Source organism: Miniopterus schreibersii (genome assembly GCF_964146895.1).
Source record: "Miniopterus schreibersii genome assembly, chromosome: 15".
NCBI lineage: Eukaryota > Metazoa > Chordata > Mammalia > Chiroptera > Miniopteridae > Miniopterus > Miniopterus schreibersii.
The window spans coordinates 29,318,332-29,874,613 of NC_138115.1; the positions used below are offsets into that span (position 1 = coordinate 29,318,332).

Here is a 556,282-nt window from a genome sequence, read left to right on the forward strand (position 1 = left end):
TCTCCTCTCCAGTGCTCTTCAAAAGCCCTAGTGCTAAAGCTTTCCTGCCAGTGACTGTGACACCCTGAGAGCCACAGTGAGAACTAAAGCCCCAGGTCCTTCCATATGGCAGCCTGGTGCCTCAGCTCCTCTCTCCCACGGTGAATACCTGGGAATCTTCAAAGACCTCAGACACGGGGAGTGGGGGGAGATGAGAGAAAATGAATCCATTAAAAGCGTAAAAGCTGACAGTTTCAAAAATAATGATCTGGGTTTCCTCTTATTTAAAACTACCGAGCTGCCCCGCTGCTTTCATTGCTGCTGCAACTGACACTCAGCTATGTTTGGAATTAAAAATACATAAGTGCTTTCTGAAAAAGCTGCTAATTTGAAGGTCATTAGCAGCCAAAAACATATTTCTCTTATTTATTAAAAAAAAAAGGCATGAAGTAAAGCTATTAATATTTACTCTCCCCACTGAGCTTGGGCGTGCTTACTCACTCCAACGTAAGCTAAGTGCCTCGCCTTGGCCCCCAGCAAAGGGCCCTCCTGGTGGCCTTCACTTCCTTACACCTGCACTGTCCCTGGCACCTGCCTGGTGTCCTCCAGCACCCAAGGAGCCTGTGACTTGCAGTGACTGACCAGGATGGATGTGAATTGCCATTAGAGTAGGTGAAATGGCCCTGTCTTCCAGGGAGAGGGCACTTTCTGGTGCTGATGGGTTCAGGGGCACTTGCCTCGGTAATGAGGATATTTGGGATAATTTCCCCGGCGGCTACAGCTTGTGTCCTCCCTCCCTCTGGTCTGTGTCACAGCAGCCAGGCAGGCACACCTCCCCTAGGGCCACTGTGATGGCCAACAGTCCTGTTAGCCCTTGGCCCCCGTCCCTGCACATCTGGAGGGAGCCTTCCACACCTCACTGACCCCTGCGCAGGCAGAGGCTCGCTTGTCTTCACATTGCTGTCACCCACGGTGCCCAGGACTCTTTCTTTGCACATCACGTATCACTCTCTCTCTGTCTCTGTCCCCTGGCAGCTTCCCTGAGCTGGCCCCACCGCACAGCCCCGCCTCCCAACTCCCTCTTCTCAGCTGTTTGTTTACGAGGGAAATTACTAGAAGACCAGCCTGTCAGCAGCTTCCCTGCAAATCCTACTTGCAAAAGGGAGGGGTGGGGAGGAAAGCAAGGGGGAAAGGCAATGAGGCTGGGGTTGTGGTTGCCATAGAAATGGAGAAATGGAACTGACAACTGAAAAGCATTCCGCAGAGCAGAGAGGAGGAGCGTGAGGGGCGAGATCGCAGGGAGAGGAGCAGCCGATCGATAGGCAGTCACATAAAATATGTTCAGAGGAAGGGCCATGTGGAGACAGGGTCCCGGCCTAGGAGCGCAGGTCTGACCAGAGGGCAGGGCTGCGGTGAGGATGGGGCTGCTAGGCCCGCAACGAGAGGAGCAAGCAGCACAGTCCACAGAAATGAGTCTGTGCACACAGAGAGGCCAGGTCCCCCCACCCCGGGCAGTGCGATGGCCACCATCTGGCCCGGGCCGGGAGGAAGCCTACGTTATTCCTTCCGAAAGCCTGACGTGTGGCAAAAGGAAACATAGTGGAGTACTCTGGCTTAATTTAGCTTCTTTCCTTGAGATTTGTTCCTTCATTATGAAAAAGTCATTTTGGGCTTGCTTAACCAATTTTCTCCCACTGCTCTTATTTCTTCTAATTACATGTGTGAGGCAGCCGATTGCGCTCGCTGCTCGCTGCTCACTGTGGGCTGGAGGAGGGACACCCTACCCGTGGTGTTCGAGTGCCATGAATCTTACCAAGCCCTCAGGATAGCTCGGGGCTCAGAGGCCGCAGAGGTGGGCTGCTGGCTCTGAGAGCCACAGCGATGGCCAGGCTGCAACTGGGTTATCAGGGTCGCTTCCATCAAGGCCAGCGACAGAGGATGCTGTGAGAGGGGATGCAGGCAGGGCCGGGCCATGCTTCTCAAGGCAGCGTCTCTCTGGAGCAAACCTGCTCCCAGCATGTTGTGGGCAGCAAGGGGCTGCCAGGGATGCTCACCTTGTCTCCCTCCAGATCCCTCGCCCAGGAGGCCGAACCTTTGTAAATGGGCCTTCCCAGCCCTCCCTCAGGACTCCTGCCTCAATGGTAGCACGCAAATCATTTTTTCTACTCTCTTATGAGACTGAGTGCCATTAGAGAGAAGGCTATGCTTGGCATTTATAGGGATTTAGCAAAGATTTGCGAAGGAATGAATGCATGCATGAATAAATAAACAATTTTTAATCTCTTAGAGACTCACTTGGAGTCTTCGATGCCACCACTCTCTCCCGAGTCACCTGCTTGTATATCTCTACTTTCCCCTGACTCCCCGTTTGTCCTCTGAAGGTCTCATCATTGGCCCTAATCTGACAAAGAGACAGATTCCATGGTGGCCAACAGTTCCCTTTTCCGGTCTTTGGTTCAGGACCACAGTCATTTTACCACTACTATGAGCCATCCACGCTTCACCACCCACAGTAATATTCTGAGCAACTTGCTTTGTTCCTACCTTTCCCTAATGTGAGTGGAAACAAGCAGGGTTCTAGTATAATAAGATTCTCCTGCAACGGCTTTCAAGAAACCATTGGTAAGGACCTCATGATGAGACTGTTCAGGCAGGCCCAGGATCGGGATTTAGTCAGTGAGGCTTGTACAAATATTCTGGATTCCCGGACTTCGCCACGGCCTCCCTGACTGCAGCCACCGCTCCTCCAGTCCACCTTAGGCAGGTACGTCCAGGTTGGCCGGACTCCAGAGCAGGAGTTCTTAAGCACTACTTAGACCGGGCTCGGCAAATTATGCAGCTCTTCACTTGTTTTTCTAACATAGCCACACCCAATCATCTGTATATCATCTATGATTGCTTTCACCCTACAATGGCAGAGTTCAGTACTTGCAACAGAAACCATATGTCCCCCAAGTCTAAAATATTTACTATCTGGTCCTTTACAGAGACATTTTGCCATCCCCTGGATTAGATCTGTTGGACTAGAGTTTGGAAGAAATGCTAGTTTTTCTTGCTCTGTAGCTAGCTGTAGGAATCAGACACAAAGAGTTAACTAAATTTCAGCACCAGATGACAGTTTGCAAATAAGACCAAAGGAATGATGTTCATTCAAATGAAATCAGCTGTACAGTTATGCCCCCTGGGCCAGACAAGTTAATGCTTGGCACACTGCCTTCTCTATGAAACATCCCAGCAGGAGCTGAGCCCCATGGTGGGAAGAAAACAATAAAAAAATTGTTAATTGTTAAATTGGATGTCAGAGAGAGTATCTTTCAAAGTTGCAGTAGGCACTTTGCATTTGGAAAACATCCGATTGTGAGTAAGCTTGAGGTCACCAATAGGCAAAGGAGTCCTTCCACTGGGCACAGTGGATGCAAGGCTTGGTGCCATCTGCTCTGTTCTGCAGGGAGACCCATCACCAGGTGCCCTGCTCAGCTGCTGCATTTTCCTTTAGCAAAAGCACAAATAAAACCATGCGGGCAGCCCGATGTAAACATGATTTTAAAGCGTTGTAGTAAACGTTGCCCAGCCCGGAGCCTGGGGTGCAGTAGCTTCAAGAAGCATCAGTGTAATCAATGAGTGTGGTTGGTCTTTTGGTTTCTTCGGTTGAAGGCGAGGGATGGCAAAGGTGCATGGATTCAATGATTAGTTCAGCTATTCAACAAATTTATCGTGTGACGATTGTGCCCCAGGCCTGCAGATTCAGCCATGAATAAGACATGCTCTTGAACTTGGCGAAGGGTGGGATACAGACCCATAAACAGACCATTGCGACACAGAGAGTGAACATCATGACAGTAAGAAGCACAAGGAGCTGGGGCGGGGGGTGGGGGGCAAGGAAAAGCAGCTGACCTGCTGGGAGGACTTGGGGATGCCTTCAGGTGCAGCTAAGGCTCACAGAGTGGCCCGGGAGCAGTCAGGTGAAAGGAGGTGGTGTTCCAGGGCATTGGCCCAGCTGAAACTCCAGGGCAGGGAGGGTGGTGGTGGCTGCAGAACCATGGGGACAGTGAGTGCCCCAGAATGTGCCCTAGCAGGAGTTGGGAAATGCAAAGAAAAGTGAGATGGATTCATAGGTTTCCAAACTTCTGTTTCTCAGTTTTCTCCTTCATGATTTTTTTGCCATATCCACATATGAATTTTACTCTCATTTAGTTACTATTTTTTCTTAAAACCAAGACATGGTTTTACTTGAATAAATTTGTTTTAAAAGGAGACTTTATAATATCTGTGACATAATGTACGTATTTTATGTGCTGGATATATATTTTTCTCTAGTATACATTAAAATAAATGTATAACTATTACAATTTAAATAATTTGGACGCATACATCCTAAAACTCTCTTGCCCTCTGATGGTACCCTCGGCACTCTTGGACACCCAACAGGTTGACCCTTGAGGATGGCGTTTTAATCACAAGAACATCTATGAACAGTTATTAGCTGAACGAAGCTCTTTATAGCAACTAATAGGCCCAGAAATTGGTCTTTAATCCAAAGAAGAGACTTAGTTCAGCACCAGGAAGAACAGGCTCCTCCTGGCCTGTGAAAATAAGAAGCAATGTGCCTATGCAACATACTGAAGAAGTTTCCAGAGTCCATCCATCGCTCCAATATGACAGGCAGCCTGGGAATCCACCTAGGAGCAAAGCAAAGCTCGATTTCAATCTCTCAACCATGCAAGGTGAAGGGCAGAAATGATTAAGATGACAGGTACACGCAACTGTGAAGTTCACAAAACCCCAAATCCACAGAGGTTAAGAATTGACCTTTATCAGAAGGCAAGAAGACTTCTTACAACAAACCTCAGGCACTGATTTGCTTTCTATTTTTAGGCCATGTTCCCAAATCCCTAGAAATAAAATAAACTAGCTGATGCTGGCCAGCATTTACTGAGCGCTCCTTGAGAACCAGGAACTAGGCTACATGATTTATATGTGGCCCCTCATTTTACCCTTGCAAAAACCTTGCTGAGTAAATAGTACTACCCTCATTTAACAGACACAAAGCCTCAGAGTATAAATAAGTCACCTTATTAGCTCAGGTGACAGGACTGGGATGGCCAGTAGAAATCCCTAGAAGATGCCTAGCTCAGGTGGCAGTATGCTTGGTAATTCAGAGAACACACTCAAGCAAATAACCTGGATTCAGATTCTGACTCTTTAGCTTGATCTAGAACAAGCTGCTTGGACCTCTCTGAGCCTTACAAGTTAATTCATTTTCAAAATGGGTATAATAATAGCAGTTGTATAAGTACTTAGTGTGCCAGGCTCATAGCAAGCGCTCAAAAAGAAAAGAGTAGCAATTGCTATTGCCAATTATATCATTGAATTTGTGATGATTATTTTTGAGAACTTCTCAAGTGATCATATTTCCAGCCCCCACCCCAGGAACGCTTCCTCTAATTAACTGTTAGAAAGACTCACTTTAAATTCTACATGTAGAACACTTCCAGCTCTCACTTTTAGATAAAACCTGGTATGGGAGCCCTAATCAGCTTATCTGCCTCTGAAAATCTCTTGGCTGTGGTTAGAGATCCCCAAGATGTCTGTGATCAAACAGGGAAAGTTCAGTTGGCATGCGGATCCCCACTGGCCTTTAGAGCTGAGCACTTGTATTCTCTGCCTCCTGGACTCTGGCCTTTCCCAGTGTGTGCTAAGCGTGAAGGGCTGGGCTGTCATCAAACCCCTGGGGTAGGGGCGCTCAGAGAGTGAACACAGAACCACCACAATTCAGCAAAAGGTGGACTAACTGCTCAGATTTGTAAGCCTTGTGTTCTGTTTATATAGTTTAGACATGGGACACTTTCTGAGGTCTTCATTTCCTGCCCATGTCCCTGATTGCTGTGCACCATCAGGATTGTGTCCTGTAGTAGTAGGGATCCTCCCAGAACAACCCTACCTCTCCACCCAGTCACATTGTTTCTGTCCTGTGTGAGTGCTGGGGAAGCAGCAGTTGAGGAGGCTGCTGAACTGCCCAGACATACATCAAGCTTGAGAGGGAAAACCAAGGGTCTTCTCTGACCCGCCTTCCTGGCCCAGCAGCAGACTCATGCATGTTGTTTGAATGAATGAGTGGGGTCTTGCTTTGCTATTACCAGTCTCTGCTCCCCACATTCCTACGCTAGTTCCTGGAAGTCTGAGATCCTGTTGCTGGGCTTTGCCCTATGGCTAAGACCCTAACACTGAAGCGTAGATATTCCAATCCCACTGCTTGCCCGGTTGGTCCTGTTGTTGGTCCCTTCCACTCATTAGGATGTCCATGAACTTCCCCTGGACTCTGCAGTGGTGACTCCAACATGCATGGTGACTGCCTGTGCCAGTGGTCTCTCACTACCATCCTAGCTCAACCTCAGCCCCTGGCACACCTTCCATTCTCTGTGGCCAAGGCTCTCTTATCTTAGTCCCAGAAGTTATCTATTTCTTGACCCCGGCTCTCCCAGAATGTTCCTCCATTCTGGGCTTAGTCTCCCTAAGCCTGGCAATGTCTTCCTCTCCTAACCAGTTATGTGTGGGCCCTGTTGGAGATACACAGGTAGATATGATAAAAGGAGATTACAAAGTAGAAGGTGGAATATAATGGAAATAAGGACAGTTGCTTAGGATATAGAGGAGGTGACTGACTGTAGACTGGGCCACCCACAAGACCTGTGACATTTGAGCTGGGGCCTGATGGGCTCATGGGCTGGGGAGTAGAGTGGGAGTGTCCCATGGCACAGGGACAGCCATGACTACAGAAACAGAGGTGCAAATGGTCTGAGCAGGCAGCATGTGTGGTCTGGTGGGAAGTTTGGCTAGAGAGGTGGGCATAAGCCCCCCTTCTATGATTAGGAATTTGGATTTTATCCCATTGGGGGTAGGTAGCTACAGAAGGATCCTGAGTGCGAAATGGGCCTGTGATGCTTCATATTTGTTTCTCACGAGATCTTCTCACTGTCCACTCATCCGTTTCATCAGAAATGGGCATGCTGGCCTTGTCACTCTATCGTTGTGACAGCAAGGCGCATGGGTTCAATCATAGCTCTTGGACTATCTGCATAAGAGGCTGCAGAATCTAAGTGATTAGATTGTGGGGAAATGGGAAGGTGAGCTGAAGTTCTGCTAGAAACTCATGTCATTCCTCAGTTCATTCAGCCCCCAAACTCGATTAGAATGGCTTCACTTTAAACCACACCATCGCTCCAGCTGTACTCCTGGCCTTCTGTGTGGGCCTGACCCTCTCAATGCTCCTCCTCCTCTTTTTCTCCATGGATTAGGGAGAGAGGAAAGGAGAGGGAGAGAGAGAGAGAAATATCAGTCACTAGCTTCCCACATGTACCCCAACTGGGGATCAAGCCCACAACCCAGGTATGTCTCCTGACTGGGAATCGAACCAGTGACCTTTCAGTTCATGGGGCAATGCTCAACCAACTGAGCCACACAGGCCAGAGCTCCATGGATTGTTTTTAATTAGCTTTTAAACATGTTCAAGTCTTTCCCACTAATGTATAAGAAAATAACCAAAAGGAGCCTCCTCCAGCTCCACCCTATTTCTCTTCTTCCCTTCAAAGTCCAGGTTCTTGAAGGTGGTGATGTCCTCTCTTTCTTCATTCCATCCAGTGTCTTCTGCCACCACCTCTCTGCTGAAACTGCCCTTACCAAGGTCACCTGAGACCTCCTGTCGCTAAACCAATGGGTAGTTTCCAACCCTCACCTCACATTAGCCCTCTCTGGCAGCACTGGGCCATGGGACTGCTGTTCCCTCTCAGAAAGGTTTTCCTTTGGCTCCATGGCCACTGCCCACTCCTGGTTTTTCTTCATTCCCTGCAGTGGCTCTAGCTGACCCCTCTGTGAAACCTTTTAAATATAGCTGTTTTTCAGGGTTCCATGCGGGCCCACTTCTCTCCCCATTCCCACATTCTCCTGCAGTAAATTGTCCCACTCCTGTGGCTTTAGTTACCATCAAGAAAAAGCACGGCTCCCAAATCTATATCATCAGCCCAAGTCTCTTTGCTGAATGCTGGACCCCTGCATCCAACGGTCTGTGGGCCACTCAAGTTCCTGTTATTCCCCCATTTCTTCTTCCTCTTGTATCCCTTATTTCAACGAGTGGTATGAAAATCCACTCAGTTGCCCAAACCAGAAACTTGGGGTGTCATCCTTGACTCCTCCACCCCTCTCCTCCAACAGCAAATCCACCTCCACCTGCTGGTGATCTGAGCTTGCTCATATTTACTCAGTCAGTCCACTTATCTCCATCCCCACTGCTACATCACACGCTCTCCCGGGCCACCACCATCTTTTGCCACTTTCTCAGTCCAGCCTCCTAACTAGCCTCCCAGAATTGAGTCTGGTAACGCCCACTCCATTTTCCACTTTGTGGCCAGAGTGATTTATATCAAATACCATTTCCTTGCTTCAACCCATTTTCCACCAACTGCGTTCAGAATAATACCCAGCTTCCTTATGCTCTGAAGACCCTTCATGAGCTAGCCCCTGCCAACTACCCCCTCCTCGGCACCCACATCCAGCTCTCTGTTCTCCAGGCCTGCTGAGCAGTATATGATCCCACAAGCATACCATCTGCTCTATGGCTTTTGAATCTTGGTCCATGCTGTTCCCTCCACCTACAACACTAGTCCCACCACTGACATCTCACCTTCTTAATTTGATAAGTCCTTTCACTCCTCAGGTTCCAGTTTAGTAGATGCCCCTTAAAGAAAGGGTATCTTCTTTGGGCCCCTAAGACAGTAGCAGTGCCCTCCTCTGTGACCCCATAGCCCTGTTTATTTCCCAGTTGAAGTTAGGTACAAAGTTGAATTCTGCTATAAAGATGATAGTTGGGACTTGTCATCACAGTCTGTGTCAGAAAGCCATTTCCAGAACTGTAGTAGATCCTAATGTACATGCAAATGTGAATTTAAAGACCAGAAACAGAAATTAAAGTTTTCTTGGGGAGAACGGACCCCTTTCTTTTAGGAAAACAGAACAGCGTGGACTCAGTATCTCAGGACCTTGGAAGCAGCTTATTCCCCCATAATTTTGTTTTGTTTTCTTCAACTTTTTCTTCTAGTGAATGGGTGGCTACAGGAAATCTTGGAGTAAGGGGACTTTCTAAAGGTAAAACGACTACTGTAAGGAAGTCTCAGGGTACAGGGAAGTCCCTTCTGCCCAGCCAATGTCATCCTGCTGGACAGTAGCCCTGGTTCTGCTTTCAAAAGGATGGGCCACTCACTGCCTGTCACTGCCCTTCTCATTTGCCTCTGTTGTACCAGAGATGGTGCCACATTCATTGCTGCTTGGGGACTTTTCACAGTGACTGACACTTGGTGGGATGCTGCTTTCCTAGCCCATGCTCTGGGAAAGATGGTGACATCATATTAAAGATGCAGATGGGATTAAAATGGGATGTGTTAAACTTGACAAAACTAAAATTAGAATAATTTACAATTGATAGCAGTAAGGAGTAAGTGAGAAAGATTCCAACTAAATACCTAGGGATTAATTTCTTTAAAAGCATGCCATTTTAGGTCATGGGCTTCTATAGGTGAAATATGACATGTTAAACTTTTTCAACTCAAACTTACTTAAATCACCAAAATATATATTGAGCGGATTCCGTGTGTAAGGATGTTGGGTGCTGGGTACAGAGGTGAACAGGACATGACCTGTGTTCACTCCCACTCTGGGGATCTGGAAGGTTCTGGCTGGGAATGCTGTGTGTGCCAAGTCATGACTCTCAGCAACACAGGAACCCATCAAGGGCCTGTGATAAAAAGGTCATCCCAGGAGGCACACAGGGGTGGGGGAAAGGAGAGGAAGGCTCTCCTTTTCTCCCGGGTGTGTGATGGAGGTCCATCCACCACTGCCCAAAGGTGTCTATCCCACCCACCCTTAAGCAGAGTCTGCAGAACACATTGCCTCCCTGCCCCTCCACCACCAACAGGGCTGGTCCTCTCTGAGAGGGACTAAGAATTTGTTCTCAGGCTTCTGTGCACCCATTCTCATCAGGAAACTGCTGGTCTCAAGGGACTCCTTGGTGGTGAATACAGTTGCCATTTGACCTCAAACAACTTGTATGACTTCCAGTGTGATCCAGCCACCCTCTTCCCCTTTGACAACCTTTCTGTGACCTCAGAGATTTCCCTCTACTATCACCACCCCCAGCCCCATTGATATCTTAGACAATGCAAAACCTCTGGCTACTTTTGAAAATGACCTTGTCACTTCTATATGAACTTCAGGACATCTCAGTGAAAGCTGAGCTCACTCGGACATGAATGTTGAGTGTCCTTCAGGCCTTCTTCCTGGTGATGGAGAACACCACGTGGCACCTGTTGGCTGCCGGTTCTCCGTCATGGCTGTTATCCCTTGTTTCACTTGCCAGGACCTAACCATGCCCTTAGCTAGCTGGAGCCAGAGCCATTATTATTTCTGAAATGATAATGAGGTTCCCGGGCTAGCCCACAAAGACCTTCTTAGAACAAAGCAAAGCTGTTAGAATCTTTCGTTTTTAACGAATCTTGTGTAGACTGTCGCTCTCCTGCGGGATGTCTCACTCTTCCTGCCCCTCTATTCCTGGACTTCTATTCCTCAGGCCTCACTGGTTTCTGTTCTCTTCACAGATGCTGGTCAAGGGTAATTTCTAGTCCTCATTTGATTTCAATTATCCCAGGGGATCTCTGTGAAAGTCCAGTGACCTAGCTCTACACATAACATTAGGGAGAAGGGAGAGGGGGGAGGGGAGAGGGGAGAGGGAGGCGGTAGGTGGAGGAGGCATATAATTTCAGTTTCATATATGCCTATTTGACATCTGTGAGCTTCAGTGATCTTCAGATGATGCAATAAACACATGCTCTGGAGATGTGTCTACTCTACCTTGCATTCCTATCTTTGAGTATTAGAGTGGGGAAGGGCACAGAGAGGTGGCCATAATCTCCAAGGCTTTCCCACAGATCGCCTCCATTCCCATAACCCCTGACCCAGGAACATTGATTAAGCATCTCCCAGTGTCTCCTGTGTAGTACCCACCCACCTGGATCTGGGTGGCCGCAGGTGTGCCTGGCAGAGGGCTCCTTTCTGTGAGCTATACCCTGGGCTGCATAGCATAGTAGTGGTTCTGTCTATTTAGTCTGCCTCACAGGGGCACAGGCCACTGACCATTGGACAAAGTGTGTTTTAAAGGATCTGAATTAGAATGAATCCTTTGCCAGATGATAAGGTAGCAGGTCTAACTGAAATTCAGAGGACTGGGGTCTTGATGCCATGGAGCATTCTCCCCAAGGAGCTCTTTTGAAGATGTAAGGTCCCTTGGGCCAAAGGCCAATGAGGACAGATACTTCTGTGCAGGAGATCAGCCTCTCTCATCACTTCATGCCCTAGAAAACCTGAAGGTGGGGCCCCATGACCTGTGTTTTAACACACCCTCCAGGTAATGCTAATGCAGGCTCAAGTGTGAGACCCACTGGGATAGTAGTTAAGAGCAAGGAGTCCGATTCCTGAGTCAAAACCTGACTCTGCCACTGTGTGATCCAGGCAAGGTCTGTCTTTCAGTTTTCTCATCTGAAAACTGGGGACACTACAGTATCTGCTAGGACTTCACAAAATAATTGTGAGGAAGAGAGTTAATTATGTAAAGTACTCAGAACATGCCTGGCAAAGAGAACCTGCTTAGGAATGTTAGATAGTCTCCATCAAAGGTATTTATCACTCTGATCATATATGTGAGGAAACTGAGGCTCAGAAAGGTTAATGACTGGCTTCATGCTACAGAGGGAAGGCATAATGTCTCACTCACGAGAGAGACACCACATTTTGGGGGCTGGGGATGGGGAAGCCTGGCATGTGAAGCTGTGCTGAGCGCCTACGGGGGTTGCGGGCCCGTCAAGAGCTTTGTCATGCTCCTCCCACTGAGAATTATGTTTGGAGGCCCTGGCCTTGGCTCTGCTGACCCCTGATGCTTTCTCTTTGATCACTTTGAGTTCTCTCTCTCCCTCTTTTGTGGGGTCTTATGGTAAAACCAAACCAAACCAAAGGGTGTGGCACGACCTTCACCTTGACCTTGCTTTGTCTGCAGCCAGAAGGTGGGCTGCCATTGGTGGAAGCACAGTGAGGACTTTGGGTTAAAAATGCTGCCTGAGAAATTTGGTGATAAATTAAAATTCATTGCTGTGGAAAATTGAGAGTAGATTAGCCGAATTGCCTAGGCTTGTAAGACACTTCACGGATTGAGGTCTTTGGGGGTAATTAGCAAACTGTGCATGGAATTGGCAAGCTATTAGTTAGGGAAAATTGTCTCTTCTACCCAATATGTGGCTGGACTGGGGTCCCTGGCAACCATATGTGAACCTGCTGAGGCAGTTTGGACCTTTTCCTCCTGTCCCCTGGGGTTAAGCACAAGGGTGGTGCTTTAAGAAGGGGCTCCCCTGCTTCGGAGCTGTGAGCCCCTTTGAAGGGGCTTCTGAAGGTAAGGACCTCCCCAAGTACAAGGTTACCTAGGACTGGAGGAAAAGGCTCGTCTCACCTTAAGTACGTATGAAATAAGCTACGTGAGAAGCGTAGCTCCTCTTACTGCCTCACAACCCTCTCTCCAAATTCATGTACACAGACAAACCACAAGTAAGCTGCATGTACCCAGACACACCACGATAGTCTTTAGTGGCTCTTACTAAATTGGCCTAGATGTGAACTTTCTCAAATGCAGTTGTGTGAACTGAAATCAGGGCTGATCACATATTATCGGTGATTGCTTATGATTATTTGCCAGTGACTCCTTAAAGCTGCACATTTGAGACTCCAGAGCCCCATATTTATTTGGTTCTTCCTTTGGGGTCGCATCAGTGAGAGTGATTCTGATATATTCTGCTTCTCAGGCGTCACAGGGCCCGATGCGTACCCTCCCTCACGTTAGGGGGAAGAAGGACATTTGCTAAGGGTTCTCCCGTGACTTGGACACAGACCCAGCGGGGTCCAGGAACACACACTCCGACACCATTCTATGTAAACCCAGACATGCTTCTGCTCATTTTAATTAGACAGATAAAATTAGCAAGGAGATTAAGGTAAAAGGAGAAATTAAAAATATTTAAATGTTAGGCGGAATTTACAAAAGTGAGTCGAACAATGAGGTACACGAAGGAATGCAGAGAGACACAGACACACTGGAAACGTTCCTCGGATGCCACACGGCTTAAGCCAGTCCACGGGTATGGTAAGAACAATCCTCCCTCGCCACCTCTTGAATTGCAGCTTCCAGGACGTGGAAGAACATTCTCCAGAAACGCTTTCCTTCTCCTTCTCTTCACATGTTACCAGGAACAATTCATCAGTCAGGATCATCCTAGAATGGCCCACACTGCCTCCAATTCAAACCACTCACCTGTTTCCTGTCTGAATTTGCGAGCTCTTGAGAGTTTTCCCCCATCTCATTTTATTTTTCTTCCTACCCTCTCTCCCCATTGAGCCAACAGGCCGACTGGGCCAACCAGAAAACCAAACCAGCACGTCCCGGCCCCTTCCCACTTCCAGGGCCAACACTTCCCAGGTCTCCCTTGTTTGCATCTGTCACGAACAAGCACAGTCATCTCTAACGCAGACGTACAGATGTGTGCTCACGCACACACGGAAACAGGATTTTCTTTTTTTTTTTTTCTTTTTTCCAATTTGTGGTTTCTTTTTCCTTTTTGCAGAAAATGCAAACAAAAGAAAAACAAGGTTTTCAATTGAAGGTACATCTCTTCTTCAATATGAAGACATTAAATTGAATTGGTCGGATCCCCCATGCAGTGGTCAGCGAAGTCCTTTGGCAACTGACAGAACGACATCTGGAGACTCAGGAGCTGGGGTTTGTCTGAAGAAACTTCCCTACACGAGTCGTGAGCCAAGGGAGATGGATGTGGGAGAAGGGAGAGGGCTCTCGGGGAGGAGCACAAAGGAGAAAAGGAAAGAATGTCACTGGCGAGGAAGAAAATGGAACGCTGCTCGGTTCCTTCCCTCCACCTCCTTCCCTTCCTTCCTGTGGGCAGATGGCCCCAGCCCACCGAGGGGGAGCTGCGCGTACTCTCGAAACCCCGGGGCCTACTGCTGTGTCTTCACTGCCGTTGAACATCACGTGTGCGTGTTTTTATTATTATCTATTTGGTTTCCCACGGCATCTTAAACATGCTTCTGTCACTGAGAAGTGAAGGTTGACTATGAGGAACAGGCCCAGTTTATTCTTCACGGATGTGACCCGTTCCTCAGCGGAGAAGCCAGTCCATCCAGAACATTCCACAGTGTTCAACCTCTGCTTCCCCCTTGAGTCTGGTCCTATCCTTCCTCTCCTTCCCCCAGAAAATGAGAGCTCTCATGCCATTGCCGTTGGGGACTGACTCATCTGGACCCTCATAGAATGAATGCTGTTCAGGATCTTCTTCTGATGACCTGCCAAGGTGACCCCTATTCTCAGGAGATCTCTAGGAGGGAAAAAGCACACAAAAGAAGGCACTTTAGTGTGAAGGCAACTTTTCAGATCAAAAGTCATCACGGAAGGCAAATAAAAGCGTTTAAAATCCAAGGATCCCAAGTTTAAGAGTCTTTGGCAAATGCCTACCTAGATATTTCCTTGCCCAACCTCACTTTCTCCATGCAGTAGCCCTTGTCTCCAATGTCCCCTCCAACTTAGACAATCTTGGAAGGTTCCACACCAGCCCCTTCATTGTGTGCATGACCCTAGGTGAACTAGAACTTTCCTCTGCCTTTTTTTTCTAATACTCCAAGCACATACTGGATGGGGCTTCAGTGGCTTTCTGCCTATATTAGTGATCACCTGCTAAGTTTGAAAAGATGTGGGGCTTGCTTGGTTTTCTGATGTTTTTCTCCTGAGTTTCCATTTTTGGCCTCTGTTTGAATTTTAATATCATGAATTTTCAAGGAGGGTGATCTCAAAATAACTTTCAAATATCTGCCCAAGCAGGAATCCAAGGACTATGTTTAGGATAGGGGGGTTAGTTTAGATTCATCTGTGAGCTGTGAGTCTTAATATGAATGAGTTCATGGCTTATATTTGACTTTGGGGATACCCAGGCTTCTTTCCTTAGCCAATAAAAATAATAATATATGACACTGCTTGAGTACTTTTTATGTGCCATATACTATCTCATTTATACTTATAGAAGCATTTTGTAAAAATTGACAAGCCATTCAAATTCAATGGTAATAATTTAACAGCAATCATTTCTCATGTGCATCCTGTAGGCAAGGAGACAGGCAACAGGCCAAGTGCTTTGCATGTGCTATTCCATCTACTTCTCACCATAAACCAATGAGATGGGCACTATTATTCTCTGCATATTTACAGATAAGGCAAATAGGGCTCAGAGAAATGAAGTAACATGCTCTAGATCACACAGTGGGAAAGCAATGGGGGAGCTAGGGTTCAAATACAGGGTGGCTCTCAGCCACCCTGCAGGGCTGCTCTCAAACTCTTCTAAGGTCCTAACTGTACACTCCCCAAAACTCTGGGTCTCCAACACAGCAGATCACTTTGTACACTGTGCACCAGGACCCCAAGAAGGACCCTGTGCTGGTCCTCCATCCACAATGCTATCGCTTTCCTGATCCCCCTCCTTCCAGCGGCAGTCAACTCCCCACAGGCTGATTAAACTGACCATGTCTTTTTAGCAAACATTTTTGAGAGGCATCCTTGAATTTTAAATTCATAAATTGCCCTGCAATCTATTTTATTTAGTTGCTGGTGTTCTTTTTCCACCTTTTATTTCTCAAGAAATAAACTAAATTGCTGCAATAATGTGTAGACATTTTTTACTTTGAGCTAAATTCCTTAATTTTTGGTTTCACTTTCCTTTATTCTTTTTCATGTGGTTATTCTTGGACTCAGGGAATTATTCCCCTTGATTCCTGTCTGTGGGAGATCAGGTGATGATGGCCCCCATGCTCAGCCAGGCCACAGTGGGGAAGCAGGAGTAGCCTCGTCTTCATGGGCACCCACTTCTGTCCCTGCACCCAGGCCCGCAGTCATCTAAGCCATCCACATGAACTCTGTGAGATGGGAAGCAGGTTTTCCACTCGTCAGTGCTTCCTTTTTATTTTTGATGTCTGACAATAATTCATAATGTCAGGGACCATCTTTTTTAGGTCTCTCCAGGAAATAAACCCAGGTTTAAAAAAATGAAGTCTGGAGTTTAGTGAAGTTTACTAGATGCACATTCAAGTTGTCTCCCTGGAGGAAGTGCAGGTGTCATCACTTCTGGCGACAATGATCCTCAGAGAGGTGGAGCTGGACTCTAGGAAGATGGACTGCAAAGCAGAAGTCAGGGACTGAGGCCGACTGCCCAGAAGCCATCCCTTTGGGGCTCAGTTGCTGGGGGTGAATGACTACTCCCTCCCCCGGGACTCAGCAAGTGGCCCACCCCAGGAGGGACGCCCCACACCTACCCCTGTGTCTGACATAAACAGGTGATCAATAAGTGTGTGTCAGCTGCTTGTGGACTGACTGATCCTCTACCATGGAAAGTGTGTGTTACAGGCCCCCAAACGGTGCTATCGGTACGCGTTTTAGCTTGGGCAGCCAGTGAGGTCCCCTCTGGGGTGTGCGTGTGTGTATTGAGAATTTGACCAGCTTTAGACGTTAGACCAATTTTAGTTCAGTGGTTCCCAAACTTGGCTGCATTATAGAATCACCTGGGCAGTTTTAAAAATCCTGATGCCCAGGCCTCACCACACACCAATTAAATCAGAATATCAGGTGTGGGAATCAGGCATCAATACTTCTAAAGATTCCCCGGTGATCCCGAAGTGCAGCAAAGTATGGGCGCCGCGGCGGCCCTGGGGTGGGCTGGGAGAACACGGCGCTGGCTGCCGGGAAGGCAGGCTTGAGCCTGCTCTGCCGCTCATGAGCCCCAGTCTTCAGGAACCAACTTCACCCACTTCTGAATCGGCTGAATGAAAGGGTGGAACTAGATAAATATTCCTCAAACTACAGTTCCACAAACCCTGCATCTCAAAAATATGGCTCCACTGTATTTAATAATTTTAAACGGGTTTCTTTATTTCAGGGTTTCTCATGGCCTTTACAATGCTAATGTGCGTCGTGAATCGCCAAGAGAGTGATAAAGTGCACAGTATTTCCCAAATTTATTTGACCGGGGGACCTTTTTTCCAAGGAGAACCTATTAACATTTCCCAGAATAGGTGCTACTCAGAACATTCTTGGGGAAATGATGGACTACAGGGATCTTTAGGACCCTTTCTGGTTCTCATTTTATTTGAATAATTTTAGTTTTTGTATTCCTCCAGAGTCCTGTAGGGGCTGCAGAGTGGTAAATGATTTGTAGGGGGTGGAAATGTATATTTATTTACGAGTGCTATGTAGGCACGAACACAAGCTCCCCCTCATCTGAAATTGTTGCTGAGTCAGTGCCCTACCTCTGGCTGCTACTTTGTTTAAAGTGCTGGCTGGCTGTGTTCTTTCCATCTGGATGCTCCCTTTGATGGGCTGAGTTTAAAAACTTAAATGGAGGAGCGACTCTCGGTGATTAGGCAAATGACATATGGCTATGACTGAGCGACTCTCATTTGGGGCCCAGAACGATCTCAGCCTCCCCACCCCATCCTCAGCCTCCCCCCCTTCGTTCCAAGGCGCTCCCCCACCAGGCCTGGTTCCATACAGAGACAGAGATCTGGGGCCGAGACCGGAAATCAGGGCTGGCACCATGGGCAGTGGCAGGGAGGGAGTCTTGACCCCCACCCTCAGGCTGGACAGAGACGATCCTCATCACTTACTCTGATGTCATCTGGGTGACCAGCTGGAGGGAGGTGAAGCCGGCGGTGAGGAAGCTGTCCCTGTACTGAACCATTTTGATGGCACTGAGCCAGTCATCCACGGTGGTAAAGGCCGTGAAGTCTGGGATGGAGCGGTCTAGCAGGGGCTGGGAAGGCCTGCAAGACAGAGGAGCAGGTGACCCCACAGCTGTAGCGGGGTGTGGAGAGAGCCATGCTCTGGGCAACGGCAGACTCCATGGAGGGCCACATCTTTGACGGGATGACTGTGGCAGTGGAGCCTTGTGCTGACCCTTCCTTCCTTACAGAATCCCGAGGTGGCAGTTGGCATGGCTTCCCGGGGCCAGGTGGCCAGTCCCTTTGCCTCTGGGCACTGTCACAAGTCAGTCAGCCCAGCATGCGGCTGACCAGCATGTGGTCTAAAGGGAAGGGAAGGCTCACTACTCCCTTGTAAACTGAAATCTAAGAGCTTTTAAAACTACATAGATTAGCCAAAGAAGTTATATGCATATATGCATAACCCATGGACACAGACAATGATGGGGTGAAGGCCTGGGAAAGGGGTGGGAGCGAGGTGGAGGGGGTCAACTGGGGGGGAAAATGGGACACCTGTAATACTTTCAACAATAAAGATAAATTTAAAAAATATATATATGTGTATATATATATATATATATATACACAGTTCACTGCAACCTTCCCACATCTTTTGGTAACATTTTATTTTTCTGGTTCCATCCTCAGCTAATTGAAATAAGCAGAACAGAGTGGCCCACCACTGATCTTCTCAGGCACATTTTCAAAGCAGATACCCAGGTACCCAATCCCAAAACCAGGGTGCCATCTTGACATCTCCCTTACCCTCAGCACCCATGCCCAATCCTTCACCAAGCCATAAAGATTTAACCTTCAAAATCGCTCAGACTCTCCCACTTCTTCCCACACCACGGGCCTGCTTTAGGGCCCTACCTTCCCTATCACAATTACTGCAATGTTCTCCTACCTGTTTCCTCATGTGCACTTGTTCCCCTCAACCTAAGTTCCACACTGTTGCCTAATGCTCTTTTACAATGCAGATAGGATCATAGCAACAAACCTCATCCAACCCTGACTCATGTCAAACCCTTTGATGGGTGCTCATTGTTCTGAAAATCGAGCCCAGGATTCTTAGCAGGGCCTAAAGGATCTGAGTGTCTGGCCCTTGTCCACCTCACCAGCCTCAGCCAGCACCCAGTCCCCTCACAAACTGCACTCCCAACACACTGGCCCTGTCCTTTCCACCCCCAGGCCTCTGCACGTGCTGTGCCCTTCACCTGGAGCCCTTGCCCCTCTACTCTTGTCTTCCTTTCATTCCATCAACGCACTCTCTCTCTTCGGCTCTCATCAGGGATGCCTCCATTAAACAGAGAATGGTGTGTGCTCTGCAAACATCACACACCTCCCTGCCACAGTGACTATTTTGGGGTGATCATCTGATTAATGTTTGCTATTCCTAAATGATTCAAGGCTCCATGAGGGCAGGAACCATGTCTACCTTGTTCATTCTATAGTGTCATCAATGGGCACAGTGCTTAGCACATATGCACCCAATAAACTTTGGTTAAAAGGATGAATAATAAACGAGTTAACACTGCAAATGTACTACTGACAGTTGCTGAAAGTAGTTGGCAATTGTTCTGTTCATTTGCTCATAACAGATCTAATTTCTTTGTATTTCTTTGTCCCCCAGCAATCAGGGCCGTTACCTGCTAATAGGTTGGTCAAGGTTCCAAGTCTGCAGCTCCACCTGCCTAGCAGACTGGTGTGATTAACAGAAAGGGTGCCTTCTGGAAACAGGATCTCCCAAAACCGGGGTCTCATACCAATCAGATCAGATACGCACAACTATTAGAGAGCCCAAAGCCCAGCTCATGTGAGGTCAATAAGAGGGGTAGACCCAGACAGGTTTCTTAACATCTGTCTACAATCCATGCTGGAGGCAGGGAATATTTTAGAGAGAGCCAAGAGAAAAAGGAAGAGAAGAGTCTTGGAACTTGTTCCATTAGTGGATAAGCTCAGTCACCTTACCCTCTCTCTCAATAAACCAAAAGGCTAGCAGTCTTGCTATTGGCCTTGCCCCTGACTATGAGACCACCCATACCCAGGAGCCACCAGACTCACACGGCGGTGATGGTTGCCACAGTCTTGAGACTTGCTGGGTTCCGGATCATCTTGTCCAGGGTATTGACTATCTCAGCAAAGCGGGGCCGGCTGTTACGGTCCTTCTGCCAACAGTCCAGCATGAGCTGGTGTAGAGCAGCTGGGCAGTCCATGGGTGGGGGCAGCCGGTAGTCCTGCTCAATGGCATTGATGACCTGCAGTGACATACACGGGAACGGGTGCGATTCAGTGACAAGCCACCAGCCATACATTCACAAATTAACCCCCAAGGACGGAGCCTCCCTGACCCAGGTCCCCTCATTCTGTGCTCATGTATGTCCCACCATAAAGGATGTTACATGTGCTTCGCTTTTCTCCTTAGACTGCGGACTCCTGGAGAGCTGGGACCACATCTTATTGTTGCTTTGTATCCGCAGCACCAGTGCTGGGCCAGATGCGCACCAGGCCTCTGTAACTGTCTATGGGAGAAAGAGCTGGGGAATGGCTTGAGCTTCTCCTCTCTTATTTAAGAGGACGTTGATCCAATTCTGCCTTACCGGCAGCTGGGGGCACCAGGGCAGATGAAACAATGGCACAGGGGAAACCTAGGAAAGCAACTCTTTACAATGGACACCCACCAAAGCCTGTGGTAGCCTCTTCCTTTCACTGCTAAGGAAAGAGAAATGGAGGGAAGGAATCAGCACTTGGAGCCAGCACCTACTCCATGCCAGGGACTTTCCGATGCTTCCTAGGCGTCGTTTGCTTTAATTTTCAAGAGGTAGCAGTAAGAATTGGGTTGAAGATCCTTTGGTTAAACAAATTGGTTCAGTACAATGAAAATGGTCAAAATAACAAGGTGATAATCAGGTTCTGGTAATTTTGCAGACTCCAGGGCATAATTTTGTAAAGATTTTAGGATCATCAAGTGCTTTTGTCTGTTTTTTACCCTTTACTTCTTAATTTCCAATTCATTTAAATCAATTATGCCTGCTCTGTGCTTTTTGTAATAGAAAAAAAACAACTGTAAATGATCCAGTGCTACACAAATTTATTATGGTACACTCATAATGCAATGGAAAGCCTAGAATTCAACGCAAGGCCTTAAAGTAATGTTGCAAAAATTGTACCTATTGAAATGGAAATATACTCACAGTGTAATATTAGGCAAAAGAGCAGGCTGCAAAACTGCAGGTATGGTATAGTCTTGCTTTTGTGTAAAAACAAAAATCAAAGCAAAACAAAAAACAGTAATTATACACACGCATAGAAAAGGCCTTGGAAAGATATATACCATGGAGTTAATGGTGGTTGCCTCTGGGCAGGTAGCAAAGTGAATGCATTTTATGTGGTTTTTTTTTTTTTTGCTTGTTTGTAAGTTTATTTTCTGTAATAATTATGTATTGATTTTATATGAAAATAAAGAGTTAAAGCACCTTAAACAACAAAGGAAATAATTTGGGGTGCAGGTATTTTTACCTATACTTTAAAAAATGTGAGATTCATTTCGACTGATTACGCTTGTGGGTTTTTTTCTTTTATTTGTGAATTGGTCAGCAAGTGAATATTGTCAATCAGTTTATACTTTTACAAATTCTATACATAGTGTATCAAAACGAGATGGGGCATGAGATAATATGATAACCTGAGTCATTAGACATAATCAAGCTGTATTATTCCTTCTATTCAGTGTGGCAGGAAAACAAACAAGCATACAAGCCATACCGATATTGTCACTCTATAAAAATCAGTGACTCAAAACATTTACTTTTTTTTTAATGGAAACATTCACTTTTGAATAATATGTTGCACCACCAACAAATTTTCCTCTTTGCGGAACTGTTGTCAACGGGATTACCTGCTATCCTCTTAGGAGGGTATTTTAGCCCCATTTTCCCCTCGAGGCAGAAGCGGTGAAGTAACTTGCTTGAGGGTACACAGCTCGTAAAGGATAGGGCTGCGAACGAATCCCAGGGGTGTCTGATTTTTAGTTCGAAGTACCACTTTTCCCAGGCCTCTGTGGGGCTGCCATTATAATCTCAGCCTGGGAGCTGCCTGAGGTCCTCATAGCAGGAAACGGGGGGATTGGGCTAAACCATGTGGTCCATAAGGATGAGCTGCTGGGCAGCATTCCCATTAACTTGGCTCACGAACCAGCACCCTTTTCCAGCTCCTTCCAGGCAGCCAGATTAAGGGACACTGCCACAGAGTGCCTACACCCTGTGGAGACAGTGGGATTACCCATTGAATGGCCCCACAAGCTTTTTCTGGGTTGTCTAAGGACAAGCTAGATAGGGCCAGTGGGGGAGGGGGAGAAGCTAGTGTCCAAATTTAACTTCTTACAGGGCTTAGGGGCCCCCAAAATCTTCCAATTCAGGGCAGCTCATATTCCCTTAAACTGCTGGCATCTCTGCCCAAATTATTTGATGCCAGAGCCCCAAATCCTAATTTTCCCCACTGACAAGATTACTCTCCTAAAGAGGAAGGAGCACTGGAGTCAGGACCCTTGAGCAGGGACACAGCTCCATGGTGTGAGCAGCTGGCCAAGCACTCCCGGCGGAGCATCGAGAGACCGGGGACCCCATGCAGGCACTGACTCTCCTGCCTGTGAGCGTCAGACTGAATGCAACTTAGCTGTTTATTCCTTGTCTCCTCTGCAGGCTACCTCACTGGAGTTTTTGGAAGACTGTCCTCGTGTTTGTTTTTATATTTCCTGTTGTGCTGACTTTCTTTTTAAGAGGACATCCAAGAGCCATTGCAGGTCCTCAGGGAGAGCAGATGCACGTGTTGTGTTGGTGGCCGGAGGGCACTGTGATTAGGGGCACAGACCTTGGAGGCCTGGGTTCAAATCCTTATTCTATTTCTTATTAGCACCAGACATCTGGGAGAGTCACATGGCCTCCTGAAACTGCACAGGTGGGGTTATCACAAAGAGTAGATGACCCAGTGAGGTGATGTATACTGAGCGCCGCACACGTGAGCAGTAGAAAGACTCCCTGTGTCACGTGGAGGCCATTCTCTCTGCCATGTCTAGTCCAGTAGATGTCATCTCTGCAAAGAGGGTCACTGTTCTGCTGCTGGTCATTGGGAGGCCCAGAAAGACGGCATGTGAACCCCCTTTCATGCTCATTTTTACAAAGTGTGACTTTGTTCCATTTCTTCTAGATAGTTTCATTGTTATGTTTCTGGGAACATTGATGTTTCTTGTACTTATGGTGAGAAAAAAAGCCTTTACCCTTCCCCCCAGAGAAAAACTGCCTAGGTCATTAATTCATGTGTGGATGACATTTGTCTACTCAAATCTTTCAATGAAGTGCTACACCTTTGGAGAATTTGGACCCTCTTTCTAAGGATCTGGGTGTTTTCCAAATTTTCTGAGTGCATATAGCTTATAATCAAATTAAAACATCAGTACTTAGAAAAATAATCCCAGTCCTCTAATGAGGCTTTGGGATCATTCTCTGTCACGGCTCCCTCACTAGCAGGTGTGGAAAACAGGGAGGGGACATGGAGAAACACCTTCAATCTGGTCACTGGATGGCTCTACATACCAGTGACCACGTTTGAATTGTGTGGAAAGTGTGGCCCAAGATTGGAGACATAGAGTGCTCTACTGAGCAACACTGAAAGTCAGGGTGAGTCTGGGCTCCTTTCCTCAGTCCATAACAGGTGAGATGAATGGATGCTGAAAAACTGGATTAGAATGAGATCAAGAGCATTTCTAAAGAGTAGGTAAGAGTGAAGGTGTGGCCCGTGAGAGAACCAGTCTGGGCAACTGTCACCTGAGCAGGCTGCTGGCTCATTTTTAATGGTCTGCAGCAACTGTTTGCATCATCTTGAAGGTCAGTGTAAGCCAGTGCCCTGGGGCCTAAAGGGGTAGGGATGGGGTGGGGAGAGGGGCTGCTTTTTTGTTCCCCCGTACCCAGAGATGGCAGGTGTGGGGGTAGGGTGGGAACGGGAGCATGTGGTGTGACCCCAGGTGCCTTGGGCACCTGATGAAGTGACTGGCGCTCCTCTGCAAGAGCAGAGCCCTTCCCTTTGCCCTGGCATCCTCAGTGGAGGCTCCAGACTGCCCCCAAACATGCGTTTCCCATTAGCGAGCTGGGCAGTGGGCGGTACCTGGAGAGTGAAGTGGAGGAGCTCAGAGCAGTGGAAGAACCAGGGCACAGGGGGTTAAGTTAAGCTCTGATGTTTCAATAAAACAGCAGCTCCTCTCCGCAGACACTGCCGCTCTCATTATCTCTGTCAATCAGATCCAAGCAGCAGAACTTCCAAGTTCCCTCTCCGGCTGACAAACTCTGTACACGTTCAAAGACCTTCCTGGGCTCCGGAAGCCCAATTACCAGCACTCCGACTTGCCTCTGCAATTCTCTTTCTTAAAGCCCTTCAATTGTCATCTGTAAAATCTGTTACCGCCACCACCTCAGTGGTTTCTGATGAGTGCGGCTTCAGCCCAGCTGCTGGGAGCCCCTCCTGGCTCTCGCAAGCCAGGTCCTAAGATGTTTTCTGAATGGGCCAAAGTCACCTCCCACCTTCTGCAGAGAGCAGAATGGTACTTGGGACAATGCTTAGGGGCTTTATTCAGAGAAATGCAATAAAATTAGAATAAATTGTTACTTTGCAGATGTTCTTGTTCCCTTTGAGGCCCAGTGCAAGCGTGAAATATTTGGGAAGCCGTCCCCCACCCAAATGTCCCCATGACCCTATGTATGTGCCACCCCCCCATGTATAGAGCCACAAGCAGAATACTTTGTCACAATTAGCATACAAGGAGTCTTTGTTGAATAAATGATTTGGAAATTCTGGAAGTATAATATCAGAAATTCCATTTGCTTTCAGCATAGGTGGAGGCATTTGCTGAGAATATCTTGAATGTCGAATCTCGCCTGTCAGACGGTTTCATAATCCATTCTGTGTGTGCGGAATTGTTCTTAATCGGATTAAAGTCTCTGGGCAGGACAAAATGGGTTTGCTTTCTCTGACTAACATTTATTATTCATCTAACTGATGTTACGGGCAAAATTGGGGTGCAGCTGATTTCACGAAGCAGCCTCGGCGTTAATTCCAATGCTTGCAGATTCGCCATGCTCGCGGAGCAGAGGTGAAGCATGGAGAATCAGAGATAATGGAGAACCACTCCCGCAATGGCTGGCACTGGGACCGGGTTAGGATGCAGCCAGCTCACCCGCTCTGGGCTGAGCCCCTCGACCCCTGGGAGTGGGGAGCACGGTCATAGCAGCACCCAGCTCTCCTTTTGTCTCATTGGAAAATGTTTTCTGGGCTCCCGGATCGCCACTTTTCTCAGTCTTCTGAGCAACTGCCATGGTCTGAACCTCTGGCTGGGTAGAGGGCTGGCTGAGGGCAGACACCTCCTTTACCAGTGCCTCAGAGCCCCCCCAGGCACGGAGGTGCTCACGGTGGGGCTGGCTGCCCCATCTGGCGATCAGAATTGAGAACAGCCCTGCCTTTTTTTGCCCGTAAGTTGAGGAAGATAATAACTCCCCCGCCCCCTTACCCCACCTGCCAGGTGATCAGGAGGGCAAGCAGGAAAGAGGGGTGCAGGCTTTGCAAACAGTAACCCCCTCACTTCTAAGGGAAGCATATGTATTCAAAATACAAAGGAGCAGGTCCTGGGCAAGAGTCCAGGGTCTAAGACAGTGTGGAAATCCAGGTAGGACTTGTGATTGGAGATTTATCAAAGTGAGTCATCCTCAAAAGGTTTCCAACCTTTCAGTAAATGATGGAGCACAGAGTCCCATCGGGACCACCCCCAGTGCCTCTACTTGAGGCATCTCAGATGGCCCTTCTCTTTCCTTCCTTCCTTGTCGCTTTAGGGCAGCCTGGAGGGGCGTTGATGACCTTCACTCAGACAGGGTCCCGCTCCCGGGGCCTGTCTGAATCTGACCAGCTTTGGGAAACTTGCTCAGCTCTTCCTTCACTGATAGATGACGGGGGTTCCTAGAAGAATGGATTCTCAGGGGAAGGGGGCCCTTTACAATTCCTCTCTTTAAAGAGGAGAGGTGGGGGTCCCAGAGGCAAAGCAGGCCCCGGCGCCCTCAGACCAGCGCTGCTTCCCCTCCGTCCCGCACGGTGAGAGGAGAACACACAGGCTGGGTGCTCTGAGGCACGGGAGAATCTCCTGCTTCACTTTGGGCCTGGTCTATTCATGGTCCACAGCCGTTGAGAACCAACCCACTGTCTCCTAGGTTGACCTGCGCACCTTTACAGGGTTTGGGGTAATTGGGACTGTCACCTCTACCTGCTGAGCTCTTTGATTGTTTCAAACATTGGTGCAAAAGGGGTCCCTGGATCTTTTCCTCTGAAAGCTTCAAGTCCCTGTTTTATGAGGCCCAGAGCTGAGAACAGTTAGGAGAGCTTGAGATCCCTTGGATGGGGGTTTGTGGCAATCAGGGGCTGCTGACACTCACATCTTGGTTGGACATATCCCAGTAGGGTCTCTCTCCAAATGACATGACTTCCCACATGACAATCCCGTAGCTCCAGACGTCGCTGGCAGATGTGAACTTGCGGTAGGCGATGGCCTCCGGAGCCGTCCATCTCACGGGGATCTTGCCTCCCTGGAAGAAGGAGAAGCCGGGTCAGTCGAACCATTCGGTTTCTAGTTGAAGACAGATGAAAATAACTCGGCACACACGTCTTTCCACCCCCTGCTCCCCTGTGTCCTGAATGACGACAGCCAGGAGAGTCGGTGGCGTGCAGGCAGGCCTCCATTACTGCACCGAAGTTGCTCAAGAAAGACCTGCGTGGCCTGTGTGGGTCTTATGCCACATGTTGGGGCACCAATCCTGATGCCTGCCCCCTGATTTCCTACACACTGATTCTAATGTCACTGTCAGGTGGGAGGAGAAAGTGTAACCATCACAAACGCCCTACTGTGTGAAATTCCATACAACCTGGGACTGGCTACACGAGCCACAAAATTTGGGTCAGGGCATAGCAAAACAAACAAAAAAGCGGGGAGGTGTTCCTCACTGTGCAGCTTGTGACGGCCCTGGGCTGAGGTCTCCGTAGATGCCTGGGTCCTCCCTGCCCCACCGTGGATGTCTGCACCCAGAGGCTGCAGATACACTTTGCTAAAGGGCAGCTCTTAGGTTTACGTCTCCTCCTTCTTGCCCTGCAATCCCACCCTGAATGCCCCAATTTGGCTCCCTGCTTGGCCCCCAGTGTCTGCCATGCCTTGGCCTATTGTGTTTACCGAAGGGATGATACCCATCCATGCATTCATTTGCCGAGTCCACAGAGAGGCAATGAGCGCTGCTTTGTGCTGGGCCCTTTCCGAGAAGCTGGTGTCCCAGAGATGAGCAGGCCAGAGGCCCTGCCCTTAGGCTGCACAGGGGATGGGGGGCAGATAAAAAAACCAGAAACTTTAAATGTATGGTTAACAAGATGAAAAATGATGAGAGTGAGGCTGAGGGGGATACAGGGTGTGCTGAGAACCAGAGGAGACTCCCTAGCACAGGAGGGGGGCAGGAATGGTGGCTGGGAGCAGGCAGAAGGGCAGTTTCCTGGAGCCTCTGGTCGAGTGTGGATACCAGTAATGCTCCATTCTGCCTGTGTGACCTGGGGAAAGTTACCTAACCTCTCTGTGCCTCGGTTTCTTATTGGCAATATGGGGGTGGTGATCACACCTACATAGTCAGGTGGTTGTGAGGATTAAGTGGGTTACAGTGCTTGGGTCAGGGCCTGGGGTAGAGGGTCAGTGCTGTGCACCTTAACTGTTATTTCACTGTGCTCAGTGCTAGAAGACGAGTAGAGGCTAATTGGGCACAATGAGGAGAGGAGGGCAGTCCAAGCGGGGGAGCCTGTGCAGATGCTGGGGTGAGTGAGAGAACGAGGGCAGGAAGCAGGGTGGCTGAAGCATGGATTCCCAAGGGGAAGTAAGAGAGGCGAGTGGGGGCAGGCCTTGCCCTGCAGGACACTGATGCCACTTAGAGGGGTACAGCGGGGGCCCTCGCCGAGGCTGCCTCCCAAACTCACCATTCTCTGGAACAAATATGCTCCTCATAGTCAATGCTTCATGCAAATACCAGGCTCTTACTCCCACGGCCCTTTTGTGATGCCTGGACTCCGCCCCCATAATACATGAAACCTGCCGCTCCCTCGCTCCCTTCTCCTCGGCCTCGAGCTTCAGCGGAAGGAGGCTATTTTTATTCTGACCGTTCTCACGATCTGTTCAAACCACCAGAGATACATGTTGGACTTTAGCTAAAATCCCTTAAAAATGTATAAGTGGTTAAGCTGAGATGACGCAGAGAGAAAGGAGCAAACTGCAAAGTATTTTTATCTGGACTCCTAGCCAGGGTCTGGGAAGAAGAAAGGTGATCTGCTGGACCTCCCCAGGCACACATCCAGTTCTCTGCAGAGAAGACAGTCCTGACTGTCCCCAAGGACCACAGCAGGCTTTGTGGTGGAAGATGTCCTCAGCTCAAATGCCAGCCACCAGCTACATGACAAATGCCTGGAGAGCAGGCTCGAGCTGCTGAGCAACAGGACGTGCTGTTCTCACCACCCCCCAGAATGGGAATTAATTTTCTGCTTTTATCTACATGGTACCCATGGCTGGGAAAAAAAGATGGAAAACGCATCCATTGAACCAGGAGTTGTCAAACACCTGGGGGCCAGGGTCTAATAGCTCAGGGGCCCCATGTTGTATGTTGCCATTAGGGGAGGGGTGTTGCCACACCTGGAGAGGGTCTGGCCCAGGGGAGAGAAGGAGAGGGGTTTCTGCTCTCTCATAATACCTGGGTTAAGTGAGGTAAGAGAGAGCAGGAGTTTAATTAGTGTCCCTGTGTATGTGAGAGAGAGGAGAGGGGAAGGAATGAGAGGGGTGAGGGGGAGGAATGAGAGTGGACTCTGGGTGAGAACTTACCAATATATGTCTTGGTGAGAGACAGGGAAAAACTTGGCCGTGTAGGTCTGTGAGTCAAGACAGTCATGGCTTATCTTGTGTGTGTATGTGTTAGAGAGAGGGGGCTGGGATGGGGAATGATAGCGAAGCTCTTCTGAATTTCAAAGAGGCGATCTGGGAGTCTGAAGGTGTCCTCTCTGTCAAGCTTGGAGGGGACCCCAGGGGCTGCCAGTGACAGCTGTGGAGCTGCTCCTCTCGCATGCAAAGTGGCCGTGCCAGGCCCACTGGTGGGGCGCCTCGGCCCTCCTGCCACCTCGTGCTGCTGGGCCTCACTGAGCACAGAGTTGGGCCTGTCACTGCCAGCCCCCCATCCCAGCAGGCGGCAGAGCCTTTGAGAAGAGCTGCCCTGGACAGGCAGGTGACAGCTTGTCATGACCGGCTCTCCCACTCAGCCAAGAGAGCAGAGGATGCTGACCTCCGAGGCAGAACGAAAGGAAGGCCCAAGTCAGGAGACAGGTGCTATCCTTCCTGGGAATTTTAAACTTTCCTCCCAGCTTTCAAACATTATATCATCAGCCTTGTGTTCTGATGCTCAGAGGTAATTACTTACGGTGATGATTATTTAACTTGCCTCTGATTATGTGAAAGGATTTCTATAAATTTAGAGGATGGTGACCACCCCATAGAGGGGACTAGACAAGAAGGAAGTGGGATGGGATGGCAGCAGGAGGGTTTCTGCAGGGGAGGGGGGGTCCTCTTACTGGAAGAGAAACCTGGACCAGGCCTAAGGCCAGTGCATTCATCTGACTGCAAAATGCTCCAAGAGTCCCAGGTCTCTCCTGTGCAGTCATGAGGAAGGGCACAGAGGAGTGGTCTGCTTTGTTGAATGGGAAGGAACATGAGAGAAGAATTCTCAAGGGGTGGGGGCGAGGAGTAGATGAGGCTCCCTGGGAAAGAATCTGTATCCATGTGGGCAAAGAGGGGCTGTCCTTGCATGGGACTTCTCCAAGCACCAGAGGACTCGCTTCCCCCAGGATGCTGAGGGCACAGTCCACATTCTGCAGGGACCAGGTATCCCTAGAGCTGATGCAGGGGGTCACTGTTGGGGCATGGGGGAGGGAGAAGGGGAGAGGAGGGAGAGGTACCTCACCACCATCAGGGCTCTGAGCTCCAAATGACCTCATACACTGACCTTCCACACACAGCTTGGCATTGAATGGTTGTGCAGCTGGGAAATTCTCCAAAAGTTTGAAATCCACTGCTTCAGAAATAATCATGCCTTAACTCAGGTATAAGACAAACTACAAAGATTTTGTGGGCATTTGTGTGTGTGTATGTGTGTGTGTAAGTTGATAAACAAAGAGAAGATATCTGGTAGCAGATTAATTCTAGTACAACCATCTTCAGGGTTACCTCCTGGTAATTCACACCCACACCTGCTAGCAGATGTGATGCCAGCAGGTGGAGATCTATGTAGAGGTATTTTAGTCCCTCAGCATCAGCTAGCCTGCAATAAGCATCTTTGCAGCACCCACTCTGCCCAGCACCCTGCTGGGGATGTGGCAGTGATGCCACCCATCCTGCTCACTGTCTTGGCACAGTGAGATTACATAGGCACAGCTTATAGCTTTGGTCATAGAACACACATAATTATGGAGTTTTCCAGGCCAAAGTCTAAGCAAAGGCTGATTCCCCTTGCTAGTTACTTATCCCAGATATGCCCAAAGGGTAACACTTCTGTGTATCTGGGCATCGCTACAGTACTCTTCTCTGCCATCTGTGTGAAACAAAGTCTTAGTGGGGATATAACGTGAGTCCAGACCTCCATGATTATCGAGTGTGATGATCACGGAGTCGTTTACCAAATATTGGATCATGCTACATGAGGTATGCCCTTGAAGTGACAGGTTTATGACTGAGAGCATCATGCAAGGTTCTGGATTTCATAATGCCCACTCTCTATTAGCTTATAATATATAAAACATGTTGGGATGACTGTAAAGATCCAACATGATATATATATATAAACCACCCAGTATATTAATGTTATTATATGTTATTATTAAACAACAATTTATGTATTGGATTACATTCCCCAAAAAGATACATTCAAGTTCTAAACTCCCGTACTAGTGACTATGACCTTATTTGGAAATTTGGCTTTTGAAGACATAACCAAATAAGATGATACCATATTGGGTTAGAGTGTCCCTGAAGTCCAATGACTGGCCATGTGAAGACAAAGAGACACCTTATAGAGAATAATATGAGATTAGCATGATGTATCTAGAAGCCAAGGAATGCCAAGAACTGACAACCACCACCAGAAACTAGGAGAAAGCCATGGAACTGATTCTTCCCAAGAGCTTTAGGAGAGAGCATCACCCAGCAAACACCATGATGTTGGACTCCTAGCCTCCAGAACTGTGAGAGAATAAATTCCTGTTGTTAAAAGCCACCTAATTTGTGGTACTTTGTTAGAGCAGCCTTGGGAAACTAATACATTGAGTATATATAATGTTATCAGGCACTAGTTTAAAAATACTGTTGCTAAATTCCCAGGTGGCAGATCCACCATGAATTACTATTAGAGGGCAGTGGGATGGGGGAGTGAGGGACACCTCAATCATTTAGGTTGAAGCCCAGCAGATAAACCACAGAGGCCTCAGTAATATTTCTTAGGTGCAGTTGATTAGACGCAGGCCAGTCTACACAGTGAAGAGCCGCCCTTTGCCTAGCGATGTGAGTGCTGTGGGGTGAGGACTCCAGGGTCAGCACCAAGGTACTGCCACTGATGTGGCATGAGGACACAAGATAGAAAGCAGCTCTGCTGCTGCTGCTGGAGCCACCATAGCTCCTCCTCCTTGCTGGTCCCAGACCAGGCGGCCACTCCAAGCTTAGGAGGCTGAAGGCAGTGTCAATACCCTTCTTCTGGTGGTTCTCAAGCTTGGCTGCCCACTGGTATCACACTGGGGAAGTTAATTTATTCAGAATCTCTGAGAGTGGTGCTCAAGCATTGGTAGGTTTTAGCATGCTTCAGGGAATCCTAATGTGCAGTCATTAGTCACGACCACTGGCCAGGAGCAGTGGTGTTCAAGTTCGAGTGTGCACCAGAATCTCCCGGAAGGCTTGTTAAAACACACACCACAGGGCCATAACCCAGACCTTGGAATTTACTAGTTCTGGGGTAGGGCTTGAGAATTTACATGTCTAACAAATTCCCAGTATGGTTCCCACACATGGAGAACCACTGGCACAGATCAACCCTAGGATAAGTAAGTTATAAGTTACTTATCTAGGATAAGTAACCCATAGGTCAACAAGCATAAGTTGAGTGATGTCTCATGTTGCATACCAACTCTGGTCATTGTTAGTGGCTGGGTTGAGAAGGATTCTGAGGCTTCCTCTGGGCTCAGCAAGCAAGAGTGCCATGACTGATGAGTGACGTCTACCCAGAGTAAGGGAATGGGAAGTGATATATATAGCAAATATTTGCCAATACTGAACTAAAGTTCAAAAGATCTCAAAATAATAGGGAGCCTGGCCAGTTTGGCTCAGCGGTTGAACATCGACCTAGGATCCAAGAGATCAAGGTTCAATTCCCTATCAGGGCACATGCCCGGGTTGTGGGCTCAATCCCCAGTAGGGGGCGTGCAGGAGGCAGCTGATCAATGACTCTCTCATCATTGATGTTTCTGTCTCTTTCCCCCTCTCCCTTCCTCTCTCTGAAATCAGTAAAGACATACAAAAAAGAAAAAAAATGATGGGGAAAAAGGCAGCGACTGGCTTCATCAAAGTTCCCATCAAGTTATGTCTGTGGCCCAAGGGAGACCTGAATTCACAGTGCATAGCAAGCACCCCTCTGCAGTGTCCATAGGATTCTCCCCTTGGAGCAGTGACCACCTGGCAATGAGGCTGACCAGCCTTGCTGAGGCATCTGCCCCTGAGAGGGGCTCCGCTCTGCCCTTCGTAAACAGTTCAGACACAGGTGGCCCTGCCCTCAGAGGGTATCCATGGGACAAGCCCTCTTCCTGTTCCCCAGTCACTGTCCACTGCCTTAAATTAAGAAGGTATTTTAGAATGAATGTCTCTATTTAAAACCATGCTGAAAATACACTGACCCTTTCCTCCCAATCTAATCAGCAGAGTGATTTTTCCAGATAAGGCCTGTATCAGCCAAGAAGGAAAAGAAGTTTCCGCCTAAAAGGTTATCTTTCTCCGAATGCTACCAGCTTCTAACAGCCAGTGGAAATGGCTTCTGGCTGCTGAATCGCAACTGAGTCTATATAATAAAGAGGCTGTTCCTAGTTCCCCAGGATGCCAGGAATTTGCATGAAAACAGTCTCTCTGTCTTCTGAAAGAGTTCATCTGGCCCCACTGCTTCTTTCTTTCCAGAAACCACAATCTTGATGGTGACACTGTAATTTATTACCATGCTAAGGATTATGATGCAACATACAGAGAATTAGAACTTGAGGTGGAAAACAGGCTGCGGGAACAGGTGAGCTTTTGGAGAGGATGGTCTTATTTGTCATGCAAATGGCACACATAACAGAAAAGGGCTGGGAGAAAAGACAACCCCACAAGACACACTGCATTGGCTGCAGACAAAATTGTTTCTAAATAGAATGTTTTTCAAAGCTTTTTTTTCTTGAAGCATTAGCTGCTCCTCCAAAATGAATGGCACAATGTATTTTGTACTAGTAATAAAATATGTGATTTGAATAACTACAAATGTAGAGATTTACAGTCTGCGGGGTCCTTGCTGCCTTTCCCCTGAGCTTTGTGGGCACTGAAACCCTTCTGTGAGATGCTGGGAAAGGTAATTGCAGCCCAAACATCATTTTCCAGCAGCTAGAGAAAGGCCTATTTGGACATAAATTAACTAAAAATATGCGGATGATAGTATGTGTTTCATGTGTGAAGAACAGAAAGGCCACTTGGTGACGTTTCCCAGCTGGGGGAAATAACACAAAACAAAAACCCTGTTCAATATGAACAGACGTTGTTTCTCTGTACTACACTGTCAAGGCAAACAGCTGTCTTTTACTACTCACCCCCAAAATAGCCCCTGATGGCTGAGATGTAGGCTTTATTATTATTATTTTATCACACAGCACGTCCAGAGCTTATAATTAAAAAGAAAGGATGGAGAGACAAGGGCTAAATAATTCACTGGCTGCCTTCATTCATTAGAGAAGCAGGCAGTGGGTGTGCTCTGCCAGGGTGAGTGGAGGGAAATGAAACAATACTGCTTCTGACCTGAGGAGGGCACTCTCCAGGGAATCTCACAGGGAATCAGCTCGGTGATGCTTCAGGCTTGGCCTCCCTTTGCGCGATCCCCAAAGCCTGGGCCTTGCTATCAGTCTACCTGAAATGTTTGCCCCTGTCCTGGCCGCCGTAGTTCAGCGGTAGAGCATTGACCTTTATGATCCAGGAGATCGTAGTTCAATTCCTGGTCAGGGCATATGCCCAGGTTGTGGGCTCGATCCCCGGCAGGGGGCATGTGGGAGACAGTGGATCAATGACTCATCATTGATGTTTCTATCTCTCTTTCCCTCTCCCTTCCTCTCTCTGAAATCAATAACAACATATTTTAAAAAAGAAAAGTCTGCCCCTGAAGAGAATGGTTAGATGAGCTGGCCCAGTGGGCTTTAGTCTTTGCCTACAGAGGGAGCCAGTGCCCATCAAAGACCTGGTGGGCAAGAATGTGTCTGCTCTGCTGCTGAAACAAAACCTCCTCACTCTCCAGGGAGAAGTGGTGGGAAGGTGAGCCTTTAGGCCCTTTAGATGACAAGGCTGGCAAGGAGGACCAGGGAACAGTAGACAGGCAAGGTTGAGGAGGAGGCTAGATGGTCACCATGCTGTCTGCCCTTCCTGTCCTGGCCTTTGTCCAGTGTGTATCCATTGCTTCTCTGAACATGTCAGGAAATGTGGTTTTTCCTGGAGTCCCTCATCCCTGCTGCTTCACTGCTATCCTCTCCTAGTCCCAGGCCCAGCCCAGAGACCAGTGTTCTCCTTTTTCAGGCTCTCCCACATGCCCCTATGTCTCTGTGGCGCCTATCTCTGTCAAGAGGCCATGATAGCCCTCCTACCTTTGCCCCATGTGTCTCCCATGACCCTCAGGTCCCCGCATGCAGGAGGACACTTGGGCTTCGTGGGGCTCTGAGGTAGGGCCACACCTCCCATGGCAATGTGGCTGGCAGGGGCTCCCCTTGAGAGCGAGCAGCGAGAGATGGGGGCTGCTCGGTCAGGCGGATTCTGGCTGCGGATCGAGGCTGGCCTCTCGGACCCCTCGGTCCAGCTGTGGGGGAGGCCTGTGGAGTTTATTCCATTGTCCTCCCTGAGGTGACAACAGCCTGCCATTTTCTCTCCTCCCTCTCCACGCGATGCAAGCGTCTGACAGCCTGTCCGCGGCGGCCCACTCTGAGGGCACAGCGGCATATTCCGCACTCACAGTGTAATTACCGGTGCCTGACCAACGTCCGCCAGCCACGCCTCTAGTCTCTCTTCCTGCCCTCACCTCCCAACAGCTATTTAAAAATAATCATTCACATGAAATAGCTTAAGCTCTCCTGCCTCCTGAACTGTACCCCCTTCTTGGCACGGTTTCTCCCTCGAACAACCCCGACAGTTATAACTAAGTCACTTAACCACTCTGTCTTACTGTCTCCACCTGCCAATAGGGATAATAATGCTTAATTATCTCAGAGGGCGGATGAGGAGCTGTTAGCTGATGCCCGTGGAGCTGGAGATGCGCGAGCGAGCGAGCAAGGCTGCTCCACCCGCCTCCGGCACGGGCCCTGGCCTCTGGGTGCCTGCCTGCCGCCGGTGGCAGTGAGGGACGGCCGGGGAAGGGCAGAGCCAGCCCCACGGACCATGGAGGGAGGCCGGCTGCCTCCTGTGTACCTTCCCCATCAGGGACATCAACCAGGGACCCTGAGATTTCTTTTACAGACCCTGGGAGCTGGGGAGGAGAGGAGAGTGGCCATGAGTCCACATCTTATAAAAAGTGGAGGGGCACTTGGCACCAGGTCCTTGCATTCCAAGTCCCATGCTGCTTGTTCCCCACAGCGGGTAACAGGAAAGAAGAAGGAAACCAGAACTGGAGATGTGTGTCCCTGTGTATAGAGGGCGGGTGGCATCTTTTCCCTCCCAAAGAAGGAAAAATACTTGGCTTCTGTTGCACTTTCCAGAGCACGGAGCCCCAAACTCTCAGAAAGGGTCTCATTCCACCTGTGCCGTCATCACCCCCAGACTTCTCCATGTCCCAGGGAGTTTTGGGGTACAGAAAACCAGGTGAGTCTGCCGTATTTTTGGTGTTTGGGGGACATTTGTTGTGAGAAAAAAATATTGATCTGTGCCTCCAAGTGAAACGAGAAAAAACATTCATTGGTTTCTTGTTAAAGCACCAACAACACAGTGTAAGTGAAAGAGTAGGCGAAGAAAACTGAGGGCCCCTTGTGTGTGTGTGTGGGGGGGGTGATGAGGACACGGGGAAGCCTCACAAACTGTGGCAGGAGTCTAAATTGGCAAAAGGTTTGGGGAAATCAACTTTTTCTCCCGAAATTTAAAATATGCAATTCTTAACATCACCACCGGGGGCAGATGAACATCAAGTGCCTCGGGATGTGATACCCGAGAAGGACACACCATCCTCTGCAACTCACAGCGCATACCCTGGGCCTGCTCATGAGGGGAGAGCACACAGAGCCCAGGAGAGAAAGGGATAGTATTCTTAAAAATGTTAATACGATAAAAAACAAACAAAAACATGGCTGTGCAAATGTTCCAAACTAAGTGGGACTAAATTAACATGACAACAAATTGCAATATCTGATCCTAGACTAGATCCTACTAGACCCTTTTTTACTAGAAGGAAAAAGTGCTAAAAAGGACATTTTGGGATCAATTAAAATTAGAATAGAAACAGAAGATTAGAGAAACTATTTTATCCTTGCTAAATCACTGAGAATATCCCTATACTTAGGAAATATGGAAATATATAGATATACAGGAAATATACAGATATATACAACACATCTGCCAAGAGTTTAGAAAAAATACTTGGGGGTGGGGGGTGGGGAGCAGGCAAATAATAAAGAAATAGGGTAATAGAATAATAATAGATAAAAAAAAATCTGGGCAAAGGTTATATGGATGTTATTTGTAAATTATCCTGATTCTTGAAACTTTTCTTTGTTTGAAATTATTTTTAAAAATTTAAATGTGCAAATTCTTTGACTCAGCAAATTCTCTTCTTAAATTTCCTTTACAGAAATATCTATACAAGTGTGCCGAAACATCTATGCAAGAAGATTCATTGAAGCACTGTTTGAAATAATACATCAGAAGCCACCTAGATGGCCATCCCCAAAGAGCATGTTAAACAGTTTCTACAGGATGCCTGAGAAAGAGCCTGAGGAACCTACAGGCAGCAGCAAAAGTTCTCCAAAGGCATGAGGTAAGGTACTAAGAGGGGAAGAGGTTACGTTCATGGTACATCATTAAATAACAGAGGAAGTCAATGAACAGATCAGTATCTATAGTATGAGACCATTTTCGAGACCATAAAAATCACAAAAAAATAAACACACGCACAATACACAATAAGGTTGGGAAGGAAACACATCCTACTATTAATGACAGTGAATTCTGGGAATTGGAAAGGTGAAGTGTGTTTCACTTTTTACATTAAACACACTTTTATATTTTGATGTTTTTAGCATTGCTTTCATAAATAAAAGCAAAATAACCTTTTTCATATATGGCATTCTAGAAACTTCTTTAGGTCCCTTTCTTCAGATGCGTTGACCCTCCTGGTTGAACCAATAAACTCCTCTCTCCCTGCCTCCTCTGGGAGAAAGTGAGGAGGAGGGAATGGGAGGTTTTGATGGCCACAGTCTGATGAGTGGGGCTGGTGACAACGGTCACTAAGAGCCACAAGGAAAGGGTCAGATCTGGGTTGGAAGAGCAGAAACTGAGGATCTCTTTCTCCTACTGTGGAGAACCCAGCTGCCTTGGGAACAGCGATATTGCTTCCTGGGAACACGGGCTCCTGCTCCATTCTACACTGACTGTTGTCTTAATTGGTATCTTAGATCTCTAGGGACATGTTTGTCACTCATTAATTAATTTCTTATTCACTCCACAAACAGTTACTGAGCAGCATGTGGAAGCTCAGGGGTACTGTGATAAAAGAAGAAGCCAAGCCAGCTGCTGGGAGAGGAGAGTACAGGGCTGGGTAAGAACACAAGGAGGGTGGCAGAGGCTCTGAAGAGCATCTGAGCAGCCTGGAGGAGGCGCCTGACGTGAAACCAGGTACAGGTGTTGAGAGCATGGTGGAGGCTGGATCATGGGCCCAGGGCCTGTGGTTGCTTCTAGTCTCTCATGCTTTGGGCCTTGGACTCTGTTGGCCTGCCTAGCCCTGTACTACAGAGCCCTGTCTTGGGGTGCGATACTCCCAACGTGATTTAGACTTTAGCCGATGCTGCTTGCATCTTCTTTGTCCTTCCCCATTGATTTATTTTCTGACCTACTTTAGGATTTTTACATTTTGTCATTTCTTAGAAAACCAACTCCTGGAGTTAATCCACATTCCCAGACTGAACTTTCCCCCAACCTGGCGGGTCTAGATCTCTGGTCTTTGCCTCCCTGCTTGTTTCTCTTAGGCCCATGGAAACCCAGGGATGGATTACCATATGGATGTCTCAAAGGCAGCCGGGTTCTTCACAGTGGGAGAAAGAGATCCCCCAGTTTCTGCTCCTCCAACCCTGGACTTGAGGTTTCCTGGTGGCTCTTAGTGGCTGCTATCACCAGTCCCACTCACTAGACTTGGGGCCTTCCTAAACTTGCCACCACCTTGAAATTCTGCCTAGCCCTGTGGGGCTTGTTTTTCAGAATTTTCTGGAATTATAAAAATCATTGAAACATCTCTTGCTGAAGTCCAAAGACTCCCTTTTTCCAGAGGATTCAGAACCCATTTTATCTGGGGCTGGTGAACTACAAGCCCCATACCCCCTAACCCCCCAAAACTCACAATTCCCATTTCTACCAGTCATGGCTTCACAAGGCCTGGGAACCCATATCCACTGTTTCCTAGGCAGCAAAAGGCTCAGGTGATAATCCTCCATCCTAAATCAAGAGATGCCTTGAGAAGTTCCCAAGACCTGTGGTCTCTGCACATGGTCAGCAGAAGCCTTGACCTCTGTGCTTGTTGATCCTGGAGTTTCTATCTCCTATAGGAACATTTCAGTATATCCTAAGGCCTATAAGACTTTTACCTTTCTGCAGGCTGTATTTTACTCCCTATGTCCAAAGACAGGTGAGATGAGGACAGGTGGAGGGGAGGGCATCCTAGCTCTGGAGCAGAGCAGGCACGAGGGCAGAAAAGCAGGAATTTAAAAACCAGCATATTTGTGGGGCTGAAAGGAGCTTGTCTGCCTCTCCCTCATCAAGCTCTCCTCTCCCATTCAAATAAATCGCAGACTGTTTAAATCACAGGTGTGGGCAGAGTGGATAGTGATAGAATGAGATAAGATCCTCAGAGCCATAGCCTACAATAGGGAATGGCAACCTAGGAACAGATGAAAATCTTAACGTTTTTGTCCAAAGGTCATGCTCAAACATCCCAGGCAAAAATCAAAGAGAATGTGATCTTCAGAATGTTATTAGGTTGAGTTTCCAAGCAGGACAAAGAAACATTTTATTGGGTTACAGAACCATCTGAAATATCCCCTTGTCAATGACAAGTGTTGACACGGTGGCTGGAGTTGGAAAACATCATCTTGCAGCCGGGATAATACAGACTGGTTCAGACAAGAGTCATCGATGGATGCTAAAACTAGGGAGAAATTTTTGATGAAGAGCAGGGCATTACATGGACTGTTTTCCCACAGATTGCTTATCAGTTACAAGAGAAAAAGATATGTAGTATGTACTGTATGTAACTATACATTGGAGAAGTGGACAAAACCTTGACCAGGTGATCAAAATTAATAACACTAATAAGGGGCAGATGGACATCATGTGTCTTGAGATATGATACCCTCCACAAGGCACAACATCACTGATGGTGGATTATGGCCAAAAATGTAGAACCTGAATCTAATTATGAGGAATACCAGAAAAGCCCAAAAGGAGGAATGTTCTATTAATAAAAAAGGTGACTATATTCTTTAAAAATGTAAATGTCATAAAGACAAAGAAAGACAGTGGAAATGTTCCAGATTGAAGGATGCTGAAGAGACATGACAACTAAATATTATACCTGATCTTATCCAGCAGGTCCTGGAAGACATTTACTTCTAATACAAAATGGTCTCAACAAAATTAAAAATCATATCCTTTTTTTTTGAAATTTTATCCAAATAAAAAACCAAATCTTAAAAATCTCCTTTTCAATTGATCAGGTAACTAAAGAAGTTCTCCAACCAAACAATGGCATTGTTCTTACAGAGAAGCCAATGAGGAAAGCCCCATGGCTTCAAATGTAGACAATAAATAAAATGTAATATGGATAATACCATAGCTTTGGAGCTCCTAAAAGGTATTAAAATTTCCCTGGAATATTCTTTAAAGACCCATATTGGGCCAAGTTTGTAGAGTCTCTTATAAGTCTGAAAAAAGTATGATTGGGAACAGAATTATTGACACATAAAATGACCTACTGTGATTGCATTTGATCACCTATACTTTTGAAATACTGTACCTGTCTTGGTAAAACTCTTGTTTGAAAGAAACTTTGGAGAAAGCTCAATATCTAAAACAGAAGAGAGGCTGTTGTTGAAGCAGGGTGGTTGCCTGGAGCCCAGGTAGGTGTCCCCATGACCCCAGCAGTGCCCCTGACACAATTGCTATTAACCCCAGGACATGGAGAGGAAAGCACCTATGAGGGGTGCTCACATACTGGAGACTCACATACGGGGGGTGAACCCACATTTTATCTTTTCCTTTGATTCACATGTATGTTCTAACATGATTGTTGTCATTTTGATCTGCATCTCAAATGGTTAGTCCTACTGCTGATGGTTCAACTATTCATTATGCCTAAATGGAACGTATGCTTCCTGAAGGTGACTCAATGAACTCTAATTTCCTAATAGAGGCATTTCTGCTATAATGTTGTACACACATTTTAAAAAGCCTCATATTCTGCAAAATTGCACAATTAAATATCAGAGCCTATGGGGGAAATTTACATTTGGACAAGACCATTCCAAATGTAACAAAACACAAGAATCCTAATAAAATTAGCAGCACAGGGAAATTACAACCTGCATTTGCACCCGTGTATCAGATCCTTTTCAGACTAAATCCTGCAAGTCCTGGGGGCATTCACATCTCATAGAAATTAGTTCCATCAAAATTAAAAATCTGATCCAGAGTACAGACTTCTTCGTGAAAAACATTAAAATTTAACATAAAAGAAAATGTTTTCATAATTTCCTCACCTTTACTCTTAGCTTCACCAGATAACAGAATGGAAAACATAGTGGTTTTTGGAAACCAACCACTATTTGTGCTAAAGAAAGGCCCTTTCTGTCAATGTTCAACTTTTTCTTAAGGTCTTCTCATTATGCTAAAGCCTTCTCCTTAATTGTAAGAAAGCTTGCCTTGATTGCTTCAAAACATAAATATCCTGGGGAAAGATCATGTGAGAACCACAGGATTTCTACAATATACTGACATCATTCCCCCACTGACTAATCATGTATTGAGTGAGTTTGCATTGAAGAAACAGGCACTCACACAGAACAGGCTGTATCTCCATTCCCATTCTTACGAAGCACCTCAGGGCCTAGAGGTGACAGCAATTGGACATTTATCAAGTGTCCACTCGGCACTAACTTCTCTGATGGGCACTTCCATATTTAATATCATCCCATTTTCACAATCATACCAAGAGGTAGGTTCGTATCCCCATTTTATAGATAAGAAATCTGAGGCTTATGAAGTAAATACCTCTTCTGGTTGCAAAACGTGTTAGTAGTGGAACCAGGGTTTAACTTTTGGTCTCATTCCCATCCAAGTTTGTGCTCTTTACATTCCATTGCTTAGATTTTATATTAGGATTCCACCACTTGCATTAGTAACTAAAAGGAACTAGTCCCACTGATTGCTAATTATATTTAGCATGTCATGTATTGTTGGCACAGATTTCCGCCCCCCCCAGAATCAGGTAAAATGTTTTGCTAAGAAACAGAATAATTTATTCTATGCCATCAGATTTTATAGTAACTTTAACTTTGTTACATTTTTATGGGACTTTAGAAATGTATTAAAGCACTTTCAAGACAATTTTTTCCTTTGATCACAATAATCATGTGACATAGATCAAGTATAATGTACTATTCCCATTCAACAGATAATGGAACAGAGCCTCAGAGAGGTAAAGTAACTCACCCCAATTTAATAATTGGCAGAGTAAGGATTCAAACCATGTTTTCTGGCTCAAAATTCAGCCTTGTCCTTATAATTGCTGAGGGAACCACCTTCGAAATTATCTACTATGAAGGCCTGTGTATTGAATCTGTCATTAGAGCTATTGAACCGAGTTATGCTACATGATTTGAAATGCGATTAAAACATTGAAAAATAAAGCAAGGAAAGAATGAGCTTAGTGTGTTTGTTACTGAAGATAATGATTACTTGTAGGATAATGGGTATTAAAAGCCTAGACAAATAAACAACCCCCAAAATTGAATAATGGGTTTTAAATGATGGTGTCTTATTTACTTACTAAAATAATTTTCTAATACTGAGAACTATTGTAGAATGCTAATCATTGTTTTGGGCAATAGAGCCATGGCATGTGCAATAGGAAAAGTAATTTAGGAGGAACATAAGCTGTCTTAAAGTGATAGCAAGGAACCAACCTCCCTCCTACTTACCCTCGCCCCTTTCCCGGGCAAACCTTTGCCCTTTTAACTTCTCAGGGTGGAAAATGCAACTACAGTCCTGGCTGGTATGGCTTAGTTGGTTGAGCGTTGTCCCATGCACCAGTTAGATTCCTGGTCAGGGCACATGCCTGGATTGCTGGTTCGAACCCCAGTAGGGGGCTTGTAGGAAGCAGCCGATTCACATTGATGTTTCTCTCTCTCCCCCTCTTCCTTTCTCTCTCTCTAAAACAAAATCCATAAAAACATATTTTAAAAAAATAAAATGCAACTATAAAACTATTTCATACCATTTTATTGGTGATACTGGTTTAAAAGTACATGAACTCACACTGCTTGGCAATTTGGGGTGAAGTCTCCCTGGATTTTCTGCTGTTCTCTCTCTCTTTTTTTTTTAAAGGAAATGTTTCATATTTTAGTACTTTCAGTTGTGTGTTTTCCTTGTTGTTGTTTTAATATGTTTTTATTGATTTTTTTAGAGAGTGTAGAAAGGAGAGGGTTAGAGAGAGAGAAATATTAATGAGAGAGAAACATCATCCATCAGCTGCCTTGGGCATGCCTCCTACTGGGGACGGAGCCCATAACCCAGGCATATGCCTTGACCAGGAATCAAACCATGACCTCCTGGTTCCTGGGTAGGTGCTCAACCACTGAGCAACACCATCTGGGCTATTTTTCTTTTGTTTTTTGAACATGAGGTTTTTCATTCTGCACTGGACTCTGCAAACTATGTAGGTAGAGATGGGTGAAGTGAGCCACAAAAATATGGGAATTTTCCCATGGAGGTGGAGGGGTGAGTTTGAGAGCAGTGCTGGAGGGCAAGGAGGATTCTGACTCCAACTATGACCCTGGACAGGCTCACCCCAAACATATGTAAGGTCTGGGGCAAGAGTGCAAGTGGAACTCAGGCTCCTGGCCCGTTCCCTTCTCCTCTTACTCCAGCTCTACCCTGCACAGTGAAGCGTGTTGTGCACATGTATGTGGATACCCCAGCCCCCATCTGACCCCCATATACACCACCATTTGCCATGCTCTATGTGCCCAGGAGTGGGCCAAATTCCTTTCCAAAGGAAAAGTTTTCAAAAGTGATGGGGCTTAAAGTCAGGGTGCCATGACTATTCCTGGTTAGGTGTTAGGCCTCAGCCCTGGCATATGTGCCCCAAACACACACATCTAATAAAGAGTTAAGTAGGACCGTGCTCCTAGATAAAAGTAAGTCTCCTTGTCCCACCTGGCATGGAGTAGCAAAATGTGAAGCTGCTGGGCACAACTGGCTTGCGGCTCTGCATTTTAATAGGGAATTTTCAGATGGTTAATGAATAAAAGTCAATCTTGCTCTTGTCACCTGAGTCCCCTCCCCTCCCCTCTCCCTACTGCTCAGCTCCCCTTGGCCACAAGAGAATAAAAGAATGAAGACCTGACAGGTCACTTTGAAAAGATAGTCATTGCTGACTAAGAAAAAGAAACTTCTTTCTCCAACAAAAGAAAGAGCTGGCCATGAGGAGAGGCGAGCAGCTTGCAACTCCTAAGCCGAATCCATGGCTTTGAACTTTACTTGAGGCCTTTTTTTCTTTTTGTCAAACACCCAGATGGCATGGATTCTTTAACTGAGAACACCAGCGGAAGTCTACATGGGTCTTTTCACCGAGATTCTTCTTTTCCCCCTTCTTGCTCTCTCACCTTCTCACAAGGAAAGGATTTACTTGAGTGCTTTTGAGGGAAGATTAAAATAAAATCTTCCCATCTAAAATCCTCCCCATATACTCCCCCTGCAGCTACAGCATCTGCAGACTGAGCTCTTAGCAGAGTGGCCTTTCATCAGTTATCCCCTGGTCCTTCCCTTCCTTCCTCCTGGGCTCCCCCTCTCTTACACTGTCTGACTTCTTCTTTCTCTTACCTTTGGGTCTGTAAACTGTACGGGAAGAGAGTTTCTTCACTGCCTTCAGATTTTTGAATTCAGCTCTCCCAGAGGAAGGGTAAATGCTCAGCCTTGATAGAGCTGGTTTTGAGCTTCAGGAGTCTTTAGAAAATCGCTCTTGCTTCTGTGTGCTCTGGGAGGGCTGGATTGAAGGGCCTGGTTTCCCTTTCTGAGATGAACGCATTGCCTTCTAGAGATTCTCTAAGCCCACAGGCCTCTTTCTGTGAAGAAGCTCTCTGTTTCATGAAGGGCTCCTAGGCCAAGCTCTCCTGGAGGCCCTATTAGGCTGGGTACAAGGGATGAACACCTCCACCCCCTGTATCAACTTATCTAACAATGCACAAGAGTCCTGTAGAACTAGAGGGAGATTTGCAAAGACTCCCAGAACCTCAAGGCTGGTCAGGGCTTTCAAAACCTGAGCAGTCCCTTTATTTAACCTCTTATGGTCATAGCTCTTTGAAAGCAATGCTCCTGCAAAGAGGCCACCCCAGTGAACTCAACCAACAGGGATTATAAAGTGGTTTTTTTGTTTTGTTTTATTTTAACTTTTCTTAAATTTTATGCAGTCAGGCTCTCCTGAATTCTGGGTAAATTTCAGATGTGCATCCAGGGCCCTCCATGCTATGTCCCAGCCTTCACCCTTTATAGTCTGCCCACTCACTGCACACTTGTCCAGTGATAGGGATGCAGTTGGTCACTTGGGCTCATGGACTTGTATGGGTTTGCGAGGGCTGCTGTAGCACAGTACGATGAACTGGGTGGCTTAATGCAACAGAAGTTTATTGTCTCATAGTTCTGGAGGCGGGAAATCTAAAATCAAGGTGTCGGCAGGGCCATACTCCCTCTGAAACTGGTAGGGGAGAATCCTTCCTTGCCTCTTCTAGGTTCTGGTGTTTGCAAGCAATCCTTTATGATCCTTGGCTTGTAAATGCATCAAGCTAATCTCTGCCTTTTCAATCACATGGTCATCTTTTCCCTGTGTTTGTCTGTCTTAATTTCCCTTTTCTTATTAGGACACTAGTGATTGGTTTTAGGGTCTGCACTCAGCTAGTATGATCTCATCTTAACTTGATTACATTTGCGAAGATCCTATTTCCAAATATGTAAGGTAATATTCATCACAGGTATGAGGGTTAGGTCTTCAACATATCTTTTGGGTTAAACACAATTGAATTGATAATAAGGCTCTTCTAGGACCTACACACGATGATTTTATTGGTCTGCACACCCCTTTCCCAACATCACCCAAATCAGACAGTTTCTACTCAGTTGAGCATACTTGGTACTTTATGGCTTCTTTCATTCTGATCAGACTATTATTTCCTTCTGGAAAACCCTCAGCCTCTGAGTCCTCATAACCTTACACATTTACCCATCCACCCATCCATTCGTCCTATAAAGTATTCCTGAGTACCTTTTATGTGCCCAGTTTTACATTTAGTTCATATCTAATCATCTGGGAATCTATTCTTTCCCTTTCTCTAACCTCAATTGAAAATGATCTCTCTTTACTTTAAGCTTATGGTTTCAAACTTTTATTTATTAAGCACCCGATCAGAAAAATAAGCCTATATCTTAATGAATAATTTATAGATACTACTGCTAATTAACATATTAAATATAAATAAAGTCTAATTCCTTACTCTAGCAGAGGTCTTTGCCTCTTGCACAAAATCACTGATCCTTGATTGATTGGTTCATTGACTTCTTGACTAACTCTCATTGGGACCTCAGTTCAGAAGGTAAAATTGGCTTGCCATCCTCTGCTAGGAGTGCTTCCACCAGGGGCCCTCACCTTGGGCTTCTCCCCTAGTCCCTGAGAACTTGCATCTGGACTCTTATTTCCAGTTCTTCCTCTCCTCCTATGCCCTGGATTTCTCCAGATGGAGCAAAGCTACTGTGGGCCCACTTGGGCTGCTCGCACAATCCCTACACCTCGATGATGACTCACCCCTACTTGCCATGTCTCCCAATATCCCCATTTTTGCTCAAGCACAAGCTCCCCCAGCACCCTCCTCTCCTCCACACTGAGGAAGCAGGGTGTGTGTCCAGCTCTGGAACAGTTCCCATGAGGCACTGATCATATTTCCCCCTAATTAACCCCTTGCCACCCCCAGGTTTCAGCTTACATATTCCTTCTTCAAGACCCTTGATACATGCTTGAAAAATGCATCTCCACAGCACCTAACAATTGTAATTACATAGTTAATTGCATAATTAGTCATTTAATGTCTACTTTTTTGGCTAAGAAGGGAATGCAAGGAGCTTGAGAACCACCTGTTTTGTTAACTGCTGTGCTTTGCACATACTAGGTGCTCAATAAATATGTCTTGGCTGGGAGAACAGACAGAAGAGGCACTGCATGGGCCCTCCCCTCTTTGCCCACCTGATCCCACACACCAGGCTCAGAGCAGAGAGATGTGCCCTCTGAGAAACCTGACCTACCCTTTGCTCCATTCCTCAGGGCACGAGCTGGCTCAGACTCTGAAATCCCATCCTGATCTCACTCATGCTAATAATACACTGGCCTTACTAATAATAATTATGCTGAGTCCCTTTCAAAAGGGCATTTCAGTCAGGGCCTGATATCCCTAACTGAGCATCTGGTGACAAAGTGACCCGGGAGAGAGAGCAAAGGAAGGAGGAGGCAGAACTGTCTGAAGAATTACTTGAATGGCAGAGCATGGGGTCGGTTTGAATGATTCCTCCCTCAACTTAATTAATGCTGCAGAAGAATTTCCAGGGGACCAGGACTCGGTTATTCTGGCTGCAATTAAAGGGTCTTCCCGCTTTCCCCTGCTTGTCTTCATTCATCTCCACTTTCCCATCCGCCCAAGAGTTGGCCTATTACCCAAGCTCAGTGACTGAAAGGAGAGCGAGAAATCATAATTTGAAAATGGCCTCAAGAGGGAAGCATGGATGAGAAAGGGAGGGGAAGCATAATTTATGTGTAAAAAGCTCCAGGAACTATGGGGAGACATAAAGCTGGACCTGGGGTTGCTGGACAGAAAGCAAGCAAACCTTGCTCTTTCTGAAGGTGGAAGGTCCTAGCCTGAGCTGAAACCTCTCAGGCAGAGGGATCAACCTGCTTAGCAGCAACTTCTTTTAAAAAATAGATAGATGATAGATAGATAGATAGATAGATAGATAGATAGATAGATAGATAGATAGATAGATACATAGATACATAGATAGATACATAGATAGATACATAGATAGATAGATAGATGATAGATGATAGATAGATAGGTGATAGATAGATAGATAGATAGATGATAGATAGATAGATAGATAGATAGATAGATAGATAGATAGATAGATAGATAGATAGATAGATAGATGATAGACAGATGATAGATAGATGATAGATAGATAGATGATAGATAGATAGATAGATAGATAGATAGATAGATAGATAGATAGATAGATAGATATAGATAGATGATAGATAGACAGACAGGCAGGCAGATAGATAGATAGATAGATATTTTTAGAGAAGGAGGAAGGGAGAGGGAGAGAGACAAACATGGATGTGAGAGGGGAACATTGATCGGCTGCTTCCTGCATGTCCTCTCCCGGGGATCAAGCCCACTATCTGGGTACATGCCCTGACCGGGAACTGAACCAGCAAGCTTTCAGTGCCCGGGACGATGCCCAACCAACTGAGCCACACTGGCCAGGGCAGCAGCCACTTCTTTGGACATGCAAAGTGTGGACCAAAGGGACACTGTCCTGAAGCTCACAGGAAGGATTACCTTTGAGATAATTTCCTGCTTTCTTTGCACCTTTTAAGTACTAAGTACATTATAAGAAAAACAAATCTAAAACAGTTCTATAGCAGTTGAACTCACTTCTCAGTGGTAATGGAAGGAAGAAGCCCAGCCATTACCCAGCACTCACTCAAGGTTTACGTCTGCATGTGTCTGTGTCTGGATAGCCTGTGTGTGTGTGTGTGTGTGTGTGTGTGTGTGTGTGTGTGTGTTTCTCTGTGTGTCCCTGACTGTGCTTTGTGTATCCATGTGTGTATACTGCACTGTATACGTGTGTGTGCATCATTGATAGCAGCCACTTACCACAGACTTTGGAGAAAGTTCACAGAGCCTTCCTGTCCACAAAAGTCCCCGAAAGGACCAAGATCAAAGAAGGACAAGGGCACAGCTGGCAAATAGCTTGAGAAGATGGCTCTGACTCTCACAAGGAAGTGCAGGTGCCCAAGAAACAGCTCTGTTTGAGGTTTACAGAGGGGGACAGAGCAGGGCAGGAAACGTCAACAGACATTAGAAGAGAGAAGGCAAGGAGCAGGAGAAACTGGGGGCCTGGAAGGCAGTGAGTTTCAGAAGCAGCAGAAACATAAGCGGGGAGGAGCCGGGGGCAGGAGAGGAAAGGAAGGAGCTGAGAGGAGCAAAGGGGAAGGGGCTGAGGGAGATCAGAGGCACCTTGAAGATGGAGTGCAGTTCATGATAAAAACAGGGAGGCCTGCAGGGAGCAGGGCTGAGGGAAGGCATGGAGCAAGGCTGGAGACCTCAGAGACAGCCTGGGGCTCCGGAGGATGGCCAAGTTGACACTACTTTAGCAGAAGGAACCTGGCTGAATACTAAAAAGGGAGGATTTTGCTCACAGAAGAGCTAGATGGGACCTCTTCCTACTGATCAGAAGAGAAGGTGAGCCACGCTGGAGCAGAGCTTGACTTAACAAGCAGAAAGCTGCCAACTGAAGATCTATGGGATCCAGTTGGGGCTCTGTCCACCAATGGGACCAGGTCAAGGGTGAACTTCAGGTTTGTGAATGTGCGTGTGAGCCCCAAATGTAGAGTTAATCAAAGCTGTAGTGCCTTTCCTGGTATGTGTGAGCCTGTTTTTTTCCTCTTGATACCAGGAGATAGGACCAGTACTAAGCAGCTGTAACTCCTGAAGCCAACATTGAGAACTGATCTGTGATACAAGCATGGTGTTCTGGATTGAATGCTCTTGTTTTCCCCAAATTCATCTGCAGAATCCCTAACCCCTAGTGTGGTAGTATTTGGGTATGGGACCTTTAGTACATAATTAGGTTTAGATGTGGTCATGAGAGTGAAACTCCCATGATGGGTTCGTGTCCTGATAGGAAGAAGAAGAGAGGCCAGAGCTCTTTCTCTCTCTGCCATTTGAGGACACAGTGAGAAGGAAGCCATCTCACTAAGAAGATTCCTACCAGAAACTAAATCTGCCAAGAGCTTGATCTTGAACTTTCCAGTCTCCATAATTGTGAGAAATATATGTCTGTTGTTAAAGTCACCCAGTTTGTGGTGTTTTGTTATTGCTGCCTAAATAAACTGAGACACATGGGAAGGCTAATTTGAACACCCATAACAATATTCAGAAATATACCTGCCAAAAAGAAAGCTGTGTAAGTTGTACAGGTGTTAGAGCCCAGCCCAGCTCATTTATCTGTCCCTCTTAAAAGATGGAAATGTTAGGAGCTGTTCAGACCTCCTCTCTAGCTTAGTGGGTTTATTCCAATCACAAGAAAGCACAAAGGAAGGAATTTTATCTGTTCATTGTTCCAGGAGCCAAGTGGGAAGAAAATACTCCCAGAGTTAGAAATCGCAATTTAAAACAGAGAAAAGAGACCTGGGCAAAAAAGTATGGTAGACAACTAAGATTGAATGAGAGATGAAGTCTGAGGGCCTACTAGGAAAGACTAGGAAACTTTAATAGCTATTAATGATGTCTTCACTTATTAAGTAAATCAAGATGTAATAGAAGATGACGATATTAAAAAATACTGCGTGGAGTAGAGCAGTGTTAAGGACTGTTTTATGGAACTGTTGATTGAGGATAATAAACTGAAGGTTCCACTTTTGGTTGGAGGAGTGTACTTCTAACCAGCAAACTCTCCAGCAAATAATAAAATACAAGAGAAGAGAAAAGAAAACAAAAAGTGAGAGGAAAGAAAATAAAGGAAAAACTACCTAAGGATTCCAGAAACTGAACAGCAAGAAGTGTATTTTACCTTTTGCAGTTTTTCCCAGAGGGGTCTTTTCACTAAGTCTGACCCTTGGCTAAAACTCTAATTTAAAAAACCACCCTTTTTTTGGCTGGAGGAACCAAGGGAAGGAATCTAGGATAACCAGGGCTGCTGAAGAGTTGGGGAAGAATCCCTGAAAACAAGAGAGGCCAGGGAAAAGGAATCCATATTCTAGGTATAAACTTTTCTCAATTCTCTGGCTGATCCTTGAACCGTGCATGTATGAGACAGACTGAAAACCACAGAAACTAAGCTGTTGCCCACTGCAAAGAGGACAGAGTCCTCAGGTTGAGTCAAACTAACCAAGTTACCTTCCTGCTAAATAAGAAACCTCAACACTATTGATAAATGTAACAGAATCTACAGTCTCTACATCATAACCTTCATAATGTACATAATCCAAAACTACTAGGCATATACATATATATATATATATATATAACCTGATCGAAAAATGGGTAGAGACATGTATAGATAATTAACAGAAGAGGAAACAGAAGTCCCAGCAGTTGTGTGAAAAGACATTAATATCTCTAGCAGTCAAATGAAAATGAAAATTAAAACAAAATGAGGTATCATTTCTCCTCTTTGGATTGGCAATTTTTTAAAGATTGATCAGCTCCAGTGCTGGTGAAGATGCTGGAAGACCGGCACCACACACTCCTGGCAGAGCGTAAATATTGACAACTTTCAGAACAGCCACCGGCAGCAAGAACACCCAGAAGATGCACAAGACACAGACTCATAAGCATAGTATGATTCCACCTTTATAAAATCAAAATTTTCAAATTTTTGAACAAAGAGAAAAATGTGAAAGGAAGCATCTAATTGTTGAAATGGATGTTTCAGGACAGGTGTTGGTCAACAAACTATGGCCTGGTTGCCAGATCTAGCTAGTCACCTGGCTCTTTACAGCCCATGAGCTAAGAATGGTCTTGATACTTTTCTAAAGGGTTACATTTTAAATGGTTATGTAATTTTCTACATAATATCTTCATTTTGCCTCTTGACCAGCAAAGCTTAAAATACTTACTATCTGGCCTTTTAGTTTACTGACCCCAGCTTCAGGGGAATGTAGATTCTCAGTTACCTTTTTCCTCTTATTTCTCTGCATTGTTTTCATTTTTATAACAATGATAACTTTGCAAGTGTAAAGAACATGCTGTTGCAATGGACAATGGACATGAGGAGATAAGAGGAAACCAGGGAGACTAGTTGGAAGAGACTATACCAGGCCAGGCAAAAGAGAATGGTACTTTGGAATGGAGGGCGAGGGAGGGTCAGGCAGAGAGATGAAAAGAAAGGAAGAGATTTTATAAGAACCTATAGGAGTTGCTGAGGGATTAGACATGGATGGTGAGGCATACAGGACAATCAAGGCTGACGCCTAGGTTTTGGTCATTATTTGAGTGATACAACTGCTGAGATGGAGAGAGTGGGGAAGGGAAATTGGAGAGTAAATCAAGGGCTCTATTTTGGACCTTGGGAACGTTCTAGGAGGAATTGTGTGAATGAGGCAGTTGGACAGAGATGATTAGAGCTGCCTGGGATGTGGGCGGGGAGGCAGAGCAGGAAAAGCAAACTTAAGAGTAGATCATGTAGATGGTACTTGAAGATATCTGGAAGCAATGGAAAGGGAGGAGGGAAGGGAACCAAGAGTCTAGTCGGTGAGACAGTGCCAACCCAACTGGAGCCTGTTCCCTGCCCACAGATGTCTCTGATGCCACTGTCCAGCTGTTTGGATTCTCCCAAATCATCTGTTCCAAAATGTCTTCTTCCCATTGGCCAAGAAACACCATGGGTTCAGAGTAGATACAGACCCTTCCTCACAGCCTGTGCCCAAATGCTTGTCTGGACAGCCAGCTGCCACTGCTTCTCCCAGCTGGATGGTTCCTAGCACCTGCCTTCCCCAGTGGAGAGGTGAGTTCAGGTCCCAGTTCTTCAGAGTATAACCCTACCGTGGGTCCTTGGACATGTGTAGCCACCATTTGCTCAAGTCATGCTTTTATCTGAGAATACCAAGAGGGACTCACCAAGGAGCTGGTGTAGGTGGGGTCTGAGGTGTCATCCTGGAGGTAGCGGGAAAGGCCAAAGTCGGACACCTTGCAGACCAGGTTACTGTTGACCAGAATGTTCCTAGCCGCCAGGTCCCGGTGCACATAGTTCATCTCAGCCAGGTACTTCATGCCAGCAGCGATGCCCCTGAGCATCCCCACCAGCTGGATCACCGTGAACTGTCCATCATTTTGCTGTAATAAGACACAAGGGGCATCAGGATCAAGATGAGCTTCGGTGGTTAAACAAAAGCCGAGGTGCCATGGCCTGCTGCTTGTCAGCCTCTCAGCGCTGGGCCAGCCGCTCCCTGCCCCCCCCCCACTGCCAACCTCACCCCTCTCCTTGAACGCTCTGTTCTCTCTCCTTGCCGAGCCCTGTCAATTTCATCTCCAAATTATATCTCAAATCTATCCACTCCTCTCCATCTCCACTGCCACCACCCTAGCCAAGTCATTGTCATCCATCACTTCTAACAGCCACCGTGAATCTGCCCCCCCCCCACCCCATCCATTCTCTACACTGTAGCTAGAGCCATCTTTGTAAGACATAAATCAGGGCATGTCACTCTCTGGCTTAAAGCTCTCTAATAGCCTCCCATTGAATTAAGGTAAAGCTCCAAACTCCTTAGCGTGGCCCAAGAGACCCCATGGGATCAGCTAGTGCCTCTCCTTTTGCCAGTGTATCCCTCATGCCTGCGCTAAGCCACAGTGACTGCTGGCCTGTCAATCTTTCTCCACACCAGGCTCTTCTTGCCTTCGGGCCCTTACACATGCCGTTCCCCCTGCTTTTCTCCACTATCAACACCTACCTGCCTTTCAGGTTTCCCCAGAAAGGATGTCTCTGTAACTAGTCCCTTTCCTTAAATATATTTAGCACTTTCTTAGTACCTTTCAGTGCATGCTCTTATTTTTGTTCTTGGCACATATCATAACTTTTAATTTGTGGTGTATGTGTATCTATTTCTGCTGCCTGACTCTAAGCAATTTGAACATAAGAACCCTCCCTCTTGTGGTCACCACTGTACTCTTAGTGCTGAGAGCTTTAATGTAGGTAGAAAAAGCTCAGTAAACATGCTGAATAAATGACTGGTACATCTCTCCCTGTTTCCAGAATTAAATATTAAGGCATCTTGCTTGGATACTACCAGCCTTTCAGCCCTGATGCTGGGATAACCAGATCAACCTTACAGGGATGGGTGGTGCAAAAGTGCACACAGTGTCTGGCACAGGGACCCTCCTAGTGAATGGGAGCGATTGCTGCTCCTCCTCACACCAGCCTGCAGTGCTGCCCTCTTGCCAATCTCCAGTGGGCTCAGTTTCTTGGGTGGATGCCCACCTCTGTGGTTAGATAACAGACTCTTTAGTGAATAATTCTGTGCCATCCTCCTGCCTCCCCAAATCCCCTGGGTCTTGGCTCTGCACATGCTGGTTAAATAAGTGAACCTTGGGCCATGTTGCTAAGAACACGTTTTTCCATCTGGTCCAGCCATAGCTGCTCCCCAAAGGGCTATGAGTTGTATTCTATAAGTAGAGCATGGCCCAGGCATTGAAATGCTTGGACTAGGGGAGAGGTGGAAGGAGGCAGACACCCAGGGTTCAGTCTAGTTACTTGAACACTGGGCGAGGCAGTCACTTCCTCTGCCCCATTGTCCTCATGTGAAACGCAGGACACATAAACAGTGTGAGGAGCTCCCATTTATCGAGTACCTACTGTAGGTGAGGCGGTACATAAGGCACTCATGTGCATTACCTCATATAAATATGTGTAGGACACATCATGCATGCATGTGGTCCTGCAAAAGCATTTTCTATGCAAAAATAAGTATGAAAAAATAAAAGTGCTCTTATAAAACTACCCTGTTTATGAGAGAAAGCCCCAATAATCAAAAAGTCTAACAATGCCAGCATGGATTGAAGACTATTCCTCATGAAAGATGGTGTTTACCAGGGTTAAGCCCCCTGATCAACTGAAGGGCTGGAACAAACTGACACTCCCTCCACTCCTTCCTGAGACTCCTGCCAGGGGAGGACCCCCAAACACACTAGAACTGACATCCCCCAAATTCCAGGCTGTTTCCAACTCAAACCTTAACCACCTCCCCAGAATGCTTCCTCCACAATATTTTCTTCTAACCAGCTCCAAAAGAAAGTGCAGAGCTGCTTTTTGGAAATGGACTGCTTTTCAGCACTTGGTGCCCATCTACCAGAGCTGTATGTGTAGTGAGGGATGCAAATTCTCCTTCTTGTTAATGAACTTCAGTCAACACCTCTTCAAGAAGTTACCAAGCTAGCACCATTCCCTTTCTCTAAGTAGGTCTCTGGGGATCTGCCTCTCCAGAAAGCTTTCATGCAACTTCTGTATATTAGAAACTGTATTCTCACTCATCCTGGAGTCACAGGGTCATGCATTTTCAATTCAGATTGTTACTTCTTCTCCATGAGTGTAGACAACAATGCTGTTGAAAACGAATGTCTCCCTAAAGAAGCCAATTTGTATACAAATGTTGAGGGAGGCCCTCGTGGTGGTTGTAAACAACTTTGAGAAGAGGAATATTGAGAGAATGTGCAGCAACAGGTCTATGTTTCTAAGTTAAGTCATTCAAGTCTTCATAGGCCTGTTTTATTGTCTGATTTGTTTTAAAATTTATATCAGTCATCCTTGCAGTTTCTGGGGCCAGCAAAGGCCCATAAGTAGCTAAAAGTCCAGTTTTGTAGCCAGACAGACCCAGGTTGGATCCAGGGTCTGCTGCTCACTGGCTACGTGCTCTTGGTCAAGTTATTCAACCTCCAGAGCAGTGATTTCCACATCTGTAAAATAGGAACACAGTGTCCATTCTTCATAGGGTTTTGGTGAGGTTTGATGAGATGATACATGTAAAAGAGCTTAGTTTAGTGCTTAGTGAATACTAAGAGAGCAGCAATTATTGCTGGTATTATCAGCAAGGTCATACTGTCTCACAAATCAGTTCTTCCACGTACCTGGGATGGCTGGTGAGAGAGACTGAGGACACCTGGGGCCAGAACTGTGGGTTTTGGGGGGGTGTGGGAGACATCCTAGGATCATTGCCCTTGGAGAACCTAGTTCACAGGCCATTCTAAGCTCAACAGGTTGGCATCTGTAAAATAGTCCCTCCCCCCAAAGGTAGTAGCATATGATCAGAAACTAATGATGCAGGCCAAAAGTTTGGATCAATTAATCAACACACATTGATTTCTTCTGTTACTTGACTCTTGAATGGCAAGTCATGCTTCATAGATATGTTCTAATCCTTAAAACTGGTTCTGTGAAAAGCAGGCAATAGTATACATTTTTTTAATAGAGAAGATAAATTAAGTCCAGAAAGTTTAAGAGACCAGCCTTCAATCACTCCGTGTTGCTTGGTTTTATAACGAGATTCTAAGTCCAGAACAGCAATTATGTCTCTACTGACATTCCATCTCTGATCAATTGGCAATGGCTGTCTCAAGTGCTGGGTGGAGAATAAGGCTGTGTGTACGCTTCACAGGAAAAGAAGCCATGATTGATTAATGTCTGCCATGGCCATAGAAATAGAAAGCAGAGACATTTCTACCACGAGTATGCTACACTCATCTGACTTTTAACTCCTGTCCAGTGTCTTTTCCACTGGAATATGTTGACTTTGCAAAGGCCAATGCACTTTCTTTAGGATCTGCAGGGTAAACACATATCCTGATAAGACTGGGTCATGCCTGTCGAGTTCATAATCTTGGCGAAATATAAAGATATAAGCATATTAAGCTTTTCTGACATGTTCAACAGTTTTATGTTCATTTCATTGGTGTAACTCCCCAGGAAGAACTTGCGGAAATATGAATATCAGCATATAAGGACAAAGAAGATTTTTAAAGAAGAGATTTCTTAGCGACTTCGGGAAAAGATCTGCCATGCTGAGCACATGGTGAAAGCACAGCACAGAGAAGAAATACAGCCTCAGTGAAGTGATTTAAACTTTCTTCCCTTCATAAAGTGCTTTCTGCTGAAATTGCTTTTCTGCAAATTCACTGAAGCCACTTGCTGGCCCTTTTATTAGACAGGAAGGATTTAGGTATTTCAACTTTCATTGACAAATCCACTTCAGGAAATGAAACCCTTATTTGATTTGTTTGAAGAGAATGAATCAGATTTTTTTTTTTTTTAACTGAAAGAGCCCTTTCAAGATCATCCAGCTCAATGCCTTCAGTTTATAGATTGGAAAATCGAGTTAACAGATTTGTTCAAGGCCACAGGGTGACTCACGGCAGAGCCCAAAGCAGAACCTTGCTCTCAGGACTTCCAATCTGGTGTTCTCTCCCTGACATCTGGGTGCTGTTGTCTGGTTTCAGCCCTTGAATGAGCTTCCCTGGTGAGAAATGTCTCCATTTGTCACTGCTCAGTGACTTCCAAGAGTCTTTCAGTTATGACCATCTGTGAATGAACCAGCAGCAACCAGAAGGTCAAGCTTTAGGCACTAAAGCCTCACAGAGCATGTCGACCTTGTTGGCTCAAGCATGGGACATTGATGAGGTTCAGGGGTTGCCACTAAGATTATGGAAGAGCCCCTGGATTAAATCCCCTGAATTTGAATGTCAAGAAGGAAATATTTAATCATAGATTTGCATGCTACATAATATTCATGGCATAGACGTTTGGGAAAAAAATGGAAAATAATGAATGTACTGAATGTGTGGTTAGAGAATAACCATGTTTCCAAATCCCTTAAAATGTGAGGGTCTCTAAATGCTGCAAAGGGAAGGGAGCAGTGAGTGGACTGTGAGACACCATGTCCAATGTGCTCACTGGATCCCCAGTGAAGAGCATTTCAGATGCTGACCCAGGGCAGGAGCTTAGCTCAGTCTCCAAACATGCCATGTCCAGTGTGAAAGGACCAACTGGAGAAAGGAAACAGTGGCACAAATTGAGGACTAACCCTTTTCCTTTCCTCTCTGAATGGCAATCCTAAAATTATTCTACTTCCCAGAAGATGGACCCTACAGAACTTAACTGATGACCTACTTTTAGATTGTACCAAGCAGCAGGTACATCAATTAATGTTGCTATGCTCCAGGGTTTGGTGGTAAGGCTGAAATTAGATTTATAGATTACCTGCCTCCACACCGTGCGAGGAGTCAGAAACGCTTCATTTCCCCTCTCCTCCTGGCTCTGCCTGCTCCGGCCATTCCTTTCTTGCCATCCTTTCTCTTTGGTTTTTCTGTGCTCCTCTCTTGCCCCTAGCTTCTCTCCCACTGCCTGGGCCTCATCATCATGAAAAATGCTGGTGTCCAATATGTCCCCATGTCCTGGGCCCCAAATGGAAGCAGCCTTGTGCAGAGCAATGCTGTGGGCTTTGATTTCCCACAGCCTCCTGAGAATGAATCTCCCTCTTCCCCGTGCAGTCCGGGAAGAGAGTCTGATCACAGTCCCAGATCATGTTGAGACTCTGTGAAATACTGTCGGGTGACACGTAGGAAATAAATGACTCCTGAAAGGGTCTGGAGGCTGGTTCCAGAAAACACTTTGTCTTCTAACATTGCCTTCTACTCACTTTTATTGGACTGTTTTCATGAGAGCTCTGATCATGAATGAATGCCCCCAGGAAACCACGGTCCATGCCCCGCTCTTACATGAGACGTCTGGCTACAAAGACAAGAGACCAGGCTCACTCAGAACAACTACACTGCTCCTGTCACTCTGGGACATTTTTGTCCCAGAAATGGCTATGTGTATTTTTCATGCAACTAGCATTTACCAGGCCCTCACTATGCTAGGTACTAGGGTGGCACAATACAAGGCATAACCCATACCCTCAAGGAGGCTGTGCCAGGCAAAGTCCATGGGGCTCACAATCTACATCTGTTGTCCCCCCCACTCCACCAAAAAAAAAAAAAAAAAAAGGCACTACTGCTTAATGACTCAGATGAGGCAGAGAGTGCACGCTCGCCCTGCAAAGTTAGTTTCAATACCGTGCAAATGCAGCTTCTAGATGAGCCCCCCAGCTACCTTCTGCACTGCAGCTCCTAAGCTCTACTCCTGAGCTTTGGAGCCACCACGCAGCTGCTGACAGATTACCAAATAGGCAGTGCTGACTTTGGCCTCTGAACACACTGTTCCATTGTTTCGTCCTACCTGCCTGCCCCCTCACCTGTCTGCAAATTCCTCATCCTCCAGTATCAAATTAATTTCCCCCCTTTTCTGAAGCCTTCCCTGGCTTCCCCAGCAAGATTTCAGTTCTTTGCTTATGATACCTCCCTACTCCATGCATGGGAACAAAAAGTATAATAGGGGCAGATGTTTGCTGGATATTTGGGACACTACGGTCCTTGGGGGCAGGGACTTCTGTGGTGTGTTGCATTCTCTAAGACAGACATAACAGGACCCCCCAACCCTTATGAGTAAGAAGATACTAGGTTACTGTTCTTCATCAAAATGTGGCGCCTGACCAGGCTAGTGTGGCTCAGTGGTTGAGCATCCACCCATGAACCAAGAGGTCACCAGTTCGATTCCTGGTCAGGGCACATGCCCGGGTTGCAGGCTCAGTCCCTAGTAGGGGGTGTGCAAGAGGTAGCCAATTGATGTTTCTCTCTTATCTATGTTTCTATCTCTCTATCCCTCTCCCTTCCTCTCTCTCTAAAATCAATAAAAACATATTAAAAAAAAAAGAATTAGTAGCACTTTTTTAAAAAATGTGGGGCCTGTTTCCTCCCTTTGCATCTGGTGGGCACATGGCTATGGCTGAAGTGATGCTGGGTGACTTTTGAAACCAGGTTATAAAATGGATACAGCTTCTGCCTTCTCCTCTGGGATGCTTATTTTTGGGACCTGGCTTGCTGTGAGGAAGCTCAAGCAGGTCACATGGAGAGATGCCAGCTGACACCAAGCATCAACCACAAGACACATGAGTGACAAACTTTTGGATGATTCCAGGCCTCAGCCCTTGAGCTGCCTCACATGGAATAGAGATGACCCTGTCCCAACTGTATTTTCATGAGAAAAATAAATCGTTGTACTAAGCCACTAAAGTCTTGGTGTGATTTGTTACCCAGTATGAAAGCAATGTCTCTTTCATCTCTTTAGGCCCAGCACCTAGCACAGGGAGTGAACAGAGTAGTCACCCCATGAATGTTTCAATGACTACAAATGATTCTTTGATCCGCAGTTACAGCTATTGTGTGATAGCTTTGGTGATGGTCATAGTCTGCTACTTGTTATTACCCTGAAGCCCTTGCTTGGAAGACCCTGTCGCGTTCTTTGGTGCGGCCCCCTGTGCCCTTTGTTCTCAGGCTTCCCTGCAATCCTCCGCTGAGCCTTTTGTCTAAGGACGCCTTGCTCCCTGGCCTCTGCTTAGCTAGCTTCCTCTCCCCAGACATCAGCTCATGGCCATTCTCACTCCCCCTTGTCTGAGTAGCTCTGTGATGCCCCATAGAGATGAAAGTCGTTCCAGTGTGGCTCCTTTTGGGCGCGCCGACAGAGATCTTTTACAGCTCCCTCCGTCATAAGCCTGCCGGTGCGCCCACCTGTGCGGCAGGTTGGGCCGCAATCACATTCCTCACCAACCCCAGAAAAGACTCGTGGATGCTGGGGAACCAATCTTCCCCTTTCTTGCCCAGAAGCGCCTCCTCAGAGGGCGGGTGGCCCAGGCATCCGAAAAGGGCAACCTGTTTCAGCTCTGAACTGTAAGCGACGAGAGCAGCTGGGAGGGAAGAGAGCTCTGCTGGGGAAAAGGCAGAGACGGCTGCTGGCATCTCCGTGAATCACACAGGGCTACGCAGCAGCTGAAAGACTCTTCAATCTCCTTGGTTCGTACAGGTGCCGATGGCCACTCTCCATCCCCATCTATTAATTCTCATTCATCCATCAAACATTTATCGAGGCCCTACAACATGCCATCCTCCTACTGAGGGGCCCACAAGTTCTCTGTTCTTTTCTTTTAGCAACAAATCTGTTAGCCTGGTGAACACCTCCAACACCCACCACACCTCATCGGGCGATTCCTGAAGGGCAGGCTGTCCTCACACAGACACCTCTCCCAGCCACGTCTCTGCAGGGTCCACCAGTGCTCAGTGACCCATGCCCCCGAGCTTCTCTCACCCTGAGGAAGGAGTCCAAGGCACCGTTCTCCATGAACTCCGTGATGATCATCACCGGCCGGCTCTTGGTGACCACACCCTCCAAGCGAATGATGTTGGGATGGTCGAACTGGCCCATGATGCTCGCCTCGCTCAGAAAGTCCCGCCGCTGCTTCTCCGAGTAGCCAGCCTTCAGCGTCTTGATGGCCACATAGATTTCCCTCTTGCCCGGGAGTTTCAAGCGCCCCTTGTACACCTCTCCGAACTCGCCTGCAACAAGAATGAAGTTAGGCCTGCATCCTTCTGTTTGTGAAACCCCAAGGGGAGGCAGCTATCAAGAACAGTGGTGCTAAAAGCGGAACTGTGGTTAAAGGGGCAGAAATGGAAATAGTGTTTTTCTCATTGGCTCTAATCAGTTCTTGACACACAAAGAAGGAATACTGAAACACGTTCCTTAGCTTGGATCTTAGAAATAGCTCACGTAACTAAGGCAGAATTTCAGAGCATATATGAGTTTGTTTTTCCCCATGTTTGGTTTTTCATTTGTCCCCACTGAATAATTGAACTGAAAGGGTCAGCTGCACTTCGGCAGAGGCGTAATTCATTTTTAGCAGAGCCTGGCACAAGAATGTCCCGGGGCTAGGGGACATGCTCAGGTTTTCAGTCCTCTGAATGAGATGATTAGTGTTTATGTTTCCATGTTGCCCTGAAAGCATTCATGTCTATTGGGTCCCCCAGAAAGTTGACCCTGAGAAGTTAGGAAGTTAGCAGACACTGTGCAGGATAAAAGGGAAGGGAGCAGGACTGGCCAGAGTTCTGGATCAACATGCAGACCTAACATTATGAAAAGAAAGGAGGAAGCGGTTATGGACAAGGGGAGCCCCAGATTGCAATGCAGACCTGACAGTCTTATCCCACCCAGTGGGGAGCTCCAGAGCAAACAGTGCCCATTCCAGAAAGTTCCAGGCTCTAGTACCCCCCCTCCCCCCATGCTCAGCCACTGGCTGCAGGAAGAGCTGGGTCTCTGCAGGAAAGCTGAGGCAGATCCTGAAGGCTCTGCAGCTGGAGGCTGGCAGCTACCTGCACTCCTGGCAGCTGAACAGCACGTGGTTTTCCCAAGCAAACAGGAGCTGCAGACCTCTACGGGTGCACAGCATTTAAACATTTCTGCAGTAAAATCACCGGGAGTAAAAGCAATCTGGTGACACTATTTCTTAGGTGCTTAAAAAATTCCGTTGAATCCTGTTAAGTGTACTTTCAAAAGTGATTTTATGTTTTAACTTGGTTTTCTAACTTGCAGCTCTTCCACATGAAGCAGTTTAGTATCTACCTGTAAGTGCATCACTGAAATGTGTGTCAGAGGTCTGACAGCAGAAACGTGGCTCTCTGCTGGGAAAACTGTCCTCTTTTACTTTCAGCTTCTGGAAGAAAATGATGAACCACACTGTGAGCAATCAGATAAATTACCGGCTGCATTAGAAAAGCCAGTTAACATCTCTGCTGCGAGTCAGTTGGGATCCTTTTGTTTTCTGCTACAAAAAAGATTGGAAGGAAGCTGCATGAAAGGGTCTTTCATGCAAAATTGCTCCAGAGTCAATGGAACTTGTTAGAATCTAGAGCTAGATTAGAGGTTGGGTTAAGCACCATTAGAAAGATTTCAACATGGACCTTGCAATAACTAAGATAGTATCACATGTAACCTTGGCCTTGGCATTTAATCACATGCTGCTTTGGTGAACTGCTTGAGGTCACGTTCATAGCTTATGACGCTGCACTGTGGTGCCTGGTGCGTGGGAGGCATGTCTATAAAAGTTGAAATATCATATTTATTATTGTTGTTTTGGTTTTTGCTTTGCCCAGTCTTGGGTTCTAAACTGCTGGAGGCTGTATCCCTACTCTATCCAAAAGTAGAAGTGCCAGTATTTACATTTTTATAAAAGACTGTTTGCTGCCCAGCCTGTGTGGCTCAGAGGTTGAGCATCGACCTAGGATCCAGGAGATCGAAGTTCAATTCCTGATCAGGGTACGTGCCCAGGTTGCAGGCTTGATCCTCAGTAGGGAGCGTGCAGGAGGCAGCCAATCAATGACTCTCATCATTGATGTTTCTATCTCTTTCTCTCCCCTCCCTTCCTCTCTCTGAAATCAATAAAGATATATTTAAAAAAAAAGACTGTTTGCCCCAGCATCTTCTATGTCTGACCATCACCCAGGGGATGGTTGAAAACGGCACAGCCATCCTGCGCAATACAATGAGCTACTGAAAGCTAATAGATGAGTGTTATGTAGTATGCATTCATATGGGGAGGCAGTGTTTATATGCAAAACTTAAAAAAAAATTTGCTTCAGATTTATTTTTAGCTTCAAATTATTTTTTAAAATGGTTACCCTGGAATGGTGGGAATAGGAATGGGGAAGCACAGATTAGTAAGCTTAGTTTACTTACTTTTATGTTGTTTAAATTGTTACAATAAGCATTACTTTTGTAGTTCAGATAGGTACAATTTAAAAGCAAGTACTAAACAACAGTGTGTATGTATATATGTATGTGTACAGTATACGTATGCATGCAAAAGCATGTATGTGTCCATATACGTGTATATGCATATATATGTATGTACATATGTGTCTATATGTATGTGTATATATATATGCAATTCATCCCTCTGACACCTTGACCTAGCAGATAGTCAATAACCATGAGCTGAATAAATACAAATTGCATATTTGATAAGTATACTAATTGAAGAATATTGGTATTTCTTGCTTGTCATAATAATGAGTTCTATTTTCTTTTAGTGAAAAGACATAGTTGAGCGTTGAGGGGAAAGGTAAGCTCATATTTTTCCTTGGAGGAGATAGTACACCAATATTTATTGACTACCTACTATGTTCCAGGCACTGCGCTAGGCTCTTTGCATGTCTTATTTCATTAATCCCCACTACACCTTCACGAGTTGACTATTATTATGTCCATTTTACTAATAAGGAAACTGAGGCACAAAGAAAACATTCTCCAAACCCCAGCTGTGAGTCAGAGCAAGAGTTGTCCGTGCCCACCCCTTCGCCTCTCAGTGGGGATGCTCAGTTAGTAGTGCCACAGGGAACAGAGCTGTGTGCACATGAAGTCAGAATCCAGGAACCATGGTGTCCTAACTGTGCACATTTAACAGTTCATATGCAGCCACTGTCACAGCAACTCAGTATCCCAGGAACAGCAAACACAGTGGAACTATCTCATAGACAGAGGTCACTGCCTGGTTAGTTGGGTGAGATCAGAATGCTTAGGAATCAATTTATCAATTTTTACACATCAGTGTGTGAAGTTTGGAAAAGTGTTCTGGATGAATCTGATGTTCCCCACGACATACACATAAACACCCAGGTGAGGAATTCTGTTCTACACTGGTGGTTCCCAAAGTTGACTTCCCACTGCAACCACCTGGGGAGCTTTACAAAGTAGGGAGGCCTGGGTTCCACTTCCAGTGATCCCAATTAGTTGGTCTGGGTGCAACCTGGGCATGGACATATTTAAAAGCTTCCTACAGAATCAGCTACATAAGTTGTGAGGCCTGATGCAAAATGAAAATGTAGGACTCCTTGTTCAAAAATTATCAACAACTTTAACACTGTGACAGCAGAGCATTAAGCTAAGTGTTGGCCTTTCTGGGTCTAAGGCCCAGCATGACTGCACTGGTCACAGGGCCCTGAAGCCAGGCTTGGCAGCCCAGGTGGTTCTTAAGTACAGCCAAGGTTGAGAAGCACAGATCTAAACCACCCAAGGATCTTTCAAATAGATTAGTTCATAAACTGCCAAAGGCCCTGGAATATCTGGAATTTATTTCTACACCTGTGAATTCCTCTGAAAGCAGTGTTGCCTCTCACTGCACAGGGCCCGATGCAGAGGGCGGACTTTATAGATGTGAGTGAGAAGAAAGAAGGAAGAAAGAAGAAACCCACGAGTGTGGAGTGTGTGGCTTTGGAAAGTCCTATCGGCATGGAGCGGTGCGGATGGCATGACTTTCCTAATTGACAAATGTTGTTTCATTGTTTAATCTTTGTGGCTGATGTGTCTCCAAGTGTTTCTAACACTTCAGCTTTAAATTACATCCTGTGTGAGGGGTCTCATCATAGAGTTTTTAAAAATGATAAAATAAAAACATGCTCTCCTGAGAAGCTTTTTAAGGCAGTGAAACTACTCTGTATGATTCTCTCATGGTGGATATAAGACATTATACATTTGTCCAAACCCATGGAATGAACACCACCAAGAGTGACCCCTAATATAAACTATGGACTTTGGGTGATAATGTGCCCATGTAGGTTTATCACTTTTTACAGATGTACCACTCTGGTGGGGGACATTGATAGTGGGGGAGGCCATGCATGCTTAGGGGCAGGGGGCTTATGGGAAATCTCTGTTCCTTCCCATCAATTTTGCTGTGAAGCTAAAACTGCTCTAAAAAAAAAATAAAGTCTTAAAAATGCTCTCCTTGGATGGGGAGAGATGGACTCTGCAGTCAGTCATGATGGTGGTGGTCATTACTGCTCTCAGAAATGTGCTCTGTAATCACTGGAAAGCAGTGGCTTAAAGAACAGTGATTCTGTAAAAATAGCTCCTTTCCTGTCTGGCAAAGAAGTGACTTCATGTTCTCCAAACCCAGAGGTTTTCAAAGCACCACCTGCAAAGAAGCCCTCACTCAGAGGCTACCTCCACCCTGTAATTAAATGGCCCCTTAGCACAGTTGGGGGAAACTCTGGCTGGAGTAGAGAAAGAAGGTCAAGTCTACGCCAAACCCAATACCTAACTTTGGGCACATCACTTCTCCAGCCTTACTTTTCTCAGCTCTATACAATAAAGAGAAATGATGGACTGGCGGTCCTTCCTAACAGGGTGTGGAGTCTGTGAGAAAGTGCTTTGTAAACTACAAACTGTTGGAGACATGTGTGGGTAGGGACTGGGGTGGGGACTGGAAGAGAAAAGGAAGGAAAAGTAGGTTCCTGCAGCCTAGTGGGACTTAGGGGAGGCTCACCCAAGACACAGCAGGGCTTTTTGCCAGGGGCAGTGGGAAAGTCCCACTGTGATATCTGGGCATGGAGGATGTCCCCAGGTAAGCCTAGGGTGCTAAAGTCTGGGGGCTCTGGCCCTCTAGCATCTCGATTACCTCATCAGGAGTGGGAGTCAATGGGCATATTGTCCTTGTTTGTAACGAACAGAAAATCAAGGCCTTGTGTGGCTTACAATCTAAGAAACTGCTGTCGCCTATGACCTTTGACTTCAGGTGCACGTACTATTCTTAAGAAACTATTTTTGCTTTTTTGACACCTTTCCTATAATGAAGGTCAGTACTTGAGGTCTGTGGTGCTTTTTGATTTGGCACGATTTGAACTCTAAAGAGCTTCCTAATCATGGCCATACAGCTTTCATTGTTTTAATAATTCATCATACTTAAAAAATATTTTCAACAAATCGAGCATCACCACTATATTTAAGTTAGACGCTTATAAGAAATGATTGAGTAGTGATTGTGGTTGATTCTTTCTCTGCAGATTCTTTACTGACAGTAAAGAATTATGCAACCAACCTAATTTGGGGCTGGCTGGACTTTGATTGGCATGTGTCTTTGCAGCTGACCTTGGATCCTCTCCTAAGGCAAAACCTCTCCATGGCCAGGACTCAGCTCTAGCTTCAGGCCAGTTTGGTGGCCAGTGGCTCTCAGCAGGGGTTCTTAAAGTGTGGCTCCTACCCACCAGCATCAGCGTCGCCTGGGACCTTATTAGATAATGCAGATTCTTGAACCCCGCCTAGACCTACTGGATCAGAAGCTAAGCAGGTGAGGCCCTGTGACTTGGGTTTAACATGCCCCTGGGTAATTCTGATGCCTGGCTCAAATTTGAGAACAGTTACCCTCCAGGCTGTCAGCTGAGAGTCACTTATAAGTTTCAGCTCCTTGCCAGTTCCCCTTTCCTACTTTCCTTGACAAAATGACGAAGAGAGAGAAAGTGGTTCAACGGCATTAAATACCTCAGCTATTAAATATAAAATCAGAAGGAAAGAATTTTCAATTTTTGAAAATGAAACATCCAACCTGCCAGCAGGTATTTCAAGCAGTAGCTGTTGGCTGAGTGCAGTGCGAATCTACACACAATTGCACTCTTTTTTTTTTTTAGCAGCATTTTTGAAGTCACAAACTGCCTTAGGGGGGAAAAAGGGGAAAGCAGAGCTTCTAGTTACTAATTCAAGCTTCCACCAGAAAAGTGACTTTTAAAGAATAAATTTAAACTAGATTTGAATTTCCAGCAAGTTTTATTACACAAGCCTGTGCAAGATAAGTAGGTTATTGCTGAACCAGGGATAGTAAAACCACGGCAGGCATTCCACTACCTCCTGACCCTGCACTCAGGGCAGGTATTACTAATTGATCATGACCCTATTCCTCCTTCTCCGCAGAGTCCCCCAGGTACCCATTACCAGGCTGCTGGAATTGGCGAATGAGATGGAACAGCCGCAGTGTCCACAATACCTAATACCTGGATGGTGAGAGCAAACCAGTTTTCCCTTTTCTTGTAGCTCTTTGTGGTTGTTAGACGACTGCATCCATATATACCATTTATTAGTTTCCTAACCTAAGCAAGCACGGATAATTAAAAATGCTAAATATCTTGAGTCTCATTGTTGTCCCTCTTAAGGCAGAACACAGACCACATTAGAAGAGGAGGACAGGATGATGGGACCAGGGTATCCCAGGAAGAACATGCTGTCCCCAGGAAATGTGGGACAGTCTTTGCAGCCCACCACATGGGCATACTGAATTCCAGGACAGGATCCAAAGAGGCCTGGCCATTCCAAACTGCTGGATAGAGTTTACCAGCAGCAGCAATGTGCCGGTATACTTAGCTGCTGTTTTCCAGAACAGTAACCAAAGTGGCAGGTAGTGTGCGAGTTACCTTCAGCAGACCCAGATCAGCCCTGTCTGGGTTGCAATTCTTGCTCTATCACCAACTCAACTGGCAGCCCAACCTTCAGCAAGCTAGCCTCTGAATGTTGATTTCCTCTCCAGTTTAAATACACACACACACTCATAAGGCTATTGTGAAGGTTAAATGAAATAATGCTTATAAAGTATACAGGCCAGTGTCAGGCACATGATGAATGTTTGGAACATGCCAACTCTATTAATTATAATTACTGAAGACACCTATTTGCTTTCCTCTTCTAGAAATTTCCTTCTGTGACTCCCACCCAAAAGGAGGCCACCTTTACTCTGAATGAGCCCAAGAAAGTCAGGCTGGCAGGTGGCCTTTCTACCAAATCACCCCCAAGAAACCCATCCTCTTCTTCAAAGAGAGAGGTGGCGGGCCTTGCTGGGCCGGCCCTGGCACACATTGCAAATCCCCTCTCCCCAGCTCCCTGCCCAGACCCTCCCACCACAAGCCTTCTCCCTCACAATAAGCCATGTGGGAAATGCTGAATCAGCAGCTGCTGCAGTCAGAGGAGGATGTGTTTATTAATTAAAATACAATTGGCATGTCTTCCCCTGGATGACACCTTCTGGTGACACCTCTACCAACATTTCCATGTACTTGACAGTCACGCTCAGGGCTGCTGCATAGCTATATAGGTTACACACTGCACAATCCAGGAGTGCCATTGATGCTGTAGGGCCCAGCCATATGTGGCAGCCCTGGTGTATGCTCTGGGCCAGTCTACTGATCACAATGACCAGAAGCAACCATTGGGAGTGCACTGGGAGTGACCTGTGGATGACCTCTGTCAGTCAGATTCACCGTTACAAAGAGCTGTTATTCTCCAAGGACACGGGATGGCCTGCTGCCCTCTCTCTACAGAGACTTCAACTTTCCCATTATCATCAGGGAGAAGAGGAAGGGTTGGCCTTCCTTCATTCCACGGGGCCACTTTCGGAGCACCCATGATCTTACTCCACCTCTCTCTAGTCCAGGAGTGGGGAAGATCCAGGCCAAGGGCCGTATCATTTGGTCTGGTCCTACCAAGGCAACCACAGGTGGGACTCTTAATTCAATAAATCTAGGAGCTTTTTTCATAGTTAATTAATAAGTTGATAATTTTGTATGGCCCCCGAATGATGTTATAAATATCCAAATGGCCCTTGGCAGAAAAAATCTTCCCTACCCCTGCTAGTCTCTCCTCATTCTCTCATACTCTACCCAGCTCTTATCCCTGTAATGATTTTCCCCAAAGGATCTACTTTCATTCAACCGTATACAACCAATACTTAATTGAGCACACCAGGCTAGGCATGAGACTAACAAAACCACTCATGTCCCCTTGTCCCCACAGAATGTTGAGCTTGGTGATGAAAGATGGACATTAAACAAATAATTACATAATGACAATGAATAATTATAATTCAGTCTTCTTGAATGGCATCACACCTGACTCATAATTACTTTTTTATTCCTTTGTTCAATACCTTCCACAACTTTAGAAGAAACTTTGGCAGTTGATACAATTCTTCAACCTCATAATTTCTAGATTTTACTCTATTGGCCTTTACTTTCCTGCACAACCACCACTTCCCACACCCAAGGGGCTGACAGCCTCCCTCTCCCTTCAAGATGTTTAACCCGATACCCCTTTATTTTGGCCATGGCATTTCTCCATGCCACATTTCCATCAACTCCAGTCACCAAGCCCAACTGTCACTCCATTCACCATGATGGGATACATTCCAGTTTAAATCAGTTTAGTTACTTCAGTGCAGCCTTACCACCCTGGATCTTAGCATCGCTGTATCAAACCCTCTCCAGGCAAAACCGCATAACTGGTCTCTATGCCTCCAAGGTCGTACCCACCCTTTCCCATCACCCCTTCCAGTCCAATCCAAACACAGTATCTATCTGTTTCATCTCCCCACCTCATTCCTATCACTCACCCTGCTCAGAAACCTGCAGGAGTTCACCATTTTCTATAGGATAAAAATCATACCACAGTCTCTGGGTGTCTAGGCCTCAACCTGATTCTCTAGCCTCAATGCTCGATGCTTATTCGTAACAAATCCTTCCCCAGAAGACTTCTCCCCTCCTTGTCTTCAGGATGTGCTACACAGAGTGTCAGCCCACCCAAAGACCCCCAAGTCCCTCTTCCCTGGCTCCTTCCCTGCCATCAAGCCTCTCCTTCTCCCATCTCCACCTACATGTTCTCTGGGACCCTTGTTTTAGCTCTGAATCACCCATCCTACTCTTATGGAGTGGCACTGTGTTTCTATGTTAGACAATTACCCCTGCAGAACAGGATTGCTAGGCATTCAGTGTATTTTCTAGAATCCACTGTGCCAGTCACAGGCACAGAATCAATGTTTAATTAATAAATATCTTGCACTCTCAACTTAATCCCTCCTGCAACAAGCATGATCCTCTCCTCTGGCTCTAACTCAGCAGGCATAGGCTGGTTCCTTTGCGACTTCTTTGAAATAACCTTGCATAGCCTGAAACTGTGCTAGTCAGTGTTCAACTACCAGCTCTCCAGAAAACAAAGAAATGAATACCCCTGATTTGTAGCATTTGCCAATGCCCATGGTGTAAATACTCCTACCATGACTGATGTCAAGCAACCAACACGAAGTGGCTGAACATGGGGCTGGAAAGAGATGCACACTATTGGCTCTTGCAAGGTAGTGAACCTGGTTCCAGTACACCACTTCTGGAAAGTCATGTTAATTTTCTCCCTTTACTCATTAAATTTTCCTCTTCTGTCTCATTATCTCATGAGTTTCACAAAAACTTACTTTTTCTACTAGTTTTTACCTTTGAAAGCTCAAGCCAAATGTTATCTCCTTTGTGAAATCTTCTTGATCCCCCCACCCACTCCCAAAATAATGCTGAACACTGCTGTGTTGGCCCAATACTTTGTACACACCTGTCGGGGATGGCATAAAGTACCGAACACGTTATTACTGGTCTGTTTGACACTAAGACTATCAAACCTATGAGGGAAAGACCGGTTTGTGCACCTCTAGAATTCCACACCCAGCATGCAAGAGATATTCAGGAAGAGCCTGATGAAGAAATAAGTGAAGGAAGGACAAATGACTTCTGATTTTTCTTTTCATGTTTCATTACCATTTTGCAACCCAGTTTTTACCCCTTGCTCCAAATACACTGTATAGATCTTACCTTACAAAATTTTTGTTTTGAACTCAACCTTCACACCAGCTCTTTTAGCACAAAGTGAAGCCAGTCTCAGTGAGGCAGGGTGTGGAAGAAGTGAGAGTAGGGACAAAGGAGAAAAAGAACTGGAGAATGGAGAAAGATTGGCCCCAACCAAGAGTGTCTTCGTTAAAATGGCACTAAGTTACACACAGTGAATTGCCATCCACACGGATTAGCTCTGGGATTTCTTAATCTCGAGGAGATGGGTGTCTGGTTGAGGGTGGTCAGCAGCAACCAGGCAGAGATCTTTATCCCAAGCTGCTGGGCATCTTATAAACTGCTAAATGTATTAATCCTTCCCCAGCACCATGTGAGCCACAAAGAGGGCTGAGCTTCTCTGAGCAGAATACACAGACATGAGCTAAGGCTACACAAAAATGGAAGGTGAAGAATGAAGCAGGGCCATCAACTGCCCCTTTATAGGCATCCAGCAGTCGGAGAGCTCACCCCACATTGTATCTCCTTGGCAGGATCATAAGAGAGAAGGCTTTTTACCCCTCCCCTGACAAAGGCAGAAAGGGGCTGATGTGTGCTCTCTGGGATGAAATGCAGTCCAGGACACACTGCTCTAAGCACATGACATAAATAACAACATTAAAATCACCAGCACCATTACCACATGACATAACAACAATTAATAATGTAGGGAAACGGTGCAGGGCTGAACGTCTGCCTCCCCAACACTCTTTCAGGTTCGCTGGAGAAATCCGAGCCCCTAAGAGTACTCCAGTGTATCTGGTCTCCAGCCTTCCAAGGCAAGATGCTTAAATATGTCAGCGTCTAAGGAGTTAGAGAAAATTATCTGCACAGAAGTGAAAGTCGTGGTTCAGTAACATATTTAATGAAAGTCAATGGGAAATATGTATGGACTCATGTGGATCAGATTATGGCCAGCCGGCCGGAGCTCCTGAGGGGCCGGGGGAGGAGAGTGGTGCCCTCACAGGGAGCGTGCCAGCACCCACCGCGGTGATGCCGTGAGGCTGGAGCTCTCTGGGCGGAACACCAGGGCGTGGGAAGGATGGCCTAATGGGCAAGCTTTCAGACGCGACTTCCAATTTCACAGATGGCTTTTTGACCCCTCAGTGCATTAAGGGAGGCAGGGAATGGAAGAATGGTGACCTTCCCCTAAAGATAATATATGAAGTGGCCGTGTGTAAGACTTCGACTAAACATATTTTATGGAGATAAAATATTATTGGAAGAGGCAACTCCTTGGCTAAAGAAGACTGAGGCATATGCGTGTGACCAGAGCTTGAACAATGGCTAATAAGAATTGAAGAAAAAAGACAAAGGACATTGTAGAAGAGAATAAAGGTAGGAATGAGACACAAAGCAGACATATCTTTAAAGAAGACTCAAAAGAAGCAGCAGCAGCAGAGGCAATAAAGAGGTTGCTTACAAAGTAATGATATTTTGCTCACTTATGTTACTAAGACTGGGTTCACTGTCACATTGACTCAACCACCGATCCACTGAAGGACGATGAACATTCTAGATCAGTCTTTAGGTGAGATTTCCTGAGAGCATCTCAGGCAGTTAGTTCTCTGCTGGGCTGGGTTTCTATTCCAATGCAGTAAGATGCATGAGAGAACACACGTTTCTTGAGAGTGAAACTCGTCTTGTGTTACCATTCATATCATAGATCTTCTGTAGCAAATGTGGTTATGGGTGGGTTTTCTTCTGGAAACAGTGGTTCCTCTTCAATTCCTCATGGTCTGTCTCCAAATGCACGCATGTAGGAAAGGAGAACTGAACGCATGGGGAGAAATCTTGGTCCAAAGGCATGGAGGTGTCATTGTCAGTGAGTGGGATACTAGCTCCAGCTTTCAAAATATTTCTATTTCTTTCAAAGTCTTCTCAACTGAGTACCCTACATCCTTTTCCTTATTTGAATTTGATGGTCTATTTCCAGAGCTATTTCTGAATCTTTTAAAACTACAGCTGACTTCTCTGCAACACCAGACATGGCCACCATGATCAAGGTCCCCCAAAGATGCCTAGAAACACATTGTAGATGGTCAAACTCATCTTCTAGGGAGAAAAATGGTAGAGAACACCTAGAGTGGTGGGCAGAAGATGTTTGGACACCAAGAGAACAGAAACGAGGGGGGCGGGGAGAGTCATACCTGCTCCGATGACCTCTTCAATTTTCACAAAAGATACATCAATCTCCTTGGCGAACTCCCGGACAGCTTCGTTGGGGTCTTCATAAGTGAAAGGGTCAATGTAGATCTTCATCCCTGGGGAGCCTTATTGGAGGAGATAAGCAGGGTTAACATCCCAAAGAGGAACGGTGGTCACTAAGCACTGGCTGCTGTCCTCAGCAGTGAGGGTCTGGCTGGGGGGCGGCCCTCTCCTGCACCCAGGCTGCCTCTCCTTGCCCTGCTGGGCTCCCCATCTCCCTTCCCTCGGGGCCACGCTAGCCTGGTTCTCTGTCCTCTCCTTCTCCTCCACATTCTCTCCTGTATTTGAGCTCTTGAAGAAAAGTGGAACAGATTACTTATAAGTGACAGATCAGGACCAGTTCCCTTACCGGGCGCTCACGGAAGGCAAGGAAGCTGATTGATGCCAACCCAATGCATTAGCTGAAAAGTGGTGGTAAAATGGTAGGGCAGATATCAATATTTATCAACTTGACAGCCTTCCTGAGTGGAGGCTGCCGTTAAGGTTATTACTGACGGCCGTGTCCAGGGCTGGAAGAGGGATGAGGGTGGATTAAAAAAAAAGAATTTGCTATTAGAAAACCTCAAGATATAAATACCAAGACTATACCAGAAGGGAAAATCTGGAGAGAAAAGCACAGAAAACACTGATAGAAGAAAGAACAACGTCTACACAGAAAAAATGAGGTGGAATGAAAGAAAAATGGTAATTGAACCCCCCTGCCTCCAGACACACTGGAGTATGAAAAACGAATAAAATAGTGAATGAGAAACACATAAGGGAATATAGACTTTGTCACTGATGTTTACACTGGCAAGATAAATAGGTGTGCATGGGGACAAAATAGAGAATTGTCATTGCAGAAAAAATGGATTCACAAAGTGGAGGAGAGGGGACAAAAAAAGGGAAATGGAACCCAAGAAACAAATGGATTCATTCAGAGTGTAATTCTTCAACATGTTGGATGTGTCATTAGGCAAAGTATAGAAATTGTTTCCATGGTGGTGGTGTGTGGTGGGAGGGTAGGCTTCGAAAGCTGAACAGCACGGTCTAGCATCCCATCCTTGTGAAGAGAAGGCATCTTCCCTGCCCGCTGCTGCCGGCTGGTCCGTGGAAGAGTCAGGTCAGCAGGGCAGGCAGGTCTGGAGGAGCGCAGGGCTCTGTGCCTTCGGCTGGGGCCCAAGGCTGAGACCGGGCCTCTGGTTCCCTGAGCTCTGCCCTCTCAGCGCCGCATCCCCCACTCCAGCTTATCCTCGGGTGACTCCCAGCCCTTCACGCATGGTCTAGATTTGACATTTTTCACCCAAAAATCTTCTGAAGATGGCTCTACAGCTCCCCCAAATTAGTGTTGGCTTAGTCCCCAATTCATTCAAAGATTGGAAGTGCCAGAGTATAATCCAGAGGAAGAAGGAAAATAGACGAAACAATAGAAAGGGATATTTTTTTAAAGCCAAAGAGAGCCAGGTGCCCTGCCCAGAGGAGCTGCTTTTTCTGAAAGATGGGTTATTCCCAGTCTCTGAATAACATCGCTCCTAGCACGGTAGATGGCCTGCTTTAGGACGATCACCACCACCCTAGCGTGCTCCTTGGAAACCCGGGGATGACAACATGGACTTTGGGATCTGTGGACTGAAATATGGACACTCCAATAGAGAGATCCTCACCTTTATGCTAGAATGTTCTAATCCCTGGGGACGCAGGAGAGAGAGGGAGAGGGAGAAGGCAAATAGAGGGAGGGGGAGAGAGAGATTGATTCTACTTTAATAATAGTGGAAAAGGGGAACTAGGGAGGGGGTTCATCTCATTTGGTAAGGAGACCAAGTGGAGAGGAAGAAGGATTGAGAACAGGTTGAAAGTGTCTAACGAAGCTGGAACCAGCAGCAGTTCCAGGCACAACCCTTTTGAAGGCAAGTGACTTCTCTGGGTGTTGATCCCAAGAAGTCCCTGTGAGTGAGTGGGGAAGTAAGAGGGAAAGGAAGGGAGCCTACGAAGAGTGTGCTCTCAAGCCACTTACCACTGGGGGGGACTGAAGCAGGCTAAAGTCCTGGGGAAGCCCTGGGGACCAGTGGAAATCCACATGCTTCCGAGCTGGCCCACCCCACAGAGGAGGGACCGTGATGTTACACATGATTCCCTCAGTCACTGGCTGGGGGCTGCTTGGCCTGCTGGGCAGGAGGGTGGGGAGGCCATGGCCAGAGAGCATTTAAGTCATTTGGGTAAAGGGGTCAAATATATGGTAACAGAGTATACGGAGAGTGAATTACAATGCTGTACACCTGAACTTTCTAAGTGTTATTAATACATGTTACCTCAATAAATAACTTTAAAAAAAAGGAAAGAAACGCAGATGCTGCAGGTGGAAGCCTGCCAGTGTGCACTGGAGGGCTGAGAGCACGAGATGAGGCAACGACAGACCCACTCAAAATGCAAAAGGGACAGGGGTCAATGTCACCAACCTGTGACTTTTCCCAGATTCTGTGCTGAGATGAGACGAGGTTGAGGACCCAGATGCTGGAGTCCAGAGGTGAAGTCCGAACCCCAAAGCCTCTTATTAACCCAGCGTAAGACAACAAGTCCACATCCATGTCTTTTCACAGTTCCTCCTCTGCCAGTGGAGGCCATCACACCTCCCTCCCGGGGTGGTGATGATATTAAAGATGATAGTGCACAGTGCCTAGCACAGGGCCTGAGGTGCAGAGAGGGCTCACAAGTGGATCTATTCAAGATGATTACCAGTGAATTGTTCTAGGAAGTGTTTGGGGAGGTAGGAAGGGGAAGTGAAGTGGGGTGGGCAGTGAGGGATGTAAGCCACTTAGGGTTATATTAGTTACTTTAAAAATAACATTGTTATTTTAGATCAAGGGCTTTTAAACGATGTATGTTAAGCTGTCCTACAGGATCTCTTCCATGGAAATTAATTAAACAATTTAGAATGTGCTCTAATGAGTGGTTTGCAAGTAAAGACATATATAAGGTTGAATGAGAAAGGATTCTCAGTTAATGAGCTTTACAGATATTGGCCCCAATGAGTTCTGGGAAGGAGCTGTTCCCAGAAGGGAATGGCTCATGTCTTGATGGTGCCAGGATTTTTTAGGCCGGTAATGGGCAACTAAGTGCACCTAAATGGGAGAAAGTTCGCACTGTAATGACAGGTGCAGTTTACTCACAAAGAGAGGTTTGCTACCTTGCTGGCTTGCAGAATTATGGAGTGTGAGTGTGTGCATGTGTGCAGGTGCACATACATGCAATGTGTTTGTGTGCAGGTGCACACACACATACAGTGTCACGGCTGCTATTCTGGAGCCAGGGGGTTTGATTGTTTTGCAAGAAGCCGGAGGAGGTCACAAGGAACCTAGGAGTCGAGATGCAATGTTAATTAGAACGCCTGCCCTCTAGGCAATCAGTACTTGTTTTCCTGAAATTGAGGATACTATTGTTACATTGAGGAAAGGAAACTCAAATCCAAAGTCTAACAAATGGCTCAGACCCGCTGCTTTTCTTCTGATAGGGTCTGATGAGGCTGACCTAGGAAATGGGCCTGACCCAACCCCTCTGGCTGGGGGCAGCCATCCTCTGTCCTAAATCAGACCAGTGATTTATTTGCCTGAGCACGTGCACTTAATGGCTCCCACGCATTGCCTCATCTCTGAGTGACACTTCTCTCCAGACCTCTCTCCAGCGTTACAGCTAGCCTTTCTCAAGTCCCAGAAGATGACGAGAGAAAAGAATGTTTGAGTTCGGCAGAGCAGGTCATTTGTCTTTCAGCTCATTTTGTGTTTCTGCATAAATCCTGCATCAGCCTGTTCCTGCTCCCACTTGCCAGTGAGCAGTTTTTAATTATCAGGAAAGTGGTATTTAGTGCAATGAATCACCAGACAGTGAACAAGGAATTCAAGTCAGCTGCCGAGTCAGGCAGAGCCAAACATTTGAAGACAGGGCTCAGAAAATGTTCTCAGATTGTGAGTGTTGGGGAAATATTATTAGTGGCACTGATAATAATATCAAATGGAAGAGAGAGCGATAATGTGAGGCACTTTATAAAGCTCTGTACAATGCTTCACATTATTATTATTACTGTTAATATTATATATTTATAATATTTTACAGTTTCTGGTTCTTTTTAAACAGACCTTACATATCTTTGGCACAAAAACAGTATGTATGGATCGAAACTTCTGACTGCTACTGCCTTGAGAGAGAAAAAAAAGTCTTCAATTTTATGATCTTCTAGTTTAGTAATTTCTATTAAAGATCTAATTTGTAGATGTTTGTTCTTTGACCTCAAAACCCATTTATACCGTGGCTGGGGTCACAGCCTGGAGTGCCCGAAGCTTTAAAGGATCCTAGTTTCTAGGAGATTTGCCAAGTCTTAAACATGAACCAAGGCTTTCAATATATTCAGTTTAGGGAGAAATGACTTAGCCGTGATCCAGAGCCTCCTTGCATGGTATGGAGAAGTCCCCGAAGCAGAGGAAACTCCTGGTCATTGAAAGAGACCCCACATCAGTAGGTCAGAGTGCTGTCAAAAGTGACAACACTGAGACAAATTCTGGGGATGCTGGCAGATGTGTGGGGTGATTCTAAAAGGTCAGTTGTCAAGTTTACAAGTGCCAGGTTTTCAGGGCAGAACAGAAGCAGGCTGGGAAAGGGCCAGGTCCAAACAGTAGGTGACATTTAGGGATGACAAGCTGAAGGAGAAGCCTGCTCCTCTTCGGCCCTCTTGTGCATTCAGAAAGTAGCAAATCAGAATCATGGACATCTCTAGGTCCATGGAGAGCATGACTGTCTAGGAGGCTTCAAGGGTGCCGGGAAGAGCCCGATGCCTTCCAGTTGGTGGGGGATTCCTAGACCTCGGACCCTGCAGTATGGTTCTGGAGAGGTAGTGAGTTACGTTGTTTTCAGTCAGTGATATCTTGTGTCCCAACAGTTTTGACGGAGTCATGGAAAATGGGCAAGTGTGTTTCCTTGTTTCCCACTCTGAATCCAGGGCAGACTTTGTGACTCACCTAAATTTGATCCAGATAGCCCTTATAAGGACAAGAGGGAAGCAGTTTAGGGAACTGCATGTAAAATTCAGGCCCTGGAAGGGACCTCATCCAACCCTCTGTCTCGGTTTGTTGAGCACCCGTCATTTTTCTCAGCCCTGACTAGACACCCAAACAGCATGGTTCTAGGCACTGTGGGAGCTCCAGGAAAAATACAGCTCATGAAGTTCTTCAGGTGATTGGGACATGAAAAGAATTGGGGCACAGTGCTCTGTTTTTTCACATGCAAAATCTACCTCATGGGGCAGTTATGAAGATTAAATTAGCTAAGAAGTAAAGTGTTTAATACAGTAAGTGCTCAGAACTGGAGAACAGAATTATTCTGCATCAGGTACAGCGTTTGGCTTTTTAAAAATCAACTATATATCACTCATATTAATCATGTAGTCAACTAAATATGTACATTTTTTCCCCTCACAAATAGCAAGTGAGGTCTCCTCCTTTTTCACACTGCTTCCTTTTTGTTTTAACCTAAACACTAGACTCTGGATTTATCCCTCTAACATTTTGTCTTGCAGATTTCGAATCAGCATTCAACGCTGATGGATAGTTCTGAATTTTTATTCTGTCTTCTACGGTGTTCGTTACGCCCTCCAACTGTTACCTACAAACTTGATAAGAATCCCTAGGCCTGCACCTGACTCATGAATTTAAAAAACACTCAAACAAACAAGAGATTGAATTGGACAAGGACTGGAATAAAAACTGGTGACTTCCTGCCTGGCTGACAGCATCACTAACCCACTTTCTCTTGGCACGAAGACAAGCTCTGTACCCACTTTACAATGCTTTCCCTTAGGAGATAATCAAATAGTTTTGCCAAAATAAACTGCAATTTCTCTTGAATTTATCAAATGTGTAACCCCAGTGAATGAGATGAGGTCCCCATTATTTTTTCTTAATAATGCGGTGATGGTTACTAATGATCACTGCATTCAGTTTTAAATGCCCAGAGCCCATCTGCTCCAGTCTCTTCAAGAGCCTGGCAGGGATCAAGCCCACCCTTCTGTTCTGCAGTCTTACTGCTCTGCCTTCCTGCCCTATGTGAAAATTAGAGTGTTGGCCAGTCTGCAATCTTTGGGCGCATACCTTATTTGTTTCTGCTTTTCTCAAAGCTTAATAATATTAGCTCTACGGTTATATCTGCAGTTGCCTGAAACATGGGGATGGTTCCGTTAGAGCTGCTTTACCAAGCCTGAACAAACCTTTTTTTTCCTGTCTCCCAACCTCACACACTCCATCCAACTCAGAAATCAGTGAGGTGTCAACCACTATCAAGTGTGTAGTTACCTAAACCCCCTAAGTACTTAGTAGTGTTTTCTAAATGTGGAATCGCCTGGAACATTTTAAAGAGAGATTCCCAAGCCCACCCCGGCCCTCCCGATCATCTTGTCCAGGTCATTTTTAGTCAGTCAACACCTCCTGAGAACTGGCCCCCATAAACCATGAGGGCACACTATGTGCCTGCCTCTTCCTGGCCATGGGAACCCACAGCCCCACCCACCCACCCCTGAACATGAACCACAGGCTCCCAGGCTCTACCTCCAAGCGTCCAGCACCATATCCAGAACACTTTCTCTTCCCCATCTGCCTTCCCTACAGTCTCTTTCACCCAAATCCAAATCCCCCTTTTATATGCCTATTCACTGTGCTGCAGGCACAGAGGATAGACATATACCAACATCCTAGAGAGCGCTGTGTTCTCAGATTGACCAGATCTACCACATCTCAATGGGCTAGGGAAGGTATTCCATTTGCAAACATTTATATGATGTCTCCTTCAGCTTTTGGATTATCTTGGGAGGCAGGTCTGGGAGGGCAGGAGCTGTCAGCCTCTCTGGGGCACCATATGTCCTGCCTGCGGGGAAGAGAGGCAAGGCCCTCTGGGCACTGATGAATGAGGCTGGGGTGCTCCTGCAGGTTTTCTGTCACTCCCAGGGCAGGGAGCCCTCAGAGCTCCAAGTTGCTGTCACATCACAGGCAGGTGCATGCACGTGGATGGCCCCGGTATAGACACGTGCGCACATTCAGATCAGGCCTTAGGGACCTTTCCTCCTCCTGCACTGGGACCCAGAATAGAGAGTTATAAACCACCAACCAGGGCACCTAGAATGAGTCCCCACCCCACTGTCACCTGCTGTTGACTACCAGGCACACTGAGCTGCTGCCATATGGGAAGAGCGTGGGCTCTGCAGCCGGACTTAGAGGGTGTACAGTCCACCGCTGCCACCTATGAGCCATGTGACCTGGGTAAGTCGTTTACCTCCCTAGATTAATGCCTACTTCCCAGAGTGGTTGTCAGGGTTAGATGAGCTGAAGTGAGCTACCAGAATAAAGGTGCAGAGTAGGCTTTCCATAACTAATCAGCCCTATCCTTTCCCCGTCTTGGGCCAGGCCCATCCTCCATTGGAACCTTGTTTTCTCTCCTCTTATATGTGTGCTGAGTCTTCCCTCAGCTCTACAGTCCTTATACTGTGATTCTCCAACAGCAATAGCTTTACTCAGAGGGACTGACATCCACAGGAGGAAATGCACTAATGCAATTCAGTGTATGAGACTATGAGTTTAGGGAGCTGGGCACAAAGAGGAGCCAGGTTGCAGAGACTGGATAAAAAGAGAACAGTTATGAATAGAGGGAAAGGACATTTATAAAAGGTGAACTGAATTAAAAAGAAGACAGATTCTATGGTAGCGGAGGGAGTGAACCCTGGTCCATGAAGATGTCAAGTCCACCTCTACCCCGAGTCCCAGGGATGGCGACTGGGCAGCTTGTCAACACCATGTCTTCAGCTGTCCCCACTGGTTGTAGCAAGGCCATGATTACTGCAGACTGGGTTTTTGATTTTTCTGTGGACCCTGGGAACCAGAGGAACCTCATTCTGTGGGCTTTTGACGTGACAAAAATCCCCTGAAGAGCTCTGTGAGCACTTTGGAAGCATCTCAGTAAATGTAGGTGCCACTTGGTGCCCCAGCAGAGCTGGTCCCCCCAGAGCAGGAGAATGTCCAGATCTCAAGTTGAAGTGGCCAAAAAGGCACCAAGTTGCACCCTGACTTGATGATTGGGGACCCTTTGTACCCCACCCAAGGAGCAATAATGAGGCTTAGCTTGCAAGCCTTTAAAATGGAAGCTCCCTCCTCGGGCAACCCATTCTCACCTTTGGCCATCTTTAGTCTTCAAAATGGTATTACCAATTTTATGTCCCCATGGCCATCTCTAAATGTCTCATCCAGAGAGTTAGCAGGATGCTAAATCTGAAAAGGACTTTACAATGGTTCTCAATTAGGAAAAGAGCAGAAAACATTGGGTGGGGGGCATGTCAGAGCCCTGAGGCAAAGGCCAAGAGGCAGGCAGGTAATACTGATGCACCCCAGAGGGGGTACCTTCATTTGAGAATCATAGATACAATCAATATCTTTGCTTTCCAGCTGGGGAAGCTAAGGCATTGCCTGCAAGAGTTAACACACAGGTTAATGTGAGTAAAAGCATCTGTAGAGTTTGCAGTGGGGCAGAGGGTCAGGATGTAGGAAAGGAGAGAGAACACAGTAGGCTTTTCCTCCCTGACACTGGTGACATCTGGTTAGCATGGAGACCCAAGGTGGCCTGGAAGGGGAAAGAAAGGGGGATAAATGGACTATGAGTATTTTAGGAGTAGTGTGGGTGAATTTGGAGATAGGCCACTCTTTCAAATCCCCACCCCCGGTTTGTGCCACTGATTGTGGGGCTGCCCTGAACCTCTGTGGGAGAGCCTCTGTCTGAGCCAGCTGAACCAACACCTCCCTCCCAACCATGACTGTCTACAGAGGCCCAGCTGCCTCAGGCTTGGTCCTCTACAAACCCTTGGCAGTTTCTTGGTCTTAGGTTGAAAGCCCCTGGAAAACAAGATCTTATCTACTGAGCATTCAGTGTACTACCCGAGCCAGCACTGGCCATGTTAGAACATGAGCTCCTTTGTGGTGAAGCTGCTGTGTGGATGGGTGTCTTGGAGACATAACCTTGGAGAAGAGATGAGTTTGATCCATGAGAACTTTGCCTTTGAGCCCATTTTTGCTCCCAGAAATGCCCATTGAAGGCATGCTTACTCTGTGTGTGTGTGTGTGTGTGTGTGTGTGTGTGTGTGTGTGTGTGTGTGTGTGTGTAAGGTCTGTTTTCCCTGTTCGCTGCTGCATGAACAGGGAGAAAAGGGCTTACATTGCAACAGAGGGATTTGGGTGAGATGAGGCTCACAGAAGAAGCCTGTGAGAGAGCACAGCACAAAGTGCTAGGACAGATTTCTGAGGCCATCTGTGGAATTTAAAAGGAGTTATTTAGAAACAGAACACGTCTGCTGCAAGGGTTAAGGGTACCGTTTTCTGGAGGCAGGAAAGTGACCCGAATGACCCAGTGGGACATTTTCAGACCCTGTGATGTTGTCATTATACAGATAAAAGAATAATTCTGACATAAGACTTCATATTACACATTGCTGAGGAGCAATTTTAGTTATAAAAACATTACATGTCTTCTTTTTTTTTTTTTTTTAAAGAGGAGTAAGATAATGAGTGAAGAAAACTTTTAAGGTACTTTTTAAAAGAAAATACTTGGGAGATATCCTAGCACTTTGGCCTCTGGGGCTCTGCTATCTTTTTAATTCCCTACATTCATGTTCTCTGGCTTATCTGTGAATTTGGTTAACACATTCCCCAGCCGCTCGGTTGGATTAGATAAGGTGGAAGATGTTAATAGGGAACCCTCCATCTTTCTCCACTGTGTCTGATTTCAGGATTCATTGACTTGCTAAACCCAATCTTTCCCTGCACTCCTTGTCCTATATGGGCTTATCAATGCAAAAGATAATCTACTTGCCAGGCATCCAATGAGTGCCCACAATGGGCAGAGAGCCGATGGAGCAGCAGCCTGTGGTCCCTGAGGACCTGCAAAGAAAGGTGGTGCTGGGCCGCTGGCGGTGGGAAGAGGGCTGGGTGGGGACCAGCCAGTCTGCTATAGGGAGCTCTCCAAGCACTTGCCTGTTCCACTCAGTGGTTCTCCAAGGATCAGTGGGTGTCTGCTTTTGACTCACCTCGGCCGGTGCTGTAATGCTGGAGCTTGTCACTGTACACAGCCTCTTTGCTGTAAGCCCGTTTCCTGTGAACACAAGGAAGAGGAGCTCTTGAGACTCTGTGCTTCAGGGACCTCCTCCCAGGCTTCCTGTCCTGGTGGGGGCTCACCCAGGCATGTCCTGGGATGGGGAACTGCGACTCTCACTGTAGGCATAGCTCTAGTTGTGGACCAGTGCTCTAGCTTGACCACCACTACGGACAGATGGGTCTGTTTTCAAGTCTAGGTCTTTCAGAGGCCAGGCAGGGCTGTGGGTCCCCTTCAGAGCTCGGGGCAGAGGCTCCTGAGGATGCCTGTTAGTGCTCTGGCTGCACTGCGGCACTGCTTGGCGGGGGGGCAACCACAGGCTTCTGCACAGCAGAATCTGGGCTAACCACCGAAGGCAGTAGCAATAGTATTAAAAATTCACACGGTGTTCAGGGCCAGCCCTTCTGCGGAACTTGGAGTTCCTTTATTCCTCTGCAGCTCCCCTCCTGCCTGCTGCCTTATGCCCTCTGCAGAGGCCTTTGGCTCTCTAACCAGACGATGGGCTGCGGCACAGGCTGGGATGCTCCAGTGGGTCAAATGCAATTTTATAACTGTCACTCCGAAAAACTGTCGTGTGCAAGGGGCGCTAAGAGTCTTGTCTAAAATGAAGCTTGAGGATGGATGCTGTTTATTCCTAGCCTTGCACAGTTCTTCCAGAGGATTTTATCCTGGGCACAGAGAAAATAATCTGGAGAATCTAGGCTGACCGTGGATGTGATGGAGTGATGATCGGGAGAGTGGAGGTGTGTCTGTGAATGGTCAGGCCCTGTCCAGTCTGAATGACCTGGGAGAGATCTGAATGTGGGGTTTCCTGGGTCTAAGGAGAGCAGTAAGGGGCAGGAGTGGAGATCCTACCTGCTACAGACGATGGAGATGGCCACCAAGGACACGACAAACACAACCCCGGCTGCCGCAGAGCCAGCAATCAGGGGCAGTTGCTCCCTCAGCTCAGACTTGTAATCATCTAGGCAAGAAAGAGGCATTAGAACCCTCCCGTATGCTCTTTGCATACAGTTGGTACTCCATGTATGATCCAAAGACACCATATATGTATAAGGTAAGTATATAAGTATGCCCCAAACAGCATGCATTGTTTATCTGCAACTCAAATTTAACTGGCTGTCCTGTGTTTTATCTGACAACCCTAATAACAGTACTGCTTGAACTGAGGTTCCCCGTGCCCTGCATCAGGATCTCCTAAGCCCAAGTTTTAAATATGCCTATTTCTGGGCCCCTACTCAGATCGCAGAACCTCTGGGTGAGGAGCAGGGTATCTGCATGTTTATCAAACATTCAGGTGATTCTTATGCTCCCCAGTGTTTGAGAACCTGCCTTCAGCTCTGTGGGTAGAGACAGAGGCTGCTAAAGTCAAGGACGTTGTTCTCAAAACCTCCTACTCTCTAGAAATCAATTTAAAACACTGAAGGTGGAGTTTCGGTTTCCCTCTGTTGAGAGCTTTTTGTATCATGCATGCTTTTAAAAAATTAATGTGGCCAAAAAAATGCAAGTAACTGTAGTGAGGAGCTCATAACAATGTTTTTATACATTAAAAACTTCATAAAACAATGTGACCTTCCCACAGGTCTTCCTGCCCCAATGACCCATCTGTGATCAACCTTCAGACTCACCTCTGTGCTGCCTGTGGGGCCTGGAAGCCTCCGTGAGCGTAATTACTACCGATGTGCGAACCTCAGTCATTAAGATTAATACTCCTGAATTTGGCCACTTACCAGAACTCTCTTATATCCAGCCCCTCTTGGGTTTACAAAACTTAACTGCCAATGTAAAAGGAATAGCCTTCTTGGGAGAAATCTGTTACTTCTTGATTTGTCTAGCAGAATTGCCAAGAGACCGGTGCTCAGATCATTTTGAGTTTTGGGCTTTTAATCCTGTGTATATCCTGATGCCCAAGTGCCCATAAATCTAGATGGTAAGTGAGGTGCAAAGAGGGGGACAGAGTCCTTAAGGAAAAGAAGACAGCCCATGTTCTTTTCACACCAGCAGCATTATTAATCTGAATGAACTGGCTCGTCTTCCTACCCCATCTCACCATCCTTAAAATATGACTGAAAATTCAGCTAAAATAAACTCAAATGGGTTGCAAAGTCCAATCCTACAGGCGCCAGACAGCCATCACCAGAGCACCCAGGAACACATGACTGGGAAGTGGTGGGCACCCAAGGGGCAGCAATGCTTCACCCAGGAATGCCCACTGGCACTGGCTCCTCTTACCACTGTTCCCAGGAAAATTAATATTATGATTTTTATATGAGATCATCTGATTTTTAAATCTTTCTGGTGAATTTTTAAATTGTCAAAAATATAATATGTCATTAGAAAGCCTCAAGCCCTGTCAAGTGCCTAGTTGAAGAGTACGAGTGCTGGCCTAGAATAAAATGTTATGTAAGGGCAGCCTGATTTCTATAGAATTTAAGTAACAGGAAAAATTAAAGGCTTTCGATCTGGGAACTTGGGAATAGACTGACGTTTGGAAAACTATCAGGAAATAAATAGCTCATAAATGAATAAATAAATGTAGATAGATAAGGAGATAATATATAGATAAATGAATATATACACTATGGTAAATGGCTGGCTAAGGAAAACAGTGAGTGAACACAGCCAAGCAGACACACCCAGGCTCACTGCTCAGGCTACAGGGAGATCTCACTTTTATAAGTGTCAAAGGGAGTGGTCTCAGAGGAGTGGGGGAAATTGTTATGACAGGGAACTAACAAAGCCCAAAGATGGAAATATTTTTGGTCACAGACTTTCTGGCCTTGGGACCATTTGGAAAACAGTGGCCAGACACCTGAGCAGGACCTCCTGGGGTCAGATAGGAAGCTGCTCCACATATTCTGAGATGTTAGGTTCATAGGACCGCCACACCTGAAATTCTGTCTCCCTGCTTCCTTCCTGGAGACCTCGGCTCATGAGGCTGTGAGCTCAGTTCCCAGCCCCTAAGAACAGAGTGAAGTTGGAGTAATGGTGAAGCAGTAGGCATCCGGGCCCCGACCCAAAGGCTGGAGGGCACATCAACCAGGTGAGGGATGGGTGGGTCTGCTGTGCACAGGGGGGACAACCCACAGTGACCTCTCTGAATGATGTTCAGAGACCCTTCAAAGGCAAATTCATCAGATGTTGGACAGAAGCAGGCTGGACTTCAGACAGATGTCTCCCTATACAGCCATATGGGAAGGCAAACCCTTCCAAGGGAATTCCACTGGAATCCAGTTAGAGGTTGGCCTCTTGGCTGCAAGTGCAACTTCTTTGGGGCTGGGTTTTTTCTCCTACCAAGACTGCCCTCCCTGTGCCCAGGTCGCTAGCCCACCCCTTACCGTCCGTGAGAGTCTGGAAGCACATCTTGCCGCTGAATTTGCCATAGCCAGCCACGGTGCGGGCTCGAACCTGTACCACATACACCATGCCCGGCCGCAGGCCGTCGATTCGCGCTGTGTTGGTCTGGCTCCTGGCCATGGAAGAGTTGAACTCATTGTGCTCCTGAAAAAGAGCAAGGGGAGTGTTCAGTGACCCCCCTCCTGAGTGCTGCACCCCCAGCCTGCTCCACCCTGGAGCACCCATGTTCCATCACTTCTTGGTTTTGCTGATCCGCTAGAAGTTGTGGCCAGCCCCAGGCCATCCCTCTGAATGGGGGCAGACTGTCCTGGACTGAGGGAACAAAGAATTGGCACTGGACCATGGAGTGGCTACACTCTGAAGAGAGTAAGCAAAAACTGAGCTCTCAGGGCCTGGCCAGAGGGCTCATGGTCATCTTCTACTCCTCCCCCATCCAGGGTTCAGAGGTAGAATAACAAAGCACATCCATCTTTGTGAAACCCTGTTCAGTCTCTGACCTCAGCAGAAGCGCCCTGGGCAGACTGGCCGCCCTATGCCTGCCTTGCTTCTGCTGAGATGTGTTCTTTCGTCTCCTCACTGAGGATCTCCCTAATCACTCCTCACAATGGCTGTACTAGATCACCCTGTCAGCTCCCTCAAGTACTTCCATTCTGCTGAAGAGGCTGAGACCAGGCTGGAGTACCTCCCACACCTGCTTCCGCCTTGACCTTGACTTGTGTCTGTCTGGGTAGGTCCCCATTCCAGTTCCCCCTCCACCATCTTCCAGGGAAGGATGTCCCTTCTCCTTGGAAAGCAGGCCCTGTGTCTTCACACCTCCTACCTATTTAGGGGTCAGTCCCGCCCTCCTGTCATTCTCTCCAAATCCTTCTGTCCTGTCCTTCACAGCTCCTGGTATCTGTACGTGTGCCCTCTGGTTTGCACAGATGTTGCTTGTGTTTCTTGTCCTTCTGGCTCCTCTACCCATCGCAACTTGCTTCCTCTCTTAGCTGCTGATCTTATGCAACATTTGATTTGTGCCTGGATTTTGTAGCCTCCCATCTTTTCTGCTCTTCCTTTCCCACCAAATCTAAATTTCTTTCCTAAAAAAGATCTCTTACCTTCCCTAAAACTATTATCAGCAAAAAAACAAAAACAAAAAGCACCTTCTAAATCTGGGCGTACAAACCCCTCATAATGAACTAAGTTCCAATCCCTCACATGCCCCTAAATTGCCACCTTGCTGCCCCTCCAAGGACCACACCCTGGCCACAGGGCCTTTGATTAGGCTGTTTTCCCAGCTTGAAACGCTTCTGTCCAGGGCACCCCTATGCCCTCCAGATCCCTTAAGCCTACACCTCCCAAGGCCGCCTCTTCTAGGAGGGCTTCCCTTACTACTCCAGCCACAAACTTTCCTCATTGCTGTCCTTCATCATTACAGATCACTCTCAACAACTTGGATACACCAGCCTGCTGTCATCATTTCCAGACAAGCATCATGGAGATCCAAGTGTGCAGGAGCAAGAGTTTAGAGTCTGGGCTTGTTCCTGTCCGCACCATGAATCTTAGAGCAAAATGGGGACATCAGTGAAAATGAAGAGCTCGAGCCCCTGAAGTCCCCTGTGCAGGCCTGAGGTACTGTGACAAGTTCTAGGCATAACAGTTCTCAAGGGAGAGTGACAAATGAGGAGAAAGCTGATGACGAGAGGTCTCTAAGCCACGTCCTCAGTCCAGTGACAGATAAAACTTGGGGAACTGAGCCAGGACAGAAAAATACAGCATAATGATAAGAAATTATCTTTGTCCTGAAATTTGTAAAAGTCTATTTTGCAAAGGCAAGGACGGCCTGATGTGTGTTCATTCATTCATTCATTTGACCAGGCAGTCACAGTTATGACACACTGAGTGCCACACACAGGCTGCAGGTACCAAGTCACGGTCCTCTCCTCTGCGGACACAACATTTTGTGGCGTGGACCAGAACACAGACAGATGATGGCAACAGTGTTGACTGAGTGCCCTGGCAGAGGGCAGCTTAAGGAGTTGTGGGAGAACAGCAGAAGGGTCACTCAGCCCAGATGACAAGGAAGTTGGGAGAGGCTCAGAGAAGAGTGACGTGAGTTGAGTTCTGAAAGGTAAAGGAAATTAGCCACATGGATGAGTGTGGGAAGTGGGTACTGAATAGAATATCCCATGAGAACAGAATAAAGCATACAAAAGCAAAGCTTAAGGGAGTTCAGGAGCCTGCAAGTGAGTGGGCATATCTGCAGTGTGGGTGGCACAGGAGGCGGTGATGGGTGCTTTGGAAGCAGCTGTAAGGGACCACAGGTCAGAGGCTAGCTTCGATAGGCAGGTGAAAGTTACAAAGAGGCCCATGTGCACCCTAATGGAGGGTCCATCCACTGGCATCTGGGAGAGACTGCTTGGGGAAGGGCTACCCATTTATCATGTGATCTATTTAAAAAGCAGGCGGATTCTCCACCACCACCAATCAGGGATCCAGCAGAAAGAAGGCTATCCACTGCAAAGGGATTTCGTCAAGATTTTTGGTCATTACTGTCTGTTGACACGCTAGAGATCTGAGGTCTGAAACTATGAAAATGCTCTCACCTTGCAAGTTAGGACAAAATCCCATTGTTACAAAGTCCAGGTGGCTTCCTAAATTCTCTGGTTTTACTGGAAACTATGGAAGTATGCACTTCTTGAAATAAGCATTGACTGGGCAGCTCTTTTACTGAAAAACATGTGTTTTAGTCTACTGGCATTTGAATTTTGAGGGCAAAACATTAACCCATTATCATTTACAGTCCATACGTTCAAGAAGTTCAGTGATTAAACTCAGTATCAGTCCTTGTTCTCTTCAAAACCATTAATCAACTTCAGGCAAATGACTTAAGGCGAAGGGCAAAGTTGCTTTTTTTTTTTTTTTTGGTTGCTTATGACTGATTTTATAAGTATGTGAAGACAGAGGCTGTGGCTGTTAGAAGGAGACCACATCTCCCTTATTTCTCCATCCCCAGCATTTGGCACAGGCTGGCACCCCCGGGTGCTCAACCACTCAGTGCTGAATGAATGAACAAACAGCGACTTCAGACCAGTTATCTGAAACAATCTACTGAGCACAAGACATCGCTATGGCCTGAAAGAGTTTCTATGAGAAAATGATCCTAAAATCTGAAGGGTAGAAATTCCCAAAGGCCTAAACCAACTCATTCTAGCCTAGACAGTTAATAGGGAAAGCGAGTAAACGTCTGAACGCTTCATCACTGAGACAGCCGAGAGCAGACGGGGCTGCTTCTCCCATGGTTTCCTACAAGAGCTGCCACCGGGAGTGAAAAGCACTACAAGACAGTAAATGAGAGAGAATGATGAATGGAAATATATTAAAATGGGGACAGAGATGAACATGGGAGAGCCTCTGGGAGTGTCATCAGCTCGGTGGCTTCTGAGCTCTCTATTAATGAGCTGTTGGAAGACGCGAAAGCCTCACTGATTCCATTCACAGAGCTGAAATTGGACGATGTCGTGAGCACAAACCAAGAGGGTGATGTGGGGCAGGAGAGCCAGGGAGGGCTTTCAGGGGCTGGAAAACTGCAGCCCATGGCCAGCTACTTGTTCTTGTAAATGAAGTTTTAGTAGAATCCAGCCACGCGCATCTACTGACATTTTATTCCCTGGGACTGCTTTCCTGCTACAAAGGCAAAGTTGAGTAGTTGGGATGGAGGCTCTATGGCTTGTGAGCCTAAAGTATTTACTACCTTTGCAGTAGAATTTTACTGACTCCTGATTTAGAAGAAGTGGCCCAGTGGGTTTGTTTCCGTTTTTTTTGTGTGGTTTTTTTTTTTTTTGGTGATTAAATCCAGGACATCTAATGGATCGAGTTCTATTTGTGTTTGTATCTTCTAAAGACCAGGATTCCATGGCCGTGTGGAGCAAATAGGCAAATAATTCTGGTTACAAGCATTTGGGTTTAAAATTAAGATACAATCTCTTATTTCAGAGGCCACACTAATTTTGAGATCCCCAGCATCAACATGATTGCATCCAGTTCTATGCTGAGCTTAGAAATACATTAAAATGTAATAGAAATGCTTATATCTCGGGTTCTGAGACTCTCTGGCTGTGATCTGTGTGGTCATGGTTAGTCATTTAACCTTTCTGTGACTTAGTTCTGTTTATCTATAAAGTGGCTATACCTGGCTTTCAAGAATCTTTTTTTTAAAGGTCAAAACTAATATATCTGTGAAAATCTGACACATAATGGGCACTCAATAAAGATGAATTATTTTCATTGTGGTTAATTCAAAATACCCTCACAAGGTAATGTATTTTCTTAAGTCATATTGGAAATTGTTAAGGCACTGTAACAACTTTATAATCAAGCACTTTATAAGTTCTATAGTAATCAATGCTTTGGCAAAGAATCTTCTGTGTTCCCAAGGAAAGCATTTTATTCTCTGGAGTAGGGACAATAATATGCTTCAATGAGGTGTGGAAGCTGCCTCAGGCATTGAGCTGCTGTGCATGTATGTCTGTTAATAATTAGTATAAATTACTGAGAAGTAGGGACGTGGCCTGAAATGGGAGAATAAGCTTCCTTCAAGACATCAGAAGTGAAGGTTAAGTACTGTTTTGCAAGGGAGAGGTTTGCATGTAGAGGGAAAGGCAGTGGAGGAGCAGTGGTGAGGAAGTAAGGAGCCAAGGGGCACAGGCGCGATGGCTTCAGTTCTGAGCTTGTCATTCATCCCTTCACCCCTTTTACAAGGGTGACTGCCCCTGGCACAGAAGAAGAGGAGGAGGGCTGGTGTTCTCCCATGCATTCAGCCCCTTCCCAGCAAGGCCACTTGCTCCAGGACAAAGAACTTAGGCTACAGGCTCATTTCCTAGCTGTATGACCATGGATGAGTTTTGTTTGGTTTTGTTTTTAAAAACTCTGTACAATGGGTTTCTTTACTCATATCAATGATACTAATAGTTACTACACTGAGTTGTGAGGGAGAAAGGAGATATTTATGAAGGCCCTGGCACTCAAAAGGGCGCACTAAGGTGAAATTTTTTTTTTTTTTCTGAGATAAGCTACAAGGCTCAAGTTCATGTGCGTGTGGGAAGGGGGGTTGGGTGGAACCTTACTGGCGACTCTGACATCATACCATATACTGGCCACACGTGATACTCTGTTGAACTGTTAGGTCAACTTTGGTGACAAAATGAGGTCACGTGGTCAATTGGTCCAAACAGATTGGTCCAAAACATTTTGGAAAGTCAACATTTACTTTATTAACTGTTAAAAATATCTAGCAAATAAGGACCCCAAATTCAAAGCTGAATGAATATAACAGTTGCTTATGAATCCAGATGGTTTAAATTACCCCCGATTCACTGAATTTTCCGAATGAACTGTCCACATAGCCCAATATTCTCTAAATGAGTAGAATGCTGCCTGATCCTCACCTTGCTTTGTAAGCGCAGCTCTAATGGCTGAAGGGCATCCCTCCAGACAGACTAGATTGGTGATCCATCTGGCCCTCCACTTTCAGGGAGGTAAATTGCTAGCACTTTATAAATGTGAAAACGGTCACCTAGGGTGGTTGAATAATTTGACAACAGCTGCATGGCTGGTTGGTTAGGAAAGGCACTGGAAGCTAGGGCTCCTGCTTCGCAGTGCTGCTGCGTCCCCCTGTCCAATGCTAGAGGGCTGGAGGTCTCCATCCTTGATCTATTTCTTGTTTCCATTCACCCACTGGATAATCTCACCCAGGCTCAGGGCTGTCACATATCTACATACTGACAACTTCCAAATGGACATCTCTAACCTGGCCCTCTCTCCTGAACTCCAGGCCTGTACATCTAACTGCCTACTCCACATCTTCCCGTGACTACCTCAAAGGCATTTTAGACATAGAGCTGAACTTCTGTCCCTTCCTTCATACCAAACATGTACTACCCACAGCGATCCCCTCCTCAGTCAATGGTGGTTACATCCTTCTAGTGGGTCAGTTAAAACCTCCCATATCCAAAATCCAACCTGTTGGAAATCCTACTGGTTCTGCCTTTAGTTTGTGTATCTGGAAATTGACTATGTTTCATCAGCTTTCTGCTTCCACTCTAATTCAAGCCACCATCATTCTTGTCTTAGATGATTGCAATATAGTAGGTCTATTTTCAACAGAACAGCCTAAAGGATCCTTTCAGATTTTGTCTCTCCTCTGCTTCTAACCCTGCTATGGATCCCCGCCTTATTTTGTGGGAAAGCTCAAGTTCTTAAGGTAATAACTTCCTTATTACCTCTCTCTCCTGTCTACTAGTTCACCATTGCCTGCATCACTCCACTCATACTGGTCTCCTTTCCTGCTCTTTGAATCTCCAGTTGTGATCTTGCCTCAGGGCCTTTGCACAAGCTCTCTATCTCTGAGATATCTGCTTCACAACACCCTTACCTCCTTCAGGCCTTTATTTAGAACTTACCTTCTCCAAGAGGCCTACATTTAGCATTCCATTTATGTTTGCAACTGACTCCTCCCCCAAATCTGACCCTTCTGATCCCATTTACCTTACTGTTCTTTTCCCTTTTACAATACTCATTTTCTAACATATTATATGATTTCCTTAGTTATTATGCTCATTTTTCATTGTCTGTCTCTTTTACTGGAAAGTAAGCCCCTTGAGGAAAGGAATCTTTTTTTTTTTTCATCACTAATATATCCTAAAATAGTACCTATTAAATTGCAGGCACTCAATAAATACTTTCTGAGCAAATAAATGAATGAATCTGGCATTTTTACATGTAATGTGCTGGGTCAGTATAGAAAACTGTATTTTTCTGGGAGTTTGCAAATGCTACATTTCACCATGGTGGGAAGAAGTCCCTACTTCTCCCAAAGACAGACCAGGGACAACTTTGCAGGGCACCGTTTCCCTTTCTTGGCAGCAAAGGAAGAAAGGGAAAGCTTCTTGCTGTAGCCCCCAGAAGCTGCTGCTAAAAGTTAATCAAGGAAGATAATATATAAGTTTTTATTTCTATTAATTTCTACCTCATTCTTTTAAGTTTCCATTGGAATATTTTTAAGTTCCGTAAATATATTAGTGCAGTAGTATATGCATATGATTTATAAGTAAACAATCTTATATTGGAGGTACCTTATCAAAACCTTTGAAAAACACTGGTCTACAAAACCACAAAATCTTCAGAAATTTCAGGGGACCCCTGGCAGTTTTGTAGCATCTGCAAGTGACAGCAGGGTGGTGGGTTGGAAGGTTGTCTCTTGACTTGGTACAGAAAGTGCCTAGATTTTGGAGGCTTTTGCCAGAGCAGACCTGAGAACTTCCCCAGGGAGCCTTTGGTCTCCATCACCAGATTAGATTACAACCTCCCTCAGGATTTCTCCCAATCTGTCTCCTTGTGCCCTCAGCTGGCCATCACCCATGCAGCAGTGGCTGGCCCTGGGTCTTGCAAACCTGAAGACAGAGCTGACTCACCTTCTCATAGTACCGGATCTCATAGTCCAGGATGATGCCATTGGGTTGCTCCGGTTGTGGCCATGACAAGGTGATGCTCCTCATGGTGGCACTGACCTGGTGCATGATGGGAACGGTGGAAGGGGCTGTGGAGAGATGAAGAGACAGAACATATAAACAGACCCTCAGTTACATGAGAAGTGCCATCTTTCAGAGATTAGCAGGGAGAGAAATGTCACTGAGTTTGCACCCTGCCCTTCCTTTCTCATCAACTGAGCTGGCTCTATAAGGCTCCCTGTGTGTTGCAGAATGAATGGAGTTAGGATAACCAAGGAGTGAAAGGTGATCATTTAGGACAGGGTAACACGTGTGAGGGCAGGGGCTGGAATAGACAATGTTTTCTAGGTGAGGAAGAGAAAGGCTTCACCAAAACAAGAGGTGGTTGGAGGAACCATGGAAAAACAGTGTGGGCCGGGGAAGCTAGAGCCCATTAGGAAAGGAATGACAACAAGGACAAGTCCAGGCTTCAGACAGCAGGACAAGAGGAGCAATGGAATGTTTTTAAGCAGAAGTTGTTGAAGGAATCTCAGTCTTCCCATAATGAGCAAAGAGGTTGCAGGGAAGAGAACCTGGAGGCAAGGAAAGATGGTGAGAGAGGGGAACTGGCCAGTGCAGAATTACTGTGCAATAAAAAGGAATGTTCTAGCAAACATGTTTTTCTGAGACTGCGTGTAAGATTTTGCTGCACTACCAAAGAAAGAGGAGGCATCTCTCAAAAAGTCATGAGCACAGACCAACAACAGAGTTCTTGCAGACTTCTGTCAGTTTTCTCAACGAGGGCATTTGCAATAAAGAGCTCGCCCATATAAATGAGGAAACGATACACGAACCAAACATTTGGAAACAGGATAATAATTCCAAAATCTGTGAAGTGGTTTGAAATCTCTGTTTGGAAATAATGTTATTTATTTCCCAATTCAACATTTTTCACACGGCGCAAGTGAAATAAAAGCAGTCTGGAAATAAAAAATGAGGGTTGTCTTTTGAGGGGAAGAGGCGGGTAATGGATGGGGCTTCGGCCTGCGCCCTGCTCAGGGGCTGTTCCGCTGAGTCCTGGGCCTTCTGCAACGATGAAGGTCGTTTCCTCACACACACTCCACTTTACAGGTTTCCTCTGGGGACCACGGCTGGCCGACATTTACTATCCTCTATTTAAGTTAACAGGTTCCCCTCTGGAACTGCAGAGCACGGCCACCAGGTCCCGGGAGGCGGGGGAGAGGAGGGAGCGCTGCATCCGTGCTCCATCCACCGCTTGCTGGCCCTGCGGGGAGCATCCACACGTGATGGGCCTAGGCAGGGGGCGGCCATGGGGAGCACCTGTTCTGAGGTGCACACAGTCCGGGAGCCATAAAGAGAGCAGTGGGAGAGTGCTGTGAGGCGACATTAAAATCAGTGTCTGCCTGGGACTTCGCACAGTTCCCACTGGAGACCTTGTGGAGGCCGTGAAAATGCGTCCCTCAGAGCTCCTACACTATGGGAGCATAATCGGCTCACGGCCCCAGCTGCTGGCTCTGCAGTCCATCATCACATTCACAGAGAGCCCTGCTTCCCCCGGCTGCTCCCAGCCGGTGACTGAGAGTGGCTAGGATGTTAAGACAGGCCTATTCCTGACTCTTTGGATGGGCAACTTTCACTCAAAGACTCCCCTTCCTTGTAACAGCACCGCAGTCTCAGGCTCTACCTACCCAATCCTCCTGCCTTCCCTCTCTCCTTCAGAAGGATCAGACCTTCATTCCAGCCTCCTCTGGCTTCCACCCCCTTTCTCAATCTCTGGCACATCTAATCCCACCTTGGTGTCTTCTCTGAAGAAGGACTGAATTCATGCAGTCCTAAATCCCCCTATAATTTCCCTATCTGGTAGTCTCTCCTCGGCCCTGTTGTGTCCCCAGCAATGGGAGGCTCACTGCCTCTAGAAGCTGCTGCTCCATACTTGGGTAACTCTCACCAATTTCCAGTCTTCCTTATCTGAAATCTGTCTTCTTCCTGCCAGTCTCCGTTCTGCCAACTGAAGTAATATAGAATGTTCCCTCTCCACAGAATAGCTTGTCAGATAGCTCAAGAAACTAGTTAGGTCTCCCCTGAGTCTTTCCTGCTGAAAAGAGCGGCCAGATGCTATAAACATTTCTCCCATGATATGCTGCCAACCTGAGGTGGCTGTTTTCCAAATGGGGCTCATGTTATCTAAATCTCTGTGTAGGCGTGAGGCCCAGAGGTGAACCCAATTCTCCCACTGCTGTTTAAGCAGCAAAGATGAGAGTTAAACTAATATCTACCATGATCTGTGTGCTGTACATCTATGAATGTGACCATTAGCCTTTGGATCAAAGACACGTCCCTGCTACCCAGTTCTGAATTCACAGGCAAATATCACCTGTAGGTTTCCCCATGGTGTGGTCCTCATCTTTTGACTGTAGAGTTGGCTTTTGACTACAGAGATTTACATGGGTCTTTTTACCTTTATGATGTTAAACTTGGCCTATTGATCTAGTTAAGCTGTAATAATTTGCGATCCTGATTCAACCATCAAATGCCTCTTCTCTTCCTCCCAACTTAGTACCATGGCCTGGTTCATTAATTAATTAATGAAACAACCATGTATTGAGCTTCAGCCATGTGCCAGTCTCCATTTTAAGTTCTGGAGATTCCATAGTGAATGAAATAAAGTTTCCTGTCCTCGCAGAACTTATTTTCTAGTGGAAGGATTCAGAGACTAGGTATAATAAATCAATCAGTCACAAGGTAAGTAAAAAATATTAAGTAGAACAGGGAAAAAATGGAGCAGAAAAGAAAGGATACAGAACACCAAAGTGTATGAAGTTGGCCTGAAGAAGGTTGCAATTCTAAGCCACGTGGTCAGCAAGGCCTTGCCTGAGAAGTAGGTGCAGGAAAATAGGGTTGAAGGAGGGGACAGGGGGACCGGGGAGAATGGCTGGGAGAAGAGCATTTGAGAGGTTGCGGCCAGGGTGAAGCTTGTGATCTGGGAGCAGCCTGGTGTTTCAGTGAAGAGCCATTGAGACTGGAACAAAAACAAGGTCCAAAGGGTAGGACCCTGAGAGACACTAAAAGGACTTTCGCTTCTATTCTGAGTGAGACGGGGAGCCCTGGGAGGGTCATAAACGTGGGAGTGATGTAGTCTAACTTGCATGTTAACAGTATCACCCTACGCTGTGTTGAGAATGGAATGCAGGGACCGGGTAAAAAGCCAAAAGACCTATCATAACACTATTACAGTAATCCAGCTGCAAGATCACGGTCACTTGGACCAGGCTCGGAGCAGTGGAAGTGGGGAGAGTAGAGTGGTCAGATTCTCAATACATTTAGAATGTCTCAATGGGAGTGGGATGTGGAAGAAATAAGAGAGTCAAAATGACTCCAAGGGTTTGGCCTGAGCAACTGGAAGAGTGGGGCTGCCATGAACCGAGATTGGGAAAGACATCAGGAGAAGCATTTGGGGAGGAAAGAGCTAGTGCTCCTATTAGGTGTAAGATGCCAAGACGCCCCAGGGTAGACGCTGAGTAGGCAAATGCATGCATGAGAGGTCCAGACTGGAGAGAGAAATTTAGAGCCATCAGTATTTCGAACATACTGAAAACAGCTGGACTGACAGCGATCCCCAAGAGAAGGAGGGAAACAGAATATATATTCGAAGATTCAGGAAATGAGGAGAAAAACAGCCAAGGGGCCTGAGAAAAAAGGGCCTACAAGGTAAAAGGGAACAAGAGGTGTGATCGCCTAGAAACCAAGTAGCAATCGGCGTTCCCAGGAGGAGAGAGCGTGCGAAACGCGGCTGCTAAGTCACGAAGACTGAGACCGGGAACTGAGCGTGGATTTAGCAACAGGCTGACGGCTAACCGTGTGCGTGGCCCGTGATCAGCTTGCCCAAGACCTCGTGTGCAGTGTGCAGAGCCACGGAAAGGGTGAAGGTGCTTCAAGGAAGGTGAGGCAGTTTCCAGAGTCAGTAAGATCACTGGGGGGTCCTGATGGGCCCACCAAGATGGACGGAGAATTGCTCCTGATGAGCCTGCTCCCCTCGCCCTATTTGCTGTGCAGGGCAGCTGCCCTTTCAGACCCATGTGAAACACAATTTCCATGTTGTTAATCATGTCAGTGCCATACAGCTTTTCAGGATCCTTCTGCCTCAAGAGCTGAGGCATCACATATTAAAAATGGGAAAGAATGCCTGGGTTCGATTCCAGCCAAGGGCACGCACCTTGGTTGCAGGCTTGATTCCTGGCCCCGGTTGGGGTGAATGTGGGAGGCAACCAATCAGTGTGTCTCTCTCACATCGGTGTGTTTTTTTTCTCTCTCTCCCTTCCACTCTCTCTGAAAAGCAATGGAAAAAATATCCTTGCGTGAGGATTAAAAAAAAAAAAGCAACTGGAAAGATTAATCCTAACAGCCTGAGGATTTTGATGGGCTTGGTTCTTTTCTTTGCCTCTAATCCCTGGAAAACCATCATTTAAGACTCAGTATATTTGCAAAACATTGTGCCAGGCCCCTGACCTAATTGTTGGGGACAGAAGGACAAAGAAGAAAGTCAAAGCTCTGTCCTGAAGGGCCTTGGCGTCTAGATGGGGTCAGATGGTAAAGAGGCAACCACAGGGCAGGGTGATCCAGAGGCAATCAATAGCCAAAACCCACAGAGAGAAACAACCCTGTTACACAGATGGCAAGGACCTCCCAGCAGCCAGCCAGCAGCGCGCATCTGGGAGAAGCTGCCAGAGGGTGAAGTTCACCACCACTTGCATTTCTCAGATTTATGGAGATGACACAAAACTCACAGACCCCATGGCAGGCTGTTTATCCTCACACTGGTCACTCTAAGTGTCTTACATTTTAATTGAGATGGGATTTAGCACATAGGAGAAAGTGAGCAAGTATTATCCTTGCTCCCTGAAAATCGGGGGCAGCTTCCACTTGGTGCTCTGCCATCAATGACTAACTACAGCGATACACTTGTTATTTCCAAACGCAATGCCACCTCTAGACCTGGTGTTTTACATGCTATGAAACCTTCAAAGGAGAAAATAAAAATGAGCTCAGGCACCCACTCAAACACCAACTGCTTCTAGCAAAACTAAGGCAGGTTAGGGAGGGAGGGGAAGATTAGTTCAAGCAGCCCTGCGACCCTTGGATTTGCTGCTTCCAACAGGAAGCTCTGGCCAGCTGTCTTTTCTCCATAAACCTGGATCCTCAGATACAGGAACAGTTTTATCTAACACAGGACACTTTTGATTAAATTAAACATTCTACTGAGAAAAATAAATGAAAATAAAGAGTTCACAAAATTATTAAAATTTAGCAAATAATAAAATATAGACCTTTCTTTAGGAAAAGTAAAAAGAAAGAATTCATTTGGGGACTATTTGGAAAGAAGGTACCGAAGGCTCAAGAAAGATGTATTTGTCCTAAAAAAGAGATACTCAGAAAACCCCAAACAGAACCAAAATTTCCCTGCACTCCACCAAATAAAGAGGCTCACCCAACAGGGAGCTGGGATCCAAAGCAGAGAGTGGGGAAGCAATGAAGAGTGTCCTGCCTGTCGCTGAGGAAAAAACCAACTAGGATTTGAACAGAATCAGAACCAGGGGTGTCTGATAAGAGAACCAATATAAGAGGCCCTTTCATGTGTCAGAAGCAGAAAGAGACTCCAACTTCAAACTTCATTGGTCAAGGGGCTGGGGATGGAGACGATGCAAAGGCAGGCTGAGCGAGTGAGACTTTATCTCTGTTTTTGCCCAGGAAGACTTTGGGGACCTCTCATTCCCGAACTGCTTTTGAAGCAGACAGATCCAAGATAGCATATCACTTTCAGCAGAGAAAGGGCACCGAATGTTCTCGCCTAGACTGACAAACGATGTGTGGATAAATCGTGGGGACAGGATGGCCCCAGCTGCAAGTTATGAAAGAACTCACTGATGACACAGGGCAAGTGTGGGCCACAACTGGTCATAGTTCACTGCCAGGGGCATCAGGGATGGGGTCTGCTGACCACCAACCAGCCCTCCAATTGTAAGAAGGGCTCCAAAGGAGACTGTAGGGCCTGCAATCCTGTGGGACTAAGGCTGGGTCTGGAATAGTGGCATGAATCTATCTTGGAAATTAATAACCCAAAACTTGGACCCTAGAGTCTCAGTGTGCAGAAGCTTTGCTGTCATATCTCAGGTTCACCTGACCCATAATTTTATATTCGTAACATTCCTTGACCCTTTAATTTAGTTAGTGATATGGTCACGTTCAAAGTTTTCTTCTTCCCCATTTTGTTTTCTGTATTTGATAGGGGAATTTCCCCTTAACAATTAAGCATCTCAGATTTCAAAATATGAGAATAAGTTAACAGTATGTTTTTTTCCCCTAGAACAATTGCTAAATTCTAATGTATTATCTTTGCTTATTAAAATCATTTCTTAATGTCTTAATTGATTTTTGTGTCAAAGTAATTCTTTAAACAGTTTTAACCATAACCCATTTGGGATATAACAAATCATATAACAGTTTGTTATGTTGAAATATTTTATTTAAAACATCAGAAGTATTTATATTTTAAACAAAAATAATAGCAAAACACCATACATTCAAAATCAAGTTGATCTATTGGAACAAAATGTTAGAAGAGGTTATAAAAGTATGAAACAGATTTCAGAGCTTAGCAAATCTCATCTAAAGAAAAGAATGGGGCTTCTGTGAGTGAAAATCATTCCAGGACAGCCTTGTTCTGAAGCCACCTCTCACCTGCCCTAGGAGCTGAAGTCACAGCTGAGCTTCCTCTACTTTGGCTCATATGACAGCCCTAGCAAGTCTCCTGGAAGAGAAATGGCCTTTCCAGTTAGGGGGACATTCATAGCTGTATTTTCCAAGAATGCCCATAGAAAGGGGAGCCTATCTCCCTCCCCACAGTAAGTAACTGGACAGGGCCCGGGAGCTTTCCCAGGCCCTTTATATGGTTTGTGGGGGTAGGTCCTCACAGTGACCCCTCAGAGCAAAGCAGCTGCCCCAGCCTGAACAGTGTGCATCTGAGGTTTGGTATCTCTTCTACCATCCTGGGCCTTGCATTTTTTTAGGACAAATATCCCTTAGTTAATGGATGGTGTTTCTGCATTTTGGCTGTTATGACTAATGCTGTGAAGAACATTCATGTCCAAGTTTCTGTGTGGATCTGTGTTTGCCCTCTTGGAGTGTTCGGAGTGGAATTGCAGGATCATCTGTAATGCTAACCTCTTCTATTCTCCCCAGACTAGCATTTCTCAGTCCAATCATCCTTAGACTAACCACCTGCAATCTATACCATAGATCCAAGCTATGAGGAAATAAGGTAGAGTAAGAAATAGTAAAGAGCCTAGGACCCCAGCTCAGGGCAGTAGAAATGAGCAGAACTAAAAAGAGGCCAAAGTCAGGGCCCTAAAGATGCTGCAGAGGAAGGAGGCTTCCTACTCTGGCTCTGCCATCTGCTTACTGTGTGATCTTGGGCTAAGGTGACAACATTTGGGCCTCAAATTCATCAACTGTAAAACAGGAATATTAATCCTTACATATTATAAATTTTTTATATGTTCTGAGGATGTGCCCTGTGTAGTCTCTTGTGCCTTCTAGCTAGATCCAGTCTACCGGGCCAGGGGACTTGCTGACCACCCCAACATTTCCTTCTGCAAACACCACTGTTCACATATGCACACCAGTTTCCCAGGGTACATATGAAAAGCACAGTCCAGTGACAGCCTTGGGTATTCATTAAAATATATATTTGAGGAGATAAATAAGCATATCAATCCAGCCAGGGTGGAGGTGCTGGGTGAGAATGGGCTTGGAGAAAAAGGAAGGCATGCTGAGGGGTCCCCAGAGGGTGGCGTGATAAATGTTCCAGAAGACAGATGGCTTCCTGTGATATCTCGAGATGACTGGAAGTTTTTGGAAAGTGATCTAGGAAATTAACAATGGGGTGCCTTGTCCTGAGAAGGAGACTTTGTGGCTCTGGAGAGGGCATGTGCCACTGCCCACACTTCCTATGCTATGACTCAGGCCTGGGAGTCACGGGTGCTGCACTGGCACGGTCGCCTTTCTCCTGGACTTGCCATCACATCAGTATCTCCTTATACCTAATGTCCTGTCCCAACTCCCTTGTCTATCTCTTCACTTCAAAAGACTGCAGCAAGGTTAATCTTTCCAAAGCTCAATTTACCCATGTTCTTCTGAAGCTTAAAAACCTTCAATGGCTCCTCACTGAAAAAAGTCCCCACTCCCTCTGTTAATTTAACAATGTGACAGCAACTGGGCAGTCCAGGCTCCTCCCTCTGTTCCCTCTCAGGAACCCGCTGCTCTCATCTAACTGCTCTACTCACCACATCCCAGCAGAACTCAGCTTTTGGGTCTCTGCCTGTTGACCACCCTTCTGGCCACCTCTCTGCATAACCCCACCCAGCCTTCAGAGGCTCAGGTCAGGCCTCACTGTGCCCTGGCTTAGCTCTGCCAGGCCAGGCCCACCAGAGCTCCCCTTTCCTCCATCCAACTCAAAGCCCTTCTGTAATAACTCATTGGGGTGTAACAGCTGCCTTGAGACACAGTGCATGTCAATCTAACTTTCCAGGGGCTCATCTGTGCTCTCCATCCCTGGAGTCAATTCTTTAGGGCAGACATCATGGTCTTAGCCTCTTCCCACTGTGTTAGCACCTAATAGATGTTCGGGAAAACTTTACCTTTATTGGAATTGTTGCAGGATCTTCTCTAAAAACATTAGATGTAAAAGGGGTCAGAGAATCACATAGTTGCCCCTAACATGGATATTGGCCTTCAAAGGAGAAAGGTGTGGGGGGAGGGGTGGCAAGGCTGTGATTCTGCAACAGGCAACTGGGGAGGAAGATAAATGGGTTTAAATATGGCAGTTCCAGGGGACTGGGGACAGGCAGGAGCTGAGAGGCTGGGGCAGGTCATCCCATCTCACAGGGATGCATCAGCTGAAATGTTACCCTAAAAACTTCTTCTTTTTGAGCTGTGGAATCCTTTCTTTCAATAAAATTTTCCTTGAAGCATAGTGCAAAAACAGAGTAATTCAGAGTTTCTCTGGGTGTATCAGAAGCAGGAGTCCCAGAGCCCCAAGACCAGCCCATTTTCTATCACCCAACCTGGACTCTGAAGGGTCCACAAAAAGATAAAAAATGCTGGGCAGCCTCCAGAAGTCCCAAGAGGCCTCAGATTAAATGATGTGAATTCCTAAAGGGTAGGGGTGGTGAGGTTTGGAGTGAGAAGTTGGGGGTGATGGGTTATCTTTTTCCTTATATAAAACACATTCTTAGAAAAAAAAAACAACTATATTTAAATTGTTAGCTAAAGACTAGGCCCACTAGTACTGATGACGAAGAAACAGTTCACACAGATAAACTGAGCAAATGATGACTTGTGCACAGATGAGCTGTGCTTCCTCTGACATTTCTATTTTAGGAGATAACTCTGTTGAGAAGGTACTTTGATAACAGGTTCTCCCTCTGTTGATGAAAACTCATTTCATTGCACAAATATGCTTGAATTTTACATTAGGAAGCCTGACTCATTAAATACGTTTGGCGCAGTAACACTTCTGGTCAAAGTAGATTAAACAAATAAGCAATTAGTTTGGAGACTGGGTATGAATAAGAAGTAGAATTAATTATTTTTCTAATTGTTTTTTCCTATTGTGGACATTGGCTTCTTGGCTTATGCTCCTGTTTGTGCCTTGAGATGACCCTGACACCCTTTCCAATCTCCCTGCTTACCTTAGAGTCACCTGGGAACAAAGGACTGCTTTGGGTGGGTGGCATCAGTTTGACTACATTGTAGAATATAGGCCGAGTCTCGTCATGGGCTCAATGATGTGGGGATGGGAAAGAAAACGAAGGTTCAGGCCTAAGTGACTGAGTCAGCCCCTCATCCTCAGACAGGTGCCTTCTTCATGTGTTTGGTTTTAAGCCAAGGAGGTGTGACAACTGGAGGTTGGGGTTGAGGGCTGCTCTAGGGATGTAGAGTTATAGCAGAGGCCTTCATTTCTGATACTACTTCTGATTTGGGGTGGGGGGTGTATTTATTGAGGTCATCCACCTGACCCTGCTAGTCATCAAAATGTGGTCCCAGATCAGCGTCACCTGGGAACTGGTAGGACATGCAGAATCTGGGGCTCTATCCCGGGTTCACTGAATCAGAAACTGAGAGTAGGGCTCAGAAATCTGTGTTTTAACAAGCCCCCCAGAGGATGCTGATGCATGCTCCAGTTTGAGAACTGTTTGTCTAGAAATCTGGAAATCAGAATGTTCAACTCTGAAAGGACAGCCAAGGTCATTTAGTTTTGTGTCAGCTCTAACAACGTATGGATTAGAGCACTGAGAATGAGAGAGGGAAATGACTCTCCTAAGTCCTCAGTGTAAGGCAGAGCCAGAAATAGCCTGGTCTCCTGTCCCAGTGCAGGCCTTCTCTTCCCTCCCCCTATGCTCTCACACCCAGCACTTTCTGAGCCCCCTGAAGATGTTCAGCATGGGGGAGGGAGTCAGGATCACATCACTCAAGGATGGAGGCTGCCTGATCCCTCAGGGAGATTGGGGTCCCCACAGAGGTGCAAGTGTGTAGAGCCCTGTGCCAGAAGAAGAGGCATCCTGGCTAGTGGGGCCCTGGGGTACCTCCTGCCTCCTAGATCCCCTCCCCTGGCTCCTTCTCCTTGTTGGGGTAACCAGAAGGTACACCAGGAAGAGAGCAAACAAGAATCCTGTGGCCCTGTGGAGGAAGGTGGCTGTGCAGAGACGTGTGAGTGGATGTGGGTTATTGTCAGGCACCCCAGGTGGCTATGAGGGCAGCTGAGGACAGATCCATCAGGACTCATGTGGCAGTTGGGGCTAAGTGCTTGGCTCCGCCTCCTGCAAGCCTTTCAACCTCTCCTGGTGTGGAACCAGAGCGGCAGTAGCTCTGGTTTGTTGAATGTTTAATCACAGAAGGCAGTTCAGTGGAAACACCGGCACTGGAGCAGCCGCAGGAGAGAGTGAACAAAACCCTACAGCAGGCTGTGCTCCCCTTACTCCCTGGCTGTCTTGCACACGTGTTCGGCAGAGCACCCATCGCACCTGGGGGACCCACTGCCACCATCCTAAGCCTGATATCACTGCCACCAACAGAGGGCAGGGGAGCTGGACCTGTGACTGTCCTCCTGGGCCTGGAGGTCTAAGTGTCTTGGCTTTAAGGAGCCCCTCACCCTACAGGCAAGTTTCCACTCTGCAATGTCCAGTTTTGAGGCCCACCCTTCACATCGCCATTCCCACAAGGGTCCCCTTGATTTGACTCCCCAGATACCTCTGCTCTCTAGCCCTCTCAAGTGTGGCAGTTTATGATTTTACACTGGGCACACGTCAGGGTCAGGAAGTGGGCCGCGCACTCTTCCACACCATTGCTCACCATCTCCTATGCCTTCTGTAAAAATGCATTTGGCTGGGCTGCCACTCTCGAAGCTTGAAACCACTGTGTGTCTCCCACCGTCACTCCCCAACTTGTTGAATACTTGGGCTTCCAGCTCTGTCTTCTCCATCCTGAGCCTGGCCTGCCTGGGGATGACTTTAACATCCACTTGAATAGCGCACTCTGTTCCCCGACTGCCTCAACCCTTCCATGTCTGCCCATTCCTGTGGCACACCTGGATTTTGCCTCACATGAAGTTGATCCATTTTCAAAGCTACAAATTCTTCAACTATTCTGTCTCCTGACCACAACCTCTATGAGCCCACTGCAACTCTTGTTGACCTCATCTGGCCCTCTCAGCCTCGACTTCCACCCAGTGCATCAGCCTCTCCCTTATTTATATCCCTCCTTCACCAGCTTAGATTCCATTTTTGCAATAACATAATTGACAATACTCCACCCTCAGGCATGAGTTGTCTTTATCTTTCCGTATAATACAACCAGCAAAACTGAATCCACCATCAATCAACTTCCTGTAGGGTCTGCTCTCCAGCAGCCACGCACAGCTGAGAAAGTCAGATAACAGGGCATACGGGCAGCTTTGTAAATATATAATCGCCAACTTCAAACGACCCTCAACACTTTCTGGAAATGCTAGATTTCTCTGGTCAAACCCATCTCCATTCTCTGCAATGACACTGCCAAACTTTCTCCATTCTTCTCAAACATTCAACCCCAATCTTTCCCTTCTCTCTCAGCAATCAAGCTTATCTCCCCCCTCACAGAGAAAACAGAAGCCTGAACATCCAACTGCATAAATAATACCTCTACTTGGGTGCCCAAAATCTACACAAATCACACACGCACAGAACTGAATCCTCCTTCCCTTGACATCTTCCCTGAACATTCCAGGGAACCCCTGACATGTCTCCCATGTATTTGCAAAGCATCCTTTCATTCTCCAGCTTTGGTTTCTTTGTGTTTCATGTCAGCTGCCTGAGAGGCCTCCATAGGAAAGCTGCTCACTGAGGCAGATTTCCAACCCCCTCCCGAGGGCCTGTGGCCCTGTGAGAACAGTTCTTCTATACTCCCCCAGGGAGTGCCCCATTCAGCCCAACCCAAGAGCCCTGCCTCCCTGCTTAGCTGTGGCACCTCATCACTGAGCCTCAAGGCTTCCTGCTGTGCTCAAACCTCAGCGTGTCCTCCTGCAAAGCTGCCTTCCTTGCTCTCCCAGTCCTTGTCCTGCACCCACTCCATTCCAGGGCATCAGATGGGCCAACAGACACCAGAGATCCTGTCTCCACCAGCCCCCTCACAACCACCTCCTCACAAGCTTCCCTACCCACATGCAAACCTGGTCCTGCAAACAAGTGTCAGCCCGCTGGTTTAGGAGGCACCACCAGACTGTGAACATGATGTAAGGCCGGTCAGGACACCCTGGAACAGAGGACACCATGCTGAGGTGCAAGGGTTACTGGAGGAGTGAGACCTGGTCTTTTCCCTCAGGAGCCGTCAGTCTATCAGAAGAAATTATGGCCTATACACGTAAACTAATGCACATTCAGCAACTCATTGTGTCATCCTGATAACCGTACAGTTCACAGAAGGACAATATGTAAGGTGCAGACAGGGTCACGGGGGCACAAATGAACACCCCGGGAGGGAGGGAAGGGAGGAAGGAGGGAGGGAGGGAGGGAGGGAAGGAAGGAAGGAAGGAAGGAAGGAAGGAAGGAAGGAAGGAAGGAAGGAAGGAAGGAAGGAAGGAAGGAAGGAAGGAAGGAAAAGAATGAAGAAAAAGACACACATTTAAAGGGCTCAATTCTGTAGCTCAGCTCTCATAAGGAAGCTAAACCCAAGGGGTTGGCAAAGAGTCTCCCTTGCACTGGAAAATATTTGTGGTCCAGTGTTGCCTTTATTTACCCAGAGCATTTAATGTGCCTTTTTTCCCCATCTCTCACATCCGCTCAGAGAAGATGTTAATTTTCTGAAATTAAACACTTAGCTTGATTACTGTTTTGTTAATTGCTGTATTCAAAAACCCCTGGTGCTCCTGCCTGTTTAACATGGATGGTGCTGTGAAAATGAGAGGCACGGAGCTGGCATGCAGGTGGACAGACAACAGTTTCCGAATGCCGTCCCAGCTAGCCCCAGTGGTGCTTGCTCAAGCAGCTGGGTCCCTGCTTGTGGGGGAGTGGGGCAGGCCTGGACATAGCAGGTGCCTCTCACAAGGTCATGTTTGGGGAGGACAGTGAACCCAGGAAGTCCCAAGTCTCACCAACATCTGAGAGAATGTAGGGGCTTAACTCCAATCAGAACACCCGCCCAAAGACACTTGAGGAAGGAAAGGCCACAGAGAGAACTCAAGCTGCACCATTTGTTGTGGTTATATCTTAAGTTTTGGAAAGTGAGAGCAGTCACCACTGAAAGTTAGGAAACCAAGAGCTCAGCGGAGGGCCCCTTGCAGTCTCCAGCTAGTCACTTGCTCTCTTGTGACTTTTCTGGGTCTCTTATCCCAGTCTCCATGAGTGCTGTGGGCTAGAATGTGAGCTCCACAATGCACGGGGTTTTTGGGTGTTGTTTGCTACTGTGTTCCCAATGCCTGGAGCAGTGCATGATGCACAGAAGGCCTCCAAAAATATGTGTTGAGTAAGTGAATCAACAGGAGCAGAAACCAATGAATTAGCATGTGGAAAGTAGTCACAAAGACTACATTGAATGAATAAATACATTCCAAAGTTAAAGTGCTTAAACAAACAAACCAACCCCTTTGAGTGTGGTTGAATCTCACCATGTTCTTTTGGGTGGATCAGGGTTCTTGGCATCATTCTAAAATCATTCCCTCAAGTTTTCCTTCTAGGAGCCACAGAGGAGGAAGATATCTGGCCACCTGGCTGGCCTAGAGGAATCATCTGGCGACTATGGGCCACCAGGACATATTCTGATCTCCACACATCAGCCAAACATTTATATACTAACTCTTATGTGGGGACTAAAGGAAACTAGCAAATATTGATCAAGGGTCTCTGTGCCTAGTGCCATGTGGTTTTTCCCTAGTAAGGCTGGGTTAGGTGGGGCAATCTGCTTCTCTGCAGAGCACGCCATGGAGTGGAGAGCCCCAGGGCTCCTGGGGTAGAAGCCACAACTTTAGTCATGGGCAGTGCTGTGTGCTGACCTGCTCAGTTCAGGAGAAAACACACCATCATTTGCAAATGGCCAGGATCTTTCTGAGGCCACTCAGAAGTTCTTCTCAATGCCAGGGCTTAAGAAACAATAAAAACAACCTTTTTAAAAGAGTTAACAATGAGAAAAAAAGCAATGAAATTGCTTAAATTTTAAGAAGAGTGAAAATTTCATTTACTTAGGGTGTGTACATTTTTCTTTATTAACTTCAATAAAAGTTTCCTTTAAAGTCATTCCAGTCTTTTTAAAGTTCTGACTCAATCTCTTCTCTGCTCTGGAGCAAAGTTTGCCTGCTAATTTCCAATGAGACCAGCCCTTAAAAATGAACTAGTTTTAGCATATGGATTTTAGCACTCTAAATTTTTACAGGCAGCGGTGTAATATTGTTTTAATATTTAATTTTGAGATTTACATAATATCTTTCCTCCAAAGAGCTCAATATATTGCAATATCATAAAATTTCTTTCATATTCAAAGATTATTCTTTATGCATGCAAATACTATATTTAACTAAGGAATCATGCAAATGAGGTGGTGCATTCAGAGAAATCGGTGGGCTAGTTAATTCTTTTGTAGGAAAAGTAGTATCTCTGAGTAACTTTAATTGTCTTGGAACTTCAAAAATTCCTTGGCTTCTGGTCAAGACAGAGGTGTAGGTATATGTGGTACCTGCATCCTTTCGCAACCACAACAAAATTACAACTAAACTACAGGACAACTATCATTCAGAACCACCTGAAATCTAGCTGAACAGAAGCCCTACAACTAAGGATATACAGAAGAAGCCACATCAAGACTGGTAGGAGGGGCAGAGACAGGGAATGGACTTGTCCCACACCCATGTGTAGTGGATAAAAACTAGGAAGGACATCTTGGCTGTGGAGGTCCCCCTTGAGGATCCAGGGATTGCAGCCCCACACCAGACCCCCAAGCCCAAGGTTCCAGTGCCTGGAAGAGACGTCCTCATAACTTCTGGTTGTAAAAACCAGCAGGGATTGTGGCTGAGTAAGCCAAAGGCTGCTGGAGTCCCAGGCAGCTCCTCTTAAGGGCCCACATGCACTTACTTGGACTCACTTCCTCTAAGCTCCAGCACTGGGGCAGCAGCTCAAATGGCACCAGAGACATAAGGGGAGGAACTGAATTGTCTGGTTTGGGGGCGAGAGTTGGAGGGGCAGGTTTCTCCCAGATAGAAGTGCTGGCAGAGGTCATTCCTCCTTTTCTGAGTCCTCCTTCCACAGAACTGGAAGGTGGATGCTATGTCTTAGTCTCCATCAACCTGGCTATCACTATTCACCCTGCCCTGGTGATTCTCTGAGACCCCAGCCCACCCAACTCATTTGCCCATCCAAGCTGTTTCCAGTGGTTTTTCCATACAAATGGCCTATCTTAGCTCATACTTTACACTACCCTAAAGTTTCTCAAACAAGCAGCATCTGACCTTGGTGTGCCCTGTACTTCTCACTAAGTGGCCCCAGGCCCACCACTAGCAGTAGCCAGCCTTGGTTCACAGTTTGGCCTCTCCTGGGCATCTCCAAGTCCAGCACAAGTAACAGCTATCTTCATATCACTTTTTAGGTCAAGCTGGGTGGCCACAGACAGAACACAGGCCATGGCTGACCTTGGCCTTAACCTTTTGGAAGGCCCCAGAGCCAATGCACCCAGTGGACAGCTTCAGACAACATCGAAGCACAACCCAACCACCTTCATAAGGACACACTCAAGGGCTGACTCACCTGGCACCAGAGCCCTGCTGAAGTAAGACCTGCTCCATGGGGTGGGACCCTGCACAGCAAATCCTCCACAGTAGTCAGATGACCAGCCTGGGAGTAAATCCATCCTATTGATGTGCCAACAACAATCAAGGCTCAACTACAACAGGAGGGTGTACTAAGCTCACATTAGGGGGGCACACCTGGAGTGCCCAGCTTGGGTGAACAGGGATGTTGTGTCACTAAATCCTTCAGAACACCTACTATATAAGGCCACTCTACCAAGACTGGGAGACATAGCAGCTCTATCTAATATATGGAAACCAACAAAGGAAAGTTGCCAAAATGAGGAGACTAAGAAATGTGTTCTAAATGAAAAAACAGAACAAAACTCCAGAGAAAGAACTAAATAAAATGGACACAAGCCACCTACTAGATGCAGAGTTCAAAACACTGATTATAAGGGTGCTCAGTGATTTAGAGGAAGAGTTTATGAACTTAGTGAGAACTTCAACAAAGAGAAAGGAAACATAAAAACAGGGACATAAAAAAATTAAAAAGACCCAGTCAGAAATGAAGACTATGTTAATTGAAATGAAAAATATATTACAGGGAATCAACAGTGGAGTAGATGAAGCAGAGGGTCAAATCAGAGATTTGGGAGATAAAGAGGCAGAAAACACCTAATCAGAACAGTGAAAAGAAAAAGAATCCAAAAAAATGAGAATAGTACAAGGAGCCTCTGGAACAACTTCAAGCATATCAACATTTGAATCATGGTGGTGCCAGAAGGAGAAGAGAGAGAGCAAGCAATTGAAAGCTTATGTAAAAAAATAATCATAGAAAACTTCCCTAACCTGGGAAAGGAAATGGACATACAAGTCTAGGAAGGGCAGAGAGTCCCAAACAAGATGAACCCAAAGAGGCCCACACCAAGACACATCATAATTAAAATGCCAAAAGTTAAAGACAAAGAGAGAATCTTAAAGCCGCAAAAGAAAAGAAGGTAGTTACCTACAAGGGAGCTCCCATAAGACTTCCAGCTGATTTCTCAACACAAACTTTGCAGGCCAAAAGGGAGTGGCAAAAAATACTCAAAGTGATGAAAAACAAAGACCTACAACCAAGATTACTCTACCCAACAAAGCTACCATTTAGAATCGAAGGACACAGAGTTTCCCAGGCAAGAAAAAGCTAAAGGAGTTCATCACCACCAAAACAGTATTACGTGAAATGTTAAAGGGTCTTTTTTAAGGGAAAAAAAAAGATAAAAAATATGAATAATAAAATGGCAATAAAAACATATCTATCAACAATTGAGTCTAAAAAGCAAAATAAATGAACAAGCAGAACAGAAACAGACTCATAGATACAGAGAACATTTTGATGGATGCCAAATGGGAGGGGGGCTGGAGGCACGGGTGAAAAAGGTGAAGGGATTAAGAAGTACAAATTAGCAGTTACAGAACAGTCATGGGGATGTAAAGTACAACATAAGGAATGTAGGCAATAATATTGTAATAACTATGTGTGGTGTCAGATGTGTATGAGATTTATCGGGATGATCACTTAGTAAGTTATATAAATGTCTAATCACTGGGTTGTACACTTGAAATGAATATAATATTGTATGTCAACTGTAATTAAAAAATAAAAATATATATTCAAAGTAAAAAACCAGATTGCATTAAAAATCTTAGAACCGTATACTTAAAAGGGATGGATTTCATGGTGTATAAATTATACCTCAATAAAGCTGTCTAAAAAGAAAAAAAAAGCCTTAAAAATGGACAAACTATAGGGGCTTGTGAAAGTAATGTATGTATTTTTTAAACCCCGTTAAGTAATGGATTGTGTCTGTGTTGTGAGCATGGTGGATATGTTAGTATTCCTCATGCAATCGGCACAGCAGGCCATACGTGAGCTGTGTGGAATATAAATGTTAGATATAAAACTGCTGATGGCATAGGAAAGTAAGGGGAAAAGTGTTGCTTCTCCAAACATATGATGAGGGAGACAGACGGGCTACTCGGAGCAGCAGGATCAGGCTGTGCCAGGTACACAGGTTCCAGCTCCACTCCTGACCTCATCATTAACTCACTGGGATGCAGACTTTGCTGCTCTCCTTTCTGGTGCCCACTCCTTCCTTGAAGAATGGACAAACCAGTACCTGTCATTCATCTGATGTGGATGAGATTAGTCCCAAACAAAAAGACTGGGAGGCCTTGGAAAGAAACAGCCTAGGAAGAAAAAAAATCCATAGCGCTGTCTGGCTCAGGACACATTCTCAGAAACGATGCTCATCTCCCAGTCCATAGCAAGGTTTACAATGTGATTTTCTATTCCATTTCTCATTTGATTGTCACAACAGCACTAGAAAGCAGGTGTCATTACTCCTGTTTTATAGTTGAGAAACGAGGGATGAAGGTAGTTCAATGAACTTACATGGGTCACATGAGGAGTAAAGAGAGGAAACAACTCCAGGACATCCCGGCTGTGCCTCTGCCACCATGAGCCCAAGAGGTGAGGAAGGTGACTGCTCCACAGTGAAATGAGACTAGAACAACACAGCACACTCACCTTTGGAGCTTGGGCAAAAAAGGTTAGCCCTCTGAATCAGCCTAAAGGCCAGATCTAGAATTGAATTTATTTAGTCCTCAAGTGCTTTAAAATTTTCTAATTAGCTGTCAACAATTTAAATTTGGATTTTCCGCTTATAAGACCTGGCACAGCATGCTGGAGCTTAGTAGGGGCTGCCCCTATTCTCTCCAGTTCCCTGCAGTCTCCACCACTCCCTGTTGCTTGTCACTTGGCCCTGCTTTGCTCCTCCTTGCCTGCCTGGCCTCAAGTGTCTTTGGGTTTGTTCTTTCTGGCTTAGATGGTCCTAAATTCACTGACTTTATCTTGTTACAAGTTGACTTCATAGATGTGCTGGTCTGATTTGTCTTACTTATTTTTTTTTTTCCTAAGATTTCCTCTGAGGTCCCTTTCCCCAACTCTGACACTCTGAGTCTAGCTGGCAGAAAAGAGAAGTAAAGTTTGTCATTCACTTTAATTCTCTCTGACAGCCAGATGATCCGCCATCAGTCTGAATCTGGGGCCAGGTGCCAGAGAGTGACTGTGAGAGTTAGTGGAGATAACAACCTCTCTGCAGATCCCTTGGCCACTGAAACAGAGAGAGTTCCACCTGATCTGGTCTATTTTAAACTCAAGGCAGCTGTATTGAGAGCAAGGCTGCATCCCTGAAGACCTCACATAAATCTGAGCTTGCATAATTCATGACCAGCCCTGACCAAAGATGATGGACATTTTTTTGACAGCTAAAGTAGCCCAGCTATGTGGCAATAGCTTAGAGAGAGCTTACAAAGTACACAGCTCACCATAATACAATTTTTTTATCAGTCAGAGGCTAAAATAACCACAAACCTGAGTTTGAAACGCAGAAACATCATTGGTGGGTTGTGAGATGTTGAGTAAATTCTAACAGCACCTGGGCTCCAGTTCCTTCATCTGATCCACCTCATCTTTGTAAAGAAAGAACATGGTAGGGGCTTGGCACACTGGAGGTGCTAAAAAAGGGTCGTTCTCTGCCTCTGCCCATGGGCTGGGAAAGGATCCTATCCTGAAAGTCTCCAAGTGATACAAGAGCCTGAGTAGTCTATGTACCTGGCTGGGGTTATCACAGAGGGAGTTAGAGGCTCTGGATCTCAGGATTCAACAGACCCTTTGGCACTTCCCAGTCATGCTTGCCTCTGCGGGAGGAGCTGTATCCACTATGCCCAATGGACCAAAAATTGATTACAAAATCTCCTATGGTCTCTTAGAGCATAGCCCTTGAGGTCAAGAAAAACCTATTGATGACTTTCTCTGATTGACTGAGACCAAACATAACCTTTTTTGTTGGGTACCTAAATCAGCTAAGATGAATGGCCTGCCTCCATTGGAAGGAATCATGAGAGCAGCATGGTGTAGCATCAGCATGTCATGTCTGGGCAGCCCTGAGAAAAAAGAGATGACAGTTCTGTGTTAAAACTGCACATGTAGCCACAGATGTGGTCAGGTTCCTAAACAAAGGAGGACCAGCACAGAGCAGCAAGCAGACACCCAGGATAGAGTCGATGTTCACGAGCATCAGGCTTCAGATCAAGTTCAAAACCACTTGGCAGCCAACTAGTCCCAACTCTTCTTTCATGTGGCCTTTACATCCATTGTCAGGATACAGTTCAGTTTGGGAGCAACTTGTGTCCCTCAACAAACACACAGCCATTTCCCATCTCGATCCACGGGCAAAGGACTGCCTTTTATGGTTCAGTGTCACAGAGAAAACTGTGGATGTGTAACAGGGGCTACACAGTGAGGTCCCCTCCTTGGCACTGGCTGGATCTGAAAAACCCCTCCAAGCGTGGAGACCATGAAATGGGAGCCCAGAGGGACTGTCCACCTTTAGGGCAAGAAACAGGAATGCAGCAACAGAGCCATGTCCTGCCAGTCCTCCTCCAATACAATTCTCCAAATTCCTTTAAACCTCTGCTCCCTTATAGAAAAAATGGGAACAGTGATGCCCAAGTCATAGGGTAATTATGAGATCCAATGAGTCCAAGTATTTCTTAATTCTTTGTCAGTGCAAAAGAAATACCAACATGATGTGTTAATTATAATAAGTTTTCCCTGCTCCTTAATCAGGACCACTCAATGGTCCCCAGCTATTTCCATTTGGGCAGTTTCCAGACACAGAATGGGCAACAATAAACACATCGGTTAGCTTAAGGATTGATTCCAAGACTGCTCTTGGTCAAATTCTTTACCTGCCAACTACCTACTCACGACCCAAACAGTAGGACATAGTGGCCACAAGCAATGACAGGGGGGTCACACTATACTACAAAGTCAAGGTGGAGAGGCTGACATGGGTCTAACGCAGCATGGAGGAGCTCAGGGTACACTGGAAAGGAGCGAGACATGTTATGATTTACTGGTGATACCTGGGTCCATCCAGCTCATCCCTTCATGGAGCTGAGGCATTAAGGTTTTTTATGATGCCTGTTACTTTGTCTCTCATCTCTTATAACATGTAGTTTCTGTTCATGTTTCTAAACTGTTTTTGAGGAGGTACAGGCTCCAGTGCTTATTTTGAAGGTTCTCACTTAAAAAAACAAACAAAACCTATTGGTTGAAAATAACTTGCATTCACATGTGGATTCACCAAAGCAGTGTGATAGCACCGCATTTCTCAGAGGCCCGCCCCACAGGTTAGGAACCACTGGTCAACTTGACGTTTATTTTATAATAACCATGTGCTACCAAGAAGCAGTTGCACACTTCTCTCACTCAATGTCAACTTCTGACACCCAAATTCCAGAATTCCCAAAGAGAAATCATAGATTGGAAGGTGACACTCAGGCTGAGATGACAACACCAGGGAAGGTTGAGAATACAGGGGGAGTTACAAAGGGCATGAGAACGGGTGAGAATAAGAATAAATACTTTGAATGTTGGTAATACAGGACCCCTTGCAGAAGCCCTGGTCCCTCAGCTCCACTGCAGCCTGAGAAGGTGCAGATGGCAAGACAAGCAGATGGGCAGGTTTGGGAATAGCAGGGTAAGGGAAGGGAGGGGCAGAAATCAAAGCAAACCGATATAAGTGGCAGGTTTGTTCGCACATGCTTAGAGAGAGAGAGAAGACAGCCAAGCCCAGTGTAACATGACAGCCTGGCAGGATTATTATCCCCAGAAGCTGGGATACTAAAATATTTCAGCCAGTTTCCTGCCTTAAACTCTGCAAGGGAAGTACAGCTAACAAAGGCTGCCCGTGTTACATGCTCAACATGATGCTGAAATCACCATTCCCTTTTTTCTCTGGGTAAGACAGACTGTCACAACCTTTGTCTCCATGGCACCAGGGCTGTGGTCACCAGCTGGAGGCTCCCACACTTCCCTTCTTATTTTCTCACTACACACATACGCATGTAAACATGTGACCATACACATACACACAAACATGCACACACGAACACACACACGCTCCGAGCAACAACGCAGCCATCTGGACAGCCATGGTCTCCTGAGACACCTTTTTTCTTCTCAGTTCTGACAGCTTAAACCCAAGAATGTTCTGCCATCAAAGATGCCTGGTATTAAAAGAGAGAGAATGAGCTGAGGGTGAGGAGGTGGGGAGCAGAAGAAGCTACAGTAGGGAAGAGGGGGTTGAGAAGGGGGAGCTACACAGGGGAGAGAGAGCAGAGACAGTCTTGGCTCCTGCTATTCGACTAACAAACAGTCCTTTCAGGATTTGGTTGAGAAAAATCCATAATTCCAAAAAAGACCGTGGTCCATTGCCCATGACCCCCATCACTGCCTATAGACCAGATGTTCACCTCCCCTCTTCAGTCTCGTGCCATTGCCCCTGGGGAAAGTGCGCACTTCTCCTAACTCCCTGGGTATTTCCTGTGTGTATAGCACGCGGTGCGCTTGGAAGACACCACCTTGCAGCTTGGTGTCTATATCCTGCAAATTCTTCGGTTAATGAGTTTCGTGGAAGAAACAATGGTGTCCCAGTATCACTGTGTCTAATCCACAGCTTGGTGTACAGTAGATGCTAATCGCTGTCTTTTAATAATGAGTGAATAAATAAATAAATCAGCGAGTAAGCGCATGAATGAACTCGTTAAATGGATATAAAAAGAAATGGATTGTTTCAAGGGGTGTGAAAAGTAATAAAGAGAAAAAGGTCAGAAGAATAAGAGCTATAGAAAAGAGAAGAGAATGTTCGGAGCTGTGCATGCCACAGGGAGGTACTGGCTATCAGGAATGATCTATTGCCAGCTATCTGAGGTCCCTACAACAGTGTAGCATTCATCTGAGCAAGATATAAAGGGGAATGACTCTTGAATTACACGGGTTTAATTGAAAAGTAATCTATGGAGGCAATACTGACTTTAGCACATGGTGACTGGGAAGTTTCTTTCATTGGATTTTCTAACACAGTAGCACTGGTCTTCTCAAGACCATGCAGGGCTTCTACTCATCCACTTTCCCATCCATCCATCTGTCCATCTGCTTGTCCATTCGCCACCCATCCATCTGTCTGTCCATCTATCTTTCCAAGGGCATTTGTTGAGCCCCAGCTGTACGCAGAGGACTGGGTCCTACTCCGGCTTGAATATACATCTTTGCCTTTGTGCGGGACACAAGAAAATCCCTCAAAATTTAGCTCCCTCTCAGAGGTGAAACACTACCCCTGTTTCCTCCATGGCCACAAACGCTCATCACTCGACGCCTTCACTCCTGGGAGGAAGCTAGAGGGTAGATAACGGGATGGGTGCGCCTGCAGCTTTGCTCCTGCACCGAGATGGACAAAGAGCCAACCACACAGACAAAACGAAGAGCAGAGATGCCTCCAGACTCACCAGCCTGGTTTGTGGTAATGTTGACGGAGACGTGCTGTGGGGGGAAGGGGCTCTTGCTGGAGACCCCGTTGACGGCCTGGATGTCGAAGGTGTAGGGGGTGTGGGCCCACAGGCTGCTGATGGAGACTCGGCATTCAGTCAGGCCCAGCTGCTTGGGCACAAACTCCACGTTGTCGTCACAGCGGGAGCAGCTCCGGCGGTCTGCCCGGCACTTCTTACAGATGATGTTGTAGGTCACGTCATCCCGCCCACCTGTCTCCCTTGGAGGGTTCCACTCCAGAATGATGGACGTCTCATTGACGATTGAGATGACATTTCGGGGACCTGATGGGACGCCTGTAAGGAGACAGAGAAAGGCCCAGTGAGGCCGGGCAGAAGCTTCCTTGTCCAGCATTTCTCTATCTACTTCAGTGTGCATGCATTCCCTCCCCTCCTTTAACTCCAGTCTCTATGCTTCAACCTATTCTGAGAAAAAATGGTGAACCAAAATGTCAGCCTGTCCCAAACTCCCTTTTCAGTCATCCCACTGGGGCTCTCCTTTCGATCATGTGTGCCAAGGGAGAGGGAGATGCAAAAACCTGGGTTCAAGTCTTCTTGTTCTTAGGACCAAGACACATCCTCCAACAAGCTTTAATGTCAATAACATGTATGTATATTGGATTCCTTGTGTTTTCTTAATTGGTGTAGAACTCATGGGTGGAGGGATATGAGTGATCCATCAGAAGCACCAACATATCCTCACATCCTGCACAAAATCTCACATAACTTGAGACCTATGTGGTGTGCATGACAGTGGGTGCGTTTCTCTGGGGGGAAGGCTGCCAGAGCACCTGGATAGATGAATATTCAAGTCGCACAAGCTCTGGTGCAAGACAAGAAGCAAGGTTGGTGGGAGATTCACCCAGCGACCGTGTTTGACCCCATCACACAAGAACAACATGCAGGTTTGTTCTAGGCACTCCGCTAGCTGTTTTGCATGCATTTAATTCCCCTAGAAAACTTACTGGGAAGATATAATAATTAACTCAATTTATGGCTAGGGAAACTAAAGCTGAGAATGGGGACTGGCTATAGATCTTGTGGTCTATAAGAATGGAAGCCAGTATGAACACACATACCAGCCTGATTCCAAAGCTTACGTTCTTAACTATAGCCCTGTGCTGCCTGCTAGTGAAACTGGCTACCTTTTCCTACTGAGGGAAAAGTATCTCCAACCCCAAACTTACACTGATAAGGTCCTCCAAATGTTGTGGTCAGAAGACATGAAATTTGAACAGACTCTGTCTCCTACAAACCAGCCAGGTTTACTGGGACTCAAGAAGGGCAGCCTGTTGCCTCTCTCTGGACAGCTCTGTCCATGGCTGTTGTTCTCACTCTGGCAAAGGTTGAAATGCCTTGTTGAAAACTCTAGGAAGCCTGGTACTTCGCAGAAGGGCAAAATGTTGCTGGATTCATGACTGCAGTGTTGGGCATTTTGAGATTAAGTTGGAAAATCTCCTGCCTGAGAACAGATCAGAGCCTCAGGTTCTCAGGCCGAGCTTTGCATCTCCCCAATGTCTAACTGATGGAAATGAATCCCACCCAGAAGCCCCCCTTCCGAATGCTAGGTCTGCCGGAGCAGCCGCTCCTGGTAGTAATGCATTCAGAATCCATGCACGTGACTGTCGCCAGCTGAACGAAGACATGTGTAAAGTGGTTCATGCTGGAGACAGGAATCAAATGCCAACACAAAATGAAGGAATAACAACGAGGTCGGGGGGCACCAGGGAAGGATTCTGTGTTGAATCAGTCAACAGCCAGCAGCTAGAGCAGAAAGTAAATATTAAATCGAATTCTATTAAAACATGAAAGAAAATCAGTACTGTACTATATAAAGCCCATTAGACCTGAGCTAAAGCACAACTTTCATGCACGCTTGTGACAGGGCAGGATTCATGAAGCATTTCTACAGAAGTCTTGCAAATAGCATTTAAGAATTCCCCACCCATCTGCCCAGGGATAAACATCCATCTCTTCAGGAATCAGCACACAGCCAGCACTGGGAGAGCAGTCCGAACAGCCCTGGGTGGGCCCTTCCTGGGCATGGCCAGCCTCTGCACTCTTCATTAACATCTGTATTGGCCAGTGCCTGTCTAGGACCTGTTTGCTTAGACTGATGGGACTCAGACCACAAGCTCCCAGTGGTCAATGTCATTGCTGCCTTTCTCCCTTTCACGGCACACAGCCCAGCCTCAGCCATAGGTCACTAACTCTCCTACTTGCAATAAATGAACTCACTGAGTGCTTGCTCTTTGCTAGGCATGGGGAAAACCCTTTCTCAATGTTATCTTATTGCATCCTCAGGGCATCCTGAGGCTGTCACACAGAAAGCAGCCTTGGGCAGAAGGGCAGAGACAAGTACTGTCCCAGAGAGTGACCACCCGTCCTTCCCACCCTTTAAGCCCCCACACTTCAGTTATCTCCTCGCTCCCTTGACCTTCAACTTCACCCTCTTCCTGACTCCAGCTTCTTCACTGAAACTTACATAAGTCTTTGCCATTTTAAAACCAAGACACTCACCTGGCATCTCTACATTGCATATCCTCTCTTCTCCACTCTCCAGCCAAGCTTTTCCAAAGTAGAGTCACACTTGGTGGCTCTCCTGTCTCCCTGCTCCGCCAGCTGCAGTCTGGTTACTTCCCCACTCAGCCGTCAAGCCCGCTTTGCCTTTTGGCCTCCTTCTTGACAAGTCTAGGGAACACAACTCAGTCCTGAACTCCCCTGACACCCTATGTTGTCACTAGCCAGGCCCTGGGAGTCACATCTTCGGTGTCCCATGACACACGGTCTGTCAGCTCCATCTCGTTTTCCTCAGATCTTTCCCTTCCTCTATATCCCCACCATTTCACAACAAAGGGCTCTGTTAATTTCCCTGCTTATTGCAAAAGCCTCCTAATGAACACCACACATCGCTTTGTAGCTCACATCCATTCTCGTCTGCCAGAGCGTGAGCTCCAAAACATACATGCGGTGGTAGAGTTCCTCTGCTCGAACTCCAGTTACCCAAGAGTTCCCCCTCCTGCCCCTGGGGAGTCTTGCTGCTCCCGATCTCATCTATGGCCACTTGACTCTTTCCCCCTAGCGTGGTCAACAGGAAGGTCCCTGTGATTGCCTGTGCACACTAAACTCTCTCCATTCTCCTGAGCCACTGCACAGTGTTTTCTCCTCTGTCTGGAATTCTTTCCCTTCTCTCCACTTGACAAACTCCTGCTCACCCTTTAATGTCCAGCACCCATTCCATCAGGAGGCCTCCCTGATGGCCACAGTCATGCACTTCCCCTCTGGGCTTCCAAAGCCCATTCTAGCTGCCTAACCCAGATCCCATTGTTGCATCGCGATGGTCTCTTCCTCTGTGTTCTCCTCACCATGATGTGGCCTCCTGGTGGGCTGGGGGCTGGCTCGTCTCTGTGATTCCAATGCCTAACTTTTTACCTGGGGGAGGCCCCTTCCACCTGGTTTTCGACCTCCTCTCAGTGTGCGAGCCTTCAAGTCACACATATGCATCTTTCTCCAGCACGAGACAGGCTGCCCTGCTAGGGGCCGCTGGAGGGTGCAGCAGCGGCAGGGGTGAGCACCCACTGCTGTGACCCTGAGTGGTCGAGGCTTTGGTAGAGATAAAGGTGTCAAATGAGGAGCTGCCCCTGATCCGATGGTGTCTATGGAGACCCAGCACTGCTTACTTGTTCCCCACTCAGGAAGAAAAACAGTGGGTTTCGAGGAAGGATTTTCATGTTTATTTAGAAACAGCCTTCATACAGAACAACCACTTCTCATCCATGGCCACATTCCAGAGCAAATGTGCTTGTAAGCATGAATGGGGGTCTAGGGAGCTGTGGTTGTTGAGTCCAGGACTGCATAAATCTGAATCCTTTCCTTCCCAGGAGCAGGAATAGACAATGGACTTCCCTTGGCGAGTGGGCTCAGAGAGCCAGGAGAACCTGAGCACACCCTGCTGGGTGTCCTTCACCACTCCCCTCCTCCCAGGGGTGTGTCTTGTTACCTCAAAGTCCAGCATAAGCCTGGGCTCACAGTGCATATCTGTGGAGGTGACCGGAGTCAGGGACCCTCATTCATTATTCATTCATTCATTCATTTATTCATTCACTCATTCCCTTCATTTACAAATACTCCCTGCACTGTTCTAGGCACCTGGGATGTAAGCAAAGCAAGACAGGCAGGCTTCTGCTCCCATGGGCTTATATCTGGGGACAAAAACTGACAAGAAAAAAGGAAACATGAAGATAAATGAGATGATTTCAGATAAGAATAAATGCTAGGAAATAAAACAGCTCCCAGGCTCAGACTGCCTCCTAACAATGGTTACAGGTCCTGTCCCTCTCCCATGAGGTTTGTTCTAGGCTGGGCAAGCCAGGGCCCAGTGTCTGGGTGTCTATAGTGGTGATGGTCCCAGGTCTGTGTGCCATCCCGCCACCCAGATTGTAAGAGCACATTTCCTCAACTAGGCTGGTCGGCCTCATCGGTGCCTGAATGAAAAGTCTGAGCAGAGCAGGTTTGGCCTCTGAATAAATCTCCTAGAGAAAGGTAGTAGGGCCAATTCCTGCTTATCCAGGCTGCACTCCCTGGGTTTAGGGCCCTGCCCTTGCAGGAAGTATTTTTCCAGAACCAGGGCCCCCAGCAACATCCTGAGGAAGGAGGCTTGTTGAGACCAGACAAAAATGTTTAAAGGGGAGTAAAGAGGGAGGCCAGCAGAAGAAAATCTCCACCTTCTGCAAAAGTCCTCAGGAAATGCAGTGGCAGGACTCAGAGCCAGGTTCTCTTTGCTGAAACCCCCAGCTCTAGGGTCCACATCCTTGTTTTCTTTAATTACATACAAACAGGCTTTTTGAAGCCTCGCTGATCTGTTGCCACGGTTACTACTGAGGGAAGTTTCCTGTTTAAAAGGCTAGGAAAACTCAGTCCTTTTGAAGGATGAGAAAACCGCTGAGCTATGATTCTCTGTTTGGGTGGAAGGAACATGGTGGGTCTTGGGTTATGGAGATGGGGCTCTGTGTCTTCCACGATGCTCCTGAGAGGTTGGAGCTATATTTGGGGAGAAGTATATTGGAATCTGACTGCCCCAGTCTATAGCCCACCTACTAGAGGCCACCTACTCCCCACAAGCACACTCAGGAAGAGGTAGAACCTTAGTCTTGGGCATGGGGTTGTGTATCCAGAAAGGGTCCAGCTCTTTTGGGTTCACGGCCTCTGTGTGCACCTGTACAGGCATACCTCGGAGATATCGTATGTTCAGTTCCAAACAACTGCAATAGAGTGAATACTGCACTAAAGCAAGTCACACAAATTTTTTGGTTTCCCAGTGCATATACAAGTTATGTTTTCAGTATACTGTAGTATATTTATATGCAATAGAATTATGTCACAAAAACAATGTACATATGTAATTAATACTTTATCAATAAATACTTAATAAATACTTTATGTTAACCATCATCTGAGTCTTCAAAGAAGTCATAATTTTTTTGCTGGTGGAGGGTTTTTACTCAATGGTGATGGCTGCTGACTGATCAGGGTGGTGGTTGCTGAGGTTGGGTGGCTGTGGCAATTTCTTAAAAGGGGACAACAATAAAGTCTGCCACATCTATTGACTCTTTCTTTTATGGTTGATTTCTCTGCAGCATACAATGCTGTTTGACAGCATTTTACCCTCAGTAGAACCTCTTTAAAAATTAGTCAATCTTCTCACTCTGCCGCTGCTTTATGAACTAAGTTTATATAATATTATAAATCCTTTGTTGTCATTTCAACAATCTTCACAGCATCTTCAACAGGTGTAAATTCCATCTCAAGAAACCACTTTCTTTGCTCATCCATAAAAAGTAACTCCTTACCCGTTCAAGTTTTATCGTAAGATTGCAGCAATTCACTACATCTTCAGGCTCCACTTCTAATTCTAGTTCTCTTGCTATTTCCACCACATCTGCATTACTTCCTCCACTGAAGTCTTAACCCTCCTCAATTTCATTCATGTGGCTTGGAATCAACTGCCTCCAAAGTCCTGTTAAAGTTGATATTTTGACTTCTTCCCATGAATTACAAATGTCCCTAATGGAATCTGGAATGGCGAATCCTTTCCAGAGGGTTTTTAATTTACTTTGCTCAGATCCATCAGAGGAATCACTCTCTCTGTAACAGCTATAGCCTTAGAAATGTATTTCTTAAATAATAAAACTTGAAAGTCAAAATTACTTCTTGATCCATGGGCTGCAGAATGGATGTTGTGTTAGTAGGCATGAAAACAACACTGATCTCGTTGAATATCTCCATTGGAGCTCTTGGGTGACCAGGTGCATTGTTAATAAGCAGTAATATTTTGAAAGGAATCTTTCTTTTTTGAGCTGTAGGTCTCAACAGTGGGCTTAAAATATATAGATAAAGTAAAATATATAGATACAGTAAATACATGTGCTGTCATCCAAGCTTTGTTGTTCCATGTTTAAGGCATGGTCAGAATAGATTTGGCATAATTCTTAAGACCTTAGGATTTTCAAAATGGTAAGTGAGCATTGGTTGCCCCTTAAAGTTACCAGATGTATTAGCCCTAAAAAGAGAGTGAGCTTATCCTTCGAAGCTCTGAAGTCAGGCATTGACTTCTCTAGCTATGAAAGTTCTAGGTGGCATCTTTTTCCGATATAAGGCTGCATTGTCTACATTGAAAACCTGTTGTTCAGTGCAGCCACCTTCATTCATTATCTCAGCTAGACCTTCTGGATAACTTGTTGCAACTTCTACATCAGCACTCGCTGCTTCATCTTGCACTTTTATGTTATAGAGACAGCTTCTTTCCTTAAACCTCATGAACCAATCTCTGCTAGCTTCAAACATTTCTCCTGCAGCTTCCCCACTTATCTCAGCCTTCATGGAATAGAAGAGAGTTAAGATCCTGGTCTTTGTTAGGCTTTGGCTTAAGGGAATGTTGTGGCAGGTTTGATCTATCCAGACCACTAAAACTTTCTTCAAATCAGCAATAAGGCTCTTTTGCTTTCTTATCATTCATGTGTTCACTTTTTTAAAGTAGCACTTTAAATTTCGTCCAAGAACTTTTCTTTGAATTCACAACTTAGTTAACTGGTGCAAGAGGCTTAGCTTTCAGCCTATCTCACTTTTGACATTTCTTTCTCACTAAACATAAACACTTCTAGCTTTTGATTTAAAGTGAGAGATATGCAACTCTTCCTTTCACTTAAACACTTAGAAGCCTTTGTAAGGTTATTAACTGGCCTAATTTCAATATTGTTGTGTTTCATGGAACAGGGAGTCCTGAGGAGAGGGAAAGAGATGAGGGAATGGCCAGTTGGTGGAACAGTTGAAACACAATCATTTATTAAGTTCACATATTCATATGGATACTGCTTATGGTGCCCCAAAACAACTACAATAGTAACATCAAATATCTTTGGCCACAGATCACCGTAACAAATATTATATAATGAAAAAGTTTGAAATAGTGTGAGGATTACCAAAATATGACACAGAGATAAGAAGTTAGCAAATGTTGTTAGAAAAATGGTGTCAATAGACCTGTTCAATGAAGGATTGCTCAAAACCTTCCATTTGTAAAAAAAAAAAAAAAAAAAAAAAAAAATGCAATATCTTCAAAGTACAATAAAATGAAGTACAATAAAACTAGGTATGCTTGTACATATGCTTCCTGGCCTCTTGAGAGGTGGTCTGGCTTTGACATGGTATTTGACCTTGTTAGTTCTTCCTCCACCTGTGGGCAAGAAAACTTTTTCTTTACTCCTACAATAAACTGTGTCCTCTACTCAATCTCCCTTTGGACAAAATATGTGAGCTATGGCCTGGGAATGAGCTAGGAAGGACATTTGATATTCAAGACTGCTGAATATTGTGAGTCAAAAATGCAAAGAGATAGTGTTCTCATAGCTGGTAAAAGTCCACATTGTAGTTTGGAAAAATGACTGCATACTTTAATGTGGACTGAGTTAAGAGGGCATAGAGAAGGAGACCAGAAGAAGACATCAGGGGTAGGAATGGTGAAAAAAGTATGGTACAGGGACCAAGAAGACATGGGAGGAGGTGGTCTAGGACTGGTCATCAAAACGTATAGTTCCAACTCTCTACCCATTGTTCACTGTGAAATAGCTACTTAAAGAAACCATGTCTGAGTGATTGGATGAAGAAAGGGAAAGTTCTTTAGGATTTTTCGGAGAGATAAGAGTCAAATAGGGGCTGTAGAGGTCTGAAGAGGTCTTCTATGGGGGCAAAATATGCAGAAAACCAAGTCTGGGTGTTGGTTACGTCTTCGCGCTCAATACAGCACGCAGAGCTGAAAGCAGGATGGGCTGGAGGATAACACAAGACAAAAGAGGCAAAGTTTGCAACTTTCGGAAGCGTAGTCAAGTCATAAAACAAACAAGAAGTCAGCTTCATGTTCAGTTGGGTTTGTTCTTTGGTAACTGGTTATTTGGAAATGATGTCAAAAAACAAACAAATAAACTTCTATTCTTTCAAACTGCCTGTGTAGCTACGACACTCCCCAGCTTATGTTCAGCAGTCTCTCTTTCCCTCCTGAGACACTATTTCCTCTTCCATTACCTGTCACTAAGTGCAGAACTCCTGGGAGAGACTGGAGAAGAATGAGCATTGTCCTAGAGAGGAAAGGGTTGTGATGTGGTGCCCAGTGCTGGTTCAGCACCTTGGAGAGGGCCATTGGGCCCGCATGCTCCCTGCCCCTTTCAATGAGATTTCCTGGATGACAGTGGAGGCTCCTAAAGAGTCTGTGTCAGGCATCAGTAACAACAGAACTACAGGGATCCATGGCAGCAGGGGTTGTAACGTCTTATCGACGTGGGATGGGGTGGGACTGTGGCTGTTTCAGGCCATATCAGGAAACCAGGAGTAAGTTATCAAGAACGTGTAGAAAGTAGTGACATCAAAATGAATAGATTGTTGAGGCATTCCCCTCCCCCCCCAATAGCAGAACCTGAGAGAGGTTTGGGATCTTGGGAAGAAACAGATCAAGGACTGCCTACAACATATGCATGATGAGTGCCAGACATTTGGAGCACTGTCTTGCTTAATGTGAAGGTGACGGCATCTGAAACTCTGAAGTGTCCTCTCCAAAAAGGGAGCAGCTCTGGGGGCCCTAGGCAGCAGGGGCTGGAAGGCTGAGTGGTGCCTGCTCCATTGCAGGTTCAAGCAACCTGGTTCCTCTTCTCAAAATGTAGGAGGTCCTCCTCGGGCAACGAAGAAAGGATGTTGAAACCTGTTAAAATCATGTTGCTTTACTTTTCCTAACAGCCCTGGAATCCCAACATTCCAATTTTATGCCACCTTTGGAATCAAATTTAAGTGAGTCCCAGGGACATACGTTTCATAGACAGACACCTGTGCCATCTGCATGGATGTCAGAAGGACAAGGCGTGGACTTAGTGAAACTCGTTCGTTTCATGCCACTGAGTGACTAATGTCAGTAGTTTGTCTGGAGTAGATTTCTACGAGGAACATTTGAGGGGAGGAAAAAAAGCAACAGAGAGATGGCTTTGGTTTTCATTTCAATGGCGTTCTTTATGAAATTCAGAATTTTGTTTTAATAATACACCCTATATCCAAAGTACTGTCTTAGCCATCTTGGTACATTACTTAATAAAATCTAATCTTCCCAACACACTATGAGGTAGGAACTATTATCTCCATATTACATTTGAAGAAACTATAGCTCAGAGATATTAAGTAACTTGTCCGTGTCACATGGCTCATGAGTGGTGAAATCAAGACTGGTGTGCAGACTTGGCCTATTCCAACAACTCTCTTGCCCAGGGCAGAGGCACTAGGTGTGTAAGGTCCAGGTGTGATGCAAATGCAGCCGGGTGCTGAGGGATGGCAGGTAGGTCTCTCATGGAAGCAGGAAACTCTTATTCCTGGACCATTTCAGTAGCTTCCCTGTAGAAATGGAGCAGCTGTGGTTCCAGGATCGTGCTGAGTGCATCTGCACGCGCTGCTCATTAGGGGCTTGGAACCACTGGGCCTGTACTCAGGCAATTCTCCTAATCATAACAGTTCGTAAGAAGAAGTGATTAATCAAAACAAGGAGGGACCCTGCGGAGAGGGATTTTGGGAACATCAAAGAACCTAGTGTTACACGTTTCACCAAACACAAATGTTTGTAGAAAGTACTTCTTGTTTCTCCTGATTCGATGGAGTTAATTGTCTGGGAGAAAGGGGGTGGATGTTACTTTCTGGAGAAAGAGACAGCCCCTGCATCTGGCCTAAGCTGAAGCCTGAGTGTCTAGGTTTCTACAGGGCTGCAGAAACCCTTGGAGGACCACTGAGGCCCTGGCACCCAGAGCATCTCTCAGTAGGAATGTGTCTACAGCCAGTCTCACATCACTGCCTGTGTAGGGGAGAGATCGAAGGTTGAATCTTCTATTTGTGACCCAAGGTGAGGCCGGAGAGAGGAAAACTTTGACATGGTTCCTCCCTGCAGATTCCCTGGGAACAGTCCGAGTCCAGGAGAGCTATAGGTAATGCCATCTTAAAGACATGGCCTTCAAGACCTCTTTCCTCGTCCTGAAATGAGGAGAGCCTTTTGGAACAGTGAAAGATGCGTGGGACCCACAAGGAGAAAACCAAGGCTGAGTGTCAGCTTTGCTGCAGTGTGACTTTAGGCAGGTCACTTACAGTCTCGGAGTGTAATCATTCACTGATTCTTGACCCATCAATCCATACTTGTTTCCTGAGACCCTACTGTGTGCAATGCCCTGTATGTGAGGTTATGGTGTGAAAAGTTCTCGGAGCTCTACCCTGAAGAGGTCAGTCTGCAGCGGAGGTGGGTGGGTTCCTGTGCAACAATTACACAAACCACTGACTGAGGAGGCTGGTGAAGATGCAGCCCCTGGGCCTGGACAGGGACAAGGAAGGGACACTGCCCTCCTCAAAGTCATGGAAGAATCAAATGGCAGAATATATGGTGAAGAATTCAGTGTGTCTTAGTGTACTCTGCATGCATAAAGGACGGTCTAGTATAAAAACCCAGAAATCCCGTCCATCTCCAGCTTCCAGAAAGAAAGAGTGACCAGGGACACACCTGCACAGTGAATAAAAGGCACTGCCCTGGAATATGACACGAAGGCCCTCGGAAGCAGGGAGAACATCTTTGTGCCTAGGGCCCCCAAGGCGTGATGCAGACCTGCTCTGTGAATCTTCTGCAGCTGTACACAGGACTCCTCCCCTACACTGGAGCAGGTTGTACATTCCCAGATCCTGCTCATGACATCTCTGACCCAGGCAATGTCTCCGAGAAAGCATCGCCATAGGTCTTCCAACTGAAAGATGCACACGCTAGATAGACCATGCCCTCCCAGAGCAGGCTTGAAGGTATTTGCTTTCACCAGAGGCAATGACTGTCTAAACCAGTCGGTCTTCTTGAAGTGAAATGACCTTAGAACAGTCTTCAGTCGTTGGCACAACAGGATTGCTCTTAATTGGTCAGGGCCTCCTACAGAGCAGCTTGTTCCAGTATGTCATTTCCAATTGCTGCCAACTCAGACTCTGGACCATCCCAAACCCATGCAGGCACGGGTATGGCTGACCTCATAAGAGCTTCACGCAGGCCCTTTCACTGGGCACAGGCACAAAGCCTGCCCTTCACGCACAGGGACAGCGAATTTTCCCCTCACACACAGGTTCCCCTTTGCTGGCCAGCAGGACGGTATCCTCTCTTGGGGAACTAAATAGATTTCTGTCTTTGCTCACTGAGCTCTGGCAGGGCTTGGTGGTGACCATGGCATCTCACTGCCACCTGCTGCTCCCACGAGTACCCACCTTCTGTTCGCGTCTGGCCCAGCAAAGCTAGTCTGCACCAAGCTTTATCTCATTCAGCTGCATGGAGGCCTCACACCACTCCACACTGTTGAGCATCTTTTATTGCCATTTCCAAGGTGAGCAGAGCTCAGAAGTTGCCAAGAGGAGTTGCTCAAAAGGCCACCTTGGGTGTCTCTTGCAAGTCTAAACCCACAGCCACAGGGTGGGATGGGGGAAAGCCCATTACTACCACTGCACTGACTTCTCTATTCTCTCTATAGAATGAAGACAGAGGGACCTGTGTGTCCAAGTGTCCTGTGGCCCACTATCCCTCGCCTCTGTGCAATAAACAACTCTTCTTGGGGCATCAGAGTCAGAGCACCCTGATGGAGTGGGCAGAGGTGGTCTCTGGCACAGGCTGAGGGAATTCTGGCAGTTCCAGAGGCTGACTTCAAAACTGCAGCCTGCTTTTCCTTTGCAAAGTCATCCATGATCACCTATCCACTGGGGAGTGGGTTAAGCCCACAGCCAATACCATATCAGGTGTCTGGCTCTGACTGGGCATTTCACAGCCAACTGTGGGGAGAGTTTCTTGGAAGACCAGGCACACAGTTTCAAAATAAATCACTACAAAATGCTGGCATCCTGGTCCTACACCACACATAATTCAGGGGGCAAGGACATGCCCGAACTATAACACCCATTTCTGTCCACCCGAATTCCCACACAATTCAGAAGCCCTCTTGGCAGGCATCTCCACCCCCTCTTGCACACTTTCAGTTGAGATTTCACTAATGACTCAAGCATCTTTTGCTCTCTCGAACAGTGTTCAGAATCTATGCTTACACCAAATTGAAAGTAGCTGCCTTCTCAATCTCTAATGAGAGTCAAAGACAGCTGGGACCCTAGGTCTTTCTCACACCCAAGTGACATTGTTTCTTTTTCTAAAAGTTTATGAGCCTGCAGAGAATAGGGGTATATATATATATATATAGCATATCCAGGTTTCAACAATGGTAACTGGGGGGAAAAAAAACTACATAGGTACATGTGTACCAAAGGAAGAGATGTTAGCTAAATGGTAATGCCAGTGCTTGGATTTTAGCAACTTTAAAAATTACATTAAGGTAGGCAACTCCAATAACAGTAATAAAATAACATAGCTTACATTCATTGAATGCTTCCTGCATGCCAAACACTGTTCTAAACACTATTACTACATTTAATACCCTTGATAATATAGTGAGGCAGACACACATACTCTACCCATTTTATGGGTGAGAAAATGGAGACACAGAGAAGCCATGTCAGTTGCCCCACATCACACAGCTAGCAAGTGGCAGAGCAGGACCTGAACCCAGCCACAGATGTCAGAGCCCACACTTCTAACAATTACACTAATACTTCTCATTTGAAAGATGATAGAAACGGATATTCAAAATAATCAACACTTGAATGAACACTGTGCCTAAATCTACGATGCAAAATTATAAGTGCAGAAAAGGAGAGACCCAAATAGGCAGCATTTCCTAAAGGGACAAACAAAAACACTGGATATTTAGTGTCTGAAAAGTCTGGTAGGAGCCCATGGTGTGAGGGCTGAAACCAAAGTGAACAATGAACAGTATTCCAGCCACAGGAAAAAATCCATCATATTTTCATTGAACCCTGCTCTGGAATGAGGGTCATGTTTCATTCTGGCTACTGTATTTTGAGAGTTATATTGATCAATGTGGGAGATTCAGAAACTGCCTGTCAGGACAGTGGGGGTCAGGAAATCATGAGCTTTGGGGAATAGATAACACAAGAGTTGTTTAGCCTAAAGTAGGTGACTAAGGAAGGACAAGAAAGTGGTCCTCACACACTGGAACTGCTGACCTCCGAACACTGGTCCTCAATGGTGGACCAAAGGTGAGGAGGGGAGGAGAGCAGAGCCCAATCCAAGGTCCAGAAAATTCCTCCTACACTGATTGATGGGCGATGGCTGCGTAGCAATGGAACAGAGCCTTCAAAATATGTCAGCTGTCTGTCATCACAAATACTCTGAAAAATAAAGGTGGAATGACCACCCCTCAGGGCTGTTGGAGAGAGAAGGCTGACACTGTGGAGGAGTTTGGGTGGTAGGACCTGGAAGGTGCTCTGACTGTTAACAGTCTGTACTCCCAGGGCTCTTACGGTGAAACGCTGAAACGGAAATGTCAGCGCACGTGCCCGGCTATTTGCTTAAAACTTAGAGGTAGAGGATGCCTCCTAAGGGTTGTCTCCACTTGGGTCAAACAATTGTGAAAAGACACTGTAGATTACAGAAGTGTGAAGGTGGGTGTACACTGCACAGTGACAGTTACAAATCGCTTTCAGCTTAGAGTCACACTCCCTCAGTTCTGCATCCAGGTGCATAAACCATCCAAATCCAGGCATTCAAGAAACAGCTTGCCTACGACTCTTTCTTCTACGACCCTGGTCTGAATTCCATCTCAGGGAAAACATGGGTTGCCTCCCCTCAGAAGCACAAATGACACAGTTTTATGTGTAACATGGATCACGTATCAAGGTAAAATCAAGCAGCTTTTATCTATAGAATGGGGCACATGGTGTATCTTTTACTAAAGTGCTGGCTAGCAATGGGTAAAGCTAAGTGTGAGCAGAGTAACCCTCTTTCTAGATGTTGCAACTCCTACATTAATAGAGGCAAATGCTTTTGATAAGGTCTACTTTTGAAAGGTTTTCAAAACAATCCCTGAAGTGTAGTGTAGTCCTCAATCTGGGGTGTTTGTCACCCTGGGAGACCTTTCTGTCCTATTGGCCTGAAAAGCCCTTCCCTGTACTGGCAGCCCCAGAGTTTCCTCTTGGCCTATTTACTGTCAGGTAGAGTAGAGGACCATCTGCGGGGTGAGGCCCATCACCCATTTATAGTCCCTTCCCACCTGATCCTTCATCTAAGCCAGTCAGTTTGCTTCTGCCTCAGTTTTTCCCTCAGCCTTCCCTGAGTCCATTCTAGCCAGGTCATGCTACCTGATCTCCACTCTCTCTCCCCCATCACTGCTCCCAGCCCTAGATGATGCTGTACACTGGAGGTCTCCACACAGCCCCAACCACCCAAAAGTGAGAATGAACTAGAAACCAAGCCAGAGCAAATGGGAGCTTTTCTGAGAACTAGTGAGACTCCCATCACATGCACCTCTCCCCCAATCTCTCCCTCCCTCCCTCCACCCAACCCCCACACTGTCCAAGCTTGGCACACAAGACATTGATGGCTCCAGTCTGCAGGAATTCACTCAGTGGTCTTTCTCCCTAGGACTCATAAAGCAGAGGACAGAGAAATATGACCTAATTCTAAAGCAATGTTCTCAAACTTTAGCGTGCTTCAGCATCACCTGGAGGGCTTATTAAAACTCGGATTGCTGCCCCACCCGCCATCTCCAGAGCTTCTCATTCAGTAGGTCTAGGGAGGGGCTGACAATTGGTATGTATTTCCAAGTTCCCAGAGATGTTGAGGCTTCTTGTAAAAACAAAGGACTGCATTGAAAAACGACTGCTGTAAAGAAAAAAAATCCCTGGTGATCTCAATGAGCATGACCCAGCAAGAACCAAGACTGGTGAGAGAAAGTTTATGAGCTGATATCATGACAGGCTTTTCACAACACCCCGAAGGCCATCGGGCCTGGCTGCAGAGAACTTCATTCTTTTCCTGTCATCCCCAGTCCCTGTCCATCCTCTGGGCCTTGGCGCCTTCTTCTCCGTTCTGGGCTATGCCACCACGCTCCTGGGCAGTCCTTCCAAGGAGCATGATCCCTGTGCCACAGGGGCCACCTGGTGCCCTGGGAGGGTTGTGATGAAAGAGGGGTCAGCTGTCAGCCCCTAAAAGGATGAAACATGAGCTTGAAGGAGATGAACTGAAGCATGCAGTGATGGGAAAGGGAAGAACAGGCTCACCTCCTTCTCTGGGAAGCAGGTTCCAGAGTGAGGGTGACAACAAATCAGCATCATTGTCATGATCGTCTGCACCATCCTCCTAAGAGGTACCCAGTTTAGCTCCCCCTGTGCATGAGGTTGAAGCATGGGAGGCAGACAGGCCTGAGTTTTCACCCTGGGGCTTTACTGATGTTCTGCCATTTAACTCCCACACCCTCCCAATCTGAGTCTCTCCATGCCCAGTTCTGCCCATGAGAAGCTCCTGTTCACAGAGGCTGTAACCAGCCCAGATCACACCACCGGCATCTGCACCCAAAGTCCCCGCCTGGCCGCTCAGCTTCCTGGCCTTTCTGGTGAGTCAGGAAGGAGGCCAGGGGTGGTCTCTGGGGCCAGAGCTGGCCAGCATTGTGCCCCCTCATGTGAGGGGATGGCAGGAAGGCCCAGGGGACAATGACCTCTGGACCCCCTCTTTCATCCCATTTCTATAGTTAAAACTGCAGAGGGAAATCCACTGCATTGAAACAGAAATAAAGAAATAAGACAAGCATGAGCTTGTCTCTATGATCCATCAAAGTTTCTCCCATGCAGGTGACAGAAAAGGGGATTTCTGTGGTCAGAAATGTAACAAGGTAATTATTTTTACACCAGTCCTTCTGCATACTTTTTCACAGACTGCAATTTTATAAGGCACAATTATCTATTTTCACCTGCTTCATAAATTCCTCCTTTCCATTCCGTCTCCCAGTAAACTAGAAATTATTTAAAACCGAAGATGTGCATCTCGGTGCTTGGTTTCACATAGCTGCTTTCTTGGACATGCCTTCCTGGCTGCACCCGCCCTCTGCTGACCCTGTCACACTTCCCGTTATAGGACCCTCCTGGGGGAAGAAGCATGTCTGACCCTGAGCAGTCACAGAGCCCCAGCTCCTGGAGAACCGAAAGTCAGTCTTGTCTGTCGCCGGAGCTGCCAAGCTTCAGTCCTCTCAGTCCCAGGGGAGAGGCCTCAGCAGCAGCTGGAGTTCTCAGGTGCTGGGTCCGTGCCTCCCCCTTTCTCCCACAGCAGGTCTGGTCTGGTCGTGTGGCCATCACCTTCCCATTGTTTCCCAGGATCTTCATTCGAGCCAAGGTGACTGTGCAGTCCGGGCCTACACAACGGATTCTGCTGTGATGCTCAGGGACGGCCACAACCTGAGGAAGTCCCTTTTATTTTTAGATCTCCGACATCCTGGCATGCTGGAAGTTTCCACATCTGCTGCAGTCTTCACACTTTCCAGGGGTGGAACCAAAGCAAGTTCCAACACTTGACTGAGAGTTTGCTATGAAGCAGACACTGTGCCAAAGACGCTATAATACTATTTTTGCTTATTGCTCATCACAACCCAAAAAGGCACACGTTCTAACAAGGTCATGAAGATAAAGTGACAGAATGGAAGAAATTAGGAAATTAGCCGAAGGTCACAGAGAGGGTAAGAGACAGAGTTGAGATTCAAACTTTTGTCTGTGAAGTGCCACAGCCCTCCTTCCAACTGCTACATACAACTGGTGATTCAATAGCTTTCCCAGAACCCACTCAGGGTTGGAGAAGTAGATGCCAGGACTCTCTGGAGATCCTCAGGGGCACTGGGTGGTGGCCCAGGGAAGCAGCAGAGGAGGAAGCTGGCAAATTCCTCAGCTGCAGCTCAGTAAGCCCGAGCTCAGGGCTGGCTCCTTAGCCCACAACCTTCACAGCCCTTCCCCATTGCTGGGCTGCACCTTCCCCTTGGTCTCTTCCCCTGACCCCTGCAGTGTCCACAGAGCCTGGCAGCACTGAGAGGGTTTCCTTAGCAGGGAGGGGTGAGGGTCACCTGTGACCTGCCTCTAGCTATCCTAAGCTCTCACCTCAACCCACCATGGCTTAGGCCGTCCCTTTTTCTTTGAGCGCTGCCCTGACATACTGCCGTGTGTAGTCTAAACCCTTACATCAACCTCCTCAGTCCCCTCTTCCCTCTTTTCAGAGCCTATGGGGACAAGGCCCCCTCGAGAATATGAGCAGGTATTGGGCTGGGCAATGGGGCGGTGAGCCAGGTATTCATGAAGCAGATCCCGAACGCCAGGAGGGTGGAGAAGAAAGAAGAAAGGGGGTGGGTACCTACAGGCCACCAACAATGACATCGGCATACCCAGGCACAGAGTTCACTATGCCTCCCTCCTCTGACAGCACTTAAGCCCACACCAGGCCTTTTGACACTGTCTTGGGGAGCACCCAAATCCCTGCTGAATCTGCAGACTTTGTCAAGGATAAGGCTCGACACACTGGACTGCTAGGGCCTCTCAGAGGTCAAGGGGATCCCAGGCTCTCCCAGAAGATTAAAAAGAAAATGAAGAAATGCTTACGCAGGGCTATAAAAGTTATCATGCATTCTAAATGTTTCAATTAATTTAGAAAAGCAAACACTTTTAATACTACAAAAATATAACTAATATATATGTGCTGGTCTCAAGAGATTAATGGAATTCATTAAAAGTATTAATTTTCAGTGTACAATAGCTATTTTAGCCTTATAAAAGAGCACATTTTAAATCATAAAATTCTTTATAAAATTTTCATTGTTGTCAGTTAGGAAGTGTAACTGTTGATATAATCTCATTTAAAGATGATGCCAACAGGCCAAACCTGGGGTCCTTCCAGACTTGGAAGCCAGGGCTCTTGGATACCCCTGATGCTGTCCCCTCTCCCCCATGTCCATAGGACCTGGACACTATAGATGGCCACTGTCCTGCTCCTTTTAGAAAGACAGAGCTCCTTTTTACCTGGGCCCTCCCACTGTCCTGCTGGGCCAGGGCTGTAATGCCCTCTGGATGGTCGGATGGAGGATAGCACTTGCGAAGTGAACAAGCACCTGTCTCCTCCATGCCCAACCAGCTTCTCTCAGGCTGGGCTGGGTTGTGTCCAGCTGTTGTTCCACTTGCATAACCAGCCGGGGCCCCCAAGGCCATGGTGCAGGGCTATGCCTGGCCTCAGCCGCTCCAGCTCTGCTCCTGGTATCTGAAAAATTATTTACTGTGGTGATGTGTGATGCCTTTTAAAGAGAACAGATGGCACCTCCAATTAGAAAGCTTTAAAAGGAAACCCTAATGAGATTATAAAAGCCAACAAATTGACTTTTTCATACAGTACTTTCCTGGCACATGATAAATCAAATACATAATGAGGCTCAAGAAAATAATAGGTTTATTTACACTTGTTTTGCCTAGCATTGTGCAGCAGCCCAGCCTGGCCTCTGGGGCCCTCACCAAGCACTTGCTCCCATAGGCCGAGGCTGGACAATGCACCTGTGAGCTGCTCTCGGGCCTGACTACCACAGACAAGTACGGCTTTGAGTCAGTGATTTCTAGTCTGACCCTAACCCTCTATATCTGGGGCACAAGAGCACAGGTCTATGCAAAGGGTGTGGTGACACACACAGACAAGTCTAGCATTCACCCCTACTCTGAGCAAGGTGGGAAGGTTGTGGTGGGACCACAGGGGGTAAGAAAGGTGTGTCTAATCCAGAGATAGTTGGGCCAGAGACAGGAGAGAGGTCTGATTTCAATGAGGTAGAATCAGGATATGGGCAGGCAGGGTGAAATAAGAGTCTAAATGTGTAGACTGGAGGCTTTGGGATATTCCTATTTATTCCAGGAATTAGTCCTATTGGTTCAAGCACATCAGGTTAGACAGTTGGAAGATAAGCCTTGAAAGGTAAACAGGAAGGGTGCTATATGACAAGGACGGCTCCACATCAGCATTCTGAGCATTTGACTGTTTGCCGACCTTCTCTCCAGGTGACCTTATCCTAGGGCTGGATGGACTTACAGGGTGTGCCTCCTGAGGTGGGAAGCTGGGAGGTCCAACTTTCTACATGCATGAGTTAATCTGCAGAGGAGCTTCGCCAGTGAGAGAGGGCTCAGAAGCATAAATGGAAGGGATGTGTTATTCAGGAGGGAAGCTGTGAGACCCGCGATATGTACTTTGGCAATCATGGGGACCGGTCCTTAGCATGAACATCCTGGCAGTAGTGATTCCTCATCCGTAAGTGCTTCTAAAGAAGTACATTAAACAATGGGCCAGGGTCACAGAGACCCACCGGGGAACCTCAGAAACCAGTAGAGAAGATACTGCGACAGAAAAACAGGGACTCTAGTCAGCAGAAATGGAAAAATTTCTGTTCATATCAACCCACCAGAGAGGAGGTCTGGGGCAAATCAGTTTACAAGAAGATGAGCTTTTTTTTTTTTTTTTTAGTTCAAATCTATAAACATTGATCGACCTTAGGACCTTGATCTAGAAGACACTTTCATTCCTCTTCTTCATCCAGCAAAGGTTACATACACTGCAAAGCCAGAAATTCTTCTACTAGGAGCTCAGTCATTTTTTTTTGCCCATCAAACTGCAAGTATGTATGAAACATTCCCTCTGTGCCCTTCTATGCTGGGGGCAAGTGGGAGGGATTTGGTCGGAGGTGGTGAAGGGAAAGTCCCTGCTCACAGGGAGCCAGGCAACAGCATCCAATGCAGAAGAAAACTCCAGCATCATTAGAGGCTAAACTGGAGAGGCTAATAGGAATAACAAAAAGAAAAATCATCTGTGTTTTGGGGCTGCAATACTTAGGGGAGTTGGAGCATATTCCCTAAAGTACTGTGTAGGGAGAGTAGTGCTTCCCGCCTCTCCATGTTTATGCGGATAAGAGTACAAGGAAATTCTCTCCTTCCCCATTTTTACCCAGGAAATGGGGTTACAAGTACACCCCCACACATATACACTTTTGTCAGGATGACTGCCCTCCTCTCTAGAGCAGAGAATGGAAGAGTGGTGGAGCTGATGCATTTGCCCAGCCCCTAGAAAACCAGTCACATAGATGACTACCGTGACCAGGCCTCTGGTCTTGTCATTTGACAAGGGTACAGATGCTGCACCACACTAAACACTGCAAGGGACACAGGACCTTCATTTGGTAGCTGAGAAGGCAATTAATTATGAGAGTCTGAAGAGAGCTGGTCACAGAAATACAAGAAGTCCATGAAGACTGAGGATATTTTCATCTGTCAGGACTAAGGGGGCTTCTTGGAGGAAGTGACTGTAAGTTACTAGAAATTGTTGCAATGTCCTAGCGGATCTTGATTTTGCAATCAAAGAACTCTCCAGGTTGGCATTTTTAAGATCTGGTGAGCAGCTGTCTTGCTTTGATGGGAAGAAGACTCTCCCATCTGGGTGGAGGAGGTAGGAAACATACTCTCGGCCCTGGGTTACTAAGCAGAGAAAGGGGCCCTGCAGGCCCAGGAGGAGCTGTCCGTTTCAGCACCGCAGCCAGTGCTGCAATTGGAGAATGTTGTCTTAGTCTCCCCTTGCCCTAGGCCCACCACTCGCACCAAACTCCCCAGCCCAGAACCCTTACTAGACACTTACTCGTGCATGCCACTTCTGGAGGGTCAAAATCTGCTCGGTAATAGCCGGTCCGGCAGGTGCAGATGGGAGACGCCTCTGAGGGGGATCTGCTGTTGGAGGGGCAGTGTGAGCAGCCCTCAGCTTCCTGGCTGGCCTTGAACATCCCTGCAGGGCAGGCTGCAACACAGAGGCCATGTGAGAATTAGTGGAACAGCGGCAGCGAGAGGCCTTTCCCTGGAATTGAGAAACGAACGATTTTGCCCACCCCCACCCCCCCCCAAAAGGTCATGGAGATACCCCCTGCACAAAATGAGCATTTCAGGTTTAAAAAAAACACAAAATCCTATTTAACACTTCCAATTCTTCAAACATCCTTAGTGAAAAGTATCTTCCTGGTACCAATGGCCTCTCTCACTTGAGCAATATGAATAATGACTCTTCCTTTTCAAGTGTGTCGAGAGATTTAATTGAGAAAATGAATCTAATGTGTAACACAGTATCTGGGACCTAAGGCGCTAGAAATGGTCATTCTCTCCCTGTTATACCTGGTTAACAGCCTTACCCTGAGCCACTCACTGAAGGAATCTTGCCTAATGTCAGATGGAAAAGGGTCCTGGTTGACCAGTGGACCAGACCCATGGTTCTTAAATGCCACATGGCAACACAAGTGAGGGGCACTGTGTGCTGTCCTAATAAGCACTTGTTATGAATGATAGTAAAGGACTAGGTTTCATGAGTGATTCTTTAAAAAGAAATTAAAGTGATTTCAAGGTCACTGGCTTAACAACATCATTTTCCCTTAATTGCATTTTGAAATGCTTTGGAGGGTGAGGCAAGAAAAGGATGGCCTTGCAAGCAGTGAACCAGGGAATGTGTCATGCACTTTGTGTCATCTATCATGTACATGGCTGCAGGGAACATTGGGAAAGCCTGGCACAACCTGACATGCCATCACAAGGTGCCAACTAGAGGTGCCCTCAGATATGAGGCACTTCTTAATTCTCTGCATGATCACCTTTGAAGAGACATGCCCCCAAAAGTCTGACTCAGTCCAGCCCATCCCCTGGGCTTTCACCATGCCTCACCTACAGAGACCTTCTACCCCAGATAGCTGGTCTCCTCCTGGCTGATTCCTCAAAATATTCCTCCTGCCTGTTCCACTTCTCTGAGACCCTTTCTCACAATCTCAGCTCCTGCCTCTTCCTGTCCCCAGGACTGTACTCTGACTCATCCTCTTCTGAAGCCAGGTAAACTTACTGCGTGGTCAAGTCATTTGGTTTTCTTACACACCTCACTAACTCATTCCACAAATATTTATTGTAACCCTTCTGAGGACCTGATCCAGGGAATTTAAAGAGCATAGCCTGCCTTCAAGAAGCTCTTGATCCAGTCCTCATACAATAATAATACAGTGTGATCTTCACTGGAACAGAAGTACCATTACAATGACTTGTCCTGATTAAAAGCTCATCTTCCCAAATATACAGCTCCCTCGTGGCAAGTGCTGAGTATTCTTTAATAACAGTAGTGGTCACCATCTGTCAACATTCTTGTTAAGTGTACTACATGGGGTTGCTATTATTATCTTCATTTTGTTAATGATGAAATTGAGACATGAAGAAGTCCAAAAAGTTGCCCAAGATCACACCGTGGGAGAAATTATAATAATAATATACACATAAACTACTTGGAAAAATATCTACAGCATTTCTAAGAAAAAAAGGAAGGACTGATTCCTATGCTGAGAAAGTTTTGTCACTCCTTTGCTCACGTGAAGCGAGCTATAGTGTTTCAGCTACTCTGGAAGTGCCCAGGGGCAGGAGCTCATCTTGGATGGGAGAACATTTCTGAATTGGAATGTTCTGGAATGTTCCATGGAGTCCACTTCTTTGGGTTGTTAGCATCTGTTACTTACAAAAGGGTTCTGAGGCCAGATATTCTGAAAACGTGGATTCAAAAAGTTAATCTCATTTTTTATTACAGAATTTCTCAAAACTTCTAAAAATGGGATAGAGAATACTATGTTTTCTCACCAGGAAGCTCTATTTTGTCGAGCATCACCTGGGAGTCAAGTTCCATGGAATGCACTGGGGTAAATGTCTAGATGATCCAATAAGGTTATTAAAGATGTCTGTTATGATCCATGTAAAAATGGGTCACTTGCTGACCCATCTAGTACATTCGAAAGAAACTTCTCTGTAGAAAGAAAAACAATAAATCTTTACTAAAAACTCAACAAATAATACACCCAAGGGAAAACCTTGAATGACATACCCAAGTATCCTAAAATTTGAATTACTGATCTATCTGTCCAAGCCCCCCCAGAATGGTCTCTCCCTCTGTTTCCTCTTCTTTCCCTTTCTTCTTCCCAGATCTCTTCCTTGTCTCCTGTGAGAAGCACCTGATCCTTTCCATTGGGAATCACCCAGCATTGCTTGGCCCCATTCAGTTCTGGGGCTGAAGAACACAGAGAAATCCCAGGCCCGAGCTATCCAAACACAGCAGAAGCCCTTTCCCTGCAAAGTGGGGGAGGGGAAAGCAGTGCCTCTCATGCATTCATCTGGTCCCTTCCACACTGCAATTTTCTTAATGTATCAGTCCAAGAGGAACAAGGTGTTCTCACTTTCTTTCCAGCACTTAAAAGCCTCCTTGCTTTACATTTAATAAGTTAACAGCATAAAAAACATCTTGATATTCACAAGTGGAGAAGGGATTTGGAAAGTGCCCTCCTGAGATTTCTTATGAAGGAAAGCAGAACAGGGTGGCCAGAAGTCTCGGGACTCCAAGGTGACCACAAGGCAAAGGAATGGAGAAGAGCTGGTCCAGGCTGGACTTCAAAGAAAGATGCTTTAAGAAAGGTTGGGGAGAGAAGTCCTGGGAAGGGGTGTGGTTCCATCCTTCCTGGGGCAGGGAGCACCAGGCAGCGGTCAGACAACCCTGCGTCTGATTCCTAGCTCTGCTGGTTCCTAAGTGGGTGATAGGGGGCAAGCCATGTGATTCCCTCAACACCACAACTTGTTCATCTGTATAAATTATCAATAAAAATAAACTCACACTTCTCACAACTGTCACAGATCATTAGAATTCAATAAACTCAAACACTAAAATGTGCGACCATTAATAAGTGCTAAATAAGACTAATTCCTCTCCATCCCAACTTAACCATTCCCTTTTGAAAAACAAGTTTTCTTTTGCAGGAACTTTTAGAATGCTGCTCATGGTAGATCTTTGAGTCCCAAAGCAGGCAAATGAATTCTGGCACACAGTGTAAGAATATGTTTCTCCACAGACTATTTGTCTTGTATAATAAGCGAATCATTAGACCTATAAATTATATCTTACCTATAATTACACAATGGATGAATCTCCTTAATATTCAAATTTCATAAGTTAATATTTTAGTAAATCTGTGTCTACACATTCCCTAATTTGTAAAGAAGCAGCATTCTTAGGTGTTTATTAAACTTTTAGACTGTAAGTTACAAGCATGCTTGTGCTCTGTTTTCTCATAGAATTAATGCTTTGAGTAATGGTGAAATTGTCAGGCTAGTCCACAAAGCCTTTTTTAACTCGTCTTGTATCAGACACCGCCAATAAAGAAATATAAGTTAACAAGAGAGTTATTTAACTAGAAATTTAACACAGAAAAATAAATAAGAAAACTCTGCTGTCCCTGGAGAAAAGGCAACTTCAGTTATTAGAGGTGATATGTGGAGCTTCTGGGTAGATTCCGACAAGGAATATTTAGTCCTAGGAAAGAAAAAGCCGACGGCCCAGATGAGTCACCTGAGTATGCAAAGCAGCTGGGAGTAACACAGTAGAGCGTGGTAGGGACTCTGGCAGCCTGGAGACCACACACCTGCCTAAGGGTTCTACAGTTTCAGAAAATAGTAATTATAAACTGTCATAGCCTAACCAATTACACATCCACACTTAAAGCATTTTAAGGTTGATAACACAATTCTTTGCTATAATATGATTTTAAAACTCAGGGGTTGCCTTTCTCTTAATACAGAATCAGGGTCAGCACTATCGCTACAGTTATTGAGCCTCTCGTTCACCAAATGTTTACTGACGATCTACCATGAGCCAGGCACGGTGCTAGAGTGTGGAGGGGGGCAGACTTTGGGGAGTGCCTTCCCTGGTGGGAAAGGTAGGTAATGGAAGGCTGATTCCGATATAGCGTGATCCGGGCTGTGCTTGTATGTGCACGGGGTGGGGGGACTGGTCGGGTAGGATGTGCATCATTTTGGGGATCCGTTCTTATGAGATAAAGACCATAAGAAACAGTTTCCTGCGGTGAGTAGGAGGCGAGATTCAGAAAAGAGGCAAAGACAAAGCAAAATAGAAGAGCTGGAAGAAAAGGGGAGGCAGGAAGGGAAATTAGGTCAGAGAGTGCCCAGCCCAGGCTCTTGGCAGACGGGCTCATTGTCATTCCAGCAGGTGAGTGGGCAGAGAGGAGGCTCACGCACCTTGCTCTGCGTTCACACAAGGCTTGCCAGTGGGACACCTGTAACGAGGAGGGCTGTGCGTGTCTGACAGCAGAGCAGCCCACAACTGCTTTGTTTCCTTAAGGAAAGGAGGTTTCCTTCCCTCCATTGCTAGTGATCACAATTCAGATAGGTGATAAATGGAGCTTTGGGGTGGCACCTCCTCCACACACATCTCTTCCCTGCCCCCGCCTTTGATAGAAAGGAAGAGACAAGACCTGAGCTCCCCATCCCTGAGCACGTGTTCATTTGCCATTCCCCAGGCATAACACGCAGCGTTTCCCTCCCCCTTTTAAGTGACAAGGGGCTGTACTCGTGACCTCTAGCTGATATCCAGAAGGTCACCTTGGAAGGCCCACCCAACTTCCCAGCGCCTCCACGAGGTAACAAATTACCCGGTGCTTACAAAGCTCCGGAGAACCGCCCCCTCTCGTCCCTGCACGCAGACTTCCAGTGACACTAAATCCATCACCTACAGAACTATTACTTTATAAAGAAACAGATTAAGTGTCTCATAAACAGTGCAGTGATTGAGATAATGGAGAGAGCCTCTCGTCCCCATCTGCGGCATCAGGTTATGAAGCATTTCCAAGCAGCCAGGAAGAGGAAATTAATAGAAGTGAGAAGGAATAACCACTTTTATGCAATTTCCTCAGGAGATAGTGGACCATCTAATCTATATTGGAGCCCTTTAACCTGTCACTCAGCACTCACCAGAGCCTCTTTAGCTCTCACAAATTTTCTTGATATCGAGGGAAGATAAAATGGAAACCTCAAAACATGATTGTATAATTTTCATATGTGGGGGGGGTGCACATCGCCTCTGCCCCTCCCCCCTCGGCTGAGGCCTCAGAAAGCAACATTTTTATGCAGCAGGAATGTGGGAGAGCTTAACTAGTCCCAGCGCATGGTCCAGGGGGTCACAGCTACTCTGCAGGAAAGAAATCTCTCCTTGCATTTTAAATGTGATTCTTCCCTCCACTGCCGCCTTCTGTCCTTGCTCTCTCTTTTTAATAATCTGATTAGTTCTTCTGATGTAATTTTTCTCCCCCAAATGAGTTTGCAAAGGTTCATGCCAATGAATATTCATCCCCTGTTTAAGAACGAGGTGCCTTTTTCTCAAGGCAGGTGCAGCTCAGCAGCTGGCTCGGAGGTCTGCCCGCAGCTCTCGGTGACAGTGAGAGGGGCAAGGCACCTGCTCCCGGCCAGGAAGAAAGCGGTTCGCAGCCCTGAGCTCCTTGCTCCTAGAACCTCCCCTTCCTCTCCACACTTGCTCCAGCTCTGTAAAAGGCAGAAGAGATTGGGTAGCTCAGCAGCTGCTGAGAACTGCGATGGGTGTGGTGGTGGCCGAGTGAGGAGGCAAGAGGTTCCTGCAAGACACGCATGCAGCTCTGCACAGCTCTTCCCTTTGGTCTTGTGGCCTCACGTTGGGCCCGGTATTTAGACTCACTCCTGTAGCCCAATGTCCCCATCGCCTTCCCATTATTGATGGCTGACACCATGGTTACTTGACTCTGGAATTCCAGGCTCCCTGGAAGGCAGTGGCAGTGGGGCTCCTGTGCTGGAATTCCCTCATCTATTCTCACCAGCAGTCTTTGCTCCTCCCACAGATGGGTGCCCCTGAACAATCCCAGGGACCCGCGTCTTGTGCTGCTCCCACTTCCCCTTACATTCACAGCAATATGTTGAGAAAACTGACAGCAGAGAAGTAATTCCCAGGCAGGCATGTGTCCATTCACCTTACTACTGTACTAGTTTGGAAGTTCTCTGAAGGCAGATGCTAGGCCTTGGCATGTTTGCACTTCCCTCTCCCCAGAGCGTAGCACCAGCTTACACTCAGGCACATGCAGTCTGTGACTGATTGAACTGAATGCTCGCCTGAGGCTGTGATAGGACCCAAAGATAAAAGCTGTGATAAAAATAACAACAACAACAATATGATCTTCATATTAGAGAGTATGAGACGATGGGCACTCCCACGCAAAGTGTGGATTCTTAAAGCTTTTCTGTAGTAAGGCCTTCGAAATGTTTAGAGTATTGATTCAACAGTTCTACTCTAAAGCCTCATTTTGAAGAAAAAGCAGGCAGATGTGGAAAAAGATTTATGTTAATGGATGTTTACTCCAGTGTTATTCAAAGCATGGAGGGAGGAAAAAGGAAGGAAGGAGGGAAAAAAGAAAAAACTTAAAATTCAAATAGTTGGATATTGACTAAATACATCATGGAGCATCCATATAATGGAATACTACATGGTCATTAAAAGTATGCTATGGAAAAATATTTTAAAAGTTGTTTTAGAACTATATAGAGAGTATAAACTTCATTATACACATATACATATGCACATGCACACGCAAAGACATATACATATACATCTATGTGCATAGTATATATAAACTCTACTCACTAAAATGAAAGCTGGGAGTGGCAGCATTACTGACGATGATTATTTTCTGCTTTTCTATAATTTCCCAGTGTTTTGTATTGTATGTATAAGACTTGAGTAATCAAAGAAAATCTCAGTCACTACATTTTTAAATTTTGGGAGGACACAAAAGTATGGATGGCATCCTCTGACCCTAAGGAGCTGAGCTGAGCAGGACGGGGCTGTTTACTGAGAAAAGCTCTACCCCAGAGGTGGGGATGCCTGTGCCAGAGGTCACTGGAGGAAGGGGAGAGTAAAGGGAAGCTGGGAAGGCTGACTGGAGAAGGCAGGACATGCACAAGCCTTGAAGGATGGGTAAAAGTTGATGCAGAAATGGGAAGGTGGGGCAATGGGAAAAGAGTCCCCAAGACTCAGAGAAAACAGCCTCCTGGGTAGTTTCAGAAGTTGCCAGGAACATGAAGCATTTATGGAGGACATGGCAGGAGGTGGGCTGGGGCACTGTCACTTCTATATGGACCTGCACACCTGAAGCCAAATGGATCTCCAGGTCCTGCCTCCCTGGGCCCCATGCCAGCTGTAATGGCCTGTGCAGAGGGGATACTCAGCTGTGTCATACATTCGTATCACTCTTGGTGACACTTGCTGAAATTGATGAATGCTGTTTACACTATGACACAGACAGGACTGTAACTTCCAGTGCCATTAAGCTGCATCAATCAGCATAGAAGTTGTTAAAGAGGTGGGGTCAGCAAGCCCTCCAGGTGATCCTGATGCAGCTGCCGACTAAAAGCCACTACCCTAGACCACCTGGGAGAGCAGAAACGTCACAGCTTGGGAGCTGAGAAAACTGCTACTTACTGGTTGTGTGACCTTAAGCAAGTTACTTAATCTTCTGAACCTCATCTGTGAAAAAAGGTCCTAGCTTTTGAAGATCAATGTATGCAGATAAACTTTCTGGAATGTAGCATCTCCTCAATAAATAGCAGATGTTTTTTGCAAGAAGCCATGCTGAATGTTTTCATCAATTACTCATTGTAAAGGGTTTAAAGTGACAACTTACTATATACTTGGAGCTGTGCTAGGCACTGGGATACACGAATGGGTGAAACACACAAAGACAAAGACCCCCATCCCACTCCCATGGAGTTGACATCCTAGTGGAGGAAGATACACCCCAACCGGTAATTCCAACAGATGGGATGAATGTGAAGAGCAGGGGCCTAATCCAGTCTGGGAGGGTCTGGGGCAAATGACATCTAAGTCTAGACATAAAGAATAAATAACAGCCATACAAGCTGGCAGATAAGGTGGGTTAGTGAGGAGAGGTAGAAAACCTTCCACACAGAGAGAGTAACATGTGCAAAGGCTCAGGAGAAAGACTCCATGAAGACACTGAGCAGTGTGTCCGTGGTCGAGGTGTAGTGTAAGTGCCACAGGCTCAGGGAGAGCGCATGTGTGGGGTGGGCTGGGCTAAATCAGCCAGTGAGGAGGCTGGGTCTGGACAGGTAGCTTGAGCTCCTGGTATCAGACCTTGGGCTTTGGGCTGAGGTCCAAGGGAGTCACTGATGGGATTAAAGTTGGGGAGAAACACAACGGGATTTTTGTTTCTGAAAGATCACACTGGCTGCTGGGAAGAGAATGAATTGGAGGAGTGGAGATGGACCAGGGTAATAGGAACAGGGAGACATAGGCAGATTCAAGAGTCATTTAGAAGAGGAGGACCTGGCGATTGATTAGGAGTCACTGTTAATCGGCAGATTTGCATTGAGTGCCTACTGGGTGCCGGGCACTGTGCTGGGTGCTGGGAGTCAGACAGAAGGACCCCGTTGTCTGGCTGTGTCCCTGCTCATCCACTTAGGTTAGGCCTTTTCCTCTCCCTGGGGTTCTCTTTTTAAAATCCATCACCCTGGCAGCGGGTTCACTGGCCCTATGACTTTGAGGGTTTTGGGAGTGACATTAGGAAAGGGCGCAGAGTGGGGAAGGTGGGATAGGGGCTCACTCAGAAACCAGAAATGATCTGGCAACTCTGGCTGTGTCTGCTCCCCAAGCCTGTCCCCTACCGACCAGTCTGCAAACAGTGCTAGAGGAGCCCCTGCACCAAGGGAGGGGTACAGTTTAGATTCAGGAATCCTCAGAGCAGCCAAAGCCTTCAGGACTTTGGAATGGGACCCCCGGGAGGCGTCCTCCAGCTAGAGACCCAGCCACCACTTTATTTCATTGGCCCCTGAAGGAGTGGCATTACCTGAGCCCCTCCCAACAGGCTGACTTGCCAGCCAGCAGCTTCTGAGAGCCCCCATGGGGCAACTTCCCTTTTTCATGCACGTCTCATTCATTCAACATGCATTTGGGGATCACTTCTATGTGCCCTGAGTTAGGTATGAGAGAGTCACTTTCTTACCATCGGGAAAGAAGAGGGTTATTGTTGAGGAGGGAAGGTAGACGTGCAGGGAATCAGAAGTGAAAGTGGGCCCAGTGGGAGCCCCCAATCCAGAGGCAGCAAATGCCAGGTAGCGATGGAATCCTCAAGGCATTGGGCTCCCGGAGCAGGGCAAGGCCTCCTGGACAAGAGCGGTTGCCACAGCCAGGTGGTACAGGAGGTGGGCGAGCCTGTGCTGGGCAGGGTGGAGGGTCTGTCATTTAGAAGAGGACAGCGGCACCCTGCCAGCAACCAGGGCAGGCTCGTCTAAGGGAACCCTCCCATTTCCCTCTCACCACCAGGGAGATGTTTCTTGGAGCTGAGGAAGGTAAGGGTCAGATCACTTTGGCCACTCCTAGGGGCCCCAAGGTCCTCTATCCTGATTGGACCCATTGGGCCACCAGCTGCCAGGCTTGGGCTCCTACTGCTATGCCAAGGTGCTGAAAGGTAGGGAATCCCCAGACGCCTCCTCCCTGGGTCCGGTCTCCACCCGAGTCAGAGCCTGGCTGCCAACATTCTAAAAACATCATCAGTCTGGTAGTTCTGGGCGACAGGGGAGGGGGACATATGCTGGCAGTCATGCTGCTGCCCACATTTTCAAACTGAAGTGTTTACCTTCTGAGAAAAATCTTATTTTTAAGTTTTTCCCCTGACACAGACCTTGATGCATTCCTTTTAAAAATAATTTATAAGCAAGTTCTTAAGATAAACGAAGGTGACTACTCACTGTTGCTCATGCTAGACGATGGTGAGAAGCCACCAGGGCTCCTGCCCTTTCCCGTGGGCCAGAAGGCCTGGGCCAGCCACCTGCGCACACAGCCAGCCAGGCCTCGTGGGTCATCACGCCCAGAACCCGCACCGCTTCCCCTGCTCTCTCTGCTGTTCACAGGGCCAATATGAAAAACAAAAACAGAAACCCAGAAACAAAACCCCAACCACAAATCTCATTTCCCCTCCACAACCTGCCAAGTCAAATACTAATCTTCTCTTAGGGAAGGTTATTTATTTCTCCCTTTCCAAGCTGCCTCACCACACAGCTTTGGCGAGTCCACAGATCATAGGAAGCCAGGGCAGGAAAGGACCTTAGAAAGATCCTCGAACAGGGTTAGCAAGTATCCAGCATAGCTACTATTAACACATCCACATGCCAGCCACGGCAGACATCACTAATCAATCATGGCACCCATTCCCAGACTGAGCTCAGTATCTTTAACTCAATGGCCCAGGTAGCTGCTATCCATGGATCAAAGTGACTCACCCCAGAGTTATGACAGGGAAAGCGACACCCAGAGAAGGCAATGAGTAACCTGGCAGAGGTGCACAGTCAGCAGGGGACCCAGAACAAGCCACAGTGTCCACTTCACCTTCCCATGGGGCCCCATCATCAGGATGAGCCTAACACGGTTCTCTGCGGACTCACTCCTACCCTGCCCCCGGCTGCCCCAACTCTCTTTCCTTCTCATCTCTGAGGTCAGCCCCACAGCACAGCCTCCTCTCGGGCTGGGAGGCCAGGGCACCTAATTATTCTCTCTGTGTGCATCTGGGAAAGAGCTGCATTATGTTTAAGTAAGTGTGGCTAAGAGGTGCCGTATCTCCAGAGAAGGTCAAGTGCTGCATATGTATAATATAAGATTAAGATTTTTCCCCTTCTGTGGTGTACTTGATAAAATAATTTTGCTGTGACCTTTCCAGAAACCCAAGAGTAGAAATGGGCACAGTGGAATTTCCAGTTTCGCCCCAGGTCACAGAGTCATAAACATATCAATCTATAACGATATTGCACACCATTCGAGTGGGACAAGTGTGAGAAAGAAATGGTTTTTATTTTTCAGTAATGATGGAGCAAAAGCTTTGAGGCTTAAATTGTCAAGCTGCATTACCAGAGATGTCTTGACAGATGAGGGACAGGAATCCCTCCCCTACCCTGGCCTGGCCTGTGGGCTCAAAGAGTGTGAGGCATGCCCCTCCCCCACCCTGGAATGTCAGAGAAAAGGGACCTGTCCAAGGTCACATAGGAGCTAAAGTCGGGTCCAACGGGCTCTGCCACGCCCTTGCCAGGAGGGTCTGCTGGGCCTGTGTCAGCTCCTGGGTTGCAGTGATAGTGGATGTAGCACTTTGCAAGTCTCAAGAGTCAACTCTGAAAAAGTGAAATCACCATGAACAATAATCAATATTGAAATAATAAGGTTATACTCATCCTCGAAATTCTCCAAGTGGGAGTGAACTTGACAAGGCAGAACATTTTCATGGCCTTTATCCAAAAGGCTGAAGGCAGACAAAGCTAGCGGAATCCATGACTTTTGCTCAGGAACCTCACCAACTCTGAAGGAGCCTCTGAACAGAGAAATGGGGCTCACAGGTTCTGGAATGGGGAGGATGCCCTTCTGAGCAGCTGGGCGGGGCCAACCCTAGGCACTGAGCCCCCAGAGGCTATGCAAGTGGACCAGTGGGTGTTGCTAATCAGAGCAGCTGGAAGAGGGCTCCCCTGCAAGGAGGTGGAAAAGGGATGAATGGTGTGTTCTCTCCAGCGGCCATTTATTTCCAAGTGTCGAGCAGTAATTTCCAGAGTGCGCTGTGTCTTCCCTATTTGCAGTTCCTGGATAAACATTAGCATCACCAACTGCCTTCAGGTTTGACAGTTAAACATGATTAAGGGAGACGCAGCAAAGATCAGAGGTGTTAAGGGTGCACTTAGCACTAGGATTTCAATGTGAACTTGGAGGAAACCATTCAACTGAAGTCACCACCAGGGAGGGCCTAGGGAATGAGCAGGGGGTGCAGACCCAAGGGAGGGCCAGGAGGGAAGGTTGGGGGAAAGTGGGGCAGGCCCTACGGAGAAGCTTGGCAAAGGACTTCCCCAAAGGAAATAAGTCCAGGGTTGAAGGATGACAGGAGACTAGGGTAGGAAGCCACGGTGCTGGTCCCTCTGCTTCAGGGGAAGGGTGGGCCAAGTCTCCCCCCAGGCCTTTGGGTCAGGCCAGTAAAGGCCTTTTACTAAATGAGAGACTAGCATTTCCTACAGAGCACAGGAGAGGGTGGGATGTTGAGCCAGCCCCCTCCCACCCTCAGCACCCTTCTAAGGTAAGGTCTATGGGTTGCCAAGCTGACCACCATCTGCTAGAATGTGTTATAAAGTTGTGTCAACATTAATAACAATGCCATTAAATATAGCAACGGCCAGTATTTCAATAAGCATTTATCCTTGGCCAGGTACTTGGGTACTCAGCATGACCTCATTTCATCCTCATAATACCCCTAAGAGACATGAGTTATAATTATTTTCATTTTGCACATTAGAAAACTGAGGCTCAAATAAAGTCAGCAGCTTGTCCAAGATCTTAAAGCCAGTAGTGAAGCTAGGAATCGAACATGGGCTGCCTGAATCCAGAGACTTGACAGTTCACTGGTTGGGGTGTTTTAAAATCAAGTAACTTTCCTTGGAACCAACAAAACTAGTGTGTAACATGTTAACTATAAATGATGCCAACATGACTTCTTGAGGAAAAGAGTATCAGTTTCTGAGTTACAACCTCCACTACTTACAGCCATAGGAAGAGAGTTCTATTATCTTTTTGAGTCTCAGTTTTCTCATCTGTAAAAATGGAATAGCAATAGTTTCTATCTCATACAATTGTTTTGATGATTGAATGAGGTAATGAATATACAATGTTTGGTGCACTACCTGGCCTGCAATAACTACTCAATTAAAAGTAGCTGTTATATTATTCTATGATAAAATTATGCTGTGTTCACTATAGGTAATGTGTCAGCACCTTGCTATTGTGTTATATTTTTAAAAGTCAACATTTGTCCCACCACATGGAACAGTCCCTTCAAGGTTTGGTAATACTTGGGCATAGGCTTCAATCACTAAAATCCAGGGATATAAGCAAAAGTATATGTGGCTTCTGCACAGTGGCCATCCAGAGAGAAAGCTAGCTCTTTCCTCCCTTTCTTTATTCTGGCTGGCTGGACAGTAGACATGGTGGCTAGAGCTCAAGCAGCCATCTTAGACTATGAGGTAGAAATTGTGTGCTAAGGATGTCAGAGCAACAAGTTAGAATATACTTGGGTCTCCAACACCCTACCATGGAGTGCCCTACCAGCCTGGATTTATTTTACATGGTATAAAAGAAATCTCTATATTTTTAAAACCACATTATCTTACCTTTTTCTATTTATCATAGACAAACGGAATCCTAACATACCATTTATTTTCAATGAAACTAGGTAAGGAAGATAGTATCATTCCCATTTCACTGGCAATGACACTGAGGCTCGGAGAGGTAAAACAATATTTTGCAGCTAGTCTGTGGCAGAAGCAGAATTCAAAACCAGGTCGGCCTCCCTTCAAAGCTGATTCTTTTTCCAGTTATTTACTAAGATAAATTATTCATGGGGGTCTGGGCATTCTGTTTGTACAGGTATGTGCACTGAGGCTGGAGACCACACATGTTCAAGTGCACACGAGGTCAGGTGAGAGGCTTGGGAAAGGGACAAGATGAGTTTCTTTCCTGCTCACTGAAGACATCTTGCCCTACTTTCCCTGCCTCCAAAGGGAGGGGAAAAAACCAACAACTAGAGTCTATGTCATATGCTGGCTCTGAGCCCCTGAGTCCCTGCCTGAGTGAATTCCTGACCAGATGTAAAAAGGTGATGTATGGATGTGGTCGCTGTGTATTCTGCAGAGGCCTTCTCTGAAAGGCAAATTCGTCTTCCCAGTGGCTTCTGGTGGGTAGAGGGAAATAAAGAGAGTGTAAATAGTGGGACTGGCTGCATTTCCAGAGGACCAGGGGATGCTTGGGCAGCTCAATAGTGGGGGGAGGAGAGAGGAGAGTTCACTGACACTAACTGTCCCTAACTCTAGTGGGTGCCAGCTTCCTAGAATATGAGATGTTTGCTATTTACAGGGCATATGGGCACCTATAATTATTATTTACTGACACCCCATACCAAGCATGCTGAAGGAGCTTATCACCTTTATGCCCACTTCCCAGATAACTTCAGGACGGGGCATAGGGACAGAAGTAGCCAGCCTGCTTTCCATCAGCATTAGGGAGCACAGAACAGTGAGTGCCAAGGAAACCGCGAGCACTGAAGTCTAGATCTCATCGTCGTCAGACTAATAATCGTTACAATCCTATGAAACTTCATTACTGAATTCCCCCTGTACCATTTCTGCCCGTAACGCTCATTTGTTAATAACCAAGATAAAGGTCCATAAAACAATATTGCTCCCCTGTAACGCGTCTTTCTCCTTGCTCTCAATAAGAATCCAGAATTTCATCAGAAGAATGTAAGCGCTTCACCAAGATGTGTCAATTATTTCGAGATGACAGGTATTCGATTCCCAAATTCATCAGTGGGGACTGAAAATGTATTGGCTCATCAGGCAAAGTACATTCCTGGAAGTGCCCTCACCATTTGGGAATCAAATAATAATTGCAATACCAACACTTCGACTTTCTAATGGAATTTTTCAAGGAGCTAAAGAATTTGACACGTTCCCCTACCAACCCACTACCAGATTCATCTTCTTTGTGGGTTTCCGGATAATGAAGGCACTCGTTTTATTTTTCCCATTTCCCAGAGGAAGAAACTCAGATTCTCAACTCAGAAGCTGAGTGACTTACATGAACAAAGCATGTTGGAGGCAAAGGAAAGATATGTAGCAGCTCTTTCACTCTGGGGTTCCAATCACTTGACTACATAGCTTCAGAAACATCACTCCTTGGATCCAAGCCCTGACCTGGCTTTTGGGGAGACAGAGCAGAGAATTCTCAAGGAACACAAACCAGATGGAAGAACCAAATGTTAACAGTAATTATCAGATAGCACGATTAATGTGAAGAAAGCAGCATGTATAGGAAAAGAAGCAGTCCTCTCTATATATTAGTTGGGAGAGAGAGAAAGTCCCTTGGAGGACATGACAACTGATACGGGTTTTGAAGCATGAATAAGAGTTTACTAAGAAGATAAAATGAAGGAAGGCATCACAAAAGTACGGTGGTAGGAAAGAATCAAGGATGCTTAGAAGCTAGCTGATGTCCTTGCTGAATGCCCATCACCAATTTAAAGAAGCAGAAAATTTTACCTTCATGGAGGCAAAATATCGGGTATTCCAAATTGGCTGGAATTAGTCTTAGAGTGGGGTAGAATGTTAAACTGAGTCATGAAATACGTAGGAATCATAGATATATGTTGGGATTACCCTCAACTCCCAAAACTGAGTCTCTTGATGAGTGCTGCCAGTTCCTCCCTCTCGCAAGTAATCCTTCCTGCCCTCCTCCTTCTGACCTCTCAGAGGTAATCGAAGAACTTCTTGGGTCTGACTGATTCTGGACAGTGGGATACAGATGGTTCAGCCCTGCATAGGGCAGCCCAGACTTCCTAGCCCTGAGATAAGCACCTTCCTAATGCCCCGAGTCCACCTGTTTGCATTTTATGGGACCTCTTTTGTCCAGAGCAGAACAACAGAAGTGCAAAGGGGCCCTTCTGAGAAAAGGAGTTAGTAGATGTGATGGAATGAATGTCTGTGCCCCCCCAATTCATATGCTGAAGCCATAACCCCCAATGTGATGGTATTTGGAGGTGGTGCCTTGGGAGGTAATTAGCGTTAGACTAGGTGATGACAGTAGGGTCCCCATGATGAGATTAATGCACTTATGAGAAAGAGGTGTGAGATCTCTCTGAATGCAGGCACCGAAGAAAGGGCATGTGAGGACATCATGAGAAGTCGCCCTGTAAACGGGGTGCAGCTCCTTATCCGGCACTAATCTGCTGGCATCTTGATCTCAGACTTCCCAGCCTCCAGAACTGCGAGGAATACATGTCTGTTGTTTAAACCCCTCAATCCGTGGTATGTTGTTAAAGCAGCCTGAGTTCAGACAGTAGGGATGTGCTTCCTTCCCTCCAAGGCCCTGGCCTTTCCTCCAGGCGTAGGCTGACTCCCTTCTCCCGGGGAGGCCTCCTCCCTGCCCAGAATCAGGGCTGTACTTCAGGCCTTCCCAGGCAGGGCCCTGTGTGGATTTATGATTTAATTTGTGTGTATGGCACTAAGAAATGATTTCTGGGCTGGTCACTTAAGAAATGATTAAAGACCATCATTTCAAACCCACAGCACTCTCTGGGGGAAGGGAAGCAGTCTGAGACAGAAGGAGGTGTCGGCAATGCACTGAGATGGACGCGTGGCAGGAGACACCAGCTATGGGCGTGGGGGGCAGGGGGCCAGAGGCAGGGTGGGCAAGGCCCTTCTCGCTGCTGCGGCTGTGAGGGCGAGCGTGTGCTGGGAGCAATGAGCGACGCCCTCAGGAGGAGATGAGCTGCCAGCATCAGACATTTGTGACGCTGTCTTTGTCCACACAAGCAGACGCCGTCTGAGGCCGGCACTGGAAAAGCCAGCCGCGTCTCCCTTCCTCGGCATCTTTATGATCTCAGAGCAGTAAACCTGGGCCCAAAGGTGGCTGCATGTGAAGGAAGAAAACAACTCACAGAGGCCTCTGTCATCCACAAGCTTCCATGCCCGATGCAGACCGGAAGCCCGCGTGCGTAGCTCTAAATCACCCTGACGTCTCTTCCAAGCCAACAGCCAAACGTCACACTATACCAATTTATGAGGCGTGGCTATAAAGCTCTGAGACCAGGTAATGAACTTGGGAAGACACACTCAGCTCCCCTCGAGGAAGTCCTCAAAGTCAAGGCTGTTCCCAGGACCTCGTGTGTTAATCATCCAACTTGGTCACCAGAAAACAAGGAGCCCTGGACCGGCCTGCTTATAATGTCACAGGAGGCGGCAATGGGGCAGCAAAATTTACTCTGAGTGTTGACTTCAACACCTAGGTTCCAAATCAGTCCCTAAACCCTTGCTACCTGTGAGGTCATGGGCAAGACCCACTGTAGACTCTCTGAGACATGGTGGACTCATCTGTGAAATGGGGACAGGGGGGTAGGAACAGCTCCTCCCTCTCCTTTGCTGCTAACTGGTGAACACTTAGGAGGCTTGATTGGAATGTGAATTACAGCTCCCCAGGCTGCTCACCTGAGCCTCTCCTAACATCCATCATGATAAATGATGGTTTGATTTTTGTAAGCTCCTTCTATGCTGAATAACAAAAATAAATGCTAGAGCACATCTTCATCTGTTTTACAACATCTCTCAGCAGAAGGAACAGGGAGACAGAGGCCCTAGGAAGGAAGGGGCTGAACCCCCAGCTCCATCCTGGGTGTGAATCCCCCTCTCTGGACCTCACTGACCCCTTTGGTGAAATGAATGCTTAAACGGGATTCATTGATCCGCCCATCCCTTTAACGCACGCTCGCTCTCACAGTCATTCATCCATCATTCGGCCACAGCACACACCTTCATTAAGCAAGGGCCGAATATGATTCAAAGGCAAGCAAGAAGCAATCTGCACCACAGGGAGCTCACGCCCTGGTCTGGAAGACCTCTCCCAGCTCTGTGAGCCAAATCCAACCATGAGCACTGTCCTTTCCAGGCTGTGCCGATGAGTCACCTGGGACACCCTGAAATTAAGGGCCATGCTCACCCAGCATGTGGAAGGCAAGGTGGAGACTCAGCTCATCTGGATTCAGGCCTCCTATAGAGATTTTCCCATTAGTCTGCAGGGTTCCTCCATCAATAATGATACCACCCGTAATGAAGATAAATATTTTGCAAAGAACTGTCACTTTTTCACATGGGAAAAACCTATTCAAATTAAGTTTCTCCTCTCTCTCTCTCCCTCTCTCTCTCTCTCTCTCTCTCTCCCCCCCTCCCTCCTTCCCTCCCTCCCTCTCCCTCTCTCCTTCTCTCCCTCTCTCGTCTCTCTTTCTCTACTTTTGTTTGATTTTCTTGGCATATCTCTGAGCTAAAAAAAAACAAACACAGAAATCTATTCCTGAAAGGGAGAGAAAGGACCACATCTAGCAAAGATTCTACCCACTGCCTAGATAACTATTTCGCTGTTCTGCCACCACAAACACACCCCTGTGTTGGGGCTTGCTCAGCTGCCATCATCACTTGCTCCTGGGAAGTGAGGGTGCCCCATGTGGGACAGAAGACTCATGCAGACCAGGGCCTCGAGGACTGCACCAGGCTCCCTGGGAAGCCAGGGGATGGAGCAAGAGGGTCAGACATGCAGTGGGCTCACTGGGCCTTTATTCTCATCGTTATTTTTAATGTGTAGGTTTTAATGAAGTTGAGCCGAGTAGCACTAACTCCTGCCTACTACACAACAGTTAGAAGATCCAGTTAGAGAAACAGGAGAAGAGCAGGTGGGAGTCTCCCCACCTCTTACCTGCCCTCCTGCCTCCAAGCTCCAGAGAAGTTTTTCCTTGTGGTAGAAATGAACTCCACCTCACCCCACTCACTCTCTCTCAGACCCATTTCATGCCATTTCTGCTGGGATCAGGGCTTGACCCAGGGCTTCCATCTTCTCTTCTGTATTTTCAATCTCTGTCTGTAGGCTGTCTCCTGTGAGCCGTCCACAGGCAAATGACCCACGACTTGTTGCTTCTCTAACTCTCCCTCCTTCCCTCCCTTCACATCCAATTGTCACCACATCCTACCATCTCTGCATTCTGAGCTGTTGTGAAACCTCCTGATTTCTGTCCCCGCTTTGCTTCAAGCCCTTGTCTTGTCACCAACTCCCTGGTTTCCCTGACCTCAGCCTTCCTCCTCTGCACACCTGCCAGAAAGGTTGTTCCCTAACACAGATCTGATGGTGCCACCTTCCTGCTTCACACCTCCCAGGTGCTCTCCTACTATGGCAAGGAAGCCTGGTGTCTCGACTTGGCTTTCCCACAATCCCTCAGGATCAATGGCCCTGTCACCTTTCTAGCCTCTCCATCAGCCTCTCCCTGCCTGGCCCACCCATGTGTCAGAACTGCTCAGGGCCCCTCCTGGGAACACTGCATCCTTTGAACAGTTCTAGATGCCTATGCCCTATCCACCAAGCTTCCCGCACTGGGTATGCTTGGCTGCTTTCCCCGCCAAGCTGCTCCCGGTACCCCAGGGTATCTCTGTCTGTCAGTACCCAAAGAGCGCTCACGAACTCACACTTAATGAACAAAAATGTGGGTTCAGATAAGGCAAACCTTTAAGAGCTCAGATTTTTTTTTTACATTTCCCCCACTATATGACTGCTATGACCTTCCAAGATGTGGCTGACGTGGATTCCACAATCTGGGTGCTATTCTCACCTATCTCTGAACCTGGAATGTGCCCATTCCCTTTGGCTTAGCTCACAGTCCACCCTATCCATGACAGTGGCCCATGTTTCCCAGTTGGTATGAATGTCTTCTCCCAGATCAACCCCTTAACACTGTCCATGCATTTGCATCCTGTCATCACCAACACTGTCCATCTTCTATTACAGTGTAGGATATGGAGCAGGGGTGGGGGGAAAGAAAGAGATCTTGGTTACTCACCAAACTGTATGTTTTTGAGAGCACAGGTTATCTCAGTATCCTTATGTGTCCAAGGTCCTGTCCAACTCAGGTGGCTGCTTCAGGTCTTTGTTAATTGAATTCATTATAAGACTCCTTATATTCACATTGGCTCTGGCTCTCATGTCTGTCCATGGTGATCCCACAATCCTCCAACTGAACTCCTGGCTCCCCTGGGCTCTATTCCTGGCCTCGACTCACTTTTAGGGATTTTTGGGAAATACAGGATTTCCTGCAACTCTGAGTCCTGCCTACCTTGCCAATCATTCATGCCAGGGAGAGCTTGCATTTAATGCCTCTCAGCCTGGGCCTTCTGCTTGGATCTCTCCATTCCTGCTGCTGTCCCATCTGCCTCACAGAGAGGCACCCAGGCCTCCTCTTCTCCTTCCCCTTCCTCCCCCAGGAGCTGTGCAGCTCTGAGTTCTCTGCCACAGAAAAATGGCAGTGCCTTGTGTGCCCTCCTGCTGTCCTTCTGTTGGCCCTGCCTTTATAGTCATCACTACTGCCTTTTGAATCTTCAAGGGGTCAGATCTCCACCTCACTGGAGCTTCTGGCTCACAGGGGCTGGAAGCATGGGAACTACATTTCCCAGAATGCTGTCCTGGAGGGATTAGAGCCCACCCACCAGATTTGTAATCGGAAAAGAGGCAGAAGCTTTGATGTGGCTCTTGGACAGGGGTAGTGACCAGCACATGAGAGTTGGCAGATGTGAAGTTTTGCAGTGACTTCCAGCTGTTTCTATGCCTCAGCCTCAGTGCTAGAGGCAGCTGTGACCATGGCCAGCAGGGTCTTCTGGCTACTGACTCCCTGAGAGTTGGTGGCCAACCTGAGAGTAATTGATGGCCCAGCCTGATGGCTGTATCCTCACTCTTTTCAAGAGTTTTGTAAGCACCTGAATTCCTATGTCAAATCTGATTCTACTTGAAATAACCTGGGATATATCTATATCAACCTCATTCCTCTCCCACATAGCATTTTTTAAAAATAGGTTAAAATATTTCCTCCCAAAGACTTCCTTTTATGCCACATTTCAATATTCTAAGAAATTGTGAGGAACATATTCAAAGGTACCAACAATATTAAATTCCTCAAAGACTTCATGCACTTTGCTGATGAGAGAGCAGAGGATAAGGTAGAATCCTGGTCCCTCTTCCTCCCTCCCTTCCTCTTCTCCTCCCCTCCTCCACCTGATTCTTCTCCTCACTTCTCTAGAGGGAGATGGGATGGAGATTTGGAATAGAAGATGCCTGTCTGAACTGGAAGATGTTGGATGTAAAAGCAACAGTAGATACTGAATACACAGTGGTTACATGCCAAGCACTGTGCTAGATGCTGTAAGAAATTATATGATTATATTACTTAATTCTCAAAACAACACAATACCCATGCACAATAATAACAGCAAATGGCCACTGGGCTCAGTCTGAGTGGTACTATGGTAAGGGCTTAGCTACACTGTCATGTTCAGTTCTTCCACCAGCCTTCTAAGTAGGTGCAGGGTTTACACCTTTTAATAGATGGAGAAATCAAGACACAGAGAGGTTGAGTGATCTGTCGCAGGTCCTACAGGAGTACACAAAAGAATCAAAATTCAACCCAGGTCTGTGTTGCTCCTGCCTGAACAAAGATTAATGAAGGTGAGATTTGAAGCTTCAGACCATGACCTCGGCCATTTTCACTGGCACTCAAGTCTTAAAGATGCTACATAGCCCCACTGCCAGCACCCACCTCTCTGAGTCTTCTCGCACCTGTTCCCCTCTACTTCCCTAGAACCACACTCCTCAGACTTTGCAAACATGGACTTCTGAATGTTCTGCTTTTGGCCCACCCCAAGCATCTCCAGACGTAATTTGACTAAAGCAGTTTACACCTTCTTACAAAGAAAGCTTAGCTTTCCTCTAAACAGTTTCCTTTAGAAAGAAGCTGATTACCCTTGCACTTAGCAACAGGATTTGGGGGATGGTTCTGATGTCTCTTCCTGGCCTCTCTACTTTCTCCTTTGGCCCCAGCTTCCCCTTCTGAAACCTGGTTCAGGGTCACTCCACATCCTCTGTGAAGCCTTCCTGTGGCCCAAGGTTTCATCTTACTCAGGGCATCACATCTGGACCAGTAACACTGCATTCCCATAAGCCTCTTTTCTCTCCATCCCTCCCTTTCCAAATTTTGCAAATAACTCCCAATTCAGGGGGACAGGGCCAGCCAGGGAGTCAGGGTTGCCACAGTGACAGCACCACGAGGCAGTTGGCCCCATTAATCCTGACAAATCCCCAAAACCACTCTAAATAAACAGCAAGTGCTTCATAGATATAGATCCACACCTCTTCCAGCCAGGGGACACCTCCAAGTCCCTTTTATGCCCTGGGCCCCTCTGGACATATGTAGAAGGGCTTGGAGTGACTATTTTTACTCAGATATTCCAATTCATCCCCATATCTTGAAGAAGAGAGATACCTAGGGCCATGGGTGACAGGAAGAGAAGGAAGCAATGCTGCAGTGGACAGTAAATCAGCCTCAGATTCTACCACGCTGCCTCTGAGAGAGGGTACATGGGTACACGGGGACAGTAATTAGCGTACACACAGCCTCACATGCACAAATCGTAGAACTATTATTTTGTAATTTACATAATGAGGCCTATGGAATAACAACCAAGCTGAAGGGAAAGGGAAGGAGAGCAGCCCTAAAGGAGCTTAGGACTGCTCTGCAAGGGCCTCCCTGCCCAGTTCCCCACCATCGCTATCTACTAAATGGCTGGTTTCCAGGACGAAGGAAGCAGATTGAGGCCTCCTCTCACATGGGGCTTGGGGGCAGAGCCTTTCAGAGTACTTGCTCTGTCAGGTAATGTGTGGCATCAGCAGGCAGAGGTCTTACACAGCACCCATTGGATGGAGGCATGGGACCCATTTGGATGGAGATGTGGGCCCATTGGCAGGTTACTGTTGTTCTGAAGGCTCAGAGCTAGATGGTCAACTCATTCTAGCCTTCTGGGCCATCACTTCCCAAGCCCAAGAGAAGCATCAGTTCTCTAAGAAAGATATTATGGTGGGTAACTCTTTAGTGATTGGTTGGTTTATTTTCAAACGTATGTCCACAACTCCCCACACACTCCTAACCCATGCACTGTTTTGGGCTCAGTATTATGGTGTTGGATGCTGGAGATCTGTAGTGCCTGCTCATAATTACTCTTTCCTGGAGGATGCTGTGTTCTCAGAAATCAAAGAGAAAATAAGGGGACCCAGAGAAGGGAGTGAGCCTGTCCAGATCTATAAGGCATCTGTCCTGGAAGCCAAAAGTACTCAAAAAGTGCCAGCTGAATCTGAAGCCACGGTAGGACAAGGTAAAATTCTCCTGAATTCAAGACTTTTGTTACTGGATTCTTTTAGGCTTAGCCCCGTTGCTGTTGTGGGCACCTATTCTCCCCAAGAAAGATGCATGATCAGATTTCTCTGGGCACAACCTCCCTCTGCCTCTCTCTTATACAGGTGGTACCTTCTCTGTTCATTTGTCCATCAGCACACTGGCCTTACAGACTTCTCTTCTCCTTCGGAAGACCCCACCCAGATGGCTGTGGCCAAAGAAGTGCTGGCTTTGCAGTGCCCAAACCACAGGGTGCAAGAAGGTGGGCAGAGCTGCTGGCCCAAGTTTCTACCTGTGCACAAATTACATATGCAGGAGCTCAGTGTGAGGCTGGAGAGCTGGGTTTAAGGTGCCTTGTGAGGTCAGCTCTTATCTCTCCAGGAGACAGTCAGCTTCAGGCCCTTTGGTTTCGCAGGGCACCTCCCTGGGAGGACCCATGCCTCTCTGTCCCAGAGCATGTCAGTTCTCCCACTTCTTTCCTTCCTTCTCCCCACCCTTTTCACCTTAAATGAGCTCGTATTAAAGCCCTCCTTCCTTCTCATACTGGGCCTCTAAGAGTCTGGCTTCTTACCCCATCAAACCCACTGTTGGCAGGACCTGGGGGATTCAGGACCTAGCGATGACTGCTTGGGCTCCAATCCAGGATCTGCTTCTGATTGCTCTGCAAACTTTGTCTAACTTGTGCTACCCTCTGGACCTTGGTTCCATTGTCTGCAAAATGCAGTGATAATAATAGACCTACGTCTAAGAGTTTATGAGGATAAATGAATTGATGTCTATTACATGCTTTCTATAGTCTACTGCATAGCAAGGGCTCCAAAACTGTGTTCAAAGTTCTAGGGGCTGGTTAATATTCAGAAGTAAATGACTAAACCAATGGCAAAGGCTGACCTTCCAGGGAGTGTGAATTCTTGAAATTTAGCAAAGTCAACCCCAGAAGGCTTTAGCTGCTCCTGGGCATCCTACCGCCTGTTGCTGGGTTGTGGCCCCAAGAGAGGTCTCCATGGGCCACCTCAGCCCCTCCTGTGCCAGGAAAGTGGCATATGTCTGAGGATCTTTATGTTTCCCTATGTCTCACATCCCACATGCTGTTCCTTTAGCTCTCCCTGCCCACTCTCTCTTAATCCAGTCCATCCTTCTACGATATGTCCCCCTTCCCCAGGATGAGACCGTTTCCCAACAAGTCAGCTTCCATCTATCTCACGGCCCAGTAATGTACACCAGAAGGCATGGCGTGCCTGTCAGAAGACCCGGGTTCTGGGACAATGGAGAGGGCAGGAGGGATGGCTGACACTGGAGCTGGGATGGGGCAGGGCCATGACTGCAAGTCAGAGGCATAAGGGCTGAGGAGGTGCAGAGAACAGGGGACACCCACGGTATCTGAGGGAAGAAGAGGACAAGTTTGGGAGAGGGTCATGGTGAGCTGAGGCTTCAGGGTGGAGCTGCAGAGCTGTCAGGGCTGCTGCTCCCACAGAGAGAAGTGGACGGTCCTTGGGACTCAGCTCAGCAGCAGGGGATGGGGGGTGCGGGGGTGGGGGGGCACTGCATCCTCCCTGGAGCTGAGACTTGTTCCAAGAGATTCTGTACCTACTCTTTCTTTCTGTACCTCTCTGAGATGTTCCTGTTGTACAGCACATTCCAGAATCTCTCTCTCTCCCTTTTTTCTTTTTTTCTTAAACAACTTTATGGACATATAATTAATATACCATAAAATTCACTGTAAGTGCACAGTTCGATTATTTTTAGTCAATTCATGGAGTGGTGTGACCATCACCACAATCCAATTTTAGATCGCTTCCCTCACCCCCAAACATTCCCTCACGCCCATGTGCAGTCAATAACTGCTCCCAACCCCAATCCCGGGCAACCAGTAATCTACTTTCTGTTTCTATAGATTTGCCTTTCCTGGATATTTCGTGGGCTTATTCTATATTTTCCTTGCATCTGGCTTCTTTCACTTAGCATAATGTTTTTGAGGTTTATCCGTATTGTAGCATACATTAGTACTTCACTCCTTTTTATTGATGAATAATGTCCTTTTGTAGGAATACACCACATTTTGTTTGTTCATCAACCAGTTAATAGACATTTGCATAATTTTCACTTTTTGGCTATTATGAATAATGCTGCTGTGAGCATTTGCATGTAAGTCACTGTATGGACATATGTTTTCATTCTCTTGGGTAGAAAGCTAGGAGTCGAATTGCTGCATCATATGGTAAATTTATGCTTACCTTAAGAAACTGCCAATGTGTTTTCCAAAGTGGCTGTGTAATTTTACATTCCCACCTGTAATATCCAAGGGTTCCAGTTTTTAAATTTAAAATTTAGAATTATAGCCATGTTAGTGGGTGTGAAGTGGCATCTCCTTGTGGTTGTGATTTTCATTTCCCTGCTGACTAATGTTGAGCATCTTTTCATGTACATGTTAGCCATTTGTATATCTTCTCTGCTGAAAAGCCTATTCAAATCCTTCACTCACTTTTTAATTGAGTTGTTTGACTTCTTACTATTGAGTTTTAAGAGTTCTATATATTCTAAATATAAGTCTCTTATCAGATATGTGATATGCAAATTTTTTCTCCCAGTCTGTGCCACGTCTTCTAATTTTCTTAAAGGTATTTCTGAGAAACAAAAGTTTTAACTTCAATGAAATAAAATTTTTCAGTTTTCTCTCTTATGGATTGGACTTTTGGAGTCAAAACAAAAAAAAATTTGCCCTAAGGTCACAGGATTTTCTCCTAGAAGTTTTATAGTTTTGGTTTTTCCATTTAGCTCTATGATCCATTTTTGAGTTAATGTTTGTGTATTGTGTGAGGTAAGGGTCTAATTTTATTTCTCTTGGCTATATATATCCAATTGTCCCTCCACTGTCTCTTCTTTCTAAATGAACACCAGGAACCCACCTCTTGGGATGCTTTACAACCATCAATGTGACTCTGACCATCCATTCATCCCCAGATGCCTCAGATGGAAGAAAGGTCTAACACAGCCTACAAGGTAGGAGAAAAGTCCCAAGGTCTGGGCTCCTACCCATGCAAGTCCCTTGCAGGGTACATAGCATAATCCCTCCCTCTTAGAGTGACCTGTCCATTGCCTACACTGGGGAAGATGGCAATGAGAGAGGAAAACTGTGAGCATGAAGGAGACAGAGGCAGGAGAGTGGCCTCCTGATAGCTGCCTGGCCCTTCCTACCACACGGGGGTGAGAGGAGCCGTGGATGATGCAATATAAGCCAGCATACCCCATTATTGGCCAAGCTCCTATCCTTGGCTAATAAAAAATGCCACCAGCCCCTAGCTATTGGCAGCTAGTGCCAGGAAGCCAAAGAAAGACATCTCATCATCTCTAGATATCTCATCAGGTCTATGTGAGCCTCAGATAAACTGATTTGCTCTCTGGGGGCTTGAGTCGCATGCTGACAGGGATGGGGAAACGTGGGCCTTGTGACTGGAGAGCGGGAACTCGGACAACAGCTCAGCAGCAGGCCTGCTCATCAGAAAGCTCCCAGACTGCTCGCTATCGATTCCCATGCAATCTAACCCTGACACAGACAAAGAAACACGCCGGCAGACTCGCTGGCACTCTGAACGTCTGAATTCCCAGACGGGCAGTGCTGCCAGGGTGGCTGGCAAGGCTGCCTCTGCCTCCTGGGAGGGCCGCAGGGACAGGTGGGAGGTGCAGCCCTGACCGGAAGTGCAGGGTCGCCTGGGGATGGCTCAGGAGTCAGCTCTCCACGCTCCAGGAACTCTGAAAACAGCCTCCTGCATCCAACACCTAACACTTCAGAGACCACCAAACACTCCCAGAAACCTTTCTTAACCTGTTAGGCACCTGCTCCCATCAGACTCCAGAAAGCTTTCAAAAAACACAGCACACAGAATGGCAAATGTATTCCAGCCCTGGCTTCTTTTGAGCAGCTGGCTGAACTATATGTGGAGGGCTCTCCCTCCTGGCCTGTGGGTCCTACTCCTCCCTCCCAACCCCATTCCACTGCTGCTTTGCTCACATGCTCTGACATTGTTCACATGGCCTTTACCAAGAGGTCACATGCTTAAGGAGGAGGGAGAGCTCCCCAAAATGTGAGGATTGAAAAGAGCCTTGATCATAACTTGGTGCCATCCCTACATGTTCAGATGGGGAAGCTGAGGCCCAGAGGAGAGGTGATTGGTCAAAGTCCAGAGCATAGGAGCCTGGACAAGGTCTGTGTTAGTGCCATTGCCTCTGGGCCAATGACCAGCACCTTCCCAGGTGGGAAACACAGCAGTGGGTTTTGATAATGAAATGATTCAAGGTCTAACTGAAAGTGTTTTGTTTAGTAGCAGATGGATAAGAGTATCTCTGAAAGCAAGGCTTCCGTTGCAGTTATTCAATTAAACCATAGAGTACTAAGTAAATATTGAAGAAGAATTAACCCTAAAAAAAAATCATCCAATGGTTTTACATATAAAATCTGGGGTTATAAAGTCTGGAAAGAAACCCTGAACATCTATAGAAAGTTCTAAACTTGCATTTGCTCATTCATTCATTCATTTAACAAGTATCCATTGATTGAAATGCATCATGCATGTTTAAATCTGTGAGCTCATAATGATACCTAAAATAAAAATCCCCATTGGTCCACTTTGGAAGATGTAAGGACCAACTCATTATCTTGAAAACTGATAAAGAGAGAGAGTCAAGCACTTCCCTGCCTTTCCTATACCAACTATACCTCAGAGTAACCAAATAATTAATGAGAGTAAGTTTCTCCTTATAAAAGTATTACAGCTAATATACGCAGGAGGAATGACAGAATTAGAACATTCACATTTTGTAAGCTCTAATGAAATACTGAATCTTGGCAATGATAATCATCACCTGTAACATCACAGAGACAACCAAAAACAAGGTGTTTCCTGATGGAAGAATATGAGACAGACGTATTCTTTCCACAGAAACAAACCTGAATCATAATCAAGCCTCATCAGTCCAACATCCATGAAATGTCGGGGACAGAGAAACAAGTTCAGTGAAACCACTGGCATGCAATAATGGGACACTCCACAGTACAAAGTACCTGATTTCTTCAACAAATGGATTTCAAGAACAAAGCAAGAGAGTTGGAGTGAGAACTATAAATTGAAAGAGACTAAAAAGACACAAACAATTGCAATTTAAAGACCTTCTTTGGAGTCTGATTCAAACTAAAATAAATACTGTAAAAAAAGTGAGACATGCTATATGGTGACGGGAGAAGATATGACCTTGGGTGGTGGGCACACAGAGCAATATACAGATCTTGTAATATAGAAACTCACATCTGAAACCTATATGTTCATATTAACCATTGCCACCCCAATAAATTTAATAAAGTGTTTAATAATAATAAAAAAATGAAACATTCAGGAAACATTGAAAACTCACTGGATATTTGATGATATTCAGAAATTATTGTAAATTTGTTTAGCTATAATAATGGTATTGTGGTTATTTTTTCTAAAAAACCTTCATCTTCTGGAGATACACACAGAAATATTTCTAGATGAAATGATATGATGTCTTAGATTTTCTTCAATATAGGGGAATAGATGAAAACAGATTAGCCTTTTATTGATAACTGTTGAAGCTTTCTACTTTTGTCCATCTTTGAAATTTCCCATCATAAATATGTTAAAAATATTTTTTGAGCTCCTACTAGGTGATAGGTGCAGAGGATGCAACAGTGAACCAGAGAGAGAATAAAATTACTCTCACGGGGCTTCCATTTTCGTGAGGAGATGGGGAGGAAGAGAAGGTCAATTAACTAATGCACAAGAAAATGTCATGTATTGATAAATGTTTTTAAGACAATAGAACAAGAAAAATGAGGGTGATAAGGATGGGAAGCATAGGGTGCCTCAGACTTTAAGATTGGGGAGAGGGGGGGAGTCAGAGCCAGCCACACAAAAGAGGCAAAGAGGCCACATCAATCCTCCCAACTCAGCACACTCAAGTCTCACCCTCTTTAAGTACTCTATTAAAAGTCATGCTATTGTCATGAAGACTTCCTATCCCTCTGGCTAGCTGGACATGATCTCTCCCTCCTCTGAGGTTTCATTGACCTGTACCTGCCTTTCCCTGAGATCTTACTGCTCTTAGCCTAGTATTGTGGTTATGTGGGCACAGTCACCCTCCGGCAGACTGTGATGTCCCCAGTAGCAGAGACCATTGGCTCTACATTGTTTCTCAGCAAAAAGGAAATGAATGTTGGGAACTGGGGTCTCCTTAGCAGTTTTCCCAGGGAAGCATGCTGTGATGTTGAAGAAGGTTTATAAGCAAGGCAGAGCAAGATCTGATCAGCAAAGAAAGATGGGCTGGGAGCAGGTCTCCTTAGCCTTTGAAGAGGATCCTCTGCAAGAAGGTGACCTTGATCACTGCCAAAAAGCTTCCAGGTGAGTGGCTCAAGCAATCATCAAAATCTTTAATACAAGATCACAAATGTCAGGTTTCAGAGCAAGAACTGGAGGATCAGAGTGGTTGAGTGAGTGGCCTAGGGTCACGCAGCAGGTTAGAGTAGAACTAGCAAGGAGACCCAGATCTCTGGAAACCACGCCTGCACTCAGGCTCTGGGAAGACAACGCATCATGAGTGAGCACACCAGGCCTGAGCCCACAGAACATGGGGTCTGTCTCAATCTAACCTGGCAGGGGGCACTCACCCAGCTCTGAGAAACACTCATAAGCAAATCCACGCCCATCTGGCCTTCTTCATCAGAAGACCCACCGTACTTTCTGGTCCAGGATAGCCTCCATTGATTGGCCTCTACTGCAGCTAGATGGAAGTCCCACTTCAAACTGTCTTCCTTTGGGGTCTAGGTTATTTTGCATTGACTCACAAAATGCAGACTACCTTTTAATGACAGAGAAGTAGCAGAGAGTCCTTGGCAAACCCCTGCATAGAACATGCACAACTGGTGACACACAAAAGGGTTTGGTTTGGCCCAACTCAGAGGTTTCTCTTTGTTTTTAATTGAAATGATTTTCTTAAAAGAGTTAAACATGACTTGCAAAAACTAACAGAAATTGATGAAAGATCTAAATGCAAAAGCTAAAACTATAAAATTCTTAGAAGAAAACATAGATATAAATCTTTATGATCTTGGATTTAGGTCATGGGTCTTAGCTATGGCACCAAAAGCACAAACAACAGAAAAAATAAGTAAATGGGATTTCATAAAAATTAAGAACTTTTGTACTTTAAAGTATGCCATCAAGAAAGTTAAAAGACAACCCACAGAATGGGAGAAAAAAATTGCAATCATATATATGAAAAAAGACTGGTATTCAGAATACATAAAGAACTCTTACAACTCAACAATGAAAAGACAACCCAATTTTAAAATGGGCAAAAGGAGTTGAACAGACATTTCTCTGCAAATGTACCAGTAGCCGCAACAGGCACATGAAAAGATGATCATCAACATTAGTCATTAGGAAAATGCAAATTGAAACTACAATGAGATGTCATTTCACACCCACTAGGATGGCTATAAGAAAAAGATGGACAATAACAAGTGTTAGTGAAGATATAGGAAAACTGGAACCTTCATACAATGCTGGTGGGAATATAAAATGGTGCAGCCACTTTGGAAAACAGTTTTGTAGTTTTTAAGAAAGTTAAACATAAAGTTAGCATGTGACCCAGAAATTCTGATTCCAAACCTGAGAGAATTAAAAACGTATGCCCATGCCAAACTTTTACACAAATGTTTATTATTGTTCAGTTCAAAAGTAAAAACAACCCAATGTCCACTGACTAATGAATAAATGAAACGTGGCATAGCCAACCAATGGAACATTATTCAGTCATAAAAAGGAGTGGAGTACTGGTACCTGCTATAACATGGATGAGCCTTGAAAACTTCATGCTCAGTGAAAGAAGCCAGTCACAAAAGACCACATCTTGTAGGATTCCATTCTTATGAAATGTCCAGAATAGGCAGATAGAGACAGAAAGGAGACTAGCAGCTGCCAGTGACCAAGGAGAGCAGGAAACGGTGACCACTAACAGATAGGGGTGTCTGTTGGGGGATGGAAATGCTCTGGAATAAGATAATGATGATGGCTGGAAAACTTTGTAAACGGGCTAAAATCCCTTTTAAGGGGTGACCATTACGGCGTGTGAGCTACACTCAATACTGAGAGAGGCGTGACTATGAATATGCAGGCTGGCGCTCCTGGCCTTCCTCCTCGCTTTCCCCGGCTCGGTCCTCAGAGACAATTCATCTGAGAATCGCGGCCCAGGCTGCTTCTCATCTATGCATGAGCGTGCTGAGCTCCAAACAGGCCACAGGGACTTGCCCAAGGGTGCACATTAGCAGTGGCAGAGCTGGAAACCAGAGCCCAGGTCCCCACACCTCAGAGCCCCTAAAAGCCTACTCAGCTTCCCTAGGAATGTAAGGCCTTGGGATGCTATTGGGAGTAACACATGCACTTTGTTTTCTTACGTCCACATGACCACCCTCATTCACTCTTGTTAGGAAGCAAATACCCATATTACCTAAAACAGTCACAGGCAACGGACCCTGACAGTGAACCTGGAGGTTGGGCAACTTCTCCCCCGCCAAGTCCCCACAGGGCACAGGCACTGTCTGGTGCTCACTTTCCTCTCCCCCATTACCCTCCTCCTGTCCTCCCTGGTGTGTCCCCCTCCTCTCGTCTCCTCCCCACTTTTTGAATTGTTTCAAACAGATGGGAGTTTGCTCCTCAGGTAACTGCAAATTGGGAGACCTCCCCGTAATGGGGTGAGCTGCCAGGAATCACCCTACAGGAGAAAAGTGACCCATGTCATAATATCCCGGATAGCACAGTATTTCCAGCACTCTCAGGTGACACCTGAATTCTAAATGTCAGCTTAGTAGCTGTGAAGCAGTAAACGATTGTGTTCGCTCAGAGAGGGCTCCTCTCTGTAATGAAATTTTCCCTACCTCAGAAGTAAACCTTGTAGAGAAAGGGAATCTAAGTTTCCAGTTTTATCACAGAGCCAAACTTAGATGGAACAATCTGCTGCCATGGGGACCAACCTGATACACTGCACACAGAGGGCGTACAAAAGTATTTGCTTTGATTTGTTTGATGATATTTGTAAGGATCACTTCCATGAATCTGAGTGAGGAGTCTAGGTTAAAAATAAATTGCTTCTCCCAAACCACTTCCCCAAACTGTGTTCTATGAGATGTCTTCAGGTGTTCGAAAGGAGAAAAGCTTCCTGTGGTCAAATAAAGAGATCCAGAATGGTGATAGAGACAAGCTAGAAAGGACACCCTCATTGTGGCCAAGCTCTCCTCTTCTCCAGGGCTACCATTTGCAGTGGGGAGGGAGTGGGGAAGAGAGGAGAGCAGAGCCCACTGCCCCACCATTCACAGCATGCCCATTCACAGCATGCCCAGCAGCAGCCGAGCTGAACATCAGTGCTGTGACCAGGGCACTGGGTTCACCTTTTGCCACGTTCATCAAGTGAGATTAAGAGTAGAGAAATGAGGGAGCAGCGAGGCAGACAGAAAGCACCATCGCAAACCAGAGCTCGGGCTCCAGCACTCAGCTCAGTGTGGCTTCTTTCCAGCCTCTGATGCAGCTGGTCCATTCCTCTCCCCATCTGTGCCTGTGCACCGTCTGCCTGACTCACTGCTCCCAGGGCTTGGATGTGCTCCCCCCCAGGAGTCCCATCTTGCCCCAGAGAACCCGTACCAGCTTTGGAGGGGCCGCCTCCTGAGCAAAATCCCAATGTTTCGGTATCTGATTGCTCTCTACAGCTGATCAAATGTGATTTTCCAGTTGAGAGAGAAAAATAAACTCACTAAAAGAAGGGAGTTAAAATGAAGCTACCCTAAAAGACAAAGCTCGAGCACTAAGCCCAAGCAGGTGGGGGCTCAGCCCAGCAGCCTAGGTTATCTGGGGCTTTCAGTAAAGGCAGCCAGAACATGACTTTGTTTACCCCTGCAGACATATGTACACATATATACAGTACATGTGTGTGGATAGACATGTATACATATGGCATATGTGCATTTATGTCAAGGAATCTGATTTTGAGATTGGAAAATGCTGTCATCACACTCAGAACCTGCAACGAAGGAGGAGTGACCAAAGCCCTGGGTGGTTGGGGGGACAGAACCCTCTGAAAACCAGTGTTCAGATGCCCAGTCCTGTGGAGAGAAAGAGGCAGGAGGGTGCCAGCAAGCACTACAGATGGAATGACACAGCAGAGACCTGGTCCCTCCGCAGGTCCAGGAGGGTGGTATAAGGCATGCATGGGCTGGGGGCTGGGGGATTCAGGGCCTGGGAGCTTGATAAGCCCACTGATCGTGCACACTGGAACTTCTGCAAAGCAGAATAATAAAAAAGAGAGAGAGAGGGAACAAAGAAGAGAGGGGAGACAAGTGGTGTTGTCCCCGGAGTAGGATGCAGAATGTCGCAGCTGGCCTCAGCACTGGATGCTGAGAACTCATGTGCTCTTCCCATGCAGCCTGCCATCCATCCCTTTCATCTGCCCCCAAGTCCTTCTGGCTTGTGACCTCTTGCTCTTTGGACCCTCTCCCATAAACTTCCTCATCCACAGACTCCAGCTGGGAATGACACTCTCCGAAGATATCCTGGGCTGCACAGCCCCTGCCTCACCTGCTCCTGGGATCAGAGGCAACAGGAAGGACACGGTCTATGGTCTGATGGCTTCTCTAAGGTACACAGTGACGGCTGTATGGGGGTGGTGGTCACTGAGCAGGCTCAGAGGGGGCTCCCAATCTCACAGCTCTGCGTAAGTGGATGTCCTCTCAGCCTGCAAGGGTGGACACCGAGCTGAGCTGGGAGGGACAGGGCACCCTGAGCAGCAGGCGCTCTGGCAAGAGTCTTCTCCCGGCATGGCAGCTTATATCCTCTTTGCCTCCCCTACTCCTCAGGCTCCTGCCTCGCGAGTCTCCCTGCTCCCAGAGCCCAGCCTCCTCCGCACAGCCACTCTGCTCTCCCGCCTGTCTGCTAGGAGGGCTCCAAGAAGCCCCAAGCAGCTCTGTGTGGCAAATGCATTTGGAAGCATGAAATCTGCTGGAAATCTAATGAGACCAGAGTAGAATAGACAGAATTTAACTTCTTTCTCTCGGTTCTGGATTTGATGTTGCCATCGCGTGTCTGCCTGGTGTGGCCCTGCCTTTGCTCAGAAACGCCCTTGGGCACAGGCAGCACGCCCAAGCTGGTCTCTGCACCAGCTCTGGCCCCTCTGGGGAAATCTGTGCCTCAGGGACAAAAGAGAGCATCACATCAGCTCCCTTACGACAGGCCCTGCCAGAGGCTCTGGAGAGTTCAAACACCTGCCGAGGAGGGTGCATTCTGGGAAGAGCCCAGCAGGGCTGCTCCATCTAAAGGGGAAGAGGGATGTGGTGTCCGCAGAGCAACAGCAGCCTGGGAAGCAGAGGTGACCCAAGAGGATGAGCATGTCCTCCCAAGGCACCAGCCCGCAGGAGGGAGCCTCACTCCTGTTGTGTGCAGTGGAGGGTGCCAGCCTTGTGGGGGGTTTGGAGGCGGTGGGCTCTAGCTCTGCTGTGAGCAGCCCCATGTTCTACGGTGATGCACAGGTTTCCATGTCACCTGGAATTGGTGGCCTGGGCTCAGAAGTGGACACCACTCCTTCCCTGGGCAGTAAATGTCTGATGGGTGGGCTGCTGGTGCTAAGACAGAGGAGGCAGGGAAGCGCTGTGGGACAGGCAAGGGGCTGGTGTGAGGGAACCTCTTGGTGGAAGAGCCCTCAGGGAGTGCTGTGCTTCCTTCCTCCCTGTCCTCTGGGCCATAGGATATGAAATTGCACAAATGGAGAGAGTAGGATCTTCCCTACTGGCTGCAAAGAATAAGACCCATCCTGAGACCTGGGCTGTGGAGACCTCGCAACAGAAGCAAATGTCCATGTAAAAACTTTTACACAAATGTTTAAAAGTAGAAACAACCCAATGTCCATTGACTGGTGAATAAAAATGTGGCATACCCATCCAACAGAACATTATTCAGTCATAAAAAGGAATGAAGTACTGGTACATGCTCTAACATGGATGAACCTTGAAAACATTATGTTAAGTGAAGGAGCCAGTCACAAAAGACCACATATTGTATGATTTCCCTTCTGGACACCTGCCGAACGCCAGACTGGTGCCAAGCCTTGCCTGCATGATCCTGTTTGTCCTCAAAAGTGGGCTCTGTCACTTGCTAGCTGAGTGGACATCTTGAACAAATCCCAGTCCCCTAAGCTCCTTATACCTTAGTGTTCTCATCTTTAGAAAATGGGAGTCAGGGTACCGATTCTATAAGGCTGCTTCAGAAACAGCCTAGCAGCGCTCAGCACAGAGCTGCCCACGGGAGTGCTCAATGGTCGTGAGCCAGCATGATGATTGAGTCTTTTCTAAAAATGTACCCCAAAGGCAGACAGAGAGTTGGGTACAATATGTTCTTTGAAGTGTTATGCATCATCATTTCATGAAAAGCAGATACAAACCAAATGTCCAACATTGCAGAAATTGTTTTGTATGTGCTATTATACCCAAAAGTAGACAGCCAAATGGACAGCCATTAAAAAGAAGGTTCATGATTTTTTATTTCAAAGTGCTTAGACTAGATTTTTAGGGCACACAATGATAATAAAAATAGATAATGAGGCGACAAGTTAAAGAAAACATACCAAAATATTAACAGAATTATAGATACTATTTGCCTACTTCTTTATTATGGGTAACTTTTCAAATTTGTGACAGTAGGCATCTGTTAATTAAATAATAAAATATTTGATTTACTTGGACAAAAACAAAAAATGAGAGCCAGAGAGATATTACATGGGACATAAGGCATAAGGAGGTATAAAGGGAACAGGCTGCATACGGGCAAATGATGCCTTTGGAAGAAGCACCTCTAACTAAAATCAGGGAAAGACCCAGAAAGGAAAGGATGAAACCCATGTAGAGAAAATGAAGACTGACTTTATAATACATTTGCGTTTATAAGGAATAAATATGCATTGTGGAAACTGTATTACATCTGGAAAAAAGAGCAATAAATGTAAATCTTTGAAGACCCGATGAGCTAACATCAGTGCTAGCTAGACTTGTGAGAAGCCTGAGGACCCCCCACAGATGATCAGGGTTCTCAATACAACATTGGTGGGTTTAGCTGGTCATGCTCTGTGGCAGTCGCCCTCCGATGCCATGTGATGCCCTCCAAGGCAGAGGGATTCAAGATGCTCAGCATACACCACACCCATCCTGACCCTCTCTAGCCCTCTGAACTTTCCTTTCTGCACCTGGCTCTCCAGGTCTCCATAGACACTGCATTCCATCTTTGGTTCCACTCTCATTCTGCTGCAGTTCGAAGCCAAGCTGCACTTCTCTGGAACAGACCCAGAATTTAAGGGCTTAAAAAGGAAAGAAAAGATCATGTAATAGGAACAAAGTGTGCTAGGTGCTGAGCAGGGAATTGGGAGCCTAGCAGTGAATGAGAGAGGTGTGGTCTCCTAGAGGTTGAATTAATGTCAAGGTACCTTGTGCCAGGTCAGACCCAGATTTGGAGCCTCAGGTCTCGAATGAGTGAGTGGGAAAACTTAAAAATTATTTTATCCACTGAATTAGTCAGAGTTATCCAGAGAACAACAGGCTGTGTGTGTGTGTGTGTGTGTGTGCGCGCGCGCGCGTGCGTAGGGAGAGAGAATGAAAGAGAAATTTTAAGGAATTAGCTCATGCAGTTGTGTAGACTGGCAAGGCCAAAATCTGCAGGATAAGTCAGCAGCCTGATCAACCAGGGAACAGTTACAATTCAAGTCCAAAGTCAGTCTACTGCCAGAATTCCCTTTTCCTCGGGGATGTCAGTCTTTTTTTCTATCTGATTGGATGAGGCCTACCCACATTATGTAGGGTAATCTGTTTACTCAGAGTCTACTGGTTTAAATGTTAATCTCATCTTTAAAATACCTTCTTAGAAGCATCCAGAATAATGTTTGACCAAATATCTGGAGTCCACAGCCTAGCCAAGTTGACATAATAAATTAACCATCACATTAATCTCATACATTTATGTATGAGAAAGAAAGCCAATCCTTGGAGACACCATGACTTGGTTAGAGAGCTGGCAGAGCCTAAACTCAAATTCAACCCTATTTCTAAGCAATTTCCCTCTTTCACTCTTCACCTCTTAAATAAAAAGTAAACTTGGTTTTTTCTCTTTCTTTACCCAGCCTTTTTCTTGAACCCAGAAGCCTCATTGCCAGAGCTCATTCACATTCTGAGACAATCCTGAAGGAACCACCGATCATTCTGATAAATTTTCCAGAATATCCAAAATTATCCAATCAACACGCACTGGAAAGGCACACGCTATCCCATCAAGCCCAGTCTGTGGGTCCGGTTCAGCCACTGACCTGCCATCTTTTTACATAAGCTCAGTTTGATGTCTGCTGTGACCAGGGCTGAACACTGACCAGTTATTTCTGCAAGAATATGGAATTTTTTCCTAAATACTCAAATAAGACCAATTCCTGCCTGCCCAAGGCAGATTAACTCTATCCTGGCAAAGGCATGTGTTAAACTATCAGGTTGATCCACATGAAATTGCTGATATTTTACCTATTGAAACAGCATTTTCACATGGTTCAAGGAAAAAATGAGCTCATCTTTTCCTGGCCAGACCTCACCTTCCTCGGTGTCCTGTTCTCCATGGAGAGAGGATTTCCACTCCCTCGGTGGACAGGAATGAAAGATGCTGTTATTAAAAACAATCTAAAGCGATTTGAGAAGTGACAGCATCTCTTAGAGCGATGAGGTAATGTATCCCGCCTGCCTTCTCTGCCATTTAACTTCCTGACAGGAGGCACAGAACGTGAACAAATTGATTGTCCTGTACAAAGTCAAGTAAATAAATAGCAGTGCTTAATGCAATCATTTTCCATATTGCCTCATCAAAACCCATGCAGTCAAAGCCATTTATGAATTACGTAGGTCCCTACCGTTATCATCTTTTTAGCATGTTGCTCTCAAAGATGCCTGCAGGTGGGGAGAAAGAGGAGAGCAGGTGCTAATCAATCTTGAAACTATGATAAGAAACCATTTAGAAAGATGACAGCTTGCCTGAACAATTTCTGAACTCCAAGAGGAAACCTCCAAGGGACTAAGCCATTAACAGTGATAGGAGGGAGGTTGGGGGTGGTGGTGGTGGTGTTTATTATTAAGAAATAACTACTTTGGTGCCTTTGTGTTGTTTCAGATTTTCAAAGAAAAAGTAAACTTAGAAGATAAGTAAAGGTGAGTAGGAGCCAGGCCCCGAGCCTGAGTAAGCTAGAATAAAACGACCCTCCAATCTATCTTGCTGGAGTTCTTATTTCCCTTCCTTTTGACCATTCTCAAAGTTAAGATAGCAGAGTCCCAGAAAATCAAGGGTAAGAAGACCCTAGACATGACTGCTGGCTGGACACTTGAGGCATTCCGTCAGCAAGCAGGAGTGGATCAGAGGCTCTGAGGCAAATATTCACGAATGATTGAGGCCCCAGACTGCAAGAGGCAGCCACTACGCCCTACGAATCAAAGGCCACTCACCCTCTCATGTGAAAAGAATGGGCCCAGGAGACAGCAAGCACAACATTGATTATTAGTCTGCGGTATAATGATGAAAGTATGAAAAACGCAATGTTTTAATAAAGGTAAGTTCATTTTAATTGAAAGACCTGTCCTTTATTATTATGTCCTTGGCACCTTGGGGGATGGAAGCTAAGGTGTCTTCTCTTTTACAGGATTAACAGTGGCTGTAGGTGGCCACTATATTTTCAGAAATCTGAGCTTGGCAACGAAGCCCACAGAGGAAGGACACAGGAGTGAAGTCACTATTGGTTGGGCACTTAACCTATTCCATCATCTTCTGAGACAGACACTCATGTGAGGAGGAACAAGGTTGGATGAAGCAGAAGTCACAGTGGCCCCATGATCAAGGCCCCTCAGCCCTGCTGTGGGAGCTATGGACCCAGAAACACAGGGCCCACCACGTGCCAAATGTGACTAGATCCTAGCATGACTGTGCACAGAGTGGCAGGTGTGGTGACAAAGTGGCCCCCTTATGTTCCATGACACCTGCTTTAAACAGAAGGTCATGGGCCCTTGGCAAGAGGGGAGATTTTCTAAGATTTGAGAAGACTCAGAGGATAGACTAAAGGAAGCTTCTCTTCTCTCCTCTCTGAGATTCCCATCTGTAGTTCTGTCCACCCTCTCTAGCCCCCTTGCTCTTGCCCTCCACTGGCCCTTAAAGAGAACAATCTTCATTTTCCAAATGCTTGCTCTTGGAGGAATCACTCTACTATTTAGTTTTCACCTAGGTTGATATCTGCTGTCTCCCTTACCCATTCACTCCCTCAGTAACCCTGGAATAGCTCTCTTCCACCTAGATAGAGCAGGGGTCTGGACCTTGGCACTACTGACATTTGGGGACACATAATTCTTTGCTGTGGGAGATAGCCCTGTGCGTTACAGGATGATTAACAGTATCACCTTGACCCAGCTGTCAAACTGGACGGTATATTTGCCCATATACCCTCCAGTTTTATCAACCAGGGATGACAGAAGGAAAACATTTCTTGAGAATCACTGTTTAGAGTAAAAAGTGGTTGCCACAAGGGTGTGAATAAATGTTTGTTAAGGGAAGAAATAAATGAACGGTAAACGAATGAGTGAATCATGAAAGGCGTGGCTGAATGAATCAAAGCACTGTCCCCAGGAGCACACAGCCCCCGGGAGCTCTGGGTGCATAAAGCTGAGCGCTGCAGGCAGAGAAACAGTTAATGGGTCAGCCGGTCCTACTGAGGCCATGAATCCCCCATGGGCTTTTGCTGGCTGCGCAGTTTGATGCATTTCCAATTAACAAGAAGACTTGAAGATGCCAATGAACCTTTAATAGGGTCACAGGAGTGGGGCCTCTGATGAGCCAGGCTGAAGAGTGTGGCACAGGAAGCTCAGGCACCTCCTTGCCAAGGCGCTGATTCATTCTCTTTGTCAAGTTGCAGTTTGGAATGACAGTTTCTCACCTTCTGTTTCCCCAGATGCCATCTGCATGGGTTACTTGTTCTAATTTGCCCAGCATTTCTCCTCTCTCGACCTCTCTCTAAGTTGTCACTTATCTTCCCCTCTCCTTCCATTGGGGCCTTTTTTGAAGTTCATGGACTGTTTTGAACTGTCCCTCACTAAGGCAGGACCAGTAAACCTTCGGGCTAAAGGTCAGCAGACTTTTTCAATTGGTGGGTTAATGCCTTAGACCAGAAATCAAGTAATTTACTCAAAATATGCAGATGCCAAGAGGGGGCAGGTACAGATGGGAACCACGTCTCTTGGATGGCAGAATCTGAGGTCATAAATTGATATCATTTCAGGTAATTCTGGGCCAACAAATCTGATTTTTATAGATAATGAGACAATCTAACATTCATTGTCCCATTCATTAAATATTAACCAAACATTTGCCACCTACCCTGCCATATGCTAGTTGCTGGGGATACAAACAAAAATAAGACACTGTCCTCAGTGAGCTTACATGTCCAGCAAGGGAAAGAGGCACACATACTAATAATTACAGTAAAATGTAGGTAGAGTTATAGTTCAGGAAGAACACAGTATTTGCTAGAACTGCAGCACTCAAAATTTTCTGGTCTTGGGGGCCCTTTACATTCTTAAAAAATTATTGAGAACCCCCATAATAAACTCATTACATGTTAACAAAAATAAAATCCCTTTTTAAAAAATAACTGGCATTGCTTTATGATTTGGCAAATCTCTATGTTCGGCTCAATAGAAGACAGCTGGATCCACCCTTCTGCTTCTGCATTCAATCTAATGTAATATGTTATTTTAGTTGAAGTACATGAAGAAAACCCATGTCACACAGATATGTAGTTGGAAAAAGGAAAGGCACTGCAGTAGCTTTTTTAGATAATTGGGGGATATTCTGCTTTAATACTATACCAAAACTCAATAAGTTTAGTGGCAATGTGGAATCTTAAACTGAATCAATAAAAATTTTGCAATAAAGTTGCATTAAAATACATTCATCTATTTTGAATTTTCCATGGAACTTTTACCAATGCTTGATTTGATCACATCTTGTATTGGTCATTTGGCAAATATTAGTACATTGAGTTATGCAAATCTTCCAAATGTTGACACATTACATCATACAGCATCAAAAACTATTTTCATAGTCAAGTTTTGGGAAGCTGTCAAGTTTCCCAAAACTCTAATTTTCACTTGCAAGCTCAAATCTGTCATTAACAACCAATGGTTTCAGTTGTTTCCCTTGGAATGGTAGTCTCACTATTTTTACTTCCCAGAAAATATCTGCCAAATATCTAAGTCCGAATAGCCATAATTTGAATATCTGCTGTTATTTCAGGTAAAAAATGATGTTCCATAAAAATGTAGCTGGTTCAGCTTCCAACTCAAATAATCACACGAATGCTTTTCCCTGAGACAGCTATGATACTTCAGTATGCAGCAGAAGTGTTTTATTCCAACTTACCATCTCATCACACCGGATGCTAAAAGAACGTGTACTCAAGGATCAAGAGGTTAAAAAATTACTAACTTTTCAAGGACATTCTTAAGTGAAACTGGCATTGTTTTTTGTTGTTATTGTTCTGTTTTTAGAGATTTGGTAAAGTACAGAATGACCACTGGTGCACACTTCATATCAAGGTAGATCCAAGTCTTACCCATTTTCCACACAAACATAAACACAGTGAAAAAAGCAAATGGCATGTAAGTTTTATCATGAAAATAGTTCTGACATTGAAGACCCCCAAAGGATCCCCTAGGGGTCTGAGACACACCCTGGGGCCCTCTGTGCTATGGCAGCAGTAGATTTCTCAAGCATCTCCTGAGCAACTACCTACCCTGTTCATACTCAGTCTGCCTCTGAGGTGTCTCAAGAGATTAAACACCTGAAGAAACGAAAACACAAAAGGTGTAAATCTAGGAGGAAACATTTCAGGAAAGATAGAGTCTACGCTGCAATGCATGAGTTAAGAATATAGCTGAATTAAACACGCAGCTTAATTTAGCTTAAAAGGCACTTTAAAAAAACAACCAAATGTGTTAAGACTTTACAGACCTAATTAATATGTTTTCTAATAATAATCAGTAGCATTTATTAAACATTTACTAAGGGACTAGCGTTGTGCTGAGACCTTTGCCTACATTAATTTGTTTGATCTTCCAACAACTCTATGAAACAAATATAATTATCTCCATTTATAGGCCAGGAAACTAAGACTCACAGAGGTAAAGTAATGTGCCCCGTATTAAACAGAGGTAAATAAGAAAGCAGAACTGAGATTACAAACCTGTCCTGTCTGACCAGGAGGCCGGCGGTCTCAGCCTCTCTGCTCTGCAGCTCCTTGGGCACGGCCGAACTCACAGGCCGAGCTGATGTTACTCTGCTGCTTACTGAGGGCTAGATGCTGGCCTATATCCATGGGGACTGGTCCCTCAGGGCATATGCAGGCATAGCTGCTCTCCTCCAGGAAACTATGGCTCTGCCACACTTGAAACCCCTACAGAGATGGTCTTGCCTCCCAGTAACTCCCATTCTCTGTATTTGTTACAGCACCAAACTCTTCACGAATCATCAGCTCCCCATAACCACCACCATACTTGTAACATATATAGAAATGTCTGCCCTTTGACATCCTGGGGAGCTGCAATAAATATAGGAAGACCTCCTTTTTTTCTTTTCTTCTTTTTTTTGATTAGTGTTTTGAAAGTGAAACAAGTTCGGTTTTAGTTAAAATCCATTCCCTGATAAACTCACTGCTTGAAACATTCATTATATAAAATCTACCTGACAATCTATGACTGTCCTGCTCAGTCTCAGGGCAAATCTTTACCCTGAGAATCAGCCTGAGAAGAGTGGAGCCCCAGAGAGACTCTCTGGGCAGGGCTCAAAGCCAACAAGCCCTGTCCTCAGTGCACCACCTCCCAGTCCTCCTATCCCAGGATTTGGGCAATGTGGAGGCCAACCTGTCTCCCCCTTCTTCCTCCCCAGGCCCTAACCCAAGAAAGGACCTGGGGAGCACAGTCTGAGGTACAGGAGAACCACCAGCCTCAAGGCATCATCATGCTGGAGGCTGCTGGATTTCTCTGGATGTAGAAGACTTCCTCCAAAGGAATCATCTTGGGAATTTCTGGTATGGAGATGGAGCAGGACCTTCCATGAGAGAGGGCAGGGAGTCCTCAGGACATCTCAAACCAGACATGGGGACAGATGCCTCCAAGGGGATGGCGTGGAGGGGCAGAGGAAGAAGGAAAGCTAACACTGGAGTCTCCCCACTCCAGGCTTTGGCCCCAGGAGGCCCAGACCCATAGCTCACTTCATGGAGGTTTCACACGCTGAGATTGATATTTGAGCAAGAAAGACAGCCCCATTCTAGCCTTGATTAAGCCTGAGCCTGACTTACTAACAGTTAAAAGATGAGAGAGAAAAGTACCCAACTGTATTTACAGGTTCAGATACTTCATATTCTTTGTATTATGAGAGCAGGATAAAACAAGAAAATAAAATCCTAGCAGTTAACTTCTTTCACTCAATTCAATAGTCTAGCATTTGCTCCTTGGTGTGGAGAGCTGTTTATGTGCTTAAAGAAGGGGCATTAGGGGATGAGTCCTGAGGCTTCTCTAGATCTGAGGAAGAACATGCTTGCTGTTTGTTCTGACCAAATAAGGCAGCACCTTGCCTGCCTGGGGCTGCCAACCTTGATGCAAGAGAATTCCTTGGGAGGAAACAGTCCAGTGAAGCTGCCTTCCAGACAACAAAGTCCGGCAAAACTCAGCTCAGTGGGCAATACCCTCCCTCCACTGCCAGAGGACAGTCCTCAGTGAGGGCTGCTCCATTCAGCAAACACAACACACGATGCTCAGTTGAATTTGAACTTCCAACAACAGATAATTTTTTATATGTAAGTATGTCCCAAATACTGTGTGGGACATACTAACACTGAAAAATTGTTCTTTGTGAGTCCACTTGGGATATACTTATACTAAAGAGTAATTCTTTGTTTATAAAACTTAAATTTAACTGGGCATTCTACTTTTTTCTGGCCACCCTATCATCATGATCTCAAATCTTGGGTTTCAAATTTTCACCTTCTTTCCCATGATAACTGACAGTCTGGAGTTCCCTTTTCCTTTTTAGAGAGGTGGGCAAGACTTACAGAATATGTGAGTTTGAGAAACCCACTTTGAGGCAGTAGCTCTACAAGAAGGCAAACATTTCTTGCTTCTCAGCACCCAGAGGGTCTGGGCCACACAAGTAAACTCCAGGGGTACCATACTTTGGTCTGGGAGAGGGTGGTGAATGAGAGCTCCAGGGACTATACTCTCCAGGACATAGACAAGGAGGGGGGAAAATCAGAATTACATCTACACACCCGCTACTACCCACTGAAGAGGGGATGCACCCCTGCTCTCCTGGCTTACAAAAGCTCAGGAAGGGGTACCAGGCAGTGGGGTCCATCTCTTACCGGCAGGGAATATTTCACCACAAAAGAAACCCCCTCTGAGGGATCCATTAAGCGCAGTCTCAGCTGAGACCTTCCTAAGGCGCCCCGGGCCTTCTGCAGCTGGACGCTCACTAATCCCCGTGAAACTCCAGTGCCCTCAGGAGCGGGAGGAATTATAGATGTAAAATTGTTATCAGGGGGATTCAGGCGGATTTCTCCTTGCCCGCTTCCTCTATCTCCTCCTCCTCCTGTCATGCGGTTAAGAATAAGACCTCGCACATACAGAACGCTTTCCAGTTTAGAGCAAGGGCTTTCCTGGGCATTATCGGGAGGCCGGGCGGCGATTCTCTGCGCCCTCGCAGCTCCTGCTTCCGAGCTCCCTGCAGCCACAGCCAATGGACTGAACATCCTCCCCCTTCCTTCTCCTTCTCTGTGACACGCGTGCACAGGTGTGCTGGGCACGTGGGCATGCCTGTTGATGTTAATGTGTCTCCTCCCTGAACCCACTGTTGTCCCTGCACCCCTGGCAGGTCAGAACATGGGCCTCCAGCTTACCAAATGCCCCTCAGGCCCAGGACTCAGCAGCTGTAGGTGGCACTTCCCTACCAACTCTGCAGGTCCCCGAGAAAGTGAGCTAGGCAGCTCTCGGGACATCACACTGCAGGTGGAGGGGTTAGTCCCAAGAAACCCCTACCTGAGGGAATTCTGGCTTCCTGAGAAAAATATTCAAAATATAGCTTAGATTTATTGCACACCTACTATATGCCAGGCTACTTACACCACGCTATGGTGTGTGCTTCATAATCCTCTGAAAGGAAAGTAGTGTTACCCCAGTTGTACAGATGTTGGAACTAAGGTTCAGAGAGGATCAGAACTTGCCTGAGGTCACACAACCAGAAGGTGGCAGAGCTGGGATTCCAAGCCACAAAATCTGATTTCAAACTCATGTTTTTATTATCTGTAAAGATTTTTGTGGGTCAGGAATTCAGACAGAGGTTGGTGGGACAATTCTTCTGCTCCATGGACATTGACTAATGTCCCTCGATGCTATTCATTTGTTGGCTGGACTAGGCTGGAGGGTCCAAGATGGCCTCACTCACCTACCTGGCATCTTGGCAGAACTGGCTGGCAGGGCAAGCTGGGCTCAGCTGGGTCCTGTAGTGTCAGGGTTTCTCCATGTACTCTCTCTAGCAGGGTAACTGAACTTCCCACATGGCAGCTCAGGAAGCAAGAGACCAAGGAGGAAGAGGCAAATGTTCTTAAAGGCAAGGACTGGAAATGGCCAAGAGTTACTTTGACACACTCAATTGGTCAAAGTAGTCACATGCCAGTCCAGATTCAAGGGGAGGAAAATGGGCACCATCTCTCCATGGGATGAATGGCAAAGAATTTGCTGTCATCTCTATTCCACCACAGGTGATAAGGAAACTTACAGAACTGACAAAGGCCAGGACTGGGCCAGCTACCCCTCTGGAACTACAAATGGCCAACTTGCCCATCCTGCTCTATTCTGGTGGAAGGAGCATGCTGGCAGGAAGAGGGCACACCAGAGCTCTGAGACAGGACCCCATGCTCCTGGGGCTCTTAGACTGCGGGATCTGGCGGGTGTAAGCAATGATCATCGCAGAAGAAGGGGTAGGGCCTGAGAAGGAGCACACCAATGAAGTATTCTAACCCTGACACATAACTCCTGTAACTTTTCTTCAAAAATCATCTAGACAGTTAAAGGCTAAAGAGGCAGAGCCAATGTAGCCTAATAAAACCTACCATTCAAGCGACACAGATTAATTAGTACCCACTCCATGCAGACATCATAGAGCCTCCAGGAAATATGAAATCCACATTTCAACTTTGTACCTCTTGGCTTGCTCAGCAAGGAGACCATTTTCCAAAGTGGACCTGAGATACGATGCAACATTTTAGCTGGTTCATTGGTTCCTTTTCAACCAAGGAGTACAAACCACAGACTATACAAAATCATCGTTGATGAGGGTTGGAGAATGAATGATGGCCGTAGGCAAGTCCCCTAAACTCTCTGGATCTCAGTTTCCCCTTGTGTAACATGGACTCGGTCTATACGATTCCAAACCCCTTCCAACATTTTTATGCTGGGAAACTAGTGCTAATGGCCTTTAAAAGTCAAATTCACACAAAACCATTTATTTTCTCCCTTACATACCTAACAAGTGCTTTTCTGCACAAAACATTTATCCTCAAGGGACATCGCCCTGAGAGTTTGAACCTTCCCCAGTTTTCAAGGCCAAGACTACGGAGAATTATATCAAATCCTCCCTAGAGGCCAGAGCCTCATCCCACTGCTCCCCCTGTCTCATGGGGATTAGAAACTCAGAGCGGACTTCTCATCTTCCATGTCCATCTGGGGTTAGGAGACCGAGTTCCAGCGATTTGTTGTATCCTCTGCTTTGCTTCCGGGCCTCCGCACATGCTAATTCTCTCATTACTGGGCAGCGTAGGGTGTCAGCATCCAGGTCAGGATGCTATCCATGCCTTGAGAATGTCTGATTCCAGAACAAGAGTCCATCCATCTTCTTCACAGTCCAGTTACCATCCCAGAGCTCCTGTCCTGCCACACAGCCCAGCATTCCATTGCCTGAATCAATCAGTCAATCAATCAATCAATCAATCAATCAATCAGGGGAGCAAAAGGCTGGCTGAATGGCCACATCATGACTGCCTGTCAGACCCTGCCGCCCACTTATACAAACTGCTGCAGCCCTGGATCCCAGCCACTCGGTCCATTGCTATACCTTTCTGCAGGTCCCAACTGTGGCTTCCACATTTGGGTTTCCCAGCCTGGCTCCGTATTATGAGCACAGACTGCTGTTCTTGAAGTTTCCTAAATAAGCAGAAGTAGCTACTAACCAGAGAGGTTAAGGCACCTATTTCAAGTTCGGGCAGCTCTTCAGTGGAAGGCAAAGGCCAGGACACCCTCCAGTTACACTGTCCTAGTGGCTGCATTAGGAGCCCCCTCCACAGGTTCTGAAGAGTGGAACTAATGGTGGAGGTAGCAGCGCCTGAGAGGTGCAAGCCTACAGGGCACACATCTCTCTCAGGCTCAGGGCACAGAGGACTGACGTGGTAGAGCTGGCACATGAGCCAAATCAGTGTGTCAGTGGTGTCCTAATTCCACCATGTCCTTGATTAATCATCTCCCTGACCAATTCAAGCATACCCTAGCAGCTTGGTTGGACTGGCCTCAGCCTTCCCTGGCACTAGCCACCTACTCTTAAGATATAATATGGGTGTGATGCTCTGGTCCTGCAGGTGTAGGGCCCCGTCAGCCTTGCCAAGCTATTTATGTTGGTGCTTTTCAGCCTTCCCCACCCAACTGTGGGGGTCAGTTGTAGCTTCTCACTTGTGTCTTCAGCATTTATCCCAGAGCCTGGCAACCACCAGAGGGTATTCCATGGATGTATGTGGCATCAGTGCATGGACAGAGAGATGAGTGGATGGAAAGAGAGATAAATGAATGTTAGCTCCTGAGGGGATTTTCATGCACTTGTGCCCCTCCTTTCTTCAAACCTGTGGACCTGGCCAGACCAGATACTTTGACAAGTCTTATGAGCCAATCTCCCTCTACTTGGTGGTACAAACAGCAGAGTACTGGCATGTTACAGACAGGTCTTCACGTGGGCCAGTCATCTGACCTCTGCCACCAGCCCAAATGCTTTAGAATGGTCTACGACACATGCAATGATGTCTGTGGTGGTGGCAGGAGATGCTGAGCCTCCAGCCACCCCAGCCTTCCCCAGCAACAGGAGCCAGCCTCATTCAGATGGGTATGAGAGTGGCTGTGCTGGTGAGCAGAAGGGTCCTGAGTGGGAAACCATGCCCAAACACAGAGGCTGCTGGGTTTCAACCTCCTTCTCTAATTACCCAAGGATGTGCTCCCTAGCGGGTACTTTCAGAATAAAGGGCCCCCTAATTAAAGGTAATTCACTTTCCCCAATTCCATTTACCATTGCTTGTAATTATTGTAAATACTGGTTTGGAATAAGATAATTTTCTTTTTTCCCCGGGCAATTCTAGCTTTACCTTCTGTGGAATTAGGCAGCAAAATCCCAACTCCATGGGTAAGAAGCCAGTCCCTCTCAGTGGAAAAAGGCAGCAGACAAGGCCTTGTGGATCAGAGAAACCACAGCCCTAAGCAGGGGGTTTTCAGTGCAACAAATCACTCTGAAACAAGAGTGACAGCAGGTTGCTCTGCAGCCTCCCCAAGGACAGATAGATGCAGGAGGGCAGGGGAAGGGAAAAGGGTTGCTTGGTGCAACTCATACCCACTCTATGTAAGCAGCAGAACTCTGGGGCTCAGGCCACATGGCTCCAAACCCTCATGGGGTTAGAAGAATGAGCTCAGAATGTGACCATGGGAATGGCTGTGAGCTGGCAGCTGGCAGGGCCTGTGCCCATGGGAGGATTGCTCTAGCCTGAACAGTGTGTATGTGCTTGGGCCTCCTTCCTGATCTTCAATATTCAGGGATTCTCTGACCTTCTTCAGTCCCACTCAGCAGTCTCCCTGTCAGCTGTCCTCCTTCCTTTTGGCCCTAATTCCTACTCAGGTCCCACAGGCAGGGTCCATACCTTAGGTTCCCCTCCAGGAGAGGTTTTCAAGGTACCCAGATGATGAGATGTTGCATGTACAAACCAGTTACCGGGCTCCCCGCCGCCCTCTGCCAACTGCTTGCCTACTCACAGCCCCCTTCTAGTGACCTTAAAAAGTACCTGCTGCCAGAAGCCACAGCAGTTGCCTCTTGACAAGATCATCCGAGCTTGCATCCCTACCCCGTGCTAAGCCACGTGGCAAGACCTGTTCAGGGTTCCTGTGGCTATGACTGGTCTAGGTACTCAAGCTATCACTTCAGCGCAGTCCACTTCCAGAGTTTCCTGCATGGGGTTTCTGCCTCCAGTCCTCCCCCAGGCAGACAGCACCTCCTCTCGAAGCCTTCAGAACCTGGCTACAGACGGATGCACGGCAGGGAGCTTGCAGTCCTCCCCACTGCAGTCCAAGATCGAGCTGTCTGTGCCGCACAGGAGCTTCCCCGTGCGATCCTTCCAGGCATACTTCCCAGCCCTCCTGCCCCTTGCCCTCCCCAGACAGGAGGTGCATATTTTATCTCCAATGGACCATGAAGGTCTGAAGGAGGCAGGCTGATTTATCAGAGACATAACTATACAGTTGAAATTGTGTCAATATATCTTTGCATAGTGGATTCTGAAGGATGCCCCCCCTATTCCTCTGGTAAATCATATACACTTAGAGTCCCCAAATGCCTAAATATATATTTATCCTGTAAATCAGTGCAGGTTTGAAGTGGCTCATTTCTTTCCTGCAGAAATACAGGATACAGTTGCTAACCTTGTTTTTCTTCCCTTCTCCCAGTTTTTTTTTTTTTTTTAAGAAGAAGACGAGCAGAGAAATGAAATTCTGAATAATGAATGTTTAAATATTGACGAAGGTTTGACACTAATGGTGTGAGGGAGAGCGTGCAGCACAATAGCTCGTCTGCAGCAGGATCTACAAAGGGAGGCATTTTGCTAGAACCTTTCAGGCCCCTGCCAAGCAACTGAATTCTCTGAATCTGTGACATATTACTAAGCACTTGGGGGAAAAGGCAGAGCACATGGGGCTTGGATGGAGCATCCTGGATGCAACAGGAAGGCTGGTGATTTATTAGTCTTCATTTCCTGATATCCTCTCTCAACCTATTTGCAAACAATTTATTCAGAAACAGTAGTTTCTTGTTTTTTAAGGATTCTACCCTGACTCTAGCTATCTCCCATCTTCCAAGGAGGATATTAAAACCCACTGTGAATCAGGATTTACATGTGTGCAATCCCTAGAACCCAGTCTGGCACAAAGTAAGTACTCAATCAACGGGGATTCCTTTCCTAGAGCCTCCAAACCCTTGTGTACCTTGTGTTTTTCACAGCCACAATCTCCCTATTTTATAGATAGGAAGGTTGAGGCCTAGTGAATCAACATATCAGAGAGAGCAGCTGTCTTGTGAGTTTCCTGCAGGGTTAGGTTGAGGGTTAACTGTGGGGACTTTAGTGGCTGTGACCATGGGAGGTCCCAAGGGGAGCTAACCTGTCCCTCAAGACACATGATGCCCTGTCTTCAAAATGAGTTTTGGTCTTGAGGTCTCGAAGTCTAGCCCTCTGCCTTTGAGCCAAACCCGCAGTAAAGGATTCCAGAATCTACTCTGATTGTCATTTTGCAGAAAAGGAATTCCCCTGCACTACCCTATCCCAACACAACTTGAATCCTGCATCGAAGCCCAGCGATTCTCTTATTGCTTCTTGGTGATTGCTTTAGGTTCCTCTTCCCTGTCCCACTGTGCTAGTCACACTCTTCAGGAACCTGGACTCTTGCCACTAATGTCATCTCCATTCAAATCTCTGACTCCAACATGTGCTTCTCTTTGCTACATCCTGGAGCCCCATTAAATGACAATAAGCAACAGAAAAGGTGCGAACTCCCGGTGGACAAGGAGCATGGGGAAGGAAACAAAACACACAAAGGTCTGTACATTTTGGGAGGGAGGAGTGGACACTGACTCTGAGGAATGGCTACAATGTCCTTGCCCCCAGAGGGGCCATGTGAGATGCTTGGTCACTGAAAGTCCTCAGAAGCAGTTTTTTCAAGTGTAACAGTGGGGCATGAAGGATGCCTCTGCTCCAAATAAACAGATAAGCAAAACACCAGGTGATTGGAGATACTGAAGGACATCTGAGGAAGGATCTCTGGATACCGACCCCAGTGAATTGGTCCTCTTGCATCTGACTACCCAACAGCGGCATGTATCCATCAGCAAGCCCCAGCCACTCCCATGGAACGTCTTATCACTGTTCAGTGCCACATGCTACAATATGAACAGATGGCCTGAATGCACAGACACGTTTTTTAATCATGCAACATGAGATAGCAAAACCTACAAACAGAAAAGGAGTCCAGAAGAAAAAGTAGCAAAACGGAATATTAAAATAAATATCCTCAGAGAGACAGGAAGATGTTACATTCATGAAAAAAAGAACAGGATCCTATGAAAATAAATAAGTCTTAGACTATAAAAATAAAAGCCCCCCTCCCAAAATCAGTAAAGCAGTTGTATGATGAAGTTGAGGGAACCACCTACAAAGCAGAAAAAAATTGAGATGGGAAGTGGGAAGACGATTGTTCAACAAAAGAGGGTGGATCCATCTAGGAGGTCTCATATCTGACTAATGAGAGTTCCAGAAAGACACAACCGATGAAAGAGATAGAAAGAAATAATAATAAAAAAAAGCACTGGAATAAACTTTACCAGAACAAAAGGCATCCAAATGGAAATACCCATGTAGTGAGCAGGCAGTGAGTATTGCCTGTTAAGTGTTAAAAATAAAAAACATGAATCCCAGGGATAAGATAGGAGATCTTAAAAGCTCCCAATGAGGGAAACCAAACCAAACCAAACACAAAACAAGGAAAATCAGAATGTCATTGAACATCACAACAGCGTCATTGACAGGTTGAAGGCAAATCAGTGTCTTCCAATGATTTTTAACCTAGAATTCATACCAGCCAATCAATCAAGTACAAGAGTAAAATAATGTTTTCAGACATGGCAAGGTTAAAAAATATTGACCTCCCAAGCACACATTTTTTTTAAAAGAAAATTTCTGAAGCTCAAGCTAAACAAGAGAGTAAGCCAATAAAGGTGAAGACATAGTTAGGTGGGTACTAGATTTGTAGGGGTGATCACTTTGTAAGCTATATAAATGTCTAATTACTACGTTGCACACCTGAAACTAATATACTATTGTATATCAACTGTAGAAAAATTAAAAGAAAAATTCTTAAAAGATAAAGACAAATTCAGGAAGCAAAGGAAGTCATGTTTGAAAGTAACAAAGGAAAGTCCTATGACACTAACTATGCAGCAGGACTGGAGAGCAAGATCTGAGGAGGAGACTACAGGATTTCAGGAAGAAGTTAGGAGATCTAAGCATCTGGAAATCATATTGGCTGTTATTGGATAGATCTGATTGAGTCTGTGGGAAAAACATAGATAATACATAGACAATTAAATAAATTTTAAAAATGAGGAAATCATTAATCCCAAATTTTAAAAAAGCATACAAGAAAGAAAATAACCGTATAACTATTCGCCACAGCATAGAAAAATAGTGGCATAACTATAATAATGTAAATGATGTAGATTTAACAAAAAAGTTATATAGATTAACAAAATAAATTGATATATATTCTATATTACACACATGTAGAGATCCCCAGGTCATATATTTAAAAAACTAAAACATTACAGATATTTAGGAGATCAAGCAATAGATATTAAAAAACCAGAGAAGCGGAAGAATGTGCAGAGGAACAAAATAAGAGAAAGAAAATGCTCAGCCATCAGAGGGGAATTCAGAAGACAATGTCTAAATTGATATCAATAAATAACATTATAAGCCTATAGTTCAAGAAACAGAGTATATATAAGAAACAGATCAAAGCGTTAAGGCCCAGAATAGGGTGGGGGAGGTGGGCAGGAGACTAATATTTTTTCATTTTGGTACTAATTAAATTCTTTAATCCAATACTTTAATAAAAATTGAAATTAATCTATAAAATAAAAAACTGCCATTCCCACAGGTGGTCCCACCCCCTGGTGTTGGATGGCAGGAGGTCAAACAAAAAGGGAGCCCTGCCCCCCAGTGTTCCACCCGGGCTGGGACTGACACACCCCTTACATTCAGGCGACATCCGCCCACATTTCTAAACCATGCAGCTGAAAGGTTTTAAAGAAGGTGGCTTTAGCAGATTAGTTGGAACTTTCCCTCTCTGGGATTAAAATAGAAGTAAAAGCCGTATTTTCACAACTCGAGCCACACCAGGGCCCTGTTTTCATTCCACCTCACAGTTTGTGACACCAAAATAAACAATACCGGAAAGGAGGTGTTTCTGTGTTTTTCCCCAGCCTCTCTCGAGATGTAGTTGGGCACAGGGTACGCAGCCAAACTGTTTTCACACCGTGGCTCGACTGAGACTCGCGCCTCTTCGCGTGCAGGGGCATTTCCAGCTCTGCAGGCGCCGGCGATGCCCAGGGGCAGGCTGCCGGCCCGCTCGGTTAGGGCAGCGGCCTGGACAGAGCTGACCGCGGTTAAACCGCAGGTGGGCCGTTTTTCAGCGTGGCCCAGAACAAACTACTTCATTGGGACCCCAAATTGCAGCTTGAGCCACTGATATATTCACCTGAAACACCAACTTAGATATTTTTTAAAGATTCCCCTAAGAAACAAGAACTGTTTTTGAAAGAGTTTGAGTAGAGAAATGCACAGAGTGAGAATATTCACAACAAGGGAGAACGGTGTGAAACAGCGCTGGCCAGCAACGCCTAACAGTTTCTCCCAGATTCCTATTAAAAGACCCCTGAAACTTGGACAGGAAAAAACGCAAAAGCCACACCAACTACAATCTGATACCGTGCTAACACCCGGAGGGGCTTCCGCGGAACATAAAGCCGTGGGAGAGACCTGAAAACACGAACAGAGGCACGCGAGTGCTTTTTCTGCCTGAACTCGAGCCTGGCTGCAATAAATAGGGAAGATGCTCTGTTCCTGCGCCTGAGCTCAAAACACAAGTGCATGTCACCCTCCGCTGCAGACCTTCTCCACTGCCGGGCAGGGGCTGCCCCCTGGAGACATTTGGGGCTGTCACAGCTTGAGGGGAGAGCACGTTCCTGGCATCGAGTGGGTAGAGAGGCCGGGGATGCAATGCACAGGACAGCCCCCACAACAAAGAATTATCTGGACTAAAATGCCAATGGTTTCTAAGATGAGAAAAGCCACCCTATTGTATGGAGATAAAATTTAAGGCAATGAGAATGCCTGTTTCCCCATGATGCTGAATCTCTTCCACTCACACACACACACACATACTTAATATATCTTAATACATTAGGCCTGAAGGCCCAAATATTGTTACCTTAAAGGACTTTTAAAAATCTACAAATATTCATTCTGTCCCCATTTATACCCCCTTTGCCCTCTTCGACTTTCCACCCCCTTTCCCTCTGGCTGTCACCATACTGTTATCTATGTCTAGGTATTATATTTTGCTGGCTTTGTTAACCAGTGTCGTCCCAATAAATTCAAGAAAAATAAATAAATTAAAAGTAAAGAGGGAGAGGGAAGATGGCGGCCCCGTGAGAAGCAGCAGAGCGACCCCCGCTCCCAGCCACGAACTCGATTTCCTCCTAAAATCCTACGAAAAAACAGAGAAACATACCTGAGTGGAGGGAGCGCGAGGAGGGAGCACTGAAGACACATCACGGAGTCCGGTAAGGGGGGCGCAGGAAGGGGGAGTCCCCCTGAAGCCTGTGCTGGGCCCCGAGCCCCGCGGCTTGGAGGCTGCAAAGAGCCCTCCCCTGGGGAGTGCAGACCCGCCTCCAAAAGCGGGGATCCCACACCCGGAGCGCAGGGGAGGGGAAGGAGCGCCCTGCACGGCGGGCGGAGGGCCCCACGGAGCGGTGAGTGTGCGAGTTGGGGACGGCGCCATCCTTGCGAAACAAAGCTTCTAACGGCGGACGGCGCCTTCCTAGCGAAACAGAGCTCCTAGTGGCGGACACTGTGTCTAATGCTTGGTGTGCTGACCGTAGGAAGGGCTGTCCCAAGGTGTGTGGCACCCAAGTGGTGAGGGTCCAGAGGTTGGGACTGAGCAGCCGCACACAGGGACCCTCTACCTCCCTGTGTTGAGCCCCAGAAAGCATTGAATCTGCGTGGCGCGGGGAGGAGAGCCCTCCCAACCTGAGCTCCGGTGCGGAGAGGCTGGGACCTGTGACCAGCCCAGAGGGGCCCCGTGGTGGCCCGTGGAGCCGCCCCAGCTTTGCTGAGACCAGTGGTGGGGGAGCTGCATGGAGCTGACTTTGGGTCCCCTCCCGCTGGGGGCCTTGGCGCGAGGGCGGCGGGACCTTGCAGCGTGGACTCTCTGCCTGTGTGTTGCTTTGTATGTTTCTGAGTCCTGGTCGTGGAACTGGCTCCCACCTTCCCAGCGTGCACTGGGGGACAGACCAGCGGAGGCTGGGATTGGGGTCTGTGCAGTAGACAGTCTGAGGGGCGGGCCTGGTGCCACCAGCCAACCAGAGCTGAGCAGGGAGGGGCAGAGCTGGCTTCTGCAGCCAGGAGCACCGCCCCCAACAGGAAAGGGGCGGGTCCTGCTCGCTGAGGCCCCAGACACCCCGCAGGGCACAGTCCTGAGGGGGAAGGGAGAGTAGCTCACAGGAGGACATTACAAGAATAAGACTCTCAGGGATTGTTTGGGAACTGGAGGAAAGGCGGAAAACCCCTGCTGGGGGCTGGGCAGGCAAAGGGCTCACTGGAATGTTCTTTAATCGAACCCACTGAGCCCAGGCTGCTGAAATGGCCCATACAGAAAAGGCAACAGGCTGAAATCAATCTGAAGCTGCAGCAGGCCAGTGCATGAGGGACTAGAGTCAGAGGACAAGGTAGGGACTGAGGAGCTGGCTGTGAAGCAGAGACTAACTCCCGCACAGTGAGTGCCTGACAGCGAAACTTCTAAGGGGAGTGATACCCTGAGCTACACTAGCCACCCTGCACCCTAAAGACTCTACAGAAGACTCTGGAGTAAGACCAGGCAACTACAAGGTTGCAAAATAGCTGACAAGAGGAGGTGGTCCACGGAGAGCCTCAGATCAACCAACTACCTAAGGACACCAGAGCCAAACCTAGACGGCTCCTCACATTGGCTGATACACAAGCACCTCCCAGGAGAACGGAAATCAGCACACAAAACAGTGAGCCACAGACAACGTAAGCTGCCCAGAAGAAACCCACCTGATTGTCTTTTTTTTTTTCTTTTCTCTTTTTCCCTTAGGAAGAAGAGAAAGAGAAAAACTCATTTGTTTTTTCTTCTTTTTAAACTTCGTACTAATTTAAAAGAATTTTTTTTAATTTTTAATTAATTTTTTTTCTTATTTTATCTTTTCAAAGAATTTCATTTTGCTTAGCTTGTTTTTAGTTTTCTTTCTCTCTTTTGTTTTGTTTTGTTTTGTTTTATCCTTGCTTTTAATATCAAGACTTTCTTGATATTACTGCTTAATGGCTGGGGCTTTATCATTATAACCAACAAGTTTACTGCTTTTCTCTATAGTCTTCCCCAAATCTCTTATTGGACTCCCTCCCTGCCCGGGCTTTATCTCTCTCTCTCCTCTCAATTGGAATAGCTTTTTTTTTTTTTTTTGCTTTTTGCTTCTTCTTTTCCTTCTTGCTTTTGTTTTCCTCCCTTCTGTCTTCTTATCTTTTTGTTAGATCGTTATTTTCTCTTATTCTATTTAATGTATTTTTAGTTTTTCATTTTCATCTATTATCCTATTCTTATTCTCTTCCGTAATTGTTTGCTGGCCCTTCTTTCAGAATCTTTTCTCTCTGCCTCTATTATCTCCCAATAGCTTCTCTATTTTTTACATTTTAGTTTATTATTATTTTCTAAATTTTAGTCACTATTAACAACAAAATTCTTCTCTCTCTAAGCTTTACTTTTCTTTCTCTTTCTTTTTTTAAGCTATTTTTTTTCTCTCTAGAGCTTGTGTTCTCATTTCACGCTCCCAGTTCTATTTTCACTTGGGTTGTCTTCATTGTGACTGTCAAGATATTTTGTAAGATACCCCTTGTTTCCTGGAAGTTTAGTTAGGTATTGTCCTGCCTTGCCAGCACCTGTACAACAGCTTACACGATGAGGTTGGGGCTGAGACACACAGTTAGCCAACCTGAGAGGAGAGTCCTCCCAAGGAACTGGTCAACAACATTCTAGACCCAACCACAACAGGAAAACCCAAAGAACCCACAAAAGGGGCACCCACAAAAGGGACACACCTAGAGCAAAGAGCTCAGAAGTATAAGGAAAACACACCTCTGGGCTCCACTGGTCTCACAATACAAAATCCCTCCCCACAAGACTGGGAGACAGCAAATATACCTAATATATATATACAAACACTAAGACCTACCAAAATGGGGAGACAAAGAAACAACCCCCAAATTAAAGAAAAGGAAAAATCCCCAGAAAAGACTTTGATGAGATGGAGTTAAGCAAGTTATCAGAAAAACAGAGTTCAAACTATTGATTATGAAGATGTTCAAGGAACTTAAGAAGACACTAGATGATAAGATCGAGGACCTTAGTGAAAACATGAAAAAAGAGATACATACCATAAACAAAACTCAGACAGAGATAAAGAATGCTGTATCTGATATCAATTCAAAGGAATTGAAAGCAGGCTCAATGAAACAGAGGATAGAATAAGTGACTTAGAAGACAAGGTAGAAAAAATCAATCAGAGCAGCAAAAAGAAAAAAACACTTAAAAAGCATGAGGACAGTCTAAGGGAGCTTTGGGACAACATGAAGCAAAACAACATGCACATTATAGGAGTGCCAAAGAGGGAGGAAAGAGAGCAAGGGATAGAGAACTTGGTGGAGGAAATAATGACAGAAAACTTCTCTATGCTGACAAAGGAGAAAGCCACACAAGTTCAGGAAGCACAGAGGGTTCCAAACAAGAGACACCCAAAGAGACCGTCTCCAAGACACATCATAATTAAAATGGCAAATGGCAAGGACAAAGAGAAAATATTAAGGGCTGCAAGAGAGAGACAAGCAGTGACCTACAAGAGAACCCCCATAAGGTTGACAGCTGATTTCTCAACAGAAACTCTTCAGGCCAGAAGGGAGTGGCATGAAGTTCTCAAAGTAATGAAAAGCAAGAACATGCAACCAAGATTGCTTTATCCAGCAAGGCTATCATTTAAAATTGAAGGTGAAATAAAGAGCTTCCCAGACAAAAAAAAAAAAAAAGGCTAAAGAAGTTCAGTACCACCAAACTGCCATTGCAAGAAATGCTAAAAGGACTGCTCTAAGAAAAAGAAGGAATAGTGAGAGGATGATACATTAGCATAAAGGGGAAAAGTGGCATTACATAAGTATATGTCAATAGTAACCTTAAATGTAAATGGAATAAATGGTCCAATCAAAAGACATAGAGAAGCTGACTGGATAAGAAAACAGGACCCAAATGTATGCTGTCTACAAGAGACCCACCTGAGAGCAAAAGACTCACACAGGCTAAAAGTGAAGGGATGGAATAAAATATTCCATGCAAATGGAAAGAAAAAGAAAGCTGGAGTAGCAATTCTTATTTCTGACAAAATAGACTTCAAAATAAAGACCATAACAAGAGACAAAGATGGTTACTACATAATACTAAAGGGATCAATCCAACAGGAGGAAATAACCCTTATAAACATTTATGCACCCAATATAGGAGCACCTAAATATATAAACAATTTCTTGGTGAACTTTAAGGGGGAGATTGATATCAACACAATCATTGTGGGGGACTTTAACACACCACTGTCAGCATTGGACAGATCATCAAGACAAAAATCAACAGGGAAACACAGACCTTAAATAACTCACTATACCTAATGGGTTTAACTGACATTTACAGAACATTTCATCCCAAAGCAGCAGAATACACATTCTTCTCAAGTGCACATGGAACATTCTCAAAAATAGATCACATGTTAGGGCACAAGACAAGTCTCTACAAATATAAGAAGATTGAAATCATATCAAGCATCTTCTCGGATCAAAATGCCATGAAACTAGAAATCAACCACTATAAAAAAACTCAAAAATATTCAAACACATGGAAGCTAAATAGCATGCTATTAAACAATGAATGGGTTACCAATGAGATCAAGGAAGAAATCAAACACTTCATGGAAAAAAACGAAAATGACCAGACAACAACCCAAAATCTATGGGACACAGTGAAAGCAGTCCTGAGAGGAAAATTCATAGCATTACAGACCTATCTCAAGAAACAAGAAAAAGATCTAATGAACCGTCTAACACAACATCTAAAAGAACTAGAATGAGAACAGCAAGAAAAGCCCCATGGAAGTAGATGGAAGGAAATAATAAAGATCAGAGCAGAAATTAATGAAATAGAAACTAAAAAAAAAAATACAAAAAATAAATGAAACCAAGAGCTGCTTCTTTGAAAAGATAAATAAGATTGATGCACCTTTAGCCAGACTCATCAAGAAACAAAGAGAGAGGACCCAAATAAATAAAATCAGAAATGAAAGAGGCGCTATAACTTACCCAACAGAAATACAAAGGATTGTAAGAAAATACTGTGAGCAACTATATGCCAATAAACTGGACAACATGGGTGAAATTGACAAATTCCTAGAAGCATCCAACCTTTCAAAGCTGAATCAAGAAGAGGCAGAAAACCTGAATAGGTCAATAACAACTAATGAAACTGAAGCCGTAATAAAAAAAAACTCCCAGCAAACAAAAGTCCTGGACCAGATGGATTTACAGACTAGTTTTACCAAACATTCAAAGAAGAATTAACACCTATTCTATTCAAATTATTCCAGAAAATTCAAGAGGAGGCAAAACTCCTAAACTCTTTTTATGAGGCCAGCATCATCCTAATCCCAAAACCAGATAAAGACACTACAAAGAAAGAAAATTACAGGCCAATATCCCTGATGAACATAGATGTTAAAATCCTCACTAAAATACTAGCAAACCAGATCCAGCAATACATTAAAAAGATCATACACCACAACTAAGTGGGATTTATTCTGGGGATGCAAGGCTGGTACAACATCTGCAAATCAATAAACATGATACATCACGTAAACAAAATGAAGAACAAAAATCACATGATCATATCAATAGATGCAGAAAAAGCATTCAACAAAATCCAGCACCCATTTCTGATAAAAACTCTCAGCAAAGTGGGAATAGAGGGATCATACCTCAACATAATAAAGGTCATATATGACAGAACTACAGCCAACATCATACTCAACGGGCAAAAACTAAAATCATTTCCCTTAAAAACAGGAACAAGAGAGGGATGTCCACTTTCACCACTCTTATTCAACATAGTACTGGAAGTCCTAGCCACAACCATAAGACAGGAAGAAAACATCAAAGGTATCCAAATTGGAAAGGAGGAAGTAAAACTGTCATTATTTGCAGATGACATGATATTGTACATAGAAAACCCTAAAGACTCCATCAAAGTACTACTAGATTTGGTAAATGAATTTGGCAAGGTAGCTGGATACAAAATCAACATCCGGAAATCAATGGCATTCTTATACACCAACAATGAACTTTCAGAGAGAGAAGCTAAAAAAATAATACCATTTACCACTGCAACTAAAAAAATAAGATACCTAGGAATAAACTTAACCGAGGATGTAAAAGACCTGTACTTGGAAAACTACGGGACACTGAAAAAGAAATATAGGAAGACATAAACAAGAGGAAGACTATACCATGCTCCTGGATTGGAAGAATTAATATCATTAAAATGTCCATACTACCCAAAGCAACTTATAAATTCAGTGCAATTCCTATTAAAATACCAACAGCATATTTCACAGATCTAGAACAAACATTTCGAAAATTTATGTGGAACCAAAAAAGACCCCAAATAGCTGTAGACATCTTGAGAAAAAAGAACAGAGTGGGAGGGATCACATTGCCGGACATCAAACTACTACAAAGCCATTGTAATCAAAACGGCCTGGTATTGGTACAACAACAGACATATAGATCAATGGAACAGAACAGAGATCCCAGAAATAGACCCACACCATTATGGTCAGTTAATATTTGACAAAGGAGGCAAGAGCATACAATGGAGTAAAGACAGTCTCTTCAATAAGTGGTGCTGGAAAAGTTGGACAGGTATATGCAAAAAAATGAAACTAGACCACCAACTTTCACCATACACAAAAATAAACTCAAAATGGATAAAAGGATAAAAGATTAAATGTAAGTCACGAAACCATAAAAATCCTGGAAGAAAACATAGGCAGTAAACTCATAGACATCCCACGTAGTGGAATTTTCACTGATACATCTCCTAGGGCAAGAGAAACAATAGAAAAAATGAACATATGGGACTATGTCAAACTAAAAAGCTTCTGCACAGCAAAAAAAACACACCCTCAAAATACAAAGGAACCCCACGGTAGGGAAAACATATTTGCCAAGGATGTATCAGATAAGGGGCTAATTTCCAAAGTGTACAAAGAACTCATACTACTCAGCAAGAGGAAGACAAACAACCCAATTAAGAAATGCGCAGAGGACCTGAACAGACACTTCTCCAAAAAGGACATACGGATGGCCAAGAGACATGTGAGAAAATGCTCTACGTCGCTAATCATCAAAGAGATGCAAATTAAAACCACAATGAGGTATCGCTTCACACCTGTCAGAATGGCTCCATCAACAAATCAACAAACAACTTGTGCTGGCGAGGGTGTGGAGAAAGGGGAACCCTAGTACACTGCTGGTGGGAGTGCAGACTGGTGCAACCACTATGGAAAACAGTATGGAGGCTCCTCAAAAAATTAGAAATGGAGCTGCCTTTTGACCCAGTGATCCCACTTCTAGGAATATATCCTAAAAATCCTGAAACACTAATCAGAAAGAACATATGCACCCCTATGTTCACAGCAGTGCAGTTTACAATAGCTAAGATGTGGAAACAGCCCAAGGCCCATCAGTAGATGAGTGGATAAAAAACCTGTGGCACATTTACACAATGGAATACTACACAGCTGTAAAGAAAAAGGTTCTCGTACCCTTTGGGACAGTATGGATGGACCTGGAGAAAATTATTCTAAGTGAAATAAGCCCACGGCAGCGAAAGACAAACATCACATGATCTCACTTATATGTGGAATCTAAAGAACTTAATAAACTTATGAACAGAATAGATTCAATGACATGGAAGCATGGATCAGACTGACGAATGTCAGAGGGAGGGAGGAGGGCAGGGGAGTGGTGGGGGAGAGAGTAACCAAAGAATTTATATGCATATAGGCACAACCCAAGGACACGGACAATGGTGGGGAGAGGGATTCGGGAGGGGGAGGGATGGGGTGGAATGGGTCATTGGGGAGATAAAGGGACATGTGTAATATTGTAAATAAAAAAAAATAAAATAAAAGATAAGAAAAGAAAAATCTACAAATATTCAGACAGGAGAAAAAGCAAAACTTGGCAAAACAAAAGGCAAGCACCAGTGATGGCTTAACCTCATATCACCTCTACAACAGCCTGAGGACAAGAACAGAAGCCATCAGACGACAACGCCCACTGAGTTTCACAGAAGATGGTGTGGACAGAAATTTTATACACAACCTACCCACTGTCCCAATGTGGAGCAACAAGGCTATTTGGAGTTATGAGTGAGCTCAGAATCTTAGAACATGTATCCTTTGGAGAAGAAAATATTGAAAACACATTCCCAGGGACTGAGTGATGAATCAAAATGAAGAATTCAGGACCGACCGGGACAGCTGGAGGTGAGCGATAAAGCCCGTTTAAATGTAAAGTTCTCTGTATTATTACTGTACGTAATGAGAAAGAAGGAAAACAAATAGCATAAGTAATAAGAAAAGGGATGCGAGCACAGAAATGGCATTTTCTTCCAGTTCAGGAAAACCTCTCTGTGCAGCACGGTGCTAATGAATTGAAAAATACCAACAAATTGAACAGCTCTGGAAAACGTAAATTACTGAAGTGTGACACAGGAAAAAATGAAACCTTAAATGATCGATTATGAGGGTAGAAGAAAGAAAACTATCAAACTGGGAGGAGGGGGCGGTTCTTTCAAACTTTTAAGAAACAGATAACTGCATACTGTATTAACTGTCTCATGAAAATATAGAAAATATACTCTATCAGGCACTTTATGAAGTTAGTAAAACCTTACACCAAATGTGCCAATATAACTAAAAAACAAAAAGGGAAATTTGCATAAGAATACACATGTGAGCATCAGAATTAAAGCACTATCCAGAGCACCATGACTAATAAAGGTTTATTCTAAAAATTGAAAATATAGCTTTATATATTTTTATTAATATTAATCAAAACCTTATCAATTGAACAAGGGAAAAATGTGCTTATCTCAAGGCATACTAAATATATCCTTCTTTACTATTCTTTCAAGTATATATGCATTCTTTTTTCCCTAGTTTTCTACTTTAAATCTATACTATTCTTAATAATGAAATAACTAAAGTAATTTCCATTAAAATTAGGAAGAAAATGAGCTTGTTCCCTCTCCCTAATGCTTTACACTTTGGAAGAACAGGCCAAGGCAATAAGAAATGAAACAGAAATTAGAGATATAACTATTAGAAAGGAAGAAAGAAATAATCATTGCTTCAGACAGTATGATTAGAGGCACAGAAATTGCAAAGGAAACAACTGGAAAATATCTTATAATTAGAAAAGAAGTTTCAAGAAAGTAGACCATTATAAAGGAGGGGAGGGGAGCATCTTTAATACCAGAAATGACCAGTTTTAAAAATCTGCTCACAACAGCAATAAAAAAAAAATACCAAAAGTAATCAAAGACATCAGAATAGCCCTAAATTGTGGCACCAAAATGAAGAAAATTAAAAACATTACTAAAATATATCGAATAAGATTTGACAAAATGGAAAGACATGCTCCTGGATGGAAGATTGAATACAATCAATTCCCGAAATAATATATAAGTTTAAAACATGACCAGTGAAATTACCAGCAGTTGTTTGGTGGTAGGGAAAAGGCACTGTTGAAGAGAAAGAAATCTGACCAAAAAAAAAAATCTAAGATTTTCTGGTTCAACGAATGGGCAAAAGAATTAAGAAAGCCTTGACAGTCCTGGCCAGTGTGGCTCAAATGGTTGGAGCATCATCTTGTGCATGAAGGGTCATGGGTTTGAGTCCCAGTCAGGGCCCATGCCCAGGTTGCAGGTTTAATCCCCAACTGGGGTTCATAAGGGAAGCAACTGATCAATGCCTCTCTCTCTCTCACCCACTTCCTTCCTCTTTCTCTAAAACTAATTTTTCAAAAACTCCTGTACAAAGAAAGGTAACTTGTAAACCAGACTGTATCCTATTTTATAACTGTTAGAAAGCACAGCACTGGTGTAATCATTGATAAATAGGACACTGTAACAAAAGTCTTGATATAGACCCAAGTACATTTCAGAAATAAATAAATGGCAAAGAAAACAATACAATAGGGTAGAAATGCACTGGGACAATTGGTTATTGGGAGAAAAATTAGACTCTCATCCTGTTACTATTCACTAAAATACATGACAGGTAGACTTTAGAGTTGATATAAAAACTAAAGCCATTTACAACAGGACTATATCCATATATTACTCTGAGATTTATTTTAATGTTTTAATGAAGCCATTAAAAAAAACAGCAGAAAATATGGTTGTAAATACAACTGAAGAACACTTTATGCATAAAAGCCCTGGGGGGGGGGGGGGGGGCGGGGGAGAGGCAGATCACAAAAGGAAAGCTCAAAACATTCAGTATTTAACAATTCAGAAATTCTACTTTTAAAAATCATAAGCAAAATTTAATGGCAAATTGAGGTACTGAGACAAGCTACAACCTTGAAAACATTCTGCTAAGTGAAAGATGACAGTTATGAAAGAGTATATATTGTATGATTCCATTTATAGGAAATATCCAGAATAGGCAAATCCATAGAGACAGAAAGTAGATGAGTGGTTGCCAGGAGCTGGGGAGTAAGGACTTGAGGTGAAATGGGGAGTGACTGCTGCTGACCATGAGGTTTCTTTATAGGACAATAAAAATGTTCTAAAATTGATCGTGGTGATAGTTGCACAACTCCATGAATATTCTAAAAACCACTGAATCTGTACAGTTTAATGGGGTGAACTGTATGTTATGTGAATTATATCTCAATAAAGCTGTTATTAAAAACTTAATGGCAAGTAACCAACTGGGAGAATTATTTGTAACAGATTTGGGTAAATATGAATAATCTGGATACATAAGGAACACTTAGAATAGGTAGAACACTGACACCCTATTGTAAAATTGGGCAAAAATCAATGAAAAGATAGTAGGTGACTAAGAAATGACTAACGAACAGTGTTTATTCTATTCAGTTAGCAGAGATTTAAGAAACAGTAACGCTCAGTGCAGAAGAAGGTGGCAGACAAGACATTTTCAGGGACTGTGGCAAAACCTTCATCTGAAGACCTTGCTGGAAAGCAACTTGGGAATAAACACTGAGACCCATTACTAAATGCTCCATTTTTCCACATCTAGGAATCTGTCCCCAAGAAACAAGCACAGAGTGCCCAAGGATCTTTGTATGAGGATGTCCACAGCATCATTATTTGTGGATATTCATAATATGCACAAATCAGAATGAACATAAATGCTCAAAATGGGAAAAATGGCTAAATAAATTATGAATCAGCCACAAGACCTAATATTATGCAGCCATTAAAAATGATGTTCTTAAATAAATTTAATGACAGGGAAAATGATCACAATGTAATGCTCAGTGGGTGAAGGATATAAAAGTGCTTACAATACGATCCTATACACACACAATGCTAAAATGAAACACTACCAAGGGTTGGTAGAAATGATCTCTAGATGGTGGTATTCTGGGTGATTTTCATTTTTTTCTTATAGTTCCCCTATCTTCCATGTTTTCTACAATAGGCATATTTTATTTCTGTAATTTAAAAATAAATGATTTTTTTCTGAATACTCTTCTACAGACAAGTCTGGCCAGAAGAGATGAATAACTGCAATGCAGTTCCTTTAAGAGCTGGTATCTGCTTTGCACACATACCCCCCCTTTCCTTGCCCCACAGTCCTGGGTTGGAGGCAGTTTCAAAGGCTCACCCACCCTCCTGGGGGCAGCCCTACCCCGCTTGACCAGTCTAGTTATTTAAGTCTGTGCAGGCTGCTGTAACAAAACGCAGCACACCAGGTGGCTTATAAACAACAGAAATTTATTTCTCACAGTTCTGGAGGCTAAAAGTCTGCCATAAGGGTATCAACACTCTTTTCTGGATTGCAGACTTCTCACTGTGTGTGTCCTCACATGACCCATGGGGCATAGGAGCTCTCTGCAGCCTCTTTCCTAAGGGCACAAATCTCATTTGTGAGGGTTCAGCCCTCATGACCAAATCACCTCCCAAAGGCCCCACTTCCTAATGCCCTCACCTTAGGGGATAGGATTTCAACATACAAATTTTGGGGGTCACAAGTATTTAGACCATAGCACTGACGAAGGGCCCCCACTCTTACACTCCAGCTCTTCTAGGCTTCTTATCTCTGCTGAGCTGAACCTCTCAAAGATCAGGCTGACAGCATTGATAAGTTTGCAGGTCTTCTTGTCCAAAGTGGTATTTATTCTAACAAGGAACACATTCAAGGCTAAAGAACTTTTAGAATCCAATGAAAAGAATGTCCCATGATTAACGAAAATGTTACATACACACATATATATTAAACTCATAGTAACAGAGTAGAATGGTAGTTTCCAGAGGCTGAGGCATGGGGAAAATGGGGAGATAAAAGTAGATTGGTGGTTGCCAAGGGCTGGGAGGAAGGAGCCATGGGAGTTATTATTTACAGGGTATAGAGTTTCAGTTTTGCAAGATGAAAAGTTCTGTATTCTGGAGATGGAGGGTGGTTGCAGGGCAATGTGAATGTACTTAGTACCACTGAACTTTGCACTTAAAAATGATTAAGATAGTTATGTGTATTTTACCAAAATAAAAAGAATGTCTTATGGTAGAATCTCAGGCCTCTGGAAGAGGTGGGATGAATCCCACTCGGCCCTCAAGCCTGCTGCTGTGGGGCAGCCCCCTCCCATGCTGGAGCCAAAAACCAGGGCACAGGAAACACAGTATTTGGCCTCTAGGTATTTTGCAGCACTGCATGCAGAGCTCAGCTAGGCCGCCTGTGATGGTTAAGCATTGGTGGAAAGGCAAGATCACTCTGAACACACAGGTTCTTGGCCCCCTCTGCCTCAGCCTCTCCAAGGCAGAGCCTCAGCTTGGAATTTCCATCCCTCAGTCCCCATTAGTTGGCGAGATCACTCCTGTCCAGCGCTGACAAGGAAATGAGATCATCCCTTAAAGCCCATGCGCAATCCCTGTCACACAGTGTCACTCAGAAAGTGCTAGAAAATTGGTTTGTAAAGAAAGTAAGCTCTGTATTTATTTAGCAGCTACTAGGCTAGCTAAATGAGATGTTATTTATGTCCTGTGCAGCGCAGGGACTGGCGGGTCATAGGAAAAGGTGGATCAGGAGTAACCACAACACAGGACGGATCATAGTCACCATGTAAACAGAGGTTGCAAGAATCTGTTCAGGGAGGAAGATGACATCTGAGCTGATCATTGAAGAAAAGAGAAAGGCCATTACAGAAGGAACTCAGCATCAGCAAGGTCCCCTCGGATGGGGAGGGAGGAGTGTCAGATGGGCTGTGTAGACTATGCCCCTCAGAAGGCTTCCTGAGGATGTGGGCCCTTGTTTGGCACACCTGTCGCAGTAGCTGAAAGACCTTGCTGGCCCCTCATCAACACTCAGAGGACCTATGTCTCCAAGGGTCTAAGTTGGGCAGGGTGTGGGAAGGATGGGGGTAACCACTGCCAGCTTCCAAGTGCAAGCACCCTCCACAATGAGAGCATCACAAAACCTGTCCATCCATCCAGCCCCACTATTCACTCTACCTCCTACCTCAATGCTCTCCTCCCGCCCTGTCCTCCCCAGGGTTCGCCTCACAGCCCAGGCACAGTGGATGCACCTGTCAAAGATGGCAGAGGGATGACTTTAATGTGTCTGAATGCACGAGGGTCTCTCCTGTTTCTACTCATTTATTCACTTAACCAAAACACATTGAATGTTCACGTAGGTTAGGCCCTGTGGTGGGCCCTTGGGAATGCACAAAAACAGACATAGCTCTTGTCCCCAAAGTATTCAGCCTTTAGCAGATGAGAGAGATGAAAGAAAAGCCCAGCCCTGCTCAGGTAGCTCAATGAGTTGGAGCATCATCCGTACACCAAAAGGTTGCAGGTTCGATTCCCAGTCAGGGCACATACCTAGGTTTCGGGTTCAATCCCCAGTCGGGATGCATATGGAAGGTAACCAATCAATGTTTTTCACATCGATGTCTCTCTCTCTCTCTCTCCTTCCTCTCTTTATAAAATCAATAAACATATCCTCAGGTGAGGGTAAAAAAGAAAAAGCCCAGCACCGAGGCCCCTGAGCACGGACAGGGACCATCAGTTCTGCAGGGAGGTGAGAGTGGATGGTGGTGCTTGCAGCCCTGGCAGGGAGGCTCCCTAGCTGCCCCCACCCCCAGCTGCTGTGGGGAGCCACCAGAAGCTGACAATGGTTTGCACAGGTGCCTGGGACACCTGAGCATTGAGCTGCAGCCACACGAAGCCCACGTTTGGCTTCCCCTGCCAATCCCTCCTCATAGGCACTGGAATTTAAGATTCATCAGAGGGCTCTGGCTGCTGGGAAATAATGATTTATTCTCTCACTCGCACATACGCTATTTGCACTGCTTTGTTCTCAGTTTCCCACACATTTAATTACCTCGGGATAAATCCGATTTCCCCTCTTGGAAAATCTGTCTTTTGTTTTCTTTTAATTTCCCTTTCTCTCACATTACATTTGACAGAGTTGGGAGAGACAACCAAGACTGATGAGCAGGAGGGTGGCAGAAGCGGAGACCCAGCGTGGCCCGCACAGGCGGTGCTGATGACACGGGCTGCCCAGCTCCCCGATCGGAGCTATAAATCAGAAGTGCCCTGTACTTATATTTAATTCAATAATAAATACTCACATAAAAATAACTTATTTTTATTCTGGGAGGGTAAGGCCTAAATTTAAACAATCTTTTCCTGCCTGCCTGAAGAAAAAGTCTGCCAATTCTGCCGCCTCCTCCAGCACAAGGCCTTCGTGGCTGCTTGGAGACAAGGGATAGGAGTCACCGGTAGCTAACGCCCAGGCCAGCGGGAGAACCATCTGGAAATCTCTGGAGTAAAAGAATACTCCTGGCTGAAGTCCTGAGAAACAAGCATCACAGACATTCTTAAGGGAAAGACGTCCAGTGGATGGGATGGTAGCCCTGCTTATGGAGTGAAATCCCAATTCGGATCTTGAAAGAAGAGGGGGAAAAGCTACTGAGTTTCCTGGTGAGTGGGAGGAACCTAAGCCCTGGGAGGGAGGATGCTGCCAGGATTTGGGGTCTCTGGGCCTAGGCCTGGGCCTGAGTGGAGAGGGCATTACCCTGCCTGGATTGTTCGGCCCTGGGCAGGACAGGACTCTGGCCTTGATTCTACCTGTCACTCATTTGCTGAATAGCCACGGGAACGACAAGAGGCCCTTCTCAGCCTCAGTCCCCTCAGAGACACCCCTGTTCTGTTCTGACTCCACTGAAACCAGCTGTCCAGATACACTGGCCAGGGTGGCGGTTGTCATGGTTATTATTTCACTTAACTCAGAGCATTTGTTTCCTCCCTGGAACTCTCCAGTGGCTGCCTTCACACTTAGAGGGGGAAGGAGCTTCAGCTCAAGTTTGTGTCTCTGCAAAGGCTGTTTTACTGGCAAATGGTGAGCCGGAAGAGTGTCTGAAACCACTAAACCCGCTGACCCAGTTCCTTGAGTGAAAGACACAGGCTCCCATCATGCCATGTGCTATATTTGCATAGCTGTGCTTTATTAGAAAGCAGGGACTGTTGGCTGGAAGTGCCTCAGGATGATCCAAACCTCCCTTCTTCAGTACAGTTTCAAGCTATGACATTGTAATAGATGTGGTCTTGACCATCTCAGAGGGGAGGAGCACCTGGCCCTCACCTACTTCTCAGACTTCACCTCAATGGCTCTCCTCTTCGCTCTGCTAGAGCCACCCTGTGCTGGTCCTTGACCTTGACAAGATCTTTCATTCTGACCTCAAGGCTTTTGTACTTGCTGAGCCCTCTACTTGGAATGCTCTTCCCACAGAACTTATTAATGGTTAGATTCTCATTGTTCTGCCTCAGCTCAGGTGTCACCTCCTCAGAGAGGCCTTCCCTGACTACTCCTCTAATGCAGCCTCAGTCTCAGTCACTTTCTCCCATGTTCCTTTCCAGCTCTTGTCTTGAGCTGAAATTCTTTCAATTTGTTGCTGAGCCCCCTACCCCCACCAGAGAAGGGGTGTATTGTAGGGGGATGGAGTTGAGACTAAAAGGGCCTGCTCTCCCTCCTCTTTTCTCCAGGATAATGGCCAAAAGGCAGATCCATTAAAAGCACACAAACAAGAAACACTGATGTGATTCTTGCTGTAAACATATATTAAGACTGTGGCCATATTGAGGGCCGAGCCTGACAGTCCAGCTCCCACTCCTAGGCTCTCAGCTTGCCCCCTGCCCAGCCACAAAAACACTAGCCAAGCCCAACACTTCTTCCTCATGCTTTCTTTCTTGACTTAACCCTTCCTCCTCTTAACCTTTTCTTGGTTCCCCCTTGAAGTGTTATCCCAAGAGAAAAGCACCTCAGAACAGTGCTTCTTAACCTTGGCAGCTCATGGGAATCACCTGAGAAGGTTCTTAAACTATAATTATCCACACCCATGTGGGCCAATTCAAACAGTATGGCAGGGGAACGGTGGGGGCTGGCATCAGTGTTTGAAAGCTCCCTAGGTTAAGAACCTCAGATTCACTAGGTTAAGAAGCCCTGGTTCAGTGCTTTAGGAATTGTGCCACCTTTTCATTGGGAAAGATCCCTGCCTGCTCTCAGGGGAATACCAAAGGCCACTGGGTCAGTGTGAGCAACCAGGGAGTCTAGGGTTCCAGCTGATGAGCACTGAGATGCCCAGTGGCTTTAGGGATGGAGAAGCAGGCACTGGACAGCAACAAGAACATCACGGAAACTGGAAGAAGGGAGCCACAGCCCTGCCTGCAAAGGGATACAGTCAGGCTCTGGGTCAAAACGGGATGGCCATGCAAAGCAGGAGTCAGGACCAGAATCTGGGCGTCACATGGTGGCTCCTAACACCCCAAACACATTTGCAGTCATTTGTTTGCAAAGGATTTATTTGCAGGACCTGGAAGCTCAATGTTCTTTTGCCCCTAAAGACAAGGGATAAATCTGTGATTGGCTGTGACCGGCAATTCTCTCCCTCTTGAGGTCTATTAAATAAGAAGAAAGGAAAATAAAACCAGAAAGCAAAAACTAAAAGAAATAGCTATAATAACCTATAAAAGAGTGGGTGATTTGTGCCTCCATGAAAGCTGGGCTCTGGATAAGTTGCCATTGTTGAATGCCAAGGCCTTGCTTGACACTCCGCAGAGGCCTATGGGTACCTGCTCCCACCAGGCAGGCAGCCTACACAATGGGAGTCATGTGGAATGGTAATCTGGAAGCTGGAGAGGTGCGTCTCTTCCACCAGTGCATAAGCTCCATGAGGGCACATGTTTCCCAGTGTTTAGCACAGTGCCTGCCACCAGCACACACTCCATCACCATTTACTTGGTTATGGACAGGCACTTCTCAATCCACTCAATAGGTATGGTCTTCCTGCTAGAAGGCCTTCCCCTAAGAAACGCCTGGCTAATTCAAAACTCAGAACAGTTCCTATATCAGTGAGGATTTCTGGCTGCAAGCAACAGAAATGGACTGTGATAAAATGAAAACTATTAAAGAAAACAGAAGAGGAAAGCTGCCTTTTGGAAAGCTATGGAGCAGTGCTCAGAATCACTGGAAAGTCTGGTGCAGGAGACAAAGCAGGGGGGCAGGCCAGAGCCCAGGCTGCACTTCAGGGAAGCTCTGGACCTGGCTAGACATTCTCCATGCTCCCTGTGCCCTCTCCACCCTCTAAGCACACAAAGTAGATACGGCAAATGTTCCAACTTTCTCTTTAAGTTGCTCTGTCAAAAGTCAAAGTCTCAGTCAGGAGCATCTATGTAGCTGGGCTGAGGTCAGGTGCCCATGCCCTAGCTCCTGGGAGGTGGGCAGAAGGACCACCAGTCCCTTCAGTTTACCTGATACTCTCCAGGCAGACCTCCCCCCCATACTTCAAGTAGAAAAAAGTGTTCAGATTCTGGGTAGTACTCCATCCTACCATGAGACATGTTCACTACAACGCAGAATGCCATCTTCAACTTCCAGAATGGCTTTATTCCATCAGACTTTTTTTTTAAAGTAGCTGAATTTAAAAAGGAATAAGCTCTCTTGTTTGATGTATAATTGAGTCAGTTTTACAATCCAGTGTTTATGATGTGCTAAATGCACAGCCAAGAGGAAATACTCCTGCAGCTATAACTTTAGCCTCCGGTGACCAAGGGAGGCTGGGGACTCTGTCTTGGGAGAGATATTTGGAAAGAAGATAAGCACCTTAGAGAGCTAGGTTGTTTCCAAATATGGGCTGGGTGTGAGGGAGGGTTGATTACAATCTTGGCTGGAGGCAGGGGTCCAGACAATGACTGTTCTTTCCTTGTAGAGCTTAGCTCCCTCCAGGACTCTCAGCCCCAAGGCTGACACCTCCTCGTTTCCCTTCCTGCCCTCCCCCTAAGAGTGTCTGTCTGATCTGCCGCCAGCTCTCCCAGATGTGTCTTCTGACGGAGGAACTCTGAGGCATGCAGCGGTGATACAGAGTGTCAGCTGCTGCCCTCCGGTGCCTGCAATCTGCTCATCTCCCACCACGACAGGCAAGCACTGATTCCACAGCTGTCCCAGTGAGAAGGGAAACAGCGCTGGGTGGGCACCGCAGGCGCAGGCCACACAAGCGTTCACAAGCACGAGTCTGTATCGGGCCGAACCTCTGGGCCTTCTTCAATCCCCTGGTATCCATTACTAAGGTCTGAGACAGCGGGGTCACCATCACCTGTTTCATGACTTTAGGTAGCAACAAGGTGGGTGACTCCCACTTCGGTGCTCTCAACTTTCCTTTCTCACCAGCAGAGATGCCCCTCCTCCTGTCTGCCATGATCCTAAGTGGGTAAAGGTGGGGGTGGTTTTGCAGATTGCAAGGCCTTCCCTCTGAGATGGTCGAGTGCCACATCGATGATGACATTATGGCTTGAAACTGTACTGAAGAAGGGAGGTTTGGGTCACCCTGAAGTACTTCCAGCCAACAGTCTCTGTTTTCTATAAAGCACGGCTATGCAAATATAGAGCACGGCACGATGGGTGCTTTCACCCAAGGAGCTGGGTCAGTGGGTTTAGTGGTTTCGGATTTTCTTCGGGTTCACCGTTTGCCAGTAAAACAGCCTTTGCAGAGAAACAGGCTGAGAAGGTGGGGCTGCAGTTTATTCTGCCACTGAGGGAGGTGGCTTTGGGGAACTTCCCCCTGGGGACAGAGTGCCAGGCACCTGTTGGTCCTGTGTGCCCCCATTAACCATGTTAATTGCAGAAAAGGAAGAATAAGCCAATTAATGTGTAACAAGCTGAGCCACATCCTGGCCTCAATCAAGACAGAAAGGTAGCAGAAAGTAAAGGTCTTTCTGAAGCCCTCGATCTCCTCCCATGAATCTCCAACTAAATGTGCCAAGAATAAAGACTATTTCTTGTAGGAAGAAAAAAAGATCAAGCTTCATTAAAATAAAGGAACAGCCACCACTACAAGCCACATACTAGAAAATGCGGTGGAACTGAGAATATTGAAGGCTGACGCAAACCTGCTCAGACTTTGGGCAAGACTTGGATTTCTCTAAAGGCAACTGTTACACCCTGAACGGCCCTCCAGCCATGTGAGAGTCACAAGGTGCAGGGCAAGGTGTGGGAACCTATGGACCAGCCCAGAGGGTATTCTCTCCATCTCTGTCTCTGCCTCCTCCCAGCCCCATCTCCAGCACCCCCAGGGTGAGGGTTCCTGGCTGAGAGAAACTTCCAGAAGAGAGCTCGGAAGAGGCAGGGAAATGGCCTTGGGGGAGTGACAGCATGCAGCTGTTTGTGACAAAAGGCACACCCTGTGCACACAGCATCACAAGCTTCAGTAGTGCTCTGCAGTGGAGACCGCAGGGGTAGAACGCAGACCATTCGGAGGCACACAGGAGAAAGGTTTCCTGAACGGGAGGCTTGCCGCTGCCACTTGGGAAAGTCCAAATACATCCCAAGAGCAAAGCAAGACACACCCTGGTGAATCACAAAAGCGTCAAAGACAAGGAAGGCGTACTCTGGATATCCGGGTAGAGAAAAGCAAATCACCTAAAAAAGGTAACAGTCAGGCTCACCCTAAACTGACCACAGCGATGTTCAATGCCAGGACATCCACGATCCTGAGCAAAGGCATGTATGTGACTATGTACTTGAAACCCTGTGCACACAGATAGGCAAGAAGATGTGAGCATTCTCAAGAACGCCACAGTGGAGTGGAGCATAGCACCCCGGAGCTACGGGGCAGGTGGGGTAGGATGGAATCAAGTCAACCACGAAGTAAACAAAAAGCTCAGAACCTCTCTATCAAGCGTGGTTCTTGCAGCCACAGCAATGACATCATAAGGAAGCTAGTTAGAAAAACAGACCCCTGGGCGCCACATCAGACAACTGCACCAGAATCTGCATTTTAACCAAATTCCCAAGTGATTCATATGCACTTCAAGGTTTGAGAATCACTGTCCTGGAAAAAAGAAGCCCCAGTGGAAGGAGGCAGGCCACCCGATAGAAGCAAGGTAAAGCAGCTGAGTGCAGCAGCATGGAATGGAATGAAACTGCTATAAACCTCGTCAGTCTGAAAATAGTAGCATAAGAAATCTAGAGTTGGAGGGAGGCGGGGGGGTGGCTGGACATCAATAGAAACCATGAAATTTTAAAACTGGGAATAAATCTTACCTTCCTCCAACTAAATAAAAAAATAACTACAGAAAATTATTGCAGAAATTGGAATAACTCGTAATGGAGAAAAGTATTGCTGAACTTCAGCAATTTTCACAGCTTCATTTTAATTTTTTCTATTAAATTCAAATCAAACTAAACATATTGCTTTTAATTTTAAAATGTGTACAGTAAGATTCTATTTTTGTAAAATTGTTCAATTTACCTAATTAGCTATCTTTCTATCAGAGAGAGATAAAGAGCTATGATAGTCACCAAATGTTAATAATTTCTCCATGGTGGAATTTGGAGTAATTTTTTTTTCTTTTTCTTGCTGCTTTTGTATATTGCTTGATTTAGAAAAAGTAACGAGATTGTATCATTTTCACAAAAGAGGTTCTTTAAAAGCTTAATCAGAAAAGTCCGTTTTAAATAACAGATTCGAATGATGTTCTAATTAGTACTTAAATTTTATAAATCTTAAGGAAAAATAATTACAGTGAGGTTAAAAGAAGTCAAACTGGGAGATAAGCTGGCTGAAAACTTAACTGTTCCAGATCCACTAAACACTTTTTCCATTACAGGGGTGTTAGGAAACCCTTGCAATGTTTACTGCTAAAAAGCTTCTCTGGTAATTTGCTAACTGGATCTCTCCAGGGCTCCTCCCCCTCCTCCAGGCTGGTGTCTGCAGCTTGGGCGGTGGCCCATCCTCCAAGTTGCCACCCTCATAAGCTCATGGAGGCCTCCCTTTGCTTCTCGGTCCTCTGCCGCTCTCTGCACCGCGAACACCTAGACACAGGAGAGCCCATTACCTTAGCTGTGCAATAAAACATCCAGAGCTTTAAGAAATGACTCTCGGAGCCACGCCCCAGACCACTGGTTCTCAAATTTTGATGGTTATCAGAATCACCCTGGGAAAACTTAGTAACATCACAGCCCTGATCCTGTCCTCCTTCAAGGCTCCTGGGGACCACGTGCTTTGGTAGCTCGTGAGGTGATCCTGATCCCCACCAAAGTAGGGGGATCGAATCAGACTGCAGGTGGATGGGGCACTGGCAAACTTCCCACCATCCAGGAGGTGCTAACTGCGGCCGAGGCTGACAACCACTGCCCTCACATCTGCTCCTGGATCTCACGAAGGATGTGGGTGTATGCAGGGCCCTTTCTCCCCAGGCGACCCAGGGCCCTGTGACTTTGCAAGAGTATGACAGATAGGCAATTTGCCCCTGATGACCACGCCTGTCCAGTGAAGGGCCTGCCCGCACTGAATGCACTTATCTTGCCAACACCCAGATAGGTAATAGTTCTGCTAAATGACTTATGTTCCCCTATCTCAAGACATACTGAACTTTTGTTTAAGAAAATCACTACACCGATGGTGCTTTTTAGATCAGTCTCATCTATCCACAGATGAAACAACTGAAGACCAAGGTGTCATGAGGTGACAAAACCCTCCTTGACCCAGACCTTCTCCTGCTGGCCCTGTGGCATCCCCACTTGGCTAGGAAATGCCACCATGTATTCGGAACACGATGAGACACCTTTTGAGATAGATTATTTAACACCTCCTCATAGAAGTCACTTTCACCTCTCCCACTTTGCTAAGAGAAGTTCCACAAGAGACCAGTAGCCTAGAGATATTGCCCTGAAGTCTGGAATCCCTGGGGTTTTTCAAGTGCTCTTTCTAGAAGCTGAAAATGCCAGTGCAGTCTCTGACATTCATTCAATGATATGATGGAGGCTGAGCTCCCAAGGGCATAGAGGGCAGTGGTTGAAAGCACACACTCTGTAGCCAAACTGCTTGGACTTAAATAGTAGAGGTGTGACTCGAGGTAAATTATTAAACCTTCCTCTGTGCCTCAGTGTCCTCATATGTAAAATGGGGTTAATAATTACACCTGCCATAGGATGTGTGAGAATAAGTGAGTTCATACACTTAAGTGTGCACAGGATAGTGTCTGGTGCGTAGACAGCACTATGTATGTGTATATGTTTGCTATTATTTTCTCTGATTGTACCTCTGAGTCTGAATACACCTGGCCTTCTCTCCCCTTCAGTTCCACATACCAAGCCACTGCTTTCCCTGAGTGTGCCCGCTTCTGCGGCGCCATCTGCTTCTTTCTTGGTAGTTAGAGCTCAGGCACTAATAGCAGCTTTTCTGTTTTATCTCCCACCTCTACCCCCAGTCCCCGTCATCCTGATGTCAGCAGAGTACCTGAGCCCCTCATGATTTTGCACTGGACCTGGTGGTTGGCTGAGACCTTAGCCATCTCATTAGTAATAATTCTGCTAAATGACTGTTTCCCGTCAGCCTTGAGGGATGGGATAGCATCACCTGACGCCACCTTTGGTCTTGACCTAATCAACATTTTAATTCATAAAGTGTAGGAAAAAATGTGTATCTGAATGTATATCAAATCAAGAAGTGACAGAAAGCTGGAAGAAACGGCTAAAATGCTGGGGAGTGAATTAAGATCCACTCAGATTGATCATGGGGGTTTGGAAGTCTGGACTGAAGCCAAAAGAAGGTGATCTTTAGGCAGGACAAGTGCACATTATAAATCAAGAAACCTGTGCTGTGCAGCGCACCATGCAGAGAAGATCTAGGCGAGCCAGGTGACAACACGCTTCCTGCACGGATCCAGGGCAGGGCTGCATCCCAGGAAGGGCATCCCACTGTCCTCTGAATTCAGGAGGTCCCTGCCATCGAATTCTGTACTTCTGCAGAATCCACAGAGTAATAAAAACATTGGTGAGTAGAGTTTGCAGATAATTCGTTCACTGATGGATCCATTCACCATCATTTTTTCAGACTTTATCTCTGCAAGTAACTGGCTACTAAAAGAACCACATACACTTGTTCTGGTTCTTCAGAAGGTCTAAGATTAGGGGTTGGAAGACCAGTGGTGCATCTGACGGAGCATAACCTTTCTAACAATCAGTAAGGAGTGAGCTTCTTGTCACTAGCTGTGTACGGAGGCTCTCGAGGCTGGGAAGGGAGCATATCAAGGATTCCTGCTGTGTTAGGCAGCTGGACCCCGTAGGTCCTCTTTCAAGGTGCCATTCCATGGTTCTATGAATCACATGATGAAGTTGAGGCAAGAAGGAGAGGGAGGCTGCGGGAGGGGTAAACTGAGTCAGGAATCCTTCTTTCATACGCCAGCCAGCCAGCCAGCCCTCCCTTGTGCCTCTAGGCTGCTCCTGACCTGTTTCTGTCTTGATCTAGGACCAAAGTGAGTCCTGATGTGTGGAGTCTCTGACATTCACTGAACACATGGCATAAACCCCTAAGAGAAACGCAAATTCAATTGGCAAGAGGTACTATATTTCAGCTGTCAGGGGGGCAAAGATTAAAATGTTGGATATCAGACTGTGGTTGGTATCAAACCAACCTCATAGCTTATGGGTCATACATGCATTACCTAGCACAATCTTTTCAAAGAAAATTGGCATCATATGTCAAAATTTAAAATGCACATACTCTTTCCCTCTGTAACCCCTTTCTGGGACTGTATCATGCAGACGTCCTTGCATTCCCCCAGAGCACTCTACTGTACAAGGCTGTCACTGCAGCACTCTTTTTTATTTGAGGCTTCAGAAGCATATCCCTATCTTTCTATCATTGGTTCTTTTTATTGTATTAAAATGTATGTAACATGAAAATGACATTTTAAGTATTTGCAAGCACATAACTTAGTGGTATTAAATAATTCACAATATTGCCTAACAATCACCACTATCTGCACCCAAAATATTTTCATCACCCCTGACATAAACCTCTGTACCCATTAAACAATAACTCCCCATTCCTCTCCCCCCCTTGCCCCTAGAATCCTCCATTCTATTTTTGTCCCTATGAATCTGCCTAATATAAGTACCTCATATAGATGGAATCATAAATATCTGTCCTTCTGTGTCTGGCTTCTTTCACTTAGCAATGTTTTCAAGGTCCATCTGTGTTGTAGTATGTATCAGTACTTCATTCCTTTTTATGGCTGAATAATATCCCATTGTATGTACATACCATATTTTGTGTATGCAGTCATCTCCTGATGGACAGTTGGGGGGTTTCTGTCGTTTGGCTATTGTAAATAATGCTGTTATGAATGTTTTTGTACAAATACCTGTTTGAGTTCCTGCTTTCAATTCTTTTGTGCAGTGTTCTTTTCAATGGCAAAAAGACTGTAAACAACCAAAAGAACGACAGGAGCCAGTGAGAGCAGTGGGCGGGGGAGGCCTGGGCCCAGGGGGTCAGTGAAGGAAGACTTAGTCTTCACTATACGCCCTTTGTACTGTCGGAAGTATTTTAATGAACTGAATGCTTTGCCTTCTAAAAATGAATCCATGCGTTTTTTTAATTGGCACGTGATCACTTAAAGATTCTGAGTTTGGTCATGAGTCCAGCAGAAGGTGGGGATGCAGAGCAGCCCCGGGAAACAGAAGCAAAGCAAAAATTAAACAAACAAAAAGGTTGACACGTATCCCTTCAAGCCTACAAATATCGCCACTGCTGCCCCTCTCTCCAAACAGTGAGCACACACTCCGGCGCTTCCCCGACGTCTCGTCGCCTCTCAATTCCAATGCCCCCCAGATCTTCTTTTCTTCCCCTCTCCCCAGAAAAGTAATTTTGAGAGCTGCAAGATGAAGGGGGTGGGCTCACCCTGTCCGACTGCTCATGCTGTAGTCTCCCCGAAAGGGAGGCCGTGGAGGGAGGCTTCAAAGTCGCAGAAAAGCCCATGCCCGGAGCAGGGTCACGCTCCATCCGGAGAGGCCTCTGTGGTCCGCCTCCGGGTCAGATACGCAGAAAAGGTGTCTGCTCAGAGCCAGCTGAACAGGCTTCATGGGATGATAAATCACATTTGAAAATGAGATGAGAAGGGGTTCAGAACAAAAGCCTGGGAAAAGAAAATAAGGTGGAAGGTGCAGAAATTGGTGCTCTGTATTCTAAGGGCCTCCTGGCTCCTCGCAGGGTTTGAGATTAGTGTTGATAATAGCTTCGCCATAGGACCACGAAAAAATCAATGGGACCGGGACCGAGGCAGGATCCATTTATCTTCTTGGGGTGAAATAGAAGGTGTGATTTTAAAAAGACAAATTATACCAAATGCGTGTAATTGATGTGCATACACAGAGCCATGCGAGGAAGGCCAACTGCACACAACTGCACAATATCAGGCATTATTTTCATCAAGAGTTCCTTGTAACAATGCCAACCCCGGGGCACGGCTCAAGTACTCTGGAGAGTAGTGCTAGGCATTGAGTTCTCAAATATGGTGCATTATTTTTGCATGGTTAATTATTTGTTTGAAAGGGTGATGAAGAATACTGAAAGGAAAAGCCAACTGGCAGGTCTTGCTTTATAATGAAACTACTTGGTTGGGACAGGACTCCAGACGTCACTTGATCCATCCCTCTGCCTTTCAGTTAATGGACTGTCTACCCCTCAAACAAATGTTTGCCCTTAGCTTAAAACTCTTATTTATGTGAGTTTCTCTCACTACACTATATATCATTCTCATTGGCAGGAATGCTGGCCCCATCACCTCTATGATGTCAGTACCTGACACACACAAGGGTCTCAGAGATGTTTTATTGAGTAATTGATTAATAATTAAGCGAGATCTTGTTTTTCAATCCAAGATGGCAGAAGTTTGGAGCTGGGTATTTCACAACCAGCTTTCTTGTTCGGCTGATAGTACTAAACCAGTCTAGTTGAGGGGTTCGAGTTAGTCCTTGGAGAGGTAAATTACCAGAGAGGGGGTGGGCAAGGGCACAAGGGGGTGAGGAGAAGCATTACCCGGTGCCCGGGGACCAGGGAATCCACGGCTAAAAACACCTCCAGAGAAGTTTACTGTGTGTCCACAGCTGATGTACTTCAATCTCTGGAGACAAGTGTGGGGCAATGCCTCACAACACCTGAATGGAGAGGAAAAGAGGGTTTTGGTCCAAGCTTAATAAAAGCCACTTCCTGAAAGCTTTTTTCAAGCCTTCTAGAAAGGGCCAAATGTCACCTGAAGCAAGATGTTTTCTCTTGTGGTGCCCCCCAAACATCACATCTAGAGGCTTCTCCTGCCCCTAGGCTGGGCCTGAGGGCTGCCGGGTTACCCATTAACCTTTTTCCACACAAAGCCTGGCCCCCTCCCCTCCCCTGCAGATGACCCTTCCTCCTTTACTTGGAGGCTGGGGAAGAGTGAGTGCCCCCCACATCTCTCCTGGCCATCTCAAGGTGTCTCTACCACAGCCCATGGTTCCTTTCCCCCCATCCGCCAAGTCCCCTGCTCTTCCCAAGAACCTTGCTGGTCACAGTGAGAGGCAGCCCCTACCCTCAGGAAACTCTCAGACCAACCCCTTGCCTGCATTTCTCCGATTTCATCCTTTCTGGATAAGACTCAGACTGGCTTTTTCAAATATTCCTTCTCTATCCTGCAAATTGCTGTTTCTGGTCACAGACTCCTTCCCTTAGGATATAAAGCCGATCAAATCTTCCCCCTTCCAACAACAGCAACAGCAGTAACCAAAACAAAAAACCTTCTGGCATGCTGATTTCCCCTCAAGCCCTCCTGTCTCTCTTTTCTAGTCTTGCTTTAAAATCTGTACAGAGCCACTTCCACTTCCTCAGTCCATTCAGCTTTTCAACTCAGGAAAGGATGGTCTCTGTTGTGCTTCTACAACTAAAGGTCACCAGTGACTGGCCAGGCATCAAATCCGCTTCGTTCCTCACCCTTCTCAGCCTCTTGGCCGACACAGCCCCGACTGACCAGTCTCCCCTGGCCACCTTCTCCCACCCAGCTTCCCAGCACCTGCTCTGCTCTCTCCCTGCCTCTTAGCTGTGGCTTCTTTGTCTCCCTTGCTGGCTTATCTCCCTCCGCCTGTTGCTGCCATGTCCCCCAAAGCCCAGTGTTCTGTCCTGTCTCCTGTCCCCACCCCCCCCCATCTCTCTCCATTCTGCTTCTTAGCAATTATATCCCAGTTTACAATATCTATTAAACACTATGCAGAGACAGCATACTAGGCACTGCTGATGGAGGGGAGAATTATAATTCTTTTAAAAAGTTGGCAGACAAGTGGGGGAGGTGCGCAGAAAAATAAATGATTTAATACACTATACTAAGAAAACTTCCAGCTCAGTATGGGAACAGCAGCCCCAAGGTGCTCACAATTTTTCAGTAAAAGTATTATTGTGTTGAAAACTCACAGGACTTTTCTTCAAATACTGACAGTTTCAGAATGGGAGAGGAGAGTATCTGCATCAGAGATGGATTAAGAAAATCCACCCAAGTTTAGGACATGCTCCTCCTGACTCTACTGCTTGAAATGGGGAATGCCTGGGGGTGGGGGAATAAAAAAGGTAATAAGAGCCACCCTCTGTCCCTACCTTAGAGACCCATGGCTACTACCAGTGAGGAACTGAGTTATGCTATGAGTCAAGGATGTTTCCATTTCACCCCTTACACTCGCTTTCCTTCCCAGAAACTGCTAGATACAACATAGCTATGCAAGGCCTAGAGGTGGTATCCTGTATTCTGAGAGCTGTTGGGAAGCAGTAAAGACAGTAACGTCCAGAAGCAATGCATTCAGAGAACTTTAGTTTTTTGTTTGTTTTTAAATATATCTTTATTGATTTCAAAGAGAGGGAGGGAGAGGGAGAGAGAGATAGAAACATCAATGATGAGAGAGTCACTGATCGGCTGCCTCCTGCACGCCCCCCACTAGGGATCGAGCCCACAACCCGGGCATGTGCCCTGACCGGGAATCGAACCCCGATTGCCTGGATCCCAGGTCCATGCTCAACCACTGAGCTACGCCCGGCCACCAGGGAACTTTGGTTTTCATATATTGCATCAGACTAAAAGAACCTAAGAACCAGCTACTGTAGGTTAAAGGAACATGTCGAACTGAGCAGAGCAGAGTTACATCGAGGGAAAACCTTATTGATATGAGAAACCGGACTGGAACTTGTGTGCACCATTCTCCACGACTGGTGCAGAAACAATCAGAAAATGACATCAACCAGTGGGCAGAACAGAGTCCCAGGATCAGCCACTCACCCTGCCTGGGGAACCTCACCCAGTCTCACCAAAGACCCTCGTGCTTTAAAGGAAAAGGGAAAACACCACATGGCACAAGAATGGGAACATCATTCTGTAGAGCCAGAGAGGAAGAGCACACCTCTAAAAATGAGATACTGCAGAACTCAGAAGAAGAAATCAGGAAAGTGTTTACTTTTCCAGGCGTGGCTTCTCAGGCAGAGGAGCAGAAAGAAGGAAAAATCAGCAGGATGAGATGAAAAGGAAGGGCAGTGAAGACACTAAAAATGTAATAGCAGGAACAAAGACACTTGCAGAATATCAAGTCAGTAACACAGAAGACAAATTAGAAAGAAATGAAAACAGTATGGAAGAAGGTGAAAGAGCTGGAAAAGAGACAATGAAGAACCACATGTAGATAATGAGGATTCGTAAAATAGAATCCACAATAAATGAAGCAGAGGAGAAATGAGAGATATAATGTAGCAAAATGTTACTGAGCTGAAGATAAAGGCCTGTGTGTACAGACAGATGGGCTCACCAGGCAAAGTCAGCAAAAAGAGACCCTAGACACAAAATGAAAAATAATAAAGATAATGTCAGAGAGAGAAAGCAGGCGGCTCGCAGGTTGAATAAGGTGGCTTTAGACGTCTCCATGACACAGAGCAGACTGGAGAACATGGGCGATGATCACAAAGACCTTTCCAGTCAGGGGGAAGGAGTGAATTACTCAGGGAACAAAGCAGAGACACAAAATAGCTACAGGAAAACAAGTTAAATTCCTACTTTACACTAATTTCCCCAAATGAATCCCTGCTGGATTAAACATTTAAATGAAAAATTGAGCCATATAAGTAATATGGTAAAACACAGATGAATATTTATCTAACTTTAGAGTAAGGAAGAACTTTCAAAGAACGAAGCAAAGGAAAAGCACACAGGAAAATGACTAATAGCCCAAACTACATAAAAATTTTAAGGTCTGCTGCAAAAATACAGTTCTAAATCAAATTACAAAACTAGAAGAAAAAAAATGAAATGTGTGACAAAGGTTCATATATTTTAAATCAATAGAAAAATGGGTAAAGGATATAAACAGGCAATTCACCGTAAGAGAGGTACAAATAAGTACTTAGTCCAACTGGAAATAGAACTTAAAATTCTAAATTAAAATAACTAAGATTTAGCAAAGAGTCAGAAGAATTATAATGATCATTGTTGGAAACAGTAGGGGGAAGTGGTCACTTTCTTGTGCACCCAGGATATGAATGGTATAGCATTTCTGAATGGCAATCAGGAACTTTTATCAAAAGCTTTAAAAATGGGGAAAACTTTAATTTAAAAATTTTACTTATTGGAATTTATCTTGAGAATATTGTCCATTAAGTTATCAATAATATGTGAACAAGAAACCTGATTAGGTATTGCTTATAATAGCAAGAGAAAAAATTGAAATGACCTAGATGTCTACGTTTAGTGAAATAAGTCATTGGATTTAATATAAAGCAAGTTTAACATGATAACCTATTGACATGAAGAGGAGAAACAATGTATTGAAAAAAGTCATAAAAGTATAGGACACCATTGTTGATAAAATACACACACACACTTTACCAAAATATTAGCAGTAGTTATGTCTACCAAGATTAATGAGATTGTTTCTCTTATGTTTATTGTATTTCTACTTTTTCTTTTACTATGAATGTGAATTGTGTCTGGTTTTTTAAAAACTTGTTTTAAAATACAATTTAAAGTCCCAAGTTGGGTTATATGATAAACACATGTTTAGTTTTTAAGAAACTGTAACGCTTTTTTCCGGAATGACTATATCATATTACATTCCCTCTGTTAATGTATGAGTGATCCGGTTTCCTACATCCTTGCCAGCATTTGGTATTATCACTATTTTTTTATTTTAACCATTCTGATAGGTGTGTAGTGATATCTTATTGTGGTTTTAATAGGTATGTCCCTAATGGCTAATGATGTTGAACATCTTTTTACATGCTTGCTGGCCATTTGTAGAAAAACGAAAACTATGTTCACACAAAAACCTGTACTGCGTGTTCACAGCACCTTTATTTGTAATTGTCAAAAACTGGAAACAACCCAAATGTCTCTCAACAGGTAAGTGGTTAAACAAACTACAGTAAATCCATAGCATGGAATACTACTTAGCAAGTAAGAAGGAATATACTATCAATACACACAATAACTTGAATGAATCTCAATGGAATTATGCTAAGGGAAAAAAGACAGTCCCTAAAGGTTACATCCTGTATGATTCCATTTATACAGTATTCTTGAAAAGATAAAATTATAAAGATGGAGAACAGATTAGTTGTCAAAGGAGGGGAGGGGGAAGAGGAAAGAAGTCGGCGAAGGCTATAAAATGGTATCTCTAGGGACGCCTATGGTGGTGGTCATGTGATTCTACACATATGATAAAAGTGAGTGGATCTAAATATACACACAAACAAGCAAGTGCATGTAAAGCTGGTGAAATCTGAGTGAGGTCAATAGACGGTATCGATGCTAATTTCCTCATTGTGTTATTGTACTATAGTTATGCAAGATGGCACCATTGCGGGGACATGGATAAAGGGCACATGGGTCTTTCTGTAATATTTCTTACAACTGTATTTATTTTGAGATAATTACAGATAATTATAATTATAGATTATCTCAAAATAAAATGTTAAAAAATGGGACATAAAAATACATAATGAAAATGCAGCCCGGCAGGGTGTGGCTCAGTGGTTGAGCATCGACCTAGGATCCAGGAGATCACAGTTCAATTCCTGGTCAGGGCACATGCCCGGGTTGTGGGCTCGATCCCCGGTTGAGGACACACAGGAGGCAGCCAATCGGTGACTCTCTCATCACTGATGTTTCTGTCTCTCTCCCTCTCTCTCTCCCTTCTTCTTTCTGAAATCAATAAAGATATATTTAAAAAAAAAAATGCAACAGGGTACATGCTAAGACATACTTATGCAAAGAGCACTGTGAACACTGGAAGTTGGGGAAGGCACAATGTGCATTTTGCCCTACAGCTGGTTTGGGAGGCCCTCCTGGAGGAGGCTATGACTCAGGGGTCTGGAGGAGCTATGAACAGTCTGAGCATTCCCAGCATGGTACCACAGGTGATGGGGATCCGGCCTGAGATCCTGTGATCCTGTATCTCTGAGGCTTCAGAAGCCTACTGAGGAGGAACAAGGAGGATGATATACAGAAAGAAGGGCCACCCTGGGAGGGCTAACTTTTTCTCTACTATGTTATTTCATTTATTTATCATATCATTTACTTATTTATTTATTCATTCACTTATGTGTTCAACAAATATCCTCTATGTTCCAGATACTGCACCATACCCTAGGGATAAAATAATAAATAAAAGACCATCATTTCCACACCACACCCGAGCCAATGTCTTGATGGGGAAACAGTCAAGTAAACAGAAAAATATAAGTACATAATTGTGTGGGAAGTGCTATGATAGGGTGTGCACGGACTGTATATGAAAGGGGCACCTGACCCTGCAGGGCTTCCTGGAAGAGGTAGCGTCTGGGCTAAAACCTGAAGCACCAATGAAAGAAATCTAAATGAGCAGAAAGTGGGAAGGATGGCCTTCAAGACGAAAGGAATCAATGGCTTGTACAAAGGCTCAGAGGTAAAGATGTGTGTCACAGCTGGGGAAACCCAAGACATTAAATGTGGCTAGAGTGTAGAACTGGAAACCTAGTAAGACTTGAGTGAGGCTGGAAAGCTCATCAAACTCAGGATTCCACAGCACCCTGAATGCTAAGGAGTATGGACTGATTATTAGGGGGCTGGAGGAGCCACTAAAGTCTTGCCCATGGGAGAGGCTCATAATCAGAACTGGATCATAAGATGATTCTGAGAGCAGTAAGAGAAATAAACTGGGGTGGTGCAGGGAACCCCAACCCCAATCTGTGCTCCAGGTCAACACTACATCCCTTCAGAGCTCTCACACAGCTTCCTGGGCTCCCAGTACTGTGCTCAGTGTATATTCCCTCAGGAAGCACCGAGCTCTGATGGTTTATGGAGTTCTGAGCTCCTGGGCCAAGCTCTCTCCCATCCCCGATCAATTGCTCCCTGTCACAAGCTGATCTTGTTTCAGTTCTTTACTTTCTGGATCATAAAGTTGTCCTCTGAGTGACTTAGGAGACTCTCTGGAGCTGGACATTTATAATCCAGAGATACCTGTGCAGTCAGCAGCCCCCATTAGTGTGCTGCTTGACAATTTAGCTGTCCCCTCCAAGGCCAGGATTAGATCTATCTGTTTCCCCAGGTCTGGCTCGCCTGCCGTCGGGATGAGCGTGGATGACTCCCCAGGAGCAAACAAGGCATGCTCCAGAGCAGCCAGCAGTCTGTGCTGCTGTGGCTTTGAAAGAGACAGAGCAAGAACTATAGATGGGCAACCTGGCAGTGGGGGACCAAGGCAGCACCCCTTCTGGCCAGGCAGCATCATTCTGGACCTCAGGATGCTGGTCACAAACAAGTGCAATCTAGGGAGAGGCTTTCAGAAAAGGACACAAGGGTTGTGACCTCTAAGTACAGGGCCAGGGACTGGTGGAGCAGGGGACCGGGGAGTCCACTGGTCAGCCCTGAACCCTGGTGAGAAACAAGAGGAGGAAATCCACAGACAGGGCTGGAAGGATGGCCCTTATCAGTCTATTCTAAGGCTATAAGAGCAGGGCCAGTGTGGGACAGGTCGGGGGGATGGGTTTGAGCAATCAGGGGAGAAAGGGGCAGATGGAAGTAGAGTGTCTGTGAGATTCTGATCCATTTGCTGTCTCACTGGGGGTGGAGAGACGGAGACAGGTGTTGCCCTCGGGAGCTCACAGCTTGGAGGGTTGTAACATGGTAACAAGGCTGCCCCCTGCCCCCATCTAAGTCTGTACTCTGTTTGCTGTAGGGAGCAACTGCTGGGGCCGCAGGCCCAAGGGATTTAGGAGTATTTACCTTGGCAGTCCAAGCCCTAGAAAGATCCCTCTACCACGGCAGGATCATTCTGTGCTTGTGCTCTAATGATTCCAACAGTGCCTGGCACCTAGTAGGTGCTCAGCCAATACTTGTGGAATGTTTGTCTTGGTTTAACCTCTTTGTCTCAGGAAATAAGAACACAAACAAGCTTGCTTTCACCACACTGACCAGAACCTTGGGCAGCATCATCCTGGGACCTGAGGGAGGTTTGGAATGTGCACCATTTGCTCAGAGAGAGCTATGCAGGGCCGCCTCTCTTGGAGGCATCACCAAGCTCCCATAGCCTTCCAGCTGAAAATGAGAGATTCCTATTGCCGGGCCCTGACAGCAGACTCCAGGCCTCCATCTGCATCCCAGGGCAGCCTGCTTGCTCCCCAGACCACCATCTCCGGTGCTGGGCCTCTCAGGTGCATCGTATATCATGGGTGTCTACGGCCGCAGTGTCTAATTTTAGGTCCCAACATTGAGCTCGCTGACAGTGTTACCTTCACAAAAATTAAAAAGGAAAGTCAGGTTTCCCTCACAGGTGACCTAGGATTAAAGTTTCCAAGAACAGAGCTAGAAAAAGTGGAGTCATGGGGTGAAGGGGATCATGCAAATAAACCGCCATGAGAACAGGCCTGCTTCTAAACTTATCCATCAGGAGAGCCCTAAAAAAGTTTAAGGGCACACCTCGACTTGGAGAAGAGGAAACGGTCACCACGAAGAGCAGAGAGCTATGCATGCATGTGAGTGACGGGCTGGACTCAGTTGCGGATGCTGTGAGGTCTCCTTGAGGATGAGACATTTGAGCTGAGATCTGATCTAGGGAATGAGGGGGGAAGAAAGGAGGTGGGATCTAGGCAGAAGGACCAATATGGGAAAAATCTCAAGTTGGAAGAGAATGTGGGAAGCAACCAGAAGCAGGCCCCTCGTAGGGGTGGCCAGCAAGGGGGAAAGTGTTTTCCGTGGGGCTAGGGGTTGGCAGACAGACCATGCAGGTCTGGGGGCCAGTTCAGTCCAACTAGTGAGTTAGGATCCTAAGGAGTCCCCCCTAGACCCTCTCATTTGGAGGATTGGAAAGGAGCAAGCTGAAAGGGTACTTTAAAAAAAAGGTTTTTTTCAGGGCTGACACCTTTACAGATGGAGAAGCTACAGGGCTCCACTCAGAAGCAGGGAAACAATTCAAGGCCAAGGTTTTACCACTACCACCCACCACCCACCCCAAACTCGAGGAGATCAGCCCTGGTTGGAAACAGTAACAAAATCCAAGAGAGAGGGAACATAGTGCCTCCACAAAAGATGTGCACTGACCAGCTGAGCTTTCCACCTCCCCCAGGTACAGAAAGGTGGTGAGAATAAATAACCCAGCGCTCAAACCATACCTCAGCTGTGAAAATAAGTGGGCCTTGGGCAAAGTGGGCAGAGAGTCAAGGAGAAGTCCCCCATTCCTTATCAGAGAAATGGGTGGAACAGAGCTGCCCTTGTCCAGTGTGAACAATATGGAAAAAAGCGAACAGCTGGGCAAACACGCAGACTCATTACCAATTGCATGGAAAAAAAGTAAGAAATATAGAAACGTAGCATTAAAACAAAACAGAGAACAGAAAAAAGAAGTCAGTATGGAAAGAGTTGTAGTCCAAGAAATAGAAGAAAAGTATGCACAAGGATTCATTTTCAGAAGCATTCAGTAATACAAAACTGAAAACCAGGTGATAAAACAATAGAAAAAATTAGAAAGGGGGATTGCAGAGTTAAAGAAACAAGTTATGCATCAAAATAATATTATAAAACTAATAAATAAATAAAAATAAATGACTGCAGAACTGAAAGAGTGTAAGATCCCACTGACATAGAGTAAATACATAAAAAAATAAATGATTGATAAAGAAAAGGTTCAAAATAATCTATGGAGGAGAACTGGTATCCCTAAATTAGAGGCTACAGCCAAAATAACCAAAAGGTTTCCAGAGAGCTAACAGGAAAAACAAATCTTTAAAGAAAGGCATAATCAGCAAAGGCAAAAGCATGGCCTGGTGAAGTTGCTGAGCGTCATGTCAAAAGATACAGAAGTATTCAGCCAGCAAACAGAACGGGCATGTCACCCCTAAAGGGAAGCAGAGGCTACCACCGACTTGTCTATAGTGACATTCACAGGCAGGTGTTTTCGTGGGTGCAGAGCCTCAGGGAAAGGGGACTCTTTCTAGAGGGAAAAATTAGTTCATCATGAAATTAGATCAACCAAAAGATAAATCAAAAGAATGATTTCAGTATAGAGAAATAGTGATGAAGCAACTAGGAGTCCTTACAGTCTTTAAAACAGAAATAAAACTAAAACATTCTGAAATTACTATAAAGCTTAAAATGAAAAAATAATTTTAAACAATTAACAAAAGTCAGGAGGCAGGGAAATGGAAAGAAATAGAAGTACATACCAACTTCCCCATCTTTCACAGCAAGGGACTAATTGATACCATTTAAAATTGAGATAGAAAGTTGAGAATGATGATGGAAGTCTCATTGTTTTTATAATATTTTTTCTTAATCTCAACAGCGTCTTTTAGGAAATAATATATTTTGTGGTGAAGAAACATTTATCAAATGTAGCGATTTCCTCCATTTTAGAGCAGTCTCTTTTTCTTCAGTTATATTTAAACAACATTAAATTAATGTTTTAAAGATTTCCATGATCACATTTTTTCTAAAATTAGTTCTGACTCTCCATCTATCTTCTTAGCTATAGTGAAAGTAGATTATAGAGACATATCAAAAGCGGTGTTGACCTAAATTTAACCACAGTGGTTTCTGCATTTTTTTTGTCATTTTTCACTTTCCTCATTAACCTTTTTTTGTTTGCGTCTCTGAAATGTTAATAGAAATGTGTGATTTTAATAAAAACAAAGTCACTTCTGAAAAAATAAAGATGTCGCACACACACAAAATATTGATAACATGCTGTGTAAGTTAAAGTAATAATTATGATTTATTTCCATGTTAGTAATTCCCATACTAGCCTCTATTTGCTGAAACATTTTCAGAATTTCCCTCTCCAGTTCTGAAAAGACATTTGTAATTTATCCACTCTGGTGCAGTCAACACACACACACAATTTCGCATTGTTTCCCCTTCTCGAGTCCTCCAATCAAATATTCAGAGCCTTTTTAATTTATGTCATCTGGTACTTGGACCCTGTCTCATTGCTTCCACCGGGGTGCCAGAAACACAAAATAATCAGGAAGTTTGCAATACTTTCAGGAATCCTTATTTAATTTACACAGAAGAGCTTTGTAGATGTTTAATTTCTCAGCCCCCTCTGAACATGGCTGGATAGATAGCCAGAGCTTCTCAGGCCCTGCTCTGGAACTCTGATCCCAGGGCAGGCACATCTCAGTCACCCTCCCAGAACAGACTTAGACCTAGAAAGACATCCTAGGTCTTCCTCCCCTTCTTCCTCCCCTCCTCCCCTCCTCCCCTCCTTCCCTTCTCCCTTCCTCCCCTCCTTCCCTCCTTCCCTCCTCCCTTCCTCCCCTCCTTCCCTCCCCCCTCCCTTCCTTCTGCACCCTTCACACTTCCATTGCCCCACGGACGCTGTGAACCATCTCCTGGTGCTCTGCCTTCCACCCACTCTCTCTTTTCTCCTCCCACCCCCCCATTCCTCTAAATCATCCCCAACAGCGGTGACTCAAAATCTGAGTATCCTGAAACAGAAATTCTCAAAGTAGACAGAAATAAATCCAAAGATACCAGAATTTCATAAAAAGAGAATCAGTGTTTGGTGAGGGATTATTGCACACACAAATCCCTGTAAGTAATATAAGTAAAAACCTCATGGATATGGGCATCTAAATAATTGTACCGCATATCTGTCATGGCCACCCCAGCTCGTATCCATTCCCATAAGCAGGGAGATGAGGGGGGCGGTGCATCTTCTTGTACTGATAGTTCTGTTTTCAGTCTAATGGTGCATTCATTTGCTGTGGTTGCTCTTATTAGGGCAGTTAGCACTTCAAGATACAATTTGTAGAACCTGACAGTGATTTGCTCTGCTTATGTTTACTCATTTAAGTAGGCTAACTGCTCCTCTTTGGAAAAAAATAGTTTGGCTGTTCTAGAACTATGGTTACCAAACATTCAGCTGAGGACAAGGGAATGTTAACGTACTATTCATGTATTTGTTCATCAAATCCCATTGGTATCTCTTGAGCTCTTGCCTACTATGTGCCCAGGACTTTATATTCATTCTCTTTCTACCATAACAGCCCCCTGGGCTGGCAGGCCTTTCATGACAGAGCCTTGTACCATGGCTCAGATTGAAGAGCAAGGACTTGGGCCTCCCTCCAATCCCAGTGTAGGGCAGGCTGCTTAATGGATACCAGCTCAGACCCTGGAACAAAGCCCAGCTCCACAATTTCTGTTTGACCTTGGATAAGCTAGTCACAACTCGGGAGTCCAAGCCCTCCTCGGCAAAATGGAGCTCACAAAAGTACAAACTCCAAAGTGCTCTTGCATTAGTCTGTTCAGCCTGCCATAACAAAATACCAGCCCGGTTGCCCACACAACAGAAATTTATTTCTCACAGTTCTGGGGGCTTGAGGTCTAAGACCAAGGTGCCAGCAGGGTTGGTTTCTGGTGAGATCTCACTCCTCGGCTTCCAGATGGTCTCACTGTGTCCTCACATGGCCTTTTCTGTGTGTGTCTGTGTCGAGAGAGCTCTGGTGTCTCTTCCTCTTTGTATAAGGACATTGATCCTATTGGATTACAGCCCCACCTTTATGACTTCATTGAACCTTAATCACCTTCTTAAAGGTGCTATCTCCAAATATAGTCACATTGGAGATTAGAGCTGTTGCATGTGACTTTGGTGGGGTTACAATTCCTTCTCTAACAGTTGTGATGATTAAAATCACTAAGACATGTAATGTACTTAGGCAGGACAGTGCTGATATATACTACATGCTTAGTAAATATTAGCAATAATTATTAGTATTGATATAATTGTTATCAAAATATTGAGTCATGATAGGCTAATGTTTGAAGAACGAGTGCCCAATATTTCATAATTAAATGGAGGCTGTATAAGGTAAGATAGGGAAAGTCCTTCATCACATGATCAGGTTAGACCTTTTCTTCCCATAACTGAATCTGCCAGAATTGAGAAACACTAGAGGCATGGATGGGATTAGTGACATTTTCACAAAGATTTTTAGAAAGATAAATTCTTAAATGATTAAATTCTGAGATTATATCATTTTTTTCTTTTATTTTTGGAAACACACAGGCAGTTCTAGGACTATAGTGACACACTTTACATTAAAGACAAAGGAATCCCTCCCTTAGTCTAATTGTGGGTGTTAAACTGACCTTCCATTTAAAAAATGATGCACTGATGATGGAAAGCAGCTCCCCTATTTCTGTTGGGCTGTGTGTGTGCGCACATGTGTGTGTATTCTTAATGGAAAGCTTATATTAGTGACCTGATATTTGGGGGAACATTTTTTTATCCAAAGCCCATGGGCTAGACTGTGGTCCAATACAAATTGAAAAATCAGAGTTCCCTGCCCCAGGCCTCCACTTTCCAGACAGGTAAGTTGCATCATGGAGTCACTTGGCTGTTTTCAGGGGGTCTCACTAAAGTCTGGAATCAGCTGCAGGCAGGTTGAGATGCTCAATGCTGTACACAGAGCCACATATCAGTGCATTTGTGGGGACTGGCAATTAAAAAAGGATCTTTTATGCTACATTGCATTTGACAGGAATGACTTGAAACGAAGCATCTAAGAGATGAAGCAGCCGAGTTGGCTGAACTCTGGCTAAATTTACTGAACACTCTGTCACCAGTTTTCCCAAATGAAAATGATAGTTTCATGGAATAATCATAAGGGATTCTCCTGGTGTTCACATTCTTTAATTATCTGGAAGACAGTCACAACCCATGATTGTGGGATGAAGCTGAAGGGCTGGCATTTGAATCATCACATCCTGACCTGATGTGTTAAGCTTGAATTTATATTCTAAAGTAACAGGCAAAATACAGACTTCCTCATTTGCATTTCATTCTTGAGTTGTTGCTAGTGAAACCTGTGCAATGGCCATATTCTGGGGCAGACACATTTCCTGCTCGGCCGGCTGTGAGTGTGACTCCTGACCAGAGGCTTCCCAGCAGTCCCTGAGGCCATTTGCTGCCAATGATTCAGGCTCAAACCACACAAACCTCAGACTTACTGGGTCCTGACGTCCAAAGCGAACAAGTAACACTGACCCTAAGCCATCCTTAAGGGTAAGGGTAGGTGTTCTCGGAAGAAGGGAACCTCAGTAAAGTAAAAGTAAGAATGGCAACAATACCACCAATAACTCGGATGCTAGTACCTAGTGAGGGTTTGCTCCTTTCCAGTTAGCAGGATGAGCATTTTACTCATCTCCCTTCATCCTCCCTACAACCTTCTTAAATAGGTTCTTTATTATCCCATTTTATGGAGGAGAAATATGAGGCACAAGTAGCCAGTGGTAGATATAGGAAAGTCCTTGTTCCTATTTTCAAGAAGCTTTCAAATCTCTGGAGAAATAAGGCATAAAAGTCCAGCTTAGCTCAACGCCAACAGGAAGCTATCTTTAACTGCTTTGGTGAATTCCAATGAACCCTACCCAGGGGCAGGCCAAGGGTCCCAGGGGTCAAGTTGAGTCTTGTACGGTAGTCTATGGAAAGTGGCCCAGAGTAGGAACACAAGGGTCAGGATGGCAAAGTCCAGTTCAGATGTGCAACAAAAAGGCCTCAACTGAAAATGTGACACCAGGGTGGTGGTCCCCACTGATCTACCTTCCCCTTGGAGTAAACTTTAGGGATTACAAACTCCATGAGGTCCTTACCAGGCTCCATGACCTCCATTAAGGTCACCCAAGCTCCCTCACCCTGGCCACAAGGTGGAGTGTGACATAACTGTCCTCCCTCTGCCACCTCATTTCTCCTTTGGCCTCAGGCCCCCAGCCTCACACCCTGCTTTAGTAGTACACCCCACCGCAGTACAGCCTCAGCCCAGGAAACACATCCCTGGATCTCCTGTGAGACCACTAACATGGCAAGAGTGGTTCAGCACAGGTCCTGGGGCCAGGAGCTCTGAGCTCTCTGGAGCTCTGAGCCCTGGAAGTGGCTGATGCCCCTATACCTTCCCAAGAGGATTCTTGGAGAGCTAATATTCCATTCTGTTGCCTACTGACCATCTGATGTTGCCCCAGCCACTCTTGGCCTTAACTCTTCCTTTGGACTCTGCCTTCTCCCATTTCTCCCCTCCTCGAACCCCCAGCTCCTCTAGGCCTTGAGGTGTGGAGAGAGGCTCTATGAAGGCTGCTGTCAGGGTCACTGTCCACAAGGTTGGTGTGCCTCAGTGGGGAGGGGAAGAAAGCCCAGCTGCTGGAGAGCTCACAGCTAGGGCCACTGGGAGGATGGGTCCTTGCCCTGAAGAGAGTCGTCTCGGGCTATTCCCAATCCTTCACATTCTTTTTTAAAAAAATATGTTTTTATTGATTTTAGAGACAGGGGAAGGGAGAGGGGGGAGAGAGAGAGAGAGAAAGAGAAACATCGATCAGGATCAGCTGCCTCCTACACGCTCCCTACTGGGGATCGAGCCTGCAGCCCAGGCATGTGCCCTGACCGGGAATTGACCAGCGACCTTTCGTTGCACAGGACCACACAGGCCAGGGCCCTAGGCCTTCACTTTCGACTGGTGGTGAGGGAGAAGCTCAGCCACAGCCAGTAAAGCTCAGGGCCAGCAGTTTCACCCTCACTCCTGCTTCTTCATCCCCGTGACCCCTTTGGAGATTTTTAATATGAACACATTGCATGTAAGAGACTTCCTATGCCCAACTGTCATGGCTCAGTTAGTTGAGTGTCAGCCCAGGTCCAGGAGGTCACCACTTAGATTACTGGTCAGGGCACATGCCTGCAGGAGGCAGCCAATCAATGTTTCTCTATCATCGATTTCTCTATCATCGATGTTTCTCTCTCTCTCTCTCTCTCTCCCTTCCTCTCTCTGAAATCAATAAAAACATATTAAATAAATAAATAAATAAATAAATAAATAAATAAATAAATAAATAAATAAAGGTCTTGCTGGCTTTATTCCACAATTCATGAATCAGGCAGTATCGAAAAAAGAAAAAAGAAACTCCCTATGGCCACCCAGAGTCACCCACTCCCTTGCAGGGCACAGCATTTATTCTTCACCAGGCAAGTCCACACTGAAGTCATACCTACCTGACCGTCAGGACACACTAATGGCCACCAGAAAGGTGGGGGAGAATGTCACTCTCCCTTTGTGGATGAATTGCTGAGGCCAAGGATGTAACCGTCACATAGTGTGGAGGCAATACTGTAGAGGGATGAAAGCCTCCTAAATATCCAGACTTCCATCAACTACCTCTCCCTTGGGTTTGGGTCACTACCGGGGCAAAGAGACCTAGGAGAGGAAGCAACCCACTGTAGGCCCTTCAGGAAAACAATGCCCTTCCCAGAGGGCTCTCCCCAGGGAGATGCCAGGCCCCTGTTGTGGAGGTTCTGCAGCCCAAGGACCCAACTGGTCTCCTGCATTGCATGGCTAGCACGGTGGGGATGAAACTCACTGTCTAAGCTTCTGACTCCACGCAGAATCTCTCAGGAACTCTGTCCCCCTCCCCTTCACCTCCATTTCCATCTTGCTCTGAAACATTTTCCCACCACCCCCATGGCCCCTCTTCCGAGGAGACCCTTTGGCCATAAGATGAGTCTGAACCTAGAGAGTGAGAGAGAATTAGCATTGAGCCCCACTGAGCCATGAAGGGAACTGAAGAGGTGACTATTTTACACCTGCAATTAGTCACACATGCAGAACTGTGCTCACAACCAGTTGCACCTGCGAGTGGTTAATTGCTAAATAGCAAATGCAATTAGGCACTTCTACATTATCTCTCGGATGAAAGTTGCCCACACAGTAGTCACTAGTATATACGTGGTCACGCACATGCACACATGCACACACACACACACGAGCACATGTACATATTATATACAAGGGTTCACACATATACACAGTGGCACGCACACACACACACACACACACACACTCTCCCTGATTAAGGAGTAAACACCGAACAAAGCAATTTGACCCTCCAGGTTGGAGACTAAAAGACACAAAGGGGAGCCTTTTTATTAAAAACGTTGAGAAGCTGCATTAAAGGAATCTAGGTTAACCCAAGCCTTATATCGACACACAGGACACAGTCGAAGGCTCCGGCACCAGATAGGAACAGCACGGGACTGCAGATTGCTCTTTTGATAAAGACCAAGCAATCGTGGAAAACAAATTGCACCTGGCACGCGGGCCGCGCTGCAGAAAAGGCCGATGCGTTCAGGCCTCACCGACCGTTGTTGATCCCTGATGTAAACCATTATTTAACTGCATAGCCGTAATTGTTCTATTCACAGGGTGTTTTTTCTCCTTAATCTCAAAATACCACTTTAGAAAGTAACACACAAAAATCAAAGAGTGACCTTTAAAAATTCTGTGTAATGCCTCCTTTGTAGCCCTTTCTTCCTTCCTCCAGCTTCTCTGAGCTGTGATACTGAGTTGTCATATTTTCAAAAATATTTCCTTTGCAGCAGCTGAGTGAGGAGGAATACATCTGTGTATTTGATTGCCGTCGGTTCAGACGTGGCAGACTGAAGAACCTCTTCAGCGGTAATGAGATGCGCCGAGGCACAGAACTGGTAGACTGAGGGACAGAGCTGATGGCTGGGTTGCAAGAGCAGCCCCGCTGATCTGCGGGCACCTTTATGTAGGATCGGAGCACCTGCCTGCCTTACCCCCGGCCACGCTGCCACCTTGGTGTCAATCTCTCATTCCACGTGAAAAAAATCAACTCCCCTCCGTTCTCTCCTCCTCTGTGCCTTTCTTCTCTTTCCTTCTTCCATTCTCTCTTCCCTTCCTTTCTTTCTCTACTTCATTCATTATCAAGAAGAAATCAAATGATCACAAATCACTGGAAATGACCCCTGCCTTCCAAGAGCTCACGGTACAACTGCGGAAAATAATCTTTGGTGGTTGTTTCCAGGTCTCTGATTCAGAGAGGGGAAAAAAGGCATGAGCATTAAAGATAAGTACTCTACTCGCCGAAGCCCAAATGTAAACCTCAACTCCGCCCACTTAGCAGCTGTGTGACCTTGGACAAGTGACTTAGCCCCTGTGAGATTAAATTGACTCACTTGTAAATGGGCATAATAGAGCCAATCACTCAAAACTATAGCTGAGTAAACTGAACTCTGAGTAAAGAGTCTGGCTTACTGTAAGGGTTCAAAAATAATAAAATAAAAGTCATTGTTATGCTTAACCGTCAATGACATATTGTCGAGGAAGAATCCAGTAATTCTGGCTGTCTTCATGGAGAGTCTAGCTATGGCCTGAAAAGGTTGGATAGATTTTGAACAACTCCAATAAGACTATGGACTTCTCCAAATAACCTTTTCATCTGCATGTGCTTAGCATCTATACTCATACCTGGCGCAGCACAGGTGCTCACTAAACATCAGAAAAGTGGATTGGTAGATGGATGGTTGCATCCAGGCATGCATTCATGAGTGAAAATGTGGAGAAGAAAAAGGTACCTTAAAGGGCAGGAGGGCAGAGATACTGAATTAAGGAGAGCATTGTGATAGGCAGATAGCAAGCAATGCAATTTGTCATTTTTCCCCCCAGCTGTCTGTGTTCCAGGAACATAGTAGGATTGTACTTCCTGGCCCTTTCAAGGTGGGGTGAGGCCATGAATCTAGTTCTGGACAATGAGTTGTAAATAGAAGTGATGTGTGTCACATCCACACCAGGGCATTTAATTGTCAATGCAAGGCCCACCAGTTCCCTCTCCCTCTGATCCATGACTTTCAGTGGCATGAAATACAACCCTTGCCAAGCCATGATGGTGATGTACATGCATTTTTGGGCGAAATAAACCTGTATTGTTTTAAGCCACTAAGGTTTGGGGAGTGTTTATTACTGTAATATAACCTAGTTTATACTGATGAGTACAAGCACAATCTCATGACAAAATCTGGTGTGGCTGGAGTGCTGAGGACAACCATGTGGGAAATCAGGTAAGAAAGGTCATTTGGTGCCACCTTTGATATCAAGAATAAAGAAGTTGGTCAACATGTGTCCCAGGAGACCCTAATGTGTCAGTGATGGCTTAGCACAGCACGGATGATCCTCCAAGGTCTGATACCAATACCCTGCCTGTCCTGTGCTCATCAACCTGATCCAGCCTTGATGGAGGGGAACCCTTGGAGCTCATGGATAAAGTGTTTTCAATTCCCAGGAAGTTGTTTCTTCAGCCTCTTTTCTCAAAGAGGTTCTCAATCCCTATAGGCCCAAGGATGATGCCAGATTTAAGATTTCTCCGATGTGATGCAGTTATGTGGCTTATGAGCAGCAGGCAGAAAATCCTCAAACCATAAAATAGTTGAGCCCCTGGCCTAGCATGGTGCCTGATAATCCACCTTACATGCACTGAGTGTTTATCCCCAGCAGAGGACGGCAAGGTCCTTGCCTCTTCTCTGACCTGGTACTGCCAGGAAAAACTAATGGGATGATCTGGAAGGCCTGTCTTCTCCTGTAAATGGCATTTCCAGGTTTTACCAGAGTCCATAGCTAGCAAGTTTCTCCAGAGGTTATCTTGTTCATCCCTTTTCTTCCAAATAGCACAGAGCCTATATCAATTTAGTCAGAAGAGAAATAGCCTGTCGTGATTTTAAAAACAAGGGTGTAAATTCTTGACACCCCTTTCACTGAAGCGGGGGCAGGCCTAAGTTCCTTCCTCTCAAATCTGGATGGGCTTGTGACTTCTTTGACCAGTGAGGTATGGTAGAAGTGATGATGTGTGACTCCTGAGACTAAGTCATAAAAGTTGTATGGCTTCTGCCTTCTCCACTCAGACATTCTCCCTTAGATCCTGGAACCACCATGTAAAAAGTCTAATTGCCCTATGGCCACCACGCTACGAGGAAGCTCAAGCCACATGGAGGGGGCTCCTCTAAGGCTCCCCAGTTCCAGAACACTTGGCTGAGTTCTGCCTCCTAGTCATCCCAGCCCACGGATATGCCAGACATGTGAGTGAAGAGGGCTCAAAATGATCCCATCTCCCAGACATTCAAATCTCCCAGCTGAGGTCCCACCATAACTCAGCAGAGGCAACCCACCCCTGTTGCGCCCTGTCCAAATTCCTGATCCAGAGAACCTGTGAGCATAATAAAAATGGTTGCTATTAAATGAATGACTTCATTCAAAGGAGTAAAACAGAGTAAAAAGGTGATTTGTTACGCAGCAATAGGTAAACAAAACACAAATCTACCAGTTAAGGTCCCAGCAGCGCAATGTGAGGATAAACTAAATAACTTCTATACACAGGCATCAAAGTAACAGGGGAAAAACATACAATTGAGAGAGAGAGGATCTGGCTCAAACACCATCTATAACCATGTGCTGACTAGATGGTCTCAGGCTGATCATTCAACCACTCCTGCTTCCATTTTCTTCTTCTACAAAATGGGAATAACAATAATCACAATAATAATGTCCTCAAAAGGTAGTTAAAAAAATGACAAAGTGCAGCTTGCTACACCCTTTACAAATGCTCCTTGTTGCTGTCAATAGAGTGACAGAGGCCCTTCCCAAAATGTTTTTGAGGAAAATACATAATCTTAAGCTATTTATGGAGAATAGAGTGAGTTGCTATTTATGGAGAATAGAGTGAGTTACGTGCATGCTCAGGCACACACACACACACACGCGCACACACACGCACATGTACATGCACATACACGCACATGCTCCTGGTTGTCCCTTTCTGAAGACAGTGAATTCCTTTGAAACAAAAGTCTAAAGTTACAGGGAAAACTGAAACACATCAATCTGGCTTTTCTTTTTCTTTCTTTCTTTAAACATGCTCCTTTACCAAAGTTTTAAAATTACACAATAGCTTCCAAAGATCTAATCATTAGATTTCTCCCTAAGATTCCAGGTTAAAAATAGCTTAAATACACTTCTGCTGTCAGTCAAATCATAACGTAGAAGATACTGTAACACCACTCTAAATATAAGTTGAGAATATTTCTTTCCCTAAAGAAAAATCCTCCAACATCTTTGTTTTGTTTCCTTGAGGGCTTGGGCAAGCTGATATCCTGGGGATGCCAAGACCAATGCTCCTGGCCTCACCCTCCTTGAGAACAATATGCTGGGAGAGGAAACCCAGGAAAGCTGGCTCGATGTTACTCCTCTGAAGCCAGATGGCAGCAGCGTCCACCACCTTTCACATATTGTGTAGCTCCCACGGCACACACTCATTAATTCATTTATTCATTCATTCAACAGACGTGTAATGAGTTTTTGTAATACCTGTACTGGGCCAGGTGAGGAGCCACAGAAGTGCCCGGAGGCCATCCTACCTTCAGACAGCTCACAGTTTCACGGAAAGACCAGTAGAGAGAACTCTGCCTGTACAGCGTGATAAATGCCACCAAAGTCAATGCTCACAAAGCATCGGAGACAGAAACCAGAGCTGCTGACATGCTTTTGTGGGGGACGACAGGGATGGCTTAGTAAGGAGGAGCCATTTCATCAGTGCTGGGGCTGTACTGATTGAACAGAAAGAGAAGGGAAATCAGGAAGAGGAAGGACTGGGTCAGCCACACTGAAGACCAGACTCAATTCTGGGACCTCCTGAGCACTGTTTGGCCAGAAGCTTAAAGTAGGACTGCAGGAGATGGGTCTGGAGATGTAGTCAGGGGGCAGATTACTAAATTCCCTGGTGCTAAGGCGGGGAGGGGGTCAGACTTTATCCTGAAAATAATGGAGAGAACTAAAGAATACTGCATAGGTGGCCAGGGCCAGCTTTACTTTTTAGGAAAACCCCTCACATGGGCAGCCATGTGAGAGGTAAAGGCAGGGCAGGAGCCAGTGGGACCAGAGAGGGCCCAACTGTAGTATAGAATAGGGGCAATGGAGACAAAGAGAGAGTTCCAGAGATCTTCAGAATTAGAATGGACAAAACTTGGTAACTCAATGGCTTGGGTAGAGGGAAGGATTCTATGGGGGAAGGAGGGAAAATCTTGGACTTCTAATTTTTGAGGCTCAACAAGCAGTTCCCTGCCTCCCTGGAGGGGCTGATTCAGCCACAGGCTGATGTGTGGCTATGGCAGAGCTGCCAGCCTCCTCCAGTATGATAGACACTGTCTAGGGATTTTCCAAACAGGCCTAGCAAAAACGAAGGGCAGGGAAGACACCTTTTATTCCGTCCTCCATGGGGACAGCCATCCCGCTGGCCCGACCTAAGGAGGCCTGGAGCTCTATTCCTAGCCCTGATGGTTTCCCATGTTCACTGGGGTCCAGCCTCTCCCTTATACCTCCTATGAACAACCCAAGGGGGCCAGAGGCATCTCGAGAGAATGGAAAACTCACTCCTCCCATGATGGGGTGGGAGGGAGAAGCATCCAGAAAGCAGGGGGCAATAAGCAGGGAGAGTCATAGAAAATGAACCTGGTGGGGAGTTACCCACCACACAAAATGACACTGGGCATCTCACCCTAGGAGCAAATTGGGGGCTCAGGGAGGACTGTAACCCTGGGAAAACTGAATACCCTAGGGATGATGGTGAGAAACGGGTGAGGGGCATGGGAGGGGGAGGGACAAGAGAGTGTCCGGTCACTGAAGAAGAGTCTGCCAGAAACATTTAAGCTTTGCTATCTTCCCTGAAAGGAAAGCTTGAAAACGAGGGAACAGGCATTTGGGGGAATCACCAGAATGGGGCCCCAGAGGTACTATTAAAGGAATGCAGGATGCAGGAGTCCATTCTGCCCAGGATGAATTTCCTGTCGGCCTCTCCCACCCCTCCCCAGAGCACATCTTTGCTAAAAGAAAGCAGGCCAGGACCTGGGGGATTTCTGAGGCTTTCTCCTCCACATCCCAGGCAGCTCACTGCAACAAAGACAGCGCCTTGTGACAGGGGAAGCAGAGCCGAAAGTCTACACAAGTGCTTCCTTTAGTGGAAGCTGCGGCTGTTCAGCAGCTTCAAGCACCTCTCCTCTTCCACTCTGTTAAGCCATGAAGGTGGAATTGCAGATGGAGAAGCTATGAAGACATTTCTGACAGCCTTAAAACATCCACAAGGAAGTTTCAGGTTTTTAATTTTGATACACTGGGTCTCAACTAGAGGTCAGTGCCCTCCAGGACCTACATTTCCAAGAAGGCAGTGCCCCAGGGTTCAGCGTCACACAGTATCCACCTACTGGGTGGCTGGGTGCAAAGGCTGGAAGAGATTTATTTTTATTAGGAGTGTTGCTTTCTCGGGGTTTTGGTGACAAAGTTCCACAAAGGTTGAGTAGAAAACCCTAACCTTTCTGTCCTCACAAGTACTGTTGTAGAATGCAATTTTGCAGAAGAGGTAACAGTTTAGCGAAGAATATGTGACATGACAGGAGAAATGGCTGGGTCATTACGACTGTTATAGGCACACAGAGGAGGAGGCAGGGTGACTTCTAAGAAAGTGACCCTTAAGCTAAAATCCAAAAAAATGAGAAGTTAGCCAGGTGAAAGGGGGGTAAAATTGTTCAGCAACAAAATCTAGACAATATCAGAAAGTAAGCAAACAGGCCAAAGGTTCCATGTCATCTCACCTTTCAACTCTCTTGTGAACTGGCTCTGCCCAGTGTTGCCTTTACTGAGCCAGGGGAGGAAGCTGCTCTGCATTTGCCAGGGTGTTGCCAGGCTGCAGTGCTCAGAAAAACTGTTGCATGGACCCAGTGAACCAATGAACTCATAGGTCATTGCTGCAGAAACCAAAGGGGGTTTGGGGCAGGTCAGACCTGGCAACAACCCACCAGTCCATCTGGAGGACCAACCTCTGACCATGGGCATCAGATTATCAGCTACAGATCATCTTACTTCTCAGGCTTTATTTTCCCTTCATCAAATATCCTCACCCATTCACTTGATTCTGTTGGTTTATTTATATATACATCCAGCCTCGTTCACAAAAAGACTGAATGCAGCCTACATGACATGTGTGAACACATATCCTCCAGTGGCAACACATATCCCCCCCTTCACTCTGCCCTCTTAGATCGTTCTATTATTCCATCTTTACAGATGGTTGTTTTTATAACCCACTGCCCTTTGCTAACTTTACTCATATAAATCTTGTTTTACTTATATAGTGAAATGTAAATAATATGACTTGTATCCTGAGGTTACTGGGAAGATGAAATGAGATGATACTAACAAAGCCCTCAGCACAGGGCCAAGCACGCGGTGAAGATGTTAGACCCACATGTGCTGCGGGTGGGAAGAGATGAGACAGTCCCAGTAACCTGTCTCTGATCCCAGAGCAGCAGGAGCTGTGGCCCCACCAGCAAATTCCCACCACTGTTCTTTTCCCCCAGCCTGCCCCTCACCCATACGGCCTATAATAAATACGTCTGCTTTGTCACTGCTCACTCTCTATAAGCTCTTTAGTCTTGTCCTCAAGTCCAGGCCAGTGAGCATGGCCTCCCCCTGCCCAACACTCTCTGCCCCCAGCCTTGGGCCTGTGAAAGGGTAGGGTAGACCTGACCCCCAGTTCATCAGATGTAGCATCGGAGGTCCCTAAGGTCTCCCAGTCTCTGTGGAAAAGAGTTTCTAGCATCGATGCCTAATGCAATAGAACAAAGTCAACAGCTTTTGAAACATCTATCCTCCTACATTTTAAAATAAGATCATGAAAAGTCCCCCAGAAAAATCAATGCTGGCTTTTTAAAACTCCAAATCAATATGATGTGTGAAAGTTCTCATTAAGAGAGAGGTGGGGGAGGTCAGAGAAATAATGAGAATCAAAAAGAAAGAGAGGGAAACAGGGCGAGACAAAAAGAGAAACAGAGGGAGGCTGGGGGGTGGCCGGGGAGAAAGCGCAGAGAGGTGCAGAAGGCAGAGAAACAGCCAGGTCAAGGTGCAGGAGCAGCCCAACCAGCGAGGAAGCGCTGGCAACCCCTCCCCCGCAAGAAACCATAATGAAGCAGACTGGGGCTGCTTGCCCTTCAGCGTCCTGAAGTCATCCTCAGGCACTTAGGGGACAGAGGAGCAGAGAGGAGAGAGGACAAATAGGCAATGGGCAATGAGACAAGTATGGATAGAAAAGTCAATGATTATGTCCAGTTGTCAGCCGGAGCAAGAAATCAAAACCTTTACAGAAGAGGCAGAAGTTCAAGTAGGCCTTGAAGGGTTAATGAGATTTAAATTTTGAATGTTTGGAGTTGAAGGGGGAGGGGACCCTGCATGCCACGTGTGAGGGGGAAAACAATGACTAAATGGCTAATTTATACGCAATGCTCTCCGAGAGCCAGCAAGGTCCTGAGTCCTTTGCAAGCATGAAGTCATCCACTTCTCACAGCTACCCTAGGAGGTAGGCTGTGATTATGCCCACTTTACAGCTGAGGCAACTGAGGCACAGAGAGGTAAAGTAATTTACCCAAGGTGACAGAGCCAGTAGGTGCTAAGGCAGAGTTCAGATCCAGGTAGTCTGGCCCTAGAGTCCACACTGTTAACCAGGCTGGGTTTGGGGACTGTGATGTTTGTGTGCATGTGTGCACTCTAGAATGCTTGCCTGAGAAAGTGCTCTTACAGCAACGAGGAGCTAGAAGAGTTGGTGAGCGTAGCAATGACTGACGCAGTCTGGAATTTAGGAAAATGAATCTGGGGATGGGTGAACCTAGAGTACAGAGGGGGGCTGGGGTAGGACTTTGCCAAATCACCAGCTTGCCACTGGCCTTCGGATCATCCCCCCACAGACGTGCTTCTTGGCATTTTCCTACATCAGACAATACTTCCAACATCGACTCCTAACTCAATAGAAGAAAGTCAACACCTTTTGAAACAGTTTCCCTAAAAGAGATAAGGCAGCCTCTCCCACTCAGGCCTCACAGCCTGGAGCGGCCGCATTTTCCTCTAGGATTAAGTATTCCAGAAATGTTTTCTCCCCACCCCAAGCCACCTTTGTCATTCCTAGGCATTTTATTTCTGCTCAGAGGGTTCCTTCTGAAGGACCAGAATACAGGCAAGAACTGCTCAGCTCCCCTCCCACTGCCAGACCCACAGTTGGCTCCGCCATAATAAAGAAGCAGGGGACATTTCCTTCAGGCTGAGCTGGGGCCTCATCCGGTGCTTTGAACCTTGGTCTACCCTGCCCTTGACCATCAGGCCCCCCTGCCCTGCTCCCTAGGGAAGGCAAGGGAGCCAATCAACATAGCCAGAGAAAGCAGTCCCTTTGCTGTATGCCTGCCCTTGGAATGGGCTACAGACTTGCCCTCGGAAAGGGCTGCAGACCTGGGGCAAACAGATGCCCATGAACATCTGAGACCACAGGGGGTGCCATGGCACAGGGCTCCAGCAGGATGACCCATTCCCCATGCCCAAGGAGGGAGAGTGTCTGTGCCAGCAGCTCCCAGCTCAACCAAGCATCAGACTTATGTCTTCTGAGTCAGACTCAAAATCAATCTGTCCATAAGACAGCCACCAGGCAGTAGAGGGAACAAGAAGAGGATTCAGCCCAGGCCCCCAGAGACAGGGGATGCGGCTGAGGAGGACCTGGGATGTACAGATGCACGAGGGACCCACCTCAATCAGAGCTGCCACCCTCCCAGACTCAGGGGCTGAGCAGGACTGTCACAGGCGGACTAGGATGGCAACTGTACTCACTCCATTCAGGAAAGGCCTCAAAGTCACACTCAGTGAGATACTCACAGGACTGAAAAAAGAAGTCCATCATGACTTAAAACTGTGTCCCATTATCCAACCAGCCTGCCTCTGGGCTCTGCACATGATACATTTCATAAATCCTTCAAGTATCTTCTTATAGCATGACACAGATTATTGAGATTTTCATGTTAAAAGTATTTATTTGTTGAATGCAAACATTTAAATCATACCACAGTTTTTGGAACCCTATTTTGACATTACCTCTTTAAATATATATATATGTGGGTCTTTCTCTGGGAGTGTGTGTGTGTGTGTGTGTGTGTGTGTGTGTGTTCTCAGAGAAAGCCCCAAAGATCCAGGCACTCTTTGTCCTGCTAAGAAGCCCTGCACACAGCATTGGTTCATAGCAAAGAAGCTCTGTAGGGCTGGCAGGGAAGGGGGGTCCAGGGAGGAGAGGAAGCCTCTCCTGGGGCAGGCCTTCCCCCAGAGGAGCCATGGGAGGCAGGTGTGGCCAAGGACACAGGTGAGAAGTGATTCTCAGACACTGCTAATCCCTGTTTCTGAGCTGTAATTAAGACCTCCATTTAAGGTGCTAACATTTTTTTTAAAAAAGGAAGATATTTCAACCAGCTCTGCTTGGACTTCTTTTCTGTGAATTATTACAAGTGTTAATAGGCATCTTCATTAAAGTATAATTTAAGAAACATTACAAGTTGGGTTCCCCCGCCTCACAGTTCTGATGACTCAAAATCAGCAGCTCCTCCTACTGAACTGAAGCAAATTTATCAAAAGGGAAAATTAGCTGACTTGGTCCATCCAGCGGTGGAAACGGAACAGAAATAGGAGACAACGTGGGTTTGCTTTTCTGGGAACAAACATAGTATGTGACCAGTTTCCAAACAGGACAGGAGCCTTAGCTATTGAAAGATCATCCAAGAGCGTGGCTAGCTGAGCCAAGGGCAGAGTGCCAGGACCCTCTGGACCCACAGAGTGTATCTCGGGAGGCCGTGCCTGGGGAGCAAGCAAGGGGAAAGGTCAGCTCTTTCCGAAGGTGCTCACCACCAGCCCTCGCCAGCCAGGCCTGGCAGACACAGCGGCAGCCCTCCCATCCTGTTCCCATCAGTGCCCCAAACTCCAAATTAACATTCGCTCTAAGAACAGTGTGCTTGCTGTGCAAATGCAACCATCAAGTGCCCGCCCACACCCCTCCCGTGCAGAAATTCCAGAGGAGACCCCAGGGAGACCCAATGTCCTACACTCATTCCACAGGCTACCGGAGAGGCTTGGAGCTGAGCGATGCTGGAAGTAGGGGCAGGAACAGTGTGAAGAGGGGCTCCATTGCAAGGGACAGAATCCTCTAAACCCCCCACCCCAGTACTTAACCTGCCCTCTCTTCTTCTGGTCTCTCCATATCTTTGCACTGCTTGCTGCTCGGGTTCCCAAGGCCTCCCACTTGATGAGTTAAGCTGCACTGCTGGAACTGGGGCGCTGTTAGCCAGTTGAAAGCCTCCATTCCAGCCGACTTTGCCTCCTAACAGCTTTCCCCAGTGCCCTCCTGCCCTGCCAACCACCTCATCTCTGAGTCGCTTCTAACACCCAGGATTGAAGGCTGATTAGAATTTAAGATAATTTTCCCAAGGCTTTAGAGCACTTTCTGTTTTTTAAGGGGTATAAGGGTGGAAAAGGGATAAAGCTTAAGTTTCAAGAAACAAATACTTTAAGGCTGAGAAGGAAAACGGTTTAATTGCTTAAGTTCTTAGAGTCTCAAACAATATGATGGGCGGGTGGGTGAAAGAACAGCCTGGAGTGCAGTGCGGTGTTAACTCTGACGAACCAGTTTTGCCTGATGAACCTGTGAGGCAGGGAGGCCACCAGCTCAGGACAGGGAGGCCACCAGCTCAGGACAGCTCACTTCTGATCTGATCCAGGTTGCCTACCTGGGAGCTTCCCCTCTGCAGCCAGGTGCCCCAGGGGACCCTTGGGGAAGGTTCCCACATCCAATGCTTATCATTCGCCCAGCACACATCAGTTAACAAGCAGACCCCTCACCACACACACTCAAATATTCCTCTCCTCACGTAGACTACATTCTAGTGAGGAGACAGACAGTGCACATAATCAATAGGTAAATTGTGCACTATGCTAGAGATGATAACTGCCATGGAGAAAAACAAATCTAGGTAGGAGAAGCGGGAGGGCTACTGAGGGTGGTATACTCTGTGAGGAGGGTGGTGATATTCAAGTAAAGGCCTGAAGGAGGTGAAGTCCTCTACACGGCTCTCTGGTGTTGGAACAACTGGATATCATAGGCAAAATCATAATAAAAATGAACTTCAGCCTGAACCTCATCCCTGCAACAAAAGCTAACTCAAAATGGATCATAGACCTAAATGCAGTAAAACATAAATCTACAAAACTTTAAGAAGATAACTTTAGGAAAAAAACCTTTGTGACCTGGGATTGGGCAAAATGTTGCTGGACATGACACCAAAAGTCTCCATAACCTGGATAAACTGAAAAAATCAAAAAGAATAAATTCTCAAAACAACGGGGTACAATTCTAAAAGGGAATGAGCTCCATGAAAACACATGGAGAAACCTTAAATGCATATTGCTGAGCGAAAGAAGCCAGTCTGAAAAGGCTATGTACTACACAATTGCAACTGTCAGACTTTCTAGAAAAGGCAAAATTATAGAGACAGTAAAAAGACCAGTGGTTTCCAGGGCTTGAGGGATGGGAAGAGATTAAGGAATAGGCAGAACACAGAGGATTTTTAGGAAAGTGCAAGTACTCCACATGATGCTGTAATGGTGGATACATGTCATTAAACGTTTGTCCAAATCCACAGAATGTACAACACCAAGAGGAACCTTAATGGAAACTATGGGCTTGGGGTGATAATGATGTATCAATACAGGTACATCAATTGTAACAAATGTACCCCTGGATATCATGGTTGAGGATTTTGATGATGGGGAGGCTGCTCATGGGTGGGAGCAGAAGGTATATAGAAAGTCTCTGTACCTTTCTCTTAAGTTTGCTGTGAACCTAAAACTGCTTTAAAAAATTCAGTTTTTAATTTAAAAAAATTAAATGGGCAAATTGGATTCCATCAAAATTAAAAATGTTTGCTTTGTAAAAGACATTGTTAAGACAAAGAAGGGACAAGTTACAGACTGGAAGAAAATATTTGCAAATCATATATTCAACAAAAGGACTTAATGCAAAATATATAAAGAAATTTCAATACGCAATAGTAAGAGGACAACCTAATTAAAACTTGGGCAAAAATGTTGAATAAACACTTCACCAAAGAGTATAAACAGATGGCAAATAAGCACATGAAAGATATTCAACATCACTATTCACAAGAGAAATGCAAATTAAAACCACCATGAGATACTAGGACACGCCAATTAAAATGGCTAAAATAAAAAGTACTGACAATACCAAGAACTGAAGCCTGTGTGCTAGAGACAGGCCCATTGTGTATGGACTCCCAGAAAGCTCATTTTGAAATCTCATTCCAGAATCCGGGGATCTTCCCAATAGATTCCACTGGGGTCATTCTCTCTTCTCATGTGCAGCCATCACCTTCGGCAGCTACCAGTGGAAGAGAATCGACTAATTAGAAGCATTTCTTTCCAGGTTCTATTTCATTTTCCTTTCTTCATCCCTGACTAGTTAGTACCAACTTGTACCATGATGAGGTTTCCTCTGTTCTCATCTTCATTTGTTTACATGCACAAAAAATCAGGGAATTACCTCATTTTTTCAATGCACAGGGCACTTACGCCAAAATCTTCACTTAGCTGAGACATCAGTCTGTTCACCTTATATCTGGAATAACTGAGTCTCTCAAGGGACCAAGTCACCAGGTAACCTTCCCTCACCATGAATAACAGCTCTTCAAAGTTGGTCCACCTGGGCACCTCCAGGCCTTCAGAGAGAGCTTCACTGAATGAATGATGCAGGGGTGGCTCCACTCTAAGCCACGGCAGAACTGCCAGGTGGGTGGCCCCAGCTCTGGCTGCAGTGGTATTTATATTTGGAACCTTCTGTGAATGTGAAGTGGGTTCATAAAACACAGGGTCTGAGCAGGTCCCTGTCCTAACCCTGGCTGCTGTTCCCCCAGCCATGTGCTGAGCAGCCAGCACTTCAGCACATGCATCACGATGGCTCCTGGAACACTTAATGATGGGGGGTTAGTAAAAGAAATCATTGGGTGAACCAAGAGTAAGATTCAGTGGGGGGGTGGGGGTGGGAAGCCCTGAAAGAAAGTCTTGATTTGTCCAAGAATATTCTCCAAGCTGGGGCTTCCTGATGCCTCAGCGGCTCCTGCGTGGGGATGCTCCCCTCTCCCTGCCAACCCTGCCTGGGGAGAGAAGTCAATGATTTCCCATTCTCTATCAGGCAGAACAACAATCACCAATAAAAGGATACATTTAAATGTCCTCAAAATAGAGACTATTGTTTACTGGGCTATTGAGAGAGGGGTAAAGATAAGAAGAGGTAGGGTAGGTGCTCCACAGCGGTGGGAGTTTACGAGAAACTTGTAATTTCTTGTTTCCTCCCCTTCGATGATGGGAGGTGAAGACAAAGCCCCTTTTTCCCATTTTGAAGAAGAAGCTTTGTTGCTTATTTTGTCAAAATAAATCCCAAGCCCCCTGAGGGCCCCCTTGGCCCTTCCTCCCTGGCTTTTAAAAGCTGGCTGATTTGCACGGGAGCAGGCCCTCTCTGCTGTATCCCTCATCCAGGCTCACTCTCATTCTCTTGCTCTAATTAGCAACTGCTTTTTATTATTTTTGTATGCACATTCAAAGACAGAGAGCGAGGGAGAGAGTGAAAGGGAGAAAGCAAAGGTCTGTGTGAAAGGAGAGCGCAGATGGCTTCTCCCTCGCCCCCTCTGTGTACCCGGGCCCCCGTGTTGGCAAACAGCACACAATGTCTTTCTACAGAGCCCTTTGTGGTCCAGAAAGAAGGGCCAACACACAGCTACAGGCAGGAAAGGAGACTGTGGGGGAAAGACCTGGAGAGGCCTGGACTCTGGGGGAAGCCAGGGTAGGGAGAGGATTGAGGCCATCGTCCCCTGGGATGTCCAAGGGCAGCCACCTCTGCCTCCTCCTCCTGAGTCAAGAAGAAGTGGGTGGCCTGGCCAGGTGTCATTCAGCGGTTGAGCATCAACCTAGGATCCAGGAGATCACGGTTCGATTCCTGGTCAGGGCACATGCCCAGGTTGCGGGCTTGATTCCCGGTTGAGGGCATGCAGGAGGCAGCCGATCAGTGACTCTCTCATCATTGCTGTTTCTATCTCTCTCTCTTCCTCTCCCTTCCTCCCTCTGAAATCAATAAAGACATATTAAAAAAAAAAAAGAAGTGGGTGTATGGATCTTCAGTTGGCTTATATGCTGATGCTATCAGCATTCTGGGTAGCAAGTCCACTGCCCCCAGGGCTGCAGAAAGTCCTTAGAGCAGAGGGGATCTGCTCCTCCTCTGGCAATATTCCTTCACATTAGGCTCTCCAGGTGGCCCAGGAGGAGGCAGTAAGCGCACCTTGATGGGGTTCAGAGAAAAGGGGAGTAGAAAGGCCAGTTCCCAAAGATGAAACACTCTCCCAAATAACTGAGTTTTTATTAGAGGGAATTCTAAGGAAAGTGGGCAGGGTAGGTGGGCAGAGATCCCCTCAAAGGGAGAAGGGTGTTGTCACACTGATGGGGATGCTAAATTCAACAATGAACAACTTTGGTTTCTGGTCCTTAACTAGTCGCTGGATTGAAAGACTTAAAAGATGTTAGGGCGGGGAAAGAAAGCTTGAAAGAATTCTCATAAATCAGAAATAATCAAGAATGGGATTGAAGAAGCTGAAAGAAGCAGAGAACGCTCCAGAAAAAAATAAACAAGCGCAGAGCAGCAGGGCATTCTACAAAGATATTAAAAAAAAAAAAAAAAAAAAAAAGCTGTTATTTTTAATGAACGACCTTATTATCAACATGTGTGATTATATATTAATTTTGATGACAAAAATTACATTTGTAATATTTGCAATTGATTTCAATGACAAACATTGATTTCCTGTATTTGGCTACACGAAAGAATTCATTTTTTATTGCAATTTGCATCAAAACAGTTTCCGAGGGAAAAAAATAAAAACAATGAATGGAAATAGCCATCCATTCATTAAAATCCTACCAAGGGGATGTGCTTTCTCTTTTTCCTCTTTTCGAAGCAAGTCCAGGGAGAAGACAGACAAGAGAACAGAACAATTGGAGGAAAAGAAAAGGCAGATAGATTCAACCAAAGATACAGAGGGGAAAACAAACAGAACCAGTGAGAATAGAAAAGCCCCAAGTGACGAGGGTCTCCACGTTCACATGAATGTGGCCATGTGTGTGACAGACTCAGAAACCAAACAGAAACCCTCAAATCCCCTAATTCCCAGAACAGGCAAAATTTTGCCAAGTTCATGATTTGGCAGAGTTTTTGCATATTCCATACAATTTCAATGAGAAGCTCTATCCATCTTGCGCAACGAACAGATTGTCATTTTCCACTTGAAATACACGCGTGGCACTGACCTTATGTCCTCTGTCAAACTGAGAATTACCACTAATTTTTAGTGGAAGGGTTTCATGACGTGTGGGCTTGCGACCATTCTGTTGACTTTGTTCTCTGTGTGTGTGCGCAATGTGTCACTCTATGGGACAACAGACAGACAAGGCCTCTGCCATCACTGGTTACTTCCTCCATCTGGTCCTGCCATCGTCACCTCTGCAAGCACAGGCCTTGTCAGCAGACGCAAACCCAGCCCCCGACTGGTTTCTTTAGAGTTTACACTACTCAGCGCTACTGGGATGTTTTCTTACACATCCTAATGCAAAGCCTTTCTTCCTGCTCAGCTCACATCCTGCTTCCACAAATTTTGTTTTCGATGCGTTTTGTTTTGTTCTCATTTAATAGATGGCACAGAGCAGGCATCTGGGATGCAGAGAAGCATCACCGGTGTGGCCCTGCCAAGGAGGAGCTGGCAGAAGAATAAGACTGAGAGCTGGGCTGACGATGGAGGCGGAGGTGGAGGAGGGGGGGGTTCAAGTGCACCTTCAATTCATTCTTGCCAGTGGGCATGGTCACTCCATGAACTCCTCACTAACTCGTCCCTAGCCAATGCGAAATGCAGATCAAACTCTGACAGCTTATATCTCAACCCATACGGGACACTGAAGCCTCAGCTCCCATCACAAAATCACTAATGTGCCTCTAAGTGAATCTTGCTCGTCTCCAGCTCAGGGAGGAGCTGTATCAGCCAGGCCTCAGAGTCCTACATTGTGTGACCTTGGCAATGTTGCTTAGCTTTTCTGTGCCTCAGTATCTTCAACTAAAAAATAAGGATGTTAGTCGTGTGTACCTCCTAGGGTTGTCATGAGGTTTAAGAGAGGGTGCAGGGAAAGGATTTGGCAGAGCATCTGGTATGTAATGAGAGCTCTATAAGTGAGAGCCACGCTGTATCAGCGCTTCACGCAAGCTGGAAGCTAGTCCAGGAGAGTTTGCTCTGTACCCACATTGTCACCATCAATATGATCTGACAAGGAAACATGGGACTGCCGTGAAGAGTGTACAAGCTGCTTCCTTAGCCCAGGCAAACAGGGCAAGTCAGCATTCCTTTCAAACATCAGTCATTCCCATGTTATCTTGATTGCTTTTTTTGCCATATCTACATGCCAGATTTTAAATTTATTATTTAATTTATTATTTGTCTTTAGGTTGACTCAGTTTTAAACCTGACTGTGTTTATTTTAATCAAAGGAAGGAAGGAAGGAAGGAAGGAAGGGAGGGAGGGAGGGAGGGAGGGAGGGAGGGAGGGAGGGAGGGAGGGAGGGAGGGAGGGAGGGAGGGAGGGGAAGGGAAGGAGGGAGGAGGGGGAAAGGGAGGGGGAGGGGAAGGGAAGGGAGGGGAGGAAGGGAGGGGGAGGGGAAGGGAGGGGAGAGGCGAGGGGGAGAGTAAGGCAAATAAGAGAGGTAGCAGTCCATGGCCCCAAAGAGAAAGAGTTGTCACTGAGTTGGAAGACAAAAACCAAAAAGAAATAGAGGCAGTGGGCAGCGGCCCAGGGCTAAGACAACTGGCAGAAGCAGGGCTGTGGGAAGGTGTGTGCTCCAGCCCGGGGTATGGACACCTGGTCAGGGATGAGGCTGACACTGATTCAGGGAGGCTGGGGAAGGGATGGCAGGTCTGGTGAGAGTGGGTTGGTGCAGAAGAAATAAAAAGGAGGCTGGAGGGGGTGAGACCTAAGGGCTGATAACAGGAAGGGTGGCTTAAGGGGGAGTCACCAGGGTGAACGGAAGCCCAAGGCCCCAGAGGAAGCTGGGAGAGTTGAAGGGAGAGATGTGGAGTGGAGGGCCTAAGCCAAAGAGCTGAGAGATGCATGGGGCTGAGGAGGGAGCCCAGAACAGGCCCAGGGGCAGGGAAGGAAGGATGGGTAAGCCAGGTGTGTTTGCCACCAAACCAGGCTGGGCCTGCTTTCTTGATGGACCACGAGAATGGCACCTGCTCTTGTCCTGTCTTATCTGCGGTCCTTTCACCTACCACAGTCTGAAAAATGCCAAAACAGAGGCACATCATGTACCAAAATGCCCTATGATACAGATGAGTCAAGAACATATAAATGATGGGATGCAGAGCAGGAGGGAACGGAGAAGCAAGTGAAGGGTGGACTACGTCACAGAGTGAGCAAGCTCCAAACTGTCTGCAACACACAAATCACCCGATTTAATGATGTGTTATATAGGAAAGCTTGTGTCTCAACTCGTGAGCAGGGCAACTCAGGGAACTCTGCCATGTCTCAGTGGCCCTCAGAGTAAGACAAAGGCAAATTGAAACCACAGTGGGATGCCGGTTTTCATCTATCAGATTCGCAAAGATAAAAATGATTGATACTTTATTATCTTGGCAAAGGTGTGGGAAATAGGAACTCTTACATTGTTCGTGGGAGCAAAACTTGGTAGAAAATGCCTTTTTTGGAAGACTATTGGGGAATATCCATCAAAATTAAATATTTATATACTCTGATTCAGCAATTTTACTTCTAAAAATTTATTCACCCTTAACTGTTAGAAAAGTGCTTGGCATATAGAAAGTCTTCAATACATATTCATTGAATGAATTAATAAATTTGTCTCACACATAAGCTCGCACTTAAGTGTGAAGATGAATGCACAAGGATGTTTGCATGTTTAGATATAACAAAAAACAGAAATCAATCTAAATGTATACAAATGAAGGGCCAATTAAATAAAGGTACATCCATCCAATGAAATACTACAAAATAATTGGGAAGACTGGGCAGATTTCTATGTAATAAAACCAAACTACTGTAAACCTTCACTGTTAAGTAAGAAAGGGGATAGGGGAACTAGGTGAAAACCCTGTGCATTTTTCTCAATGCAGGTGGGAGAAAGGTATGTCTATATTCTGGATGTGCAAATGCATCAGGCATCTGCAAGAGAATATCAGAAACTAACAGTGAGGGACCCTGGTGAGGTCCAGAGTGGGAGAAAAACTTACTTTTCATAGGTATTACCTGTTCAAACAGGTATTACCTGTTTTAATAATAACAACAAATGGTCATATGGGCTAAGCGAGAATTGCATAAAAGTTCTACCTCAGGCCTAGAGCAGGGGCCCACGATTCACTTCAGTATTGGAAAGTAAGGCTCAAAGATGGACCAGGCTCCCTCAGAAAGTCTGAGTGCCCCCTCACTGGAGGTATCTAAAAGCTGGGGGAAAACAAAGTAAGTGGCATCCAGTGGGCTGGATTCACTGTCCTCAGAGGTCTTATCTAGCTGGGGGAAGCCATCCTCCACTGGTTCTCCAGAGCAGCAGAACCACACACGGCCCCCGTGTTCTCTGGATACTGCAAGCACTTTCTAAGAGCTAAGAATGTATTAAATTCTCAGAAGTAAAAGTGTTCAATCTGAGTCCATAGTATAAAGGGCCTGAGCACAGGGACCACTCACTCCACATGAACTCAACCTTACTGGAGAATTGAAGGTCAGAACTGCCCAGACCTGCAGGGATAGGACCACAGCAGGCCCCCGAGGGTCATACCCGGAAACCAGGTAACTCCAGACCCTACTAGAAATACGTGTCCATGGGGGGGGGGGGGGGGGGCTATTCCAGACAAAGGCCAAGAACAAGTCAGAAACCAAAGTTCCTATGTCCTTGCCCAGCTCTTCTTCTAAACTGGGTCCTACCCTCAATGAAAACCTTCAATAAGGCTGGGCTTGGCCCTCCCTGGCCCTGCATTTCTGTACTGTGGATTCCAAGATACCTTCTGAGGCTCCTCACAGCCTCTCCAGGGCCTGATGTGGCTGAGCTGATTTCTTCCTGACCTACCTGGCTGTGAGAATACACACGCGCACACATGTGCACGCACACACACACAGGCACACTTGAGAATGAGGCCAGTGTGCCTGCAAATGCACAGACTCGCCCTGCAGCGGGCTGGGTAGGCACACAGGGAGGCGGATCCTCTCTGCCCCATGGGACAGCTTCTAGAGCAGACCCAGACATACTCCTCTGTACTAAGCCACAGCTCCCCAGGATATGCCGGCTCTGCCTTATTAACTGGCCCTTGAAACAAAAGTAGAGGGCTCAGTTGCTTTCCCAGTTAACTGGTACTCAAGCTCTTGGCCAGGAGAGTGTAGACAGGACATCTCTAGGCAGAGACCCCGCCTCCAGGGAAAGGCCAAGATGGCACTTTCTCAATGTCCCTGTCCAAGCCCTGTTGGCAAAATAAGGCTTGTTCCTGGTGATTTGCTGGAGTTTGGGATGCTTTCCTCACCCATCTACAAAAGCCCTGGGCACTATCAGCCCAGCTTGTCAATGGCCACAAGCAGTGGAGACAGAACTCAGACCCTCAGAGCTCCCCGGGACTGAGAAGTAAAGGATCCCACTCCAGTCAGGCTCCGATTCAGTATAACTTTTCATCTCCATGCTTCAAACTCAAAAGTGGTGATTCCCCTTCAGGAGAGGAAGTCTGTGCAGGTGGGTATTTATGCTCAAGTTCTGCAGAAAGAAACTGTCCAGTTCCAGAGAGAGACAGGGACAAGAAAGCAAATGGGGCAGGCCACATCCCTGCCTCAACTGGGATTCAGCCCTAGGGGCCCACGCTGGTCCTCGATGCAGATTAGAGAGCCACAGCCAGACCTCCAGCCTGCAGCCCAGCCACCTTCCCTCTGTCCTTTATCTCTAAGCACAAAGCCTTAGACCTCAGACTTCTCAGGGAGCTTGGGTCACTCACCGAGACACTGTGCACCCTCTGGGTGGCTCACAGGCAGGTTCAACATGTCAGAGCATCTGGAGAGAGCGCTCCTCCTGGAGAGGTTCAAAGGAAGATGGTAACAGTCAAACAAGCTCTGTGTTATACAGTGTGGAAACGTACAACCACAGAGCATGACTCCAGAGTGCTCGGAACCCAAGAAAAACAAGGGACAACACAGACACAAGAGTGTTCATGAGAAAACAGCTGGGAGAAGTTTGATATTTCTGAAAATACTAGTTTGCCTCTAAGGACAGTTGATTTCAACAATATTCAGTCTCAGAAGCAGAGGCAGATGGTCGCCCCCGCAGACCTGCATTCTGATCCCGGCTCTGATGTCAACTAGCTGAGGGTCTCTAGACTGCTGTCCAGAAATGCCTCCTGACTACCTTCTCTCTATGGATAATGAAGCAGTCAGAATAGATGGTCTCTCACCATCCCACACACTCCCATCCCAGCTTGGGCAGGTTCAGACTACAGTTCTTCATGGGCCAATGAAGGTGCAGTAAGTGTGGCACCAGGGCCTTAGCTAGACGGCCAGTCCATGGTGTTTTTACTATCCACATCACCTCAGTAACAACCAGATGGTGTCTTCATTGTCATCTTTCATAACACATATTTATTAAGTCATGGACTACACCCAGGGCAGCTCTCATGCACAGAATATTGCCAAATTATTCTCAGTAACTCTAGCAATGACCTGGGAGAATTGTGATTGTTTGGTCAACACCAATGGGATTTGGGTGCGTCTACCCTGTCTTTCAAAGGCAGAAGGGGCAGTGCCAAGTTCCCCTTTTCTTCTGCCCCCTTACCATCCTCTGCCACCACCAGAACCTGGGACTGAGACCCCCATGCCCGGTATTCAGGAGTCTGTGTGGCAGAGGGGCATCCTTCCAGATCTGTTTGCTGCTGCTCCTGCCATGTCACAGCCCATTACATCCAGCCAATTACATCGGATTCCTCTCTAGAGAGCGCTGGGCAGGGCCACAGTGGGGAGCAGAGGAGGCCCTAGGGATTTGTAAATGAAGTAGCCTGTTGGGAAATCCTATTAGGAAGCTCATCTTACAGGCCTGCAGTGTTAATGACCTTGGCCTCCCCGGGCCCTGGGCCCTGAGCAGAACTGATCTCCCTGGAGCTTGAGAGGGGGCTGTCTGGGCTGTAGCTTTCCTCTCACTTACCAGCCAACTGCTGATGGGCCAGAGAGAGCAGGAAGCATCCCTCAGTGCCCTTGAATGCAGCTGCCAGCAAAGCGGCCACACACACACACACACACACACACACACACACACACACTCCTTACTCCCTCAGGGCCCCGCCTTCTTTTTCAGCATCCAGGATGAGAAAGCAGGTGGGGACCCAGAGCTGGGACCAGCAACCCTAAGGGAGATCAAAATAGGCCCCAGAAACTTCTTTTTCCAAGAAGAGCTAAATTAGACACAGTTTTCTCTACCTTCGAATCCTGCAGGTTTTTCGTCTCAACTCCCCCAGGCTTATAAAATGGCTCATCTCGACTGCTCAAGTTGACAAAGGCACTGAAACTGTTGAAAGGTGCAAACTGTCCCTTGGGTTTACAGGCATGAAAGAATTTACACGTAGGTGGAAAATCATCAGGGAAAAAGCCCCCATTTGGAGAGAAGAGAGGAGTGAAGGAGAAGCTGCAGAAGGAGAAGAGACCTGCGAGAAGACAGGGAGGGGTCTGGCCTGAGAAGCGCCGTGGGAGGGCCACATAGGCAGTGACTGTGAGGATTCAGGCCCAGCTCCGGGCTTTGACAGATACCTGGAGAGCGGGAGAGACACACAACCTGGAGACGGGTAAAGCAGGAATTGCTCTGTTCTGCTTTAGGAGTTGTCAAAGCCCTGCCAACACTCAGAGTTGGATTGGTCTTAGCTGACTTGAGAGCCCCTGGAAAATCCATGTGTATTCCTAGTTACAGGACCTGAACCCTCAAGTGACAGCACCAAGAATGAAGGCCTGGGCACCATGGGTCATTGTGTGCCCTCTGCAGTGGTGAGCCAGGGCTGGCCTGGACACCTTCAGGGGCAGGAGCAAGGGAGATTGTTATGCATAGCGTTGTTATTTCCTGACTCCTAACAATGGCTAGAAAGGAAGGTAAAGAGGCAGCTCCTTTGGAAGCTCCAGAAGACCTTCTGAGCCTGAGAGGGAAAGCCATGCCCTCAGGGAGCACTCAGAGGCAGGGGCGGAAGCAGATCCAAGTCCCATGGGTACACTCCTCCAGCCAGGACCTGGCTTCCAGAGGCTGTCACAGTACCTGGGACCCTTCCTTGGTCACCCATATGAGCAACTGTAGCCCCCAAGTTTCTAACTGGCAAGTAAGGGGCTGCCCATGTCAGATTCTCCCTAGCAACTGTCAATCTCAGCCCCTCCAGCCTTCCAGAGACCAACTTCAGCTTGCAATGTTTTAGGCTCCATAGCACAGGAGAGACCTTGCAGAGCACCAAGTCTTGGCCTCCCTGGCCCAGAGACAATTAGGCTACAGGGACCCACAGAGAGAATGGACTTAACCATCAATCTGAGCAGGGAAGGTGTGGGGGTGGGAAAGACAAAGCCATGATTTCTCATTAATCCACTGTGCCATAAGCATGCAACTTGGACTGAGGGAAGATGGGCCATTTTTTTTAAGTAATTAACCATTTCATAGAGACAAATGCATAATGGGGTCAGAGTCACTGGCAGGGTCAGCTGGCTGTTGTGCTTCTCTGTTTGATGGGTTCAACCTGTGTGTGCAGAAAGGAAGAGTCAGGAAGAGGCCTTGGGCCACAGAGCCCTCAAGAAAATGTGTGAGCTACTTGTCGCACAGCCGTCTATCCACAGTTTCCTCTGCTTGCCCCCCAGTCCTCTCCCCATCCTCCCGCTTCACAGCAGAAACAGCTCTGGGCCAGGACCACTCTTCACTAGTTGAGCTGCCTAATTGGTCTCCAGGTGCTTCTGCAAAACCAAGCAGCTGGTCACCATGACTTTGACAGGAGAAGGTTTAGCAGATGCAAAGTGAAAGTCAGGGAAGGAAGGTTTCTGCCCATTATCAAAGTCTGTCATGCCAGAAAAATAATATAAAGAATATTCTTTCTGCCGCCCTGTAGATTCAACCCATGCAAAGGGCCAGACTCAATAGCCAGAAAAGATAATTTATCAGATCCACATGACCGTGTGAATCACAGAATTATCCAGGCTTTGCCAGTCTGGCTCCAGGCATCAGTTCTCAGGGCTGTGTTGGGAAAAAGCAACTTGCCTTCCTTTTCCAGGAGAGTAGATGGAGGCTCAATGTTTTTCATGCACAAGTCCCTGGTATCCACACCATGCTCTATGCTCCTGGCCTCATGAGCACTGACTGTAGCACCCCAGGGCTGACATGAATGGCTACAGTGCTCACCTGACAGCTCAAGCACCCAAAACGGGTGGGGTACCCTCCTTTGAAGACACACCATGGCCCCAGTCATAAATCCATCCACACGCACTGCCTGCCTCAAACCAAAGGGTGTAGAGCTCTCCCAAGATAACCATCTACGTCCATTGCCTCCTCACCTCCTGGGCCATGAGCTCTGGGAAGGGAGGTCTGGCTCAGCCATCAAGGCTGGGTCACCAGCAAAGCCAAGGACAAAGAATTTGGAAGACACAGCTTAAAGTTGTTGAGATGGGATAAAAGGGGGCTTCTCTGCTCGTCCAGGGCACTGAGCTCAGCGAGGCTGCTGGGCATCAGAATCCATGATCCCACCTGCTTGCCACTCTCCACTCTCAGAAATGCCACCAAGATATGGCTGTCTGTGCCTCTGAAACAGCAAAGGGATGGTGCCCTGGGCACCCCATTGCCTCCACACGCCAGTGAGTTCGCGAGAAGCAGTTTGTAAAGTCAAGCCAGGTTCACAATAGCTTCAGATTAGAAACGTCCCACAGAAGTCCAGAGGGGGTTGGGGCAGGGAGAAAGGATGGGAAAAAACCACTTGGATTTAACTATTTGTCCCTCCAGGCCCTCCCAGGACAACCACAGGAGATGACTGACAAATAGCACGGACAGCAGAACCCTCCAAAAGAGAAAAGTTCCAATTAGCCCAAAGAAATGAGCCTGTTCCCAGAGTCCCAATTAAATCAGAACCAATCAATGTTTGCTCAGGTTCCTGCCATTTTGCTCAGCAAATAATGAGAAAACCGAGAGGGCTCAGCCAGCAAGTGTGGTGTGGCAACCCTTTGAAACCTGGAGAAATCACCCACCTCATAGCAAGCATCCCTGGCAGCTGCTGCACTTGCCCCTTTAAGAACTCAGCCTGGTGCCTGGGTCCCCACTCAGACCCTGACAAATGCCGAAGAGGGCACCTCCCACCCCTCCTCCAACCAATGGGACAAAGAGGAGCGCTGTGGGACCAGGCCAGGCTGGTTTTAAAACTGTCCGCATTGATTCATTGCTTGTTCTGGCTTTCTCTCCCCTCTGCTTCCACACCATCCATCATGGGTACCATAACCAAGAAATCCAATAAAGACACAAAGGCGCAGCTCTCCTCTCGGCAGGCCTCAGAAAGGCTGTGTGAGGGCCCCGGCCCAGCCAATTAGCTGAGTCCAAAGGACTGCAGAGCTGATGGGGATTAGCAATCCCGTCTGCACCCGGAGCTTCACCTGCAGGTGTTTGGAGAGCAAGGTGAGTGAGAAAGGAGGCACACAAGGGATGGCCCGGTGCTCAGGTGGGGTGGGGATGATGACAGGGAAGATAGCTGGCAGGAGGCACATGTTAAAGAGGAGCTAATACAGACCCCTTCATCCAAGTTGCCCCAAAGGACTGAGGCCACCTGAGTGATGGGTTAGGGTCAAGGTGGTCATTTCTGAGGCCCACATAGGAAACTTTACTCTTGAAAGAGTCTGAAACTTTGAAGGACACAAACAAAATTTAATAAAGGAGAGCAGTTTTCTCTTCCCCAACTCTATCCCCCAAGTTCAGCTTCCATGCACTTGGCAACAGATGCGTGATACACCCTCGAGACTCTTCTATTCACTCCCAGAAGAGACTGAGTCCAGGGCCAGCTCAGCACATTGATTGCCACACATTGGACATGTGCTCTTTTGGACTGAGCAGAGGCTATGTGAGCACACAGTACCCTGACCCCCACAAACGGCGAAGTTTGCATCACTCGATATCATTCAAAAGCAAAGGTAGTATGAGTCATGATAGCATCTCACCCCCACTCCAATAGCTTCATCTCCTTCCAGGACATGCCAAAACTAGGCTCATCCCTTCCCCAGGGCCTGGCACTGAGCCCCTGGAGGAAGAGAGCCAAGCCAGAGGGCTTTGAGTTAATGAGCTACATGGGTTTAGTACCAAGTTGAGTGCTGTGGGAGCTGGACCGAAATGAACTAAAATATTTTCCAAATTCAGTCACTTCTCAATTACCCTTGAGTGAACTGTCCATGACAACCCAAATCCCAAATTCTCTATGCCTCAGAGCATGGAGCTAGACAGGATGCAGGGTGTGTGTGTGTGTGTGTGTGTGTGTGTGTAAAGAAGAGGGAGGAAATATTCAAAATGAGATATAACTGAGTGGTTAAGTTATTATCCATCATTTATAATTCTTCCCATCTCTTCCCCTACCATGAATATGGACATTCTGGTTGGACCCAATTGGAAAATTATCAGGCCTAGTATAGGGCGTGAAGTTTCCCCAGAGCTTTATAATATAAGAGCCACTGGGCTCTTCTGATCCTGTATGATCCAGAGCTGGAGGTGGTAAACCTTGCAGACTTGGCCCTGCCCCAGGTGAGCAGGAAGCAGAGGTCTCAAGGGGGTCTCAGAACTTACCCTTGCAGGCCACACTGTTTTCAGCCTCATAGCCAGGCTTGCAGGTGCAGCGTCCGATGGGCACCATCCATTCTCCGTCTCCATTGCAGTAGAGTTTAATGGGTACGTCCACTTCCTCTGCATTGGGTATGCATGTGCCCCGAGCAATCACCAGAGACGTGCTCTCTGCCCCTGTCATGGTCTCTGGGAACACTGCAAAATTTTGCACAATGCTGGGACACTTTTTGAAGAAGACACGGACAGAAAGGAGAGACATACAGGCTCCATAATCTTGAAAAGCGAGGTAAAAACCATTCCGAGTCAGAGGCCCAAAGCTTCTGACTTCTGTGTTGACCTTCATCAACCTTCCCCCAAAGTCCACCTGGGAGAAGCTCTCATCTGCAGCAATGGTGTCTACTTTGAGGTAGGGGGCCTCAGACCAGAAGGCTGACTTCTTGGTGGCAATGACAGAGTCAGTCTCATAGTAATACAAGTTGAAGGTCTCTTTGCAGGAGCCTGGGACGTTGGGGAGGCTGCTGCAGTCTCTCACAGTGAAACGCATTTCTGCGTAGATACGATGGGCCCCCCGCCGGTTGATGAAGGTGGTGAGCAGCCAGTTATTCTGGTTGGGCTCGAAAACATTGCACACCTGGTAGGTACGGATGGTGTTCAGGTTTTCATCGTAGCCACTGACTTCTTCCCACTGTTCCAAGCAGTCCACAGGCACACACATGTAAAAACAAAAAATAGAGAGTGAGAAGACAAAGAGAGGCAGAGCAGAGGAGAAGTCTGGTGCTGGGAGGGGACTTAAGAGATCACCAGTCCACCTGCTTGACTTGAGAAATGAACAAACACATCTAACACCAACCTACTTTTAAAGATCTCCTATAAGCAGGCTTCAGAATACTTCTCTGCAGCCCATCCCCAACTGTAACAGGCTTTACTCTAGAAAAGCTTCCCTTCATCTAACCTACAACTGTCATGCTGTGACTATGGCTCATCACATCCATGGGGACAACCTGCTGCTTTAGCCCCACATGATGGCACGGACATTCCTCCAAGCCACAGCCTCTACTCCCAATAGCCACCCTGTATATTGGGAGTAGGACAGCATGACACCCCCACCTTATAAATCCTAATTTCTCAACCTAATCAATTTATTGTGGTGAAGCAACTTTATATCTCTGCAAGTCATATGAATGTAAAACTTTTCAGAATTTCTCAACAAACTTAGATTCTCATAAACTTTTGTTTTGTAACATCAACTCTTTGAAAGAGCTAGATAAACTATAGGACTGGTAAGAGTAGGAGCTGAGAGAAATCCTTAATGAAGGAAATTAAGCTTCACTTTGTGCAAATTTCAAGCAAAGACGTGATGGAAGAGAATGTGTTACTTAGAGAGTAAGTAAATCTTTACAAATGAAAGACAATCAGACTCTGTGTTGGAAAAGAGAGTTCTCATTCTTAGCAGCCCTGTAAACTGGAGGAAGGTGAGAAACAATGCATTTATTAAGTGGTATCTCTCAACCTTCCCTGCAGTTCCCAGTAGAACTAGATACTATTATCCTCAGTTTACAGACTAAAAGACATCGTGCAATTCACCCGTGGTCACATGGCCATAAGAGGAGATGGGGAGGAGAAGGGATAGAAAGAAATGCTCTGAATGGTCAAAGAAATTCTCCAAATAACTTATTTCAGTAACAGGCAATAAGGAGGGGGAGGGGTCCATGAGGTCCTGGTTTCATTAACTGATCCACTCTGGGCCAGGGGCCAAAGAAGAGTTGCTGGGTCATTCTTTCTTCCTGCACAGGGAAAGGAAGAAGCTGGGGGCTCTCAGGACACTAATCTCAAGAATTGGGGGGATTCCAAGGAAGTATCACTGTGTTTGAAAATAAGAAAATGAGGGGCAGGAGAAAATTCAACTTCCTAAAGTGCAAAGATCCTTGACTATTTAGCAGTGGTGATAAAAGAAGCCAAGTCATACCTGTTTCTTTAAATATTGTGCTAATTGCTTATTATATACAGTGTGGAGTTGAAATATATAAATCAGGATTCTTCACTAAAAGAGCTAAAAGCCAATGGTGTGTGTGTGTGGGAAATATACTGCATTAACTTCTTGTACAGAATTAACTGCCTGGAGGAGCAGGAGGGGAGAGGCAAGGCTATCTTTCAAACATACACCAGTTATGCCAAGACCAGGCATGGTGCAGAGGCACATGGAGAGCTGGCCCTGAACAACCAGGCCTGTAAAGTGACCTTACAGTCACTCCTGCTGCCTGGCTTCTGCCACTGAGGCATCTGAGCTGCAGTCTATCCCTTCTTTCCCAGGCCCTCCCAGCACCCTCAGGGGTCCAGTACCCTCCCCAGACTAAAGTCCTTGGTGAGCGCCACCTTGGATCCCCGCACAAGGCTAAACCTCACAAGGACTTCGCTTAATTTCTTACTGACTCTCTAGATGTCGAGGAACTATTTTTTATTCCTTCTTTAAGACTGTGTGTTATGTTCTATTTAAATGTGTTTGTTAAACTTATGTTCTGCTTGCCTGGTTTTTTTGCAACCAGAAAGCAAATACATTAGGGAGAAGAAATAGCTGGCAGTTGTTTTTGTTCAAATGTTCAGGCCTCTCTCCCTTTTCATGGCGGTTTTAAAATCGTTTTCTATCAGTTGACCCTGCATGACTTTTGAGGGAAGGACAGGTTTATTTTGCTGTTCTGGAATTGTTCAAACACAGCAGGTCTCAGGATCCATATTTCAGTTGCGCTATATAAGGTCTCGGCAGGAACGTGGGGCTACTCTGTCAATGCGCAGGTGAAGCCCGTGGCCCCCATTTAGGCTGGGGGCCTGATCCCAGCCAGAGTCCTTGACCCGCCGAAGACTAATGCGGTTCTGCTGTGTGGGTGCAGGACAGGAAGCCCACCTTCCAGGGCTCACCTTAGCACTGCGACTCTCACCACTAGTTGGTTTTAAATAGACGGAATGAGGATTTATACTCTTGTGGAGCTGGGATATTGAGAACATTTATCTTAGAAAATGACACTGATTGGTATTATAAGACCCAACAGAGGTAATTGTTTCAAACATTAACCTCTCTGGGCCTCAGTTTTCTCATCTGTAAAATGAGGAATCATACTGGGTGACCTCGAGTCATAAAATTCTACTGATCTAATTGATTCCATGACAGCTCCTAAGGGAGCAATCAAAGCAAATTAGGGGGAATACAGCTATATATTCACAGGGAAGGAGTAGAGAGAAATTGAGAGAAAGGAAATAACTCCCTGTTGTTTGGAAAAAGGCCATCACAGAGTCTCACATTCATTTCTTTCCCTATTGCATTCTTCTCCTGCCAGCGGGTGCTACAAGGGGTTGGAAAGATAAGCGACCAGAGTGGGCTAGAGGAGGTACAAACGCTTTCCAAGCAAGTGGCAATTAGGATCCAGCACACTGAAGAAAGAGAAGCTTTGGTAAATCGAGATGAAGGTGGAATGGCACTCCCAGCAGGGAGGGACAAACATTGTTATTTGTTTACAATACTTGGCATCAGTCTCCTTGCTTTATACCTTGTTCATTCATCAATGAAAAAATATTTACTGAATGCCAACTTTATGCCAGGCACTCCATTAGTCACTGGGGATACAGCAACATGAAGCTTATAATCTAGTGAGAGAAACAGAAATTAGACAAATGGTTATTAAAATAACTAAATAATTACAATTGTGCTAACTGCTGTGAGCAAAAATTACAGGGTGCCAAGAGAGGAAGTGTACCTGATGTACGGAGGAATATTAGAGAAGACCCTCCGAGCTGAGAGGGAATGGATGGAGAGAAGTCAGCCAAGAGAAGTGTGCGTCTGCTGGGGGCAGAGCAGCTGGGCCTGGGAACAGCACATGCAAAGGCTCTGTGACAGGGCAAGGTGCCAATGAGGAATGAAGCCTGTGTGACAGAATAGTCATAAAGAGCTGCAAGTGGGAGGAATAAGACTATGGGGAGGAGAGGTCTGGTGGTAAACTCTGAATTTCACCTTGAGGGCAACTAGAAGTCATGGATGAGTTTTAGGGAGGGAAAATACAGGTGATTAGAGATCAGTTTTTAAAAGATTTCTCTGATGCAAAGTAGAGACTGTGCTGGAGGGCAGCTTGAGTGCATGAGAGGGACAGTTGGATGTCACTGTAGTGGTGCAGGCAAGAGATGATGATGAATTGGGTCAGACTGGTGGAGAATGGAAAGGTATTTGGGGACAGAATCTCTAGGTTCTCACTGAGCTGAGTGTGTGGGGGTTGGGGGACTGGTTTAAGGTGAAGGGTGCGGAATAGAGCGAGACCAGACCCAAGGGGCCATGTGTCTCCTTAACATTCTTTCTTGCATCCTGTTTCCCAACCAGGCTTTGAGCTATGCTGTGTCCCCAGGCACACCACTTCCCAGATCCTTAAAAAAGGGGAATTTTACCATTCTTGGTCTACTACCCCATAGATGCCCAATTTCCTATTCAGGACCTAGGTTCTTTTACCCAAGGTCTGTGCTAGCCCAGTCGCCTCGATGCACTCACTGCTTGTCCCAAAGCTGATGTGCTAAAGTTCTCCATTCACAAGCAGTGTCTCAGTCTCCACTTCTAGGCATCTGATGTATTGCTTCCTGTGTTCTTTTCTGTAATTATCCCCTCCCATTAAAACAACAAAGCACCAGGATTTGTTTATCAGATTGGCAAAAACTTAAAAAGATAACATAGCAAGTCTTGGTAAGAATGTGGAGTACAAGGTTACTACTCAATGCCGCCACCACCTCCAGAGCTTTATGCGTGTCCCGGGCACCTGAAGGTGGCAGGCCTCGGAGGGTCAGGGGCTATGGACACAGTAGCTTTACTCTGAGTGGGGCCTCTGGGAGCTTTGCACAGTCATGTTGGAAAGAAGAACCACTAACTGAGACTGAAATCTCACCAACAGTGGGATGGAAAGCTTAGAGTCTGAAATAACTTGACTAAAAGGAAATAAGGTCCAGGACATTTCTTGAACATCTTAATTTGTGGAGTAAGATTGAAAATGCTGCATGCTAATCTGATAGTAGTCCTTCCTTCTTGGCATTCTCCACTGGACTCTATTATGGCCCCTACGACCCTTTGTTAATGTCCATAGACTAGTGAATGCATAAGCAAAATATAAGGTAGCCATACAATGGAACACTATTAGGAAATTTAAAAAAAAGCACATGCAACAACATGGATAAATCGTTAAACATTATGCTAAATGAAAGAAGCTAGACTCAAGAGACCACATATTGTATGAGTCCATATACATGAAATGCACAGAAAACACAAATCTGTAGATGGAAAAGTATTAGTGTTTCCCTAGCACTGGAGGTGGGACTGGGGAGTGACTGCAAATGGGCATGAAGAATCTTTGGGGGAGGTGATAGAAAGTTCCAAAATGGGATTCTGGTGATAATTATACAACTCTGTGAACTTACTGAAAACCATTGAATTGTACACTTAAAATGAGTAAATATTATGACATGTAAGTAGTATCTTAATAGATCTGTTGTCTGAGTTTCTTCTGGCCTATACCTTGACACCCCAAAATGCTGTTGTGGTCTCCACCCTCCACAGAAAGCCTGCCCTCAGCAATTTCATGCCCCTGCTCACCCCGTCCACTGAGCCAGGGATGCCCTCTCACCCCTTTATCCCTGTATCCCAAGTGACAAATATTGGCTCAGTCAAGTTTGTTTGTGGATGAAGACCTGATACCTAAATTGGGGCAAAGGTGGCATCTAGAGCAGGCACAGGTAGCCAAGGAAGCATCCCAGTCACTGATACTGAGGGTCAGGGTAGAATCGGGAGGGTGGTTCAGACGGGATCAGAATCTTGGGCCCAGGACCCCATTCAAAAACCACCTGATTTTCCAACCTGAAGTCTGGCAGGTTTCAGGCCAAAAATGCCTTCCATATCCAACATACAGGATTTGTCACCACAATTCGCCATTTCTTCCAGAACAATATTCCTCCTATCTGGCCTCTCTCTCGCATTCCCTTGGCCATGTGCTAGGACTGGCATTACCTCCTGCCTGGACTCACGCCCTGGCCTGCTGTTTGGTCAAAAATTAATGACAACAGACCAGGCAGGAGATGGCAGGGGCTCAAACAGGGACCGTATCCTCTCACATCTGGACACGGAAACCGTGTCCATTTCTGCCCCTGATGTTGTCGCTGATGCTGTGACTAGCCCTAACACTTTTCATCTACCCCACCCTCATTCCACTTCAGTTCTTCCAAGACACAAGGCCAGAGAATAACAGATCTGGCTAGAAGCCACCACAGATCGTGTTGACCAGGATCTTTTGTTGACAAGTGGGAACACTGAGGCCCAGAGACATTCAATACCTGGCCTGAAGTCAGGCAGCTGATGGGCGGCAGAGCCAAGCTCTCTTCGAAGTTCCCTCCTTTTAGGGGCTCCGATCTCATTCCGCGCTGATACTTTCTCGGCTTATATTCAGCAACCATTTTTCCGAACACTTAAAGCATGATTGAACTCATTCCACACAATTTGGCATTTGATAATAACACTGTTTTAGACTATTCGTTAATTGCTTCCTGTGTGTGGCTTTGGATTGTGATACCAGGCTGTGAGCTCCTTGAGGACAGGGAATTATGTTTTGACTAATTTATTCATTTTAGCAAGCGAAATAATTCCATGCATTTAGCGTTGCAACGCTGGTATTATGCAATGGCATTTTTACTCAGTAATGTCTGGGACTAGTGAAATCCACAGGTTTCTCAGGGCACCACCCTCACTCCCTTCTTTTCTTACTTTTTATCCTGCATGGTCTCATCCACACCCAAAACTGCAGTCACCATGGGGTCCATCCCTGACCTCTCCCCAACGCCCCAGACTTGTTTATCCAGCTGCCTGCTAGAGGGTTTCTGATAAACCCCGGCCACTCACCACCTTGCTCTCTGCAGCACTGCTGCAGTCTCGCAAATCCGCCTCACCCCTGCCTTGGGGGACTCGCCCCTAGAGGGCAAGGCTGTTGGAGACCTCTCCATATCCCCCTTTCTAGCTTTCCATAATTACTGGCAGACTGAGGGGAAGAGCAAGGTCTGTTCCTCAGCTTCTCTGCCTTCTCAGCCCTTGGCCCTCCACTGGGAACTTATGCAGATGCCACCAGGTTCACCTGTCCCGGGAAGGCGAAAAAACAAAGAAGCCTTGCACAACCAGCAGAATATATTAAGAGCCTTTGAAAGGGCACTGTTGTTGATGCAAATGGACCACCTGCCCTTGAGATAGGCGTAATAAGGAAAACAATGACACCCATTAGAAAGTACTTGGTCAGACTCTCAGACCAGGACTTTGATATATGAGAAAGACACTTCTAGGTTCCTCTTACCCAGGTTTGTTTGACTTGCTTGCTGGAAGTCAGAGCTTGCAGGGCTGTCGCTCTGGAGTGGCCCAGATTGCCTGTTGACATTTGCACAGTGCTACGAACTATTTGCAGTCTGACTGATTGTGTGTGTGTGTGCCCACGCACACAGAGGCATGCATGCATGTTTGTGTGTGTGTGTAAAATATGCTGTTCCCGTTCAAAATCACTGCCATAAACTCCACCTACACTGCCTTCCAGAACAACCTTCAGAGACTCTCACTCGTTCTCCATTCTCCAAGGGTGGATCTGGATTTCCGAAACAAGCGAAGGTCATTTGGAGCTGAAGCCAATGAGCCAGGTGCATAAGCAAGCTGATAAGTAATATTCCTTGGTCAAAAATGAAGAGCCACAATAAAATGAAGGTAGGAGAAGCGGGCTGATTTCACTCTCTACCTCTGAAGACAGTTCTAAGCGCGGGTTCTGGGAAGATTTGGGATAGTTGGTCCCTCCCTGGATGGCTGCAACCTCCCCAGCCAATCCTGCCTCCTCCCAGAATGCCCAATGGCTACGATGATGTTGCATCGTAATAGAGACCAGGAATAAGCCTTTTCTACAAGGCCTGGGTCGGAAGAGGCATTTCTTCTGGACACTGCTATTTAAGATGATGACAGAATTCATTGAAATAGGCTTTTCGGCCTCTAGTAGCCTAACAGGATCCCACTATTTTCTTTTATTTCAAACCCAGATCATTTAATTCATTTTTAAACCAAAAAATTAAGCATCTACTTACATCCCCAAACAGTGTTCTAGGTGTTGGTGACACAGCAGTAACTAAGAGACAATGTCCCTGCCGCGTAGGCCTTCCATTCTAATAGAGTGAACCAGAGGACAAACAGCAAACAAATGAGTACTATAAAGTGGGACAACGTAAAATACTATGAGGAGCGGGGAAGGAGACAGAGTGAGCGACAGCCAGCAGTGGGGTCACCAGGGAAGGTCTCTTTTTGAACCAAGAGCTGAATGACATGCAGGAGCCACCAGCCGGGAGGGTACAAGACTGGGGAGCATTCCAGGCTCAGAGAACAAGAACAGACTCTCCTGAGCAACAGTGTGCCTGATGCCTTACCAAGAAAGCCAGGAAGCCAGCACAGCTGCGGAATTACACAAGGCAAGGGGAACGTGGGAGGAGGTGAGGCGAGAGTCGCTGGGCAGGTGGACCCGCATCTCTGCCGGTTACAGCTCTGTGACCATGACAACTTTCTAAGCTTCATTTTCCTTGTCTGCAAAATACTATTTATCTTGCAGGGTGTCACAAGGACTGAGGACCAGGAAAGTGACTCATCTAGTGCTGTGCCTGCAGGTAACTACCACTCACTACATACCAATTATCACCATTACTATCAGCATCATCACTGTCATGTTAACTTCAGGATCCACCTCTAACTGACGCACCAGGGCGTAGAAATCACCTCCTTTATCTTAGATAAATAATTCTGCCATCTGGTCAGCAGAACACCATGAGGATGAGCCAGGCACTGTCTCCTTACAGACCCAGAGGGACAACCAGAAGTCCTTCCCGGCTCCTCTCAGACCTCCAGAGCTGCCTCTGGGTGGGCTTCAGCGTGGGCCCTCTCCTCTCAACCAGGCAATCAATCCCTGGACCACTGTCAGCCACCAGCTCAGACCACAAGGAGACAAAACTGGACACAGCTCACAAGTCCTGGTTCCCTTCAGTAGTCTGCATTTAGGCCGAAACTGCTGTGGAAGGGAATCAGCTCTTTTGGAAACAGTCCTTCCTCTGCGGGACCATAATGGAACTGCCCTGGCATAGCCCAATCAGGGGAAACCCAGAGACCCAGGTTCAGGCCCCAGGTGGAGATGGCTGCCTCTCTAAACAAGAAGCCCAGTGAGGCCCAAGCAGCACCACAATACCACTGAGTCTGCAGGAGGCCCCAGAATCTGCAGGTCAGCACATCACTCGGGCTGGGCTAATCATCCCACCCCTGAAGATGCAGCTCCGGTGCAGACAGTCGCCAAAGCCTGAAAGAACTCGAATATTAGACAAGCTAGAGGGCTAATTAAAATGGAAAATGTGGTACGCAGGGCATAAATTCCTACAAGTCCGAAGGGATCTCCCGTTTAGTATACCAACCAACCAAGGCAGCATTTACTCAATGCCTCCCCTGAGAGCTGTGAGCACCAGCTCACCTCCTAATATGCTTAATTTACCTCCCAGATGTGCCAGGCTAGGGGGACATGATTCCTCCCCCGCCCCATTCATCACCATGGCCCCTTGTAGTGTACCAAAGAGCTGGGCAGCTGACTGGGGCCAGGACACTGCTTTCGAAAGCCCAGAGCCTTGAAAGGGCAACCACACCGCAGAGGCATAGAGCAATGATTCCTTATTTCCTCATTCACTCCCTGGGATGCAGTGAGCAACGCACTTAGAATATGGAAATAATTAGAATATGGAAAACATAAATTCACTGTTTCCCAGTGCAGCCTCCAAGAGTCTCTACAAATTCCTTTTGGAAGCTTAGATGGTGGGAAAATGCAAGAAATACCATATTGAGGTGGGCATGGGAGAAATGGCCCTGAGTAGACTATATCAGGATTGCTGGGAAGAGGTTATAAAAGGGATAATATTAAGAAACATCGCTGTCACCCTGCCTAACCCTGAACACTGGAGGTCATGGTGACCCCTGGATTAGCATAGGAGTCCCCATCACAGACTCTGGGATCAGCTAGACCCAGATATGTGACCAGCGCAAGTCTTTAGACCTTGCCAAGGCTCGGTTTCCTCTTCTAACACAGGAATACTAATATTACCTACCAACCTCACGAGGTGGTTGTGAGGACTGAATGTGATAGTACACGTGAAGTACTTAAGCCTGAGTAAGAGGCCCCTGTGAGTAAGTCATGGACATAGGCCCTCCAGAGGCACGTGCTTTAGCCTCTCTCTGAGCACAGGTCATTTTTCCTTGGTTCTCCTTCCATGTTGTGTGTGATCTACAACTCTCTCCTGTCTGGTTGTCTGTACTTGTGTATCATTTTCGATGTGTGCATCTGTGTGTTCATGTATGCACGCATGCGTGTGTGTGTGTGTGTGTGTGTGTGTGTGTGTGTGAGTGCTGGCTGTGGCCCAGGTGGGGCCTGTGTGCCCACCCATCAAATGCTGTATGACTACTGGTCAGCTCTGCCCACTCCTGGCCAGGGTGAGCATCCCTCACTGCTCAGAGATCCCAGGGCTCTGGGCTATGGGAGCCACATTAATAGAGGGCGAGGCCAGCCAGGCCCAGAGTCCAGATGGCGCACATCTCTTTGCATCCTGGTACATTTCACACCCAGGTCTCTGCCAGCTTGCCAGGCAAACACTGCAGGCTTGTGCCTCAGGAGGGGCTCCTTGTCCACAGCCCCAGGCCCCTGTAAACTTCCATCAGGCAGCAGCGTTTAGTACCAGGCCCTGCCTGGAGTGGGGTCTTCAGCCTTTATGACAGCTGCTGCTGCTGTTGACACTGCAACAGTGACAAATTCATCCTTCTGACAAGATCCCTTTAAATAATTCACAGGGAGCTAGGGATTAAGACACTGTTTCTCTCAGTCTCTGTTGAGATTTAAAACACCTCCAGCTGGGGTATTTAAGGAGAGTATAATGGGTTGCCCCTCTTGGGTCTCCCCTCCCCCTTTCCTCCCCCTTTCCCATTTCCCAGATTTATCCCCCCACCCACCAGCTAGCCCTATAACAAGGAGGCCCAGAAAACAAGAAAGAGAAAAAAAGGAGGGAATAGTGCTTGGCTGGTCACTATGGCAACAGTGGCAGGGTATTCAGCTGTCATTATCCCAGTGCCTCACACATGCGATTATCTTAAGCTTTCGATTGAATGTGGTCCTCACTGCTGCCCAACACGGCCTTGTTGTACAAGGCAGGGGCGGGAGCTGCGGGCGCCAGGCCCCAGCCACCTGATACTGTTCTGCTCAGGCCTGGGCTCCAGTGACTAGGCGCAGAGCTACCCCTGGGACAGACTGATGACATTCCCCCTCGGCTTGGAGGTATCTCTGCTTGGAGGTATCTCTGCTCGGAACGCAGAGCAGGGGCTGGCTGAAGCTGGACCACGACACTGCATTAGAGGCTGGGGAAATGGGCTCCTCATTCCATGAGCGCAGAGAGCTTGGACTGGGTGTGAGCCAGGCTGGCTGCAGCCAGCTGGAGCGGTCCTGGAGACAAGAGCGGGCCATGTGGGGAGAAAGAGGCTGGCCTTCCCAGAGGAGCTCTTGGCTTCATTCCATTCTCAGGGTTGGGGAGAATCCCTCTATCAGGGTGCAAAACAATCAAATCTGGCCTGGGAAGAAAACAGCCCCCCCCCCCCCATCCTGTCTACCCCCTCCCCACCAGTTGTGGCAATGTGGCCACTGTGTACAACCCAGTCAGGGGACTTTTTCCTGGCACTGTGGCTACTGGAGCTTGCGTGGTCCTGGGAAGCCTGAGGAGGCCTTTGATCTCACTCCTTTGCCTTCTGGACTTTGCTTCAGATTGTCTCTGGGCTGAGTTTCCCTGGTCCACAGGCATTCTTTGAATGACATGATCACTGGTCACCCCTCACTAGGCATACTTCAGGTTTTCCAATGTTCCCTTTAAAATCCAGCTCCCAGAATAAGCCTATCGTGGAAGATGTGCTCAAGTTAGCAGAGCACACAATGGGGCCACCATCACCTGTGACTTCTACCGGGATTGCTCCAAATACCACCAGCTCAGTCTGGCCTTTCTTGGTAAGTCCTCATGAGTATGTGGCCAGCCACACAAAAGTCCCCACACCTGAGGCACTGCTCACCTGGGTCAACCCTGGATCACTGCTGCACAGTGAACTGTGTGCACCTAAATGCAAATGCAGACTCTTACCACCGACCGGGTTAGTTGGAAGGCAGAGGTCTCAAAGAGCAAGATTAGTCTGAATTGTGAAGCCAACCTCTTTCATGTCCTTTGTGCCATGGGAAAATGTGTTGGACCTGACTGTCTCCACCAGAAAGTGGTGAATGGGATGGTGCACATGGAGATCAGGCTCTGCCATGACTAAACCCTCCCATTTATCAACAGAGGAGCACCTCGAATGCAGGACAGGCTGGTTCAGAAAACTGATGCTGTGGCCATTGGATGTGACAAAGAAGCTTGTTGGGGCCACTTCATGTCTCTCCCTTCCCATGTCTCTTCACTTCCCAAACATTTCCCAAGGTCTGGGGATGAGAGCTCTTTCAGCACTGCCTAGAGCCAGCCATCCCCAGATACCCTGTGTCCCTCTCTGGATCCTTGGTCAGGCCTCACCCTCCAGGCTCCTCCTGGACCTGCTGCTCTCTACCCCAAACCCTGCACATCACAAAGCACCCACTCCACCTCTCCCTGTACAGCTTGCTTCAAAAAACAATCCATGGGGTGCTTACCACATGCACTACTCACTGGCACATGGCTTCAAACTTACCCTTTCTCTTTCTAGAAACTGGGAAACTTGTTTCTCCTTGTCCCCAGTCTCTGGGCAAGGACATTCCTTCCTTACACTTCTTGGGGGCAGAGGTATAAGAGTGAGCTTTGTGGTCAGACAGCCTTGGGATCCTCCTCAGTGAAACCTCTGAGCAGTCCTGTGATGTGGGATAATCATCCCAAGTCTCAATGTCTGCTCTGGAAAATAGGAAAATTGCCACCTGCTGACAGGGACCTCGTGGAAATTCAGGGAGTTAATACAAATCATGTTCAGTGCCTAGTACACAGTGGGCACTAGTAGTAGCAGTAGTTATCACTATTATTAGTAATAACACTGTTATTAATCACAGGGTGCACCCTCTGAGGGTATTCATGCAAGAGCCACAACCTAACAGAATCACTGGAATGCTGGTGTATCTCAGGGCTCCCCTCAATCAGTTCCCAATCTCATCCCAAGCAAGTAAGTGGATGTGAATGAAAATAAGAGTCATTGCAACCTCTGGTACCAGTCAGGGCAAGGAGTACTGGCAGAGCTTTAGGGTTTACAAAGAAAGTAAACACACTTTAATCCTGCTAACCATTCTAAAAATAAGATCTTACATTACCCTTATGATAGAGAATTTAAAGAACTAAGAGGAAAATGGAAATATAGCCAGGGCATTAGATTCTAAATCCTGGGCTTGCTCCTTTATGTTACCAAAGTACAGTGGAGGTTGGGCAAAGTTATTCCCACACTTTGGCTGTAACTAGAGATAAGGGTGAGGCTCATCGGAGGCCAGGCTCATCCCTCAAGACCCAGGCTCAGGGCCCCCATACGTCTTCTGTCCAGTGTGTCTTCTGCCCACCTTGATGCCCCCTTACTCATCTGTTTGCCTCCTGTCCATCTCCTCTAGGCCTCCTAACTCTGCCTTACCTTCCTTCTAATGCTTTGTCTTCCTTACTATTATATTTCTGTCCTTCACCAAGGCAATCAGTGTGGGGAAGCTGTGAGTTCAGGCTATCAGGGCAACGAGCCCCTGCTGACCCACCTCGGCTCCATCCTGGTTCCTGTGTGAGAACCCTGTTCCCTTGGCCCTGAGAGCCACACCCACCTTCAACTTGAAGAAAGCTGTCATTAAGCAATTGGGCCCCAGGCTCATGTCCCCATGGGAAAAAGGGTTCCAGGGTTGGGATAAGGGACATGGTCGGGGAACTGTTTTCCTGGGGAAACTTTTAGAGAAGAGGAAAGGTGCCTATCTGTCCAGGCAAATGAGGGTTAAGCCTGCCTCTCAAAGAGGGAAGGGGGCTGAGTGAGCTCTGGGGTTCCCTCCCAGACTCTAGGGACAGAAATATCTCTTGTTCTGTCAATGAATCAGTCTGTGAGCCATTTCCAAGAGCAAGAACATAAATCTGCAGGACAGTAAGATTCTGGTGAACCACCACAATTCCCCAAATCCTTTAATATAGCGAGCTGGAGAAGCATCTCTCCCTCCATCCATCTCTCTCCCTTCTTCCCATACCCCGCTACACATACACACATATACACAGTCATACCCAATGCATTTCTGCAACCAATGTAATAATTAACACACTCACTGACACGGATTATCCATAACATTCTAGCCACCTCTCTATTAAAGGCACACAGATGCCCACAGAAAGATCTCACATAAAATCCTCCTCAGACAGAACAGTGCCCTAGCTGCTCACCTGGCCCACCTCTCCACCCCTGGGACCCACTCAGCCTCAGCCAACCCACCCCAAGGCCATCGCAGTCTTCCCAGAGCAGGGTTTGCATCTCAGGGACCACCTTCCATCTCCCCGAGACCCCGCCTCCACGGCTCTCATCCTAAGCTCCCCATGCCTTTGTCTGTCACTGTCTCTGTCAGGCAGGTGATTTTAAACTTCCATTCCTAAAAGACACATATTATATAAAAAATGTTTTAAGTGCCTCAGGGTGTTTTGTTCCTCATTGCTTCATAAAAGTGACATTAATAGCCAGGGAAGAGCACTGCTGAGTGCAATTACAGAGGATGTTTCAGGTATGAAAGCTGTTTTGAGCCTGCTAATGTTTCCTAATTACAGGCCTTTTGGTAGTGAGAGAACAAGATAAAGAGTGGGTGGGAGGCCCAGGCTGGGGAGCTCTGACTTATCTCAGGGGTTTACCTGAGGAGGGCAGGGGAGGGGAGGAGAGGAGATGGGCAGGGAGGTCAGAGGCCCATCCCCTGGGAGGCAGGGCTTCGCAATTGAGACAGCGGAACTAATTCCTGGGTGAGGACAGCTCAGGAAAAGAATATCACCCAGGTCTTGTGCCATGAGAACAAGCTTTTTAGATACTGAGCCTGAATTCGAGGAGCCCATAGAACTCAACCTGGGAGCTCCTTCTGAAGCCACCTTCTGAAGACAGTGTTGTGAGCAGGATCTCACTGGGAAAGATGGTACAGCATGGTGGTCAGCAGGAGAGCAGCCTGGCATTTTCTAGCCATGTGACACTTTCTAGCAATTAATTTAACAGCTGCTCTGTGCCTTAGTTTCCTCATCTGTAAAGTGGGCTGTTGTAAAGATTAATGCATTCACAGCTGTAAGGCACTAGGGCCCGCAATACAGAATTAGATTTTAATTTTCCCTACCTACCATCTATTCATCTTTCTGGCACCTATATCCCAATTCCTAAGCTGTTCCTTCCCACCCTTCAGCCAACAGGGTTCTGGTAGACTCCACCCAGCAAAGGACCTGAGAGTACCGACCAGCACCTTATTTTTCCTGGCACTGGTTCAGAGAAGGGATGGGATTCCAGCCCAGCCAGTCAGGTCCACTCAGAACTAATTCCAGGGCTTCTGCTGGGGGGACCAGGAGGAGGTGTTTGTTCTTCCCCGGGGGATATGGGTGAAGGAGGTTGTGACGGCTGGAGCTGCTACAGACTTTTTATGACCAAGAAGAGGCTCAGCATGGAGCCAATACCATGGGAGTAGGGAGAGGAGAAAGGGGATGGGAAAGGAGAGAGAGAGAGAGAAAAAGAGTGGGGATGGAGAGAAACAGATGGATCCTAAGGATCCAGACCAGCCAACATCTGCAGCCCCATCAGCGCTGGACCATTCAGTCATAGAAGCCAAGATACTCCCTTGAAGACTGAAGCATGCTTTTCTGTCATTGGCCACCAGAAAGCCCTGACTGATACAAAAGTGTAGCTTCCAGCAACCAGCTGGAAGACAAAGGCTCCTAAGTCCCAGTGGTAGTGCCCGTCTGAGAAAGGATGACCAATACAGCCCCCCTTTGCCCTCCTGCCCCTGGCACAGCCTGCCCCTGGCACAGTTTTAAATACTGTAAAACTCCATTCACAAAATTGTTTTGCCCAGACCTAAATTTCTCTTGGATTTGCCTAATTTAGCTTGGGCTTTGCTGTCTTAATTAACACGATTAAGTCATCAAAAGAAGAAAAGAGAAAAACCAGCCCTCCAGAGGGTTAGTATTTTGCTAACACTTTCCGGGTATTTACCCAGGAAAACTTTTTACCTACGTTGTTTCTTATGTGGACAATGACTATCCTTACCCCACTGAGTGGAGGAGGAAACTGGGCTGAAAGAGTCTAAATGGTGGGCCCATAATCACACAGCCAGGGAGCTGCAGATCTGGGGTGGGCTCTGGTTTTGTTGATAGAAGGTCCAGAGCCGTCACTGCTCCTCCATCAATTTCTTACCCATCAGACCAGATAAATTCCAATTGATTTTGCTTGGCCTTGGAACACATGGAGTGTTATTAGAGTGGATTTCTCTCCTGAATGTGCTTTCCTTACTCCCATGGTGTGGGCAGCTGGTGAGGGTGCCTGGAGGACCTGACAGACAGGGGTGGAGGAGACAGCCAGGGATGGAGGCCAAGTGGCCAGCAGGGTCCACACATGGACAACTGGTGGCTGTACCCTAAGGCCCCAGTGTGCCTGCTCCAGTGGGCATGCATCTTGTATTGGAAATTAATTTACCAGACGCCGACATTCAAATGGCTTGTTCCCTTCACAGTGACCTCCCCTGGAAGCTCTCCACTTAGTCCAATAATTTTCCCATCATTTAAGATATTTCCAGAACTCTAGGAACTGTCTACAGAGGCATAAGGTGAAATCAGCTCATTCAACTTCACACACACACACACACACACACACACATATACATACACACATACACATATACACACACACATATATATACACACATACATACATCCATATATGCACACGCACACATATATATACAGACACACACACACACAGAGCACAGATACACACACACTCAGCTTGCTCATCCTGAAAGCTCATCAGGCTTGGCTCTGGATTCCTTTTCCATTTTTCCTCCATCAAACTCCACTTCCCATGAGGAAGACTTGCCAGTAATAAAATAGTGAACAGACTCTGTCACAGGTTGTGAAGGTGGCTCCAAAGGGCAGCACAGAGGGCACTGGAGTCTGGAGCCCATGGAGCTCTCCTTGAAGATAACTCAGGGAGATGTTTACACTTAAGTCACATGTCCCACAGACACAAGAACCCATACACACAGAGACCACCGGTGGCCCAGGTGGCAAAAGCCAGTGAGCCCTGGCAAAACTCTTGGAAAGTAAAAGAACTTTGGGTTTGGACTTCCAATTAGCAAGTTGAATAAATCTCACTATCAGAGGGACCTATGCTTGCCTTTCTAATCCATTACAGCCAGGGTCTGAAGGTAACTGGGACCTTCTGGAGGGTGTCCTGGTCTCTATCATGCTTATCTCAAGAAAAGTGACACTATTTACAGAATTAAGGTCTACAACAAACATTTTATTGGGCTACAATAAACCTAAATTGAGTATCTCCTAAATTCAGAACCCTGGGTTGGAAATACAACCAAGGCCCAATGCTCTGGTCCTTCCTCATGTATCTGACCAACAAACTTTTACTGGAACTCGTCTCCTGCTGGGCTGGTGCTGGGCTGGGCACTGGGGATACAGGGATGACACCACTGCATTCTCTGGCCAGTGGGAGAGATCAACTGTCAATACATGAGAGATGAACAGTATGTTAGAAGTGGGCACCAAGCCCTGTAGGCTTTAGGAAGAGGGCACCTAGCAGTGCCCTGGTGGGAGGAGCATCCAGGAGGGCTCCCCAGGAGATGAGAACAGAGTTGACACCTGAGGGACAGAGAGTGATGCAGGGAGAGAAGGTCAAAGAAAAGGGAGAGTGGAGAGGCCCAGGAAGCATCTAGAAACTGGGGCAGACTGTTGAGAGGGGACTGTGCAACCCTGAAGACTACTGCTTACTGAGTGCCGCCCATGCCTGGGCAAGGCACTGAGTGTCTGCCATTGGACCTCACTAAATATCCCACTGCCCAGAGCTCCTGAAATGTGAAGGTCAGGGAGCCTTTTAGAGCAGGGCTGAAAGCAAAGGTTTGGGAGAAATAACTGAGGGAGGAGTCTCCTGGGTGCTTCTTGGTGGGAGCTGAGCCCCTCTCTGGCATTTGCTGTTTTATAGATGTATTCATTACTTTGCCCCTCTGCTTACCAGGTGGCCTCTCATTCAGGTTAAACCAAAAGGCTTTAAATTGAAACTGCAATAAGATTATAAAGCAACATTTTGCATTTGAGCATAAATACTTTCTCTCACCAGTAATGTTATGATCCACTTTGCAGTAATATAACTGAAAACAGTTTGTGGGCTATGCGTGGGTGGGCAATCCAACCCCGCTTCCCATACCTGGCAGCTCTCAAGTACAGCACTGAAGACGCCCAATGAGCTCCATGAAAGAGCCCCTTAGCCTCTCGTTGGGGAGCCCACCTCACGGGCCCTGCACTGTGGGGTTCACTGCAATGTTAGCTGGGCCCCCTGGCAGAACTATGGATGAGGCAGACTCAGCTCCCTGGGGATCCCCAGGCTACCAGAACAATGCACAACCACCCTTCTCCATCATGAGCGTGTGCGTGTGGGATACTGACTGCAGAGGGCAACCAGAGGTGTTAGCCCCTTTCTGGGATGGGGAGCCTCATCTCCTTCCCACTGGGTCCCAGGAAGATGTGGACCACCCACCCAGACTCCTGGCTTCCCAAATGCCTGACCCAGGCCCCACTCCCCAGACCTTTTCATCACCCAGCAGTGCTCTGTGTGTCTCACATCCAAGCCCTGACTCAAGGCCGCAGCCTCTGTCCTTCTGTCTCACTGAAGCCTCTGTCTGGACCCTGTATTTTGTCACAATGGTCGGTGCCTCCTGACTTCACTCTTTTTATTTTTTAACATTTTCTCTCTTTTTTTTTAATCCTCACTTGAGGATATGTTTTTACTGATTTTTTTTTTTTTTTTTTTTTTTTCTTTTTAAGGAGAGAGGAAAGGAGAGGGGAAGGGAGAGAGAAACATGAATATAGAAGAGAAACATCAACCGCTGCCTCCTGTACTCACCCGACCGGGGTGGAACCCGCGACCTGGGTATGTGCCCTGACTAGGAATCGAGCCCAAGCTTTCACTGTACAGGACCCTCCAACCAACTCAGCCACACCAGGGCTGGTTTCACCCTTCTTGTTGGGCAGATGCCATGACACAAGATGCCAACCTCCTCTCACCCATGTCCTTAGCCCCTAACCCCTCCAGGCCCCATTCCTGTAGGACCGAGGAGGAAGCCACCAGCACCCCTCCTCCAGGTGTAGTCGCACAGCTGGAGGGAGCCTGCAGCCACACTAGGCCCTACTCCCAGCCGTGTTGCGTCTACACCCGCCAGCCTCTCTCCACCTCCCCAACAGCAGCAGTTACTTCAAACCTTGTCCGCCCTCCTAAAGCCTGCTTCTCAAAGACTCCTCAGCCCGCGCTCTCTGAACCTTGCCTCCAACCTGAGAGAGAAGGTAGGAAGCTGAAAGGATTCCCTATTTTATGGCTCTGTCACTACCCCTGAGTGCTCGCCTCTCTCTGTAGGCACCTTATCTCTGTCTTGCTGTTTCAATAGAAGAGCCCCTCCCCCAGAAAGGCAAATGCACCCACAGCTCCCTCCCCTGTGGCCCTCCTTCCCTTGGCTTCTGTGAGAGCCCCACTTCTTGGTTTTCTCCTGCCTCCCTGCCACACCTCCTCAGTCACCTTTTCAGGCTCCTCTTTCTCTAAGTGACACTTCAATGCAGGTTGTCCATCCGAAGCTGTCACCTCTTCTCCCTCCAGACACCTAGGAGGCTGCAGTCACAGGTCCCCCTCCCTTTGTTGTGGGGCTGCCTTCTGATCCCATTGCCCATGAGGCAGATGCAACACCACTCCTCGCTGTGGGTGCCCCAAAGGCACTTCCAACTCAACAGGTCCAATACTGAACTCAGCCTCTTCCCACCCAACAATGCTCCTCCTGGATTCCCCATCTTCAAGAATGGCACCATCAGCCACCCACTTGCCCAAGTTAGAAACTTTCAACAAATATACACGGTCAGGTAGTGAGCTAGGTGCCAGGTTCCATTGGTGAACAAACAGGGGGAGTCCCAGACACCTTGGAGGTTACAACACAGCCAAGGGTGGGAGGAGTGTGTGTGTGGGGGGAATCCAATACTAACACATAGAGATGTAAGCTTGCAACTGTGAAAAGTGCTACTGAGAAAAGCTCCCCAGCCCCCAGAGGACCTGTGATGAGGAGCTTCATGTGGTCAGGGGCACAGCAAAGGCATCCCCAAGGATGGGCCCAGCAAAGGCATCCCCGAAACGGGGCCTGAGGATGATAAAGGCAAGAATGGTTCCGTCCTCTACGATGTGCTCAGATGAGCCCATGTGGGGGGAAAGGAGGAAGGAGAGGAGGGTGGATTCTGCTTGGGCCACAATGAGGGTGATACGCCTGTGAGCACCCAATGAGAGATGCGGCAGTTGGATATGGGAGCCTGGGCTGGGGACACAAACTTGGGAGCCACTGGTGTGTTCACAGAACTGAAGGAGCTGTCCAGGGTGAGAACAGAGGGAGATGAGGAGAGCGCCTGGGATGGAAGCATTGTCTTTGATCTTCTCTCTGACCCAGACTGAGGGTCAGCCTGCCCCTTCTGCTGCTCACTGTATGCCAGAAAGTCTCCGAAGCTGCTCGGGACACCAGGAGAAAAACTGCATATCCCTGAGAGAAGAGGGAGAATGTTAGGGATCGGCAGGGTGGGGGTGGGGGGCAAGCAGAGAACAGCCCAGCCAGCTGCTGTCTCTAAGGGGCTTTGCTTGACTTTGAATGTTTCCCTAAAGGACAACCTTCCCTGGGAAAGAAGATCAGGAGTTTAAAGAAGACTGGTGGTGTGTACAAAAGTCAAGGGAAAATTAATAACCATAAATCATGCCCATGCCTTGTGAAAACATACAAGCCTTCAAACAAAAAAATAATTTGTAAGAGTGGCAAGTTCTTAATATCCAGGCAACCTGAGGAGTTGCCAGCTTATCAGCTTTGCATAAAGTCCCCAGTAGAAGTGAGAAGGGCCCCCTAGTTGCCCAGTGGTCCCAGCAGGATTTCCCCTGCCCCGGCCCATCCCACCCCTTGGGGAAACACCAGCTCCTCCCAGTCCTTGCCCTCTCACCCCAAAGCATGATGCTTGAACCTGGGGCAGTGCATATCTGTAAATGCTGGGACGAGGTAAAGGTGAGAGCCCAGGGGAGAGCGCACAGGTGAGATCAGGACCGCCCTGCGACCTGAAAGGCCCAGTTAGAATTGTCCCTATAGCAGAACCGGACCTGCTGGAACAGGATGTGCACCACAGGGTACAGAGTAAACCTCGGCCCTGGGCAGAGTTTACCAAAGGCAGGGAAGGAGAGAGGAGGTATGGGACAGGTGATGAAGCCTGGGCCACCCTGCCGCAGCCAAGTTCTCCCCTTTGCTGGGATGAAGAGCCCACTCACCCCAACTGCCCTCATCCTTGTGATGAAGCCCTGCAGCCAGTCAGTCACCCACACCAGGCGCTTGAACTTCATCTCCGCCTCCTCCCTCTCCCGACAGTCCATCCATTGCCAAATGCTGCCAATGCTTCCTCCTTAGTTTCACTCAAACTGCCCTCTGAGTCCCATTTTAATTAGACTCTTCTGACCCAGGCAAGACAGCTGAGAGTCTCTTAAATGCTTTTATCTCAACTGTTCACAATCTTATCAGCGAGTGTGGCCATTCTGTTCTCCTGCCCGGGATCTCTTCTTTACCTACAGGTTAAAACCCAGTGGCAGCCACAGCCCTTCTTTACCATGCCCCCTAACACTCTGCACCCAGCCCACCCCAGCACCATCCGCGCTCTGCCATGTCCCAAACACACAGACTCTTCTCTCTTATGTCTTCCTGTGACCCCATCCCTTTCATCAACTATTCCTCCTACCCGGCTCCTCCTCATGCCCTTGCCCTCTCTGCAGCCCCATGGGCATCTCAGAGCTCTGATCGGCCCCAGAGTCACTGGCCTGAGTGCCCACTGTTAGTAGCCACTGCTCCCTTCCTCACACAGGCATGGCCCTAGTCACCTAGGAGTAGGCTTCCTGAAGGACTTTGCCACTTTGTGAAGAGATGGTCTGCATCGCCACATCAGGGAACAGCTCAGGCCCGAGAGCCCTGGTGCTGGGACACTGTCATTCCCACCCACGAAGGTGCTGCTTCAGGCAGGCACTGCTCCCACAGGCCCAGGACTACCCAGCAGGACTGAAGGATGTGGGGTCTGACACTCACCCCTGATGCGGGATTGGCTGTCCAGCCCAGCTCTGCGGTAGCCGTCCTGGTGTCCATTAAAGTTTCTGTGGATCAAAAAGAGAAAATCTCATGAGGCGGAAGGATGGCTGGACAGTGGCTTCATGTTCATGAAGTTACTTAGGACTATAAATGTCAGTGTTAGGAGCCTTGGGGTCCCTCAGTGAAGCAGAGAAGGGGAGAGGTCTGTGAGGACGATGCAGCTCACAGCAGAGTTGGGCACTGACCTCAGGTGTCCGAATGCTAAGCTCACTGCTCTCACCCCGAATGACCTCGAGCCACATGTGTGGGATGAAGTCGTCTACCCATCCATCACTTCGCCACCTTCATACTTCATCTAGATGCTCTGCCAGGGTCATGGAGACCCAATAGCCACCTCTTTCTATACTCTTCCTCCCACTGGGCTGCGCCTCAACCTCACCTGTCCATCCTGCCCTCCTCTCCTCTGCCTCCCTTTCAAACATCCCTGTTGACACCCTTAGGTGATTTCCCTCCTCTGGCTCCAACCACTCTCCCAAGACTCAGCCCTTCCTGCAGGTCCCTTTGCCCCCCACCCCTTGGGCCCAGATACATGTTGTTCCCCTTCCCCAAGACTCTGCTGGGGGTTCACAAGCTTTGGCAAAGGCCTCACCCACAACACAGTGCATGTGTCAGGTCCTAGGATCTGCTTCTTGGTTACCAATCCCTCTGACCACTAAGTGAAAGACAGACACCCTGACTCCTGGGGCCGTCAGGGTGGTCACAGTACACACGCCAAGATCACTAGGTGCCACGTGGTGATCACAGAGCTGCTGTTCATTACAACAGTTTTCTGGAAGGTGGCAGTAATGTGTCCTGAGAACAGGGCACTTCTTTCTTTTCTTTTTTCTCTTCTGTCTATTATTTACCACCCCCACCTCTCATCAAAAATTGCTCCCCAAAGGCTGCTCATCAGCTCCTGATCGACAAACTCAACAGCAACTTTGTTTTTTTAACAGCTTTATTGGGGTAGAAATGGCATACAATAAACTGCACATAATTAAGGCATGCAATTTGGTAAGTTTTGACATATATTTACACCCTTGAAACCATCACCATAATCAAGATAATAAATATACCCTGTCCCTTGGTAATCCATCCTTCCCTCCTGTCCCTGCCCTACCTGCTCACTGTCCCCAGGCAATGACAGATCTGCTTTCTGTCACTATAAATTAATTGGCATTTTCTAGAATTTTACATAAATAAAATCATGTAGTGTGTATATATTTTTGTCTGGCTTCTTTCACTCAGCATAATTGTTTTAAGACTTGTTACATTCTGTATATCAATAGTTCATTCCTTTTTATTGCTGAGTACTATTCCATTATATGGACATACTGTGATCTGTCTACCCATTTACCTGTTGTTTCCAGTGGTTGGCTAATACATGAGAGTGCATGAGAGTTCCAGTTCCTCTGCATCCTACCACATTGGCATGGTCAGTTCCTTTTAATTCTGGCCATTTTAATAGGTGTGTGGTGGTACCTCATTGCAGTTTTAATTTTCATGTCCTTAATGATGAGTAATATTAAACATCTTTTCACATGTTTATTTGCCATCAGTTTATTTTTTGGGTGAAGTGTCTGTTCAGTATTTTTCCATTTTTAAATTGGGTTCTTTGTTTTCTTATTATTGAGTTTGGAGTTTTTATATTCTGGATACAAATCCTTTATCAGATATATGCTTTGCAAGTATTTTCTCCTACTCTGTGGCTTGACTTTTCATGCTGTCTTTCAACAAACAGAAGTTTTAAATTTTGATGAAGTCCAAATTATCAATTTTTTCTTTTATAGTTTAGTGTCCTGAGAAATCTTTGCCTAACCCAAGGTGACAAAGATCTTTCTCTTACCTAGGTCTGTGATCTATGTTAATTTTTGCATAAGGCGGAAGATATGAATCAACTCTACAATTGTTCTTTTCATGTGGCTATCCAGTTGTTCCAGAGGGGCACCTTTTTAAGTTCACACAGTGGTGCTGTATGGGCTGTGGAGGTGTCTAGCCACCTGGATTTCCTGGGGCATGTACCAAAGGAACCTGCACAACACATCCTTGTCACTTAGGTGCTCAACAAACGGGAATATACAACATGTGCTGTTTTGGTTTTCCCTTCCTCTGTTTCCTTTGTTCCTGAACAGCACTCCCTCGACCTCATGTGACCAGCCAGTCTGCGCTCACTGCTTCAGGTAGGAGATGAGAGATATGAATGAAGAATGAAGGTTAAAAAATCTTGGCCCCTTAGGAGATGGAAGGAGCCCTAACATAAATCAAAGGTTTTGGAACAAACCCACCTTATGGGCAGGACCAAGGGAATGAAAGTAGAAGTGATGAATGAGGAGCTGTGTTGAGAAAAAGGGTTCCCTTTGCTCTCTCTCCCAGTGCTCAATCCCAGAGAAGAAATAATGGTAGGAATCTATTGAGGTGGTAGGAGCTGGGACCTCCAGCATCCCAGTGTCATGACACAGCAGCAAGTGTGATCCACTAGGCTGACGTGGCACAGATGGAGACTTAGGGTCTGAACAGGGTCTAATGAAGAGGGCCCAGAACCACCCAGGGGTGACCTACATGCACAGTAAGCAAGGGTCAGATGGGGTACAGGGTATCTCAACAGCTGCCCACGTGGGCAGGAGCCAGCAGGGCCAGTGAGGCACCCTCCTCCACAACTATATACCCTGCCTCTGCCCTAGATTATATTTCTGCCACCCCGGTGGAGCTGGTTTTCTAACTGCAAACCAAAGGGAATAAAGTAAGTAAAGCGAGCTACATTTTCTTGCCCTCTTGACTTTGGGTTTTGATTGAGAGTCATACCCCATCACATCTGAAGGAGCGCAAGCAGTGGAACAGACTTCTCGAATTTGTTTTCTCCTCTGATTCTTTTGACAGCTGGGGAGGCCGATCCCTGCGTGGAGCCACTCTCCCTCCCCCCTTCATCTCCACTTCACAGCACTAATAACGATCATAATGACACACCGAATTTACATAATACACTTCTCAGAAGACACTCCATGAGGCTCCGAAGAAATTCATCTTCGTGATTAAAATGTCTTTGCCAGGTGGGCCTGAGGCAGGAGCCACCGAACCCACTTGGCAGTGTTGGGGACCCGGGCACAGAAAAAGGTGTCATGCTTTCTACCGGGTCACAGAGCCTCCCACCCTGATGCCCATCACCTCAAATCTCAGCACGTTGCCCTCCAGGCAGACCTGGGCTTCCAGAACCTCTGCTGTGATCCTGGGGTCAGGGAGTTCTTGTTCACAAAGCCAAAAACCCGCAAAAGCCTCCAGAACCATGCATCTTCCTCAGCCTTAGGATCATGTCGAATTAGCAGCAAACAACAGGTAGAGGACACAGGCGGCAAGAAAACTAGAGTCCAGAATCAAAACTGAGAATCAGCCTTTACTCCTAACCTTTCCAAAGTCTGGCCTGTCCCGTTAAGCCCATGCATACAATCTAAGATTCGTTATATTCACAGTCCCCTGCACAAGGGCTGCGACCGAATCTGTTTCTCAGTAACCTTTTCCATCGTCCTGGTGGACAGAAGTTGCAGCAAGAGGAGTCTGTTTCTCCGCATCCTGCCCGCCATGGAGACAGAGACCACGAAACCGTAAACCATCCACTCGATATGATTAAGGGCGATTTCTTTCCTGGCACAGATAGCACCTGATTATGGCATTACACTCTGGTGGGGTTGCGTAAAAGTGATTTGAGGAGGTTTACATCTCCCTGGAGAGGGAGAGAGCGCTCATTTGCATTTATAAAGCATATTGAGAGTTCTGGCAGAAAGTTATGGTGGAAGCACAATTAAATATTTACCATCACTTCTGCTCTCGAACAGTGGCGTGGGGACCAAACCAGCTGGAGGTGCATGTGTTGCTGTCAGATTTGATGTCTACAGGGGACAGGACTCTGGGACCCGTGCCCACTGCCTGCCCTGTGCCCTCTGGAAGCGTGCACTCACTGCCCACAGGATGAGAGCTGGGAAGGGCACACACGCACGGAGTGGAGAGAGGCCACTGACGTGGGTGGACTGGGTGCAGGTCCCACTACACTACTTCGGGACAATCTCTCAGTCCTCTCCCCTCTCCTCCTTCCTCTCTTGTGTGTGTGTGTATGTGTGTGTGTGTCTCCCTCTCTTTCCTTCCCTCCTCACCTTCAGAATGGGTCTAGCACTAGCTAGTACCCAAGACTGTGTGGGGGACTGCGTGAGACTGGGCACTGCAAGCCTTACGCTATTATTACTATATAACTCAGTCACTCCAGGCCTCAGCTTCCTTAACTATGAAAAGAATCTAATGATGGTATCTGTAAGATACTTAGATATCTACAAGAATCAATGATATTAGATATCGAATGATATCTGGTCTACCTGCTTCCTTGCTTTGCTGTGAAGACCAAGGAGTAACACATGCTGAGGATACAGCAGTGATTCCGAGTGGTGGGTGCCCGAGAGGGACTCACCATCGACTCCTGGGGGGACAAAAGCAAAGTCACACTTAGCATCCTACTCTGGCTGAGCCCACGAAGAAAGGACTGGAAACCTCAAGGGAAGGGACAGGGTTCTTCTGCTCGAGGGGAATCACACTGTGTGAAGGGAAAGGGGGATGCTTGTGGTCTCCTGCACGGGGTGGGCAGTGGCGGGAGGGTACAGTGGAGAGCTCCTCCTGGCTCTTGGGGAAGGCATGACAGGTGACAGAGGCAACAGGGAAGGGACAGAGACGGGCTGACAGGAATGAAGTGGGAGCCAGTGAGCAGGAGAGGATGGGAGGCCACAGGGGGAGACAGAAGGGGCTTCTGGCAAGAGCTGGCTGGACTGGCAGGAACCCTAGAAGGATGGGTGCACAAGAAGCCTGGCTGAGAGACCCCATTCCCCAGGGATTTCCCTGCAGTGGGTTTGATATGGAAACCCTCAGGACATCCCCTCCAACCACGGGGGGGTGCCGCCTGGCGGTCCAGGTGGTGGGGCTAGGTCTGAGCCCCCTGAGAGACGGAAGAGGCAGCTGCCACCTGGCTCTGCAGGCGCTTCCTGTTTCTGTCTGGATTGGCACCTTGGGATGTATTGACATTTGGGATGAATTAGATACCCATCACAGTGAAAGGGAGATAAATAAACCCTCTCCTTGCAGCTCTGCCATTCCTTTTGGAGAGGCATTATTCAGACATTCAGCTGAAAATATTTACAACATCCTTCCATCGTGGTAACAATATACAACAACACATACAAATGGAATGGGGCTTCCGGGGCTCCCTGAGCAGTGCCTCCTGTGTATTTGATAAGGCAAATCCAGGGACCTTCCGAGCAGGGAAAGGCCAGTGCAGCAGGGCCATCACTGCCCCAGTGGCAGCAGAACTGAAGCCTGGAAGCCACGCCGGCCTTCACTAGGGGTCGGGATCAGTGGAAGAGGGCTGAAAGACAGTGGCATAAAGGGGACCTGGTAGCCATTCAACACAGGTTGTCTGAGCAGCTCCCTCAGGCAGAGTGAACACTGTGCAGGCACAGAGACAGAGGACAGACAGACATCTAGGCCTCAGGGAGCTTGCAGGCAAGCGGGGAAGCTGAACTTAATCATATAACCATGCAGATGAACCCACAATTACAGCCTCAATAAATGGCAGGAAAGAGGAATCCCAGGGACAGTTGTGAACATTGAATAAAATGACAGGTACAGGGAGCTTGACAAGCAGCTGGTATTGCCTCCTTCCTTCCCCAGCCCCTGGCTGATGAAAGCACAGAGACCACTCCTTTCTCTCTCTCTCTCTCTCTCTCTCTCTCTCTCTCTCTCACACACACACACACACACACACACACACACACACACATCTCTGCCCTACGACTGAGTCCATACTGGCAGAAATAAAATATGTATAAGATAGTCTCCCCACTCCCAAATTCAGAGTGTGCTGGTGCCCACAGTATGCTGGGCATTCCTGACCATGGTGAGACCCTCCCCACCTTTCTAGGGAGTCCCCATGCTGCCCTTCAGACCTGGATTCAGCATGGAGAGCCTTGAGTTTCTCCCAGAGCAGACATCCCCCACCCACCACCCCAGGCTCCTTTGGCGTCCCCCCCCACCCCACTCCCTGGCCCTGCTCTGTCCCTCACGGCGCCTGCCAAGTACAGTACTCCAGCCCAGCCTCACTGTAGAGGCCTCATGGGGCTCTTTCCCCTGACCTCCCTCGAAGCTGTCCTGGATCCACATGCCCTGCAAACTGGGCAACTCCTGAATGATACCCACATGACTCCTCAGGCGGTCTGCAGCCCTCTGTATCCTCAATCCCTGAGAAAGTGTCCCGCGACCAAGGGCTTCTAAGCCCCAACTTCACACCACGTTCAGATCTCCTACTGCCAGGACAGACCGGCCTCCCTGTAATCTCATCCTTGCCCTTCTGAATTGGCCTCAAGTTGCCTCCTGGATCAGGGGAGGGAGAAGTTTTGCCAGCTCTGGGTTTGGGGATGGTGTTAGTTGACTGTGAACTATTAAGAGCACCGGCCAGCCTCAGGGGCCCATGTTCTGGCATGGCTGGGTCCTGGGCCCAAAACAGCTACACAACTGAAGAAGAAAGTGTTCCAAGAGAGCCTTTCACATCCATCCCTTGTGTACACCCCACCTAAAACTCCCTACATCAGATCTTCCTGCTGTCCTTCCCTGGAGCCCAGTGTGAAACCTCAGAGGCATTAGCTTTGATTCCTTGTCAGGAATCAAAGCCTCTTATCAGATCATTCACCAGGCTACGGTAACTCTTTTACTACAAATTCTTTTATATTTTGGACACCCCATCTGAGTCCAGGGCTTCACCCTTGCACCCTGGGACCACAACGACCCCCTCTTAACTGCTGTCTCAGCAGAAGTCCCCATCTGAACCATTCTCCATGCATATGCCAAATTCATTTTTTTAAAAATATATCTTTATTGATGTCAGAGAGAGGAAAGGAGAGGGAGAGATAGAAACATCAATGGCAAGAGAGTTGTCATTGATCGGCTGTCTCCTGCACGCCCCCGACTGGGGATCAAGCCCGCAGCCCAGGCATGTGCCCTGACCAGGAATCGAACCACGATCTCCTGGATCTTAGGTCTATGCTCAACCACTGAGCCATGCCAGCCCAGGCTGCCAAATTCATTTTTTATGCTAGTGGTTCAAAGGCGATGTGGCCGCACTAAGCAAAGCCCTCTAAGCACCCAGTGATTTCACTCCCAAGAATTTGTCCAAAGAAAATAATTCTAAAGGAAAAAGAAAATAAAACACTATCTCATGAAGATGTTCATTACAGCATTATTTAGAATATGAGAACACAAGAGCCAGCCTATCCGTAGGGGAAGAAGTGCAGGCGAGCACTCAGGTCCACGCTCCTGGAGTGTAACGAAGACAATGTAACAGTATTCGGAAGGTCAGCAATAAAACATAAAGCAGGAAACCACTGTGCTGGTGCAACTCTGGAAACAGTGCTTCCCAGAGAGAAATGGCAACATAAACACAGAGACTAGAAGGCAAGGGGCAAGCAGGGTTAGGGAGATTCAGTTACAGAGGAGCTTCCTGACTTTTAATTATGCTGTTTTAGAAGTTATAAATTCAGAAACAGAAATATCACCAGTCTTCTAAAAAACCTCTCTTCCTTCAAGTCTCACTCCCCTGCCTTACTCCACTAACTCCACAATACACTATAAACTTCTGGCCTTCATGAACCTTCTGACCAAGCCCACCTTTCCCAAACTGACCTTCAAGGACCCAAAGGAAACCCATCTCCCACCTCCCCACGTGTGCTCATGCAGATCCTCCTGCCTGGACAGCCTACTTCCTCCTCTCTACCTGAAATTTTGTTTTCAATCTTTCCTCCTCAAATACATTGTCAGTACCTTGAGAGGCAGAGGTGTGACTTTTATCGGGTAGGGCTTGACCAGATGCCTCATAAAGCATAACTGCTCAATCAACTCTGGGTTCAAGTCTCAACTCTGGGTTCTAGTCCCAGCTCTACAACTGATGAGCAAATCAAGTTATATCTGGGTGTTGAAGCCTGACCTTCACAGGTAGAAGCCTTCCCTCCTGCATCCATGAGCCAGTACAACCATGCCCAGAAAGACGCTCTGTATGTTCTTAAGAACACTCGCTGGATGAACATTTATTTACTGTCTTTGCCAAGTGTAAGATGCTAAGCAAAGAGAGCTACTATTACATGTCTCAACTGATTGATGTGTAACAGTGGCCGGTGGGGAAGAGAAACAAGCCTGAGTAAACTGAATGAGCCAGTCCAGCCCATCTGCTGAATGACTGACTGATTGAATGAGTCGGAACAGGCACTTAGGCTATAAATACAAACTGTGAAATTTGCTCTTTTAAAGAACACACAGATCAACAGAGTCCTCCCCACCACACCCTTCTCCTTCTGTTTCTCTTATTTTCCAAGGTGCAATTAATGATCATAAATAGAAAGAAGCTACAGCTTAGATAGGTCATAGCATACAAATGTGTCTTAAGGACGTAAGCCTTCCATTTGGGTGGAAGTCCCAAACAAGTACTGTCGTTCTTTTTCCAGATTCCTTCTTTTCCTTCCGTCTCAGTTCCCTTTCCCATTCTGATATCAGCCATCTCTCATCCTTTAAAATGGCCAAACACCCTCTCAGATCCATGTGTACCCTTCCTAAATCTGAAATTATGCCTCAGTCAGAGAACCCAAAAGAAAATTATCTCACGGCCCCTGGCTGGGGATCTGCAGACCACTCCAGCATCAAACATCTGCAGGCAGAAGCCAAACGTTCAGATTGTGTTTGTGGGTACAGCAGAGCGAACCCCTGAGGCTGTCCTCTGGGCCCAGTGTGACTCCTGCCAGCCCCACCCACTCTCAGGCCTTTAACCAGACCTGCAGCCAAGCAGGCTGCAGGCGCTCACCTCCTCCTGACCCAGATCCCTCTAGACAAAGCGAGACATACCTTTCTGCCCGATCCAGCAACAAAGGGAAAGAGAGGTAAGGCGCAGCAAGAGAAAAGGGAATGACACAGGCATGCAGCGGTGCAGGGACATCATTTAAATTAACACCCCAACACTGAGGGTGCGGGCCTGGCCAGGAGCCAGCGGCTGCTCGGGGTTACCTATTTGCATTTTCGTGGGGAAGAGTCAAAGACCTATTAAAATCGAGGAGCCTGGCATTTTCCAATCTTTCAGAACCAGGAATTCTTAGGAAGATTGAATCTATTTGCCCGGGCCATGCTAACAGACCCATGAGTTGGCGCCAGTGGCACATGGGTAAGAACCATGCATAATAAGCTACTGCCTCCTGCTCCTCATGGGCACAAGGAGAGAGAGCCTCTCACTTTCTGAGAGATGTGGGCACCCAGGGGGGCATCAATCACCCTGGAGAAGAGCGGGGAGGAGAGCCCGCACGCCCATGCAAAATGACTGTCTGCAGCCCTAATGAAGGCTGGCGATGGATGGTGGCCCGGGCTCGTTAATCAGAGCCTGCTGCTGTCTCCCTCCCCTTCCAGGCCCTCCTGCACCCTTGTCCCAGATTGCTCTGTGGCACAGTAACTCTCAGATGTCACTGGCACTGGGCTGTGCCCCTGGGACCCCTGGCACTGGCAGCAGCCAGAGAAAGCCAGCTGCCCCTGGAGGGATGGCTGTGGTAGGGGCTCGGGGGATGTGCCGGGTAAGGAGCAACCATTCCGAAAAGGAAGGAGTGGGGGTTGGCCGGGCAGGCTCTTGTGTTCACCCGGACACATCCTGCACTAGACTGGGGCTGCTGAGTGCCCAGGGGCCACCAGAGCTGAGTGACCCCTGAGAGCCATTCCACAGTGCACCTCCCACCAAGTGCTAACCCTGTGCTGACACCCTCTTCCAAGTGTCTGTCACCCTCAGCACTGCCACACCATGCTGTCACCACCCCATGGCACTGCTCTCCTTACATAAGAACCTTCATGCCCTGCCTCACTGACCCCATACCCCCCACGTAGAGGCTCACTCTCCCCTCACCAGAGAGCCAGGCTGGCCTCCTGCCGCCCTCAAGACTCACCACCCAGGAACCCCAGAGAGAACCTGTCCTCATCTTACCATGACTCCCCACCCCACCCAACCCTTCCAGCTCTCTCAGGCCCAGCATGGTCCCTCTTGCTCCTCCGAAAGCCCCTCTGACCACCCAGCCTTGCTCTCCTCCTGCCCATGAAGATGTGACCCATCCCCTCTGGCACCCCAGCTCTATAGGGCCTGCGCTCTGTCACCCGCTCTGGTTTCGTTTGCGAGAGCAGTGCCAGTGGCGTCACTTCTCCATGGGCACCTTGAAGGGCACCTCACCCACGGCGATGCACAGCAATCGCTGGGAAGCTGGCGATGGGTCAGGTCCTGCTGTGTGAACCAGGTCTGGGGGTTCGCAGGCTGCAGGCTGCAAGGCGGAGGCCCAGTCTCTCTTCCTCCAGAAGGCCTCCCTGATGACTCTAGTCACCACTCAGTGCAGGTCTCAATCACTCTGCCTTTTATCATTCTGCCGTTGTTCTGTGGGGTTGATTTTGAATGGCTTGCAATGGCCTGTCTGTCCCGGGTCCTAACCCTGCCCTGCTGCACCACATGATCACTGTTAACTGTAGAGAGGGTCAAAGGAAGGCAGGTGGTGATGGGAGCAATGGATCAGCAGGAGGACACCATGAGAGGAGCCTGCCAGGGGAACGGCTCAAGCTTGGCTGTGAGATCATAGTTCTGGCCGCCCCTAGCTGTGAGGCTGTGGGGTGGGGGGGTCGGTGGGGTGATGCCCAAGGCTCCTCCAGAACTGCCTCCCTAATTCCACAGATGCCTCCTGCCTCCTTTTGCCACTTGTCATCTCCTTGTCAGGGAATGCCTGTCCAGCCCTGCCTGTCACTCACACTCCTGAAGCCTCTCTATCATGGCCAAGACATCTGGAGAGAGCCCGGGAAGGCTCTATTTGTGTTTCCTAATCAATAACATTGACCAGCTCCTGGCATCCAGCGTTTCCTGAGATCCCAAATAGTCTCAATGCCATAACCGTCTTCCCCGAGCCTTGCAAAACTCTCGCAGTGCATGCCTTTGTGCAGAAATGTCTCCAGAGGGAGTGAAGGTCCAGGCAAAGCTCCCTTCTTGGCCTGAGAGTGGTCCCACTGGGTTTCCACAGCTAGGGGCAAGCAGGCCTGGTGGCCAGCGTCCCACCTCTCTCCTCTTGCTATGAGCATCTGATCTCTGCTCCATGAGAGCACCATGGGGAAATCTGGGGCCTAACACCTCCCACAGCTACCAAGACTTTGAGTTGGCAGCTTTGGATTCTCCTTCAACACCTGGATGCCCCAGGCCTTAAGGCAGCACTCTTAGCTACAGAAGAGACATTTTATACAATTGTTCTTACTTAACAAGCAGCTAAAGTGATATGTGGCGAAGGGAGGCCCTCTACACATCAGTTTGTCAGAAGAAACAGACACGAGACAGCTGAGCTGGGCTCCAGGTGTGGCTGTGCCATCACTGTGCCGTGTGAGCCGAACCTCTCTCTCTGCCCAGATTCTCTGGTGGACAGCGGGTGGGGTTGCACTGATCACCTTCGGCCTTTCTGGACTGAGGCTACTGCGTGGGTGGAAGCTGAAAGGCAGCTCCAGGTCTCCTAACAGTGGGAAGTTGGGGACACTTGGGAGTCACCTCCGCCTCTTCAATGCTGGAAGCTTAAGGGAAGAGTCATTCATCAACCTGGTCTTGAGTTTGCTCTGCTGGGTTAGGGCAAAGGTTTCCTTCAGAGGTTGGAACCTCTTGACTCCCCAGCTTGGTTTTCTGGCCAAAAGAACAGGCTTCGGTGGGGGGGGGGGGGGGGGGGGGGGGGGATATGACCCCTACAGTTCTCTTCTTTCTGAACTAAGAAAAGAGCAAGTTCTTTGCTTCAAGATCTGGAGCTCTGTTTCATGTCTTCCAGGCTGAACATGATTGGTCCAGACTTCATCTGCCCACTCATATCACTTCCTATCAAAATGCCACAGGGTATTAAGCCCCAAATCCGAGTACCTCTTTCAGTTCAGAATCTCTCAAAGTTTAAAAAGCTCCAGAGGTTTGGTGCACTCCACCCCAAGCTTGGGCCTCTAATATAGCACCCTCATCAGTTAGTCATTCATTTCTGCTTGCTTACCACCAAAGGTGAGGCACTTACCCCACCTTCCCCAGCTGGCCGTTTTCTTATCAGATGGTCCCAACTGTCAGAAGACTGGCTTCTTGGGATCCCCTTTGTCCTTTGTGCTCCTGAAAGGGCTGCCACAAAACCAACTGTTTCCCTTTCTCCACAACAGCCCTTCAGATTAAGAGGAGGGCTGGGCCTTCTGAGTTTTTCAATCCCAGTCCCCACAGTCTTGGTCCCATCAGCTCTTTGTTCAGTCCTTGTTTTCTGGTCAGGCAGCATCTACCCCTGAGCTTATGTGCTTTGTGTGGTCTGAGCAGCACAGGTGAGGGAAGGGGGCTGTCACCCACCCTTGTGGGCACATTCTACTACTCTCTTAAACTCCCTATCGATTCTTTTTATGAATCCAACTTAGCATGCCAGGGTCTCCCTGGGAGGAGCAGGGCTCCTTTGTGCTCTGGCTCCACCCCCAGAAGCCAAAGGTTCCTGACAAGCAGCTCCCCTCCCCACCTGCTGTGGGTGCTCTTACTTCTGGCCCTCACCTGCCCCCTCCTGGCCCTCTGCATTCCCTTCTCCCCCTTCTTCACCCCCCGGGGCCTCCTCCTCCTGCCATCTCCCTCCTTGTCCCCATTCACTCTCTCCTCTCTCCTCCCTCTTTGTGCTCTTGTTGCTTAACAGGGTGTTTCTGGGATGAATAGTGTTTTCAGCCCTGGCTGGGAATACATCCGGCCTTTCCCAGCCCGCCCCTGTCCTCACGGCGCCGGTGGAGTTCTGTGCAGAGCTGGGCCCAGACGGTGGGCCAGCGGATTCACTTGAGAACTCACAAAAGCCCCATTTCCCTTCACACAGTGCAGACTGACAGGCCTGGCAAGGCCCCTGCTCCGCACATTCACGGGGAATACCAGCACCTCCGTTCGGGATACACTGAAGCCTCCAGACGCATATGCAGAAGGCCCCATGTCTTGTGTTTGGAATCTGAGAGGCGAGGGCTTGCAGCAGGGAGGAGGTGCAGCTCATCGCACTGTGGGCCCTCTGAGGGTAGGAACTGTGCCCAGGTGAGGGTCAGACACAGAGCACTGGCCATATGTCCCCCGGAAGGATGGGTGAATGGGTCAATGACCGAATCAGTGAGGGAAAGAGACCCTAGAGGGGCCACCAGCTCTGGCCTACAGTGTCTCAGGGAGGAAGCTTATCTGGAATGTCCTGGTCCCTAACTCTGTGTCGGGAGACCCTGAATTTGAGGGCAGAAACATGATGGAGAACTGCAGAGGGGAGGCAGGTTCCGGCCTACAGGAGGGGAGAGTGCATGTGAAGCGAGCATGGGTGTGGACAGCCGTTCTTCGCTTCCCAGGCAGGCTCAACTGGCGATATCTAAATGTGCACACTTTCCAAGACGTCTATTAATTTTTAAAGTGAGTAATACAACCACTTGTACACTCTTTCTTGCAGGATGTCTATTCTCTTTACTTTCTCTTGGTTTCCATCACTAATACTACTGGCTGGCTTTCTTGAAAGGGAGGAAGTTACCTTTTCCCCACTTCATAAGTTATACTAATGCTGTGGAGTTCTCTGGCTTGGCTTTGGAGGTCCTGAGTTCAGGGGCACCGCGCAGTGGATTGAGCAAGTATGGCAAATGATGGCAGAGACAGGAAGGTCAGCTGAGAGTAGTGGCCAGGTTCTTGGAAAGCCATGACCTTGGGGCTTGTGGCTGTCCTGAGAAATGCCCCTCATCACCTCAGTTTCCAAAAGAAGCCTTGGAATCAACTGATACAGGAGGAGAGAGGAACAGATGCCTAAAGTGGTCAGGGAAGATTTCCTGCTGGAGGCAGACTATAGACTCAGCTTGGGTTATGCAAAGAATTTAGGTGGGAGGAGAAATGAAAGGATGGGCAATTTGGAGCAATGTTTCCCAAAGGGTAGTCTGTGGAACTGGGGAAAGAGAATATGTGTTGCAAGGGAAAAAGAGGTTGTGTAGTCAAATTGGTTAGGAAACTTACACCAGTGTTCTTACTGCAAGATTCTTCAGAGAGAGGCGGAAGGGGTGAAATGAGAAATGGGGCTCCAGGAACAAATGTAATCCTTGGTAGCTGCCACTGGACAAGTACTCTGGCTGTCAAGGAGAGGGACAGAAAAAGGACAACAGAAATTGTGGCCACAGCACAGCCAGGTTGGTATTGGCTGGCAGAACACAGGGCCAGCCTCACCACTTCTCAGCCTTCCACTCACATGGCTTGGGAGCTGCATGTGAAGCCAGATGGGAGGGGGCCCAGGCCTGTGTTGGAGTCATATCTGGTTCAATGCCAGGGGGCAAAGGACCCTCCCACATAAACATAAGCACTGCCGGGTCTTCCCTGGTGAGGTAGAAAATTTCCTAATGAGAAAAGAAGGCAAGATGACAGGGCACAGACTGTGTTTACCTTCATTTTATGTCCTTTAAGGTGAGCTTAATGACAATGTTCTACTTTGGTACAGCTATAGTGTCCTAAACAGCTCATCGATCCTGATTTGGTTCAGTCTCAGCTCACTCTTCTGCGGAAATCCCTGCCCAGCTCCCCAAACTGTGCCCATTTCAAAAGGGGGCAGCAGGAAGTGGAACCAGTGGGAGGCAACCCCATGCCTGGGGCAGCCCCTTTACCAGTCCCTGAGCCCAGCCCAGCCCAGCTCACCCCCATCCTCAGAGCGACATCTGCTCCAAAGCATCCCTGCTTCCCAGCATCCTGGGTCTCTGGAATTCTCTCCCCACTCCTGGCCAGGGCAGTCCCCCAGGAGGTACACAGTGTGGCATACCCACAGGCCGTATGACTGGCCCTATAAACAGCCCACCACAAGCTGCCTCTGCTCTTCTTCCTGCCCTTTGCACCCACCTAAGCATCTTTACCCAGCAGGCGTTCTCTACAAATGTGCTGAACTGATGCATAAAATCTGAGTTTTCCCCAAAGTGGAACTCTGCCCTCCAACCTGATTGTCATTGGCTGGGCAATCAAGAATGCCTAAAGTGGCAACAGAGATGCTTCACACCATGGAGGGTGACTGGGGAGGGCAAGGTGAGGCCGTGGCTGCAGTGAGCAGAACGCACTGTGGGCTTGATCAGCCAGCAGATTCTGCAAACTCACGGAGATAAAAAGTGTTGACTTTCCAGGACGGCTCCTGGCGCTCCCTTAGCCAGCACTGTCCATAGCTCCGAAGAGGAAAACTGAGGGAAGCTCATTCCTTCTCCTCCTGCAACTTACAGGAACATTAGAAGTGGGACCCTCCCCAAGGGATGGGGACTTTACAGTTTTTGGAGGACGAAGCACACGCTGGGTCTCACCCACGCAGCACCCAGCAGCTGCCATCTCCACCTGGCCGGAGGGACTGCGCCTGGTGATCAGTGCTGCAAAGTTGCTGCCTGGCACCACTACTTTTGTTGGACAGATTTGGCTCTTACGGAGATCATTCGTCCCTCAAAATGCAGCACTGTGACTGAGGTTTGGGTGTCGGCCACCAGGTGCAAAGTCCTCTCCCCCAAAGGCCCAGGTCAAAGCAGAGAAGTGGACGAGCTAAGCATTGGTGACCAAAACACAGGACTTTCTGTCAAAACTAGATTGCTTTCAGGCCAGCTAAGCTTGAGAAAACTGAACAAACATTATATTTAGATGCTTGAATTTTTGCAGTTTGTGTTCTCTAAATTCCATGAGCTGTCTTCCCTGACTACCTCGCAAAGGGGGTCGGGCATAGGACTCACTCCCTCACTCTCACGCTTGGGATCCACAGAGCCTAGCTTCCATTTGTGGCCTCGAATTTCTCCCAACCATGAACTTTTCCCATGAAGAGAGTTCAAACTGACCCCTAGCTCCACAAATGTAAAGGCCCGACACCATGGACCCTCCTCCCAGCAGGCTCTGGGGGATGTCTCACCCCACCCTGTGGTGTGGCTTCTGTCCCGAAGAGCTATGCTCATGGCCCCTAGACCCCCTCCTTTGCCATCCCCTCCACACCCCAGCAGCTGCCTTCTTTCACAAACCGCCTTGGAAGAAAGACGACAGGGACTGTGTCCCTTAAACAGAAGAGAATATTTTGAACAGAGAATTAACAGCAAATTAAACTGGTTTCATTGTACTCATTCATGCATAAAATGAGTGTGGGTGTTAAGTGGAGAAAAAAAAAACCAAACAGGCGATGCTTCGCGATAATCAGAGGGCAGAATCCAGCCGCAGGAGAAAATGATCACTCAGGGGAGGAAGGCGCCACGCGGTATAGGCCCCTAATTGGTCAGGAACACACACTCTTGCTCTTATCACACCCAGAGTCTCCCCCTTTCCAGGATGGGGGCCCCCAAAAGGCTGGGAGGTCTCTCCAGCTTTTTCCAGCTGCAGCCAGGCCCATCACAGGTGGACACACCCTCCTAAAAATGCCCCATGACTGCCCCTCTCTGGAGACCTGTGCTGGCTCCCGGAGCAGGAGCAGCTGCTGGACTGCCTCTGCAAGCTCAAGCAAAAATGTTACAGCAACAACCAATTAGGGCCCATAATCCTCCAGTCTTCCTCCTTCATGGGCTTGTTTGGCTACAGTGGGGTCACAGCGGAATAGCTCGGCTCAGGAGTAACATGCAAGCCATCCGTCTCCTGTGGGTTCATCGGGACCCAGGATCAGCAGGAACAAAATAATAACAATTTTAAATAACCTCACAAATCTCTTTTCTGCCAACTCTGTGTAGTTAATCTATTATCTGATTCCCATCTCTGGCGGGTGCCCAGGCAGAGCCCTTTTCAGAGGCTCACCACCCTCCTCCTTGGAAATAAACCCCATACAGGTGCACACAGCCCAGGCTGGGTGGGAGGAGAGTGTCCGTGAGCCAGCAGTGAAAAGACCTTGAACCTCCAGCCCCGAGGACCTTCTGCAAGGTGATTCTCAGAAAGGGCAAGGATCTTATGCAAATTCATTTTTCATTCCCAGGGATGCTGCTAAATGTGCGAATGTTCACTGTGCATGCAGACGCACCCCGGGGCTGGGGAAAGCTGGGACTTCTCTCCTGACCAGACTGGCAAAGAGGCAGAGAGGATGGACATGAGGACCACGGGGAAGGTGGATGGCTCCTCCCTGCCCCTTCACTCGTCCACACACTCAGCAACAGGACCCACCTCAAAAGTAAGACTGAGGAGCTGCAGGGGCGCCTGGACTGCAGGAGCCCAGACTGAAGCCAGGAGCAGGCCGCTCAGGGCCTCCCCTGCCTTAAGCACCTCCCACAGGGCACGCTGTCACCCACGGCTTGACACAGAGCATCCCAGAGCTCCCAGTAGAGTGCCTGAACTTCTATTTATTTTTAATACATAAAAATAAAAGAAAAGAAAAAACTAGGATTTAGTCACTTGGGCTATGGTTGGGGTCATGAGTCAGGTACAACTTCCGAGGTGTCCTGAGAGAAGCATGGGAGGTCAGCATGCAGAAGAGTAGCCAGAGTGCCCTGACTCGGTTCATTTTCCACATGACATGTTACAGTTTATAGATACCAGGTGAAGAGCAGTTAGGGTTTATATTATCTGGTTTAGACCAAACTAACCCTTACAAAAATGGAATGAGTGGCTTTAACTGACCTCTGAAAGAAATGCACATTAAGCCATTTCAATACTGCAAGTGTAAACAAAGCGCATGGGCCTGAGGTTGCTGACACCTGCCCTACCCCTAGTGACAGCTCTTCATCAGTTGCACAAAGAGCGAAGAGCCGTGACAGTCTAATCAGATCTGACAAGAAATTGGCTGAAAACATCAAATAATCAAGAAGAATATTTGAAATATGGATACATATCCACTATCATTAATGATGAACCTCTCTCTCGGTGTATATTTTGCCTTGCTGTACCAGCTAATGAAATTAAAAAGCTACTTCAATCACAGCAAGATATTTTAAAATTTTGTTTATTTCATTCTTATCTGATTTTTTAATACTTTTATTTTATGGCATATATTAAAATACACAGACTACATTAATACAAGAGCACACACACATTCACTAAATACATAAATATATAAGTACTGGGGTGCGTGCTTGGTCTGAGATCCCTACCCCTCCACCTATCTCAATGAGGGGCACCAGCCTCCTGCCAGAGACTCGAGTCAAAACCATGGACTCCTGGACCCTTTCTCTCACCAGCTTTGTCCACAGCCTCTTCTGTGTGTCTACTCTCTCAAAACCTCCCAGTAAGTCCATTTACCTCCTTTCCCACTGCCGTCACCCCACCCAGGCCAGCCGCCTCCCTTCTGGACGACTGCGTCAGCCCCTAACTGCTGTCTCAACCCCTTTCATGTGTCTCTCCAACCCATTCTCCATCTTGCAGATGGGTCAGCCTTCCAAAAATGCAAATCTGATCATTTTGCTCTCTGACCCAAAAGCTTTCAATAGCTTCCTATGGATCTCCAGAAAAGTCCAAGCTCCTGTCCCCTCCTCCTCCCCATTGTCATCGTCATCATTATCATCTTCACTGTCTTCACCAATAACACCTACTGAACCCTTTCTATGCCAAGTGCTGGTACTAAATTTCTGCATCTACCATCCCTTTTGCTTTTCACAACCCCTGAGAGGTAATCACAGGCATTGTGCACTCTACGGGTGAAGACTAAAGAGGATATGAGACCATCCAAGTTCCTGCAGCTCTGCTCGGCCTCTGCACCCACCCCAGCCAGCCCTCTTCCATTTGGTGCCAACCTTGCCACTGACCTTCCAGCTCATCAGAAATGTTCTCAGTGCTGACGTGTCCTCTCTTACTCCCCATTCATGCTCCCCATTCCTCCTCTCCGCCCCTCCCTCCCCTTCTTATGAGTGACTCTTCCTACCCAGCTGGCTTTAGCTTAGAAGCTGCAATAAATAAGAAGTCTAGGCCACAGCCACCTATTACTGCCAACCCAGCAGGTCCAACGCCCACGGAGAAACCAAATCAAACCCAATCCATTCAGGTCTCTAGGTCTAACTCTCAGTTTACAGTACTTCCAGGGGACTGAGAAACATGCTGACACCATGGGGATACGATCAGCAAAATCCCGGCTGTGAAACTGTACAGGACACATAACCCAGTTTATTCAACAAATAAATTACATAAAAAAATAAGAGGGGCAAGGGAACCTATGGATCAGAGGAGGCTTGAGAGACAAGCCAGCCAAATGTAATGTGTAGATGTTGTTTGAAGACTGATTTGAATAAACCAACTGTTAATACTTTACATACAGCGAAATTGAACACTGACTAGATATTTGATAACACTAAGGAATGATGTTAATTTTTTAGATGTCATAATAATGGTGCTGTGGTTATGTTAAAAAATAAATAAAAATATGGACAAATTTACTTATGTAAAACTTTTAAATTATGTTTATCAAAATTATGATAAATAAAATCAAAAGATAAAAGCATTTTTATACACAAGTTGTCTTCCCCAAGCCCTCAATATGAATAAGGTATTTGTATAAACTCTCAAAGTGTCCCCAAAATTTCTCATCAAACCTGCTCACCATACTTTGAAGTAACAATTTAATTAATGCCATTCTTTCCCCATGAAACTATAAAACTGTAGGTTGTGTGAGGCTGGAAATGTGTCTTTTGGTCAGTGTTGGGTCATTCAGACACACATGCATACACATAAACACACACACACACACATACACGCACACCTACCCCCCCAATACCTACGCACCCGGAAGCACCTGTAGCCCCACCCAAACACAGCCCACATGCACGCTTGCTCTCATGTTCCCGCATGTTCTTCCCGCCTCTCTGCCCAAGTCTACTTCCCACTGGGCCCCATGAACCTAAGCAGGAGGGAGAGGCTCTAAGACATCCCAGAGGCCCCCAGTCCAAGTTATTTTAGAGTGTGCTTCAAATGTCCTAATTCTCAGGCTCAAGGTTCTTCTCCCCTCCACACACCCTACTCCCTATAATCCATCCTATTCACCTGCCACTGTCAGAGTCTTCTTCCTTAACTACCACTTTCACACTGCCTCTTCCTGGCTCAAAATTTTTTTTAGGATATTATCTTCACTCAACTATTTATAATTAAATGGGCAGCCAGCAAGCACAGGTGCTGTGCTAGGCCCACTGGCAGATCTAAAGATGTAAATGGTAAGATCCCTGCTCCCAAAGGCCTTGGCTTCTCAGGTCTCAATTACAGACACCATGTTTGAGCACTTACTATTCCCACAGCAACCTATGGGATAGGCTCTGTTATCATGTTTCTAGAGAAAGAGAAACTGAGGCTCAAAGAAGATGAAGCCTCAGAACATACTGCACCCAGAGCCCAACCAAGGTTCCTCCAACTCCAAAGTCCATTCTCCTAGAATGGTTTTATCAGCTTAGACTCCAATGACCACCATGACCCACCCAGTCTATGTCCTGCACTCCTGGCCTGAAACAAAGCTCTGGGGCCATTAGTTTCTCCATCACCTTGCAGACTCAGCAGGAGTAGTCATGAGCCCCTGCCATTGTCCCTGCTGTGCCTCTACCTAGAAAATCCATCCCCTCAATAAGCTTAAAGTCTAGCAGGGTGCTTAAGAACAGAAAAGAGATCAACTTTAGGATGTGATAGACACAGTCCTTAGAAAGATATTTGTTCTGTCTGATGAAGGGGTGCTGAAGCTGGGGCTTAGCACAGAGTAGGAGTGTGCTTGGCAAAGAAACACGGAAGGGCATTTAGGCAGAGGGAACAGCAAGGACAAAGGCACTGAATCATGCAAGAGTGGGGTATTTGGGGGGCTCGGCAAGCTGCCCAATGTAAAACCTAGGAGACACTGAGAAGAGTGAATAAATATCCCAGGCAAGCCTCAGGAGCAGTCTCACTCTCTGCCTAGAACATTCAGTAAAAATATTCCATCATCCCTGGGTCCCCATGACTGAGGAAGGAAGAGGGGGAGCAGTAGGAGGAGAAAGGGGAAGAGGAGGAAGAAGGGGAGGAGGAGAGCTTCATGTATCGGGGTCCAAGCTCCTGGAATGACATGAAGAGCCATGGCCCTTCTCTTGTCCTCTGCCCGCTGACCAGCACACTGGGAAATTAAGAAAATTGGAACTGCTAAAGAGGGTGTCTACCTCACCCACTGCGAGATAATCAAGCCCTGGCACATGACATCCTCCAGGCCACGCTGCCCCATGCAGCGCCCCCCGCCCCATCCCTCGGAGGCCTGGCCAGAGCCAGACTTCTGTGCACCGAGGGCTGAGCCCCCAGCTGGTTTGTGGCATACCCAGCACCGCATGCACTGCCCTCTGACAACAAGGGACACACCACGGGGTTCCCAGGGCCTGGAGGCAGAGCTCCCACCTCCTGAGAAGCCCTGGAACTTCCCAGCTTGGAAATGAAATGACACACGCAAGAGGGCAGACATTTCCACTCCTGAGCAGGAGTTGTTTCCTCAATAAGCAAACAGAGCCCACACAGACACTGCTCTGCTCCACAGATGGTGCCTCGAAAACACAAAACCGCTTCCAGACTACAGATTGTGCTGGAGCCCGGATCACCTGCTAGCATGCAGACTCCGCCGCCACTCGCCTAGAGTCTCTTGGGACTCGCGACTCACCTGCCACCAACTACAGAGAGAAGCTGAATCAGTGCCATTCGGTGGGGGGTCAATTTTTTGATGATGGGGTCAGCAGGAAGGAGGAGCCAGGGGAGGCTGGGCTGGAAATCCTCCAGACCCGGCTTCTCCCCCTAGTCCTGCCATCAGCATTCATGCCGCCAAGATCAACTCATTTCCCACGTGAAATGGGCTGTTAATGAAGCCCCTTGGCAGGGATGACACTTGGAGTTGTGAGATGATGATGGCAAACACGTAAATTCTAGGAGGTTGAGCATAAAGTTGATAAACTGGGATGACAAAATGCCTGGCCCGTGTGCAGCCACACCTCTCCTCCTCTCCATGACAGACACTGGCAGTGGACAGACTCACATCCATCCACCAAGTCACCCTCCTCACCGCAGCCCACCCCAAGGACACTCGAGTCAATGCCAGCTGGCACAGCAGATAATATCGATTTGCCTTCTCAGGATTAATCAGTGAGGCCCTGAATCCTTCAGGAATGTTTAATGGTGAAACGCAGGGAGTGTCACAGCCTCCGACCGTGGTCCACATGCAGTGTGGGCTCTAAGAGAAGAGAAAGGATGTTGCCTATAGAAGGGGCTCTAAAACCCCTCCTTTCATGGGGGTACTGAGAGACCCAGCTCCTGAGCAGACACAGCCCATTCTGGCTGGTATCCCAAACCCACTCATCTTTCACAGCCGATCCCAAGGTTTCTAAGCCAAGATGGAAAATGGCCTGTGGTGAGTAATAAAAGCCCCAAAGTGAGGAGTGACCATGCATCCATCATCCCTCCGGTGTGTCAGCCAACAGTGCAAAGGAAGTGTGGGCGCCGGCCCCTTCAGAGCCTGTGGCCACGGGAGGCAGCCCAGAGGAAGTGCCCCTCTGAGTTCTGGGTGAGTTGTGGCCCTAAGGGACCAGCAGGAAAGGCACTCTGGGGAGAGGAAACCAATGGTGCTGAAGACGGGACACACCTGTAGTTGAGGAGCACCTCAGGGGACCTGTGTGTGGCCTCACCGCCCTGCTTTGCTGGTCTGCACCCACAGCTGTGGCCCCTCTCTCCTGCAGGGCTGCTGCTGCTCTGGCCCTCTCTCTTAGCTGGGGTCTGAGACTCAGCGGGTCAGGGAGCAGCTGGGATTGGGGTGTCCCTCCCTTAAGGATGCTGTAGCTCCTCATGGCTCCCCATAGAGAGGTTGGAATCTTCGAGATTCCTAAAGATGAGGAGCTGACCAAGAAGAAAACTGCTCTTTAAGAATAAATAGGGTGGTGAGTCTGGGTTGTGCCCAGGGTCCCCCACCTTAAACCTGGTTGAGAGAAAGAATCAGAGAGCACCCTTGCCCTCATTTTTTCAGGAAGAGCTGGAGGCCCCCTCCCACCACCCTGTGTGGCCTGGTGCCCCACAGCTCTGCTGGTGATGAGGCAGAGACCACATGAGGAGAGTGACATTCACCAGGAGGGAACACCCATCGAGTTTCTTCTCCCCACTGTGAGGTTGAGCCGCCTGCTGACCCTGCATCAACCTCTACCCCTTTGAATCTCAAACAGCAGAGGGCCTGGCGGGATCTGAGCACCGAGGACTGCAGTCGCCAGCTCTGCATTCAGATCGCCTCCTTGATCAATACCCAGCCATGGTGCTTTCCAGCATGTCCACGTGGGTGGGGCTGCCCTCTGAGCCTGACACCCCAGGGACCTGCTCCTGATGAGCCAAGCACCCAGGAGACTTCAGGGCTGAGGAGTGGGCTGGAGGAGGCTGACTCCAGGAAGATTTGCCTGGAGACCAGCCTGCCCAGGAACAGGCATTTGACAGGAGGAAAGTATCAGGCCATTCAGCAAGAGCAAAGGTGAGTAGTGACATGCTAGCAGAGTGGAAATAATGACTGTCATAATAATAATAGTAATATCCACCACAACAACATCAACTATTATCAGGCGCTTACGATGTGCCAGGCATGGTCTGTTAGTTCTCAATAACCCTGTGAGGCAGGTTCTGTGATCGTCCCCCTTTATTGATGAGGTAACTCACACCCAGTGCACCAGGTCATGGGAAGGAGGGCACCAAGGCTGAAGAAAACTGGTTGGAGACTCTGCCTCCAGCAGATGCAAAGCAAACACAGACTCGGCATCTCACGGAGGACCTTTCAGAACTGTGAGCAGCCTGGAGGCCTGGGCGGTCTCTGTGACATCTCAGAGCTTCTTTTCTTGGCATCAATAGGTCATATACCTGACCCGGTGAGCCGTTAAAAGTCTTCTATTTCCATATGTCCCCGGTGATCCCAGGAAGGCTACAACTTTCTACTACAGGCTACGTGAAAGAAATGCAGAGGAGTCAGTCTCAGTCCCCAACCCCTACCTCATCTTCAGGTTTTCTTTGTCTGTTCCAAAGATGTTTGGCAAAAGCTACAGAAATTGGACTAAAAGAGAAAGGTAGAGGGCAGCCTCAAGGAGGGACTCATGAGCTTTTCATTTTTATATGAATTTATTGGGGTGACATTGGTTAATAAAATTATACAGGTTTCAGATGTACAATTCTACAAAACATCACCTGTATATTGTATTGTGTGTTCAGCACCCCAAGTCAAGTCTCCTTCCATCACCATTTATCCCCCCTTTGCCCTCTTGTCCCTCCCCTCACCCCCTTTCCTCTGGCAATCACCATACTGTTGTGTGTGTCCATGAGCCTTTTCTTTTCTTAATCCTTTTACCTTTCTCACCCAGGTCCTAACCCCTTCCCTCTGACAGCTGTCAGTCTATTCTCTGTATCCACTGAGTCTGTCTCCACTTTGTTTGTTAGTTTATTTTGTTAATCAGATTCCACATATAAGTGAAATCACATGGTACTTGTATTTCCCTGACTGGCTTATTTCACTTAGTGAAATACTCTCCAGGTCCACCCATGCTGCTGTAACATGTAAGATCTCCTTTTTTAACAGCTGAGTTGTGTTCCATCTCATAAATGTGCCACCACTTTTTTAACCACTCATCTACTGATGGGCACTTGGACTGCTTCTGAATCTTGGCTATTGTAAATAATGCTGCAATGAACATAGGGTGAATACATTTTTTTGAATTAGTGTTTCAGGTTTCTTTGGATATATACCCAGAATTTGGGACTTGAACTGTACCTCCTCCCCTGCCCATCAGGGTTCAAAATGCAAAAAATAAACCTGACAAGCTTTTCTATTATCAGCCCACCTTCTCTAGCAGTTTGCATTTGAATAGACACTTAAGCTGCCCTTCTTAACATTCAGTTGGCTTTTCCTCTTTGAGCTTATAAATGAATTATTTTGCTTACATGAGGACTAGAAAGATATTTGAGCATGTTTAATGGGGAAAGTGCATGTTTTCAGATTCTGTATCTGCACACAAAAGGTTCCTAGCGCCATATTTTACTTTTTAGCTTCTTCTGAGCCTAAACAATTTCCACTTCAAAGCTGTGGCTTTCTTAGTTTCCTTGTGGACAAAATGCTTTGGTAACAGATTATTCCCCTGAGCTCGCCCTCTCCCTGTGCAGGATGACAGAAGAACAGGCGCTGACTCTCCAACACACCCCTTCTGCACTGGGCACTAAGACCACTCCAGCATCCATCTGGATCCTCCTGCTTCTCTGTCTCTGGGCAAAATGTTTAATTCACTGTTCATCCAGCAAGTCATCAAGGCTGGGTGAGAAGACAAGATACAGGAGATTTTTGACCTCTTTAGGTGTCAAATCCTGGGGCCAAGCTCGGCTGGAAAAAGTAAAGCAGTCCTTTTACATACAAAGGGCCACAGGGTAAGAGCAGAGGCAAGCAAAGGGCATTGGGGCTTCTCCAATGCAGATTCCTATTTTGCATTAATATCTTTTAAATAGCACCTTTTAAATGTAAATCTCAAGAAGAGAGGGAGATGATTAATAAAGAAGATCTGGCCGCGCATTAAGGAGTGGAAAGCCGATTTCTGAGCAGAAGCCCCAGGCTGGGGGCTGTCACTCCTCTCCGATGCTGGAGATTTACAGAATTCATGCAAGAAAATGAGAGGCCCTAGCACAACAGCCATGGTCCCTTGTTCCCAGAGACAGAGAAAATGAGAAACTAGAGAGAAAAATACCAGTCAGGGAAATAAAACCTCCAGAAGGGTACATTTTCTAGAAACAAAGGACTTGGCTCTTCAATGGACCTCTGTGGATCAGATGTGGCCACAGGAGGAGACGGAGAAATGTATCTTCCATGACTGGTGTAGTCACAAAATGCTGAACTAAGAAGCAAGTCTTAAAAAGCCCAAGGCAGAGAGTTTAGGGACAGAGGCTGGCTGGTCTGCCACATCAGAGTCCTTGCTCTTAACAGAATTCCCCACCGTTATTCCAGAACCTTATTTCATTTGCCAGAACCCCAAGAAAAGAACCAGAACAACAACCCCAGGCTTCATAAACACAGCTAGACAGGGAGAAGGACAATACAGAGAATACAAACTTTCAGGGAAGAAATGGATAGGCCACGTGCTACTTATCCTGGAGGCTAGGGGTGGCTTAGATGACCTCCTGGAAGGCTTCTGGGCTGGGAAGAGTCCGTCTTTGCATTTCTGCTTTGGAAAGTACTAATCGTATTATTAGAAAGGGGCCCCTGAGAGGAAAATGAGACAGGGAGTGGTGGTCTCAAGGTAGCCCGGGGAGCCATTCCACTCAAAACTAAGGCCTCACCACCAGCCCACTCCTCCTTCCACAAACCACACCATGCTGAACTTAGACATAACGACAAAGGGAGACCCAGGGCAGGGACATCTTGGGATGAAGTCACCAACCCAGTTCAGTGAATACGAAGTGAGCCCACATGCACTGGGCCATGAGGATCTCAAGCTGAAAGAAGCTCAGCCCCTGTTCTCTAAGGCTCACCCTAATGGGAAGAAACCAGCGAGAGATCAACTCAGAAAGAACAGCCACAGTACACAGGAATAAAGGAGGTGGAGTGAGGGTGAAAACAGAGAAGCATACAAAAGAGAAATTTCATACTTCAATGCAAGTATCTCCCAACAATTGAGTGAAGGAAGACCTGCTGCTCTTCTGCATTTCTTCCTTGGCTCAGTTCTACTCACAGGCACTTAGGGGGCACCTGCCCTTCAGATAAATCCCAGAACGTAACAGGAAGGAGCACAACTCCGAGGCAGCATGAAGTCTGGAGGGACAGAGAGATATCATGCAAGAGTGGCCCAAATACTCATGTCATGACCACCGCAATCAGTGACACAGGAGGATGACAGTGGGTGGTGGAGTCAATAACAGAACCTGGCTCGATGCAGAGGATGCAATGTTTCCTGGAAGAAGTAGCTTTGAGGCTGAGATTAGAGGGATGAGTAGAAGGGGCCTGATGAAGGAGAAGGGCTGTTGCCGGGTAGGATTCATCAGGCAGAGGCAAGGGTGGGTCCAAAGCCGGGCACTTCGGAGCAAGTGAATGGCTCCTGTGGTTATCTGTGTGTGTGTGTCTGTAGTGGGTGTTGTGCTCTTGCACTGCAGACAATGGGGGAGGGAGGAGACCAAACAGGCTGGGTCTCGTAGGCCACATTAAGATGTTCTTTGTTTGGATTTATGGTTTGTTTGCTTGTTTTTCCACTTTATTCTCAGTGCAAAGGGAAACCACTGAAGTGTTTGAGGCAGAGCAGCCCATGAACGGATATGTTCATTCCTCATTTCAGTTAATGCAGTTGAGATTTACACCCTTTATGTGTATTCTGGATGCAAACAACAAAGGTTTTATAGGCCTACACTTGCTAATTATACAACTAATTAAGTCTGCAATCAGGACAATCTCTAGGCCCCCGAGACCATCAGCACCCAGGACTGCACTGTGGGGAGGTGGACAATCCTGGGGACATCTTTTCTTATGTTCTGGTAACTTAATTGGTTCTCAGATGGATGACTTGAGATTTTTCATTATATTTGGCTAGAAAAAAGATAGAGAAGGCTGATACTGTGTGTGTGAGCATGTGACTCTGTGCAGGATGTCCGCATTCTCTGTTTGCAAGGGGCTTGACCCAGGCTGAGCAAATGGTGTTGAACGAGCTGGGGCTCAGCAAAGCAATCCATTTATTATAATTCTGCAGAGAAGGGGCCCAGTAAATCAAAGAGACAACCTGACTGCAAACAAATTACACACCAAGAGATAGGACGGAGGGAGGGAGGGGAGAGCCGAGTAGTGGCCAATTGGGAAAAGTGAGAATAAAAAGGCAGGGGGTAGGGAAAAGCAGAGAATAGAGACCCACAGAGATGCCTGGAGTAAGAAAGAAATAAAAAATGCAGCCTAATTTGTCCATCAGGAAGTAAAAGAAAAGCATCCTACCAAGAGAGATCCCACTTGCTGGTAACCCCTAACTTAGAAGCCCTTGACTTGAAAAACCAACTGGCCTTTGTTCTCCTAAGGGGTCACCTAGGGAGTGATTGATAGGTAGTTACTTTCTCCTGTGTAAATGTACAGAGTTCTCTTTTCTCATGCAAATAGAGAGGGGGACCTCTTCTTAAATACTGAGTTAACCTATTCCTGGAACCCTTGATGCAAGTAAGCAACCCAGCATTAGAATCCTGCAGAAGCAACTTCCCTTTTGGAAGTTAGATTAGAAAGGTGGGCTTCGGGGAGAGCATCACAGCATGGAACTCAGTCCAGGTTCCTATCCCAAGAATGTGACAACTGGTCAGCAGCCACGGTTGAAATAGTCACACCTGTACCCCTGATAGGGACAATATGAGCAGTAAACGGGCATCAAGGCCAGGATGAGGGAGTCATTCAAGTGCCAGTTAAAACATCCCTTCTCTGGAAAACTACACTGCTAAATCCAAACATCTCCTTTATAGTCAACTCTGATGAAAAAACTTGCTTGGAAAACTGGGAAGTACTTCTATTGAAAGGCACAGAGCAGGAACAGGGCTGGGAGAGGATCTGCTTAGACTATGAGAGTTGCATCACAGTTCTCCAAAACCCACTTACAAGGAAAAATGCCTGACTAAAGAGAGAATAATCTGAGTTCTAACAGGTGGCTGTGGTCCATGGTCAGTGTCAATGAATCGGATCAGGGCCCTCCTATCTGAGATGCCATCCTACTCTGTGACAATATTAGGAAGAAGATCATCTCTAGAAGACTAAAGGTCTATAGAACATTTAGAAACCCAAATGATTACAAGGACTGGTTCTTAATGTAAATTTTGAAGCTGAGGATAACTCTCTAACACCCAGATCCTACCAGAGTGCTTCACATAGCTCCCCGACACTCAGACAGGCCTTTGAAATCAATCTTGCTTATGAGCATCAATGCAACAGTCCTAAATTAATTATTAGCAGAGAACTCAGCAACACAATGAAGTAGCAAGTGGGGTTTATTACAAGGCAAGGATGGTTCAATATTAGAGAATCTGTAACATAATTAACCATTTTAATATATCTAAAGCATTATCTAAGTATCTCAAAGGACACTGAAAAAGCAATAAGTAATACTCAACATTCATTCTTGACTTCTGAAAAACTCAGTAAAATAGGACTAGATGAATATTTTCTACCATGATGATATACATATAGCTTTCTCAACAAATGCTTAATGGGAAAACACCAGAATTTTTCCCATAAAAGTTAGGAATAAGGCAAAATGTTTATATTTACCAATATTATTTAGCAGTGTTGTGGGTCAGTAGGCAAAACAATTAGTCTAGGAAAATAGATGTATAAATTAGAAAGAGGAGAAAACCACAGTCAACATTAGTAGATAATGTGATTGTACAACTGACAAATCCAAAACCATCAAGCAACAATCTGCTCTAACTGATAAAGGGATGGGTTATCAAAGTAGCATACAGAAAGCAATGGTTTTTATAGTTACAAACAATCGATTGGAAGATATAATGGAAGAGAAAAACTTCATTTATAATAGCGACAAAATAGCTGAAGATATAATTTAAGAAGATACATTTCATTTCTTTAGATAAGATTTCTAAGCATCCTAAAGATGTTAAATATCCCTAAGTGAATCTATAAATTTAACCCCATAAAACTGTTATTTATTTATATGTTCATTTGGAAATAGTCAAGATAGTTCTAAAGTTAAAACAGAAAAACAGGTGCACTCACTTTGAAGAGCAGCTTGACTCTATCTGGAAGGGCTCAACAAGTGTATATCCTACGAACAATTTCATTCCTAGGTATAGATCCAAGAGGTCCAAGGGAAATTCTCAGAAATGTACAAAAATGTCAGCAGAAGTTTGCTTATAATGGCAGAAATTCATATACAAGCTAAATGCCCATCAACAAGAAGAGAATAAATTGTGGCATTTTCATACAACAAAATACCACACAGCTGTGGCAATAATGGACTAGAGCAAGTTGTCTCAACATGGAGAAATCTCTCAAACATAATGTTGAGTTTGGGCGGGGGTGGAGGGTGGGGGGAGGTAAGATTCAGAAGGGCACATAAAATATAATGCCATTTATAGAAAATTTAGAAAAGTCCAAATTAACTGGTTTGTTTAGGCCCACATACACAGACATTAAAAGTACATAAAATGCATGGAAATAAAAAACATCAAATTCAGTGGCTGCCTCAGTGGGAATAGGGGCAGGGACTGACATGAGATGGATGGGGAATTGGAGATATTTCAGAAGCTGGGTGGTAGGTAGACCAGGGTTTATAACACACTTGTATTACTTTAAAAAAAAAAAAAAGCTACATTATTCCCTGCACTTCTTATAGGTTTGAAATATTTTTAAAAACACTTAGTGTAAGATATTTAAGCAGGAATAGCCAGAAAAAACTTCCCAACCCCAACCTCAACTGCCCGGAATACACATGCTCTCTCACACCACCAATCTTCAGGCTCACACGACGGCCCTGCAGGTTCCATTCAGCCTCCAGTCAAGCTGCCATCTTCCATTTGTTGGCAGAGCAGTGTCTCCCAAAGGAGTCACCTGAAGCACTCCAGTGGTGACGGGACACACCTTTCTTTGAAGGACCTCCTTGACCAAAGCTGGGAAATACACTTGCTCTCTCCACCAGGAGTCTGAAGATCTGCCAAGTCAGCAATAATTAGCCCACTCACTTGACTTTGTTGTCCCAAAGGTTTCTCAAACTTTCTAAGCCATGGAACCCTTCTTCCTCGCAGTATCAATTATGTTTCACAAAATTCCTTGGAGGCCATGTAAGAAAATTTGGCTAGAGAGTCCTCCTAGACTAACAGAACAGGAGAGGACGATCTGACTGTCACCTGCTAGTTAACCGTCCTCAAACCTGGAACTGCCTCTCAGGTATATAAATACAGACAGGTGAAGATGGGCGTATTTATTTTTCTGAAAAGAATCACAAGAAACTGTTAGCAGTGATTACCACAGGGGAAAGAAGTGAGGGTACAGATTGGGAAAAGGGGCTATTACTTTTCACTGTGCACTTTGGTCTGCTGTCTGAATTTCCTAACACTGTACACATACTATTTTGGTTGGTTTTTTGTTTTGTTTTTTTAACTATATCTTATTGATTCAGAGAGGAAGGGAGAGGGAGAGAGAGAGTTGAAACATCAACGATGAGAGAGTCATCATTGATTGGCTGCCTCCTGCACCCTCCCAACTCGGGAATCCAGCCCGCAACCCAGGCATGTGCCCCGACCGGGTATCGAACCACGATCTCCTGGATCCTAGGTCGATGCTCAACCCCTGAGCCAGGCCTGGCCGGGCTTGTTGTTGTTTTTTAATGCTCACAGTTCACTGATGCTCTGTCCATTTTCTTCAATCTTTTCTCTCTCTCTGTTTCCTTCTGGATTGTTTCTATGGCTATGTCTTCCAGCTCTGCAATGCCTCATCTTCCTTCAGTCCAATCCAGTGTACTTCTCATCTCAGATGCTCATCTCTAGATGTTCGATTTAGGTCTTTTTTATATCTCCAATGTCTCTCCTCATCACGCTCATGTATTCCTCTACCTTCTCAAAAAGCAGAGAGAACTCGCTGCATCATTAGAATCCAAAACTTTTTATTTCAATTGCTCAGGGAATTCAGAACAAAGCCACTCTTTCAGACCTGCAGTAAGGGACTTGTTGCATGCACTCTGTGTTTCCTCCAAGGGCTGATGCCAATTCCAGCCTGCCTTTATTTACATAGGGGTTCAATAAACGCTTGCTGGTGGATTGACTGCAGCTCCCAAGACCAGGTCTAAACAGAAGGATTGTTCAATTCCTGTTCATTGGTCCAGCGTCTCCCTTGTGTCTGCACGTGTCAGGTGTGGGTACAGCACAGCTCAACCTACACATAGGAGAAAACTGCGAGGCTTTCTTGCCAGTACTCCATACCCTGGTATCTCAGACTCTTAAAATGCAAAGATTCAAATCAGCCAATGGAAAAATGGTCTGGGTCATCCAGGTCTTTTGAAAAGAAACGGTATTATAAACTCTTATCTTACTGCTTGTTTATGCTGATTTTTGATATTTGGTTTAACTAACAGAACCTTGGCAACACTCGCTCAGTCTTTGAACCCAAACTAATTAGAATCCACTGTACTCTCGAGCAAGAACAGACCACCTTCTGATCAAATGAACCTCTGAAACCCCAGGAACAGCATCTGAGCAGCTTTGGCTTCAAGCACGTATTTTCAAAGAGTTAAAAGAAAGCTTATGCTCATTTATTTATAATAAGCATATGCACACAAAAAGGCTTTTTTGAGACTTCATGAAGTAATAAAATTGTGATCACTCATGGACTCAGAATTCTTCCAGCTGTGCACTTCCCAAGAAGACACATTTAAACCCCAGCTCTCTGCACCATCACTGCCTCTAACACATGGGACTTGGCCAATGGTGACTCACACTGGAACACTGCTTGGACATTTAGACGTCACTGACCCAGCAGTGCGGCCACAGACACGGGACCTGATGCATAGAGGCCAGAACTGGAGGCAGCACAGGGCAGTGCCCCCAGCTCCAGAATGGAGGCACCTGGGTTCAAATCCCATCTCCCCACCACCTACCAGTAGTGCAACCTTGCACAAATTATTTAAATTCATCATGGCTACATATCTTCACCTCTTAAACCAGGGGAAATGTTTTTGGACTCAAAGTTGCCATGAGATGATGTATAAAATGCATTTAGCACAGTACCAGCCCCAGAAGGTACCCTAAGGGCTACTCTCTCTAACCTCTCCCCTTCCCTTCTCCCCACCTCCACGGTTGGACAACACCTGCCCTCTGAGCATCTCAGCCCTGCTGGCGGCTGCTGCAAAGGCTCCAAGGTAATCAGAGGTTACTCAGGAAGGTCCAAACTCAGAATAGGCAGTGATGTTCTTGTTCACCAGCCCCACCCTTATTCCTCTCTCTGAGTGAAGCAATGTCCTTAATTTCCTGATGGTTAACTCAGGGATCACGATGAGTTGTTTAAAGCTAGCTAAAGAATCCTCTCCTCCTCCAGAAATCTTAAATACATCCCTTGATCTTTCTGGGAGGGTTTCACGTTGGTCTGGCTTGCTATCTCAGAATCATAAAACACAAGGATCAAACAGGACCTTTCGAATTCAGTACTTGAGTCCCCTCCACATTTCTGCCAAAAGGCTGGACATCCTCTGCTTGGGGTGGAGCACTCACTATCCCCATGGCAGGACATCTCTGTTTACGACAGCTGGGCCCAAATCAGGGACTGGGTGTGAAGGCTGCACTAGGGAGCCTTCTTCCCTGCAGGGACTCTCGTGTCTGTCTCTGAGGCTTTTCCTCTCCAGCCGGCCCCCATGGCTTCAACGGTTCTTCTTAGGACAGGTTTCCAGCTTCTGCTCCTTGGAACAGACTATGCCTTGTTCCTCGTTTTTAAAGTGGGGCACCAACATGTTGGGATGGGCAAATTAGGGGACCTTGTATATTCCTCACCAGGCCTAAGAAATCCAAATTGCAGGAGGGGAGAAATGTTCTTACAGCGTATCCTTCACCAGATCTTCCACTCTATCATTTTCGAGTAGACGGCCCCTCCACCCCGCAATACACACACACACACACACACACACACACACACGTTGATTCTTCATGACAAATCTGTGTTATAGCCATCTGGACTCTGATGTTTCGTAATTGGGAATTTTTTTTATAGCTTTAATTATTTCCTCTGTTCTCTTTTCTTTTTTATATACAATGAATCATTCTGTTCCTGAGAGAAGAAAATAAAAAGATTTTTGAAAGTTATGGCTGTAATTTCAATAGAAGGAGATTGGGCTTTGAGGAATACGAGCATTTGTTGTCTTTTCTGAGTCCATTTTTCATCCGCACCGGTTAATGAAGATGTTATTTCTCTCTTACATTTTGGCTGTTAATTTCTGACAAGTGTTTTTTTGGTTACGGCTGATTATATGCCTCTCAGTTCATCCGTCTTTTGTATACTTGATGAAATATTCAGTTCTTGAAAGGATTAGGTTTGATTCACCCCTGGCTGTGATTAATTGTGTTCGTATTTTGGGACCTAATTTATGTTTATATGATTCCTCTAGTGTTTCCATTTTCTTTTCTAATTATCCATTTTCCCCCCATCTTTTTTTCCTGAAATTAGTACTGAATTAGCTTGCCTCTGATTACAGTCTTGGATGCATCCCAAAGAATATTGTTGGACAGCTCCCCATTATCATTTCATTCCACGAATTTTTTGTTTGGTTTTTGCAATAAAGCTTTATTAACCCTCTGTGGATCCTTGTTTTCATTTGCCCAGTCATCTTTGATTAGACGCTGCACCGAGCTCTGGTCAGACGTTGCAGCAGTCACTCCCACAATTTCTTCTACTGCCTGCCAAGTCGAGTTCTTTTTAAAAAGTCAGAATTCCAAGGATTAAAATAAGATCTATGCCTGTGCTGAGGGCCTGATTTGTCTAAGAGGTTCTTCCTCCTTTTCAATAATTCATTTATTTACCATTCTGGTGTGGACTTCCGTTGAGGCAGCTCTGCTGATGGATGTAAACCAATTAGTGTCCCTGTCCTCTTTCCCTTGTAGGTCTTGTCTGGTTCAGAAAGAGAGGTCCTTTCAGAACAGCATCCCCTCTGACGTGGCTCCACAGATGGCCAGCACTCAGCCTCTGCCAGCAGGTCTCTCAGTGGCCCCATCCATCTGAGGCAGGGGGGCCCCAGGTGAAGCTGCTCTGGACTAAGGTTTCTCATCTATCATCAACCAAGCCACCTTTATTTCAAGTCAGCCTGGGATCTCCATTTTACTTCTTGGTAGGTTCTCCTTTCTGATAATTCCCTGCCCCCACCTGCCTATACACACTGACATGCCCCGTCCCACCACATACACATCTACATACAACATGCTGCTACGTGCATGCCACACACCCAATACACCCATCCGTGTGTGAAACACACACACACACACACGCATCTTCTCGTGGAACATCTGGGGCCTCTGCCCCCCCTGAGAGATACTATTTCCTGCTTCAGAGATGATGGGACAAAGGCTCTAGGCCACTGTCAACAAAAGGTCCTCCCACAACTAGCAAAGGCTCAGCTGGTCAGCAACCCCCGGGGGGCAGACTGCTCAAACTATTCTGACCAGGACGCCTCTGCTCCCCTTGTCTGCCAAGGTGAGCGCGGAAAAGGCATTGCTCCAATGAGGAACTTCATGCTTCTCCACAGCCTCCCAGATCCCAGAACCCTTGGCCATGAAATTCTCACACAGATAAAGTAATAATCTCTCTTCCCTCTTGAAAGAAGAACCAGAAGCCCAACTCCACGCTGCCTGACCCTCTTGTGAGGACACACCTGGGGTTCGCATCCATGCTGAGCGGTGCAGCGGGAAGGGCTGCAGGCCCTCAGCCCATGCCCGGGCTCTACAGCCAAGCTGCTTATGCCCTGCAGTCTCGCTTTGCCCAAGCCTTGAGGTGACCTGAGGGTGGCCCAGGAAGATGAATCGGCCCAGCAGTGATCTGGGCCTAGCTGTCTGGCCTTGTGGACACTGGTGATGGGTCCTCAATGCCATGCCTTCCAAAATGAATGAGGCCATCTCTTGGTCGTGTGAAGAGCTGCTATAGCCTCCAGGAAGCGACTCCAGTTGGCTGTGCACCACACCACCCCCACCAGCAGGCTTGCCCTGGGAACCTCTAGGGCCAGATGCAAAAAGGATGCACAGAGGGGAGGGAACAGAACCAGCCTTCTGCGGGCAGTACCCAGCAGGTGCCCTCTGCAGAGTAGACAAACCAGCCCTGAAGGCAGCTTCACCAAAGCTCCTTGTTGGCCAGGGGGGAGCCTGTTCGAAATCTTAAAACACCACTAAAGTGTCTAGAAGGAACAAAATCCTACAGAAGGCTTTGAGCAGAGCAGCCCAGATCTGTTAGCACCGCACCCTCGCGTTTTCTAGCTAGTCCTTCAACAGCAAGAGAACAGCAATGCTGTTTACTGGTTGGTACCAGACACCACACTAAATTGTTCTGAATGGCTTGGGGAGAAACACACCCCCCTTTCGACTCCCTTTTGATCCTTCTAATTACCTTACAGGAGAAAGTCTTGGTTTGGGTGTGGTATTTCTTTAACACCTCTTGAACATTTAGTACTCAAAATCAAGAAAATAGGCTTTAGATTTTAGATAAAATTTAATATCATTTTTTTCATTTGATTCATTTTGACCGTTGCCTTCCATTTTTTGCATCCATCCAATTTTTCATGTACTAGATCAGCGATTTTCAACCAGTGGGGCACAGGAGGCACACTGGTGTGCCGAAAGAATGTTTAAAACACGCAATACCTGACTATTTACTCAGAGGCACTGACCTCTTTTCCCTTAGATTGTCAAATAAATTAAAAAATGACAACAGCTGGCACAATAGCCGTCTGGTGAGAATGAATCAAAATTATACCTATTTTTTTGTCAGATCAGCAAAACATATTTTTTGGTGTGCCACAGAATTTTAGTAATTAGTTTATGTGTGCCAAGAGATGAAAAATACTGAAAATCACTGTCCTGGACTGATTTGAACTCTTTTTTTTAACAAAGAAATGCACTTAAATTTTTAAAAATTGAGTCAACAATGGTACAGATTGTAAGCCCATATGGCAAAAATTCATCAAGGTGGTTGGTATATGAACGACAGAAGTTCAGAAAACACTGGGCTACATGGCACTGGAGGTCCCTTCTGCCCTTAGCATTGGACTCCTGAGTAGCAACACTGCCTGTCCCTATAATCACAATTGTCACGAAGAGGCCACCAAGTCCTCCCTGCCCACCAGCTGTCTGGAAGCCAGAAGAAGTCACAGCGGAGAGAACCCTATGCCCAGGAGCTCAGCCCCGAGCCCTGCTGGCTCACCTGGCGTTCACTGAGGAGCTCACCTCTCTAGTGGCTAATGATGATGCCATCCCCTTGGGTCATCTCTCTCCATCAACCCAATGATTTTTAATTCATAAGGTTCCCAGCCTCTCTCTGTTCTTCAGTAATCTGAATAAGAGCTGCCAACTATTCCTGCCCCACATCTGGCTGATTCTTCATTAAGGGAACAGCAAAGTTAAGCTTGGAAGAAGGAAAATGAATTATTCAGAATAGCTAATTTCATCTGAGCCATTTCCTAAGAAATTGCTTGAAGAACAACCTAAAGCTTGTCCTTAATTCATGGTATACAAACATCCCTCAGGAAGATAAGTGCAGACAGGACCAGAAGTTTCTCCAGGAAGTCCCAGCCTCGGCCCCCAAGGCATCCTCCACAGGGGCGTGAAAGACTCATTGCTCAGGGCCCACCATGGCCACTGCCGGAAGGGCTGGGGGTAACCTCCACCCAGAGGCACGCCCCTGGGACTGCGTGTGATTCACCCCAACTTCATCTGGTGGCACTGGGGGCTCAGTGGGGAGGACGCCTATTGCTGAAGGGAAGGAGGAAGGTCTGGAGCAGACCTTACCTGACTCCCTACCTCAATGGTGACACTGTCAGACCTGGCACAGCCTCCCCAGGGCCCCCAGGTAATGAGGTTATACCGTGGGTATGAGAGGCTGCAGGTAACACAGTCCCCAGCCCCCTACAATGAAGCCACTCTCCTCTCCCACCCAGGAAAGCACATGTGAGTGAGGGAGTTGTTACAGAGAATAAACCTGAAGCCCTATAATCTGTTAAAGAAGTAAATTATTCACAGACATGGGTCCTTTGTCAATAGTAGCGATTTTCTTGTAGTCTAGCTCTGGAATGATGGTGACCCTGTTTCTGGAGTCAGTGCCTCAGGAAGGTTGGTGTGAAGTGCACTCAGGTGACTGGTGGAATGTGAAGGCCTGAGGGCGAGAGGACAAGGAGAGGTTCCCTAAAGGGAAGGAACCCTGGGCTGGCCCTGCTCCTGGAAGTTCATGGCGCCCGTTACTGTGTTGATTTCTGCCCCATAGAGAAAGGACCAGCCCCTCTGATATTGAGCCATTGCTATCTTTGCTGGGCAGCACTCCCATCCAAAGCTAAGGTTCTCCAGGCATCCCGTCCGTGATGTGACATTCTCGGCCCACAAAGGAGCCGAGACCACATGATCGGCAGAATTTGGACCCATGTGCCCAGCAAGAATCCACACCTATTGCCAGGACCATGACCCCACATCTGCCATCTGACTCTGCTGTCTTCTCAGGGTGGCTCCATCTGAGCATGGAACAGGGGCTGGGCCTCATTCAGTGGACTCACAGGTACCAAGCCCCGTGGTACCAAGTCCCACGCAGGCCAGGGGTCAGATGGTGAGGAGTTGACGTTGAATGAAATACACACCAGGCCTCAGGGAGCTCAGAGTACAGTGGGAGAAACAGGACCACAGGCAAAAATTGATTCCACTCTGAAAAGACCAGCAATGCACATGGGAGCATGTAACCCACGAGGGGTGATGGAGCTGCCAGGGAAGGTCTGCTAGAACCTGCTCTGCTTCCCAGCCCAGCATTTACAGCTCCTGTGTTTTGTAAGAGCACCCGATTCTGTCCTGGTAAAATATTCCCTCCTACTTTCAATCCACTGGATTCAGCCAAGCTTATACCCTCCCTATGCTGCCCTGCCCCAGGCGACCGCCCCCAGCCACAACCATCAGTTGGTTTCCTGACCCAAACCAGCCTATAGAGCCTCTGCCTAGGACCTTTTGCTGGCACTGCTATGGAGATTCACACTGTCTGCATTTGAAGCCTGAGCTGGTGGGCGGCCACCTTTGCCACCACCTGGGGGGCCTACCTAAGGATGAAGCTGACAGAGAAGACAGCAGAGCCATGAGATGGGAGAGACCAGGTCTTGCTGTCGCTTGAGCACCTGGATCCAGAAAGCATGTTACTTCTCAGTTTTATGCATCAATAAATTCTCTTTTCCTTTAAAGTATTTTGTGCTGTACTCCCATCACTTGCAAGCCTACAAAGGCTGGACAGGAAACTGCAAATAAAGAGAGATGGAGGGAGAAGAAAGGGCATTTTGGAGACATGCAGGCAAAGACACGGAGCCCAGCACCAGCCTGGGTGGGGTCTGGAAACAGCATGGCCAGTCAGCCCTGGGAGACTGTCCTGGAGGTTGGTGAGGAGGGAGCAGAGCAAGATGGCCTAGAAACATGGGCAAGGCATAGCCCCAGAGGACTTGGGGGCCTGACTCCTCTCCTGTGAATACGCCCAGGGACAGGACTGTGGCCCATCTGTCATCTCTTTCCCAGCCCCCTGCCTAGCACAGAGCTTAGTGCACATCTCTTTATGTGGAAGCTGGATTTATGAACTGAAGGTTCTGAAGCGGGAAGATGACAAGACTAGGTGAGCCGTTTTCGAAAGCTCCCTCTGCAGGCCATGGGGAGGGCGGCACAGAGGAGGCCCGGCAGGGTGCTGGGAGGCTGGGTGGGGGCGGAGGCACCAGTCTCCAATCCAGCAGGAGGTGACAAGGCTCTAAAGAGGCCCTGTGGCCACTTCCCTGACCTGTTCCATTTTGGATGTGTTTAAAATTTTTACTTTAAAGACCTGGATGAAAAATAAGCACTTGGGAAGTAGAAAAAAACTAGGTAAACATAATAATCATCTCACTTAGGTACAGTGATCTATGGTGTTTCAAGCCCATTCACAAACATTAGCTCATCACCACGTTGAGAGGTGGTTATTATCCACATTTTATCCATGTGGAATCAAAAGCTCAGACGTGCTGAGTAACTTCCTGTGGCTGTGGCGGCATCAATGGGGAAAACAGGTCTGCAGTGCCATGCTGCCCCGGCCTCCCTGGGGTCCCCTGAAGGCCATCAGCCCTCACGCACTGCAGTTCCATACATGCTGCTGCCTCCCACAGGAAACCCGGGGGCGAGTCCTCTCCCTGCTGCCCGCGTGCACCCATCTCCACTGCCGAAGTGCCTCCATCTGCCCAAACTCCCCCTCCCAGCTGGCCTTCTGCGCCCCTCTGCCAGCCAACAGAAAGCCCTGGTGAGCTTACCAGGCGGGCAGGTCAGCTGTTCCTGGCTGATTCAAATGGAAAGGGATCAGGGACAACACTCAACTTCTCCCCCAGAGCCAGAAGAGACACATGCCGGAGTCTGCGCCAAGCTGCCCTGCTTCCTTGCCTTGCATAACCCGAGGCTCTGTCCAGGTGCCAGCAAGCACCATGGGAGAACAAGCCTTTGGGAGATGAGTTCCTAAGGATGCCAGGAGCCAAGCTCTGGGCAGCACCCCAGAATTGATGCAAAAGCCTTGCCTGCTGCTCCCAAGCCCCAGTCAGGCAAAGATGAGAAAAAGGAGGGAAGTAGATTATCTTCTTTAGACGGGATCAGAAACCCGGAGCTCGGGGGAGGGCACAGCAATGCAAGCTCAGTCTGCTACTCAGATGAGCAGAGGAAGGGGCTTGGCAATGACTGCAGAGCAGGAGCCTACACTCTATAAATAGGCCGTCGGGTAACTACTATAATGAACACAGCCCACACGTTGATTGGGATTGCTCCTGAAAATTCTCCAGCAAGAAGAAAGCAGAAGGTGTCTCCACATCAGGAGTGACTTCCATGCTTTCTGGTCAGGGGTGGAGAATCGTGGTGTGCCCACAAGGTACACATGGCATTCAACACAAGTCTCATCAGGTCATCCAGCCCTGCCTGCTGCCTCCTGGATCCAAAGACCCACAATTCCAATGCTTCCCACAGACATTTAGGAGAGCAGAGGGAGTGGTGTGTCATGTTTTAAAAATCTGTTGCTAGTATTTAAAAACTCAAGATTTCACATAAAAATCCAAATTTCTGGATCACAGTCAGGAATATTATAAGATCTTGCAGTGCTCTCTCCTGCTGGAGGAGAGTGGCAGGGCCGAAGAGTTATCCTGCGGTCTCCCTGGTGGCACCGCCTGCCCAGCCCTGTGGATGTAAGTTTCCACCCCAGAACCAGTCCACGGAGACAGCTGACTTTCTGCCTCTATCAAAGTTTTTCTGGTCTCTCCTTGGAACTTCTCAGGCCAACCTGAGTGACAAACCACTGCCCAATGACTTCCTAACAGTAGCTACTCTGCCAAACTGGAATCTGAGCCTGAATGGAGAGATACCACCTTCTTGTTCATGTTTATTTCTGTTCTTCAACCCACACTGGAGGCCCCTCCATTGCCCTTAAACCCACCCCAACCACCCCTCCTCAGGGATGTCCCAGGAGACAGTCTGCGGGCCCAGAAAGCATGACAGGGCCACTGGTAATGTGCAACACTGTGATTGTCTGGCTTCTCCAGAAGGGCAGCAGGCAGGGATGGGGGTTCCATTGAATTAAAGGGAAGGACTATCTCCTGGTTGCATGATAGGCAGCTCCAAGGAGAAACTTGTGAATTGACAACAGCATATAACAAGTCCCCACTGCCATATTTCCTCAATAAATATATACACTATTACCGCCGAGATGCAGACAGATAAAAAGACAATGACTGTGGCTGGCTATTAAAATACAGATCAATTCAGTACAAATCCCCAAACCATCTGGGTGGCTCAGATATAGCATATATACCTGAAAAGTTATCTCTTACTTGGGTAAGCCTGGGGTAAATTAGGTTTTAAGGGTAGTCTAAATTACAGATCCTTTATCACTCTCAGAGCAGTGAGATGTTTGGACCAAGGAGCATAAGGGAACCAGAACAGAGGAGAAATCATTGCTTATCCCACTCACTCTGGAGCATACTCTCCTTATGCAGCTCATCCACCCTCCCTCCCTCCCTCATCTCTCCCTCTCTTTTTTTTAAATTTATCTTTATTGTTGAAAGTATTATAGATATCCCCCTTTCTTTTCCCCATTGATTCCCTCCACCCCACATCCGCACCCCCCCCCCCAGGCCTTCAACCACACTACTGTCTGTGTCCATAGGTTATGCATATCTACATATAATTTCTTTGGTTAATCCCTCCCCACCCATCCACCCCCCCCCCACCTTCTCACTCAGATGCATCAGTCTGTTCCTCTCTGCTTTTTTGTCCCTTGTGTATGAGTTTGTTCATGTTCTCAATCTCTGTCATGGCATGGGTAGATAGGCTGGCATAATTTTAACTTAATGGTTCAAGTTTAAGGGTCTATGTTGAGATAGAAAATTCCAGGTGATATGTCAAGTACCTAGAAATGTCACTTTGGGAATTCTCGCTCAAACGTGAGCCATGTTAGGTTCATGAGACGTTTCCCAGTTCATCCCTGCCCCTGTCCACAGTACCCTGAGTTGACCATTCAGTAATTTGTCCACTCAGCAAATGTCTGCTGGGTTCCCTCAGGATGCCAGGCCCAGAGCTAGTCAAAGGATTCCAAGAAAAATAGCATGGCCCCTGCCTCATGGGACACCCAGTGGGTGACGGATGCACACAGGGATATTCTCTCAGTGCCGTGTTATGAGTACCATGATGGAGGGGGGCACTAAGGTATTCACCTGTCATTCTAATTTATGGAAAGACATTGAAGGGCCTTAAGCAGGGAGTGACATGATCACTCATGTAATTGAGTAAATTAGATGTCAAGAAAGCACAGTTCTGTCCACAATATGGTTAGTTGGATTGTTATATACAACTGGCAGCCCCCGTTCTAGCTTTGCTTTATTTATTGGAAATCTGTGGTGTGTAATGTAATAGGTTGGTCATAAAAACGTCTAATCGCTACATGTGAAATAGCCATGTCTTTCAGCTTTGCATGAAAATGGCAAATTTTGTTTAATGTTCCAGACTCCTTTACAGCTTGATTAATTGCACCAGATCCAAATGATAAGGAATGGAAGAGGTAATGGGAGAGAGAATTGAGACACTGTTAGCAAAAGTCCTCTCCCTCAATGGGAATTATCTTTCAGACGTGCTTACAAGGGCCGTGGTAGACCATGTCAAGGCTACTTTATGAGGCATCCCAGAGCCCTCTGAATCGGTGGGATCACTGGTCTTAAGGAGGAAAAACTGTACCCTAAACCTCAGCATCTTTTGTCAATTGTGAGAGGTCATCTTTTCTTCTCAAGTGTCAGGATCAGAACAAGCAGAATGCACCAGGGGGAAAATGGAGGGGTAGGACAGCACCAGAAAGGAAAGGATTTTGCAGTATCAGGTGTCCCCTTCACATGGGGAATAAGAGCTGATACAGGCCTCAGAGGTGGACGGAAGGGCAATTTGGTAGCCCCTGTGTCACCACATGGAAACACAGCATCCAGTTCTTGCTGCCGAATAGCTACCCACCTAGCTCCATTCGAGTGCCTCCGCACTTCTCTTTTCTCAGACCCTTGGTTGCTTGATGCAATTAACTGTATTAATTCCCCTAAGCAGGCTGCCTGCTGGCCATCACTGGGTCACACTGATGTGGTCCCGGTGAGGATAACCCAGAACTTTAGACCAGCCACTAATCATTCCATCTCCCCAAGCCCCCTGCCCCCCACAGTCACACTTGCTCCCTCACCTGCAGCTGCTGGGATAATGATGATGGTCATTGTAAACTCCAGAGTCCAGACACAGTAACCCCTCCACAGGAAGACCATAAGCCAGGAACGCTTGCCCAGGGAATCCCACACTCTGATTTTTGGAGGCAGCACCCAGGTAGGTTTGTCTGGGAAAGGTAGCATGGTTTTGGAGAAGAGTATTGGGTCAAGACAAAACTGGGTTTCAACTTCATTTCTGCCACTTACAAGCTTGGATGACTTTAAGCAAGATCAGTGACACCTTCAAACTTCAACTTCTGGTAAAACTGAGCAAATGAAACCTACTTTGCTAGGTTATTATTGAAATTGGAAAAGCATTTGTTCATGAATTCACTCAATAAATATTTATGGAGAGCCTACTATGTCCCTGGCACTGTGAATAGCCCTGTTGAGAGCCAAACCCACACACCAAATGGTTCCTGCTCCGGTGAAGTCTACACCCCAGTGCGTGTAAACAAATAAGATAATTTCAGATAACTGCAACTACTTTATATGATAAAGAGCGATGCTATGATAAGGAACAGCAAGGGGTGTTATTTAACTAAGGTGAGCTCTTTTCCAAGAGGACATATAGTCATTTAGTGGAACCTGACTGATGAGAAGGAGCCAGTCCTGAAAAGCCCAGAAGGAAACCATTCCAGGCAGACGAAACAGTAACTGCAAAGGCCTTGAACTAGGAACAAGTGTGCTCCCAGTTGTTAGCACCAGGATAGTCAGTACAGCCTGGAGAGGACTGAAGAGGAGGCAAGGATGCAGAGGTGGGCAAAGGTCAGAGCACGTTTGGACCTGAGGGCCATGGCACAAAGTGGGGGCTTTATGTTAAGCGTGATGAGAAGGCATGGGGAGGCTTTGGGTTGGAGAAGGACACTATCCGACTTAGAGTTAGGATGGGTGAGAAGGGACCTGGAAGCAGGGATGTCTGTGGGTTAGGAGGCAAAAGATGATTGGGGGATTAGAACCAGGTGGTAGAGGAAAGTGGATGGATCCAGGAGGTGACTTAGAACAACCAGCAGGGTCTGTGGGCAGACAAGCAGAGGGCCATGAGGGTACAGGGTGAATTAAAGATGAACCAGGTAGATCATAGAGCCATTTCTTGTGGTGCAAACACTAAGAGAGGAGTGGCTCTGTTTGGGCATGCTATCACTAAGGAGCCTGTCAGCCACTCCAGGGGAGAGACTGGGCTGAAAATAAGTTAGGAGGTCATCAGTGTCTAGAAATTTAAAGTCCCAAAATTGGTTGACCTCACCTAGGGAGCCCTGGAATATGAAATGCAGTGCACACAATAAATGAAAGCAATAATAATTATCATAAATAATAAATAATGAATACAGTGAGGTGGCAGACTGACACCCCCACACCTGCATGATCTGTCCCTGGCAACTGAATCCACTTTGAATAAAGGACCCTGAGAACTTCGGAGCTTAGCACCTTGGCCCCCACCCCAGTGCCAGCGTCTGGGGACCTCAACTCCTGAATTCCTCACTCTCTCATCCCAGCCAATCCCCCAGTCCAGAGAATTGGCCAAATTGACTCATTTATTGCTGAAATTATGAAAGGTACCCCCCTGCCTAGACCCAGGGGCACGTGCGCAATCACAGCAAGGAAGCGGGCAATGTTATAAATAAGTGATAGCCTCCTTGTTAGGCCCTGAGCTGTAGTCATTACCCAGCTCCACTCGTTCCCTGAGCTGCAGCTGGTTTAAAATCGTTATCCGATATTATTTTAGTAAATAGGTATTCCTATGGCCTCCGCTTTTCTGACCTCTGCTTCATTATTAAGCTGAGGCCTTTCTTACCATGCAGTAACCCACAGTGAAGGGTCATAAGCCAGCCATCCCGGGGACAGGAGGGGTCCAAGCTAGTGGAGGAGCAGCGGCCGGTCTGTGTGAGCACCAAGAGCGGGCTGGGAGGAAAAGACAGAGCTCTGGGACCTGTTCTGCCACTGTTGCACCATATAAACAAGGTGAACTGCGTAACTTCTGTGAATATCAGTTTCCAGAGCTGAAACCAGGGAGACGTGGCCAAGGGAGCTGATATTTACTCTGTACTGGGAACTTGGAGATTCTCACTCCCTTTGATCCTCACAACAGTCTGTGAGGTAGCTATCCCTGTGCCCATTTTATTAATGAGGCTCCTGAGACCTGCTCTGCCTAGGGCTGGGGTTTTCTGAAACTGGCTTGTCTCAGTACATTAGAGCTGATGTCAGGCAGTCCCTGGAGCATTAGATGGTGCCAGTCTCTGCCTGAGATTTTGAATCCAGTGGGATTCAAAAACTTTCATGCCTACTTGGGTACTTGGGGAAAGAGGTCAGTGCCCTCCTGGCTTTCCTGGGTAGGCAGCCCCTTCTGAATATACTCCCCAGGTGACCCAAGGGGGACACTCCTGTGTGCGAGCTAGGGCTAACCCTGCTTTCCTCTGCCACCTGGGGCAGGGAATGGCATCCTCTCTTTCCCACCCAAGCCGTGATGAAATACATGACTGTGGGCAGGCAGGAGCTATGCTTCCTGACATTCCCATCCTGTGGCCATGAACTCTGCCTGGGTATCTTCTTGGCTCAGGTCGGATGCCCACAGATTCTGACCATCAGTCTGCGTGTGGACTGAGGTCATTTTGTTTCTCTCTGGGCTGTGGGCTCTCCTCAGGGAGGCCACCGCTCCCCTTCTCTCTTGCCCATCCCATGCAGGTCCAGTTCACTCTCCCAAGATCCATCCCAACTGCCCACCCATGCCAGTCATCAGAGAGCAAACTTGGGCAGTGGAACTCTCTTTAATGGCCTCATCTGATTTGCCTGCTTTACCTACTATTTGTACTCACTCTGTCAAATGCCCACAACCCTGAGGCAACTCAGCGAGATCCTTGCACTTGTGCCCCGCGAGTTAACTAGAATGCTTACCCAGAGTCTGCTGTGGTTTGTTCCCACACCTGTTTGCTGGTTGTATTTGTTATTAAATACACTTCATTTCATTAAATATTAATAAACCAAAGAAGTGAGAATGTGAAGCAAAAGAGCTGCTGCTTCTATGACATTAAGATGAATGCTTTGAAAAGACACAACAAATGCAAGTTGCTAAAAAAATCGCTCACTTTTTGGACAGGGTAAGACAATGCTAAAAGATCAGAAACAAAATCTCGCACAAAACCTAGCAGACTTTTTGCACTCAAACTGCTTTAGAGTCTTAAAGTTTTCACCCCATTAAAAGAGACCAGAGGTGGACATCATCGAGGATGCGTTTCAGATGGTGAGAGGGGAGTGGCCTTCAAGCACTCGGCAACCTCAGTGAGGGGTTCAGGGTCAGCCACAGGCTCAGCCCTCCCAGAGTCTATCCAAGGGCTCTTCCTAGGAGTCCAGAAACAAAGACTTTTGTTCTTATTTCCCAGTGCATTCATCCTAAAAGGCTGTAGTCCCAGGAGCTGCCCACAGCCATCTTGATGACATCACGCTCTCATCAGAGAAAGAGACTGTGAGAATGGCGCCAACCCAAAGGAAGTTGTCACCAAGGGGAACAGAGAGACCAGGTCCATGGCACTGTCTGACCTTCCTGGTCCACTAGGAAAGTTAATAACTCCCTGATTGCTTAAGCCAAGTTGGGTTGGGCTTCCTATCACCTGCCCAGCTTTTTCTCCCTTGAGAACTCCTTTCAGTCCTGCTTTCTAGATGACTGCTCCTTCTCCACCACCAAAGCTCACACTGCATAATATATCTTATCCTTCCAACAGCCCTGTGAGGTAAGTACCACAGTAAGGAAGCTGAGGCGTAGAGATGGTAAGTGACTTACTCAAGACTATGCAACTTGTAAGAGGCAGAGGCAGGATTTGAACCCATCTAATTACTCCTCTGGTGAGAGTTCATTAAACCCTGGAGGCCCACGGCCTCAAATGCAGAGTGGCTGCTCAGTGGCATATGACAGTGTTTGGCACACGTGACAGCAGGCCTCCTCTGTGGATTCGTTATTTTCCCACCAGGAGGTCCCATTTTGTGTCTTATCCAAACATCTGTTATTGAATAGGCCACAGGTATATCACATCTAACAGTTTACCAGTCCATTCCTCCACTATTTGGTAAACAACTTGAAAACAAGAATATGTTTTATTTCTATTTGTATCCCCAGGACCTGACACATAGTAGGTGCTCAATAAATGTCTACTGAACTCAACTGTGCAATTCAGACCCGTACTCTATATTTCACTTCTCAAGCCCTCCAAGATGCCTTCTCCCTTCCAAGACCAGCTTTTCCATGGATCTCCCTCAGATGTGTCTGGAGGTTAACACCAGCCCTCTGGTGGCACAGGCACTGTATTTCCTCCCCCATCTCACCCTCCACATCCATTTCCCTTCTTGGTAAGACGTAAGAACCTCCATATTCCTTGTAATCTTCATGGCACATTACAGCTGCAGCACTTGAGAGGCAGTTTATTTTCTCCAAAGTACTCACCATAATGAGGGTAAATTACCACCCAGTGGGCAGTGGCGCCTTTGCGTGTGGCCTTGGGGTCCAAACAGCTGAGCTTAACACACCGGGTTATTACTTGATGAAAAATGGTAAGCGTCTCCTCTCAGTTATGCTTTTTAAGTTAAAATATAACTCCTTGTTAAAACAGCCAAGCTAGAGAGCCTAAGTAGCATTAATCATGTCCACATTTTAAAATCTGATACATAATTTAAGATCAAGAGGCAAAGAAAGATAAGCACTTAAGTACAATTTGTTATCTTTTCATTAAGCCTTAACTCATCAATCTATGACTCATCTAACCCTAGATTTCTCCCCTGGCTGCAGTGGTATCCCTCCTTCAAATCGCCCTGAACTCCATGCTTAGAAATGAAGTCTTTACCTGCTGTCCTGCAGGTGCACCCTCTGCTGGTTCCAATTCTCCTTTAGTTCCCCCAGCTCTTTTTCCACTACAGGCTGGAGGGACCATTGGTGCCAAAGCCCATGGGAAAGGGACACCAGCATTCATGATCAGAAGCCCTGGGAGACCAGCCTACTCTCCACTCAACCTCATCTTGTCACTCTCAGCACAGGACCCAATGAGAAGGGACATGGTACTACACGCCCCAATCGAGCAATCCCCAAGACGGCTTGTGTCTTTGATCACCTACTTTCTTCTGTACTCCCTCTTATATGATTTCATTCATCCCTTCCTATAAATGACTCACCCTCATCTTTTGCATCTATGAAGTGTAGGCCAAAATCTTGAACTCAGTCCCAGGTTTGGGATTAACTACCAGGGGAAAAGAATTGGGGTCGAGGGAGATGGAGAGTGGGATGCTCCACCCCCATCACCACATCCAATTTGAATGTCCCATCCTGAATTAATTAAGCATCTTTTCCCCAAAGCTTCCCACCACCAGGCTTGAAGCCGGAGTCATGTCTGTTTTCTTACCTCTGGCATCGAGTCAGGTTCTGAAGCCTATTGTTTCCTCCTTCCCAAGGCCACTGGCACCTCTCACTCCCTTTCACCTGTTCCTCCAAGCCCAGGCCTTGGGCTGCTCCCTGAAGCTGCTACAGCAGCTTCCTACCCAGTCCCCACCCAGCTCCTGCTCACTCCATCTCGACTGCCCAGCACTTCCCGATTAATTTCACAGGGCCCCACCGAGATCACACGATTCTCTTTACTGACCACTGTCCGGTGTTGATTCTGTTATCTGAGCGGTGGGGTGTTGGGTAAAACAAAGGCAGAAAATGAAAGGGAGAGTAAGATCCTCACCTGCCAAAATAACTAAATAAATACACAACTTGGAAAGACATCAACACATGGTGTTTTCAGAGGGAGACAGATCTCTGTCCAGCTAAAATCAACTGTAACTGAATTAAAGGTATTCATAAGGCTGATGAAGGGATGTGCCCCACAGGGGGGGACTGGTCACGCTCAGAGAATTATAAAAAATTTCTCACAGGCAATTAAGCATGGCCCTCCCAGCATTGCCCCCACCCCAATACATTCTCAGTGGAGGATCAGCCCCCAGATAACCACATCAGGGCTCTTGTTCCATAGCCTCAGGCTGGCCCACATAGCTCATATTCCTGCCTGCCAAAGGCCTTCTGCCCCTTTGGAGTTGCCTGAAGGAGAGGGTATACTGGCCAGAGCCTGGGTCTGCTCCCCTTGGCAGTTCTGTTCCAAGGGTAAGAAACACATGGGACCTCATCCACATATGAGTGCCTGGGAACCTGGAGTATGTGGCTCTGCCCTAGAAAGATGGATCTGTCCTCCATGTGCTGATGAAAACAAATTTCCAAGTCTACAGTGTTACCATCAAGCTCCCCATTGTGATGAAGTGCCTGGGCAAGTGTTGCCCTTTGGTGAGCTAGCTGAATACCCTGCCAGCTCCAGGGATCCTCCTCAGCATTGGAAACCTGAAATCTAACTAGCAGGGGCTTTGGAGTAAACAGACCAGGCCACACCTCTATCCTCAGCTCTACCTCCACACCACCCCCACCCAGCAGCAGCCAACTCCTCAAGACATCTGCCCAGATGGCCCTGGGATCTTAGGAGCCTCACAGAGCTTGACCATCAGGCTGGGCAGCAGTCAGCAAGCAGGTCCTGGGTATGAGATGTGGTTCCTGCCTGTGGGAAATTTTCCTGAGTCAGGGCCTCTACAGTTTAGCCGCGAGAAGTAAAAAGCCCCACTTGGTCCAGCCATCAGCAGCTGACTCTCCTTGGGTGACGCTTTCTTTCCCGCATGATTGCATTCAAAATTTAAAACTCCGAAAAAGTTCAGTTTCTAACTCATTCTTACCATACCATCCACACATGATATCCAGACAGAGGAAAGGATGGAGGAGGGAGACGGAGGCATTTCGCTCTCCAGCTTCCAGTTCTCTCTGTCCCAGCTTCTTGACCAGTCCGGGGTTGGTCTTGACTGAGACTCACGCGGGAAGACGGGCGGGCGGACACTGCTCACCTTCCACTCGGGCATGGGGCTGCCCTTGGTTCTGCCTTAGGTCAGAGTGACTCCATTCCTTCCCCATTAACTACCTCAGAGTCCTTCTTTTTAACAGGTCCCAGTGAGAAGTCTCTTCCCAGCCTTCTCCAGGTAAGTTTGTCGTAGTCTTACCTTAGCCTTCCTTCATGCATGTTATGTTGGACCATGTGAAATTGCCAATATTCAAGCATTTTGACCTATAAAATGGTAATTACATATGGTTCAATCCACTATAAGTACGCATAAATATAGTCTAATTATCCACTTCTTTATTCAAAAGGTAGCATATTAAACACCATTTTGCAACTTGCTTGCTTGACTTTATATATCTTGGCAATCTTTCCAAGTCTAGTTATTGAGAGCTTCCCACCCCCACCCCCTTTTTTAACAGCTGCAGAGTATTTTTCCATCAGATATGCATCTAATCCTAAAATGATGGACACTTGAGTTGTTTCCAGTCTTTTACTGTTATAAACAATAGAGCAAAGAATTATCCTGAACATCATTTTGCACAAGTATATCTGTGAGATAAATTCCTAGAAATGGAATGTCAGGGTCAATGGGTATATGTACTTGCAAGTTTGGCAGATATTGCCAAAAGGCCCTCATTACGGATGTGCTGATTTACACTCCCACGAAGGATGTATGAGAGCTCCCGGGTCAGTGATTCTTAACATTTTCCTTTAGGTCAGTGTTTTCAAAGTGCAGGTTGTGACTCATTACTGGGCCATAAAAACAGCTTCATGAGTGGCAATCAGTATTTTTTTAATGAAACAGAATAGGGTAGCTTATAATAGAATCAAGAAAAATAAAATAAAAACATCACATTGATTTGCATATAGAGAGGGTAAGTGTTGTTTGGGGTACTTGTTTCAGAGACTGAGACAGATGATATAGATATAGATATAGATATAGATATAGATATAGATATAGATATAGATACGGATGATATAGATACAGAAAACCCTGTGTGAGACAAGGTCAAGATATGTATATTTTTTAAGATTTTTTATTGACTTTTAGAGTGAGAGGGAGGAAGAGGGGGAGAGAGAAACACAGATGTGAGAACAGAATATCCATCGGCTGCCTCCTGCATGCCTCCTACTGGGATTGAGCCCCAAACCAGGACATGTGTCCAGACCAGGAATCGAACTGGCAACCTTTTGGTGCACGGGATGATGTGAGGCACACCAGCCAGGGCACAATATGTATTTTTTATTACAGGTCACAGTCAAAATTTTTTGAAAGCCAGTCTTAGATCTTAGATCTTAAACCTTTTCAAGAATCTGAGGAAAACTAGAAACTTCCCAAAAGATGCACCAACACACAGAGCAGCTCAGTTCTCTGACTCTCGGAGGCCCATGCAAGGACCTCAGGTCTATAGCCTGCCCCAGGCGATGGCTGTGAGCGCTGGAGGGCAGGTCTGTAGGTTGTCTTCCCTCCCACTCTGGCCAGCCTGGCTGGCAGGGAGAGGGCATTCCAGAAACATCTGCTATGCTGAAGAGATGCACAAACCAGTTTCCATGAGCCTTCTAAGGCTCCCTCTTTTTCTCAGCCATGGTGATGCTGTGGTTCTTATGAAAACCAAGCAGAAAGAGCAGGAAAAGGTTTCCTCTCTCCTTGGAGTCACTGCTTTTTTACTCTCAGCCCATGGCTCCATAGAGAAATAGAATTAATAAAGAAAGAGAGGAATGGGGAGGAAGAGGGAGGGAGAGAGGGCAAACTAGAATGAGAGATACCATCAGCCTGGGCCTGAGACAAGGCCAAGGAAAGAGGGAGGGCGGCGGGGACACTCCAGGACAGGAGCCTGTGTGTGCACAGGTCTCCAAACTAACAGAGAAAAGGTGAGCAGGGGAGCTCAGGGAAGGAGACAGCCAGCTGGGTTTCTGGAGTAAAGAATCCTTCCAAGCAGCCATGGGCCCAGGTCTCTGGAAGCCCTCTCCTGAGACTGGGGATCTGAACCCACAGAACAGGGGATTAAAAGAAAGGCGGTGAAGGGAACTCACACAAAAGCAACTAACTGCACGGGGCCCAGAAGAGGGGTGGGTAGAGTCTAATAAACTTGAAAGAGCCCAGAGCTGGGGCTCTGAGTTGCAGCCATTGTCTTTGCTGTTCTTGAGAAAAACAAAACAAGCCCTTTCCTAAAAGCATTTTCCCAGTGAGGGAGCCTTCATCCTGACACCATGAAGACTCTGTGACTTCCCGCAACATTGTCCCCGAGTCCTGCTTCCCCACCACCTGCCTCCTGCATGAAACGAATGTGGCTATGAAATAAAATGCAATTGGATTGTCCACTTTTATTACCTGTGTCCCTGGGTCAAGGTAGGAACACAGACTGGGGTGCAGGGTGAGAATGTCACCCTGGCAGCTCTACCTTTTCTGGCCTCTGCTGTAAATGTGAAGCTGTAAGAAGATTCGGCCTTAGAAAGTGGGAACGATGCTTTGCAAGGGAGGACACACCTAGTTCTTCTATTTCCAGGCTCCGAGGTGAAAGACTAAATTTGAAACATGGTTTCTTTCGCACGTCTGGCTCCAGGAGCCTGGGATAGTAGCTACTACCCCCCGGAACCGGGACTAGTAAAAGACGGTTAAGTCTTTAAAAACCCAACACCAATATTGATTCTCCTTTTACCTAATTACTTCCTTCTTTTGTTCCTGGCAGAGATTGCTGCCACTCCAGAGCATTGGGTTTAAAAGACAAGCACACACGAGACTACTGATTTTCTCCTAAGAACTGGGCTGCTCTTGAAGTGAGCTCATGTCAGGTCAGTGAGGGTCTGGGTGGTGGCCCGGTGGCCCCAGCTCTGCAGGTCGGGAGTGTGCGTGGAAACTGGAGGGCCTCCTTCACACACTGACACTTCGTTCCTATCACCCCAGAGCGCTTCCTTAGAAGAGTGAAATATAAAATCCTGAATGTTTAAGCATTGATGGGTAATTATAAAAATTAGTGGTTGATAAAAAGATAAGTAAAGGTCAATTGCTACCCTTAAAAATCATGCATCCTACACAGGAAAGATGTAACTTGATACTATTTATTAACTTATATACCTTGACTTCTACTGAGGAATTGAGGTGGCTGTGTATATAAGTAATTGCAATAAGATGTGAAACAGGCCAATCAAGGCCAACAGTCAGACTTAGAGGAGCAGCAAGAAGACACGTCTAACTGGGCTTTGGGGAAGCGGTGACCAGGGACATCTTTAAAGAAATATCTTATTACTTCCAGTAATTTACCAGTTAGCTGAGAGACTGGAGTTGCTGACGGAGGGTCCTTTGTACACACAGGCATGGTGGGAGACAAGGGGAGACAGGTAGGACGACCCAGGTGACACGAGGCCATGAATATCAGGGCATCTAGGTCAGAGGGAGCCTGGGACCCACCACAGAGACCCTTGGATCAAAGCCATATACACAGTGATTCTTAGAGCCACACCACCAAGGACAGCCTTGCCATCCAAGGGGAAGGAAAACAGTACCCACAAATGAGTCAAGGTAACTGTCAGACGTGGTGTGTGTGAAGTCCCACGTGTCACCCGCGGCCCTTCTTACACTGAGCCCCTGCCTCTGCCTGTTCTATCTGCACTTGTACCTACTGTGAGCCCCTCTGTCTCCTGGAAGAGCAAGAGGGTCACCAACTGTTCCATGGGGCTCAAGGACTCAGCAAGAGGGATGTCCTGTTCCCAGGGCCCAAACCCAGCCTTCGGCTTCTTGATCTCCAGCCGCCAACAGCCACAGTGGCACGTCCAGCTGGGCCCCCAGCCTCCCCGTGACTAAGGCTGGTGCTTCCCGGCCACTGGGCCTTATTAGCTAATGCTTGTTGGGAGCACTTTAATTAGTACTCTATTTTAATTGATGATATTTTTTAATTGGTGTTTCAATTTAATTAAAGTTTTATTCTAATTGGGTGTCTTTTTATTTGAGCTCGCAAAGTTCGAACCAAAGAGAGAATAATAGCTTACCCAGAAAAATAAATCCATAACCAAATAAGCCATATCCCTGGAGGAAGAGCTGTGGTTAAGACAGGTGTAAGTACATTTTAGGGCTCTAGGGTGACAGACTAAGGACATCCAATGGAGCACACACCTCTGACCTCTCTGGGCCCAACTCAAACCGCTCCTCTTCCCTCCCTGTTGCCCTCCACCCCCAAACCTGCACCAACTACTACTTCCCCAGAGAGCCAGGCGCTTCTCCCAGACTTCAGCCCAGAACTAGACACCTAGGTGATTTTGCCCATGAGCCCCACCACCCATTTTCAACAGCTATAAAAATGCTCAAAAATAATCCACTCTTCAGAGTTTACCAAAAGAAAGAAAAAGCAGTAAGAATATAAGCTAAATACACAATATACTTAGTCCCAGTTTCACAAATCAGGGGAATGGTTAAATATTATACAGCCACTTGGTGGATTATGGCAAAGCCATCAAAAAATGAGGAGTATAGAGATTACATAAAGCAAAGAAAATATTAACAGTAAGTTTGTATGCACCTGGACACAAACTGGAGGAGGAATCACCAAAAAAAAAAAAAAAAATTAACTTAGTGGTTTGGGAACATAAATCATTCTTTTTAAAAAGGGAAAGTCTGGAAATAATGCTTGTTAATGAAATGAATGATTGCTCTTGGGTAGGGAAACTCAAAGTCCTAATAGTGTCGCTGGCAGCCCCATGGGGACAGAGGTCAGGGTCTTGAGACTCAGAGAAAAGATGCTCTGAAGCCTGTGATTGGCTACCATAGACCCCAGCCGAAGGCTTAGTGGGGTCTCAGCCATGGGGTTGGGGGATCAGGCTTCAAGGGCCCCCTATAGATCTCAGGTGTGAGGTCATTGGGCCCAGATTAGGGCCCAGCTAACTTCCAGCAGGATGGCTGGGATGGGGGGGGGGTGCTGCCCAAGGCAAGTTCCCTCATGCCTCTGGTCACCACCCTGAGGCTGTTTGAGAATTTTCTCTGCTGGTTGGTAATCAACCATTATTTGATGAACACCCAGGAGGAATAATTAGAGAGGGAAGGGAGAGAGAAGATACTATACCACACCCTGGGTCAGAGCCTAAAACAGTTCACTAGGAGGCACTGACAAGAAAAGGGACACAAGAAACTGAGAGAAGTCCAGGCTATTTTTCTACTCCTTGGAAAGGGGGGGGGGGGGGAGAACAAACCCTCCAAATCAGGTGAAAGCTCCCCAAATTCCTTTTCCTCTTCCTCCATGGGTCTCAGCTGTGGCCATGCAGGTGGGGAGGACGTCGTGTAAGCACCTGGCCCCACACGTGGCTGTGCAACAGAATGGCTGGGGCGGCCCAAGGACTCCCGCTCACCCAGTGGGAAGGGGTGAGAGTTGTCAATAAGTGCCTCCGAGAGATCTGCTCGGGACAGGCTGGGCTTTGGGGACAGGCTGGGGAAATGTCCTGACCAGAGACTCTGTCTGGCTGGTCTTGACTTGGGCTCTGTTGTTGACTCCACTTCCTCTCCCTGTGCTGCCTCAGTTTCTGCAACAGTCAGACAAGTGAACTTGGCCAGCTCTCAGGGGTCCTTTTATATATATATATCTTTATTGATTTCAGAGAGAAGAAGGGAGAGGGGGAGAGAGATAGAAACATCAATGATGAGAGTCATTGATCAGCTGCCTCCCATACGGCCCCGCTGGGGATCGAGCCTGCAACCCGGGCACGTGCCCTGACCAGGAATCTAACCACGATCTCCTGGAACCTAGGTCGATGCCTAACCACTGAGCCTCGACTGGCCAGGCATCTCAGGGGTCCTTTTAAGTCAACAGTCTATCATTTCATGCTGTTATTTCTAGCAGCCCTTCCCAGCTTTCCTGTGCCCCTTTTGGGAAGTTATTTTTGGGTCAGGTTATATAAGCTCCATGCTTCTCAATTTATGTTGGGGCTGCTCTGTGGGCTGCTGATGGAAACAGATTTTAAATCATCCCTTGCCATGCTGAGTGCAAACACACCATCACTTTTGTGCCTAACAACACCAGCCGTCAGTGACACTCCATATTTAGCAGATGTTCAGTAGTAATTACCTGGACATCAGATACATACTCTGCCTGTTTAATTAGTCAACTACAGTAGCCCCAGATGTCCTTCCACGTGCCACTTCTAGTGCCCACATAAACACATGTAAAGCATCACCTTTGATTTTAACCAGTTAATGGACCAATTGGGCAGTTGGATGGTAATAGGACAGGCTTCTAGAGCCCCAAACAAGGAGTACCTACCACTCCAGCCTATAGTGACATTTTGGAGGTGACAACAATGATAATGATAATATAGATGGGACTATATGGCTTGTTATTAAGAGCAAGAGCAAGTTGTCAGCCTGAAACAGTTCTGCAAAAGTTAGGCAGAGGGCAGGGAAGTTGGCACTCAGTTCCACCCTTGCCTTTCTCTCTTTCTTTCTGCCTCCAACCAGGAACCAGAAGGGCTTTCTTATTTGTGTTCCTGAGTAGGCTCTGGAGCTTCATGGATTAAGAATGCTGTCTATAGTCAGGTCACTTGACTTTGTAATTTGGATCCAACCTTAGTCACTGTATGACCTTGAATACATTATTTGGCTCCTCTCCTCCTCTATGTCATCATCTGTAAAACGAATATAATCCTAATACCACCATCTCATAGAGTTGCTTTGTGGATTGAATGAACACACAGAACACTCAGAAGAGTACCTAGTACCAGGTCAGGGCTCAATAGCATGAGCTATTCCAGTGGAGCAGAAACCTCTCTAGGTGCTGGCCTCTTTTTCCCTTGCTCTGCAGTATATCACATCTCCCCTTCCCCAGGCATTGCTGGTAGAAGAGCTCTAGCGAAATAAACCAGCCTAGAAATACAGAAAAATATATAAGGAGGTATTTCTAAAGTATCATCCCCACTCAATCAAGTGACAGCCCGGTCTGCAACCAGGAGCCATCTTGTTGCTTTAAGGTGACTTCTGAGCTCTTTGCTCAGATGAGTGGTAGGTTTCTCATATGGTACACACCCCCACATTCCTAATACCTCTTAGTTGCCCCTATGTTCTGTTTACAGGTGCAACAGGTGAGCTTCTTCCAGTCTGACTGTGGGATCTAATGGGCACCTGTGAAATTCTTCCAATGTGTTTGAAACGCCATCAAGGACCTGAAGCAAATCTCCCAGAGCAACTGCATCCCAGGGGCAGCAGGGGCAGCTTTCTCTCATCCCAGGTCAGAGCTTTGGCTCCTGGGAGCCCGTCTGGGCTGGGCCCTTCTCTAGCTTTTTCTGCAGGCCTTGCCTCACTCTGGGTTCCAAAGCTTCCCTGGAAGTCTCTGCCTTAAATCTTTTATTTTATTTACAACCCACTCTATTTTAGAATATTTAAGGTAGCTTAACAGGATTATGTAGAATACTGTAAGATATATAAGTAACGAAGTAAAAAATATATATCTCTGTTTTTAAAGTTACCATATACTGTGTGTAACATGGTGAAACTGTTGTGTGAGGATTGTGTATGTGCATGTCCGTGTGTGTGTGCACACCCATGTGTAACATGGAGAGACTGTTATGTGAGGATTGTGCATGTCTGTGTATGTGCACACTTGTGTGTTGTGTGCTCATCCATGTAGAGAAACGAAACAGGTAAGTGAATACACAAGGTGGCAAGGAGGGGGTGGGAATTATAACTGACTTCAGTTTTCTTTACACTTTTTTCTACTTTATTAACTTTCCATACAACATCTATATTTGTTTTGTAATAAGAAAAAAAAAAGCAATAAAGAATCTCTAAAGAAACACAGGTGAGGAAAAAAAGCCAAACCAAGAGTAAAGGCATAAACTGGGGCCCACAGTGCGGCGAAAACAAATATTTTCTATGGCCAAGCCACACGCCTGGAGCTGGATTTGCTACCAGCAGATGAATGAGGAAAATCTGATCAGTTACACGGGTCACGGGGTCCATAGGACATAAACAAAATGATTGCTCAGAAAAGCCCGGCTGTTCTTGATATGGAAGCCTGAAGCAAATGCTTCCCGTGGGTCCCCACAGAGGACACCGTGTAATGCAATGACTGTTGCCAACGACACCTCACAATAAACACCACTGGGAGCTGCACGGGCCTGCTCTTCTAAAGCCCCTCGGCGCAGGCTGATGGCCTCTTGCTAAAGTGCAGTAAACGCAACCCCTTGAGGAGCAGGAACCATGAGGCCGGGTTCACGGTGGGTCTGACTTAATCCACAGAGAGACGTTAAAGAATAAAGACGTGGACATAGATCACCTTTCGGGGAGCCTCCTCCTTCAGTACGGCACCTTCCAAACTCAGCCCAGCTCAGCTCAGTCCCCTAAGAGGTCATCAGGCAGAATCCTCATGCGTCTGTCCCCAAGAGGCTGCAGGCACCGACTCATCCCGACATTTGTTCACTCCACACACATTCACTGAGTACTGGGCACTCTTATCGCACCATTACCGCCAATAATTCCAGATCTGTCTTAACATCCAGAACCCCAAGGCAGCCCCACCCAACATCATCTCAGTGCTTGCAGCCAGGCAAATACCATTCTTCTGCATGGGAGCCTGGGTTACTCTCCAGGGTGAGCACCTGCTTGCACACCAGCAGGATGAACAGTGGGGAGCAGCAGGCTGGGGCAAAGGCTTCTGAGGCTGAGGATGGGCTCATGGGAAGGACTTAAGGATGGATGGGCTCTGGGTCCTGCTTAAGGAGAATGCACTTGGCAGAGATGTGATGTTGCTCCTGTATGGAACACATGTCTTATATTTTCCACCCTTGCTTTAGCTCTGGGTGGGGAGCCCAAGTCTTCTCTTCCTCCCAAAACCTTCTCTTGTCTCCATCCCAATGAGAAGAGGCTGAGAGTATTGCTGGGCCACGGTGCTTCTGGTGGGGAATGGTTACCAACTGTCCATTGACCCCAACCACAGACCTCTCCTCTGAGGCCCAGATCTACATACCCAACCTGCTTTTTGACATTCACCTGCAAGTCTCATAGGCACCTCAAACTCAGAACATTCAAGACCCCCAAACATGGCAGTCTCCCATTCTTTCCTGTTTCAGCAAGGGGCACCACCACCCACTGACTGTAAAAGCCAGGAGTCTGGAAGTCATCTTTGAGGACTCCCTCTCCCCTGCCAACCCATTACTAAAATATGTTGATTTTATCCCCAAAACATGTCTGCTATTTCTTTCTATTTCCAGATCTATTGTGAGAAGCTACCCACACCCGCCACATGAGCTAGGTGCATCTTTAGGAGCACCCACGATCTCCTCTGGCTTTCTCCAGGCTGACCCATGGAGGGTGGGGGCCAGAAGTCACCCAGGGCTGGGAGCACACACCAGCTCTGCAAGTTCTATGATGTGCTTCCCTCCTGTCTCCTCCTCTGACACCACCACCTCCTTGGTAAGCGTGCGTTCCCCTTTTCTTTCTTTTCCCTTTTCTCTCTCACCTCTGTATGCATCTCCTATTCTGTTTCTTTTTCTTTCACTCCTTGGCCTTGGCTATTTCTTTTCTCTCTCTCTTCCCCCAGCTGCACTCTCTTCCTCTTCTTCAGATGTGACAGTCACAGAAACTCAGAGTGAGCAGTTGCCTCACCTGCCCTCCCAACTTTGTGGATGGGAAACATGAGGCTCAGAGGGTAAAGCCACTCACCCCCACTCCCACAGCGCTTGGCAGCAAGGTAAGCCCTGGGGATATCCCAACCCCAGCACAGCACCCCACCCCACTCAGATCTATTTCACTGATTTCCCTTATCCCTGTCTCTTATCTTGTAACAGTGGCCCTCTGCTAAAGACAGGGCCGGTCATTCTTCATACGGCACAAATCGATAATCCGGGTGCTTGGGTATCTCTCTCCCCCCCTCCCCGCAACTCCACATTTACCATTCACGTGAACATCTGCACCCAAATGTCAAAGGAGGGTGGTTTCACCCTCTACAAATTAACTTTTGTGACTTTTCAGACCTCCAGGCCTCTTCCTGGGAAGGCTGGTGCATTCTGTTGCAGTTAGATGCACCTGCAAAAACCCTCTTCAATATCCCATCATTTCACCATGAAAGATTTAGTAAAATACCATGAAGAAGGTACCCAGAGAAGATACGGGGTGTGGGGAGGGGAGGGAATGAAGTGCCTGACCCTCTGCCCTTCTCTCCTGTAACCCCATATGGTCTTGGCACAGGAGGGATGCAGAAATCAAATAACACCTTCGGAACCCATCCAGATTTAGCGGAGCCATCTGTGAAAATGCTGCTTGCCAGGGTGGGCGTGGCAGGGTGCACTGCGGCTGCAGGCTCAGGTCGAGGCAGACGTCCAGAGGGGTGGGGCAGCCAAAAGGAGGAGACCATACAGGAGGACAGAGGTGGGAGGCAGGGGCAGGCAGATGACACCAGATGGCAGTGCACTGTCCTGGTGTGACCACTTAAAACAGGCAGGAAAACATCCCCAAGGTGGGTTAAGTGCACAGCCAACTGCACGGGATGGGGCGGGAAACATAATCTGAATTGGACAGACCCCGTAGACCTGGGGTTCTACTGAAAATCCACCATTAGGCAGAGTTTCAAAGCAGATACTGAGCAAAGACGGATGCATTAAGATCCCAGGCTCATCCTCAGGTCCACACAAGCACGTCAGGACCCCTGATGTGGCTCAGCTCTGAGCATGGATATAGCTACAAAAAAGAAAAAAAGCTACATTTTGTTTTTTCAGACTGTCAACATTTTACACTACTTTATGATTTTTAGCCAATACAACTCATTAAACATGTAACCAAGGGGGTTTAATATTTATACCTTCCCTTATAAGACTTTACAAGTGAACAAACCTCAGATCTGAAACAAACTCCCCTGTCAGGCAGTGAGGAGTGGCCACAGTGCCCATGGGCAGGGCACTGAGAACATGAGCATGGTTTTGCCCCCCTGGTGAACTGGCAGTGGTCCAAGGAGCAAGACTGCAGAAGCCACGAGAAACAGCCCACGTGAACCTCACCGTGCAAACCAATACACAGGGTTCCAGGTGTGCGTCTACCAGGGAGCAGGGCCTGTTGTCAGGAAGGGGTGAGGGGGAGAATGAAAGAAGGGGAAGGGAGAGGAGATGAAGAAGGGAAAATAACCGATGCAGGGGAGGGAGGGAGTTCGAGGAAGAAGGGGGGCAGTGGGAGAGGAAGCGGGGAAGAGAGAGGAGAGAAGGAGCTGGAAGGCAGAATACTGGGGACCCCCTTGGGAAAGAGACCGTGAGGATTGGACAGTGGAGACCCCAAAGGATGCACCTGAAAGGAGTCCCCAGAGACTTCTGTCCCAGGAATACTGTCACTGAGGAGCTGGTGTTGCACTAAGGAGCGGAGTGTGCATCTGCTTGGCTGTCTCCCTGCAACCCAGAGTCTTCCCTCAGACAAGGCCTGCCCAGCCCTGGGGGCCCAGCCCCCCTTCTCGCTTAGCTGAACCCATCCAGAGCTTGTAGGGACACAAAACCAGCACCTTTCCTCCCAAACACACTCGGACCTTCAACCCAGGAGGAAACAGGACAATGCTCCAACAGAAAGAGGGGAGAACGGCAGTTCCTGATGCAGGCCAGGAGGCCAGGACCCATCCTTCCACTGTGACGTAATTTCCCTTCCAGCTGCTTCTGCAGGGCTGTCCCCAAGGGGAAAGGGACAAAAGCCCTCCTGGCTGTGCACCAACCCGCCGGAGGATCTGCTGACGCTGCTCCACAGAGAGGCTGTCTGCGCCTCCCGCACATCCACAGGGCAGCTCCCCAGGAGCTCCCCAGGGAATGGGCAGTGGGGTGGATTACGACCCTCGCCCCCATTAGACGAATCAAGAATCCCAGCCAGGGTGGGCACAGCAATGCAGGCTGCCCCTCCGTGCTCAGGCACAATGCCCAAAGCCTTCTGGGGCCAGTGTGAAGGGCTGGCTCCAGGACCCCAAGTCAAGCCCAGGCCATGGGCCCTCTCACCTTTGTACCCAGGTCACAGGCTTCTTCCTACCCCACACTCCCCCATTTCCTACCCCTGAGAGCAGTCAGGGCGAGCCTAGAGCCTAAAGCACCCCCAAGAAGACTGAAGGATGCTCCACCCCTGCACACCTCCCAGCCTCCTTTCTCTCAGGCCCCAGTCCCAAGCAGTCTCTCCAGGGGTCAATGTGGAGGACACCCTCTTTGTCATAGATGGTCTCAGCCAGCAGGCTGGCTCCCCCACGGTCCTGGGAAGCAGGGAGGCCAGGCTCTCCTCTCTCCTCTCCTCCCCTCTCCTCTCTCCTCTCTCCTTTCCCTTCTCTCCTCTCTCCTCTCCTCCCCTCTCCTCTCTCCTCTCTCCTTTCCCTTCTCTCCTCTCTCCTCTCCAGGGGCTCCTGGGTGCTTTGATGTGGAACAGCTACGACAATGGCAGTGCCTGGTGGGAAAGAGCTCTAATGCTGCTGTTTTAAATGACAGCCATTGTTCTCTGGCAATTTGATGATCAAGGCAAAGAAAGAGGCCTTTTAAGGAATGACAAGTAACACATTTAAGAATCCCTAGAGGATTGGGGAAGGTGGAAGAATGAAGGGGCTCCAAAGAGGAGTCAGCACCATGCTGGAGTCTACCTGTTCCCTCCCCAGCACCCCAGATCACAGCTCATTAGGAGCAGCCTCCAAACACCACCAAAGGACTCCTCAGAGAGGCACCCAGAAGGCCAAGGCCACCTTGCTGGTGACCCCCAAAGCTGGGCCCAGAATGCTTACCACAGGGCAGGTGGCAGGCCTCTTCCCAAGGTGGTGGTCCTTTTCCCCACAGCAGGGGCTCCAGGAGGCACATCCCTCCTCTTCTCCTACCCCAACCCAACAAATGCAACAATGTAGGAAAAAGCAATTAACCCAAACAGTAGGCTTGGTGTGATGGGCCCCAAACCACAGGTCTTCCTGGTGTGGTCTGGACTGGGCCATATCTCAGGAGGCAGCTTCTGACCCTTAGTCTTAGCTTTGCCCTCAGGGTTCTCCTATGTTCTTATGGCAGCAGCAACAGGTCCCCCATGCCACTCACCCCTCTCCAGAGATGGAGATAAAGTCCCCCATCCCCACATTGACCTGGGGGTCCACCTGCTGGCCCACCTCCGTGTCAACTGCAAAGGCTTTTAAGCCATACACCTTCTCCTTGGGGCCTGCTGCCCTCCAAACTTCCCATTTCTGCCTCTGGCTCCATTACTTTCCAGGGGACTTCTCCTTGTCCCTACTTAACAAGGTTCCAATCTTCCTGCAAAGGCCAAATGGACCCTTCTCCACGAAGCCCTCCCGGCCTTGTTCTTAGCAGTCTTTCCTTAGTCGAACTCAGTGGTTCTCAAAATGTAGTCATCAGCATCATCTGGAACTTGTTCAAAATGCAGGTTTTTTGGATTCTGCCCAAAAGCTGCTTAATCAGAAACTCGAGGTTGGGGAGCAGCGATCAGTTTCAACAGCCCTCCCGATAATTCTGATGCTAAAATGTGAGCACCACTGGTTAAGGGCAGTGAATCTCAAGCACTACTATGCACAATGATACTGCTGGCCTGGGCACCGCACTTTGAGGACCACTACTCTAAGCCTTATGTCCACCCTGTTCATCTGAGACTCAGGCCAGCCTCCTGCCTAGGTGTGGCCTCCACAGGGCAGGGCCAAGGCTTGCCTCTTTTGGGATCGTGCAGATACTCAACAATCTCCTATATCAGATTGGAAAATAGAGGCCTATGACTTCTGGATCTACCATGAAGAGACAACCTCAAGCAACCAAAAGCCTTTTGCTTTCTCAGTGAAGAACACACAAGATCTGGCAGGCTTCTGGTCACAGAGGAGCTTCCCTCCTGAGTGGCTGGTGCCTTGAGGTTTGGGTTGGAGAGTGGCAGCTGACTGCAGCAGGGAGGGGAGTGTGACAGCTTGTGATGGCTTCCCTCAAAGTCCCTGGCACCCTTATCATTCTTACCATAATGGCAAGAAAAAGTTATTTCTATTTTAAATTGTCAATATTAATCTAATGCTGGTGATGAATGGAGTGGTGATGATAAATGGGGTGTTTAATAAAGATGAAAGCTCCAGCAGCCTAGGAGAAAACCTCCTTTGACTTAAAGTTATCGTCTTGATTAAAATTTCCATATTATTATCCTAATCAACAATCTTTGTTTAATGTGCTACAATTTCTATTTTCTCCACTTATAAATTAACAACACTATAAACATATTAAAAGTAAAATGTTTATTAAAATTGCTCTGTTATCCATATTTAACTTATTTTTAGCAATGCTTCATTGAAACACATCCCAGCCTCCTGGTAGATTTCCCTGAAATCAACCCCTGCTGAGAGCCTCATCCTGTTCATGAGATCCCCAGGGAACAGACAGCCCCTCATCCTGGTCATACATTCCTGTGTTCAAAAGCTCTGTCAGTTTAACTCACGGTAATTTCATTTCACTCTATCCGACATCTCTTTATACAGAGTATAAGAAATTCATTAGAATCCATTATGAATGCGGGTCTGGGGTCCAGTGGAGACACAGATGAGAAACTGAGGCACAGGAAAATACAAAAATTTCTCCAAATAAATCACTTATGCATCTCTCTGGGACACAGAACTTTTGTTTAATGGTTCTTAATGAGCAAAGAGCACCAATGAGGAGCAAAGCTCAGTGGGAGGAAGCCACAGCCCTTCACAATCCAGAGCCTGATTCCAGGCAGGGCACCAGGACACACGATGTCTTGAAGCCATGGTGGGAAAATTGTTTAAGTCTGATTTAAAAAAAAAAAAAAAAATCACACTGATCCTTACCTAGACATAGAATCTGTCTGCCCATATGGGATATCTGCTCTATGCAATCTGAAACACTGGAGCCAGGTCGAAACAGCCACCTCAGATCACCGGGAACACTGGAGTGGAGAGCTCTGGCCAGGGACCTGCTGGCCTTCTCCTCTTGGCTTCTTTTTGGACCCCTTTTCTCAGGGAAGACCAACAGACAAGGTCTACCCACCTTATCTTGTCCTTTAAGCAAGGCTGGCTCTATACCAGTTGTCCTCCTTGTGACCACCAGGAGTCCAGAAAGGCCATGAGAAGCCACCACTCCTAGGTAGGACTTTGGTTTAAAGGCACAGATCTCATTTAATCCTCTCCAAGACTTGGTGAAAAGCGTGTCATCTCCACATTTTACAGATGAGGAAACTGAGGCTCAGTGAGGTTAGGTACCTTTCTCCAAGTCACACAGCTAAGAGGCTGGTGGCAGGGCTGGTGGCAGGCCTAGTACCAACTGTTTCCTGGGGAGTCAACACTCTAGCCCACTTCTCTGGCCACATTCGAAGCAGGAGGGGACCAAGCCTTGTGCTGCTTCTGCTGGAGGCCTTCAGAGGCCCCCTGGACAGCCTCCACCAGGATGGGTTTTTCCATGATGTGTGTGTTTTAACCTGGGTCACCTCCGGGTATCCTGGAGCTGCCACAGGGACGGCCGCTTTCAGTTAATCAGTGTGAACTGCCGCACACCCTCTGACCCCTCAGAAAGGAAGAGACACAGGAGTTGACAACACTTAGGGACGCGGAGGAAACGGCAATCCACACAGGCCCAAGGGGAAGGGCCATTAATCTCCCTCCACTGAAGGAAATGAAATCATTATGTCTGCAGCTACAGAATCCAAAAGAACAAATTTCCTGCCAGGATAATAAATGGATTCTTTTGTGTTCGCCTTGACTCCCGTCACATGACCCCCCAGCCCATTCCTCATGCAGGTGACTTGGCTGTGTAAATACCCAGAGGTTTCAGTTTCGACTTCTAAAGCGGACCGGGAGTGGCCCACCGGAGCTCTGAGCCTGCCTGCCCTGTCTGCCCTCAGCCTTTCCTGCCTAGAATACCGCCCGCAAAGGCGGGCAAGGCTTCTGGGCATTTCCATCCCCTCCACACAGGCTTTTGTAAAGAAGACCAGCCCCTCCCTCAGCCAGGAGCACATTTTGAAGTAGCTCCATGAAGAAGAGTGGGGAAAGCTATTTTACCACTGAACAGGCATGACACAAGATGTATTTTGGAAACAGTAATGAATAGTAAATATGGGCTATAAAGTTCCCAGGGCCAGGAGAAGAGCACCCGGGCGACACTCCCAATGATGTGCATGGAGGGAATAAGATAGGGTTTGGGAGGCAGCGTTATGGGCAACCTGGGCTGCACTGGGCTGCACTAATCTCCCCCCGACTGAGGCCCGGAGCCATGCCCTCCCAGGTCCAAATGTGCAATCAATGAACCACTTCATAATGGGCTTATGCACAGACACGACACTGAATGCTCAGCTTCTAAAATGGGTCTGTGTTTGCAAAGAAAAATTGTTGCTGGCTTAACACGTGGCAGGAGCCGTGATGCCTGGTGAACAGATCCAGGGAAAACCTGTGCCTGCTCCTTGCCGTCCTATGCTCTGGGCCTCTAAGAAGTAGTAAAACCTGAAACAGAGAAAGAAACTCAACTCTGGACACACAGGTTGGCAGCCCCCCACTACCTCTTCCTGACTAGGCACAAAAACCTCTACCTCCTAAGAGTGAGTGAGTGAGTGAGTGAGTGAGTGAGTGAGTGTGTGTAGGGGGTGGGAGGTAGTGCTACTCACCTAACAGAAGCAAGGATGCCTCATCTGTGAAAAAATGAGAACTTGCTAGGTGCTCCTAGACTTCACTGAAAAACCATAACATGTGAATGCTTTGTGGTAAAATAATGGATAAAAATAATTCATGTCTTGGCAGGGAAAATAAAATTGTACCTCCTAGAGAGGCAGTGTGAGTATATTATATATGACTGCTACTATCTCAGGTCTGCTGGGTTATCTCTCTAGATGAGACCTTGGAATTCTATGGGATAAAGAAAGTGGCTGGTGGCCTTGTCTCTATCAATCCTTGGCTCCTTGTCCATGACCAGAGACCCTCAAAGCCAAACTGAAGGGTCATTTACACCCCACCCCAATGTCACTCCTCTGGCCTCTGTACCTGAAGATCTTCACTCATGCCTTCTACAGGTCTTGCCCACATGATTGTAGATTATCTATTTATATGTCTTTCCACCAGATGTGTTTCTCAAGCTCACACATCCTATAAAAGGATGGATGGATGGATGGATGGATGGACTGAAAAACCAGGCTAATCAAGGCATATTATCTTCAACAATCCCACATCTTACGGGAATAAATTAAATTAATAGTTACAAAGCACTACTCCATGCTGGATACTGTTCTAGATGACTTCTATAACTTATTTTACTTAATTCTCACAACTAACCCAAAACATGAGCTTTATTTTTGACATTTCACAGCTAAAAAACTAAGGATCAATAAGGTAAAAGCATTGTACTTGAGACCCAAAGCAAGGTCTGTATGAGACCACATCCTGTGTTGAGATGGATCACACCATCTGTCAGCCATCTTTCAGATCATAAGTGCAACAAACATTTGTTGGGGACCTGCTGTGCACCAGGCATGATGCTACACATTGAGGATTCAAAGACAAATCCAAAGTAGGTTCAGACAGTGCTCTTGGGTAAGTAGGGGAAGAAACCAAAACCCTCCAGTGATTTCACAGCCAGGAAAAAATGAATTACATAAAAAAATACACAACCTGGTAGAGATTCATGGCTGGAGCTGAGGAAAGAGGTTGGCAAATCTTCTTCTAAAAAAAACAAAAACCAAAAATCTGGGCAAACATGACAAAACAACCATCTAAGAACACTGAAAAGACAATATGAGAAACGTGTATGTTTCAATGGCTGAACTTGGGGTGAGAACAGTGGGAATCTGTGGCATTTTTGCCTAGGCCTGGTCCCTTCTCCACATCTGTCCCCAGCTCTGTTGACATGGGATTTCTACCAGGGAAGGAAATGACATGAAAATAACAGAACTGTGGGGTCAAAATGGATTCACTTGATTTGGAGTGGCTAGTGACACCCACTTTCAGCAGCATTGTCAATGGAAGTGAGGATCTCAGTAGGCAAGGCTGTGGTCATTGCTGGGGCAAATATATTCCTAGCTAAGGCTGTGTACATACTCAACAAAGACCAAGGAAGACCCAAGATATCCACATACTCCTGGTCAGCCCTAAAGCTGTTCTTACTCATAGGAAAAGCAAAAAGTCCTGAAAGGTCAAAGCCAGAGTACATTTCAAATGGCCTGAACTTTTAATGTTCTTCCCTAATCATGCTCAAATCCACTGGCAGAGAATAGAAGACTTATTGGCTCAAAGTGTTTGCACACAACTTCTGTCTTATCATTGACAGACCACTAAGCTATTAAGACAGAAGAAGACAGAGGTCTACTTTTGCTAAGGAGCAAAACTTAAACATAAAAAATAAAAAAATAGAAAACAAACCAACATATCAGTGGCCGCACACTTCAGGGGAGAGAGATTTCACAGATTTAGCCCAGGCCAGTTGCTAAACAAATAATATAGTAACAACAACAGCCTTCAAAGAGAAAATAAGGACCCAGAGTTACTATATTATTTAAAATTTCCAATTTTCAATAAAAGTGATAACACATTCAAAGAAATAGAAAAGTGTGATCCATACTCAAGAAAAAAAAAGCAGTTAGTAGAAACTGTGTCTGAGTCCCCAGATGTTGGATTCAGCTGACAAATACTTCCAAGTAGCTATTATAAATATGTTTAAAAAATAAAGAAAACCATGTTTAAAGAATTAGGGAAAGTGTGATAACAATAAATCAACAAATAGAGATTTTTATAAGAAGACAGAAATTATAAAGAAAGAATCAAGAAAGAATCACATGGAAATTCTGGAGTTGAAAAGTATAATATTAAACTGAAATGAAAAACTTACTGGAGGAGTTCAATAGAAGATTCAAGATGGAAAAAAGCAGTGAACTTAAAAATAAATTATTGGAAATTTTCGTAACTGTAAAACACAGAAAGAAATTAAAGTAAAAAGCTACAGAACCTCACAGACTTATTGGATAACATCAAACACACCAAAATCCACATTTGATGAGACAGAAAGAGACAAAATTTTTTGGAAAACAATGGCTTAAAACTTTCCAAGTTTGATTTTAAAACATCTATCTACACACATTCAGGAAGCTCAATGAACTCAAAGTAGGATAAGTACAAGGAGACTCACATCAATACATAATAGTCAAACTTTTAAAAGACAAAGAAGATTTTGAATGCAGCAAGAGAAAATGATTAACATACAGAGGGCCATCAATATGATTGATACGTGACCTCTTTTTGAAACACGTATCAAAAGGCCAAAAGGCAGTGGAATAACAGTCAAAGTGCTAAAAACAAAACTATCAACCAAGAATTCTGTATCCAGCAAAACTATCTTGCAAAACAAAAGCAAAATAATGACATCCCCAGACAAACAAAGACAGGGAGAACTCATTGCTAGCAAATCTGCCTTACGAGAAATAGAAAATATGTCATTCAGGATGAAAGGAAATGACACCAGAAGGTAACCTGAAAACACAGGGAGAAATGAAAAGTACTGGAAATGGTAAATATATGGGTTAATATAAAAGATTCTAGAAATATATTTTTCCTCATGTCTTCTTTTATGTCTTTAAGAAGCATTAGATTATATAATTATTGTAACACTGTATTTTTTAGTTTATAACATCTATAAATATAATAGATACAACATTAATAGCATAAAGGAGAGGATCAGGGTACCACTTCAACTAGGCTATTAAGGATGTGTGTGATATTAAGAGATGGATAAAGTGAAAAAGGTACCCCAGGCAGAGAGAACTAAACAGCCAAAACTGTGCAGACTGGAAAGTCAGATTTAAGGAAGAGCAAGTTGTCTGATTTGAGGACCTAGAACATAAGGTTGAAAGAATCAGATACAGGTAACTAAAGAGGCATGTGGAAAACCAGGCTAAGGAAACAGGACTGGCTTTTCCCCAGTCAAAATAGGACATGTTTTTCCCCAAAAGAAAAGTTTTTTGTTTGTTTTTTAAATTAGGAGAACTGATCTGTCTAATCAATGGCGTAGGGTCTTCTGCCTATCGGTACTGAAGTGGTTCAGGTAATGGATGGAGTTAAGTACTGTGACAGCAGGGTTCTGGATGGCCTGGGCATGGAATAATGAGGCTCATATTAGGGAGGTCTTTCAAGAGCCCACTGCAATAATATATGGGATATATATGACATTCTCTTACTTTCATTCTCTCCCCAGCTCTCAAAGTCCCTGCAAATACACTCAGCAAGGTATAAAGTAATGAGGGCTACACCAAGGAGTGGACCACCCAAATGAGTAACAGAATAAATGAATTTAAGTCAATCCATACACAATGACAGACACCGTGAGAAGCACCTCAAATTCCCTCAGTCAAGCGTGAAAGAGAGATTTCATCAAATTCGTTTTTATACAGGAGGAGACTGAGGATGCAATGGCTTAAGGTCACACAAAGTATGGAGCAAAGCAGGATTCAGATGCATGTGTGCCTGATTCAACTCTCATGCTCTTCTCACAGATTCAGTCAGTGATCTAGGTGAGAAAGTGCCCACTCCAAAGAGTCAGTTTTTCAATCAAACAAATGGGTGAAATAAGTGGAGGAAAACTCTTTAAGCTACAGTTGCTCCTTTCAGGAATCTCTCATCCCACTGCCCCCATCCCTATCAAGGTTTCCAGAAAGCAAAATACCTGTGTTCAACATGCTCAATGGTGAGTAACTTTGGCACCACCCACCCTCTCCTCATGCAGACTGATAGACGCCTTTTCAGGCAAAACAGCCACCACCATAAGGCAGCCCAGGTGACCAGAAGCACAAGTGCCAAATGGAACAAGGCTGCTGGAGCAGGGAGCCCCACTCTTCCAAGGCTCTCAGGCTGGGTCTGAACATGGCTGGGGCAGGCAGAGCACCTAAATGGGATTCTGGAGACATCCTAGCCACTGCTTGCTGCTCACATCAGAGTTTTTCCTGGAAACCACAAAGAGAAAACTCCCCTAGAAGGAAGAAGGAGCCCCAAAATGGGGCAACTCACCACAGCTCACAGCCCACCCTTCCTAATTACACCTGAGATCCTTGACAGGGGACTGTCACTACCATAATGAGATAATCTGGAAGTGAGCCAAAGGGCCATGAGCCACTAACACGCACCCCTACACTGAAAACTTTGCCAGGGACTCTTAAAGGAAGGACATCTGTCACGGAAGGAGAGGCCGAGGGGGCAGTCGGAACTAGCATTTAAAACGTGTTCCAGATCTGCACACTGTAAAACAGCATCCCCATTACCACTCTCTCACCAACTTCATAAAACACATTTTATTGGTACTGTTATGGTTCTGACTCAAACAACTTCATAAAATTTTGGCTTCTTATGAAGTGAGTACTCTTGCATACCTACTCACTTGGAAGACAGAGTTCAACTGCCAAGGCCTATTTAATTAGGCAGAGCACTGAAAAACTATTGTTTTAAAGGATTAGGACATATATAGGCTATTTGTGGTGCTTTAATTTAGAGGTTTTAATGCATCTGAGAGCCAGATTGATTTTATTTGGCCTGGGCAATGATGTAAAAAAGAAAAAATGCAAGTTTTGTCAACACTTACAAATTGGGGATTATCACCATGAAAATCCAGAAGACGAGGCAATGCCCATATAGCTAGATGGTGCATGAGCTCATCTGTTCACATGGCCCCCAACAGGCAACTTCACCTGGTTAGGAAACCTGTGAGTCCCCATTTGGATTTGGGGCCCCTGCTTTAGGTGAACCACAAACACTAACAGTGTCGTCTCCTACAGGTAAAACCTTGTGCCAGGCACCATGGAGAAACAAGTAGGGTCTGGTTCCTGTACCCTTAGTGACTCATGCTGCCTAAGGAGACAGAGACATTCAGAAATAGCTGGTCCAAAAGGGAATGAGATTCAGGCAATAATGGAGGCATCAGGTGGAGATAAGACAGAGGAGCAATGTGGTCCCATAAAGAAATACCACTCTGCTCTTACTCCAGGACCTCCTAGCAGAATGCCCCAGGGTCCCTAATGAGGTGTCAATCCTGACCCACCCTAGCTAATCCTCAATAAAGCATAAGCACATTCATCCTTTCACTTTTTATTCAACAGAGGGTGCCCCAGGGCATAGAGCAGCGTCACCTGGAAGCTTCTTCAGCCCACACACAAAGAGGTTCCACCATCCATGAAGTTGGGCTCCCTCTTGGGGAGGGAGGGTTGCCTGGTATGGAGACATGGAAAACACTTGCCAGGTGGATCTGAGGTCCATACCCCATTACTTACTACTATCCTACCCTATCTCAGGCCACAGCCTCTCTCCTGGGGGCTGCCCATTGCACTGGTCATCCTACTCAGGTGCTGCCTGGAATGAGGTCACGACCAAGTCAGAGGCCCAGGATTGGGCACTCTTGGCCTCGTGTCTGAGGCCAGGCAGCGCAGGGCCTCCTTGTTGTCCAAGGGCAGAGGCATCTTCAAGACAGGCCCTGGCCCTCTGCCTTATAACCTAAAGCAGCTTAGTTCCTGCCACCTTCCCTTCCCCAGGACTCAAGTCAGGCAGAAGCTGGTAACTCAGCCAGAACAGCCAACAACAAAGGAACAGACTCTTGAAGTCCAGATGAAACTCAGATCGGTAATTCTATCAATGACATGTAAACAATCATCAGGCAATAGCAGGCAGGGTGAGGGCAGGGATGTGGCTGCTGAGCACTGATCTACGAGCACACAGAACCCTGCAGAATCAGCAGACAGTGAGGCAAGGAAGACAAGTATGGTCTTGGGCCTGAATAATCGAGTTCATGTCTTAACCCTGAGTTCCAGATTGTGTGGCTTTGCCTGTTAACCTCTCTGTATCTGTAAAATAGAAATAATATTTTGGGGTTGCATATTAAGGATCAAATGAGGTAACATATGTAAAGTGCTTGATATAGTGCTTGGCATATAACAGGCACTATGTAAATATTACTTCTTTCACCTGAACGTTGATGATTAACGAATAACTATACACTAAAAGAGAAATGATTTACTTGAATGTGTTCCGAACTGCTGCTAACTATCTCATTCTTTGTTTTTATTAGGATCTGCCTAGGGTAAAATGTTCACCTTTCATTTCTAGCTTCGAAGTTGCATGCCAAAAAGGGGCCTTCTCAAGGCACTTCTCTTGTAATTAGGGTACACTGCCACCAGGTGGCAGCGGCTTCTCTGGTCTCATCATCAAGCCCCACAGCTATCTAGTGCGGCTATAATCATGAATTTTCTAAATATTAATTTCCAAAGACCAAGTACGGCCACATGTGATTTATTAGAGGGTCCTATTTAGCGGAGGATTTGTTTTAGAGGAGAAAGGTAAGCAATTACTCTCCCATGACTTTCGAGTACAGCATGAGAGGATAAGGTTTTTAATTTGGGCAAAATAAATGACAAATACAGTCGTCTCCCTTTATCTGCTATTTTGCTTTCCACGGTGTTAGTTATTCTTGATAACTGCAGTCCAAAATTATGAAATGAAAAATTCCAGAAATAAATAATTCATAAGGTTGAAATTGCGCACCCTTCTCAGCAGTGCGATGAAATCTGCTGTCGCTCGCACTCTGTCCTGTCTGGGACGTGAGTCCTCGCTGTGTCCAGTGTATCCACACTGTATACAAGGCCCATCCACCGGTCGCTTAGCAGCCTTCTGCGTTATCAGGTCGCCTACACGGGTATCCCGGGGCTAGTGCTTAAGTAGCCCTTGTTTTACTTCCTAACGGCCCCAAAGAGCAAACGGAGTGATGCTGGCAATTCAGATGTGCCAAAGAAAAGTGATAAAGTGCTTCCTTTAAGTGGAAAGGTGAAAATTCTCCACTTAGTAAAGAAAAAGAAATCATATGCTGAGGTTGCTAAGATCTAGAGTAAGAACGAATCTTGTGTCCGTGAAATTGTGAAAGAGGGAAAAGAAATTCATGCTAAAAGACCACATTCACATAACTTTTCTTACAGTAATGGTTATAATTGTTCTATTTTATTACTAGTCATTGCTGTCAATCCCTTACTGCACCTAATTTATAAATTAAACTTTATCATGGGTATGTATGTTTAGGAAAAAACATAGTATCTAAAGGGTTCAGTACTATCCACAGTTTCGGGCACCCACTGGGGACCTTGGAACATATCTCCTGCTGATAAGGGGGGACTGCTGTTCTAGGAAGAACTGACCGACCAACAGTATAACAACATTTTAGAGTGAACCGCTAGGAGGCTCTGTGGAGAAGACGCCCAGGAGATGGCCCCAAGAGCCGAAATAAGCCCAGGAAAGCTGTGAGGGAACAAAAGGCAAGGACAGGAAATCAGGAAGCCAGGTTCCCTTTGGGCTCTGCTTCTAACACACCTTGACACTCTGGCCAGATCGTCAAACTTTTCTGGGCCTCAGTTTCCTCAGCTGCAAAAGAAGATGAGGGAGTAAATGATTTCTCATGGCTCCCGTGACCCCAGCCGACAGGAATTTTCCACCTTTTTGTGTGGCAGCTCCCTGATCCCAGCCTCTGTCCTCCGTGGTGATAAGGACTCTCTGAGCCCGAAGGCAGAGCCCAGACAGGACTCTCCGAGGCCGGTGATTCCCATGCTACAAGAAACTGATCACCAGGCGTGAGGGTGTTGGGGACAAGAGTGGGGTGGAAGCGCAGTCAGGACCAGGATCCCCCAGAGCTTCTCAAATAATCCTGAAGCAAAATCCCATTCAATCAGCGTCCCTGTTCTGTGTTCCCCATATTCCTACCCTCCACTGCTTGCTTGCCTGTTCTTGGGGCCCACCCAGGCAGCCTTTCCTCTTTTACATGCCTGTGAATGTCTGTGCAAGTATGACCATATCTTACTAAAACCGCATCCACAAGAGAAACTGTGTAAGAGGTTTGTGTGGAAACTTAAAAATTCTACCAAATAAGCCCCAAACACCTAGGTCCTCCCTATGGATTGGCTAATTCTTCATCTTTGGAGGCCAGAGGAGAGCTTTCTTTAGTGCTTTGTTCCTTTGATAAAACCATGCTTTTATAGATATAAGCAAGCAAGGCCTAAAGAAGTCCCAAACCCAAAACCCCTCTCTCCTCCCTGCTAGGGGATCACCTACGGGCATCCTGTCCCACCAGTCCTGCCCCTTCCCTGTCCCAGCAAGGTCTGCATGGTTGCCCTCTCCCTTGCCATCTCTAACAGCTGAGGCCATTCTGCAAAACAGCCTGACCATGGGAAACGTGGTGGTCCTTGACTTTATAGCAACAACATCTGCATACATGTGAACCAGAAAGGGTGATAATCGGGGATTCATTAGGAGTAAATCAAGTTTTAAAACATCTATTTAAAAAAAAAAAATTAACCTCAATTTTAAAAACATTAATTTGCTTTTATATAGCCAAAAAGATATGCTAAAGCTCAAAGACATAATCATGGACCACAGAGCATATCTCTTAGTTATGGGGTACTAGAGAGAACAGATTTTTTTAATCTTTAAATATATATATATTTAACAATTAGGTCCCATATGTTCCTGACACACTGGTTGCTGGTATCCCCATAGCTGGGCTGGGTCACTCTTAAACTGCAGGGACACCGTGGCATCCAGCCATGTAAACCACTAGCTCTCATTCTTTTCAGTACCAACTCTATGAGTCAAAGCCGAAGGTGTGCACGTTAGGAGATAGCTATTTGCTGATGAGTAATTTCAACTTGTTCAAGTCATTTACCTGAACTTATCTGAATATTAAAATGATAAACCAAGCTTTTAATAACAGTAGCCTCTTCTATAGGTGGAGAAACAATGTATTCTTTCTTTAGACAAATTTATTCAAGATTAGTCCCCTGGCCATTGGACAAGCTGGAGAGCTCCTATTTCTTTTCCGGTCAATGAATGAACAGGAAGGGGAAGGTGAATGTCCAAGTAGTTGCATAATGAAAGACATTAAGCTTCTTATCTTGATTAAACTTAGGCTGATTCATATTCACTGTTATTTTTAAAGCCCCACATTTCATATTTATAACTAAAATATTAACAATGCTTGTGTATGTTTTTGTTAAAATGCACTTCAGTTGGATGTAAATATTCATAATGTATACATATTCAGTTTTAACCAAACAAAATAGTTTGAATGTTTGTTATTTCTGTTATCCTTTATTTGCCTAATGAAGTATAATTTTTAAAAAATTCACCAAATACCTATCATAGCTGTTAGATTGGAGATGGTTGGCCTCTTAATTTACAACTATCTGCTTCAATTTGTGTTAAAAAATGAAATTCCTAAACAATTACTACATTTTCAGATGCAAAATTAAAACTAGACAAAGGAAGTAATTCTTTATAAATGCACTTTTTTAAAAAGCTGCATCTGATTTAAGAAAACAAACAAGGAGCCAAAATCCATTATTAAGATTTATTTTTTGATTGAAAAACTGTGTATAATAGGTGTTGCAATCATGTCTTGCATTGACTGTTGCTGCCAATCAACCTGAGAACAAATGGAGACTGACTGGACTTTAGGGGGTGGTCCTTGTGTCCAGTGTGGCCAGAGAGACTGGATGGCTACACAGGACAGGTACCCAGTGGACATCTCTCCCAGGCAGGGGACCCACCCTCTCCCTATCTTCAGACCCTTCGCATCAAGTTTTGCCTTCAAATGAAATGTCCACAGAAGATACAAACTGCTGTGACACAGCCTTTCACTAAAACCTTATTTATGAAGGCGCTTGCTGGCTTAGCAGAGCCTTGGTCATTTCAGTGTTTGGACCTAAACAGCTCCCACACTGTAGCTTCCAACCTGTGGCCAACGCGGCCTGCAGGACAGGGAGAAAGGAGGTTCTGATGAAGGGGTGATGATATGGGGCCAAGAATGGATGGAGCCCTGGGGAGCCCAGGAAACCTTGACACCTCTTTTCTGCCCACCTGTCCAGTCTTCTTCCTCCCCAGTCAGGCCCTTCCCTTCCCTTCCCTTCCCTTCCCTTCCCTTCCCTTCCCTTCCCTTCCCTTCCCTTCCCTTCCCTTCCCTTCCCTTCCCTTCCCAGGGCCACCCTTGAGGCTCAGTGACCTGTCCTCTCACCTCTGATTACAGAGTCTGTCCCACCTGGCTGGACGCATCAGGTGCTGGAATGGAAAGAACACAGGCTTTAGAGCCAGACTGTGCTGGGCTGGACTCTGGGCTCCTACCAACTCTACTTACCTTGAGCATGTCACCTGGCCTCTGGGCCTCCAGGTCCTTCTCTATAACAAGTTATGGTCCAGATTCAAGACAATTCAGGTAGAGACACCAGACCAATGCCTGTCAACATAATAGATGTCACCTTCACACATACATTAGTGTGTTCTCATTATCAACCCCTCTACTGGGCTGGAAGTAGCAACTGCAGGCTGGAATCTGGAATCTACCACCATTAAATGCTGTCCAGGACAGAGAAGGGAAGTCTCCAGTGTTCTGAACCCAGTCCCACTGAGATGGATCTGATCTCCCCAGAGTCCCTACCACCTCCAATACCACACTCCAGCATCTCTCACATCAGGCAATGGCTGGGCTGAGAAGCCAACGTCAGGAGTGAGACACCTGTGCAGATGTTAGCACGGCTTCTCTCACAGTCACCTGACCTCTGAATCCCAGACACTTTGTGGAGGCCAAGAAGGAAAGGTTGCCAACCCATTACACGTGTGTCCAGCCAACCGTGAGAGAGCGCCTCTAAATCACCCCCTGTTCACTGGACTGGGGAAGTAGCATTTGCTTTTATTTTCCAGGACAGACAGTCAATCACACATATGTGACAGAAATAAAGATAAATACCACCCACCGAACTTTAAATCAAAATGCTAATCCCAGGCTCGCTTCTCTGTCAAGGTCTGACACTGAAGTAATTCAGCAGCCTTTCATTATGCCCAAAATTAATGCTCTGGCGGAGATTATGTCTATTAATCACAGTTTTTGATGGTGTGGCTGCTCATGTTCCTCCAATAGGTGACATCCAAAACTGTCCCGAGGGCCAGGAAACCTTCGCCTGGTTGTCCTGACCTCACAGATTATAGGGCAACCTCCAACAAGAAGTATTTGAAAAGACTACTTGATGTTTACATGGTAAAGGGTTCAAAGGGTAGGGTCACCCCTAAGAAGAAGCTAGAAGGTAACATATTCTAAGCATTAAAAAATGGCAAAGCACCAAGCAAGAGGGACTTGAGCCAACGTGAGTTCAACAGAAGAGACTGAAGAGTGGGCCACAGGGATGACCACACACAGACAATCCCAAACAACCAGCATGCACATCCTAAAAGACCATCCATCAGTCAGAAGTTTGGTTTGGTGTGTGTGTGTGTGTGTGTGTGAGAGAGAGAGAGAGAGAGAGAGAGAGAGAGAGAGAGATCTTGAGTTCTTGGACAGTGAGGAAACCATATTGGAATATCAAATGCCCATTTCATCACCAAGCTGGACCCCCTAAATCTCCTTTCAGTCAAAATCTCTCACTCAACACAGATTTACTCATCACTTGCTATCATCAGGCTTTATTCCTGGCATTTGAGATACACCTGAACAAAACAGACGAAGATCCCCGTCTTCAAGAGGTTCGCATTCCAGGGAGCTTAGCCATCCCTCTGACCCACGCTCTCCCATAGAATGACACGGAAACTTTCTAGCTGGTCTCTTCCCTGTCTCCTCAGCCTCCTGACTGTCACACACACAAATGCCAGTGCAAGTGCGTTAAATGTAAACACGACCAACATCCTTCAGTGGCTCTCCTGCCTAAGATTGAGAGACCATGCTTTTTATCTGGTTGGGGGAGGGGGTGTTTCACAACACCTCTCTGTCTAACCCTGCAGGCTCAACTCACTTTAGAATTTACAGGTGGACAGTAGAACCTCAGCGCACACTGCTTGTCAGCCTCCTGCCCTGCATCCGTGCTCTTCACCCCTCAAACACCTCCTCACCCTTGGAGACTCAGCTCAGGGCAGCTCCTCCAGATGCCCTCAGGCTTGTCTAGCTCCTCTGCTGGGATCTCATGGCACACCTGGCCTCCTCAGTCCTGGCACCCACCACAGCGAGTTGCCACTGCCCACTCTTTTGCGCTCTGTCCATTTCTCCCACAAGACTAAACTCCATTCAGTCTGAAACAGTGCTTTTTACATTTTGTAGTCCTAGCACAGTGTGTAGAGCATATTAGGTGTTCAATGAAAGTTTACTGTCTCGAACCAATCATACCATAAAACCTAACCACCCTTCAGTACATTGTTCCCATGGAAAAATTGTGTTCAGAGTTCTGCTTGGCAAGTCAGGGACAGGGCTCACCCATTCACGGTCCAAAAGGTAAGAATGTCAGTCCATCCAGCACATTCTATCCTGTGCTGTCCTTATCAAACTGGAGGGCCTGGCATGGGGGGTGGGCAATCACGGGGTCAGCGTGGGACAACCAGCACATCCAATCTGGAGAGTCTAATTGGGTTTGCCCCTGTGGCCTCACTCATGGGGGAAAGAGAGTCCCAAAGGACCCCAACACGGTTTCTACCAGCTGTCTGTTCACAGCCCCAGGACATTGTCTCTGAGGTTGAGCACTGTAAGATTTGGGAGCAGGTCACCCTGTGCAAACACTGCAGATACTCAGACTCTTACCTGCAAATACTCGCACCTCTTCTTCACAGAGAAAAGAAATTCATATAAAAGACTTAAAAAAACAACAGCATTATTGGTTATTGCTAAGACATACCCAATACCAGCACTTCCTAGAAGTGAGAGTCACCTTAATCATGACTGCACAAACGGGGCATTAAATGCGCTGACTTGCAGGGTTAGGAAGCTGTATCCTTTGCAATTTTTCTTTAGTCCCTCTGATTATATAGAAGTTTCAATCGGGGACTAGTACACCATTAGCACCTCTCTACCACGTACCGATTTCACTTTTTAAGGAATTCGAGAGCAGATTTTAGACTCAGAGTCAAAAGTTAGTGTTCAATAACATCAATTTCATTGTCCTTATGTTCACAGTCACCGGCAATTTGTGGGATGTGAGATTGTTTTTCCACAGAGAGTGGTGAAATCCAGTTTTCTTTTGAAATAACATTTATTCAAGGTGTTAAGTGTATTCATTTGAGGACAAATACACTAGCACAGGTGGTATAGAAATAAGGGAACTGTGGCGGTGACTCTCAGATGGCTGAGGATAGGGGCAGAAGAAGGTCCCAGATTAACAGGGAAAATTCTCCAGGTAGTTCAATGACTCTGACACTTCACTCAAAGGTTTGGCAGTTCAGTTGTCTCACAACCTGCCCCAGATTTCTTTTCAGTTCCCTTATGTCATTGCTTTGGTCCCAGCCTGGCCTTGGCTCCATTCTGTGAGGCCTTCGGTTATGCTCACAGATGCCCTGATTGACCTCAGATGAAGGCCCTCCACAGCCTACCTTGCTCTGTACCGCATGCTCCTGCCAGGTTGCCAGATTGAGCAAACCAACAAACAACAGGCTGCCCAGATAAATCTGAATTCCAGATAAACAACAATTTTTTTTTTTAGTATAAATAAGTCCCCAATGTCGCATGCAATATGTCAGTGCATGTCCCGTAATATGTTGCACACATTTATACTGAAAATGATTTATTGCTTATCTGGAATCGAAATTTAACCGAGCATCCTGTATTTTATCTGGCAACCCCACCCAGCCATGACTCTGACCAATGCTGCTCTCACAATATGTTGGCACATTCGAACAATTTCAGAAGGCATCAGCTGATATTTTTCTGTTTCAGAGTAACAGCCCCAAATTCTCTCAAGTATATCATACAAACATCCAAAGAAGTAGGTTCTCTCTCAATGCAGTTGAACCAAGGGAGAATAGGCACTCCTCTCTGGAAAATTAGGAAAATTCAGAAGCATGCATTTCCTTTGCAACAGGGAGACAGGCAGTAAATGTTATAAAATGGGGAAAAGGCACTGGGCCAAACACAATGGCCTGAAGGCAGAGAAGGTAAAAGATGATTCTCTATTGTGTGGAGGCAATGTTTAGTTAAGTGAGAGGTAAAGAATCAACCCAACCATAAGGAAAATGTCTTCAAGGAGGTGGAGGGAGGCAGCTTGTGGAGATGTTTGAAGGGAAGGAGAAAAAGCCAAAGGGAAAGGATAGGCCAGAAGCAAACTTTTGTTCTAGTTTTGAAAGGAAACTTTCAACAGTTTTCCTTGGGGAAGGAAAACTGGAGAAATGAGGCTGGGAAGACATGGTGTCAGAGCATCGGCTGGATCCTAAACCTGCCCAGCTGTGGAGTCAGGGTCCAGCTCAACAGGTCATAGTTACCCTTGTTAAAATGAACTCTGTAGGTCCACTCCTGGTCTTCCAGCCATATTTCCAAGCTACATGGCAGACTGAAGCCATGCCTACAAGTGTTTTCAGAGCTTTGGAAAGTAATGTGCATGGACAGGACACTGGATCTCAATTAGAAGCTATCTTATGATCCCTCTCCACCCCAAAAACCACCCTAGAATTTCTTTATTAGAATGGCTTAGAAGCAATCCCTTGTTGGACGGGCAATGTTATGACAATTTACATGACAGCAGGAAATCATTGTCCGTTTCAGGAATATCCATTCCTGAACTGATGGAAGCTATGAAGAGTCTATTGCCTCCCGCCTCTCCTCAAAGCCCTTGCTGAATTCTCCACTTTCTGGTGTCTTCATGTTCTTCTTTCTTTACCCAGTGTATAGCACCCATCCACCAGCTTAGACTCCCTCATCTTAGGTGGGGAAACTGAGGCACCCAGGAACTGATTGGTGACTCCCAGGCTCTCCAGATAGAAGGCATGTCAGGACTTGTGGTCCGCTAGACACTATTAAACCAGCTGGGAGAGCAGGGTTGTGTCAGGGGCCTGAGGCCAGGTAGGGGGTTCCCTTAACATGATCTTGCCTACCAGTCTGCCACGGACTGCCAGAATCCTCTCTTCACATTTCCCTACAGAGGGGGGGAAAAAGAAACATTTCCTGTCTGGAAAAACCCTGCCTTATTCTAGAGACTTCCAAGCATGCTGCACTGATCTGAGCCCGTCTCCCACCTGTGGTCTCCTCCCTACCCTCTTCTGCCTAGACACTCAGCTACTCCAGAGAGGTCAAAATTCCTCAAAACCCTGGCCTGTTCTTGCTCCCAATCTCCTCCTCTTTCATCAGGACACCCTCATTTTTCTTCCAAGAGCTCAGCATGCCTTATCTGGCCAAGAGTAATCATAATCAAGGGCAAATCTTAACCCACCTGCCCTGCATGGATAGGGGAATCTCAGGGCATGCATGGGTTTAAAAAAGAAGCTAGTGAACATTGCTGAACTCTTCAGGTATTGACTAGGGGCTGGGGCTCTAAATGCTGTCCTTATAAGAGTTCCCCCTCGCACCTACTTTCTTTACAGATACATCATTTTAGCCATGGAGGGGCCCTCTATTCCTAGAGTTGCTTATGGAGAGTCACCAATGAGTTGGGAGCAAATGGGAGGTCCCCAAACCTCCAGTCCTGAGACCTCAGGATGGGAAGGGCCCCCTGTGGGGACAGCACCTTCTCCACCATCTTCTCAGGTATTTCCAGACCCATCTATTGTGTTAACCCTGCAAACGGATCTGTTCACACTAAGGATCAGGACTAATAACACATCTAAGTCCACATACCTAGCCTGAACCACAGCCTTAAGAAAATAGCAAGCTGAACATACATCATCTTCTCCTCTCCTTTAGGTAGGAGGGCAGAAACCCGGAGCCACCAAGAGAATGAAGTAGAGAAAAGAATTTGTGCAATTCCTAGGAGAATGCCGAGGGACTAGTGCTTCCTTTTAAAGAAGGATGGGAAAGTGTAGACAAGAACACAGGCAGGGAGTTGCAGCTAAGAAACAATCTAGAAAATGAGTCAGCTTTTCTGTCAGATTCTAAAGTATGAGTCACTAGCTCTTTGAGGAATCTTGCAACACAAAAGGTAAACAGGAAAAAGTGGTCAGTTCAGAGATAGGTTTAGCTCAACCTTTCTTCACCTTCACCCTCATTTAAAAATTCTCTAATCAGTACCCCTAGATAGAAACAAGAACTTGGACCTAAACCACAAGAACAGGATAGTATATTTTTTTAAAAAGAGCAACTAGAGAGGAAAGTGATCTTATAAAACTTTGAAAATAATTATTGAAATTATATATATCAAGCAATGGTTGTAGGGTGAAGCCAAGGAAGTCTCCCAACACAGAACAGGAGATAAGAAGAAGAGGTAAAGGTCAGGCAGTATCATTCCAGGCATTCAACATCTATGTGCAGGCAGCTAATGCAAAGCTTATTTTCCTTGCAACTTTTCTTATAAGTTATTTGCAGTTGTAATGCAGTCAAACAAATAAATAAACATGAAAGAGAAAGACAAGGGACCAGGATGCAATGAATTCAATACAAGGGATCAGGAATGAGAAGTCCCTGGGGGCCATGGTGCACTGACCTACAGAAAAGTAGCCCAGATCAAAGTATGAGGATGGAGAACTCCAGGAGAGAAGTCTCTATTTGAAAAAGTGAGGGATGCAAGCTAGGATACATACTGTGATGGAGTATTTGGAAACATTTTGGGGACTCTGAGGGGTGGAACATGAGGAGATGATATTGGCATAAATTACAAGAGAAAAGAAAGCAATCCAAAACTCCTGGGGAAAACATTACAAGGAAGGCATCATCCAAACATGAAACAGACTAACTGAAGGCACCATTTTGAGCAACTGGTGGCATATAAACAAATAATGCTATAAATATTCAATTATAAATGGCTCAGGATTAAGGGCATTAAAAACTTGGAAAATGAACTGGGATCTTAATTTAACTAATTACATCTGCATCTCTCTATTTCTAAATAAGGTCAAACTCTGAGGTACAGTGGGTGAGGACTTCAATATATCTTGTTGGGGGGACACAATTCAATCCATAACAAAGATAAAATGGAATTCTTTATACTAGCTCTGGGCTATGGAGGCCCCACAGGCCAGACTACTTGGGGCTCGGTCCTGCTGTGCTTTAGTCAGGTTGCCCAGGGCCGGGCAGGGACGGGAATGCACAATGGCTTCACCAGAGAACCTCCCAGGAGGCCCGAAACAAAAACATCAAGGGGCCAGATTCAACAACATCAAAGCAAAATTCAGAGAGCTTCACAAGTAGCAGATATAAAACACCTGTATAACAGTTGGCATGACATGATCAGGGTTGAGATTCACAGTCAGCAATCCTGACGGCTGAACCCACCCGCAAACAAGACAACAGCAATCAAGACCCAAATACAACAGGAGGGCCCACATAACCGACACAAGGGACATTCCTAGAGCACACAGTTCAGAAGATCAAGGAGACTACACCACTGGGCCCCACAAGAAGGCCACCCCACCAAGACTGGGAGACAGAGCAGTCTTATCCAATACACAAAAACAAACAAAAAGAAACAGCGAAAATAGGGAAATAAAGAAACAGGCCTCAAATGAAAGAACAAGAGGAATCTCCAGAAAAAGAGCTAAATGAAATGGAGGAAAGCAATTGATCAGAAATAAGAGTATAAAGTAATAGTTTTTGGAATGCTCAATAGCATGCAAAGGGACATAAAAACAATGAAAAACAACCAGTCAGAAATGAAGAATGACACAACTGAGATAAAAAATATACTGGAAGGAATTAATAGAAGAGACAAAGGATCAAATCAGTGAAGTAGAAGAAAAGGTAGGGAAAAAAATCACTGAATTAGAGCAGCAAAAAGAAAAAACACTTAAAAAAGCATGAAGACAGTTTAAGGGAAATTCGGGACAACATGAGACAGAACAACAGCATCACAGGGGTAGCTGAGGGAGAAAAAAGTGACAAGCAATGGAGAGTCTGTTTGAAGAAATAACGACAGAAAACTTCCCTAACCTGGCGAAGGAAAAGTCACACAAGTTCAGGAAGCACAGAGAGTTCCAATCAAGATAAACCCAAAGAGACCTAGGGTAGCTGAGTGGATAAGTAGAAAGTAAGAGACCTACACCAAGACACATCATAATTAAAATGGCAAACATTAAAGACAAAGATAGAATCTTAAGGGCAGCAAGAGAGAGACAGTTAGTTACCTACAAGGGAGCTCCCCTAAGGCTGTCAGCTTATTTCTCAACAGAAACATTACAGGCCAAAAGGGAATGGCATGGAGTATTCAAAGTAATGAAAAGCAAGGATCTGAAACCAAGACTACTCTATCCAGCAAGACTATTATTCAAAATTGAAGGTGAAATAAAGAGCTTCCCAGACCAAAAAAAAAGGCTAAAGGATTTTAGTACCACCCAACCAGCATTGCAAGAAATGCTAAAGTGACTGTTGTAAAAGAAGAAATATAGGAAAAAAAGAGAGGAACATAGGCATTAAGAATAAAAATGACAATAAATAAGTACTATCAATAATAACCTTAAATGTAAAGTAAGCACTCCAATCAAAAGACATAGGGTAGCTGAATGGATAAGTAGAAAGTAAGGCCTATATATATGCTGTCTACAGGAGACCCACCTCAGAACAAAAGACTCACACAGGATGAAAGCAAAGGGATGGCAAAAAGATGGAAATGGAAAAAAAGTAGGGATAGCAATACTTATATCTGACAGAATAGACCTCAAAACAATGGCCATAACAAGAGATAATGAATGTCACTACATAATACTAAAGGGTCGCTCTAACAAGAGGATATAACCCTAGTAAACATATATGCACTCAATATAGGAGTACCAGAATATATTTTTTTAAAACTCCTGGAGGACATTAAGGGAGAGGTCAATAGGAATACAGCCATAGTATGAAAATTTAACACCCCACTGACGTTCCATACAAAAAACCAACAAGGAAACAGTGATTTTAAAAGAAACACTAGATCAGACGGATTTAATTGATATCTACAGAATACTTCATCCCAAAGCAGCAGAATATACATTCTTCTCAAGTGCAAATGGAGCATTCTCAAAGACAGACCCATATTAGGACACAAATTAAGTCTTTAGTCCAAGTTCAAAAATACTGAAATCATATCAAGCATCTTCTCGGATTACAATGGCATGAAACTAGAAATCAACTACAATAAAAAACTCAAAAACATTCAAACACATGGAAGCTAAATAGCATGTTATTAAACAATGAATGAATTATCAATGAGATCAAGGAAGAAATCAAACACTTCCTGGAAACAAATGAAAATTAACACACAATAACCCAAAATGGATAAAAGACTTAAATGTAAGTCATGAAACCATAAAAGTCCTGGAAGAAAACATGGGCAGTAAAATCTCAGACATCTCATGTAACAGAATTTTTGCTAATATGTCTCTTAGGGCAAGAGAAACAAAGGAAAAAATAAATTGGCCCACATCAAACTAAAAAGCTTCTGTACAGCAAAAGAAACCATCTTCAAAATGAAAAGGGAGCCCACTGTATGGGAGAACATATTTGCCAATGATACATCTGAGCAGAGGTTAATTTCCAAAATATATAAAGTACTCATATATCTCAACAAAAGGAAGAAAATCCAATTAAAAAATGAGAAAAGGACCTGAACAGCCACTTCTTCAAAGAAGACATACAGATGGCCAATATACATATGAAAAAATGCTCAACATCACTAATCATCAGAGAGATGCAAATTAAAACTACAACAAGGTATCACCTCACACCTTCCAGAAAGGCTACCATCAATTAATCAACAAACAGCAAATGCTGACGAGGGTGTGGAGAAAAGGGAACCCTAGCACACTGCTGATGGGAATGCAGACTTGTGTAGCCACTATGGAAAACAGTATGGAGGTTCCTCAAAAAGTAAAATATGAAATTGCTGTTTGACCCAGTGATCCCACTTCTGGGAATATATTCTAAGAATCCCAAAACACCTATCAGAAAGAATATATGCACCCCTATGTTCACATAATAGCTAAGATCTGGAAACAGCCCAAGTGCCCATTAGTAGATGAGTGGGGAAAAAAAAAAAAAAAAAAAAAGCTGTTTTACATTTACACAATGGAATACTATGTGGCTGTAAAAAAAAAAAAAAGGATCTCATACCCTTTGTGACAGCATGGATGGAACTGGAGATTATTATGCTAGGCAAAATAAGCCAGTCAGAGAAAGGCAAATATCACGTGATATCACTTATATGTGGACTCTAATGAACAAAATAAACTGACAAACAAAATAGGTCCAGAGACATGGAACAGACTGACATCTCAAAGGGGAAGAGGGTTGGGAGGGATGGGAAGAGATTAAGCAAAGAACTTACAGTCCATAGACACAGGCAATAGTGGGGTGAAGGCCTGGGGTGAGGCAAGGGCTGGGTGAAGAGGGGCAAATGGGGTGGGGGACATCTATAATACTGTCAACAATAAAAAATAAATTTTAAAAATCAATTCAAACTCTTCAAAAAAAGAGAATTCTTTGTTCTATATTTTAAACTTTCTGCAGGTATGAAATTATTTCAAACTTAAATTTTTAAAAAATAATGGAAAGGAGCTCTAAGGACTGAAGGGAGGGTTGCAGGGAGAACAGCATTTTTTTTTTTTTTTAAATTGATTTCAGAGAAAGGAAAGGAGAGGGAGAGAGAGAGATAGAAACATCAATGATGAGAGAGAGTCATTGATTGACTGCTTCTTGCACACCAGCATATGGGCCCTGACCAGGAATCAAACCGCCATCTCCTGGATCGAAGGTCAATGCTCAGCTGCTGAGCCAGGCCATCTGGGCAAGAACAGCATTATTGGGTGGAGCCCTATAGAACTGCAGGATCCTAAAAGCCCACCAGAAAGGCAGCTGTGGAGAGGCACCTTGGGGAGGTAACTTCTCCAATTTCCTGTTCCCCCAGGACAAAGAGAGCCTCCTACTCCCCACCCCAGAGGTAACGGACTGAAGGTACTGGAGAGGAGGCTCAGTCAGGATTTGGGTCAAGAACACAAATTAATTTTCTTCCCTTCAAAACAAGCATGCAGCAGGGCATACTTGCCCAGCATCTCAATGGATGCTAATGGTGGTTAATTAGAAGAATGTTGCTAAACAAAGACAGCTAAATAATTGTGTGTTTCACAGAATTTCATTCCTTAACTAGTATCTCTTAAAAATAGCACACTCCATATGAGAGTTTTCCTTTTATTCAAATCATGTCTGAGAAACAGCACATTACTCCAGCAATACATCATCAGCTGGAAGGAGGAAGGGGCCCTGGGAGGTAGTAGGTGCTCCCCAACCAGAGTATGTGCTGCCTGATGGAGGGCCCCACCCTGCCAGCCTCAGGCAGCTCGTGTCTCAGCCACTCAGGCCTTCCCCTTTAACTCCTCCAGAGACAGGACTCAGCAGCCATCCTGCATGGCCCTTCCCAGCATCCTGTCACCCTGATAGTCCCCTTCTGCATTATAGAAAATATTGGGTGGAATCTTCCTAACTAGAAACTTCTGTTCTTGAGAAGCATCATCAAACCAATCCAGGTGTCTATGCGCTGGTTCAGTATCCACACATGCACAGGACTGTGCTGACCAGTCTCCAGAAAGCACTATCAGATCCTGTCCGTGACCCTCAGCCTCCTTCTGGCTGGGGATGGCTTGCAGTCCACAAGTCTCCCTCACGATGTCACTCTCCAGCATTAAATGCCCTGCTGAGGCCCCCTGGACAACCACAGAGATTGGAGAGGGCACCAGATAGCATTTCCACCTGTAGCTGTGCCTCTAACCCACTGCATGACCCTGGGGAATTAATTCAACCTCAGTATCTCAGACTCCAGATCTGTAAAATGATTAGATTGAATCAGATGCTGGAAACTAACACATTTTCAGGTATTGTGGCTCAGCTGGGGACTAGGCTTCAAGAAGGTACTAACTGACCAGGAACAGAGCAAGACACAACCTTGCAGCCCTGAATGCCCCATAAGTTTTTATCTCACTTTAGGGGGCTCGGAGGACCACGCCAGACTCCTCATTATGGCACTGTATTCAGGGTCACACTTGTCATGGGTCTATTAAGGCCCCACGATCTTTTTCATTCACACTCATCCACAGTTGGATTTGCCTCCATCCTTTGCTGCAGTGGTTTTCATCAACTATTCACCGAAAGCTCCAAATACCACTGAGATGTGAATTTTGCATATTTATTCCAACTTGAGCATAATCTCTTTCCTTGAAAACTGTCCAAGGTGTCTCTCCTCAAATTGGTACTAAATCAGGAGAGCAGGAAACCAGATCACAGGACCTCAAGGGAGGAAGAAGCTTCCAGCGGCCAGGTGGCCAGAAAGGCTTCCTCAGTCCAAGGAGGCGTGAAATAAGCCAAAGGGTACAGGGGGATTCAGATGGGAAGGGTGAAAAACAGGGGCAGGGGGAAAACATAAGCAAAGAGATGCTAGTGGAACAAAGGAGATTCTCACCTGAGAAGCAGCGCATCCGGGGCATGAGGACTCGGGGTTGGGCGCCAAGGGAGGGCTGGGCTGTTTTCTGTCAGCTGGCACTCATTTGTCCTACTTTTCATAACTGCCCCATATTCTTTTTTGCAACTGCACCCTCTCTTTAGAGTGCTGCTCACCCCAGGCTCCAACGGCCAGGAATAATCAGGGACGATCAGTGAATTCCAGGACCTAGGCATGGTGACTGGTTCAGGGATGAGCATGTGACCTAGGCTGGGATCAATCAGAATGCCCCCCAGGACTCTGCAGGAACTACCAAGAAGTAAGCCTTCCAGTTTCTGTTGTAGTCAGAACAACTGAGCTGGTGACTCTGATGGGACAACATGAAGCAAACCCAGAGGAAGTGGGCCAAAAGGCAGAAACTGAGTCCTGATAGATCCTGAATCCAGACATGCCTGGAACCAGCTTCACCCTGTACTTTCCATTACATGAGCCAATCAAGTGTGTGCATATATGTGTGTATGTCTTGATTTTTGCTTACTGTCACTCAAAACCAAATTAATGGACAAAGCCATAAGCTCAGGTTAGAGAGAAGAGAAAGTACTAGGCTAGGGTATTAGATAAACCTGGCTTCAGATCTCACCACTACCACTTGACAGCTGTGTGAGTTTGAATAAGCCACTTAGGTTCTATAAGCCTTAGCGTCCTCACCTACAAAATGGGCATAATATTTGATGAGTTGATGTATGTGAAACTACAGGCTCCTTGAATACTGGTCGAATCTATGGTACTGTACTTGGTGCCATGGGAGACTCTACAGCATTCTGGACAGAGAATTTTTCTCTAAGGAAAAGGTGCTTTATGTCCATTAGCCTGGGGAGTGTACGGCCTGGACGAAGGGAATGATGCTTCCCAGGGAGCCCATGGCTCGATGCTCTTCAGGTGGAAAAGAGGCAACACTCCTATGGGCACAGTGCTGGATGTTGAGTAGAGAGCTGGGGCCCCTTTCACACCATGTACTGTGCTGGCTTCGGGGTGCACAAAAAAGAAGTTACCTGCACCTCCATGGCCTTTCCCCTATAAAACAGATAAATGACCGCTACCCTTTTTTCCCCAGGAATGGGTCCAGAATTAACTATGAGCTCTACAAACTACTTTGTACTCCCTATGGAAAAGCTGCTATAAAGCTATAAGGGGGTGATTAATTTTATCTCTCTAAATGTCTCAGCATCATTTGCCAAAATGATGATTTATTATTTAGACAACCTTTATATTTCCAAGGGGCTTTAAATTCATTTATAGTAGAGAATGAAATAAAACTGATTAGGGCCCTGAAAACCAGGGGTGGGGAAGAAACGCACAAGGAACTGGGGATTATTTATCCAGAACCAGAGAAGGCAGATGAAGGACACAGCAAGGATGATCAATTATATGCAAAGCAGTGCTGCCAAGGAGGGGCCCATCCTCTCCCCCTCAGCCACAAGGGGAAGAAGAAATGGGAAAGAGGCGACAATGCATCTGGACTGATCTGGGCTGGACAAAGGATGCTAACAGGAAGAAATTCCTAAATGTACATGGGTTCTAAGCTCAGCATCTAAAAAGTGTTTTCCATCACCTTTTATGGCATAATGCTATCTGGGAGAAAATATAATATAGGAAGACAATGAAAATACGGTCAAAGAAAGGCATCTTCAAGGAGAGAGAATGAAAAAAGTAGGCAGCGAACACTGTATGCCGCGGCCCAACCATGGTGGAAGGTGGACACTGGAGTATATTTACATGCAGAGGAAACAGAGGTCTCCTAGAGGCATCATGGATTGAGTAAGAACCACCAAGCCTACCTCCCTGCTTCTTGAAAGTTTTTCTTGGCCACCAGATCACGCTGTATCTAGACTTCAGTAAAGCTGTTCATAAGACGGTGGATCCGATGAAGCATTATGGGGCCAAGACAAGTACAAAGTGGTGGATTCACAGCTGGCAGGATAACAGAACCAGAGAGGGCCCTATGGAAGCAGCTCCTCCAGTGAGATTTCACAGGCTTTCTCCTCGCTGGCATTTTTATCAACTGTTTGGATGAAACCCTGCAAGGGACATTCATCCAAACTCAATTGCTGGGCTACTCAGCCAAAACCAACCACATGAAATGAACAGTCCTGCATATTTAGGTTCAAAACCATCCCATCAGAGCTGTAAGAGATGTGGCCTGATATGCATTTATGTTGCCAAACCCAAGACCAACCACCAAGCTTGTGGAGTTGACTGACATAATCCCTACACCTCCAGTGTGCTCTCCTCGGATCAGCATTCAGCAGCAGGCAGGCCACTGCTCCTCCCCTTTCACAACTGTGGTCACTGACCTGGGGCCTGTTTGGGTTTTGTCTCACATGACAATTTCAAGTGATTACTTGTGATTTGTGTGGAACAAATCACCCTGGAAATTAGTGATTTAAAACAATAGTGTTTCATTATGTCTCTCAGTTCTGCAGGTTGGTTGGCCTCCTTTGGGTAGTTCTCACCCAGGGTCACTCAGGAGGTTGCAGTCAGATGTTGGCAGGGGCTGTAGTCAGCTGAAACCTGTACCAAGCTTGATGACCCAAATGGCCCATTCACACTACTGGCAGTTGGTGCTGGCTGGCAGTTGAGCGCTCACCTGGTTGCCATCAATTGAAATCCCCCACATGTGGCCTCTCCATGTGGCTTGAGCATCTTACAACATGGCAACTGGGGTCCCAGAGTGAGCATTCTAACAGCTAGAGTTCCCAGAGATCCAGGTAGAAGCTGAGAGCCTGCATATGACCTAGCTTTGGAAGTCCCATCAATCCTGCCACATTTTACTGGTCGAGCAAGTTGCCAAGATCAGTTCAAAATCAAGGAGGGGCAATTAGACTCTTTGTTGGCACAGTACCATTGCCAAAGAGCCTGTGAGATGGGAGATATTATTGTAGCCATCTCTGAACAATATAATGGGCTACAGCTTTTAACAACATGGAGCACTGTGATGAGGATTCCAATTGGCAAGAGCACACAGCACTGCTGTATGTCACGCCCTAGGAAGCCCAGACCTAGACCCTTTAAGCCCAGTGTGCACCAAATGGCACTCTGCCCCAGCACACTCAGCATCTGGTCTACCCCTTTGGTCTCCTTCCTGAAACTCACCTGCCTCCCAGTACTTGACCCCCAAATGGCCCTGACCCATTGTCACCTCCGCACTGGCATGCTATGTCAACAGGAATGAGTAGCCTCATCATGTTGGGCACACAGGGAATCAACTGCCACTTAATCAATTGCAAGAGCCCAGGATTAAAAAAAAAAAAAAGTCTTGTCATTTTTGCAAATATTCAAAGAAAACTTACAGTGCAATCGAACTTGTTTCCGGTTATTGTCTGAGTTTGCAAGCTCAAGCATTCAACAGTTCACAAAGCCCATGTATTGATTCTAAACATCAGTCTGTCCCCTTTTAAAAGCAGCAGCAGATGCTGGGGGAAGGGTGGATGGAAGACCTTCAGATCTACGCTAGTAGGTCATGTCTTACAGCCTCTCCACCCTGGCTCCCCATTTTCCTGCTTGCTTGTCCCTCTGCTATTCAGGCATCTGTCTGTGACATCATAGCCTGTTGCCATGGAAACTGATGCTATCACTGACTTCTGACTTCAGACAATAAAATGTCTTTGTATTTACAATTTCCTAAGGACATCAGCATGGATCTCCACGTGTGTAATGTTCCATGAGAAACGTACCACTTCCGAGTATTCACAGGGCTCCATATCACTGACTGCCTCCTGGGAATAGCAGAAAGAAGCCGGGCATTGCCTTGGCCAAGCCAGGCCTTAGTTTCCCTAACTGTAGCATGGAAATGAGAATGCAATGCTTTGGGGTTATCGTGAGGGGTACGTGAGAGCTGCATGTTAGAGTCTGAGATAAGGCAAGTCTTACAAGTCTTCTCTTCCCCCAAGACCCCAGACAAAGAGCTTGTGTGGCTGCTTCAGCAGGAATCCTGCAGATGTTGGGGGATGGGGATGGTAGCTGGAAATTCTCAGCTACTGAGAGGACCTTGATGGCATCAACCGCACTGCCCCTCGCTGTCCCCTCCCTCCCTTTCTTCCTTCTTTCTCTGTCCTCACTCTCCACTTCTGCTGGGTTCTGCCAGGTGGTTCTGCTCCGAAAGGGCCAAGTGAAGCAGGAGAGTTATACTCAGCCCCACCTCACGTCCACCTTCCTCTCTACTTCCTTCCCTCCCTCTTTTTCCTTCCTTTTTACTTCCCACATCCCACCACGCAGGGTCTGACCCTGCATTAGTCCAGAAAGATCTCCCTCTCACCATCCCACAGCACTCACCTTTTAGTCTGAGTGGCCCCATCCAAGAAGACTCCAGCAGCTCTGACCGCCATCGGCGAGCTCTGTCTGAGGATTGCACAGGGGCTTCCAGCCAAGAGTCAAATCCCCACCCAGGAGACTGCGTAGGAATGTACTAGTCATCTTGCTCCTTCCAAATCTCAAGTCCAGAGTGACCCCCTTCACCCTTTCCTTTTTCCCTGTGCAAGTTCAGCTCTACCCCATGCCATTCATCAAACCCACTGCTCATAGAAGACACTTCCCTCTGGAGAGCTGGGCCTGTACACTCTTCCCTAGTTTCCTGGGAGCTTCCCTCTGAACTTCCTTAATTAGGGAGGCAGGTGAGTCATTTACACCAGTTCACAGCTTCTCCTGAGATGCAATGCCTTACAAGCAAAAGCAATGATCTGAGAAGCCATGAGCCCAGGGGCAAGCTAGTGGAGACTTTCAACCCAGTGCTGGGTTCCTGGAGGGTGCAGGGAACTAGTAGGTTGGGTGGTCCTGGTGGGGGTGAGGTGCGGCCCATCCCACCCAGTCAAGGGCACTTCTGCTTCCCTCTGGGCCAGATCTGAGGCAGGGGTGCAAGTCTTGCTGAGTCTGATCCCTGGGTAGGCAGTCTGGGTTCATTGATGCCAAACCACAGCCACAGTCTGCTACTCCAGTTCCACAAACCATCCCAGCACTTCAGAGATGAACACAAATCTCTTCCAAGGTGATTGGAAACAAATTTTAGTAGCAAAAATATGCTATTTAAAAACAGAAGAGCCCCTGATGTCACTTAGATCTGTCATCTTTTCAAAATGAGGCAAAATAGGAAAGAGAGCATCCTAGTGCGGGCTGGGTCATTAGAGCAAGGCAGGGAGAGAGTGGAGATGCCCTCAGATGGTAAGAAATAATATCTTCCCACTTTCAATAAGAATCATGGGCATTCCTGAAGTGTCAGGGCAAGGACCTGACTTTAGGGAGTAAATCCTTTTGCAATGGGAATGAGAAAGGAAGACATACAGAAACTCACCAGGGCACAAAGCCCTGGATGCCTAGCAGGGGGCAAAACTGGGAAAACAAGAACCTTGTCCCCAGGGTAACCTATCCTCCCCTAGCTTATCACTGGTCAGGAGGTTTAGACCCCCTGAGTGTTTACTCCCTAAAGATAACATCTAGACCCTAGTTGTATTTTAGCTCCAAGCTCAGAAAAGCAGCAACACCAGACAAGAGACACAGTGGCTGCCTCAGAACCAGCTACACTGATTGACTAATGACCCTCTGCCCTGGCACTGACCAATCAGGGGAGACCACGACCCTGAGAGGGCACACCTGGAAAGCTGATGAATATTCTACTAAGTCCCTCCCCTGAGACCTCCCCTAAGATTCCCACCTGCAAGAAAGAGATAGATAAGCTCAGGACAAAGGACCCAGTGTGCTCTTCCCCCCTGAGGAGCACGCCAGTGCCATTCCCTTCCCTCTGAGGGGACCCCACCAGACTTGCAACCAGGGGAGCAGAGGAAGCTTGTCCAAAGCTAAACCCCTGAACCTGTCTCCAAAGCCCCCTTTTCTCTGACTTCTCAGTGAGCCAAAGCTGCCCAGCCTGGGCACTCAGGTTGCTTCTATGCTTTTCCTTGTTTCACTGTCCCAAGTATATTTTTGCTGCCATCGTGGACCCAGTACCCTTTGGCTCAGGGCTGTGTAGCCCTTCCCTTTGGATGTCTCCCATCTCCCATTCCCTTTTCCTAAGAATTCCATTTTTCTTTATTTACCATCTGAGATGGCTATTTAGCCTGCCTGCCCACCACGGACCTTAACGTTTCACATGCATGTTGGTTAGTGTCCCCAGCACGCTGCACACAACATTAGCCCATAATATTTCAGCTCACCTGCAGTCCAGTCTGAGTCAAGGGTGGCCAGTGTTGGGAGCTGAGAGAGGCCAGCAAGCAGCCCAGGATGCCTAGGCTAGAGGATATCTATGGAGTTTGCCCATGTCTGAGGGTCAGCCTTAAAGTCTCTGGTGTGGTAACATGGCCAGTGGGGACCAGAGGCTCTGGGACCTAGAAGTGGGTTCCAGACAGGAGGGCAGTTAGAGGGAAAGGGGGTGTCTCTGCCAGCTGAAGCATTCCTTTATACCCAGGACACATTCCCCAAGGCCAGAGTGGAGCAAGGAGACCTCCCAGCTCCTAAAGTAGTTCCCAGACAGCTGAAGCCTTTGGTGACACCCCCTTCCTCCCACCTGCCCCATTTTAACACAGTCTTTCACTCTTCATTTAACCACCGTTCTCCTGGATACACTGTCTGGGAGGGACCACGTACCTTGGTGTGTGGCCCCCAATTCTGACCTCCCAACTTCCTTGCCCCCTACAACTGTCCCAAAAGAAAAACCACTGGGGAGTGACAAAGTGGAAACTGCCCCAGTCTCCCAGTATCACCATCCCCACCCACCCAGAGCCTCTTTCTCCTAAAAAGAAACATGGTTCTCTTTGCACTGGAATTTTTCATGCCCAAGAATCCCCAGAGAAAGAGACAGGCGTCCTCCTGGGGCAATCACTTGGGAATGTTAGTTTTCTCTGACTTCTGTCTTTTTGTTTCTACAATCTAGCCTTCAAGTACTTTAAGTTTCTGGATTTCACATTTTACCTTGTCCATTTGGATTTATGTTTTTGTTCACCCTTATTTTTAATTTCTATATCTTATCTTTATTCAAACCTTCTTTGCTTTTCACTAATTCCTTTAAGCAGCTAATTCCCTGGTTTTTACCATTGTAGTATTATTTTTAAATTTCTATATATTCTTAATTCTAGTATACTTTTCTGAATTTTTAAAATCCATTCTACTGTTGAAAGAGTGTCTCATTTTTGTTCCTTTTACCCAGCAGCGGGAACAGCAGGTGCAAATGTTCCGAGGCAGGAGGAGGCGTGGAGAGTGCCAGGAACAGAGAAGGCAAACAGTGTGGGGGAAGCACTGCAGGCAGCCCAGACAAACATAAATAAATAAAAGACGACCATCAAGAACTTGCTTTGGAAAAGCACTTGGGCCCCAATTATCCCTGTTGCTTGCCTCTGCATGTTTGGAATAATCTGGATAACATTTTGCCTGTGATCAGAGAGCCCAGCCTCCACGATCTGAAAAGTTACCCCTAAGCATCTCTCCCCTCCTCTTCATAAAAGGCAGCTAGTTTCTGGTCCAAGGAGACATAAATGCTGGAAGGAGGGAGGGGAGGAAGAAAAGGAAAGGGGAGAGATGAGAGATGCAGGACTGCAGGAACACTCCTTACAGGTCAGCTTCCTTACCCACAGGGAGAAACTGCAAGGGCAGTGTCTCAGCAGCCTACAGGAGGCAGAGCGGGGGTGCGAGGTAGAGACCCAGCTTCTCCAAGCAGAACCTCCACACTACAGCCTTGAAGGAGAAGGGAAAGAAGAGGCACAGGGAAGAGGGAGGAAGAACCTGTTGAGTGCCTACCACATACTCAGCATTCTGCCAGGCACTGGCTTTATGTTATCACTCATTCACTACCAAAGCCCCTATAAGGGGAAAGGGGGTAGCCAATCCCATTTTACAAAGGAAAAGATGACTGTCCAAGGTCTACACCTCAAGAGTGGCCAAGTGAGGATGGGCACCTGGTCTCCAAGACCACCCAAAGAGTACAATTCTACCTGCCTCGTGGGAAATGGGACTCACCAGCAGGCACATCCCGCAGGCCTGTGCAAGGCACCCATGCACAAACAGGAGGCTCCCAACCTTCAAGGCACAGGAAGAAGAAGAGCCACACACCAACCAAAAAGCCCCAATTTATTATGAAAATGATAAATTGTGATGCGTTGATGCCTCTCCAACTTCCATTTCTCTGTGTTCAATTAGGAATTCACCTCTGTATAAGGTAAAAACCCCACCTGCAAGGCACTATCCTGGCTGAGACCCATGCTTAGACCCGTCTCTATCCTGCTCCTACAGCTCCCCTCCACTCATAATGGTCACTAAGTTTCCCACTGTATTGTAAAGATTAAACCTGCCCATACCTTCCACCTCCACCCCATTCCCAGCCAGCCAGGCAGCCTGTTCCTTTCTGCCCCTCAGCCTCCAATTCTCCCTAAAACACATCTTGTGGGAGGAGAGGCCGGATGCCCAGAAGGTTCTCCAGAGACCATATTACTGCCCCCAGCAGCATGGACAGGCCATGGCCAGGTCTCACATCACAAACCAAGGAGCTCTCCACCCCCTACCTGGCTATCTGCCTGCCAGATTCTTAAACAGGGCACCAAGGACTTCCAACCTCATAACTGAAGAGCCCGCCAGCCACAAGTTTTACTTCCTGTGGAGTAAAGGGCCAAAGGGAGGTGAAAGCAAAGTCCACAGCCATGGCCTTGTAATGACTGGGAGAGTGAGACAATCACCCAGGGGACATATCAAGGTACTTGGTTATGCCTTCCCTTTTCATGTGGATCTTAGGAGAATCAGGGAAACAAATAGCCCCGGGAGTCTTAGGTGAACCAGAAGTGGGGCAGGGAGGGGGCCTTTGGGGAGCCACCTGTTGGAAGAGTAGGTGGTGGGAGCACAGACATGGGACCTCGAGAAGTGCTGTGAACCTGGCTGGATGTGGAGGAGACCCTCCACCTGTCACTCACTTTCCCATTCTGGGCTGGGTGTGGGGTGGTGGGCTTGCTTCCCCTCTGTGGGGATGACCATTCAGCAGGCTCAGGCCCAGGAGCTGACACTGTCCACAGGAATTGATTGCATCCCCTGTTCTAATAGGAGCAGCCTGCATTTCCAGAGCACACCCCAGTTCTAGGACAGTCTTTCACATGAACTGGCTCCAATTCCTATTCAACAACCTTTTGCTGAAGACCCAGAAGGGAGAGGCTTGGGCCGCATCACCCCCATTTGACAGAGAATGAAGCTGAGCTGCAAAAGATAAGGCGACTTCCTAAGATCACCAGCAGGTAATGTGAGCTGTCTCCCCGACTCCCCATACCACGTCTCTTCCACAGAGGCACGCCTTCGGTTCTAAGGCCAGGGAGGGGTCCTGTGTGCACCCTTAACCATGACAGGGAAATCAGCACCACCCAGCACCTCTCGGACCTTCCACACTTGCCCACCTTCAGGTCTTAGAGTCCCTCTGCAAGCCCTACTGGCCATGGGCCTAGGAAGCCAGATGCTCAAAGCATCAGGGTGTCTGGCCCTCAAAATTTTAAAACACCTGTACAGGATAAAAGATCTGCAGGCCTTATTGCTATTTCACAGGGGGGATGCGGGCAGACTGAGACCTTCAAACTTTATTTTAAAACTTTATTCTTTATTTTCAAATACAGGTAGCCAGCCCACAAGCCAGAGTTTAAAGATCTGATTTTCTAAATAATGCATTAAAATATTTATGTTAGTTACTGAGTTTTTTGGTATCTCCTTAAATTTTACACCTAAAGTGAGTGCCTCATTCTTGTCACCCTAGTCCCAGCCCTTTGCTTCCCCTTCCCCACAAACTTGAATCCTGACCCAATGAAAAGAAATCCTGAAGACAGGTAGGGCCAGGAGCAATGGGCCACAAACCCTTTCCTAGCTATACCTTGGCTGCTAAGAATTCCTCCAGACCTGCTCACCTGGGGGTAGGTGACCCAGGAGGCCCTGCTGCCAGAGGCCTGGGATTCCTGGTCATAATGTGCGACGGCAGGCTACTGAACATCACCCCCAGCAAATGTGCCTGAGCACCAACTTCTCAGAGACCTGAGCTCTGGTCATCCAAATCTATTGGAGCAGACAAGAAAGAACCACACATTAGCAATACATGGACCTGACAAAAGACTGGCAGGCACGGTAAAGACTTAGGGATCAATCTTCCTGGAGGAGGTGGCCTGGAGATCTGTTTTAAATGAAAAGAAAGATACTGAAGAAATGAGAAAAATAATGACGACCTCGAGCTTAAGGCAAGTTATCTCATTTCTCTTTGACAACAATCTTAAGAGGTAAGTGGCACCATTCCCACTTATCAGGTGGCTAAACCAAGGCAAGGAGAGGTGAAGTAGTCGCTCAAGGTTGGAGATGGAATTCAAATTCATGTCTGCCCAACTCCAACACTCTACAAAACTGCTTCAGAAAAAATGTCAATTCTCTCTGTTTGGGAAACAATTTGGGAAAAGCTGGGAGACAGGAGATGAAGGACAGGGTGCAGAGGACATAGTATCTGGCTCCATCGCTTACCTTCGGCAGTTAATTTTGCTGAGTCTCAATTCCCAACCTCCCCCAAAACTGTGCACTGATGAATAAATATGGAAAGATATTAACAACTGTCAAATATGGATGATGGGCTATGTATGGGTGTTCACTGCGTTATGACTTTTCTGTACTTTTAGAAATATTCATAATAAATTGGGGGGAAAAACCAAAATGTCCCCAGGTCAGAACTGATATATGACCCCATCAAAAAAATCTCTGGCATCAAAATAGCTGAATAAAAATAGCTGCATCAAACAGCTGCACCAACCCGCGCACAGCATTGTGAGAATACAAATTGGTTCGGCCTTTTGGGAGCGTAACTTGCAACATCTATCAAACTTCTCAACAAAACATGCTTTTTAAAAACTTTTCATTTTTAAAATAATAGCGATCGCACAGAGAAGTTGCATGAATGGAACATAGAAGTCACTTACCTTTCACCCCAATTCACCAACTGCTAACATTTTTGCCACATTTGCTTTTCTATTCTTTCTACACATATATTTTATAGTACAGAATAGAAATATATTACATGTACTTTTTCATATTATATATACCTTTAATATATACCTTTATTATGTACATATGCACACATTTGTTTGTTTTCTTTCCTGAACCCTCTGAGAGTAGGGTGCACACACCAAGAGAACAAAGATACTCTCTTACTTGACCACAATACTTGATCAAATTTGGAACATTTAATATTGTTAGAATACTTTTCATCTAATGAGACCCTCTCATTAATTCTGGGAGCCCAGGTCAATCATCAATTGTTCAAATAAGTCCTTCAGAACAATTTTTCCCCAGTATAGGATCTACTGAAGGGTGATGTGTTATGTTTATTCACCACAGCTCTTTAAGTCTTTTTAAATCTGAAATGTTCCTTTTAAAAAAAATGCTCAAAAAAGGTGTGTTCAGTTGTTTGAAGAGGCCACTTCCCTGATGCAAAAGTTTAGAGCCTGGGACTCTTAATCAAGGCAGATCCAAATTTGGTCATCTGGAGGCCCGGCCTGAGACTCTGCATTTCTAACAGCTCCCAGGTGAAGCATGCGCCCTGGTTTACGCACTGGGCAATGAGACCAGAGGAGACAGCTTGTGAAGAGCTGGTCCAGACCATTGTAAGAAGCATCTTGCTTTCCTCTCAGGGAACCCCTGCTTACAATGTTAGCTGAGCTTGGGGACTAAGGACACAGCCATGATGCTGCGCCTTCCTCACAGGAACACGTCCTTCCTGGGCTTTCTGGAGCCAGGAGGTCCAAGACCAGGGGCACATGTCACAAAAATATGTCTCTCTGCAGGCTCTCCATCCCAGATGATTTTGGCTGAGAGCAGGGCAAGCCTGGTTGGAAGGGAATCTTATAACCCTGCCTACTCTATCAGCACGACCTCTCTATTTCCTTCAAAAAGTACCCCCTCCTTCAGGAAGCCAGCCTGGTTACCCTAGCCCACTACACTCTGTCCCCTAACTTCCTACAGCACCGGCCACCTGGCTGTACCCTGAGCACTCGTGACTGTCACTGCTTTTCCAGGTACCTGCCTTTCCTTTCCCATCTCTGTGCCTCCGCTTCTGCTCTTTCTCCCACGACGCTCATCCCACCGGTGACTCTCCATCTTCACATGTTCAAGGCACAGTTCACCCCTCAGCTTCTCCTAAAAATAGGTCCTTTCAATGGTGGTTCCTTGGGTGAACCATCTTCAGATCTTTCTACCGGGTTTCCTATGCTGCCGTTTGTTGGATTTGAGTCCCTGGCTTTGTGTCATGGTAGCTCCAGCCTCAGCCTCTCCCTATGTAGTGTGACAGGGAAACAGTTCACTGGCCCATCCATCCATCACATTTACCAAGTGCCTGCTCTGAGCTAGGCCCTGGGCTAGGTTCTGGGGACTCAGACAGCCTGCCTTGCCCAGAGCCAGAAGTGACACAGTGTCAGCTGCATCTTTGCTTGTGGGCACAAGAGGTGCTTGTGAGAAGTGCCGGAGAGCCCGGCTGAGCACACGGTTTCTTGATGACACCAAGGCAGGCCTCCGAAGACCTGTCATGTGTCACCACCCCCATGATGACTGTGATCACTGATCATCACCATGCAAATAGCAGCAAACTCAGGGGAAGCACTTACAGCATGCCTGGTGCTGAAAAGCCTGTGGAAACCTGAGTCTGTCATTCAAAATTCAGAAATGAACCAAAGTCATTCTCCACGGCTTGAGCACAGCACACTCAGACGGGGCTGGGAAAGCTCTCGGGAGTCGAAGCAGCCAGGAGAAAGGTAAGGACCAGTCTGGGGCACCCAGCACCCTATCAAATGGCCCAGCCCTGAGAAACTGAGTCTGGGTGTGCTTCCCTGGGCAGATGCAGATCACCCTTCATAGGGCATCCTATGCAGAGGAATCCTACCTTTCTCCATAAAAAAAAAAGAAAAAGAAAAAGAAAACAACTAAAGACACCAATAATAGGAACATCCTGGAAAAGCAGGAGGTTTGGGGATTTCTGCTGCCACCACCACCAGGGGACACAGCTCCCCCTGCAACGCTGGACAGGATGGGGGCACAGGTCCTTCCTTCATTCCCAGGAGTATGGTGGGTAGGAGGTTAGAACTTAGGGATGACACACGGGAAATAAACACAGGGTTAAAGAATCCTGGGTCACGGGATTATGGTTCCCAGCAGAGGCTCACACACTCCCACAGCAAGAGCCCACTTTCTAAGGTCCTGGCCTTGCCTGGACTGACAACCATCCTGATAACTGACAACCTGATAACTGACAACCATCCTTGTCAAGAAGACCCTGGCCCATCCCTACTCCACCTCTAGGAATGAGACCCAGCAGGTACCAACCTATGGTCTGCTCAGCACAACACAGCAACCCAAACAGTCAAGCAGGAACAGGGGCGGAGTTCCTCTCCTATCTCCAAACAACCATACAAGTTAGAAATGAACCCAGAACAAACAACCCAACAACAAGAAAATGGACAAAAGATCAGAACACCCATTTCATCAAAGAAAATATATATGAATAGCTAAGAAACATATAAAAAACAACACATCATTAGTCACTAGAGGAATGCAAATGAAAACCACAACGAGATGTCATTATATACCCATCTGAATGGCTAAAATTAAAAAGATTGATAATACCAACTGTGGGTAAGGATACAGAGCAGCTGAGGCTCTCATACACTGTGGGCGGGTGTGCAAGGTGGTACAGCAACTTTGGAAAACAATTGGCAGTCTCTTATAAATTTACCTTTACCATGTCACCCAGCAGTGGCATCCTTGACTATTTACCGAAGACAAATAAAAACTTATTCTTCATTTTGTGTCTACACAGAGACATGCTCGAATGTTCACAGTAGCTTTGTTCATAAAAACAAAAAACTAGAAACTAGAAGAAAATGTCCATCAACTGTTGAACGGCTAAACCAATTGTGATATAACTATGCAATGAAATACTACTCAGCAATAAAAAGGAATGAACCATTCATACTAACAGCAACATGGGTGAATCTCAAACGCATAACGCTAAGTGAAAGATGCCAAACAAAACTTGATGACATTTATAGAAACTCTGTGATTCCACTTATAGAAACTCCTGGAATAGGCAAAACTATAGAGCCAAAGTCAGATTAATGGTTGCTCGAGGAGACGGGTAGAGGGAGGGGAATGACAGGGAAGGGATATGAGGGTGATGGAAATGTTCCATATATCACCTGTGTCTAGTGGCTACACAATGACATTCATTTGTCAAGTCTCATAAAACTGTTCACTTAAAATTGATAAATTATATTGTATGTAAATTATACCTCAAGAAAACTTATTTATTCAAAATATCGACCCAGGCTCAAGAAACTGTTTTCAAACCCAATGAACAGTAAGTAAGTACAGGCTGACAAAACTATAATCATTAAAATACTGAAACACTTCCCCACTAACTAGTAAATCACCGAGCCCAAGTCTTCTGGTTACCCTTGTGCCCCAGGCCTTCGCTAGGCTCTGGGACCACTCCAGGACCCAACAACTCAAGCAGGGGCCCTCCTGGACCAGCTAAGGTGGACGTCCTTTCCAACTGCTCCGTGACATACTGGGTAAAAGTTATATGGAAAAATAGATGGTGTGAATCTGTGCTCTAACTCAGATAAGGGCTGCTTATTTGCTGCCACGCTTACCTCATTTAAACCATGTGTTCTGAACAGAAGTGAAAATGATTCTTGGGAAAGTGGGGAACGAAAGATCTTAGGTATTAGAATAGTTTGTGGCCCTTGAAAGGGCCTCAGCACATACACAGATGTACAATATGTCTGTGGTATTAACATTTCACGGGGTATGGGGTGGTAAGGGGGGAAAATATCTACAAGACCTCTTTGGGGGAGCAAACAATAAAAATAAGGTTGAGAAACACTGGTTTAGATACGGAACTCTGTGACAGAGAGAGGCCATCCCCTAAGCCCAAGTATGGAATTCCCACCTGATAGGTTGACCTATGTGATGGGTCCCCATCATTGGCATAGTTAGGTGGCATAGCCAGCTAGGAGGATGTGTGAAGTAGGGAGTGAACACATGAGCCCTGTGATCAAGACACCCTTCATGGGAAAGCTAGTCACACACCCAATGAGAGCCTTTAAACCAAAGCAACTCAGCAAACTCTCACCAGGAGGCCGGGACCAGCTCCCAGCTAAGCCCAGGCTATCAGGATGGCTACACCTTGGACTCCACACTCAGGTCTATAGGTAGATGAGTAGAAACCCAGGGACTTCCACCCTTTTCCTCCCTGACATCTTAGCTTTCCGGAGCCCATGGGGACAGAACTGCACAGAGCACATTTGTGGTTTTCTGCTGGGGCTAAGAAAGGAAGACCCTTCCAGATGAGAAGGAATTAAGTGCTGTGGCTGAGTCCCTGCTTTGTCAAGCTCAGCCGAGCCAGGGCCTTGCTGGGAAAGGATTGCTTTGTGCGCTTATACATTATGACAATACTATAATTGTTCTTTCAGTCTTTTCCAGATATTTAATAACAATGTTGAAGTGAGAGTCGCACAGGTCAGGCCTACTGCAGAATGAGCTTTGTTCCTATTGTCTTTTTCTGAATAGCTCTTCCTTTTGCCAGGCTTCTTCCAGGCCAATGAGCCCTGCTGGTGGAGGCCTGGTACTGTTACAAAGCAGCACCACCTACTCAGGGCGGAATATTCTAAGTGGTCCTGTACCATTGTCTGTCTGTATCATCTGCATAAATACTCACATGAGCATACACACAGACACACACATGGCTCTCCCTCACTCCTCCAGTACTACGTACACTATAGCCCATGACTGGAAAAAATATCAACCGCCCAGACTAGAGAAACCGGCTGATATACATGTTTGGCATGGTCATTTGGGCAATTATTCCTGGGCAAGTGAGAAGTGAAATTTCCTAGGACCTCAGAGGATGAGAGTCACATACTTACGTTTAAAAAACACTTGAAATTTATTCTGAAAGCTCACAATCGCTGGCAAATGGGAGTCACTCTTTTCAGAACACATGTGAGAGTGGACCAAGGATTAGGAAGCAGCAGTGCCCTGAGCTCTCCTCTCTCCTTGGAATGTTCCAGGTGTCAGACCTACCATGGGGAAGTCATTTCGCCTCTCTGAGCCTCAGCTGCCAGATCCATAAAATGGACCTAATGCACTGCCTGTCTGCAGACAGGACTCTTTCTATGCTGTAAAGACATCTTTCAGAGGCCAGTTTTCAGGAACCAATGGATTATTAACCAATGGATTATTTAGGGCATTTAGTGCAAGGGTGGCTTAGAAGCCTTTACGTTCAGATAAGGTAAGGAGGAACTGAATTGTAATTCAGAACACGTATGATGCTGTGAGTGAACGTGTTTCCTGTCTGGGCAGGGCTTGGTGAAACTAAGGTGCCATGAAGGAGGGTGATGTAGCCCTGGCAGTCTGTGTCAGAGAGCACTTTGTAGCTAATCCTGAGGGTATGATAGTTGCTAAGGAACTATTGAGATGCAAATGAATTGGCAAATACTTAGCAGCAAGATACCAGAAAAGGGTGGGTAAGGGATGCTCTGAACAAGGTAGTCAGGTGAGTGAAAGGAAAATTACTTTCTTCTCACTGGAAACGGAAAACCATGGGTTTTCGTGCAGAGCAGCAGCTTTGTGCTACTGGGTTAAAAAAAAAAAAAAGTTCTCAGCTGGGAGTAAAGTTGGACTCAAGAGCAGAGAACTTAGAAGGGCAAATGGAGTCTTCTTCTGATGAATTCTAAGCAGATTTCAGATGCTTCTTTCTCAAATGAGAAACAGACATCTAAGGTATAAGGAGACATCTGCAAAGGACTTTGAAGATCTGCCATCTTTATATAAGTCTCAAAACATAGACAAAAACTACACAGAAAACTGTGAATCATTCTACTAACGCAAAATAGAAATTCCAGGCAAGACTAAGCCATGGTTGAAAGAGTGAAAAATGAGGGGAAATGAGCCATCTCACTGTACCTACGAGGTGGCATTTCTTTCATTCTTGCTCTCTACTGGACATCCAATTTAAATGCAATGGTTAGGTCAAGGTGTTCTGGAATCCATGTTGGAATCCAGAGAATTACAATGAGAAGCACGGCTCTTCACTCACTATTTTTTCATTTTTCCTTAAGTGGGAACCCTCTTTCTTCAGAATCTAGTTGAAATACTCTAGTCTTTTTTCTTTTATTACAGTTGACATTCCATATTATATTCGTTTCAGGTGTACAGCATATTGGTTAGATAGTTATATAACTTACAAGGTGGTCCTCCCGATCACCTTGTAAGTCTAGTACCCACCTGGTACCATACATAGTTATTACAATATCATTGACTGTATCCCCTATGCTGTACTTTGCACCTCCATGACTATTTTGTAACTGCCAATCTGTACTTCTTAAACCCTTCACCTTTTCCACCCAGCTCCCCAACCCCCCTTCCAACTGACAACCATGAGATGCTCTGGTCTTAAAATTACTTTGCCTTTGGCCATTACTCCTGCTGCCTGCCAATTCATCACTTTGAGTTTGATCATGATGTTCAGGAATATAGGGAACATCCATATCAAGAAAGAAGCTGTCTGCACAGTTATCTCCATCTCTCCCTTCGTGGGTTTCTTCTCCTACCATCTTGTGTCCCTGGCTTTTCCCATATCTTCAACCAGGATCATCACAGCCACAGCCCTTCCTTGAGCACCTCCCCTCCCCAGAGTCCATGTTCTTTTGTTTGCTGCACACACTAGCTCTCCATTAGGTTCCAGTGATTCAGTCATGCAAGAAGGATGAATGGGTGTGGTAGACAGTTGTCTGTCCAGCACCCACTCCTGTTTCTTCTGAGAATAGCATCCTGATATTTTTGTGGGGAGCCAGCCCTCTCCCATCTCAGGCCAGGTGACAGGTGGGTCTGGGCTAACCCTCTCCCCTCAGCTCCAGGGATGGGTAGCCATACGCACCAAACCTGGCCAATGAGTGTATTCCATCATCCTGGTGATAGAGCCTGGACCAAGGAGAGGCTTAGGGCCCAAGGGAAGCCAAGAAGACAAAACTTCCAGGGCTTTTGCTAGAGCTACTAGGAGTGAGAATGTATCTTTCCGCTAAAGTTTCAAGAGGATGTAAGTTGGGCTGCCAGCTGCCACGTGACCATCTTGTGGGAGAGCCTGCCTGAGGATGAAGTCAGCACAAATGACTCTGCTAATTTTTCTCCATTGTCCCTCCAGACCCACTCTCTACCTTTCTCTGCCCTTTTCTGTGCCTCAAGAGATTGACCTCTACAAACCAGGCATCCATGCCTTCTGCCTTCTTGTTGAGTTCATCTAATGGGAGGTGCTGGCAGGAGATGAGAAAGTGGAAGACAAAGAGTTTAGGGAATACAATGCCCCTCCCCAGCCAGGCCTGGTGTGGGCAGCAGCTGCATTCTTCCACCCATGTCTACAGCTCCTGTCAGGGAGCCCTCACCCATGCTACAGCTCTTGCCTGGTCCTGACGTCACCATTCTCTCCACTTGGTTCTTCCAGCTTTGGGGAGTCATGGCTTCCCAGTACTGCCCATCCCTGCATGAATCCCCATCCTTATTGAGCCCCTTAACCTAGTTCACACCTCTGTAAAGAGTTTCTTCATTAAACTCCCCTCAATTAACCTTTGAGAGTGCTATTTGTTTCTTGCCAGCACCTTGGCTGACACCGACACAGAGCTAAGGAATGAAAAAAGGGGACTGGGTTCTAAGACAACACTGTGTCCCCAGATATTATCATACTTAAGTCCCAATCTGTCCAGGAATAACAAGTGTCAGTAATCACCTTTACCCTTTGCTTTCCTCCTGTTTGAGGTAAACATCTGTCTCTTCAACCATAGATATAGCTAATAAAATAGGTAAAGCCCTTGATGGAGAGCTCTGGATGTCCACCTTCATAACAGAGTAAAATACTATCAGTCCTCATTTCCCATTCCTACCCACTGCTGTCGCTATTTGACATAGCTTCCCTTGGTGTCTCTCTCTCTCTCTATATATATATATGTGTATATATATATATATATTTCTCTCTCTCTCTCTCTCTCTCTCTCTCACACACACACACACACACACACATGCACATACACACGCCTTCCTCAAATCCTTCCCATTAGAAGTATGACCCACTCATTTGGTTTCTCCTAGTAGCTGATGTGTAATTGCTACACCACATCTATCAGACTCCATCATAAGTCCTGTTACAGCTCATAGTTTGCATGGCTCTGTCTCCCCCACCAGTCTGTTAATAGGTAAGCTTCCTGAAGGAAAGGCTGTGTCTTCCTTACCCTCATGTTTTCAGTTTCAAGTACAGTGTTTTTCATGTAGATGCTCAATAACTGTGTTCTGCAGGTATATTCATGAAACCGGTGGCTTCTAAGCAAAGCTGTCAGTTTTATCTCTCTGCTTCCACTCCCCATTTGCCTCTTATAGAATTTGGGCTCTCAAGTCTGGGAGTGGCTCAGCCCTGACTTGGACACCCCGAGATGAGACTGTGTCATCCCTCAAGGCAGCCTATTCCATCTTGGTTCAATTTGGCCTGAAAGAATTTCATAACAAAGCCATGAATCTGCAACTTAGATAAGACTCAGGGAAGAAAGCCTATCTCCTTCCACTTAGAGGCAGCAGAGATGGCTCAAAGGATGGAGGCTGCAACCACCTGAAGACTCACTCACGCAGATTGTCTGGCATTTGATGCTGGCTGTGGGCTGTGACTTGAGGCTAGAACATCTACACATGGCCTCTCCAGGGCACTTGGGCTTCCTCACAATATGGTGGCTAGGTCACAAAGGCAAGCATCCCAGGAGAAAGTGTCCAAGCAGAAGCTGTAACATCTTTTACGATCTCAACTCCAAAGTTATGCAGGATCACTTCTGCTGCATTCTGTTCATTCGAGTGAGGTAGAAAGCCAACCCATATTTAAGGGGAGAGAAATTAGGCTTCATGCTTTGACAAGAAGAATATCAAATAATTTGCAGACAAATGGTGATAGAAGGAGATTTGACTTGGGGTGGTGAGCACACAATACAATATACAGACGATGTGTTATAGAATTGTACACCTAAAGCCTATATAATTTTATTAACCAATGTCACTCCAATAAATTCAATAAAAAAAGAAAAAATTATGTTTTTTGCCAATCTGACAAAAAAATAAAAAATTTTGCAGACATGTTTTAAACTACCATATGGAACATGATTGCAGGTTTTTAAAGTGTTCTGTTGATTTTTTTCTTCCTTTTTATTCAGTAAAACAACACACAGTTATTGATACCACTATGTGCCATATGCTGGGGATACATGACAATTAAGATAGAGACCACCCTTTAGTGGCTCACGGAGCTGTGGAGCACTCCACACACAACTGTGGTGAAATCAACACACAACTACAGGCCAGTGTGGAGTGTGCCCCCATGGAAGAAGGCAGAGGCCGCTGTGGTGGGGCCAGTGGGCCCTCTAATCTAGCCTGGGGCTGGGGGGAAGGCTTCTAGGAAGAGATGACTACTCTGTGGTGAATTCTAAAGAAAACTTTAGGGTTGGCCAAGAAAAGGTCGATGAAAAATTCAACACAGGAAGAACAAACAGGTGCAGACCCAGAGGCACAAGGCAGCAGTGAAATCAGAAAGAGGAAAAAAAGATGGCCAGGCTATGTGGGCCTGTGCGGTGTGTGTGGACCTGTGCCTGCATGGAGCAGGGGAGGGAAGGAGAGCCCAGGTCATGAAAGGTTTTGCATCAGCCCTGAAGGTGTCGGAAGAAATTCACACCTGTAGTGACTGGGTAAAACCAAATACCAAGGTATAGGCTGACACCCAAAGTACGGTTGGATCATTGCTCGGCACAGGCCCCTGGGCACCAGCCCAAAACACGGTGGATTTTCTGATGATCCTGAGACCCGCTTCCTTGCCCCAAGGCTGACAGCCCGTGCTTCACCACTCAGACCATTTGGATGCATTGCCAAAGGGGCTGGGAGCATCCCTGGATGGGCTCTTTTTCTATCAGTCCCTGGTGAGGCTCCTCCCCTATCTCAGCCCCTCTCCAAGTTCACTACCCAGCTCCAGCCTCAGCATCAATGAGAAAGCCAAGGGCAGAGGTCCTACCTTGATGTGCTGGAAAAATAGCAAGAGGAAAACAACAGAACAATTAACTGCGGGGCCCAGCTGCCTCTCACAGATAAGACGTTTTCTCTGCCACCACTGTCAATGAAGCTGCCTGCAATTATTCCTGGCCCTCCTGCTCAGCGCTTTCCACAGGCACAGCCCCAAGGGGACCGGCCACTGTCCAGTAAGACTAGGATGCTGAGGGGATCTCTCTCTTCCCCCTCTTCCCACATGTCCTTCCACACTCAAAGCTGATGTTAAACCCCAGTGTCCTCTGGTGTCACGGCATCTGCATCTGGCCAGATGGGCAGAAGCAGCCAGAGCTCAAAAAGCAACAAGGTCCCAAGGGAGGAAGGGTCCACAGGGCAGAAGTCAGGGGTGCCCCTCGAAGGTGAACACCTGCCCCTCCTCTGGAAACTGGACCTGTGGAGGGAGCTCCAGGAGACCCACAGCAACCCTGCTCCCTATATGCCCCCACCACTAAGAGCCAGGCACAGATGCCAAATTGCAACCTTCTAAGCAACAGAGCTCATCAAAGACAAGAGCCAGATGGACATGCAGCAGAAAGAAAACCAATAATGACCACAGTGGGGGTCTGACTGGTGGAGCCACATGGCAAAGGCCATGTGCATACAGGAAAATGCAAATGGGAAGGAAAAAAATTTTTCTTCCATCTGGGGGGGCAGGTAGGGGCAGTTCCAAAGATCCTGGGGGAGCCTGGCCACAGGGACCCCAGCAAGCAGACCAGAACAGGACTGTCTGGTACCTTTGACAGCACCTGGCAGGACGATGCATAAACAGCTGGTGCTTAATAGGTACTCCCTGGTTTAGGTCATTGAATAAACAACATTAAATAGAAAAGGTGCTGAACTGGGAGGCAGAGACCTGGGTAGTTGTCCAACTTCTTAAAACCTCAGTTTGAATCTTAGCCCTCGGGTCAGTAACCTACGGGCTCAAAGCCTCAGCTTCCTCACTTGTAAAATGAGGGAGTGAATGCTTGGATACTAAGGGCACGGGGATCAGTACATATAAAGGGACCAGCATAGAGTAAATACTCAATGCGCAGATGGGAGCTTAGTCTAGCCCTGGCTCTAATGCTGTCAGGCTGTAGGATTTCTAGAAAGTTTCTTCCCTTACCTGAAATTTGTCTCCTGTTCTGCTTCCCAATATGTCAGGACCAAGGGAGGGACCTGACCCCTGGTCTGTGCCGTGGAGCTCAAGAAGCCCCAGAATCAATCTCAGAGACCTCAGAAACCAGTGCTAAGCTACAGCTAGGGCCCCTGCTCCCTCGCCTGTCCCCACCCCTCCTGGCCACCTGCCTCTGTCCATTTCTCTGTTCATTATCACCTCCACTGGGGGATGGAGAAGCAGAGTAAGGAAGTTAAATTCAAATCAGTCATTTTGTCACTTGCTGCCAGGAAGCTGGAGGGGAGAGAGGAAGGACGCAGAGCCTCAGGTGCAGTCTGCAGGCAGAAATGAGTCCTGGTAATTCTCAGGAAATTTCCGATACGTTTCCACGTTGGCCTAGTTCTGTTCCAGAGAACTCTGGGGGACCCTTCCGTGAGGGGGCAGAGCTGCTTCCTGAAGCAGCTGCTAATGGTGTTGTCTGGGATTTCACCTGACCTGGAGGAACATCTCTGCTGGGGACGGGGGGAAACAAGGCCACCTTCTGCATTGCCTTTCTTCCCCTTTAGCAAATGGTTCATCTTGAAGCCCCAATTATCAGCAGGGTCGCTATAGTTAAGTGATGAACCCCGGCATCTTTGCTCCCGGCATCTTCCCACAGAGCTGAGTAACACTCTGCTTGCTGGAGAGCGGGTGAGTAAGATGCTTTTTCTCACTCATAAAGTTAGAGGCAAACTTACAAAGCAGTTGCACTGAGAGGCACCTGGCAGATCATTCTCCATGGTACCAGCTGGGACTCTGGCCCCAGTGCTGCCGGTACCACCTAGATAGTCCTGGGCCTGCTGCTGGCCATCAGGAGGTCCCTAAGGCAGGGTTTGCTCTCAGAGGGCACCAAGCTAAGGCCCTTCTTGTTGCCGGCCAACCTCACCATTACTCACCTCTGATGCCCCCAAATTGGGGCCTGGGTTACCCCTGCAGAACACCCACCAGCCTATGGGAACCCACCCCCCAATTAGCCAGGAGATCACCATGTTCCAGATTTTGCTCTATCAATAATTGTCAACCCACCACTGCTTGGGGGTATCCCTACCCAAGACCCTGATGCCCTCACCAAAACTACCCCTCACCCAGCCTGAGTCCATGGTGAGAAAATAGGCGCAGGGAGGGAGACAACTATTTGTCCCTTGCTTGCTTAACGTGTCTCAGGTCTGATGGAAAGTAGTTATCCATTAGCTAAGAAAAACCAACCCACCACCCCGACCTCCCAGGAAAGAGTGTTCCCACCTCTCCAACTCCCAGAGGAGTGACCAACAGAAGCCAGCAAGGTGGCTCAGACATCAGGTGTCAGGGGTCTTTGGCAGAGCAGGTGGCCCTGACTTAGCCACCCAATGCACCCCCTCTAAGCACAGCCAAACACTGACCAGAGGGGCCGACTATCAACTGAAATGGAATCCCCGGAAGGAGCTGGAAGGAGTTGAGGAATTTCTCACGCAAAATTTTGCTTTTACCTATGAAATCTCTCCCAGGGCATTACTTCATTACTATAGTAATTTCCTCAGGAGGGCAGGTGTCCATGCTCTGTGTCTCCATCACCTTTGGAGACATGGAAATCTGATAGAAATATTCAGGTTGCTTAAGTGGCAAGTGCAGAAGAGGGAGACATAAAGTGAGCTCTTCCAAGGAAGCTGACTCTTGGAAGCCAGGTGGCAGGATGAGCTCTAGACAGTCAGATGGGGACAGGAAGGGTGCCCTGTGTCTGCTCCACTGCTTCCACAATACATAGGGCACTCAAGCCCACCTCCTCTGGAGACACTTATCCGAGATCATTTCTTTCTTAGGAGACTGGCCAGAGCAAAGATGCTCCCAGTCCTCCTACTGGATTCCTTGTCAGGAGCCATGCTGTGGTGCAGGTCTCCAGTCCTGCATCTGCATGTGTAGAGTAGGGTGGAATAAGGGTGGGAGGTGGGGGGAAGGGGAGGAAGAGAGCAGGAAACTGGTGCTTGAGCTGAAGTGTTGGGATTATCTAAACCTTTCTCTCATTTCTTCTTCCAAGACTGTGGAAACTTGCAGTTCCCGGTAATCAATGGAGTCCCAATGGCCAGTGGCCGAGTTAGCCTCAGGTTGATCTGAACCTTTCTTTCCTCGTGCAAAGCCTACAAAAGTAGCGAAGTTAGGTGGAGTGGTTAAGAACATAGACTCCAGAACCTGTCTGCCTGGGTTCAACTCAGGCTACTTACTGGCTATGTGACCTTATCAAACCACTGCACTACTCTATATCTCAGTCATCTCATCTGAAAACTAGGAGACGGTGGATAATAATTACCTACCTGATAAGATGTAAGGATGGAGTGAATTCATTTATGTAAAACACCTAGAACAGCACCTTGCCTTGTTAGCTACTATCAGTAATTACCTCCACAAAACTGGTGCCAGGCTGCCTGCATCTGAATCGCTGGGGCCCTTTGTATAAAAGGCAGGCACCCAGGCCATTCCACCTCGGTAAATGCAAAGCTGAGCAAGACCCGCCTGGGATTTCTAACTCCAGCTTAGTTTAGAATCATTCCCCTGGACAGTGTTTCCAGGAAGCACCTACGTCGGGATCTTCTGGGAGGCCAGAATACAGATTTCGGGGTCCATTCATTCCTGCTGAACTTTGGGGTTAGAGCCCAAGAGTCTGTAGCAAATTGCCCAGATGACATATACGCTTCCTGAAGCCAGAGAACCACTGCCTGAGATGGTGTTCCCCGCTTTTGCCTTTCAAAATTGACTCCACCCTTTGCCCATGCTGGAAAAATACTATGCCCCTGAGCAAATGATAGATGTTTCTCTCTCACATCGATGTTTCTCTCTCCCTCTTTCTCTCTCTTTCTCCCTCTTCCTCTCACTAAAAAAAAATCAATCAAAACATATCCTCAGGTATTAAAAATAAATAAATATTTAAAAATTAAAAAACACGATTTACAGATTTATCCTCATAACGTATGCTACTTGTCCAACTTCTGAGGTTGGAACAGGTGAGCATCATGACCCTCTGTGCAAAGAAAGACACTGTGGCCAGGTACACCGGTGATTTTCCCAAGTGACAGAACTGGGAGATGAAGCCAGAGGTGGAGTACTCTGGCTTCATGATCCAGCAATCTCTCTCCACCCCAGGTGATTCCAGCCCCATCCTCACGGCCAGATCCCCGTCCTGATTCTGCAACTCCCTCCACTGCCCCAAGTTCATGAAATTCAGTCAACCAGCTATAGAATCAGTAGTGTTCAGTAAATAAGCCGATCCACATACTAGATCCAGACGAAGGGGTGGTAGTGCTGTCATGCACCCCCAGTACCCTTCCTCTCTGGACCAATTTGCTTTATCAAAGATTACTTCTTGATGGATGGAATGTAAAAACGAGCCATAGCATGCCTCTGTCTTATGGGCTTTTCCCAAAGCACATCTTGGTAATTAGGACCCATCTTTGAAAGGGGTCAAGGTAGGGGCTCTGAGATCTGAGTCTAAGTCTGAGTCTGAGTCTGCACAGGTCAACAAAAGGCAGGAGGGGCTGAGGCAGGGTCTTATGTGGCCCAGCAGGTCCTCCCTCTGCTACTGGGCATCACCAGCTGCTGGCAGCTCTGCTCTGCCAACCCAGAAGGTTTGGGCTGGGGCTGGGTCCAGACCTCTGTTTACATCACCAGGACTTTTCTCAAGCAATTGCCCAGAGCTGTGTTGCCATCCTCACCAGCATTCCACTCCCTGGGTGGAGGTGGGGGTGTCCCAGAGTAGTAGCGACCTTTTCACAATGCACAGAAAAGAAAAATCAGATAATGGATAAGATTTTCTCAAATTCACTTTTCTTTCCTAGACATTTTTTTAAACCTTTGGCACTTGCTACTGCTTGTCAGCTCTGGAATGCTCATGGACACCCAAAACAGATGCACACTCAGCAAACAAATATTAACAGAAAAATGCAGAAACAACCAATGACTGACTGGTCTGGTGGCCTGTTGTAGACACATCGGTTGAGGTTGGGTGTTTTTACCATGAAGTAATGGAGACTTAACTGTGTACAATGGAATCAGTGCCCTTGCATTTCAAGGTGGGGTATGCCACAAAGGGGTACAGTAACTTCAGATGTGTATTCAGGGTCAGCATTTCCTGCTGAGAACCCACTATTTGCCAAGCACTAAGAAATTCACCAAATCAAACACATGTGCACATTCAACGGTGCCAAGCCCAGGACTTTACTCTAGACACACCAAAGAGCAGATCTCCTGGGAGTACTCTGGTCAGCCAGCGTCCAAACACTGAGGCCACCTGCAGGTGTACGATCATTCACGGACACAGAGGACGGAACTGGGAGAGAACACTATTAGCATTAGCAGTCAGTGATTCCAGATTGCCACCTCCCAGAAGGGCCAGCATGCTTGGTCCAGGGAAGCTCCCTCTGAGGAAGGAGTGTCTGCTGCCAGCCAAACATGTCCCTGCTGCTGCAGAAGCATCTCCAGAGAAGCCCAGGTCTCCCAACCCTGTCCTGAAGGGGAGATCCAAGAATGCAGGCAATTGCCTTCCCTCCATAGAGAGCCAGCAGCCAATTCTCAATAAGCTCTCAGACACAGTGTGACGAGACAAGGGCTTAAAGAGGCAGTTGTTTGTCCGGAGGCAGAAGATGGAGGCCTGGCTATGTGGCCAGGGGAGGCCAGCATCCCTGCCTCCACAGCCTGCCCTGCTCCCCTCTGAAAATAGACTTTAAAATCCCCCAGAGAGCCTTTTTCTGGCAGTACCATCTCTCTCCCAACAGAGCAGAGCCACACCATGAGCTGGAAATGGGGAAGGGGCTGGAAGAGGAGAGATGGGTGCTCTCGTTCAGTGTGAGCTTTCCATACCCCAGGTAAATTAGCCCCTGCCTGCCTGCCTTCCACTCACAGGGGAAGGAGTCCTCTCATAAGACCCTGCCTGCCTCTGGCCACTTCTCTCTACCTGGTCTCATGTCTGCTGCTGTCCCTTTGTCCCTGCCCTGGCCCTGGCTGAGGGCCTGGCTAGTCTTCAAGCTGCTTGCCTTGGGTGACAAGGCCTCACTAAAATTCCACCCGAGACCCCCAGAGGAAAGAAGACAGGCAGACAAACATATAAGTGGCTGAACCAGCAAAGAGAAGGGGCCCCTGGCCACAGCAGCTTGGGAGGGATCTGCTGTCTGTGTGAGCAGCTCATTGATTCACTTTTCTGATAATTATCCCTCACTCATCACAAACGAAACGACGCTGGCTCCAGCCCAGCCAGGCAGGCGGGAAGGTGGCTCTGTGCGAGGAGAGCAGAAAATGAACCTGCCTGTGTTCATTTGAGGAGAGGAAGGAGTGAATGGTGTACTATCCCTGTGCACTGGGCAGGGACCATGGGGCTGCTTTAATATTCTGCTGAATGTGGTGTTTCTTTTAACCCTTACTGGAGAGATTTTCAGCCCAGAGAGGCTCCTTCCTACCAGGCTCCTGGCAAAGTTTCTGGGCTGCTCCAAGAGAAGGGCCACCGCCCCCATGGGCTGCTCCAGATGACCTGGATGGCAGGGCCTGTATGCAGGACTAGGCGGGCACAGTGGCACCCTCCCTCACGCAGCTCCAGCCCGAAGCAGACAGGGAGCTCAGGCTACCCCAGAAGAGGGGTCTAAGGAGGAAACCGCGCACTGCCAGACACATGGTGTGTTCCCACACATTTGCTCTCCAAACAATTTCGTTCGCAGGCATGTGCCCTCCTTCATCGATGGAGAATCAATGCCAAGACCAAGCTCCCACAGTGGGCACCTATCTGCTCGCAGAGGCCCAGCCCCTGACCCTTTGAGAGGCACGGAGCGAGGCAGGCAGGACACATGGCCCCAGCGCTACAAAGTCCCACCTCGCTGGGCCCGCTTCGCCCCGCAGCTCCCTGACCCAGGCTGTCCTGACCGGTTTGGAAGTGTGTCGTCTCGCTCGTCCTATTTCAACTGCTCCCGCACTGGCCCCCAATAAGCCAAACCCAAGCGTCCCTGTTCCACACCGCTCCAGCCCCCGGCCATTCCAAAACGCGACACCCTCGGCACAGACCAGCGGCCAGAAGGGCAGCGGAAGGCGGAGGGCAGACAAAAAGCCACCTTCGAAAAGCGAGTGAGAGCTTTCTAGGCATCAATCGCCGCGCCCCCGCACCGCCACCGAACGAACGCGGGATAGGGTGGTCTTCACTAGAAGGCAAGGGGATCTTAGCGCCTCTAAGGCCCTGAATGCCCAGCTTCGCTTCGAGGAGGGCAGCGCTTTCTGGGGGGTTCAGGGACGCCGAACCAAGGTGGGCATTTGGGGGGGGGGGTCTACTGGGCAACCAGTATCGGATCGAGCTCCCCGCTCGGAAGGCTTGGCAGGCGGCGGGCCTCCGCGAGCCGAGTCCCGCCGAGTTCCACCCCCGCCCGCCCCGGGAAGCGCGGCTGTGAGCCCCGCAGCGGAGGCGCCCCGCTCCTCCAGAGTTGCTCGCATCCCAGCAACTCAACTCCGCGCGGAGGCCGCGCCGCGCTCCCGGGAGGCGGCCGCCGCTCCGCCGAGGGGGCGGGGGCGGGGGCGGGAGCGGGGCAGGGATTTCCCACCGGGATTCGCAGGCGCGCAGGAGCGCGGGGTCGGGCTGCGCCCCGCGAGGCGCCCGAGGAGAGCGCTTCCCTCCCCGGCTGGAGGCACGGCCGAGGCTCCAGCGGCCGAGAGAGCGTCGCTGCCTGTTGGCTCCTGGCCGCCCAGTCCCCTTCCCGGGGCGGAGGGGACGCTGGGCGAGTTTCGGCCGCGCGAACCACCCACCCCACCCCAGTTCCCAGGCTCATGAGGCGACAAAGGTGTCCACCCCCCCAGGCTGACACGAGAAAGCTGAAGCCCGGCAGGCTGTCGGACCGTCACCAAGCTGTCCCCGAGGGTACGGCCGGGGAACTCAGCCCCTCTCCTTCGGGGCCACTTTCGGGGTACACGGCAGCGCTAGCCGGCCGAGCCCAGAGTCCTGGAGCCGGCGGACGCCGAGCTGAGTCGGCGGCGAGGGGGCGCGCGGCCGCCCGAGCGCATCCGTGCCCGGGATAGGAAGGGAGCGGACCCACGCCCGCACTCCAGGGGCCGGATGGTCCGAGGCGCCCCTTCTTCTCCAGCGCCCAGCTCTGCCCGGAGCTAAAGCGCCGGCACCGCAATGCAGCGGACTCCGCGCTCTCCTATCGAGGCTGCGGGGACCGTGGCGGCCAGGGAGCGCCAGGCGCGGGAGCCAAGGGGCTCCGCACGCCCCCCGGGGACGCGCGGGCGGGCGCCGCCCAGCCCCGCGCTCCGCCGCGGCCGAGGCTCCGGAGTAGCCTTGCCCTCGGGAAGCGGGATGCGAGCGACCCGAAGCTGCCCCAGAGGCCCGGAGTACAGCCGCCGGCAGCCAACTTGCTCCGCGGAGGGTACGTTACCTTCCATCGCGGCCACTGCGGATGCCAGGAGGAGCAGCAGCAGGCAATCCAGGGCCATCGCCGGCCGGCGGCCCCCAGGCCGAGCCCGAGCCGAGGCGGCCGCGCGCGGAGGGCGCCGCGTCCCGGGGCGCCGCTGCGCTCCCCGCGGGGGGCTTCTCCGTATCCTTTCGCGCTCTCGCTGGGACCGGACTGCCCGGAGCACGGCGTGGGCGTGGGCGGGAGTGTGCGCGCGTGGGGCGGTGCGGGCGCGCGTGGGTGTGGGTGTGCATGTGTGTGTGTGTGTTTATGGGAGAGGTGGGTGTGTGCGTGCGTGTGTGGAAGAGAGAGGGCGAGGGAGTGCGAGCTGGGGAGAGCGCGAGAGTGCGTGTGCGTCCTGCTGTCACATCGCGAGCTGCGGCGGAGCCTACGTGAGGCCCGAGCCGGCCAGACTGACGGGGGAGGGAGCGGGATCCCCCACCATCAGCTCTCTCCCCACCCCTAACACCTCCTGTCCAATCAAGGAATCAAACCTGCAAAAATCTCTCGTCCAATCAGGCGCGAGCACCTCCTTACCCAGGCATTGTTAGTTTAAGAAAAACTTTTGCTCGCAGGGCTGAGCGAGAAGGCCGGGGAGGCGCTAGGAGGGGTCGGGGCTCCCCCTCGTGGTACTCTCGGAGAACCGCACCCGCCGGCCCCAGCTCCCCAAGCCCCCAACTGGTCTAGCGAAGGAGCAGCCCTTACCCTTGATAACCTACCAGTTCTGGGTGAGCTTTAAATATAATCAAGTTTATCTTCTTTCATTTTCCCTGACTTACCTATTTAGTGCAAGTCTGTGGCACACCCTGTCCCTCCTTTCACTTTCTAACAGTGTGGTTTTTACTAATCAATTATGTTCATTGTCAGGGCACACCCCCTATTAGAATGGGGTCTTCATTCTTGGGATTCATGTTTGTTTTGTTCACTACAGAATCCCCAGTGCCTAGAACAGTGCCTGGCCCGCGCAAAATGATGGAATATATCTGTTGAATGAATGCTAAGGTTCAGAGAATCTTTGGGTAGGGGTGCGCCTGCTCAAGTTTGTGCAGGAACTGAAAATGCTTACTGTCGGAAGGCTGCTCTGCTGCAGGAGTCTCTGGCTGCCTTGAGGTTTCACTTTTGAAAGCATTCTGTGAGCATCCACAGAGGGCCCTGACCCCAGACACCGATTTGGTGGGAGAGACCATTAGTCACACAGTCCACTGTAAGAAGTGGAAATTGCATTCGGGCCAGTAGAGGGTTATGCAAGGTGAGGCTCCCAAAGGAAGGCACCATTACTGTGGGTGAGGAGGCCTTGAGCCTGGGCTGGAAGGACGCACATAAGCAGCAACAGAGGGACAGGGCACTGGAGGTAGGAGAGGTTCTCTCAGCTTCAGTTCCTACAGCTCTGCTTTCTTTTCCTGTCTGGAGACAGGCCAAGTGTTCTAGACCAAGGACCCACCTCGAGGGTGTAATGTTGTGCTGGAGACCCGTCCTCACCCCATGACCCCTACCCCAGACCTGATGATGGTCTGGTCCTACAGTGGAAGCAGCCGTCTCTCCTCGCCAAGCCTTTCCCAGAGTCCTTAATGTGGTAGTGGGCAGATGTGATAACCCCTGCCATGCATCCTTTTTGGGTTTTGCTAAATCTGTTTCCCACCCTGCATGTTCAGTGTCTCCATTGCTGCAACCACCACCCCCTCTGTCCCAGCCAGACTCCCCAACCTGACACCGCTTTGCTCCCCCTCTGGTGACAGGCTGTCTCCCTCTCCCTGTCCCTTCATTCCTCCCTGCCTCAGCACCTGAAGGGAAGATCCCACTGGCATCCACTCCCTTAACACCATGCCAGCTGCCCTCTGCCCCACCACACACCAGTGACTGTGTCCGGACATCTCTGGAGACATCAGCGTGGGAATGATCCACTTTGCTCCCAGCTACCCATCATCCTCCTGGGCCCTCAGCACCTTCTGATACCAGTTCTGCTGGGCTCTTGCCTCAGTTTCCACAGTCCTTCTCCTCCTGCCTATCCTTCTACTTCTTAGTTTTCCTTCTGTTCCCTCTTCAACTCAAAGGGAGTTTCCCTCAAGTTCTGTGCTTGGAACTTCTGCTCCCCAGACCCATGAACAATTCTTTGGTAGCACCATCTGCTCTTCTACTTCCAGCACCTCCTTCATGGATGGATGATGGATGGATGGATGGATGGATGGATGGATGGATGGATGGATGGATGGATGAATGGATGGATGAGTCTCAGACTCTTCTCTCCTTCATTTTACCACAGTCTTTTCAGGGGCATGTTGGCCAAAGTCTCCCTCTGCCACACCCTCCTCCCGATGCCCCTGTCTCAAGGCCAGGAGCCTGTCCCAGTTCCAGCCCACACTGCTTCCCCCTGGACAGCTGGAGAGTCTCGGAATGGTCACCCAGCTTCCATCCCCTCCCCTTTCTAATCCCTTCTGCACTTCTGCCAAAGTAATGTTTCTCAAGCCAAGCTTGATCGTATCTCTTCCCAGCACAGAAAGCTAGTGGCTCCTCACTGTCTGCCTGAAGAAAGACCAACCACTCTGGCATGGCATCCACAAGCTCCCTGGAACCTGACTTCTCAGCCTGGACTCTGCCAGCCTCCCTCTGGGCCTGGGCTGCTCAGCCGGCTGGATGCCCTCGCCATTCCCACATCTACACCCCCACCCAGGCGCTCCTTTCCTCGCACCCAGCTGCTCATGGACTCACACACTTATTCAACAAGTATTTGCTGAGTGCCTACTATGAGCCAGGCAGGGCCTGCTCTAGGCTGTCAGGAACACAGGCCCTGCTCAGAGGAACTGACAGTGTAGCTGAGGGTGACAATGAGGAGGCAATAGTATGTCTTGTGAGGAGGGTTAGATAATAAAGCAAAGTAACAGCCAGAAAGCACTTGTAGGTAAACATGACAGGGACTCTGTTTATTGAGCACCTTCTGCATATGGAAAGCCAGTAGCTTCTCACTGTCTGCTGAAGAAAGACTAGCCGCTCTGGGTGGCATCCAGATTTCTGCATGCACTGCACTGGGGGTTACATGCAAAACTGAATTGAATTTCCTGCCCTCTACTTCTACCCAAACACTCCCTCTCTCAGGAAGCCCTCTCTCCCACAGTCTCATGCAACATCTCTGCCTGGGTTCTGAGTGGCTCTTCCAGACCTGGCTGAAGACAGGAGTGGCATTATTCAGTTGCAAAACATCACTCCTGGGAGGACCCAGGGAGAACCAAAGTACTGGGATCCAAGGACAACCCTGCCAAGGTCTTTCAACCTGTGCAAGCAAATTATACAAGAATCACCAACTTAACCTCTGATCCCTGGGCTTCACCCTCCGGGGATTTTAAGTCCGGGATGAGGTAGACCCACAAACGTGATTGTGTGTCCCCACCCCCATTGATTCTGCTCACTGTTCTTGGCCTCGGAGTTTAAAACTGTGCTCTGAGGTCTTCTCAGGGGACACCCAGGGCGGGGAAGTATGGGAGTGGTCAGGGGATGGGGCTTCTGACCTCCCCCGTGTTCTAGCAGCTTGATTTACTGGACATCTACATCGGGTTTTGTTTGAAGGAAAGGTTCTGTGGCAAGAAGAGAAAGAGGAAGGGGGGGAAGAGAGGTTAGAGAAGAGGGTTGAATTGGGTAGGAATGGGGCACACAACTCAGAGGGTAGGAGGAAGGCAGCATTGAGGACTTTTAGAACCTGCCGATGGCTCAGGTAAGACTAGCATCGGTTTAGGACTTTTATTAATTTTCCTAATAACCCAGGGGGTTGACTTTTCTTGAGCAAGTTAAATATTAATTTAGCTGTACAGCAGATTGATCTTTCTCTTGCAATGGGTTATGATTTGTAAATATCCCTGAAAGCACTATTGGTTTGGAATTCCAAGCCCGGGTGCCTATTTTCCCCAAAGCATCTCCTTGGCTACTTTTTTCCCTCTCTGATGTCAAATGCTCGCTTGTTTTCTTGATTAATCACCCAGCTATTTGATGTCGCTAAATCACTCTTTCAAAGGGACAGATGCTTGCCTGCAAGCCAGCAGCTGAGGGCTCTCAGGCACCCAAGGGTGACTTGACCCTTTTGCTAGGACTCAGAGGCCCTTCTGGCTGGAAGGTTTGGGGGCAGCCAACCTGTTCACCCCACCTCTAAACGGTTTTGTGTCTAAAATGTTGAAAAGCATTTCTAAAGAGAGCAATTGCACAACTTCCCTCGATAAGTCTACACCTTATGAAGCTTTCCTGTTAGAAAGTTCCTGCCTGCCTCTAACCTACACCTCTTTTGTTGTAGTTTAAGCCTGTTTTGTTCATTCTACTTAGTAGAATAGAGCACAGACAAATAATCACATCCCGAAGATGATCGTATGGGGGTCTTATACATGAGACAATACTAAGTTGCTCCCTTACCCCATCTTTTCCATTTTAAATATTCCTTAACTGCATAAATGAAAGGTTTGGTTATACACAGCATGACCCAGGCTACCTGTAATTAGATTCTTCAGCTGCAAGACACATTTTCATCCATTCTTTTTGGAGAGGCAGGTGGACCATTTCTGAGTGTTTTAAAACATTTTAACAATGGATAATAGAAAAATAACAAAGAGCTTCCTCTCCCTCTTTTGTTCTTTCAGCATTTATTGAGCAGCAGCTCTGTGCCAGGTGCCTGCAAAGTACTGGGGACCAGTGATGCCTGTGACCCAGCCCCTCTCTTTAAGGATTTCACGGTCTCCCTGGGAAGACAGGCATTGAAACATATTGTGGGACAGTTAAAAAGTGGCCTCTGGCTAGAGGCATCCAACAGTCTTGTTTCTCAGGAAAATACCTTGGCGAATAAAGGCAAATATGAAGACTCACACTAACGAGGTGAATGAACACTGACAGACAACCTAATTGCCAGGATGTGGAAGGAACTGACAATACTTATAAGGTAGATGAAGCTGGATGGAGAAAAACTATCAGGCACATGCATGACATATGCCAGGTTCTCTTCTATAAAGAAAACCTGCTTTAAAGAAATGGATAGGAAGATACGCTGTAATTACCTCTCTGTCAATACCTGACGCAGACACCCAGGATCTCTACTAACCAGAGAATAGAGTAAATATCCATCACCATTGCTGCTTCAGCTTTGAACCAAACAAAGAACTGTTCCCCTTGTCATCTTCATCCCGTCCCCCAAGGTCTTCTTACATCCAGGAAAAGCCTGAAAATGAGCGAGATAGCTGGGCACGTGGACGGACTGACGAGGAGGCAATGCCTTCTGGAGGTAAGGGACGGACTGGAGGCTGGAGCAGGCACAGTAATAACTGCGGCAGTGGTGCAGCCTGCTGAGTGTAGTTTCGATGTGACACATCCGATCGGAGCCATAGAATCGGGATGGCGGCTGGAGAAAGGTGGAACCTCAGCAGAGCAGATGTACACTAGACGAAGCCTGATGGTAGCTGGCAGTTGAGCACTGGCTGGTCCTCCAGCGTAGATCTCAATAGGTGACTCAGCCAGCGAGCAAGTAGAGAGATGGAGGAGCCAGGGCCAACTTGCCCAGAAAAAACAGCAAGAACTGATGAATCCCTCTGTGCTCAAGGAGGAGTCAAGAGGGGTCAAGACAGATTGGGGCCTATTAGAGCAGTGCAGAGTAAAGAGCAGGAACAGCACCGCTGAGACCCAGCATCCCTTTGAAGATGGTGCTCTGCACAGTTGAAAGACATTTGCAGGAAGCTGCTTGGCATGTATGAAGACAAACTCCGTGAAACAGAAACCAGCTTCCTAGAAAACAAGCAGGAAAGGCGGCAGAATCAGCAAAGGGAAGAGACAAAGAGAAGGGTTTAAGGAAACAAAAATGCAGTGTCAGAATTAAACTCCTCACTGGTATGGAAGGAGAGAGCACATTTGTTGCTGCTGAACCTTGAATAGATGATGTAGAAGGAAAATCGGAGGATCTTTCAAGACTGCATATAAAATGGACAGAAAAGGAAATTCTTGAGAGAGAGTACAAAACTTGTGGAAGACAAAAAATGGGGAACCAACATATATAAAATGGTGTCAATTGCTTACAAGGGGCTAGGGACCTACAGTGGAATAAATATTACTAACTTCATGATACTAAATTCCAAAAGAAAATGGAGCCAGAGCTATAGAGTTTTATGAGGGAAAAATTTTGATGCAAAAAAATATATATTTCCAACAGGTGTAAAGCAACAGACATTTTCAAGTCTCAGAAAATTTGCAACAGTTTAAAAAATTATTTGAAAATATATTCCAATTGACAAAGAGATGAGGTTTTGTAGAAGTAATAAAATCAAGTAAAATACAAGTCTAAATATTTGCCAACTGCTTTTAAATTGAATTTAAATGTCAAAAGTAGTCTCATTAAAGAATATATATGTTGTTAAAACTGTAATTACAAAAACCTAAATCTAAGTTCAAATTATATTAATTAAGACCAAAGAGAAGGAGAATGTTAAGATGGAGAGCAAAGCTATGTTAAATTTCTTGTTCATATAGGAGGGATTCCGAAGCTTCTTTAAATGCTTGAATCTTAAAAATTCTGAAATTGGTTTAGAATAAAGTTGGTTTTAAAACCCTTTTAATATACGTTAAAGAAGTATATATAGCTTTGAAAATACTGGAGAAGATAAAAACAAAATATAACCCTTATGTTTAAAAAACTTGAAAAAAATTAAATAAGCAAATGAAGTATCGTTTAAAAATAAGAATTTATAAGAAATGACAGAAATTACTTCCAATAACAAATACAAATGAATGCAATCTTGATTAAAATGTCTCTTTGGGCCCTAGCCAGTTTGCTCAGTGGTTAGAGTGTTGGCCGCGGACTGCAGGGCCTCAGGCTCGATTCTGGCCAAGGGCACGTACCTCTATGCCCGGCCCTGGTCAGGGCGTGTATGGGAGGCAGACAATCGGTGTGTCTCGCTCACATTCATGTTTCTCTCTCTCTCTCCCTTCCACTCTTTCTGAAAAGCAATGGAAGAAATATCCTCAGGTGAGGATTAAAAAATAAAATTTTTTTAAATGTCTCTTTGGCTAAAAAATAATATCATTACATATTTTACCTAAAACAAAGGGAGAAATAAATAGTAAAAAAATAACTTTTATTTGTGGTAATATTGTAGGGTAACCCACAGCATTCTTGTGAAACACAGCTAGAAGAGCTCAATAATGTGTAAACAGCTTCTTTTCAATACACTGCAGCGCCCACAGGAGATATCTCCAAGAGCCTAGAAACAAAGAAGTACTAAAATCCTCAATAGTAAATGTGAGAGCTTATACTATAGTGTGGGTAGGAATTAGTCCCTGGTCTGGGAAATCTAATGACTTGAATTTTAATGTATATCAATTGGAAACAAGGCTTTGAATGAATGCAAGACAGCGAGTTGGCAAAGACACCACTGTATGAGCTGAGGCTTCAAACTACAATTCGTTCCTTGAAAGGATGGACTAAGAGAAAGTTCATCCACTGTCCTCTCTGCATGGGCTCAGGGTATGAGAAAAAATAACCTCTCCTCTGAATTCTTATCATAAGTCTTCACTTACGTAGGTTTGGAGTTCAAAGTTATATTTGATCTCAGATTTCCCAAGCCAAGAACTCAATTGAAAAAAATTAGTTGTAAATGAGTAGGTAGAAGGAAATGCAAAAAGGATGCACCCTTCACAAGATTCCCATAAATAAAGCCCTGGCAAATAAGAACTCACAAACCAAAATCACAGAACACATAAATAAATCTACCATGAGTGAGATCTAGCAGACAAGACAAATGGGATTAGATCCCTATTATTATAGACCTATAAGAGAAATATTTTAAAATAACAATACTTAAAATGATTTTTTAAAAAGAATATATTTGAGAATCACACAGAATGGGAAAATGTTTAAATAGACATTGAAATTTTTTTTTAATGTGGATAAGTTTAAGAGATTAAATATACTTGGAGAGGCTTACTGAACTCCAAGTTAAATCTAATAAAATTTACTTTTCTGTGTTGCATGGTAGTTAAGAGACGTAAAACAAAAAGAGGTTGAAAAATATGATTGAAGCAAAAAGAAGTATTTTTAAAATACTTAAGAGGAAACAATAGAAGGAATTAGGGGGTGGAGGTAAAGAATATTAAAAGAAAATAGGTAAATTTCCAGAACTGATGAAAGAAATGAATTATTCAGATTCAGGAAGCATAGACTGAGGAAGCCCTCAACAGAATAAACAAAAATTTTTATGAAACTTCAGGACACCAAAGACAGAAAAAAAATCTAAAAAGCGATCCGAGAGAAATGACAACTTACTTGTAAGAAATGACAACTAGTCGTCTCAGCAGCAAAATAATAAATGCAAAAAAAAAAAACAAAAAACTATCAACTTAAAATTTTATATAACCTAAAATCCTATATCCAGCTAATTTTTATTCAAGACTGAGAGCAAAATAAAGACACTTACAAGCAAACTGAGGGAGTTTGCCACCAAGCTACTGTCTCTGAGATCTACTAAGGAAATAGGTCAGGAATAAAAGAATTAAACCCAGAAGAGCAAAGTAGGACAAAAGAAGCAATAACAATTAAGGGAACGAACGGGTAAACACGTGGGTAGTTTTTGGGGGTTTATAAAAGAGAGATAACACTAAAACACTGACTAAGAATAGCACCTAAGATGGGAGTTAGAAAGGTAAGAGTTTTCTAAAACCCTATTGTCATTCTAGAGGCACGCAGAGCTATTAAATCATTTTAGATGTTGGGAGGTCAAAAATGCTTTAAAATGTTAAGGGTCGCCGCCTTCAGATAAGCAGTGGGGGAAGGGGGAATAAAGAAAATTAATACAATGGAAAGTAGGAAAGGAGAAAAAATAAGGGCGGAAAAGCATAGCATAAGCGCAAAATAAGATGAAAATATATCCAAATATACTAGCAATCACAATAAATAGAAGTGAAATAAATTCATCACTTAAAAAGATAAACTTTGATCCTCATGGTCATTCGGGTACTGGGTTCTTTTTAAGTCATTGCTCTCCTGTCATCTAGGACTGTCGTTTTCTGCGAGGTTGAAGTTGGGTTACCACCACATTTGGGTTTTGGCCTGTGGAAAGAGAAAAGACAGCATGAAGGAGGTGTACTCATTGCTCTGATCCCAAAGCAGCGGAATGGAAAGCTGCTTAGAGCCCATTGGTGAGAACCGTAGGCACACAGCCCCTCCAGCTAAAAGAAGGTCTGCTGGACACCATCTGGGAAGATGGGGAGGGTGGATTTGAATGGACAACGGACAATTCTCCACTAGGCTCTAGGCCTCGGCAATTTCACAGCTCCTGCAAGTGTGCACCAGGAAACATACACAGGAGAGCTCTTAGACGCACAATTCATAACAGGAAAACAAAACAAAACACAGGAAACAGCCCAAATGTCCAACATTATTGAATAGAAAAATACATCATGGTATATTTATACATATACAGGAGCAAAAATGAATTAATTATTGCTGCACAAGTGGGAAGATGCTCCTAAGGCAATATTAATATTCAGTTGAGTGGTAGGTATTAATACTTAAATTGCATGTGTTAGGGTTTGGGCCAGTGCCTTGGGCTGTGAAAGATTTCACAACTGAAAGAAGAGATGCAGAGAGAAAGATTATTTTACTTTCCCCGAGAAAGGAAAGGGCCGATGCATGCTAATCAATACAAGGGCAAGAAACAAAAAGGCCAGACTGCTTTTAAGCAGGTACTGCTGCTAGGTGACAAGGAAGGGAGGGTTTGGGTTGTCTTAAAGTCAAGCAGATACCTGGGAGGTTGTCTTGAAACATTATATTTTGTTTGCTTTCCAGGAGACAGTCCGGCAGATGTCCTAAGGAGGTGTCTTATCAGTATTTTCCCCAAGCCTGTAAAACATGCTCAGAGCAAAAGTTATGAGGAGTTCAGAAGAGGCTTGTTTGAAGGGGAAGGGAGGGAACTTTCTACTAACTAGAGACTCCTTGGTGTGAGTTATCCCTGAGTTGTGAAAATAGCAGGAAGGTGAGGGATGCAAAAATGTAGCCTTGAGAGTAAGCTTATCTTGTCCCACAGTTTGAACAGAGGGGCTGTTTGAAGCAGAGGAGCCAAACAATCTTGGGGTTTAATTACCAGGTGCTTCTCATAAATTGTAGAAGGCCACAGCAAAGAAAAAGAAAAGCCTTTTTTTTTCTGTCCATACAGTATGTATATGTACACATATTTATTATTTTGTGTATCTTATAATAACAAAGTCACCTCCTCAAAATGAACTAAATATAACTTTTCACCCAACAGGCTGGTAAGAGCCAATGTTTGTTCATATTAAATGTAGGCAAGGATGTGGGCGGATGGACAGTAAAAGTATAAATTGAAGTTTTATCCTGTAGGGCATTTTGGCAGTATCTAAAAACCTTTAAATGGAGCATTCTGTGAACTGCAGTTTCACTGCTCAGCACTAACCTAGAGAAGCAACTATGGAGGCACATAAGGAGGCAATGTGTAAAGGTGCTGGGTGAAGCCCTGGCCAGTGTGGCTAAGTTGACTGAGCGTCGTCCCAAGTACCAAAAGGTTGCCAGTTCAATTCCTGGTCAGGGCACATGCCCAGGTTGCAGGCTAGATCCCCAGTAGGCGGTGTGCCAGAGGCAGCTAATCAATGTTTCTCTCTCATAGACATTCCTCTTTCCCTCTCCCTCCCTCTCTCTCTCTAAAATCAATAAAAGCATATTTTTAAAAAAATATTTGGTGAAGCAAATTTTAAAATAGCAAAAAAAAAAAAAAAGTGAGAGTACGCTAAATGCCATTAATTAAGGAAATGACTACCTAAAGTATGACCCAGCCATACTAGTACATATTATGCAAGAGTAAAAAGAGTGATGTGGAACTTTTTGTGCTTACCCTGAGTCAATCTTTAAGACCTACTGTTCTGTGACAAGGCAAACTGCAGAACAAACGAGAGAAAACAGAATTATATTTCCCATAAGGAGGGGTGTGTGTGTATTTTTTTTAATTGTTCTGAATTGTCTCCAAAAGGAATTCGCTGTGTGAAAAAGCCTACATGAGGAACTACTGTTTTAAAATATTAAGCTTAGAAAATGTTTTAAAATCTATAAAAGAGACTTGACCATCTAAATAAAACTAAAGGAAGAAACAATGCAATGCCCATTCGTTCAAAAATATTTTATCAAGTACATACAACATGTCTGAGTCTGGGATACAGCAGTTCAATTACCAAAAAAAAAAAAAAAAAAAAGAAAGAATCCCTTCTTTCCAAAATCCAATCACTCGAAGGATTGAATTTCACCAAAAGTGAAAATTAGAAACCACAGTATTAACCATTTCCATGTATTTTCATTAAGCAAACTCTATGGGTTTTACATTTTTTCAAGTGAGTCAACTGGACAAGTCCAGTAATTGGTCAAAGCCTCAGTTTACCCATCTGAAAAATGTGGTGAGTATACATCCTGCCCAAAAGTCAGTCAGTAGGCACTGAGAGTGTAAAACCACACCATTCTCTTTATGAAGTGCTGTGTGTAGTGGATCAAGAAGGAAAAATAAAGGCAATTTATCTTGCTCTTCGCGAAGAGTCTAAGGTATGAAATGCAATCATTATAACAAGAAATCCAGTCCAGATCAAAATACTGTTAGATGATCACACAACTAATTGGAGAGTGAGAACTGAAGGAGACTTATTAATGGTAAAACCCACATGTGCTATTCAAGGAGGTCAATGCAAAACATGCCTTTTTTAACACCTACACCAAGGACTCGGTAACGCAGTAGAAAGCATGCTGGTCAAATTTGTGTTTGTCACTTACTGCCTTTTAAAATCTTCCTTTTGAAAAATCAGAATTAAGAATAGTTGGCTTTTCTAACGATTAATAGATGAACCTCAGATCCACAAGGTCGGCTCTGATCGTACCTTGTCTGACTGAGGTGGCCTGGTTCCCTAACCGTGTTGGCATCATTGTCATGGCTTGTCCAGCTGCCCTCTTTCTACCAGTATTTTGGATAGTTTAATATATTGAGTTAACATATTAAAATGCATTTCACCTGTTTCTTTTAACATTGTAATGTGGTTACTAGAAAATATAGCTTGCATTATCATTTTCTTCCCCAACCAGCTGCTGACTGAAACTGTGGGAAACAAAATCTGGCTCTCTGGGGCCAAGGGTTGGCAGGAATTTAGGTGGCTGTCAAGGCCCCACAGAAGCGGGTTGAGGTGCAGAGCATCCCAGAGGGGCTAGGCTACCAGGCAGGGGAGGTGAGTCAGAGATCTGCCCCGATAGCAGCACAGATTCTCTGTCCACAGGCTGACAGTAGGGAGGTGGCTTGCTGAGGAAGCAGCTGGTCATGTTGGCAATGCCTGGCATTTTTGCCATTTCAGCTGTTAGTGTTCACTGTGCAGACCTGATGCAGAGAAGAAAGGGGGTTGGGGCAGGCAGAAAGCCCCACACCCGCAGACGAATGACAGCAAGAAGGAGAAGGGAGGGAAAGAGAGGCCAGGTCGCTTTAAGAGGAGGGGTGCCATCCCACACAGAAAGAATGATGCAGAGAGAAAGGGTCACTATCGAATAACTCCAATTATCTAAAATAACCTCCAGAACCAAATGGACAAACGAGAACCTGAGTATACTATCAAGAGGGTTGAGGTCTCTCATATCCTGGAGTTCTGTGTCTCATGCCATACCCCAGATTCAGACCTGAGGCCAAGATTAGAATCCCAGTCTGTAGGGAAGCACACTGGGTGCTCTGGGCTCACCTCTAGACTCCCTTTACTGGCCAGTGCACCCATCCTGCAGCTTCCAGTGCTGACCGCTAGCATCTCACAGCAAGCCCTTTCTGGAGCATTACGTTAGGCCAGAGGGGCGCTATCTCAGTTAGGAGGATATGGCAGCCCACCCCCAACCTTCAGGGCAATCCTCAGAAAATGTCTAACTGAATGAAGGTTCAAAAGGCCTCCCCCTTGACTCCAGGGGGGACCAGCCCTGCAGTACTATTTGTGCTCCAGCGCCCCCAGGGATCAGGCTGAAACCAGTCTCAGCAAAGACTACGGCTTTGCTCAGCTCCTTCCCCAGTCCCCTCCTTCAGCCCTTACCACTCGAACAAGACCCTGCCTCAGGCTCCACTGCTGGGGACCTCGCTAAGACAAGAGAGGAAGGAAACATGGACAGGTGAGTGGGAAGGAGAAGCAGCCAATAGCAGGGTGTCATTATCAAGCCAGGTACCACCATGGGTGACTGGAGATTAATTCTGTGGGGAAACTCTAGAACACACACTAGGAGTCATCCCATTCGAGGGGAAAGAAGCTGGCTTAGTTATACACCGGCTCTTACCAGACATTGGTTCAGGCTGCTGGGTGGGGAGCATCACACCCGCAACACTCCCAGATGCGTGAGCATGGGCAGGGCAGGCCTATATGGACTCAGAGAAAGCCCTTGGGCCCCAAAGCTGGCAGCTGGAAGTCAGGGCATAAGGGTTTTCAATTCCAGCTTAAACTTCTGTTTCTGCCTCATAGGTTCAGTGCATGGACCTCCACGATATCTCTACTGGGCACCAAACTGACCCAAATACACTTGGCCCCTTCTCTCCATTCTCACACTCACAGTCCCCACTTTCACACAGTATGGGGGGGGGGGGCTGGAAGGAGGTATTCACCTTGCAGAAATACAAACAGCCTCAGAGACAACATTATTCTTTCCTGTTTTTCAAAGTCCCCCAGCTGCCCCCAGGAGCCCTCGCTGGCTGCCTCAGCTCTAGGCTACCCACGTGGACAAGAGGCCATCAGTGGAACAAAAGGGTCTTTCATTTTACAGGACTCACCCTCCTTAGGAGGTATTTAGGGATTAACAAAGCAATTTCCCTCTCATTTACGTTATTGTCTTGGCATATCCTTACACCGCTTTGAGTCAAGGATTCAGTTTGAAGTTCATGTGCTAAATTGGAGAGGAGATTCATCATTGCGTCACTTCTTGGCTGAGAGGCTTCGCACAAGGGGAGGAGCAGGATCGCAGACACCAGCATCGCCCAAAGATCCTGTGAAAGGAACTGAGAGGTGAAGATGAGGAAGCGGACCTCAGCCTGTTGGGAAAGGTCATCAAGAGGACGTGGCCACTGGTTGATTGTCAAGCTGGCCCTGGCCAGTAGGAGGTTCCTCACCCCCTGCCCTGACCTTGGGGTGTGCATTGTGCCCACCATTCCCACAGTGGGGCTGTTTCTAGGACTCAGCCTTGAGAGAGCAATGTGTGGTTGAGACCATCTGCACGGTAAATGTGACTGAACCCCATTCAAGTCTCTGTATCAACTTCTAAGACTCTGGTGGACAGGGGCTGAGATCTACTCATAGGGAAGCCCCATAGGAAGTCCCCTGCTTATTAAACCTGCCACCTGCCAATCTGGCCTGCTCTGCCTCTTTCCTTAGTCTCTTCTTGCCCTCCATGGGGGCCAGTTTGTAAACCAACAGCTACGTGGTGGGGAGAGTGTCCATTAGGAAATTATGCCCCGGAGGATGCCAATGGGAACTGCCTCCTTCCCTCTGGCACCCAGAGGACGGTGCTTACCAACCCCCAGGAAGCCTCTGCAGGGGCGAGGCAAGGCTGTCTGTTCCTGCTGTCAGCCAATAATTTATTCAGTGTGATTTTCTGAGCACCTGTGGCATGCTGGGCACCAGGCTAGGCACTGGGGAAACAGGGATGAGCAAGACAGAAAGTCCCTGTTCTCCCAGATGTTAAGTTATAGAAGAGATAGGCCCTCTCCCCCTAAACTAAGCAAATACAATCAGTAGGATTGTCTCAGACAGTGCCAACTGAGAACCACATAGAAAGTAAAACACTGTATGGCACAGGGTGACTGTTGGTGGTACAGGAGGTGTAGAACCTGATCCAGGGCCATGGGGAGGGCATCTGTAAGGACATAACATTTAATCAGGGAAAGTAAACAGAAATGACCAAAAATAAAAGAAACAGTGGAATGAAGCCTAGTAAGTGAAGAGAACAAACAGCTGAAAATGTAGGACATGAGTTTGGAAGAGGTGCAGGGTTCACGGATGCGGAGCCCACTTTGTTCTGAGTTATGATTTTAAGTGCGGTGTTCATGGAGGTGGTTTGCTGAGGGGTACGCCTGGGACCGGGGGAAACATGGTGTACTTGAACTTTCCCCCACCCCTACCCACTCCTAACAGCAGTGCCCGGGACTCAATTATCAAAACAGATTTGGCCCATATGGTGCTTTTTTGCCTGGGCTTCAGGGAGTGGCTTGAGTGCCTCCAAAGGTCCCACCCAGCCATGCCAGGCAGAGTGGGCTCCACCTGCTCCAAAAGAGACTGGCCCTGCAGGAAGGGAGCCCACCAGATCGCCCACCTGTGAGTAATAGCTGAGTCTCCTGTCTTTTCCGAGGCTTGGACTCCACTCCTGCAAACAGAAGCAGGATCTTGAAGCCTAGGATGGAAGAGAAAACTGAGAAAGTGGCTCAGTTGCTCTTCACCAGCCAGCCTGTGATCCCTGTTCCCTGCTGTCTCTGAGAACATGGGCAGTGGGGGAGGGGTAGGCTGGGGCTGCAAGGGCTCTCCACGGGGCTCTGGGCAGCCCCTGGGGAGTGAGAACCGGCCAGAGCTACTGCTCATGCTTTGGAACCTAGAGACTCCTTCCCGGGAGAGGTTTGCTGACCACAGGCCCTAAGAACACCAGTCTGGACAACTGCCTCCACCTACGGGAAGCCAAATGCCCTTCTCCTCACCCCAAAAGGCTACAAGGAGCATACACTGAGTCCCAGCCAAGTGGGAACCACCCTTCAGCTCCTGAGATGACCAAGCTCTCTGCTCTCTTGGGGGCAGTCAAACTCCATAAGGAAATGCTTGCACTCTGCCGAGTCCAGGGGCCTCTTGGAGCATAATGGGGAGGCAGTGGAGCCGTCCACTGGGGTGCTGCACCCTCGGCAGGGACACAACAAGGAGAGTCTAGGTGAGAGAACACTCTGCACCCAAAGCCAAGGGTGGCTCTGAGTCCTCTCCATGTGGAGCAACTGCAGACCATGAGGGAGAAAATGGGGAGGAGAGCAGTGGGGAGACAAGAGAAAACAGAAAAGCCAGGAGCTTAAGAGAAGCCTCGCCTGGCTCGCTGTCAAGTGCTCTCCCCTGAAGCGACTGGCACCAGTTCAACGTGTCCACAAGCCAAGTGTCTCCCTCGCAGCCATTACAGGCTCCCATTATGGCTGGCTAGCAGAAATCAATCTTCTTAATGCTGCCTCGAACAGAGAGGGAGGCCAGCCAAGTCTGGCGGGAGGACCCAGCCGTGCATCAGCTGCACTGGCTGCCTGGCATTAAAGGGTCAGGTTTCTCCCATCTGCCTCCTCTCCTGGCACTGAAAGAGCACAATGCCCACAGTGCCTCCAGAGGCAAAGGCAACGGGGCGGCCAAGGCTGACGTCTCAGCCGGGCCTGGCCCGGATGCCTGTGCTCGGGGGGCCTGTCTCTGCTTCCACCCCACCCACCCTGGATGGCTGGATCCACTTTCCGGCACGAAGATGTCTGCAACTTGATCTCCCCAGCACATTTGCAAATAGCCCCTCATCCCTGCAGTTTTTCCTCTAAGCCAGGGATCCGGAATGCATAGAGCTTAAAGAATATCCTTTAGGAATGTTCTGGATTCCTCCGGGGTCAGTGATAGCAGCCAGAAGAGAAGATGAAGTCTCCTGGCTGTGGTATCTTCTGAGGGTGGGGATGGACATGGATTGCTCTTTGCTAGCCCTTCCGCCTGTCTGTCCGCCTCCACTCATCCTGGAGAAAGGACAGTGAAGGTTCTCTGGGCTGGACTCAGGAAGCCAGCAGCGTTGATGGGTTGGAAACAGGAGGCTGGGCTGTCCAAAGAGAGTCTCAGCACCTGTTGACCCCCTTGTTAGCATCTGCCCCAATGTATTTTTAAAGTTACCTTGCGGCCAACACGGATTGATAATTTTGTATCAGATTCCGGGATGGTTGCTAAGGGAATCAGGAGAAAAAACTAGTGTGTAAATCTTATCATTGTTTTCCAAATTAGAGTCAACACAAGCTGTAACTTTGACTTTGAAGCTAATTAGCCCATGTATTAGTGATTAAGACAAAACAGACACCAGAGGAGAACTCAGGAGTGGGGCTATTCCTTAACTATTTACAGTTTTCCTTTGCCAAGAAGAGGTGGAAGCAAAGAGAGAGAATGTGGGTAGGGAGATAAACTCCATCATGCCACTCCCCTAGTCAGCTATGATACAGTTACCTGATAACCAGGATGGGAAGGGAAAAAACTAAAAGCATCTTGAACAGTGTTTGAGGGCAAACTAGCTTTATGCCTCAAAATCACAAGGGGAAGACTGCTAAACTCTGAGAATGGACATTAGAATAAGTGCGATTAACTCCTGAGAACAGAATCCGATTAGTGGAAAAGAAATGGAAGATACGTAGGAAGAACTGTAATTGTTCTGAAGTATTTGCAATCCTTTAGCTTTTACTCCAAATAGTGCAGCTTTATTGATGCAATCTTTTGCTTAAGCCAGTTTACATTTAACAACTTTAAGACATATTTTCTTTTTCTAGAGAGAGCATAACTTTGTGAAAAGAGCATGTTTGGATGCAGTGATTCCCCAAATCTCATCAACTGGTTACATCTAAATCTCTCAGGGGTTCCATTGGTAAGAAATAATATAAATGGAGCCACTTGGAAAGGGTCAGAGCTGCCATCCCACAAGGACTGCCGCAGGTCTTATGCCTCAAACCTTTGAAATGCTAAAAACGGGGCAAAATAACCTTTGGACTAGGCCTAAAGCAAAATGTGTCCCGAAGAGCTATTTGCAAAGATAACAACAAAGCAGATATAACTACAGGACTGATGACTACCAGAAAGAAAATGTAAAGCATTGTTTAGAATTAGCATCACTATGTTACCTGCTTATCTTACCTGCACAGGTAGAAATGCCTTTCTTCTACTGACATAATTGCTCCCCTTCCCTTTTACATAAATACCCTTTGCCTTTGCCTCCTAATCAGAACATTATTTAGGTTTCTGCAGAATCAGTGTTTCCCAAATAGCTATTCTTTTTTATCTCAAATGCTTGTTGCCTCTCACTTTGAAAGGTCTTTTATAAGTAGGTTGATCTCATAGATTGACTACATCAGAATCTCTTGGGAGTACTATTAAAAATACAGATTTGAGCCCAGCCAGGCATGGCTCAGTGGTTGAGTATAGACCTAGGATCCAGGAGATTGAGGTTTGATTCCCGGTCAGGGTTGCAGGCTGGATCCCCAGTCTGGGGTGGGCAGGAGGAAGCCGATCAATGACGACTCTCTCATCATTGATGTTTATTTTTATCTCTCTCTTCCTCTCTCTGAAATCAATAAAGATTTTTTTTTTTTTTAAGTATTTATTTGAAAGTTCCACTATTGAACACCCTGATTTCGTGGCAGTACCTAGGTTAGCATTTGCTTGAATAACCAGGGGACAGGAATTTTGTGAGACATCTTTTAACTTCTGTCTACCCTACCACGTTACCTGTTCATAGTGCTTTCTTAATCTTTGGCTATGTGACAACTAAAGTAATTGGTTGTCAGCAATGGAAATAGTCAGTACCTGGCCATCCAGCATCCCAGGGTTGCCAGCACCTGGACCAGCCCAGAGTTAGGAAGAAACACCAGAGCCAACTGAGAAGAGAGGAGAGTTCTCAACGCCTCTGGCACAGTGACCAGGAAGAGAAGAAAAAACGCCTCTGGTCATTTCATTGCCTTAATTAGAGCTCCGGGAACTGTTAAGCAGGACTTGCAAAATTAAGATCTGTAGGCAAACTCTACAGCAGGACAAATGAGGTCCTTGTTTCTGTGAAATTCAAGTCTGATAAACTGAAGATAATCCTCAGTCATGGGCTAGCATGTTACAGATCATCCTCTCCAGGTTCTCTGTCATCCATTGGCCATACCACAGCCACCCAAAGGATCGTCAATATGCAAATCTGATTGTGTTCCTGACTGCTTCTGTTCCTTCTTTGTCTTCTCATCTGATGCCCAAGAGTCCAAGTTCCTCGACATACAGAAGGCCCCTGATCTGGTCCTTGCGCGTCCCTCCAGCCTTGTCACTCTCGGCCTCACACTGTGTCTTGCCTAAGTGTCTCAAAATCCCAGAGCACGTTGTGACATCCCACACCTCCAGATCTCTGCTCTGCTTGACTCCAAGTATAATACCATTCCCCTAGTCTCTTCACTAATCTTGAATCACCCATCACTCAACTCAAGCATATACCCCTTCAGGAAGGCTCTTCCCTCTCCATGGCTAGGCTAAATGAGGTGGCCCGGAGTGTTGGTTACCCAGTTACACTTCTGTCTCCTCCCCCAGATGAAGAGCTCCCTGAACAGTGCATGGTGCCTAGCACAGAATGGGCACTCAGAAAATGTTTGCTTACAAGAAACCAGAACAACACCTTTGTCAAGAACCTAGAATTATCAGACCCAAATGTGTGCATCTGATATAGCATTGGAATAATCAGTATGTGAGTCAGAAATGGACCAGAACAGGGCCAAGTGTGCAAGAACTGCTTCTTCACCTACAGGGCCCATTGCAAAATAAAAAAGCAAGGCCCCTTGTTAAGCAGTTATTTAGAATTTGAAGATAACAGAACACTGAACCAAGCATGGGACATTTCTGAATGCAGAGCCCCGGGCAACTGTCTGTCAGGCCTGCCAGGCTGGAATCTTGACATGGGCTAGAGTGTGGAGAGAGGAAGGCTGGAGCACTTATGTTCCATTTCCCAAAATCCCTCAAGACTAATTCTAAGTGTTTATGAAATTAAACTATTGAAATAGTCTTTTAGTTGAAGAGGGGGGTGTAATTCAGCCTCCAGTTGAGGCCTCTTCCTTTGGCTAAGAGGAAGATACCTCCTGCATTCCAACACTGACCACATAGTGCAAAGCATGTCTGTCAATAGCTGAAGACCTGGGAGCCCATTATCTTGACATAGAGGGTGAAAAGACCGAGTGACATCAATATGCACATGTCCACAGCCAGCCTCTCCCCACAGTTGGGCCCAGAGGACTCCGGGTAGCAAGAAGGAGCTAAATGGGAGGACTGGGATACCCACCAGATTTTTCCACGCAGCATAGCACAGTCCACATGGTGGGACAGGCATCCATGTGGCAATGTTGTAAGTGGTAGGAATGGCACCAGGTGTTAGACCAATGGGGTCAGACTGGACCTGGGTTCAGCATCCTCAGTACTGGAGTTCTGACCAGGAAAGAATTCAGAGCCAAGACTCCAGCTATAAGAGAATATTTATCTGGTAAACCACAGAGGTAAAAGAAGTAACTCCTAGAAGAAATGGGCTTAGGAAAGAAATTATAGAGGGAAAGGAAGGGCCCTTGGAGCTTGTGAGTGAGGAAGGTAATGATAACAGGCCTGGGGGAAGGGGGAGACGAGGGAGAAGGGGAAGGGAAATGGAATGGTAAAGGCGAGGCTGAGCTCCCTGGGAGGGAGAGTGCACTGGGTCCTAAAGGTTTTAAGGGTGGAGATTTTAAGGGCAGGGGTCATTATTCAATGCAGCTGGTCCTGAGGTCAGCCATGGGGTTGCTGGTCTGGTTTTGTTGCTTTTCTGGGCCTGGAGCTGAAATACAACTGAGGCCTAGATGTTATCATCTCCAGGGAGGAAAGGTCAGGGGTCCAAACTGCATGACTAGTGATATGCCAGGGGAGGAAAGGCCACCCTGGGGGTAAGGACTCACCCTGCAGTTGTCCTTTGCTAAGCACCTGGGGCTTTCCGCCCTGGTGACCTTCTGTACCTAGCCCATTGTCCTTGCTCTGCTCTTGTCTGTCTAACTGCCTACCACAGAAGGATAGCCTCTGGACAGAACCTGCCATCCCAGGCACACAACCGGAGACATGGAGTCCCACTGAGGGTCAAAGAACTACAAAGAGCAGAGGTCTTTCAAGCCAGTTTTTTAAATGCTGTTGGGTGGGTGTGGAGCAGAGCTCTTGCTGAAGGCTACAGAGTGAAACTGGGAGCCCCAGGCCATGGGAAAACTGGAACTTAAAAGCAGCCGGGGAGCAAGGAAGCTGTGAGGACACATTTCTCTCTCAGTGTCCCTGCCTTCCCTGCCCCTGCACCATTTTCCTTCCCTTCTCCTCTGACAAGCAGATGAGCTGAAGGTTAATTTCGTGGCTGGAGTGAGAAGCGTTGGGATGGGAGAGGAGTTTGATTCACTGGTGGGTTCGAGAGAGCGAGCCCTTTCCAAAGTCTGCAAGCTGGCCCTTTGTGATAAATAAACTCAATCTGAACATGAGAGGTAAATGCAGCAAAAATGACAGCCATGTGGCTGTGGACATCTCAGGTCTTGGGGAGAGGCTTGAGGACAGGAGTGGACTGCAAGAGAGGTCAGGGACAATGAAGAAGAAAACTCAGACAAAACAAGTTAGTGCTACACAACAAGGCAAGGATTGTCACATATTCTTTATCAAGTCAAGAAAAAAGAAGCCAGGGGCAGTGGTCCAGGGGAGAGCAGAACAGGGTTGCCTCAGAAGGCTTTGGAAAGAGGAACTCCAACCTGAACTTGGGGGGCTCATCCCTGAAGTTCCACCATAAAGTGCTCACTTTCCTTTAAAGGCTAGGAGCGTGGGAACTCATGCAGCTACTTGGCATTGAAGCAAACTGGAGATAAGAGGCTAGACTTGCCTGTTGAACCATGACAGGCGCCAACTATAGCTCTATCATGTGCTTTAAACAGCCCATCTTTGTGCAGTTGGCTCTCAGGTATTCTTCACCTGCCAACAGAATATATTCTACACATTCAGTGAAGCTAGCCTTGGGCAGCCCCTCTGACCCAGAGAGTATAAGAGGAAGGATCCATCTGCAGTCTTTGTCACTCTACCTTGTGCCCCCTGAGGAGGGACCCCAAGAAATGAATGGTGAGGGGTGGAGAAGCATGAACTGGATCCCTAAGAATGGGCATTATTTTAAATGATTATTTATCTTAAATCGGCCAAAGGTCAAAGTGAGGACACCAAGGTCAACATCTCAGATACCTGGTGGAGACCCTTGATCCACAGGAAACGTACTGTCCTAGGAGGAAGATGTGCTTTAAAGGCAGGTGTTCCTCCATTACACAGCTAACTGCGAACTCAGGTCAGTTACTCAGCCTCTCCGACTCTCAGTGTTGTCTCAAAATCTACTAGGTAGGGCTGTTAGGAGAATTACACACAGACATCACAGTATCTCTCATAGATACCTCATCAAAATATTAGAGGTTCTCATCTTCTCATACCTCTGGATTATGGGGTCACTGTTCATAACAGAAGGGCAGATATGGAACTCCATGTCACAGCCCTGAACCATAGAAAGGCCACAATTTCTAACGACCCTTGTCAATTACTTTTAAAAACTAATGATGAAACCCTCCCTGCCCTCCGATTTGGTATGGCAAGCTGTCTTTGCCTCCTTACTCACAGTTGGAAATGTCACCAGGGCAGACCCTAGGAGTTGCCTGGTGAGCTTTCTGGGACTCCCCAAGAGGAACGTCTCATTCCCACTTATTCACTAAGTCCTGACATTTTAGCTAGAGGTGGGTTTTTTCTGTATATTTTTGTTTTGTTTCATTTTGTTTTGGCTAATGAAGTCCCCTGTTATTCGTCTGCAGGAACTACCTGTAACAAAGTGCCACAGACTGGGTGGCTTAGTCAAATGAAATGTCTTGCATCACAATTCTGGAGACTCAATACGGAAATCAAGGTGCTGGCAGGGTCTCACCAAGCTGAGGTCTGTCTTCTCTCTGTGGCTTATCAGGGCCCACCTTGATGACTTCATTTTAACTTTATTGCCTCTATAAATACCCTATCTCCAAATAATGTCATATTCCAAGGTGCTGGGGGTTAAAACTTCAACATGAATTTGTAGGTGGGGGCTACAGTTCAACCCATAACAGTCCTCAACCCCACCCATGCATTTGTGCCAAATGGGGGAGGAGCACAGCGTTACCTGGCCCGACTCCTTCAGACGATGGTGCATTTCCACAGTGGAGGAGAAATTCCCGCTCAGTCCAATACCCACCCTCAGCAAAGCCCTCCCAGGGAAGCCAAGGAGGATGGCATAAACTTGGCCTCTCTCAGGCCCACTTCCTTTAAGCCAACCAATATTTGCAGAGCAGGGACCTATCGGCCAGGCCTATTTTCATGGCCATTTTAATCATCCTTTTGGCAAGGACCCTCGCCACAGTGGCATCGATGTGTCTGCTGGTCTCACACCTCAGAAACTATATATAAGCCAAAGGGTCAATATCAATGCTTCTCACCTCTCATCCTGCCCAACTAGCTACAAAATGTGGCCACCCTGTTAAATCGCAGGATGAGAACCTGGGAGGTTTTGCTCCTGCAGGAAGAATAACAAGAAAGGAAGTTCACTGTTGTAGGGAAAATGCAGGGAGAAGGGCCCCCAGGGTTCTGCTTGCTTTCAGGCTTGGTGACTGGGAGCTTCAGAGAAACGCCCTCCCAGGAGCTCCAGCTTGAGGACAGAGGAGGAGGTGAAGTGAGGAGCTCAGGCACATTTGAGGACTTACACACAGGAGGTGAAAGGTAGCGAGGAAGAGGTACATCTTTACAAATTCTCTCCTGAATTTCCCAGGCAAATCTGAAGCCTAATATCAGGTCCGAGTGGCCAGACTGCCCAGAAGCTGCCAGATCCTGGCTCCTGAGCTCTCACTCCAATGCCTAGAGTGGGTGCCCATCTCAGCCAAAGCATTGTTTCCCTCTGGGCCATTTCAGACAAAATGAATTTCTCTTGATTCACCTTTAATATGAATCCAGGGGCTCCCCGGAGCCGCCCTCTCTGAAGGCTCAGCCCTTGGCAGCACAACGCCCAGGGAGTGCCCAGGGGGCCCCATGGCAGAGCATGTTGCCTGGAGGGAGGGAATCCAAGTCTTGACCTTCCCCAACGGGCTGCAGTGGGCCTTTCCACACCGGGTCCTCTCCCAGCCTCCTTCATTATGCAGATTCATGTTTATGAAAATTCAAAGCCCTGAAGATGTAATTATGGGGCCATGTTGGGAGAACAAATGGGCAGAGCTTGGTGGGCAGCCAAGGGAAACTTGCAGGCTTGGGGGCGGGGCAGTCTGAACCTTCAAGTGGATAGAACGGAGAGGTGCAGAGGAGTCACCCCAGTGACCATGGAAGCTGGCTCCAGGCTCTTCCTCAGACTCAAGTACCTTTGCCTTAGAAGGTTATCATTTAAGAACAAAACAGATCCCTCAGCCTTTTTTCCTTATAACAGCCTTTTGAGCAATAGGGTTAGTCATTCAAAGAATTAAAATCCAAATACTTGAAGGGTCTTGGCATGGGATTCTGTGGAGTGATGAGGGAAAGCCCTCTGTGGACACTGGGGCACTGGGTAAGTGGAAACCCTTGTTACCCTGGAGAAGTGCCCTCTGACCCTGGGAAGCCCCAGGACAGTGCAATCCCATCCCATCCCACAGGTCTGCAAGTAGTGCTGAGGAAGCTGTTTGCATTAAACTCTGAACTCCTTTAGTGCAGACATAGAGCAAATGAGCATTTGTTCATTTCTAGCTTTGTCTTGGCCACTGACCATAAGAGCTGTGTGACCTCAAACAAGATCCTCAATTTCTCTGGTCTCCACTTCATGGCATGTTGTGGAGATTAAATGAGCACCTGAGGATGCAGTAACACCATTCTTAGCAGGCATTTGTAATTGCCCAATACATGCTAACCCTGTGAATTATCCCATTTACTCCCTCTAACACTGGGTGGGGCCATGCTCTGCAGATGTACTTGACACTGAGCAAAGATGATACCGCTGATTTTTCTTCCGACCAGGTGCTTGACCTCAGCTTCCTCATCTGAAGAATGGAGACAAGGATTCCTGCCTGCTGCTCAGAGCACCAAAATGAAACCATAAATGGGAGAGCGCTTTGTGATCTGTGAAAGGGCAAATGAATATTTTTACATTTGATGCAAGAGCACATTCCCTAGAGTCAGACTAAACATGAGTTCTGTTTCAGGCATTCACTTAACCTCTCTGTGCTCCAGTTTTCCAACTGCAAATAAGAGATGATAAAAGCTAGCATCTTGTAGGTTGTTGAGAAGATTTAAAAGTATATGCTAAATGCCTGGCACATTGTAAAGACTCGTTCATTTTCTTCTCTTATCATCACATTATTATGAATTGTAATACTTGCAACAATCATGGCCTTACTTCCTCTTTTAGGGTTGCTTGTCCTGGAAGTCTTCCACGCTCACACATCACTGCCAGTGACCCCTGCCCCTTACAGAAAAGCCCAAACATTGGGAAAGTGACTTGGTTTCCCCTTGTCCCATGCTAACCACCACTTAACCAGGGTTCTCTCCATACCACAGCCCAAAAACAGTCAGGCTTTACTGGTTTCCAAAATCCAGGTAAGTTCAAGCCAGGCCTGCCTGTTTCCTGCTCATTTGGATTAATTTCTGTGGTTGGGAGTCTGGATGGTCTTATGGAGGCAGCACAAGGGGAGAAGGCGGTTTCCCTTGCCAGGAAAATCCAGTGGGTGAGATGCCTGAGGCAGAGGTATGTCCTCTGTATGGGGCCGATTCATGCAGGAACACTAATGAGCTGGCACGAAAGGCCCTGATTCCTAAGAAGTTACGGACCAGACCCCAGTCGTGAAGGGCTGCTCCTCTAATGGGAGACAAAGGTCCATTTGGTTAGAGACTGTATTCATTTCCTAATATTGCTATAAAAAATGACCACACACTTAGTGACTTAAAATTACACAAATGTATTATCTTATGGTTCTGGAGGTCAGAAGTCTAAAAGCAAGGTGTGAACAGGGTTATTCCTTCTGGAAGTCCAAGGGGAGAATCTGCTTCCTTCTTCTTCCAGCTTCTGGTGGCTCAAGTGTGTCTTGGCTTGTGGATTGATCACATCAATCCCTGAGGCCATCTGTACATGGCCTTACCCTCTTCTCCCTGTGTCTTTCCCTTTTCTGTTTCTTATGAGGACATTTGTCATTGGATTTAGGGCTTACCTGGTTAATCCAGGATGATCTCATCTCAAGAGCCTTAACTTGATTACATCTACAAAAACTCTTTTTCTTTTTTTTCCAAATAAAGTCACATTCACAGGTAGTAGGAAATCGGACACCTTCCCCTTGGGGGAGGGTCACTATTTAACTCTCTACAAAATGAACTGTTGCATACATGATTTTCTGAACAGGGGAGTTTCCTTTCCTTAGTAACTGGAGCCCATCCTGTGGGGAGGCACACACAGGGGTGGTCTGTGGGCTGGAAGGACCCCGGGGCATCCCAGCCCACCCCTAAAGCTGAAGCTGAGCCTCCAGAAGAGTAGGAGATCCCTTGGGTACCACAATAACATAAACCCTGGGCATCCCTGGGTTTGGATGTGGATGATGCATCAGGGGAAATGGAGCTGCCATGGACTGGGGGAACCCAAAGTTTAGGTGACAAAGAGTAGAAAGGAAATAGTGCTGACAGAGGGGTTCCAGGCTGGTTCAAGCAGCTATACCCACAGCAAGGGAAGCCAGGGTGACCTGTGAGGGTAGGAGGCTCCAGCAAGGCCGTGTCTAAGGAACTAGGGCTCAGTTGCATTGGAATAAGCCAGATCAGAGCCTGGCTGAACTGGGCCCAGTGACTGAGAACTGGTGACAGAAAGAGGCTAGATTCTGGATGGGGAACACACAATGCAATATGCAGATGATATAGTATAGGACTGTACATCTGAAAGTTATATAATGCTATTGACCAATGTTACCCCAATAAAATTATTAAAATTTTTCTAATAGTTTCTCCTACCAGCCCGCATCTCCTTCTGGAGCTGGAAGGACAAGGTGTAGGACGACCCTTCAGATGTGGCAGATGCTCTCTTTCCCCTGGGTCTTCTCTTTCCCAAGTTTAGCTGGACCTTCAGCTGTCAGAACAGGACTGGTTTCCAGACCCCACACCATACTGGTCCCTGAAATGTACCAAACACACAGCCCTCCATCCCTGCACACAGTAGAACTTGACTTCTCTCGGGCTCTTGGTAAGGATGCTCTTCTTAACTGTGTAGGGGTCTCTAGACACTTCCAAGTGTCTAGTGGGACAATGAGAACTTCCCAGCTGCCCATGGATGGTCCCCTTGGGAATGCCCCCTACACAGACACATGGGCCATCTTCTCCTCTGATCTTCACCTGAACTCAGGAAGGCTTGAATGTAGAAGACAGAAACTAGTATTATGAGGTGTCGGCCAGGCCAGCAACAGTCGAAACTGTCCTCCAGATTCTGAATGGAGACCTACCCTTAGGACTGAGTGAGTGCCCCAGCACAAAGGACTCAGTGACCATCAGGAGCTTCTCTGTCCTCCAGCCCTGCTGCTTCTAGTTTTCCAGCAAGACCCAAAGCTCCTGCTCCTTGGAAGGGACTCCAACCACCCACAGACCACATGTGCAAGCCTTTCTCCAAACCAGAGGCAACTCCTCCTGTACCACCCCTAAGAGGCAAAGTGCGAGCACCACTTTGCACTGTCTCAGCAGTGACTGTGTGTCTGAACATTGCATTTGTCTGAACATGTGAAGCATCAGTCTGGTTCTCACAGCTCTTTCTGGCATCAAACACTCAGAGGGCCAAGTGAGCACTCAGCTTGCAACTCCTTAGCAACAGGTATCCCAGCTGTGCAAGGAAGGTACCACAGCTGGGGTTCCTCTGGGAACCTGTTCCCCAAGGGAGCCAGGCTGAAGGAGGGAGGAGGCAGAATCTGAGATTCAGCCATAGCCACAGAAGAGTCACCTTGAGCAGGGCTGGGAAAATTCTGCTGTGTGGAAAAGCCCAAGCGAAGCAGCCAAGCAGGAGACTGAAGGAGGGGGTGCCCTCCCTACTAGGAGCAGCCCTGTGGCTGTCCTTAAGCAAAATTGCTCAGTGTGTACAATATAGTGGAATCCGCCCCTTGTCTCCAGAAAGATCACCTAGAGAAGAAGCCCTCTGGGAGCTGAGGGATGCTGCTGACCACCTGAGGACTCGGTCGCCATTCACAGGCGCTCCACTAGAGGGCAGCTCAGGGTGAGGACAGGGCTCTCCCACTCCTGGGAGCTCCCAGGGCCTCCAGAACTCAGGGCTCAGGGCTCTGGAAGTAGCTCCGAGATAATGGAGCATGAGGTGCTCCTCTCCCTCCCCCTTTGTACTTGCTGTGTACTCCATAAAACAACTGTCAGAGGCCGCATGGCCCAGCACCCTTCCTGTGAGTCATACCCTGCTGCCCAAGAGACCACAAGTGTCCTGGCTAAGACACCGTAGTGAAGAGAGGAGCCCAGGGTGCAGCAAGATCAGAGAGGCATGTCAGAGGCATCCAGGCAGCCCCTGAACATCCCTTCCAGCCCTCTCGTGCGTGGTCTGCTGCTTTCAGACCCATGGGGCCGGGAGGGTTTGGAGAGGCTGAAAGCTTGCCTGTCCCTAGCTAAGAGCCAAGGGAGGGGAGGGGATGGTGCTGGAACCCTTCTTAAGAAGACAAAAGCCCTGGCTGGTGTGGCTCAGTTGGTTGGGCACTGTCCTTGCACTAAAAGGTTGCCTGCTGCATGGTTGTGGGCTCAATTTCCCAGTGAGGGGGCTACAGGAAGTAGCCCATGGATGTTCCACTCTCACATTGATGTTTCTCTCTCTCTAAAAAATCAATAAAAATACTTTTTTTTAAAAGAAGCCAAGTAATAATGTGGCACGAGTCAGGGTGCTAGCCTAGCCAAGCTCTTAGAAGAAAGCCCACTTTGTAGAACACATAAAATCAGGGCTGCCCTGGTCAGAGGAGGGCAAACTGACTCCCACCCTCGGAGTACCTTGTAACCACCTACTTCTCCATCCCCCTGCTTGAGGGGTAACTGAAGCTCCTCTTGGAGGGGCTGAGGATCTCAAAATACAGTTTGAAAATTGCATGCTAGGCCTTGGGGCGTGGCCATAAGCCCGGGCAGCCCAGGGCCATTGCCCATGGGAGAGTGAGCCATTGCCCAATAAAGGGAAGGGGATGAGGAAACAGGAGGAGGCTCCTCTCCCCCCCCCATGCTGAGGCAGCCCTTCCGTTGACAAGATGAGCTGTGTCATCCACCAAAACCCTGGAAGAAAACTCTGGCCTTCTGAGTAGATTCCTGGTAGGCAAAATGGACATCCCAGGGTCTCTGAGCAGGAGCCCTGCTGCTCCCGTGGTGGTCACAGCCCAGCCAGAGACAGCCTCAGGGCACTGGAGGACAAGGCCTCAGGGAGTCCTTGAGGCTAAGACACAACCTTGCCTTCCTGGCCCAGCCCCCATCACCATGCCTGTGTGCGCAGGGTACCAAGGCAGGCAGGGGTGTGCTCCAGCCCTGGAGGGAGAGGCCTTGCGCCTGGCAAGTCCTTTGAGCTCAGAGACATTATTTGTCACCTTTTCAGTAAAGACTGAAAGGGGTATTTTGTGTTGTCCTAAGGGGTTCCCAAAAAGAGGAACCAGATCTTAAAACACAGGAGCAGAACACATAAAAACCCCATACATGTGCGCATACAAACCTTGCAGCTACTCACCATGAAATGCACATACACACCAGTGTGTAGCTTAGACACATTTGTGGCCCACACTACAGTGCCCCAAGGCACTATTGCAAAGTGGCCTGGAGAATGGATGCTGGGCCAAGATCATGCTCTTGCTGTCTAGCTCTGTATCCTCAGGTTAGTTACCCCATCTCTCTGAGCCTTTGCTTTCTCATTTGTAAAAGTGCATGTGTCAGAACCAGCTACCTCCAAGGTTCATTATGAGGACAGAATGAGAAACTGGCCTGGAAAGCCCTAGCCTGGGATCTGTGCCTGGCCACTCATGTGGACACCCAGGACAACAGTGCTTAGTGGGGCAGCTCAGGAAACCAGGAGGCACTGGCTTACTAAGTGATGGCCCATGGCCCAGGAAGCTATCGCTGCCTTTGGGCAAGTTTTCCAACTCCAGTGAGAATGAGGGTCCTTAGCCAATGTCCAAAGACCTACAGCCTAAACAAGGGGGATGGAGTTTCAGCTTGTATGCTGCTTGCCTGGAAGGCCCAGGAGTTACTGACAAGTCCCGCGTGGAAAGAGGCACTGACTGCAGGGAGACAATGAGGGGAAAGAGAGCTGGGATAAATATAGAGAAATGAAACTGTAAATAGAGTGGTGACAGATGCAAAGGGAACGAGCAGAGAGGGCCTGTCTGTAGAGATCAGTTTAGGAAGACCGTGCGGAGACAGCCAGCCAGACACCGACTGATAGACAGAGAGAGGACTGCTGTGCGGATCACACCTGCACAGACCCCTGAGGACAGAGAACAAAGGATGGAAACACAGCCCCGCCTGCCCATGACCTTCTTGCCCACTTGGTGCCTGGACTCCCCAAAGTCCCTTGCCTCCCAGCAGCTGAGTTTCTGCCAGGCCCCTGGCCACCAGGCCCACATCGTGCCTGGGCAGCGGTGAAACCAGAGGGGGTGGGGAGGGGTGGGAGGGGGCAGCGCAGGTCACTGCGAGCTGGGGCAGGAGCAGGAGGAGACACAGCCTTCAAATCGCTCAGTCCCTGCGGCACAGGCACTCTCCAAGGACCTTCGCTCATCAGCCCTGCATTTTAATGGCATTAATGAGACCTCGTGCCATTTTCTCCCTGGAGAAGGGGCTTTTCTTCTACGATTCGGAGCCTTGGGAAGCTGCACCTCTCCCCTGACCTGGCTTCGCCCAGTCTGCGAGGGAGTGTGGAAGAAATCCTTCCTGTCTTCTTTTTTATGATTGTAATTAGTTCTTTCCAAGGGGGGTAAAGGAACGTGCTGTCCACATACCTAGTTATCTGCCGTCCCCGGTAATTTGCCAGGAGAGGAGCTGGCTGCCTCCCATTACTGTGCTCCCCCTCCAGCCTTCCCTCTCCTTGATGGGAGAATGTCAGTCATGCACATGCTCACACCCACCTGTGTCTGACACTTACCCCATGCTGGTTGCAGTGACCGTCACATCGGACGTGGCCTCCGCCCTAGGAACTTGCACCCGAAGTCCACATGCACAGCGTTCTTGGGATGGGTCAACACACTTTATAATATCTCCCCTTGTGAGTTCTGATTCCTTCCTACACCATTTTTCTTGGTCTCTTTTATTGATTACTCTTTTTCCACCTGCCTTTTTTTTTTTTAATTTATTGGGGTGACAATGGTTGATATGAACATATAGGTTTCAGGTGTAGGTTTCTATGTTACAAGATCTGCATATTGCTCTGTGCCCCCCTACCCCCACCTGCCCTTAAATGTCACGGTTCCCAGGTGCCACTTTTGTCCCTCTTTTCTCTTCTTAGTCTAAAGCCCTAACTCAGGAATCCACTCACCCTCAGGCCCCACTGGACAAGCATGCCAGCCTCTGAGCCAGGCCCCGGGGAGCAGACAGGAAAGACCAGTCCCTGCCCTCAAGGAGCTCAGTCTTCCAAGGTCCCAGCCAGAAGCAACGCAACACTGAAATCAATGAGCAGTATGGTGGTGGATTTAGGGAGCGCCGAGGGAGCCCAGCACTTTTTTCCTTATATGAAGAATGAGAGTTTTCATAGAACCTTACAGGGTTGCTAGGATGATTTGATAGTGGAAAGTGCTTAGAGCAGTGCCCAGGAAAATGATAATTGCTCAGTGAGCGCAGACACATGTGATGACCTGAACCACTGATGACCCACTTCAGTCTCCTGCCCACACCTTTCCCTGTGGCTGCAGGCGAGCACACCTAGCCCTCTCCCCAGACATGTCCACATGGCCATGCAACAGACGCTTCAAATCCAAGAGGTCTAATTTGAAGGCATCTCCCAACCCCTACGTGACAGCATAGTGACAGCACCACCGTTCATCCATGGATCCAGTTGCCTGAGCTACAGCCTGGGAGCCATCCGGCCAGTCACAGGTCCTGGGAACTCTAGCAGGGTCAGGCCGAGGCATGCAAACAGCTGAACTAAGAGTAAGGTTCCTTGAATCATCATATAATCCATTCCTATATAAGCCATTCCAAGTAATCAGTATATACCCAAAATAATCGAAAATGGGTACTCAAACAAGCCTTTGTACACAAATACTTGTAGCAGCACTGTTCACAATAGCCAAAGGGCGGTAACAACCCAAACGTCCATCGGTGAATGGCCGCATAAATGAAATGTGGTATGTCCATACGATGGGAAACTATTCACCCATAAAAAGGAGTGAAGCACTGACACATTCTATAAAGTGGATGAACCTCAAAATTACGGTGAGTGAAAGAAGCCAGACACAGAGGGTAACGTATTGTGTGACTCCATTTATATGAAATGTCCAGAGTAGGCAAATCTCAGAATGAGAACACATGTGGGTGGCTGCCCGGAGCTGGGGAGAAGGGGGAATGGGGAGTAACTGCTTAATGGGTTCAGGATGTTATTTGGGGTGATGGAAATGCTTTGGAACTTGATGGAGGTGGTGGTTGTACAACACTGTGAATGTACTAAATGCCGTCCTACACAGTTCCTGGTGGACACACGGGCTCCTGGTTGGAGGCTCTGAGACGGCTCTGAGATGGTGACAAGCTCCACTTGGGTTTTTAATTATCCTTCCCCCAAACCCAGCTGAAGTCCTGTTGATTCCCCTCCCCACCCCCCTCTCCATCCCCACACCCCCGGTTCATGCCCTTCGGCTGTCCCTGGAACCACTGTGGCAGCCTTCCCACCACCCTCTGTCCCAGCCAGGCCCTCTCCTTCATCTGAGAACCTCTGAGCACTTCGGACCCTGCTTCAGTGGCTCTCAAGTGCGGTTCCCAGACCAGCAGCATCAGCAGCCCCTGGGAACTGGTGGGAAAATGCAAATTCTCAGGACACATTCCAGATTTACTGATTCAGCAAGTCCAGAGCCCAGGCCAACAATCTGTGTTTTAGCAAACTCTCCAAGTGATTGTGACGCCTGCTAAAGTTGAAAATCACTGACCTACTTAAAAGCCTTCAGTGGCTCCCACTGCCAGGCCCAGGTTCCTTAGCATAACCTCTGGGACCTACTTTCTGCTTCTCTTCTGAGTCCCGCCTCCCCCCCACCGTTTTCCACCAACTCCATCCCAACACAACTTGTACTATCTTCCCACCTGCCGATGGGGCCCTGAGCAGGGGCTATTCCAGGCCTCTGTGTCATGTTCCTTCCTGCTGGATACCCTTCCCTCCCCATCCAGAGCACACTGGTCACTCCCTCTCGGGTGTCCCCTCTAGTCTTGACTAGTCTAATCCCTACTGTACTTGATGTCAGTCTGTTATTCATTCTCTCCCTGGGTTATCACCCCCTTGGAGAGCAGGGGCACTTGTTTGCACTTGTGAACCTCAGCACCCTGCACATAGTGGCACCTGTTTCAAAGCCATGACTTAAGCATTGTCCCCTGAGTCATCACAAGCTCCCTGGACACACACCAGCACACAGACATGGTTGTTTCATTCCCTACTAGGTTTACTATTACTACAAAGAGGTTGCTGGGCCCCTCGATGATGCGTGACAAGCTCCCTGCAGCCCCCAGACCTACACCCTTGATAATGTAGTTTCTGGGGGCATCTAGAGCTTGTGGAAAAACAAGAGATTTGGAGCCCAGTAGCCTGTGTTTGTATCCTGGCTCCCACTTTCTATCCCTATGATCTCAGGAAAAGCCCCAAGACTCAATTTTCCCATCTGTAAAATGAGATTGTTTACTAAATTTAGATAAGTTTATGTCTACATTTGAGTCCCCCTGAAAGCAGAGCCTGAGACAACTCCTTGGATGCAGGTTATTTATTTAGGAAGTGATCTCAGAGAGTAGGAGAGAAGATTTGGGGGGACCAAGTTAGGAAAGAAGAAACACCGCTGTAACTATTGCTGTAGGTATTGGGGGCTCCATTCTGCCGGGACCTCTGAGAAGCACACAGAATGTCCCCCTAGGACTGTCCATCTGAAGGACAGGAAAGTGAGGTCCTTTATCACAGCTCCCATCTCCCATTGGTTAAGGGCTCACATGGCCATTAACTCTCACTCCCTGTTCTGGACTGTACTTCTGAAGGGCTCTTGTTTGCTGGTGCATGGATTTCTGAAGCTACAGAGAAACAGAGGTGCAGGTCCGAGGTGGGACTGAGGTCATGTGGAACCTGCAAACAGGGCTGCAGCTGAAATCAAATGTGGGTCAAGGGGATGGGAAACGGGGCCCTAAAAGCATCTGCTCCAGTCTCAACACCACACCCATAGAACGCTGCAACTACCTCTCATGTGGCCCCCTTTCTCTAAACTGAGACCACCTGTTTAGTTGTCTATGTCCTTCACTTGACCGAGATCTCCTGGAGGGTAGGGACAATGCCTGTCTTGCTCCCCCAATGCCAAAGAGAGAGCTCGGCACAGGGGACTGGATGGATGAAAGAAACTCTCCCATAGTAGATATTCAAGACAATGGAGGAGAGAGTGCACTGTTTTCTGATCGAGCTGCAGTGAATCATTCAGGATGAGTGGATTGGGACTCTTTCCATTCAACATGGAGTAACAGAGGTCAGATTTACCTTCTGACGGAAACATCTAAAAGCCCAGACAAAATACCTGAAACAATGGCGTGCAAGCAATTGGGCATTGGGAAAAAGAAGAGTTCTCCTTGAGAGATAGGAAACAAATGAGGTGAGCCCTATGATGTCCCCAGCTTAATGCTCAGAAAAGGTTTCTAGGCAGCACTGGGAAGCAGGGGTGGGGGTAGGGGATGGGGGGACAGGCTACCAAGGGCCATAAGGAAACAGTTTAGGATGATGGATATGTTCACAATCTTAATTGTGGAGGTGATTTCACAAGTATATACTCATGTCAAAACATATCAAATTGTATACTTTATGCCATTTTATTGTGTGTCATTTTACTCCAAAAAGCTGTTTCTCTTTTTTAAAAAGATGAGGGGACTGGTATTCTGTTTAAGTAACGGAGGAGAATCTACATTAGAAAAATACATGCAGAAACTCATTAAAGAATGGGTATGTAATGAAAATCGTTCTAGTAAGATCCTTATCTCTCTGCTTTTTGACAATCATCTTTGTCTCAGATTTGGACCCAGTTTCCAGTGGGGATTCAGAGTGTTGTCAGCAGATCCACAGAATCAGAAACAGATTTTTAAGTTCCACATGCACATTCGTCACTCTCCCATCCCGATCAGAGCCAGTTGCCGTGGGAGGGGCCCATCGAGCTCACCAGGCCACATGCCAGGCTGTTTTCCTCTGGGGCTCCAGCCTCGTTCCCCAAGTCCCACTGTTCCCACCACAGAAACCCTGGGAGGTTCCTTCCCGCACCTTCCCGCCCACACCTCGACCAACATCACCATCTTTCCCAGCTCTCTGTCCTTGGACGCCCTCTGCTCCTGCCCACCGCTCTGTTCGTGGACAACTCTGGCCTCACAACTGTAAGGAGTACACATAACTTTAGTGAGAAAATCAAGATGAGAAATAGCATGTGTAACATGCTATGTTTTGTATAAAAAGGAGGAATATAGAAATACTTTTTATTTGCCTATTATTCATAGACAACCACACAGAACTTAATAAAAGTGGTTAAATCTGGTGTAAGAACAGGATTAGTGGTCAGGGCACGGGTGGGAATGGGATTTTTCACTGTATATCATTTTATATTGATTTGGTTTTGTAACCACATGAATATAGAAGTCATTCAAAAATAAAAATTAAAAGTTGAACATTTTAAAAAATTAAAAATAAAGTCTACCTCTAAAAGTTGTGAGTTAAATGAGACCATGTATGTGTGTGTGTTGTATGTACATTAATGGAGGGGATCTGTGTGAAGTACTCAGGATTCTACACGGCATAAAATAGAACATTCATTATTGCGACAGCACGGATAGGCTGGAGGGTATTATGCGAAATGAAATAAGACTGTCAGAGAAAGACAAATACCATAGGATTTCTCTTATATGCAGAATCTAATGAACAAAATAAACTAACAAACGAAATAGAAACAGGCTCATATATGCAGAGAACAGACTGACAACTATCAGAGGGGAGGGGGTTTGGGGACCTGGGTGAAATAGGTGAAGGGATCAAGCAGGAAAAAAACCTCATGGACACAGAGAACAGTATGGTGATGGCCAGAGGGAAAGGGGAGGGGGGGGAGGTAGAAGTGGGTAAACGGGGGATAAATGGTGACAGAAGGAAGCTTGATTTGGGTGGTGGGCACACAATACTATATACAGAGGATGTATTATAGAACTGTACACTTGAAACCTGTATAACTTTATTAACCAATGTAACCCCATAAATTCAATAAAAATCTAAAAAGAGAAAAAGTAGGCTTTCATTAAGTGTAGCACCATTTCCTTTTTGTGTTTATTTTTTCAAATTCTAAAATTATATATTTTGATTAGAGAATATTTTGCAAGTTAGAGAAAAGTCTAAGAGTAAAAAAATAATCACCCATTACCCCAGCACTCAGAAGTAACTATGCTAACAGTTTGCATATTGCTTATCAATCTTTATATTTTTATGTAAGTATTTTTACAAGGGGCAATATACACAATTTTTTATCCTGCATTTACCTTAAAGCAAAGCCATCCCTTGAAACTCGTGTTTTTCATATCTGCAATATCTCCATTATATAAATGGCCTTTGTCACACTGTTTCCTTGTTGATGTTCCCATGGCCCTATCAACTCCCTGAAGATAGGAACTGTGTCTTATTTCTGTGTCCCCTGCGTGTGGCTTGTAGAGGGATCTTAGTAAATATCTGTTGAATAAATGCACACATTAATTATCCAATTATTACCTAAGATGTCATTTATTGTTGGGTGTTTGGGTCATTTCCAATTGTTTTTACTCCTCTATATAATACTAGCACAGTCATTCATGTACATGAATCACAAATCACCACGTACATCTTTACTTGTTTCCTTAGGCACAATTCCTAGAAGTGGAATTACTGGCTGAAGGGATAGGAAAAAATTTAAGGTTGTTGAAATCGCATTGCTAATTCAGCTTCCAAAAAGTTGTCCCAATATGCACTCTGAGCAGCTGCTCGGGGGAGGCCAGCCACCGGTGCTCACTGAAATTAGTGAGCTCACTGGTGCTCCTTAAATCTTTGCTCACTCCTTGGGAAGAGAAATGACATTCTATTGCTTTCGTTTAAATTTATTTACTTCTTTTAGTGAAGTTGAACATGTTTTCAAATTTTATTAGACATGATTTTTTAATATGTTTTGTTGATTTCAGAGAGAGGAAGGGAGAGGGAGAGAGAGATAGAAACACCAATGATGAGAGAGTCATCGGTCGGCTGCCTCCTGCAGGCAGCACACCGGGGATCAAGCAGCAACCTGGAACGTGCCCCACAGATAATCAAACTGTGGTTCATAGGTCAACGCTCAAGCCCTCGGCCATGCCGGCCGGGCTACAGTGATTCTTTTTAACCAGTTGTATGTTCATATACTTCATCCATCTACTTACTTGGGCCTTCGTGTTTTTCTTCTATATCTTCTCTTTTTAATTTTTGCTTTTCTCTTGCTTATTGTCTTTAGAGAATTTTTTACAGGTTTAAGGAAGATTTATATTGTGGAAAATTGCCAATAGATATGAGAATAGAGAGAATAATGACCCCCCATGTTTCCTTTTCCCACTTTCAACGATGCTAAACACTTCCACAATCTTGTTTTATCTGTTTATCTGTTCTTCCCTAACACACACATGCAAACTTTAAAAAAAAAAAATTTCTGGAGTATTTTAGACAAATCCTAGACATTTTACCCATAAATATACAAAGAATTTCTGAGCTGCCATATGAGTATTCTTATTGAGTGAATCTACAATTGACTCCACAGTAAGAAATGCGCATATAACACTTCAGAATCCTGCTCAATGTCGCCCTCCACGCTTGGTTGACTGAATAAAATACGGCCTCGGTCCTTTTCAGCCCACGTGCGGGTCCACCACGGGCTATCGGTGAACTACTGCAGCCCCTGCTCTCAGGACAAATGAAAGGCCAAGGCCTTGCCAAAGTCACCCAGATCGGCAGGACGGGAGGGTCATCAATTTGCATTTGCTGAGCACATACACAACTCATCTCCAGCCTGTTTTGCTAACTAATCGGCCGCCTTAATCAAACTCGTAATTCAACGGCGTCGACACTGTTAAATCTCAATTCATCTTCATTAAGCAGTAGCTCCTGCTGAGAGGGGGAAATGGGTTTATTCCCCTCCCCTCCTCTCCCTACTAAATGGAGGCGTCTTTGCCCTGCTGGAAGCAGTGGATTCCATTGCTGTCCTTTCTGCAAAATGGGCTTTGGTTTTAAGTAGAACTCCAAGGTGGTGCCAGAATCTTCATTTCCTCTGTTGGAACCATTTTATCCGATTTCCGATCTCTGAACAAATTAGAATCCCATCCAGCTGCCTCAACTGTGAGGACCGTGGGTGTGCAGGGTGGAGAAGGAGGGGGAGAGAGATCATAAGAAAGTCATGTCTGCACAACAGCAAAAGGAGTTTTTAAAAAATAAGTGCTTGCAAAGACATAACTGCAGCCAGGCTGGAAGAGGAGAAGGCCACGCCACCCCCGTGCTCCTGCCGGCAGTTCCCTGTGCTAATCCCGGTGAGAGCAACAGGAGCCTCCGGAATCTGAGCTGCCTGCCTGACTTCAGCATCTGGCGCTGGAGGCCGGGGCTATGAATCAGGAAAGTTATGTTGTGCAAATGAAGAAATACAAGCTTGTCAAGGCCCAGGACCAGCCATGGACAGGATCCCGAGCCTGCTCCAGAAAAGTCTAAATGCCCCTTGTTGACCAGCACTGGCGTTCGGGTCAAGCTTTCTCCCTGTTCCAGACCTTAAGCATCTCCTGGCCTGGTGTGCTGTCAGGACAGGGAGCGAGTGGCAGCTCAGTCAGCCCCTAATCTCAGGGAACATTCTTACTCTGTGCGTGTGCGTGTGCATGTGTGTGTGCGGTCATGTCCTGCTTTGGGATCTGGAAGTTACAAAGTACCTTGTTCAAAATGAAACCTGCTGCTGTCAAGTGGTAAACAAGGCGGATTCTGGGGATTAAAATGTCAAGCCAGACCCATAGCCTGGCCTCTGCTAACATGCACAGTGGCCAGTGGTGCCCAGAAAGGTTTTCAAAGGCTCGAGGCCGGCATGAGGTGTGTGAAACCAGAGCTTGGCCTTTCCGTGGAAAAAGCTGGGGCAGAACAGGAGGAGACGGACTCTCTCACCATGAAACGTGTTTAAAGAAGAATCTCTTGAGTTAAAATAGACTCACTCCTGAAATAATCTTGTTTTGAAACATCAGAAATTTTAAGAAGAGGAAAAGCTATCAATACACTTACCCTTTGAATCTGTTATGTACCTTGCTATTTATAATGTATTTTTCCTCCACGTGGCTTAAAATAATCAACGGATGTTATCACATTAACTCTTGCAATGCCTCCTGCCTTCCCATGGACTCCAGTCCAGGGCCACAGAGGACACCGCCGCTGCCCTGGTTCCTCCGAGCCCCCCGGCCTGCCCAGCCCAGAAGAGAGTCCTAGCCACCCACCGCAGTTCAAGGTCTTTCCTCGTCTGCACTGGTGCCAGGTGGCAGGGAATCTGCTGGAGAAAACACTGGAGCATCAAAGCCTGCAGGACCCTGGAAACTCCTTGGGTGGCGGTCCCTGCTACAGCATCCTGGCCTACTGGTGTCACCATGAGGCCCATTGCAAGTCACTGCTGTCAACCATAAAGCTCTGCTGCTTAGGAACTGTTTACCTTTTTAAAAAGTAAATTCCAGCCGGGTGAAGTTATCTTGAGAGAGGTCACAAAAGGGCAGGCTACCCGGTATGGAGATGTTAACTTTTAAGACTCAGGAGAATTCATGCAAACATTCATATTATCAGTTCCTCTTGGAAAACCTGGGACAGGTGCTCCCAAGTGCCAGCCCTCAATGGGAGCCGGGTGGCCCTGCACCTTCAGCAGGTAGCAGGGGTCTCAATCTGAGTGACACAGGGAGCCCCTGAGAGGGCACACCACCTGCCTGGTGAAGGCAGTGCTAGCCCCTCGTAGGCATTTGGGGCATGGCCTCTGGCAGGCAGGGACAGCAGCAGGTTTCCTGGGGGGCCAAAACCTATACAATTTGGGAGCACATTTTTAAGAAACAAATAAAAAACTATAGATACAAAAATTGAATGCAAAATAAGTATTTATTTAGAATGAGAAGAGAAATCATAGCAAATGACAAATTTGATGATAAATACCAATGGTGACAATTATAGTGTTATGACAATACATACACAACACAAAATCCAGAAAAATAACATAAGTTTTGAAAATACTCTGCCACATGACATGCCTCTCTAATACTTTTTTCTTGTCGTTTTTGACAGCATACTCTTTGATGAAGTCCTCACATGAAAATGATTTTGTAATATTTTCTCTGATGAGAATAGATAGAAATTCATTCTTTCCTCTAGACCAGCTGGTTGAAATTTGCTTTAAATTATTGGTAGTTTAGAAACATTTCTTTTAGCTTCACCCCTTATTATTGGTAATGTCATGTGCGTTTTCAGGATTGTTGTCAAATTTAGGAAAACTTTTATCAAGTTTCTTTCATACATAAGCTGCTGATGTTTTACTTAAATTTGAAATACTGCTACAGGCCAGTGCCTGCAGCATAGGAATTCTAATCAATTCTATTTTACATAATTCCTATTGAAAAGGAAAAAAGGAATATATAGCATAATTATAATAGTATGTTCTGCCCTATTGAGTATATTCTTGCATAAGTGAACTTGTTTTGAATAGGCATTGATGAGAACTGAACCCACTGCTTACAATTTTTTTTAATGCTCACCTAAGGACATGTTTGTTTATTTATTTATTTATTTATTTATTTATTTTAGAGAGAGAGAGCAAGAGAAACATTGATGTGAGAGAAACATTGATCGGTTGCCTCCCATATGCGCCCCAACTAGGGATCAAATCCACAACCTAGGCGTGTGCCCTGACCTGGAACCAAACCCACAACTTTTTGGTATATGGAACAATGCTCCAACCAACTGAGCCACCTGGACAGGGCCATTGCTTAAGATTTTACATGCCTAATAATTGGAAGATTATGCTACTGTAGGCTTTGTACATCTCAAGCCTGGTTCATCCAGCATCACTCACATACTCCAGGAGCTGCTGCCATGGGTGCACTCACATCATGATACTGAGAGAGCTCACAGAATGAGCACTTCGGGAAGCCATTCCTACACCAGCAAGGCCAGTAATGACTTATCCCTGAGTGTGATGCAAACCACAGAATTATATCCCACACAACCCAAACTAAATGCATCCCAACTCAAACCCCCTTAACAGACACCTGAAAAGCCCTTGGTCACTTCAATGCCACCTGACACAGAGAGAATTTTTATAGAGCAGAAGAGAGAATAGACACAGACAGTGGTTGCACAAATGCAGCTCAAACCCCTTACCTTTGTAAATTTTGCAAAACTGCCGAGCCATATACACACACTGTGAAGGTCCCTCCCAAGTTCTCAAAAGGGGTCTGGAAAGTGAAGGGGCCTGAAATGGACGCTTTACTCTCTTCCAAGTGCATCGTCCTCTGGGAGATAATACCAATCTCACTGCCCCGCATTCTTGAAGAGAAGATAGAGAGGTTAATAGCGATGAGGAACTTTCACATCCCCCACAGCCCCTAGGATCCAAGCCATAACCCAGTGGGAGCGCCCTTTACTGCAGTATCACTAGTGGTTAAGGTGCTTGTCAATAATGGAAGTGACTTCTTCAAAATTATCTTTTGGAGTTTTTTCAAAATCCCAATCTTGTGGAGAAAATATATCTTACATATGGCCATTGCCTACCAGATATGTCCCACCTGCACACAAAAAATGGGAGAGGACTGCTGTGTGCGTGGGAGACCCTTCTGGTACAGGCAGAGAGAAGTGAGAACTGCCCAAGGCTGCTAGGGCCAAGACTAGACTCCTCCTAAACTATCCTTAGCCCAAAGCTCTTTCCACCAGTTCAGAGCAGAGTCTCAGCTTGAAGGTGGATCTACTATCCCTCCTTACACCTGGTGAAATACCTACATACACAGCCTTCTAATGGGTGTTACTTAGTGTATTGGTCAAGTATTGTTCCAATGTTGTGTAACCATTCATCCCAAGGCCCTTTGGTTTGAGACAACTATCATTTATTCTCAGGGATCTCTGGGTTGGCTACAGAGGCTCTGCTTCCTGCTGTAGGATTGTGAGCCTAGGTTTATTTCACACATTTCTCATGCCCCTTGGACCAGAAAACTAGTGTAGGCACATTCTTCTCAAGGTGATGGCAGAGATACAAAGTAATGAGCAGAAACATGTGAGGCCTCTTTAAACTTAGGCTTGCAACTGGTACACTATGGCTTTCATCCACATGCCATTGACCAAAGCAAATCATACAGTCAAAATCAAAGTAAAGGGTGTAAAATGTACTCCACTCATAAGGCTATGGCAAGGGTGTGAATGCAGGGAGGGGTTGGAAATTGGGACCAATCGTTCAATCTACTACACCTAAGAAGCAGCACAGATGACAGATGGGTGAGGCCAGCAGCCCACTGTAGAGATGAGAGAATTGGGGAGTGCCACAGACAACAGAGCTTTAGCAGGGCATTTGGCAGGGGCAAATGTGGACAGCTGGGCAGATTTATTGCTGAACCACTGTGCCCAAAGAACATCGACGAAAGGATTGATGTCCATCTGGAAGAGGTTTGCAGTGGCATACCATCAGCTTCTGCCCTGCTCCACTGTTTTCATCCACATCTTGGATGCAGGTATTGGAATCATGTTTTATCAGATTTGCAAATGTTACACAGCTGAGTAGCGTGACTAATACCCTTTGATGACAATATCAAAATTCAAATTGGTATCAACAGGCTGGATTTATGGGCCCAGAGCAACAAGGATGAATAAATTTAAAGGGGGTCTAACATTTATTGAATACCTACTAGATGCTAGGCACACATTTTATTTAATCCTGAAACAACAAAAGAACTGCATCCTAGAAAAAGAAGAACAAACTACATCCAAATCAAGCAGAAGAAAAGAAATGAAAAATTAGCATGAAAATTAATAAAAGAGAGGGTAGAAAAATAGAGAAAATCAATAAAACCAAAGTTGGTTCTTTAAAAAGATCAACAATATTGACAAACCTTTAGCTAGGCTGATCAAGAAAAAAAGAGAGAAAACTCAAGTCATTAAAATAAGGAATAAGAGGACATCACTACTGACCTGGCATAAATAAAAAAGGATTATGAAGGAATACTATAAACAACTGTTTATCAACAAATTAGATAACTTAGGTGAAATGGACAAGTTCCTAGAAAGACACAAATTGCTAAGACTGCTCAAGAAGAAACAGGAAATTGGAATAAGCCTATAACAAGTAAAAAGATCAAATTAGTATGTTTAAAATTTTCCATAAAGATTAGCAGTCCAGGCCCAGAAGGAATCACTAGTGAATTCTACCAATCATTCAAAGAATTAATACCAACACTTCCCAAACTCTTGGAAAAATTAGAAGAGAGAGAAATACCCTTCAACTCATTCTATGAAACAAGCATCACCCTGATGGCAAAACCAGACAAAGACATCTCACTCACAAAAAAAACTCCCTACAAAACAACATCTTTTAAGATATTAGATGCAAAAGCCCTCAACAAAATACTAGCAAACCAAAGCCAGCTACATATAAAAGGAATTATATGCCATGAAGAAATTGGGTATGTCTCAGAAATGCAAAGTTGGTTTAACTTCTAAAAATCAATTAATATAATACAGCACATTGATGGAATAAAAGACAGAAACCATATGATCATTTCAATAAATACAGAAAAAGTATCTGACAAGAACCAATAAATACCCTTCCATGATAAAAAACAAACAAACAAAAACACTCAACAAACTAGGAATAAAAGAGAACTTCTTCAATCTGCTAAAGGGCATCTATGAAAAACCCGCATAGTAAATGGTAAACAAAAGAAACTTTCCCCTGAAATTAAGAATGAGATAAGGATGGCCATTCTCACCACTTCTATTTAACATATACTGGAGGCTCATGACAAGGCAATTAGGTAAAAGAAATAAATAGAAGACATCAAGACTGGAAAGAAAGAAGTAAAACTGCTTTCAGAGGACATGATCTTGTTTATATAAATGCTAAGGACTCCACTAAAACACTATTAGAACTAATAAACAAGCTCAGCAATGTGGCAGGAGATACTATAAATATACAAAAATAACTTTCTAGCCCAGCCAGCATGGCTCAGTGGTTGAGCATCAACCTATGATCCAAGAGATCATAGTTCGATTTCCAGTCAGGGCACATGCCCGGGTTATGAGCCTGACCCCCAATAGGGGACGTGTAGGCTATAGCCAATCAATGACTCTCTCATCATTGATGCTTCTATCTCTCTCTCTCCCTCCCCCTTCCTCTCTCTGAACTCAATAAATAGATATTTTTAAAAAATAACTTTCTATATACTAGCAACTCATAATTAAATTACTTAAAATTGGAACTAAGAAAATTCCATTTACAATAGCATCAAAAAGGATAAATACTGAGGTATAAATTTAACAAAAGAAATGCAAGACTTGCCTTGAAAGAAATTAGAAAGATTTAAGTAAATGGAAAGACATGTCATGTTTATTGTTTGGAAGACTTAATATTGTTAAGATGGGAATACTCCTCAAATTAGTCTACAGACTCAATGTAATGTAATCCCTATCAACATCCCAGCTGACTATTTTTGCAAGAGTTGAAGAACTGATCCTAAAATTCATGTAGTAATTTAAGAGATCTGGAATAGTCTTATAACAAGTAAAAGTATCAAATTAGTACTTTTTATAAATTTTTCCAATTTCAAAACTTAATACAATGCTATAATAAATAATCAATACTGTGTGGTACCAGCATAAGACAGACATATAGATCAATGGAATAGAATTTGGAGTCCACAGATAAACTCTTATATTTATAGCCAATTTATTTTTTTTAATCCTCAAATGAGGATAAGTTTTTATTGATTTTTAGAGAGAGAGAAAAAGAGAGAGAAACATTGATGTCAGTTGTGTCCTTTAGGCACCCTGACCGGGGGTTGAATCTGCAACTTTTTTGGTGTACTGGATGTTGCTGCAACCAACTGAGCCACCTGATCAAGGCCCAACTGATTTTTAACAAGGGTACCAAGCGCATTCAATGGAGAAAGAAAAGTCTCTTCAACAAAAAAATTTTGTGCTTTGAAAAACATTGTCAAGAAAATAAAAAGACAGACCACAGATGGGAGAAAATATTTTCAAATCATGTATGTGACATGAGATTTGTATCTATAATAAATAATTGTTAGAACTCCATAGTAAATAGACAACCCAATTTAAACATGGGCAAAGTATTTGTATAGATATTTCTTCACAGAAGATAAAGTATAATGGCCAATAGGTGCATGAAAAGATGCTCAAAATCATTAGTCATTAGAGAAATGCAAATCAAAACTACAATAAAATACCACTACACATCCACTAAGAAGTTATTTTTTAAAAAGACAGATAATTTGTGTTTGTGAGAAACTGAAGAAATTGGAACCCTCGCAGGTTGCTGGTCAGGATGTAAAATGGTGCAACCACTTTGGAAAACATTTTGGCAGTTCCTCAAAAGGTAAATGTAGAGTTAGTTACCACATAACCCAGTAATTCCACTCCTGTGTGTATACCCAAGAGAAATGCAAACATATATCCACACAAAGATTTATATACCAATGTTTATAGCAGAGTTATTCATAACAGCTAAATAATGGAAAAAACCCAAATGTTTGTCAACTGATGAATGGATACGCAAAATATGGTACATCCATACACTGGAATGTTATTTGGCAATAGAAAGGAATGAAGTACTGACACATGCTAAAACATGACAAACCTTGAAAACACGCTAAGTGAAAGAAACAGGACACAAAAGACCACATATTGTATGATTTCATTTATATGAAGTGCTCAGAATGGCCAAATACATAGACAAAAAGTAAATTAGTAATTGCTTAGGGCCAGGGGTTGGAAGAAAGGAAGGGAATGGAAATTGACTGTTAATAGGTATGGGATTTTTATTATTAAGGGGGATAAAACTGTCTGAAATAAGATTGTGGTAATGGGTGCTCAAGTTCTTGAACATACTAACAAACATTGAATTGTATACTTAAATGGGTGAAATATGTGATATGTAACATAGCAATAAAGTTCTTTTTGAAAAAAACTGACCACATAGGTGGGGAAAAAAGCTATATCCTAGGAAAGTGTTTCTCATATATTAATGTGCATGCAATTCACCTGAGGATTTGTTAAAATGCAGATTCTGATTCATAGGTCTGGGAAGGAGCTTAAAATTTGGCATTGCTAACAGGCACCTGTACCACACCTTGAAGAGCAAGGCCATACAGTACTTAAACAGCTTTCTCAGGGTTAGACAGCTACTAAATGGAGGTGGCTAGGATTTATGTTTGTGTGACAGCAGAATTCATAACTAGTAGTTAAGTGGAAAATGGATTAGGCCTGGCTTCTCATCCACTATTGTAAAAAAATAGTCAGAGGAGTTATAAAACCATCAACCATAACCACAATGTATCAAGAGGTCACCCCGGCCACTGAAACTCTGAATGAGTCTTAAACTGAATGAACAGAAGTAGAAGGTCCACCCAAGTAAGGAAAGGATAGCCTTGTGAACGGCAGTCTGATCAGACCACCTCTGGAATCTCAGGCCCAGATGTAGGAGCCACATTGAAGGGGAACATTAGAAAGCCACAGTTTATCTAGAAGAAGGTAACCTGCATGGTGAGGGGATTAGAAACCTTGTCATAAAGAGAATAGATAAAATGATTGGTGAGGTTTATAGCCCAGAAGTAAGATTCAGGCAAGCTATAATGTCTTTAAATATGGGCTATTCCGTGAAAGAGGAAATGGATGTTTTCTATGTGACCCAGAGGGCAGAACAAAGATTAAGAAAGGAAGGTTGTAGGGAAGTCACTCCAATAAATAAAAGAATAATAAAATTCTAATGATTAAGGGCTTCTTATATCATTTGGGACTCAGAAACCAAACACAAATGGGCTTAAGCCAAACGGGGAGTTTATTTTTCACATAACGTAAAAGCCCAGAGACAGGTTTCAGGTTCTCCACCTTTCCACACCCTTTGTCTCTATGTTGGCTTCATCCTCAGGCATACTCTCCTTCAGTGGTGGCAAGATGGTCATTAGCAGCACCAGGCTTTGATCCTATCAGTTTAACAACCAGAAAAATAAATACATCTCTTTCCCAAGGGTCCCATCAAAACTCCCAGGGCTGATTTTCACTGGACAGCTTGGGTCACCTGCCTATTCTTGGACCATTATGGCCATAGTGTGAAACATGATGATTTACTAGGCTTGGATCACATGCCCACCACTAAAGCTGACAGGTGGTGTCAGCCTTGTCCAAACCACAAGCTTCAGACTGGAAGAAGAGAGGTTCTCCAAAGGGAAAGAAAAAATAGCCTGGCTGCTCTTTCCAAAAGAAGGTTAGGAAAACAATAGATTTCCAAAAACTGTCTGCAAATTTTAAAGATTCCTTTGGGAAGAAAGGGGGGAGAAGGCTCTCCACCTCTGGAGATATCCAAGCATAGGCTGGATGACCACCATCACCCCTGCCCAGTAGGGTGCAGTGTATGGGAGTCAAATCTTAGATTACCACCTCTTCTAAGGACCATGATTCTCCAATATCTTCAGCCTTGCTCTCAGGCACTTACTTCTGCTCCTAATTCATATTGCCTAGAATTTGTCAGGCCTTATTGGGAACACACTTATTTCCTTTTGTCTTCTCTCTTAAGTCAGCCCTGTCACTCTCTGTCACTGGCCTTGGCCTTAGGTCTTTGCCCTAATTAAAGACACTATCCAAAGACAAGTTAGAATGAGGCTTCAGTAGAGTGTTATCATCTATTTAATTTTTAGCAAATCATCCTTCATTAAAGGGGAGGTGTTTTGTTTTGCAAGAAAATAAGATCACTTGAGCTAACTGAAGAAGAGTATGTGTGTGTGTGCATGTGTGGATGTAGCAGGGCTGACACTATAAGGATATGGCAGTGCTTGGGGGCCTCTGGGACAGGAATTACTGCCAGCCAGCAGGCCTCACAGAAGCTGGAAAGCAGCTGAGTTTCTGCAGTCAGGATGGCCCTAGGACATGAGCAGCAAGAGTTTGACAGCCTCACCCAGCGCCCTGCCATTACTCACACGTCTGGCCATTGGCCACATGTTCGAATCTTCATATTCTGCTACCAACTGATTTGCCTTTCACTATCCCATTCTCACATCCTGGAAGAAAACTGTCATTGGACCAGCTCTTATTCTGCTGGTCAATAGGCCAGCACTAGTCTAAATCTCATCCCTTTCCCAAATTTTTGTTGCCAGGAGGGGAAACAGATTTGGCAGCCTAGGCAGCCCTTCAGTAAGCCTATGGGCAGTACCTTTGGAACACTGTACTCACCTAACCCACATCCTGAACTGTCACGTGCACCCCTCCTCTTGCACTTGAGTGTTGCCGAGAAGGTTCAGGTGCCAACCCTTGTGTTCTCCCTGTAGATAACTAACCAGTTGGAAAGGTATAAAGTGATCAGGACACCAGGCAACAGAAAACTGTCTTTCCAAATGGTGGAGGCAGAGGAGGTTGGACAGCTGATGCACATGACCCTGGAGACAGTGCCAGGAAGGGGTTTCAGATTAAGGGGGAAAGGAAATCCACCAAAGCTCAGGTATCCTCTGAATCTCTGGCCTCTCAGAGATGGAGGTTCATGTCTGTGTCCATGCTGTATCAGGGACAGGGCTGCATGCATGGTACACTAGACAGGCCCTGGAAATCCCAGCTATGTACAAAGGAAACCACGCATGAGTCCCTATGGGCCTCTGCTCAGAGATCAACACTTTCCCATGAACATCGCATCCCCTTTTCTGCAGGGTTTTCACCAGGGGACTCACCAGAAAAGGGGTCAGACCTAGAGAAATGAGGTCTCCAGTGTGCCCGGCCATCGTGACTCAGGGACCTGCACCTTACTGAGAAAAAGACTGAAAACACCTGATAATGTGAGCATCTGAGGACTCACCAACCCTAAACTAAAGACACCATTCCCATGAAAATATACAGCCAGAGAGATCTGAAGGAATTCTAAGGGGTATGCTGGTTCTAGGCACTGCAAGAGAACAGGACACAGTAATTAATGGAACCTTATAAAACAAATTCAAATTGATCAGTCAGTAAATGAGAGTATTGTCACCCAGACTAACACTGATTTAAAGGAACATAAATTGAATCCATAATAAATGTGGAAGGAGATAGGAATCTGGGGAAAGCATCTAGCTTAGCATTATTGGAATTGATGTTATTTATTATAGGGGATTAATAGTAATAAAATAAAATAAAGCTCCCACGATGAAGCCTTTGAAAGAAAATACAATGTAAAACTTAGATCTATAAGTAAGATCTGGTTTTAGGAGCTTAATTGAAAGTATTAAATAGGGGACAGCAATCTAATTAAATATAAAGATGATGACAAATTGCTGAGATTATATCCAGTCATGGGAAGAGAGATCTTGAACAAAGGTCTCTGCTGTGATCAGAGGGTTGGGAAAAGCAGGCATTTTTGTAAAGAGGAAATTTGCAGGGCATCAGTTATGAGTGTTCTTCCACCCCTCCCCATAGGGCTCCCTGTAAGACACAGTAGCAGCACCCCTTTAGGTGGCCAAGGGTCTCTGGGGCTTGTTTCCCACCCTCTCCAGTAAAGAAAGTCCCTTCCTTTCCCTGGCTGCACAGCTCATCCCTGAATGTGCAAAGGTGCAGGCCCTGTCCTTGTCCACCCTACAGGGAGCAGGCAATCCCAGAATCGCCTCCATTCTATCCATAAACCAAGAGAAGGGGAGACACCTGGAGCTGACAGGAGTGCAATTCATCACCAGGTGACTGATTAATAATGAGGAAATTCCAGGTAAAGAGCTGTGATATTGCTTCATCCTGATCTCCAACCCCTTGCCACCTAAGCGGAGGGCCCAGAACACCTCAGTGCCCAAGGTGCAGCCATCCTCACTGTGTACCACCTGCACCACCACATCAAGACATCAACAAAGCTCTGGAGTCTTGAAGCCACCGACATGGGGCCATAGCATCTGGAGCCTAAAGGCTGAGGCTACACTGAGTCCTGTGCCTGAAGGGAGCGCATATTCCCCTTCCCCTGCCTCCCTTCCCCTGGGAAGCTCACCTGGTGCCCAAAGCAAGGTTGCTCCTGTACCTAAAGTTGTTCAAGGCCTCTACTGAAAAATCTCCTTTCATCTGTATTCTGGTTCTTATATATGTCCATAGCATGCTGAGCTATGGACAAATAAAAGTGACAGCCCCTCTAAAGACAGGTTTGTTTCCTGAGTCTAACTCCTGCCTGGCCCTCTTCCCACGAGGCTCTTCAATCCCTCATGAAAGTAGTCTCACCCCAACACCACTAATCTTTCAGATACATGGCTAAAAGCCTATGGTCCACCGACTCCCAGTACACATGGACATGCAGGCACACAAGCACACATGCACAGCTGTCCCCCAGCTCACCTTGGATCACCCTGTCTGGTCATCCTTCCATGGTCAAGGTCCAACACTCTTAAGCCTTAGCATTTGGGGATAGAAGGGGCAGGCGGGCATGTCCCCACCACCACCACCATCTCAAAACAATGCTTTGAAATTTCAAGGGGTACAAATATTTAGTAATTGATGGTTATGTAATAGAATATAAAACCTAATAGTCTGGGAATAAGAAGTACCAATGCGACATATTTGCCAGAACTGTGTTTGTGCTGTGATGGGATAAAAGGCACAAAATTTCAACCAGCCAGAATCTGCAGAACAGAAAAATCTAAGGACCATTCCAACCCCAGAGGTGCTGACTGACAGGGCTCTCCATGACCAATTCAGTCAACTGAGCCTCTAAATGTCCAGGCTTCTTCATCATTCCCTCAATGACCCATCAAGATAATGAAAATCCCCTCTTCTGTGACCTGTTCCCTGGAGGCCCTGACCTCTGCCAGGCAAAGCTTTATTGTTATTGGAAATTCCTGACCAATGGAACAAATTAATCTCTGATAAAAGATTAATGCAAGGATGGCAAATACATATCATTTCTGCTGCCAACCATGATTGATCAGCAGGGCTACCTAGACTGCTCACGTGAGAAGGGCTGTGGCCAGAGCTTAGCAACAAAGAGTGCGGGGATCAATTCAGGAGGTCTGCCCTGAGCCCTTCAGGGCCAATGGTATCGTAAGTGCTGCCTGTCTGCCATCCTAGCATTAGTGGCTATCCCTCCCTCCTTAGGTACATGCTTGCATTTTGGCATGGCCCTTAGAGGCAGGAAATCCTATTCCACACAGTACAAAAATCTTGAGCCCACAAAGAGGTATGTGGACTAGGCAGACCCTACCAGCCTTCTTGAGGACAGCCCTTTCCATGTGCCAGGAGGACCTGACCTCGACAACAGCATCACAGAGAGCCCTCAGCAGTGCTCCAGCCCAGGGTGAGAGGCAGGCTGAGCAGCCATCAGTTCCATTCATCTCAATGATCATTGTTAATTTGTACCCTCCAGGGAAGTGACAACCACCCACAGGTGGTTAGTGTGAGCTGCCCATTGGTGGTCAAGCCCAGGTACAGGTGAGGAGCCATCACCTGTTCCGGACTCAGGTCCCAGGAAGGAGGGTTGGAGTCCAATAAGCACTCACCAAGGTGAAGAGAAAGAAGGGCAATTTTGTAAATAAACCCTGGGTGCACCGAGGTTGTGCACATTTAGATCTCACAGTAGATCCAGAAGGGATGGGGAAGCCCCAGCCTCTGAGGTTATTTTTGTTTGCTTGTCCAGGGCCACAGATGTATTTACTAAAGTACTAAATATAAAGGGCTCTGAAAAGTAAGGCCAACCCTGGGGACATTGTGTGGGACCCATGATTCTTGGATGCTGAGTAGGCAACCTCAGATGTTAGAGGAGAACCAAGCTGCTTCTGCTCCTGTTTCTGTGGCTCTGATGGACCCTCAGCTCTTCCTTCGGGAGAGCTCAGAAACTCCTGCCAGGCCCCACCTCTCCAGCAAGCCATGGCCCTTCCATTCTGGGATCCACTATTTGCAGAAGATTCCAGCCCATGAACAAGTCTCAGCTTGCCCAGCTAGTCCAAATAAAGCACATAGGGGCCACGATGGCAGACCAGCTCATGAGTGAGGTGCACTGAAAGCAGGCTCCTGCAAATAGCAGGCGTGAACTAGTCTGGACTCCAGAGGAAAGAGACCATGAGAAGATATATCCCCATGGGCAGGGTTGGGGGTAGAATGCTCTTAATCACAGTGATCTCTGGATTCAGCTGGAACACACTTCTAAGATGGGCTTTTGCCCTGGGGCATTTGTGTCAGCGGTTCCCTCTGTCTGGAACACTCTTCCCCCAGATGGCTTATGGTCACACCCTCTCCTCAAGCAGGTCTCTGCTCAAATGCCACCCTCCTCCAAAGCCCTGCCTGTCTACCCCATTTAGCAATGAAAACTGCCCCCACCCCTGGCACTCTGGATCTTCCTTACCCAGCTTTACTTTTCATTTTTTTCATAGGTCTCATCATGTCCTAACACATGCTATAATGTACCTATTTGCTATATGAATTGCTCACTCTCTGGCCTCTGCTCCCAAGATGGATGAATCTCTGCGAGGACAGATCTTGTCTATTTCATTCCCTTTATGCCAAACACCTGAAGTAGGGCTTAGCACATAGTGCTCAATTCATATTTTTGAATAAGCATTGATGGATGTATCAATAATTTTTAAAAAATTGTATTATACTCTAGATCAGCATAAATTATATCAATCTTTATACAGGACAATCTTATATCCATAATATTTCACTCAATCATTCAAGAAAAAAAATTTTTTTAGAAAAGAAAAAAAAACATTTTGAGCACTGTATGCTGACCACAAATGCATTACTTTGACTTCCAGTTGACCTAGTAGATTGAACACACAGGTCTTCCCCAAACTCCCAACAAAATGACAAGAAAAAGATAGATAAAAGCAGAAGTAACCCATAAATATGGAAAGAACCAGAGGGAGATGACAGCAGACAAGATATAGCAGAAAATGTATTACAGAAAGCAGATGGACACAGGACAACCATGTGAGCAGAGCAGCCAAAGGTGAAGGATACACTTCTAAAAGGAGAGAAGCCAGCAAGGAAGCTGGTTCCTACTGTAAGATCTGGAACTTTAAAAGAGACCACACTGAGCTCTGCCAGGTAGCTCAATTTGTTACAGTGTTGTCCCGATTTGCCAAGGTTGCGGGTTCGATCCCCGGGTCAGGACACGTACAAGAATCAACCAGTGAATGCATAAATAAGGGGAACAACGAATTGATGTTTCTCTCTTCCCCCCTTCCTTTCTCTCTATCTCTCAGATCAATAAATAAACAAAAAATTATTTTTAAAAAGAGAGAGAAACCATGCTAAAGGTTACAGGTTGTGTGTGGGGGGGTCCTGAACACTAGAGAATCAGGATAAGACAGTGAGACCCCCACACCGCCCCCCATCCTACACCAGGAACAACTGCAAGTGGACTACTGATTTGATCCAAGGTGTGATATAACTAAATTGGAAAGATGTTATCAGGAAGTATCTGAGTGATGGAGGAGGGAGATAAGTCTTAACCCATGTTTGGAATACAGTAGAAAATAACTAAAACCTAAAACTCAAAAGTCAGCAGTATAAGGATAAAGGAAACTAACAAAAGATTTGTGAGTGTTCACCTCTGGGAAGTGTGAATTGTGACAGAGGAGGGATGGGACAGGAGCCCGCTGTTTTTCATTATAAACCTTATAAAACTATTTGTCTTTTTAAACTATGTCTGTGTATTACTTTTATAAAAATAAAAATTGACGTTCTGGCTGTTATGTGGAGAACAGATTGGAGGAGGGTAAGAAAGTAACCAGGGAAACCCACCAAGTGGTCCAGGGAAGAAACAATGAGGGCTGGGCCAGTGTGGTAGGAATGGAAGTAGAGAGAACTGGACACATTTGCAAAGTTTTGGGGACAGAGTCAACAAGACTTCCTGAAGGATTAAATAGAGGCAGTAAAAAAAAGAAGAAAAAAAAAAGTGGAAGGAATCAAATATAATTTCTAGGCATTTGGTTGGAGCAACTGGGTGCAAAACAGGGTGGGGAAGAAGTTGAGGCAAGCACAGTGCCCAAGGCATGGTTTCAAGGAGGCTCTTGCCCTCAGGGCCATGCAGGTGTAGCTGGGCCCCTGAGAGTGAAGGCTTCCTGAAACATCCCTGCCTCACCCTAGGCCCAGCCTTGAATAGGTAGGTTCTGGTGCTGTTTACTGAGATGGGGATATTAGTGGCAAAAGCATAGGGATCAGTGCTTTTGGAAGACAGAGAGGGAAGAAAGTTTTATCTTGGACAAGTCAGAGTTGAGTCATCTATTAGTGATCCACGCAGAGCTGTCAAGCAGTCCGAGTCTGCCACTCAGGGGATTGGTCAGGTTGGAGATAGAAATCCGGAGGTCTCAGCACAGAGATGATGCTTAAACCCATGGTGAGGACTGGATAACCCAGACAGAGAGGGCATGAAGTGTATGGCAGGGGCCAGGTCGGAAACATTCCGACATGTAACAGAGAGGAAGGGGAGGAACCGACAGAGCAGACAGAGAAGGAGCAGTCGGGAGGTGGAGGGTACAGGAGAGCCTGGTGTTTCAGGAGCCAGGAAGAAAGCCTTGCAGAGGGAAACTTGGCAACAAACCTGCCTTTCTCATATTCCCCTTCAGACCAGATTTTGCCAGCCATTTCCATACACTAAGGGTGGCCTGGTAGGCAGATTTTACCTATGCAGTAAGTGCCCCTGAGTCCAGGTGGCTGTCTTCCCATGTGGACAAGGTAGAAAGCAATGCCTATGGGGCAAGGGTGGAGTAGTGAAAAGTCCAGAGGCACTTACTGGCTCTGTGACCTCAGGAGAGTGCCTTAACCTCTCTGAGCCTCAGCTTCCACCAGTATAAAATGGAGACAATGCTAGGACTACATCCCCTGGTTACTGTGAGGGTTCACTCAATACTTGCAAGCACTTAGAACAGAAGCTATTAGCCATTGGTGTTCAAAGTTTACACGTTGCAGACAAGACCATCTGACCCCATGTCGCGTGCTCAGGCTATCGGGCCCACCACCTGCTTCCTTTTAATCAAGTTCCTGTGTGTGGAGGAGCTGCAGATGTAGAAGGGAGTGCGTACTGGCCTCCGCGCTTTTCTGTGGGAGTGGTCAGCAGCCTGCTTTCCCAGGGACTCCTCTTCAGGCAATGCCTTTGCCCCAGCTTCACCACCTCGGCAGGGGGGAAGGCATGCCCTCACCTGCCAGGATCCACCTCAGCCTGTTTACAAAGACCACGTGGCCCAGCTTCCTCCTGTGAGTGGAGTGCCTGGCCCAGGAAAGCAAGAAAGGTCACTGCCCTGTGTGGGCAGGCCCCCCTCTCTCAGTAAACTCATCTCTTGATAAACGGTGAGTGTTGCCACCTCTTGCTGGAGGAGCCAGAACAATGTGTGCTCAAGTCTTTCCAATCGGGGCTGTTTCCACAAGCCTTTGGCTTCTGTGGGGAACATTTGGTTTAAAAGGAAATGGAATTTCCCCTTCAATATTCTTTTGGATGACAGGTCTGTGATTGGAATCAGGGCATGAAAAATCATGCCCTGGTGGTTATTTCCATTAGTGGCTTTCAACTCTGCAGTGGCACCTGGAGCAGAGCGCTCAGGTCCCGCCCCCCACGGCTCAGGCAGGTCCTGGCCAGCTGACCCTGGAGCTTCTCAATATTTCAGAGCCTTATGCTTTCTGGTCAGGAGCTGGGCTGCCTCACCTTTGCAAGAACCTGCTACACAGTCCCCCCTCACATCATTGTCCCGTAAGCCTGTGCTCTAGCCCACCTTCCTCCTCTCCACAATGTGGTGGAGCTCCTGACATGCACACACGCACACACGTGCACACACAGGGTGAGCGCTGCTTCTCCACCTGCCATAAACAATCACAGGAAGTACTAACTGTCATGCATCATAAGAAAGAATAAAAATTATTGTCTACGCTGCAGGGAACCAGAATCCAGTGGGGTAGCACTGAAAGAAAGGGAGGTGGGGTCTGGGAACTCAAAAGAAGAGTAAAATGAGACCACACTCAAGAATGAGTCCTGCCCTGGCCGGGTGGCTCAGTTAGCTGGAGCCTCACCCCTTACACCAAAAGGTTACATGTTTGATTCCCAGTCGGGGCATGTACAGGAGGCAGCCGACCAATGTATCTCTCTCACAAAGATGTTTCTCTCTCTTTCCTCCTTCCTCTCGCTCTCTAAATATCCTTGGGTGAGGATTTTAAAAATAAAATGAGTCCTTGAAGAAGGTGCAGCGAGGAATATTGCTGCAGGAGCAGCAGGCCACGTCATGGATGGCTGTGTGTCTGTCTCTTGTCCTAGCCTGGAAGCCCCGGGGGGCAGCCACACATCTCTATGTCCCTCACACTCAGCACAGGTCTGGGCATAGGCAAGAACTCAGAAAATGTTTGTTGATGACGGAATGAAGAAAGAAACAAGAGGAGCAGGGTTGCTAGCTTCTGCTCAGAGACTTTGGGTGCTGTTTTACTTAACTTGGGACGAGGTTTGGAGAACAACAGTGAGTTTGCTGAGTGGGATATAAACTCAAATGAGCAGGGTCTTCTGCAGCCAGGTGAGGAGGCTGGGAGGGGAAGGTGACAACTACACGGTGCTCACAGGCCTGCTCCTGGACCAGGAGGGACAGCCTGGGATGCAACATGGTACATGGGTGACTGCTCCTGCCTCCATCCTGCATGGAGCCCATCCCCAACCCTAATAACATTTAGAAGACATTGAGAGCCCCCAGCCCTTCACAGCAAGCGATGGCCATGCTCAGGAGCTGCTTCTTGGAGTGCGGCCAGGGGCCAGTGGTCCCAGGGAGAAAGTTAGCATCTGGGCCCAGGCAAGAAGTCCTGTCCACAGAACGGCTGCCAACATTCCCGAAGGATGCCGTTGCCTTCCTCCCAGAGCCCTGAGCCCTGAGCACTGTCTCCAGGACATGTCAGCCAGTGGCAATCAATGGGGGATGTTCCTGTCCCACTGCCAGGAGGGCGAGGACTGAGAACTCACCGCCGGGCCTCCAGGAAATCAAGCCAGTGTCCGTGCAAGTGAGGCGAAAGCACCTCAAGAGAGCGGCCGGTCCTCCTTACTCAGGTTCGTTCTCTCAGCTTTTTAGTGGTGAGGCTTTCAAGGGGTCCGATGACTGTGGGCAGAGATGGGTACCCAATGCATCCAGCCTAGAGATGAAGAATCGTTTCTCCACAGAGGTTTCTGCCTCCTGGGAATGTCTGAAACCCAAATGCAGCTATAAATCAGCCATAAATTAGCTCATTTTTTTTTTTCTACTCCCTGCCACTTTATATAAAGAATCTTTCTATCTAATAAAGAAAAGAAATAACAACTTGCATTGTTTAAGAATTGTGTTTGGCAACAGAAATCTGAAAAGCAGTGGCTTAAACACAATAAGGGTTTTATTGTATTTATTTATGCTTACAGAAGAAATCTGGAAATAATTAACCCAAGGCTTTTTCAGCAACTCCATGAAGCCATTGAGGGACCCAGACTCCTTTGAAGTGTCTGGGAAATAAGTTAGAGAAAGGAAGAGGGTGAGAAATAGGGGCAAGAGCAGGGAGAGAGCAGAGCTTGTAATCAGAGACCAGCGCAGGGACACCCAGGCTCGCTGGGGTAGAAGTGTGTGCGCCTGTGTGTCAGGGTGGCCAACGGTCATAGTCTGCCAGGGACACAGGACTTTCAGTGTTAAAGCCAGGACAGACCAAGGCAAACGGGGACAGCTGGTTGCCTTAAATGTGTGAAGGGGGTGTTATTAGACAACATATTCTGCACCAGTGTTTCTCAAGGTGTTGAGAGCAAGAACCGAGGACCTCCGAAGGCCCTCAAGACCCTTGTAGGGGATCTTGGAGGTCAGACTTTTTCTAATAAGTTAGGGTGTTTTTGCCTATGTCACTCTTTTTTCTCACAGGTATACAAAGGCCTTTTCCAGAGGTTATATAACTTGTGAGATTGCAACAGATTAGATGCAAAAGCAGAAACGAGATGTTATCTGCCTTCTATTCTATTAGAGAAGGGAGACAGAGACACTAGACACCAAAGGGATTTTTTTTAATGTAAAAGAATTTCACTCTACTCACTGTTTACTTTTGTTTTGAAAAATAGTCATTTGCATTAAAAATGTGTTATGTTAACATGTAATACTTTGTTGTGGTTATGGTCATCTATCATGATTTAAAATGAATTCATAAATAATTTTTTAAATTTCTTGATCTTAGTTTCTAATACAATGAATATTGATAGTTCTAACCTACTTTTTTTGTTTGTTTGTTTGCTAATCCTCAGCTGAGGATATTTTTTCCCCACTGATTTTGAGAGAGAGTGGAGGGGAGAAAGGGAGGGAGAGAGAGAGAGAGAAACATCGATGTGAGAGAGACACACTGGTCGCCTCCTGCAGGAGCCCAGACCGGGGCCAGGAATCAAACCCTCGATCCTTCAGTGCAAGGGCTGGGACTCTAACCACTAGGCAGCACCAGCCATGACTAACTTACATTTTAAAAAAGATTTTTGGCAGCTTTAATAATTTTTAAGAGTGTGAAGCAGTGCTGAGACCAAAGACTTGAAGATCTGCTGTCCTAGAGAAGACTAATAACTGAGGGCAGGGAGCTAGGGTATAGAATCGCCTGGGAAGTAAAGAACAGGAGCAGGAGAAAGGGTGGGGCGTGTGGACACTGGCTTCAGAAGGCATCAGCTCCAGGAGCCTCAGCAGCACTGACTGTGAATAAATATTCTCCTACTGCAGCTTGAAATGTGCTCCCCGGATCACGGCCAGGCTGGCGAACTATTCACCACCAGCCTCTGCTGAGATAAGTACAGAAATTGAGAGAAGCTCTTAGAAACATTCACAGCAACTTGATGAAATAACTTTATGTCTATTGAAACTAATCATATGAAAAGTTGGGCTTGTACTTCTTTTTTTTCATTTTATTTTTCTCTCTTTCATTTTATTTTAGCAATTTATTTTTACTGTACTTTACAAAAGTATTCCAGGATGCATTGGAAATTTTTTAAGTATGGTCCTTGCATGCCTGAGATGAATCTTAAAAGATAAATACTGGTTATTCGAGCAAAGGCGGAGGAGGGACAAAGTATTACATAAAAAATTTTATGCTTCGGAGGAAAACTCTGCATTGTTGAGAGCACACTCTTCCTGCTCAACTGAGTCTAGCCTATCATTGAACTATTTTACAATTTTATAAATTGTAGATAACTAGCAGCAATGCAGAATAATTTCTGCCTGTAGACAGGCATAACTTCTATCATGCACTGGCTTTCCTTCCTCACTACGGCAGGGGCCAGTTTTGCCTCCATTTGCTCATTCGTTTCAATATTCCTAATTCTGAATGTTGTCTGTTCTTTGGATTCTCTTTTGAACTTACAATTTCTCTGGTTTCCTTATTAATGAGTTAAATAAAATCATTAATACATGTTCACTAAAAAGTAATATGGTCCTGCCTAGCTGCTTGGCTCTGTGATTAGAGTGTCAACCCACAGACTGAAGGGTCCCGGGTTCAATTCCGGCCAAGGGCATGTACCTTGGCTGCAGGCTCGATCCCCGGCCCTGGTCGAGGCACATGCGGGAGGCAACCAATCAATGTGTTTCTCTCTTATCGAAGTTTCTCTCTCTCCCTCTCTCTCTCCCTCCCACTCTCTCTGAAAAGCAACGGAAAAAATATCCTCAGGTGAGGATTTTAAAAAATAATAAAAAATAAAAGTAAAAATTAAAAATAAAAGTAATATGGTCCTAAGAAGCCACTGACAGCAGAGGTAGACAGCTCTCCCAAGACATCAACAGGGCTAATATATCTATCAATTGATATTGAACTCAGAATCCATTATAGTTTATTGTTTTTACCTGTCTACTAATGACATTAGTCATAATAAGAGTTATACTTGTTTTTTGGGTTTTTCTATATAGTCCAACTGTTTATGATTACTGAACATGTACAAGATAACTGTTAATACTCTTTTCATGGCTTATGTAAATGTTATGCTAGGGGCCAAATACAGAAAAATGAGACAGAAGGCTAAGTTCAGATCATGATAGTTCACAGGATAGAAATGATAGAGTGCTGTTTTGCAACAAAGGCCATAGACTTGACTGCCTTCTACTTACCTGCTCTTATCTTTTGGGGAAAATTCGGCCTCAACTCAGATCCCATGGTTATAGTATTGTGCCATCCCAAATGGTCAACAAGACAAAGTTGATACTGAGACTTCCAAGGAATGAGCCTTCCTAGCACTGTGAGACCACACTATCTGATCAAAAGATTGGTCATAAATGCATCCTTCAGATTGATTTATGACCCAAAGGAGGAACTGTGGACAAAAGGGGGTGGGAGGTCTCTATGGAAAGTAACCTCACAGGGTGATCTGATCTTAAATTCCTAACTGGGCAGGTCACCTGGGTAGTCATGACCCAGGCCTATAACTTCTTTGGTGAAAGGTTTTAAGCCAGCTCTGTTCATTGTTCTTAGGCATCTAGGTTAACACACCTTTTAAATAACAGAAGTAATGCCCCTTGAATGGGGTATTAACTCTTGAGAAGCACATAATCTTGTCAACTATCCTGTACTCCAATCTCCACGTTGTTTCCTTCCACTTCCATATGTATCCCCTCTTTAATTTCAAATGCATAAAAGAAGCTGCAAAACTGTCATTCTCTGGAGCATTTGAGATCTTGCTCCCCAGATATGCCATCAGTTTGGCTTAAATAAATTCTTATAAAAATTCTCCAAAAAAAAAAAAAAAGTAATATGGTTCTTCACACTATTCATAAACCACAGAGTTTGGGGGTTTCTGCTCCTGGACCCCACCATTGACGTGACTCAGTTACCTTCTGAAAGTGACTTCAATTCTCATCCTGCTACCTGCTGACATCTGTACCCTCTCTTCTGTACATTTTTTCTACCTTAGAACTGTTCCTTACTCCAAGTTTAGGCTTCTTTATTATCTTGTTTGTGGGTTAGAAAAGAGGGAGAGAGAGAAAGGGAAACCAAAAGGAGACTGAATAATTAGGACAGAGGGGTCATTCCATGTGCACTTTCATATATGGCTAGAGATAACTGTGTCATGCCCAATCATCATTAAACACCTATTTTGTTTTTGTGAGTAAAACCACACCTTAACACTTGTCTTTGGAAGCTTTCCCCAAAGTCTCCGCACGAGAACCCCATCCTGGCCTCAGTTGATAAGGTCCTGGCAGAAGAAGGCCTCTGTCAGGAGGATCTGGATGCTGGGGAAGGTTGCCATGGAGCTTGACCTCTGCTGCAAAGAAACACAGTTCAGTGACCAGGGACTCTGACACTTGAGGAAGTAAAAATGATGGTCCCAGTCACCTGCCATCCTGAGGTGGGTGGAGGGGGTGGTATCTCAGGTTTCTGCTCAACAACCTTTCTTCCCACTTTGGCTGCTGATAGAGCAGCATCATGATTATCCCCAGTTTCTTGTGATCTTCTTGGTGGACCTGCACATGAGTCCACTCAGACTCTTTGGAATCCAGATCTTTCTCTTATTTTAATAGTTTCACTGAGGTATAGTTTTTATACCATGGAATTCACTTGTTCTAAATATACAGTCCAGTAGAAAACTCATGGAGTTATGCAACTATCACCACAATCTAATTTTAGTACCTTTCCATCACTCCAAAAAGGTAAGCTTGTGCCCATTTGCAGGCATTCCCTGTTCTCAAGGCAACCACTAATCTACTTTCTGTCTCTATAGATATGCCTTTTCTGGGCATCTCATTTAAGTGGAATCATACAATATATATAATGTTTTTGAGTTTATAGTATGTATATCATACTTCATTTCTTTTTATAGTCAACTTGTATTTCATTTTATTGATGTCACATTTTATTCATCAGTTGATGGACATTTGGATTTTTTCTGCCTTTAGCTATCAGTGTTGCTGTGAACATTTGTGTACAGATCTTTGTGTGGACTTGTTTTCAGTTCTCTTGGGTAAATACATAAGAGTGGAATTTCTGAGTTACATGGTAGATTTATGTTTAACTTTTTGAGAAAGTGCTAAATTGTTTTCTAAAGTACCTATATACTATTTTACATTCCTACCAGCAACATAGGAGAGTTCCAGTTGCTCCACATTCTCATCAACACTTACTATTACCTGTCATTTTGAGTGTTGCCATTTGTGGGATGGTAATTTGAATCTGAGCCACATAAAGTGAGGGCAGTCCACACAGCTGTCATTGATCCATCCTAGGCAATGCACAGAAGATGGCCCTCATCCTGTCACAGGTCACAGGCTGCCTGGATTCCTATCTTTCTCAAGGCCTAATTATTCTACTCTCTTTGGGGTCATATATTACCCCCATGTTCTTCTAATAAAATGTTTTTTAAATTTAAATTAGGTTAAATGGGGTTCTGTCACTTGCAACAGCACCCATTTGAATTACACACTTCCCACAGCTCTCCACTCTTCACCCCAGTTGGAGCTGACATGCCCAAGGTTTACCTGATGCAATAAGTTCAGCAGGCATCATGGGGTCAGGATTTGTTCTTAATGCAGACAACCCCTTCAGCAGGAAGAGAGGCTGTACTATGTCCTACTTTCCAGGCACGTGGGGTGACATGCAACACATTTATTTAGGTGTAGCCCACCTCTCCGGACCTGTTACAGGCTCAGCTGAGTTTCTCCAGTGGATCACATAAAGTGGTGAGAAGGGCCAGTAGCTTCTGAGAAATTTGATGAATAGGAAGGGCATCAGAAAATGTATGTCCTGGTGCATTTTGAGAACTTCTCCAGGGCACATTTTTCCTGAGTGATCAAAGTTGGCTTGATGAAAGCATAGAGAACTGTATGACCTGGTTTGAGTCACCAGGCCTCTCTGAGCTGTAGTTTGCAGGACTATTATGGGGCTTAGTGAGAAAACCACCTGCGTGGTATTGGCACGTGGTTGGCACTTTTCCCAACATTGTCATTGTGCCAAAGTTTACTGAAGGGAAGTGAAAAAAATGACCTTGCCTTAATCTTTTGCTTTGGAGGAGGCACATTAGCATCACAGTTAAGAAAATTAATTTCCATGCTGATTTATTAGTGCAAGTCATACTGTACCTGCTATGTGCAGTCAGGCAAGTTACCACACTTCACTTAGCCTCGGTTTCTCCATCCTAAAATGATGTCCGTGATACCGCTTGGTGCATTGTGAGGCTCACATGAAACAGTAAGCAGAGAACTGAGCCCAGTTCCTGGTATCTAAGCAGCATTTACCAGCATTCACTGTTTTCATAGCTGCTGTTTCTTACATTTGCCTGACCTTACCCTGGGTTGGGAGCTGCCTCAGGGAAGAGCCTGTGCTATGCCTGGGATGGATATGAGGGACCAGGATGGCATGAGGGAAGACTTGAAGGCCCAGATTAGCCTCCACTGTCCCTGTCTGGCCTCCTGTTATGGGAGCCCGCTGCTGCCCCCGGCTGGAAGGCTCTTGGCCAGCCAGCACCTCAGCCTGCCAGGGACACTGCTGACCCCACCCCAGGACAGACTCATGATTGGTCGCCTGAGTTCTCCAGCCCCTCCCAGCCCAGGACAACAGGTGTATGTGCTCAGTAACTCGAGCCTACCTTCTAAGGGCCTGAGAAATTGAGAGAGGACAGACAACTCTTTCTTCAGACTACCACACGGCCAATAAACAAGTTTTCAGGGAGACCATGGCCAGCTCAGGATTCTGCACGGCCGGCTGTCAGTTCACGGACTGTCCAGGCCCTTTGCCTTTCATAACAGCAGCAGCAGCAACAACCAGCTGAATACCCAGTGGGTGCCAGCACTGCACAAGGCTCTTTCCATGCCTTTCCCATTCCTTCCTCTCCACAGCCCCGAAGGAAGAGCGGCTGATGGGAGTGGAAGCACTGAAGTCATGCCAGGGCTCAAACCCAGGATCTGCCACAAGCTGGTTGGTTGACCTTGAGCAAGTCAATTAACCTTTGGAGCCTTAGTTTTGTCATCTGTAAAATACAGATGATAATACCTACTTCAAATAGTTTTGGGGGACTAGATGAAGTAATGTAGTGACAGCCAAATATATTATCAGAGCAGTGTCCCACTGTGAGTATGAGGACACTGAAGCCCACTCAGCCAGGACCTGAAGTGGGTCTGATAAGCAGATGCTGGTCATCACCTCACCTCCTGGTTCATCCTCAAATCCTGGTAACTCTGCTGGGGGGACAGACTAGGTGAAAGTAAACCCCTGAGTTCAGGGTTCCAGCCAGAAAGAGGTAGAAAGCACTGGCTAAGATAAGAGGTGGCATCATCTACGGCTCCTTATTACCCAAGCTCTTCTCCCCCAAATCAGAACATTCCTCAGAAAGGGCTAAAGATGGGCATCCAGGGATGAAACCTCAAGTTACCTTGTTCCAAACACAGACTCTAATCAATACCCAGAGAGCCACAGACCACATGTCTACGTGCAGACTCTGGAACAGCAGGCAAAGGATAGGAGCAGATGAGAATCCTCATGCAGGAAATGTGATGAGTGTCCGTGTCTGTGTATGTGCGCACTCCTGCATGCTGTGGTCAAACGGGGTGCACCCGCAGCTCTGTAAGGATGTGAGGGACCACAGTTTCCCAGTCCTTAATTACTCTGATCAATGTTTCATCTCAACATAGTTTAAATTGGCATAAATGTATTTATTAAATAAGATCCTTGGCATGAGGTTATACATTTTCTCCATACAAACAATTTTAGAAGTGATGTTTAGGGTATAATTTTAAATCCATAAAGGTCTATTTAAACCATATTATGTCAGCAATACTATGTCTTTTAATGAGAAAAAAAATAGATTAGAACACATTAAACATGGGCAGCCCAATTAAGCGCCATACAATTGTTACAGTAGGCAGCTAGCTACTTATTAACAAAGGAAGGGAGTAAATGGAACCAGACATTAAGCCTGATCAACTAGGAAGGGGCAGCTCCACAGACTCCCCAGGGGACAGCTGCATCCTCCGAAGGGACTCAATCTCTGAGCAGGCAGGAAGAACGGGCTTTCCAGTCTCCCTGGGAACAACCGGCCCATTAGCCTGGATTAGGGAAGGGGGTAGATAAAATAGGGGGAATGCTTTGCTCGGGACTCCACGGAAGAATCCCATTTCTACTGGCAACACAATGTCTACCCAGCTTACAACCCTTCTTTCCTCCCCCACTCAAGCCACACACCCCAGAGCTCCTAGACCTGGCATCCCTCTGGCGACTGTCACTGTTTCAGGGAAGGATATGAGACCTAAGTAGGTCCAGCTGGACTCAAGGAACATTCTTTCAACCCGTGGGTGGAAGAGAGGTTTCCTTGCTATCTTGCCAAATATAAACACAGAGCATGTTGTCCCAGGTGCTGCTGGTGGCCGCCTTGCCAGCACAGGTGAGGCCTGCTGAGAACAAAGGGGCAACAGATGATCGCGGGGCTGGAGGTCCTGGGAAACTGAGCCTGGGCTTCACTGTGCTGCACCACGGCGGCCCGGCCTCTGGACCTCCTGTTTGGCAGGATGGTAAATTCCTTTGTTGAATTAGAGGGAGTTCTCGATTATTTGCAGCAGGAAAGCATCCTTCTGCTGGAGGAGAGAGGTTTAGAGATGGATGGAAAGAAAGGGCCTCCCTTGAGATTATAAGGGAAAAGTTGAAAGAGATCGTTGAAGAAGGTAAGGGATTATTGAAGGAATCTGTGCTTAAGCAATAAAGACATTTGCCCATGTGGAATTATTTGACAGGAGAATTATGGGAAAAGATGAAAAGGAGGACTTGACTTGGGTCCCAGCCCCTGAGGAAGAAGGGGGGTTTAAATGGAGAGAGATTTCTCTGTAGCTGGAACCGTACAATCAGCTCAGAGCAGCTGGACGCTCATATTCAGGGAAGGAGGGTGGGAGCAGTGGGCAGACAGTGAGCCCATGTGGGAAAGGGCACTGAGGGGACATGCAATCAGCTGTCCATAGTCACAAGCCAACCTGTGAGCTCATGTTCCCAGGAAGTGGGCACATTTCTAGGGTCTCTCAGCAACTTTGAAGCTAAAGCCCTCAGAGGTAGCATGTATCATCCGCCAGGGGCTCCCTTCCATCCCCTGATAAACAAGAGAGAGCTCTTTTCACTTTTTTCTCCATCCAAAAGATGTTCTTAACCCTTCTCATGGCCTCAGTCAACTTTACAATGCCTTTTATGGCAAGAGCCGCATGAGAATGAAAATGTCTTATTAGCAATGGCTCTCCTGAAACCTTGCAGTGCACATCTGCTGTTTTGCCTGCCTTGCGTCCATTTCTCCAAGGTCTGTGAACAGCGCCCCATTTTGCCCTGAGGCAATGTGGTTGGCAGTGGGTTCGACCCTACCCCAGATCCAAGAGTGGGCATGTGACTCAGGTCCTGCCAGTGAGTGCACTGCATCCCCCTGCTGACAGTAATTCAAGTGTGGGCAGGTGACCCCAACCCACCCAATCTAAGCGAATGAGATGGAACTGTCAGTGGTAGGAAGTGGGGAAGGGTGTTCTTTATCTGCTAAGCCTATAAAGATATAAGCCATCTTGGAGCTGCTGGGGCCATTTTGGTGGCTAATGAAAAGAACCTGCCTAAAAATGAAGTAAACATGAAAAGAGAAAAGCAGAATGAGAGACAGATTGAGTCCTGAATTTATCCATTGAGCCCTGTGTCTAAAGCCAGTGTTATGGACTTTTCACTTGTATGAGTAAATGCTATGTTCTCTATTTTTTCTTTATCACTTAAGTTAATTTTTCTATCACTTGTAACTGATGGATTTTGGGTTGATAACAAATATCAACATTAGAAAAGAATCATTTTCCTTATTATTTAGCTGTTGGTCCTATACAAAAGACCTAGCTTATCCCTAATTACATCAAATTCTTGCTGTCTGACCTTGAACAAGTCATCATCACATGTCCTCATCACTAAAATGAAGGCATTAGACCCAATATCCCAGGTCCCTTCCAGTTCTGAAATTGTATACTTCTATAAATAGTCTCTTAGCAACCTCCACAGTCAGAATTAGATGCAAAACTATTTTGTTCAAGAGTGTGGATTCAAAATATTAAAATAAAACTTTAAGAGGTTTAATCAAGTGTCAGATGATGAAAACCAGGCAAGGCCTCTTTGTTTTAGCAAAGCATGGAACTACATTCATGATGCAGATGTATCATCTGCTCACTGCTGGTGCCTGAAAACTTCCACTCCCCCTGCCCCTTCTAATGAGGATTGCCCCGCTGCAGCTGGAGCCAGTCTATCTCAGCCAGCCTTTCAATCCCAAACACTTTCATCAGAGGTAGGAGAGGCATAACAGTTAATAATCTTCAGATAGCTTTAAAAACAAAACTGTGTTTGCTTTGTCCATGGACTCTAGGGTCCTTCCTCAAAGCCCTTTGATACTCCCTGTCACCCAGATGCCAAGTCTGACACCTGCCCACAGCTCCCATCCCTTCTCCCATTGCTGCCTACTTGGGCATCTTAGGTGCATCGCTTAATATCCCTGTGCCTTAGTTTTCTCATCTGTGAAATGGGGATAAATGTTGTGAATACTGAATGAGGAAAGTCCTCAGAACAATGTCCAGCATGGAGTAAACACAGATTAAATGTCCACACTCATCTTCCTCACCATTCCGATTGGACTTCTCAGCGCCCAATGGGTGGTTGCCTGGATGGGTGGATGACAAATGGGTTAAAGCATGAAGTGCTCAAAAGTATTTCAGGTTCTGCAGGTGATCAGTAAATACTTATTAACAATAATGTTCTAGAGACATAAAAGTAACAATTCAGAAGGGATAATTTACCCAGGCTTTTCCCCTTCCTGCCATTCCTGCCCACTCCAAAGTCCCCCCATAATCACTTCTTCTTGGAGCTTTTGCTATTGCCTTACAGAGCCAAGGATGTCTAGTTAGTGATGATTTGCAACTCAGTGTAAATTTGCTCTTTTTTGGTATCTAATATGAACTGCTCAAAATACAATTGCAGATTCATTTCTCAATTATGTATGTTTTAGCTAAAAGAGACCCAGAGTGACCAGCTGACCCCAGAACTCACCCTTGGGGCACTCAGAAGTGACAGGATATGGGAACCAGTTCTCCTAACCTGCTCTTAAGTGAAACCAATTTATGACTCAGAAAGGCCATTTATTGAGTGTAATAGGAGATAGATTAGACCAGAGCCCTGTCCCTGGCATTGCCCAGAGACCTCCTTCCCAGAAGACACCTGCTGAGCACCAAGGGCTGCTTACTGGCTGCAGAACAGGAGCAAAGCTGGGCTGACTGACCAGGAGGCAGAAACCCTCCAAATGGCTGGCAGAGTACAGTGAGAGCAGCCGAGGGTTCTGCCAGGGCTGGATTGCTACTCTAGCAAGACTTGTTTGCTTGCTGGGTGACTTTGGGCAGATATCTAACTTCTCTGAGCCTCGGTTTCTTCACATGTAAACTGGAGCAGTGATATTCGCCCCAGGGAGTCGCAGTGAGGACTGACTGAGATCAGACAACTAGAACCTACAGTACCCACAAATGGTGCAGCCCCATTGTTTCGAATGCCCTTCCTTCTCTGGGGAAACGCTTCTGTGCCAAGAGCCAGCATCAGCCTGACTCCACTCACTCTCCCTCCACAGTGCTGGGTAAACTCCAGACAGTTTGCTGACCCTCCTTTCCCAGGTCCCACCATCTCCTGCCGTGACTTCATGGCAGTCCTCCCACTGAAACACACTTAAGCAGGTTCTAGTTTAACATTCACCATATTTCACCCCATATCAGAGCTTCTTGACCTCCTAAGGGTTAGGCATATCTGAGAAGCTAGTGAAAGCTATGGCCCTTATCCCTGCAGAATTGACCACACAGTGGCGTGCGATTTCCATGGGCTCACAGACTCCACGAAGCCTCTTCATGGGACCTCTAGGCCACATGTGCCTCGAGATTAAGATCCCCTGCCTTAATCGACCTTTGGCAGCATCTGTGCTTGGCCAGTGCTCCTACTGGCCATGTATTCACAAGTCATCCCTGAAAGGTGCAGGGTAACAGTTCCTCACTCACAGTTTACAAAGTGCCACAGAACAAAGTGGCATGTTTTCACGCCTAATTCCACCCCTCCTCGGTCTCTCTTCATGGTGTCTGCCTCAAAGGATGTGCGTTTCCAGCTCTCTCCTTCAAATAAGAGGGCCCCTTACAGGAACTGAGTCTGCAGAGGGCCCACCTCTCCCCCCTCCACCCCCAACCCACTCTCCCCATCCTTGAACCTCATACCACAGCCAGCCCCTCCCCTGCATGTTCCCAGGCTCCTGTCCCAAGAGCCACCTGTCCTGTGGCTTCACTAACAAGTACCACTGTCCTGCAAAGCTCCTCCAAGCTCAGCTGCCAAGGCAGGAGGGAAAAATTGAGATACCAGAGTTGAAAGATATCAGACTTCAGAAGCAAGCTCTAAACAGACTTGAATAGCAGAAAGTTTCAAAGGTGCTCGCAGAAGTCCTTGTAAAACTCCTGCCACCTCTTCTGTAAGCTGGCAGTTTCAGCTCTTTTAGATCGCTTTGAGCAAGCTCCTCGTTGAGCCACCAGCTCCGGTCCTGCAAAGGAACCAAAGGGCCTTTTGTATTTAATCCTTTCAATAGAAAGAGACTGGTGGGGCCCTGGCCAGTGTTGCTAAGTGGTTAGAGCATTGGCCCGCGCATGGGAAGGTCTCCGGTTTGATTCCTGGTCAAGGGCACCTACCTGGGTTGCAGGTTCAATCCCCAGCCCCGGTTGGGGCACGTGCAGGAGGCAACTAATCGATACGTCTCTCTCACATCGATGTCTCTCTCTCTCTCTCTCACTTCTTCCCTACCTCCCTTCTACTCTGTCTAAAAATCAATGGAAAAAAATACCCTCAAATGAGGATTAACAGAAAAGGAAAAAGAAAAAAAGAGACTGGTGGGGCTTTGGACCCTCCCCACCTGAAACAAGAATATCTCATGGCATCACTAAGCTGGAAATTTCCCACCCTCTCCCATCAGGAAGTGATGGCATTTTGAGTTGGAAGGAAACTTGAGTCATATGTCTCAACATGCTCACCTTGCAGATGAGGAAACTGAGACAGTCAAGTCTGCTTATTCTCAGTGTTCTCAGGGAGCAAGTCATCAAGCTGGACATGCTCACGGTTGTCTGGAATCCTGGCCTCAGTAATATGCTGTTGGGTGCACAGCCTCCTCAAAGGGTGACTTCAACAAGAGTTATGAAGGCCGTTCTTCACCAGCCAGTGTTTTGGGACACTTAACATTGTTAAGACTATGACTTGAAAAACTGAACGTAAACAAATAGTCACGAAGTTAAACAGAGTCTTAAAATGTCTGTGTGTATTAGTGTGCTAGGGCTGCCATCACAAAATACCACAGACTGGGTGGCTTAAACAACAGAAATTTATTTTCTCACCCTTCTGGAAACTGGAAATCTGAGATCAAGGTGTCGGCAGGGTTGGTTTCTTCTGAGGCCTCTCTCCTTGGCTTGCAGATGGCCACCTTCTCGCTGTGTCCTTACATGGCCTTTCCTCTGCACATGTGCACCCTGGTGTCTCTTCCTCATCTTATAAGGACACAAGTCCTATTGGATTAGGGCCCCACCGTATGCCCCATTTACATTAGCTACCCCTTTAAAGACCCTATCCCCAGATCCAGTCACATTCTGAGCTATTAGGGGTTAGGACTTCAGTATATGAATGGGGAGGACACAGCTCCCATAACCCATATGTATGTTTTTAAAAGAGAAACTGTAACTACCTTGGCGATAGAGGAGCACAGTGGGAAACCCTCACGGGAGGTCAGTGCTGTTCAGCAGCACAGTGTGGGAACAGAACCCTGGATGCTGCTGAGACATAATCACAGGGCTCCTTCTGCCACCCACCAGCTGAAAGGCATTGTCCTCTGGGCCAGCTCGTTGGCCAGATAGCGTTTGAATGCTCACATCAAGAGAGGGACGAGAGCAAGTGCAAAACAAGCAAGCCTGGTCCTAACGAGCTGCGGGGCCACGGCAAGGTTCCTTTTGTTGCTGGCATTCAGCTGTCTCCAGTAGAATGAGGCTAACCTGTCCTGAACACTTCATAGGAAGGTAGGGAGGACCCAATGAGATAAAGCAAGTAAGCAGCAGCAGTATGTGAACTGTGATTACACCAAGTAAGTGAAAATTAAAACATTTCTTTTTCCTTTTGAGTCAAATATCATGTCCCCCACAAAAAGATGGCATTTCCAAAGGCATGGCTATCAATGGTGGTATTTCTTAATGGCCCACGGGCCACCAGCTCTCTTCGTGAAGCTACAAGACAACTTGTGCTGAGACCTCTGAAAGAGAAAGGGGTGAGAGGAAAACAAGTAGGAAGCACAGCAGGAGTCCAGTTGGACTTGAGCGTGGAGGCAGCAGCCCAGGGAGAGGGAGCAGAATCAGAGCAAAGGCCCAGCCCAGGTTCAGGGGAGGCACAAACGTCCAGGGATGAGTAGCCCTCCAGGTGGAGGACCCAGACCTTCGGGGCAGGACGTGCGGGGATTGGCCACAGGAGGGCAGTAGAGCGCCCGTGGAGTGTGGGGCAGGAACCCAGAAGCAGAGGGTTAAGAGGGAAAGGGATGGCCAGGAAGCAGAGTAGCAGGTGAGGACCACTCTTGGGAAGATTTGAGTGAAATGAGAACAAGAAACAGGTGTGGAGTGAAGTCAGGGGACAATTATTTCTTAAAAGAAAGAAGCATGAACCAGGAGCCAATTGAGGCAGAGGTGGAGAAGCTGGAGGAAAAAGTGCAGCCCCCGGAAGGTCAGAGGGCATCCATGCCAGCCTGGGCTCCTTTGGGGGTAAGTGTCAGAAAACCTGATCTACCCTGACCTAAGAAGCAGAGAATCTGTTGGCTCAAGGAACTGAAACATTCCAAGGCAGTCTCACTTCCGGCACAACCGGATATAGGGCTCAAGCCCTAATCACAGGATCTGGTTTCTCTCTGCGCCTCTCCCGTCCCTGATTCCTCTCCATCGACCCCATTCTCAAACAGATTCACCTTTCCTAGTCTTCTCTTAAAACTTGAGATGTAATTCACTTATCATAAAATGTTCCCTTTGAAAGTGTGCAATTACACTTCATAATTATTTTAACTATATTTACAAGGTTGTGCAACTACCACCAATTCCAGAATATTTCCATCACACCGCACCAAAAACCTGTACCCATTAAGCAGTCACTCCCCCTTACCCCCTAAAGCCTCCAGCAACCACTAATGTATTCTCTTTCCCTATGTGTTTGCTCATTCTGGTCATTGCATATAAAGGAAATCATAAAATGTGTGGCCTTTTGTATCTGGCTTCTTTCACTCACCATAACTTTTTTACCCATGTTGGAGTATGTGCCTGTACTCCATTTCTTTTTATGCCTAAAATAATATTCCACGATGTGGCTATGTTTAGCCACTTATGTTTAGCCAGCTTGTTTAGCCACTTATCGGTTAATGGATATTTGGCATGTTCCCACTTTTCGACTATTATGAATAGTGCTACTGTGAACATCCACGTATGTTATTGTGTGAGCATGTTTTTAATTCTCTTAGGTATATACCAGGAATGGAATTGCTTGGTCAGATGGTAATCCAATGTTTAACTTTTTGAGGAACTGCCAAACTGTTTTCCAAAATGACAGCATCCTTTTAAATTCCCACCAGCAAAGTATGAGCTTCTGATTTCTCCACATCCTCACCAGCACTTATTATCTCCCTTTTTTATTACAGCCATCTAGTGGGTGTGAAGTGATATCTCATTGTAATTTTGCTTTACATTTCCCTAATGACTAATGATGCTGATCACCTTTGTATGTGTTTATTGATCATTGTGCATCTTCTTTGGAAAAATGTATGTTCAAATCCTTTGCCCATTATTTGAGTTATCTTTTTATTACAGAATTATAAGAATTCTTTATATATTCTAGATATAGTCCCTTATGAGATATATTATCTGAAAATACCTTCTCCTATTCTGTGAACTGTCTTTTCACTTTCTTGATAGTGTCATTTGCAGCCCAAACATTTTTTTAATTTTGAGGAAGTCTGATTTATCTATTTTTTTCTCTGATTGCTCATGATTTCTGTGTCCTATCTAAAAAACTAAACCCAAAGTTATAAATATGTACACCTACATTTTCTTCTAAGAGTTTTATAGTTTAGCTCTTACATTTAAGTCTATGAAGCATTTTTAGTTAATTTTCATTTATGGTGTGAGGCAGGGATCCAATTTCAACCTTTTCCATATAGATATCAGGTTTCCCCAGCATCATCTGTTGAAAAGACGATTCTTTCCCCCATGTAATTGTCTTGACACCCTTGTCAAAATTAATTGACCATAGATGTATGGATTTATTTCTAGACCTTTAGTGATGTAATTAGTGCACCCTTTTTATACAGAGGGGTGTTTGTGGTCCTTGAAGAGACAGGGACATCATTTTCAAAGGTTGTTTAAATACTGAGCCCTACACACTTGTTTAAGTATTACTCAATTGGACAACCTGTCACTGGAGGTTCTAGTGGACTCCTCCTACCAGCCCAGGTTACACTCACTATGCATAGCTCCACACTCCCCATCAGCATCCAGGCACCCAGCCTCCCTCAGTTCACAGCACCCCATTTCATAGATCAGGAAACTGGCTCAGAGAGTGAGGGATGACCCCATCACTTGTGATGTTCCATAAGGGCTGAGAGTCAGGGCAAAGTTTTCACACCCTTTTAAGTGATTTCTAAGGCTTTGGTGCAACCTCCGGGCACCACCACTGCACCCAGAAGACACTTGTACAGACTCTGTTTAAACACTTCCACAAATGCAGGACTCTATGTTTTCCCTTTCCTTTTCAGATGCATTATCTCCAGGATGAAATATTTCAAACACACAGAAAAATACAGTTGATAATATAACAAATACCCATGTGCCCACCACTGGGAGTGAACAAAGGTTAACATTTTTCTATGTTTGCTTCAGATCATTTTTTTAAAGAAAGTAAACTATTACAGATGAATCCCTCTCCAGCTCTCTGTCTCCACAGAGGAATCACTATCCTCACATAGTGGCACATTCTATTCATTTTTAAAATTTTTGCCACACACATATATGTCTATACACAATGCATCACATTGTTTTGGATGTTTTAAACCTGTATCTAAGTGATATCATACTATAATATCCTTCCAACCCTAGCTTATTCATTTAGTTTTGTGTTGCAAATGTTTACCCGTATGTCCATATGATTCTATGAAGATCTAGTTCATCCGTGGCAACTGCCGTATGGAATTCCAGTGTGGGAGGACACCACAATTTGTACAACCATCTCGACCATGGACACTTTCCAGCTTGTAAGTTTTACAAACTCTGCTGTAATAACAACCTTGAAATCCTCTAAACTGGAAAATGGGGCACACACATTTCAACTTTGTTAGATGTCACCCAATTGTGTGTGGCTGAGGAGTGTGTTCATACTAGAGGCAAACAACTTACAAAATTGTCTGTGAAAATAGTTGAGAGCCTCAAAAATCATGTATATATATATGCACACACACCATATCCTTATCTGAAGATATGTTTTTATTGATTTGAGAGAGAGAGGAAGGGGGAGAGATTGAGAGAAACATTGAGGTGAGAGAAACATAGATCAGTTGCCTCCTGTGCATGTCCCCTACCTGGGATCAAATCCACAACCTGGGTATGTACCCTGAGCAGAAATTGAACCCATGACATTTTGGTGCACAGAATGATGCTCCAACCAACTGAGCTATCCAGCCAGGCTTCCTCAAAAATCATGTTTGATTTCGATTATCTATTTGGTAATAGTTAAAAACCTTTCTTGTACGCAGAAATGATTTGCCAGTCCCCAAATTCTGTCTTTTTAACATGCACTGGTTCTATTTTTACTTAAGACCTTTGATCCAATTACCCAGTTATTTTAGTCCTCCAGGAACCATGGAACAATAACTAAAGGGCTTGGTCATGACTGAGATCACCATCAGCCCCATTAGTAAATAACCTGTACTGAGTCCCAGTTAGCCTGGGTCAGAATTGGTGTTGTGCAAAATGCTTAACACCAATGCACACCACACAGGAGCTGATCAATCAGATCAGATGGCAGTTATCAACAGCCTGGTGCAGCCATACCATGCAAACCAGCTGACGAGCAAGCTGGGCCCAGAGCCCCCAGGCATTACTGCATTGCCATACCCTTGCATTATGTGGGCCACAAGCATCAGGGCCAGAGTAGTAGGTAGAGGGGAAGCCAAGACATCTTTCCAACACCGTATCTAACCAGAACCCCAAGAACAGGCTCACGAAGAGGAGGGAAAGGACTGCTGCTCTGAATGCGTGGTCTGTTCTCCTCTGACTGCACAGTCTGACTCCCTTTCATTACCAGTTACTTTGAAGATTGAGTGTCTCTGAGACATAGGACACATTTCTTTGGTGGTGAGGGTGAAAGTGAAGGTAGTAGAACTGGAAATAGTGATGGGCAGGTGGTAGTAGAGGTGGAGGTGAGATGGTAACAGTGGTGGAGGTAGAAGTGAGATGGAGATGGTGGTGGAGGTGGTGGAGGTGGTGGAGGTGGTGAAGGTGGCAGTGAAAATGGAAGTGGAAATGATGGTCTCTTGATAGAAATGTGGCAATAAGATGTACTTTATTACTTATTGTGGGGGTCACATCGTAAGGTATATAAATGTGGAATTGCTATGTTGTACACCTGAAACTAATATAATTTTGTATGTCAACTATACCTTAATAAAAAATAAATCAAAATTTAAAAAATAAAGATGGGCTTAATGACAAAGGTACCTGTCCACAGAAAGAGTAGAGAGTAGTGGAAAATCTACAAGCTGTGATTGACAGTCTACCTAAAGAGCCGTTGAGTTCAGTTAAAAAAAGAAACAGAAATGATTTTATCAGGAGAGTTAACTGGACACCACTCAGGCAGAAAGCCATTCAGAAGGTGTGGAAAGCCCTCTTTGCTAAAAGCAGCTCTGGGATGTGTTCTTGGCTTGTCTTGAAGGTCAAGGAGGCAGTGAACTCATAATGCCACCTCTTAGTTCTGCTTCCTGCTCTGGGCGGGCCCAGCCCCTGGAGACCAAGGGCCACCTGGCAGCTCCCCTCCTGGTTGGCTCACACCTGGACAGCCTTTCTCAATCCTCAACTTCCTCCTCTTGCTGAGCTGGACAGCTGGGCAGAGAGGGATGCCCATGGTCATGGGCTTCATGGCTTCCTCCCTTCCATATTCTGGCCAGAGTCACATGAGAAGCAGCAGATCAGAGCACCTCAAGAGTCTGCAAAGTGCACGTTTTTACAGGCCCCAATCTCCTCCTTCCAAGGCAGCCTTGCAGTGCAGCCCCCGGTCCCACACACACTTCCAGTCCCTGGTGCTTCCATCAGGAGGGTCTAGTTAGAGGCTTGTGCTCTGATACTGGGAAGCTCCCTGTAAGTCCTTCCTCGGTGGCTGGAGCATGAAGTTTGCTGGCCACCACATTTGGAGCCAGGGAATCCCCTTCCAGGATGTGTTGCTAGACAGACACATGTGTGAAGCAGACTCATGGGTGTTCCACTGGGTTTTTCATATTGTAAAGTTGTGAAGTAATCATCTCTACCTGATAATATTTGGTCTTTGAGCCCAGTTGCTGACACAGAGCTCCTAAAACCCTTGTAATTTCCTGAGTGGTAGAAAGACAGGTGTTCTAATGAGCTGACCCTTGGTGGGCTCCTGGATGGGGGCTGGTCACCAGAGAGCCCAAGCATGACAGGAAGCTTAGAACCTTCAGAGAGGGAAGAAGAGCTGAAAACTGAGTTAATAATCAATCATGGCTGTGTGATGAAGCCTCCACAAAAATCCCAAAACATGGGGTTTGGAGAGAGTCCAGGTTGGTGAGTACATCTATGTGCAGGAGGGTGGTGCCCCCCAGCTCCACAGAGACAGAAGCTCCCAAGCTTGGGACCCTTCCAGACCTTGCCCTGTGTATCTCTTCACCTGGCTGTTCATCTGGACTCTTTAAAATGTTCTTTGTAATAAATCAGCAGTAGTAAGTAAACTCTTTTCCTGGGTTCTGTGAGCCACTCTAGCAAATTATTAAACCTGAGGAAGGGGTAGTGGAAACCTTTTTGTAACCAAGTCAGATGGAAAGTGTGGGCAACCTGGAGACCTAGTGCTTTTGATTGGTACCTGAAGTGGGGGGTGGGGGGGCAGTCTTGTGGGACTGAGCCTTTAAATTGTGGGATCTCCACTAGCTCCAGGTGGTTAGTGTCAGAATTGCTTGGTGCAGAAACCCTACACATCTTGTGTCAGCAGTGTGTTGGTGTGGTAAGAAAACACAGTGAGTGTTCCCAGACCCACATCTGCCTATTTCTAAGTCCAATGTGAACTTAACCACACGCCAATGTATATTTTGTTGTCTAATGTATATTTTTTTGTGTAATGTATATTTTTGTTGTCTACTCCACATCTGATCAGAGGAGAGCCTGTGGTGCCTTCACTTTGTCTCCTAATACTACCCACCCTTTCTGCCTTCCCAGGGGGTGAGGGCTGGGCTTGGCACCGCCTCTCTCACGCCCACCACAGTGGGAGTTGCAACAGCTCCAATAGGAGGAGCCAGTAACAACCTGGAAGGGCAGGGAAGTGGATGCCTTTTGGGGTGAACTTTCACCAGCAGGGGGTAAGAGACCAGAAGGAGCAGATAGGTGAACTGTGACCTTGAGCATGCTGTTCGTCATCTCTGGGCCCCACGCCTTCACCCTGAGGTAGTCAGTGATGGCCCTAGTTAAGAGAAGGAAGTGAAATAATGTTCAGCGCAGAGCCTGGGCCCGAGCGGGAGCTTGATAAATTAACACACCATGTTCCCTTTACTGCCTGGGCCCAGCCACTGAGCTTTCTCACCTGCACAGAGTGGCCAGGGCTGAATCATGACCCATAAGTGCCTCCCAGTCTGCCCATCTGGGGGTCGGCAAAGGTCCCCCAACTCTTCCTGGAGGTCACTGGCTGAAGAAACAAAAGATGCAGGAAACCTCCAGGTCTGTGGAGAAAATTTCCTCAGAGCCCTCCCAGCCCTGTCCCCTGCCTGCCCAGGGGCCCACAGTGTGGGGACAACAGGGATGAGGAAAGAGGGACCCTGGCTTCTCCTGCACAGCATCTCTGACTGTGATTGGTGCTACCCCACAAAAGAATCTCCTGGGGAGCCTGCTGGAAATGCAGATTCCTAGCCTCCCTTGACCAGTATATCTAACTCTGGGAATGGTACTGGCACGTGAACTTGACTACGTCCCCCAGTGATTCTGCTGCCTACTAACATCTGAAAACAAATGTCAGGACCCTGGGCCAAGGGGCCCAGGACCAAGTGTGATGACGTCCCCCGAATGCGCTAAGGCTGAAAGGACCTTGATTCATGAGGGTTCTCCTTCCACCAGGAGCCTGACCAGAGCATCTTTATCTATCTTCCCCACAGACCCAGCTTCCCCAGCTCATATCCCCTCTCCTTACTCTCTTTATCTCTCTCCAGGAATATCTTTGCCTATCTGTCTCTCTCTCTCCCTGATTCTTGCTGTCTCTCCCCATGAGCATCTCCTCCTGTCTCTCTGATTCTCTGTTTCTCTCTAGTGTCTCCCTGTCTCTGTCTCTGTCCCCTACCTCTCCCTCTCTCTCATCTCTGTCTGTTAATTGCTCTCTTTGCATCTCTGTTCAATTGTTTTCTTTCTGTCTCTCTGTCTGTGTGGCGCCTGCCTTCTACTTTTCTCCCTATGTCTCTGTCTCTTCTGGTTCCCCTATTTCTCTCTTTCTCTGTCTGCTCTTTTCTCTCTTTCCTTGTATACAGGGTGGGGCAAAAGTAGGCTTACATTTGTGAGAAACACAAGTTTATCCTTACATTATTCTTTATTAATTATTGTATTATTTTCCATACCAACAACTGTAGGCCTACTTTTGCCCCACCCTGTATATCTCTTTCTGTGCCTTTTCTTCCTTTCTCTCCCCTCTGCCTCTGTATCTCTCTCTGTCTGAGTGTCTCTTTGTCTCTCTTTGTTTCTCTGTCTCTCAGTGTCTTTCTCTCCCTGGCTCTGTCTCTGTCTCTCTGTCCCGTTTCTCTCTGTTTCTTTCCTGTATTCTCCCTCCCTGGAGGCCTCCAGGCTGGAGGCCAGGAACAGATGGCTGTCAGACCTTGGCCAGAGGCCCGTGTCATCACAGAGGCTCTTCCCTCAGTGGTGGCTTTTCAGCGACCACCTGGGAAGTGCAAACTGTCCTGCCACAAACAGGCTGCTGTCACCACTTCGATCCGGGGCCCAACCCTGGGCCCAGCCTGCCTCAGGTAACCCTGAGAGAGGCCAAGCTCTCTGCTTTACTTGCCCAATACACACTGCAGGGGCCAGAGGCCTGGCCTCAAGGGAGCAGTGCAGGGAGCCCTGTACCCAGTAAGTTATTCCTCGGCTTTTCCTGAGGCAGCACTGGGAGGTCGAAGTCCTCCATGGGCACAGGCCAGCTTTGACTTCTTTCATTGAGAAGCATGGTCAAGGCCTGTAACCCAGCCACCTCCCATGCCAGGACATGGTGGAGGGCAAAGGGGGAGGAGAGAGGAAGCCAGGATGGTTGGGGTACCCTAAAGCCCTCTGCCTGATTTCTTGCAGACCTGCAGGGGGGCCAGAAGTCACCTTGTGCTGGTGTCCTGTGACCAGCCCTGCCCTGCCTCCATCTGCAGAGAGCATCAGTGTTGCTCATCCTGTGTCCCACCATTCCCCTCCCTTCTTCCCTGGAGCAGACCCCAAGCCAACTTGAGGAAAACCTCTGCACTGGGTGGAGGAAAGGAAGCAGATGTCACGGGACCCCTGACTTCCTGTGTGCTGTCCAGGGGGCCAGCTGCTGTATCCAGAACAGCTGCACCAGGCAGGAATCAGCACACCCATTGTTCAGATGAGAAAAGCAAGGCCCAGAGAAGTGACATGCCTCCCCCAAGTTCCCACAGCACCTTTGGGGACCCACAGTGGCCTTGTTACATATGTGCTCACACATGGAATTGCCTTAAAGGAGCACCTGTAGTGTGCAGGAAGCCGGTTGCTCTAGGAAACACAAATGAATGGCAGGTCCAGGCAGCAGAGCTCCCACAGGCAAACACAGGCACATGGGCCACCACCCCATGCTTCTGAATCCACAGTGACCAGGTGCCCATCTAGGACTGCTTCTGTCCTTACTCCTCCCACGCAGTGTACCGGAGACACCCCTGACAGTGAGCTCTGTGGCTGTGTACCAGGTTCAGAGGCTGCCCTGGCACAGCCTGTGAATAGTCTCTACCACGTGCTGGCCTGTGCTGGGCCACACTCCGCACCACCCCATTCTGTCTTCCACCCGGGCAGTGGGCATGGCTGCCACTGGGATACACATGAGAAGACTGAGGCTCCTACATGCCTGGCTGTGCTGGGATTAAGCTCACTATTTACTAGGTGGCCTTTTAAGATGAAAATAAAAACACTTCATCACAGAGCCAGGGACACAAAGGGAAAGGCATAGCCCAGGGGAGGCAGGAGAAGTTCTACTGGTCTGAAGGGGCCTAGCAAGTGCCCTGTGGCCAGAGGAGACCAGAGCAGTCCTTGCATGCGTGTGTGTGTGTGCAGGCTCCAAAGAGAACACCTTGTTTTGTGGTTTTCATGCCCAGGCCCAGGAGGTCCCCTGAGCCTGGGCCCTGCCCTTCCCTGTCCCCAGCCCCCTCCCTGTGTCCCTCCTGGTGGGAGGGAGGACAGGATGGCAGGATGCAGTGGGAGAGGCCCGGCTCATGTTTCCCCCCTCTTTTCCTGGCAGGGATTACATGGTGAGCAAGGAGACAGCTGAGCTGGCAGGTGGGTGGCCTGGCCATGCCGAGGGGAAAGCTGGGGAGGAAGGACGGCTGAGGTAACTCAGGCCCAGAGTGGCCACTCTCCTCACACATCCCCCCTTCACAGCCACTCTGGGCCTTGGTTGCTCAGGGCTGATCCACTGGGCCCACACCAATATCTGGGCGCCTGAATTCCAATTCCCCCAAACTCTGCTCTCCAGAGTAGGCAAATGCAGAGCCAAATAGCTTCTCAGCAAAGGTAGACTGACTTCAGAGAACAGAAGACCCACAAGCTTGTAGGAGGCGGCAGGACTCAAGTGAATGAAACCTATGCAATTCTAGAATCTCTAATTAGTGCAGCCGCCCTCACCCAGCCTCCATCATGCCCCTCACCCCACACTCTCTGCAGCTGCTAGGAGGCATCTGCTGGGTAAACTGCAGGGCCACTTCACCGCAACCAAGTCCCTCACCCTTAGTAGTCATCAAAGCTCTTGGTGGCTTGGGCCACCTCGCTAACCATTTGGGAATACTGTATCTTGAAACAGAGGTTGTCAATCAGTGGTCCTTAGAGATTCACCAGAACAGTCAGGGGACAATTTGATGGCATCAAACAGTGAGAGCTGGGATGAGTCCAAAAAGTGCCAAGAATGGTAAGTCAGCAAGAAGTTGCACATCCTGGGTGCCAGCGGGTCCCAGGGCTGGGGCTCATGGAAACACTGCTGAAGCCCTAACAGACGGGAGGTGACGCTGAGCTCCTTCTTGGTGCTCCACTGGGTCTTTCCCAGCTCTCCACACTCAGGGGGAAATCTTGGACCAGAAGAGTAAAACAAATCTAGACATTGAACTGGCTGTGCGAATGCCTGCACATCTGGCCTGAAGGTACTTGGTGCATCTGGGCAGAGAGAGTCCAGGACCAGGAATCTCTCAGGAGGACCCTGGATCTGGTGCAGCCACCAAGGGATGCTCCAGTTCTGTGTCAAACAGATTCGACTTGGCATCAAACTTCAACCCTAGCCGGTTTTGCTCAGTGGTTAGAAAACCAGCCCGCAGACTGACAGGTCTCAGGTTCGATTCAAGTCAAGGGCATGTACCTCAGTTTCAGGCTCAATCGCTGGTGACCCTCCAGTCAGGAGGGTGTGTCTCTCTCACATTGATGCTTCTCTCTCTTTCTCTCTTTCTCCCTCTTCCACTCTCTCTGAAAGCAATGGAAAAAATATCCTTGGTGAGTATTAAATATATGTATATTTTGAGTACATATATAATATATACTCCAGTAGTTTTGCATACACCCACAATCTCCTCTGCACTGGGCACCCTAGGAGCCAATCGACTGCGGTTCCTATCCACACACGCCTTCAGACAGCACAGTCCAGAAGTTAATAGTCAATAGCATGCTTTCCCATTGTCCGGACCTGTTAGCTTCAAGCTCTCATTCTGATGCTGTGTAGTAGCCATCATGTTCCACCTCGCCCTGCTCCTCATGTTTACTCATGTTAAGTAGGTGCCTTATCTGAGCCCCATCATCTCTACAATGCAAATAACTGCCTCAAAAGATGTTGGAATCATTAAGACTAGTAAAAGCACCTAACTCAGAGTCCAGCATAGAGTGGGTACCCAATACATATTCCCCCCTCCCTCCCTCCCTCCCTCCCTCCCTCCCTCCCTCCCTCCCTCCCTCCCTCCCTTCCTTCCTTCCTTCCTTCCTTCCTTCCTTCCTTCCTTCTTCTCTCTATTGTATCTTTCCTAAAAGCAGAGTTTAAGTATCTGATCCTCCTTCACCCCCCTCTCCTCCTTCAGCTGTATTCTTTCTGTCACTCTGCTCAGGACCTTCTTGGAGTCTACTGTTTCCTTCATAAGTGGATCTGTGTATTTTTCTAGGTTGACTTCAAGAGAGAGACTCATTCATCTCTACAACACCAGACATAAGGCCTGGAACACAGGGTCTGGTTCCAGATGGGATGAAAGAATTGGTAACTGCTGGGGATGGGAGATGAATGGATGAATAGATGAATGAGTGGGTGGATGGATGGGACATGTTTAGACGGAAGAGGTAGATGAGTGGGGGTGGTAGATGGATTGAGGAGTGATGTCAGGTAGAGGAGGGATGAGTGAACAAATGGCTAAGTGAGATGAATGGATGAGAGTGTGGAGAGGTGGGGTGGATGGGTAGATGGAAAGAGTAAGTGAGGGGTGGATTAGTGGATGGATGAACAGGTGGACAGAGGCACATGCCATGTGGCTTTGGGTTGAGGCAGGGAGGTGCAAGGAACTCACTTCAATGCTTTCATCTCAAACTGATATTTTCATTCTGTCTTCTTCTGCTCTCGAACCATAAAGATGTGGCAGGGGAGGAAGAGAGTGGCTGACAGCAGCAGGAGTTGGGTGCTATCTTCATTCCAGCTTTGCCAAGCCCTCACTTAGTGAGCCCTGCCCCAGGCTCCAAGCATCACAATGCTCAGAGCTATAGGACCAGAGAAAGTGCTGAGGGCACATGGGCCCCTCCCTGGCCATTTCCCCCAGTCTCACCCTCGGAAGATACTATCCAGAAGGAGAACTATCTGTCTGTAGCAGTTCTGACTGTCCTTATGCTCAACATCAAAGGCTGGAAACCTGCTCATCTCACTTCCCAGTCTGCCAGTCCCACAGGGCAAGCTTGCACAGTGACCACGCCAAGGTTCATCTGGGAGTCTCTTCTGTGTGGCCCTCATTAAGTCCAAAGCTCTTGAGATGAGCAACTGTATCATCCTCACTGCCTTGTTCCAGTGACAGAGACCTAACACTGAATTGTCATAGAAAAAAAAAATGTTCGTTGTTAAATAAAATGGATAATGGTCCTTGGGCACGACTGACCATCATTTGGGAGAAAGTGGAAAGTCTTGGGAAACAATGGTCAACCTTGATCTGGGACACTAAGTTTGAATCCAGCTTTGCCACTACCTGTGTGACTTGGCACAAGTGCCTGCACCTCTCTGAACCTCCATTTCCTCACCTGTGAAATCAGGATAAACGTTCATACCTCTCCACTACCTCCTGAGGCTGTGAGGATCACATCACTCTTTGGCTTTGAATCTGGTCTTTGTGAAGACCCCCCACCCCAGAAGCCTTGGTATCCGAACCCCTAAGTTAAAATCTCTCCTGCTCTACCTCCTCTCCCGGAGGGCAGAGCGGGCTGTGAGCAGGGACTGGCAGGCCACAAGAGGTGAACACGCCCCACTTTCAGGCTTCTCTAACTGGGGCTGTGCTCATCACCCTGACCTCAATCTTTCTCTGTGAATTATGGAAAGAGAGTTCTCTGAGAACGAGGCATGTACAAAAGTTTCCACCAGGCTCCCTGCCCTCCCCCTTATCTCATACTCCCCAACTTTGTACGGACCGTGGCTTATTAGCTGTTCCCGTTGGGCTCGCCGAGTCCTGTGCCTGCACACGTGAGACTAAAAATACCCGAGGCTCCTATTAGAGGCTCTGCCCCAGGAACAGGCAGGGCTGGAGTCTGCACGGACACGAAAAACTGGCTCCCTGTGCCCCCAGGGATCCGGGCCACTGGGCCTGTCCTGCTTAGCGCAGATGGGCCCCAGTCCCCTCCGGACAGTCCCCAGGGGTCGATGGCAATTATCCAAAAGGCTGATCTTGACTTCATCTGTGTTTTGGTTCAGACATTCCAAAGCCATTTTCTGTGGCCCTCTTCACCACTTCATTAAACAACCTCCCACCACCCAGGTGTGAGGGCTCTCCCCCACGGGACATGTGTCACTGAGAAAGACACATGTGGCCCACCTCGACCCCAGCCTGCTCCTGAAAAAGACATCTGTGCTCCTTTTCACTAGAGCACACAAAATAGCAAGTGCGTTAGGCTTGGTGCCAGGACTGGGCCCATCTAGGAGCCAGCGTTGGCTCACTGGGCAAACTGTGTGAATCGATTTCTTGACCCTCTGTTTCTTCGTCAGGAAAACGGGCATAAAGGCACCAGCCAAGCCTCGGGCTACGGCGAGGACGACGTGAGTTGGTGGATGTAAAAATGCAGGATCCTGTACAGAAGCAAGCGACTGCCAGGGAACAAACTCTGGAGCATGCCTTAGGTGTGAGGACTCCTTGTTTGCATCGGAGAGAGAGCTGCGGATCGAGAGATATGCAAGGGGCACTTCAATAGCTGCAATAAACACTTGGCGAAGCTAAAGAGGTAATCTCTCCATGGGCTTTCATGTGCCACTGGATACCTCTCTTGGCATGGCCAGAGATATTTTGGAAGTAGTGGTGAGAGACAAATTGATTTTCATCATCTCCATCCACAGGAAAAGGCCAAGAATGCCATAGACGATAAAGACTCCGAAATTCAAACTACCTGGAATTTGGAACATAATGCTGCCCACACGTGCACATGGCTCCACGCAGGAAGAGGGGCCGGAGTGACCTCGGGACGGAAAAACAGAGACCGTCGAAGAAGGCGTCATGGACAGAAATACGGAGGCAGGGGATGGCTGGCGGGCCAGCCGGGGAGAGACATATGGAAAGGTTGAGAAGGGAAACGGTGTTTAACAGAAAAGTCACGGCTTATGGCTCCTGATTGGGGTGGGGTGAGGGGCGGCTTCATGGGACTGATCAGCGCTGTCAGATCCAAGCTCTCCCCAAATTCGTGCTCCAGATGGTTCTGTCAGCCACGGGGGAAGGTGCCTTTTAGAGCCGCTTGTCCTCATTTAACCTCCGACTCCTCCACTCCCTGAAGGCCCGAGAGAAAGACGCAGAAGAGCAAACGCTCCAAATCTGCGGAAGGCTGTTATACCTCCAGGCTAAAGGGAGAAGTCTTGGCTGGCTGGGAGCATTCATTCTGTCCAATTTGATTCAAACATTAATTAAGCCCCTCCTGTGTGCAGCACCCATAGAAGGCACCATGTGTGGGGCAGAGGCGGGGGGCTCAGGAATGAGGGAGACCGTGACCTGGCCCTCCAAGAGCTTAACGTGGTCCGAAGTAATTTGGAAGAGTAATCTTTTTTCAAGTTAATATTTAAGGGTTTGTGACATTCTGGTAGGACATAGGAACTAAGAAGACAAATGCCAAAAAATCATCCCACGTGCGCACGTGTGCACACGCACAGAAGTTTAGGTTAAAAAAATATTGTTCGGTTTCAGTAAAAATAAAAATAAAAATTTGAAAGAGCTACCATGTAACAGTTATATTTTGGCAAAGGTTTATGTAACAACAGTATTCAATGCTTGCAACGGTATATGGGGATGCTGACATATACAGCTAGTGAGACAGTAAATAGGCACAGTCATTCCAGACAGTAACTTGCCATTTATACATATCAAGCCGTAAAATAGTCACAACCTTGAGCCAGTAAGTCCACTTCCCAGGATCTACTCTAAAGAAATAATCAGATATGTGGTCAAAGGTATAAACACACAGGTGTTTATCATCACATTATTTATAAAAGTGGAAAATGCAAAACAAAAGTCCAAAAACAAACAAATAGAAAAAATTAATAACAGCATGTTGATATAATGGGTGTTGAAGCAGCCTTTTAAATTGGGTTTGAAGAGTTTTTTGTAAAATATTTATTACACGTGTTGGGTGGGAAAAAATCATGATACCAAACTGTATATAGTGTGATCGCAACTTCATTTTTTAATAGATATACACACATATGTATATATATACACATATATGTACACATTTACAAACATACACACATTTATTTTACATGTTGTAGTAATTATGTATGTTGTAATAGAAGAAAATGTTAAATAAAATGATTATCTCTAGATGGTGGGATTTGTGTAGTTTCATTTTCTTCTTTGCATGGCTTTTGCATTTCTAAATTTCCAGTAATGAGCATGAGTGTGACAGAGTGCCTTGGGTCACTGGCCCCTGTGGAGCTCCATGGCCCCACTCACCCAGAGTGGTCACCTCTGCCTGAGGACTGAGCTGGGTCTCCCTCCATCTCGCCAGCCTGCTCTACCCAGCACCTGGCACTTGCCTGGGCTCTCACTCTGAGCCCAGTTCCCCCATGTGATCTAGGCACCAGGTGCCACACTCCCAGATGCCCTTTTTCTCACATGACACATGTGTGGTGTTTGACCACCTCTTCATCCCATCATGCCCTTTGCCCAGCACCTTCTCCAGAAGGCCAGTCTCTGGTGGCATGGTTCCTTTCAGACCTGCCCCTCCCCCTCGTGAACTCTCTTCTCTCCTGTCCCTGCTGACAAAGGTCCTCATCACTGCTCAGGTTGGCAGCAGAAGCCCGACCCACAGCAGTTCTCACCTCAGACTGGCCCTGACAGCTCTCTGGCTCCCCTCTGACCCCTTCTCCTTGTGTTGCAGCATCAACCAGACTGCCCTGCTTTTATGAAACCTGTTTCATGAAACCTGTCACCTTCTCTCTCATCTCCAGCACTCCCCAGCACTCCCCCCACCCCCAGGCCTCTCCTCTGCCTGGAAAGCCCTCACCCTTCTTCTGTGGCTCTCTCCTACCCACTCATCCCAAGTCCACTGTCTAGATGTCACCTCCATCTAATAAGTAGCCTTCTGGACCTTCCTGTGTAGGAGGACAGGTGCCCCTCCCCTGTGCTTACTCTGCCATTCATCATAATGTCATTGCACATAGTAGGGGCTCAAGAACAAACTGCTGCCTGGACAGGGCAGCATCTTGGCAGCAAACAGAGCAGAATTGGAGAGCCCTCTTTATAGTTTATTCTCACTGCAAAATGCTATGGAGTTTATTGCAGCACAAAATCCCTTGTCATGGCTTTGAAAATGGTAGACCTCTGTCTCCCTCTGCATCCCTGGCAGGGCTACCTCACTGCTCCTGAAGGCTGCCTGATGCTCCTGACCACCAGCTGTGACCACTGCCACAGAGCCTGAGAAATCTGTCCCCAAAGACTCGGCTCAGTGCTAGAACTCAAAGAATTTTTCCAAGAGTATCAGCAGAGATCTTAGGCCCCTGGCTCAAGCTGTATTCATCAGGACTGTTGAGATCATCTTCCCTGCAAGCTGGAGGCTGCTCTACCCTGGACCAGGGCACTAAGCAGCCTCAGCTCACTAACAAATGATGGTAATGGAATCATACGAGGTAGGGTGTCAAGAGTTATAGTGTCACCAGCTACCTATGGGACACCTGTGGGGCCTTGGATAGGTGACCATAGGCCTCTAAGCCTCAGTTTTCTCATGTATGAAGTGGAGAGAGTACAGAGGCACATCCCACTGAAGGCACACACTGTCACAGTGTAGTGCAAGTGGGAAGGAAGGAGGGCTGTGCCAAGCCTTAACTCCTGCTGCAGAGGGCGCTGCTGCACACATCCAATGTCAGTCCTGCCAGGAATGGAATCTTGGCTCATCGAGTATCTCTGTGATGGCAGAAAGTGACATAACAGTGACACAAAAAGGAAAGCAACTTCCTGCTCCACGAGAAGGTCGGGGATGCCTCCAGTTTTATCTGTCTTCCCTTCCCAACTATAGAACAACATCCACGAGACCATCCTCAGAGCAGGACCCAATAGGGGTCTGACCAGAATATAGCAGGCTGCTGTATCTTTAACTAAATCATAGCTAAGTACTTTATTTCATTTAATCCCAGCAATGCCCTCACCCATTTGACAGATGAGGAAAACTGAATCTCAGAGAGATTAAGTACATTGCCAAGGTCACCCTGATGGGAGGTGGATTCTGGAAAAATACGTCTGCCTAATATAACTGCTCTAGTGGGAATTGACAGGTTTGCTAAATTTGATACTCATGGGGCCAGACCTGGAATAATTTTCCAAGTCTTATTAATTACTGGGATGATCAAAAAGAGAGGCACCACAGAGAGCTGGCATTCTCCAGAAGCTCCAAGAACTTGGTAACCAGGAAGGCTTCAGGGTGGAGGTGAGGGCCGTGTCAGGATGGCTAGACTGTATTTGCCAGGGAGGTCCAACAAGGTCTTCCAAGAATTGGTGACAGCAATAACGAAGGCTCAAAAGAGGAAATGAGCCAAGCCAGGCTGCTCAAGACACCACAAGAAGTCTATACAAGCTGTCAAAAAGGTTTCTGGGAAAGGTTTCTGGTCCCTCATGTAATGGTTTGCACATCTCAGGGGATGTGAGGGCATTGAGAGGCTGAAACTGGGCCCCGCTCTCAGTGTGCCCCTTCCCCATGGCATCAATGGAAAAAGCATGTCACGTCTACAGATTGTCTGTGGAAAGTCTTCCATGTATTGGCTTGCCTAATATGTCTCGGTGGAACAGAGAGAAACTTGTCACTTGGGATCTCTGGAGAGGTAAAGAGTATGGCTGGTGGTCCCTGAGGAACTCCTATGTCTGAGAAAAGACAATAATGTGAGTCGGAACACACCTCTCTGGTGAGGCCCTCATCTGCCAGGAGCAAGCCCTGTCGCCTACTGCCCATCTCCAAGATGCAAAGTCAGCTCGGGGCTCAGAGCCAGCCAGACAGCTGACGAATCCCACCTTTAAGCAAAGCAATGGCGACGGTGTGACAGCTGGACGTGCCTGATCGTCACCTGGGATGGAGAATAAAGGCAACAGCACAGCCATTTTGACCACGCTTTGTCTTTTGGTGTCCTAAAATTTCCAACTCACTGTGATTAAAATAATTAAGGCGCTCCCAAGAATGAAGATATCCCCTAATTTTTTCAGATCCTAAGACAAAGATGTAGATTTTTTAGGTCAAAATACAGAGGTTCTTGAAGCCCATGCTGTCCGAGACGGTGGCCAGATGGAGGGGCCGGTATGTTGAGCAAAGCCTAGAAGCGGAAAGGCCAGTGGTAGGGAAGTTGTGGACATGAGTGTGTCCACGGCATGTATGGATTGTTAGGGAAAGAGGGAGAGATCGGTCTGTAGGAGCTCAAGATGTGAATCAGAGGCTGAGGGTCTGTTCCTTGTCCCACTGGTTATGGGAACAATTGGAGGGGGGTTTGAGCAGAAGGGATAGGCCCTCTGAATTATATCTCAGAGCCTCAGTCTTCTCTCCTGCTTCCCCTCCCTTTCTGGATACATCAAGTGCCCTCAGCCACATCACCTTCCCCTGGTGTCTCCTTCTCAGTTGGTATGGATGAAAGGTTGTGTCAACAAAGGCGAGGGATAGGAGGAGGTGGGAAGTGAGGGGAGCATCTCATCTTTCTTCCCATGCTCCTGGCAGGGAGCAGCTCTGCAGACCCAAGAAGTTGACTGCTGGACTGAGGGCCATGGGTGGGAGCCTTGGGGAGTGGCTCCAGTTTCCAGGCAGCTTCTGGATCCAGGAGCAGCAGTATCTCCCAGAGAAGTTAAGGCAACACTACCCCTGTTTCATGGCTTTGCTCCAAAGCAATGTTCTCACTGCATTTCTGTCCCCCAGAAACAGATGTCAAAATCTGGAGACATTCTAGGTTGTTACAACTGGGAAGTGGTTCTTACTGGCATCTAGTAGTTAGATCTCAGGTATGCAGCTACAGTGCACAGGCGTCCCCCTACAACAAAGAATTTGCTGGTACCTAAATGTCCATAGTGCTATGGAGGAAAAGCCCTGCTCCACAGGATGTGCTTTCAGGAGAGGCCTCTGATTGGCCTACCCCCAGGTCACCATCTCCTTCTTCAGAGGCAGCTCTGTGAAGAGAAACCATGGTGAGCTAGATCCTAAGTGAGACACTCTGAAGCAGGGAAGTATGTGGGGGGTGGGGGGGAGACACAAATTTCAGGTAAAGGGGCTTCAGCTTCCCCGCCCTCCCCACTCAGCCCCATCCAGTAAGGTGAGGCACTGCACAGGAACTTCCGTTGGGATCTGCACCATGGAAGGAGGTAGGCCACACTGTCCCAGTCAGATGGGGGTGCGCTGAGACAAGAGAGCTGCCTGAGCAATCTCCAAGGCCCCAGGAGCTTTGAATAATCCATAGTTCTTTCTTCCCCAGCCATCTAGAAAGCAGCAAGGCATAGCCAGTCTCCCAGCCATGCGTGGAGAGGTCAGGACTCGCTGCATGAGGAAACCCGCCTTGGGAGTCACCCACCTCCACCTGTCCCTCAGCTCAGCTCTCTAGGACTCCAGTTCAACAGTGTCAGAAGCCAATGACCTCTCCTTTCATCAGATGCCCAGTGGGCAAGGGGGTGGTGGTGATGTAATGAGGCAGCCGCCTTTACAGGCAGCTGAAGTGTGAGCCACAGTCAAAGGGGAGAGATCTCCAGAGTCTGAGGGTACAGTCTTAGGGTACAGTTGTGTGACCCCCAGCTCCATCACTGACTTGTCACTTTACCTGTCTCTTTCCTTGCTTTTAAAATGAGGTAAGAATGACAGCTACCATTTGGAGACCACTCATTATGAGTCAGGCACCTCACATGCACATCACAACAACCCTGTGAGAATTTATATTTTGCCTGAGATATGGGTGAGAAAATGGAGGGGAGATCGTTTGTCCAAGGTCACACAGGCAATGAGTAGTGGGGCTGGGACTGGAACCCAGGCCTGTGCAATACAACCTGCCTCCAAGGGAGACAAGGGAGCTCTCAGGGACCATGCTGTAAAGTGGGTTCACAACACTCCAAGGTGGAAAGGACTTTAGAGCAAAGTCCTCCATATGCTCAGCAATTATCAATGGTGGGAACTCAAGTTAGGGGACTGGCTCAAGCAGGGTGGGCCCAGTGTGCCAAGGGCTACTAGGAAGATGCCGTTGTAAACACTCCTGAGACTTAGAGCCAAAGGCCCTGCTGCTGTTGCCTGGGCAGGCCAGGCCCCGCTAAAAATAGAAGGGCTCTCAGGTCCAGCTCCCTGACCACAGCAGGCAGGCTGCTCCCTGCTCCCCAGCCTTCTCTCCCCTCCCCACTTTCCCAGTTGGCAGGATCCAGGCTTCTAGAAGGAAAAGAGATGTTAAGATTTTCACTTCAGGCCAGAGAGAACTGTTAAGTTGATGCCCAGTGGGCATGTTCCTAGTTATGGTGGGGCCATAATCTAGGGGGAGGCGACTGACCCCAAGATCCCATCCATTTCCCTCTTAGAGAGGGAGCTGTCAACTTCCAAATCCCACCCCAGGAAGGAGGGGGACCAATGCCAGAAGTTGGCCAATTTCTCCACACCTTGCAATTCAATCTGGAGCCCCCTATTTCCTTTCTCTCACTGTTGACAGTGCCTCTCACTGTTGACAGCACTGTGCATTTCTATATTTGCCATGGCTTTTGGAGAAGGTCTGCTTCAGGCCCTCTGGGGGAACCCCCTCCCAGCCCTCATCCCGAGATGGCAGGGATGGGCGCACCAGCCAGCCAGAAGGCAGCTCTGGAGTCTGGGACAAGCGCTTCCAGCGCAGGGGGCGGCGGGCTGGGGCGCGGGGCAGGAGGCTCTGGGGCCGGTGGCCTCAGTGCAGGTCTGGGCTCAGCTGGGGATTTCCTTTCAAAGGTGACTTAGAGCCGCTTCATTAGGGGAGCGCCCTCCCGGGCGGGGGCCCTAATAGCGTGTTTGGCAGAGTCAGCGAAACGCGGCGCGCAGCGGCTGGGCGACGGGGGAGCGCCCTCTCCCGCGCCCTCGCCATCTCCCGCGCCGGGCAGCGGCGCGCACGGGGCCATTTGCAGCGCAGGCAGCCTCACGAGCGGCCGCGGCGCGCCGGCGGGGAGCGAGGTGGCACCATGGAGCTCAAGAAGGACAGCAACACCGTGTCCATCGACATGCTGCTGATCGTGCACTCGGAGAAGCGGCGCGCTACGCAGGGCACGCACTCGGACCGGCAGGCGGACCTGGGCGCGCTGCCGCAGCGCAGAGGAGGTAACGCGCGCGGGGCCCGACCCCCGGAGGCCCGGGCACCCACCCAGGCCTCTTCACCCCATGGCCCGCCCACCGTGGGGACGCCCCACGCGCCCCCGAACGAGGTCAGCGACACCGACCCTCTCCCCATGGCTGCCTGCGCCTCCACGCTGTGGCTTTGGCGTCCCTTGGCAACGCGCAGCCCCGTGATTGCCCTGAGCTGACTCCTGTGCAGGCCTGTGGGTGCTTCCGTCAGCCCCGGCTGCCAGTTTCCTCCAGCCACTCTCTGAAACGTGCAGATCAGGGTTGGAAGATGCCCTGGAAGAAGGGAACGGAGCCTCAGGCCTGACTCCTCACATGGCACATGCAGGTGCAAGGTCCCCAGAGAAATCTGTGTGCTGAGTCAGACTTAAAGATGGGGAGCTACCTTGGTGTCCTTGCACAACTCGCAGCCTCAGTTTCCCTTTCTTGAGTTTAAGAGCTTAAGAGGTGTAAAGGGCACACAGGCTTGAATAGAGTTAGGCGTGAAGTCTGCTCTCCCCACTTCCTTCAGGCTTTCTGGTAAAATGTAGACTGGTAAAAATAAAGTGACTGTTTATAGAGTGATTGTGGAAAGCAGATCCTAGGCTTCTGTATTTTCCAGAGCGGACACAACGTGAAGAGGGTACAGATCCATACTAATTGTTAAGGAAACCCCTCAGATGTCTGGGAACCTCTGGGTCCTGGGTCTAGGAGGAAGCCCTAAGGAATCACGGCGGAGTGGTGTGCGCATGCACCAGGCTGACTGTGCACCAGTGCTTTAGAGTGATGCCTGACAGCCAGCAGTAAAATGGCTTCTGCCTCCGGCCTCCCCTCCAGCTCCGGAGCTGGTTGGAGTCTGCCCCCTGCTCTTCTGTCCCCAGAGCCCCCTTGCACATTGAACATCCACCTTCCACCTGCTGTTTTGAAGCAGTGATACCGTGGATGGCTCTGCCCCCACCATCCACGCAGACTGGAGCTGCCCTATAGCTTCTGGTGACCCCTTGGGGAGACAAGCAGGAGGAAAGCTAGATTCTGGAGAGCTGAGAATGTGGACAGGTACTCCAGTCTCGGGAAGAATTTGGGGACCAACAGTTGTTTGGGTTGTTTGGTTCTATAGTTCTCAAAACTGTTCCTGGAAGAAGGGAAAATGCCCACCCAGGGTATTTGTAATGAAATTGCACAGGCCATCAGCTTTCTGATAGAAATGAGACTGCTCCTACTACACACACCAGAAGACCTCCCCCAGTGTGTGGCACAGCCAGAGAGCCCCCATGAGGCCCCACTCTGGCTCAGCCCATGAGTTCCTAGTCCCCCTACCACTCTGCTCACATCTCTCCTAAAGGCTCTAGGAGGAAAGGGTAAGGCACACAGAAAAGACCCAGAAATCCCTGGGATCAGAACTGCTCCAGAAGGTGTCAAACACCTACCACCAGCCCTGCATGACTCCAAACCAATGCACTTCACACTCATGACCATGGCTCAGGGAAAGAAGACCCTACTTGCTGAGCCCTTTCTGCTGATATTTTTCTCCAGATATTTTCCTAACAGATATTTCTCCTAGACCTTATGTTAGTGGAGAGACCTGTTGCTCATATTCAGACAGACAGTTCTGCACTGGAGCAGAGAAGAGGGAGTGTGCACAGCCTCTGAGGCCTGCTGGACAGTGGTGATGTCCAGGAGACCCCTGGCTACTCCAGCTTGCAAGCCTATGCAGCCTATGGATGGGAAATGCTGAGCAAGTCTAGCTTATTCCAAAGCCTCTTATTGGTGCACAGATCCAAAACCCACCCATTCCCACTTCTGGGCATCTTCTCCTGTCTCCTCCCCACTCCAGACCCTCAGCTCTGCAAAGGAGGGTCTGATTGCAGTTACTGTCACCATGCAGATACCATACCTGACTGAAGATGTGACTAGGTGGCTTTCTGCTGTGTCCTTGTGGCAGAAAAGAATCAAAAGGACAGGAGGCAAGGAGTGTCGCCAGGAATTTGGGCTGCAAGGCCAACATGTCCTCTCTCCCTTTTCCTCTAGGGCCCTAGCATTTTCCCAGCCATCCCTTAGAGCAATGCTTCTCAAATACATGCCTGGAGGCCCTCGAGTCCTCTCAGGTATTCCCCTGGCTGTGGACAAGGTGGCCTAAAGCCATCTGCACCAAGTCGGAAAGAGCTTCAAAGTTTTAGGTTTTATCCCCAAAGTCAATGTGATCTATGCATTCCACTCCAAAAGTGTGTTGGTGAGGGTTCCAAGTGGTAGGTCCCAGACACTGACTGTGGAGGGCTCAGCAGCAAGGAGGGACTGGGGAGACTTGGAGAACCAGGCTTAAGGCTGAGCTTCCAGGAACAGCACCATGAGCTGTGCAGCAGAGTTGGTCTGGTGAGGAAATCTGCAGCCACCAAGGAACACTAGGTGCTCCTTTTGCACCAGGAACTTGATTTTATTGCAGCTGTTCCCACTGCCAGAATGTATACCAGTTCTGTGCCAGGAACTTGACCTTGCAGCCACCACTTCCAACTGTCACCAGACAAAGAGAGAGAGAGGGGCAGGGGAGGCGAGAGAGAGAGAGAGAGCTTCCATTCTCTTCCTTGTTGCCTCACCAGTTCCAAGATAGAATTGGACATAGGTGCCACTGACTGGCCAGGCCTAGGCCACACATGCCCATGTTCTAGCTGCAAGGGAGGCTGGGAGACCAGGCAACTATCACTTTCAGTTTCCATAGGGATAAGCAGCCTTTGCCCACTCCCATCCCACATTGAGACTCTAAAAGTGGGAGATTCACTACATACAGAAAGAGGCAGGCAAAATAAATGGCAAACCTCTTCCACAGTAATCCTTCCATATTTATGCAGTGATGTGGCAATGAAAAACGGGCATCTGCATTGTGAAAATTCTCCCTGGATGATCCTGATAATCAACTCTGCTACCCTTGAAAACTACTGTTTTAATATATTTTTTTTAATGTTTAAAATGTTGAGGGCTGCATTCATGCTCCCAAGTGCATCTCATTCATGGGCAGCCTCCCTCGGACTCTGTGAGAGCCAAGTTCCACCAGCCACACTTTAACCGAATACAAATGCAACCAGCACATCATTTGCTGGGCCTGGGTCTCTGCACCACAGAGAGCCTCACACCAGTCCTTGTTATTTCACAGGACTCCAAGGCGTTGGAAACGGAATACGGAAGTGGCAGAAAATAGAAGAAAATGGCCTGTATGGTAAATTATCTTTTCATTTTTTGTTTTAAATCTCTGGAATCGAATACCTTGAGAAATGACTGGACGCGTTGGGTTTCACTTGTTTGAAGACTGGCTCTGGTCATCCAACCACTCAGAATGACTGCTTGTAACTCAGCCAGGCCTCTGGGGCCACTGTGACCCTGGAAAGTTTTCCCTGGCATCAGGTCCCTGATTTCCTGGAGGCTGGGGGGGTGGACAATACCATAAGCTTTTGCACCCACATGTTCACTGGCATCACTTGGGATGTGTGGTTCGGGTGTTTCCCACTGAAGTGGGGCTGCTCATGTGATGGAGGGCACCCACCTTTTGAAAATTTTTCTGAATAGAGAGGTCAGGATCCTGCATTGGGACAGTATTACTTGAGGCCTGGGAGATGCCAGTGGCTGCCTGCTGGCCTGGGACCCAGACTACCGTAAAATCAGAGAGATGTCAGCTTCCAAAGCCTCCTCTCTCTGGTGCCAGGTGCCTGTCACCCTGCAGGCCCAGGATCTTCTGGGAACTCTATGCATGGACCAGCTCTACTGAGCCACACTCTCTGCCCTTCAGAGAGTCAGCCCAGCCTCCAGGAACACACATCAGTGTACCTGCACTGTGGGTGGGTGAGAATTCTAATAGGAGTCAGACCTCCACTCAGAGCCCCAGCAGGGGCCTCGGTCAGACCCCGGGTTAGATGACTGACTGATCAAATGCCAGTGTGAAAGAACCACCGCCCATGACCCTCCACAAATGGGGAAACAGAACCACAATTGGACAAGACCCACCAGCTATGCTCTGCCATCCTTCTGACAGTAACAAAAGGGAAGGATGACGTTCTAAAAGCAAATTCATTCATTCCCTCAGGAAAGGTCTACAGTGCTTACTTTGTGCCAGGCAGAGTTGAGGATGAAACAACAGACAATACAATCAAGAACCCCTGCCCCCCCCCCCCCCGGGGCTACATTTAAACAATTATAATCATAACACCACTTACTGCAATTGAGTCTCAACATCCTGGAGGTAAAGAATTTCTCTGCCCTGTGCATGGGGACGATTCATTCTCAAGACACACACTCCTAGAGACCACCCCTCTGAGTCCCAGCTGATGGGCGTTCTTCAGTGGGATGGCTTCCTTAACCTTGCTGTAGGGCCATCAGATGGGAGATGCAAAGGTTCTAGCTCTACTGAAGCAGATGCCAAAGTTAGTGGAACTATGCCGCAGGCTTCTGAGAATCAAGATAAAACTCAGGACTCCAGAGACCTGTGAGCCACAGAAACGCAGAGCCCATGCAGGCATGAGTGCCTGGCCAGTGTGCACCCGGGCACATGGGCAATCGGGCCACACTGGGAGGAAAGAGACAAAGCATCTTGGATTGTTGCAGCCTTCTCACCTTGCCTGGGTTGTCTGAAATTCATCTCATGCCTTCTAGGGCATGTTATTACATCAGGAGAGCACTAAAATACATTGAATTAATCTTCTTTTTACCACCTTCAGGGTTCCTGGTTTGGGGGAAGTTTAGTGGAAAAATACAACAAAACACAAGACTCTTCTAAAAGACATGAAGTGGGTCTTAGTATAAAGTGGCAGCCAATAAAGAGGATGATTAAAGTAGTTCTTGCAAAAACTAAGAGTTTCAAGTAAATGCAGGGCTGAAAAGAGACTCCACAGAGGCCTTGAACCCAGACCACTCCACCAATATATATAGTTTAAAGTAATATTTTGTTTATTTTTTTAAATGACACACTTACATGCCTGCAGAATTTAAAGGTATAGCTTTTTTCTGTGTTTTCTGAGGGTGAGATTCTGAGTACATATCTGCCTTGCTGGTGCCCAAGGCACCCAGCCCTGGTAACCAGCAGGCTGCCTGGCCCTGGAAACTGGATGGCACGTTCATCTGAGAAGGAAGCAGCTGATGGCTGTGCTGGTGGAGGGTGCACAAATGTGGCTGAACATGGGATTGATCCAAAAGGGCACATGTGCCCCCTTTTGCTGCTCTGTGCACTCCTTGGGCTGGGACGTTGGCAGGGTGAGGGGAGCCTGCAGTGCTACAAACTTTTCCAAGCAGCTGGTGTTTGGGACTGAGCCACCCCCACACCCCAGCTTGCCCAGCAACGGGCTTCCCCTGCTGTGATTGGCTGCTTTCCTTGGTCCTGGCTGAAGTCTGCCTAGCAGCACAGGGACTGACACCCCACAGCCACAGGGAAACCAATTGTGCAGCCCTGACTATAAATACCCCACAACAGTTATGCCAGCTAATCATCCTCCTTGAGGATTCCCTTCCCAGATCCTGTTTCCTCCCCCGGCCAGCAGAAATGCAGCCAGCTGTGCCTGCAGGAGGTGGCCTCCCTGTCCCCTAGCCTGAGTGTGGCCCGGAACTCCAACGCACTGCACTGTACCATATCAAGCTGGGTTGGAGCTCCTGTGGAGCTGGCCCTCAGCCGATCTACCTACCATGGCCTGGGGGGCTCAGGTCCTGGCTGACCTGCTTATAGAAGAAGGTTGGAGCCAGCAGGCTTCTCCAGGGCAAGGCTCTACCAGATGGATCACAAACCCAGCCAAGCTCAGTGCCCCACCCACCCACCAGGTCTGGCTTCTGCCTGGACCCAGGCATGGGAAGCACTGAGTAGTCTGGTTGGGTGCACGAGGGACGTCATCTGAATAGAACCTGGTCAGGCCAGTGCCCCAGAGTCATGCTTGTTTCTAGGCCCAGACACTGGTCCCAGTGGTCACTCCCAGTGGCAGGCCCGACAGCCTTTCTGCAGGCCATGGAAGACCAGGGGAGAAGATGGCTGGCCAAGGTGGTAGCAGTGGGGGAACCTCCCCAGCTGGCACAACCCTGGCCTTCCCAGCCCCAGCCCCAGTCCCAGCCCCCACCCCTCTGAAGAAGAGATTCAAAGGCAATCTCAGCAAGACCAGGCCACCTCAGCATCTATAAAGGGAGAGATGTAGGAAAGGTGGTGCTTCCCTTAGGAGGGGCAAGTAAGCCTGTGGGTTCCTCCTCGTGGCCTATGGCAGGAACAGGGCATCTCTCCATAGCAGCCCAACCACACTAGGCTCTGAGGACTGCTCCATGTCCTGGGGACATAAATACAACTAGCACATGGACGGCACTTTTACACAGTGGGTGCCCTGCAAATGTTTATGCAACTAAACCAAACTGCAAGCCACCCCAACTCCTAGGCTAGAGTAAGAGGCAGGCTACCCCATTCTTCTCAGATGGAGGCAGGAGGCTGAGCTAGGAGTCAGGAAACTTGTTCAAGCCCTAAGTCTGACGCTCCTTAACTGCAGAGTCTGGCAAAAGTTAACCAGTCTGAGCTGCAGGTCCCTTAGCTGTAAAATCAGTAGAGCCTCTCAGCCTGCTCTACTGAAAGGTGGGAATGTCAGGCATCCCCATGCACTGTGGAGACTGTGCCCGATGATACCAAAGTCTGAAGTCGTGGCTACTTAACCCCAGAGGCATTCCAGGCTTCTTTTGAAGAATCTATGTTGGGTGATGAACACACAACACAGTCTCCAGATGATGTATTATAGAATTGTGCACTTGAGACCTATGTAAATTTACTAACCAATGTCACCCCAATAGATCCAATAAAAAAGTTTGAATGGAAGAGATTCTCATGAGTAACTTCAAAACAAGCCAAAGAACTACATTCATAATGCTATAAAAGTTTGGATATACATATTTTGAAAACTATGAGAAAAACTAAAAACCATGACTCTAATAATCAAAAGAAGCTAGAAGTAAAAGTACAAAAAATACAATCTGTGTTGGCACCTGCCGGGAGGTGTGAAGGTGTATGCACGGCCCCCAGTCGTTGGCCTCTGCATTCATGTGTGTGACTGCTGATTCCCGATTCCCATGTAAACTCGCTGTACGGTTGTGCCGATGGGTGTGCATGTGTTCAGTACAGGCCTGGGATGAACAGGGTCCCCACCAGCCTGCCGTTCTTGCAGACACACACAGCACTCCCCTCTGCCTGGGGAAAATTCCACTGTGGTCCCAGTGGTCACTGCAGGTCCCTCTGTCTTCCTTAAATAGGAAACCTGGCAGAGAAGCAGCATCCTCAGCAGACCCAGGTCATCACTTCCTATGACAACCAAGGTAAGGAATTTGCCACAGCATGACCTCTTCTCCAGCTCCTGTGTGCCAGAGACAGTGGGTGCAGAACACAGACTGGGGAGCAGGGTCCTCTCTGCCCTGTGGATGTTGGAGCCCCCTTTCCCTCTTCTCACATCCCATGGGAAATAATGATAGGCTGTGTGGTATCATGGGATCGAGAAATAGTCCTTGGGCCACAGGACCCACTGGTGCCATCATCATTACCCTCATTGCCATCACTATAGCTAACATTTATTGAGTGCTAACCATGTGCCAGGCACCCTGCAAGCCATTTACATGATTATTCTCATATAAATTAAGTTTCACAACAATCTTATTTGATTGGTACTCCCACTATCCTCATTTTACAGATGAGTAAACTGAGGCTTAAAAAGGTTGATATGTATCCAAGATCAAATTGCCATCAAGATTCAGAGCTGGCAGTGGTTAAGTGTCGACCTAGGATCCAGGCGATCAGAGTTCGATTCCCGGTCAGGGCACATGCCCGAGTTGCGGGCAGCAGCCGATCAATGACTCTCTCATCATTGATGTTTCTATCTCTCTCTCTCTCCCTCTCCTCTCCTCTCTCTGAAATCAATAAAGATATATTTAAAAAAAAAAAAAAAGATTCAGAGCTGGGCAATTGACCTCCTGCCAAGCACCACCAAGTCCTGAGCTGTTAACCTTCAAAGCTCTGCTTCCACCGAAGCCCTCCGCCCCCCAGAAACCAGCCTTCCCCACTGACTCATGTGGAGCAGGAGGGCTCCATTACTGAGGCTGGAGGTGAGGCCAGGTTAGAGACCCCCACTCCTGCCTCAGTTTAAAAGACCCAAGCCCCAGTGTCTGAGAGCTTTCATAGGCCTGGCCCTGAGAGTTCACTACCAGTGCTCTCAGCACTGTTGTCCTAACCTGTCAGGTTATCTGATGGCACCCAAGGGGCAGTGGTGGCTCCCTGGAGGATTGGGAGCCTCAGGAAACTGCTCTCCGAAACACATGTAGGAAGGGCCTGTCAATGCAGATTCCAGCAGGAGGCAGCCAGCTTTCTCTGCAGTCTGGTCAGTATCCCTTTAGGCCAGAATTCCTGAGAATGTGGCTCCAGGACAGGCCTCAGAGCCTCGCAGTGGGCCCACCACGACCTGCCACCCTTCCTGAGCACCACAAGGACAAGCCAGAGCCCTCTGATTCTCTGGACTAGCAGCACACAGCTGGCCTCAAAACAAGAATAAGCAATACGTCCCCCAAATGAAAGAGGATTAGAGACCACTTGTCTCTCTTAGTTCTGGCCACACCCCTTGGGTCCTGGTGTTATCCCTGTTCATACAGGAGAAAGTTGAGGCTGGGGATGCTACAGTCCCCAAGCCCAGCTCTAGGATCAGATGTCTGCACTACATGGCCTCCCCTGTTTCTCAGGCAGACAGGGGCAGGATGGGACCTACCTGTCACTAGGGTCGCACCTGGCATACCCCACCCTGGCTCACATGTGCCACTCACATGCTACCTCCCAGTATTCAAGGCTTCTGGAGGGACAGGAAGGACGGCAGCCTTGGCATCTTACGAGAAGGATGAATCCCTATGTAGATCAAGATGGGCTGGCCTAGAGGGCCCTGTGGGAGCCTGGGTCACAGCAAGAAAAGGGTTCCCCCTCTTTGGGGGCCTAGCCAGAATTCACGCTGATACTGATCCGTTCAATCAACAAAAAGCAGTTCCTGATGCAAGCACTGGGGATCCATCAGAGAAGGAAACAAAGGCTCCTGTCCCCATGGAGCTGACACCCTAGTGAGAGAGACAGACGACCCTAACAGAGGGAGTCAGATCACACTGGAGGGGAAATAAAGCAGGAAGGAGAATAAGGGGTTGGGTATATGTGCACATGCATGTGTATGAGCTTCCTATGGCTGCTGTAACATATTTTCATAAACTTGGTGACTTAGCACACGTTCACTCTCGTAAACAGTTCCAGAGACCCCAAGTTTCAAATCAGTCCACTGTGCTAAAGTCAAAGCATCGGCAGGGCAGGTTCCTTTTGGAGGCTCATGGGGAGAATCTGTTCCTTGCCTCTTCCAGCTTCTAGAGGCTGTTGACACTCCTGACTTGTAGCTGCATCACTCTAACCTCTGCTTCCACTGTCACATTACCTTTTCTCCATAGTTAAATCTCCCTCTGCCTCTGTTTTATAAGAATCCTGTGATTACACTGCGCCCACCGGGATAATCCAGGATAGCCTTCCTATCTCGAGATCCTTAGCTTAATCACATCAGCACAGTCCCCTTTGGTGTATAAGGTACATTCACAGGTTCCTGGAATTGGGACATGGATATCCTTAAGGGCCATTATGAAACCTACCACAGGGGACAATTTAAAATAGAATAGTTGAAAAAGGCCTCTCGGAGAAGGTGACATTCAAGTAAGGGAGGAGGTGAGGGGGGAAGCCATGCAGGCATCTGAGAAGAGCTCCCAGCAGAGGGGGCTCAGGTGTGAGGGCCTGGTGTGTTCAGGAAGCCGAGAGCAGGTCGCTGTGGCTGGAGGGGTGGGGGTGAAGTAGGGGAAGCAGAGACGAGTGAGAGAGGACACGGGGCAGATCCTGCAGGGCCCGTGAGGCTGCCCTCTGTATGCTGGCTTCTAATCTGAGTGCAATTGAAAGCCACTTGCTTTTAAACATGAGAGCCTCCGAAGGGTAGAGAATAAACAGAAGTGGGGGAGGGTGGATGCAAGAAGACCCTGTGGGAAGCAGCATGATAATCCAGGCAAGAGAGGCCTTCCATGGGTGGGCTGGGGCATAAGAGAAAGAGAGGAGTCCAGGTTTGGAGCTGAGGATGGAGATGGAGGAGCTGCAGGAGGTGCATCTTAGGGAAAGGATGTGAAGCATTCACACTGGGCCCTGCTGAGGTCGGTGCCACCTTCCAGCATTCAAGGCAGGCCAGCAACCTCGTGCCTGCTCTTTTGGAGAGTAGTGACCAGGGACATCAGCGTTCCATGTGCCACTTCCCTACTCATCGAGTGAACCTTGAACCTCATGAGGTCTGTTCTATGAACCACACCTGCCCCCAGTTCAGCTTTCTCAGCAGCTCTTTCTATGACACTAACAGCAGGCCCCCAGAGGGAACACTTGGTGTGGGCCAGTCAGTGACCTAAGCCCCTTTTGGGGGGTCACTTAATTTCATCCCACAACTACTTTCTGGGTAGGTTATCACTCCCACTTTATAGATGGGGAAATTGGGGCCAGAGGGATTTTAGTAACTTGCCTAAGTTACACAGCTGGCACATGCCAGGCCTGGAAGTTAAACCCATGTCTGTGTACTTCCAAAGCCAGTGGGCATAACTGCCCCACCGTACTCCCCTTTCCATACAGGCAGGGACCAATCTGGTGGGGACGATTTGGGTGCGGCAATCCCTCCACCTCCCCGCCAGACGAGAAATTCAAGATTACAGTCAGGACTTGTTAATCAGAATAGTCCAGCTTTCCCCTCTCCCTCTCATGTTGACATTCAGTGGAAAACTTAGCACAATCGGTGACAAAAGATCACTGGAATCTTGGCTCTTCTTGTAGAAGGGGCTTCAGAAGATTAGTCCGTAACAGGTGTGAGGGCTGAGTGAGAGGAGAGTGCTCACCGCGCCCCGGAACGTCAGGCCTCGATGGTGATTCTTGAAGCCCGATTTCTGTTGAGGCTTTCACCCCTCCAGGTCATTCTCCCTCATCCCCACAGCAGACACTGCCTTCTTTGATCGTGTGTGCGCTGGGGTCAGACTACCTTGTTTCCAGACCTGGGACACCCCTATGGGGCTCCATTCTGCAGAAGGAATCGTCAATGGCCCTGTGTTTTCAAGAGCCCAGGGGAAGCTGGGTCAGTTAGGGCCACAAGAGACGCCCTTTGTCACACACGCCGGCCGGGGCCCTGGTGACCTCAGCCCTGGGCTCTGGCATACTCAGTTGTCATTTCCTAACTAGAGCTGCTGAGTGGGGCTTTCAGACGGCATCCAGCAGTACCCAGTGAGCATTCCACAGAGCTGGACGCTCCCCGTCACCATCCAGCACGCTGTTGCTAGGATGTCACAGCTCATCACGCCCAGCACTAACACTGACTAGTGCGCTACTGGGGCAGAAACCGCAGCAAGTCTGTTGAACATCTAGCTAGAGTCTGTTTAAGGGAATTTTTTCAATGCTTTAGCTGAGGTTTGCTGACACTCCACTGCCACAGGAAAATATTCAAAGACAGAGAATTCAGGTTGTAAGCGTGGCAGCCAGTTATGGAAAGAGTTAATGAAAACCTTCAGCCCATGATGGCAGGTATCTGAGATGAATCCCTCATTCCCTACCCATATGTGTGTACACTCAGCCTTTGCTAACTGATCAATGCTCCAGGCGGCCACTTCCAATCAGAGTTAATGAGCAACACAAAATCTGTTTGCCATCCCCGCATCACCAATTCTGAGCAAATTACGCCTTTAGACAAATCCTGATTCAAACCCTCAGAGACCTGGAGAGGGGCTGTCTGGTGGGAGGGCTCTCCTGACTAGGTGAATGGCAGGCCGAAGCAGTGTGCCGTGGGCACGCTGGGCTTCCTGCCGCATCTCCACTCAGGGGAGGGCAGGGAAAGGGAGCAGAGCCAATGGCATCTGGGAGGAGCACCTGGGAGCCACTTCTGAGCGTAGCAGAAAATAGTCACTAATATACTTTCACTGAGAACAGCCAGAACGGCACCTTCGGAAATGTTATTTGGGTGACAACTGATAGAACTGGGGAGGGATGCCATGACAGAGCCAGCCAGGTAACCTAAAGTCCCAGGAAGAACCTCCTTTGGGTTTGGTTGTGACTGTTAAGATTAGTGTCATGGTATATGACTGTACTTGGGGCTTAGATCTTACTTTCAATTTTGTTCTAAATGATGTTCCACTCTCTATCATTGGAGATTGGTCCAATTAATTTTCTTCCATAAATTAAGTTTTATTTGGTACAGGAATGCTACAGTCGGCAAACTCTTGCCATTTCACACTGTTAGGAAGCATGGGGCTATGCCGTGATTGCTGCTCACCTGGAGGCCACAAGCCCAGGCCCAGTTCCTGGAGCAGAGAGCCTCCGGGAAGTGCCTTTACACACCTGTGAACAAGAGCTGGGATCCCACTCCCACTGACACACCTGTGAACAAGAGCTAGGATCACACTCCCACCAGATCAGGCAGGCCAGGAGCTTTGCTCTTTCTCTCAGAGGGTGCTGGTCAGCAGCACCACTTTGGGGGAGAGCCAGGAAATGGGACTTAGGAGAATGTTGGACATCGGTCCCTGTCCAAGAGGAGAGAGAGAAGAGGAAGCGCTGGGAGGAGAGCAGAGATGAGGAACAGTGGTGGGTGGAACTTCCCGGCCAGGGCTGCGTTCCACACATGAGATTCCCTCAGCACCCACCCTTGGAAGTACCTGGATATTAGGAGAAGTTTGGGGAAGTACCTGGAGAAGTTTGGAGAAGTAGTTGGAAGTACCTGGATATTAGGAGAAGTTTGGGGAAGGGGTTGGTTGTTGAGCCCTAAACCAACAAGTTGTTGAGTTTTGCAGTTACTCTAAGCTTTTGGAGATTGTTCTAGTCCAGCATTTTCCTAATTGTTTTAACAAAATAGTACTGAGTCAAAAGACTTCTTTGCTGCAGGACTTCTCAGAGCATTGTGTACTGAAACCTGCAAAAGGGGAGAGAGTGGTCATGTTTCTCACTTTCTATCTTCACAAAGCATCTTGCAGCCAAGTATGGTTTGTCACCCCCTTTTAGAAGCACCTCAGAATGTTTTAGGTTGAAAAGTGAAAAGGCAAAGGCCCAGGTCTCACCCATCATGGGAAGACACACAGGAAGTTTTTGCTGCTGATGGCAATAGCTCCAGATCCTAAGACCAAAACTGAATCATGCTTTTAACTCTGAAATGCTTGAAGTCATAATTATAAAGCCATAGCCTGATTTTCTTTGAAAGTGAATGTTCTAGAAACTGCACTCAAGACAAATGTTAACCCCTTCAAAGTAATGCCTTAGGAGTCCACATTGTATCTTTTAAAATTGTTTGAGAATTACTCTCTTTGGCAAGTAGGGCAAGTTTATGAGCTGCACAAGAAAGTCGGAATTGTTATTCTGTGAAAAATAATTGTAAAGCATTTAGCAGGCAAAGGGTTAATAAAAAGAGCTTTTATAAAATCAGTAAGGAAAAAATAACCTATAAGTAGGAAACCAGGCAATCCACAAAATAAGAGTTTTAAATGGCAAATAAATATATGAAAAATACTATACTAAAAATTAAAGAAATACACAGAAACAACTAGATGTCATTATTCATTAATAAAAAGTTAAAGGCTTGATAAAAATCGAATGTCAGTGAGGGTAATCATAATTTATTTTTACATTACAAATCACTCCAAAACTCTGGGACTTAAAACAATTAGCATTTACCAGCTCACAAGTCCTCAGGTTGGCTGGGCATTCTTGTCTGAGCCACACTCAGCTGTTCACGAGGCCTGGCTGGGCCTGCTCATGTGTTGTGGTCAGCTGGGGGTTGGCTGGAAACCTGCTGGTCTAGGGTGGCCTCACCTGAGATGGCTCTGCTCTGCTCCATGTGGTCTCTCATCCTCCAGGAGACTAGCTTGGGCTCACTCACATGGCAGTTGTGGCTGGAATCTTAAGAATGAAAGCAGAAGCTGCAAAGTCTCTTGAGGCCGAGGCTCAGAGCTTGTATATCATCACTTCTGTCACATGCTAACTAGCCAAACCAGGTTATAAGGCCAGCCCCAAAAGACCTCTGAATGGGAGAAAGTACTGTAGGTGTGATCATAAACTGATAAAAATCATTCACGGGTAAAGTTTGTCAATATCTAACAAAAACCTTAAAAATCTTCATACCTTTTGATCCATGTTTAAGAATTTATTCAAAGGAACTGATTTGAAAAGAACGTAAAGATGTGTGTATCAGAATGTTCATCACATCACTGTTTATATTAGCAAAACATCTGGGAAAAGTTACCTACTCAATGAAAAGGGATTGGTTATGTGGATTATAAACCATGTAGAAAATAGAGCACTATGCAGCCATGTAAAATAACGACATAACTATATTCACTGATGTGTAAAGACTTCAGTAAGGAAAGCAGGTTACAAAAAGCATGTTTATCGTAATCCTAGTTTGGATTTTCAATTTCTATTTTATATCTTTCTGTATCATCCAAGTTTCTGTTTTGTTTTAATTCTGCTTGGGCTTTTTTTTATCTGGTTGGTTTTTGTTTTGTTTTTTAAATATATCTTTATTGATTTCAGAGAAAGGAAAGGAGAGGGAGAGAGAGATAGAAACATCAATGATGAGAGAATCATTGATTGGCTGCCTCCTGCACGCCCCCAAGTGGGGATTGAGCCCGCAACCTGGGCATGCGCCCTGACTGGGAATCAAACCATGATCTCCTGGATCCTAGGTCAATGCTCAACTGCTGAGCTACCCCTGGCTGGGCATTATCTGGTTGGTTTTAAAATTTTTATTTTATTTTCAATTTTGAGTTTTATCATGCATAGATTTATGTAACCACCACCATAGCCAGATTACAGAGCAGTTCTGTTACTCCCAAAATTATCTTGTGAAGACTCTTTGTAATCGCATCCTCCCATCACTCCTAAGAGTTTCTCAGCATTGTTTAAAGTATTTCTTATTATGGATGTACCACAGGGTGTTTATCCATTCACCCATTGAAGGACATTTAGATTGTTTCCAGTTTGAAGTGATTATGAGTAGAGCTTCTGTAAACATTTGTGTATAGGCTTTTGTATGAACATAAATTTTCATATCTCTGGGATAAAAGTCCAAGAGTGCAGTAGTTGGGTCATATGTTAAGTATATGTTTTGTTTTATAAGAAACTGCCAAACTATTTTCCAGAGTGGGTGTACTGTTTTACAATACCACCAGAAATATATGAGAGATCCAGTTTCTCCACAACCTTGTCAGCATATAGTATTACCACTATTTTTTATTATTGCTCTTCTAATAAGTGTGATATTTCATCATGGTTTTAATTTGCATTCTAATGGCTAATCACGTTGAATATCCTTTTATGTGCTTACTCACCATTTCTGTTTTGGCAAAATACCTGTTCTTTCACCCATTTTCTAGTTGGATTGTCTTTGTACTTTTGTAAAAAATCAATTTGCCATATTTGTATGGTTCTATTTCTTAATTCTTTATTATATGCTCTTGACCTATGTATCTATCTCTTTGCTACTATCACACTGCTGTGATTACTGTAGCTTTATAGTACATCATAAAGTCAGATAGTTGGAGTCCTCCAACATTTTTTTCAAAATTGGTTTGGCTACTTTAGTTGTTGTATCTTTTCATCTAAATTTTAAGACCTTGCCTATATCTACAATCTAAAAAATTCCTCCAAGAAGTTTGATAGAAATTGCATTTAATCCTTAGGTAAATTTAGGGAGAATGCTAACTTGGCAATATTGAGTCTTCCAATTCCTGAACTTGGTACGTCTCCCCACTTATTAAAGTCTTCAAAATTTGTTTGATCATATTTTGTAGTTTTCAGCATACAGTTTCTACACCTTTTAAAAAAAGATTTATACTTAGGTATTTCAATTTTTGGAGCTATGTGAAATAGCAATTTTTAAATTCAATTTCCAATCATTTATTGCTAGTATAAATAAAATTAATTTTGGGTGCGGATCTTGTATCCTGTGACCATGCTAAACTTACTTATTACTTCTAGGGACTTTTCTTGTAGATTTTTTGAGATTTTCTATGTAGACAAGCATGCCACTTATGAATAAGGAAAGTTTTATTTATTTCTTACCAATCTATTTGACTTTTTTTTGTTTTATCACACTGGGTAGAACTACCAGTACAATGTTTATTAGGAGCAATAAGAGTGGACATCCATGCCTAGTTCCCAATCTCAGAGAAAAAGAATTCCATTTTTTATCATTAAATATGCTGTTAGCTGTAGAATTTTGGTCAATACCCTTTATCAGATTAAGGAAGTTCCCTTCTATTCCTAGTTTGTTGAGAGGTTTTATCATGAATAGATGTTAAATTTTGTCAAATGCCTTTTCTGCACCAGTCGATACCACCATGTGATTTTCTTCTTTGGCCTGTTAATATAGTGAATTACATTCATTGGCTGTCAGATATTGAACTAGCCTTGCATTCCCAAAATAAGCCACACTTGGTTGTGGTGTATTATTCTTTCACTATATAGCTCTATTTAATTTTCTAGTATTTTGTTGAGGATTTTTTGCTCATAAAAAATATTGATGTGTAGTGTTCTTTTTCTTATACTGTCTTTCTCTGGTTTTGGTATCAGATTAAAGCTGGGCTCATATAAGCATGAAACATTCACTACTCTTCTATTTTCTGAAGGCTCTGATGAAAAATTGGTGTTATTTTTTTAAATTGTTAAATGTTGGAGGACTCTAACTATCTGATTTTCCAGTGAAACCGCCTGGGCCTTGCATTTGTTTATTTGTTTGTTTGGTTTTGGAAGGTTTTGAACTACAAATTTAGTTTTAGAAATAAATGTAGGAACATTCAGGTTATCTACTCCTTTGATGAGTTTTGGTAGTTTGTAGCTTTCAAGGAATTGGACTATTTCATCTAAGTTGTAGAATTTATGTACACAGAGTCGTTTGTATTCCTTATTGTTATTTTAATATATATGGGGTCTGTAGTCATAACACGCATTTCATTCCTGATATTGGTGTTTTGATTTCTGATTTGTGTCTTACCTCTTTTCTTTTTTTGTCAATCTGGTTAAAGGGTTTATCAATTTTACTGATATTTTAAAAGAACCAGGTTTTGGTTTAATGGATTATTCTCTCATCAATTTTCTCAAGTTTTTTTTTTCTGCACCACACCATTTCTCCTGTCCTTCTGGCATCTCAGTGACATGAATGTTTGCCCTTCAGGTATTGTCCCACAGATCCCTGGGGCTCTGTTCACTTTTTTTCTCTCTGTTGTTCATATTGGATCATTTCTGTTACTCTATCTTCAAGTTCACTAAGTCTTCCTTCCATCGTCTCTATTCTGTTATTGAGCATATCCAGAGAATTTTTTAAACTACTATATTTTTCAGTTCTAAAATTTACATTTGTCTTCTTTATACCTTTTCAATTTTTGCTGATACTTCCTTTTTTTACATTTGTTTCAAGACTGTTTGCCCTCTCTTTTTAGAGCATGGCTATTCTAAAGTCTTTTGCTGATAATTCCAAAATCTGTGTCATCGTGCGATTGGCGTATGTTGATTGCCTTGTCCTTTTCAAGTTGATATTTTCCTAGATCTTCCTTTGCTGAGCAGTAACTTTGGATTGTAGCCTTTGCAGTGCTATACGGTTCTGCCCTGTTATATGCACCACCCAGTGGCTTGTCTGAGCATTGTTATACCCCATAGTTTAGTTCTCAAAGATTATGGTATGATTTTAGGATGAGATCCAAGCATGCACAACTCAGATGTGATTACAAGAGTTCCTCCATAACTTTATGGATTTGCTCTTTTGAGTTCCCCCCTCTTCAGAACCCACTTTCCAGTTCTCTGGCCAAAAAGTTGGGGCTTTCGTTTTTCCACTCTCCCAGGCACATCTCACAACTGTGTCTGCTTCTGGAGCCAATAAACAAGAACAGAGAGATAAAAAAAAAAATTAGTTTACCCCCACACTTCTGGGAATCATAGCTTCTCTGGTGCCTTCCCTCAAAGACTTAGGTGTCTACCTGGCCACCAAAATCACTCTGCACTGCTACTAGTAGAATTCCTGGGGGCTGAGTACAGAAATAGAAAAGGGAGGGGGACAATAGGGTATTTCCCCCACTGTCTTCCTCTTAGAGGTTCTCTTTCTCACTCCTCAAGCCGGAAGAAAGGGCTTCTCTTGGACCACTTTTTCTCTGCACGCATTGTGCACTTCTGGGTTTGGAGCTGCTGTTGAGTCCAGTCTAAGTAATACCATGGGGGAAGAGAATGGTAAACTCACTGCCAATTTGGTGATGCTTTAAATTCTAATCTTCCTCAATATTCCTTTTGTCATTTACTTTAGAGTCCTCACATAGTTGCCCCATGCATTCTTTCCAAGGTTTATAGTTGCATTCAGTGGGAGAGACAAGGTAGAATGTGCTTACTCAATGTTGTATGGATCTAGAAACTGCTTGGTTTTTGTTTGTTTGTTTGTTTTAAAGAATTGCTTGTCTATTCAAAAGAAAGCTTTAAAACCAATTGTGTTTTGTTGTTCAAACATCTGTGAACAGACATTGCACCCTTTCCTAGTAGCATCTGGATGAGAATGTCACCTCCTGTTCTTTTACAGGGACACAGCTGACTGTGGAGGTCCACCCTCGAGATGCCATGCCCCAGCTGCTCAAGAAGTTTTCCTTGGCTAAACGTACGTACGTACAGGGCTGCTCGTGTGTGGAGGGCTGGTAGGGAGGCTGGAGGGCAACTTAATAGGCCAGAGCCCAGCCTGGGCATCTTCTGGGGTCAGGAGAGGAGTGACCTGGACCTACACACCGGTAAGAGGCAAAGGTATGACAGCTTCATGCCGGGTGTTCTCTTTCTTCTCCATACCCAGTAATCACTGTTGAGTGTCTGCAATTCAGCACAGGTAAACAAGGCATTTAGCTAAACATGAATTGCAGCACAAGACTGTTACTGTTTTTAGATACCATTTATTGACTGTCTAAAAAGTCACATGTACAGTGCTAAGTTTTTTACATTCATTAACTTTTTAACCCTTTGACTTATACCAGTATTATCCCCACTTTTTAGATTAGCAAAGTGAGGCTCAGAGAGGTGAAGTAAACTGCTGAGTGACCAGTTAGGAACAGGGTCAGACCTAGGTTCGATGCAGGCTTGTGTTCTTACTCACCATACTTGGCTGACCACAGTGCACACAGGCTCAACCCAGGCCCGCAATGTCTCCTCCACTTCTTTCTTGGACTTCTCCCTGTATCTGTCCATCTTGTGGCTAAACAAGGGCCTAGGAAAATACCAGCCAAGGAACAGAGACTGCAGAGCAGCCAAGGCACAGGTTCTCTCTGAGTCCACTCAGTGGGCCAAGGCAGACCCTCCAGGTCTGCCTGGCCCTACAGATCCTCAGCAGTCAGGGTCCCAGGAGGGCAGCCAAATGTAGAGAAGACAGGCTCTGGGAATCAGTGGGCTAGGTTCAGATCTCAGCTCTGTGACTTTGGGCAAGTGGCTTGACCTCTTTTTGGACTCAATTTTGTCATCTATAAAAGGGGGAAAATAATTCAGCATCCCTCTTCATAAGATTCTTGTGAAGTGAATGAGAGAGTTGATACAAAGCACAAGCCAGGTGTAGTAAGTACACAAGAAATGCCAGCTTCTATTTCGAACCCCCATTATTCCGCCAAAGAAGGTAGATGCAAGAAAATGTAGGTGCAAGAAAAGGCCCGCTGTTACTCAGAATGGCCTACGTACATCTGCAACCTCCTGTTGTTATATTTACAGCCTGCAGCGGGCTTCAGGGGCATGAAACAACCTGCTTTGGCACCCCACCCCCAGCTCCTCCACGTTCCATCAGGAACCCTCATCTTCCTGACCTGGTTTCAGATCAGCAGGAAGAGTCTCTCTCCTGCTACTCATGGGGCCTAAAAACTATTGGCAACTATCCTGTCTTAACAGTCGTGGATTTATAGGATTTGGTTGCCCTTGAACCTTTCCAGGGAATAAGTTAATAACTGCTTAACCTTTCTGAGTTTCAGTTCCATACAAGCCACCTTCCCCTTGCCCCACTTTCATGTCTGTCCATGGTCAGTTCTTGGCTGGGGTTATCTGGCAAGAGTTCGCTGGTGCTCTCAGCATCCCCAGCTGTGCTCCTGGATGGCAGGGGAATGTGGAGGATGGCAGCAGCCACAGGCTCCTGGCGGGCTCACTGAATCATCTAAAGGGTTGCTGTCAGAGGAAATGCCACCTCTGCTCGCAGACTGCAGGTGTCTTTTTTGTCATCCTTTCCTGGGTCCTCCTTCTGCCCCAACAAGAAGTCCAGGGCAATTCCAGCCACCACACAGAGAATCGTCCGTGCTTACATTTCTTTCTTCCGGAGTGCCTCCACATCTGACCTTTGGGATATTGTAGGTTTGCAAGGTGATAAAAATGGAAACACAAGACCCCGGCAGCCTGGAGGGAAAGATGCCCATGGTAAGTTGCAGGGGCCATTCTCTGAGACCGGGAGTTGGTTTAGCCTCATGGGGAGTCTCCAGTCAGTTGAAAATGGCTCCCTGGGTGACTGTGATGAGAGTCGGGGGCCACCTCTGGGCTCAGGGTAGGAGGAGTGTGTGATTGATTAGCAATGTCTGTCATGGACACAGGGGGAGAAGTGAAAAGCTCACACAAGATGAGCTCAAAGCAAAGCACAAACTCCACCAATAACAAGAAGTCCATTATGGGAAACATATTGAAACAAGAATTTAAAATTGTGTTAACTTTAAGTAGAATGCCAATCATCTGTAAGGTCAGAGGCATGTAAATGAGCAGAGTGGAGCAGAAGAAGAAACTGTGAATGGGTGATAGACCGCCTGGGTTTGAATCCTGCTTTTGTTTCCCGCTCACCTTTCCTGGGCCTCAGTTTCCCCCCAGTAGACCAGGTAGCACCTAAGGTTTGGTAAGGTTTGGCACTTCTTCCCATTGTTTTGCTTTACAATGAGAATAATTTAGTTAATGCCACTGGTATTTTAAATGTATTTGTGCAAAATCATATTTGGACATATATAATCTGCTCAGACGGTAAACTTAACGAGGCATAAATCATTATGGGTAATCTTAATGTTCAGGTATTGTAAAACAGAACCAAGAAAGGGTAAAACTTCTAGATTTCAGTCTCATTTTTAAAATGCCATCTTTCTTCTAAATGGGGCAGGGAGACCCCATTTGCAGAGCTGTACTGAGCAGAAATTGTCTGATGTGCAAGTCCCCTTCAGATCCACTTAGGTCACCCTGATAGCCTTTGTCAGAGAATGGTAGGAGACAGATTCCATGAAGGGAGAGGGCACTGAGAAGTGGGGGAGCTCAGCAGGGCCTGCCATCATGTCCCAGTGCCCTTCTGAGGGGGTGGCTGGGCCAGAGCTGCACTGGGACCACACAGGATAGGGGCTGATGGTGACCTGAGCAATGGGAGACAAGAAGTCCCAGTTCCGGCACCAGAGTAGTAGCCACAATGGTGCTGGGCTTCATGCGAGCTCTAATGCAAGATTGTGCAGGACAGCAGGATTTGGGGTGTGGGGTCCAAGAAATGTTGTAGCCCTCATAGAAGGAACAGAAGAAGAAAGAAAATGTCAGGTTGCTGAGTGAGGCCACAGCTTCATGGTAGGGACTTTGGAGTGGTGGGGAGATGCAGAAGGACCCATGTGGCCTGCTCCTGACAGCTGAACTTAACTAGCTGCCTAACCAGCTGACAGAGCCTCTCATCTAGCGCTGGCCCAGAGGGGTCAAGGAGCAGCTCAGGCCAGAGCTGGTGGTGACACCCCATCCTCTCCTTTTCATCACACCTCTTGGGTCTATAGCACCAAGGTACAGGGCTCTCACAGCCCTTATGGGAAGTGTGGGCAAATGCACAGGGCACAGAGGCTTCATGCCCGGTCTCCTGCACCTGCTTGCAGAGGACCCCATCCTTCATCCTCCAGGAACAGAGGGACACTGACCTTACACCATGACCCACCATCTCATTCACCCTCCCAGGTGTCCCATAGATGTGTGCTTGAGGCCGTGGCTGAGTCCAGTGCCCCCCATTGAGGTGGAGGTTGGGCCCCAGCTAGAACCCACACCTTGTACTGCCACACTGGGCATTTCTCCACATCACTCTACTCCTCCTGGGCTTGCTGTTGCATTCTGGTGTCCTTACTCACCCAACATTTGGAGGCTCCCGAGATGGCTGGCTGAGAGTTGGGTAGGTCCACAGGAGTCGGGGATCGATGGCCCTGTCCTCCTCTCACCCTCTCCCTCCTCTCACCCAGCTGCCTGACTTTGGTCAGCTTGGCTCAGGGGGCCTTGAATAAGAGGACCTTGCCAGATCCCAGGCTCTCTTCTGGGCTGGGACAGGAGGTTGCTGCCCATCCATTGGCTGGTCTCACCTCTGGTCAGTTGGCCCTGCAGCACCTGACTGGGCCTGTCCTGTGTCCAGGCTTTCTATGAGAAAGGCAGGACATACATGAGTGACTCTGGGGCCCAGCGTCCCTCAGCTACCTCCTCACAGTTCCTTGGGTGCCTGTTGTCAGAACACTTGGCTCCAGGCTCCATCTAACAAAGGGGCAAGAAAGAAACCTATCTGAGTGCCAAACCACCTCAACCTACAGATACCCAGATGACCTGGCTCCACCCTGCCCCCTTCCCACACCCAGAGTGCTGTGCAGCACCATGGCCCTGGCACAGACCCTCCCTCCCTGAGCTCATCAGGGACTGGCAGCATTGCCTGGACGCTTCCCACAGAGCACTCCTTTCTGTAAACGTGAGCAGGGATCCTGCAGAAAACTAAATGGTGGGAGAAGGGATTTCATCACCAGTCTGTCCAGGGCCTGTGAGTTCATTGAGGAGAAACTAGTTTCTTTACTGATGGTTTCATAGGCTCTGCACATAGGCTTATGTTCCCTGTGAGCCTCCAAGGTGATAAGAGGAGTTGCCATAGTTCCCAGACCAGTTTGACCAAGGAACCTTTCTAGGAGGTACAGCTCTTAGGAGCAGAGTTGCAGGTTCCGGGAATCATGCAGAAGGTCGGGCAGGCACAGATTCTCAAAAAGACAGGGAGTCCTGAGCCAGGCAGCCATCTTCAACAGGTCTCAGTGGCTGACCAAGCTTCCCTGTGTTTCCAGCCTACCCCTGGGATCGGTCCAGCCTGAAATCCATGCCCCTGGACCTGAGGCAGTTTGAGAAACTGGACACCTATGCCTCACAGGTAGGAGAGCTGGCCCCTCTGCCTACAGGTCCCCAGGGTGGCTTGGAGTTCCCCAAGCCAGGATAGCACAGCCTTTCTCCAGGTCCCTCCTGAATGTATCCTGAGTCCTTTGGATGGATGGCCCAGGGTGCCTTTTCACAGTGTATGGACGGGGGATGGACAGCCCGAGGCAGCAGGCCCCTGCCCAGGACCAAATGCCATTCCATCTCCCCACACACACCACCCATGATCCTGATGTTCCCACCTGAAGCTGCACACCCTGCAGCCACCACATTGGCAGTTCCATCTGGCCAGCCCTATCCTGCCCTCTCCCTGCTCAGCTGGGCATTGCTACCACTGAACCATGCCAGCCCCAGCTCAGAAAGAACAGAGCAAGAGGGTGGGGAAGGACCACAGATGCAGATGGCCAGCACCTACTGTGCCTATAGCCAAGCTCATCCTGGAGCATGTAGGCTGCTAAGCTCTCACGTCTCTGGGCCTGGACACATGTGGTATGTGGGTGGAGAGGGGCGGTTACAAGAGCTGAAGCACTAGGAGCACACTGGGGTCATGGGAGCCAAGAGGGACCCTCACCACAGAGAATCTGATTGGAAGGGCCAAGGAGCTAGTCCCACTGGTGACATCAGAATGAGCCATCCTAAGCTGGTAAGCCAGGAAGTCATCTATAGGCTGCTGGCCAGGCTCAGAGCAGTGCCAGAAACCCAGCTGAGGCCACAGGCATGGCCACAGAGCAGTGGACAGCCAGAGCCAGCCAGGCCCATGTAGGGCCAAGGGTGGGGACCAGTGGACCAGAAGCCACAGGACTGAAGTTTGGGGTTAAATCAGGCATCAATCAGGCCATAGTGTGGGCCTGCAATGTGTTCTAGGCCCTGGGAGAAAAACAAAGACAAGGACTATGGAGTCGGAGCAGGACATAGAAAAAAAAGAGGCAGAGCAGCTGGGCGAGTGGGAGACAAGAGGGGCCATGAGGTCTCCTTGTGGTCAGAGGGTGAGTCCTGGAGTTCCAATATGAGCAGTGGGACAGTTCCAGGAAAGAATAGGTCAAGGAATACTCTAGGGTCGGGCCTGAAAGACTTGTGGGCAATGGTGACCCCACAAATCTTCCAGTTGCCCCAACTTCTCTAGCAAGATTGAACAGGGTCAGTGCCCATTCAGCAGCCCCAGCCCTGCTTCCTCCTGAGGGCCCCTGTGACAAAACATAATTTTTTCCTTTCTTTTTTTAAACTGTGGTAAAATATGTATAATATAAAATTGCCTTTTTAATCATTTGGAAGTGGCATTAATTACATCCACAGTGTTGTACATCCATCACCACTATCTACTTCCAAAATCAGAAACTCTATACCCATTGAGCAAGAAATTCCCATTCTCCCTCCCTCCAGCCCCTGGTAACCTCTGATTTACTTACTGTCTCTGTGAGTTTACCCATTCCAGATATGTCATATAAGTAGAATCATACAATATGTGTCCTTTTATGGTTGATTTACTTCACTTAGTGTCATGTTTTCAAGGGTCATTCATATTGTAACACGTATCAGAACTTCATTCCTTTTAATGGATGAATCACATTTTATTTACCCATTCATCTGTGATGGACACTGGGTGGTTCCTGTCTTTCAACTTTTGTGAATAATACTGCAATGAACGTTTGTGAACAAGTATCTGTTTGAGCCCCTGTCTTCAGTTATTTTGTGTATGTACCTGGGAGTGGAATTACTGGATCATATGGTAGTTCTATGTTTAACTTTTTGAGGAACAGCCAAACTGTTTTCCACAACAGCTGCATCATTTTACATTCCCACCAGCAATGTACAGGGTTCTGATTTCTCAACGTTCTTGCCAACACTTCTTGTCTATCTTTTTTACTCTAGCCATCCTAGTAGGTGTGAAGTGGTATCTCTTTGTGGTTTTGATTTGCATTTCCCTAGTGACTAATGATGTTGAGCATCTTTTCATGTGCTTATTGGCCATTTATATATCTTTGGAGAAATGTATATTCAAGTCCTTTGCCCATTTTAAAGTTGGGTTGTCTTTTTGTTGTTGAGTTGTAGGAGTTCTTTATATATTCTGGATATTAAATCCTTATCAGATATATGATTTGCAAATATTTTCTCCCATTCTGTAAGTTGTCTTTTCACTTTCTTAATAATGTGCTTTGATGCACAGAAGTTTTTTATTATTATGAAGCCCAATTAACCTATTTTTTCTTTTGTACCTTATGCTTTTGTTATCATATCTAAGAATTCATTACCAAATCCAAGGTCATGATGACTTACCCCTGTGTTGTCTTCTAAGAGTTTCATAGTTTAAGTTTTTATGTGTTGGTCACTGATCCTTTTTGAGTTAATTTTTTATATGGTGTGAGGTAGGGTTTTACTTTATCCTTTTGCATATGGATATCCAGTTGTTCAACATGATTTGTTAAAGAGACTATTCTTTCCCTTATTGAATGAACTTGGCACCCTTGTCAAAAGTCAATTAGCCATAGATGTATTATGAGTTTATTTCTGAACTCTCAATTCTGTTCCATTGGTCTGTATGATCCTTATGTCAGTACCACACTATTTTGATTACTGTAGCATTGTAGTAAGTTTCAAAATACAGAAATGTGAGTTCTCCAGCTTTGTTCTTTTTTCAAAATTGTTTTGGCTATTCCAGCCCCTTACAATTCTATATGAATTTGAAGACTAGTTTTTCCATTTCTGCAAAAAAGGTTTTTGGAATTTTATAGAGATTCTGTTAAATCTATAGATTGTTTTGGGTAGTATTGACCATTACTATATACCAACCTGGCTGGTCCCAAATTCTACAAAGAAAAGATATAGTGTCTCTAGGGCCAGTGATTCAGCTGGTCAGCACTACCCACCATGTCCAGTCCCCCTACCAATGGCTGTATTCAGCCCAGGCTTTGTCCCTCTGGGCCCCCTCCTCCACTTTCTCTGCCTGGAGGAAAGGCAGCACTGACTAAGTGTCAGGGTGCTGGGCGCCCCGCAGCCCTCATCTAGGCCCTGACACAACACACCCTTCCCACTCCCCAGGTGACGGTCAAGAGTGGCCTGGATGAGCTGGTGAATGACCTGCTCCAAGAGGCCCACAGTGACCTGGAGAGGGTCCGTGCCATCTGGATCTGGATATGCCACCACATAGGTAGGACCACTTGTGTTGTTACTGGTTCTAGGACCCCTTGATGCCACTCCTTGCAGGCCCCTGTTCCCAGGGCAGTAACTCTGGGACTCACTCAATCACCAGTGAGCATGAAAGATGAAAGACAGAGGACAAGGGTTCCCAGATGGCTAGATTGAATAAGCTAAGACTAACCAAGCAGAATAAAGGTCACCATGTGCTAACAGTCTCCATGAAGGGTCATTTGGTGGGGGGGGACGGATCCCACATGGCCCTTTTCCCACAGCCAGTGGCCAGAGCTGAGGCTCTTTACCCAGTATCCCCTGCCCTCAGTCTTGGCTTCCTAGTAAACCTGCTCTAGAGAGATGAGAACCCAGGACAGACCATCTTCAAAACAGATGATCATCAGTTGGGGAGGAGTCACAACTGTTTGGAAAGTTATTACAACCATAATTTGCTTAAAGTAGCAGTGCCAGGAAGAGTGGGCTCTCCTCTCCCTGCTCCTGTTCCCACATTGGCAACTTCAGTCACTGGTCTCAGCCCAGTTCCCAGAACCACCTCAGGGGACCTGGGCCTGTGCAGCTGCCTACAGCTCTTCACAGGACCATCTTGGGAGTCTGACTAGGTCAAGCCAAGCCAAGGCCCACAGGTGGTTGCTAAGAGGATAATGGATGCTGCCCTTTGAAGTGGATGGAAGTACCAGATGGTGGGTGGACTTTCACTGATTTCCCTGTGACATAATGACCCAGGGGGCTCTCCTGACCTGCTAACACTGGGCTTTTACTTTGTCTTCCTGAAGTAGCAGTTAGAGATGCAGCTTGGATGAACTCACCTGACACAGGTAGGGGCTGTGACATAGGCCTGAGGGGCCACCTGCTCCCACCTGAACCCGAGCATCTCAGCCTGGGCCTTAAGGGGGCAGGATCAGAAACAGAATATTTGGTAGGACTTTTTTACCGCACACACACACACACACACACACACACACACACACAGTCATACGTACATCATTTGTGCCCTCAGTGGCCACTGTGCCCCAGGGCCTCAACCTGGGCCTCAAGCTCTCTTGTTAGTGCAGTGACAGGCTGCAGGAGAGCAGTCTTCTCTATTTGGGGCAAGCTTTGACTGTAGATCAGCGCCCCCTGTGGGTCAATGTGAGGCCTCGGCTTTGGGGGCCGCAGCAGAGATGGGAGCAGCTTCACTGGACTGGCCTGCAGAGCTGTGTGGTCGTGGGAACAAGTGTGCAGAACCCCCTAGCCCCAATTCTTCTCCCAGGCCTGAGAGAGGCCAGCCCAAATGCTGCTGAAAGCACAGCCGAGGGCAGGGGCCATGCCACAGGCTTTGGGCCCCCTCCTCCTCTGCATCTGCCTCAGTGACCTGGTTCCTCACAGCCTCCTACTCTGCCCTCTAGAATACGACATCGAGGCTGCCCAGGAGAAGGACCGCCAGGCCTTCAAACCCAGCAACATCCTGCGGACCCAGAAGACCAACTGTGATGGCTACGCCGGGCTCTTTGAGAAAATGTGCAGGTACCAGAGGGATCCTGCAAAAAGCAGGCAGTCATGGGGCTGACAACTGCCACCCATCCCTCCCCTCTTCCAAAGTGCTGTGTGCCTTCGCCCACATGCCAGTCTTGAAACCTGAGTTTGCAAACTCTGCTCTGGAATCCAAGTGAGTCCTGAAAAGGTCAATTTCTCCCATTTTAACACCAGCGTAATTGACTTTGTACCATCTGCCAGGCTTCGCGATGCATTAACATAATGGCAGATGAATGCACAGAAATAATTTGGTTATAAAAGGCCCTTTTTCCACCTTCTCTCATCTCTGTGCAGCTGAAGGTTAGAAGAATGGCAGATTTGGGAACAGGAGGACAGTGGCTGCTGACGCCAAGGGGACTGTGAAAGGCTTGTCCTCAAGTCTGGCACAGGGGGCCTCTCTCGGGGGAAACAAAAAAAAACTTCCACCTGAAAAGAGTTGTCAGTTGGAAAAGCTGAATAACTAGGAAGCAGCATCTGTCTTAGAGCCTTTGGGCTCCATTTTCATTACTGTGGGAGTGAGCGCCTGGCCAGGTTGCCTGGGTGGGGGGACAATGGCTGAGTGGCCGGTAAGGATATCATTTGTGTTTGGAGTCATCATTGCCCGGTCTGGGTGACCTCGAGACAGACTCAAGGCTGAGGAAGCCCCACTGATCCCTGAAGCTTCCTCTGCCTGCTCTCTGAGCCTTCTGGGTTCCCCAGGAAACGATCAGCCAGCCCCAGGGGCAGCTGGAAAGCCCCCTCCACAGGGGATGGACCCTCTGAGATTGGGTCTGCGGAGGCACCAAGATGTCAGCCCCAGCACTGCAGGTGGCGAGTCCTCAGACCAAGTGTAGCAAGCAACACTTAGAGTCCAGAGACAGACAGCTGTGATGTGTCTGTTTTGCACCGACGTCAACAAGGTGTCCTACTCCATTAGACACCCACGCCACCCATTCCCCGTCTGACCTCCACGTTCCCCATTACCACCTGCCCCCCATGGTGCTCTGGCCCTCCTGCTTTTCCCTTCCCCTGCCTCCAAGGCCCACCCCTGAGACCACAGCCCCAGAGGCAACCAGGACAGAGCAACCCTCACCATCCCTAACATTCCCATCGCCACCCCCACCCCAGACCTAGGTGCCCCCACATGCCTTTGGGCTTCTTCAGGAGCTGGGATCCTCTCCAGCCCTCTGCCAAGGCTCCTCGGGCCCCAGGTTCCTGAGCAAGACTGTCCTGTAAAGTCCTCCAGAATCTGGCCTCACCCACCCTTCCAGCCCTGAGCCCTTGGATGCCGCCCACACTTCCTGAGCTCACTCCGCTCCCCTCTCCCTAATGCTCCTTCCGGGCCCCATGCCAGGACCTCCTCAGCACACCTTATCCACAAGCTCATGTCTTGCCTTATGCTTTCATTAAATAAGTTTTCTAAATTAAAAATATACTTGTTAATTATAGGTGATGTATAAAGTGCACAGAAGCAAAACCAAGCAAATTAAATTACTCTGAATCCTACCACACAGAGAGAACATTCTGTCATGTTCCTCTCTGGACTTTGTTCCCCCCTAGAGGTGTTAACCTCTACTCATTTCCTCTCATATGTCCAGGGGGGTTATATGTCTTCATATGTCGTTAGCCACCCCCTCCGCTTCACCTATGACCACCCATCTCAGAATCCTGCACATAGTAGGCCCTCAAAGACAGGAAAGGACAGGCCATTCCAGCAAACTTGTACAAAATGGACTTATTCTTTCTTTAAATATGGAATAACCATTGATCGGACTGCAGCTCTACTTGTGTGTAGCATTTTTCAGACCGTAATTATTTTCATCTGCATTTGCAAATGTGAAAACACGTGGGTTTTTCAAGTCATAGACTATATGCTTCTGTACCCAGTACAAGCTTTCTAGCATGGTGGAGGAGTGCCAGGCTTACAGCCAGGAAGGCTGCCCCAGTCCTCAGCTTCCCAGTCCTTAATTTACCACTTGTTAGTTTAATTCCTTTTGGAAGGCACTTAACCTCTCAGATCCTCAGTTTCCTCGTCTGTACACTGGGACTGCGTTGCCTACTGGCAGGACTGTAGGACTAAACGAGAACATGCAGTTTGGGGTTTGCTGAACGGACTTTGGGATTGTTGGTTTTTTAAGCTTTCTTGTCTTTCTTGAGTATGGAAGTGGTTCTGCTCTGTGGAACTTCCCTACAGACTCATCTAGACTCCCAGCGACTCAGAAAACTGACACTTGCCTCAAGTGAAACTGTCAACTTTTTGGCCTGGTCCAGCGGCTTAACAATGGCCAGATCCCAGCCTGCGGCTGATCATTAAAACACATCCCAGTGTTTTACATCATTTAAAGTTAGGCCCCAACGTGGCAGTTCCCAGGTGCAAGACTCCTCACATTGCCAGGGATGTTTAACAATAGCTCCCAGGTCCTGGAATTCTTTTAACTTTTGCTTTAAAGATCAGTAACCTCATCTATACATCACTTCCCTAATTCCCTTTACCTTTAAAATAACTGTCGAAGGTTTGGTAAATTCATTAGCTGATTCCTTAATAACCGAAGACATGCAATCCACACTTGCTGATTTATCCCTGCCCAGTTGTCAGAATGTCCTCTTAGCAAGAGTTGTACCCACACGGCCATCATTACTGCTGCCAGTCCATTCTGCCTCCCTGCAATGGCCTCATTAAAGACTGATTTAATAAAGTAATTTGGTGGGGAACTCAGATATTTTCTCAAAATCATTCATTTCCTCACCATCTTTCCTACGTAACTGATGGGGGCTTATTTGTTGGTGCTATTGCTTGTAACTGCTGGTCCACTTTCTTTCTGACTTTCTATCATCCAGCATTAATGTCTTTCCCTTTGCTCAGTTGTCACAGCCTTAATGAATTCTGCTTAATTTCCTTGCAGGGCCAAGTTCAATTCCCCAGATTCCTGCCCCTGAGTCAGCCTCTAGTACATTCCCTCACCCCGTTATCACAGCTCTAGCACCAGCTAGCAGATTTTCCAGAGACTTGATAAGGCCAGGAGCTTATTACCAGTTTGAGGCTTTGATGCTGAGGGGATTGATTGTCACCAATCAGATGTCAGTCGGTTTCCCATCCATCCTTCATCTGTCACAGAGAGCAAGCGCAGTGACATGCTTCTTCCTCGCATGATGTCCCGAGTGATCCCAAAACATCTCTTGCTTCTAAAGGGCTCAAAACTGCAGAGTGGCCTTCTCAGCCTCCTGAGAGAAGCAAATACATTGGATAACCTGAAATTATCCCCAAATCTGACTGTCGTATAAGGCCTCCAAAAGAGGCATTTAACATCCCCCAGCCTGTGTTTTTCAAAGGATAGTGCTCACAAATATGAATTATATCACTAGAGCAAACCACCTTTTAATTATGCTCTGTATACCTCCCATAAATTTATAGATTAAAACATATCTTGGTGAACAAAATGGCTGGTGCAAGGCAAAGCCTCCCAAACTGGGCGTTAGGACAGCAGAGTCCTGGTGCTGCTTTGGCCACTGACTGGCTGTGTGTCCCCAGGCAAGTCAGCCTCCTTCTCTGAACCTCTGTCTCCTCACCGGTTGGAGAGCTTATCAGTAGCATTTTAGTGATGGTTCACGTATCTACTCCCTCTTCCAACTTCTAACTACGAGCACATCCAGGATAGCCAGTGAGCTTTATTTTTGGAATATTGTATTTTATTATATTGTAGGATATGATATAATATGATATATGATATGATATGATATGATATGATATGATATGATATGATATGATATGATATGATATGATGATATGATATGATGTAATTCCCTGGTGCCTGGCACAGTGCTTGGCTCATAGTGTATACAGTCAGTGATCTTTGATGGCATGAAATGGTCATGGGTTATCCTGACTAGCTACCAGCAGCTGGAATTACTAGTCCCACAATTTGGCATGAGAATTATGGAATATTAACAGTAATGCTTTACATTATGACTGCTTTGTCCAATTCATCTTGCGCATTACTGCCAGGTAATAAAATATCCTTATATCATAGTCAAGCATGGCATAAGCTTATAGCTGAGTTTCTTTTCTCATCTTTATTCTGCCCCAGGCATCCCCCACGGCCCTCCCATCTTCTCCTCTGCCTGTCAGAGGAGAATCAACCCCTAGAGATCATTTAATGCCAGCTTTTCTTTTTGCCTATTATAAGCCTGGCAAGGTCACTCTGGAGGTGACCATTGGAGCTGGGAGTAGAGCTGTGATCTGGCTCAGCCCAGTGACCGTCCACTTCAGCCAGGAGCACCCCAGGAGTGAGAGCTGCCCCTGACCAAGCCTGGGCAGGTTCTCAAATCTTATTTCCAGTTCGTCCCCTCCCGCAGGAGGGCACCCTTGGGCGGCAGCATGTCCAGAGGTGCATGGCTCCACTCAGAGCACCCCACTGCAATGCAGGCCGCTCCCCTCCCTCCACATTGCACTAGAAATCAATATGCACCGACGTTCCGGGCAAGGAAGGAAAATAACTCACCGAAGAAAGTAATTTCAAGTAGTATTTATGCATTTTTTTTCCAATTCCAAAAGTAACACATAATCATTATTGAAAATTGAGAAAATATAGAGAAGTTCAAAGAAGAAAATTTAAACCACCCAGAATCCCAGGTGACTTTTGTGCTCTCTCTGCCCACACCCTGTCCCTTGTCCTCTGTGAATGGGCACGTGCGTGCGCGCGCACACACACACACACACACACACACACACACACACACACGCTGCCGGCAGAGTTCTATAGGCTCTGGTCAATTAGCACTGCTTCAGGAGTGTTTCTTACCTCACTAAATATTTTTCACAGCATTTCTTCTCCTCACCCTCTCTGAGCATGTGGAGCCTTCCTGTTGAGGCCCAACCCTTGCCCATACCTCCCTCCCCCCCCCCCCCATTGTGCTTTTGGCCCTCCCCCCTCGCTGGCCATTTTCTATGAGACTATGACCATGTTCAGGTCTCCTCATCCTGAAAACAAGCCCCCTGGGCCCTGCACCCCCGCAGCCCCCTCCCCTGCAGCGTTGCAGTGCAGTGAGGCAGGGGCTCCCTAGGTGTTCGTGCTGTACTCTCTCCTCCTGGGGGGGGGGTCCAGGCCATGGGGGACAGGGCTCATCCCATGCAGGTGAAGTAGCACCCTGGCAGGGTGGGATGTGGTCACCTGCAGGCTCCACATCTCACCTCGGTGACTCTCAACAAATGATATGTAGCTATAGATAAGTAATACTTAATCCAATATGCTGTTAATTGTTGATAAAACATTCATTTTTATAAGGGACATTTCCCCCAGTCCCATAGTGAATGTGTGGCCATTTCACCCCAGTACCTGAGACACTCCATGGTGCTCTTGCTTGGACTTACTAAGGGGACACCTGGTGCATGGAGGGACCCTGGCCACCAGAGGCCTCCTCCCAGAACCAGGCCCAGAGACCCCCAGAGTGGGGAATCAGCCCATCAGAGCAGAGTTCAGGGTCAGCGTGCTGTGGAAGGTGACTGGGCAGCCTCTGTTGTGCTCCCAGGAGCCCCATCTAAAGGGCCACCATGCACATCCCAGATAGCATAGATTTGTGTATTTACTATACCAACCTTCCACAAGTGAAAGGAAAGTGTCTCTAAGAAAGGCAACATTTTCTAATTCACACAAAGGCCCCAGAAGGGCTAGCACAGGTGTCCCCTCAGTCAGACTAACAGTCTACCCCCTTGGCTGCCATTTGGGGGCTAGGATACTAAAGAGAAGGGTCAGCTGAGTGTCACAGGACTCTCAGGGCTCCTGCTCTGCCTTGGAGTGGTGCCCAGCACTCAGATTTGGGTCTCAGGATTTTAGCTGCAAACAGCCCGATTATAGATTGCCAGTGATTTCTGTGGTTCCCAGATGTGGCCAGTGCCCATTCCCCGCTGTCCAGGTCCCAGAGAGTCTTCCCAGCTTGGTTGTGAGCACTGGGGGAGTGCTCGCTCAAAGGGGCCCGAGAGCTCAGAAAAGACCAATCAGCATCCCACGTCCCAAAGGACAACTGTGGGGAACTCCAAACCGGTGGCGATGGCAGTCGATCAGCAGATGACCTTAACGCACTGTTATGGCCTGGCAGTGAGACCAGGATGATGCTGGCAGTGGGCCTGTCCTCCCAAGTCCAGACTGGAGGCACAGGCCGGCCCACCCCCATGCAGAGGGACCCCCACACAGCGGTCCCTGAGCAAGGGGAGTAGGGCTCAGCTGTCTTCTGCACCCTCGCTTCCAGCACACCTCCCTGACACTTCGCTGTGTCACTTAGACCCCGCTCCTCAGTCACACACGTGTCTAGAGCTCCTCTGGTCCTTCAAGAATGTTGCCATTTCCATGGTTTCCATGCTGTTGAGGGGCTCCTCTCTGTGGTGCTCGCCATCCCCATGAAGAGCAGGCTCTGGGGAGATACACTTTAGTCTGGAGGAAGGAGCAAGCAGCAGAACCACAGCGGGATCGCCAGCCCTGTCCCCACCCCCTGCCCAGGGGATAAAGGCCCCCAGGCTGTATGAATACATACATATATGTATGTGTATATATATACACGCCCGTATATATATGTCTCTGTGAGCGGTAAGGAAAAAGGGAGACACAGAGGGACTCAGAGATAGCAGACACATCTGAGGCCCAGGGCCACTGACAGACGGGAGGGGGGCAGCCCAGCAGAAGCCACCTCTCAGACCCTCTGTCCCACCCCCAGAATCGCTGGAGTGCAGTGCGTGACGGTGCCAGGCTACTCCAAGGGCTTTGGCTACCAGACGGGGCAGAGCTTCTCTGGGGAGTTTGACCATGCCTGGAACGCCGTGTACCTTGAAGGGAGATGGCACCTGGTGGACAGCACCTGGGGCAGTGGCCTGGTGGACACCACCACCTCCAAATTCACCTTCCTGTAAGTACAAGTCTCAGTTCTGCTGGGCGTCTGGCCGGTGGGTATGGGGGAGATCCAAGGTTGAAGGAGGCGACAGGAGGGAGGTGGAGCCAGGGAGACCTCGGCCTGCTGCCGGCCCCTCCCACCCTTCCTCAGGCTCCGAAGTGAGCTAGCTCCAGGCCAATTATTAGGGCCCAGAACTTTTTGTCGCCTCACCCTCAGCTGACTAAGTCCCTCCTCTGGCTCCCTATTCCCTCCACCCAAGAGTTAAAAGCCACAGGCATTTGCCCGCAGGCCACATATGAGGAAAGGCAGGGCTGAGAACCTTCTTTAACTACCTTGGGTTCCTTGCAGGCTCTCGGGCCCATTGGCCATGTGTGATGCACAGATATCAGAATTCTCTCCTGCTGCTTCCCCTAGACACCCAGGCTCCTCTCCTCCTCTGTGGGCTGAATGCAGGAAGGGGTGCTGTTGGTGTGCAGAGTCACTGAGCCACCCTGGGTGCAGGGGGCTGGAGCAACCCTGGCCTTAAGCCAAGGCTACAACGTTCATTGTGGAGTATGATGTCCATCAGCAGCTCAGATCCATCAGAAAAATGAGCGCTGTCTCTGATGTTTTCAGTTTAAATATTGACAGCCCCCCCCACAGAACAAATACAAGCACGTGCACGCACACACACATACATACACACACACAGGGCTGTGCGCTCTCAGGCCTCCTCACCTCTCAGCTCCAGTCGCTGCTCAGGTTGGGCTGAGTGAAACCCCCTATCTCAGATGAGTCTCCCCATTCCCTTCTTGATCCCCAATGCTGATTCCCAGAGAGCCACGTCTGATCATCTGGTTGATCCCATACACTCAGAAGGGCCTCCACTGGCACAGCTGCTCAGGCATGGAGACGAGTGGGGGCAATGGAGCTGGCCCACCTGAGCGCTTTTCCTCCCTGCCTCCACTGCCTGGCACCTGGTCCGCAGGTCACACCTTTTGCTCCCTTCAAATCTCCAGCTTTGAGAGCAAGGGAGCACATTCTCCCTGGATGCAGCTGTGAGTTGTGGCCTTCTCCTTGACGAGGCCTCAGATCCTACCTTGGCTCCTGTTTCGGGAAGCAGACATGAGTGGTAGTCTCCAGTCCCCGTATCAGGATTGGAGATGGTGCGTCTTCCCATCCAGGCGTTGACAGGACCCCTCCTGTGGGAGTGTTAGCCAAAAGAAGGCCCCACAGATCCCCCTGTGAGGCCCCGCCCCCCAGAGCTGGCCCTGCTCACCCCCATGGCTGCTGACCAGCTTTTCCTCCGCTCCAGCTACAATGAATTCTACTTCCTGACCCATCCCGCACTGTTCATCGAGGACCACTTCCCCGACAACAAGAACTGGCAACTGCTCAAACCTCCTCAGTCCCTGAGGCAGTTCGAGAACAACATGTATCACAAGAGTGAATTCTACAACAAGGGGATGCTGAGTGCCCACCCGGAGACCCCTGTGATCAGAACAGGTAACCCTGGCAGGTGGCCAGTGCACCCACAGCAGGGACAGGGCAGCCACTCAGTGCCTCTAGGCACCTGGGCCCCCATGGGACTGTCTTTCTGGGCCCATGAGCTCAGTGTAAGCCGTATGTATGTGGAGGGGCGTGCAGGGGAGGGCCACTGAGGCAGCCAAGGCTGGCAGGCCATCAGTCACAGGTATAGGGACAGAAACCCGCTCACGGCAGCATGAACCAAGACGGGGGCGTGGAGGAAGCCTGCAGGCTTTCCTACCCCATGGGTTGCACTCACAGCCCAGCCCGTCAGGCAGCAGGAGCTGTTCCCCATGCTGGCTGAGCCTCAAGCAGCTCACAGGGTAGGTAAGGACAGCCTGAGCCCTGGCTGAGCCCCCTCCCAGTTCAGGTGCCCAACAGAAGCTGGCCACCCTTCTGTGTTCTGTTCCCAAACTCCTGGCAGAGAGCATGGTTGGCCCAGCTGAGTCAGTATCTGTGTGTCAGTGATCTAACCAGGATGCCTGGGAGTGGCAACGGTCTCCCAAGACTGAGGGTGGGGAAAGTCTTCTCAGGTAGGTGGCTGGTGAGCTGGGTCTTAGGAGCTGGAGTAGAGCAGGCATTATGGTACATGGGGACATACATGTCCCAGGAACCTCAGCTCAAGCTCCCCAAGACCAGGGCTGGCTCCAGAGGGCAATACAGCCTCCTCGGTGCCCTGGATGCCTGTTGGCTCTGCTGGCCTCTGCTCCACCTCCCTCCTTTCTGGCAACAGGATCCAGCCCTTTCCAGCTAGCTTCCCTGGGGCTGGGCAGTGCAGGACCCCGAACTGAGCTGTCCCCATGGCTAGCCTGGAGTGACATTTGCTCCCTACCTCCCCACGGGGACCACACAGGCAGCCAGCTGGGTGTGTCTGCACACTATGAGGCATACAGGGTGCCAGCTCCAGGGGTCCAGAATTGTGGGCATAGGCTTTGCAGGACTGTCTCCAGAGGACTGTGTCTTATGCATCTCTGAGGCCCTGGGGCCTGGTCCTGGGCTGGGCACATGCCTGGGCACCCTGCGGGGCTCAACACAGCCCTGTCAGTGCCCCCCACACCTCAGCAAAGGACTGCCTGTCTGTCCACCCCCTCTCTACTTCCAGGGGGCTTGTGTACCCTCAGGAGGGAAGGCCTGAGCTCACATTAGTGATAGCACAGGGTGGCCTGGGGGTGGGCCAGAGCCTGTGGAGGACCCACCATGCACTGCAGGGGCGATGGGGGCACAGGTGCTCCCAGATTAGTTCCAGCTGCCTTGCCCCTTCAGCCTCACTAGGGGTTTCCTTAACCAGGCTAAATTCTGGCTTACTTTTTAAAACTACAAATACCTGGTGTATCCTGCTGCTAAATCACAGCGGGAGGCCACTCTCTTGGAGAATGCCTCTCCTGAGCTTGAGGCCGAGGGCCTTGGCTGCCTGGGGTCTCAGCAGGTGGGAGCCTGTTGTCTGCAGTGGGCCCTGGAGCCCCAGGGAAGAATGTGCCAGGGCACACCAACATCCAGCTAATGCCACTGAGTGGAATTTGCCTTTTCAAGCGACAGAAATGTCAACACCGGGTGCTTTCATAGATAGTAATCTAAAATGAGATTCCATATTCGTGATGCATATTTAAAGACTCTCTCTTGGTTGGAGCTAGATATGTTAAGAGTGGAGATGGGAAGGAACCAGAAGAGGGAAACTGAGGTGCACAAGGCAAGAGAGGAAGAGGGCACAGGACCGGGGGGGGGGGGGGGGGGTGTGGAAAGCCACTGAGAGCAAAGAGCTGGAGAGAGCCAGGAAGGACGAGGGGAGGGGGAAGAGAAAGGGTGCCAAGGGGGTCACAGGCTCCAACAGTCCCTAGGGGTCCCCGGGCCTTTATTTCAAGTCTTCCCAGCCATACCCATTACCGTTGCCAAGAACCCTCAGGGCAGGGCACGGGGACAAGGCAGGGAAGGAAACAGGTGGGCCCCTTGGGCATAGCAATCATGCCCAGCAGGGAGAACAGACAGTACACAAAACAAATTCATGTCAGCAGTGTGAGGTTCCCTGAAAAGAACAGAGGGCAGGGGAGAGGCCTCCGCACTCAGCCTCATCTGAGGAGCCTGGAAGGCTTCTTGGCAGTCAGATCTTACCCAGGTTTGCGGGAAGTCGGTGGAGGGGAGAGCAGGCGAGAGAAAGGGTGTGCCCCTGGAGGATGTGAGAGAAGGCCCTGTGGCCCTGAGGAGGCCCATGTTGCTGGCAAGGCTGCAGGGAACAGGCCTCTCCGATGGCTCCAGCTCAATGGTGACCACAGAAGTGAGCCCAGGAGCGGCAGGGAGGATATTTTCACAGGAGCCCTCAGGCTGTCATGTGCAGGCACTGGACGGTGTTCCACGCATCAGATGTGAATTGCAGGGGCACCTCACAACCAACTCAGATGCTGGGTGGAACAGGGTGGGGCCATGAGCGGTTGAGGGCTGAGGCAGCTCTGTCCACTGAGCTGGTTTAAAAGAGGAAGTGAGGGGAGAGGGTTTCAACCCAAAGAGGATAACAAGTCTATTATCCTTGGTCACTTTCTTTGGAGGTTACATTGGGACAGATCTGCCATAGGTACTGAAGGCCATAGACAAAGAGTATAGACAAAGAAAATAGCACAAAAGCATGAAGAACTCCCCAATCAGTGGAATGGAAAGAGAAGGAATGACAGCAAAGATCAGGTGACAGTCAGAGGAATGGGAAGAGAGCCAGGCTGGAGAGGGTGGCAGACCCAAGGGGAGGAGAGGACTTCCAGAAGGGCATGGCCAGCAGCCTATTCTCCAAGAAAGTCACTGAAGACTTTGGAGAGTGGAGACAGAGGCCAGATTTCAGAGAGCCAAATGGGTAGAGAGGAAGTGCAGTGGGGTGGGGTTTGGGAGTATAAGGTAGGTGAGGAGTTGGCACTGCCTGAGTGGGTAAGGGGAGAGGCAGAGGGAGGGGCACCACACAGCCAACATGCAAAGACCCTCCCGTGCACCCACTGACTCTTCACTCCACAAACATGGCTAAGACACACCTATGAGAGAAGCATGGGATAGGCGAGGGTGGAACAAGGAAGCAGGCCCACCCTTTGAGCGCAGACCCCAGGAGCAAAGTCAATCCAAACAATTTTTAAGGTAATGTGTTGATGTAACAACTGTTGACACTGTAATAAACAGATGCTGGAGGGAGCGGTGTGAAAGCAAGGCTCAAGACTTGGAGGAGATGGTCAAAGGGTGGCTCTCCAAGCAGGGCCCCAGGCCCTCCTTGCTCCCCTGCCCTGGAATCAGGGTAGGCCTCCATGCAGCTTTCATCCCATGTGAATCAAATGAGTGAAATGAGCACATACAACTGGGGGCAGATTTTTTTCTTGAGATCCCACCTTTCATCTCCCTCATAGAGAACCACCTAAAAAGGGTCCCCCTTCCAGTGGTGTGCTGCAGCTGGTTTATGTCATGTTTGGTGACACTCCATTGGATGCTTAAAATCAACCTTGATGAAAGTATTTACACCACGGAAATGGGCAAATGCTACAGGTCAGGGCTCTTTCATCCAGGGAGCCAATTGTTAAACATTTACCAGCACACCTTCACAGGCTGACCCCATCTCACTTACCCTTGGCTTCCTCTCCACAGTGAACGGGAAGGCCACAATCACCATGGAGAGCTGTGCCCCAACGCTGTTCATGTTTATGCTCAATGGCAAGCAAGAGCATGGGCTGCTGAGCCTCCAGAAGAACGGGATGAAGCTGGAGGTCTACCCTCCAACCATGGGCACCCACAAGCTGCAGATCTTTGCCAAAGGCAACTCTGACATCTACAGCTCAGTGCTGGAGTACACGCTCAAGTGTAACTACGTGGACTTGGGCATCCGGCTGCCAGCTGAGCTGCACCAGCCCGTGGGCCCCAGCTGGTTCTCAGAGAAGATGGGCATCCTGAAGCCCTCCCACCCTGACCCCATGATCCACACCACTGATGGGCGCTGCTCCATCAGCTTTGGCGTGGAGGAGGGCATCAGCGTCCTGGCTTCCCTGCACGGGGACGATGGCCCCATCACCGAGGAGACGCAGCGGCGCTACATCTTCCAGCTGCACCGGGAGAAGCGGACAGAGCTGAAGGTCCAGCTGCCCCATGCCGGCAAGTTTGCCCTCAAGATCTTTGTCAAGAAGAGGCAAGAACCGGGCAACTATGTCTTTGTCTTCAATTATCTCCTGTGCTGCACCAACACCAAGGTGAACTGGCCCATGTTCCCCGAGAGCTTTGGCAACTGGGGGCAGGACAATGAGCTGCTGGAGCCTCTGTCAGGCACGCTTCCTGCCAACCGGAATGTCCCATTCAAGTTGAAGCTGCACGGAGTCGCCAAAGTTCTGGTGAAGGGGCAGGACACGTGGCCCCTGACCCTGAACAGCGAGGGCTACTGGGAGGGCAGCTGCAACACAGCCGGCTGCCAAGAAGTCTATGTCATGGTTCTGGAGAACGCCAACCACAGCTTCTATTCCTACATCCTGAAATATAAAGTGAATGACCAGTGAGGGCCCGAGCCCAGTCACCTGGCCAGGGAGGGCCCAAGGGAAGTGCAGAGAACCCTGGACACCACCGAGTCTGCATGGAATCACTCCCGGGCCTCTGCCTCTGTCTCCCTGCTCTGCCGCAGGAGCTGTGATGTTTGTGTTCTGATGGCTTCACTCAGTTGTGGCGATGGCTGAGGGGACAGAGGCAAAGGCTCTTTAGAAGAAAAAGGTGCTATGTAAATCCAAGGTATTGTGAACTGTACGCCACTGCCCAGATGCCCCCTTCTCATATTCATGCCGTTGTTGTTGTAGGGTTGATGCGGGAAAGCAGGGGTGTTGCCCAGACTGAGAGCTCTTCACATGATGGTGAGAGGATTAATTCTCCTTGGGGCCCCTGAGGGATGTGATTTGCAAGCTGAGTCATCTCTGATCCTAGAGGCCCTTCCCAGGCACATCTCAGTGTTTCTCACCCACTCCTGGATTCCAGGGAAGGTTGGACTGTCATTTTTTCCCCAGACCTGACCATCTTCAGCATTCCTGCTGCCTCTTTATTAGGTGCTTCTTGCTCTTGGGGGAAAAGAAGATGTGGAGTGGAAGCCAGCGCCCCCAACTGGCTGGAGGCTGGTGGCCCCCACAATCCCTGTGTATACTGGGAATGTGGCAACAGAGAAGCTTTGAGGAGACTGGGAAGCAGAGAGAAGCCATGCCCAGCCTTGGGTGTCCTGGGTGGGGGCACCGTGGCAGTCTTGCAACCTGAGTCTGCAGGATGAGACCTCTGACTCTGCGCCCAGAGGAGCCTGCCAGACAGTTGGTTCAGGTTGGGGTGACCTTCCAGGTCCCCTCCGAGCCTGCACCCTGCACAGGGAGCTTCAAGAGGCCTGCCAGCCCCTGGGGAGCCTTGTTGATAGCCCTAAACACAGACCTGGGCGAGGAAGCCAGGCAAGGGAGCAGTGCAATGCTGCAGTGCCAAGGAGACTCCCAGATAACAGGGCTCTACAGGCCCCCAGGAGTCCCTACCAGCACAGTCACAGCTGAGGGACCTCAACCTGCTCTGAGGGCAGTTTTTGTGCTTGTCCCTATGCCATCTCCCTTCCTCCTTTTCTCTGAGAAGAGAGATCCTCGAGGTCCCACCTTCTGTGGGGACAGTTCAGAGCCCCTTGCTTGCTCAGGTCCAAGAAGCCTTGGCTGCCCAGCTGGCCCTCAGCAGCACCTCTGGCAGGCGTTGCCATGGCAACAGTGGGAAGGCTGGCTCCAGCGAGGGCAGTGGAGAGGGAAAGATGGAGAATGCCCTGGTGGCTGATGCAACACCATTGGGCACACAGACACATTCAAGGTGGCCCCTGCTGACCTCCGGGCTTCTCCGGCTCTGTGGCCTCTGGCTATCTCAGTGCCCCCACCCCTGAGAGCCAGCACTGCCCAGCACTCTCCCCTCACTGCTGCTCCAATCGCCCCCAGGCTCAGCTCCAGCCAGGGCCAGCCAGGCATCCTCACAGCCTCCTCTGCCTTCATTCTCACATTTGTGTATTCAACCAATGTTTGTGGGCACTTCATAAGCACCAGGCACTGTGCCTCGTGCTAGGGTTACAGAGGAAACAAAAGGGGCCCTGCCCCTGCCATCCCAGAGCTCAGGGTGGGTGGCAGCTGCCTCCTCACCCAGACCTGCCTCAAGTTCCAGGCTCCCAACACTTCAGTCCATCATCCCCATGGGCTCCCTCCTCAAAGGTCCCCACTGCCACCCAGCGTGGGCCTGGCCCAGAGCAGTGTTACAGCAGTAACATCTTCCACCAGGCTAGAGGCCCTGGAACTCCAGGGGAGTACCCCCCACGGGGGGCTGAGCTGTCCTGGCCTGTGTCCAGTGCCTTCTGGCAGGCTCTGCCACCAGGCATTCAGCACCATGTCACTCGCCTGGAAAACGCACAAAGGCCCTGGGGAAGGAACTGCTGTGCACCACGACAGGGAAACAAGGGGAGTTTTTACACCCTGAAAACAGCCTTTTCTCACACCTTTGATTTTATGGCCTGAAAGAAATGTGCTGTTTCATCAAAATAATAAGTTCCTTCAATGACTCCTGTCATTCACTGGAACCCCAAGCTGGCTGCCTCCTGCTGAGAAGGACACGCATCTTTTTAAAAACAATGTACTTAATCAATATATTCAAAATAGAGGCTGTCCGGAGAAGCGGAAAGCGAGGCCCAGCTTCTCAAAGTGCCTGCAGAGCATCCGCGTGCCCTTCGCCGGTTAATCAGGCGACCCCATTGTAAAGACAGCTGTAGACACAGTCAGAAAATCACCTGCATTTCTTTCCACTGAAGTAAAAATACATGAAATGAAATCTCATATTCATGAATTTTTACACGCATGCTGCTCAGGGTAGAATTTGGGGTTGCATTTTGAGGTCTTTTCAAATCCCCGTCTTTGTTTCCCGGTCCACGAGTCCCAGCAGCCGGTGGAATGGCACGGGCGCCCCCTGGTGCCCAACCTGCGGAACTGTCGTCGTTGCACACCTCCGCAAGGCTGAACCTATCCCTGGGGGTTTTCCGCAGAATTTGCAAAATGCTGCCGAGATGTTTTGTGTTAAATTCACTTGGTGCTCTCTCGTGGCTTCTCAGGGTTTCCTCGTGTGTACACTAGCACATTTTTGCCACGCACAAGCTGTGAAGCAAATCTGGGGGACTGCCTGGCGAGAAGACACGGAGTATAATAGGATTGGGGAGTGCTTGGCCCAGAAATCCCATCTTGAAACTGAAACACTGGACATTGGACTGGATGTCAGCTTTGACCACACTCATTACTATGCCAGGGAAAGACTGAAGCTGACCATACTCGGAGAGCTTTGGCTGGCACGTCCCAGGATGACCAGCCCTGAGGCCACAGGCGGAAGGGTGTGGAGGGTTCCAAAGGGAGGGAGAGTGCGGGGCAAATGGGCTACAACCACAACTGCAATGAACTTCTTTTCAGCTCGTTTGGGAAGCGGCACCAGCACAGCTGGACTCCGTTTTCAGTCTGATTGTGATGGTTGTGAGTTCCCTGTATGTTACATTGTCCCACCAGGACAAACTCCGCACATACAGCCTGCTGAGATTAAAGGAAAAGAAAGAGATTAACTGAAGCATGAAGGATTTAGGCTAGACATAAAGAACTATTTCCGGTTGTTAAGCAGGAGGGACACGTTGGGGAGAAAGTTTGTGAAACCCTCTTCTCAAAGGACTTGGAAAGTGGAAACGTTTTGCCAGTGGTCTGGGGTTTTAGAAGCCACGCTAACTGCTCACTGCAAGGACTCGGTTCTCTCCAAACCAGTTAATCTTGAAACCAGTTAATCTTGAAACACATTTGATCGCCCACAGCAAACACAGGGTGAATGGTATTTGCTGCATCCTTTGCTATTGGGAAAAGTGTTCAGCGGTGTCCCCCGTGCATCGGTGTCCCGCATCAGTTTATCTGAGGCCATCATTTCTTTTCCTTTGGAATGACTAGTTGGACATCTTTAAGAGGTGATTACTTTGCATTATGCGTGCATTGAGTTGTGTGGGCCTGTGGCTGTTGAATATGCTTTTCCCACGTTGTTGCTGGTGTTGTTTTGCAATAAAATTTATATTCATTTTTATCCAACAATGTAATTATCGATCCATTCTTATCACTGCTCTCACAAGAGGGGGGGGAAACAGGAAGAAACACTTTCATGTTCAAAGGAAGCCCTAAGAAGAAGAAAAAAAATCAGTGTCCCAGCCGTTTGAATGTGATGGTGAGATGCAAATGGGATGTCGGGCAAATAGCTATTTCACATTAAAGAAAACATAATTAGGTTAACTCCGGCCCCTCTCTGGTTCGCATGCCTTTGAAGAACATGAAGGCAGCATTTCTTTCAATGAATCTTGTTTAACTTGAAATTTTTAAAGTCAATCCTAATTTCTGTTTTTAGTGGGAGAAAAAAGAATATACCCAAAATGCCTATCACTGTACCTTTTTTGTTTTGAGTATATGTAAATAGGTATTTCTTGAGATTCATATGCTTTCCAGCAGGCTTTCTAAACAGATTATTCATAAATTAGACATTTAGGGAAATACAGAAAATGAAAATCTAGGCACATCTAGGAAGCTGCCGTAACCATGGAGACCATTCTCGTAGCTGTGGTGTGAAGGACAGAAAGAATTTGTGTTCCCAAATCCCCCCCCACCATGGCCCTCACCGCTAGATGCACGCACCTGAGTCCCAGCATGCTTCTCCTTAGGAAGGAGGCCCCCAGGCGGACCGTGTTAAGGGAAGTCAGAAGAAACAGTCTTCGCATAATAGAAGAAGGAACCCTTGAATTATTAGAACAGTCTGAAAATGCCAACCCCGAGGCTGGAATGAGTGACCTCTAACGTCCCTTCCAGTAGGGAGAGTCTGTGATGCTGTGTCTCCGTGAACAGATGCTGGCGGGCAGTAGACCTGGGATTGTCATCTGCGGAACATCTGAAGGGCCCTGCTGCGTTAAGAGCTGCCCTGCAACCCCCAGCAGACTGCTCCTGCCTTCTCTCTTGCCTGAGGGCAAGGGGCTGGAGAGAACCCAGCCTCGGGACCAAAGGGGAGGCAACAGCCCCCGACTGAATGTTGCTTCTCTCTGGTTTTGCAAGCAGAACTAAAGAAAACTAAAAGTCAGGCGGCCACTGAGGTGTCCTCTCTTGTATGTCTCAGAGGCGTCACAGAGTCAAAAGATAAGGACCAAAGTCCTCTTCTCCCCCAGATTTCCTCCAACTCCTCCTGGGCCCCCCAAAGCAGTAAATGCATCCCCATCTCACAGGGCCTAAGTCAAACTCCTGGTGGCCACTAATGACTCCTTCATCCCCTCCGAATGATGAAATTTGGCCTATGCTGGCTGTGTCTCATCTCTTTTCCAACTCCACGTCCACTCCATTGCACGGCCTTTGCCATAACTCAAGCCCTCTTCATCTCTCCGTTACACTAGTGTGACTGCTTCCTGTGATGGCATGATCCCTCCCGCTGCCCCAGGACTCTCCATGTTTCCTCTTATATGAACACCACAACTACTGGGTGTGTTAAGACAAGGTTTCCATGAAAGCCTTCCAGAAGATGTGTACCACCTGTGGAGAAGGCATAATTTGTGTCAGTCACTGGTGGAAAAGGTAGGTCTTCAAACAAAAACTGGGGGAGGGGGTTTTCTTGGTTGTTAATCCTCACTGGAGGCTATTTTTTCTATTGATTTTTAGAGAAAGTGGAAGGGAGGGAGGGAGAGAAAGAGAGAGAGAAACATCGATGTGAGAGAGACACATCGATTGTTTGCCTCCCCCACTCACCCCAACTGGAGGCTGGGGATGGAACCTGACACCCAGGTACATGCCCTTGACCGGGAATCGAACCCGCAACACTTCAGTATGTGGGCTGAAGCTCCATCCAGTGAGCCACACTGACCAGGGCCAAAAACTGGTTTTAATAGGGAGGCAGGAAAAATCCCAGAGTCCTCTCCTTTTTTTGGACTCTGAAGAGGCCAGGTGCTGCAGCCTTCACTACCAGGCCATAGTGTGTAGGAGGGCTCTGAGCGCCACCGCCAAATGGGGACCTGAGACAGGGCACAGTGGTACAGCCCTGAAGGTGAGCAAGCTACTCCATGTAAGTCAGATTATCCACGGGAGAATGCCACCCTGCTGGTGAAGGTGGGTGGCAGAGGACACTCAGGGACTCTTTGAGGCCGTGAACAGTTTTATGGAATTTCCTTTTCTCAATCTAATTAGGATTCCTACCCAGATTTCCCCCACCCTCAACCCTGCTTAAAGGAGATCCTGTAACCCAAGCTTGGTGCTTCTGTTGCAAAGCATACAGATAGAGCTGAAGACAGCTGCTGGTCCCACCCACACTTACCCAGTGCCCAACAAATCAACCTTTCTGCAGAAGAGCTCCTAAACCCCAGGAGAACATGTTATCTTCAGAAAGAGCAGTGGAATGGTGAATCTTTGGTTATTTAAGACCAAAATACATAAACATTTTCTACCATATGTGGGACTACCTCCAGGAGAGTTGCTATTTAGAAAGCAATGCTCAAGTGAACACTCAGAGCTCAGGTTTCTTTGAGCAAAGTTCTCCTCGGGGCTGAGCCTGTAAAGCAGGGGTGGGAAACCTTTTTTCTGCCAAGGGCCATTTGGATATTTGTAACATCATTCTTGGGCCATACAAAATTGTCAACTTTAACATTAGCTATGAAAAAAGCTCCTAGATTTATTGAATTCCAAGTCCTACCAGCAGTTGCCTTGGCAGGGCCAGACCAAATATAATTTCAAGGGCCGTATACAGCCCGAGGGCCAGATATTCCCCACCCCTGCTAAAGGGAAGCTGAGTCATGAGGGTTTGAGAATGAGAAGGAAACCTGGATGGGGCCTGCCGAGTGGTTTCATGCCTTCCCTTAAACCAGCTCTCCAGCTGTCTGGCCACTGTTGCCTGGAGCACTCGGTCAAGGATTCTGAGGTCACATCGAGCTCTGCAGGAGTGTTGTGATTAGTTATCGATCCATAGACTCTCGATTGACTTGCATTTGCCAATCCTGGCTCAAAGGCAGCCAAATCAGGCTAAGACCAAAATCACAGAGGAGGTTATGCAGAGCACTGGCTTCCCAGGAACCTAGCCCACTGACTGACAACCAGTCAACTACCAAACCATGCATGGGTCCAAGGATGCGCTGAGGCCTCCTGACCGCCTCTGGGCTCCGGTCCAGGAGGATGCCACTCAGCATACCCACCTTAGCATACAAGCGCACAGACATTTCACTCCAGGAGGGAGCCCCAGCCAACCTTGTTTGCTATTTCATCTTCATGATCAAACAACACCTTGCCTGTAGAATAAGTGATCAGTACGTTTTTGAAGTGAACATCAATTTGCCATTTCAAAAATGAATTAACACATCACTGGATTTATTTACGTGGCTGTTGACTAAAAAGACTGTTGAGTTACAACCTCTAAATAGTCATTTCCTCCTTCATGCCTGCTAACTGATATAGTGCATGCGGGGCAGCGAGCTCCTTTGGCCTCGTGGGAAATGTATGTTTACAGCAAGAGAGAAATGGCCACCTGGCTGGGTGCACTCGTGGTGTTTGCCCCCAGGAAGCAATCAGGGCAACCGATCGATCAGAGCAGCGACTTCCTCAGGGGCCCTCTGCTTTCAGCTCTTGCTGGGATCACTTTGTTTCCATCAAGGGCACAGTTGACTGCCTCGGTGACACAAGGAATCAGCCATCATTTCCCCATGGCTGTGCGGGGACCAAGGTGGTGGCATCCCCTCCGGGTGGCAGGGAGGACTGTGGACAGGCTCGTGGAGCGAGGGCAGCAGGGCAGCCGCGCAGTGAATGACCAGGAACAATTGGGCAGCATAATTAATGTGGCACAGATGTTAGGAGTGGGGGGCCCCTGGCAGCTCCCATATGGACAAAGAACGGTGATAAGGGGAAATGAGGAAACGTTTACTTAATGCAGAATGACTGCAGAGTTACAAACTGCCCAGTGAACGCTTTGCGATGTACGTGTATTTGTATGTATGTGAACACCTAGAGGATCTGAAAATTAACATTTTATGATATGATGAAAAATTAAGTGTAGCCAAGATGCCAGAGGCATTTGAAGGCTGTTCCCCTCCCCCCAGATGCTTTGGATCATCCACCAAAGCATCTGGGGCAAGTGTGGGCACCAGGCAGGCTCTGACTTCCATTTCATCTCATCAGGTCCCCTTCCCCATCTCCCAAGAGAAGCACAGTGAGGAGAAGACGGAGCCTGAGCATGGGAGGAAGTCCACTCAGTCAGTAAAAGCTTCACTCGACATTTTTAAAGCTCAGCGAGAGTGTTAAAAGACCATTTTTTAAAGAAGCGAATGGGAGAGTTAGGGGAGGTGGGTAAATGGCGATGGACGGAGACTTGGGGTGGTGAACACACAATACAGTGTACAGGTGATGTGTTGTGGAATTGCACACCTGAAACCAGTAGAATTTTGTTAACCAGTGTCACCCCAATACATTCAATAAAAAGGAAAAATAAAAAATAAAAGAAGCGAATAGGCTTCTTTTGGGAAGGTGGCCTCTCAGCCGTTGGTCCCTGTTTGACTGAAAGCTGTCTTGCGCAGTTAAGAGCCGTTACTGTAGGATTGAGGTTTCCGTTTCCTTCTCCAAACATAGGTTTGATTGGGGAGCTATGCTGCTAGCTGGAGACCCCTCCTCACAGAGCTCTGGCCGTCCTGAGGCTGTGGAGGCCTGGCTCGGACCCTGCGGCATGCAGCAGGAGGGTACACGGTTGAGAGTGCTCACCCTGTCTGCAGCCGGCCACTGGGCTCCTACCCCAGCTCTGCCACCTCCCAGCTGCCTTTGGCAAGTGACCGAACCTCCTGTCAGCTTCCTCAGCAGTAAAATGGGGATGATACCCAGAGTCCTGACCGTGGAAGTCTCTTGTGGGAATGAAATGAGTCAGCACCCATACAGAGAACACAACAGTCCCAGCACTTAGGAAGTGCTCAGTGAGGTCAGCCTTCATCACCACCGCACCACAGTTGTGCAGATTTTTGTAGAGTCTTGCATATCTTTTATGAGATATACTTCTAGCTATTTGCAGGCGTATTTTTATGATGTGGTAAATGGTATCAATTTTTAAGTTCATTACCTAATTGTCTCTAGTACATATAAATACAATTACGATGCATAAAATCATGCCATGCGTTCTTTGTGCAGGTGTACAAACAAACACAAAAATACGGCTGTGAAGTGTCAGCGCCGTCACTGGGAGAGTATTGCTCTGGAGACAGAAGAAAGGGTATGGCATGAGAAGGGGCCACAAAGAAATTTTTAAAAATCTTTTATTCTATGTAAGTTTTGAAGCATATATGATATGTTGGCATTTCTTAAATCTAAGGGAAAAGGAAAGATCCATGCCACCATTTTCAAAAAAGAATCTTTGCCTAACCCAGGGTCACCAAGATTTTCCCGTTTTCTTCTAGAAGTTTTATGGTTTTTGTTCCAATAAAAGTCACTCTATTGCAAAATGAGCCCTTTCTCCCTGGAGGATGGAACGCAGGTGTGGTGCACGGCCAGCTTTGGTGGCAGTGATGTCCCTTGGAGCCCTCCAGACAAGGGAGGTGGTCTCTCCTCCTGCCATCCTCCCCGTGCCCTTTCCTGGGGACCTTGCCTGTGATAATGGGGCTGGCCCACCTTTATTACCCCAACACTGTTGTGGGCAGAGGTTGCAAACTTTACTGTTCAACCTGCACAATGTTTAAAAAAAAAAAGTTAATTGGTGCCAATCAGGAAATTGCATTACAATCTGACCTGCCAGCTTCTCCCAAGAAACTTGTGAATACCTCCAAATGGAACCAAGCTGCAGGCCCCTTTGGACAGACCGATTTGACTGCCCAGGTCACCCCCTAGCTGCCCCGCTGACTGTCTCCCAGACCCTGAGGCCAGGTCAGCTGCGGACGCTGAGTGGGTGCTTTCCCACTGCTTCCCTCTGCCAGGCCTGATGCTACCCTGAGGCCCCATCTACAGCTTTTTTATTCCCTTTCCTGCTCAGGTCTCACCTGGCCGGCAGCAGCCTGCTCAGTGGGGATCAGAGTCCGCATTCTGCATATGAAGAAACCGCCCAAGGACATACAGCTGCTGACTGGCTAGCCAGCTTTGAGGCTTCCTTTTAGCTCTCAAACTCACTTCCCTGGGCCCCATCGCCCTGGCACCGAGCTGTCTTTAAGCATCGGTGATGCAAATTGCTAAGGGCGCAGGTGTGCCTGCCGCGCACACTTGTCAGGCGTTCTGGGAACATGAAGGGAGCTGGGGTCTGTGTGGCATCTTCAGGGAATAGCAGGAGCTCAGTCTTCTAAGATCAGGGCTTTGCTTGATTAAATGTTTGATGAATGAATTAATAAATGGATGAGCTATCATCTGAGTAGCCCACATGTGTTTAACCATTAATCAAAATAGATTTTAACTGCAGAAATATTTTAGCTGAGGCATAAAGAGGCGGAAGGGCTGGCCAACACCACACCAGAACCTGCACCAGGTCCTCGCCACCGAGGTCCTCTCATCCATGGTTGAATATTTAAGAGAGAACCTCCCATGAAAAGCGTAGACAATAATATCTGCACAACCCCCTGGGGTAAACTGAGGAGGATTTAAGGGTGTCCATATGGAACAAATTTCATTACATTTCCCCCGCAATATTTAATTATGACGATAAAAATAAAATGCAAGTATTAGCAAAGACATTGAATTTATATGAAACTTCCAATATGATCTTTTCAAAACACTTTAATGAAAACTCTGAGCTTTCTTTCGTGACCTTAACTTTTTATATGAGGATTTATGCTTGAAATTGTTACACAGAATTTCTAATCAAGATGGTTTTAATTAACAAAGTCTTTAAATTCTTCATAGTTTGCTTTGATGAGAAACTTTGCCAAGTAGTGATAAGTTTCATTACAACATTAATTTGAAAATTACAACAATGCAAATGATATTTAAAGATTCTAATTGTAATCCCTCTTCTTTCATTGAAAAATTCATTGTTGAAGTTTCTGGTAGTATCATGGATAGATTTTTAATCCAATCAAACATTTTCAGATCTACTGTTAAATAATGCAAAACATGAATTTGGAGGACTTCTTTTCTTGTTGGAGCAGTTACCCTGCAGCTGGTTTGGGGTGAGAGGCAGCAGGGCACACCAGCAGACGGCTGTGATTGTCTGACCATGGCTGGATAATGCTTTTTGCCTTGATTGTGGTATTTATCTTTAGGCCAAGGGCCCAAAATACACGAGTTGAGATTCCAGAAAGATTCAGACTGTTGGATTATTTTGTGAAGACAGAGATTTGAACTTCTGTCTAGAGTTACACTCACAGGAACTCCACCTGGCCCCCCTACATCAACCACCCTCTCCACCTGTCCCTTGCCCCACAGTCTCCAGGCGACTGCACTTGGGCTGCAAAATTCTCCTGGGGTACACAGAGCACCAGCTCCTCCAGGATGCCACGGGCCCCTACCCATTGTCCACAGTGGGCAGCGGCACCCTCTGCTCTGTCAAGGGAGATGTACAAGTGGTCCAGCTTCTCCTTGGTTGCATGCAGCAAGCCCAAGCTGCCTTATGTCATGCATTGGGCTTGTAATGTATAGAGACAATGGGTTGCTTAGCCAAACCTGGCTTTCCTCCAAGGAGCCCCAGGCCAGAAGCTCTGGCTATCCTGGGCTTGACCTGGCTGCCCCAAAAGTGGAGGGCTGCTAAGACCCCATGGTCCCCCAGTAAGCCAGGTGGAATGCTCTGACTTGTCTAATGTACAACACTAGTTCTCCAAGACATCCAAAGGTGCACCAGGAATAAGTGTGTAAATTGGTTTCTGGTTGCATCCACTTAAAGACTAAGTTCTTAGAGTCACAGGTGACACTAAGCACAAGCACCGCCCCCTCTACACAGGTGAAAGTTCACAGAGAACCAGACTGACCAGATCCGAGGTAAAGCACAAGGAAGCTCAAAGACTGAATTCTTAACCCGGAGTCCACAGGCTCCTTACCACGGGGCCCAAGGACAGAATTTAGGACTCCCTGAATTTGGATGGGAAACACTGACATTCTTATTCTCAGTAGCTTTCCCTGAAAGTGAGCTTTTATTCCATTAGGATTCTAGGCCATAAGCCACCGCAGTGCTGGCAGTGCCTGGGGCTCTTTTCCCATGGAAATCAGATAGTTTCGTATTTCATTACAGTGTTGCAGACATCTCAAAATATTCTTTTCACGCATCTCTGCTTCAAAAGCATAGTAGGTGAGAGACCTGCTGCTCAGTCTTGTTATTTAATGAGTTAATAGAGGCATACATTATATCACAAATTTGTTTTTCTTAGGCTTTGATAACTGAATGCCAATATAATTGGTTTTCTTTTTAACATTGTTTTATTTATGCTCTTAATCATTATTCTCAGGGAGCCACAGGCTCCAATGTTGTAAAAGAAGTCCCTGGCACACAGAAGGTTAAGAACTCTAAGGCCACCAGCTCCCAGTGACTCGGGAAGCAATCCAGGAGGCCATCAGGGAGAGGGATGGAGGGATCTGGCCAGTGGGAGGAAGAGAAAGGCAGCTCTCCCACTTCCCACCTGGCCCTGGGGCTATGGTATATAGCGTTTCCCATTCTGCTTTGACATATTTCTAAGGAACACTTATTAACACATTGAAAAATATAAAATTTCAGATCTCTGAAAGACAGTTTGAGAAATATGGATTTAAGGAATGACTTAGCCTGGGAAGATACTGGAATTGCTTGGTGGTGTTAAAAAATGTGTGTTAAGCCTTTTTGGAGCAAAATAAGGAGTTAAGATGATGCCTTCTTAGTCTACAAAAGTCAGCTCATGCTGAAGGTGGCAGGTTGAAACTATCCGCAATCTAGAACCTTTCCCATCCTTGGCTCACAGTCCAACACATATTCATATGAACAGGCTGCTGCCAGGGTTCCATGCTGGACTGAGGGACTCTCAGCCAGAAGGGGGATCCCTGGGGAAGCCACAGGTCCCCTGCCCCAGCCACCGCTTACTACCCGGTTACATGGGGACCTGCACATTTGGAGTCCATGCTTCTGCTGGGAGCAAAGGCTACATTTAATCAAGGCTGAAAGATTAATTGATAGAAGGCACTTCTTGCCTTGTTTGTGGCATTTAACTTTACGCTGAGGATCTGAGATACATCTCCTAGATTGCAGAAAGATCCAGGGACTGGTGAGTTGTTTTACTTTATGCTATTTATCAGAGGCAAGACAAATCCAAGAGATGGCCCACCCAGAGGCCCTCACTGCTCCCCTGGGCCAGTGCCATGGGCATCAGGACAGCACTGGGAACTGGCAATGAGCTCACCCACACTGGGTGCCTCCTAAGGAGCGGCTGTTCTGTGAAAGCACTCAGCAAACTAGTGTCTTAGCCGATCTGTTCTCCAAGCTGAAGACATGAGCGGGCTTGTGTAAGGCACCTGGCTTCTTTCTGTATTTGCCCAGCCATGCTTGTAGAGATATTGGGGGACTTGCCAAGCAGTCTTAGGGCACAGTCCCATAGTCCCACATTTCCCATCAGGGGTCTATAACCCTCTCTAAAACATTCTGTAAACAGCCCGCCTCTAACCATGGAGGTGAGTGCCGAACACTCCTGCAGCCCCTATATACCATATGCTTAGTCAAGGAGCCCTGCCTGGCTGATTATTATGGACTTTGCTGCCAGAATCCTCAGTAATCCTGGAAACTGCTCCCCTCACAGACAGCCCAAGGCCATGCTTTACCAGAGGGAAAGCAGGAGGGCTGCCATGTGCCGGCCCCGGCAAAGCCCCTCCCCACTTTATCTCGGGGTACAGAACCGCCCCACCCACAGCACTTACTCAGACAGAGCCTGATTGCCACTAATGATGGCTGCCACTGTCACTCCTGAGTGTGAACTGAGAGTGGGAAATATGAAATTTTAGACAAGCATGTGCTGCATGTGCTGTGATGTTTTCTGAATTTAAGCTTGGATTTTTAGGTATTGCTACCCATCAGTCCTTTTTTGGGTAATAGCTTTATTAAGATATAATTCACAGGCCATATAATTCACCCATTTGGAATGTACAATTGAATAGTTTTTTGTGTTAGTTAGGCAACCATCACAATTGATTTTTGAACATTTGCATATGCACAAAAGGAAACCCTGTGCCTTCAGTTATCATCCCTTACCCTTTAGTGACTATTTACTTTAAAACTCAGCCTCAGGCTCCTCTAATCTTGTCCCTCTCCCCAGGAAATAGAACAGTATTCTGGGAGAGTTCCAGTCCCTAAAGTTGAGGTTCTTAATCTCGTTTTGGATCCCAGATATCCCTGAGAGTCTGATGAAAACTGTGGCCTCTCTCCCTTGGAGAAATGCACATATGCAGATTTACGCGCTGCATGCAATGTAAGGGAGCCCCTGGACCTAACGCCGCTTGAGCATCGCCTTGATTAGGTTCTTTCTTTTCGTACGTATAAACTTACTTCCAATAGGGCTGTCAAATCATTTGAACGTAGCCATAATGGGCAACATAGAATTTTCCAAATTCTAGGTTCCCACGGGGAAAAAGAAGACTGAACTGTGTTATTTGAATTATCAAAATTGCTCTGTGGAGAAATAGCCTTTACAGAAGATTGCTTTAGAGGCCTGCAGGTCATGATCTTCCTAGATGCCCCCCTCTGACCATGCCCGGCCACAAGAGCTTTTCACCGTCATGCTCGGGACCCTCTCAGGACTGGTTCCTCCAAATTGCCCTTCAGCCTGTGCATCAGCCTGCACTGAAGCACACTATAAGGAAGCTGTACATACAAATTCCCTGATTATTAGCAGTTACAAAAACATAGGACCTCTCCTAAAGCTCACACACCTAGCTAAATGAAACACACTCAGGACAGAGATGTGCTTCTCCTGAACCCACGGTCTGTTTTCGTCTAGTGGGCTCCATAAAGCTTCTAAGTCATAATGTTTTCTTCACTTTTGCCCTTAAGCTCGCAGGTCATTCTTCTGCCTGCCTCTAGCAACTGGACTGGACTAGACGCTCATTTGCGAATCAACATTTACAGCCCTCGTTTCCCCTTTGGCCCAAAGCCACCGCTGGTTCCTTTTTGATGCATTTTTCTATTGCTCTCAAACTACTTCTAGAACAAGCCGACACATTTCTTTCACTAGCCTTGCCACTCCGCACTTGAATGCAGTTCATGACAACTGTTCACTTGATGTATGTTCTCAATGACAGAGCTTATTTTACAGTTATTTTTCTCACCTGCAACTTTGAGGTGCTAGACTCAGGGTGTTTCACAAACAGATAACCATCACCCGTAGTTTACCAGGTGTTAAGTGTGTGTGAGGAAAGGTAGGATTTTTTGGAGTTAAATAGACATAACAGAAACACAGAGCCTTGTAGTTTTCTATTAAACAAGATACTTCCAGAGCACTTACTAGGCCAGGCACTGATCTAAGAGTTTTCCACGTGTTAATTTGATTTTCACAAATACCCTGTGAGCTAGGTATGATTTTTTTTTTATTTCCTCCACTTTATAGATGAGAAAACTGAGGCATAGAGAGGTTAATTAACTTACCCAAAGTCACACAGCAAATAAATGGCAGAGCTAGGATTAGGAACTGGGTCTTCTGCCTGCAGTCCACCTCTAGACCCTGAAGCTCTGCTACAAAGAGCCTGGGCATGCCACTTAAGTCCTCCCTGTCACCTGGGGACAATGGCATCCAGTGCAACCTACACTTGAGATTAAATGAGGCCCATGGAAAGGTAGTGTCCAGCCCACATCGGGAACTCTACCTTGTCCTCTTCGGCTAAATCAGCACAGAAATTCAGTAGGCGTCCAGGCCAAGAGGCCTAACTCGCCCAACAAAGCATCACCGGTAAGCACCAAGAGTAGACCACAGCTCCCTCATCTTTTCATCTCATTTGGGTGCCTGACCACTGAGAGGTTTTCTGAAACGTGTACTAAGAAACTAACTCAAATTTAGTTTTGACACATTTTCTTGTACCCTCACCCGAGGATATTTTTCCCATTGCTTTTCATGGGGGGAGGGGGGAGAAGATGAGGGAGGGAGGGAGGGAGGGAGGGAGGGAGGGAGGGAGGGAGGGAGGGAGGGAGGGAGGGAGGGAGGGAGGGAAGGAGAGAGAAACATAGATGTGAGAGAGACACATGGACTGGTTGCCTCGTGCACATGCCCCGACTGGGACTGGGGATCGAGCCTACAACCAAGGTACAGGCCTTTGGTTGGAATCACACCTGGGACCCTTCAGTCCTCAGGTCGATGCTCTAACCACTGAACAAACTGGCTAGGGCAGTTTCGACACATTTTAATATGTGGCATGATCTTTGTGAAAAGTGAAACTGAGAGATTAAATTACAACCAAATGTTCCTACAAACTTAGACAACCAGTTAACCACTTCGGCTTTAAACAGCACAGCATAAATTTAAGGAAGCACATCGTACTTCGTGATTCCTTGGCTATTTCCAGTGACAGACTCTGTCGCTGTGCCTCCTAGTCAATGTGTCCTAGGGCCATTTCAGAAGCAGGGATTGGACCCTACAAAGTTTCAGCAGAAGCTTGGGACAGTCTGAAACTCAAAAGCCCCCTCATGGCAACCCAGAGGGTGTACAGAGTTTTTAGAGTGTGCCAAGCCCAGTGAGGCTGTATTTTCAGTAAACCCTCCCAATGCCATGGGGCATCACCCCCACTTACAGGAAGTACAAGGAAGCCTCGGAGGGACTGATTTTCACCCGCCCAGTAGCTGCTCAGTACCTATCGTGTCTTGGGCAGCATGCTGACTGAGGCCCTGGGCAGGACCTGGCCCCTGCTTTTAAGGAGTTTTCAGTTCAGTGGGAGAGGGAAATTCAAAGAGAAAGCACAGCATGGCTAGTCTTTGAGAGGGGCACACACACGAGAAATGAGGAGAAACTCTCCCTGGGTCTGGTCGGGGTTGTGGGAAAGGTTTCCCAAGTAGGATAATAGAGACACGTGAAACTGCGTGGGAAGGGGAAGCTGACCCAAAGGACAGCAAGTACAAAGGCACGAGGAGAAATGCAGTGCATCTGAAAAAGGACATTTACCCACTGGTTCAAACTACGTGAGCACCTCCCGAGTGCAGGGGGATGGGCACTCCACTGTGAAGGAGACAGGCAAAGGCCTTGTCCTCAAGGAGCTTAATCCTAAGGTAGAAATAAGTGATAAAAACATAAATCAAATCAAATATGATTACAGAGTGGTGAGCATATGAAGGAAATAACTCGGGGAATGAGCTGGAGAAACAGGGAGGAGCAGATCTTAGGTGTAGCCGTCAAAGACAGGAGGTTTGAGTGCAGAGCTGAGAGGAGAAAATGCCAATCACGGGCGAGCTGAGAGGGACTCCAGGTAAACAGCAAGCACAGGGCCCTCACAGGTTAAAGCTGGAAACAGTAAGAGACCAGTGTGGCTGGAGCACAGTGAAAGAAAGAAGATGCAGTGGGTGACGGGGGTGGGGGTTTGTGGGCTGTGGATTTATCCTGAGTGCAGTAAGAAGCCTTTAAAGGGTCTCAAGAGAAGTAACTGTGAGACTGTTCATTTCCATTTCTAAAGGGTAACTCTGAAGGCACTGAGGAGAATGAATTATTGGGGTTCAGGGGAGGAGTAGTACCAGTCAGGAGGCTACTGCCAGAATCTAAGTGAGAGACTGTGCTTGGATCAGGGTGGTGGCAGTGGAGAAGAGACAGTAGTTGGATCTGAGATAGATTTTGGAGGCAGAAATGACTGGACTTCCCAGTGGCTTGGATATGGAGGTGTGGGTGAGGAAGGGATCAAGGATAACTCCTAGCAACTGACAAACGGGATACTATCTTCACATGGAATATTGTGAGTCCAGAGTTCGCTCTTGGAAATGTTCAACGTGAGATGATCATCAGACATTCATGTGAAGATAGTCCATAAGCAGGTACCTAAGACAGCAGCTCTGGGGAGAGGTCAACATTAGTTTTGAATGTAGGGGTCACTGGCATGAAGATGGTAGTTGAAGCTTAAACATCGAATGGAGTAAGTGGAGTGAGAAAACCCATGTCAAAGCCTGGGGGTTGAGGGGGGAACGTTAGAAGAGGAAAAGCCAGAAAACTACAAAGAGATGGAGTGGCCAGTGAGGTAGGAGGGAAATCAGGAGTGTGAGGTCATAGAAACCAGGAGACAAAGAGGGAGAGGCCAACTGTATAAAATAAAGCTCAAGGAAAAGTTGGGTCACTGGTGATCTCAAGAGCAAGAAAGCAGTTTCATGGTGGGGATGGAATTGGGGTTGGAGAGAGTTAGGAAGAGAGTGGGAGGTAAGGAAGTATAAATAGTCACTCCACAACTATCTGGAGCACTAGACAGAGAGGCATACAGAGGTTTTGTTGTGTTTTAAAAAAAGGAGAACTCACAGGATGCTTATATGCTGATAGGAAAGGTCCAATGGAGAGAGGGGACACAGGAGCCCTTTGAACTGGCAAGTACACTACAGGTCACCTTGTCTCTAATTGCACATTCTAGCTCTCTGCTGACCTATTTCCTGTGGTCCTCACATGCTGCCATCCTTCAGGGCTCTAAGCATAGCATTCTGCTCCTCTCTCTTCACTCCCTCCTTGGTAGATCTTATTGGATCTTATCAACTCTCCAAGGTTTCAAATGTCTCCTGCACATGAGATCTTTGTCTCCCACTTGATCCTCTTAGAAATGGAACATTTCCATTGGATCATCCATGGGCACCACTCACTAGAACCAGCCCATCCC

At 47.0% G+C, this 556,282-nt stretch overlaps 2 protein-coding genes across 3 annotated transcripts; one reads left to right on the forward strand and one right to left on the reverse strand.

Moving 5' to 3' along the window:
• Window positions 1–13,016: 13,016 nt before the first annotated feature.
• EPHB1 (EPH receptor B1) lies at window positions 13,017–405,002 on the reverse strand. The gene is made up of 16 exons (XM_081159666.1): window positions 404,723–405,002; window positions 285,521–285,585; window positions 263,109–263,790; window positions 138,944–139,099; window positions 117,784–118,119; window positions 94,047–94,171; window positions 86,577–86,739; window positions 84,094–84,202; window positions 83,174–83,238; window positions 73,035–73,157; window positions 60,743–60,990; window positions 52,636–52,851; window positions 26,340–26,489; window positions 19,936–20,129; window positions 17,779–17,934; window positions 13,017–14,450 (listed from the first exon to the last, which is right to left on the reverse strand). The coding sequence occupies exons 1-16, from the start codon at window positions 404,778–404,780 to the stop codon at window positions 14,342–14,344; spliced, it is 2,955 nt and encodes a 984-aa protein (XP_081015792.1). The 5' UTR covers window positions 404,781–405,002; the 3' UTR covers window positions 13,017–14,341.
• A 92,037-nt stretch (window positions 405,003–497,039) lies between these two features.
• KY (kyphoscoliosis peptidase) lies at window positions 497,040–541,639 on the forward strand. Of its 2 annotated transcripts, XM_081159464.1 has the most exons (11): window positions 497,087–497,317; window positions 500,463–500,525; window positions 504,563–504,625; window positions 515,926–516,000; window positions 517,713–517,775; window positions 520,439–520,521; window positions 523,560–523,668; window positions 525,056–525,173; window positions 531,867–532,055; window positions 533,335–533,525; window positions 537,150–541,639. In XM_081159464.1, the coding sequence occupies exons 1-11, from the start codon at window positions 497,182–497,184 to the stop codon at window positions 538,043–538,045; spliced, it is 1,986 nt and encodes a 661-aa protein (XP_081015590.1). In that variant the 5' UTR covers window positions 497,087–497,181; the 3' UTR covers window positions 538,046–541,639. The 2 variants fall into 2 exon arrangements, with proteins under 2 accessions (XP_081015589.1, XP_081015590.1); XM_081159463.1 differs by lacking the exon at window positions 517,713–517,775 and having other exon boundaries at window positions 497,040–497,317; window positions 537,150–541,632.
• Window positions 541,640–556,282: the final 14,643 nt, after the last annotated feature.

Bases quoted from the DNA above. Each gene is read 5' to 3' on its own strand.
- EPHB1 (XM_081159666.1), bottom strand. From the start codon at position 404,780: ATGGCCCTGGATTGCCTGCTGCTGCTCCTCCTGGCATCCGCAGTGGCC. The intron at 263,791-285,520 runs GTGAGTGTCAGA...TGCTTGGAACAG, and splicing joins CAGCCAATCCCGCATCAGGG to TGGGAAGAAGTCAGTGGCTA. The intron at 86,740-94,046 runs GTGAGTCAGCTC...GCTCTTTTTCAG, and splicing joins AGATCCGGTACTATGAGAAG to GAGCACAATGAGTTCAACTC.
- KY (XM_081159464.1), top strand. From the start codon at position 497,182: ATGGAGCTCAAGAAGGACAGCAACACCGTGTCCATCGACATGCTGCTG. The intron at 516,001-517,712 runs GTACGTACGTAC...GGGATATTGTAG, and splicing joins GAAGTTTTCCTTGGCTAAAC to GTTTGCAAGGTGATAAAAAT. The intron at 520,522-523,559 runs GTAGGAGAGCTG...CCCACTCCCCAG, and splicing joins TGGACACCTATGCCTCACAG to GTGACGGTCAAGAGTGGCCT.